The 553,984-nt window shown below is 40.1% G+C and overlaps 6 protein-coding genes across 20 annotated transcripts; 5 read left to right on the top strand and 1 right to left on the bottom strand.

The window, feature by feature from the left end:
* The first annotated feature begins 2,158 nt into the window (after positions 1-2,158).
* On the top strand, positions 2,159-156,022 carry si:ch211-196i2.1 (collagen alpha-1(I) chain). Of its 2 annotated transcripts, XM_047371699.1 has the most exons (67): positions 2,159-2,418; positions 38,550-38,697; positions 39,965-40,123; positions 41,476-41,668; positions 49,087-49,221; positions 74,578-75,237; positions 76,811-76,855; positions 77,158-77,277; positions 82,877-82,915; positions 83,011-83,064; positions 83,142-83,195; positions 83,945-84,052; positions 84,169-84,222; positions 85,283-85,336; positions 85,639-85,683; positions 88,524-88,577; positions 89,275-89,319; positions 89,432-89,485; positions 91,364-91,408; positions 91,511-91,564; positions 91,639-91,683; positions 93,867-93,920; positions 94,386-94,430; positions 94,516-94,569; positions 96,020-96,127; positions 97,594-97,647; positions 100,702-100,755; positions 100,872-100,916; positions 105,207-105,260; positions 105,770-105,814; positions 107,086-107,139; positions 107,849-107,902; positions 107,978-108,031; positions 108,651-108,704; positions 118,495-118,548; positions 118,745-118,789; positions 119,096-119,140; positions 119,896-120,003; positions 120,164-120,217; positions 120,295-120,348; positions 120,800-120,853; positions 123,023-123,130; positions 124,377-124,430; positions 124,514-124,621; positions 124,892-124,945; positions 125,050-125,103; positions 127,259-127,312; positions 127,393-127,446; positions 127,581-127,688; positions 128,159-128,212; positions 128,301-128,354; positions 128,516-128,569; positions 131,827-131,880; positions 132,194-132,247; positions 132,331-132,384; positions 132,525-132,578; positions 140,634-140,687; positions 141,592-141,645; positions 144,766-144,819; positions 145,337-145,354; positions 145,839-145,892; positions 147,696-147,758; positions 147,974-148,139; positions 150,078-150,187; positions 150,497-150,577; positions 152,089-152,271; positions 155,129-156,022. In XM_047371699.1, exons 1-67 carry the CDS (start codon positions 2,304-2,306, stop codon positions 155,276-155,278), a joined length of 5,382 nt encoding a protein of 1,793 aa, XP_047227655.1. In that variant the 5' UTR covers positions 2,159-2,303; the 3' UTR covers positions 155,279-156,022. The 2 variants fall into 2 exon arrangements, with proteins under 2 accessions (XP_047227655.1, XP_047227656.1); XM_047371700.1 differs by lacking the exons at positions 2,159-2,418; positions 38,550-38,697; positions 39,965-40,123; positions 41,476-41,668; positions 49,087-49,221 and adding an exon at positions 59,676-59,814.
* Positions 156,023-157,155: 1,133 nt separating this feature from the next.
* Positions 157,156-193,058, top strand: man1b1a (mannosidase, alpha, class 1B, member 1a). Of its 4 annotated transcripts, none has more exons than XM_047371703.1 (15): positions 157,156-157,446; positions 161,820-161,957; positions 163,917-164,025; positions 164,209-164,414; positions 165,125-165,273; positions 165,467-165,585; positions 167,305-167,484; positions 167,722-167,870; positions 167,962-168,150; positions 170,756-170,946; positions 174,510-174,630; positions 174,993-175,187; positions 176,840-176,971; positions 178,208-178,295; positions 192,250-193,058. In XM_047371703.1, exons 2-15 carry the CDS (start codon positions 161,856-161,858, stop codon positions 192,270-192,272), a joined length of 1,953 nt encoding a protein of 650 aa, XP_047227659.1. In that variant the 5' UTR covers positions 157,156-157,446; positions 161,820-161,855; the 3' UTR covers positions 192,273-193,058. The 4 variants fall into 4 exon arrangements, 3 of the variants coding, with proteins under 3 accessions (XP_047227659.1, XP_047227658.1, XP_047227657.1); XM_047371702.1 differs by lacking the exon at positions 192,250-193,058 and adding an exon at positions 178,957-179,198; XR_007039191.1 differs by lacking the exon at positions 192,250-193,058 and adding an exon at positions 178,957-179,198 and having other exon boundaries at positions 157,157-157,446; positions 178,208-178,567.
* A 17,333-nt stretch (positions 193,059-210,391) lies between these two features.
* whrna (whirlin a) lies at positions 210,392-423,884 on the top strand. Of its 5 annotated transcripts, XM_047373384.1 has the most exons (13): positions 210,392-211,784; positions 314,402-314,620; positions 320,790-320,915; positions 370,529-370,737; positions 377,413-377,449; positions 388,479-388,691; positions 388,899-389,120; positions 391,029-391,061; positions 399,449-399,523; positions 401,427-402,006; positions 403,536-403,708; positions 410,772-410,894; positions 423,207-423,884. In XM_047373384.1, exons 1-13 carry the CDS (start codon positions 211,041-211,043, stop codon positions 423,387-423,389), a joined length of 2,937 nt encoding a protein of 978 aa, XP_047229340.1. In that variant the 5' UTR covers positions 210,392-211,040; the 3' UTR covers positions 423,390-423,884. The 5 variants fall into 5 exon arrangements, with proteins under 5 accessions (XP_047229340.1, XP_047229342.1, XP_047229341.1 ...); XM_047373385.1 differs by lacking the exon at positions 391,029-391,061 and having other exon boundaries at positions 210,393-211,784; XM_047373387.1 differs by lacking the exons at positions 401,427-402,006; positions 403,536-403,708 and having other exon boundaries at positions 210,393-211,784.
* Positions 423,885-433,521: 9,637 nt separating this feature from the next.
* akna (AT-hook transcription factor) lies at positions 433,522-471,173 on the top strand. 5 transcript variants are annotated; one of them, XR_007039247.1, is made up of 21 exons: positions 439,445-439,553; positions 443,002-443,342; positions 444,353-445,025; positions 445,094-445,379; positions 446,121-446,195; positions 447,630-447,771; positions 447,867-447,955; positions 448,040-448,099; positions 448,179-448,297; positions 448,384-448,540; positions 449,260-449,310; positions 452,030-452,136; positions 452,299-452,519; positions 453,481-453,631; positions 455,685-455,834; positions 466,351-466,487; positions 468,272-468,469; positions 468,604-468,687; positions 468,893-469,028; positions 469,294-469,609; positions 470,087-471,173. XR_007039247.1 is itself a non-coding variant. In XM_047372096.1 (20 exons), exons 2-20 carry the CDS (start codon positions 443,036-443,038, stop codon positions 469,526-469,528), a joined length of 3,378 nt encoding a protein of 1,125 aa, XP_047228052.1. In that variant the 5' UTR covers positions 433,522-433,653; positions 443,002-443,035; the 3' UTR covers positions 469,529-469,851. The 5 variants fall into 5 exon arrangements, 3 of the variants coding, with proteins under 3 accessions (XP_047228052.1, XP_047228053.1, XP_047228051.1); XR_007039248.1 differs by having other exon boundaries at positions 470,084-471,173; XM_047372096.1 differs by lacking the exons at positions 439,445-439,553; positions 470,087-471,173 and adding an exon at positions 433,522-433,653 and having other exon boundaries at positions 469,294-469,851.
* Positions 470,539-517,357, bottom strand: stxbp1a (syntaxin binding protein 1a). 2 transcript variants are annotated; one of them, XM_047372100.1, is made up of 20 exons: positions 517,224-517,357; positions 500,371-500,420; positions 499,301-499,382; positions 499,132-499,208; positions 497,991-498,069; positions 497,549-497,652; positions 495,448-495,596; positions 493,776-493,860; positions 493,307-493,437; positions 493,105-493,212; positions 492,945-493,005; positions 490,610-490,675; positions 490,451-490,531; positions 490,211-490,349; positions 488,651-488,760; positions 488,470-488,571; positions 484,870-484,955; positions 483,586-483,740; positions 479,422-479,581; positions 470,539-473,173 (listed from the first exon to the last, which is right to left on the bottom strand). In XM_047372100.1, exons 1-19 carry the CDS (start codon positions 517,258-517,260, stop codon positions 479,472-479,474), a joined length of 1,812 nt encoding a protein of 603 aa, XP_047228056.1. In that variant the 5' UTR covers positions 517,261-517,357; the 3' UTR covers positions 470,539-473,173; positions 479,422-479,471. The 2 variants fall into 2 exon arrangements, with proteins under 2 accessions (XP_047228056.1, XP_047228057.1); XM_047372101.1 differs by lacking the exon at positions 479,422-479,581 and having other exon boundaries at positions 517,224-517,355.
* Positions 499,348-551,503, top strand: niban2a (niban apoptosis regulator 2a). 2 transcript variants are annotated; one of them, XM_047372099.1, is made up of 14 exons: positions 499,348-499,401; positions 527,125-527,255; positions 530,230-530,358; positions 530,447-530,552; positions 532,586-532,753; positions 541,824-541,939; positions 545,597-545,701; positions 545,775-545,937; positions 547,998-548,185; positions 548,381-548,536; positions 549,050-549,163; positions 549,250-549,357; positions 549,547-549,658; positions 550,172-551,503. In XM_047372099.1, the coding sequence occupies exons 2-14, from the start codon at positions 527,142-527,144 to the stop codon at positions 551,041-551,043; spliced, it is 2,451 nt and encodes an 816-aa protein (XP_047228055.1). In that variant the 5' UTR covers positions 499,348-499,401; positions 527,125-527,141; the 3' UTR covers positions 551,044-551,503. The 2 variants fall into 2 exon arrangements, with proteins under 2 accessions (XP_047228055.1, XP_047228054.1); XM_047372098.1 differs by lacking the exon at positions 499,348-499,401 and adding an exon at positions 519,174-519,412.
* Positions 551,504-553,984: the final 2,481 nt, after the last annotated feature.

Raw genomic sequence — 553,984 nt, 5'->3', positions numbered from 1 at the left:
GGACCTGAACGCGTCACACTGTACAGGTGAGATGTTATAGTAGCTCCTGTCAAACTGCACGATGGAGGATGCCAGGGATCTTTAAATGTAAGTTCAGATACCAAAAAAAAAAAGGGGGAAAAACATCAAGGAGAGCGAATGATGTCCATAAAAATCCTAAAAATTTAACTTTCCAGGTATTCAGAGAGAACGTGAGTCAGATGACCTTTCCTTCACCATGGAACCTGGAAAGAGCCAAGGCTCAGGTACAGGTGGAAACATTTAAGCATGGTGGTCATGCATAGAGAAGAAATGAGAAAAATGTGCAGAGCTGAGAGAGAGAGGGGCACACGAGAGGACGGAGCTCCATATCGGAAACATCTGGGATGAGGCTCCAACGTCCAGTGGAGAGAGACAGAGGAGTCCCTGGAGAGAAGATGGTCCAGAACAGAGAGGACAGGGAGGAGACAGGGACAGTCAGATTGAAACTATTGAAATGGAGTACTTCTAAATAACAAATGTTGATCAGCTGGTAGTTCAGATAAATGCAGCTGTTCTGTGAAGGCCTCAGAGGATCATTAGAGAAGAGTATCATGAAGACCAAAGAACACAGCAGACAGGTCAGAGAGGAAGATGTGGAGATGTTTAAAGCAGGGTTAGGTCCTAACACAATATCTCATATTGATGTTGATGTTTGAGGGCTGCACAGTGAAGCAGCTGCTGGCACAACAAGAAGGTCCTGGGTTTTAAAAGGCAGCCTGAGGTCTTTCTGCATGGAGTTTGCATATTCTCCTCATCCATGCAAGGGTTCTCTCTGGGTACTCCAGCTTCCTCTCACAGTCCAAAACCACAGCTGTCAGGTTATGTGGTCTATTTAAAATGCCGTGTGTGCATGGTTGGTTGTCCTCTGTGTCTCTGTGTTACCCTATGATGGTGACCCATCCGGGGGGTACCCCACATCTCCCCCAGTGACCCTTGAGATAGGCACCAACCCCCCAGCAAGTATAAGATATGGATGAATGAGCTCTGTTCAATGCATCACCTAAAATAGGAAGAATATTGCAAAAAGTGTCCCACTTACTTCCAGTTCTTCTACCTGGTCCATCGCATCCTCTCTCGTGTTTCCATGTGTTTCAGTCCTTTCATTCCCTGATTTTCACACAGCTACAGCCTGTTGGTTGTTTTTCTCACCTGATCTTCATCCAGTCATCAACACCCATGCAGATGTGCTACCAGCTTTCAGCCAGTTCTTTATAAATTCTTCTGTTTATTTCTGAATCTGGACTTCTTCTCCACCCTTCTATCTTCTGTAAGTTTGGACATTATCATTTTATTAAATTCACCTTACATAAACCCCATCCGTCGCCTGCTTCTCTTTGAATTTGGTTCCTCACCGCATCAGGACAAGAAGAGGGAATCAGCCAAGAGGCCAGTGGTGACTCAGGAGCAGCTACAGAGATCCACAGCTCAGGTGGCAGAATCTGTTGGACAACTAGTAGTTGTGTAGTGGTGTTTCTGTAAGAGTGATCAGAAGAAGCTATCAGAAGTCCAGCTAACCACAAACCATACAGGGGACACAGCACAGATGTATGGATAGGTGATGTGGTCAGATAAGACAAATATTTTACTATCTATCTGACTAAATGCACATCCCCTGAACACACCATTCTCACAGTAAAACATGGTTGTGGCAGCATCATGCTGTGGGGATGCTTTTGTTCAGCAGGTACTGAAACGATGAGGGACAGATGGAGCTAAATACCTGGCAGCCCTGCAAGAAACCCTGTTGGAGGTACCAGAAGACCTGAGACTGAGGCAGAGCTTTTGTTGTTTGAGGATTTTCATAAATTTGTTTGTTTGTTCTAGATTTTTTTAGGATGAATTTGTTTCTTTTTATTTGAAAACCTATAGAATAAACTAACAAACTGAAGTTGACTCTTGCATCCAGGCAGCATCTTTTCATCAACACATCCAACATGTTTCTGAACCCTAACATGCGCACGTTTCTGATCTGATGGACCGAAAATGAGATGCAGACGGGTTCTACGGCCCGATGGGAGGGGGTCCTTCGGGGTTCTGATTGGGCAACGTTAGAAAGAAGTGGGCGGGGCTTGTTATTGGCTTGTTTAAGGCCTGGGTGATGTGATGCAGCTGCAGGAGAGCAGCAAGCTGCAGAAGAAGCAGGAGGAGAAGTTTTTGTTGTTTTGCCATTTTTAATTTATATGAAAATTATGCTCCTCGCCTTGATTGCTTCAGTGTAACTGGAACTGGTTTCCAGGAGGAACGTTCCCAGCTTGCCGGAACGGGGGATTGAAGGTTTGGAGATGTCTCTCTGGCTGCTAAAATGGGCAGTTTGTCTCCTCGGCTTGTTGGCCAGGAGCGCTTCTTCATCTGACGAGGATTTCGGAGGCGAATCTGGATCCGGGATGCTGCCAGCAGGTAAGAGGACTTACCTGTGGAGCTTCTAATGACGCACCCTCACCTTTATGATGTCTGTAGTCTGTTGTCATGCTGGAAACAGGAGGAAATTAACGGGAAAATGAGGCTTTTTTTGGTTTGTTTTTTAAGCAACGCAGGAGTTTGCTTCAGCAGGTGGTTTTTAACCCTTATAATAATGAAGCCCTTATAATTTCTTCCAAGATGCGCATCTGGATTGTTGTAAATTAGTTTTGTTCACGTTGATGCAGATCTGCAATAATACTATAAAGAAGCGAAAAGTCAAAACATCATTTAGGTGTTTAAATAAATATTTATATATGTGACGATAAAAAATGGAAATGCAAATTAATTATTTAAATGTTTTATTAATTACATAATTTAATGAAGAAATGCTAGAAGTTATTGAAATGTGCTAATTCAAAAGTATTGCAAATTATTTTAAATATTTAGGTACTTGTGTTAAAACATGTATTTCACTTACAAATCAGATTTATAGCTATCAGTCTGTGGGCGGGGCTAATGCTGTGTTGCTTTGCAGCTTAACCAATCAGATTTAAGGGTTTATTTGACAATCATAAAGATACATTAAATTATTTATATTTTAAATAATAACATATAACTTTAACATATACTGCATTAAAACTAGTATTTATGTGGAGTTATATGTAAATTAATATATTAAAGGCATATTTAAATATAGTTTCAATTCTTATTAGAGTTTTAAATATTTAAATCTATATTTATTTATAAGATTGTGGCATTTTTTGCCTTCATTATCCATTTTGTAGGATCTCTGTGGTTAATTACGGTTCATCAGCTGCACCATGTTACCTTTTTTATGTTGTTTTCTCAGTGTGGTTCAGATCCTGATGATAAACTCATTCAGCATGAGCCTGAACCTCAGAACCGCAGGGAAGCGATCAAATGTCATTGCTGAGCAATTAGATTTAATTGTTTTTAACAAATGACTGTTTACAGCTTCTTGTGTTTCCAGGGCGTATTTGATTTGATTGAAAACTTGACTTTACTCAGCATTAAAGCGTAGCAGGTCAGATATCCATAAATCTGTTTTTCCTATTAAATGCATCAAAACTGCAGATTTCTGCCTTTTTGTGTCTGTAAACACATCAACAAGAACTACGTGTTTTAAAGTTCAGTAAAAAGTAACAAAGATCAGGAACATGCACTTAAATGGCAATAAATCTTGTAAGTCCTTCATTTTTTGTTGCATTCATCGTCCATCAATGAACTTGCAGTAACGTTGGGAGTTTATCGATAGTTTCTCATAAGAATTTGGAGTTATAGTGTTAATGATAAGTTCCAATTAATGATGTTTAAAAACTATATTTTTACTGTTTTCTCCACTGTTTGTCGCATGAGAGCAGAGCCGGATCAATGCATAAGCAAACTAAGTGGCTGCTTAGGGCCCTGTACCATCATAATCAACCCTGTCAAGCATGCTATGGGCCCTTAGTGAAACTCTGCTTAGGGCCTCATTCAGCCTTGGGTCGGCTCAGTATGAGAGCATCAATAAATATCAATTAATTTGACAATATTAATAAATGCTGCAGAAAAAATTCCTACTTCTTCATGTAACTTTATGTGAAGGACAAATCCTGCCATAATTAATTAATTTATACAGAAATAATAAATGCTCAATAAATAAATAAGCATATGATTAAATGCACAAAGAATACAATGAATAAATAAATGTAGGCAGTAATTAAATTACTAAGTGAGACATAAATGTATATATCTAATTTATAAAAATTAAGTTGAAAATTCAAATGGATAACAAATAAATAAGGTAATTATTACAAAGGTGAATAAATAAAGAAGCTAATTAAATTAGATAAATACATTTATGTCTTATTGAATAATTTAATTACTGCCTACATTTATTTATTTACTGCATTTGTTTGTGTATTTAATCGTATGCTTATTTATTTATTGAGCATTTATGTATTTCTGTATTCTTAATTATGGCAGAATTAGTCCTCCATATGGGTCTCCTGAAGGAGCCTATTTCACAAGGTTTTTTAACAGCTGTTTTCGTGTTTCCGGGGCTATAATTGCTGTGGCATGCACTCACAGCCAAACAATTACATAAAAACGACTGAAAACAAGTTAAAAATCACTTTTATTTCATCACTTTCATCATTATTACCACAATATATTATCTCCCACCACCGATCTGCAGCTTATTTTTGTCTTTCTGGTTAAATTTGGTTTCTTTCAAATGTTCTGGTAAAACAAAGTTTTAGTTCATTGTGTTCTAGTCCGTTGAAAGATAATGTTAATTGGCGGCTCAGCCCTCATGGAAAACTGGAAAGCAGTTTGCGCCGGTTGAAGCCTGATCCGTGCGTTTCTTTAAAAAGTACAGAATTGAAGAAAAGTTTGGATCTCCTATTGAAACATGGCGGAAAAAATCTTCATATTTGGTCTTCAAGCAGATAAACTTGATGGTTTTCCACGGTAACTTTTGGCCTTTAAGGTTTAACCTTAGACCTTTGTAGCTACAAATAAATATACTAAATAAATAAATAAAACCCAAATAAATAAAAAAGATAGAATAAAATTGTATTAAATGATAATAATATATTTATAATATAAGCATAATTTAACTTTACTTATTTTATACTTATATAAATGATATATAATTTATATAAGTAATAATGAAAAATTAGGCTTGATGCTTTTTTCAGACCAGTATTTGTGTTGAAGCTACTCCACGCTGACCTAGGATTCATTTAGATGTAAAAAGGTTCCTGAACTCAAACGTTGATCCAGTCAGGTCCATATTTACAACTCAAGTTGGCAAAGAGCAGTTTTTAAATTGAAGTGAATCTAGCTCCAACAAGGTGATTCCCAAAGTGGTCAGGTAACTGAGAGGAGCAGCAGCAGCATGCAAAGTTCAAAGAAGCATTTCTGAAGACCTTCAGAGAACCTGGAGAGCTGTTGATAAAGACCTCATCCAGAGGTTCCAGGAAGGTTTGGCTGTTTGGGAAGAAAAGGACACTGTGGACTTTGGAAATTACATGGAATTCCTTGTTGTGCAAAGCAGACTCAGTTAATCAAAACCTCATCATTTTCTGAACTGGATCTTGTGACTCATTGGCTCCATGAATGTCTGGACCGTCTTTGCTTCAGCGGCGCTGGTGACCACAGATCATATATTGTTGGGTTACAAGATTCCTCTGATGCTAATGCATCCAAGACCTCTGGAAACCGATCCTAGATTGGACCTCTGCCAGGGCCTACATGTGTCCTGACACTGGTTCCCATGTTGGAGCCAAACTGGGACATATCTGAGCCTGTTAGAGAGACAGGTATTGCTCTCTGCATCCTGATTGCATCCAGCTGCTTAGTTTGTCGCTGTTCTGGATGATGTGCAGACCACTTTATCCCGATCAGTACTGGTGTTCCTGGACAGCTGGATTCTTTCATGTAGAAGGTTGCAGGTCCGTCTCTCTGAGGTGGTTCATTGGAAACCTGCTTTATTTTGTGATCCCGACCTTAAGGTGATTGAAAAATCCATATAATTCATCCCATGTTTGCATTTGAACAACCAGCCGCAGATTCACCAGACCTGATCCCCTTCACTGCTTTGTGTTGGAAAACACTCAGCCACCTTCATGTATGAACCTGGGGACTGCAGTTATGGTGGTGTTCAAATCATTTTTTTTTACCTGCTCAGCATTAACCTAAACATGTCATATTTTAGTGAAACAAATACAGTTTTAGTGGGAAATGGATCTTAGACATAATGAGATTTTTAAAAACAGACCGACAGTTTCCAGCATTTTTAGGGGGTTGACTGATTTTTATTTTCTTGGCTTCGAAGAAAAAGTATTTTCTCAGCAACAATAACATGATTTGGGTCTGTCTTTCTTTAACAGCACTTTGTATAATTAAATGCGTTTAATAAATGAATTAAATGCAGATTTGGTCTGCTTTTAGGTCAGTGGATATTTGTGCAATTAATAGGGAAGTAAAAAGTATCAGGAAATGGGGTGGAGCGAGGGGGGAGACGTGGCAAATGTCGACGGATTGGGTCTCGAACCGATGAGAGTTGCATCGAGAACCAAGGCCTCCGTACATGGGTCATGTACATGAAATGTTTTAACTCACTTTTAATGAACTGCTTTCATTTACATATGATATTTATCACAAAAAAATCCTTTTCTGATGTTTGGTGTTCTCCAGAGACAACACCGACAAAGTAGGTCAGGTTCTACTTTACGGTGTTTTCACAGCTGAGGGGTTTAGTCTCTGTAAGACGAATTCTGGCTGTACGCTGCAAGCTTGACCCAAACGCCTTCCTGCGGCCAGGTTCGCATTGCATTGTGGGATGTGGAAAACAAACTAATAAACTTTATTAGTTTGCCGCACGTCTGTTTTGTGAAGCATAAAGCCTCATTCACTATACTCCTCTGTAGTTTGGGAACCTCGGTATGACTGCCTCTTGTCTGATTTTTCTATGTTTTGTGGACCATGAGTCTGCCATAAAATCTATCCATCTATCTAATAATTTTATCTGAAGTATGATTTAATTAAATTCTCCATGTTTTCTGCCAGCTCAGAATGCAGCATCTGATTCCTGTATTTACATTTGGTTCTTCCGCCCCGGACTCATCCGACCAATAAACAGACTTAATGTTCTCGTCTGGTTTGTAGTCACATGTTTTCTCTGTGTGAAAAAGAAATTGAACCAATGGGAAAAATTGCAAGTTAACAAACTCATGAACTGATTCGGACCAAAGTTAAATGATCTTTAGGTGTGAAAACCTGCTGAGCCCCGTGCAGAACTTTATTACCGCTCAAACGACATAAATATTGTCCATACGGCCACATGAGTGAGGTAGTTTACTGAAGGGCAAATGGCACAAAAAATTGACAAATTTTCAAATGTAACTAATTTAAGCAGTACATGAAATAAGTTTGCTAAACATCAGTGGCAGCTTCCACATTTTTGTGCTTCATTAACATTGCACTGTCAGGAACCTCAGTACAGCTTGGCACGTCTTCCCCTGCTGATCCCATGCCGTCCCATTCGTCTACCAGGAGTCCATTAAGGTCCTGTCCAGTCCTGAACTCTGGGTTAGAATGCATCACCCTTGGGGTCAGAGTTAGCTCCCAGATCCTGGCTCCACAATCTTTTTCTCTCTGTGTTGAGGGTTCCCATCAACCATAAAGAGATGGATAAAAGTTTCATTTCACACATGGCACTTTTTTTTTTCCTTCAAAATCAAGACAAAAAAATAATCCAACAGAGAGCAGAACACACCATAAAGATCATAATCATTGCCATATAAGTGTATTAATCCTGCAAAGAACTGTTAGGGACACCGTGTTTGTTAGCTAGCATGTTCCAGGTGTCAGGGATCCACACTTTGCATGCCAAAAAGACAAAATAATCATCCTGAGTGCTTAAGGTGCCCAAACCTCACACTGCTGATGGTGTCCAAGATGCTGAAGGCATTACAGCAAGAACAATCTGGGTTCAAATCATGTCCTGGGGTCTTTATGCATGGAGATGTTCTCCCTGTACATGTGTGGGTTCGCTCTGGGTACCTTGCTGCTTCCCACAGTCTAAAAACATGACTGCTGGGTGAATTGGTCTCTCTAAATTGCTTTTAGGTGTGTGTGTGTGTGTGTGTTTTGCCCTGTAATGGACAGGTGAACGATCCAGGGTAGGGCCGACCCCTCCATGTGTGTAGAGATTGGATGAACCAACTTCCATGTCTACAGTATGCTGGTTCAGACCAGGTCTGTAATCTGGAACATCAGAGATTCTTCTGGGTTTTCCACGTATATATTCCATGTTTATATTGCTCTAAATTCACTCAAACATGAAATACACAAAGGATTGTGGGCACAGCTGCATCCCAGTAACCATATAACCTGCTTCAGTTTCAGCGTCGTCATTTTTAATTCCTCCATCTTTCCTTCCATCTTTCCTCCCAAGTATTAAATCCAGCTGGGATACTCTTATATGTCTGGAATAGCTTTGCGTAACCTCTCACCCTGTGAGAAGGGCATTGCTAGAGTGATGCAGAACAGCTGGGAGAGGTTTTTGTGATACTAAGACATTAAGACCAGGGGTCTCCACACCTCCTAAAACGTATTCTCTCACTCCATGAGAACAAATAACCTTCTAACCAGGGGCAGACTTTGCACACTAAAGTTTGGGAATTGCCACTTATATCTGAGACCTGTTTAAAGCCTATTCTTCAGCTGTATTCTCCCACAAACAGCTGTAGTGTGCTGGGGAAAAGAACATCTGGGTTCCTCTTCCAGGGTTGCTGCCACCTCAGCCTTTATAACATGCTTAAATATTCATGATCCCAGAAGAAGCCCCAGAGACTTTGATCGGTCAACTAACTCGGTTCAATTCAATCATTAGAGTATAATTAATGTTCCATTTCTTTTGTCTTTCCTTCTACTAGAGAATCAATGTCATTCTATTTAACTTTTCGACAATCCATCACATGTTTAACCTCATTAAATCCTGGTGAGTAACAAGATCAAAAGCACCAGCCATGTTATCAAGATTGTCGTTTGTTTAAAGGGGAATAAGCTCATGATGTCATTGATAACATGAGGCCAGATCCATAACCAGGCATGAGGAATCAATTACACATGATCTCTGGCCTTGATGAGATGATCTGGGGGCCATTAGCCAGCCTTTAACCAGACAGAGCCTCACATGCTGTGTTGTGCTGTGGCATGAGGTTCCCTGCAGAGTTCAAGGTCTTCGGTATAGTTCTGTGTGTGGAGCCAGTCGCAGCTTGTGGTTAACTTTGTAAGAACTAAAGTGGATGAAGAGGGATAGGTGCTGCCCACATGTTGGAGCCAAACCTTTTCCCTCATCTGTAATCTTCTCCTAAGCCGACTGGAAGCAGATGGAGGACAGTGGTCTGAAAGTGTGCAGAGAAGGTTCCTCAGGTGTTTGCAGTTAGGGACAAATAAAGCAGAGCAAAGCTTTTCTTTTGTGCTTGAATTTTTCAACATTACATCAGTGGTGACTTCTCAGTGTGTCTCCCACCACAAACCGCAAACAGCCTGCAGATGCAGCGAGGACAGTTACATGGGAAAAAAGGAAGTTGATGATCTAGTTGTTTGGTTCCAAGATGTTCCGCTCCGACTGAAGTATTGACGTACGTAATTATATCCATTCACTGTGCAGCACTTGCATGTTTTTATGCAGGTTGCAAATGTTGAACACCTGCCTTGTGATGTTAAAGGTGACGTGCAGAATCTTTTAAACCTGACGTGTCAGTTTACATTCTTACTTCTTAATTAAGCATAATTAGTGGTTTGAGACCGTTTGGATGCCAACATCTCTGTGGATGTTTTCATGGTATCTGTGACTATTTATAGCACTTTATGGTGGAGACAGACTCTAAAGATTTTGGCATGTTCTTCAGTAAACTTTCAGTACTATTCCAGTGCTTGTTTTGACAAGTTGTTTATGTAAATAAATCAATCATTTTTTCAGTCTACAAATAGAGTAGCTGATACAGAGGTTTTTTTGGCAGGAGCCTGTGGTCATTGAGGCCATACTTTGTTATCTTTAAAGTAATTTTGATAAATATTTCTCAAAGCTTTCTGAATGTTGTTTTAGAGGCTACTTTCTGGAATTTCTGGGTTATTTTCTACAGCCTAAGCAGTTACTTCCATGAACTTAAAGGTTGCTGTTTTGTACTTCATCTTAGTTCTGGGAACTTACAGGTTACTCTCTTGAACTTGCCAGGTCAGTCCTGGGAACTTGGAGGTTATTTCCTCAAACTTGTAGGCTACTTTCTGCAACAAGGAGGTTTTTTCTAGAATCTGGATGTTACTTTCTGGAAGCTCAACTCGTTACAATTTTCTCTGTTCAGTTAACCTTTTTAGCATGCAGACTGACTATTTATGACAAATATTTTTGAATGAGAATTTGACGAAGGTTTTCAGAAAATGACTTATGAAAGCCCCATCGAGAGCCTCTCAACTCTAGGTAAGTTATTACATCATACATATCCACTACACTTTAACTAATCACAAACACTAGCTGAAGAGTGTTATATTAAACATTGAGGCTTCTGATAAAGGGTCTGTTAAACTGTTTAATCTGGGTAACTGTTTAGTCTTCATAAGATGAAACTGAGCAGTTTTCTCAACATTTATAACTAGATTTTATTTCCAGATCAAATCCAAAATGACGACAATATAATAGTAAGCTCCTTTCTCCTTAGAAAGACAATTATTGCAACTTCCCTTTGTTCAGGAAAAATCATACAAAGCTGATTTTAGAAAGCCAATCCGATTGGTTCAGAGCAGATGTTGGAGTCATCTGAGCTTCAACCTAATCTAAATACATGTGGACATTAACATTTGGCCAGACAATCTGATAACTCGTTACAGTGTAAACTGTAGACTGGTATATGAATGGAGCTTTGTGGGACCCCTTTAGTGTGGTCAAGGGAAAAAGGTAGTAAAATGGACTGGATAAAAAAGCATTATGAGATACTGACTCATGAATACTGAATGCATTAATTATTTAACATTAAAAAGGTCCGTGGTCTTCATCTCAGCAGGCTGCAAACAATTAACCTAGATTTTCTGTTGGTCATTTTACCACATTTCATCATTTGATTGTAAAACCATCCTGACTTGCTTCATCGTAATGGTTTTAGTAACACAAGTTGTTCTGGTGCAGATTGGTGTCTAATGGCAGGGCCTGACTTTATTAGCAACCTTTTCATCATGGGACATGCTAACCTTTCTCATTATTCTTGTTCATCATTAAAGTCAAAGTGAAAGCAGAAGGTCAGCTTTAACCTCTGCAGCTGTGGCACACATAACCACCTTAACATACTGGTTTTGCCAAATGAATGCCAGGTGATGTAATGTTGTCTCATACCAGAGAGACACTCCGTTAAAAACCTGCAGGTTCTGTCCCTCCGAACCACTTCTCACTTTCTGCAAACCTGGATTAAAGGCAGTGATTTAAAACTCAGCCACGGCCGTTTGACTCTGTAAAATAAACATACAGTGCACCGTTTAACCACCTGTACTTTCACTGACCCACCCCCATGACACCAACATGCTGTGCTGCATGGTTAGATGAACATACCTAAGTGCCCTGGATGTAATGAACATGCTAGTCATGCAACAATCAGGACAATTTTAAAACCATATTTAAAAACGTTGCAGTGTAAGTAAATTAAATTTATTTAGTACTTTTGTTGTTTGATATTGGCAATAAATACAACCTGTTCTTTCCCTGAAGTTGGACGTTACGTCTATGGGAGTCACACAGAGCTTAAAGGTTGTCTTTGAGATTTTTGATAGTTTCATTCCTAACTTTTAGAAGGGATCTTTCCTGGAACTTGCAGGTTACCTTCCAATACCTTGAAGATTGCCTTCCCTGAATTTGCAGGTTACTTTCATGCAACCTCGATTTGCATTTACAGGTTTCTTTCAAAAAACCTTTAGCTAACTTTCTGGAACCTAAAGGTTACTTTCAGGTACTTGACTGTATGTAAAGTATTTTCCACAACTTTCCGAAAGGTAACTTTGCTGAAACCTGCAGGTAACTTTGCTGGAATGTACTCAGATTTCATTTGCTTAACCCACTCTAAACTGTATCTTTCTAGATATTTTGAGAACTTTCCCATATCTTGCAAATTACGTTGTGATACTTGCCTGTAACTAAATGTATGGTTAAATTTTTTTAACTGTCCTGGGCATTGCAGGTTACTTTCCTGGAAGTTTAAAGTTAGTTTGCAAACTTCCGCCCTAATGATGAACTGGTGAAGATGGTTATCTGTATTTGTATGACGACACTTGACTGATGAGGAACTTGAGCTGACAGTCTACGTCTCTGAGGACTTGAGCAGACCATATATGGTGCAGCTAGAGGGCAGGTTCTAAAAATCTGTTGTTTTCCCCTTTTCCATTAATTTTTCTTTGGGGTGACCTATTCTCCTGCTTTTAAACTTCTTTCCACCGCTGTCTGTCATGACTTTTTCAACTTGTTAGGCTTTTATTTGCTTTTCTGTGACTGACTTGTAAAGTCTATCGCCTTCTATTCTCACGTCTCTGCTAGGGTTTGTCAGCCCTGAAGGATCTGCTGATGGAGTTCAGTCGGGCTGTCTTTACTCCTGCTTTGCACATAATGGTGCCACATAAATCAAAGCACTTCCCTCAGAGCACAGAAATCAAATCGTTCTTTGGAGCTTGGTGTCTGTATGCTTGTCAGAACGAACGTTTTCTTGTTTGAAGAGTGAAAGATTACGTGTTCTGCTACAGTCTGTTAAAAGCTGGCATGCCTAAATATCTCCAATATGCTAAATGCAACAATTTGTTTGAGCTCTTTCTCTCCTAAACAAATAATCCTGTTGCAGAGGGAAGCCAATAAATGCTCAAAGACAAGTCTAAAGAGTCAACTAATTGACATAAGTGGAACATGTGGCTCATAATAAGCAGTTCTGACAAAGATCGATGGCAAACAATGGATATTTTTACTGAAAGATGTGTGGGTTTTTATAGCGAGTGTATTGAGGTCAGTGATGAGTAATGGAAGAAGACAAATTTTGTCTGGAGAAAAATGAGGTTAACTTAGTTCATCTTGAGTTAACAACAGAGGAAAAGTAAAGCCTAAAACACTGGAAACCTGAAAAAAATGCTAAAAGCTCCAATAATGTAGAGCAAGAACTCAAACAGAACTAAATGTATTTCAAATTTAAACCAGAAATAAACCTACACTCACCTGCCACCTTATTAGGTACGCATATAACTTGGATTATGATGATACGCAGTAATTCCTAGAGTTAGTGGAAACTGGCAGCTTTTTAGTACTAAAATCATGCAACTGTGATAGAGGAAAATGTTAAATACTTCTATATTTTACAGAACTCTGTTTCTGTCTTTTATTTCTATGTTAACCTTGCTCTATGTCACTCTTTACAGTCACTGCATTTTAATGGAAATGGGATTTTAAAATCTACTAATATTATTTCCATCTTGTTGCTGTTTGTGTATCTGTTTCAGGAGGGGGCAGGTTGGTGGTATCTGTTTGACCTTGTGACTCTGATCGTGATCAGAGGTGGGTAGAGTAGCCAACAGTTGTACTGAAGTAGCATTACTTTACTTTTTACTTCTACTAGAGTAAATTCTATTGGTCATCCAAAAAATTAATCAAATAAAAATGAAAAAGTATTTGGTAAAAGGCTACTCTAGTACTGAGTAACCATTTCTTAAAAATTTATGAAAATGATGTAATCAGACAGACAAATATATAAAGTTATTCTGGTATTTTAAAGAGTAAAGTGAAAAAAAAGTGTAACATCATTAGAAAATAAAAAGTTTTTCACAACATAAAGCTTCAAATGTTATTTAAAGAACATTTCCATATCGTCAAGTCGGAAGCCAATACTTACAGTAGGTAGAATATATCTGTTGGAACAGTTCAAAGTACTTCCTGTGACAATATATACCATTTACTATAAATTTACTGGACCTCCAAATGGCACAGCAGATGGAAAATAACATTAGAACAATGAAGCTTGCAATCATATGAGACGCTTTACTCTAACAAACTGCATAGTTGTGTCTGGTGGTTAAAACGTGCCCTTTATTTGTTTAGTGAAGTAACTCTAGGTGCGTAGAGTATTCAGAAAGTTTACCAACGTAAAAGCAGAGTTATTATAAAATAGTATTAAGTAAATGTAAAAAGTAAGTGGCAGTAAAACTAACTATCACTAAGTCAGCCTTCGATCACCTAAAGGACATTTCCAGGATTAAAGGTCTAATGTCCCAGCAGGATCTTGAAAAACTCATCCATGCAAGTCTGGCTAAAAGGTCCATCAGACAGCTACAGCTGATCCAGAACACTGCTGCCTGGTCCTCACTAGAACCTAAAAAGTATATAACATCAGCCCAGTTCTAAAGTCCTTCCACTGGTTCCCTGGACCTCAGAGAATAGACTTTAAAATACTTCTGTTCGTTTATAAATCACTGAATGGCTCAGCACCAAAATATATTAAAGTTCTATTGCTCTTGTATCAACCTTCTGGGTTAAGTCTACTCTGCATCCTGTCACGGTGTGGTTTAGGTGTGGACCAAAGTGTAGACAAGGGCTTGGATGCAGCATTTCAAAGCAGTCTTCAGCTTTATTCAAAGGATTCCAAAAAACATAACGAAAACACTGCAGGTACAAACATGAGTGAATCCAAAACTTACATGTGTACTCCTTGCAGGAACGAAGCAAACACAGAACTAAGTCCTGGTGTAGCGAACGGGCAGAACAGAGTGTGAACGAACAGAGGAACCAGCAGGGAACAAAGAGCACAGACCAATTAATATACAGAGAGACATGAAAGGGGAACAAAGGGCAGATAATCAAAGAAACAGGGAACAGGTGTGACATGGATGCAGGGAGACAGAGGGAGCAGTTGAACCTAATAGAACTAAATAGTGAGCAGACCTAAAAAGAAACTATAAACCAATACTGAAAGAACAAACTGTGAATGAGGCAGAGGAAGCGAGGACAATAATAAAAATAAACAATAACAAAAGCTAACCTATAAGGGAGGAACTGGAGAATTAAGATAAAGAGAACCAGACTGGAAGGACTAGGAAACAAAGACCGAATACAGTATAACTGAAGAGTAACAGAAAAAGAAACTAAGCAGAAGAGTGCAATGGGGAGAACAAATACCTAACCACAAATAAAAACACAGAGATACCAGTTGGGGAACTAAACTAAAGAACCCAAGGAAAACAGAGCACAATAATAATCATAATAATAATAATATTAATGGCAACAATGACAACAAAGAGAAAACCATACTAAGTCATAAGAAAAACAACAATAACTAAAGGAGCTATGAATGAGGGAGGGGAGAAAACACAACCAAACACTCAACATAACACCAGGCCACCAGAGTCCAAAAATATGACAGATCCTGACACATCCCCAGAACCAGAACCAAGCATGGAGAAGCAGCATTCAGTTCTTATGCTCCACTTATATGGAACAAACTTCCAGAAAATGGCAAACATGCTGAATACCTAGCAGTGGCAGAGAAGCAATGTCAGCAGTGTGGTCGCTGTTTTCATGCTATCAAATGGTAGGAAAATACACATATCGGTTATTGACCATTACAGCAATATTAACATCAGATATTGGTATCAGCCCAAACTTTCATATCGGTGCATCATTAATCATTACTTGTATTTCCAGATCAGTTCAAATGCTTTATAATCTAACCAGGAAAAGCTCAGTGTGAATGGCATGTCTTATTTATCAGGGCGGTATTTTGGAAAACCGAGAGCTCGACTTCGGTGTGCTTTCCTAGGATTAGTTTTTATTCCTAATGTTTCTCTGTCTCCGCTGGACTGGTGTGACGGCAATAAGCTCATCAGCTCCTGACCCTCCAGGTCAGGATTAATGCGCTTTGAGGCTGTTTGTCAAAACACAGTAAAGCATTTTGGGTCTTTTTACGAGGGTATATAAAGTTTTTACAGGCACTTCAATGACTTTGTCATTGTTGTGTCGGTTTTGTAACCCCGTGCTAGTAGGGTTGTGCTGACCCCATCGATGGGGCAGAGCAGAACAATAAAGACTTTATATATCAGAGGATATTTTTCTAGATTAGCAGATGGTTATTTCTAAAATCAAATCATGAAAATTGTATATTCTGCTCATCAAAACTGTAACGTACAGCACTTTCCTCTTTGTTTGTACTCTTGGTTAAAAAAACAAACCTTATAATGAATAAATTCTTCATTGCAGGATACAGAAAAAAACCTGAGCTTTTACTTTGAGTCAATTTATTCAATGAAGGGAAAAATCTGATGTAAGACATACACGTTTTTAATAAAATCTCTGGTGATATAATTATTGGCACCTCTTATTTTGACTAAAGTAATTATAATGGAAATATTCTCTTTCATCAATTTATCAAGTCTCAATAAGGCATGAGTTCTGTTTCAGTGGCTTCTTTCTCTTCTGGATAAGAATTGGACCCGCTTTTCTGGAGTTGCCAGGAGATGATATTTGAAAAATTTAGGATACCACATGAAGGCCTGTGTGTATTTTTTTATATATATGGACACATGGATATTAAAATGGAATGTAAAATGTAATTAAAACTGTTTTCTGTTGAGGAAGGAATTTATTCCCACCTAAAATGGCTGAAATCACTCTCAGGTTCACCTCATTTGAACGATGTTGATCAGCATTTTGAAGGCTTGTCCTCATTAAACTTTTGGAGAGCAAACATCTCAGACGGATGAACATGTGGAATAACATCTCAGGCCTACAAGTGCGGTGGGGGATCTGTGATGCTGTGGGCCTGTTTCTACTGCAAACATCCTGGGAACCTGGTTGGAATGCATCGAATCATGAAGTCTATGACTTCCTAAAGCAGGAGTCTAACATGCAGCTCCGGAGGTGTATGTGGCTCTTTAGACCCTCCACTGTGGCTCTTAATAACAATGGCCAAATATGCTAAAGAACTGAGCAATATTTTAAAATGTAAAGGTTATTTAAAAAAGCTTTAGTATTTTTTCCTATGTGTTTTTATGCAATAGATGTAAAATATTTTCACAAAGAATGACACAAATAGTCTAAGGACTATTCTTTTTTGTGAAGTACTTTCTTTTTTTGATGTTATTTATTGAAGGAAATGCATTAGACCTAAAAATATAAATGCAATTGTTCTTCAATTTAAAAAATGTAAACAGGTTTCTAATAGTAGGTACAATAAAAACAAGATATTCAGTTTCAAATAGTCATGTTTCTTTTGTGGCTCTAAATACATTTTGTTTTCCTGCACTGAAGACAAAAATGCCTCTCAGGGTTGCGAAGGTTGCTGACCGCTGAGTGCCTAGAACAATAGTCAAAGATCCCTCTTTCTGGGGATTTATAATGTTTAAACAGGGTTACCAATAAATGTGGTTTCATGTAAGAAATATTTCTTAACATGTTTTTCTGTCTTAATGAATGTACTCAAAGATGAAATTGAGATTTATGTCATTTTAAGGCTTTTTCCATCTCCTTCCAAAGACTACGGAGGCCGCTGTAATGCAGTTGTTTTAAAAGGTTCTGAAAGTGAAAAATGACCTAAATAGAAAATAGTTGTTTAGTAAAATCTGTGTGAAACCTTTTAATTTTTTATTAGCAAGGTGGTTTTAATGGTTCTGAGCTTAAGTGTTAATGGTGGTATTCCCAGACAGAAGACAGAAGGTGCTGTAAATTTAAACTAATATCTGTCTGTTGAGAAAGCATTGGCAGATATATTCATGTTTTTTGAAGAAAGTTTATCCTCTTTTGCTTCCCCATTGATTTCTTGGTGTTTCACCCAACTGGTTTCCCCCCAGTTCAGCTCCAGTTTCACCGTCATCGGTACAGCCGGATCCTTACCTGATTCAACAGCTCCCTGGGCCACCCCAAAACCCCTGTCTCGACCCTCTTCGTCTCACATAAAACACAAATTTACAGGCTTGTTCTGGCCTCCCTGCCCTCTGCAGCTCTATTTTTCTTGCTGGTATGTAAAGTTGCACGCACCGTGCGCCTCCACGCCGCCCTGTTGCATGTGTTTGCAGTTTGGATCCAGACATTCCTCATCTGGCTGTGTGGCTTCGTGGAACCACAGAAGGGAGGTCAGAACATGGCAGGGAAGAGACAGTGATGTTGTAATTGTGTATACTGGGATGCAATCACATAGAAGGTTCCTGGTATTCTGACATTCCTGTGGTTGTTAAGCTAAAGTGTTTCAAATCCAAGTAACTGCAGGGGTTGACATGGTGAAATGTTTTCCGGGGATGTTTGACTAGTTGTTGACTGCAGGTGTTGTTTATTTTTAACCTAAGATACTACATGCCTTTTAAAGTCAATTTCTCCAAATGTATGCATGGACTTTGTCTGCTAAGACCCTTTCACCCTGACATTTTTCCTGTTCTGTGCCTTTTTGTTGGTTTTCAAGGATGTAACCCGCCCCTGGAGCTGGATGTGCGTTCTCCGTCCCCTCACTGAGAAATGAAACTCATGGAAAGCAAACACATCTGTGAAAACATAAAGCTGACTTGCTCTGGACAATCAGTTCTCTGCAGCTTTAACAGCGGGTTTATCTCTCTTCTTTTCTAGAACTGCAGGAGGTCATTTTTAGCATTATTTGCTTTCAACCAACAAATTATGCAAACCATCTAGACGTTTCTGGGACTCCAAGTCCCATAGTGCCTGGAGAGGGTATAGGCCAAGCAGCTAGGGACTTAAGCAACACCTGTTAAATGAAGAAACCATATTTACTCACTTGCATGCTTTGGATTATGGTCTTTATCAGGCTCCAACAAATTGTGCAATTCAGGAAATTCAAGGGGTATTTTTCTAGAGGGTTCTACATGGTTTCTACATCCATGTCATGAACAGCCTCTTACCTCCTTGTTTGATCCATCTAGTTTAAGCCTTACTCCAACTGGTTGACAATAACAGATCCACATTTCTGAGAAAGCCTTTCAACCTGAGGCGACTGCATCCATCTCGGAGGTTCTCACATTGAAGTTGAAAGTCTCCTCGGTCAGTCACACCAAGGTTGACCTTAGACTCTGTGACCTGAGGGTCAATATGTGTCAAACAGTGAACCAAATCTCTGATGAATGGGTCGAATCTCCTGTAGTAAGACCCTCTCTCTCTCCTGACCTCTGCCTCAGAGTCGGTCACGAAACACGAGAAGCTAATGTTTGAAGGTTGTTAAACACCTTCCATTCAGTGTAGGTAATGTAAGTTGTTTTCATTTGTGTCTGATGTAAACAATATAGTCTTGTGCTGTTAAGCCTAACAGGTAAAGAAAGATTCATCTTTGTCCTTGTTCTACAGTCTGTCGTTTTTTAGGTGCAGACAATTGTTCAAACTCTCCAGATCCAAAGACATTTTCAAACTTTTCAGGATGAAGGTTCGTGGCTCCGTCCTCCATAAGTTCTCTCTGAATTATAAACTTTGAGGTCCAAAAGGTGACAGGTTATTTTCTCATGACAGCTTCAGCATTTGGCTAATATTAGTTGCCGTTTCATTCCCACTTTCAAATAAAAATCTTGAATGATACACATGGCTTTTAATTACGACAGAGGAAAGGTAACAGGCACATGTGTGTATGTGTGTGACTGATCGGGTCTTGATTCGACCCGAAAAATGCCACATTTAGTTTAAAACTAACTGAGCTTGAAGGTGATGTTGGCATCAGTCTTTGGCTCTCAGGTAATCTGAAATCTCACTGAATAAATCTGAAACACATGTAAAAAATTTTTCTGACTGCATTTCGTATAGTTTGTCCTCATTCAATCAGATTCTATGAAAAAAGGATTCAGTTACAGAGCTTGGTTCTTAGTTCCTGGTTCAAGCTTCGTAAAGGTCAATAATATATCTTTTTTGTTCAAAAAATGTTCAGGAGGACCTAAGCACTCAGTAACATTGTGCTTTGTTATTGTGTTCAGTTCTTTTAAAAATGTTTGTACTATTTTACCTTATTGTCCAATAATGTTGAACCCAGTTGCACCAGAGGCCTGTAGTGATTTAGTAGACTACTAGATTCTCATCTTCAGTTGTTTCCATAGATTCCTGGTTGGATACAGTTCAACTGATTGGAAGATTCTCGCAGATTTATTTTTTCTCTCTGTAATTTACAGAAATTCCATGGATGTTTGTTTGGTTGTCCTGGTGGAAATAATCCAACCTTGTTGTATTTTCAGATTTCTATCAAAAATCTCTCAGTAAATTTCACCATTCATCCATTGTTTAATTTTATGAAGTCTGGCAGGACCATATGCTGAGAAACAGTCCCATTTAAGACCTTACCACCACCAGACTTTAGTTGGTCTGGTGTTTTTGGGCAAATGTGCAGTGCCCTTCCTGCTCCAAAGCAATCTTTAAACAAGTATCTGCATGCTTATTCTTCAGCAGTGGAGTCTTATGCAGTGAGTGTACATAGAGACCACTGCAGTTGGGTGCATTACTTATGTCTTTCTGCAGCTCCATGTGAGCAGTGCTTTGCTTATGGACAGCTCTTCTGATTATTCCTTTGACTTTTCTGTCAGTAATCCTGCCAGGAACCCCTGATCCTGGTTGGTTTACAGTGCAATGGTGTGCTTTCTCCTTCTTGATTATGTATGCTTGCAAAGGCTTTCAGATATTGTTATACCTCATGAATTTCTTCTTTTGCAACACCTTAGTAACTAAAAACTTTTTAATAGGCCTTTAATCATGGATAAACCCGCTTGTACGAATTGCATTGTTAGGGAGCAGGATCATTTTCTAAAAACTAATCAGTCTTAACTGGTTTCTTGGCTTTCACTTTATTAACCAAGTTTGTTCAGGCATCTGTTTTGGGAGAGTTGGGCTGGAGTATGTGTCTAGTAATCCCTTTTTTCCCCTCAGGAAATCGGAATTTAAAAAAGACGGGTATTTAATTGTTCTTCTATGAAATTTTGAATGACCTAATACCAGAGTGCAAAACAAAAATAGTTTCTTTATGTACAGTCTCATCCCATGCCATTTTCTGTATTCTATCCAAAATAGTCTAATCTGTGGTCAGCCTAGAAACAGATGAATAGACGGATCTCCATACCTGGCCATTTTCAACTAGACATAAAAAAACTCTCTAACTAAAGGAATGAACCAGTGTGGCGTCAAACCATCTTAGCCAACTCTTAAGGCACTTTATTAGCAGCCTGTCGCAAAATAGTTACTCTTATAAAAAGCTAATGGATTGCAGGAATGCACTAATTTGAGTTGATTGTGCAAAGAACAATAGAGAAAGCCTTCTAGGAGACAGCGAAACAGGGTTATTACTGGAACCACCTAGAAGTCTAGAACCTAATTTCCTTGACAAAAGAGGACAATCTGGCATAAAACGCTAGCTCGTGCTGGTCCTTATGTAAACAGGGGAGAACAGGAAAAACGTCTAACTGTGATGCCATAACAGCAGCATCCTGCCACTAAAACACAGTTTATTTCCATGGTTCACCTTATAACAAATCTAATTTAACACACTTAGCCAGTCAGAAAATAGGATTTTGGTTCCAACGTGGTGATTCTGAATAGAGGATTTAGCTTGAGAATGATAATTATTCTCTTACATTAAATCGAACACTGCACAATGTGCCTTCATGTTCAGATTAAAAAACTGGGCTAAAAATGTGTGCGAAAACGCAGTCAAAATCCAAAGATAAGCCTTCAGAAAGCCTGAATAACTGTACACCAAGGCCACTTTAAACAATTATTGTGATTTAAGAGGTGGTACATCAGGTCTTCGGCTCAGAATGAGTTATGATGATGTAAAATGTTGCCATTTATGTTTATTGGCATATATTTATTAACAGAAGCTAAAAGATCATAAAAACATGATGTCTCACTCAGCATTTTTTCTTCTGTCTAAAGTTAAAGAAAATACTTATTGAAATAAAGCTGCAAAAGTGAAGATGTAATATTATTGTTCCCTTTGGAAGCTACAGGCTAATGGTGACTAGTTAAGAGATGAGTAATACAATTGATTTGGACTGTGGTTGAGCCCAAATCAATCATTGAATGTTTGGCACTGCGGACAGAGAACGTCTGGCCAGAGACAGGGCTGGTAAATTACTGGCCTCTGCTCTGGAAGATGGGCTGCTGGTGAATATTAAAGGTGTCCAGCTTAAAATCAGGGTCTTTGGTCTTACGTCACAAGAGCTGCAGGTTTGGAGATGTACTAAAATAGTTAAGGATGTTTTCACATTGAATACACTGTTAGGACTGAACAGACATGTTGGTATATTTGGATAATGACCACAAAGTTCAATTTATTGGTCAATGCACATGGATCAGTAACTGAAACATCTGTCAATTTGCCACGACACAGAGAAGGAGAAATTGCAATTATAAACATTCCCTGAGTATAAGGCTTCATTTTTTGCTTCATTCTGTTAAAAATCAGCTCTTAAGCTGTGGCAGCATTCTTATTAATGCAGATGGATTCATCTGCAACAAGGATTATGGGAACATGTTGAGCATTCTTGTTAACATTGAATGCGCAGAGAGAAGTTTTCTTTTCTAGTTGTGCCATTTGTTTTAATTTCCATTGCTGTCCAAATGCTTTAAACGCCTGAAGAGAAGCTTGTTTTTCTGTCTATACAACAAGCATGCAGAGCTGAGACGAAGTGAGTTACATCCTCAGTCTCCACCTGCTGCTGCCTACAGATTTGTTTTCAGTTACTGTTTTTCTGAATGTATGTGGTCTTCATAATGGCCTGATTTATCTGTTTGACTTGTTACCAGATTGTTATATGTTTAGTTTGCATGTATTACTCAGCAGAACTGTCAAAAACAATACTTTCTCGGAAACAGTGCTGCCACTATTTTTAATCAATTTATGGATTGATTTTTATTAGTTGATTGACATGAACAATGAATTGCATTGTTTTTTTCTTTTATAATACACCCTTGCATTTTTCTGCATAGTGCAAAACAAAATATTAATATTTTCACAAAAAGCATGAGGTTGACCTGAATACAGGCAACAAAAGGCCTCATGAGTGCAGATCTAAAGGAAAAAGGCTTAGGGTAAACCTAACAGGTATTTTATGGATGCATGGAAGCACACAGGTACTTTCACTTCATTGCAGGAAATATCAAGTGCCCCTTGATGCACTACTCCAAAACTTGCTTTTTTGTTCGTTTGTTAGAAGAAAAAACTTGTTTTACCATCCACTGTCTAAAGATTTATTCAGAATCTCCCATCTGACTGCAGAAATGCAACCCCACAGGAAATTATGTCTATTAACTGTATGCATTTATTGATGGAGCTCCTTTTGAAACAATTACTGCATCAAGGCATCATTGTGGTCTGATCAGCCTGTTGCACTGCTCAGTGTAACGGGTAGTTCAGAAGACCCGAAATTTCAGCCGGACACAACTGATAAGATTCAAAAGATTGATTGATCTTTCTGGAAGGCGTTCGGCAGGAAACCACCAGCGGTAGGCACAGGAACCTCTGGAGACAGACAGACTGGTTAGTGGCTGAGCAAAGAACTGAGAATATAGCAAAACTCAGAAATAAAGCCACTAACCTTTTCAGAATCCGTGAGAGGATCAGGCAACTGAATTTCGGCTCCTTGTTGTGATCATCAGGAGGCAGCAGGGCCATGTCAACTGGTTGTCAGGTTTGCAAACCCAGTGACTGAGCAGAAGGCGGTGGTCAGAGGACAGAAACAGGGTCAGAGCCGGGAGAACAGAATCAGGCGACAGGATCCGAGGGAGAGGCTTGAATCGTGGGTCGGGGCACAGAAGCAAGATCATGAACGTAGAGGGAGATTCAGGCATATGGGCTTGACCCTGGACACATGGAATATAGGATGGATTCTCATGGAGCAGTGCAGCTGAAGACGACCTGCCACCAGGTTCACCACTTTGGATATGGGAAAAGACCCAATAAAGCGAGGTACTAGTTTCTTGCTTTCCACTCGCAGGGGAAGGCCCTTGGTGGAGAGCCAAACTTTCTGACCAATTTGGTATGCTGTTGCCGAAGTGCATCGGCGATTAGCAGCCCTGGATTGCACCTCCGACATGGGGGACATAGTTCTTCTGGCTTTCCTCCATACGCGTTGCCACCTCATGGCAGCAGCGTGAGCAAACAGAACCTTGGCTGGAATCCATGAACGACGTAGGGACAAACTGAGGGCCTCTGTCCGACAAAATGTCTGTGGGCAGACCATGGAGGCAGAAAACTTCACGAGCCAGTATTTCCCCCATCTCCTTGGCTGATGGCAGTTTTTGTAGAGGAACGAGGTGAACCATCTTGGAGAACCTGTCAATGACAGTGAGGATGACTGTGTGATTGCTGGATGCGGACAAACTTTTGGCAAAGTCCATAGTGATGTGAGACCGGCAGCGTGACGGAATGGGAAGCGGTTGCAGCAATCCTGAGGGTGGGCGTATTGAGACCTTGACTTGACTGCATCGATGACATTCGGTGACGAATTCCTTAATGTCCTTAGTCAGGGTTGGCCACCAAAACTGGGATTGAACCACCTGTAATGTCTTGTTGATTCCTGGGTGACAAAACAGACGTGATTTATGGCAGAACAAAAGTACCTTTTGGATCAGATGATCGGGTACAAACAGGCCATCCTTAGGGCATGAATCCGGAGGTGGATGTTCTTGAATGGCGTTTCTGACCTCCTCTTCCAGTTCCATCATCATGACTGAAAGTCTCACAGAATCCCGGAGAATGAAGTCTTCCACACCACTGGTCGTAGAATCGGATTTCTCATTAATGCGGGAAAGTGCGTCAGGCTTTACATTCTTGGTCCCGGGTCTGTAAGATAGAGAGAAGTTAAAATGTCCGAAAAACAGAGCCTACCTGGCTTGTCTGGGATTAAGTCTTTTGGCTGACTTGAAGTACTCCAAATTCTTGTGGTCTGTCCAAACTATAAATGGTCTCCATTCTTCCAATGCGAGTTTGACAGCCAGCAGTTCACGATCCCCCAAGTCATAATTCCGTTCAGCTGTGGATAAGGTCCTTGAAAAGAAAGCACATGGGTGAACATGACCATCAGGGGATCTTTGGCCGAGAACCGTGCCTACCCCTGTGTTAGAAGCGTCGACCTCTACTGTGAACTGTCTTTCGGCGCGAAGAACAGGTGTTGAGGAAGCCCATATATAGCTTCATAGATGTTCCATGGGATTTAGATTAAGTCAGCTTGCAGACCAATCAAACACCATGGTCCTTGGACCAGCTTTCAGTACCTTTGGCAGTGTGGGCCGTTACCAAGTCCTGCTGGAAAATGAAATCAGCTTCTCCATAAAGCTTGTCAGCAGCTGAAAGTGCTCTAACATTTCCTGGTAGATGGCTGCATTTACTGTGGACTTCAGAAAACCCAGTGAACCAACACCAGCAGATGACATGGCACCCCAAATCATCACCAACTACACAAATCTCACACTAGACCTCAGACAATGTGCATTCTGTGCCTCTCCACTTTTCCTCCAGACTCTGGCACCTTGATTTCTAAATTAAATGGAAACTTTACTTTGGACTTGGACTCTGGACCTCCGAGCAACAGTACAGTCCTTTTTCTCCAGGTAAGACACTTCTGATGTTGTCTCTGCTTCAGAAGTGGCTTTACATGAGGAATGTGGGGGTTGTAGCCCATGTCCACAATACATTTGTGTGAGGTGTTCTTCAACCGCTGACTCCAGCTGCAGTCCATATTTGTGACTTTCCCGCAAACTTTTAAATGGACTTTACTTCAAGATCCTCTTAAGACTGCTGTTATGCACCCTTTTTATTTTGCACCACACTTTTTCCTTCCACTCAACTTACCAAGAAAATGCTTCGATACAGCACTTAGTATACAGCCATTTGCTTGGTTTTTATTAGCTAAAATCACCTAAACTTACAGAAATAAATACTGAAATAAATTAACTTTTAAGGAAATTGTACTTTATTGAGAGGCACATATATATGTGCCCTTTTCCTGAGATAATAATCCTTTATATATTCATTGTTGGTCTGACGTGGAATTAATTATGTCCAAATTGGGACAGAACTTCTGCTTAACTTGGTTCTTAACAGAACCGTGATGTAACTACATTCTTTGTACAGATGCACAATACAAGTCCAGAAAGTCCATTTTCATCTGCTTGTTGTTATAGGTGTAGAAGATTTTGACTTTGCTTACAGCCTCCTTTGTCCCACCTACCAGTCAGTCACTGGTTCTGAAATGTTTTTCTAGCTGCTCTGAACGGCCACACTTGATGGAACTGGTTTTATGGACAAAACCCACTATTGTGCTTCTTAAGCTCCATAAAACCACTGGCCCCTTTCACCTGCGTGTGGTAAACCTCACCTGGAGGTCCATTGTGCTTGCACTGTTGTTGACTGGGGCATTAGGGGTTCTGGCCTTATGCTGTTGGTTAATAGCAGAACTGTGGTAATTTCCCAACCACTGCGAATCAGTCTAATGTCTTAAAGCAGCAGATTAAAAAGAAATCTTCTAGGGGAAATTAACTTTAGTTAAAAACATTTTTAAATATAAAAACAATTACCCATCTTCCTCTCCTTCCCTCCTCACCTTCTTCCCTACCATCAAGGCTTTATCCTTGGAATGCTGATTTTGCCGGGGGTAATGTTTCCAGGTTTTCCTCAAGGACACAGCTTCCCACACAAGTGGGGCTTAAAGAGTATCAGAGCAGCAGATCAGGGAGTGTTTGAAACTTTTCCTAAATTTCCACAGGCTCCAAATTACTGATCATTAGGATATTGCAACCTGAGCTTTTCTTAATGCTTTGCACCATGACAGATTTTTTTCATTTTATTTTGGATGGTAGTAATATTGTAAGGATTGGCAGGGAAACAACAAAGCATTCCTGAATATTCTGAAAACTAATCAGAGGCTCCAGTGGGAAAGACTTTGAAGAGTTGTTGTGATTATTTTTGGCTGCAGGATGAAGGTTAGACATCATTTCTAAAAATAATTGGGGCTTAGCATGAAGTTCGCAGTTGGGTGGTTCTCGAAATGCAAAGAAATTGTCTGTTAATGAAAGCACTGGAGAACATCCGCCTTACAAACACAGAATCCAGAATCGCAGCCTGGAAAAATAGTTTAAAACAAATCAGATCCTGGCATAAACGATTAACTGGCAGCGATTCACAGAAACCAGACAGAAATGAACATCAGGTAAGCCGAGCTGGACTGATCTGAATTTATTACTGATTTTCATGCAATAATGTGTTTCATTAAAAGATGCTGGGTGTTGGTCTATATCTTACGGCATTCCATATATTAACTGCACCATTGTGTATCATTTCAGTTTTCTTCTATCCTGTCATTTGGTAGTTCTTACCTTCCTGATTCATAATCTTTTGTTGGTTATAGTTTCCCTAGATCTGTTCCCTAAGTTTTGTTATTTAGTCTTTGTTTCCCTGTTAATTAAGTCTTCTCAGATTCATTCCCCGTCAGTTCTCTGCAGCTTATCCTCACTGTCATTTGCTGGTTCCTCCTGTTAACTACCCTGCTGTTTCTCTGCCTACTATCTGCACTACCTAGTCAGAGACTTATGTTCTTGGAAACCTTTTGCATTAAAAGAAGAACGTTATATCTCATCATGCTACTTCGCAGTGTAGTTGTAATTATGAATATGAATATATTATTTAATATTAATACTTTTTATTTAATATTTATTTTATTGTCCTGTGAATACCAGCCCAATAAGGCGGTGGTGTTAGGACAAAATTGAAAAGGATAAGCCAAGCTCTGACATTATTGAACAGCATAAACTCTGCACACACATGGAATAAATTCACACAATTTCTTAAAATACAAGAATTTAGTAACAAAAATAAGTCAACTCAAAGTCAAACATATTTCAATCAACAGACTCTTTACTATGCTAAAACAATCCAGCTAAACTACCAAGCAGAATGAAAGAATTAGGAAGACTAATGGGCCATGTACAATATAAACAAGTTGATTAAAGATGATTGAGAACCATGACCAAAAGAGTGATGCAACATTACCATGCAATGTTTATGTTTGAGAATCAAGGATTATCTTGAAGAATCTGGAAGTGAAGTTAAGTTAGTCTTGGAACCAACTTAAGTAATAAATCAGCAAACGTTTAGACAACCCTTCACAATGCAAGATCAGATAAAATATTATTTTAATAAAATCATATTTTAAGAATGATTTCTGAATAAAATCAACCTAGCTGCCTTTATTTATTAAAATTATATTTAAAGAAACATTATTTTGAATAAGAACCAAATCTTTGAGAAATAGGCTTAATTGTGTTAGTTATCAAGCTTAGTAAAATAGTATGTAGGGAAATATTATTTTACTAGATTGAAAACTAACAACCTTTTTGGTTAAATGATATTAGCAGGCAAGCACAGGTTCTTAGTTGTTAGCGGTTAAAGCTAACAAAAGAAGCTTATAGCTTAGCATCAGAATAAAACACCTTTAAAATACCATTAATAAAAGTGTTAAAATGCATAAGCGTGGACGGCGCGTTATGGCCGATCATCTGTGTTGAAACTCACCCTTTAAACAAAGTTTGTCTTAACTTAAAAAAAAACCACAAACACAGAACACACAAACTGAGCACATGTGCTCAGCAGATCATCTGCTGGCACTAAGATAGCTGAGTGTCAACATAAACAAAACCAAATGTCATAAAACGAAAAAGTTTTAGATTATTTCATTCTAAATTACTTCTCTCTGCCCAACGCAACCCTTTACGTGAACCGTGCTGAGGAAAAGTTGTCCGGGGCGATGAAGTTGAAGGAAGCATCCACAGTGAACAAAGGGTTAACTGCAGCTAACCTCCGTAGCTGTGGGGGGGCGGCTCGTTCTGTCGGCCGGCCAAACTGCACGTTACTGCTGTAACCATGGTGATGCGGTCCCGTTGTCCTTCCTTCAGACCAGGAAAAACTGCTCCACTCGGTGTCATAGAGACAGGGTCTCTGCTGGGAACTCTCTGGAACACAGTTTGCTTCTGTAGACCTCAGAGAGAAAGTCAAGCAACGCTTGTACCTTAATTACCCCGGTTCATGAATGAATACTGGATACACAAACAGCAATTCATTCCTACTTAACGTAGTGCATATGATCGTATGACACTCTTGGATCCAGTTTGAAGAGTTATGTCTGTTTGCCTGCAAAGAGACATTAGCGCACTGTGTCCCTCCGTCCAGTTCCTCTGGGGAGCTGCGTGTGTCAGCATCTGCCATTTTGGACTTTGTTTTGGTTTTGTGTTTGTTTACTTTTTCAGCTAGGTGTTTCTATTTCTTTGGGTTTAGTAGTTATGTTTGTTTATTCCTTCTGTTATCCTGATGTTAGTTTTGTTCTCTCTCCTGCCTCCTAGTTTTAGTAGTTCTTTCTCCCTTCGCCCATAGTTCCCTTGGTGGTTGCTTTCTCATTTATTTATTAATTATAATGGTTTTCTTCTCTGGTTATGTATTATTATTATTATAACTAGTACAGTTCTATTTGTTTCTTTTTGGGTTTTCTAGTTTAGTTTCTCACTTAGTTTTTCTGTGCTTGTTTACTGTTAGGTTATTTGTTCTGTTCTTGCTGCATTCTTGCAGTTTATTAGTTTATTTTCCCTGTTCCTCCTCTTGTCCTTAGATCCCCTTCAGTTATTATTTACCCAGATGTTTGTTTCCCTTTAGATTTTTTTATCCTCCCTGATTCCTTATGTTTGTATAGTTCTATGTGTTTAGTTCCTCTCTGGCAGTTGTAATAATCATTGGTTACTTCCTTTTACGTTCTTGTTGGTGTTTTAGATTGTTGGGTGTATTTGGTTTTTGCTTCCCTGCTCCTCCTTGTGAGTTAGTGTTTGTTTATCTTTAGATCTAGTTTCCCTTTGGTTTATTTTATAATTTAGTTTCTCCAGTGTCCCTGTCTCCCAGTCCGGTCACCATAGTAACCATTCATTCTCTCAGTCTCCACAGCCAGTTCCCGCACCTGTTCCCACTTCTCTGATTACCTTAGCTTCCTTTCTTAGGTCCACTCTCCTCCTCTCCTTGCTTATATACCTGGATGTTCTAATTATTCTCCGCTGGTTCCTCACGTCATGCATGCCATGCTTCTCACCTGTTGTCTTCCTGACGTCTCCTGGTTCCTTCTCGATGTTTGACTCCTGTAAGTCCTTCGTTTATTATTATTAAAGAGGAAAGAAGATTAAATCGCACCACGTGGCTCCCTAGTGCTTGCTTGCATTTTGGTCCAAACCAACTCCGATCATTGACAGCGTGGAAGAGGTCAGTTTGTTGCAAAAGCGGGGTTTTTATTCGGACAGTGACGTCACGGGATGTCCGCTGTTACCCCGTTTCTGGCTGTGCAGGAAGTAGGTTAATGTGATTTATTTTGAAAGTTCCAGAAAAGTTCGTACTGACCTTTTATTTTATAACCCATGGCTGTGGTCCCAACACTGTCTATCTGCGTTTTGGTCCAAACCCACTACAATCATTGACAAACATGTGCTTGAATTCAAGAGTTCATGATACCATGCTCTCTAACAAGGTTTCCAGCACCTGCAGATGAGAAACAGGCCAACAGCATCACGAATCCTCCATCATTTAATTAGAACCTGTCTGACAGCATGAAGTAGTCAAAAGGATCTCAAAATGCAACACCTCATGCTATAAGGCTATAAAGAAATTCAACAGATGAGAAACAAAGTCATTGACCATCCATCAATCCGGAACGGGTTATAAAGCCTTAGGGTTTTGGAGTCCAGTGAGAACCATCATCCACAAATAGGGAATACAGTGGAGAACGATGCCAGGAATGGCCAACCTACCACAATTACTCCAAGAGCGCATCAATATCCATGTTTACATGGACATAAGTATTCAGAATAAACAGCCGATAAGAATAAAAGTGTTATGGTTTGCGAGATATATGAGCCCAGAATGCAGACGAGCAGGCAACGTGATGGTAAGTGAAAAAGGTTTAATAACAAAAACTCACTGTCAGCAGGAGGCAGGAACAAAACAACAAACGGGCAGGCAAGACAGGCATGGCATGATCAAAAAACAAGACATGATCTGAGAAATGTTTCCGTGATAATTGACAGAACAGGTGTGTATTTATGGAGTGTGACCAGGTGAAACAAGAAGACAGATTAATAGGTGCAGGTGATCCGAATTAACAGAACAAAACGTGGCTGGAGCAAAACAGAGACTCTTGAACACAAACTCACAGAAACTAGAAAAAACATGAAGCAAAAGCATAACCAGATCTGAAAACCAAACTTGACAAAATAAGAACAAGACGACAAAACTAAAGCATGACCAGGAAAATAAACAGAAACATGATTCAAAACTTGAACTGTGAAAAACATATAAGGAAAAAACCAAAAACCAAACAACCCCAAATCATAATAAAAAGTGCATCATATAAATCAGATTTGGCTCAATCACGATGAAATTGTATTCTGAATGAGAGAGGTGGTTTATGCCAATTGTCAATCTGAACAGCAGGCATTTGAACACTTGTTTGGATCACATCACTCTGATCATGGCAAACTGACCTGGCTGTGCATGTGTGCCCTGTGTCAACACGACACATTTCCATCTTTAGTGGCAAAACAACTGGTCTACTGCAACTTTAAGCCTGTACCTTAATTATGGGAGCAACAACGCCTCAGTGACTCTCAGAACCTGGTGCTCCTCCATTGTGCCAGCTCAGGTTTCTGTTATTAACAGCACAGCCGAAGTACAACTTCTTCTTCTGTTTGGTTTAGGGAAATCTGACAACTCTGCACATGTCAGGGTGCTTCTATTTTGAATAAAGCTTGGTGCATGTCAGGATTGGACTATTTAATTATGCACCCTAGGCGGTTGATACTGAAAAACCATCCAGTGTGGCTGTATTAAATCAATTCTGCAAAGAGGAGTGGGTCAAAATTCCTTTGCAGTCATTCAAAAGACTCGCCAGTTAAGGTTTTATGACAGTTGTTGCCGGTCAGTGTCGCAAACAGCTATTAGGTTTAGGGGGCAATGACTTTTTCACCCTGGCCCAAGTTGGTTTGAACAGCTTTTCATAAATGATATATGTGTACATACACACACACACACATATATATATATATATATATATATATATATATATATATATATATATATATATATATATATATATATATATATATACACTGCTCACTTAGGAAGCTACACTGATTGACAATCAATTTCACATGCTGTTGTGCAAATAGAAAAGACAACAGGGGGAAATCTTTGCCGATTAGCAAGACACTCAATAAAGGAGTGGTTCTGCAGGTGGGGACCACAGACCACTTCTCAGTACCTATGTTTTCTGGATGATGTTTTGGTCACTTTTGAATGTTGGTGGTGCTTTCACACTCGTGGTAGCATGAGACGGACTCTACAACCCACACAAGTGGCTCAGGTAGTGCAGCTCATCCAGGATGGCACATCAATGCGAGCTGTGGCAAGAAGGTTTGCTGTGTCTGTCAGCGTAGTGTCCAGAGCCTGGAGGCGCTACCAGGAGACAGGCCAGTACACCAGGAGACGTGGAGGAGGCCGTAGGAGGGCAACAACCAAGCAGCAGGACTGCTATCTCCACCTTTGTGCAAGGAGGAACAGGAGGAGCACTGCCAGAGCCCTGCAAAATGACCTCCAGCAAGCCACAAATGTGCATGTGTCTGCACAAACGGTTAGAAACCGACTCCATGAGGATGGTATGAGGGCCCGACGTCCACAAATGGGGGTTGTGCTGACAGCCCAACACCGTGCAGGACGCTTGGCATTTGCCAGAGAACACCAGGATTGGCAAATTCGCCACTGGTGCCCTGTGCTCTTCACAGATGAAAGCAGGTTCACACTAAGCACATGTGACAGACATGACAGAGTCTGGAGACACCGTGGAGAGTGATCTGCTGCCTGCAACATCCTTCAGCATGACCAGTTTGGCAGTGGGTCAGTAATGATGTGGGGTTGCATTTATTTAGAGGGGCGCACAGCCCTCCATGTGTTTGCCAGAGGTAGCCTGACTGCCATTAGGTACCGAGATGAGATCCTCAGACCCCTTGTGAGACCATATGCTGGTGTGGTTGGCCCTGGGTTCCTCCTAATGCAGGACAATGCTAGACCTCATGTGGCTGGAGTGTGTCAACAGGTCCTGCAAGATGAAGACATTGAAGCTATGGACTGGCCTGCCTGTTCCCCAGACCTGAATCCGATTGAGCACATCTGGCACATCATGTCTCGCTCCATCCACCAACGTCACGTTGCACCACAGACTGTCCAGGAGTTGGCGGATGCTTTAGTCCAGGTCTGGGAGGAGATCCCTCAGGAGACCATCCGCCGTCTCATCAGGAGCATGCCCAGGCGTTGTAGGGAGGTCATACAGGCACGTGGAGGTCACACACAATACTGAGCCTCATTTTGACTTGTTTTAAGGACATTACATCAAAGTTGGATCAGCCTCTAGTGTGTTTTTCCACTTTACTTTTGTGTGTGACTCCAAATCCTTTGTACAGAACAAAGTACTCAATGAGAATATTTCATTCATTCAGATCTAGGATGTGTTATTTGAGTGTTCCCTTTATTTTTGGAGCAGTGTATATATATGTATATGTATGTGTGTGTGTGTTCCTGTCTTGGCATCACAGTGAGAACCATTTTCCCGATTTCACCATCAAATTGAGGACTGTTTGTACCAAAGTGAGGACATTTTGCTGGTCCTCACGACCTATTTTGGTAACGGTTAGGTTTAGGACTAAGGTGTGAATTGACTTTAGGTTAAGGTTAAGGGTAGGGTGAGGCATGCACTGGTAATAGTTAGGTTTAGGGTTATTGTCAGGGTTAGGGCATAGAAAGGGTTGAAAATGACTGAAAATCAATGGAAGTCAATGGGAGTCAACAGATGGTCCTCACTACATGTAGCAAAACAAGAGTGTGTGTGTGTGTGCGTGTGTGTGTGTGTGTGTGTGTGTGTGTGTGTGTGTGTGTGTGTGTGTGTGTGTGTGTGTGTGTTAATATCAAACAGAGATAAGTATGACTCCAAAAAAGAAGCAAAACCAGAAGAAAACTGTAAATGAGCAAAAACCTTTTCATTAGATTGTAGATTTGGGCAAATTTAGGTCAGTAGCTATTTTCTTGGAGCCATATCCTGACTTTTGGAATCTAACATGCATCCGTCTTACTTGAATGACATGTTCTGATGTCTTTTCTGTTTTGAAGAGTGACAAAGATAACGGGCATCTATATCAACATATTTTATCTCCAGGAGATCTCACGCACTGAAAGTCACAATCAGTCACAGGATTGTGTTCAGTATGTATCCCTGGTGGCCCCTCACAGCTTCTCATTAATTGTTAGAGTCAATGTCCAACCAGCACTTATACTCTTTATATGTTTAGGCTCCGCAGAAGGTTGATTTTTCTCCTGGCAGCAGAGTCTGAGCACGCAGCACTCAGAGGACCAGTGATTTTTCTGGGTTTAGTTGCAGGAAGAGATAATGAGCTTCTAAAGGGGCTGTCTGACGTGGACTCGTTTATTTTATAACATTTTTGACAGGAGTTGGGCCTAATCTGCCTCTGCGATGTTTGGCGGAGGTCCAGCATCAGCCTGAAACATGTTCATACTGTAGTTGGTGAGTCCCTGAGGGGATTTTAGTAAGTGCTTTCTTTCAGTCAGCCTGCAGATCCCTCTGACAAAGGTAGGTTAAATAGATGTTTTTTCTTCCATAGTGCTCAAACACATCACCCTAATTAATCTTAGATCCACGTCATACATAATGTCATTGGCATTTCTGTTCAGACTGGTCCCTGTCGGTTCAGTTGTCAGGGTGGTGGAACATCAGCACCAATGTCTCGCTCTGCAGCGGTGACTCACTTTCTCCAGATATAATGAAGAGCTGCATTCATGATTATCTGAAAGGAGCTGTTCAAGGAAAACACCTGTGGGCTACACATGATGAATGGCACTTTAGCTGCTCTCTGGGGGTAAAAATAAAAGGTTCTCGTATAACTTCTAACCACTGACAGGAAATCAGTCAGTGGGGGCGAGCTAAAACGATGTATGACACGGTGGCTAGAATGAACCCTTTTAAAAGTCTGCTGCACCATAGATTGTAGTTGGCCTTTGGGTGAGTGGTGTGTTCACAGCATGCTGCGGTTTTTCTAAGTGCCAGCAGACTGGGTGATTTGGTTTGCAGATGTTCTCAATTCCTGTGGCTCCCAAGGCGGGTTTCAGGGACTCCGGTGTGGACCAAGAATTATCGAGTGAGGTGGTGTTGCAATGATCTTCAGAAATCCAGGAAGATGACTATTAGTGGCACATTTTGGTCCTCATAGAGTTGTGCCATCTTTTAATAGCTTTGTAAATGTTTTATTCTTCAACCTATGAAAGTCAGAGCCACTGGTCCATTAACACAGCCTTGTTTATTTCTGGGTTGATAGATGAACTGTTGGGTAAACGCTGCTCTAATAATAAATAAAATGCTCTCAGACCCAGAAGGATTACTGATAACCTGAAGTAAAAATCCAACGGTCTCATGGAAGCAAGACAAGCATTTAAAATAAAATGATTTAATTGTCTTTTTAAACAAAAATCAACGATCTTGAATAGTTACTGCTAAAATATAAAATTAATACAGATATAAAAATGCCTATATGTCAATAGCATTTATGCATTGTTATTGAGGACGCATTAATTAATCTTGATCAATAATTATAATTACAAATCATAATTTGACAAAATCAATTTCTTAACCAAAATCCTCATTTATGAATCAAGACCAGACATGTTTCTGGTGTTGTAATTGCAGCTCAACGCCTTTGACAATTACAACCGTTAAATACTCCGTAATAATTAATAACTATTGCCGGAGATGTCACTGTTTAATCGACCGTTTCTGCCGAAACGTGTGGAACTTTACCTTATCTTGACTGACAAATCACTTTTTGCACACAATGAACACAAAACGCTCTCTCTTTATCTATGTGACTATTTATTAATCTTCACCTACTTAACATGCAAAGTTCTACAAACACAGGGGTAACACATCTAACTAAGCAAAATTCAACAAACGGCAGTGGGTGTGTATTGAATCAACCAGCAGTTTATGGCAAAAACAGAAGAAGGAAATGAGAATATGAAAAGGGGTGTGGTGGCGAGTGGGAGGGGGTTGGAGCGCAGCTCCGACTGTCCTCAGTGATGTTCGATCATAAAACTTCCCCCCAACTCCTGAGCACAAAGGATTCTAACTTTTGGCGGCAAGCTAGCACAGTGAGGTTGAAGACAAAGGAAAATGGTAAAATTCACCACGAGGTTATTTTAACAGTCCAGTCTTACCTGCGTTGACTCTCAGATGGTGAAACACGCACAAAGCTAGGAACACAGTGGCTCCAGACATCAACACGTCAAAGTTTCAATAACAAAGTTACATGCACTTATCATTCAGAGCACATGAGATTCTAACTAGCGATTCTGATCGCTCTACAACCTCTGACCCTGCCCAGGCTTTCTAATAAAGAAATAAAAATAAGGATAGTTTTTACTCGTTGTCGGCTCTTCTCTGAGTGGGGTCGAGCGAACAAGGGGGAGTTGGTTAACTGCGCGTCCACCGTTAACTTCAGGAAAAACGGTCAGACGTCATCCTCCGGCTTCTTTGGCGGAAAGGAAGAATATGATCTGACCATCAAAAGTCGACTTGAGATGAAACACGGTGGCGGTTCGACTCCTCAAAACTCCGTGTTCTTAGTTACGTGTTAAGCTCACGTCTTCGATCGGCAAAGTGAAATTCCTGGCCTTCTCATTCCAGAAACCTCAGTTATAAATTGTTCGTTGGCCAACGAGAGAGAGAAATAAATGAAGACTCCACGTGGGATCTCTTCTTCTCCATAGGATGCTCCAGTTGCGTGGTAACCGTGTCAAGACTTCCAGCTGAAAGCGGGGTTTTCAACATGGAGGCCTCCATATATAGCGCCCTGTGACGTCAGACTTGGGGCGTGTCATATCGGCCGCCATGTCCTGGATACAAAATGGCCGAAAGCACCAGGAGGCCTGGTGTCTGTGCAAGTAGTCCAATATTCAGCAACAAGTGATCCAACAATAACAAATTGTTTTTTTTAACTGAAGATTTTTAGAAAAATCAAGAATTAATTGCTACGCCTCACAAATAGCCAACAAAAATGAAGTCTGTCAGCACAGTAGGTCATTTTAAAAGGTGTTTTATTTAATAGATGCACACAGTGGATAAAGACTAAAGCATATATGGAATGAAAACCATAAACTTGGTACCATTGACGGGCGACGTGCTTTAGTTCCACCCCATTACTTCCCAAGGAGCCGGCTGTCAGAAATGATTGACCGGGCAGTAGTGGGTCGAAATAGGGAAGGAGGGGCGGCTCCGCTCCAAACCCTGCCCACTTTTGGACCTTCTGTGTTTTTAAGGGAGTTTAAGGGACCTTAGGAGTGGTATGGTAAATGGCCTGTACTTTTATAGCACTTTATCAAGTCCCCAGAGACCCCAAAGCGCTTCACACAACATTCAGTCATCCACCCAATCATACACACATTCACACACTGACAGTGGTATGGTACAATGTAGCCACAGCTACCCTGGGGCAGACTGACAGAAGTGAGGTTGCCATACATAGACGCCACCGGGCCCTCTGACCACCATCAGTAGGCAAGGCGGGTGAAGTGTCTTGCCCAAGGACACAACGACGGAGACAGACATAGCGGGGGCTCAAACCGGCAACCCACCAGTAACAAGACGAGCCCCTGCCACCGTTGCCACCGTCGCCCCTGTATGACCAAAAATGTTCATGTCTGAAACCGTAGCTTTTTAAAACCGTGGTACACCTTGAGCCCGTTAATCGATTGATGCCAAATTTCCACCACCACAACCACTTAAAATCAAGTACGTTTTAATCAGTGGTTTCTGAGTCTGGTTTGAGTTTATTTATCACTGCTTTTCTGTGCAAGATTTATTTTAAATCTACAAAGGTTCCAAAATCACAGAGGACATTGAGAGGTGATCAAACGTTTTCAGCTGATGGCCCCGAAGCTTTGGAACAAGCTGCTTCTGCACATAAGGCTTGAAAACACTGTTACTCTTTGGCTTTTAACACAATGGGAGTCTGACATTGATTGTACTGTTTAGTGTGATTTTATCGTGCTTTATTGGTGGTTTTAGGATTTGAATTGTTTTTATCTCTTACTTGTGTTTTAATTGTTGTGCAGCACTTTGGTCAACCATGTGCTTTATGAATAAACATGGTATGGTATAAGTTGAGTTTTTGCTTTATTTTCGGGAGATTTTTGTACCTGCTGTTTCTCTATAAAGTTGGATAAAGAGAATCCTGCTTCCTCGTTGTTTATGTCCTGCCTTTTGGTTTTCTTCACCGCCTTCTGTTATCCTGTTTGGTTAAATCGTCTGTATTTGCAATACTTACATACCTACATACTGTTATTGCTATAATGCCATTTTCAGATAATTACATTTTTGTGTTTTTTTTTCTTGCACACAACATGCAATAACCTACTTTAATGTTTTTATGAGATGTAAACTGCTTTAACCACTAAGTGTGTGTTTTGAGAGGTTCTTGTCTTTCTCTGTTTGTCTCCCTACAGAAGAGGTGAATGTTCTGCAGGAGCTTTCTCTTCAGGTGTCAGAGCGAAATAACTCCTTCGTGACTTTGGAGGGCAGCAGGTGTCCGGTGATCAGAGTTGGACAGTACTCCACCTTAACTCTCCCTCTGCAGCAGATTTGCAGCGACAGGTTTGTTTCTCATGATTTAAAGAATGCCCTGTAGTCCACAAACCCTTGCAAAAGTACTTATACCCCTTTTATTACATTACAATAAACAATAATTCATACTATTGGGATTTTTGTGATAAACCAACATAAAGTAGCGCCTAATTGTAAAAGGAAAGGAAAATAATTTAGGGATTTTAAATAGTTTTTTTTTTTAGAAATAAATCTAAAACGTTTGTCATGCATTTGTTATCAGAACATTTCAGTTACAGCAACGTTAATATCAATGTTGTACATGGAAAGTGGTAAATGGCCTGCAAACTTTATTAAGTCTGAGGACCCACACCATCCACAATCATCCACACACTGACAGTGGTAGACTACACTGTAGACTACCCTGTGGCAGACTGACAGAAGTGAGGCTGCCATACATAGACGACACCGGGCCCTCTGACCACCATCAGTAGGCAAGGCGGGTGAAGTGTCAATGACTGAGACAAACAGAGCGGGGAGTCGAACCAGCAACCCACCGGTTAAAGGACGAACTCCTATCACCTGAGCCACAGTGCCCCTCCTCTCAAGGGACTAAAACAAATTTGCTCATTCTTCTTTGCAAAAAAGCTCAAGCTTAGTCAGAGTGGACAGAGAATAGCTCTAAGTATCAGTTTTTGAGTCAAGCCATCGATTCTCAATTGTATTCAGGTCTGGACTTTGACTGGGCCACTGTAGCATAACAGTGTGCTTTGATTCATCCCATTCCTTTGTAGCTTAGTTTGTATATTTAGGATTGGTGTTGTGTGGGTTTCTTTCCAAGATTCTCCATCTTCCCTTTGCCTCTGACCAAGTTCCCCGACCCTGCTGAAGAAAAGCAAGGACAGAGTTTTCTGTCAGAAGTTCAGTTTGGGTCTCATCTGACCAGAGCACCTTCTTTGGAATAGCTTTTTCTTCTTCTTCTGTCTTTTCCCATTCATGCACGATTTGTGCAGATTGCAATGAGTAGTTGTCCTGTAAACAGATTGTTTCAATTCAATTGTGGATGTCTACAACTCCTCCATGGTAACCATTGGCCTCTTGCCCGGACTTGCCAGTTTAGGCTAATGGCCATGTATCGATAGGCTTGCAGTGGTCATTACCTATATTTTTAGATGCTGAAAACCTGTTAAGTGCTACTTTATACTGGTTTTTACATAGAATCCCAGTAAAATACATTGGAGTTTGAGTTCTGTTTCACATTGCATGTTATGTTTTCAGCTTCCTTAATGCAGCCTGGTGTGACTGTTCCCGTCTGCAGGTTTGCGAATGAGTTCAGTTTACTGGTGCAGCTTCGTAGTCTTCAGAGGGAAGAGCACAGCGTGTTCACCATGCTCAGCCCCGACAGCCGCATCATGCTGCAGATTCGGATCAGCGCCTACGCCATCATTTTCATTGGAACGCAACAGCGCCATTACGAGTTAGTACTCTTGATTAAGGTTTTCAGAAATTTCCTTTCAGAGACGCAAGTGCTGCCAGACGACATTACCTACAGGTTGCCCGAGCTGCCACAAATATTTAGGCATTGTGTTAGAAGATGGACCCAACGCAAAATGTTTTAATACAAGTTGATCAAAGCGAGATAAATATGTAGTAAAATGTGAGCTGAAAATGAAAGTAGAGACAACATCCAACTTTCTCCTGACATTTAAACAAAAAAAAAATGACTCAAAGCTCATAAAGAAAACTAATTTATGCTTAATGTTAGCTTAACAACTAAGTTTTTTTGTGCTCACTAGTTTAATCATAGAGCCTGAAAGCTTACAAGTTCTCAGCAGTTCATGGCGAGTCTCTAGCCAAGCTGGCAGACAGCAGCGCCATAATCATGTCTTATAAAATTAACTTAATCACAGATTCATTTTTCTACAGTTTTATAAATAATTTGAGTTATTTTAATAATCTGTTGTGGTGGTTAAAATAGATTTTTTTTTAAAGAAAATTTTGGATGTGTTTGCTCATTATTTTCTAAATTTCCTGGATGTTTTGTTTCTTTTTGGTTAATATTTACTGAAAAAGCAACATCAGCACTGATTTCCAGATGATTTTGATGTTCCCTACTGGTTGTTCTGGCAAACAAAAACATATTTGGCTAAATTACTTGAGTAAAACTCAAAATTAAAGGTTTTGGACTTCAGCTCGATTTGGGACTTGCATGCCCTTGCTTGCGATTTGACTTGAGACTTGGGTGGAAGGACTTGAGACTTGTGACTTGCAAAACAATGACTTAGTCCCACCTCTGGTAATTAGCTGGCTAAAATAATAATGCAGCTCCAGACAGAAGCATGCCTGCAACTTTAAATCCTGAGTCTTTTCCAAAAAACATTGCAGTGTTTCAGTGCTCAGGCCTAGTCCTGAATGGTGGTGAGCAGCCCTGAAGCAGGAAATCTGCTTGCAGCTTGTTTTTTTGTTTGAAGATGACTCCATTTTGCTGTGTATTTGGTGAAATGATTTCTTGAGGTGTGTTGGCTTGTTCCTTCCTGTTCAGAAAACAAAAACATTGAGGGAATACATCATCCACAGGCAGCAAAAAGAAATAGGTGTGAAAATGGGCCCATGCAGATATGTTGTATACAACATATCTGCATGGGCCCATTTTCACACCTATTTCTGGCTGTGGTTAAACTGTCAGCACAAGAATGGTTTATATTGTTGATTTATGGTGCTGCTTGTCCAACACACCTCTTTTCTTGATCATTGTCTGGAACAGGGACTTTCAGGTATTTTTTTTCAGGACACACAAGATGCCTTATCACTATAATGTTTCTGTTTTAGGTTCCCAGTCAATGGCCTGTGTGATGGAGAGTGGCATCGTGTGGCCTTTAGTGTGTCCACTACTCACCTGGTGCTGTATGTGGACTGCTCGCAGCTGGAAATTGTGGACTGGGTGAACCATGGCCTGGAGATTGGCACTGATGGTCTCCTCATGGTTGGAGGCATCCTTGAGGGCTTTGAAACTCCATTTGAAGTAAGCAGCTTTCAGTTTTTTGCTTCAGTGTTAATTTCCCTTTGGGATTAATAAAGTACTTTTGAATTGAATTTGAATCCGTTCAAATGAGTATGTTCATGAGTCATGACTCGTTAACTTTCCTGGAGAACCTTGAACATGATGTAGTTTAACTGAACTGAACTGAATTTAAATAAAAGGTAAGAGACCTTTGGGGCAAACTTTAAGTTCTTTATGCAGAAAAGATTCACAACATGTTCCCTTTTAGGTGAGATCTTGGTGACTGGTGTGCGTATGTGTCAGTGCTTAAGTGTAATTCAGTTGATTCAAATTATTTCAGCCTTACAAGGCCACATATATCTCTCTTTGTGGATATTTGTTACTGATTATATATGCCTGACCCTGTACTTCAAACTTAATAGAAACTGAAAACTCATGCCTATATCATGAAGACTTACAAAACAATGCTGAGTTTTGTCTACATCCTGGTTTTATTGTTACTCTGCAGAACCTGCTGTGGGCAGGGAGTAGGTCCAGCTGTGGGCTTGGAGGTACAGCAGAGATAAGGAGATCAATGAAGCCCCAGAAGCATTTAGCCTCAACCAACCTTTTTCTCAAAGCATTGTACATAGTCCGTATAGCCAAATAAGAGCATAGATCTTATTTGCATAAGAGATTATTTTAACAGCTAAGATGTTTAAGCTGAATTAATATTTTATTAAAGAGCAACACCAACCTTCTGGTGCTTCAAAAGTGGTCACAATTAAACAAGTAGCCGTGATAGACTATTTTTCAGTCAATATTTCAAATGCATTTGCATTTTGACATTAGAAGAAACAATATGTGAATGAGATAAACTTTATTGTTCATGTAGCAATAAAGCAATACAGTTTTTGAGAGCAAAAAGAACAGAAAAGAAAACATACTACAGAAGCTACTTGATAACATAATAAATGTGCTATGGATGATATCATGAGCTATATTTAATTAAAACTTACAGGATAGCTTACTTCATTTGCTCAGGATAGCTTACTTCATTTAAGCTATCCTGAGCAAATGTAAAGGAGCTCATTTTGTGAGTGTGAACTACAAAAATGAATCAATTCAGATTCAACCTGAGCTGAACTTGGACCTAGTTTTAGTTTGAACTTGCATAACACTGACTACTCTGCAATTTATTTTATTTCTCCTGCCTCTGACATGTTTCTCGGTTACCTCCACACCCTGACAGTTATATTCAACATTCAAAAGCATGTTTTAAACTTGAAGTAATTGGCTTATTTCTATAAATATCTGGAAAATTGTCTTAAAACGTGTTCGTTCAGAAATTAGGATATTGAAATGCATAGAGTTGGTAAATGATGCAGGAACCATTTGATGTGAAAACTCTTTAAGATTAACATGCCACATGTGTGAACTGGTTTATTTGTATTAAGTTTGAGAAGGCAGACATGCAAATCCTTCCCTGCTTGGAGAAAAAATGTGTTAAAAGTAATTTTTCCCTCGTTTTTAAGTCCCGCCCAAATTCTGACACCCTCTTCTTTGGATCACTGTTTCTCTAAGTTACAGTTGAAGCATTTATAATCATATCTGCCCTTATGCAGAACACATGTTTATGTCCTACGCAAGACAGGATGGAACATATTCTGAGAGATTTTAGACACAGCAGAAACAAATGGGAGCTGATTAAACAAGTTGTTGATAATTCAGGCTAACATGCTGCTAAAGCATTAGCATGGGACGTGGGGTCTGCAGGTCCAGCAACCACTGAAGGATACAACTAACCAGAACCGCTGCCAAATAAACAGCTGAGTGTCTTACTTTCTGGTCTGGAATGGGGCTGGTGTTTCGCCTAGAGGACTGATTGAATCACTACAGAGTGCAGCTCCCACAGGCTTGACTGATAAAGAAACGGGTGCCATTCTGGCTGGAAGGTCACTGAAGGCTCTCTGTTCTTCCTCAGTTTGTTGAATGTCTTAGTGGTCCTCATGTTGCTGCTCCCGTTCACATACCAGTCGGCATCACCAGTGCAGCACAACCGGCTGCTACAGGAATTTAGAAAGGTAGCCGTTTAAAACTCACAATACCTCATCAGGCTCCTTTTGCAAGAATACCCACAGCAGTGTGGTGTGGAGGCGATCAGGCTGTGGCTCTGAGGTGTTGAGGATTCCTGGTTGCTTTAATAGCTTCATTCAGCTTGTCTGCATTGTTGGCTCTGGGGTCTCTCATCTTCTTCTTGACAATACCCAATAGAAACTCTATGTGTGGGTAGGTGTCAGTTCCTGCTGGAAAATGAGATCAACATGTCCATAAGGATTGTTCTTAAAAATGTCCTGGTAGATGGTGGTGCCTAATTGGATCACCCTGCATGTATGGTTTTTCCTAATATTTTTGCACCTTGTTCTCTCACACTTTGTCTTTCCACTTAACTTTCCATGTAAGTTAAGATACATCACTCTGTGCACTGCCAGCTTCTTTAGCATTGACTGTTTGCTGCTTACCCATCTTGTAGAGGTTGTCCAGGACAACTTAATGCTCACCCTCTACCCTCTACCGATGATCCACATAGCCCTGTCTTTTAGTGTTTAACCCTTTCTCTCTCCTAGACATGGAAATTGACTGAGCTTTTACTGTAACTAATTATACGTGCTCTCTTTCAGACTCTAACCTTGAAAACTGGCTCAGAGTTTATCTGTTCTTTCTTTCTAGGTGAAACAACTAAAGGAGCTACATCCATTAACATTTACTTTTCCTTCCCATAGAAAGTACTTCTGGAGCAGTGCTTCTGTGTTCTTTTTGTGTCTCTGCTCTGTTCTCTCAAACCCCCAGTCGGTTGTGGCAGATGGCTGCTCACACTGAGCCTGGTTCTGCTGGAGGTTTCTTCCTGTTAAAAGGGAGTTTTTCCTCTCCGCTGTCGCTACATGTATGCTCAGTATGAGGGATTGCTGCAAAGTCAACGCCAATGATTGTCCACTGTCTCTACATGCTCATCCGGGAGGAGGGAATGCTGCAAGTCACTGACTAGGATGCAATCTGCTGGGTTTCCTTAGATAGAAAAACGTTTTATCCAATTTGAATAAAAAGCTAACTCCGACTGCACTGTTCAATTGTTAGGATTAATAGGAATGTATGTACCTGACTGTTGTGAAGTGCCTTGAGACAACATGTGTTGTGAATTGGCACTATATAAATAAAACTGAATTGAATTGAATTGAATAATGCCGAACAACAGCAAGAGGATTATGTTACTATAAATGAGTCAACTCCTACTAATTATTTAAATTTTCACATTCCTCGAAATTCTGGACGAGGAGGAGGAGTAGAAACCATCTTTCAGCCTGAGTTATTGATTAGTCCCAGACAAATCAATAGCTACAACTCTTTTGAATATTTAATCCTTAGTTTTCCGCATCCAAATTGCAAAGCACTAAAACCATTTCTGTTTGTTGTTTTGTACCGTCCACCAGGCCCTTACTCTCAATTTTTAGATGAGTTTTCAGACCTTTTATCTGTTTTAGTGTTAAATACAGATAAGGTTATTATAGTGGGGGATTTTAACATTCATGTTGACACTAAAAGTGATAGCCTAAATATAGCCTTTAATGCTATCTTAGACTCAACTGGCTTTGCTTAAAACATTAACAAACCTACCCACCTTTGTCTTCATTCTCTGGACCTTGTGCGGACATATGGCATTGAGTGTAAAGACATAATAACAATATTTTCTCATAACCCTGTCCTGTCTGACCTTTTTTTAATAACCTTTGAGTTTAATTTAAGCGAGTACTCCACACCTGAAAGAAAATTTCATTATAGTAGATCATTATCAGAAAATAGTGTAACAACCTTTAAAGAATCTGTTCCACTTTTAATTTCCTCATTATCACAGAAAAACTCAGTGGAGAGCAATAATTTTGTTTCTTCCCCTTCAAAAATGTATTCTCTTGTTGATAGTGTTACTTCATCATTGCGTGGTGCATTAGACAATGCAGCCTCCTTGAAAAAGAAGATAATTGTTTATAGGAGACTGGCTTCCTGGTTTAATTCAGAGCTGCGTACTTTAAAGCACAATGTTAGAAAATTGGAGAGAAAATGGTGCTCTACACACCTAGAGGATTCCTACTTAATCTGGAAAAATAGCCTACTGTTGTATAAAAAGACACTTCACCAAGCTAGAACAGCTTATTTCTCATTAATAGAAGAGAATAAGAATAATCCTAGGTTTCTCTTTAGCACAGTTGCTAAACTTACACAGACTCATAGCTCTGTTGAACCATCCATTCCCTTAGCTCTCAGCAATCATGACTTTATGGGATTCTTCTTAAATAAAATTAATTCAATGAAAAATAAAATCTTTGACATACTCCCTAAAATGATTACTTCATCCTCAGCAAGTGAGACAACATTGGAAGTAACTGTAGAACCTGATCTGTGTTTGGACTGTTTTGATCCTGTGGAGCTTCCTGAGTTATCAGAAATATTAGCTTCATCTAAACCTTCAACTTGTATGTTAGACCCAATCCCAACCAAATTATTTAAGGAAGTGTTCCCTCTGATTACCAGCCCCATTTTAGATATGATTAATCTATCTTTAGTAAATGGATATGTACCACAGGCTTTTAAGTTAGCTGTAATTAAACCTTTACTTAAGAAACCTTCGCTTGATCGAGATGACTTGAAAAATTACAGACCTATATCCAATCTTCCATTCTTATCTAAAATTCTTGAGAAAATAGTTGCTAATCAAATGTGTGAGCATTTACACAACAATGACCTGTTTGAAGAGTTTCAGTCAGGTTTCAGAGCTCATCATAGCACTGAAACAGCTCTGCTGAAAGTCACTAATGATATTCTTATGGCCTCAGATAATGGACTTGTGTCTGTTCTGGTTCTGTTAGATCTCAGTGCTGCATTTGATACAGTCAATCACAATATTCTCTTTGAAAGGCTGGAATATGCTGTAGGGATCAGGGTAACAGCGCTAGGCTGGTTTAAATCTTATTTGTCTGACAGATTCCAGTTTGTTCATGTAAATGATAAATCATCTTTAAACTCCAGGGTTAATTGTGGAATACCACAGGGCTCAGTACTTGGGCCAATTCTCTTTACTATATATATGCTTCCAATAGGAAAAATTATCAGGCAGCATAGAATAAATTTTCACTGTTATGCTGATGATACTCAGCTTTACTCATCCCTAAATCCTGACAAGCCCAACCAGTTAGATAGACTACAAGCATGTCTTGAAGACATAAAAACTTGGATAACTTTATATTTTCTGCTCCTAAATTCAGACAAGACAGAAGTTGTTGTCTTTGGACTGGAGTCTTTAAAAAAGAAACTGCTTAGTCAATCACCTGGATGCATTAAATTGACCTCCGGTAATAAAGTAAAAAACCTTGGTGTTATATTTGACCAGGACATGTCATTTGAATCCCATATTAAACAGGTTTCTAGGATTTCCTTCTTTCACCTCTCCCTTTATCTCTCCTAGAAATAACTACTGACTGAGCTTCTACTGTGACTAACTCTATGTGCTTTCTTTCAGACTCTAACCTTGAAAACTGGCTCAGAGTTTATCTGTTCTTTCTTTCTAGATGAAACGACTAAAGGAGCTACATCCATTAACATTTACTTTTCCTTCCCATAGAAAGTACCCCTGGATCAGTGCTTCTTTGTTTTCTGTGTCTCTGCTCTGTTCTCTCAAACCCCCAGTCGGTCGTGGCAGATGGCCGCTCACACTGAGCCTGGTTCTGCTGGAGGTTTCTTCCTGTTAAAAGGGAGTTTTTCCTCTCCACTGTTGCTACATGCATGCTCAGTATGAGGGATTGCTGCAAAGTCAACGCCAGTGACTGTCCACTGTCTCTACATGCTCATCCAGGAGGACGGAATGCTACAAGTCTCTGCCTCGATGCAATCTGCTGGGTTTCCTTAGATAGAAAAACTTTTTATCCAATTTGAATAAATAACTGAATCTGACTGCACTGTTTGATAGTTAGGATTAATTAGAATGTATGAACCTGACTGTTGTGAAGTGCCTTGAGACAACATGTGTTGTGAATTGGGGCTATATAAATAAACTTAATCGAATTTAATTGAAACAACTGTAAAGTTAGCAGTCCTCCCCATGATTGTGAATAACATAACATTTGATATTAAACATAATGTTTTAATCTAATTCATGGAATAAAATAGAATAACGTATTTCAGTTTAAGTGTACGTGATTTCGATTTTCAACTATTAATAGTCAAATCCAGTCTATCTTTTCCCTACAAAAAGAGAAATAACCTTTTAGTTTAATGCAGAATTAGAAGTTGTTAATATCAGGCTAACTGAAGTGTTGTGTACAGTCCAAAAAAGCCCTGAAATCATCCTTCTTTGTGTTTTAAAGAATAAAGGTTAAAGAGATCACAAAGAATCTGTAAGCAGTTTAAAATAAATCAGGTCAAGTTTGATCAATTTAAGTATTTGAGATTTTCAACTACGAATGAAAAGCTTCTGATTGAACGCCAGTTTCAGCATCATACATGTAAGAAATTACAGATCGAATTTCAAAGAGCTACTAATAATATTTTTTTATTAACCCCAAAGAATATGCAGGTTTAAATTATACAGAGCAATCTTCATGAAATATTTGGTTATGTAAGGATATTTTGACATTTTGAAGATGGTCCATTCTGACTAAAGTGCATTTTATTTTATAAAACTGCTTCTAATACCTAAAACAGCTGTGTGCAATATCATATAGTCACTGGAAAAAGAAAGTACACCCTTTTCAGTTAGAGGGTTTCATGTATCAGGGCCCGTATTCACAAAGAATCCTACAACTAAAAGCAGCTCCTAGTGACGTCATTCTAAGAAGAATCTTTAAATTTCTCAAATTCTACGATTTTTCTTAGAATTTTCCCTCGGTAAGATAAAAGTTATTCACGAAGCATCTTAGGCCTTAAGAGAGCTGCTAGCAGGAGAAAATGTTAAGAGTAGTGAGGAGGACTTTTAGTGAGCCATCTGAGTGTCTTAAGCAGAGAAGATGGAGGAAAGACAGAGAGAAAGGAGAGATATTCTCACACCAATGAACAACAGTTAATTAATGAAACGCTACCAGCTCAATGGTACAGGGATCCACTCCCTAAACAGTCCAATAAATAAGAACATAAAATCTATAACAATCATACAATTATTAATATAGACATACTACTTGGCCATTAGTGCCACAAAACTAATCTTTAAAAAAATTTAAAGTGCATTTAGTTCTTCCCACCAAGGTATTTCATGCTGTCCTTATCTTTGCCCAACAAATAATGATCGTGTGTAATCTGTTGTTTTTGTACCCTTGATGTCATTCTTATTATGTCCTGATATTCAGAACCACTACAGTAGAACTGAAAGAGGGCGCACTTTATTTTCACCAAGCTGCATTTTTCACATCTCCCTGCAGGGGGAACTTCGACAGCTGACCTTCCTGTTGGATGACCCTGAGGCCGCCCAGCAGCACTGTAGTCACTATCCGCCCCGCTGCAGCAACGCTGCTTCTAAACCTCCTCGCTCCCCACGTACCAACAACGCCCTGGAGGTACAGACTGAAGAGTGTAATAGATGAAAAAAGTTTGTATCATGACTTGTAATAATTCTTAATGCACTCTGAACAGCTCTGGCATGTAATTGGGATGTGTTTAAGGTGAAGCCAGATGTCTCCAAGGCCTTCAGGGCAGACACTTAGACTCCTGGAGTTGGTTCACCGACAGGAGAACCTGTTATAGTCTCCACTAATAAGCATTTGAAAGGATTTTCTGTGGATTTAACCTGAAAACTGTTCAGACTCCTACAGTTTTGATCCAGTCTGGTGAATTTAGTGTGTGGTCGATCATTGGTTCAGTTTTGGACCCTGCTTTTGTGTGTGTGTGTGTGTGTGTGTGTGTGTGTGTGTGTGTGTGTGTGTGTGTGTGTGTGTGTGTGTGTGTGTGTTTGTGTGTGTATGTGTGTGGTGGAGGGAGCTGACACTTGTGGTGGTGATTATAAACCAGCTGTGGGTTGGCTGGTACGTTCAGTTACATTTGCCAACACATGGTCTGCTTTTATGTGGTTTTTCTTCCACCAGTTTGTCAAGTCTGTGTCTGTTGGTAATTAATTCAGGCCTCAGTGGCTGACCCGTACAGTTTGGGTGTATGTATTGTGAGATATTTGTGTGGTTGATCTGTCTGAAGTGTTTAGGTCTAGGATTGAACCTCTGCTCCAGTATCAAATTTTTGCAACCTTCTAACAGGTTTTCTTTCAGGATTGAACTAAGCAAAAATAAAGAAAACAGCAGTGGGTGTGTATTGAATCAACCAGCGGTTATGGCAAAATTGAGAATATGACGAAGAGGTGTGGTGGTGAGTGGAGAGTGGGGGGGCGCAACTCCAACTGTAACTCAGTTATTCTGACCATAAAACCTCCCCCAACTCCTGAGCAGACAAAGGGTTGTAAAGCTTTTGGCGGCAAGCTAGCGAGCAGTGATATTGGAGACAAAGATTAAAATAAAAGATGGGTTTTACTTGGTGAAGCTTCCTTCTGGGCAGCGAGTGAGAGGGAAAGAGGGGGGGTTTTGAAGCGTGGCTCCGCGTCCGCAGTTAGACTCCAAGAAAGCGGTCAGTCCCCGTCCTTTGGCCTTCTTGACGAAAAGGAAAAATATGATCTGACCATCAAAGTTGACTTGGGATGAAAACACGGTGGCGGTTCGTTTCCTCGAACTCCGTGTTTTTAGTTACGTGTTAAACTTACGTCTTCGATCGGCAAAGTGAAATTTCTGGCCTTCCTAGTCCAGAAACCTCAGTTATGAATTGTTCGTTGGCCAACGAGAGAGAATAAATGAAGACTCCACGTGGGACCTCTTCTTCTCCAGAGGATGCTTCAGTTGCGTGGTAACCGTGTCAAGGTTTCCAGCTGAAGGTGGGGTTTTCAAAACGGAGCCCTTCCTATATAGCGTCTTGTGACGTCAGACTTGGGACGCTCGTCATATCAGTCGCAGTGCTCGACGGGATATGTAGTAGCGGGCTGTCCTGGATACAAAATGGCCGATGCCATTGGAGAGGCACAGTGACGTCCAACAACGTGCAGATAGTCCAATACTCAGCAACAAGTGGTCCAACACACTATTGGAGGATGGTTTGTTCAGGCTAATATGCAGGATTAGTTTTCCACCACACAGCCTTTTGAATGAAGGCCAGAAACCTCAGGTTTAGTCTCATTGAACTAGCGTACCTTGTTCCACATGTTTGCTGAATTTAAAGGGGTATGGATACTCATGCAAGATACTGAATATGACTATCTGCGTTTCAGTCAACCTTAGGTCACTATCCTTATGGACTAACAATAACATGTTATGTTAATAGATTACTTTTATCACTTTAATTATGTACTTTTTCTGCATTTCTATACTAGCCTTGTTTTGATGCTATAACTGGCATGAAGATGACTTTTTATAAGTCCTCTTTTCAAAAGAATTAATTCTGAGCTTGTCTCTTACAATACCGTAGTAGTTGCAACGATTCCTTTCACCTGAGGTAGCCCAGTTTAACCACAAATTATCTACCCAGTTTAAGTGCAAGAAGAACAATTTGTCTGTGTTTAAACTCTTAGTTTTAGCAGGATTAGTGTGCTACACCTTCAGTCTATTAACATTTAGGCTTTGGTTATTTTAGGGGTAAAGCTGCATCTGACTGGAACAGCCATACAAGTTTTTTTTCTATTACTTGTTTTGATTTCTTAAGACAAAGATGTTTATGGACTGAAATGTGTCGTTTTTAGAGGTTTTCCAAGAAGCCACCATTATGCAAGCAATAATTTGCAACTCTATTATTGTTGGTCATTAGTTTAAATTGTTCATTTTTCTCGCACGGACCTGGTTTTTAAGCAAAGCAACACAACTTTTCAACAGGGTTTATTTAGGGGTCATTCCAGAAGCTTAATGTTATCCTACTTTATCCATTTCAAAACCAGTATGGAGGATAATTATCTAACTTTGTCCAAGTTTCAACCATCAGACCCAAACTTTCACCTTCTGATGAAAAGAAATTGGTCCAGATGTTTAGCACCAATTCAGAAACCATACAAGGTTCAGGCTGGTAACAAACTGAAGGCTACTGGAACACCAGTGTCTCAGTGAACAGTGAAGCCAGTTTGATATCACCACGGACTGACAGGGTGCAGATCAAGAAAGTAAATCGATGCAAGCTCAACTGTTTATATGGACAAACCAAACGTATTCTGGCAAGACGAGACAATAATTGAGCTATTCGACCACCATGACAACAATACTGTTTGAAGATGAGAACGCTGTATCGACTATCAAGCATGGGGGTGGCAGGATCATGCTGTGGGCTTGTTTCACTGCCAGTGGTACTGGTGCATTGCACAAAGTGGATGGAATAATAAAGATGGAAACCTCAAATCAAGAGGTAGATGGTTGAAACCTGGGCAGAACTGGACGTTCCATCGGGACAATGACTCCAACAAACATCAAACTTGGTGTTAGCATTGATTAAAGTAGGCTAATGTTTAGCTTTTGAAATGGTCTACTCAAAGCCCTTCTCTCAACTCTTTGCCAGGAAACTAACCATTATTAATGAACTCTACCAATTCTACCAAAATAGAGGCTGTTAAATATCCAGGCTCGTTGATGGCGACGCAAACAGTCTACAACCTGGGAGAGATTTAACCAAATATTATCCAGGGTTGTATGTATAGTGAGCCTTTATCTATAATTGTGACCCTGTGTGGATCAAAAGAAATTTACAATAAATGCAAACTTGAGCAATTAATGCTTGTTTGTAAATATCATTGCAGTTGAATTTTACAAATAAATCCTCAAAGCCCCAAACTGATAAGAACCATTCCCAGGATGAAGGATGAACACTTCTAAACATCTAATGGCAATCCAGAGCTAAAAATGATTTTATATTGTTATAAGATTTGGTAAAACATTTGACTGAGCATTTAAAAGATAATGTCCTCTCTCTCTCCTTGGTTTTGCTGTTGAGACTTCTGAGTGTATTAATGGTGGCGAGGATGAATTTTACCTGACCTGTGTGCACAGAATAAGCCTCTCTCTGCCTCTCTCATACATTAGACATGGTTTTGCTTTACACATTGTAGCCAGATCTTATAAACTAGACTAAATATAGCTGATGCAATGGCTTCACTTTGAGAGGGAATCAGGTTTCTGAACACACCAGTTGTTTGACACGAGGAGAAAGTAATGGATGCTTAGAAACAAAAGACATGCAAAGCTGGTTTGAATTTACATCGTTGTGCATGTAGAATAAAGTCTGAAAAATCACTGGATATCATTTTCTCTTTGCAACATGCAGACAGGCCACTGCAGTCCTTAATATAATAAAAAAACAGTAAGGCAGACCATGCCGTGCCTTGCCAGCCCAGCTTGGCATGAAATCTCTCCATCAACATGAGACTTGAATGCCTCAGTGATGATGTAAATGTCAGCAACCTCTCCTCCTGGTGTAGAAACTGTTTGCAGCAACAAGCTGCTCCAAAGCTGCCCGTTTCTGTTTTTCACTAGTGTGTGTCATTCTGAGGCCTTGGGCTGTATCTGTCTGTTTTCCTTCATGTTTTGCTGAATCTGTGTGTCTTAAAGTAGGCCTAATTCAGAATCTTTAATATGTAGGTTCCACTCTAGTTTAATTCAATGGGCAAACTGTATAATTGCCCCTGTTACAAGGGTTCCTGGTCTGGTCAGCAGCTGTGTGGGTATAGGCACTGTGTCTTGTTTTGAGCTCAGTTTCTAAAGGACGAACCTAAAAAACCTAAAGCAGCTGATTGGGCCATAAAACCGTCTCGGTCTCAGAAATCATGCTCTCATGACAATCCACCATTTGCAGTGCCCTGTATTACGGCTAAGGTCATTGTTGTTGAGCTATTTTCTGCACTTTGTTGTGCATGCTTTAATAGCTGCTTATCTAATTGCACAGATGTAGGTGTATTAATTGTTGTCATGTCTCTCTGGTGTGTGCAAATATCGTTTTGATAAATTGCCACTAACTCTAGAAGCTTGCATATGCCAGGCATTATTGGTTATTAGGGTGTGCCTTTGATTTTTTGCTTTTTGGTCACTTTTACATGTTTCATATCATCAGACTAACTTCGATACTGGACAAAGGAAAGCTGAATAAATAGAAAAAGCAGTTTTCAAATGATGAGATTACTGGGAGCGAGTGTTTTATATTACTTTGAAGGAATTTTGTCCAACTTTTCTTTGCAGAATTGTGTTCATTCTTCCACATTGGAGGGTTCACGAACACGAACGACCTATTTAAGGCCACAGCATCTCAATCAAATTCAAAGTCAGTACTTTGACTTGGCCACGCTTTAACCTTCATTTAGTCTTTTTTCTTCTTCTTTTTTCTAAAAGCCATTCAGAGATGGATTAGTTGTTGTGCTTCAGATCATTTCCTGCTGTATTTATTTTTCTGAAAAGCTCTGTTAGTTTTACACCATCCAAAAACCTCCACTATTGTCTTGTCAATCTAAAGAATATTTTCCCACAAGTCTTTGGGATCATCAAGATGTTTTTTTTGGCAGAAATGCGACGGGCCTTTGTGTTCTTTTGGGCCAACAGTGGTTCTGGCCGTGGAGCTCTCCTATGGATGAAAGTTTTGCCCAGTCTAATTGGTAATTCACGAACACTAACCTTAACTTAACTGGGAAAAGTGAGCTCTGAAGTGTTCTATCAAGGTCCTGAAGGTCTTTTGAAGAGAAACAAGCCCACAGCATCACAGATCTACCGTCATTAAATAACATATACATCCTTTGTTTTACACCCAGCTGCATTTTTTGAGTTTAACTTTAGTATCAGCTGACCAAAGCAAACCTTACTAACAAATTAATAGTTTTTGTTGAAGGGAACAACCTTGTCTTGGGATATTGTTTAAGGACCTAACCCTACTTTAAACTTCTCCACAACATCCTCCCTGATCTGTCTGCTGTGTTCCTTGGTCTTCATGATGCTGTTTGTTCTCTAACAAACCTCTTAGGCCAGAAACAGAACAGCTGAGAAGCATCTACATGAGGCTGGCATTTATTCACTAATTAGGTGACTTCTGAAGGCTGTTGGTTGAGCTGGATTTTGTTATAATTTGGGGTTGTTTGGTTTCGGGTTGTTCCTTATATGTTTCTCACAGTTTAGGTTTTGAATAGTTTTTCTGTTTATTATTTTCCTGGTTTAGATTTCTATTTGTTTGTATCCTTGAAGTTCTGTTTTGCTCCTGTCACTTGTGTTCTGTCTGTCAATGAACTTTATTCGGTACACCTGCACCAAGCTAATCTGTCTCCTTCCTCCACCTGGTTCACACTCCATAAATACGCACCTATTCAGTTACTCATCGCGGAAACATTTCAGATCATGTCACCTTGTTTTCTAGATCATGCCATGCTTGTCTCACCTGCCTGTTTATTGTTTTGGTTCCTGCCTCCTCCTGTGAGTGAGTTTTTGTTTTTTGCTCATTAAATCTTTTTCATCGACCGTCATGCTGCCTGCTTGTCTGCATTCCGGGGTCCTACGCTGCACTAATCCTGAGTAAAGGGGGATAAATATTTTGTTGTGATGTGACGAAATGTGTAAAACCTCAAGAGGTGAAATTAGTTTTTCAAGGCACTGTAATGCCCAACACCTTTTTATTATACCCCAAAAGACAAGACCTCCAAATCACATATTTAGAGTTTTATTTATCTATTTTATTATATGCTGCAGTGTTTACATGCAGTGTGGAGCGTCTGCTTTGAGATGATTGGTTAAGTCACTTCTGTTAGCGATGGGCCACAACTCATTTCTGTATCTGACTTATGGGTTCTGTATCTGACTTAAGGGGTGTATTGACATCTGGCCCATTTGCTTTGTGGGCCAGATGAAATGAGCTCACGGGCCAGAAATGGATCAAAGGTCACCATGTGACAATCCTTCATAGACTCTCAGTGGAATGCCAGGCAAATCAAAAGATCGAGACAAAGCTTGTTTTCCTCAGTGGATCTTCACCAACGCACTGAATCCAATTTGTAAGAGTGCTCCATGATGTAAATACACTTGATCCCTAAAGCCATATATGTCTCAGCTTAGAGACAGGCAGACACACACATGCCTGTGGGCATCCTGTTCCCTCTTCCATATTCCTTCACAACAAGTGTTGTTGCTTTGGGTCTCCAGGGAGGCTCCTGTTCCTAAAACTGAGAAATAATGGCTCTCAAGTGTCAAGAGGAAACTAAATTAAAGAGAGGAGAAAAAAATCTTCATGCCAGTATTAAAGTATTATAAAATCGAAAAATACACTTCTTTATTTTTAAACAAGTTAACTAAAGTACATACTAACAAAATATGCTGGGTATAGTTTCTAGGTTCTAAAAACACAGATTATTGATGGTTTCCCCAACTATGGACCAGACTTGTGGAGGTCCACAATTCACTTCCTGATATCTTGGCTGACCTGGTCGGCATACTGCTATGCCACCACAGAAACATAGATTGGATCAACTTATTTTTCCCCATTACAGTTTGTGTTATAGACATGTACTATGAAAGTTGCTCATACTTAAACATAAATCCATGTGACTGAACTTATTTTTCAGCTTTAAGCTCATTTTGTTTTGCGTTTGCTCCAAGTTATTCCCAGCTATATATTTGCAAATTAAAGGATGAGGGTGAATAAAAGGGCTTTATGTTTTCCCGAAAAAAAGGGTCTGAATTGCATGTTTTCATGTTTTCTTTTTTATAAAAAGGCATTTGTGCACATGGGTGTTTCTTTCAAGCACTTTAAATGGGATCCCGCTGTAATTTTTCACATGCCTAATGAGGTTTAGAACTGCTTCCAGTATGAAATAATTAAAGACAAGAAAGGAGGCCCTAAAGTCAAAGAGTATAGAGGGAAGTAAGCTTTTAAAAGCAGACAGGCGTGGATAAAAGACAGAGAGGAGGACATTTGGGATTTGGAGATGATGGAAACAGGAAAAGCAGATATCTTCCTTTGCTTGTTTTCTTGTCTTTGTCATTGAAGTGTTTTCTCAGCGTGAGAAGTTCCAGGATGATCACAGTAATAATTTTCGTCTCTAAACTGTAATTTTAAAGGGGGGTTTTTGTGGTGCAAAGATAAATCACGCATTGTTGAGTGTCAGGTGATGAAACCCGGTCCCCAGAGTGCTCCATCAACTAATTTCCTTCCGTGAGGACAGAAACCCTGACTCAGCTGGACTTTATTGTCCAATGTCCAATGAACCCTATCAGAGAAGGCAGTCAAGTTCTCTTGAACCCATTCCTGGGGTAGGTAGGAGGACAACAATGTCCCATGAAGTTGTTTAAAACTAAGGTCATTGTTTTTCTTGTGTTTGCACATCTGTCCTAAGTTCTTAAGGTCCAGAGGTGCTTTTCATCCTGAACTAAACTCCTTCTGCTATCATTAATTTCTGTTGCCGTTTATGCTTGACAGATTCTCCTTCTCCCACTGATAGACATAAGGCAATGTTTCCTCTGAAAACGAGCAGCCCCCTTGTTTTCTTACTTGTGTGCAAAGGAGGTCTCCTCTCTGCCCCGGCAGGAATGCATAAATCAAGTCTGTGGTGAAAAGCTTCTCCTCAAATTTTCTCTTAGCTGTGGTTCATTCATTGAATCTCAGCTCTGTGGTTTTACCCTCTTCTGATTCCCAGAAATCTTTTTCTTCCAGAGTGCAAGCTGTCTCCTAACAAAATCCATTCATGTGTGAAGACAGTGGGGATTCCCTCACACAGGCCCTGTCAGTGCTTTTATTTTCTGCCTACTGCTCCCCTCGGTTGGAACGGTCTAATTCCCACAAGCCTATTTTTCAGTTGCCTGTTATGTCATGGTCAGAGTGCTATGCCAGCCACTCACCATGATCAGATGTTCACATTCAGCTTCAGTCTAGTTTAGGTTGCAGATAGAATAATTTGCTCCACTCTTCACTTTTAGCTGAGAGATGTTTGAGGGGCTTCTGGCAGGTCAGCTGTTTCAGGTCACCCCACAGCATCTCATCAGATAAAGATGTGGGTTTTTGAGTCGGCCTAGGACCTTCCATCTCTTAATTCCGAGCCAGTGTCATACTCTCCCCTCTGTAAAGTGGAAAGGGACTCTGGAGACCCAGACCTGGATTCTCTCCGTCTATGTTGTGAGCCCGAGTTCACATATGGCTGAAGGCATTTCACTGTGCTTCCCCAATCAAGAGTCTGGTTACCCGTATTATTTGGTTGGGTACTTGTCATGTTGCAGGGTCCAGCTCTGCAGCAGCCTTTATTTGTTTTTCAAATATTTGCACGTGTTCCTCGAGCATCCTCACAGGGTCGATTTTATGGTGGACGATGTGAAGATGGCCATGTGCTGTGAGTGTTCGCTGTAAGTGCTGCAATGCCAACGCTAGCTTATATGAAAACTAGCAAAAATACAATGTAGTTATTTTTTGTTTTGTTTATGTGTGTTAATTCTTTTAGTGAGCTGATAGCCATGTAGTGAAAGAAATAAACATCTTTTATCCATTGCAACGAGAGCTGATGACTGGATTCAAACTTGGAATCTTTTTGCTGTTAGGCAACATTGCTAGCTGCTGTTCCACCATGCAGCCCTAGAAATACAGAATCGTCAAACATTTTTGCACATTATTCAAAAATGCGTGAGCTGTAAATTGATACTTTTCTATCCTCTTGTAGCAGCTAGCTGATCTGAAGATTTGGTTTCATCCATTTTTTTTTATTTGCTTAGCTGATGGCCACATGGGAATAAAAATAACTACTTCATAACAAAATGTCATTGTTTTTTAAGCAAAAGCTTGAATTGGTTCTAAACTGCCATTTTTCTTTCTTTTATACTTTTGAACACTAGCCTTGCAACAGTGCTGACTACCACTAGCTTGTATGTATGAACAACAACATGTAGATTTGATTTGTCTATTATTTATATTGCCCTACCTGATAGCCACATTGCAAAAATCATGAACTGAACTAAGGATTTATGTGAGCTGAAATTGTTATGTTGCTAATGTCTCTTGTAACAGCTAGCTGTACTACAACGCTAACGTTAGCTTGTAAACAAACAGAAACAACAAATTGGTTTTGCCAGTGTTATTTCTGCTGGCCTAATATACAGCCACATGCCAAACATCAATCCTTTGAAGCTATTCTTCACATTTTTATCAAGTGCTTGTGTGAATGTAAGCTGCCAACTTTCTAACCTTATTTAGCAGCTGACGTAGTTGTGCTGCAATGCTAACTATGCCAAACCAGCTTTAGGTGTACCAAATGAAGATTTGGTTTCTCATCTGTTATTTTAGTTTGACTAACTTATAGCCAAATGACATAACTCAATGGCTGGATCATTAACCTTCCCATGAACCCCAGTTTGGCGAGAGGTAGCCTAGTGATTATAGAGCAGGGCATTTGCGTCACAGAGAGGCTACAAGTATCCTGGTTCGAGTCCCACAGCCTGCCACTTTGAGTCGCTGACCAAGATCCTTAGCTCCTGAATGCTCCCCGGGCGTCGCACAATGGCAGCCCTCTGCTCCCTAAGGGATGGATTAAATGCAGAGGACAATTTCCCCATTGTGAGATCAATAAAGTCTACATTTTAATTGTTATTATGACTTTGTAAGCAAAGGCTAGGTTTTAACATGTTACATTTCACCTGTGTTGTTTTGACTAATTTACAGCCGCATGGCATAAATTAACAGCTAGATCTTAAATGGTCCTCTGATCCTAGGTTCCACTTTTGAGAAAGGACTCGAACCCCTACATTTCTAACATCCCCTTGTTTATTTATTTATTTATTTATTTTTTTTTTGCATGCTTATATGTTGTATGACATTTGTTCCATTCTCTTCTTAAGGTTGATGGACTTTTCTGCATTGCTGTATTGTTTTTGTGCACCACTGTAAGGTGTATTAATTATGTAAGACATTGTCAGGTGATGGCTGTGTAGCCTGTAGGTGTGTGGGTGTGCTTGTTGAGAGCTGGATCAGCCTCCTCTGCAGTGGTCTGTCTGTGGGTACAAAGCTGAGGAGCAGGCAGACATGCAGTGTCTCATGCAGTCATGCTCCACCATGTCAGATGGTACTTGCTGTTGGGATGCCTGCTTCTCGATTTAAAGAGCTTGCAGTTGCAAGGTCAAAGGCAACGGAACAGAAAGGTAAACTGCACTCAACTTCACTTCGCAGACTAAAGCTTTTCTTTGAATTGTCTCTTTGATGCAGAGGATGTTTAAATATCTAAGCAGCCATGTCTTTGTTCATATTGTTAAAAGGTTTTAATGAGCTGAGTAGGTGGGCATTCTTGGTACTTCACTTTAAGATTCCAACATCATAGAGTGCACCTGGACAGTGACGCAAGATAACATCACTGTCAGTCAATAGAATTGCAAGTATCGCACTGATAATCACCTCAGTCTATTTTATATTTCTATTTTACAACTGAGTGTAAAGTTGCTCTTTTGAACACTGAAATAATTGGAAAAGAAACATTCTTAACACTGCATGGCCTTCATGTAACATATAGGCTGGATGATTAACTCACATGAAAAATAATATCACTAATTCCAGTAAACAACATCTAATCTCTTGAGATCCTGCTTCATGCAACTCTTGACTTCTTTTTTAAACGATTTGGGTCTCAGATGTTAGTCAGACAGAGTTCACTGATTTATTCATGAACTTTGCATGTGTTTCAACTTTAAGACAGAAGTCGATTTCAAAGGTGAAATACAAGCATTCCAAAATGCATTTTACAAACCTTTATATAACAATTCAGATTTAGTTTGGCTTTCTTGGGATAAAAAAATTAGTGAAAATGTGTTTGATATATTTTAACAGATCTATGGTATTTGCTATTTTTACTATGAAAAGTAATGTTCCTGATACATATATGTTTTGTTTTTTTTGCAGGATGTAATGATTGCCCAATATACAGCTGCAATGGCTGGATGCCAAAATGAAATTTTAGTAGATTTTTCCTTAATTCATGCAGGCTAGAAGACAGCAGTAGAGTTAATTTAAACTCCTTTTTTAATTGTTTTTAAAGGACTTGTTGTAGACTTTGGTTTTTTGTATGTATAAAGAGCAGAACATAGGCGGGCATACAGTGAGCAGCGCAGAGGCGCACTATCCGTGGGCGTTTAAGGTGTATAGTCGAGCGTACAGACTTCCTACATTTCTGGTGACAAATTCCTACATTTCCCACACTTTCTGCAACAGATTCGTCGAAAGGGGAGGCATAGCTAATTTGCCGTGTGGCTTTGGTAAAACAAAAATAAAAGAAGGTGGTATTAAATGCCATTGAACCACACTAGAGACAAAGAAGAGGAATACACCTGTCAGTGCGGTGCAGAGACTGGCCGTGACACTGCATGTACTTGCGACCGGTTGCTGTGTGTCGCATATAAAACTGTTTGATGTGGAGACCTTTACGCCGAGCAGTTTTATGTGTAAAAACGCGTACGCGGTCATAAAAATTGAGCTTTGATCAGACATTTCAGGCAGATGTCCACTTTGAGTCAGTGCGTACTTGTCGCGTACGTCTGCGGGGTCAAGTTCGCCCGACTATGTTTTGACCTTTAGTGTTGGATATTGTCTCTAAAATCATTTGTGTTGCTGTCTTGACATTCTTGTAAAACATGTTTTTAAACTCAGTGAGTGTTTCCTGGATAAAAAATGATGAAATGACATGAAACACTGGTTGGTTGCCTGACACAGAGTCTTTAATAACAGTCCATACATTTTCTATAGGGATTCGGTCTGGGTTTTCCAGTAGCTCAATGGTGGCCTCCTTTACTCAGTTCAAAGCCACTTTTGATGTGTTTATGGGATTGTTGCCTGGTGGAGAACCCTGTTGGGTCACTCAGTCCAATTTTAAATTACCAGTTGATTTGCAGTAAAGGAGGCCTCTACCTTCAGTTTTTGATCTACTTTGTGCGATGCAGTATCAGTACCAGTATCAAGGGCTGTAACACATCCTTCACCATTGTTACAGGGTTTTAGATTTGAAAGTCTTACACTGACTCCTTCAAATATGCAGAATCTCAGCCTTTTCTGACCATTAAACTTCAGTTTCCAGGTTTGACCCTTAGTGGTTTCTGTTTTTTTCCTGTGCGTCCTAACCTATTCCTTTCTAATTTTGTAAAAACAGCCAAATCTACAGCCAAATTTTGACCCAAAATCTGTAGTTTGGTTCTGCAAAACTCCTTCCAGGCCCTGATAGCAAAGATCAGTTCTGTTTTGTTTTTTAAACATTGAGGGTCTTCTGCTTCTTTTTCCTATTGCAGTTCTTGGTTATTCTGGCAGGACTTTTGGGTCAGAAGAAAAAAACTCAGATTGGTTGCATGTATTGACATATTTGTTTCACTCATAGTTGCTTTCTTGAGATCTGGATGAGAAACAAAAGCCTGAACTTATCTCATATTTCCCAGTTGCAGTCAAACCCCAGATGTTTTACAGTAGGTCTGTTACTGGCCTGGCTGGGTATAGATTTCTTATGCTTTTATTTTAATGTTTCTATTCATCCGATTCATCTAGTCCCTCCTATCCTGCCACAGACGAATGGCAATTTGTTTTGCTAAACTGACTTCTTTTTGTCTCTCTAGAAGATTAGCTGTAAATTCATGTGTTAACAATTTTACAAGAGATATGGATAGAAGAAAATTAACAATATTACATGCTTGATTACCAGTTGCAGTCAAATAATAAGGAGAATATTCTAAATGACTCAGCCGTTGAGGACTTTTGCGGTACATGATTAAAAAAAAGATAACCACTTGTTTTAAAATCATAAGACATTTAAATGTCTTTACTGGCAGGCTGCATGATCTTTTAGTAAATCCCTGGACCACCACAGTCGATGTTGTGGATACTTTAATCCCAACTAACAGTGGTGTATTTAACATGGGTGGTCTTGCAGGGATCTAAATCCCCAACCATGATGGTCTTAATGCCAGGGTTGACCTGCTGAGCTGATAGAAAGCTACTGAGTCATAGAAGTCACACGCTAACCTGCTGATCAGGGCACACACACATGAAAATGTCTGAATAAACGTACAGGTCTGAACATGCTCGCTGGTAATGATTGATTTCCTTACCAGCGCTCTTTGGTCTCATCACCTCACACGCTGCAAGTGTGGCTGGAGTTTTATTTCCATTTGCTTTGTCATTACAGGTTTCATCGCTAAAGTTACTTTAGCTTTTGCTTCCAAGGAGTAAAGTATTGCTATTTTCTTTTAAAATTATTTTAATCAACAGTTTTTTCAGACTTTCTGAAACTCCTCTGAATTTTTTATGGATTTAGCTACTTTTTTACTAATTTCCTCTCCAATCTTGTGTCTGACCGTAGCAACGTCTTCAGGAATGACCTTTTATCTGTTTAATTCTCAGATGGGAAAAGAAAGATTAGTTTTGATGGTCTAAGTTAGAGTTTAATGCATATTATTCTAACAAGAAAAAAACACAATAGAAAAGGAAAACTGATTTTTTTTATGTAAACAAGTACGAGATTAAATAATTGTATTTACATCAGAGTCCCCTCAGGGCAAGAAGGGTTCTTTGGGGTTAAACACATACTGTTGCTCAAAGGACCTGCGGTATCCCTACATGCAGCGTCCTTCTTGACCGTCTCTTTGGCTTAGAGACACCTCTGGACATGGATGACATGACTGCCTCTGTCGTTCCACAGTGGTCTCTGTCAAACAGGACACCGGCGTTTGGCTCTTTTGCTCCAGGTTTGGGTGTTTGAAGCATTTTTGTTGATGCATAAACTACACTCTGAAAATAGTTACTCAAGGCTTAAATGTAGAGGTTCCCTTCATTTTGTGCTCTGCCTTTGAGTTTATAAAAGAATTGCTCCCCCTTATCCATTCCACACAAAAAGGCACTTTTTTAAAGATTTCCATAGCAAAACCATGGATCATTATGTTTTTCCTAGTTTATTTTTAACAGCGCCATTGTTAACCTCAGTCCACTGGACACATAATACATAACCTCTCAAATAATAATTTTAGCAATTAAAGTCTAATTTTTAGTAGACGAAATCAGAATACGGTACACAGACTTTTATTTTTGTGCAAATTTGTTCAATTCAATTCAGTTTATTTTTATAGCGCCAATACACAACACATGTTGTGAATTGGCGCACTGTACAAAGTCAATTCAGTTGACTCATACAGATTTCAAGCTCATACATTCCAATTGGACCTAGTTATCAAACAATGTAGTGAAATTCAGTTCATTATTCAGGTTTGTTTAAACGTTTTCTATCTAAGGAAACCCAGCAGATTGCATCGAGTCACTGACTTTGCTGACATTGTTGTCTAAAATTATTGTTGACTTTGCAGCAATGCAGCAACCCTCATACCAAGCATGCATGTAGCGCAGTTCGAAAATTCAAAGTTGTCAAAAAGTAGTTTTTTTGTAGAGTTACAGTACACGAAACAAATATCTTCTGGAAATGTACCTTCGGTAAATGTCCAATATTAAAGGCATTTCAAAGCAAAGGAATGTAGGAAAAAATTAAACAAAGAAATCTAATTGTTATGGTAGTGTATTCAAAAATACTTGCTTTTAACCCTAAAATGCCACGTTGGGAGCAGCAGAACAGAGGCAGATTGGAAAACCTGAGTTTAAAATGACATCAAACAGCCGAAGAGCTAAAAGGGAGTCTAAGATTTTGCCAAACACAAAAATAACTCCTCTGTGACATCAGTGAGCTTCACAGATGTGCAACGTTTAGAAGATATTTCCTTTCTAACCCCAAAAAACATGTGCTAAGAGTTCTACTAATTTCAAGGACATGCAGCACTTTCACATCCCAAACTTAAATGTTCTGTATTATTGGGACTAGTTATAAATAATTTTAATTGAAAGGTAATAAAATGATTAACTTTCATAAATCTTTTTTCTCATAGAATCCAATGCTGCTGCAGACGGTTTAGTATGAACTGAATGGTGCAAGAACAACATACAAGATCACAAAGAGAACCCAGTTATTGTTTCATGACAGATGCTTTATTTTGTCTAGATAATAAAACTTAACAGGTCAACTAAAGTGACCAGAAGAGTGGAACATTTTTGGAGATCAGAAGTCAAAATGCAAAGGTTGGTTTTCTCTGTAAATTCTACAATGGTGTCTAATGAAGCAATTTAAAGCTGGTCCTGTGCTAAATTAAATGTAATGAGCAGCCATGGTCCAAATAAAATGTTCAAAAGACCTTCAGAAAGCCTGAAGGACTGTTGATTGAGACCACTTTAAAGGCTACAAGCAAGTCCGTCACATAAATAGCGATGATCCTGATGGACTCAGAATTTCTGCAGCTTCTGGTGCTTTGAAGCATCAAACTGCTCGCATCTTAAACCTTTCCAGGCAAAATTTATCTTCTGCAGCTTGCAAGACCCAGCCAGTCTGACTGCGTCTGCATACCTGTGTCTTGACGATGGTTTTTGTCTATGTGTGTGTGTGTGTGTGTGTGTGTGTGTGTGTTGCTGAAATCTCTCTGGCCTGCAGCCCTTTAGTCAGTCCTGTATGGATTTCACATGGTTCATACCGGAGGACGTCTGCTCTATATGCTGTGCAGCCCTTGAGGAGGCTTGTACTGATGGAAAGACTCAGTAACCATTAATCAAGACAGTGTGCCCATTCACCATCTCTCCCATTTACCATTTTTCTCTAAACATAAAGGATTAAATTATGCACTTTGATTTCTATAAAAAATAAGGAGATGTAAACAGCTAATTAAACTGATGTGTTTTACAAATTCCCCCAACAGGAACATATGGCGCCTACAGCATTACTTTGCAGTTTTACTGTAACTGAGACAATACCGAATCCAGACAACATGATGGATTGGAGTCGAGTCCCTGCATGTTGGACCAGTAGTTGCCTCGAAGGCTTGGCTCCAGAAAATAAATGCGGAGCCAGTTTTGAATACGTTGATACATGACAATATGTGGTAATCCATTTGATTAATGGGAATATATTTAACTTTATAAAATTTACATGTACAGTAACCTGCAAAAGTATTCACCCCCCTTGGCATTTTTTATGTTTTGTTGCCTCACAAGTTGGAATTAAAATGGATTGATTGAGAGTTTGCACAATTTACAGAACATGTCTGCTACAACTGTAGGCATGTTCTGTAAACATGCCTACAGATAAAGATGTGTATTATTTCTTTTTATTGTGAAGCAAACAGGACAATAAAAACAGAAAACTTGAACGTGCATAACTGTTCAACCCCCTCTGAAGTCAGTACAACCCCTCTAAAGTCTTTACTTTGTAGAGCCACCTTTGGGTATGTCTCTAGGAGCTCACCACATCTTGCCACTAAGATTTTTTGATTTTTGTTACCGGGATTTAAATTACAGGTTGAAATGTAAAAATATAGGTCAAATATCAAAGGGGGTGAATACTTTTGCAAGGCTCTGTACTTAATTTACCCAGGTTCTTGTCCAAGAACAAGTACTATGAGAAACTTTTTTTTATTCATACCTTCATACCATACGAAACCTTTTATTTTAATTTGAATAAACACGCACATGGAGCCTTGTAAAGGTATCCATACCCCATTTTACATTGTGTCATCAGAGACTTCAGTGTGTTTTATTGGGAGAAAAGGACAGATGATTTTCTAAGGTTTGACAGTTTTATTTGCACTTCTATTCAGCCTCCTTTACCCTGATTACATCTCAATAAAATCCAGAGCAACCAACTGGCTTCAGAAGATGGCTAATTAGGAAATAGAGTCCACCTGTATGTAATTTAAGCTCGGTATGAATCCAGCTGTTCTGGTCAGAGGTTTGTTTGAGAACATTAGTGAACAAACGGCATCATGAAGAAGAAGGAGCAGGTCAGGAAGAAAGTGAAGCCCAGACACCCACGGTGGGTCTGGAGGAACTTTTCATCATCATTAGAGAAGATTGGTCAGGGCTAATGGGAAGATGGATGTAGCTAAATGCAGGTCGAATCTGGATTAAAACCTGTTAGAGGCTGCAAAACACTGGAGACTTAAGTGAAGGTTCACCTTCCTGCAGGATAACAGCCCTAAGCACACAGAGAACTGCAGTGGGAAGGTTTAGATGTGTTAGAACACCCCAGTTAAAGTCCAGACCTAAATGCAAATGAGAATCAATAGTGAGAATTCAACATTGATGTTCAATATGTTTCCAATAAATTATACCTGAGCTTTAGCTATTCTACAAAGAAGAATGGAAAACACCTACAGTCTGTAGATGTGCAAAGCTGGTGGAGATATTTCCCAAAAAACTTGTTGCTGTAATTGTAGCAACACATGGTTCAACAAAGCATTTACTCAGGATGGCTAAATAAAATGTTGAAAAACATGTTTAATTTTAATCTTAATCTCGTGTTGGTCTATCCAACAATAAAATGCATAAAACAGATTGAAGTTTTTGGTTGTGATGTGACAGACTGGAAGGAGGTTCAACGGGTAAGAATGCTTTTGTAAGACACAAAGTATTTTAGGATAAAAACGATGACACTATTCGAAGATCTGCCTTTCAAATAGAACAGTTTGAATTTTTTTATTTGCTGTTAGTCACAGCACTGGGAAAGAGCTCTTTTCTGTCACTAGAAAATGCCTAGAAACCAAACTAAGCTGAATAAAGTTGTTAGATAACCAGATTTTCTTTGTTGTCAGTCCATGTTTCTTTATTCATTTGATTTTGTGAAGGTGTGGGTCATAGTTTATGGGATATGCCGTTTCAAGCACAGATGTATAGGGGGATTTATAACCACTTACTGAATGCAAACCAAAAAGCACAAACAGTCAGAACAAAAGAGAATTACATATTTGTTTTATCAAAAAACTGTTTGAAAGAGGAGGTCAAACAGGCTCCTGAGCTCCATACCTTCAGATATCTAACCTGAACCTTAGTAACTCCTAACAGCCATTCGTTAACCCAAACAAGAAGCTGCTGGGTTGAATTGTGCCTCTTCTGTACAGTTCCTTCAACAGTAGAAATGTTGTTAAATCTTAAAAAGGTAGTTGCAGATTAATTAAATTTAGCAAAAAACATATTCTGATGCCACTTTTCTGGCCTCAACCAAAAGAAATGTTGTGACGTACCGATATTGGGCCGATTCTCGGAAATCGCACCAATTCAAAATAGTGGCATTTGTTGGAGTTTTGAAGTAAAATGTTGCCCAATAACTTTAATTTTTTGGCTAAAATTGTCAATTGAAAAACGAAAAAAAGATTTATTTGGGTGTCCTGAAAGGTGATGTTGTCCTCCTGGGCGATTTAAATGTCCATGGGACCAATGATGATCAATGAGAGCTGTGACTGGGAGGGACTCGACTTGAAAAAAACCCTCATCATGCTCGATAATTGACTTGCACTCATACTCAAAAGGCTCGACACGTGATTCGGACTCACGCTAAAAAGACTTGAGATTTTAATTGGACTCATCCTCAGTAGACGTAAGACTTACCTTGACCTCTGCTTAAAAAAAACTCAAGACTTAACTTGGATTCAACGTTTTGAGCCTAAGTCTCATCAGCAGTCTTTATCTCACATATATAGCAGTGAAAGTAAGCTATAGACTGCAGCTATGACAGGCATACACATATTCTTCCATTAAGGGTTGCTTGTGATTTAACACGGACATTTTCAGATCGTGCAGACTCAAGACCTGACTTGGACTTAGGATGAAAAACTCAAGACTTGACTTGAACTTGGGGCATCTGATAAAGATTTGACTTTGATTTACCCCTTAAAACATATGAATCTTTGGGACTTAGGGACAACAAAGCTTAACTTGCATCAAAAGACTTGAGGCATTACTTGGACTTGGCCTGAAAACCTATAAACGATTGAATCCAGAGTTGGGACAAAATTCTAAACACTCAAAATTCAGATGAAAGACTCCAAACTTGACTTGGACTTGTAAAAGTGACTTAAGAACACGTCTGGATTGGGGACTTGAAACTTGCATGGCCTCATTGCTTATTGTTAGGCATTTTATTTAACAAGACTAAGTCCTACAGAAGTTAATTGTGCATTTAAATGGCCGTTTTACACAGTTGATTTATTTTCTATTTGATGATGTTTGATGTTTGATGATGTTTCCCAATACCAAGATGGTGAACATATGCATGAATAATATTTTTATAACAACTGCTATTTTAATGTGTTTATTTTAATACCTCTGAGAATTGTTAGCAGTTTGATAGTCTGACATTTGTGAAACACATTTAGCAGCTTTGTCATGAACCACCCATTTTTAATTGATTTTTTAAAATAGTTATTAGAATGAGACATACTCTGTCTTTCCAACCCAACTAGGCCAACTCTTTTTTGTATACCATTGGAAATGGTTTACAGTACTGCCGAGAATCCAAATTTGTTTCATTGTTAATAAGCTGTTAATCTGTTATAGCAGAGGATGAACTGTGGAGTGCTTTCCATCTGAATACAAAGGCCAGTAACACTAAAATATTTTTATGAGGGCACCACCCTTATGGTTTTAAGTTACTGTTTTTAGCGATTTTCATGCAGACTGGTGGCTTCCCCATGGTGTACCCCACCTCTCACTCATCAACCACTGAAGATAGGCACCAGAAATACCCCACAGACACAAACACATTCCTGCAAGGACAAGCAGATGTAGATGATGAATGAATGGACATATAGCATAGTCTGTTAGAGAGCTAGTTATGGATTTCTCAGGTGAATATTTTCACCTCTGGACTGAGGGACCTATATGTCATCTACGACTGGCAGGCATCATATTTCTAGGCATGTCTCCCACCCTGGATGGGAAATAATGTGAGGGGGCAGTGTACACCAAAACAGATCCAGTATCAGCTGTGGGTGGCCTGAATGTTGCCTGAGACGACAGACAGCGTAGAAGAAGAAAAATAACCTTTGTTTTCATCAGGGCGCTTTCGTCTGGTCTTGTGTCGATCTGTAGACCTCCCCTGATTTGATAGGCTGGGTGCTATGTCTAATATTTTGTGAATGATGAAAGAAAACCACCTGTTATAGAGTTCATCTGTGATTAATTGGTCATGTTGAAATAAATTTGGAGTCTTCAGTGTGCAAAATTATTGATTACAAAGACTAAATGTAAAACCAGGTAATATTGTTGGTATTTTGGGATAACAACCAAACTCACTTGATGCTAAAAGTTTCACTGGAAGAGAAGGTTTAACATAAATGTCTGTCATGTGTTACATGAAATAAGTTGACAATCAGCTATGATATAAACAGAGATTTGTTTGAAAGTTACCCACTGACAACAGCAATTCAACATCCAGAAGGAACATTTATTTGGATGTAATTTCATCCACATGCAGACCAGTGATGGGAATGTAGATGATTTATCAAAAATGTGTCTGGAACGAACACTAGGGGACATAAACAGTGACATTTTAAAAAGTCATATGCATAATTAAAAGTTGCATTCTTCAGAATTTTTATTCTTATTTTTATTCAGATTATGACAATTTTTCTCATTTGTTTTGGTGTTTGATTTTTTTGATCTTTTTTTTTATAATGCACATTTTTTATTTAACTTTTTTTAAAAGAGAGTTATAACAGAACATTGTAATGTATTTTGCACACACTAAGCACCACACCGACCACTCTTCAAGAACAAACCTACTCACATTTGTACATTATGTGACAGAAAGCCAACTGTTAAAGGGAGACCAAATATAATGATATTGATGACGTTTATCCAATGGTCCATTAGACACTTTCTCATAAGATGCCAATTCACCCATTGTCGACAACCACTCCTCATAAGGGGGGAGGTTGTTTTCAGTGTCTCAAAAGAATCTGTTTAGCTTTGGTTAGAGCCAAAATAATTGATCTCTTTTCATGAAAGGAAAAGAGAGAATCCGGATGTCGTGTGGTTGACCCTAGCACAGACAAGAGGGGTGAAATGTGAAATCTCCTATCCAAAATACTAAAAATAATCTCAGAAATGTTTGTCCACCAGAAGTGCTGGACCACTCCATAGAATATGTAGAACTGAGGCACCTTGATCATCACATCTCCAGTAAGTATCCATAGGTTTTAAATTCCATTTCTGTAGTTGTTGCGGTGTTCGATACAATCTGCGGATTATCTTTAATTGAATAAACCTGCTGCCTATTTCTCTATACATGGTATTAATATTAGAGAGACAGGATTCCCATTCATCTGAAGATATGTCCTCTGCCAGGTCTGCAGCCCAATATCCTTTAGCTTTAAAAAGAGGGTCAGCTACTTGTTCTTGCAGCAAATGGTTCTCGCATTACACATTTGCTCAAGAAGTTCAGAAAAATCATTTATCCAAGGAAAACATCTATTTGACAAACTCTGCTGCCTCCTTGGGTGAAGAAAACCTGTGCTCCAATGCATTTCGCTTTATTTCCAGAATAGCAGGGAAGCGTAGTGAGGACTTAACTCCTCTTCCTCTCAAATCTGACTACACTTTTTTAAACGACTGCCGACAATCCATGGTTTGCCATGACTAATCCAGGGAAAACATCATCTCTGCCCCTGACACAAAATCTGACCCTTCTATCTACCCCCACGGAGTATCTCTTCCTTATCCTGGTAGCAAAGTAGGTCAACCATAACCGGCCACGGTCGCTCTTTCCCTCCCTGGTAATGTCTAGGCAGGCCAGTAGGGACACAGTGCACTTGCTGCATCTCCTGAGTGTAAGATTATCGGTCCAATTCCAACGTTCTGGTGATCTCCTGCTGTAAAAGCGTTATCATGTCATTCCCTTCCGATGATTCAGGCAGACCAAGTATTTTAATGTTACAGCACCATCCTCTATTATCCAGATCTTCTATGCGGCTTTGTAACATTTGCATTTCCTCCTGAATAGTGGTCAGTTGCTGCTTCAAGTGTCACAACCCTGTCCTCAACCTCATCCATACGGGTAGATAAAGCGTTAATCTTACCCTCGATATCACCAACATCCGGGACTGGGTCACAGGGGCAGCAGACTCAGCAGAGACACCCAGATGTACCTTCTTCCATGACACCTCCTCCAGCTCCTCCGGGGGGAGCCCAAAGCGTTCCCAGGCCAGCCGAGAGACATAGTCCCTCCAGCGTGTCCTGGGCCGTCCCTTGGGCCTCCTCCCGGTGGGACTTTCCTGGAACACCTCCCAAGGAAGGCATCCAGGATCCAATATAGATGCCCGAGCCACCTTAACTGGCTCCTCTTGATGTGGAGGAGCCGCGGCTCTACTCCGAGCCCCTCCCGGATGGCCGAGCTCCTCACCCTATCTCTAAGGGAGTGCCCGGCCACCCTACGGAGGAAGCTAATTTCAGCCGCTTGTATCCGGGATCTCGTTCTTTCAGTCATGACCCAAAGTTCATGACCATAGGTGAGGGTAAGAATGTAGACCGACTGGTAAATCTAGAGCTTCACTTTTTGGCTCAGCTCTCTCTTCACCACAACGGACAGGCACAGCGCCCCCATTACTGCAGCAGTGGCACCGATCCGTCTGTCGATCTCCCGCTCCATTCTCCCCTCACTTGTGAACAAGACCCCAAGATACTTGAACTTCTCCACTTGAGGCACGAGCTTCCCTCCAACCTGAAGAGGACAAGACACCCTTTTCCTGTCGAGAACCATGGCTTCGGACTTGGAGGAGCTGAACTTCATCATTGCCGCTTCAAACCGCCCCGCATGCTGTACGAAGTATTTTAAGCTGAAGCACTTCATATTTAGAAGACGGTGTTTGCTACTGTTGTAATTATTTTAGGTGTCCAGGCTACAGAGCAACTTTATGCGGCCGATTGATAAAACGTCCACTTCTCTTCTAAAGGACAATGGTGCATCAGTGTTGACAGTCTAATTCTTGCAAACACACTCAGACTTATATATATTCGCACCCTCAAGATTCCACAGGACCCTTGATAAATCTTTACCTGTGTGTGTGTTGCTTACCCCTGCTGAGGTTTTTTGTACTATTTCAGACTCTATTCTGCTAAGGATAGAGTCTGAAATATGATTTTTTTTCCCTCCTAGCTTACTTTACCTAAATGTGTGATTTCATTACTTTTCATAGATTTTCAGATTTCTCAGAACGATTAAAGGGCAAAAGCCGATTATTATTAGTATTTCGTTACTTTTTCATTGTTTTTTTGTTTTCTCAGAAGGATTACCAGCGAAAACCAAATATTATTTGTAATTTGGACTTTAGCTGCTCTTACACCAATGATCCAGCTTTCTTAATTAGACTACAATGGACTGTTATTACTTAGTTCAACTTCAGTACCAGTAAAAGCAATATATTATTAGCCCCTGAAAATGTGGATTAAAGCTGTTTTGTACCAGTGACTCAGCTTCCCTAGTTAGAATTCAGTGGAATGATGAGACTCTTAGATTTCTCAGAAGGATTCATAGATTTTTGGATTTCTTAAAAGGATTGTAGTATCATTTGATTTATTTTTCTGTGTCTGTATCTGTGTTTATTTGCTTTGTGATTTTATTGTAATTCTATGTACAGCGCTTTGAGTGTCTCGTTACTGAACAGCGCTATATAAATAACCTTACCTTACTTACCTTCTTACCTTACTTACCTTACTTACCTTTATAAGCTGCCATGTTTGTCAAGAGCCCATGTGATCCCCAATTCTTTAGGTCTTTTAATATTTACAGAGAAACAGAACAAAAGCTGTTTTTTTTCTCCAGTATTTTGCTCTGTCTCATCTGTATCTGAAAGGTACTTCCCTAATCTCACACCATGCACATCTGCTTGCTCTCCAGAGGCTTTCAATCCACCTAATTGCTTTACATTTCAGCTCATTCATCTACATTTTCAGCTCTTAAGTTTTGTCTCTTTGTAAGGCCTCTTTAAATGAGCTATGGTTTCTCTGGGCCAGGCATTTTAAAGTTCTGATGTTGATGCATGTGTTAGTTTTACAACACGACCAGCAAAGGAACATGCCTGGGGAGTGGTGTTTGTTTTGGAGCGCTAGCTCTCTGGACACCGCAGAAACTGATGTTTGTTTGAAAAGCCAGAAAGTGGCTGAGAGTCCTTGGACCGCAGACGAAACTGTACAGTAAAAAATTACTGAACCTTTGCATCTCATTTACCCACAGCTCACAATTAATTAAGTTGAAATATAAATTAAGTTAAAAATGTTCAGAAATTTGAGTGGATCAGTCACAATAAAACATTCCTTTCCTTTTATGGTCTGTTTGTGACCCTGTAAACCCACAAGAGAGTAGGAAAAGAATAGCTGCATGCAGGTTGGGACGGTTTATTTTTCAGGGCTGCACAGTGGAGCCGTTGGTGGCTCTGTTGTCCTGCAGCAAGAAGGTCATGGATTTAGATCCCAGCCTGGGGTCTTTCTGCATGGAGTTTGCATGTTCTTCCTGTACATGTTAGGGTTCTCACCGGGTACTCCGTCTTCCTCCCACAGACCTAAAACAGGACTGTTATGTTAATTAGTCTGTCTAAATTGCCCTTATAAGTGAGGGTGTCTCTGTTGCCCTTTGAGGTTGTACACCACCTCTCACCCAATGACAGCTGGAAGTAGGCACCAGCTAGTTTAGTCAATGGATGGACTGATGTGTCTTTATTAGAATAAAATACCTGTTTTATTACTTTTAATTGTGTTATAATTTTGTAATAATAATACCTTATCTTATTCTTAATACTTTCTGTAGATGGTTATCAATTTTTATAACACCTTCTTTGGTTGCTCTTTAACTGCTTCCTGCTTATCTTTGGGTGCATAATGTTCTTTTTTAGGTTTGCCTGCCTGTGCATTTGCTCAGAAATCACTAAGTCAAAGTTTGGTGATTGATTTGAATTTTTTAGACAATAAATCGCATCAGTGAGGATCCAAACAACATGCGATTAATAACGGACTGTAATCTAAACAAAAGCACTGTCACTGTTTTTTTTAAAATGGCCCTAATTCTTGTCATTTCTCTGCAGAATGCATCTCAACAACAAGAAGGATCTCGTGGGGATGGAACGATACAATCCAGGCCGAACAGAAAAGGTTCAGTGGGACGTGGAGATGTTTTTGTGGTTGAAGAGGACACAGATTTGTTAGATCCCATCTTTCAAAGTGGTGGAGTAGTGAATCCTCAGTGGAAACCTAGAAATGGACTGAAGGGAAGCCAGAGGGGCAAACCAGACGTGTCTTCTAAAAAAATGGAGGAGAACATCACAACAGAGAAAAAGACAGATTCTAGAACTTCATTAGGTTTTCCACTAAAGCCTTCAGACAATATAATTGACCTGGATGTTGGAGGTTCCCCAAAGAAGCCCTCACTGGGAATTCCTCTGCTTCCCAAGATTCCTTCGTATCCCAGAATTTCAACCGAATCAAATGCACTAATAGAAGAATCTGCTAAAGAGACCACCAGCACTGTTTCACCTGCAACTAGTCAGCCCCCGTTCACTGTCCAGACCACCAGACCTCTGGTTCATAGAAGCAAGCATGAAGGTGAAGGCTCAGAACCAGACAGAGAAAGGCCTCGGATTGTGACGATTGTTTCCAGGGAAGGAGACCTGGTCCTGGGCTCTGATGGTAAAATGTACAGGCTCCAGAGGGGACCACCTGGCAGGATGGGACCCCCAGGACCAGATGTAAGTGGATTTTTCTTCTTTCTTTATGCTCCTGTGACTTATTTTTATCAATTAAAGTCACAGAAAATAAATGTTGCTACATTGCTCGGTTCATGTTCAATGAGAAATGTTTCTTGGCATCTATAAGTGAGAATAAGACCCCCAAAACATGAAAGTGATTTCTCAGTTTGCATGGATTATATCAGTCTGGAGCTGAAAGCTTGGGGAATTAAAAAAATGAGATCAGTGGTTTTGGTTGAACAACTTTCTGAGCTGTTCTTCTTCATCGGCCCCCATCTGGAACCCATCAGTGATGTTCTCACTGCTCCGACGTGTTGATCCATGTCAGCCCTTGATGTTTACATGTGGGAACATTAAGGGACCTCATTGATTTTTAGAACATTACCTAATGTGACACTATTAACCTTTCGCTTGTGATTGGTTTGGAGGAGTGAAAATGATTAATTTTGATTGGATTTCCTGGTGTAGGAAGTGGGTTATTACGGCACCTGCAGAGTAGATGGAGCCAAATGCGGGCTGCCTGCTTGGTAACGTACATCTGGAGTCACGTTGCCATAAAATCCACAAGCCCACTCAGCATAATCACTGTAATTGGAGCCGGCTGTAGAGACGAGGAGGGCGATGCCAGTTATTGGTTTTACTCTTCTCATGTACAATGTTAGATGTGAGGTCTTGCTCGCATTCCTTCTTTTAGTTATAGGTTTAGACTTGAAGATTCAGTAAAAATACATTTCCAAGATGATGCATATGAGATTTGACATATGACTAGCCTATGATGTATTATTTATGGGGAGTTTTAGACTGTCTCCACACTACTACAAATATTTTTCTTACATTTGCACCAAGCAGCTGCCTGCAAAAGACAGATTTTTAAAAATGGATTCCAAATAAACTGTTTGAAAATGTGACTTTTTTATCTGACCTGTAAATTTGACAACGCAAGTTGTTGGAATTCATTTTAGAAATATTGGTCTTAAGCTTAAAACTCCAACATCAATTTTTACTTTTTATTTACATCTAAAAAGATTTGCTTTGATCATGCTTCTACTGAACTGCCTAGGAAAAATTACAGCATTCTGTGCTGCTGCTTATGTAAATGTTGTTTTAACTTGCTAGCTCTGCTGCTATGAGAGAGGAGCTCTAGCTTCCATTATTCACTTCACACTGTGAGATAAAAGCCATACTTTCTCTGTATTTCATGGTTGCCGTTACTTTTAGTGACTTAGTGAAGCAGTTCTTCATTTATTTTTGAGGACCGTTGCAATACTGATAACAAGCGGTAGTTAATGACTCTTGGCTGGTGGAACTATTGTTATGGTGGCTCCTATTAACAGGCCTTAGAGGTCCATCCTCCTAAACACCAAAACTGAAGACTACTAAACAGTCCAGCAGTTTTTTGTTTGCCTAAATGGTTGCAAAAACACATCATACTGCTACTTTTCTAATTTCCTGTAGCAGCTAGTTGTACTGCAGTGCTAACGCTAGTTTATTTGTAATCAGGAACAATGAGTAGAGTTATATATATATATATATACATATTTAGTTTCATTTCTTGGTGCCTCTTTCTTCATAGGGATGTCCTGGTGATCCTGGTCCTTCTGGGGTTAAAGGTGATAAGGTAAGTGAAGCTTTGTTTGGTGACCTTAACCAGCTTCCCAAAACAATAACAGTGGAGAAGATTCATGACCACAGTTATTGGTCATAAAAACCTTTCTAACTTTTATGTACTGCTTTTTTTGAAACTCTTCTAACATCAATATTGTAAATATGCTTTACTATTATCTATTTTGGTTTTTAGTTAAATTTCAATATAGGATTTCCAGACCCCACACTTTTAATTTGCTTCATCAAGTGGGGTTGAAAACCCAGCTGAAGCTAAATATAAATTTGAAATTTCAACTTCTATTTCAATGTCTTCAGGGTGAAAAGGGTCCTAAAGGCAGACCAGGTAAAATGGGGGAGCCAGGACCCCCAGGAGCTCCAGGTTTACCAACATTTTATATGTGGAGGAATACTGCTGAGGAATGGGCTGCTTTTAAGGTACTTAATACTCAGGATATAAACTGTATGTGAACCTGTGTTAGGTGGTTAAATAAATTCTGTTGTCCGATTTTTCAAATAAAATGTTCAAATAAATTGAGTTGGATTTCTTTGATTGGACTATAATAAAAATGATCTTTTGATAATTGGCCTGAATTAGACTGTGATCAAATTGTATTTATTGTCTATGTGTAATTATGTTCATTGAAGTATTAATGAAAGTGTAACTTGACTTGTAGGGGTATGATTTTATCATATCGTTTAGCGTTATTGGGGATACATATTTATCGTGATACAAATTTAGATTTATCATCACAGCGATAAATTCCAGTTGATTACATTGGAACATCAATAAATATCATTACATTTTAAGATATGATTAAATGCAGTTACTGTGTGCAGTTTAGTGATAAAAAATCCCACTTCTTTATGTTTGTTTCAAGTTTTTTAAGAGCTGTATTTTGTTTGTTGGTATTGACTGCAGTGACATGTAGTCACAGTCACAATAAATACCACAAAAAATTATGACAGACGTTTCAGTTCATATTACCCACCCCTACTTTGGAATCGGACCCAAAATGTATTTTCAGGTTTTTGTCTGAAAAGTTCCTCTTGGTGACTTTTGTTTCTATCTGGTTATTAGACAGATAAAACAGATTGGAATTAGAAAATCATTTGGTGAAAGAAAACATTTAATTATTTAAAGCATAAAGTCAGTGTAGTTGCTCAATAATAGTATGAACGTCTTCTCTGTAGGCTTGGTGTTTTGTGGTATCAGGTGTGGTTTGTGCAAAGCAAAATTATAGTGATTTATTTTGATTTAGAGCAGATATTTCATGTAGAAATACAGTGCTTAATATAATCTGCTGATATAACTCTTAAGGCCTGTACTTACCCCACAGCAGATACATTTTTTTCTCTTACTGAAAGGAAAAGATCAAAACAAAGTTCACAAGAACTCAAGTTCAGAAATAGGAGGTTCTTATGGGTCCCTCACTCTGCACATTAAACAATAAAAAGGTTTTGCCCAGAATGTACATCAGGAAGAAGCCGCAAGAACTCTCAAACCAGAACTACAAGAGCAGAATGATTAAATTTATTTCTTGCAACTCTGGCAGAGTTTAACTTTCTCTGAAGTTAAAATTCTGACCTGGAAACTGGGACTTCAAAATCCAATATGGCCACAGCTGTAAAACATAGTGATAGCTGCAGTAACAAACTGTTTATATTCTCCTCTTGTGGTGCGTTCTGACCATAACAGTTTACGTATTGGTAAAAATGTGCCTTTGTTTGTGTGCGTATTGCTATAGTCTTTGTATAAAATCCTGCTTGTTAGCCTAATCACCGAGCAAATGTCAAGAAATCCGTAAAGCTGGATGGGAAATTATTCCTATAATAAACTTTTCAATTCATTGGTTTCGAAATAAAACCCTTAGCATTGCTATTTGGTGCTTTTTTTTTTTTCCTGGAAAGGGACCAAGACAATAAGAACTAGCAGTTTGTTTGTTGTTTTCTGTGAATATTTAAGGTAAACCTTTTGAAAGATCTTTTTTGAGCAGATAGATGTTAATCTTACTTAGTAGAAAGCCTAACTGTACAGGTGCATCTTATACATTAGAATAAAGAATATGAGTTTCAAAGAGTGAAATTCATATAGAGTCATTGCACACAGAGTGAAATATATTAGGTACTTATTCCTGTCAGTTTTAATGATTATGACAACCCAAAATTCATTAAAACAATAAAAACAGGAAATGTGGGACTACTAAAATTATCTCCATTTACTGTTGAATATACGCACTCAAAACTTGGTTAGGGCTCCTTTTACATAAATTACTGCATCAATGCAGCATGGCATGGAGGGGAACAGCCTGTGGTTCTGCTGAGGTTTCCTTTTCACTTTTGCCAGTGAATCTTTTTCTACTACATTTTTTCTTTCCACTAAACTTCCCATATATATATATATATATATATTCTTGTTGCCCCCCAGCTCAACCATCTCGTATTGGGGTTTACCCCGGTGGATGAGAGGGTCGCATCCCTACGTCTTCGGGTTGGGGACAGGTCTCTGACTGTCGTTTCAGCCTACGGGCCGAGCGGTAGTGCAGAGTACCCGGCCTTCTTGGCGTCCCTGTTGGGTTGCTGGATAGTGCCCCTCCCAGGGACTCCATTATTCTGCTGAGAGACCTCAACGCCAAACGACAGTGATACCTGGAGAGGCGTTATCGGGAGGAATGGCCTCCCCAATCTGAATCCGAGTGGTGTTTCGCTATTGGACTTCTGTGCTAGTCATGGATTGTTCATAATAAACACCATGTTCAAGCTTAAGGGTGTTCATCAGTGGCACCAGGACACCCTAGGCAGGAAGTCGATGATCGACTTTGTTGTCGTGTCATCAGACCTTCAGCCGCATGTTTTTGGCACTCGGGTGAAGAGAGGGGCTGAGCTGTCCACTGATCACCACCTGGTGGTGAGTTGGATCTGCTGGAAGAGGGGAAAGCTGGACAAACTTGACAGGCCCAAGCACATAGTGAGGGTCTGCTGGGAACATCTGGCAGAGCCTCCGGCCAGGGATGTATTCAACTCCCACCTCCGGGAGAGCTTTGACCAGATTCCGGGGGATGTTGGAGACATTGAGTCCGAGTGGACCATGTTCTCCGCATTTATTGTTGATGCTGCCCGTAGCTGTGGCCGTAAGGTCTGCGGTGCCTGTCGCGGCGGCAATCCCCAAACCCGGTGGTGGACACCGGCAGTAAGGGATGCTGTCAAGCTGAAGAAGGAGTCCTATCAGCTGTGGTTGGCTTGTGGGACTTCTGAGGCAGCTGACGGGTACCGTGAGGCCAAGGGTTCCGCGGCCCGGGCTGTGGCAGAGACAAAAACTCGGGCCTGGGAGGAGTTCGATGAGGCTATGGCGAGGAATACCGGTTGGCCTCGAAGCAATTCTAGCAAATCGTCCGGCGCCTCAGGAGGGGGAAGCAGTGCTTTGCCAACACTGTTTACAGTGGGGGTGGGGAGCTGCTGACCTCGACTGGGGACATTATCGTGCGATGAAAGGAGTACTTCGAGGGTTTCCTCTATCCTGCCATCACGCATTCCTTGGTGGAAACAGAGTCTGGGGACTCGGGGTTGGACTCTTTCATCAACCAGGATGAAGTTACCGAGGTGGTTAAAAAGCTCCACAGTGACAGGGCTTCGGGGGTGGATGAGATCCACCCTGAGTACCTCAAGTCTCTGGATGTTGTGGGGCTGTCATGGTTGACGCGCCTCTTCAGCATTGCGTCAACATTGCGTGTATACAGGTCCTTTTCAAAATATTAGCATATTGTGATAAAGTTCATTATTTTCCATAATGTCATGATGAAAATTTAACATTCATATATTTTAGATTCATTGCACACTAACTGAAATATTTCAGGTCATTTATTGTCTTAATGTGGATGATTTTGGCATACAGCTCATGAAAACCCAAAATTCCTATCTCACAAAATTAGCATATTTCATCCGACCAATAAAATAAAAGTGTTTTTAATACAAAAAACGTCAACCTTCAAATAATCATGTACAGTTATGCACTCAATACTTGGTCGGGAATCCTTTTGCAGAAATGACTGCTTCAATGCGGCGTGGCATGGAGGCAATCAGCCTGTGGCACTGCTGAGGTCTTATGGAGGCCCAGGATGCTTTGATAGCGGCCTTTAGCTCATCCAGAGTGTTGGGTCTTGAGTCTCTCAACGTTCTCTTCACAATATCCCACAGATTCTCTATGGGGTTCAGGTCAGGAGAGTTGGCAGGCCAATTGAGCACAGTGATACCATGGTCAGTAAACCATTTACCAGTGGTTTTGGCACTGTGAGCAGGTGCCAGGTCGTGCTGAAAAATGAAATCTTCATCTCCATAAAGCTTTTCAGCAGATGGAAGCATGAAGTGCTCCAAAATCTCCTGATAGCTAGCTGCATTGACCCTGCCCATGATAAAACACAGTGGACCAACACCAGCAGCTGACACGGCACCCCAGACCATCACTGACTGTGGGTACTTGACACTGGACTTCTGGCATTTTGGCATTTCCTTCTCCCCAGTCTGCCTCCAGACTCTGGCACCTTGATTTCTGAATGATATGCAGAATTTGCTTTCATCCGAAAAAAGTACTTTGGACCTCTGAGCAACAGTCCAGTGCTGCTTCTCTGTAGCCCAGGTCAGGCGCTTCTGCCGCTGTTTCTGGTTCAAAAGTGGCTTGACCTGGGGAATGCGGCACCTGTAGCCCATTTCCTGCACACGCCTGTGCACGGTGGCTCTGGATGTTTCTACTCCAGACTCAGTCCACTGCTTCCGCAGGTCCCCCAAGGTCTGGAATCGGCCCTTCTCCACAATCTTCCTCAGGGTCCGGTCACCTCTTCTCGTTGTGCAGCGTTTTCTGCCACACTTTTTCCTTCCCACAGACTTCCCACTGAGGTGCCTTGATACAGCACTCTGGGAACAGCCTATTCGTTCAGAAATTTCTTTCTGTGTCTTATCCTCTTGCTTGAGGGTATCAATAGTGGCCTTCTGGACAGCAGTCAGGTCGGCAGTCTTACCCATGATTGGGGTTTTGAGTGATGAACCAAGCTGGGAGTTTTAAAGGCCTCAGGAATCTTTTGCAGGTGTTTAGAGTTAACTCATTGATTCAGATTATTAGGTTCATAGCTCGTTTAGAGACACTTTTAATGATATGCTAATTTTGTGAGATAGGAATTTTGGGTTTTCATGAGCTGTTTGCCAAAATCATCCGTATTAAGACGATAAAAGACCTGAAATATTTCAGTTAGTGTGCAATAAATCTAAAATATATGAATGTTAAATTTTCATCATTACATTATGGAAAATAATGAACTTTATCACAATAAGCTAATATTTTGAGAAGGATCTGTATATATATTTTAAATATATTCTAATTTATTTAAATTTACTTGTATACTGTTTCCTTTGTCTTTATGTTTGTTTGTTCCTAAAACCACAGAAAACTGTTTTTTTAAACCCCCAAAATGGGTTTTCCTTTGGATGGGTAGGTTTTCAATTCAGTTTGTGGTTAAACTTGTATTACTTGGTATAAATCCAATTCGTATAAACTCAAACCTTCACTAGTCTTCTTTAAAACATCGAGTTGTCAATAGTCCTCGAGTCCTAAAATCAATTAGATTTACATGTGCATGTTTTGCAGTCTTGCATTAAATATCTGAAAGATTCCTCCAAACAGGCTATATTGGCTAGACATAAGGCCTCCAGACCTCATGTCAAACATAGTCTGTACAGTTGTTGTGCGTGCAAGCTAATGTATTGTAGTCATCTGTTTTACCTCTCTGCACTGGACACAGCTGTAAGTTGTTTAATGCACATTATCAAGGCGAGATGACAGAAATAAGGTCTGTTAGTGGTTTTGTGATGATGATTTGGATACTGGATGTACTTTAAAATAAGATCCCTGTTCCCATATTTACATTTATACTGAAAAGTATGTTTTATCTGCAGGAAATATGCAAAATGTTAAACAAAAGTGACATTTTTGTGCATTTTTTCCATTTGATTTTATTCTAATTCTTCACCTTCTGTTCTTTTTTGGTAGCAAACCAATTTCTACCAGTTACTGTCAGCTGGATGGCCTGTAAGTATGACGTGACATTACCAGCCTTTTCTCAAATAACATTGACTTATTATGTTAGTTCTTTTGAGGCTGGTTTCTTCTTTGTGAGCTTGCAGACTAAAGAAGGACCTGCAGGACCACCTGGAGAAATGGGGAAACCTGGCATACAGGTGAACAAAAAGCCATCATTTAAAAATTAAGCATGTGGATAGTGAGCATTTTTATTTTTATGATCCTTATTTTTCAGGGGCCACCTGGTGAACCTGGAGAGGAAGGACAACCAGGGATGCCAGGAGAAATGGTACACTTTTTGCAAAAAGATTATTTTAAATTGTTCCACTGTCTCTAGAATATATTTGTAGTTTAAGACCTGAAGGAATAATTTCAATGTGTTGAAATTTTACCTTTAGTTTTATTGCCATTTTAACTGTTAATTAGTAAAGTTGTGCAGGCCTGGGAAATGTGGAACCTCATACCTAATAATATCAGCTTAAATAGGTTCCAGTGTGGTGTTGAGTGCTTTAGAGGGTGGGAAATTATGCCGTCGCGTAGGGAGAGAGCCAGACACAGTGACCTTTTGAACTGCTTTAATTTAACTTCTGCGGTTGGTGCCATTTCCGAAATAAACAATAATGGCAGTTCTTCTAGCTAGTAATTTGTTGGTATTGGTCCAGAAGAGATAATCTTTTGCGTGTATATTGATAAACCTCGTGCTGCTCTCCCTCTCCAAGTAGAGCTTGGTGCTGTACCTTGGTTTTAAGTAATGGGCAAACAGGTTGAAAAGCAGGGTACTAAACACACATCCTTGTGGGATGCCTGTCCTGTCCAGAGGTTCTATTGCCAACCTGAATTCTATTTTTTTTCAGGGAGAACGTTAAGCAGCCAGTTACACTAGAGATGTCTTCAGGCCCAGGTGGTCCATTTTCGTTATTAGCTGCTGAGGGATGATTGTGCTGAATGCTAAAGGATCTAATCTCATTGTAATGAAACTGCATAGGACACCGTCAGGGTATTCAGTTCAGTCTATGTTCAGTTGATGTTGTTTTGCAGGGGGATATAGGCCTGATGGGGCCTCCAGGAAGGCCCGGGACCCCAGGGAGAGATGGGGAAGATGGAACAGATGGTCAACCTGGGACGCCTGGTCCTCCTGGATCACATGTGGGCACACACTGAATTTTAACTTGTTAACAGCCCAAAGGATACAACCATAAATCTATGGTTACAGTGTCATTTCTTAATAAAAATTTCTCCATCTTCTGTCTCACTGACATCAGGGCCTGTGGGGGTACAGAGGAGAACGAGGACCCAAAGGAGAGAAAGGAGATGAGGTGAGAATAATGATTAGTTTATAAATGACTAAAGGTTTGTCACAACCAAAAAGACAATCAGAAAATAGTCCTAAGTTAATTTAGAAATAGTGAAAATGTTTTAAAAGTTCAATAATAAATTCTGCATTTGCTTTAAAACGGGTTAGACTTAAAATGGCTTTTAAGGATTTAGTTAAGTACCTACCAGTTAAAGGTTTAGAGTAGTAAGATTTTCTTGCTATGGAGTTGCTTTTTTTTCTTAACTTTAAACATGACTGTTGATTTTAATTTAAAAAAAAATGTTCCATCTAATTATCAGTTACTGCAGTCCTTTATGTTCCACTTCATAAATTACACAGATGCACTAACCTGGACGCCTCATCAGGTCTTCAGACACCTGGCTGATCAGACATTAGTAGCATTTATTCAGTGGGGAGAAAATCAATCCATCCATCCATCCATCCTTTAGCTGAAGCATTTTTGATATATCCCGTTTTGCTGGACCCAAGTTTTAAACACCACATCCACTGAGCAGGATGGTAAGAGTGGTTGAAAACTTCTCCAAAGCTCACATTTGTAAAACTAAACATAAGAAAAGCTACTTGGGGTCACAAAGTCTCCTTAGCAACCATTAGACGACCATTTTAGGAGGCATGCCAAGAAAAAGCCATTTATGCCCAACTTTAACAAATATAAACATGTGAAGTTTGCCAATAGGCTGAATGTGGACAAAAACCCTCAGCCTCACTCTTTGGTACAGTGGAGGATCTGTGATTCTGTGGGCCTGTTTCTTCTCCAATTATCCAGGACATCTAGTTAAAGTACACGGCATCACAAACTCTTTCAAATACCGGGATGTTTTTAGAAAAATAAAATCTGGTTGACCCTGAACTGGGTTGTCACTGGGTTCTACAGCACGATCTTTGTTCTTAAATTTACCGGTTTAACAATTGCATTACATTCATATTTGCTAAGACCTGTGTTGCTGAAACGAGAGAACATTTTAAATATTAACAATGCTTTATGTGAAAGATTGACTCTCATTATAGAATGAAACGATTTGTTTTCTTTGTCTTTTCAGGGTCTTGTTGGTGATCAGGGCCCAAAGGGGGAAACTGGTGAACCTGGTGAGAAGGTATTCTTTGAAAATTTTATCCTTCCTCCATGTTCAAAGTAGCAGTAGATTTTCTGCTCATGGCTAATAAAACAGGTTTTTACAACGTAGTGCAATAAATATTGACTAAATCATGATGGGCGCCTACATAAATAATTGATTTACTCGTTAAAAACTTTGAGATTAGAGAAATAAGGAGACTTTGGTCACACCAATGTTTAGGGTTGCAAAGAGATGTTGAGTTTCTTGTTTTTACAGAATTAAACTGCCTTGTTGATCTTTGTTTTCCTTTTCTAAGATATTTGTTTTATTTTTGCCAACAGGGTGCAGCTGGGTTGCCTGGTCCACCTGGTCCCATCGGACCACCAGTGAGTATCTTCTTCTGTAAAATAAAGAACAATCTTCTTAACTCCCACTTTAACCACAAACTGCAGCAGACAGGAATCTCATTTTGGTTTCTTAAGATTTATATCTCCAAAGTCAGAAAACCCTTTGCTCATAGACCACAATTCTTTACAGTGCTGGGCAGAAGTTTTAAACCACCACTATGTTCTTGACAGTTCTTTCAAGCAGCAAAATTTTAATCTGTTGAAGTTTTCTTGATAGTTCACTGGGCTTTCTCAAGCTCCTTCAAAGACTTTCCTTGGACTTTGGTCCATTTTCTGTCCAATCTTTGTACATGGTGTTGACAGCATGTTGTACATGAGGAGTGATTAAGTGTTGGACAAAAGAAGAAGTGAAGAAAGTTGAAAAATATAAATTATCTGACAGATTAACAGCATCTGCTAGACGTTTATTTCAGAAATAGGAACAGAAATCCAATAAAACCTGAAACATGACCTGCGAGATGCAGTATCTGTTGGCTGAACTTCTGCTACATGCTACATTTTCATCTAATTTTGGGTTGGAAATTGTGTTGGTGCTAAATGTCCTGTTGTCTGTCTGTGAAGCTGTGTTGTCTATGGCAGTGGTTTCCAACCCTTTTTTGACTTGTGTATCCCCTCAGTCAAACATGTTAGCAAAAATAAAATGTACAAAAGTTTGCTGTATTTTGCACCTGGGTCCTAATAAGGCATCACACATCCAAAAATTAGCCCTACTAACTGATATTTACCCGTCATCTTGGAAATAAAATTTTAGGGGCCTGATCTTCAAAGATCCCAAATAGCGGGTGCTAATTTGCGTGCACTATAAATAAATTGCACGTGCAATAAGTGGGCGTGTTGCGTGCGATTTTCAAAGACTGTGTGTGCAATGGATAACAGGTGCAAGACAGGTGCAGACCGCCCTATTTAAATGAGGAAATTGTGTGTGCCACTGGCTGGAAGAAGAGGAAAAGCAAACAGATCCTTTGCTGTGTGGCTAGAAATATGCAGGGATTGTTACGCTGCATCATAACAAATGATCCAGTTGCTGATTTTTTTCCTTCTGTTCGGCCCTTGCTTTTCTGGACTCTTACAGTCAACTTTTGTTGTGCTACTCACAGCAGGTTTGTCATCTGCCCTGACGAGATTATTTCTCTTTTCTTGCTCGACGTAACTTGCAACAAATTGGCCAATCAATATTAACAATATAAAAGATAAATATGTCTGTTAATTAATTTGTCTCCCTTAATCTTTTAATTCCTTTCGTTCTGTTGTTTTTTTGAGAGTGTATGTTTTGAAGACTTCGGAGTTTATCATAAACAGCCACAATATTTAAGCCTGAATGTCATATTAGCAACATAAAAATAGATTGTTATTGGAGTTGCCAATCTGTATGTCATAGCATTGCCAATTTCAAAACATAGCGTCCCATGACTGGCCTGCAAAAAAGTTAAATTGAATATTTATGTACGTAAAAATAAATTATTTTCCAATATATTTTCTAAATTCGTTTTGTTTGTTTTGCCAATATTTTAATGACATTATTATTGTTTAAATTTTTTGGTACACAAAATAATTTTTAACTGCATAAACCAAACCCTCCCCTGGCATATGTTCACATTTAAACAACGTAATCAAACTGATCCAGCTCCGATTGCTCTGCAATGACATAACGTTACTGTCAATAATGCTTGTTCAGGTTAAAGCAGGCACAGTCTTTGTCACCACATGGAAATGCTGCTTAAAAATGCTGATTTTTCAACTGCTAAGAAGTGATTTTAGCATCCAGTTTGCAAATGAAGGATTTAATCAGCCTTATAATGTCTTTAGTTGTGTTCTAATAATTATATAATCAACATCAAAGTACAGTTGGTCTTTTGCATGATGTGCGATTACAGGCTGTTCGCGCTTGATCAGTTATGTGCGCATTTGGCCATGATCAGGTTTGTTCGCGTTCAGCAGATGATCTTACTGACAGCGATGTTACGCTGGAATGATGTTGAATGAAGTGTTGCAAGTTTTACCATAGGAGAAATATCATGGCTTTTGTTTGTGATTGGCTCCAAATCAGAGCTTAGATAATCCTACATAGAATCCTCTATTATCTATTTTTAATATTTTTATTTTTGACAACCCAAATCTGTTGGCACATGTACAGAAGATTCTGTCTCCCTGTCATCTGTCATTCTATCTATGTCTCCTACTGGCCAAAGTGACACCAGACATTTTGGCGTCCCAATTAGCACCTGCATTTCAAACGTGCTAAATCCAAATGCAAAAACTGTGCCAGCAAACCATTTCAGGCTTTGAAAATCGCATTGTGGATGATAAGGGATGACATTTGCATATCCTCCTCCCATGAATTTGTGCATTTGGATCATTATCATATGTTTTGCATATTCGTGAAGGCAGACACGCTAAAAAGTTTGAGCCCACAGTTCCGCTGATTTTGCACACGCAATCTGATTACCACCTCATTTGTAGATCAGCTTTGTTGACGCAAACAGGTTTGCATGTGGTTTTGTACATGCAAATCTTTTGAAGATTAGGCCCTAAATGTTTCCACGTACCCCCTGCAGTGTGCTCACGTACCACTAGGGGTACGAGTACCCCCTGTTGGAACACACTGGTCTATGGGACGTTTCAGAGATTCAGCCAAAGAAAAAGAGCCTAAAGAATAATTGTTTTGACTCAACACCGGTTCATCCTTTGCAAATACATCCTTTATAAATACACTGAAGTTTGCGTTTGTATTGTGACAAAAGTATGGACGGACGGACGGAAATTATGATTGTTATTTTATTTATCTTGTGATATGTTGGCATTTTGAATCTTCTCTGCAGGGGCACCAGGGGGTTCGAGGTGGAGAGGGACCAGAAGGGCCCGCTGGGCCTGATGTGAGTAAGGCCTTGTCTGATGACTGTGAAGATATTTCAGCCATCATCCTGACAGAGAAGAAGTCAGAAAAGTTGCTATACTACTGAGGACCTTTATAATTTGTCAAAACAAGTTGCCTGTTTGTTGTCTTGCTCAGGAGGTTTAGATGTTGACAGGACAAGGCAACTTGAATCACTTGGTCAGCTGGAGTTGTACAGGAACCTGTAGTGCCACTAACAAAGCACTAGTTGTAAGCATAAGGGACTAAGCAGGAGATGATACTTTGATTTTTATTATGTCTATCTCTCTTTGCATCTGAGGCTTGTACAAGAAGGCTAGGGAGTTCTGCGTTGTCTTTGGATATAGGTGAGGCATGTTCCTTGCAGAGGCAGACACCAGACACAGGGTTCTGAGTTGTGGAGAGACCTTTGAGCATTTATTTCATCCAGCAATGCTTCTTCTCACATCTTACAGGCAGTAAATGTAAACTGTTAGGAATATGCCAGTCTGCAGGCAAAAACCTCAGAGCTACAGTGTCTCCACTTGGACAAGCAGAATGGCTGCATTTCCAGTGAGGGCACAGAACAAGAGCACCCTCTACTGGAACATCTTTTTTAACCACCCTACAATTACAATAGTTTTTCTTAAATATAACAACTATTAATCCACAATCTGTAGAGCACTATTTAACTTATGCTGTTTCATGTCTTTCGCCAGGGGGAGAGCGGACTGAATGGCCCCTCAGGTCCCCAAGGGCCACCGGTAAGAATACCGTTGAGTGACAAATATTTGTTTCCTCTTAAAACCAAATGTTTTTGCTGTGTTTTAAACTTCCTACTGTATAAAATCATAAAATACCTTATTTCTTTTGCAGGGTGCACCAGGTTTGACTGGACGAGTTGGTGCTCAAGGATTTAATGGCTCAAGGGTACTGAACGTGAAATTTTATAATTTTTTTTATTTGCCCACAAGTTTAACATGATTTCCACCTTCAGCAGTAATAACTCCCAGTAGTCGTTTTCTGAATGACTTCATCAGTGTCTCACATCCTTTCGCAGCATTTCAGTCACATTGAGGTTTGGACTTTGACTAGGTCATTGCAGCACCTTATTTATTTTCTATTTCAGTTTGCTCCTGTGTGTGTTGTCCTTGTGCTGTTAATAATGAATAACGAGGAGTTGATGGTTTACTCAGAGACCTGTTCTGGTGGCAACACACCAAGCAGCACAAAGCATCATTCTGTCACCACCGTGCCTAATAGCTGGAATGAGGTGTTTGTGCTGATATTCTGTTTGGTTTTCTGCAAACACGGGGCAGTGCCAAACATCTCCACTTTGGTCTCATCTGTCCAAAGGACATTGTTCCTGAAGTCCAAACCATACCTAGTTGTTCAGTCTTTTTCTAGTTGTTGGTATGAACTTGCATTGCACGGTCTAACTGAGGTGGATGTCCAGAACTCTGAAGACTGGTAGCTGTCTAAATAGAAGTAGAAAAAACAACGTAATTTTGTTTGGAAAATGTCTTTTAACCTTTCCCAGGTTTTTAGACATTAACAACTGCCTCTTCAAGGTAATTTCTCATATGTTTCTCTATGGCACAGCTCTATACTCTATGTTTCCAGACCAGCAAACTGTCCAAAACTGGTGCTTTTATATAGGTGATCACATTTGCTGATGATGAATTAAGTGCTTTAATTAGCAGCTCCCAGCTCCTACTTTTTCATGACTTTATTTTTTCTTTGACTGTAAATCAATGTTTTGGTTTTATTCTAGCTTTAAATGTCCCAGCTGGTTGTGGAGTTCATCAAGGCAGCATCCTAATCCCCTTTCACTTTGCTGCTGATACACCTGAATTTCCTCACTGTGGGACTATAAAGGATATTTCTATTCTACTTTTTTGTGACCGAATTTTAGAAACATTATTGTCCCCTCTGGTTGTCTTGTTGCTCTAAAGATGTATCTTCCTCTTCTAGAATGGAGTCATTCTCCGTTTCCTGATTTGCAAATGTAGAAAAAGAAAAGTCTCCTTATTTGTTCCCGTTGTAGTTCAGTTAGTTTCATATTGTGGCGTGTTTGTTACAAAGGGATTTTAACTAGGTTTTCTTTGACATTGCCTACATAAATGTGTAAACTTAAGCTTTATTGATCTCATTAAGGTTTAGGCGTACCTCTTGATCCAACACATTTAAACAGCAATATACTCTTCATTGTATATTTCAGTTGGTTGGTCTTGATCGGTCGGAAATAAGAAACACTGATCACATCAGTCTACCTGCGCTGGGTTTTGTCCACCTCCTTTTCATCATATGATTAAAGAGTCAACACCTTAATGAACTAAACTTTTGCCTACCAGTAGTAACTCCAAAGTCTGGGAACCAGTTTCTGTTTAATATTTGTGGATGTGGGCTGATAATCAGAGGTATTTGAGCCTTGATGATAAACTTCACTAAATGGAAGAAACGGCCCATAATTTAAGACTGTTAACCCTATCCATAAAGTCCTTCTCTTTGCCCTGGACTTTTTGTTCTAGATGATCAGAATATTTTCTTTATTTCTTTTTACTTTATTTTATTTGATGATATTTTGTTTAATACTGTATTTTCCAGCTTACTGGAGGTTTGGTAATTATTGCTTCTATGTCTTATAATTTGTGCAACACTTTAGTCACCCGAGGTTTTGAATGTGTTACAGAAATAAACACTGAATTGACCAGCACTGATGTTAAAAAGAACAGCTTGACCCGAATGTCTAAACTTGTTGAACTGATTGCTTTCTTTGTGTATAAAACGTTGCTTGTTTCCTTCTAGGGAGAAATGGGACCAGCTGGTGGTGTGGGCCCCCAAGGTCCTCGGGTACAAAACCTTGCTTGTTTATTTACTTGCTGCAGATATTCAACTTTTTTCATGTTTGGACTCTGGCTTGGATGTAAAATGCATTCACTTAATTCTAACCAGGGGCCTCCAGGTTTAGAGGGACAGATTGGACCTCCAGGACATAGAGGACCACAAGTGGGTACAGATTTTTTGGGTTGTTGTTCAACTTGCTGCAGGGGTTTAAAGCTACTCTATATGCATCTTAACAGGGTCATTCAGGACTGATGGGTGCTGCTGGGCCAAAAGGAGACCCTGTAAGTTTGTCCCATGATTTTATATCACCAAAGTATTTTTATGTTATATTGATTTAATATTCTTCAAATATCAGGGGTATAAGCAGCATCAGTGATAAAAACTCTTTACTTATCTTAATTGCATTTCATTTAGGCAGAACAAACTAACAAAAGTATTCATCGCTCTTGAACTTTTCCACATTTTCTAACATTGTAACCACAAACTTCTATATATTACATTGAAGCAGTGCATTATAGTAAAATGGAAGGAAAAATGTAGTTTTCAAAATTTTAGAAGGACGTTTGTACCTAGCCCCCAAGTACAACAAGCTGCCTTCAGAAGACACCTAAAAAGTGTCCACCTGTGTGAAATTTTAAATCAGTGTAAATCCAGCTGTTCTGTTTCTGGTCTCGGAGAGAAGAACCAGAATCATAAAGACTAAGGAGCACAGCGGACAGGTCAGGGAGGAAGTTGTGGAGAAGTTTAAAGCCAAGCCTACCAAGACATGGCCATCCACCTAAAATAACAGGCTAGCAAGGAGAGCATTAATCAGAGAAGTAGCCAAGAGGCCCATGGCAATACTGGAGGAGCTGCAGAGATCCACAGCTCAGGTGGGAGAATCTGTCAACAAGATAAGTATTCGTTTTGCAATCCACAAATCTGCCTTTTTATGAAAGAGGGTTGAGAAGAATGCCATGATACGTCGTGTTACCATTCTTCCATGAGCCATGCAGCTGTTGCAGTCCGTCCTGTCCTGGTTTGTGGATGAGCCAAACCACATTGAGATGGACGAAGACAGGACAGACTTAATTATGGCAGTGTAGAAAATGACCAGCAGCTCCTGTGGAAGGTTGTACTTATTGAGTTGCTGCAGGAAGTACAGTGTCTGCTGGACGTTCTTCCAAACAATGTTTATTTGTGAGGATCACCTCACTCAGGTCTTGAGAAAGGCTGGTTCCTAGGAACCAGAAGTGGTCCACAGTAGACACAGTGTTGTTGAGGATGGTGAGGGGAGGGAGTTCTCTGAAAGTCCACCCTCATCTCCACTGCGTTGAGCGGGTTAATCTCCAGGTGATTCTGAACACCAGTGGACCAGCCAATCCACCTCCTGTCTGTATGCAGACTCATCTCTGCCCTGATTCAGTCCACTCCCAGTGGGGTCATCTGTAACTTTACACAATAAAATACGAAAAACCTTTAAGATTGCAAAGTATTGCATGATAACAAAACAATTTTTAAATACAAGTGTAAAGAGCAAACCATCCCTATAGTGACACATGGTGGTGGCAGCATAATGCTGAGTAAGACTGAGTTTAAAAAATAACTAAAATAAAATAGACTTTACTGATCTCACAATGGAGAAATTGTGCTCTGCCTTTAACCCTTGAGCCAATCCCTCAGGGAGCAGAGGACTGCCACTGTGCGGTGCCCAGGGGCTAAGGGTCTTGCTCAGGGACCCAGAGTGGCAGGCTATGGGATTCAAACCTGGGTACTGGTGGCCTCCTAGGGACGCAGATGCCCCGCTCTCTAACTACTAGGCCACCACTCCCCCACTGAACTATTGAACTATTTTGCAAAAGATAATTGTAAAAAAGCCAAAAATACAAATGCAGGCCACACTTTTCAGATTTTTCATTGTAAAAACTATTTACAAAACCACATTCTCCTTTAACTTCATAATTATTCACTACTTGGTGTTGGTCTATTACATAAAGTCAGCATAAAGTTTACTGAATCGTAACAAGATGTGAAAAAGTCCAATGTGAATGTGAAAATTCCTCTGAGTCCAGCTAAAATCGTATTTTCTGTTTGCACCACTGTGGTAACTTTGTAATTTCTTGTAGAATCCTTAGGAAGTTATTGTTGGTCGCATCACTGATCCATCCGTTGAGCTTAGGAGCCGTTATATTCTTGAATGATTTATAGTTCAGAGTTAAGAGGCCTAAAAAACAACCATAATTTACATTAAAAGAAAATGTATTAAAAAGCAGCCTGAGTCTAAAGGAAAACTCTGATAGATGCTTATAAAGCCTGAAGAACTAATGATCACTGCCACTTACCGGCTGATTGGAAGGAAAATATAAAGAAATAAGGGTGGCCCCAATTTTGCAGTTGCCAGGTTTAACCATATGAATGCATAAATACTTCAGTATACTTTCATTGCTTGTCAGTTTTTCTTATTACTTTCTTATGTTTGTCTCAGGGACCTGTGGGCCCAATGGGCCCTCGGGGGGATCCTGGCTTTGAGGGCCCCATGGTGAGTTCAGTTAAAAAAATGACTTTGATTTCCAGTTGGTTTTGGGTATTTGTAACTGGTTCTGTAAGATTTGTCCTAAAATACAAGGAGTTTATGGCCACAATGTTCGCTTGAGTAGGAAGAATATTGGAGGTAATGGTGCTGCGTCACACTGCCATCTGTTGGTCAAACTCTGTCAGTGGAGCCTAACTCAATGCTTCATACACACACTATTGTTTGTTGCTCCCTCTTTTTTTACCAACTTCTTTTGGACATTAAGATGTCCTTTATTTTGATATTTCATGAATTAATGGTGGCCTGTTGAATACTTGAGTCAATTCCTGCTGAGTGACATTTAGAAGCCACATTATCCTTTTTTACTGTATTATTTTACTTGTTTTTATTTATATTTTAATGTGATTATTATTGTTGCTGTTGTTTCTAATCTTTACTGGCATTTCAAGACTTGTGTTTCCATTTTGACAGGGTTTGCCAGGGAGACAGGGTCATGTGGGGTTTCCAGGAGTCATGGTGGGCGATGATTTAGATCTACTGATGATTTTGTGTCAACATCTGGTTGGTTAAGATTGATTATCCATATTTTCTGTCTTGACAGGGTAAAAGAGGACCCGATGGGGACAAGGGGGATGCAGGATCCAAAGGCGACAAAGTAGGAACCAACAACAATTAGCATCTTAATTTCTTGTTAATGGCTGTAGTTTGCTTTGTAATATGAAAACAGCCACATTTATTTATTTTAAAGAAGATTTTAAAGAAACCTTGGTGGAAACAACTTTAGCTTGGAGAAAATTAACTGTAATTTGTATTATTTTGTTTGATTCTTTCCAGTCTAGATTAGAACCTCTTTGAAAAAAAGATACCTTTTGGTACCTCCAGATTCAGTAGTATTCATCATATTACCATTTGGTGGTAGTCACTGAATGCCAGGTATGGTAGATAGGAGGAGGACATTCAGGCCTGTAACCTTGAAGGCCGTATTCTCTATAAAACCACCTCTCTCATTGATGAATCAGATAAGTGCTTGATCAATAGTTCTCCAGGTTTTCTGAAGCTCTTTCAGTTTTTCTTTGGACTTCAACTGCTTCTTCACTCACCAGAGAAACATTTAATTTTTGTTTAAGCACCTAACTCTCCCAACCCAAAGACAAAGCATTATGTCAAAGAAAAAACCTGAAAGACCTTCAGGAAGCCCGATGAACAACTTGATGTGGTGAAGATGACTTCTTGAAGTTTAAACCAAGCATCAGAACGAGAAATAAGAGAGGCTGGTGCCTTAGAAGGTGGTCTGAGTGTTTCACAAACTGCTGATCCACTGGGATTTTCATGCAAAGCCTTCTCTCAGGTTCACAGAGAAAACAGGTAGCATCTAGTAAGCTGGGTTGTCCTGCCGTGCTGCAACAGTTCAGGCTGGTAGCGGTCAGGTAATGGTGTGGGGATTATTTTCTCGTATCGGCATTAACTTTGCAATTCTATCATCTCAATATAAACCAAACTCTCTGAGGATTGTTTCTGACATCTTGCTGAATAAGAGCTGTGAAGAATTACGGCAGTTCTGAGGGGGAAAGGGGGTCAAACTTGGCCTGATTTGCATGTCTGCTGTGAGGCTTTCACGCCTCCTCAGAAAGGGTCTAAAGACCATTCTCAGCACTTGCCCATACCAACTCAACCTGCTTTAATGTGGAGGAGCAGTGAAGAGATCCTCCATAACAGGAAACACTTCCTGTCTCTAAGGCTGAGGACAGAGGCCCTGTAAAGGAATCTTATTTCTGCTGCTTGTATTCAGAGTCAGATCTGCTCTGACCAATCAGGGCGGTTGTCACACCACATGCTTGGAAATGTTCTAGAGCGTCTGGTAGCAGAATGCGAAGACTGATGTCTTCTTATGTTAGGAATGGTTTCCTCTCAAATAAGAACCAAGTAAATTGAAAACCCTTTACTGATATGTGATGTGATGCTGAGATGTTGCTATCAGATTTAGATTTGAAGCTTCTTCGAACAAATCGACTCCTTGTTGTCCGCTTCTAACCAAAGATTTACTGACCAGTCTATTCTTGGTTGTTAGGAAAACAAGTACAGTGTTTGTTTTCTTTGTCTTTCAGGGAGTTCAAGGGGCCACAGGCATTAGGGGCCCTCAGGGAGAGAGGGGCCCCATTGGTTTACCAGGGTTCCCAGGGGTCAGTGGCCCACCTGGCCGTAGAGGTGCTGAGGTAACGTTTGAAGGACTGTAATAATAATAATAATAATAATAATAGAAATCTACAGTAGCTGATAAAAGTATTCATACCACTCAGACTTTTCTCACATTTTGTCAAATTAAAACAACAAACTACAATGTGTTTGTGATTTTAGAAAAGTACAGAATAATTGTAAAGTGGAAAATAAATTAAGGCCACTAGTACCTTAAATAATTTAGGGACAAAGCCAGCAGCACTGTGAGGGTCATGTTCTTTGATTTCTCCAGAACATTTAACACAATCCAACCTGATTTGCTTTGTAAGAAACTCAAAAAGAATCAAGTGGAGGCCTCAACGATCTCCTGGATCAAAGACTGACAAACAGACCACAGTTTTTGAGACCGCTGGTGGTTGATTGCTTTCTGGCATGTTGTAGAAACAATCATCTCATCGTGAACATGAATAAAGCAAAGGAGATGATTGTAGATTTGAAGAGAAAAAGGAATCGGTCAAACATTATTTCCATCATGGGAGAAGAGGTGGAGGTGGTGGAGGAGTATAAATACCTCGGTGTTCACCTGGACAACAGACTAGAGTGGAGATGCAACTGTGAAGCCATCTACAAGAAGGGACAGAGCAGACTGTACTTCTTGAGGAAGCTTAGGTCCTTTGGTGTTTGCAGCAAGATGCTGCATATCTTCTATAAGTCTGTTGAGGAGAGCACAGAGCCAGTGACCTAAAACATCTCACCAAGGCTGGTTCAGTTCTGGGGACTCCTCTGGAACCTCTGGAGGTCATTGTGCAAAGGATTCTTCATAAAATGAAGAACATTATGGAGAACTCTGAGCATCCTCTTCATCAGACTATTATACAACAACAGAGTGTCTTCAGTCAGAGGCTTCTTCAGATCCACTGTTAGACAGAGCTACAGGAGATCTTCCCTGCCCACAGCCGTCAGCATCTACAACGGCTCTTTAAAGAAACCTACATAATATGAGCTAAAACAACATTTAATTTCCCTTTGAGATGAATAAAGTATTTTTTATTTTAATTGAATTTAGATCAAAGCATATCCATGCATTAGAATGGTCCAATCAAAGTCCAGACCAAAATACAGCTGAGAATTTGTGACAAGACTTGAAACTAGATGTTCACAGATGTTCTCCATTCAATCTACCTCCAGTAATCACCGATGAAGGTGGATCGACAAGTTATTAACCCTTTTCATCCTCATTCCTTCTCACAATTACAGTAAGCAGACATGTTCTGGTCTAAAATATAAAATGCATAAACATTAGTAGTTATAATGAGACAAATGCAAAAGTTGAAGGGGGATGAAGAGTTTCACCCTGGATTGTACTTCGTCATCTTTTTCTTCAGTGTGTTTCATCAGGAATAATTATTTGGTTATCCTCCTTAACCCGTCATCTCCGCAGTCTTGTTGTTGGTAGAAAAGAAAACCAGGAGGAGCTTGACTGATCTGACTTTTTCTCATTCAGGGGATGGACGGTGAAACAGGCCTGCAAGGCAAACAGGGCGGCCCGGGGGTTAAGGTCAGTGACGATCTGTGTATCTTCAACCAGACCAGGTACAGCCCTCTTCTACTTTTAATGGCACTCCTGCAGCGTGACCTCACAGCAAAATATTCAGAAAAAAGTTTTAAACATGGCACTCACAGTGCTTTGATTGGCTGTTGTTTGCCATGATCCCGTCCCTAGCTCCTGATGAAAGCAGTTCTTTCCCTTAGAACCACCAGCGAACTGGTGTGACTTCGAGGATAGCGCTGGTTTCTGGTGCTTCGGCTGGGGAAACACAAAGAACTGGTGCCTAGTAAGGTCTAACTCTGGGTTTTTCCACTGGTTTAGTGGAAGGGGCCCCAGTTTTTTGCTGAAAAGCTCTATCTTAGTTTATCTGTCAAAAGCACACAGTTCCAGTTAGTTAAATTCGGAAACTTCATTTGTCATGGTTGGCCCAGGACAAAAGGCTGTTTTTAGCTTGTAGATCACATCTAATGATTGTTATGGAGCCTTGGAGACCCAAATGGTCACTCGTTGCTGGAGTTCTTCTACAGAGAGCTTTGGAGGTTTATTTTACATGCTAGTTTCAGCTCTGAATGTAGATATGGGCATGTTTCAACCAGCAGCACATTCTTGTCATTATTTCTAAATTAGTGATATCGGTACTAACCTGAATGACAACTTTCACTTTTTCTTGTGTTTCCCATTTTGAAGACTGGGTAACAGAAACTGGGCTCTGTGTCACCACAGATACAGAAAATCATAATTACTCATTAAAGGTTTACCGATTCTGTGATTAACCTAAAAAGTAAAGTAAAAATTAAAAAAACGATTTAGTTGTGATTAGTTAATAAGAAAAGTTAGGGGCACCAGTGGTTTTGTTAAAAACTATTTCTTAATAGGTTTTTTTCCTAACTGAATTAAAGGCTAAATTTCTCTACATTTTACAGTGTGATGTTATTCTAAAATATAAATATAAATACTTTTTTTTATCAGGGATGCCAATAATTGTGGTGGGTGCTGTACACATGTATAGAAGAATGCACATATTAAATAACTTATAATCACTTATTAAAGGATGCTTATAAGCTATTAACCTCTATGTGTCGGGGCGTGACATTTTGGGACTTTGTTTGTGGCTTTGTGTTTGTTTACCTTCTGCTTAGATGTTTCTATTTTGGGTTTGGTAACCTTTGTTCTCCTTGGATTCTTTAGTTTAGTTTCTCATTTAATATCTCTGTGTTTATTTATGATAGGTATTTGTTCTCTTTCTTAGTCTAGTTTCTCAGTTCTGTTTCAGTCTCCCTTTTTAGGTTAGCTTTAGTTATTGTTTTCTTTTGGTTTCCTAGTTCTCACGTTTTCTGTTTTCCTTTCCTCTTATTTCAGTCAGTGTTAGTTTAGGTTTTGTTTATCTTACGGTCAGGTTTTCTTTATGGATTCTTTGTTAATATTTAATTCAATTCAATTCAGTTTTATTTATATAGCGCCAATTCACAACACATGTTGTCTCAAGGCTCTTCACAACAGTCAGGTACATACATTCCAATTAATCCTAACAATTGAACAGTGCAGTCGGAGTTAGCTTTTTATTCAAATTGGATAAAAAGTTTTTCTATCTAAGGAAACCCAGCAGATTGCATCCAGTCAGTGACTTGCAGCATTCACTCCTCCCGGATGAGCATGTAGAGACAGTGGACAGTCACTGGCGTTGACTTTGCAGCAATCCCTCATACTGAGCATGCATGTAGCGACAGTGGAGAGGAAAAACTCCCTTTTAACAGGAAGAAACCTCCAGCAGAACCAGGCTCAGTGTGAGCGACCATCTGCCACGACCGACTGGGGGTTTGAGAGAACAGAGCAGAGACACAAACAGAACAAATAAGCACTGATCCAGGAGTACTCTCTATGGGAAGGAAAAGTAAATGTTAATGGATGTAGCTCCTTTAGTCGTTTCACCTAGAAAGAAAGAACAGATAAACTCTGAGCCAGTTTTCAAGGTTAGAGTCTGAAAGAGAGCACATATAATTAGTTACAGTAAAAGCTCAGTCAATTTCCATGTCTAGGAGAAAGAAAGGTTTAAACACTGAAGGACAGCTCGGATGATTTCCCTCTCCAGAAAGGTGTCACAGGCAGACACAGAGCCAGGCCAGGTGTAGCTTCTAGGAAGAGAAAAGAGAGAACAAGGTTAAAAGCTGAAATAACAGCAAACAATGCAAAATTGGAGAGTAGTGTGAGAATGTAGCGAAAAGGGTGAAAGTGGTCGTTATGTCCTCCAGCAGCCTAAGCCTATAGCAGCATAACTACACAGATAGTTTCAGTTCAGATTAGGTTGTAGTGTTTATTCTATTCCCTGTAGTTTTTCAGTTCACTTTAGTTAATGACTTTTCTAGGTTCTTATGTTGCTTTTGGTTATTTATCTTCGTCCATAGTTTTGCTTAGATCTGTTTCCCTGAGTTTTGTTATCCAGTCCCTTTCTTATAGTGTGCTTTTGTAGTCAGGTTCCCTTTGGTTATGTTATTGTCAAGCTCCTCTCGTGTTCCCCTTTTCTAGTTTGGTCTCCATAGCAACTATTCACATTCCCTCAGTTCTCTACAGCCTGGTCCACACCTGATTTCTATCTCCCCTGAATTCCTACCTCTCATTCTCATTGGTCCATACTCCACTTCCCTCTGTTTATGTGCTCTCTGGTTGTGTTTGTCCTTCGCTGGTTCCTTCCTTTACTACACCGTTCTCTACCCTCGACTATGCCTAAGTGTTTCTATGTTCCCTGCACAGTCTCTTGTGTAAGTTTTGAACTTCGACTTATTGTCTAGTACCTGCAGTGCTTTGATTTGTTTTGAAAACCTTTGGAATTAAACTTGAAGATGCTTACAAACATGCTGCTGCCAAGCTCTTGTTTGCACTTTGGTCCGATCCAAACCCAGAGGGTGACACTATGATTTATTTCCCCATCTGTGCCCTGATGTGAGGTGTAATTGGTTTGTAGTTGGTGGTCTCTGTACCCCGCCTGGAAGAAATGAAACATCGTTTGTATAAATTATGTAATTTAATTTGACATCAAATCAGGCTTATACTCTGACCTTCTTGAAGGGGAACAGAGGACAAGATGGACGTCATGGAAAACCTGGACCGAGAGGAAATAAGGTTAACCTGACAGAAAATATGTGTAATACATTTAATTTTTTTTCATCAAACTGCCTATGACTCGTGTATAACTTATAATTTATCCTGGCTTCACTTTCTTCTTGCGTTTTCTCCAGGGTTTAGGTGGACTGAGGGGCCACCCTGGCCAACCAGGCCCAACGGTAAGTCAGTAGTTCCACAAAACTTTGGATGTGTTCGAATTGATAAAAATACTTAATGTTAGTTTAAAAACAATGTCTGGAGGTTTGCATTTCTATGTTTTTAGCATGAAACTTATAAAATACTAGCAACAGAAACTTGTGTCCTTAACTATGTAAATATTGGAAATAAACCTGTTAAATAACAAGACACAGCGACAACCAGCCTGTTAGATTATCCATGGTGGGGTAGTTAAATTGTCTTTGTTAAACTTGGATTTTGTATAATATTGTGCTTATGTTGTGCAAAAGTATTCAACCACTCATCCTTTCTCTACAGTAACAAGATTTTCCTCTTTTAAAGTGATAATCCTGAGCTTTCTGAAGGTCTAGCTATGGTTTTGCTTTGGCCTTTGGCTGCATTTGTAACCATTTTCTGTCCTGCCCTGTAAGCAAACCATTAGAGAATAATTTGCCATCTGTGCTGGGAAAAATTAGGAAAGTGGAGAAACAAAAGATCAAATGTCAAGCCTGTAAAATCTATCTTCAGAAGAAGGATAGTATCTGAAAGATATCTTTAAGTAACTGGAAAAAACCCAATAAAGACCCGACACTGGACCATCATCTTTCAGTTGATCTTCAGCTGTTTGATTAATTTTCAGCTGAACCTCTTTGGTTATCACCTTGTCAGAAATCAAATCCTACGGATGTGATTATGTTTTAGATTTGAGCATTTTAGGAAATATTTGGCTAGGGAATTAATTTCTCTGGATGGTATTACTTTGACGTCTAATGCCACTTTAAAGAACCTTGGAGTCGTTTTTAATCAGGATTCGTCTTTTTGTTCGCATATAAAACAAGTTTCTAAAGCCGCTTTTTATGTTGGAAACGTCACTAAAATCAGAAATATTCTTTCACAGGATGATCCAAGAGAATGGGTTGTTTTACATCTACAGGTCCTTCTCAAAAAATTTGCATATTGTGATAAAGTTCATTATTTTCCATAATGTCATGATGAAAATTTAACATTCATATATTTTAGATTCATTGCACACTAACTGAAATATTTCAGGTCTTTTATTGTCTTAATACGGATGATTTTGGCATACAGCTCATGAAAACCCAAAATTCCTATCTCACAAAATTAGCATATTTCATCCGACCAATAAAAGAAAAGTGTTTTTAATACAAAAAACGTCAACCTTCAAATAATCATGTACAGTTATGCACTCAATACTTGGTCGGGAATCCTTTTGCAGAAATGACTGCTTCAATGCGGCGTGGCATGGAGGCAATCAGCCTGTGGCACTGCTGAGGTCTTATGGAGGCCCAGGATGCTTTGATAGCGGCCTTTAGCTCATCCAGAGTGTTGGGTCTTGAGTCTCTCAACGTTCTCTTCACAATATCCCACAGATTCTCTATGGGGTTCAGGTCAGGAGAGTTGGCAGGCCAATTGAGCACAGTTATACCATGGTCAGTAAACCATTTACCAGTGGTTTTGGCACTGTGAGCAGGTGCCAGGTCGTGCTGAAAAATGAAATCTTCATCTCCATAAAGCTTTTCAGCAGATGGAACCATGAAGTGCTCCAAAATCTCCTGATAGCTAGCTGCATTGACCCTGCCCTTGATAAAACACAGTGGACCAACACCAGCAGCTGACACGGCACCCCAGACCATCACTGACTGTGGGTACTTGACACTGGACTTCTGGCATTTTGACATTTCCTTCTCCCCAGTCTTCCTCCAGACTCTGGCACCTTGATTTCCGAATGACATGCAGAATTTGCTTTCATCTGAAAAAAGTACTTTGGACCACTGAGCAACAGTCCAGTGCTGCTTCTCTGTAGCCCAGGTCTGGGGAATGCGACACCTGTAGCCCATTTCCTGCACACGCCTGTACACGGTGGCTCTGGATGTTTCTACTCCAGACTCAGTCCACTGCTTCCGCAGGTCCCCCAAGGTCTGGAATCGGCCCTTCTCCACAATCTTCCTCAGGGTCCGGTCACCTCTTCTCGTTGTGCAGCATTTTCTGCCACACTTTTTCCTTCCCACAGACTTCCCACTGAGGTGCCTTGATACAGCACTCTGGGAACAGCCTATTCGTTCAGAAATTTCTTTCTGTGTCTTACCTTCTTGCTTGAGGGTGTCAATAGTGGCCTTCTGGACAGCAGTCAGGTCGGCAGTCTTACCCATGATTGGGGTTTTGAGTGATGAACCAGGCTGGGAGTTTTAAAGGCCTCAGGAATCTTTTGCAGGTGTTTAGAGTTAACTCGTTGATTTAGATGATTAGGTTCATAGCTCGTTTAGAGACCCTTTTAATTATATGCTAATTTTGTGAGATAGGAATTTTGGGTTTTCATGAGCTGTATGCTAAAATCATCCGTATTAAGACAATAAAAGACCTGAAATATTTCAGTTAGTGTGCAATGAATCTAAAATATATGAATGTTAAATTTTCATCATGACATTATGGAAAATAATGAACTTTATCACAATATGCTAATATTTTGAGAAGGACCTGTAAAGCCCTTAATGATCTAGCTCCATCATACATCAGAGATCTGATTGGTCCATATGTTCCTAACAGAGCACTTCGTTCTCAGACTGCAGGTTTACTGGTGGTTCCTAGAGTCTCTAGAAGTAGAATGGGAGGCAGATCCTTTAGTTATCAGGCTCCTCTCCTGTGGAACCAGCTCCCAGTTTTAGTCCGTGAGGCAGACACCCTGTCTACTTTTAAGGCTAGGCTTAAAACTTTCCTTTTTGATAAAGCTTATAGTTAGAGTGGCTTAGTTTATCCTGAGTTATCTTCCTTATTTGTTTACCTCCGTCTTCTTCCCTCCCTGTTGGTTGGAGTAAGGGGAGTCAGGTTTAGCCTAAACCGGCTCAGTTATGGTTGAGGTGCAAACACACCCTCCATTTCTGCTACCTGTATGACCCCTTCTCTTTTCCAATGGTTATAATCAGTCTGACAGAGAGAGGTATCCCAATCATTGTGGTTTTCAGTATAACAATGACCATCAGTGGGATCCTTTGTGGGGTTCCTTGAGACGACATTGTTGTAAATAAGCGCCGTTTAACTAAATAATCTGAACTGAAACTATCTGTGTAGTTATGCTGCTATAGGCTTAGGCTGCTGGAGGACATAACGACCACTTTCACCCTCTTCGCTACATTCTCACACTACTCTCCAATTTTGCATTATTTGCTGTTATTTCAGCTTTTAAACTTGTTCTCTCTTTTCTCTTCCTAGAAGCTACACCTGGCCCTGTGTCTGCCTGTGACACCTTTCTGGAGAGTGGAAGTGTCCGAGCTTCTGCTGGCAACATCTTAATGCTCACCCTCTACCGATGATCCACATAGCCCTTTCTTTTAGTGTTTAACCCTTTTTCTCACCTAGACATGGCGATTGACTGAACTTCTACTGTGACTAACTCTATGTTCTCTCTTTCAGACTCTAACCTTGAAAACTGGCTCAGAGTTTATCTGTTCTTTCTTTCTAGGTGAAACGACTAAAGGAGCTACATCCATTAACATTTACTTTTCCTTCCCATAGAAAGTACTCCTGGATCAGTGCTTCTTTGTTATCTTTGTGTCTCTGCTCTGTTCTCTCAAACCCCGAGTCGGTCGTGGCAGATGGCCGCTCACACTGAGCATGGTTCTGGTTCTGCTGGAGGTTTCTTCCTGTTAAAAAGGCGTTTTTCCTCTCCGCTGTCGCTACATACATGCTCAGTATGAGGGATTGCTGCAAAATCAACGCCAGTGACTGTCCACTGTCTCTACATGCTCATCCAGGAGGAGTGAATGCTGCAAGTCACTGACTGGATGCAATCTGCTGGGTTTCCTTAGATAGAAAAACTTTTTATCCAATTTGAATAAAAAGCTAACTCTGACTGCACTGTTCAATTGTTAGGATTAATTGGAATGTATGAACCTGACTGTTGTTAAGTGCCTTGAGACAACATGTGTTGTGAATTGGCGCTATATAAATAAAACTGAATTGAATTGAATTAAAACAAAAAGCTACTTGGGTAAATGTAACTAGTTACTACCCAGGGTCATAAAAGCAGCCAAAGACTAAAGGAAAACTTTAAAAGACTTTGAAATATCATATTAAATATTCCTCTAAAAATATGGGATATTGATGCTCCTGGCACTCGCTATTTATGGTTTGATCCTGCATGTATTAATTGGAATAAGAAACATTTAAGATGGCTTATAAAGAGAAGGGGCAGATAAGGAGCATTCAAATGCTTTGCCACTCGACAGGAAGGGCCGTCTTAATGTGTTTGTTTGCTTTTGGTTGATTCCTTTCAGGGTTTCTCTGGGCTACAAGGACAGCAGGGAGCAGAAGGAAAGCCTGGTACACAGGTTCCCATTCTCTATCATATTTAAATCCCATCACATCTAACAAAATCTGTGTCTGTGTGTGTGTGTGTGTGTGTTTGTGTGGGGGTGGTGTTAACCTTTTTTGCATCCTTCAGCACAGAAATGTGGAACATTATGCATCTTAATAATTTAACTTTGTATGTATTGATTGCTAATTTGAAGCAGAGTTGTTCTGAAATGCTAAGACTGAAATGTTCTCGGTTAGTCATGGTTGTCTCTCAAGTTGAGTAAAATAATCTTTTATTTATAAAATGGTAAAAGGAATTAAATTCTCATAAATTCAGTAATATTTTAACTCAGATTTATGTATTTTTTGCATCTAATATGTATTTAGTTTTGAACATTCCCAAACAAAGCAAGAATTTTAAATGATGATATCATAAAACAATGGTTTTGTGACACTATGATCCAAACAGTTAGCAGAAGATGTTCCCTTTTATACATTTCTTTGTGTATAAACATCAGTCTCTCGTTTTGTCTCTTTGTTTCAGGGTGTGCAGGGCACAGATGGCAGTGCTGGCTTTAGTGGTCCCAAGGTAAGACCATTAGAGTGGCCTCAGATTTTCATAGCATCCGTCCTTTAGCTCAAGCTGTGGAGTTCTGCTGAATAGAAGCAGATTTACAGATTTGCAAGACGCCACAGCATATATTATAGGTCCGAAGAGGTAAAAAAAGAAAAACCTAGAATAAGACATAGCAGATCCTGCTATGTCTTGCCTGTTTTATTGCTGTTTTATCACTTATTGGAGCACCACCTAGTGGCTAACTCTACTCTAGTGGCTAACTCTACCCCCCTTGACCTGTATAAGTCTTGGATAGAGGGATGGTCCGCCCTGATGATTCTCTCTGCAGACCTGATTGTTCGTTGCAGTCTGGACCTGTCCTCGTTTGTGGATGAGCCAAACCACACTGAGATGGATGAAGACAAGACAGACTGAATTATGGCAGTGTAGAAGATGACCAGCAGCTCCTGTGGAAGGTTGAACTTCTTGAGTTGCCTCAAGAAGTACAGTCTCTGCTGGACCTTCTTACAAACAGTGTGAGAACCATCTCAGGTCTTGAGAAAGGCTGGTTCCTAGGAGCCGAAGTGATCCAGAGCAGACAATGTTGTTGATGATGGTGAGGGGAGGCAGGGTGGGCAGATTTCTCAGAAAGCCCACCCTCAACTCCATTGTGTTGAGCAGGTTAAGCTCCAGGTGGTTCTGAATGCACCAGTGGACCAGCCGACCCTCCTCCTGTCTGTATGCAGACACATCATTGTCCTAACTCCGTCCAAAACCAGTGGTGTCATCCGCAAACGTCAGGAATTTCAGAAGGGTCCACTGAGGTGCCGTTGTTTGTGTAGTTATTCTGTTATGAGAGGGACAGATATTAGATGCTTCTTCTTCTACTCCTCATCCTTTTTTACTTATGTAATTTTCTGTATTCTTGTTACACAATTGCTTGAGTTTGAATTAATGATTCTAATATTGATGTATAAATACTGTAATAAAATTAAGCTAACCTTGATGGAGTTGAATAGAGGTCACACTGTTGTTTGGCATGAGGCTGGATGGTCTTATCGTGCGATTTCCCAACATGTGTTTGGGGATTTGCTGTACATTAAAGATTTTCCATTAAATCTTCTCAGGCTGTAACCATAAAAAACAGACATAGACTATATTTTTTAAACGCTACATGAAACTGTTAATATCCATGAAACTTTGGTTTAGAGCTCGCTGCATCTGTTAAACAAGACAAATTAGTTTAATTTGCAACACTTTTTCTTGTTTATTTATTTTCCATTGCTTCCTGTCCTGTTTTTCAGGGTTTTCCAGGCAATGCTGGTGAGAGAGGAGCAGACGGGCCGCCAGGTTCCCCGGTATGTTTTTGTTGACATAACCATAACAAAAACATTTTTGTCAAACACTCTTATCACCAGACCATACAAATTGTCAACTGCTTTATTATGTATCTTTTTGTATACACAACACAATTTTTTTTATATTTCGTTTCACCGTTTTTCAACATATTATCTAGATTTGTTTTTTTTTTTATTTAGGGTTTATTTAAAAAGGTGGTCTCTCTCTTTTTCAAGACAGTACTGGCCAACAGGGAAGCACAAGCAAACATTTTGAAATTAACATAAAATAAGAGACATTTAAAAATGTCAGACTTAATTACAGTAAATAGTAAACGGCCTTATTTAAAATAAATCTATCATTTGATTTACTGAATATAAAGGTAAACGTGCTCTTAAATTCACAAGTGTAAGTAATTTATAAAATAAAGTGGTTTAGTTGGGGCTTAATTTGAATAACTTAGACTTCTGAAAACAGTGTTATCCAATTACAATCAAGTTCTCATACATTCTACATTTTGTTTACACAATCCAGTCCAAATCTTATGTTGTCTGTAAAGACAACAGACAGACAGACGGACATTTTTAGAATAAAGCCAAGATTGAAAGTTATTCTAAAACCCACTAACAACCTCACATGAAGGAAAGAAAATGTTCCAAACTTTCAACAAGAGTTTCCAAGACTTTCCAACCCCAGATCACACTTGATCTGAGTGTTTCTGTCTTTCAGGGACCACCAGGGAAGACAGGACCTCTGGGCTCACCAGGTCCACCAGGAGAAAAAGTGAGACCTCCATAGCCACCACATACATTGATGTTAGGCGTGTTCTGGTTCTCATCGTGTGTTCTGTGTTCTCAGGGTTTTACAGGGAAACCAGGCCTGGAAGGACCTCAGGGCCCAGTTGGCATGTATGTAAGTGACTCTTCAGTATTGATGTTGAATGTTAAATGAAATGACTCTACCCTTTGCATAAACGAAACTCAGATTTGTGTTAAAGAATTAAGAATGAACTGGACAATGATATAATTTAAGTATATATTAAAAATGCAACATTAACTAGTTTTGGACAACTTGTACTAAAATGTATAATATAAAAAAAGTATTCATATAATTTAATGTATTATTGCACACTGGTCTGGATATAAAATAGACTGATTGCTTTTGGTTTCTTTTTTAACAATGACGAGGATGAAAGGGCTCTCTAAAAACATTAGAAAGGTTTCTGACAAAGACTCCAATCACAATGAAATCTCCTTTTCAAAACATCTGTGTCATAGTAAGTAGGTAGGACTAAATGATGAAACAGAACAATCATGTCTTCATTATTTCAACTTTACAGATGTAAGAATGGACCAATCATTTTTTTCTAGAATGTTTCTAGTCTTTTTGACTGAAGTTAATCAACTTCAAGGGAAAATTTCACGTTTAAAAAAGCATTATCCAGAATGCAAAAGTACACTGTTTTATTTAGTTACAATAAATAAGTATTTTTGATAACTGATTTCTTTCCCCTTCTTCTTTCTCCAAAAAGGGTGCAGCAGGAAATTTGGGCATGCGAGGGGCTCCAGGTCCACTAGGAGAAAGGGTAAAATAATATTCAGTGCACCTACACTATTTATAATGACCAAGCATATTCTAAATTAATAAGTAGCACGTATCTTACCTGTAGTAAACAGCAGTCAGTGTGATTTGATTTGAAGAAATGCTGAGAAATTGTCCTGGAGAAGTCAAACTCTAAGTCACTCAAACAGAACCCTGTAAACACTAAATATACTAAATATATAAAATAAATGCACATCTTATTATTTTTGTATTAGACAATGGTTTACTTTGTCAGCAATTTAATCCAACCATTTAATCCAACAAGTTGCAGAAACTTTCATGTATGTGACGGTTTTAAAAATGCTTTATATAGTATTAAAGATGGTAATGTGCTGAGTATCAGATAGTTTAAACCTAATTTAGTAACATTGACATTGACTTATAGCTTTTATACGTATTAGTGTTTGTAGCTGTTAGCTTGACTTTAGCTTAAGTAACTGTTAGCTTGAATTGTAGCTTTGCAGTGACCTTGATGGTTTACTTGAGTGGTTGTTCACGTGACTCTTCGCTTAATTAGCTGTTGGCCCGAGTAGCGCTTAACCTATGTCTTAGTTTGAGTATCTCCTTTCATTACTTTTAGATTGAGTATCTGGTAGTCTGATTTTTTTATTAACTAAACTCTGTAACTCTTAGCATCGGTAGATTTTAGCTTGACTCTTCCGATGCTAAGAGTTACAGAGTTTAATATGTATGTATGTATGTACAGGGGTTGGACAATGAAACTGAAACACCTGTCATTTTAGTGTGGGAGGTTTCATGACTAAATTGGACCAGCCTGGTAGCCAGCCTTCATTGATTGCACATTGCACCAGTAAGAGCAGAGTGTGAAGGTTCAATTAGCAGGGTAAGAGCACAGTTTTGCTCAAAATATTGAAATGCACACAACATTATGGATGACATACCAGAGTTCAAAAGAGGACAAATTGTTGGTGCACGTCTTGCTGGCGCATCTGTGACCAAGACAGCAAGTCTTTGTGATGTATCAAGAGCCATGGTATCCAGGGTAATGTCAGCATACCACCAAGAAGGACGAACCACATCCAACAGGATTAACTGTGGACGCAAGAAGAAGCTGTCTGAAAGGGATGTTCGGGTGTTAACCCGGATTGTATCCAAAAAATACAAAACCACGGCTGCCCAAATCACGGCAGAATTAAATGTGCACCTCAACTCTCCTGTTTCCACCAGAATTGTCCGTCGGGAGCTCCACAGGGTCAATATACACGGCCGGGCTGCTATAGCCAAACCTTTGGTCACTCATGCCAATGCCAAATGTCAGTTTCAATGGTGCAAGGAGCACAAATCTTGGGCTGTGGACAATGTGAAACATGTATTGTTCTCTGATGAGTCCACCCTTACTGTTTTCCCCACATCCGGGAGAGTTACGGTGCGAGAAGCCCCAAAGAAGCGTACCACCCAGACTGTTGCATGCCCAGAGTGAAGCATGGGGGTGGATCAGTGATGGTTTGGGCTGCCATATCATGGCATTCCCTTGGCCCAATACTTGTGCTAGATGGGCGCATCACTGCCAAGGACTACCGAACCATTCTTGAGGACCATGTGCATCCAATGGTTCAAACATTGTATCCTGAAGGCAGTGCCGTGTATCAGGATGACAATGCACCAATACACACAGCAAGACTGGTGAAAGATTAGTTTGATGAACATGAAAGTGAAGTTGAACATCTCCCATGGCCTGCACAGTCACCAGATCTAAATATTATTGAGCCACTTTGGGGTGTTTTGGAGGAGCGAGTCAGGAAACGTTTTCCTCCACCAGAATCACGTAGTGACTTGGCCACTATCCTGCAAGAAGAATGGCTTAAAATCCCTCTGACCACTGTGCAGGACTTGTATATGTCATTCCCAAGATGAATTGATGCTGTATTGGCCGCAAAAGGAGGCCCTACACCATACTAATAAATTATTGTGGTCTAAAACCAGGTGCTTCACTTTCATTGTCCAACCCCTGTATGTATGTATGTATGTATGTATGTATGTATGTCAGGCTCACATGCTGAGTTCACGTGTGCAGCTCAGTACAGAATGTACAAGTCTCATAAGTGATAAACACAAGATACAAGTTTTCACACCAAACAGTCCCTCTTTTTTTATCACGAATAAAGTCATGATTAGATACATGCAAAAAGAAAACACTCTGCAATACACTAAGCAGTATTTCTTTCCCCCTGACCATGATAATTCTATGAAATCCATATGTATGGTATGAAAGGGGTGTGCTGCTGCTGGAAACCGGCCTCTTTTTGGTCTCATGTTCCCTTGTGGATTGTGTTTACAGCAGATGTTTTTTGCATCGTCAGAAAAATTTATTGTGTAGAAGTGATAGTTTACTAGGTGTATCATCCCACCTCTTGACACATGGGAAAACCCCATGTGTCACATGGGCTGCTGTTTTGTATAGATTTTTTGGTAAAATGGGTTCATTTTCTAAATGATAAATGTCATCTTTTTTTATGGCCCCTCTATTCAGCCAAGATTTAATTTCTGCAGCTGGTGCAGATTGTTGTGAGTCTTTCAGTTTAAGTGGGTGGCACAGCACAATTTCAGCTTTCTGTTTCACAGCTTCTGCTGCTGCTGTGCAGGCCTGCAGACAGACTGGAAATCCAGCTGCAACCAGATCCAACTTTTAGAATAAAATGCTAAAGGCCTGTCTTTGGATCCAAATGGTTGTGTTAATATTGCTTTCATATAACCCTGGCTAGCGTCTACACAAAGTGTAAATGGCTCACTATAATCTGGCAGAGCTAAGGTGACTGTTGTTTGAAGCAGAGTTTTTAGCTCTGTGAATGCTGCTTCTGGTTTTAAAGGGTATTGGCGGACCAGTGGTCGTTTTTCAGATATTAGTTTAACCTTATATGGTGGAAATCCCTTTATAAGCCCTACATCTGTGGATGATTGGGACCACAGTTCAGGTGGGACAGCAGCTAGGGCAGGGTGCATGTTGCTCTCTTTGCTCTCAGCTAAGCCCTGTATTTGTCACTCTGCCTCATCTAAATGTGTCCTTGGATGGACTTTGACTATCCACCCTAGAGTGAGCTTCCAGATTCCTGTATTAGGATCTACTTTCCAGTCAGGGCTTATTGATGATTCGTATCTCCCTCTTTCAGCACACTGTATGAAGTTTTCTGATTCTTTCCACTACCGGGTTTAGTTCTTATTAAAAAATAAAAACTCACTCACTGAACACAAAAAATGAAGGGCATATTATATCTTATAATCTTAGTTTGTCTTACCCAGTTTTATAGATACACCGTACAGTTTCAGTCAGCTTTGTATTTAGTTCAAGTAACTAAAGTTTGTTTCAATTAACTCAAGTTTTCTCTATTTCAGTCCAGTCCAGTAATTCTGTTAAGGTTCATTTCGATCAAGTCTAATTCGATCATTTTGAACCTGACTGGAAAAGTCTTAACCTCTGTTAAAATCTTTTTGTTTTACCATAGAGAACTGACCTAATATTATTATGGTACTGTTGAGGACTCTAATTTTTACATAACATGAAACAGACATTTATTTCACAAAAACAGAAAATCAAACAGACATTTGGCCACATGAAAGTTTAAATACCCTGTTTGTAAAAGAATTGTGAAAAATTGAAGACGCGTCTATGAGCTTTCTTATGGTTATCAGTATTATATTGCTATCTTTATAAGATTTTTTGGAAAAGATTCTGGAAACCTTATTAAGATATAAGTTTGGCAATGATCATCAGAACATCAGACCTTTTATTAGCGCTTTTAATGTCCCTCAAAGATGCATTACAATAAAATCAGTCATTCCCATTCACACACATTCACACACTACTTATTTCTCTGTCAGAGTAATTTTTATTTGCAAAAATTTGAACATAATTTGACTTCTATTATTCTTAAAATGCACATCGTTTCCTCATAACCCCTTTTGTTTCCACTAGGTCTGTTTTGAACGCTTCAATTCTTTTTTATACACCAAGAATCAATAAGGTGGTCTTAGTGGGGTCCACCTTAACACTAGAATTCCCAGCGCCGTCAATTTGATGGTTTTGAAAGTTTGACATGCCATAACTCTGGTTTATTAAAACTCTTATCTTCCTGGCATCCTGACTTTTTCTAAACCTCTGTTTGTGTGTTCCTATGCCTCTATTTTAAAAGAATAACAAAGTAAATAAAATATCTAAGTATTTCTACCTCTAACTACCACAGCCGCTATTTTGACGGCCCTGTTATTTACATTGATATTTTTTCCCGCGGCTGAGTATACGCACGAGCGTTGCCTAGCAACCGCCACTCTAGAACACAGTCTGAGAATGAGATTGTTGGCATCCTACAAATGGCTTCTAGAAGGATGTTTTCTGCTCAAGAGGCATTGGAAATGCTTCAAAAATTACATGATTGTGATTCTGGGGTCGAGAGGGATTCTGACGGCTCTTGGTCAGTATTCAGTTCCAGTGACAGCGGGTCAGAGTGAGCCTCCCCCGGCTAAAAAACACGAGTCATCCCGTTAGCAGGAGGTTGTGGCGCATTATTTCAAGGTAGTAAAACACTAGCCCGTGTAACGATTTTATCATTTTAGGCTATAGTTTACAGATTAGCAAACTAATAATCTATAAACTACAGCAACAGTGCCACAATCAGCGCAGGTTCAGAGACAGGGAGACGAGCCTGGTCCCCAGTGCCCAGCTATAAACCCAGCAATCCAGCTCCCTGGCAGGAGAGAAACTAAAAAACAAGGTACTGATAATGGAAAAATAAATAAACAATAAGTTAGGTCATAGATATAGTAGCCCAGTAACAACAATCTATTCTGCGCTTTACAGCGTTTTCATTGCATGACGAGCGCACACTTGGGAAGGAGGAAGAGATAGGAAAGGACGGCGCTGTGTGGACAGTGGTAGGGGAGGAAGAAAGTAGAGGGAGGCGTCAGAGCCAGAACGCTTTGACAGAGCGCCAGATCCAAGATGCCCAGACCGCGTTTCTCTGCTTGGTGGATGCCGAAATGCTGATCCACGTTCAGGGCTGCAGGGTGGCTGAGGCCCGCAGAGTTTTAGGAGATGATTCCGCCTCGGACATGAGTGTGGATGAGCTGAAGGCATTTTTAGCACTAGTTTATGTCCGCGGAGTGAAAGGGGGGCGTAACATGGAGCTGTCCAGCTTTTGGTGAGATTAGTAAAGCTTTTTTTAAAATGTACCCGCTACTCTGTATTATTTTTCAGTACTATTTATAAATAATAATAAAACGTAATAGGTTTTGATCAAATACTATTATTATTTCTTGTCAAAACTATAATTTTATAGCATGCAAGAAAACCTTTGGCATTCTGACCGCTTGTAATGCGATGACGTCATCACCGCCCTGGTATCCAAGATGCTCGCCGTCAAATTGACGGGCTTGGGAGTTCTGGTAGAGTTAGAATTCTGGGAGTTCTAGTGTTAAAGGTGTTGCCTGTTGGGTGTCATGTTATCATTGTCAGGTCAATGAGGTTCATAAGTCAGCCAGAACCTTGGTCATTTGGTCTGTGCACATAATGTTTCATAGATCCATCCTATGATTAGTCAGCAAAACTTCCACCTATAGGAGAAAAATTGATTGTTAATGAATGAGCTGCATTTCCTAGGAACACTGTCTTCCTCCTGGATGAGCATCACCTGTTGAAAAACTTTCATCATTGTTTGTTTCACATATTCAATCAGAAATTTATATTATACCAGTAGGTGAAGTTGTTAGTATCTCATGTAGACTGACATATACTGTTGCATTTGGAGAGGATCTCAGATTAAATAAACATAGTTAGAGCTTCAATCCAGGTTCATTTTGTGTCTGCAGACTTTAGCTAATTTTTCATTTTTTTATACATAAAGAGCAAGATTCTAAACATTTTCAAAAAGCAGATTGTGGCAGAATGTAGACAAAACTATTTATTGATTGACAAGATAACATTCAAGCACACAATCACCATATCAAAGGCTCTACTTCTAGAGAATCACTAAACTTCTGGGGACCGGTTTTGGCCCGCGGACCTTGAGTTTGACACACGGAGGGTAGAGTTACAATCTTCATCTATATATATCAGAGACAGGCCTCTGCCTTTTGTGCAGAAGTTTTATCTTTGTTTTCAGGCAGCTGCATCTCTTTGTCAAGGTCGTTTCACAGAGCTGAAATTTAACTTCTCTCAAAGAGGAAAAAATCAAGAATGCTCACAATCTGAGCCTTAATATGGAATTATTTCCCTGTAAAATGAATCTTTTGCATTTTATCATGGTATCGTTGGTAGTATAACACCATTATAATTTGGGGCTACCTTGGTATTCTAAACTGGGATGGGTGGCGGTCCGCCCCCTTATTTGTTTTCAGTTAAGCTGAAGGTTTTTTTTTCCTGTGCTTTTCTTAAGGTATTATGGCTATGTCAGTTAAAGGCTGCTCTTGCTGTTTTTTTAATTCATCTTTTTGTTTTAATCTGTTTATCAACTGTGTGCACTCAGGGACTGAGAGGTCCCTTTTGAAATTATAATCTGGCAAGGTTTTTTATTGTCTCTTGAATCTTTTGAATGCATAATCTCCAGTTTAAGATTCCCGTGTAGTTTTAGGATTTCAGTGATAATTACTTGCAAATCCGTATTTTTTATGCCATCGTTTACATATTTCTTCGGCCCCCTTCACATAATTTTCCATAAACTTTAAATCTCCTTCTAAATCAGAGCTTTTTCTCTGTCCATTCCCCATTGTTCTTTGTTATTTTTCTTCAAACTATGAATGTCCCGAATAGAAGGTCACTGACATGAGATCACAGAGATGACATTAACACGCCCTTCGACTGCGGCTATCCCGCAGCGGTGTTAATTTTCAGGGATGAAACCCGTCCTGTATCTCGTAGTGATTGTCAGTACGTAATTTTATTCGGGTAAAAGAAAACACAGGACCAGCAAAATCTTGCTATGATTCTTTCAAAATGCTTAGTCCTCCAAACACACACAACACAGTCACAGTTAGTATTTTAATTACCCCACAGTTGTTTTAGGTTAACCTGTTTTATTTTATGAGCTCTACTATTTTTCAACACTTATTACATTCCCTTATGGCGGAATACTACCTAGTCGTTTCTGATCTCCTTATGGCGGAATACTACCTAATTTATCTCTATTCCTTTCCGGTGGAATAATACCTTCCCAGTTGCTGTCTCCTTACGGCGAGACACTACCAGCGACGTGTAATAACCTTTCTTTAATATTAAACAAAACGTCTCACCTCTGAGCTGACTTCTAGGTGACTCTCCGGGCCCCCAGAGTCACCCGGCGTCGAGTGAAGCAATAACCCACCGGCCTGATGCGAATTTACACACCGGGGCTTTCAGCCACCAAGCCTAGGCGTGGCGGTCCCAGGGATCCTTCAGTCACTGCAAAAGACAAGATTAGGTTAGTTTGAGAATCTGTCTCGAAGGACCAATTTAATGTTAGGCATTAATTAGTCAAACTCAGAGGAACGACACAGAGTCTCTGTTATCTTTCTGCAGTAAGAGGTAGCCACACTCTGCAGTGCAACTACACAGAGTGAGGCTCCCAGTCTTTATTTATGGGCTGGTGAGAAAAAGATAACAGTGGAAAGTAGAAACAAGAAACAGGGGTGCGATTCAGCCTGGCCTTCAGGCTCACATGCTGAGTTCACATGTGCAGCTCAGTACGGAATGTACAAAGTCTCATGAGTGATAAACACAAGATACAAGTGTTCACACCCAACAATATATATATATATATATATATATATATATATATATATATATATATATATATATATATATATATATAATATTTACTCTTAGCTTAAGCATCTGGTCGGCTGATTGGCTGTTAGCTTGACACTTAGCATCGTTAGCTTTTAGCTTAACTGTTAGCATAAGTAGAGTTTACCTTTATTGTTAGCCTAAGTAGCTGTTAGCTTTACTCTTAGCTTAAGCATCTGGTCGGCTGATTGGCTATTAGCTTAACTCTTAGCATCTGTAGCTTTTAGCTTCACTCTTGCAATCGGAAGCTTTTAGCTTGACACTTAGCATAAGTAGAGTTTAGCTTTACTCCTGCATAAGCATTAATCACTGATTCTACCAGCTGAGATCACTCTTACTGCTGCCAAGTGAAATTAAGAAAGAGGTTTTTTTAGCATCTGTTTTGTAAGGATTATGATTATTGATTAATTAATATGTATCAATAATTATAATTAAAAATCATAATTTGAGAAAATTAATTTCTTAACCAAAAATCCTCATTTATGAATCGAAACCAGAGATGTCTTCTGGTGTTGTAATTGTGGCTCAACGCCTTTGATAATTACAACCGTTAAATACCCAGTAATAATTGATAACTATTACCAGAGATGTCACTGTTTAATCAACCGTTTCTGCCAAAACGTGTGGAACTTTAACCTTATTTTGACTGACAAATCACAGTTGCACAAAATAAACACAAAACGCCTTCTCTTTATCTACGTGAAAATGTATTAAACCAATCAGCCTGATACAATCAGCTCTTCGATCCAATAATCTTCACCTACTCAAACATGCAAAGTTCTACACAAAAGGGTAAAATATCTAACTAAACAAAATAAAACAAAACAGCAGTGGGTGTTTATGAGATCAACCCAGCAATTATGGCAGTTATGGCAAAATAAAAGGGGAATATGGTTGAACGAAGCTTTGGGTGCGCCCCTCCCAAAGTGTAGCTCAGCAAGACACGGGCAGTCATAAACCTTCCCCCAGCAAGGTTGTAAAACTCAGCCCACACAAAGGATCATAAACCCTTTTGGCAGCAAACCAGTAAAACATGAAGTTTAAGACAAAGAAAATGGTTAATTTTCACCATAAGGTTGTTATAGCAGTCCAGACACACGGCACACCTGCTCTCAGGTGTTCGCACAGTAAAAGCACAATCTTGCGAGACTCGGCGGCCTCAGACAACAACAGTAATCACGTTTAAAAGACAATGGCATGCACATACAATTCACAACACATTAGACTAAGTGGCGATTCTACATCGCACTAAAACCTCCTCTATCCTGCCCAAGCTACTCCTAATAAAGAAATAAAAATAAAAGGTGGATTTTACTTGTTGTTGTCTCCTCTAAGCAGAGGGGGGGGTATACTCAGCGAAGCAGTCCGTTTTCTTTCTTGGTGGCCTCCGTGGCAGAAAGGTAGAAAAACTATGATGGACCGTCACTAGTCGACTGGTACAAAACAAGGAGGGAAAGTTGCGTCTCCTTGAAACTCCGTGGTTTTTTGGTTACGTGTTAAACTCACGTCTTCGATCAGCAAAGTGAAATTTCTGGCCTTCTTATCCCAGAAACCTCTTTCATGAATTTTTTGTTGGCCAACGAAGGAGAATAAATGAAGAATCCACGTGGGACCTCTTCTTCTCCAGAGAGAGATGCTTCAGATGTTGGTCCGGTATCCAACGTGAAAGCGCTTCTTTCAAACGTTCGCCTTCCTATATTACCTCCTGTGACGTCAGACCTGGAACGGCCCCGTCATATCAGCCGCAGTGGCTGCTGGGTTTTGTAGGACAGACTATCCTGCGGTACAAAATAGCCGATGACATTGGAAAGGCATAGTGGCGTCCAGCAACGTGCAAATGGTCCAATATTCAGCAAACAAGTGGTCCAACAGTTTCATAGATAAACATGGATTTGATTTTAGTTTAGTTTGTTTTATGCATTTTGATGCTTTAAGTTAGTGGAGTCAGCGAAGCTAAAGAAAAGGGACAAATATATTTCTGTTTCTTCTCGTTTTTGCAAAGGGTGAGCCAGGTTTAAGAGGATTACCTGGCCTTCCTGGAAAGTCAGGTCCTAAAGTAAGTTTTTGTTCTGTGTATTATCTTTGTCTTTTACTTTCATCAACTTATTCCTATTTTTAAATAACTAAATATGACAGACCAAATCCTTTGACATTCCACTCAACCTTTGTGTGTAACACTTTTAATGCAAGAAGTGTTTTGATGCAATAAACAGTTTCAAAAATGTGTAATTTTTTATATGGTCTTTATTAAGGGTCTCCCAGGTTCATCTGGAGACAAGGGACCTCAGGGATCTCAGGTGAGAGAATAGATTTATAATCAAATAAGTCATGAAAAGGATCTCAGTTCTCCATCAGTTAATTTTCCCAAAGTCAATTTAGTGTTTAAATCATAATTTACAGTGTTTTTCAAGTTGGCAACAAATTTGGTCTGTATGAAAGAGTCAGGAGAAATAAGGACAGTCCAGATATTTAACAGTTGGAAAGAAACTGATGTAAAATGTACAATGTTCTTATTCCGTACATTATATTTATAGAGTTTACTTCTTTTTGTTTAAATTTGTGCACAAAAACATCATAATGTTCTTCTTTTTTGTTTCTACCAGGGCCGACCTGGAGATGAAGGACCCAAAGGCATCCAGGGACCACCTGTACGTTTATACGTTTCATAGGATTGTATTTTATTGTTTACCTTGGTCTTTTTAATACACACTGCTTCTTTTGCTCCCTTTGACTTTTTTTGTAGGTCACTGAACTGGGCATGTTTCAACTAGTTGCCTAACATTAGTTTTGTATTTAATATGGCTGTTATTATACTTATTAATACTTATTGTGTTATTGTTATACTTATTAATTTCAGCTTTGCAGCTGCTCAATTTTCTTTAATTAATATTTATTCAGTCAAACCAAATCTAGACTCAATTTCTATAGTATAGAATACATGAGGTTTATCAAAGTAAATCTGCGGAGGACACATTTATTATGTAAAATACTGAAAAATCATACTGGCGATTCCATGTTTTTTATTATTAACAAAATATTTGATTGCTTTACTTTATGAATGCTGGAAATTAAAATAAAATGTTCACCAGTCACTTTACAACCTCTTCTTTGAATGTGTGCTCAGAAAAAACTATAAAGCATCTTTAAATTCATAACAATCTAAAAAAATTAAGTCTCGTTTGAGTCTCTGCAGAGGAATGACAGATAAAAACATAACTGTTGTATAATAATGTAGATCTACATTGATGCAGACTAAAAGCATGTGCGTATGATTAACGGATTAACGAGGTGATACCATTAAAAATATATAAAGTTCAGAAACATACAATGAAATTCTGACTACACAAACTATGTACCATAATACATCTTCAGGCTCACCTTCTGAGTTTTGGATCGTTTTCAGGGCCCTCTTGGTCTTCCAGGTCCAAATGGTGGGACAGGCAAACCTGGACCCAGAGGAGGCATTGGGCCCCCTGGGCCTCAAGGGCTGCAGGGGCCAGCAGGAATCCCAGTGAGTTGGTACCTACCCTTGACTGCTCCTTTTTCAATACTTTTTCACTTAAATAGATACAAATCCTTCTTTTTTATTTTAATGGACGTGATGTTTTTCTGATCCTAATAAGAAGGCATATTAAAAAACTGACAGAACATGTCTGCTTTATGTTTTTTAGGGTCCACAGGGTGCTGATGGCTCAGTGGGAACAGCAGGGGAAAAAGGACACAAAGTAAAATATAGTTTCTAAAGTAATAATGCTTTTTGAATGTCCTGAGTGTTCAGTTACTGAGCTGATTAAACCACCAGGGTTTCCTTGGACTGCAAGGTGATCCAGGCCCCCCAGGACTGAGTGGACCACAGGTTTGCATGCTTAATCTTTTTAAGACATGAGAAATCTTCAAACGACAAAAAAATACCCTTCCCATATTTAGCAGAGATATGGGTTTTCTCCCATATCAGGTCCAGCCCTAAACAGCTGATGGTGCCTGTTTAGGAGCAGTTCTTTAAAGTGCCCCCTGCCCTGGAAAACTGGCAGGACAACAACTATAGTTACATTTTGCTTTGCTTCATGTTAAAACAAATTAAGAGCTGTGATGTATAAATATTACATATTAATCTGGATTTTTCTGATACCTTTTCTGATTAAAACAACAGTTTTTATTTTCACTTAAATGAGATGAGTTGGCAACAGTTTCCATCGCTGCTGAAGCTGTCAGAATTTAGCTTTGACTCCTTAAAATTGCCACCATCATGTTTTAAATGCCTTGTTTTTATGGTGGAACATCATTGTAGCGTATGTTGTTCTCCTCAGGGTCAGCCTGGTCAAAGAGGAACCGAGGGTCCACCTGGAAGGAAAGGAGACCAGGTCAGTCAGAACTCAGTCTGTACAAAATTTTAGTTTAATATAAAAATATCTAAGATACTTTTTGCCCCTTATACACATTATTGTAAGGAAAGCTTGTAGTTTTCCAGGCAAAAATGAAGAAGTTTCTGCTCTTTTAGAGAGTTTAAAAAAAATTTATTGTAAGGTCCTCAAAATATATAAAGCTCTTTTATTTCTCCCATATGACAACAGTACAGTTTAAAACGCCACCAGAGGTGGGTAGAGTAGCCAGAAAATGTCCTCAAGTAAAAGTAAAAGGTAGGGTGCAGTAAACCTACTATCCACCTCTGAAAGCATACCAGCTTTATTTCTAAAGACTTTCACAATAAACCATGCTTCACAGAGTGCTGTACATATAGAAATTACATAAAACATTCTAATTAAACATGTTAAAAATGGAGCCAACCCCTCAAAAGATATGAAAGGCTACAGAAAAAAGCAGATCTTCATAAGATTATCAAAGCCAGAAAGAAAAGATTCTTGTCTGACATGCAAGGGCAGCCACCTGTAAGGTTACGCCTTGTTCTGGGTACGTTTAGGAGCCGTTTGCTGGTGGAGCTAAAGGAACCGGCAGGCTGTAGCAGCTCAGAGAGACAGGAGCTTTAAGGGATTTAAAAACATATAAATGCATGTTAAAAAGGATCCTAGAATATACAATATAAAAGGTTTTAACTTTCACTGCAGCATTTTGCACCACCTGCGGGCGCCTAGTGGATGCATCATGAATCCAAAAATAAAGCAAACTACAGTCATTTTATCCAACGGCCTCAAATGAAAAAAAACCTGGCTTTCCAGTTTAAATTCTGCATCTGTTTTACCTCCCTGTGTTAATGAAGCTGTTTATCCAAATCCAACCTAACATACAATGTCAGACCATGTTGTCTATATTTAAACCAGAGGTTAATCACAATTTAGCATCTATGGTGTTAAATGTGTTTTTCATTATATACAGTTACTGGGGAGAAAAAAAGGTAACGTCTATTATTTCAAGGGTTTCACAGATCAGGATATAATAAAATGATGCTTTCTTTGCCAAAATCTAAATTAAATCAGTACAATAATTTGAAGCTAAATTTAAAAAGAGCTGTGTGGGAAAGACCATGTTGCTTGGCGCTTCCGTTGAATTTAAGGGAGAAAGTGGCTGACAGTTGCTAAAGCAATGGATTAACTAGTCATCATAGAAATGCCCATCTCTACATACGCAGGAGTTTGGAGTAGACCAGCAATGATCTTAGAGGAGCAACTGTTACTGCTTATCTATACGTTTGTTTCAAAAGTATTTAAATCCATCGTTCCACAGTGAGTGGAACATTTTAAAGACAGCCCCAATCTTCTCAGGAGTAAAGTTCCCAGGGAACTCACCCCAACGTCGGACTGCATTACTCAGAGACATAGCAGAAAAGCCCGAGAGCTCCATCTCAGACTCTACAAGAATCAGTTACCATGTTAAAGGTTAAAGTTCACTACACAGGAATTAGAAAGAGACTGAAGTATGAAAGTTTGGCTTGTTTGACAGAGTTGCCAGAAGAAAGCCTCTTCTTTCACTGTTGAGCATGGTGGTGGAGGGATGATGATATGAGCTTGTTTTGCAGCCACAGGTCTTGTGCACTGATATTAGAGTCAAATGTGAGGCCGTCGATCTGGAAGCTCAAGTTTGGATCATCAACAGGCCGGTGATCCCAAACACATGAAAAATAAAACCATTAATGTGTTGCAGTGGCCCAGTCAAAGTTCAGACCTCAACCTGATTCATTTGCTGAAGTTAGACATTAAGAGAGCCCTGCAGAAACTAGTTTCTGTAAACCTCCACAAACTGAAGCAACATCTTCAACAACAATGTGAGAGCCGGATGAAGTCAGACAGAAAACACCTAATGAGTGATTGCTGCTCCACAAACTGTTCAATCATGGGGTGTACTTACTTTTCACACAGCTCCTCCGGTTTTTCTTTATATTTGAAGCATTGAACCAATAGTTTTCCATTTTATTACGTCGTAATATGTGAGAATTGAGATGGGGTGTACTTTCTTTTTATCATGATCATTCACAGCCTGCTTTTGACACACGTATGATTGTCTAATTACTAGACTCTGTTTCAGTATCCAGGTGCAACGGAATCATTAACGAGTACCTGGTTCTCCATCTTTGTCAGGGGGACCTGGGTGCTTGTGGAACACCTGGAGCTCAAGGGCCCAAAGGGGAGAGAGGATCTGAGGGAGCAAAGGGCCCTCAGGGACCACCGGGACCAGTCGGTAAAGAGGTAGGGGCATCAGAGATGGTTGTGGATATACTTAGGTAGAATTAAATCCCTGACAGATGAAAATGTGTTTTAGGATCATACCGAAGTTTTCACTTGTTCATGAAGCATGAAATGAAATGTTCACGAGGAAGCGATGAAGAGAGTCCTTAAACCTTATTCCGTTCAGGTTGGTCGCCCCTGTGATTTCTGTTTTGTCCTTAGTAGTAGATGAAATACGAGCAGCAAAATTGGCGCATTTGGATTCCACCATTAAAACATCTGACAAGTAAAAAGTATTCTGCTGCCTTGCAAAAGGATTCATTCTCTTAGAACTTTGTCATTTTGTAACGTTACAAACACAAACTTCACTGTATTTCACTGCATTTGGCCGTGACAGACCAAAACGAAGCAGTTAATAGCTGTGAAGTGGAAGGAAAATTAATGATTTTCAAATTTTGTGTGCAAGTAAAGTTCTGGGGTTTGTCTCCACCAGCTTTACACATCTGGAGACAGACGTTTTCCCCCCATTCTTTTCTGCATTGGACTGGACTGAGAGTGTCTTGCCACACATTATCAATTGGATTTAGGTCTGGACTTTGACTAGGCCACTGTAACGAATGAAGATGGCTTGATCTAAGCCAGTCCGTTTTAACTCTGGCTATACCTTTGCTGAAAGGTGGACCTCCACCCAAGTCTCAAGTCTTTCACCTAAAATTGTCCTGTTTTTAGCTCCATCCATCTTCCCATAAACTCTGACCAGCTTCTGGTTCCCTGCTGAGGTAAAGGATGGTAATTCCACCACCATGTTCTAGCATGAGGATATTAGTTTTTGCACCACAAATCATTTTGCTTGTAGGCCAAGAAGCTCAATTCTGGTCTCATCTGACCAGATCACTGTTTGCTGTGTCCCCTACATGGCTGGTGGTAAACGTCTCACTGCAATGGCTTGGATAAAAGGAGGACTTCTCAGGAAAACTGCCTGCACTTTATTGCATTTTTGGGGTATTAGAGTAAAGAAGGTTGAAGGCAAATGCAATTTAAGATTTGAAAACCATTTATTATTATTCTTTTCACAATTATCATTTACTTTGTATAAAAAATAGGGAAATATTCATTTTTACAAGACGTTGTATGTTTCTTTTAGTTTTTTGTAGTGTATCAATTATATGTGTTCTATCTAGCACACTGCTGTGGAAATCAACAAATTTATGGTTTAAAAATGGGCTTTTTCAGTGGAAGTCAACTTGAATGTTCTGGTCTTCTGCAGGGGGAAGTCGGGCATCCTGGTGAGCCTGGAGATCCTGGACATGGAGGAGAGAAGGTAACCGACCCATTGTGGACAGATGATAAGAAAAGGACTTTTGCTTCTCCTGTTTTTGATCTGCCTGCATTTGTGGTTGGCAGGGTGAGGTGGGACCTCCTGGTTTGACAGGTCAGGAGGGCCCCTGGGGAGCCATTGGAGAGAATGGTTTCCATGGCCCAAAGGGAGAAAAGGGCAACAATGGGCTAATGGTGAGCAAACAAGTCCTTCTGCACATTGGAGAACATGTTCTTGCTGCTGCTGCTCCTGCTGCTGTTGGTAAAGTTTAAAGTGGTTATCCTGGAAGTAAAGTTTAGTGGCACTTTACCAGCAGTTTAAAACAGGATGAGAAGAACAAAGTAGAAACTGTTGTAATTTGTTGTCAAATGGCATCAGAAAGCCTTATTTGACCAATCTGCAGTAATCAGATCCTAAATAATCCTTGGAGATGAGTAAAAGCGTCCTGATGTGTTTTTGAACAGGGTGAACCTGGATTAATGGGTGAGCCGGGTCCTGCAGGTCTGCCGGGGCTCCGGGTGAGCTTGTTGCTGATGTGTTGATGCTGTTCTGATGAAATTTACTCGTCCAGCTGACTGAAGACATGAAGGTTTGTTTAGATTCTGGTTTTGTTTGAATTTAGGGAATTACCGGTCCTCCAGGACCTCCAGGACCCAATGGACCTCTGGGAGAGAAGGTAACAAAACAGATCATAGCAATTTTTTATCTTGATCTTTTTTTTAAAGATCATTTTCTGACATTTGGTATGGACTAGTGCTGAAACTGAAGTTGAATGTTTTAAAATATTTGTGCAATTAATAATTAATGTGCAAGTAATTTTGTACGTTTGCAACAATCATATTTAATTAGTGATTTCCTCATTTCGATATTTAATTTTCTAAATAATCACTTGACAGTTTAATAATTATAGATATATTTAGTTCTATCATTGCATATATATCACATGTTTATGACATTTAATGAGGAGGCCATCTAAATATAGGTTTCTAATGGGGACAAAGGTGATTTTGGATTCCCTACCTGAGGACTGAGCGGCCGGACCCAGCAGTTCACTGGCAAAGACCCCTCCCCTCGGTGGTTGAGTTGAAAGCTCTAAGCTCTGGTGGAGACGTCTGCAGGTTTTAAAGGAAGATTCCCCCCATTACCCAGACCCAGATAGAAGTAAAGTTCTGTCAGGGAACAGAAGCAAAGTTTTGAAATGGGACAGAAGCAGAGTTCTAAGGAATTGCCGCCTCCCCAGGGAGAAACGTTTGACTTTTTGGCAATAACTATGGACCTAAAAGCACCGAGTGCATCACGAATGGGTTAAAGCAGTGGTTTTCAAAGTGGGGGCTGCGGCTCCTTGTGAGGCCACAAGGGGGCACTATGGGAACCTTTCTAAGGTCGGGGATGACGATGAAAAAAACAGTTCTTATTGTCAACAATTCGTTACATTATTCAGTGAGATTATAATTGTTTTAACATATTTTGATAATATTCTTACATTAAATAAATGTATTGATTATTGAAAAGTTAAAAGGCATTTTAAAAAGTTGATGTTTCTGTGGGTTTTGCAAAAGGGGGTCCTCACCCAAAAGCTAATGCTGTTTGTGGGGCCATGGTCCCCTGGATTAAAGAATTACAATTTTCCAACAGGGGGGTCATCAGTCCTAAAATATTAAAATGATTTTAGTCTGTAGAACAACTTTACTTTTCTTTACTGTCCTTTATCATGCTGCTGCTGTCATATTGTTTGTTATTGCTCTGACCCACATGCAGAATAACACTCAGGAGAACAAACAGAAAATTTAAAAGTTTTATTTTCATGGGTGTGATATGGGTCTGGGATCCTGGACCGGTAACTGCCAACTGCACAACAGATGGAAGATAAGATGAGACCAGAGGAATAAATAGTATTATCTAACCAGCTGAATGTTATGCTTACTGGGGAAGGAAGTTGAACCGCCAGAGGGATGAGAGATGCGGGGTCTGAGAGAGCAACACGGCTGCTGTTTTCTGAGGAGATAGATCCTTCCGGGGTTAGTCACTTGTACGTAGATCCCTTGGAGTTCTGATCCAGGCTTGCGTGAGAAGTGTGGGCTGATGGTGTGGAGGTACTTGCGAGAAGATTTGTTGGAGGGTGGACCGGGTTCACTTATGGCTTGTGCCAGATGGTTGAAGAGCCAGGAAGCTGCCAGCTAGAACGTATTCCAGAGGAGGTAACTGGAGACTTGAATCTTATTCAGAAGCCAGAGGATACTCTTTAAGAAGAGTCTGGAAACACACTTGAACCAGCCAAGTCTGGAATTCACCTGAGGAGGAGGACACACTAGAATTACTCAAATACTCAAAAGAACAGGGAAGCAAAAACTAGAGCTTGAGCTTGGCGAGCGTTTGTTACCACTGGTGGTTAACACTCAGGCGTCGAAGTGCTGGGAGCTTCCATCCTAAATATACCTCCAGATAATTAGTCAATGCGAAACACCTGTCCCCTCTGCACCTGTGAGCTCCAACACCATCTAGGGACCAAGCAGAGTAAATAGCAGGCAATCACAAACAAACAGCAAAACTCACAGACCCCGACAGTGGCAATGTATTGCTTTATGTTCTTCTGTTTGTCACTGCAAAGTTGTAAAGCACTTTTAATTGACTTGTTGCTAAAATGTGATCTAGAATTAATCTTGCATTGCATAAATACTGTTTTTAGGTCATTTTCAATAAATCCATGCTTGTTTCAGTCAATGTAGTCTACCTGATACAGGCACACAATGATACTTTCAGGGCTAGGATTAAACAATGAGTATAGTCTAATTGTTAAAAGACTGATATAACATCTTTCTGCATCTCTTTAGGGGGAGCCTGGGCCAGCAGGAATCGCTGGACCACCAGGATCAGAAGGTCCTCAGGTAAAGTTTTAATTTCACACAATGTGTTTTACAGTTCTCCTGAACGGCCATGAATTGTTTTATCCCGATGACTTTCTTAGGGAGTAATCGGACCAAAAGGGGTCAGAGGAGACCCTGGGGGGTTTGGACCAACTGTAAGTGTCTATTAATATTAGAGATATCAGGAATTTGTTATGTAAACAATAATGTAGCGAGAATAAGACAACATTGTTGACCTTATGCTAAAGATGATTACCATAAGTTTTTGTGACGCCTGCCGGGACGACAGGGTCAAACAGGACAAGCTGGACCAAAGGGGGATGAGGGAACCAAAGGAGAACCAGGGACATTAGGGCTGAAGGGTGAACCAGGAGTACTAGGCCCACCAGGAGAACAGGTTAGAATTGGTTTATTGTTTGTGTTTTGTTTTAATTCTGAACCAGAAGAAGATGTACTGCTGAGTCAGGGGTGAGTTTCTGGCTCAATTGGATGGATGGATGGATGGATGGAATGATGGGTCATGACTGAAGAGCAAGGTTCCAGATAGAAGTGGCTGAAATGTTTGTTAATGTGGTGGCTTGGCTCAGCCTTACAGATACGATGAGCATTTAAGTAAGAGGTGAACTCGGACAAGAGCTGCTTTTCCACATCGAAAAGATTCAGCTGTGATGGTTTGAGCATCTTGTTATTCCATGCAAGTCCCAGTGGGACTGGACCTGAACTTAGATAAATGGAGAATAATAGATGGGTGCATGGTTTGATGGATGGATCAACTTTTAAAATGTATAGCTTGTTATAACACTGACTATAAAAATACATTCATGATATATCCAAAAACTTGTCCTTTAATGAATATTATTTGTTTAGGGTGAAGATGGTCCTCCAGGAATCCATGGTCCTTCAGGTCTACCAGGGCTGGAGGTAAAACCATCTATAAACTGTATCAATAATTTGCTAAAGGGTTATTTTCTTAAACAGTCCAACTTTGTCCTTTATGACTTAATTTTAGGGACCTCCAGGAGAGATGGGAACTCAGGGTCCTCCCGGTCCTGTCGGGGCTCCTGTAGGTATCTAAAAAAAATAAAAAATACAGATGAATAAATGATCATTTGAGCCTAAACAGCTGTGTAAAGTTGATCATGAATCAAACAGAGCAATCCTAAAAGCACAGTTTGTGATTGACTAGTCTGAAAGCAAGCTAACAGAACCATCTTGGTTTGTAAGGGGACATACGGAAAACCCGGAGCTGAAGGAAAACAGGGCACGAAAGGAGAAAAGGTACAATTCTTTTAAAAGACATATACCATGATTTCTACTACTGCTTTCCCTTTTCAAATATGTAAAAGGCATGAACTAAGGGCAAGCACAAAGTGGTTGACAACGGAGCTGAAAGTTGGCAAAGAGTGATAATGTAACATTTAGTGCACCAAACTTCAGCATCAGTGCATAAATTTTGCTCTCTCGTGACAAGTATAGAAAGAGCAACGTCTCATAAATCTGAGTTCCTAAAGTGAAGATTTATGTAGTGATTTATCCAGGGAAAAGGAGGAAAATCAGAAGAAATGTGCCTGAGTGCCAGACAGAGTCCTAACAAACTGGTACCCTATAGAGGGATTTAAAATCACTGTTGCGAGCTTTGTCAGCTTAGCTCACCACAATGGTGAAAGACCACTTGCTAGAAAAACTAGTTCAAAATGCTAAAATTCTGGCAGCATTTAGATCAGTACTGTAACCTCTACACTGGTTCTGACCAGCATTGTTACACCAACTCTACAAGTCTCTCCAGTTAGTCTCAAAGCAACATGTCATTTTACACTAAAATCTCACTTTATACTAACGCTACAATTGTATTGGAGAGAAGTACTGAGACAGCAGGAGTCACAGGAGCAGCTAATGTATCATAGGTTAAAAACATGCAGGAGAATTTGGTTGCTGATTTATTTTTAGCTCGATCTGCCAATGTTAGCAGATGTTTTGTACCGACAGAGGGAAAAAAAAGTTAAGTAAAAGCCACAGTGAAAGAAAACATTTTCCTGCCTGATAAACTTTATGCTCACAAACAACCCCACGTTCGCTTCGATGTTTGTTATTTACTGCCTGCTTAAGCTATCTGTCCAAGCTATGGCATGGACTCTATGCTGAGTTCTCATTGCTTAGCTTTGGGTTGTTGCTTACCTTAAATCCAAGATTCCAGTTGTTTTGAAATCCAAAGGCACAAACTGTTTCCAACAAACTGTTTGTGATAAGTGAGAAGTCTGTCCTGCCAATCTTTGTTGACTTCCATTGAGATTGCTCACTTTTTATTGCATAGATAATTTTTGTAGCAAAACTGCTTCCTATATCCTTTTCCAGTGTCGCCAAGAAGCAACCACACTACGATCCAACTTATTCCCATGAGAAAATTTTTATTTTTTAATCAAGCAAGCAATCTGTTGACTGTCTACAGCCATAACTGTGGCAGGCTTTAAGAGGATTCTGCTATGCTATCATCCATATATTGAGGTGCATAATCAGTTTTGAAGGGAATCCTAAAAGTGGGTTTTAAAATGACTTTTCCACTCTGAAAAGCCATGAAAATACCAGTTTATTTGTTTCACATGTTGGACCATTTTTTTTGTTGAATATTGGACCATTTGTACATTGCTGGACGCCACAATGCTATTCAGTGTCATCAGCCATTTTTGTACCCCAAGATAGTCCGCTACTACAAATCCCACCGGCCACCGCGGTTGATAGGACGGGGGCATTGCAGCTCTGATGTCACGGTCGACTATATAACATACTCTGAGATCACCCCCATTGCTTTTCAGCTTGGAACCGAGACGCGGTTACCGGCATCTGAGGCGCATCATTCTGGAGAAGAAATCCCACGTTGACTTTCATTCATTCTCCCATTGGCCAGAAAACTAAGTGGATTAAGCTTACAAGAATAAGAAGGCTTATAAGTTTCAACTTTACCTATCGAAGACGTGGATTTAACACGTAAACAAAAAACCAGGAGGTTTCAAGGAGAAGAAGTTTCATCCTTGTTTTTTTTTTGTTCCAGTCGACTAGTGACGGTCCGTCATATTTTTCACCTTTCTGCCAAGGAGGCCAAAAGGACGAGGACAGACCGCTTTCCTGAGTTATCCACGGACACGTGGAAACTATTCACCCCCTTTTTTCTCTACCTCTCTGTCCAAGGAAGACCGCATCAAGTAAAGTCCGTTTTTGTTTTCTTTATTCGGAATAGCTTGGGCAGGATAGAGTAGGATTTTAGGGCGATTTAGAATCGCCACTTATAGTCTAATGTGTTCGAAGTGTATTTGCATGCCAAGTGTTATTGAATTTTGATGATCGCTGGACTCTGAAGACGCCGAGCTTCACAAGTTGTGTTTTACTGTGTGAACCCCGAGTGCAGGTGCGCTGTAAAGCTGAGCTGCTATAATAACCTTATGGTGAAAATCAATCATTTTCTTTGTCTTCAACTTCATGTTTTATTGGTTGCCGCCAAAAGTTTTATAACTCTTTGTGTGTGCTGACCTTGTAGCGTTGGGGGAAGTTTTACGACCCTTGACACCTGGTGGAGGAAGTTACACTCAAAGTTTCGATTAGCATAATATTCCCCTTGTATTTTGCCATAACTGTCATAACTACTGGTTTGATTTCTTCCACACTCAAGGCTGTTTTATTGTGCTTAGTTAGGTAATGTTTCCCCTTTTGAGTATAACTTTGCATGTTTGATTAGGTGAAGATTATTGAATTGGAAGAGCGAGTTGTATCAGGGCTGTTGATTTAATAAATATTCACGTAGATAAAGAGAAAGCGTTTGTGTTTATTTCACAACACCAGAGGACATCTCTGGTTTCGATTCATAAATGAAGATTTTTGGTTAAGAAATTAATTTTCTCAAATTATGATTTTTAAATTATAATTCTTGATAAATATTTATTAATCATAATCCCAACACACACATTCAACATTTTTTTTTTTATGGGTTAAATTTAAAGAGGAATGTGTAACCAAAATGTTTCCATTGTTCATGCCAACAGTAGGTAAACAAATGTTAAAATTTATAATGCATGACTGAAATAAAAACAGAAAAACACGCAAAGTTTGCTTCTAATTATATCTATAATTAAAGCTGGAGTAAAGATTTAATGCCTTTTAGTTTTTTGTGCTCTTGTTGTGACTGCAGTTACCTTTCTTTACCAGACTGTGGCATATTTATCTACCATCAGCCTCCCATGGAAGGTATTTGCCAATTACAGTGTGAAAAATGTCCTCATATATTGTAAAACAGTTAATAATTTATCCAAAAAAGCAGCCCAGAAAGACCTCCAGAAAGCACAGGAAGCTACTGACAAAGACCAGCTTAAAAGATTACACCAAACTCTCAAATAATGAATAAAGAAAATATGTGATGGTTTAATACTTTTGCCCAGCACTCTGTACCTTGATAGCTTATGACTCTCCTACAGATACAATGAGACTTAAACATTACAAATGTAAATGTGCTCTTTTTAACCTCTTCCCTTTGCATATTACTCCAACAGGGAGATGACGGTGAAATTGGACCTCCAGGGAAAACCGGTCCTGTCGGAAGAAGGGTAAGGTTACCCTGATTCGCTGTCCAAGATGTTAAATTTCTGTTTTATTCACATGCAAAACATGCAGAGAGCTGGTCCCTATTTTTGAATTTTAGGAATGTCACTTTGTCAGCTCGGTATATAATGGCCCTCTGGTTGGAGCTGAAAGCAGGATTTTTTTAAGGCGCTGTGACATGTTTGTATGAGAGTAAACTGTCTAAACGCAGATATTCTGAAAGTCACTGATGGACTGATGGATGCATAAAACATGACGCAGTTTCTTGTGCATTTCCCCGTTTTGACACGTTGACAAACATGTCGAATGTTTCCTCAGAGGAAACGGGGAAAGGCTGGAGTCAGAGGAACCAGGGGAGACAGAGGACCAAAGGTGGAGAATACAGAAACATTACCACCATGTTTTTGTGCACTTGGTGACATCTTCTATGATAGCTGCTGTTTCTATTTCATTAGGGTGCAAAGGGAGATGAAGGAACAACAGGCCTCCCTGGATGGCCTGGAATCATTGTAAGTTTATTTCTTCACCTGATTATCATGTCTGCTTGTTAACGGGTAAAATTGTACCTTAGGTTTCTTCAATGACTTTTATCAGAAATTAGAGATATATGTTGATTTGTTTCTACTTTGTTTTAATTTTTGTCACCAAGGGGCTTCCGGGGCTACGTGGAGAACTGGGGGTTCAAGGTGAAAAGGGAGAAGAGGTAAACTAGACCAAGGCTTTCAGGCTTAATACAGAGAGCAAAATCTGACTCCACTCAGCTTAACATACACTTGTGGTGTTCTCACTAAACCAAGTGGTTCTTCTTAAATGAGAAAAATAAACAGATTTTGGATATATTTTGGTATAAATTGAATCAACTTCAAAACGGATGACATCACCATTCCTATACACATCTCCCCAAAACTATCCAACAGTAAGAAGCCTTGAGAAAGCACCTTAGTAAAATTATATTCATGCCTGTAGAGTTTTTCCACATTTTGTCATGTCAAAGCCAGTATTTAATGTGACGGATCAACACAAAGATCAACCTTTCTACTGGTTTTCAACAGTAGAAAGGTCAGGGAGAAAGTTGTGGGGAAATTTTAAGCAGCGTTACATTCTAAAATAATATTCAGTCCATCATCTGAACAATGAAATGCTACAGAACTTCTGCAAGCCTACCAAGACATGGCCGTCCACCTAAATTGACGGGCTGAGAGCATTAATAAGAGAAGCAGCCAAGAGGTGCTTGGTAACTCGAGAGGAGCTACACAGAATAAGAGCTCAGGTGGGAGAATCTTTTAACAGGAACCATTAGTCCTGCACTTCACAAATCACGCCTTTTTGCTAACAGCTGCGAGAAGAAAGTCACTGCTAAAATAAATTCAATTCAATTAAAAAATACTTTATTAATCCCAAAGGGAAATTAAATGTTGTTGTAGCTTAATTATGCAGGTTTCTTTAAAGAGTCGTTGTAGATACTGATGGCTGTGGGCAGGAAGGATCTCCTGTAGCGCTCCGTTTTACAGCAGATCTATTCAATTCAATTCAATTCAGTTTTATTTATAAAGCGCCAATTCACAACACATGTTGTCTCAAGGCTCTTCACAAAAGTCAGGTACATACATTCCAATTAATCCTAACAATTGAACAGTGCAGTCGGAGTTAGCTTTTTATTCAAATTGGATAAAAAGTTTTTCTATCTAAGGAAACCCAGCAGATTGCATCCAGTCAGTGACTTGCAGCATTCCCTCCTCCCGGATGAGCATGTAGAGACAGTGGACAGTCACTGGCGTTGACTTTGCAGCAATCCCTCATACTGAGCCTGCATGTAGCGACAGTGGAGAGGAAAAACTCCATCTTAACAGGAAGAAACCTCCAGCAGAACCAGGCTCAGTGTGAGCGACCATCTGCCACGACCGACTGGGGGTTTGAGAGAACAGAGCAGAGACACAAAAAGAACAAAGAAGCACTGATCCAGGAGTCCTTTCTATGGGAAGGAAAAGTAAATGTTAATGGATGTAGCTCCTTTAGTCGTTTCACCTAGAAAGAAAGAACAGATAAACTCTGAGCCAGTTTTCAAGATTAGAGTCTGGAAGAGAGCACATATAATTAGTTACAGTAAAAGCTCAGTCAATTTCCATGTCTAGGAGAGAGAAAGGGTTAAACACTAAAAGACAGGGCTATGTGGATCATCGGTAGAGGGTGAGCATTAAGTTGTTGCCAGCAGAAGCTCAGACAATTCCCCTCTCCAGAAAGGTGTCACAGGTAGACACAGAGTCAGGCCAGGTGTAGCTTCTAGGAAAAGAAAAGAGAGAACATAAAGTTAAAAGCTGAAATAACAGCAAACAATGCAAAATTGGAGAGTAGTGTGAGAATGTAGCGAAGAGGGTGAAAGTAGTCGTTATGTCCTCCAGCAGCCTAAGCCTATAGCAGCATAACTACACAGATAGTTTCAGTTCAGATTATTTAGTTAAACGGCGCTTATTTACAACAATGTCGTCTCAAGGAACCCCACAAAGGGTCCCACTGATGGTCATTGTTATACTAAAAACCACAATGATTGGGATACCTCTCTCTGTCAGACTGATTATAACCATTGGAAAAGAGAAGGGGTCATACAGGTAGCAGAAATGGAGGGTGTGTTTGCACCTCAACCATAACTGAGCCGGTTTAGGCTAAACCTGACTCCCCCTTACTCCAACCAACAGGGAGGGAAGAAGACGGAGGTAAAAATAAGGAAGATAGCCCAGGATAACCTAAGCCATTCTAACAATAAGCTTTATCAAAAAGGAAAGTTTTAAGCCTAGCCTTAAAAGTAGACAGGGTGTCTGCCTCACGGACTAAAGCTGGGAGCTGGTTCCACAGGAGAGGAGCCTGATAACTAAAGGATCTGCCTCCCATTCTACTTCTAGAGACTCTAGGAACCACCAGTAAACCTGCAGTCTGAGAACGAAGTGCTCTGTTAGGAACATATGGAACAATCAGATCTCTGATGTATGAAGAAGCTTCTGACTGAAGACACTCTGTTGTTGTAGGACATTCTCATGAAGAGGATGCTCAGGGTTCTCCATAATGTTTTTCATTTTATGAAGAATCCTTCTTTGCACAATGATCTCCAGAGGCTCCAGAGGAGTCCCCAGAACAGAGCCAGCCTTCTTTATCAGCTTGTTGAGCTTTTTTAAGTCCCTGGCTCTGATGCTGCTTCCCCAGCAGATGATGGCAGAAGAGATCACTCTCTCCACAACAGACTTATAGAAGATCTGCAGCATCTTGCTGCAAACACCAAAGGACCTAAGCTTCCTCAAGAAGTACAGTCTGCTCTGTCCCGTCTTGTAGATGGCTTCACAGTTGCATCTCCACTCCAGTCTGTTGTCCAGGTGAACACCGAGGTATTTATACTCCTCCACCACCTCCACCTCTTCTCCCATGATGGAAATAGTTTTTGACTTATTCCTTTTTCTCTTAAAATCTACAATCATCTCCTTTGTTTTAGTCACGTTCAAAATGAGATGATTGTTTCCACACCATGCCACAAAGTGGTCCACCACCTTCCTGTACTCAGCTTCTTGTCCATCGCTGATCCACCCCACGACTGCAGAATCATCCGAGTATTTCTGCAGATGACAGGAGTCTGTCTTGTACTGGAAGTCTGAGGTGTACAAAGTGAAAAAGAATGGTGAGAGTACAGTCCCCTGTGGTGCTCCTGTACTGCTGACTACCTGGTTAGACTCATAACCCTTCAGTCTCACAAACTGTGGTCTGTTTGTCAGGTAGTCTTTGATCCAGGAGATTGTTGAGGCCTCCACCTGAGTCTTCTGGAGTTTGTGACAAAGCAAATCAGGTTGGATTGTGTTAAATGTTCAGGAGAAATCAGAGAACATGATCCTCACGGTGCTGCTGGCTTTTTCCAGATGACAGTGGGTTTGTTGAAGCAGGTGTATGATGGCATCTTCAACTCCAACTCCACCGCGATAAGCAAACTGAAGGGGGTCCTGATGGTTCATTGTTTGCTTTCTCAGGTCAAGTCAAGTTTATTTATATAGCGCTTTTCAGCAACAAGGCACTCAAAGCGCTGTACATGAGGAAAAACATTACAATGATACAGAAAATCAAACACAGAAAAACAAATCAAATGACATTAATAATCCTTGCGAGTTTACTGGTAAGAGCTGGTCCTAATCCAATCTTTCTAATAGAGGTAATTAGCTCATTAAGTCCTCTGTGGTAAGGAATTAATCCAGTGCTAGAAGAAAAATGATAATATTAATCCTTGAGGTCGCTGGTATGAGGCAGTTGTGGTCCCATCATTCAAATAGTTACAGTCATGGGCACTCACTGAAGTCTAAGTAGAGAAGCTGGGTCACTGGTAGGTCCAAACGTTTTAAATAGTAATAATGTTTGGCTTTCACTGGTATGAAATTGTTGTAATAGAATTCTTCTAAGAAATCTAAAAATCTCTGGTCATTGGTGTAAAAACAGCTGTAGTAAAATTTTGAAATACTAATAATATTTGGCTTTTGCTGGTAATCCTTCTGAGAAATCTGGAAATCAATGAAAAGTAATGAAATCACACATTTAGGTAAAGTAAGATAGGAGGGGGAATAAAATCATATTTCTTAGCAGAATAGAGTGTGAAGTAATACAAAAAACCTCAGCAGGGGTAAGCAACACACACATAAGTAAAGATTTAGCAAGGGTACGGTGGAATCTTGAGGGTGCGAATGTATAAGTCTGAGTGTGTTTGCAAGAATTAGACTGTCAACACTGATAGAAGCGCCATTGTCCTTGAGAAGAGAGGTGGAAGTTTTATCAATCAGCCCCATAGTCCTATCAGCACACAGCTGGTAGGGGAGTGCTGGGGAAGAGCGTCGTGTTTATATAACATCCAGGAGATATTTTGTCGATAGCCAGTTAGCAGAAGTTGCCAAGACCACATTGGGATGCCGGATTTAGAAAAACAATAAATGTTGTGGTTCAGGCAGTTGTGAATTTCCAACTACCTTAAGAGTTTTACTGGTATGTCTCAATTGCAAATCCAAATAGCCAAATTTCTGGTATTTTCCGCAGATCTCGAGTGTACAACTTTATACAAGATTATATCCTTTAACCTCTGAGTCCAACCACTGCCTAGCTGCGATTCTGTTGAAGAATCGTGTCCAGCTTGCAATTCTGCTCTCTTAACATTTCAGTCTGAGTGTTGATCGCTCTACAGACTCCATCCAACATCGCAGGCAGCTTTGGGATGCTTTGAACAGCCGCCCACGTTTTGCGAATCACTCGATAAGCCAGGTAACCACCAACTCCAAAAAGCAGAAATCCTGTTATCAAAAGTCCAAATATGTACACATCTTCTACGTCCTCGACCGACATCATAGTCAAGCACACAATCTTCCACTGCTGCCAAGAATCCATTGTGTATCCAGAGAAGAACGTCCCGTCTGGACAAGAGGGTCTCCTTTACCCTGTCTTCCCGTCGAAATAAAATTTGATCAATTACGTTGAGAGTCCAGCTGACCAAATCCATAATTTACAAGTTTGGAGGATATGCAAAGCAAGGCACTGAGAAACATGCAGACAAAAAGCAGAAGCAGGGATCAGCAGGGAGGGAGGGAGAGAAAACATGTGTCTTCCACTGAGAGCAAGAGAAAATTCTCTTGGTGGGCCAACAGGAGTCTCTCTAGGACCTTCATGTTGTGGGACGTCAGGGCAACAGGTCTATAGTCATTGAAGACTGATAGGTGAGTTTTCTTTGGTACCGGAACAAGACAGGAGGTCTTCCACAACACTGGAACCTTCTTCTGGGCCAGGCTAAGATTGAAGAGGTGCTGCAGAATCCCACGGAGCTGCTCTGCAGAGCCCTTCAGGACTCTAGGGCTGACACGATCTGGACCTGCAGCCTTATTCCGATTCAGTCTCTCCAGTTGCATCTTCACCTGACTTCTTGAGACACACAGGTGGAAGAGGGAGGCAAAGGGAGCTTCTTCTGATTTGGTTGAAGGCAAACATGTAGAAGCAGAAGGGCCCATGGCTGACGTGGAAGAAAAGACATTTGAGGTGTTACTGGACAGCTGTGGGTCCTGTGGGTCAAAGGAGGGTAGGATGTCTGTTTGGCTGTGAGCAGGAAAGGAGGATGTGGAGCTTGTTTCTGAACTGGACCTATTGAAGAATGTGTTCAGTTCATTGGCTCTGTCCAGACCTCCATTGGTCTGATCATCCTTCTGCTTGAAGCCTGTGATCTTCTTCATCCCTGTCCACACATCTCTGATATTGTTTTGCTGGAGCTTGCTCTCCAGCTTCTTCTTGTACACCTCCTTGCTGTCTCTTATCTTGACTTTAAGTTGCTTCTGTATACTCCTCAATAATTCTCTGTCTCCCTCTCTGAAGGCTCTTTTTTTCTTGTTAAGCAGGTCCTTCGGGTCACTGGTGATCCAAGGTTTGTTATTGGGGAAGCATCTCACGGTTCTGGTGGGGATGATGTTATCCACACAGAAGTTTATATAGTCGTTTACACACTCAGTCATGGCATGTGGCTGACACAGTGCATCCCAGTTTGTAGCCTCAAAGCAACCTTGCAGAGCTTCTTCAGCTTCCTGTGACCATTTTCTCACAGTCCTCTTTATTACAGGTTGCCTCTGAACAAGGGGCTTATATTTCGAGCAGAGAAAAACAAGATTGTGATCTGATTTGCCTAGAGGAGGTCTTGCTGCAGAGATGTATGAGTCCTTGACATTTACATAAAACAAATCCAACGTGTAGCAGAGAATGAAGCATAGTTAAAATCATCAGAAATTGCCATGAAAGCATTGGGGTTTTGTGTCTTTAGCTTAGCAACAACTGAGCTGATGGCATCACATGCAGTGTCGGCAACAGCGGAAGGTGGAACGTAAACTGTTGCCAAAATGACACTGGTGAACTCTCTGGGTAAATAATATGGACGAAAAACTTACTGCTAATAGTTGAATATCTAGACTGCAGAGATGACACTTCACAGTAACATGTCCTGGATTACAGCATCTGTTGTTCACAAGTACTGCCAGTCCACCTCCTTTACATTTGCCGCTCCTCTTTAAATCTCTGTCTGCTTGTATGGTTAAAAAGCCCGGCAGAGAGACGCTGGAGTCGGGGATATGATCCTGCAGCCATGTCTCAGTAAAACACATAATACTGCATTCCCGGTACTCTGGCTGGGTTCTTTGTAGGGCTTGGAGTTCATCCAACTTGTTTCCCAACGATCTCACATTGCCCATCATGATCGATGGAAGAGATGGTTTGAACTTCTCCTTCTCTCTCTTCTCTTAGCTCCTGCTCTGCATCCACAGCGTCTCCTTTTCAACTCATCAGGGATTTGGGGCTGTAGTTGAAGTATTATTTGAGCTTTTGAGATATTAATCAGCTGCTCCCAGTTGTAAGAAACAACCCCGTTGCCATGGCAATGCATCAATACAATTGTCCAAAAGTAGAGAAGTATCAGGAAAAATCCTCCCAGCTGCAGAGCATCTGACAATGGAAAGGACAGCTGTCCAAAAAAAAAAAATCAAATGTATCCACCACAAGAGGAAGAGTTCCCAAAAAAAAAGAATCAATCAGAATCAAAAGTAACAGAGCCACTCCTACCTGCTGCCACCTTGAGCGGCGCAATTCTAGAATAGCCACAAGAAGTCCCATTAAAGTTTGTTACAAGCCGTGTAAGACACCAGTGGAAGGAGGTGCTCTCGTCACATCACACTAAAACTGAGCTTTTTGGCTCTATGTGTGGAGGAAGACTAATAATCCGCATTAACCTGATTATGGTGGTGGCAGCATGATGCTGTGGGGAACAGGGAAGCTTATCGGAGTTATTGGGAGGATGGATGGAGCTAAATACAGAGCAAGAAGATAACCTTTTGGAACCTGCAAAAGTGTGACTAAACATACAGCCAGAGCTACTGTGGAATGGTTTAGATCAAAGCATATTCATGTCTTAGAATGGCCAACTCAAAGTTCACATTTATTCCTAATTGAGAATCTGTAGTAGGACTTGAAATTTGATCCTGACAGTCAATCTGCATCCAATCCGACTAAGCCTGAGTTATTCTGCAACGATGAATGGACAAAAATGTCAGCCTCTAGATGTGCAAAGCTGCAAGAATGCAACTGCATGTTTCACTTTTTAGGTTTTTATAAGAAAAAAGTCTTGAAAACCATATATCGTTTTCCTTCTACTCAACAGTCTGGATATTTTGTTAGTCTGCCACATAATATCATAATAAATGAAACACATTAGTTTTAACATGACAACATGTGAAAGTTGAAGAAGTATGCATACTTTTTCGAGGTGCTGTAAATTCATCTTTTATTGCAGCTTTTTTCTCAAATTGAAACGTGTAGTACATTGATTCAGTGGTGAGGAATAAAAACTCGTATCACCAGGTACTATAACACAAATCTAGCAGAAGCATTTTATTCTTAAAGTTGTTCATTTTTCAGCTTGTCTGGGAACTTTTGAATAGCATTCTATAAGTTCTTGTTTCCCCCAGGATGAATATGTTGTGACACAGAGGCCCATTTCTCTTGGCTACTCTTTAAAATGGGATAGACAACAGAACATGGCAGTCAAAGTACAGCAGGGCCAGAAAGGAACAATGATTATTCTATTTTATACTTCAGATTGAATGATCTCTATTTTATCAATGACATGATTTCAAAAGACAGGAGTAAACTGTACCTGAACGCACTCTGGTGGCACCGGTTGGAGTCATGATAGAAAGTTAAATTCCTTCCTTTTTGTCTCCAGGGTGAGAAAGGAGACGTGGGACAACCTGGACCACCTGGACCGGAAGGCAAAAAGGTAGGCGATGTAATTTAAATGGGGGTTTTTTACCTTTTTTGTACAGCAGAGCTTAGATTTTGGTGTCAAGGGAGCATCAACTTGAAACGTTTAAGAATGTAAATAAAGATTTAATAATTTAGGCAAATTAATGCATTAAAATATCATATAAATGTTTGGCAAAAATAATTTGGTTATGTTGAAATTGTGACAAATTCTGTGCAAACAAGCAAAACATGTAAAGAAAATTCTTAAACCTAGCAGCAGATGTTTTGTGTTGTTTGGAAAATCAAATCAATTCAATTCAAAGATACTTTATTGATCCCTGAGGGGAAATTAGAATTCCAGTACAATCCATCCAAACATACATCATGACACAAGACAAGGGGGGGACGGGTCACCGAGGCTTTGCTGCCCACTCACAGGTGCTGCCCTTGCTAGATGAGAAAAGAGGCCACATTAGGAAAGTAGAGGAAAAAAATTATATTTCACACTTTATCCTTAGCAGGATACAGTTTGAGATTGCAAAAAACCTCAGAACAAAGAAGCAACAAGTTTACAAAACAACATCATGCCGGGAACGGTGAAGGCGATGTGAGGGGGTGCATATGTTTATCTTGAGCATGTGTGTGTGTGTGCAAGTGAGTGTGTGCAAGTAAGTCCATGAAGCAATGTCCCAGAGGCCATTGTCCTTGATGGTACGTTGGAATGTTCATCAACCGGCCACAAAGTTCTGAGCAGGTCCACAGATGTCCTCAGGGAAGGGAGGGGGCAGAGGGAGCAGAGCATCATGTTTAGCCAGCCATCAAGGCCGTGCAGGGGAACCAGATTCAGAAAAACAACAATTATTTGGGTTAGGCTGACTCTTAATTTTCCTTCAGCCTTGAGAGTCTCGCTGGTGCTTGATTGATATTTAATATTTCAGGGTTCTCGAGGTCCAGTCGGATTGCCTGGTCCAGCGGGCCCTAAAGGAGAACAGGCACGTGCTGTTTCTTTCACAATGTACAATACTGTGCATACCCATATATGAAACCCACTAGTTCATGTATATTATACAGGTACATCTCAAAAAATTAAAATATCGTGAAAGATTTTAATGTTTTTGTCATTCATTTAAAAGAGTTAAATTCACACATACAGTGAAATATTTCAAATATTTTATTTTTTGTCCTTTTGATGACTTACAGAAAAGGAAAACCCAAAATTCAGTGTCTCAGAAAATCTGAATATTACATAAAAGAAATTATGTTAGTTTTATGTAATATTCAGGTGGTATACCCATCCCCCAGTGGGCCCACCACCTGCAGAGGTAACCATGAAGGACCGGTGCAAAGAGGATTGGGCAGCGGACGAAGGTGGAGACCTCTGCGGCCCAATCTCCGGATGCTTAGGCTGGCTGTAGGGATGTGGAATGTCACCTCGCTTGGGGGGAAGGAGCCTGAGCTTGTGCGGGAGGTTGAGAAATATCGAATAGAAATAGTCGGGCTCACCTCCACACACAGCGCTCTGGTACCCATCTCCTCGAGAGGGGCTGGACTCTCTTCTATGCTGGAGTGGCCCACGGGGAATGGCGGCGGGCTGGGGTGGGTTTGCCTGTTGCCCCCCAGCTCAGCTGTCTCATGTTGGGGTTTACCCCACGTGGGAAACGACAGTGACACCTGGAGAGGCGTGATCGGAAGGAATGGCCTCCCCAATCTGAATCCGAGTGGTGTTTCGTTAATGGACTTCTGTGCTAGTCACGGATTGTCCATAATGAACACCATGTTCAAGCTTAAGGGTGTTCATCAGTGGCACCAGGACACCCTAGGCGGGAGGTAGATGATCGACTTTGTTGTCGTGTCATCAGACCTTCGGCCGCCTGTTTTGTTTTGTCTGACACTCAGGTGAAGAGAGAGGCTGAGCTGTCCACTGATCCCCACCTGGTGGTGAGTTGGATCCGCTGGAAGAGGAGAAAGCCGGACAGACTTGGCAGGCCCAAGCGTATAGTGAGGGTCTGCTGGGAACGTCTGGCAGAGCCCTTGGCCAGGCATGTATTCAACTCCCACCTCCGGGAGAGCTTTGACCAGATTCCGTTGGAGGTTGGAGACATAGACTCCGAGGGGACCATGTTCTCCACATCTATTGTCGATGCTGCCCGTAGCTGTGGCTGTAAGGTCTGCGGTTCCTGTTGCGGTGGCAATCCCCGAACCTGGTGGTGGACACCGGCAGTAAGGGATGCTGTCAAGCTCAAGAAGGAATCCTATCAGCTGTGGTTGGCTTGTGGGACTTCTGAGGCAGCTGATGGGTACCATGAGGCCAAGCATGCCGCAGCCCAGGCTTTGGCAAAGACAAAAACTTGGACCTGGGAGGAGTTTGGTGAGGCCATGGAGAAGGACTACTGGTTTTCCTCCAAGCGATTCTGGCAAACTGTCCGGTGCCTCAGGAGGGGGAAGCAGTGCTTCACTAACACTGTTTATAATGGGGGTGGTGAGCTGCTGACCTTGACTGGGGACGTTATCGGGCAATGAAAGGAGTACTTGAGGGATCTCTGCAATCCTGCCATCACACATTCCCTGGTGGAAGCAGAGGCTGGGGACTCGGGGTTGGACTCTTTCATCACCCAGGCTGAAGTCACCAAGGTTGTTAAAAAGCTCCACGGTGGCAGGGCTTCGGGAGTGGATGAGATCCACCCTGAGTACCTCAAGTCTCTGGATGTTGTGGGGCTGTCATAGTTGACACTCCTCTTCAACATTGCATGGCAGTCGGGGACAGTTCCTCTCCACTGGCAGACCAGGGTGATTGTCCCCCTTAATAAGAAGGGTGACCGGGGAGGGTGTGTTCCAACTACAGGGGGATTACACTCCTCAGCCTCCCTGGTAAGCCCTATGCCAGGGTATTGGAGAGGAGAGTCCAGCCGATAGTTGAACCTCAGCTTCAGGAGGAGCAGTGTGGTTTTCGTCCCAGCCGTGGAACAGGGCACCACAAGGCATGTGCTGCAGGGCTGCCTTTTGTCACAGGTGTTAAGTGTCTGGGATGAAGATCAGCTTCTCCAATTCAGAGGCCGTGGTTCTCGACCGGAAAAGGATGGCTTGTCCTCTTGAGGTTTTAAGGGAGTTCCTGCCTCAATTGGAGGAGTTCAAGTATCCTGGGGTCTTGTTCACGAGTGAGGGGAGAATGGAGTGGGAGATCGACAGGTTGGTGCGGCTGCCGCAGTAATGGGGACGCTTTGTCGGTCCATTGTGGTGAAGAAAGAGCTGAACCGAAAAGCGAAGATCTCAATTTACCGGTCGTCTACGTTCCTACCCATGGCCTACCTATGGCCCTGAACTTTGGGTCATGACCAAAAGAACAAAATCCCGGATACAAGCGGCTGAAATGAGCTTCCTCCGTAGGGTGGCCAGGCACTCCCTTAGAGATAGGGTGAGGAGCTCGTCTATCTGGAAGGAGCTTGAAGTAGAGCCTCTGCTCCTCCACATCGAGAGGACCCAGTTGACGTAGCTCGTGCATCTATACCGGATGCCTCCTGGATGCCTTCCTCAGGAGGTGTTCCAGGCACGTCCCACCAGGAGGAGGCCCAGGGGACGGCCCAGGACACGCTGGAGGGACTATGTATCTCGGCTGGCCTGGGAACGCCTTGGGCTCCCTCCGGAGGAGCTGGAGGAGGTGTCTGGGGAGAGGGACGTCTGGGCATCTCTGCTGAGTCTGCTGCCCCCGTGACCCATTCCCGGATAAAGCGGACGACGACGAGTACGAGTTATGCAAAAGGATCCCTGACCAAAATGAACAGACTTTTCAAAAGCCTGTTTAAGATATTTTTTTTTACTGATCTTATGTAATAATCTTATTTTCTAAGACACAGAATTTTTTTACAATATTCAAATATTTTTAGATGCACTTTTATATTTAGTATTCACCCAGTAAGACTGTATTTGAGTCAATTTATGATTTATTTGTCAAAGGTTTATTAGGCTTTCGAAAGTTTTTTAACAATCTAGACATCTACACAACATTACCATTGGAAGAAATTTAATTTTGTAATTTTAAATTTTTCTCATGCATGCATTTAAATGCCATCTCATTCCCCAAACACTTGTCTCCCTTTCTATTATGGTTGTTCTAGGGAAACATCGGTCCACCTGGACCAAGAGGTGGACTGGGGATGCCAGGATTACCTGTAAGTAGCATCTCACAGTAAAAAACATCTTTAAGTTCATAACATTAGCTTGCAGAAAAAAGCAATCATGGTCACATTACTATCAAACAAGCTATTATTAAGAAAACATTTTAGCTGTAATTTACAGATAATGCTACAAGATGTCAGAATATCCCACACACTGGGTTAATAAATGTTTGCTAAATGTTAGAGTACAGAGTGCCTTTTCCACATCTTTAACCTGTCTTCAACATAAGTATTAATAACAGAATGTACAAAATGTTTGTTGTCTTTTGGTTCATGCTGTCATATTGCGTGACTATATAGTTTGATTAAAAGCTCTTTTAAAATCTTTATGTTTTATAATCACCTATCGTGGAGACAGTTATCAGCCAACTAAAATTTAAATTCAAGCGTTATTTCACAGCTGGATGTGGTTGTTTGATTCCTAGTGGAGCAGAAAATCCGTCATAACTTTAACGTTGCCTAAGTTAAATCACATAAATGTGTTCTTTCTTGTTCTCTTTCCTTTTTTCAGGGGTTGTTTGGAATAAAGGTATGATGTCATCAACACAAACACTCATCTCATGTCACGTCTAACACTCTTTAGCTCATGGCTCTTTGATGGATATCTAACGCTAAATCAAAATTTTGTTGAAGAAGTCTGATTTCAGGTTGGCATTACACTATAATGCCACTTATTCATATTTACATTTTCATGTCAGGACTTTTTATAAAAATTGTCTAATGGTTTTAAGCAGGGAGTAAGCTTAAGAGGTACCACTGTTGGTGCCCGTCCTGGCACCAACAACCATGCCACGTTCAAAGTCGCTTAAATCACCTTTCTTCCCCATTCTGATGCTCGGTTTGAACTGCAGTCGATCGTCTTGACCATGTCTATATGCCTAAATGCATTGAGTTGCTGCCTTGTGATTGGCTGATTAGAAATTTGCATTAACGAGCAGTTGGACAGGTGTAGCTAATAATGTGGCCAGTGAGTGTAAATCACAATTTGTTGATTACCTTTATTGTCCTGGCAGGGTTTGAAGGGCTACCAAGGTTCTCCTGGACTGCCTGGAAGGAGAGGGCTCCCAGTAAGTTAACAAACCTCTGAAATAAAGTCTGCCTGATTAAAGGTTTGTTATGGTTGAGTTAAGCATTTAAACTGCAAAACATGTAGATCCACAATGAGAGCGCTTAGAGGCGGGGTTTCTAATCGGCTCGAAACAATTATTAAAAGTATTTTAGGTCTGGATATTATTCAATAAGGCAAGTATGGAAAAATATTAGTATTCCTAAACCTTATTTCACATCCATCATATCTGACATTCATTCACAGTATACATTTGTATTTATGATTATTTTATACTTATTGTATTTAGATATACTAGAGGAACTGAGGACTCTGGAAATCTGATACTGGAAAATAATAAAAAAAGTGTAGGAACCCTCTAGAACTACACAAACATGATCATTGAAAGATCCCGGCAAATACATTTGCAGATAAAAACAGCTTAGCACCAAGCAGCAATGGTCTAATTTTATGTAAATCAGTAAATTATTTAATTTGCAACAAGGTGCAACGCCTCAAAGAGGCTCCAACAGTAAGAGCACCCGCTTACATCTAGTCATCCCTCGCCATGATGTACAATGTATGCCCCATGCATCATTGTACGGTTCTTCAGCAACTGCCGTGTAATACATTGCTCAACCCATGAAACCGTTACATTTGCCTCCTAGTGCTCATTCTAGATGTTCCATCTCTTTATAAATTAAATAGTCTACATCCCCATCGTTGGTCTACATGTGAACTTCATCTAAATAGGACTGTTCATTCTGGGCACTGAACATTATTTTTCAGGATATTTAACAATTTTAAGAAAGGAAATGTTTAAATGTTAGATAGACCGGCGGGTTTTTGTCTTGCAGTTTCTATCTTGAAAAGCTGGATAAATTTATAAATAATCATTTATAAATTTTTAAATCATTGCATTTTAAGGAAATATGAGTTTAAATCACATTAAAACGTTTTTCTCCTTGACTTCATGCTAAGTTATTATTTAAACTTTTTCCCATATGAATATACAGGTCCTTCTCAAAATATTAGCATATTGTGATAAAGTTCATTATTTTCCATAATGTCATGATGAAAATTTAACATTCATATATTTTAGATTCATTGCACACTAACTGAAATATTTCAGGTCTTTTATTGTCTTAATATGGATGATTTTGGCATACAGCTCATGAAAACCCAAAATTCCTATCTCACAAAAGTAGCATATTTCATCCGACCAATAAAAGAAAAGTGTTTTTTCTACAAAAAACGTCAACCTTCAAATAATCATGTACAGTTATGCACTCAATACTTGGTCAGGAATCCTTTGGCAGAAATGACTGCTTCAATGCGGCGTGGCATGGAGGCAATCAGCCTGTGGCACTGCTGAGGTCTTATGGAGGCCCAGGATGCTTCGATAGCGGCCTTTAGCTCATCCAGAGTGTTGGGTCTTGAGTCTCTCAACGTTCTCTTCACCATATCCCACAGATTCTCTATGGGGTTCAGGTCAGGAGAGTTGGCAGGCCAATTGTGCACAGTGATACCATGGTCAGTAAACCATTTACCAGTGGTTTTGGCACTGTGAGCAGGTGCCAGGTCGTGCTGAAAAATGGAATCTTCATCTCCATAAAGCTTTTCAGCAGATGGAAGCATGAAGTGCTCCAAAATCAGTTAGTGTGCAATGAATCTAAAATATATGAATGTTAAATTTTCATCATGACATTATGGAAAATAATGAACTTTATCACAATATGCTAATATTTTGAGAAGGACCTGTAATTTGATATTTTATTACTATTTGATTAAAGATGTAGTCATATGTCTCAACCTTCTGTTTTAGGGTCCACCTGGTGCTCCTGGTGCTCCAGGAAAGTCACTGAACATGACTTTGGCTCAGCTCAAGGCAATAAACATTTTATTTTTTACATGTGATCATTATAGCTGTCTAGTCAAGGTTTTGGTTTTGCCTTTAAAGCATTGTCTGTCCAAAACATTCATCTTCCACAGGCCTCTGATGAAAGATGTAACACAAACTCAAATCTCTGCCATGGGCAGTTTTAAAATATCTTTTAAATCTAAATATCTTAATCTTCTATAACTTTTCTCTCCCATGTCCAGGGCCTGATGTATCTGTCCGACAAACCTAACTTCTCCCTGATACAGACGCTGCTGGACTCTCTGCAGCAGGAGCTTCAGCTGCTGTTGGATCCTCCTGATGGAAGCAAGGAGCATCCGGCCACCACCTGTCTGGAACTCTGGCTTTGTCACCCTGAATACAGAAGTGGTGAGAACCTGTCAGATAATAGGGATACTATCGTGTAATAGCTAGTTTTGAGCAGGGGATACAATGCATTTTAATATTTGGTTCTTGCCTATTTAATTTGCCTCATTTTGCTCTGAAGCTAACTTTAAGTTAAAAGGCTACATCTGCTCAGAAGGTTTTGGTTTAAAAACCGCTTTAACTATTTAAGCTAATTTTGCTCCTTAAAACATGAAAATTTCCATGCATTCAACTTTTTTTCGATACAACCTTTAGTTTTTACACAGTGACTGTTTGACACTTAAATCCTTTAGGTTTCCACTCTGTTCCCTTGAAATTGGGGGGAATTACCATAGCAACCAGTGACTCATTTCTTATGTCTATGGTTTTTTATTTAGTCTTTTTTTCTTTCTTGTGCTATTAAACCAAATCTAAACTGTAAAATGTATTCTAAATAACTATTTGTGTGATGTCTCATTTGAACATATCAAATTAGTAAGAAGAATTTAGAGAAGGTGCATAACCGTATAAAGATGCACGGCAGGCGGTGTTCTTTGAGAAGGAGCCTAGGCGATGAAGTAGCTAGCCAGCCGCGGTTTTCAGTTGACCTACAGCAATACTACGACTACTTATTTTTTTTGCCAATGTCTGTCCCCTTGATACCAGAACAGCTTATTTAATTACAGCTACAAGTACATATGTAGCATGTAAACCCATAGGTTAGAGACTGCTGTCTCCATAGCAACTTCTCTGAATTCAACTGGTCTTACTAGCGGGCCTGCAGCTAATTTTCCAATGAAATGCGATTGGTCTGTTGCAAAACTATATCCTGACACTTTGGTGAATATGTGATTAAAACCTGAAACGGTAATGGAATTGGAGACTACCACCACACACAGGTCTTTACAGCTGTTGGTTACCATGGAAGCTGAACGCAGGCTGGTGGCTAGACCAGGAGATCAAGTAGTCAGATTTCTTAGTCAAGTTCGTCTGCCTCCTGCTAAGATCTGTTTGATCTCCTGCATCTAAAGGACGACTCTACTTCATCAGGGTCATCCGTACAAGATATTTCATTAAATTGTTTTCAAACAATACCGGTTTTACATACACTTTCTCCCTTAATAGGTCTTTTTATTCTCATGACTATTTAAATTGTAGATTCTCACCAAAGGCAGCAAAACTATGAATGAACACACATGGAATTATACAGTACACAAAAAGTGTTAAATAACTCTAAACATTTTTATATTTTAGATTCTTCCAAATAGCCACCCTTTGCTCTGATTACTGCTTTACTCTCTTAGCATTCTCTCCATGAGCTTCATGAGGTGGTCGCCTGAAATGGTTTTCCAAAGAAAGAACAGAGGTTCATTAATATTTCACTCATCACAGCATAGGGCAGCTACTTTAAGGAGTGTTCATTCATTTTGATGCCTTCAGTGAGAATCTACGTACAATGGAAATAGTCATAAACATAAAGAAAACCATTAAATGAGAAAGTGTGTCTAAAACTTTTGGCCGGTATTATGTATATATATTTATGTATATACAAAATTATAGATAATAACTTGTTGCTTGCTAAATCAAAGGCTCTGCAGAATTTTGCATTTCCAGTCCTAAAATATTATCAACAGAGTAACCTGGGAAAATAGACCATACATAAATGCTTCAAAATGATAGTTAGAGTTTATAACAGGTTTCAACCTGATGAGTGAGATTTCTGAGCAATTGCTGCTGTATTACCTTTCAAAATTTCTCATTTTGTTCTATTATAATATCATATAATACAGCTAAAATGGCCTAGAAGGACAAATAAGAAGGAAATATCATAGTATATATAATATGTTATCATGCTTGAGTGGGTGTTGTTGCTCATTTCATCTGTTACTGTCAGCAGTGAATGCGATCCTTTCACCGTTGCTGATCTCTCTGAGCTCCAGATGCACTTTTTCTCCTCTGCAGGAATGTATTACATCGACCCCAACCAGGGGAGTTCAGCCGACGCTCTGCTGGCCTACTGTATCTTCACCTCCTCATCAATACAGACCTGCCTTCACCCCGAACACTCTCAGGTATAAAGTCACGACCCGAGGAGAGCTGCAGGAAATACATGACGTCTCTGCTGACCTGAAGGAGCTTTGTTGTAGCCTCTCGGGCGCCGCTTTAATGACTTGTAGCAGGAATATACTTTTGTTGCAATGTCTGAGGCTTTGAAAGTGATGATTTGAGGGGAAGGTCGATGTTTTTTGAAGGCTCAGTACACACTAGCACATTTTCTGCATGTCTGTAAATAAAAAGACAACAAAATACTTACTCTCTGTTCTCTGTTAGAAATGTACGAATGTCACTGCATGAAGCTCAGGACTGTTTATTTTCTGCAGCTGCCGATGAAAGCTTGGATGGAGGAATCAGCAGAAGATGACTCGTTTCAGTGGCTTAGCCGGCTGGATCAGGGTCATCAGGTGAGATTTAACTTTAGAATAACGCTACAGCATGTGGGCATTTGTTTAGAGTTATTTTGACAAAACAGTGCTTTCTATTGTGTCACTGGAGTATAGACCTTTGAGAACCACATTTTAGCATAGGCTGAAAAGCCACAAAACAAAAAGAAAGTATGCTTATTTTGTTTTGCCTCCTAATGACGCAGGTATTCATCTACACTACCGGCCAACAGTTTAAGAACCACTTTCTCATTTAATGGTTTTCTTTGTTTATGACTATTAACATTGTACGTAGATTCTCACTAAAGGCATCAAAACTGTGAATGAACACATATGAAATTATGTAGCAAACAAAGAATTGTGAAAGAACTTTAAATATGTTTTGTATGTTAGATTTCGTATAGTAGCCGCCCTTTGCTGTGAAGATTGAAATATTAACCTTTGGCCGTCTCTCAATGAACCTCTGGGAGGTTCTTTCAAGACTCTTTGGAAAACCATTTCAGGTGACCACCTCATGAAACTCACGGAGAGAAAGCAGTAATCAGAGCAAAGGAAGACTATTTAGAAGAATCTAAAATATAAAATGTTTAGAGTTATTTCACACTTTTTGTGTACTATATAATTTCCTGTGTGTTCATTCATACTTTTGCTGCCTTTGGTGAGAATCTACAATTTAAATAGTCATGAGAATAAAAAGACCCATTAAGTGAGAAAATGAATCTCAAACTTTTGACCGGTAGTGTATATTTCATTCATTATTTTTGTTTTTAATTAGGTAATAGTTATAAACCTTTAACAAAAACACAGAATATGTTTATTTATCAGTCTGTTCAGAAGAACATGCTGAAAGTCTCCTAAACTTTATTAATGTTTCTTTGGTGAAAAAGTCTGAAGTTCCACTGTGATGATAGTAGGATGGAGCTCTTGATTTACTGGTCCATGTACGCTATGACCCTCTTATGGTGATGAGATATGGACCAGGACAAAAAAAGAACAAGATCCCAGATACTAGCAGCTAAAATGAGTCTCCTTCGTAGCGTGGCCGGGCTTAGAGCCAGGATAAGGACCTCCATCATCCAGGGAGACACGGAGAAGAGCCACTGCTCCTCCGCATCGAAAGGAGTCAGTTGAGTTGAGAAACTATCATGGAACATTTCCTTTGGAGTACTCAGAACTCTCTGGAGGCACAGTATATCCCTTCTGGCCTGGAAACACCTTGATATCTTCCAGAATCACCTGGAGGGTGATACCTGGAGAAGGATGCCTGGGTGTCTCTCCTGGACCTTCTACCCCGTGACCCAATTACTTTCTTTTAAATCAACCAGCTTCTAAGTTTGACTGTCAGCAAGGGAAAAGAAAGAAATGTTGACTTCCAACTTAACGGATGAGCCAAACGATGTGAAACAGCTGCACCTCTATCAATAAATATTAAACAATCCAAAATCACAGCAAACACATAACAGTTTTTACTTTCTGGATGTACAATAAACGTTTTAGCTGCTAATTATTAACACTGATGACATGTTTGTTAGTTTTCTTATCCAGGTACTAGTGTGGTTCAGATGCGTTTCCTAAGGTTGCACAGTATCACCGCTGTACAGAAGGTGACCTACTCCTGTCATCCAGGACATCGTCTGGGTCAGAAAGAAAGATCCGTGAAATTCCTCATGGATTCAAGGAAGCAAAGCTACCTCGGAGAGCTGAATGATTGCGTGGTAGGTGAAAAGAGGAAAAATGTTTTGGATCTGCTTTCTGAAGTAGTAAAAGCTCAGATGTCTTGTTATGTTAAGATGTCAAAATATTTTTTATTGAACTCTTAAAAACATGATTCAGTTCTATGTTTTTTGATTCAAGTAGAGATGAAAAGATTAAACAAAAATAATCAGTATAATCAGATATGCTATCAGGATGGGTTTTGCACATAAACATTTAGAAAATGGACCAAACTTTAAACTAATGACCCATTATTCAAGAGTGAACTGGTGAAACATTTGAAGGTCAGGCCTTATTCTTCCCTCAAGGGCAGAATCAAGTTTTCCGCTGTCATGTGGTCAGGCTGTTACACTATCATCTACTTTCAGCAGTCTTTCTGGGAAATAAGCAAATATAAGCCTCTCATCTCATGTTATACTTTACTGTAACAACAGAAAACATGGCTGTAGACTCGGTTCTGAATGCAGCCCGCTAAAACCCACCAAGGAGTCAATTCAAATCCTAGCCTGCAAGAACTTTGCTCTTTCTATCTTTCTTCTTGCATAGTTATCATTAATGTCCGATGGGACTATGATTTAAATTAAATTAAGATATTATTGTGCAGATCATGGCAGGTAAAATACAAACATTTGTGTCTGTGTGTGTTTGTTTTAGTTATTTTATTTTATGTATTTATTCTTATTTATTATTTTTTTAATATCATTTTTATTTGTTTATTTTTATTTATTTATCGATATATAGCTTATTAATGGACATTTTAATGTAAATATGCTATTATCTGTGATTCCAAGGCAGGTTGATAAATATACAAACAAAAAAAGAAAAACACACGACTGTACATAAATTATTAAAACATATTTAATAAGACAGATTTTTGGATATTTTCAAACTTTTTTTTGGTCTTTTGACAATAAATAAAGTATGTTAATATGCAGACATTTTGAGAATTCAATTAAGACACTTTGTTTGAAGAGGGAAGAACATTTAAAGAACTTGTGAAGAACCCAAACATTACCTGCGATGGTGCCAAACATTTGGTAATTCAGGTTGAGGCCGTCTCACTAATTATTCAAAACTACTGTAAGAGAAATTATTTGTCATTTTCATAATTTACTGAACAAATATTATAATAAGTTGATACTATTAACAACCCTAAAATAGAAAACGCTCTTATCAGTTACAGAATTTGCCAATTAGGTGAATTCATAAAAACAGCCTAAAATCGTTTGGACTTGCCAACAGTTGGAGAACAATCTTTTACTAAGACAGATTGTCCCACTTCCTGAATGGACCGATTTCTTGTCAGTATCTCCCTCTAAACATTTTTGAATTAAAGACCATAATAGATTCAGTCATATTTAGTAATTCTGTCCCCATCCTGTGTAAAATAAATATTCAGTCATATAGCAAACCTTGAAGCTGATGGGATTTTAGGACATCCCTTGATCATTTTATCAAATAGAACTGGACATTCCCTCTGGAAGTTAACAACTCCATAAATACCTCATCATCACTGCTACAGGAGACAGGGAACCTAGTGATTAGAGGTCAGAGCATATTTGTCACATAAAACATAAAAAACAGAAGCAACAAATGGGAAATGGCCTAAATTTGTATAGCGCTTTATCTAGTCCAAGGACCCCAAAGCACTTTACATTACAATCAGTCACCCACCCATTTGCACACTGACAGTGGTTGACTACATTGTAGCCACAGCTGCCCTGGGGCACACTGACAGAGGCGAGGCTGCCATACAATCGACGCCACCGGGCCATCTGACCGCCATCAGCAGGCAAGGCAGGTGAAGTGTCTTGCCCAAGGACACAATGACTGAGACAGACAGAACGGGGGTTTGAACCGGCAACCCACTGATTACAGGATGAACTACTACCACCAGAGCCACAGTCGCCTAAATAATCCTCAGCAAAATATTAAACATTTGTTTGGGTGTTCGTCTTTAAATCCAGGTGATCAATCACATGAGGTCAACTCAACATTATAAAATAGGAATTTGAAAGGCATTATCAATTGAAAAAAACATATTTCATCATAAATTTTCATAACAGGGATAAAGTAGGTCTGGGATTGGCAAACTATTTAAAGGGTAAAATGTCATGATGCACTAGTGATTGTTTTCTTTTTTGTTTTCTGATCATTTCTGGGTTTATTATTGTTAGTTTGGTGTTGCCATATTCAGTTTATTCTCTGTGTTGCTCTTTATTGTTGTTGGGGTCTTGCCATATTGGTTCATTACCGTTTGTTTAGTGCTCATCTTTTTCCGTTGGTTTGTAGTTCCTTTTGTGTTCTGGTTCCGCTCCCTCTGTGTTCTCTGTGGTTATTAGTGTCCTTCCCTTAGCTATTCAGCATTCCCCTGGTTAGACTCACCCGTTTTCGGTCACTAATCACCCCTCCTCTTTATTTAATCTCCTTGGTTTTCAATTCATCATTCTGATCCCTGATTCCTGACTGCGCTTTGGCCCAACCTCACAATCCGTGACATAGAAAAAGAAAAACCGCTCCACAGCAGAACCGGTTCAGAATCCACAACATCTCACTTTTAAAGCTAAAAACACAATATCATACATCAAATCAAGTAAAGCAACACAAGTCTTATAATAAAAAATATTTCTGGAAGAAAATTAACGAAAGAACTTGACCTGCTTTGGTTTGGTGTGCAACTAGGAACTGAGAATTTTAATTTTAATTATGAGAAGGAAATAATAAAATCTAAATGTTTTGACTGAACTTGCACAACGCCGAAGAGTAAATAAGCATGAAAATGACACTGGACCTAAGGAATATTAGATGTTCTACCACTTATATTTAAAGGAGAATAATGTTCTCTTTTCTGCATGACAGCCTGGAGAGGAGACCGTTTCTGGTTCTCTAGAGTCCATGTATGAGTTTGAGGACCTCCAGCTGCTTCCCCTGAGAGACGTGGCGGTGATGGGAGGCAGAAACTTCACGCACCAGTTTAGCTTCACCGTCGGGCCTGTGTGTTTCAGCTAGAGGCAGTGGAAACCTGTGCTGTTCCAGACCACTTGTAAATCCAACAGGAACATCTTTCTTTGAATCATGGAGACAGAGAGGACTTTTAGAAAAACATCTTTCCCCAATTTGGGGATTGGATCTCTGAGTTTAAGTGACTTCGTAGGGATGAATCTGAAAGGGCACAGGTGTTGTTTTTAATGGAGAAGTCATTTTTGTTTGAGACATTTATCTGGTTTAAAATAAATTAAATATGTTTGTTTTTATTGTTGATATGCAACATTTTTTACAGTTTGAATTGTGCTGTTTACAAGGGGATTCTTTTATAGGCTGATTAATGTGTATATAAAAGTCTTGAGCGACCTTCTACCAGCCCGCTTCTGTCTCAATAAAACCACTGGAAGTGAACCCAGTTTATCATTTTAACTAAAGGTGCTGATCAGGTTTTGCTAGAAAGACAAACATTTATTTAAAGCTCATTCAGACAAAGATGCAAACGTCATCATTTGCATACTTGGTGCTAGCTGTTTACTATCTGTTCTTGATTTAAAAAGATGCAAAGCATGTCTTACATTTTGATTCTGTATTGTGTATATATATTTTTTTTACATCTCAGGTATGAAACATACAGGCACTTCATCTGCTGTTGCCCCAGCATGTTTTTTTTTTTTACAGTTTGTTGTCAAATCTTTGAATCTAAATTTAATAAATAATTGAACTTAAAAACACACAAATATAAAAAATAAACCATTTCTTGTTCCAGGCTTCCTTGCCTCCTGTCTTCCCTCTTTTATTCAGCTCTTTAGACCCTCCAGACTTCCTACTGTTGAACTGTGTGTGTTAACAATAAACATTTCTACAAAATCAAAAATATTTTTGATGGCATTTATTAAAGAAGAAATGACCTCATCAGGGGGTCATAATGACTTATAGTCCTGTACAAAAACAAGGCTCTTATACTCAAAATAAGTAAATTTTTTGCTTCCAAATATCTGATATTTTGTTGTTTATTTTTGTCAGGTGACAAATATCCAGCTTTCTCAGCATCTTTTGGTACTTTTGTGTCTCCAGCTAAAACATATGAAAATTTATTACAGAACAGATCAAAATTTAAGGCCAAAAATTGCCAGCGATGCATGATGTTCAGTTCAATGGACAGAGTATTTAACAGTTATAGCTCTTAGTTCATTGACAGTACTTGTTGTTTTCTTACCTGGAAGGATGTTATGTAATAAGATTGGTGACATTTGGCCATTAGGTAGCAGAGGTGACTGACATCCTAATATACCTTCTTTCTCTTATTAGAAAATTATTTAAATTATTCATAACATGAAACAAAAACAATCAGTATCTCAGAATAGTTGAATGTTAAATGGGAATACCTAGAAAAAAGAGGACTTTTAACACAGAAATGTGAGCCTACTAAAAAGTATACCCATGTTTGCTGGCCAATACAAATACTATGGCGATTAAAGCGGGTATTGGTACCATTGGCAGTGTGGGCAAGTTCCAAGTCCTGCTGGAAAATGACATCAGCATCTCTATAAAGCTTGTCGGCAGCAGGAAGCATGGGATGCTCTACAAGTTCCTGATAGATGGTTGTGGACGTAATAAAACCCAGAGGACCAACATAGACTCTGTGCCCAGGAATAAGTAGACATATTTATTTTTTAATCAGTTGCGTTTGAGTTATAGCCTATAACAGCCGTGGAAAATGTTAAGGATTGGGATAAATTTCCTAAAATGTAAACCAATAATTTGAATTATATTACAAGGAGAGAATAAAAACTAAGTATAATCCAGTAAAAAGGAAAAATCGACATTTTCGGGGCAGTTTTTTGCAGAAACTGTGGTTCTGAAAGGGTTAACGTCCTTCCGGCATGTGCGTCACGTGACACTGTACGTCGTCACCGGTTGGTCGTTTTCCGCATTTCTACTGGCCGTTCAATTCTTTAACTTTAGCTCCATTTTCCACCAGTTTAATCTGTTTGTCATCTTATGTAGCAGCTTTTGGTTCATTGTAAAAGCTGAACAGGTCGCCCCTTTGACACGTCTGCGCTTCTGGCCCAGAAACGGTGTTGTTTTTCATGCGGAAACCACTGGAAAAGGCGGGCTAGCCGCTGCTAGCTAACAGCTGTTTGGGTTTCAGCAGAGTAGCGTCACTGTGAGGGAGCCGAGCCGCCTCAAAGGTGAGTGAGAGGGGAGGTAACCGAAGCTTTGCTTGTATTTTATTCAAATTACATAACTAAATAACGGAGGTATCAGCCTTTACAGGATTTAGGTTAGTAGCCCGTGTATTGCATCTGAATTGTAACATAATTTATAATAGTGCTGGTCCTCAGGAGCAACTGCCCTGCATGTTTTAGGTGTTTCCCTTCATACCTGACTTAAATAAATGGGTGTTTAATAGACCTTCTGCTGCACTTGATGGCCTGCTAAGTATGTAATAAAATCGTTTGATTCAGGTGTGTTGGTGCAGAGACACATGTAAAACATAGGTGCTAAAGACCAGCATCAAAAACCACTGGTTTAGAGTATGAGCTGCTGAGCCGTCAATGCAGATGTGGAAGATAGATAGATAAATAGATACTTTATTGTTCTGTAGCATATATATTAGTGCAAAATACACAAAGAATAGAAAGTACAAACATTAGAAGAAAGCATAAAGAGAAAATGACAAATGTAAAGTATAAACCCACGTTAGAGTGAGTAGAGCTGTGCAATTTAAATGGAGAATCAGAAACGGAACAATAGCCCAAAGAACAAGCAGTAGTTTAAACAGTACAAAAAATATAGCAGTGCTAATGGCAACAGTATGTACATGATGATGTAGTGGAATAGGTTGGTGGATTTACAGTGTACAGGTTGAACATAAAAATGATATTTATAGGCCATGTGAATTTACATGTTTGAAGAGTTTCAGTCAGGCTTCAGAGCTCATCATAGCACTGAAACAGCTCTGCTGAAAGTCACTAATGATATTCTTATGGCCTCAGATAATGGACTTATGTCTGTTCTGGTTCTGTTAGATCTCAGTGCTGCATTTGATACAGTCGATCACAATATTCTCTTAGAAAGGCTGGAATATGCTGTAGGGATCAGGGGAACAGCGCTAGGCTGGTTTAAATCTTATTTGTCTGACAGATTCCAGTTTGTTCATGTAAATGATAAATCATCTTTAAATTCCAGGGTTAATTGTGGAGTACCACAGGGTTCAGTACTTGGGCCAATTCTCTTTACTATATATATGCTTCCAATAGGTCAAATTATCAGGCAGCATGGGATACATTTTCACTGTTACGCTGATGATACTCAGCTTTCCTTATCCATAAATCCTGATGAACCCAACCAGTTAGATAGACTACAAGCATGTCTTGAAGATATAAAAACTTGGATGACTCTAAATTTTTTGCTTCTGAATTCAGACAAGACAGAAGTTGTCGTCTTTGAACCAGAGTCTTTAAAAAAGAAACTGCCTAGTCAATCACTTAACCTGGATGGCATTAAATTGACCTCCGGTAGTAAAGTAAAAAAACCTTGGTGTTACTTTTGACCAGGACATGTCATTTAAATCCCATATTAAACAGGTTTCTAGGATTTCCTTCTTTCACCTCCGGAACATTGCCAAAATTAGAAATATCCTATCCAGGAGTGACGCTGAAAAACTAGTCCATGCATTTGTTACTTCAAGGCTGAACTATTGTAATTCGTTACTATCAGGATGTCCACAAAATGCAGTTAAAAGCCTTCAGCTGATTCAAAATGCTGCAGCAAGAGTTCTAATGAAAATTAAAAAGAGAGATCATATTTCTCCTATTTTAACTTCCCTTCATTGGCTCCCTGTTAAATCCAGAATAGAATTTAAAATTCTCCTCCTCACATATAAAGCCCTTAATGATCTAGCTCCATCATACATCAGAGATCTGATTGTTCCATATGTTCCTAACAGAGCACTTTGTTCTCAGACTGCAGGTTTACTGGTGGTTCCTAGAGTCTCTAGAAGTAGAATGGGAGGCAGATCCTTTAGTTATCAGGCTCCTCTCCTGTGGAACCAGCTCCCAGCTTTAGTCCGTGAGGCAGACACCCTGTCTACTTTTAAGTCTAGGCTTAAAACTTTCCTTTTTGATAAAGCTTTTAGTTAGAGTGGCTTAGTTTATCAGGGAGGGAGCCTTCCTCCCTCCCTGTTGGTTGGAGTAAGGGGGAGTCAGGTTTAGCCTAAACCGGCTCAGTTATGGTTGAGGTGCAAACACACCCTCCATTTCTGCTACCTGTATGACCCCTTCTCTTTTCCAATGGTTATAATCAGTCCTATCTCACAAAATTAGCATATTTCATCCGACCAATAAAAGAAAAGTGTTTTTAATACAAAAAACGTCAACCTTCAAATAATCATGTACAGTTATGCACTCAATACTTGGTCGGGAATCCTTTGGCAGAAATGACTGCTTCAATGCGGCGTGGCATGGAGGCAATCAGCCTGTGGCACTGCTGAGGTCTTATGGAGGCCCAGGATGCTTCGATAGCGGCCTTTAGCTCATCCAGAGTGTTGGGTCTTGAGTCTCTCAACGTTCTCTTCACAATATCCCACAGATTCTCTATGGGGTTCAGGTCAGGAGAGTTGGCAGGCCAATTGAACACAGTGATACCATGGTCAGTAAACCATTTACCAGTGGTTTTGGCACTGTGAGCAGGTGCCAGGTCGTGCTGAAAAATGAAATCTTCATCTCCATAAAGCTTTTCAGCAGATGGAAGCATGAAGTGCTCCAAAATCTCCTGATAGCTAGCTGCATTGACCCTGCCCTTGATAAAACACAGTGGACCAACACCAGCAGCTGACACGGCACCCCAGACCATCACTGACTGTGGGTACTTGACACTGGACTTCTGGCATTTTGGCATTTCCTTCTCCCCAGTCTTCCTCCAGACTCTGGCACCTTGATTTCCAAATGACATGCAGAATTTGCTTTCATCCGAAAAAAGTACTTTGGACCACTGAGCAACAGTCCAGTGCTGCTTCTCTGTAGCCCAGGTCAGGCGCTTCAGCCGCTGTTTCTGGTTCGAAAGTGGCTTGACCTGGGGAATGCGGCACCTGTAGCCCATTTCCTGCACACACCTGTACACGGTGGCTCTGGATGTTTCTACTCCAGACTCAGTCCACTGCTTCCGCAGGTCCCCCAAGGTCTGGAATCGGCCCTTCTCCACAATCTTCCTCAGGGTCCGGTCACCTCTTCTCGTTGTGCAGCGTTTTCTGCCACACTTTTTCTTTCCCACAGACTTCCCACTGAGGTGCCTTGATACAGCACTCTGGGAACAGCCTATTTGTTCAGAAATGTCTTTCTGTGTCTTACCCTCTTGCTTGAGGGTGTCAATAGTGGCCTTCTGGACAGCAGTCAGGTCGGCAGTCTTACCCATGATTGAGGTTTTGAGTGATGAACCAGGCTGGGAGTTTTAAAGGCCTCAGGAATCTTTTGCAGGTGTTTAGAGTTAACTCGTTGATTCAGATGATTAGGTTCATAGCTCGTTTAGAGACCCTTTTAATAATATGCTAATTTTGTGAGATAGGAATTTTGGGTTTTCATGAGCTGTATGCCAAAATCATCCGTATTAAGACAATAAAAGACCTGAAATATTTCAGTTAGTGTGCAATGAATCTAAAATATATGAATGTTAAATTTTCATCATGACATTATGGAAAATAATGAACTTTATCACAATATGCTAATATTTTGAGAAGGACCTGTACGTTCCTACCCTCATGAACTTTGGGTCATGACCGAAAGAACGAGATCCCGGATACAAGCGGCTGAAATGAACTTCCTCCGTAGGGTGGCCGGGCACTCCCTTAGAGATAGGGTGAGGAGCTCAGCCATCCGGGAGGAGCTCGGAGTAGAGCCGCTGCTCCTCCACATACCGGATTCCTCCTGGACGCCTTCCTCTGGAGGTGTTCCAGGCACGTCCCACCGGGAGGAGGCCTGGGGGACAGCCCAGGACACGCTGGAGGGACTATGTCTCTTGGCTGGTTTGAGAAAGCCTTGGGCTCCACCCGGAGGAGCTGGAGGAGGTGTCTGGGGAGAGGGACGTCTGCTGAGTCTGCTGCCCCCGCGACCCGGTTCCGGATAAGCGGAAGACGACGAGTACATAAAAATGTATATTTTTTTCAAATACTCAAGGGGATGTTGTGGGCTACAAGTCATAAGGTAGACCGGGTCAGAAATGTGTATTTGAATGGGACAGCTTGGTTTTAAGACAAGGCTGATGGCCATGTGCCAAGGAGGGGTGGTAGATGAACAGGAGGAGTGCAGAATATGAAGCTGTCAGACAGGAGATAGATTGAGATGCTGCGATTGGTTGAGATGGAGGCAGGTGATCCTCTCTGGTGCTCCATGAATGGCAGAGCCAAAGGAAGGAAATGCTGTGAAAAATAATAAGTGCAAGCTTACAGCACAGAGCAGCCATTAAAGCTTTTTTTCATGTGTTGTAAAGTTTCCTAAGCTAGAGATCAGAACCCGGCCACAGAACTCTGTGATCTGTGCATCTCTGATTTTAACTTTTTTGTTGGTAGGTTCTATGTCCTGAGACCGCATCATTTGGACTGAGGATGTACCCGCCTCCCAGGAAGGACTTCATTGCTTTAACCCTCAGTGATCCCCACAGTCACTCCTACAACAACGGCAAACACCGAAGACAATCCTGCTGGAGGGTGAGTGGTTCAGGAACATTCAGACGCCTTTCACACAATGCTGAGATTCACATCTGTCAAGCATTACATGTAAATCTATTTCTAATGTTGTTTAGGGAAACTTAGGACATCATGGAAGCATTTGCTTTATGTTTAATGACCTTGTGTTGTTTATGAAATTATCTACACATTTCTTTAAATATTTATTGCCTACTGTCTCAAGAGCACAAAGACATTTAAAACATAAACCTTCAAAACTGCTAAAGAAATGTTTTCATTGGAAACTTAAGCAAACTAAGAATAAACTAAATGTTTTGCAAGTCAAATGAGAGAAAGTGTGAACAGCAGAATCCAGTAAATCTCATTGAAAGGATCAGACGTGTAATATATTCAGGAAACCTACGGGTCTTATCTGAAAGATTTAGCTGCTTCACATCACAGAATGTGTTTAAGAAGACGGCAGCACAGCAATTGATTTGTTTCAAAAACAGAAACATTCAGAGACTGAGGTTAATCCATTTTATCAGGCACATAATCAAGCATTTGGATGATTACAGAACTGGCAGCTCCTAAACTGATGGACTCTGACATATTTTTGGTTTCACTCAAGAAATGTTGTCCAAAAACCACAGAGTGGTCCTAAAACAGTGATTAGTTAAATCTTTACAGTTTCTGGAGTTTTCTGTCTTTCCAGAGTAAAGCGTTTTAGCAGAAACAGTCATTTCTAAAGTGTCTTTCTTTGCCACAGCTCACATGTTTTCTTTCTCATTGTTCATGGTTTTAAAATGAAGAGGATTTCAGTTTCAACCATGTTGAACTGGTCTAACAGGTCATCACCTGACTTCCCAGTTTAACAGATGGTCTTTATCTGTCAGGCGGTTCAGTTTTTTAGAGTCACACCTCAACAAACATAAGTAACACGACTAATTACCCTGTGCAAACCCACAACGTTCCTTTGTTTCCTGGATAAATATGGAATTGAGGATTACTAAATACTAAAGTATGGGAAAGAAACACAGGACAGAGAAATAACTGTATTCACCAGTTTGTTCCCTTTCCCATTGCCCCTCCATGTGTCATCCATCTAACTACGGCTGAAACTGTCTGATTAATTGTGATTAATCGATTACTGAAATAATCGGAAAAATAGTCAACAGATTAATTAGCAAAATAATCGTTAGTTGCAGCCCTACATCCATGTATCCATCCAAGTCCAGCGGTGGGCAAAGCTAACCCATTTTCTAACTAAATTATTAGCTCCACAACGTTAAACGGTTAAAAAGAAAAGTTGGTGGAAACTAACGGTAACTGCTAAGACTTCTGTCACTCAGTCACCTTCAGTAACTTGAAGGATAACTGAACACTTCATAACAGCAGTTTAAAACTTCCTTCAGCTAGCCGCTGCTGCGTCGCACAAGGACATGTCTGTGTTGGTGTACTACATTCAAATTTGAAAAGGTTTAGGGAGTATAAATACTACTCCAAGACACTGTATATTTGGTTTCTGTTTGCACCCTAAAGCGAAATATAGAAGTGAAATCTGTTTTTTTCCACATCTGACTATCCTCGTGTTGTTATCCAGAGTCTGTTTTAGTTCACTTTAAAGAAGATGGCTCAATAGTTTCATATTTTTGTGTGGGTGTTAATTAGAGCAGGTAGCATGATGGGACCAGACTGCTCCTTATTATGTTTCCTGAGAGACCCTGATCACGTCCCTCCTTCTGCTCTGAGATAAATTATTTGTGCTCTGTAAGTGTATTTAGCTAAAATAACACATCAGATGAGGAGAGATGCTTCGTTTGCTCAGGGTAATGTCTGTCATCAGCCTTTTCTCTTGTCCTTTTTCATGCTTTCAAAAGAAATTAAGGTGATGTTGAAGATATTTTGAGTGTGAGTTATTAAAATCAGCTATGAGCCATCTGTAATTGCTGCTCAGAGCTATTAGTCGACTTATTTCACCGTTTGCTTGTCTGCCCACAGAAATGGAAGCAGCTGTCTCGGCTGCAGCGAAGCCTCATCCTCTTCCTGCTGGCTCTGCTGCTCATATTAGTGCTGGTCTCCTATCCCAGCATCACAGAGCATTGGAGAGGTAAAAAAAAAACACTGAGTCAATGCCAAACTTGTGCACACACAAGCAGAGATGAAGTCAGCCGTGCATTTTAATTTCCTTGCTGGAGCGTCGGTGTTTCATGGAATATTTGATGTTTGTGATGATAATAAATTGCAGTTAATAGGACAAATTGCGCTGTTGTCTTCCTGTGTGTTTCTGTAGGGCTGTCTGAGAAGGAGGACTGGTTGGAACTGAAAGACAGAGATTTGCACATGGTTCCTCCAGGCCTGAATCCTGTGCTGAGGCTGCCTGAAGGTAACGCTCCTGCTTCTGTAGCTGGCCTACATATGGAGCCAGCTGAAGATCCACAGGATCTGATGGAGCCCAGAGGACCACATATCCCTGTTTTGGCTAGACCTCCTACCAAGGTTGTAAATCATTTTATTAAAAGTATACAACATGTGCACCTCTATTTACGCATATAAAAACAACAACAGACTACTTACAAGAAATAAAAAAAACGCTCCTATGTGCACCTAGGATACAGCAGGAAGGAGTTCTCCAGCTGAAACACTGACTGTGTTGAAATTTAATATCATTGTTAATAAAAACACAGAGCCAGCAAAGAGATGGAAAAAGATCTAATGTTTTGGTAAATATAAATGCAGTCGGCTTATTATAAAAATGATGCCTTTATTTAAAACATCATTATTATAGTGACAGATGACCCCCTCCATCGTCTCTGTCTCATCATTGAAACGGTTTCAAGCTTGTCTGTTCTGTGCTACAATGCTTGAAAGATGCAGGATTCAAGTAGCTGTTGTTTACTGTGGAAATGAGTAGGATCTACATCTATGACTGGTGACTCATAATGGGATGGCCGAAAATGTTCTGTATTATGAAACGCAAAAAATATGCCTGACATCAGCAAAATGTCTGAATAAAATAGGTGGCAGAGTTCTGAGACAACGTTTAAAATAGGATCTATGGAGTGTTAATATAAAAGAGGAACACTAAATATAAAAAGTTACATAATTTATTAAATTTATTTTATTTTATCTTTAATTTGAGTTTTCTGCTTTTTCCCTGTTCTCCCATCTGTTCTTTTTCAAATTATTCTCTATGATTCTACATGCAGCGTAAGCCATTTTCAAACAAAAGACCTCCACCAGGCTCACAAAAAGATGGAAATGTTTCTGATACAGTCAGTGACCCAAAGCAAAACCATGAAGTGGTTCGGGAAGAAGCTGGGGAGGAGGAGGAAGAGGAGAAAAAGAAAATTGTCAGGTAATCTGGGTGGTTTTTGCTGTTATTTTTTAAAATTGTACCAAAAGTTTTAGAAAAGGAAATTGTTAAAAATAAGATTTTTATATATAAAACATTTTTCCTTGCCTTTTGGATAATTTTGTTTGATTATCTGGATCTCAGATGCACACAAAATGATGTAGATGTAAAACAGCAGGTTCCTGTCACCATACAGCTGGAGAGGAGCAATGATTGAAGCTGAGCTGGCCACAGAGCCTCCACCCTCAGCCAATGAGAAAGAAGCTGTGGAGCCACGAGCACCCGCCGACCCTGCAGCCACCGTCCCTCAGCAAGGTCAGACGTGACTCGCGTTTCTTCAACCAATCACCTGTTAGTATCTGTGATAAGAAGGAAGTGATGAGTCCAAATGTTTCCAAGTTCTTTGGTCCAGAAAGAAGGTTGGAGAAAACAACACAAAGTAGAACATAATTGGGAAGCTGAAGGAAAATACTTCATGGGTTTAAAAACCATTCATTTGTGTTTAGTCCTCCTAAGTCCTTTGGTGCTTTGTAGAATCCCCTGTTGCTGCACGTTTGTCCAGTATTGCTTCTCCACTTGTCCCTACTCAGCACGGTTTGGTCCGGCTCTGCTCGCGATACGTGGAACTATGTTCAGTGCCTGCTTTTTTGCGGTACCAAGCGAGTAGACTCGGGCTGAAAGCTCGACGTCAGAACCTGTCAGGTTTGCACTTCAGACTAATTGTTTTCCCTTCGCAGTCTGATTTTAATGGAGAGCTTCTGTGACTTTGACTAGGTCATGTTAAGACTTGAATGTGCTTTGATCTAAATCATCCCATTGTAGCTCTGACTGTATGTTTGGGGTCGTTTTCCTGCTGAAAGATGTTTCACCACGGGGATGATGTGTTCAGGGTGATGCCCGGTGATAGTTTTAGGGTGTATTCACACCAGGAAAGTCCTTTGGTCCGCCTGCTTGGTCCGAACCAAAAGCAAACTTAATTTTTTTCATTTGGTGGTTTTTCTCATTGTACTTTTTGCAAGTGAACTATTACTTGTAAACAAAGCCACGTGGGTGACGATCATTGTTCCCATTGGACAGAAATGACGGGGGCGGGACAGAGCACAGACCCAGAAATTTAGGAAAACATCTGTAGACGTGCAGCAGCACCTCTGTTCTGCATATTTGTGCCGTTAATACAGCTTCAATATTATTGTGAGGCTGAAGAGCAGCTCATTCAACACAGACTTTGAGACGTTCCATTTATAATGTTGGAACCCCGTCGGAGAATACGTGCTGAACGCCGACGTTCTCTACGTGCCTCGTCCCACAACAAGCCAGTAGCGTTGCTAAGCAACACACAGCTTATCGGGTATGATTACCTTACAACACACACCTTTGCTACGGTGGCTTTTTATGTCCAAAGAGACGTACGCTTTTTGTAGTTGGTTCGGATCGGGGCCGGTTTGTATTCAGACCATAAGCGAACCGCACCAGAGTCCGTTTGGAAGCGGACCGAGACCACCTCAAAAAGTCGGTCTCGGTCAGGTTGTTTGGTCCGGACCAGGGTTCGCTTGAGTGTATTCACACCTGCACAAAAAGGTCCGGACCAAGGAAGGAAACGAACTCTGGTCCGTTTGAAGCGGACCAAAAGTGGCAAGTGTGAATACACTCTTAAACTAAAGGCTTTCTTCAACACACTATTTCATAAAGGCCAGATTTGTGGAGTGCCGGGCTAATATTTGTCCTGTCAAATGATTCTTCCACCTGAGCTGTGGTTCTATGTAGCACCTCCAGAGTTACTCTTGGCCTCTTGGCTTCCCATGTGATGAATATTGTCTTTGCCTGGTGTTTGTTTGAACTTGAGTTTTATTTGGGGATGTTGCCATGAAGGGGGATGGAATCAAATAGATGCAACATTTTCAAGATGGCTGTAGACCAACAGTGAGATTATCGAGCACTAACAAAAACATTTACTCTTAAATCATAATTTTTTTAAAAATAATTATTTATTTCATTATTTATAATTTATAATTAAATTTATTAATTCCACTGCAGCTACTGACCAACTGGAAGCTGTACGTGATGCCTTCAAACATGCTTGGAAAGCCTACAAGGAATACGCCTGGGGTCACGATGAGCTCAAACCCATCTCTAAGTCCTTCAGTGAATGGTTTGGATTGGGACTGACTATGATCGACTCTTTGGACACCATGTGGATCCTGGGCCTTAAAGAAGGTGGTAGTTTTCATGTTTTGATCCTGTCATCAGGTTTAAAATTGACTGGTCAATATTACCCAACAGAAAGATGTGACTGGTTTACCTATTAGGTTAAAGGGGGTTATTTTTTCAGGCCACCCTCACTCTAGCTTCGAAGTTTGCTGCCAGACGACTTTATAATTGAAGGAACATCTCTGTGCAAAATAAATGCCATTTGCTCCCCTTATCGATTGTTATTGACTTCTCTTAATGCAGAATTTGCTGAAGCCAGGAGCTGGGTGGAGAAGGAGCTCTCCTTTGACAAGAATGTGGACGTGAATCTTTTTGAGACGACTATTCGTATTCTGGGTGGGCTGCTGAGCTGCTACCACCTAACAGGAGACCAGCTCTTCTTAGACAAAGCTGTGAGTAGAACCAAAACAACAACCTTTTTTGTTCAGTGTCAAAGAAAACAAAAATGTTTCAGTAATTACATTTTTTCCTCTTTCCTTAAAGCAAGATCTCGGGTCCAGACTGATGCCGGCCTTCAAAACGCCCTCAAAAATCCCGTTTTCAGATGTCAACATCGGGAAGGGAACGGCGCACCCGCCGCGGTGGACATCGGACAGCACGCTGGCTGAGGTCACAAGCATTCAGCTGGAGTTCAGAGAGCTGAGCCATCTCACCCAGGACCCTCAGTACCAGGTTTGGACCACAGAGTTGCATTGAGGAAATGTGGCGTCTCCGTTTGAGCCAACCTGATATCATATTACACTTGTGTTGCATTTAGACCAGAGGTGCTCAAGTCCATTCCTGGAGAGCTGCCGTCCTCTCCAACACACCTGAATTAGATGACTTGAAGTGCCTCATCAGCACTCAGTCATTCAGCTCTGCAGAGGCCTGCTAATGGCCCAATCATTTAGTTCTGGTGTGTTGAAGGGATACATCTAACAGCTGAAGGATAGTAGCTCTCCAGGACTGGACTTGGCTCCCCTGATATAGACCTATTGCATGTTCATATTTACTTTACACAGGATAGAAAACTGTGATATCTGTGCTAACACCAAACTTAAAATGAACTTTTAAAAAAATATGGTGATAAATTAAGTGTTTTTATTGCTGGATGGATACTCACGTAGTCTGGATAAGTGGATAAAGTTTGTGTTCGGACATTTTCTTACTTTGATTTACTAGAGACTGGGAGCAGACGAGCTGCCAGGTGTTAGCGTTATTTTCACTTGGGACATGAGGTGTGATCTTTAGATCATCACAGGACTCGTCTGTCTGTGAAACGGATGAAGCGAGTATGTCACCAGACCCCGCTGCAGCTGTAAACCTGGGCTAAGTTTATCTACAGAGTTATTTAAATCGTAGTTTTCAGAGTTGATGCTTTTCAAACTGACCTTTTCAGTATTGCCTGAACTAATCCACTAATTTGTAAAGCTATAGCTTCAGCTAGCCAGAGCTGCATAAACTAATTATAGCTAGACTTTAAGAACTGCTCAAGACATCAGAAAACATTAAAAGGTCAGATTTAAAGATTAGCTGAGCAGGTGTTTTATATCGTATTTACCCAGATAAGAAGACACACTTAGTGCCTCCAACCAGCTCCACTGCTTCACCCAGCAGCTCAGGTGGCTACAGTGGAGTGGGTATGAGCTCTAAATCTGTGCAATGGGATGTTTGAGATAATAACTGTACAATTAAACTAAATTCTGGAAGAAAACAGGTAAAAATATGCTTGACAGCACACGGCTGTGTTCTGAAGCCTTGCAGTGACAGTTTAGGTATTCATGCACCCAACCTGACTTAACGTTCATCTCTCAGATTTTCTAGCTTTGTGTCCTGCCTCAATACAGCAGCATGGCTGCTCTGCCAGTTTGAAGGGGTTTGAAAGGACTGGTGCTAACTTTATTTGATTTGATTTATTTTATTTGAGTGGGAAAGTTTAGTTAAAGGTCATTTACTAGTCCATATACAAAGACTGTAATCAAAAAGCACATCTTTAGATTTTTACTTATTTTCTCCTTTGTTTCTGGGCTTTTAGCTCATGGTATTTCCATTTATTTCCATGGGTAATGTCAAAAACATATGAAAAGCTGATGGTTGCTGAATAATGATGACGTTATGTATGGACCATCAAACTCTGGCATCGATGCACAGCACAGTGGGGCTACAGAGAAGAAAGTCATGGTAGCAAAGTCTTCAGCTTTATTGTTGGCTCCTACAATAAAGGTTTATTTGTTTGTAAGGTTGTGAGACCAGCTGACAGGACCAGAAGCTATACATGGTTGGGCTCATAAGAAGAAGTGAGGTTTCATTGATATTTTGTTTCTTCTGCAAAAGGACATTTAATTTCAGTGTTTCCCAAGTCTGGATAAGTATGAAAAAAACAAAAAAAGAAAACTGGGTATAGAAAACAGTTTTCCAGACTAATTTCATTATGTGGTAAATTATTGACACATACATTTCTAAAAAATAAACAGCTTCTTTCTGGACTGGACTGTTTTGAATGAAATGTCTTCTGAGCATCTCTAACTCTTCATGATTATTTGTGGTTTCTTTTATTGGCGTATTATCTTCACATGTGGTGTTGGAAATGTTGAAAATAGGTTCAGTTCAGCACGTTTGTGAGTTTTGTTGATACTTTCATTGACTTTGACCATAATGAGTTTCTTTTTTAATCACAAACTTTAAATGGGCGAGGCTAAAATTGCTGCCTGTAAATGCCATTTTTTGACAGGCAATGGCTGCTGCAAACAGAATTGTATTTTTAGGATAAGATAAGATTGTTGCACACACCACTGTTAGATTGTCAACTGGTGGACATCTGACACGGCTGGACTGTCAGACCACATTATCCAAGTCTTCCCACTTCCTCAGGTCTAACCTGACTCCTGTCTGTGTCGCTGCAATAAGAAACTAAATGATTCAGCAAGTTTATATGTTTGGTGGCAAAACCTTCAAAAATGTTCTGTTTACGATGCTCTCCTCCATATGATACATCATCACTCCATATGTAGTCATGCAGATTCTGTCATAGAAAGGTGTCGTTTTCTTTTGTGTGTTTTTAAAATGACTTGTTTGCGTTGAGAAACAGCAGCGAGGTTGTCTGTGATTTTAAAGTTACTGGCAGGGTTCAGAGCTCCATCTGAGAATAATTTCACAGATCAGAACATTAGAAAAAGTTTCTTCCTAATCTTAAATGAACAATCTGATAAAAAGTTAAACTTCCTTTTAATTAGTTCAGATGCTACCTGTGCTTTTGATGCTTTATAATTTATAATCCTGCCTTTTGTTTTCCAACCAGGATGCTGCGAATGAGGTAATGAGGCTGGTCCACAAGCTGCCCGGCAAACATGACGGCCTGGTGCCCATGTTCATCAACACCAACAGTGGCCAGTTCTCCCACAAAGGAGTGTTTACTCTCGGCGCCCGGGCCGACAGTTATTATGAATACCTGCTGAAACAGTGGATCCAGGGGGGCAAGACAGAAGACAAGTAATTTTTCATCTTTTTCTTATTTATTTTCCAAAGAAATCAAAATTTTTACTGGTACTCAAACTTGTACTTGTACTCCGCTTCATCCGGGACCGGGTCGCTTGGGCAGCAGACTCAGCAGAGGCACTCAGACGTCCCTCTGCCAGACACCTCCTCCAGCTCCTCCGGGTGGGGCCCAAGGCGTTCCCAGGCCAGCCGAGAGACATAGTCCCTCCAGCGTGTCCTGGGCCGTCCCCTGGGCCTCCTTCCGGTGGGACGTGCCTGGAACACCTCCCGAGGAAGGCGTCCAGGAGGCATCCAGTATAGATGCCCGAGCCACCTTAACTGGCTCCTCTCGATGTGGAGGAGCAGCGGCTCTACTCCGAGCCCCTCCCAGATGGCCGAGCTCCTCACCCTATCTCTAAGGGAGTGCCCGGCCACCCTACAGAGGAAGCTCATTTCAGCTGCTTGTATCCGGGATCTCATTCTTTTGGTCATGACCCAAAGTTCATGGCTATAGGTGAGGGTAGGAACGTAGACCGACCAGTAAATCGAGAGCTTCGCTTGTCGGCTCAGCTCTCTCTTCACCACAATGGACCAGCACAGCGCCCCCATTACTGTGGCAGCCGCACCGATACGTCTGTCGATCTCCCGCTCCATTCTTCCCTCACTTGTAAACAAGACCCCGAGATACTTGAACTCCTCCACTTGAGGCAGGAACTCCCCTCCAACCTGAAGAGGACAAGCCACCGTTTTCCGGTCGACATCAATGGCCTCGGGCTTGGAGGAGCTGATCTTCATCCCAGCCGCTTCATACTTGGCTGCAAACCGCCACAGCGCATGCTGTAGGTCTTGGCTAGAGGGGGCCAGCAGGACCACGTCATCTGCAAAAAGAAGAGACGAAATCCACTGGTCCCCAAACCAGACCCCCTCCGGCCCTTGGCTGCGTCTAGAAATCCTGTCCATAAAAGTTATGAACAGAATTGGTGACAAAGGGCAGCAGCCCTGCCGGAGTCCAACATGCACCGGGAACAGGTCCGACTTAGTACCGGTAATGTGGACCAAACTCCTGCTCCGCTAGAACAGATACCGGATGGCCCCTAATAAAGGGCCCCGTACTCTGTACTCCTGGAGCCCTCCCCACAGGGCACCACAAGGCACATGCCTTGTGGTGCCCTGTTCCACGGCTGGGACGAAAACCACACTGCTCCTCCTGAAGCTGAGGTTCAACTATCGGCCGGACTCTCCTCTCCAATACCCTGGCGTAGGCCTTACCAGGGAGGCTGAGGAGTGTGATCCCCCTTTAGTGGGAACACACCCTCCGGTCCCCCTTCTTATGAAGGTGGACAATCACCCTGGTCTGCCAGTCCAGAGGCACTGTCCCCGACCGCCATGCAATGTTGAAGAGACGTGTCAACCATGACAGCCCTACAACATCTAGAAACCTGAGGTACTAAGGGCGGACCTCATCCACCACTGAAGCCCTGTCACTGTGGAGCTTTTTAACCACCTTGGTAACTTCAGGCAAACCCTCGAAGTACTCCTTTCATCGCCCGATAATGTCCTCAGTCGAGGTCAGCAGCCTCCTACCCCCACTGTAAACAGTGTTGGCGAAGCACTGCTTCCCCCTCCTGAGGCATCAGACGGTTTGCCAGAATTGCTTTGAGGCCAACCGGTAGTCCTTCTCCATGGCCTCACCGAACTCCTCCCGGGCCCGAGTTTTTGTCTCTGCCAAAGCCTGGGCTGCGGCACGCTTGGCCCCACGGTACCCGTCAGCCGCCTCAGGAGTCCCACAAGCCAACCACAGCTGATAGGACTCCTTCTTGAGCTTGACAGCATCCCTTACTGGCGGTGTTCACCACTGGGTTCAGGGATTGCCGCCACAGCTACGGGCAGCAGCATCGACAATAGATGCGGAGAACATGGTCCACTCGGACTCTATGTCTCCAACCTCCACCGGAATCTGGTCAAAGCTCTCCCGGAGGTGAGAGTTGAATACATCCCTGGCCAAGGCCTCTGCAAGACGTTCCCAGCAGACCCTCACTATGCGTTTGGGCCTGCCAAGTCTGTCCGGTTTTCTCCTCCTCCAGCGGATCCAACTCACCACCAGGTGGTGATCAGTGGACAGCTCAGCCCCTCTCTTCACCCGAGTGTCCAAAACATGCGGCCGAAGGTCTGATGATACGACAACAAAGTTGATCATCAACCTCCTGCATAGGGTGTCCTGGTGCCAAGTGCACTGATGGACACCCTTATGTTTGAACATGGTGTTCATTATGGACAATCCGTGACTAGCACAGAAGTCCACTCGTATTCAGATCAGGGAGGCCATTCCTCCCGATCACGGCCCTCCAGGTGTCAATGTCGTTTCCCACCTGGGCGTTGAAGTCCCCCAGCAGAATAATGGAGTCCCCGGCAGGGGCACTATCCAGCACCCCTGACGGACGCCAAGAAGGCCGGGTACTCCACACTACCGCTCGGCCCGTAGGCCGAAACGACAGTCAGAGACCTATCCCCAACCCGAAAGCTTAGGGATGCGACCCTCTCATCCACTGGGGTAAACCCCAACACGAGACGGCTTGGCCCGGCTGGTCCCACGAGTAGTAACCAGGCTGGGCAACAATCAAAATTTGTTTTGTTTCTAATCATCTGAAAGATTTGGACCATGGAATTGCTTCTTAGAGCTAATGATGTTGCGTATATACACAATAAGTAACACTTAATTTATTGTTATTTCATATGCACCAATCAGGCATAACATTATTCATTAATCATGGCACCGGGTTTAGGTTAGGATGTAGTGGCAGAAAGACGGCATTTTGTCCTCAGTTAGAAGCAGGAAAGTGGGCCATCTGACGGGCCTGAGAGAGCTCAACATGGACCACAGTGTGATGGCTTGCTTAAGTCAGTGGATCCCAAAAAAAAAATAAGAAACTGACATTTTTGTGTAAACACAGAACATCATCCTGGCTCAGGGCTATTTACAAGTCGGGGTGGACGTTCATTCAGCTGGAATAATTTGTATGGAAACAAAAGCCATCTCCAACAAACCACTGAACATTCTGGGCTAAAACCGGTCCTCCCAGAAATATAACACTAGAGGATCGAGGAAAAAATTCTATTTTATTTATAAAGCCCATTTAAAAATGTCCAGATTGGACCAATATGCTGCACAGCAAGGGCAACCAAATCAAGACATGATTTTAAAAAAATGAGAAAAACCTATTTAAAAAAAAAAAACTTTTTAAAAGTGAGGATCATAAAGCAGGGCAGGGTTACATCAGGAAGGCAAACTCTGCCACAGAGACGATAAGGAACTGTGGATCTCTGCGGCTCCTCCAGAGTTACCATGGGCTACCTGGCTGCTTCTCTGAATAATGTGCTCCTTGTCCAGCCTGTCGGTTTAGGTGGACGGCCATGGCTTGGTTGGTTTGACTTGCATTTGATTTTAATTCTAGTTTTAGTTTTAGGGGTATCAGAGTGACGGCGGTGAAAGGAAATACACCTGCCATAAAAAGTATTTGGTTATAAGATGAAAAAGTAAAAATACTTCATGGATTTCCTCTTCCTGAATCTGTTTTCAGTTTGTTGGAGGACTACCTGCAGGCAATCGAAGGAGTGAAAAAGCATCTGGTGAGGCAGACGGGGCCTGGCAGGCTGACCTTTGTCGGAGAACTTTCTCACAACCGCTTCAACCCAAAGATGGTACCGATATTTCATCAAATCAGTCGTTTATCAGTGAAGCACAGTGAAAATATGAGCAGCGCCAACAGACAGTGGGCTGGAGCATTTGAGGAGCTGCTGGGGTGTGGGGGGTTAATTGCTCTGCTCAAGGGCACGTTAGCCATGGATGCTAATGGAGCTGAGCAGCACTAATTGTTTGGGTCATGAAAACAAGCCGCTTCTCTAACCTTAGAGAGAGAAAACCCCCAGTCTGATTTAACGGGCCACTAATTGGCTCGTTAAATCAGTTAGCCTCCAATCTTACGGTGATCCTGTAGCTGTTTAGTCCTCTTCTGAAATCCAGCTTCACCCTTCCTGAGTGTCGCTCTGTCGCCGCTCTGCAGGATCATCTGGTGTGTTTCCTGCCGGGAACTCTGGCTCTGGGGGCGCACAATGGCCTCCCAGGGGACCACATGGACCTAGCTGTGCAGCTGATGGAGACCTGCTACCAGATGTACAAACGGATGGAGACCGGTCTCAGTCCTGAGATCGCTCATTTCAGCATGCAGGCCAGCGAGGGTCAGGATGTGATTGCAAAGGTGAGGCTTTATTTTCACTCTTTTTGTCCTTGTTAATATTGCAGCTAGGGTTCGTGAGGCTGTCTTGTAACCTGATGTCTTTCTGAAAGGTGCTTTAATTTTAATTACCGTATGCAGGAGATGCATTTAGGACTTTTTCACGCACAATCTGCCTTTTTGAAGCCATCTGAAGTCAGTAAGAACACTCCACAGATGCTCGAGCTAGTCTGATAAATACAAGTTTTAATTACCCACTCTGCATTTGTTTGAGAGTGGTGGCCATAACCTCAGTGACCCTCCTCTGGGCTCATTTCATTTTTCATTTTAACAGTTCAAGGTTTCTCATAGCGTTGAATATTTCTGCTCTTGTTTCTGCTGCTGCACCATTAACTTTAGAAATAATTAGGAAACACTCTCTGAGCTCTTTGAGATCTGGTGGAAAACAGCTAGAAAAACGACTATAGCATCATAAAGGCCTTTTAGATTCTCCTCTGGTTAATTTAGAGTGAATTAATGGCTTTTAAACACCAGCCTGATGGTGTGTGTAAGCCCGACTGTTCCTGTATTAAAATGAAGCTGCTGTTGATTAACAGAGTACAGTCTCAGAACCTGTTCGGGTTATTGTCTCAAGAGGACAAAACCAGGAATCTGCTCAGGGTGAGCAGTCTTCTGTCTCAGCTCAGTTAATGGACAAAAACGTCCTGCTGGCAGATCCAAAGAGAGACAGGACAAAGAAAAGAGCCAGGAGTCAGAAGAGGAATTAAATTGTGTTTTAGTCAAGCTGGATTTATGAAGCTGGTCGCTGATGTTTAAACGGAAAGCAGAGCTAAAAATAGGCTGGAATCTGATTTTAGGATTATCTGCGTCTGGAGGAGGTCCATCCATCCGTCTGTCCATTCTTCTTTCTCAGTCTGGTTTTTGCAGGTTTCACAGTTAAAAGAAGGAAGTGGGAACTCTGGAAACTTAAGCGTTGAAAAGTAAATGTGTGGAAATCCCGGTAAAGTTATTGATGTTAATTAAAAATGCAAAAAGTTTGTCTGCCTGCTGAAGCTAAAACTGCTGAGAGCTCCTCTTCTAATTTCCCTTTGGAAACTGTAACATCGGAGAGCCAAAGAGTCCCTCTGGGTAACAGAGCCGGGCCAGGACTTTGATGCATCGGTAAAACGGCCAAAGAGAGAGTGGCTAAAAATGCTTTATAACTTCATCGATCAGCAACAACCCTGTCAGTTCCCTCAGACACTTATTTCCATCTCTACTCCTTCATCTGGACCTACCCACTCAGTCTGGACCGGCAGTGGTTGAACATGAGTAACGTGACCTAAAAGTATTAAAGAACTGGTACAATTTTGCTAAATTAAAGAGGTTCAGTGCTTGCTGATTGAGCTCTTTGAGGCAAATAAGTGAACTCTGATTGAAACGTTGGTCATCGTTTTTAAAAGGAGCTTTTTCTGCCTCACAGTCAAAACCACTCTTTAAATTCATACAAATCAGGATTCAAGTAGATGTTTAATTTAGGTCTCTGTTAGCTATCTGTTGTTGGCTCTCATTAATTCTTCCCTGTGGCAGACAGAAGCTTCTCTCATGATGAAGCTGCTTTACTAAGGTTTTTTTGTTTCTGTGAATCCAGTCTGGTTTTTAAAGGTCAGACTAAAATGCTGCTTGTTGTCCTGCAGCCTGCTGACAGACACAACCTGCTGAGACCAGAAACAGTGGAGAGTCTGTTCTACATGCACAGGTTCACCAAAGACTCCAAGTACAGAGACTGGGGCTGGGACATCCTGCAGAGCTTCAACAAGTACACCAAGGTACCAGCTGATCCACTTCTACTAGGTTTTATTACACTGGCTGTGTTGGACTTCCAACCAGACTTCTGTTGTTGGATTCAGTTTTCAGAGCGGTCCGAAAGACCGTATTTTTATTGCCGTGATACTTTCTTGCAAGCTTTAAAGTTGTAGTTCTCCAGATTTCCTGAAGGTTGGCTTTCACTGCATTTCCACTAATTTTCAGTCCAATCCTTGTTTCTGACAATGACAGCATATTTAAACAGTTTTAACAGTAACTTTCAGAACTAACCGGTCTCTAACCTATGGGCCCCTCATTGGCTGGGGGGACCCAACTTCTTACTGACCAGATAAATATTTAATGTCCATATGAACTGATGGGTTCAATTCATCTGTTCTACAGGTTCATTACACCCAGAGGGATATATTCATTGGATTATTATTTAAGCTACTTCAGCTTCTCTGAAATAGGGAATATTACATTAAATAAAAAATTTTATTACAGAAATATGATGGCCTCCACAGAGAGGCCACAAAGGGTTGTTGCTGAAGAATTTACCTGTACAGTGTGCGCTACCCTGGAAGGTTTAGTGGAAGGGCAAAGTGTGGGATGAGAAAACAGCATGTTTATAAAGCTTGTCAACAGAGGAAAGCAAAAGTGCTCTACAATTTCCTGGTAGACAGCTACGTTGACTTTGGATTTGATGGAACAAAGTGGACCAGCAGCAGCTGATGGTGTTAGTCTTGATCCTGGATCTTTAGCAACAGTCCAGTCCTTTTTCTATTTGGCCCAAATAGGACACTAGTGATGTTTTCTCAGGTTGAGAAGTGACTTTTTCCTTCCACTTAATTTTCCAATAATATTCTTGCATACAGCACTTTGTAAACAGCCACCTTATTCGGAAGTGGCCTTTTGTGGCTTAACCTCCTTGTTTGTTGTACAACTGTCAAGTCAGCACTCTTCCACATGATTTTAGAGGCCAAAATCATCATTTGTTTTAACTGAATTATCGGAATAAACTTTTAGATGTACCATTCATTCTGTTTTAATGGAAGCTAAATGAGGTTTAAAGGAATAACTATCAATTGCTTCTTGACCACACTGCCATTTTTCTGCTGAAAAAATGTGATTATATTTTATGTTCAACTTCTGGCAGCTTGGGAAGAGCTTAAATTGTATCTAGATTGATTTCTCAGCTTCCCAGAGGAAACCTTAATCAGGTGGTTAAGGTTTCCAAACGTCTTTTTTTTTCCTTGAAGGTACCTGGTGGCGGCTACACATCCATTAACAACGTCGGTGACCCTGCTAACCCTGGACCCCGAGACAAGATGGAGAGCTTCTTCCTGGGTGAGACGCTGAAATACTTGTACCTGCTCTTCTCAGATGACATGGAGCTGCTCAGTCTTGACAAGTACATCTTCAACACAGAGGCTCATCCTCTGCCCATATGGCCTTCTCCACCCAAATGAAAGTCTGGGTCCTCGAAGCGACCATCGGGCTGGAACTGATCTTTTCTTTTCTTTGTTCTGGTTCACATCTCCTTTATTTTTCCTAAGGAAAAGGTTTTGTATCTGAGCTGGCCTCTTTCAGATCAGACCCTCCAGCACACTTTGTTACAGGTGGGGACTATAATGACTGTATATATTCTAATTTTGGGTTATTATATGAGGTGAAAGTCACTCATTAGTTGTGTTAAATATCTGAATCAAACATTTAGTGGTGATTTCTAAAAGGTTGGTTAAACTGAAGCTGAACATTATCCCCTCTCTGGTGATTGAAGTAATGTGTTGATGATGTGTTCATGTGACGCTGCACGGTTCTTTGGGTCAAGATGATTAAACACTGGAGACGGTTAATAAATGAAACATCCAAGCTTACACACATACAAAACCAGGCTCTTTTCCGAACGTAGATAATTTTTTGAAGGTTAATTTATTTTTATTTATTCAGGTTTTTTTGGTATTTGTGTCTTCAACTGTATGCTTATTTGTTGTGGTTCTTCTACTAGATGAAAACTCACTTTATACGACATGAAGGGGTCGTTATTCAGATGAAAACAAACGGATCGGGTCTGTGATGGACTGATGACCCGTCCTGGGTGTTCCCTGCCCCCCTTCCCTCCATGCAACTCTGACCTAGAATGAACTCGAAGTTTTAATGGATGAATGGAAAACAAAGCCAGCTGCTGGTGCAGTTTTCAGTTTTTCTGTATCAGGAATAATAAAAGATGATTATTAGGGGGTCAAAAGATCTACTTCTATTATTTCTAATGTGAAGTGAAGCATTGAACGAGGTAAATGATGAGGAATCCAGATATACAGTAATAGATTTACAAATAATCAACATTGGTATCAATATTACATTAATTTGGGGCCTTTAAGGGTGCATTTGAACACGATTATAACAAACAACTTTGACAAATTTTAATTGCGGATTTTCTCTAATCCACACAGGATCAAAACTATACATACAGGCTCAGATATATAGAGTTCAAAATTATTCATATCCTCGGCATATTTAGATTTAAAGTTTTATTTAATATTTACCAACATGTTTCTTCTGATTTGAAGTAAAATCAACATTTTGGATCGCCCAATCTGAGTCGTGCTTTGAATCTGTGGAGGGATCTAAAGATTAGGGTGATGGAAAGGAACCCTTTCAACCTCAAAGATGCAAAAATGTGCTAAGCAGGTAGAAGAAAGATTTGATTGCTGTAATGCCAGTAGACCTTTTTTTGACTATTGAGAAGGTTGCAAACAATTTTCATGCTAGTTTTTAATAATTTGTAAATAAAACAGGTAAAGAAATGTTTCTCAAAACTGATTTTTTTTATTTTTTTTATCACCTCTTGGCAGAATAAAAATCATTTTAGATCTTAATCTGCCAGGTGCAAGTTGCACCTTAACCACAGACTTTGATAGCTTTCAGCCCACTTATTTCACCACTTTATTGGCAGAATTGGAAGGATTCGTTTAAACTAGTTGCTCTCCTGGTACCGACCCGGTTCTATAGCGTAGTCTACAAAATTTAAACAAGCTTGGGCATTTGGAACGGCCATTCCTGAAGCGTGACTGGTCTGTAACAAAACCAGTTTTGATGCGCGTTTGGGATCATTCTTCTGTTGGAAAACCTGGTTCAGTTTGGTCAGACGAGGCAAAGATTTCACCTATTTACCCGATGGCCAGAGGTTTACTTGGAGGAGGCAAGGAAAGGCTTTTCAATCTTAGAGCATTTTGCAAACTGTTAAGCATGGGAGTGGCAGCATTATTCTAGGGGAATGTTTAGGTGCATTACAGTGGATAAAGTAATGAAGTAGGAGTACCTCCAAGTGTCCTGTCAACAGCCAGATGGTTAAAACTGTACCCAGAAACCAACAAAATTAAATGAAATCTACTAGTTTTGATCAGAAGAGCGGTCCAATATCCAACCAGAGCTTTACCAGAAGCTACAATTGGAGTCGTGAAGGAGCTGCTTGCTAAGGGACAGTTGAGCAAATAGTGGGAGGTGTATGTTTATATTTGACCCTGTGTGGATGACAGAAAATCTGCAGTAAATACAAACTTTGTTTTACCAGCAATTGAAGCTGTTGGTTGTATAATCAGACCACTCTGAAAAAAATAAGAATTAAACAAATGATTATAACCTTCATGCCCATCATGGGTGGCTGTGATGTAGCTGTAATAAAAGACATAGGCGCAACTTTTAACATGACTCCAACCTCACACAAACCTTACACTAAAAATATCTTGTTTAATGCTTAAACCTCCTGCAAAGGCTCCTGTTTTAGTCATCCATGTTGTTAATTAGCAAGAAAAGCTGCAAAAAATACGCATTAAGTACCGTCATGTTCATGGGTTATTTTTCCACCTTTAGCTAATCATTACTATTCTGTTAAATGTTGCATTTGGTCTGAAGACGAGCTGCTGAATCATTCATTGGGATTTCTTGTCTGATGGAACACCCACTCAGTTCAACAGTCTCCTCCAGCTTTATCTTCAGACTGAACGTTGAAGATTTAACATCTTCAACGTTCAGTCTTTCTATCATCAGTCAGCGGAGTCGCATTTTACTGCGCTGAAACCCAAACAAATCTGCTTTCACTCAATGGATGCAGTCATTTGATGTAAATCACAAACTTGACATATTTACAGTGAATACGTATATTATTAAAAATGGATTTTCAGTAAAAAGTATGATGTTTGCAGAGTTCCGGTCTCTTTCAGCGCACAGCTAATCCTGATGCACATTTTGTTGATTATACCACTGAAATGAGTCAAACAACCAACATGCATCCTCTTCTTACGCGCTGCTGGATTTTTTTTTGAAGTGGGGATTCTTTGGAGTTACTGTGTGCAGTCAGTATCTGACCTGATGCTCTGAGGAGGAAGTATTCATTCCTGAATCTTTTTGTTTCTTTCACTGAGGAACCAAATAAAGGACTCTTTGCTGGACCAAAGGTTATACACTGGAAGCCCAAAAAGTCTCCTGAGATGGCTTAAAATGAGCCCAATTGTAATATTGACGTCAAATGGCATAAATAGGTTGATAAACCAGAAAGAGCTGCTTTCACAGCTGCCTTCTTTGGCTTGTATTTATAATGTTTGGTACTAAAATGCAGTTTTAGTATCAAATGTTAGAAATCCTACCAGAAACTATGTGTGTAAAGGCTTCTTCCATCAAAGCATCAACAGGTCTTGTCTTAGTTTGGATTAAAGTAGACGTTGGTTCTAACATCGAGCCATACTGGTACCAGTTTTGGTCTAAATTTCTTCCATGTTGAAACAAACCCAAACCTTCCATTTTTTTTACATGGTTGAAGCTCTTCTGTAGATTGTTTTTAAAGGACTGTGTAACTTTTGGACCGGGTAGGTTCTTGGCCTCATTGCAGACTGCATATTTACACCAAATGTTTTAGACCAAGAATCTACATTATTTACGGCGCAGACGTCTGTAAATATCTAAAGCAACAATGAGTGTGTGCAAAAGTTTAGAAAAAAGCATTCCTGCCTAGTTCTCACTGTTTTTCCAAACTGAAGGAACTTTGACTTCTGCAGGTAATACACTGACTACTGATGAGAACACCACTAAACCCCACCTTAAATGCAAATATATCTTTATATATGAATGTAGAAATGAAGGCATGGTGAAGGAATTTGATGTATCAATGTTTAAATTCATACCTGACCATGAAGTAGGTGTTTTTGTTTGCATCAACCAATTAATAAAATCCATAAACCACCTTTACTTCTATATTCAAAGATATTTTACCCAAACTCTGTCCACTTTAGTTTAACTTTCTATTTAGAGTCATTTATTTCTGACGGATCGCAGTGAATCTGCGTGTTTGCCTACATTCTGGTGTGTCTGTTGGCTTTAAAAGTTGCACGCTTGCTGTCTGGACTTCTAGCTTTTATTTTAATGCTGAAGGGGAGCGTGACTATAGGTGTAAATAGTTTCTGACAGGGTTCCTGCACAGTTTGGAAAAACTTTAAGATTTGATTTAGGGATTCTGCAGGTTGGGGAAAAATAGGATTAGAGTATGGAAAAGTTTCCTGTCATAAAGTCTAAATGTTGCATTTGACCATTAACATTATGATTTTTACAGTTTTCTTATTTAACACCATTATAGATATTTATAGGGAATGTATTTTTACCTTAAACAGTTGAAAACGGAAATATTTATGTTTATCTGTAGGAACTCTGCTCTTATTTCCTCATTGGTGTTGATTTTTAAACCTTTGAATTTTGTTTTAAATCCTTCGTTTTTCTTTTTGGCTCCGTCTGTTTTGATTGGTTACCATGGTAGTCTATCCCAGTATGGCCAGACTGCTACGTGGATACATCAGCGCAGCGATCCACCATTAAATAACAGACAGGTTTCAAAGAGCCTGACTGCCTACATGCATAACCTGGAATTTGGTTCTTCAGACTTTTTGCATCAGTGTCGAAGTCCAAATTTCACCCTCACAGCAAAGATGGAAACTAATAATACCCAAAGTTCAGTTCTCAGAAAATTAGAATTAGAGATATGCAAAATATCACAAATATATTCTTATTGCAATATTAATTCAGTATAGAATAGAAATATCCTTTATTGACCCTCAGTGGGAAATTTAGGTGCATTAGCAGCAAACAGAAGTAGACAGATGTAAAGATGAGCAATAATAATGAAAATAAGATGTACTGTAAGGTCAAATGTACAAGATAAGGAAAACTAGACAAACATGGAATATGCAGATTCCAAGAAATGTGCATCTCATTAAGTTTATTCATTATTTAACGTGGGAAGCAATGATAGTATTCCACATGCTTTGATCTCGCATGTAATGCACGCAAGGCAATATTCAGCCTGTTGGATGGAGTGTGACTGCAGTTGATGCTCACAGCTGAGACTGATGGCGACACCCAGGATGCTAAACCTCAGAGACATTGTTGAAGCACAATGAGATGGAAGGAAAATGTGGATTCAATGCAGCTGAGATCATCCTCATAGCTTGGGCCTTTGGAACAGCCATGCCAAAGACACAATTATCAAAGAAATTTCCATCAGGTGAATTTTTGAATTATGGTGCATCCCTTATTAGATATTATATCAGGAAAAAATAAATAGTTTTTTAAAAGACAGAAACTTTATATTGTCTAGCAGGCAGTCCTCACTTTCCTCCACAAGGAGGCTAAGTTACAAAAAGTTTATTGCTAAAGAAGCTCATTATTACCAAGTCTATTGATAAAAAATTCAGTGGATGAAAAAACAATGGAAGAAAATGCACAAGAAACAGGGATGACCTCAGCCTTGAAAATGAAATCAGCATCTCCATAAAGCTTTAAGGAAGCATGAAGCTCTACAGCTTCCTGGAACATGGCTGTGTTGACTTTGGACTTGATGAAACACAAAGGACCAGCAGATGAGATGGCTATCTAAACTTCAGTGTTCCTCAAACAACCTCTTTCTCCATACTCTGGGACCTTGATTTCCACATGAAATCAACTGAGCAACAGTCCAGTCTTTTTTTTCTCCTTATCCCAGGTAAGATGCCTCTGATGCCACTGGTTTAAGAGTAGGTTAACACAAAATATGCAGCATTCGCTGCCCACGTCCTGGATATGTCTGTGTGTGTGTGGTGGTTCTTGAAGCTCATACTCCAGCTGTAGTCCCTGCTGTATAAATCTCCGCCAAACTCTTGAAGGGCTTTTGTTTCACAAACCTCTCAAGACTGTGATTATCCATTTTTTTGCCACACTTTTTCCTTCCACTAATTTTTCTATTATGCTTGCATCCAGCCACTGTGTGAACAGCCAGTTCCTTTAGCAGTGACTTCCTCCTTGTTGACGCTGTCTCTGTCTGCTAGACATCAGCAGTCTGCCCAGTTTCTGTTATAAAAATCATGTTTACTGGTCTGAGGTAAAATATTTAAATTATCTGTGAAACTGAATTTGGGGTTTTAATTAGCTGTAACCCGACTCATCCAAATTACCAGTAATAAATGCTTAAAAAGGTCCCTGAGTGTCACTAAGCTATAAGGTTCACCTTTTGAAATGATTTAACTTTGATGGGATTCTGATTTATTCAGATGCTTGTGGCTCATTAAACTGTTGTGCAATTATATTGAAATGTCTACTTTAAGTAGATATTTGTTCCTAGAAATAGTAGAATATTGTAGATTTATGTGATTCTGGTAATATCAAGGTAATTTGTTAAATGTTTGATTATAAACAAAAGGTTGGTGAAACTGACTAGAAAAGCATTTTTAATTTTCTTTCACCAAACTTTCTTTTTGTATTTTGGTTTATCTGCTTGAGAAAACCGATCTCATTTGTGTAGTTGCTACAAAATAATGTCTGAAAGTTTTAGATGCTTTAAATGTTTGTAAATTATTAGAGAAATGTCCTACATTTTGTTCAAACTATGGTCTAACCTGGTAGGAATGTTCACTCCTTTAAAGGATCAGTTGGTTTAACACCTCTGGACGTGATGAAAATGACACGAAGAACTTCTGAGGAGGCTTCTAATTTGACCCTTGCTGGATGTGCTGCATGCTGAAGGTTTATGAGGAGCCGTTGTTTTTGACGCCGAGGATGCTGCAATGTGTTTTTGTGCTTCTAACATCCAGCACTGTGGCTCACTGATGGGTTTTTAATGGCTTTTGGGCAACAGTTTAGCTCGTTTGGCACAGCGAGGCGCTGCCACGCCGTGCACACAGAGGCAGAGCTGCAGCTCTCCAAGCATCTGACACATCAGTGATGGTTCATTATTTGCTTTGCATTGATGTCTGTGCAATCTGAAGACCACACATGTTAGTTACCCAGAGTTTAAAAAGAGTTAAAATCAAGCTTCAGGAGTAATATTATTACTTTTGATCTCTTTTTAAAAGTAAATTATGGGATCTTGTGCCAAATATCCAAAATCACATCTACAGGTCCTTCTCAAAATATTAGCATATTGTGATAAAGTTCATTATTTTCCATAATGTAATGATGAAAATTTAACATTCATATATTTTAGATTCATTGCACACTAACTGAAATATTTCAGGTCTTTTATTGTCTTAATACGGATGATTTTGGCATACAGCTCATGAAAACCCAAAATTCCTATCTCACAAAATTAGCATATTTCATCCGACCAATAAAAGAAAAGTGTTTTTAATACAAAAAACGTCAACCTTCAAATAATCTTGTACCGTTAATCACTCAATACTTGGTCGGGATTCCTTTGGCAGAAATGACTGCTTCAATGCGGCGTGGCATGGAGGCAATCAGCCTGTGGCACTGCTGAGGTCTTATGGAGGCCCAGGATGCTTTGATAGCGGCCTTTAGCTCATCCAGAGTGTTGGGTCTTGAGTCTCTCAACGTTCTCTTCACAATATCCCACAGATTCTCTATGGGGTTCAGGTCAGGAGAGTTGGCAGGCCAATTGAGCACAGTGATACCATGGTCAGTAAACCATTTACCAGTGGTTTTGGCACTGTGAGCAGGTGCCAGGTCGTGCTGAAAAATGAAATCTTCATCTCCATAAAGCTTTTCAGCAGATGGAAGCATGAAGTGCTCCAAAATCTCCTGATAGCTAGCTGCATTGACCCTGCCCTTGATAAAACACAGTGGACCAACACCAGCAGCTGACACGGCACCCCAGACCATCACTGACTGTGGGTACTTGACACTGGACTTCTGGCATTTTGGCATTTCCTTCTCCCCAGTCTTCCTCCAGACTCTGGCACCTTGATTTCCGAATGACATGCAGAATTTGCTTTCATTCGAAAAAAGTACTTTGGACCACTGAGCAACAGTCCAGTGCTGCTTCTCTGTAGCCCAGGTCAGGCGCTTCTGCCGCTGTTTCTGGTTCAAAAGTGGCTTGACCTGGGGAATGCGGCACCTGTAGCCTATTTCCTGCACACACCTGTGCACGGTGGCTCTGGATGTTTCTACTCCAGACTCAGTCCACTGCTTCCGCAGGTCCCCCAAGGTCTGGAATCGGCCCTTCTCCACAATCTTCCTCAGGGTCCGGTCACCTCTTCTCGTTGTGCAGCAATTTCTGCCACACTTTTTCCTTCCCACAGACTTCCCACTGAGGTGCCTTGATACAGCACTCTGGGAACAGCCTATTCGTTCAGAAATTTCTTTCTGTGTCTTACCCTCTTGCTTGAGGGTGTCAATAGTGGCCTTCTGGACAGCAGTCAGGTCGGCAGTCTTACCCATGATTGGGGTTTTGAGTGATGAACCAGGCTGGGAGTTTTAAAGGCCTCATCATGATTCAAAAGTTAAATGTGGTGGTGGTAATTTGATGGTCTGGGCCTGCTTTGCTGCTTCAGGACCATGACATCTTGCTGTAGCTGATGGGACCATCTCTACCAGAAACTCCTGAAGCAGAATGTCTGACCAAACACTTGGGTTATGCAGCGAGACAATAACTGGAAGCCTACCAACAAGTCTTCATCTGAACGATACTGTGGGATGAATTTAAACAGAACTGACGAGTATTCATAAGGACTTATATGACTCCAATACAAATATATCCACCCACTGGAGGTCACTCAAAATTATTTTGGTTTGGATAGAGGTCAAAGTTTTAGTTAAACGGTTTTTTGGCCATTTGTTTATAGAATTCATTAGAATTCCTGGCTGAAATTAACAGATTCACCTTGGTTAGTGTACATGAATAGTAACACAAAGGTATGAAAGTTCAGGGTATGAATTAGCATAGTGGCGAAATGACCTGGAACCCCGCTGAACAGTCAAATCAATTACCAGCAAAAACATTTATATAAACAAAATCATAAACAATTCAAGTGATGGCTTAAGGGACCGTTAAAGTTTTCTAACTTCCTGTTGCAGCTAGCTGTGCTGTGCTGTCCATGACAAAAAATAGGGAATTCAGCTTCAGCTGTGCTATTTTTTATTTCTTTTCAGACAAGCTGCTCTCTCCTTCAGGCACCACCAGGTGGGGCTGCTGCTCAGTACCCTGCTTCCCAAGCTAGTTTGAGTAGCAATGCTTTGGTTTTACCCGGATTATTTTCTTCTTTGTTGGATTTGTTTCCGCATTCAGAAATCTACTGAATGTTGCTCCAATTTTCCTGTTTCTCTATTTTTGAAGCTTGTGTGATGAAAAGCTCAGACTTTGACCCACTTTCAACCAATCAGCCATAAACTGAGCCAGTGACACGGTTTGAGAGACGGTCAGTTTTCACCTTTTTTTTCAAAATGAGCAACATGCAGGGAATAGATACAGATGCTTCTGAGGCTGAAGAAAATGATTAATAAGGGCACTTCAGGGAATAGATGGTGGCACAGACTATAATGACTTTAAAATTAAAAAAGATGTAAATGGAAAAAAGGTTAAATGTAAAGAATTTTTATAAGGTTATTAAAGAGCAAAAAACATTAATTATTTACAAATTATAAAAAGTTATTTAATCAACAATAGATAATTGTAAAGGTCTGCATGGTAGCGCAGTTGATAGCACTGTTGCCTTGCAGCAAGAAGGTCTTGGGTTCCCATCCGGGGGTCTTTCTGCATGGAGTTTGCATGTTCTCCCCGTGCATGCGTGGGTTCTCACCGGGTACTCCGGCTTCCTCCCACAGTCCAAAGACATGCCTGTTAGGTTAATTGGTAACTCTAAATTGCCCTTAGATGTATGAACGAGTTTGTGCGTGGTTGTTTGTGTGTTGCCCTGTGATGGACTGGTGACCTGTCCAGGGTGTACCCTGCCTCTCGCCCATAGACTGCTGGAGATAGGCACCAGCTCCCCCGCGACCCACTACGGAATAAGCGGTAAAAATGTATATGACAGATAATTAAAATTGGTGGAATACACAGGATTAAAAAACCGGTTACATTTTAAGTAAAAAAAAAAGCTGTACTATTTATTTAAAAAGTTAAGATACTACAGAAAAAAAGATGTAAAAATATATTTAAAATTTGAAATCAAACATTGTTAAATAAATAAAAATGTAATTGTAGCAATAAATATTGAGGGATATGTTGGGGGAAACAAACAAAGAAATTGGATTTTTAATAATGAAGAAATGAAGCTAAAAACTACATAATTTTACTTTTAATTACTTTTTAAAAAGTAAAATAAAATGTAAAGATAAAAAAATAAATGGGAGTTTTATGACAAAAGAAGTATTGTAAAAATGTGGAATATTTTATTTTAAACACTTATAAATGAAGTATTGTAAAATAAAATTTTATATGACAAAAATAAAATTATTTGAATGAATAGAAAATAATAAAATAAAATAAATGTAAACCAAAAAATGGCAACTAAAAAAAAAGTGAAAACTGATTATTAAAATGCAGACAAGATTATGAAAATCTAAAACTAATCTATTAAAAAAGTAATGAAAATCAATTATCACAAAAGCCATTTGTCTATTTAAATCTAATCTCAAAGGATTAGGTTAAAAACAATAAATACAAATAAATAACATTTTAAGAAAATCTAAAAAAAATACATGTAAAGAAAATATTTAAAATTATAGAAATTAAATTGAAAAATGAAAACGCAAAATATATGGAAATATTTATAGAACAAAAAGAGAGAAAAATAGAAATAATTACATGGTTTAGACAGAGGTAAAGAAATTAATAAAACCATTGGAGCGACGAATCACGCTTCTCCTTCTGGGAATGAGATGGACGAGTCTGGGTTTGGTGGTTTCCAGGAGAATGGTACTTGTCTGACGGTATTGTGCCAAGTGTAAAGTTTGGTGGAGGAGGGATTATGCTGTGGGGTTGTTTTCAGGGCTTGGGCCCTTAGTTCCAGGGAAAAAGATTTTGGACAATCCCATGCTCTTTGTGGGAACAGTTATAACATGGCCCCTTCCTCCTCCAACATGGCTGCACCAGGGCTCAAAGCAAGTCCATAAAGACGTGGATGAGAGAGTTTGGTGTGGATGAGCTGGTCTGGCCGGAACTGACCTCAACCCGATAGAACACTTTTGGGATGAATTAGAGCAGAGACTGAGAGCCAGACCTTGTCCAACATCAGTCTCTGACCTCACAAATGTTCTTCTGGTTAAATGGTCAAAGATTTCCATGAACACGCTCCTAAACCTTGTAGACAGCCTTCCCAGAAGAGTTGAAGCTGTTATAGCTGCAAAGGGTGGACCAACGTCATGATGAACCCTATGGATTAGGAATGGCATGTCACTTAAGTTCATATGTGAGTCGAGGCAGGTGAGTGAATACTTTTGGCAATATAGTGCATTTTAAAGTTAATAAAATAATTCATGCTACTGTCTAAACATCACAAATTGCCAGAGTAATGTTTATATTGTATTGCATTTGCTTGTTCATTAATCAATGAGAAAATCTTTTTATTTATCCTTTTCTCATTCCTTCACTTTTAGTCCCCCTCCTCTAACCAAAAATAAGAAAATAAATCAGTCCTGCAGTGCTGACTTATAAAAAAGGAACCAGTAAAAACGGTGGATGTTCTTTGAGGTTTGCTTAGTTTAGGGATGGAAAAAGCTTCAGGGTCTGTTTTAAACCTGCTGAGAGAAAACCTCAACAGCAACAGCAGGAGGCAGAAGAAGAGCCCACCCCCCTCTCCATTCAGTGTCTTATCAGTTCCCCAGGTGCACCTTTTATGATCACAGTAAGAGTCCAAGCAGGCTGTTTTCTACCAAAACACAGAGCAGGACTTTACCAGGAATTGTTTTCCGCCTTGAAATAATAGAAATCCAACGCATGACGTCATTCTGACACAACAAGAATCAAGGTAAACAAACCCTGATCAATCAGTTCTGCTTGGCTTATTTCTTATTTTCTTCTTATCACCTTTTCAATCCAATAGAGCACCTTCGGGATGTGGTGGAACGGGAGATTCGCATCATGGAAGTGCAGCCGACAAATCTGCAGCATCTGTGTGATGCTATCATGTCAATATGGACCAAACTCTCTCAAATTAGTTTGATCTGAAACCTGAGTGAATATAAAAAGCAATTTTTATACAATAATATTTATATAGAGAAAAAGCAATCCAAACCACCCTAACCTTATTTGAAAATGTCATTGACCCCTAGACCAAATTCATTCATAGGTCACTCATGGTAGGGAGGAATTCTGGCCCACTCTTCTTTGCAGAATTGTTTTAATTCTGCATGCAGAGTTTTAAATGTCAAACCACAGCATTTCAATTGGATTCAGACTTGGACTTATCACTTTTTTACATGTTTCTTTCTTCTTTTTTGTTTTTTTTGACCCATTCAGAGGGTGACTTGCTGGTGTGTTTTAGTTCATTGTCTTGCTGCAGGACCCAAGTAAGGTTGAGCTTTATCGGTAAAAAACAAATTCTCCTTCAAGATGTTTTGCTAGAGAGGAGAATTCATTGTTCAGTCAGTTATGGCAAGCTGTCAGTGTAATGCAGCCCCAGACCATCAAACCACCATCATGTCAGCCTGACGTTCTCTTTCTGAAATGCTGGATAACTTTTACACCAGATGTAGCGGGACGAACATCTTTGGAAAAGCTCCACTTAGCCTCGTCAGTCCACAGAATATTTTTCCAAAAATCTTGAGGATCATCTAGATGTTTTTGGGCAAATGTAGGCCTTAGTCAAGTCTTTGTGTTCTTTTGGGTCAGGAGTGGTTCTGGCCATTTTTACCCAAGTTCTTTCCTATTTTTGAATCATGAACTCTGACCTTAACTGAGGCCTGCAGAGCCTAAGATGGTGTTTTGGGTTCTTTATGACCTCTTGGATGACTCATTGAGGCTTTGGAGCATCATCTTTGGATGATGGTTCTCACTGTGGTTGACTGATTTGACAAAACTTAAAAATAACTCTGCAACCCTTTCCTAGCTGGTAGATGTTTATGAATTTGTTTCTCAACTCTTCTTGATTTTCTATAGATCGAGGCATAGATGCTTTTTGAGATCTTTTGGCCTTCTTTATGTTGTCAGACAGGTTCTGTTTAAGTAATTTCTCCACAGTACAGGTCTGTCAGTGATCAGGGCTGAATGCAGCTATTGACATTGAACTCAGCCTCCCAAAAAAGATGGTTAATAACAGTTAATTTATGATTGAACAGGAGGGATAATTATTTTTTCACAAAGGACCAGGTTGGTTCAGAAAGCGCATTTTACCCTTTATAAAATCTCCTTTCCAAATTTTGATGATCGGAAATGTTTTTTTTTTTTATAATTTTTTCGGCACTAGAGGCCTTTATTTTTGATAGTAGGCAGACAGGAAGGAGGGGCAAAGAGAGGGGGAGACATTTGGCAAAGGTCGCCGGGTCCAGGACTCGAACCCAGGACGGCTTCGAGGACTATAGCCTCTATATGTGGTTGCGCGCTAACCCCTACACCACCAGCGCCGCGCCCAATGATCAGAAACATTCAAGTGTGACAATAGAGCAGAAGGAAGAAATTCGTAAGGCAAATACTTTTCACAGCACACTTATTTAAATATATATTCTGAGAAAACATGAAACCCTTTTTTGCTATTGTTTGGTCTTACAAACTAAAGCTGTGCTTTAAAAAATCTGTGATCAATTTGGTTTAACCAGACTACATACTAAAATCTTTATGCTTGTCTTAATCTGAGGTTGTCCTGCATCAAAGTATCTCAAACTGTATTTTGAAGAATCTCTGTCCAGTTCCAGTTTGATCCGGTAAAGAGGCTTTTAAACATTCCAGATTCCTTAAACATAGAAATACTTTTTTAATTTTGCATGTGTATTGTCAGCTCTCTTGTCAGTCTCCCAGTGTACCCCCATGTTTCTTACATTGTCACACTGTGCAAATCCCTGTTGACTCGACATGCAAATAGAAAATGTGACTTTTATTTTTTCATTGAAGTGCCGATGCCGCTCCATGACTGAAGGGCACCCTGAGCGAAGAGCCACATCAACCCTGGCTGGAACCTCCTGGAGGACTTAAACGGAGCGATGGTTACTCCTCACCAGTAACTCCCAGTTCAAGTGCCCGGTAAAGATAGCACTGGGTACCTCTAGGTTAGAGGATGACTGGATTGGTTGGTTAGATGTTTGATTCCTTTGGCTTCCAGAAGATCAATCAAGGTTTTTCTTTGGACTTTTGCTGCAACCCATTTGTCAAAGCTACATTTCAAAGAAAATGAAAATGACTGTATGAAATCGTCATGTTTGTTCCCAAAGGTTTTTCTCTTTCAAGGCTCCATGTAGCATCTCTCAACCAGCGTTTGGCAGAAGCACATAAAGTTTTCATAAGCAGCTCTCTGACTCTCTTCCCTCTCCATCTTTCCTTTCTCGACGCCTCTCCTCCATGTCAGTGCAGCGATGATCCACAGCCGATGCAGACTCGAACAGCGGTGTAACTCCTCTGATCACGGAGAGCTGGACTCAGATATTTGAGACGCCTGAAACCTTGGCACCAGGCTGAGCTCTGAGTCGTCAATCCGTCAGCAGCATGTCAGTGGTGAGCAGAGGTCTCCCAGATGAGACATAAAGAAAATGCAAGAGGTGCAATGAAAGCAGCATGAGCTGCTGTCTGCCAGAATCATCTTATTTATGACCATATGAATTTTAAAAAGTTCCCTCACACTTTACAGAAGCTAGATCCACCTCTGGTTCTGTGATTAGGATTAAAATACAAAGTGGCCTCATTCCGAGGAGCTCTGTTGGGGTTTATTTTGTCTCAGTCTTTCAGTTTTGTCACATTTTTTATGCGGAGCTTTTTAAATGTCTGGTTTAGTTTTGGGTTTCCATTTTTAGTTGCAGCGTCACTCAAGAGAAGACGGTTGCAAGCCTTAAAGCAGAGGTGTCCAATGTCGCTCCTCGGGGGCCGGTGTCCTGCATGTTTTAGATGTTTCCCTGGTTCAGCACACCTGATTTCCATTGATGGCTGATTATCAGGTTTTGTTGAACTGCAATCACCTGAATCGGGTGTGTTAAGGCAGAGAAACATCTAAAACATCCAGGACACTTTGAACACCCCTGCCCTAAAAGCATCCCTGGTCGAACACCTGAATCAAATGGCTGAAATTCATCCTCAACAAGTAGCCAAGTTCTATATCAAGGGTGCCCAAGTCCTGAAGAGCTTCTGTCCTGCAGCTTTTAGATGAATCCCTTCTCCAACACATCCGAACCAATGAATGGTTTGTTAGCAGGTCTCTGGAGAGCTGAATGACTAAATGCTGAGGAGAGAATTCAGTCATTTGATTCAGGGGTGTTGGGGAAGGGATGCCTCTAAAAGCTGCAGGATAGTAGCTTTCCAGGACTGGACTTGGGCACCTCTGGACAGTCCTGCTAATGACCTCGTTATCTTATTCAGGTGTGATAAAGCAGAAACAGAAGCAGGACACAGGCCCTCGAGGCTGGAGTTTGAGACCCTTGCCCTCGTACGACTATGATCAGCCCTCTGCAGGTACTTAGGAAGTACGAGACAAAACCTTTTCAGAGGATCTTTCTGTCATTTCTATACTAATGTTAAACATAATAAATGCTTTCGGTAACATGTTTCAACGAGTGTGTGTGGGAGAGAGGGACATAGCTTTAGATTTGCCCAGAACTATCAATCCTATGCATCGCAAGAAAAAGTTTCATTACAATGCCTGTTGTGGTATATTCCTTTGGTACTCAGAATCTGGGACATTCAGGTTCCGGTTTGGAAAAATAAAACAGAAAGGGGACCAGAGTCATAATTTTGACTTGGCAGGCCAGAAATCTCTCGCCAACCATGACCTCAGTGATCTCAACTGGTTTTTCCGACTTTGAACTGGAGTTAAGTATGACCAACTTCAATCCCAGATCCAAGCGATAACTTCTAAGTCAGAGTGTCGTTATGTTCCCATTTGTTATGGCAAGTCGAGAATGTTTGAGTTCCTAGCTGAATAATAATCAAAATTATTATTAAAATAAGATAAATTACACGTGCATACAATATATTTAAATATATGTTTCTCTAAAGATTCTAGTATACAAATGACACCAGGTAGTGTCTTAAGATCTTGAATCATGTCTTGTGTCGCTGCTATTGCTCCATGCTGCTCAGCTTCTCCTCTGGTTGTTTCACTCAGAGCCATATTTACTGTAACCCTGGATTTACTGTATCTGCTCCGGTCCAGTCCGCTGTGAAGCCCGGACAAGCTCCAAGAACCATACGCAGAATAAAAGCCTGTGATAAATGCGTAAGCAAGTTCAGAACAACTCATTCTGTTGAGGTTAAACCAGTTAAACTGCTTCATTTTGTCTTTTATGCATCCAGATATTTTCATGTGTTTTGTTCTACAATGGGTGAGTCCACTGAGTGCAGAGAAGCTTTATCTGTTGCTTAATTTGGTGCATTTAATGTTTAATGTCCAGTTTATAATACCTTAGTTAACCCAGTAACTGATCTAATTGATCTAATGTTAACAACTGCTAATATATATACACGTGTATATATAAATATATGTGTGTATTTATTAATATAGCGAGATCTAGTCTGTCTTTGGTGAATTAGTTTGAAAATCCAATCAGTTGGGCTTCCTTAGACAGATAACTTTTTAATAACTAACATTAAATAATGAACAGCATTTGATTCTGTTGTATTATAATTCAGATTGGACTGTGGCATGATCTGGTTTGATTTGAGTTAAACTTGTGCTGAACTGGACTCTGTATCCCCAGATATGAGTTGGACCTCATCTTGTGTTGAGATTACGTTTTCTTATTTGATTATAGAGGCAAATGCAGACCTAATTATGTCCAAATCAGATCATTTCTTCTGGGTGCTGAGCTGTTTTTCTCAGTGACTGGATAAACAAAGCTGATTCACTTTTTTCTATCACCATCCACAACATTCTTCATTCTGGTGTTTTGGTTGCTAACTGGAGTCATCTGCTCATGGGTTTGGTAAAATGCACTACTCAGACGTTTCTATAAAGACGTCAATTTACATCTAAATGTGGTTGTTTAGTTGTTAGTTGATGAAATGGGTAAACTAAGCAAGAATTTCAAATATTAAAGTTAAATCTGGATGGGATATATGGGGTAACAAATAATGTTTTTATTTTTTTCTGGGATGAATAAGGGCAGTGACATGCTGAGCTGAATTAGCCAGAAAACAAGATATACATGGATGTAAAGTGTTTGGAGGGTGCTACCAGACCAGATTCTGTGATCAAACCCTCAGTTTCTGGCTTTGAAATAAACACTGCAGCCCATTCCTGGTGGTTTCTGCTGCCTCAGAGCTCGCAACCACCAGCTCTCCGAGCAGATTGAGCCAATCTGACGGACGTGGGACCGGCAATGATCTGACTGTGCAGATTTCTGCAGACAGATTTGATTGATGGTGGATGCTCATCTTATCTCTGCAGATTATCCTGCCATTAAGCCACTGGCCTGTACATTGCCTCAGTGTGTGTGTGTGTGTGTGTGTGTGTGCGTGCAGCCCTCTGCCTTGTGTAAACTGAGTGGAAGTGTGTCATCAGCCCATCCACAGCTGCCATTACTGCAACAGCCCAGCAGGACCAGCAATGATCCCTCGTTTGATTAAACGATCAGTTGCAAATGAACACGCTGGGTATTTTTAGATGTGGGTAATTTCACTGTTGAGTCGGATCACAGGTGGGAAGAGGAAATAATGATGCCCGACTCACTTTGAATATTTTTCTTAAACGGAAAGAAATGCTATTCAGATTGATTTCTGTCATGGAAACTTTAAACATCCCTTTATCTCTGAGCTACAGTAAATAAATTAATTGGATTTATATAATAGAGAATTCAGACTGTTGTTGATGTTTTCCGTTGCTAGAAAGAATCATTTGTAGTTGGTAAAGATTAGTTTCAGTGTGGTTTTTTGCCTCATTAGGAAAGCAAAGAGAATTAAGAAATCATTTTCTTTGTACAAGTTTGAATCTGTCGTTCTCCACATAATGGATGATAGACTGGAAAGCAAGTTTACAAAACTCCTGTCATTCTTTTCTATTAAATCTGATCGAATAGATTCTCTTTTTTTAAAAAAATCATTATTTCATATTGAACACAAGAACGCTAAGGGGTTAAATATGCTTTTTACTTTGGCTCCAGCAATAGTTCAGCAGGTTATGGACCATTTTATTTCACTATTAATGTTTCAGTTTGAACTGCAAAGGAAGGTCTACTTAAACTCTTTGATAAGGCCGGCAGGTTGATTATTTTTACTATTACAGTCCCTTGTGAAAGTATTCGGCCCCCTTGAACTTTTCTACCTTTTGCCACATTTCAGGCTTCAAACATAAAGATATAAAATTCAAATTTTTTGTGAAGAATCAACAACAAGTGGGACACAATCGTGAAGTGGAATGAAATTTATTGGATGTGTCAAACTTTTTTAACAAATAAAAAACTGAAAAGTGGGGCGTGCAATATTATTCAGCCCCTTTGCTTTCAGTGCAGCAAACTCACTCCAGAAGTTCAGTGAGGATCTCTGAATGATCCAATGTTGTCCCAAATGACTGATAATGATAAATAGAATCCACCTGTGTGTAATCAAGTCTCCGTATAAATGCACCTGCTCTGTGATAGTCTCAGGGTTCTGTTCAAAGCACAGAGAGCATCATGAAGACCAAGGAACACACCAGGCAGGTCTGAGATACTGTTGTGGAGACGTTTGAAGCCAGATTTGGATACAAAAAGATTTCCCAAGCTTTAAACATCCCAAGGAGCACTGTGCAAGCAATCCTATTGAAATGGAAGGAGTATCAGACCACTGCAAATCTACCAAAAACCGGCCGTCCCTCTAAACATTCATCTTGAACAAGGAAAAGACTGATCAGAGATGAAGGCAAGAGGCCCATGATCACTCTGGATGAACTGCAGAGATCTACAGCTGAGGTAGGAGAGTCTGTCCATAGGACAACAATCAGTCGTACACTGCACAAATCTGGCCTTTATGGAAGAGTGGCAAGAAGAAAACCATTTCTCAAAGATATCCATAAAAAGTCTCATTTAAAGTTTGCCACAAGCTGCCTGGGAGACACACCAAACATGTGGAAGAAGGTGCTCTGGTCAAAGTTGATGGGAAGATGGATGGGGCCAAATACAGGACCATTCTGGAAGAAAACCTGTTGGAGTCTGCAAGAGACCTGAGACTGGGACGGAGATTTATCTTCCAACAAGACAATGATCCAAAACATAAAGCCAAATCTACAATAGAATGGTTCACAAATAAATGTATCCAGGTGTTGGAATGGCCAAGTCAAAGTCCAGACCTGAATCCAATTGAGAATCTGTGGAAAGAGCTGAAGACTGCTGTTCACGAACGCTCTCCATCCAACCTCACTGAGCTCCAGCTGTTTTGCAAGGAAGAATGGGCAAGAATTTCAGTCTCTCGATGTGCAAAACTGATAGAGACAAACCCCAAGCGACTTGCAACTGTAATTGCAACAAAGGGTGGCGCTACAAAGTATTAACGCAAGGGGGCCAAATAATATTGCACGCCCCACTTTTCAGTTTTTTATTTGTTAAAAAAGTTTGACACATCCAATAAATTTCATTCCACTTCATTATTGTGTCCCACTTGTTGTTGATTCTTCACAAAAAATTAGAATTTTATATCTTTATGTTTGAAGCCTGAAATGTGGCAAGAGGTTGAATAGTTCAAGGGGGCCGAATACTTTTGCAAGACACTGTATTTCTGCTGAACTTTAAACTTCTCAATTCAAACTTACACATATAGGTACATCTGAAAAATTAGAATATTGTGAAAAAGTTAAATTGTTTTTATCATTTCAGAAAATTAAACTTATATATTATATAGATTCATTACACAGAGAGTGAATTATTTCAAGCATTTATTTCTTGTAATTTTGATTATTATAGCTTCCAAATAATGAAAACCCAAAATTCAGTGTTTCAGAACATCATAATAATTACATAAGATCAATAAAAAAGGATATTTTAAACAGAAATTTCAGGCTTTTGAAAAGGTTGTTCATTTCTATGCACTTAGTACTTGGTTGGGCGCCTTTTATATGAATTACTGCATCAATGCAACATGGCATCCAGGCAATCAGCCTATGGTTCTGCTGAGCTGTAGCTGAAGCCCAGTTTGCTCAGATAGTGGCCTTCAGGTCACCTACATTGCTGGTTCTGGTGTCTCTCATCTTCCTCTTGACAATAGTCTGTAGATTCTCTATGAGGTTCAGGTCAGGCCAGTTTGCTGGCCAATCAAGCACAGTAACACCATGGTCATCGGACCAGCTTTTGGTACTTTTGACAATGTGGACCGGTGCCAAATCCTGCTGGAAAATTAAATCAGCATTTACATAAAGCATGTAAACAGAAGTAAGCAGGAAGTGCTTTAAGATTTCCTGGTAGATGGCTGCATTGACTGCAGACTTCAGAAAACACAGGGGACCAACACCAGCAGATGACATGGCTCCCCAAATCATCACTGAGTGTGGAAACTTCACACTGGACTTCAAGCAATGTGGATTTTGTGTGTCTCCACTCTTCATTCAGACTATGGGAACTTGATTTCCAAATGAAATGCAAACTTTACTTTCATCTGCAAAAAAGACTTTGGACCACTGAGCAACAGTCCAGTTATTTTGCTCCTTAGCAAAATAAGGTAAAGATGCTTGTAGCCCATGTGTAGGATTCATCTGTGTGTTGTGGTTTGTGATGTGCTGACTCCAGCCTCAGTCTACTCCCTGTGAAGCTCAATCAAATTTCTTATGCATTTTTCTTGCTAATCCTTTCAAGGCTGCAGTTATCTGTGTATTTTTGTTCACATTTTTCTTCCAGCACTCTGTGAACAACCAGCTTCTTTAGCAGTGACTTTTTGTGGCTTACCCTCCTTCTGGAGGGTGTTGATTCAAATTCAGTTCAATTCAAAAACCTTCAATTTTAAAACTTTAATCTCGAAGGATCTCCATCCATCCATCCATCCATAGATCCATCTGTTCTCCACTACTGAAAGGAGCTCATAGGGGGAGGGTCTTTACATAGTCAGCATTTTGTTACAGCCTTTTAAACAGATACCAAAAGAATTTTGAGGATGTAACATGTCGCAACGTCTTCCAGAAAATTTCCCAAATAAATGTATGTACAGTCATATTTAATAAATTAGAATATTATTGGAAAGTTCATTTAAAGTTCATTTATGAGTGAATAATATGCTAATAATAGGCTTAATGGTTGTCATTTTCAAAGATTCCTTTAATCTAACAAACAAGCCTCATCTGAACCCATATTCTATTTTACTGAATTTGAATATAAATGAACCGTTGATATTAAAGCCCAGTGTTGTTGAGGTCAGTTTTGTTTCTTCTGTCCAGTTTAATTATAAGAGCTTTGTTTCTTTCAGAGTTATAAGCATTAATGAAAATGTTACCAGCTGAGAAGTTTCTAAAGGTAAAGCTGTGTATCCTGGTTCAAGATTTTATCCTGTGAAAAGGGACTATTTCCACCTGCTTGCTCAGAATGAGCCCACGCTGCAGAGTGAGTTGTTCGACTTCCTAAGACAGATAATTTTGTATTATGTGGCATTAACTAAAGTTATTGTGCTGAGTAATTTAGATCGAATGATCAAATCTGAATCTGACCATTGTGGTTTGAAGGAAATGAACAGACTGTATTTGGACTTTTCTAGATTATTCTTGATTGTATTTTAATTGGAATCTTAGCGTCTTTTATACAATGCCTTGAGATGACATTTTAACTGTCGCTATAAAAGTAAACTGACTTGAATTCTGATTAAGCAGATGGAGGTACCTATATCCAGTCCAGAATACTGAGCATAACTTGGCACCAAAGGGACAAAGTATAAATAATTTAGAAATGTAAAAAATAAGCTCCGTTAAAATCATAAGTAAACCCTCTGTAGGGTCTAAAACAAAGTAAATAAACTACAAAAAAACTAAAGCACTTTGAGATTAATATGAGTAGAATATAATATTACATACATACAAAATGCTCAGCATCGCTTCAGGCTTCAAAGAAGTGTTTCAAAGAGATTTGGAGAATCTATCTTGAGTTTGATAAAAACTGATGACTTTGGTTAGCTTCTAAGCCTATTAAGCCAAGTATTTAAGGCCTGTTAAGCCTTCAGCATGATTACACTTAACCATGAAATTAAATTAGGAGTACGTAGCTGTCTTTATGTTGAACAAAGTACCCTGATCCTGCAGATCAGCTATAAGGGAGCTGCCAGCTTCTCTTCTGCTTCTCACACAGTTAGGTGCACATCATCTGCAGCTCACAGCGGTCACCTCTTCATTAACACATCCATTGTTCTGCCAGCATGAAAGAATTTTCTTTGTCCATCACTTGGATGACAGAACTGGGTGTTCAGTTTTGTGAAAATTAAAAACCGTGACAAGAGCCAGTATAATTAGCTCTGTGGGTGGGTTTCAGAAGGACTTATTGTGGTCTTTGACTTTCCTTTTGTCTGTTGTTCTCTCTTCTTTTCTCCATCATTCACTCTCAGGCTCACACTGTGAAATTCCTGCCTTTTCTCTGTTCTGCTTGTTGTGCAGTGCCTGGCTTTGTCCGATGCAATACAGTTTGGCCCAGCATTGTTTCCCATAGCACAACTCCACTAATTACTCTCATCAGTCGCTTCTAAGCACACACACAGTATTGTTAGCCTCCTGCTGTTTACACCTGTACTAACAAATTTATTTTTGCTACCTAGAGGCAACAGAAACACGTTGAAGGCTTAGTATTAAAGCATTGTCCTGAACTAAGGTGGGTTGGTCAGTGGCCTACATAAAGGAAAACATTTCTGTTATTTAACTGTTGGTTAGCGTTAATGGCCACAAGCTTTCAATTTGAAAACCTACAGCTCATCTGTCTAAAATCAGTATGTACCCACCCTTCCTTAAACGAAAAAGCTAACCGTCTTGATTTATATTTATGTGGATGGGCAAAGACAATATTTTCAAGCAGTTACATTTTCAAAAATAGACGTCCTGACCATGATCTAGACCAACTTTAGACCGATGTTTTTCATAAAGCATTAAACCACTCTTATTACAGGAAATATAACAGTAACAGAGACTAACCTGATATGAAAGGATAGGAGTAGATGAGAACATGGTTTATTGTTAAATCACGAAAAACTTCCTATGCTATTTTAGCTGAGCAAGACAAATGTCGCTAATAGATTAGCAACACAAAAATAGCCGTTAGCTTAGCAATACAAACATTGCTTTTAGCTTAGCAACATGAATGTCACTGTTAGCTTACAAATATAAGCAATTCAATTAGCTGAGCAACACAAACATTGCATTCGGTTGGTAAAAGAATAACTTGTACTAACTCAGCAATGCAGACATTGCTGTAAGCTTAGCAACACAAACATTGCTATTAGCTTAGCAACACAAACACTGCTTTTGGTTGACAAAACAACAACTTTTACTAACTCAGCAATGCAGACATTGCGGTTAGCTTAGCAAACAAATGTTGCTAATTGCTTAGCAATATGAATGTTGCTGTTAGCTTGGAAATGTAAATTATTCAATTGGCTTAGCAATAAAAACATTGCATTCGGTTGACAAAACAATCAGAAGTACTAACTCAGCAATGCAGAGAGTGCTTTTAGCTTACAACCAAGACATTGTTATTAGCTTAATAAAACAAATGTTGCAATTATATTAGCAACAATGATGTTGCTATTAGCTGATGCTGCATTCGAGTGGTGTTGAATTTCAAGGCTGGGATGTCGCACCCAAATAGAGCGTTCATGTCGACGTGTTCTACTTGCAATTTAGGAAACCGGTGGGAATTGTTTTGGTTCTGATTACTGTTGGCATTAGAAGAAGACAACATTATATTTTTCTCCATTTTATGCATTCAAACACTGAAAGAACCTGTTCTCACACAGGTACTGTACAGTACTACATGTTGGAGTTTTTCTACAGAGCTGTGTGGATGAAGCACATGCCAATTAATGAATTAAACTGAAATGTTCAGATTGTTTAACAATCCAAATTTAAAATCAACTTTACAAAACACGAAGCCAAATTTCCCCATTTCTGACCTAATTTGTCAGAGTTCTGGGAGTTTCTTTCTGTTCACCTGTTTTACCTGCTACTAACTCCATTCAACCTCTAGATGGCAACAAACGCACGGTAGGAGCTGAGTCCACAGGTGTTCTCCATCAGCCTCATCAGGAGAGGAGCTTAAGTACCCAACATCGCCAACACTCTGGCGCTTGAGTGTTAACCTGCAGTGGTAACTCTAGCTGGCCAAGACAAGTTTCCTTGTGATTATTTCTTGAGTTCTTACCTTCTTGTTTCCTCCTTCCCAGGTTACCTCCAGTTCCGAGCTTCTTATCCAGTCTGCGTTTGCAGAAGATCCAGACTCTCTCTCTGCAAGAGAACTTCACGGACTATCTTCTCAGTTGGCTGCATTGGCTTTCAAGTCTCCTCTCGCTACCTCTCAACGAACCTGGCTCACCCTCCACAGTGCTTCCCTCCAAGATCATCCACCTGGTGCCACCTCCACCTCAAGTGCAAGTAAAACAGGATTACCTGGACCTTTCACTTACCCGACATGCTCCCGGAGTTTTCAATCATCTCACTTCTACTCCCCCCTGGCGGATCTCCTAATCACCCTCTGTAAGCAAAAAAGAGATCAAGATCAACAAACCCAGAATATTACTTGTCATTTACCATTGATCCCTTCTCCACAAACTGGTGAGTTCCTGTTTCTCCAGCAAACAAAATATTTCTTGATAAACTTGTTAAAACTTTTCCTGAGTGTTTTTCTGCATGTGGGTCAAAGCGGCTAGAACAATGATGACATTATTTAGTTGCTGAAGATTGATTTAGTACTGGAAATCATTAAAAGATAAACTGCTGCCTCTAAAATCATTGAGACATTATCAGATGCTCCCTCTTTTTGTCTCGGTTGCCCTGTTTGCTGACAGTTTTGCTGTGTCATTGACGGGGAGCAGAGTGCTGACTTTATTTGTGGTTTCACTCAGCTCTGCTTCAACCTCTTTGCCTCCTTATTCAGTGCATTTTCTGTTGATTCATTTTCAGCACAACCAGTTTTGATTTTCTAAATCCGTTTGCACATTTTGCAACTTCTGCGACTGTTATCATCCTGTGCATGTTGAGTCATCAAATGGTTTTGAACTGACCTAAACAAACTTTAGGCTCCTCACTCTGCTTAATAAAGCAGGTTAAATTTCAACAGTTTTAGATTTTAAGAAACAGACAGATCTGAAACTCTGCCAAAACTGCATGAAGCCATTAGTCAACACAGCAGGCTTAGAGCACCATAGGCTTCATTTGCAGCTGATATCAGGATGTTTGTGCCTGTGATTGATCACACAAGGTGACTGTAAGGCCACTCTGCTTCTTTTGGCAGCAGCCGGAGAACTAATGAATCACGGTTTCCAGAAACCATTTAAACTAAGCTGAACTGAAGGCTAGTCTGTGGCTAGCTGGCCTTCTGGTTTGGACTTGAACAAAACAACTGTAAATGCAATACTAACTTTAATTTTATTCCTATAAAAAGCCTCATCTTAGTGAATTTAATTTATCATTTATGGGTACTTTCAGCTTACATTGTTTATATATGAAAATACCATAGCATTAAACTGGTTTAATTTATTGAACCATAGGAGTGTCAGAAGTGAGTTTAATAAAAATAAAATCAGTTCAGTTTATTTATGTTACAAATGTCATCTTAAGGTGCTTTTTGAGATGGGTCTAATTTATTTTCAGTTGCATAGCATATACTTCTGTCGAAATTTAAATAAGTTCTGTTTATTCCAATGCAATCTCATAAGTCAGATTCAGATCCAACGAATACCAATCCATTTTAATCTAAATTATCTTTGAGGTCTAGAAGTAAATGCCTGGTGGAGTTTTTCTGTCACTCTGAGAGGATACTCATAATTTTGAAAATTATTCGCAGTTAAAATGACATCCTAGAAACATGTTTAAAATGGGATTTAAATGGCATGGTTCTTTGCAAATTGATGCCATCAACAGTAAAAGACAGACTAGGCTGTCTGTTCTTCAGATGTGCTGGTCCAAAGACAGGTTTTGTCTGAGTTTAAAAATAGAAAATGTCTCATCCCAGTTTTTTCTCTTCCAGAGCTTTATGGGTAAATATAACTGGAAATCATCGGCACAACATTGGATGTGTGTCCCGTGGTGACTAATAATTTTACCAAATGTAAGAATATTTAGAAGTTGCCCATGTACAGAATCAGAATCAGCTTTATGGCCAAGTTCGTACATACAAACAAGGAATTTGCCTCCGGTAGACTTTGCTCTTTTGTTCTGTTTTTGCATTACAGAATATACAAATTTACAATGTACAATATACACATATCTAATAAAGTGCATTTGCAACATCTGTATGCAGTTGTTCTGTACTCTATTAAATGTTCATCAGAGAAAAAGCCTGGGGGAAGAAACTGTCTCTGTGGTGGCTGGTTTTAGTAAACAGTGCTCTGTAGCGGCGGCCTGAAGGTAAAACTCTAAACAGTTTATGTGCAGGGTGTGAGGGGTCTGCAGAGATTTTAGCAGCTCTTTTCCTGACCCTTGACCTGTATAAGTCCTGGATGGAGGGAAGGTCAGTCCTGATTATTCGTTGCAGTCTGGACCTGTCTTGTTTTGTGGATGAGCCAAACTACACTGAGATGGATGAAGACAGGACAGATTGAATGATGGCAGTGTAGAAGATGACCAACAGCTCCTGTGGAAGGTTGAACTTCTTGAGTTGCCTCAGGAAGTACAGTCTCTGATGGACCTTCTTTCAAACAGTGTCTATGTGTGAAGACCATCTCAGGTCCTCAGAGATGGTGGTTCCTAAGAACCTGAAGTGGTCCACGGCCGATACAGTGTTGTTGAGGATGGTGAGGGGGGTGTATGGGGGTGGTGTTCTCCAAAGGTCCACCACCATTTCCACAGTCTTGAGTGGGTTCAGTTCAAGGTAGTTCTGACTACACCAGTGTACCAGCCGATCCACCTGCTGTCTGTCTGCAGACTCATCACCCTCCTGGATCAGTCCAATGAAAGTGGTGTCGTCTGCAAACTTAAGGAGTTTCACGGACGAGTCTGATGAGGTGCAGTCATTTGTGTACAGAGAGAAGAGGAGTGGGGATAGAACACACCCCTGGGGGGCACCAGTACTTATTGATCTGGATTGGGAGAAGATGCTCCCCAGTCTCACCTGCTGCTGTCGGTCTGTCAGGAAGCTGTTGATCCACTGACAGGTGGAGGCTGGAACGTTGAGCTGGGTGAGCTTCTGGTGGAGGATGTCTGGTATGATGGTGTTGAAGACCGAGTTGAAGTCTACAAACAGGATCCTGGCGTACGTCCCTGGGTGGTCGAGGTGTAGCAGGATGAAGTGTAGACCTAAGTTAACAGCATCATCTGCTGGCCTGTTTGCTCGGTGAGCAAACTGCAGGGGGTCCAGCAGGGGGCCTGTGATGTCTTTCAGGTGCTTCAACACCAGCCGCTCAAATGATTTCATGACCAGAGACGTCAGGGCTACAGGCCTGTAGTCATTTAATCCTAGGATGGTGGGTTTCTTGGGAACCGGGATGATGGTGGATCATTTGAGGCAGGAGGGGACCTCACATTTCTCCAGTGACTTGTTGAAGATCCTTGTGAAGATCGGAGCGAGTTGATTTGCACAGGCTTTCAGACATGATGGGGAGACGTTATCTGGTCCTCCAGCTTTCTTTGTTTTCATGCGCTGAAAGAGCCTATTTACATCTTTCTCAGAGATCTTTAGTGCAGGCAGAGGATCTGAAGGTAGGGGGTTGGTTACTTTATGGGAGGGATTTGTTCCTGAATGGGATGTGGAGGAGATGATTTGAGGTGTGAACAGCTTCTTGTCACGTCTGCAGTAGAAGCCATTCAGACGGTTGGCCAGGAGACGACTCTGTTCAGGATGGGTGGAGGGGCTCCTATAGGCAGTCAGGTTTCTCAGACCAGTCCATACAGCTGAAGTGTCACCAGTAGAAAGGATGTTCTTCAGCTTCTCACTGTAGCTTCTCTTAGCTGCTTTGATCTCTTTTGTTAGTTTGTTCCTGGCCTGCCTGTACCACGCCCAATCTCCACTGCTGTGAGCTTCTTCCTTATCCCTGTGCAGATTCCTGAGGTGTGGAGTAAACCATGGCTTATTGTTCCCAAAGGTGCAGAAGGTCTTGGTCTGCACACACATGTCCTCACAGAAACTGATGTATGATGTCACCACATCAGTGAGTTGGTTTAAGTCGGTGGCTGAGGTTTCAAAAACAGTCCAGTCTGTGCATTCAAAGCAGGCCTGTAGCATCTGCTTTGATTCCTCAGTCCACTTCTTAACAGTGTGAACCTTGGGTTTGGAAGCTCTTAGTCTCTGTCTGTAGGTTGGGATGAGGTGGATTAGATAATGATCTGAAAAACCCAGAGCAGCCCTGGTAGCAGCATGATATGAGTCCTTTAAAGCTGTGTAACAATGGTCCAGTGTGTTTTTGTCTCTGGTGAGACACTTAATATGCTGTCTGTATTTGGGGAGTTCATTGGAGAGGTTTGCTCTGTTAAAATCTCCCAGTATTATGATGAAAGAGTCCGTGTATTTTTTCTCCAGGTCTGTAATCAGCTCAGCGAGATGTTTTTCCGCGGCAGAAGTGAAGCCATGCGGTGGAAAATGAGCCGATTATTATAAAGGATGAAAACTCTCTCGGTGAATAAAACGGTTTACAGATTATGGAAAATGACTCCAGATCAGGACTACATGTTTTTTCCAGCACTTTTACGTCTCTGCACCAACCTTCATTTATATAAAAGCAGATTCCGCCTCCTCGCCTCTTCCCGATAGCTCCGCGCTGCGATCCGCTCTGAGCAGCTGAAAACCCGGCATCAGCAGTGCGCAGTCCGGGATGTTTTCCCTCAGCCATGTCTCGGTGAAGCAGAGAACCGCTGATCCGCGGAGGTCCGTGTTTTTACCGGTGAGAAGAAGCAGCTCGTCCATCTTGTTGTTGAGAGAGCGGACATTTGCCAGGTGGATTGAAGGCAGTGGTGCGCGAAGTCCTCTTTTGCGGAGCTTTACCAGCGCGCCAGCACGTTTTCCCCTCCGCCGCTTTCGGCGCAGGATCCCATATAGAGCCGCAGCTCCGCTTGCCAGGAGCTCATTGAACCTCAGATCAATGAAAGATGGTGAAAAAAACCCAAGAGAGGACTCTCTGATGTTGAGAAGTTCCTCTCTACTGAATGAGACCACATAACTGTGGCTCGAGCCCTGTGGTACTCCAAAAGTAATTCTGGTTTAGTAGATTTATTATGAACATAAACTGGAATCTATCGACAAACATGGTTTAAACCAGATTAGTGATTTTCCTTTGATGCCTACAGCGTGTTTACACTTACACTTACAGCTATGCAGAAACATGGGGGGAAGATTAAAGGTTGGAAGTCCACATAATCGGACACTAGCTGTATTGTAAATCATTGTAAAGTCAACTAAAGTGTGTGACATTTACTTTAAGGTGTTTTTGTTTTTAGTTTAGCACCAGTTGAACATGTTTTTTATTGCTTCTATGCATGTTGTGCATTCAACAAGATATTGGCGCCCCCTACTGAGAATAGACCGATAATTTTACTTGCTTTGGGCGGATGGTATTGCATTCAACCCACTCCAGAATTACGATGCTCTGCGATTGGCTGGAAAAGGAGGGGCAGGCCACTATGCAAGAACTGTCACTGTCAGCCATGATGGTTCCACATTAACGTTAATTCAATATTCCTGTGCAACAGACTTCAGCTGTTCATCAAAAGTTGGTTTTCATTTTCTTTGTTGATCCCAAGAATTCCCAGTATTGACCCAATAATTCTGTCCTTTTATTTTTTGAGGTACTTTAAGCCAAGTTTATTTCTTATTTTAAATTCCCATTTTTATCAAAAGAGATGATCTTGGAGTGGTATAAAATTCTCCACTGCAGTCTCCTAAAACATTTGCATAATTTCTCCATGATTTCTATCCAGCTTCTTAGTTCCTGAAGGGACAGCTGATCCATTTGCCACAGCCATATTCAATGATAGATCTTAAATCAGCTCTGATTCTGCATAAGCATCTCCATTTAGGTCCTATGAAACAAGTAAGCACATTAATGATCTTTTCATATTTAAAACAAAATGCATTTTTTTGACCTGGCTCAAACAACTCGTGGCTGACAGAAGGAACAAGGAGAACTCTCAGGAAGTGGTGGATCTTATCATCTTTGGTGGAGACGCTGGCCAGCTGCCTCCAGTTCAAATCAACACCAATTTACCTGGAGCTCTGAAACACAAGCACACACACACGAGCCCAGAGGAAATGCTTTGGGCTGGAACAGCACAGTCAGCTGAGAGACCTTGTATAGAGAGGTTTCATTTCCAATCAGGTTCAAACAACTGAATTTACCAGAGGTTGACTCCAATCAAAGTGTAGCAGCATCTCGGCGATGAAATCAATGAAATTTCAGGAGCACCTGAGCTCAGTGTTTAGTGTCATCTCAAAGGGAGTGAATACTTATGTACATATTGTGTTTCACTGTTAACATTTTACATGAATTTACTAAAATGTCTTAGTACTCAGTTTTCACTTGGTTATTATGGGCTATTCGGTATAGATTTTTATAATGAAAACTATCACAAACAAATGAGTTTTAGAACAACTCTGTTGAAAAAAGGGGAGGCACTGTAGGTGTTTAACCTTAATTGGATATACAGATACATCTAAACAATATTTCAGAAAGTAAAACTTATATAGATTCATTAAGCATACAGTGAAATATTTCAAGCCTTTATTTCTTCAGATGATTATGGTTTCCAGATAATAAAACCCCAAAATTCAGTTTCTCAAGGAATTTGAATATTGTGATAAAGTTAAATATGGGAAACTAATGGTGTCAAATCCTAATCAGGTAATTACCTCAAAACACCTACAAAGCCTTTCTTGAAACTTTTTAAAGAGTCTCTCATTTTGGGTGAGTAGATTACATGATCATGAAGAAGACTGCTGCCCTGACAGATGTCCAGAAAAACGGTCACAAACAAGTCACAAAAAGTCAAATTGTTCACTGAGTGCTGTATCCAAGCATTTTCATAGAAAGTTGAGTGGAAGGAAAAAGTGTGGTAGAAAAAGGTGCAACAGGGAGAAACTCAGCCTTGAGAGGATTATTAAGCAAAATCATTCAAGAAGTGGACTGAGGCTCAAGTTGGCACGTCTCGATTGGCCAGCAATTGGACCTCACTTGAAACCCTCAGAGAATGTATAGAGTATTATCAAGAGGAAAATGAGAGACACCAGACCCAACAATGCGGACGACCTGAAGGCCGCTATCAGAGCAACCTGGGCTTCCTGAACACCTCAGCAGAACCACAGGCTGATCTCCTCCATGCCACACTGCATTGATGCAGTAATTCATGCAAAAGGAGCCCCAGACAATCATAGCAATGAACATACATTTCAGAAGCCTGACATTTCTGTTTAAAATATCATGTTTTTCTTGGTCTTATGTAATAATCTAATTTTCTAAGACACTGAATTTTGAGGTTTTTTTTCATTATCAGGAAGCTATAATCATCAAAATTACAACAAATAAAGGCTTGAGGTATTTTTATTATGTAATGAACCTATATAATATGAGTTTCACCTTCTGAAATGAGTGACAGAAAGTTTGAACTTTTTCATAATATTGTAATTTTTTGGGATGTAGCTTTATACTCCGTTGGATCTAAAGTTTATTCTAATACAAAAAAATGGACAGAATTTGAGAACTACTCAAATTAATCGGAGTAAAATTATACTGGAAGTAAAAATGTTCCTGGTTTTATTGAGCAGGTAATTTTTTTTAAATTGGCTGAATTTAATTTCAACCAAATGTCATTAACACCATTTATTTGTCTGCTTATTAGACTCTAAAACTGTTTTAAATCGTTTTATTTTGTAGTCCTTTGTCAGTTGTTTGATGTCCGAGCCACAAGCGTCTGTTGCCAGACGCCTATTGGCTGTGTTGAGCTGCGTCATTTCCGCACTGATGACGGCGTGAGGCGCTTCTTTGGTCTTCAGTCGCTGTAGTAACGTCCGCGGAGCTCGTACGCAGCGCAGCTGTTCTCCGAGAGAAAACCCACAAACCGACGCCGCTCAGTTTACACGCGTGGATTTCCCACCTCCGCGGCTGTGGGTCGTTTTAGGAGCTGAAACCGGCCGCTGGATCGGGATGCTACTAACTCCCCGAGTGGAGAGAAATAAGTTTTTGTTTCTGGAGAGAAGAAATGGATAGTTTGTGTTGTTAAACTGGAAGGATACACTGGAAGGTTCGGGTTTTCTGGAGCTTTTGTCGGAGGGAGACACCAGAGAAGAGGCGGCTCGGTGTCCACCTGACCTCCTGGAAAATAACACGGCAGCTTGACACTGAGAGCCTTATGCGTGGCCCATTAAGCTCTCCAGCTCTCTGCGACGCCGTTTCTGCGTGTAAACTGAAGTTTACAGCTTAGGTTGAATTCAAAATATTTTCTGATATTGAAATAGTCGGAAAAAACTTTTATCGCTTCATCTCTGTCAGAACCGGATCTTATGGGGATTATTGGATTTCTCCGGCGCCCCTGATGCCTCGAACCGTTCCGATCCCGCTCCTCCAGCCAGGAATGCCTGCCCTCTAACCCCCCGCACCGCACCGCTGTGGGGCCGTGTCCCGGTCCTGCCGCCAGGATGAGCAGCACCGACCTGGAGCGCATGTCGCTCAGCTCCTCGGCCAACTCGGTGGCTTCCAGCGCCCGCACGCTGTCGGCCAACGTGCGGAAGCTGCACAACGCGCTCAACCTCCTGCTCAGCGACTTCGAGAGGGAGCAGTTCATCCACTGCCTCAACGTCTACCACTCCAAGCGCAACGTGTACGACCTGGTGCAGACCCTCAACGTGATCCTCAACGCGCCCAGCAAGCGGCAACTGCTGCCCATGCTGCGGCTGGTGATCCCCCGCTCCGACCAGCTCCTCTTCGAGCAGTACACCTCGGAGGGGCTTTACTTAAAGTCGGATTTAGTTGCAAACAACGGCCACGCCGAACCCCCGCCGGGAGACTTCCCCAGCGCCAGCCCGACGCCCCCCGGGAACCTGTCGCCGAACAACCACCCCGAGTTCCAGGTGGCACTGCGGGGATCCCCGGACAGCTTCAGCACCAGCAGCAACGGGACAGCTCCGCTGGTGCCTCTGCTGGGCCGGAACTTCATCCATGAGCCGCCCGGGGAGCTGCGTCAGGTCAACATGAAGCGTCACAAGAGCAACGAGGGCCTGGGCTTCAGCATCCGCGGCGGCTCGGAGCACGGAGTCGGGATCTACGTGTCCCTGGTGGAGCCCGGGAGCCTGGCGGAGAAACAGGGGCTCCGGATCGGTGATCAGATCATGAAAGTTAACGACAAAGTTTTCGACAAAGTCACCCACGCTGAAGCAGTGAAGGTAAGCAGCGTGTTTCTGTTTTCAAATACGAAGCTGTAGCAAGCCGTGGGTGCCACAGGTCGGCGGTTTCCCAATAAGTCTGGATAAGAAATTATGTAAAAAAGAAGTCGGGTAACTAAAATCCACCAGAATGCTGTTTTTCACACCAACAAAGTGCTTTGTGAACACTTTCTCCGATGCGTAAAACCAGATACTTTATCCAGTTAATAACGGCTGCTTTTTACACCATGGATTGTGCATTAAACGTGCGATTATAAGCAGCTGTTTACCACTGGTTTAAAGAGATAAAAACTATCAGAAGTTTTTGTTGCCCTGTTGGACGCTGACCTGAAGCCTGTTTGGTGAGCTCTCCCAGTTTAATTTCCATCGTCAGGTGGAGTTGTTGCTTTTCTGACTGGGAACGCCTGAAAATACTTATGGGTATTCCGAATTCCTACGGAAAGCGAATGCAGCATAACAGTAGGTAAATAGTCTGCTCAAAATGAGAAAGACATAACTTATGTCACTGTTTAGGAGTATGTCAGTTAATACCAAAAAAGGTTTATCCAATCGAATAAAGGTTTTTTCTTTACCTTTCCCATGTTTGTTTGTTTCTTAGAGGATCTTCAAAATGAGCTGAGCCAAATGAAACAAAGCTCCGTCTCCACGACAACAGTGCATGGCAAACGTACTGCCTAATATTGGCACTTTTTCCAACCCATTTGATAAAGAAATTATGAACAAATTGTAATTTATTAAATCGCAACGCTGTAAAACTTGAGAGAAAATACTACACGAACGCTGTGTTCATTGCTGTCAAGTGGCCTCCATCTGAGCCACAAAAATCAGTGTCTAATCTGGTCATCAAATGGAGCTATTTATGTCATGCACCTATGCAATGAACCAATAGTAAATGGCTGAAGACTCTGGACATCACTGAAAAGGACTCCAAAACCGGTTCTGGACATGTTCAAATTAACTAATTGTGAACTAAGATGACAAACACAACCTAAATTTGACAACTGATCAATGTAGTTTGGGTTCAGTCTTTGGGTTGTGGGAAGGTGTGTAACAATATACGTATTCACCTGAAAATATTCGCTGTTCTGTTGGGCAACTTTAAAAAGTAGCACCAAAACAAAGGCAGGGAGGATTCCCAGCTATCACTAAATTATATTTGGGAACATTAAAGTTTTATGCAGCTACAGTGAAGGAAGAAAGGTGGACCCGAGCCAGAACCTTGTCAGCGTACTAATCTTTCAACAGCAATAAGATATTGTTAGCTGTTCCTGCTTGAGTCCAGAGTCGGACCATGGTGAGGAAGGTGGGGAGGTTTATGCTACTCCAGGGCCGAAACTGTCTGGGGCGGACCCCCTCTCAGGTTTAACATAATGAACCCAGGGAGCATCAGATGCAAGTTTAATAAAATAAAATAAAATCAGTTCAGTTTATTTTTAAATAACCAATTCATAACAAATGTCAACTTATGGTTCTTTTTAAGATGGGTCTACATTATTTCCTCTTGTATAGAATTCATTTCAGTCCAAATTTACATCAGTCCCATTTATTCCAGTGCTAACTAATCATAAAGTCAGATTCAGATCCAATGAAAACCAATTCACACTAATCCTAATTATCCTCGAGGCCTAGAAGTAAATGCATGGTGTAGTTCTTCTGTGTCACTCTGAGAGGATACTCATAATTTTGACAATTTATCCCAGGTAAAAGGAGGACGTCCTAGAAACCTGTTTAAAACGGGATTTTCAAAGATAACACCAAGGTTTTCTTCAAATAAATGCCTTCCAGAGTGAGGGACTGACTAAGCAGTCTGTTCTTCAGATGTTCTGGTCCAAAGACTGGTTTTGTCTAAGTTTAAAAGTTGGAAAAATGTTTTATGTCACTTTGTATGTCTTCCAGAGATTCTCGATGTTAAAACTAATTAAGATAAATTATCTTTATGGGTAAATATAGAAATCATCGGCACAACATTGGAAATGTATCCCGTGCTGACTCATCATTTTATCGAATGTAAGAATGTATAAAGAGAAGTTGTCCAAGAACGGAGCCCTGTGGTACTCCAAAATGAATTCTGGTGCAGAAGTTTTAATATGAACATAAACTGGAATCTGTCAGACAAACATGATTTAAACCAGATTAGTGCTTTTCCTTTGATGCCCACTCAGATCTTGGGACATCATCATCAGGTCTGAGCTTTGATTTCCAAGGCGTATTGAACACAGTAGGAGAGGTCTTGCTAATATTGCTTGTTGCTAGATTATAATGACACACTCATTTAAGAATGTCAGGTGTGGTTGCTATACCTAAATACTAAACTGTAATTATTGTAGTTTAAATCAGTTAATCAACATGCATGGTGTGTTGAGTTCAGTGTTTAGCCTCCAGATCTTGCACAGCCAAGGCTTAAATTTCATAGTGAAAAATGAAACTCTTCTCAGATGTGAGTCCCCGCGCAGAGGTGGCTTGGTCCAAAGCGACACCTCACTTACTGGATGAGCACTGAGGTTAAATCATTGGCCCACTGAGTCAGAGTCAAGGCAACCAGGCTATTTACATTGGCTTTACCTCTGTGGTGCACGCCCACGCCTCGTGTACATGACTCCTCTTGGAGATAACAAGCTCCAATATGTTGGGTGGAAGCAGCTTTGGTTGTTTACATCATCAGCTGGGATGTTGGACAGCAGCATTCGAGTATAAACTCTAGATCCGTTCTTGGAAGCTCTGGTGTAACCGGACACCCTGAGAGCAGGTGGTAACCATAGAGGTGTTTGTGTGCAGGTTTGAATGGACTTCTTTTTGAACTGGATGACTAAAATGTGTTTTATTTGTTGGAGTTGGTACAGCTAAGGCCATTCTGGACATAACTAATCAGCTGAAGCATAGATTTGTACTCGTAAGGCGTGGAAAAAGGGGACATTACTCAACAATGCGTGGGTTTCCACTCTCTATCTTTGTAAAACATAACATTTATTCAAAACTGTAACTGTAATTCTTTGTAAAATCGTGCATGATCATTATATCTGTGTCTTCACTCACTGAAGCTGAACATCAAGCTGCTGCAGGATACCATCCCGATCAGAGCAGAACATTATTACAGGGATCCTGTGTAGTCCTGAAAAATGTTCGTCATTTTCAAACTCTGCATATATTTGGGCGGAGCTAAAAGTCTCCAGGCCTCTGTAACTTTGAGCTTTTGTGCAAAATTTTACATTTCTGAATAAAGAGAGGACTTTTTATATTTATTTATATTTAGATAACATCTTCCCACATTAAAACAGTTACAATTTCACTGTTTTCTGGCCTTTTAGACCTTTATTGAACAAGGTTTTGACACACCTGTTTTTTATTTTTACAAGCAAATTGAATTTATCAGCAGATCAGACTTTGCATTAAAGCATCTTTGAGTGAAGAATAATCTATTTCTAATTTGACCAGTCTGTGTAACAGCTGTTCTAAAATAATCTAGATTAAAGAAAAAAAGAAGTGAAATAATCTGTCACCAAACTGAAAATCAGAGGTTGAGTTTAATCTAATTTTGTTTCATGTAATAAAACCCAACAAGGTAAATAATTTGTGCTCAGATGTCCAGAATGGTATAAAAACTGTCCTGTATTTAGCTCCAGCTTCCAGTCAGCTTCCTGCCCTGCTGAAGAAATGCAGCCCCACAGCAAAATGCTGCCACCACCGTGTTTCAGTGTAGGTAAAATGTGTTTGCTGTGACCTGCAGTGTAAAGTGCATGCCAACGTGGACATGACTTTTGATCTAAAGCCAAATATAAACCACACGTGACCCCGAGCTCCTTACATGTTTGCTGTATCCCTTACATGTCTTGTGGGAAACCTGAAACAGGACTTCTTATGAGTTTCTTTCAACAACGATGAAAGCCATTGTTCAGAATCAGAATCAGAAAAGCTTTATTGCCAAGTACGTTTTTGGACATACAAGGAATTTGTTTTGGCGTAGTCGGTGCAATACAGTACAAATTAAACAGTACAAACATATCTACAATATAATATAAATATATGTGCACAGTTTTAAGTGAGTGAGAGTAAATATAGAGCAGTATACGATGCAAGAGCAATACAACAGTGCAGGTGATCATTGTGCAAGTAAAGCAGGAGTCCAAGCTGAGCGTTAATGTAACGCATAGAGTTACAGGTTACAGGTGTCCTGTCAGCAAAAAAAGGGGGGGTGTGGGGGAAAAGGGAGAATGTCAGGGTGGTTTCCGGGCTTTGTTAACCAGGCTGGTGGCAGATGGGGGAAAAAACTGTTCTTGTGGCGTGAGGTTTTGGTCCGGATGGACCGCAGCCTTCTGCCAGAGGGGAGAGTCTCAAAGAGTCTGTGACCGGGGTGGGAGGGATCAGCCAGAATCTTCCCGGCCCGCTTCAGGGTCCTGGAGGTGTACAGTTCCTGGAGCGACAGTAGACTGCAGCCAATCACCTTCTCAGCAGACCGAATGACACGCTGCAGCCTGCCCTTATCCTTGGCTGTAGCAGCGGCGTACCAGATGGTGATGGAGGAGGTGAGGATGGACTCAATGATGGCTGTGTAGAAGTGCACCATCATAGTCTTTGGCAGGTTGAATTTCTTCAGCTGCCGCAGGAAGAACATCCTCTGCTGGGCTTTCTTGATGAGGGAGCTGATGTTTGGCTCCCACTTGAGATCCTGGGAGATGATGGTTCCCAGGAAGCGGAAAGATTCCACAGTGCCAATTGTGGAGTCACAGAGGGTGATGGGGGCAGGTGGGGCTGGGTTCTGCCTGAAGTCCACAACCATCTCCACTGTCTTTAGAGCGTTGAGCTTAAGGTTGTTCTGGTTGCACCAGTCCAACAGATGGTCCACCTCCCATCTGTACGCGGACTCGTCACCATCAGAGATGAGTCCGATCAGGGTGTCGTCCGCAAACTTCAGAAGCTTGACAGACTGGTGACTGGAGGTGCAGCTGTTGGTGTACAGGTTGTTGAAAGGTTTGTTTGTTTTGTTATTGTTTCAGTTGTCAGATGGTGGATTGAATAGAGCTCTGCTAACCCTGCTTTAAACCTCTCTGCAACGTTCTCCCTGACCTGCCTGCTGTGTTCCTTGGTCTTCATGGTGCTTTGTTCAGTAAGGTTCTCTAACGAACCACTGAGACATTCACAGAACAGCTGCATTTATACTGAGATTAAATTATGCACAGCTGGACTCTATTTGCTAATTAGCTGACTTCTAATTCAATTCAATTCAAAAATACTTTATTAATCCCAAAGGGAAATTAAATGTTGTTGTAGCTCATTATGAAGGTTTCTAATTGGTTGCACCAAATAGTTTTTTTTTTTTCCCAGGAGAGTTAATCATTTCCCTTCCACCTCATAATGATGTCCTACATTGTGTTGGTCCATCTTACAAAATCCCAATAAAATGCACTTAGGTTTGCGGTTTTAATCTGAGAAAGTTTGAATATGAAGATTTGTGCAAAAGCTGTAGATCAGCTTTAAAAATCCATCACTAGAACATGATGAAACAATATGGGTGTATTTCCTGCCCAGTAATTCAGATAAGTTGCATCTCCAGAGAACTTCATAGCACATAACTTTTAAATTAGCTTTTTTCTTGAATTCATAGGCATTAAATGAGCCAATAAAAGAGAAAGTGGGATTATGTGAGGTGAGATGAGAAGATTACTGTTAGGGGAGACTGAAATATCTTAGCGTGTTTCTGCTTCTCATCCTGCCGGTCTTTATTTCTTTACCTTGTTAACAAGTTTATGGTTGAGGAACTCGGGTCCCATGTGGTCACGGTTCTTAAATGAGGTTCATAGGTGTGAACTGTTGACTGAGTAGACATGAGAAGGTCTGTAAAACAAGGGTTTTTCTTTTTAGAGTTGCGCTGAGCAGACTTTACTGGCTTTACTGATATCCATTTATTTTTTCTTTAAGGTCTGCAATGATGATTCCGGCTTTTATATGAACTAAAACATATAAACTTGTGTATAAATGTTGTTTTAATACAAAAGTTAAATAAAATGGACATTTTATTCTGTGGGTTCTCAGAAAGCCTCTAACAGTTTGTGAATCTGAGCAGTGCTGAAGTCTTGACCAAGAACCAGCGCATGAAGAAGATGATCTGGGCGAGTTGTTTCTAGATTTCACTCAGTAACGCTAAAGTTGTACTCGGTTCATCAGTGCCGAAGCATCTGCTAATTCTCCTCGCCACAGACGCTTCGCTGGCTGGTCTGAGGGAAATCAGTCGTATATGTCAAAAAAGTTTAGAAATAATTCGTCATAGTCTCATTTTTGTAAGTCTCAAAAGCTGCACATTTTACCAAGGGTGGGTAAACTTTTAAAACATTCGTGTGTCAAGGTTACAAATAAGTTTAGGCATTAGCGAATGGTTGCCAATACTTTCTTATTCCGAACAGGAATGAGTGGTGGAGTCTGATGATGAAGCCTACAGCCTGATACGTTTCAGATCATCTAAACAAATCTACCCTGAAAATGCTTGAAAACTACTTGATTTTTAACATTTAACCAAGATAAATCAGACCAATCAGATTTAAACATTACTTAAACTGTGGAACAAAAAGATCTGGGAAAAGCATCCCCACAGCATGATGCTGCCACTACCATGTTTCTCCATGGGAATGGTATGTTAAGGGTGATGCGCAGAGTTATACCACTATTATAGTTATACCACTATTTCAGGATTCTTAGTTGAATGATAAGTTCCTGAACTTGTAATTGATTCTTAGTTTATTCTTAGCCAGTTCTTTCCATTCTTCTGGATTTGGTTGCCAAAGTTCTGAGCTGTTCGAAAACTTTGGTACAAAACTCCCGAATCCCGAATTTAATTTCCCTTCGGGATTAATAAAGTATTTTTGAATTTAAATTGAATCCACAAATCTCAGTTGATTCTTAATAAATTCATAGGTTGATCTTATCATAACCAATTTCTAATTGGTTTGTGTATTCTTAAGACAGTGAGGATTCGTGAAGCAGTATCTTGACCAAGAAACAGAAACGTCCTCATCCTCCAGCGTCAGCTCCTGCATCAGTCTGTTGTAGTGACCATATTGTAGCCTTCTAGCTGGTGTCAACCACGGTCTGACCCGCCACCCAGGGGCTCTTCTCCTTCCTCTCACAAGCAGTCATCTTCTAGCCATCAATACTACCCGGACCGGGACTCGGACCGATACTACAGTTTTTCTATGCTGCGCATCTATTTTGGAACTGATGCTCAAGCAGGGGTGAAGACCTTTTTTATTATGTCTTGATGGAAAATCCCATGAGTTGTCAAGAATAGTTACGAATTAAAATGTAACTGTACTTGATTCTTAGATGCATTTGGCCTATTGTTAAATGATTCCTTTCGTTCATTCAGTGTTTCATTTTTTTTATCGAGACCCAAACCTGTGACGGCTGCATCAAGCACTGTAGCTTCCATACATGGGTCGTGTGCTTTACCCCTGCACCTCTGTCGTGACCATCGTGCAGTATTCTTGATAAATTTATGCAAATCGAGCCGAATCTCACGATTTATCTTTGTTTTTATCTAATAAACCTGTGTCGTAACTGAATTTGTACAGCATGGCTAATAGTTTCCCTGTCAACAGATATCCCACCTGAGCTATGGATCTCTACTACTCCTCCAGAGGTCCCACAGGCCTCCTGACTGCTTCTCTGAGTAACACCTTTAAACTGAGATTAAACTGCATACAGCTGGACTCAATTTACTAAGTAGGTGATTTCTGAAGGCGAATAGTTGCGCTGGATTAAAAAATGGGGGTGAATATAAATACATGTTGCAGTTTTTTTTTTTTTTTTTGTTCATTAAAAAGTAATCTTCTCTCCACTTTAAAATGATTGCCTACTTTGTGTTTGTCTGTCACATAAAATCCTGTAGAATACTTTGAGGTTTGCTGTTGTGACGTGACAAAAAAGCTGCAAGGGGCTCCTTGCTTCTCTGACAGGGAACTGACTGAAGACGTCCTAAATGATGAATCAAATAAGCTTTGATACATTTCCTCATTTTCTTCTGACCGTCCTCCTAACTGATTAGGCTCCTGGTTTTTATATTAAAGTATGTCGGGCTGGTTCGTGGAGTACGTTTGGTGAATGATCGCTGCCGGCACGTTTGACAGATAAAATGTCACCCCTGAATAAACTGCCATCTGGAAGCTTCTGATGAATCTGATTTTGACCGCAATCCGTCTCATTTGGTCTCCTCACCTTAGGATGAACTCGGCCCAAACCACTGAGCTTTAGGGGTTGTGGATTTAGCCAACTCTTCTGCTAAATGTTTGCAACACAGAAAAGTGGTTGCACCAATGCATGTTTGTAAAGCCTGACCCTGATGGAAATGCATCTTAAAACGGTTTGGAGTACTCTGATTGGGTTGTTTTGTTCAGATTTTGTCTTTCTGATTCTGTCTACATGAGTTAAATTTAGGTGAGGTAAGGGAACCCTGCATCCCTGCTTTAACACCCTGAAGTGCTTAATTATCTCCTCAGCATGTCATCAGGTTCTGCAGAGGCCCGGTAAAGAGGCCATTCATTTCTTTCTGGTGTGTTGGAGCAGGGATGATTCTAGATGTTGCAGGAGAGGACTAGACACGAAGACCCCTGCTCCACAGTGACAAACGTGACTTTTCTAACCTACTCGCTTCTAACCAAAGGTTTCAGTACACTATCATTAAACGGCTGCACAGTTAGCTTGGTAGGCTAACTACCATTACAGAAGAGAACATTGCTGTGGTAATCTGATGTCAACATACCACTGTAGAAGAAATTTAGAAGAACTTGTATTATTGAAAAGTGATTTGAAAGAGAAAGGCCGAGCTCAGCGGGGAAAGATAAGTGTTACGTGGACATGTGGAAATACTTTGGACACGGATAGAGAAGAAATCGTGGGTTTGAGGTCCAGACCTGCTGGTCTGTTTGCAAGCCAATAATCGTATGATTCCAGTCGCCCTCCGAAGAATCGGTGCATCTCTGCTTTCACAAGGACAACATTTTTCAGTTCAGCACCAACTTCAGCGACTTATTTTCCCTTCAGTTAAACCCTGTATAGAAGTAGCAGTTTAAAAAGCAAATCATTTCCAATTTCAAAAGGTAGAGGTGACTGAAAACTGAAGCTGAGAGTCAAAACACAGCAAAACAACGTGCAAAGTAAGTTTAACAATTGCTAATCCTCCCCTGCAAGACCCGGGTGGAAGTCTGCATGTTAACGTCAACCCAGATGGGCCTTCTGTGACAGTGGCAGAACCAGCCCCAGGCTGTGAATCAGTTCACAGTCTAACAGGATTTCTTTTGCTCTCGTACTATCTAATCAACACACTTACCATCAGCGCTCTGCAGAGCTGCTCCAAGCCGATCGGCTCTCATATTCCTCAGATACTCGGCCAAGCCTTTGCATGTCAATGTCCCTGGCAGCTCCTTACTGTCGGTGTCGGCCCTGTAAATTTACACTGCCTAGGTATTCATCTATATTTAAACCTGCAGTTCTTTATGGACCTTTTGCAGCTTGGTGATAAAGCCTGCTTGGTCCACTAACTGAAGTTTATTTTGTTTAGTGTAGATCTAAACACAGAAGAACGGCATGTTGGTATGTAACTAAATCTTGTGTCCTTCTGTTCCTTCCTCCTCAGCTCTTAAACCAATCAAATGAAAAAGCAAGAGAGAGACAGTCTGTGGCTGTCAAGGAGAAAATAGTCTCTGTTCCAGGATAAAACAATTTATGTCCCAATCATATCTCATTGTACAGCAGACAGGCGAGTAGACATTAATGAGAAGGTTCTGGGTAAACCCGGATGTGGCACCTAACCCTGACAGAGGCTCGAGGAACAGGGTCCATGTCTGGATCCAATGAAGATAAAAGAAACTGAGGCAAAGTGAAATTCAGCTGTAAGCTCCGGACATTAAATCTGAGAGAAACGACAGTCCCATCAGCCGATAACTGTTGGGTCCAGTGGAAAGGATTAAGCTTGATTAGAAGATTACTGTGAGGAGAAAACAAGTTGAATGATTCATTTTCAGCAGAGAAATAAAGATGAAGAGATTTAAAAGTCAATCCTGTTTTAAATCTATGAGTCGGCAAGAAAACACTCGAAGAAAACAATTTTTAGGAAAAGTTTGAAAATCCCAGTAATTTTATTTTATTTTTTAAATCTCTTAAAACTGATCTGGATTATTAGTCCCCTGTTCATTGTTCCTGATCGTAGCAGCATGATGTGCAGTGAACTAAAGTGAATCTGAAAATTATTCATACCCAAGGCAGATTTACATTAAAATTATTTCCATTCAACCAACAAATGTGTTTCTGAAGGGAAATGAGGCAGGTATCTCTCTAAAGATACAATAACTAAAAGGAGTTTAAATTTTGAAGGTAGTGTATATTTTTTAGTTGCATCTTTTATAAAATGGTCATCTCAGAAATCAGTGGAAAAATCTGTGTTACCATTTCAGCATTAAAAGCCTTTTTATATGTCCGACCAGCTTTCTGGATGGTTCCACTGGTATTTCCACCATTTGTCTCTGGTGATAAGCTCCAAGTCTTTGAGTTTGGAAGGCCTCATTGCCATTACCCTAAGCTTTAGCTCCCACCATTCCCTATTAGATTCAAGTTGGCACTCAGGCTGGGCCGCTTTAAAACTTTAAAATTACTTCAAAGTGTCACATCTACACTGCTGTCTCAAAAAAGATGTAATAAAACATTTACAGAAATGTGAGGGGTGTACTCATTTTTTGAGATACTGTAACAAAACCGATGTTTACATGCAGCAGGGATGTCCAACTCCAGTCCCGGAGAGCATCAGAATGAAGAATCAGATGAATGGCTCGTCAAGAGACCTCTGCAGGTCTGAATGACTGAATGATGATGAGGGACTTCAGCCATTTAGTTCAGGTGTGTTGGAGCAGGAATGCATCTAAAAGCTGCAGGATAGTAGCTCTGCAGGATTTGGGCACCCTTGTCACAAGCGCTTCACACCTTTTAAGTAACCAATCTGCATCTGTCTTTCTTCTGGGTCCACCAATCATTGAGTGAAACATCCACACTCAAATCTACATATTAAAAACAGGACCTTACGACGGCGGGCTTAGTAAGGTCCGCAGCGGTGGCTCAGGGATTTAGTTTTATATTGACAGGGCACTGTTCACCCATAGTCTTTTGGAACCATTTTGCATCTGAATGGTTCAGAGGTCAGAGTAAAAAAAAAAAAAATGGTTCGTCTGGCCTAAATATGATTAAGAACGTAGCCAAAGTCTGACAAAAAGCCCAGAAAGTATTTCGGAAATATCAAAAACTATTGATCAGGGTCATTGCTGCTTGCTTTTGAGGTAAATATTACAATATAAATAAATATAACAGTGATAGTGATGCAGCGCAGGATTCTGGGTAGTTTTAACTAAGACAGAGAAGCAGTATCAGCCCTGTGGTCATTTCTTCACAATGTCAAAATGGCACAGAAATATATAATATATGTAACATCGGTTATCGACCATAACAGTAATATTTTTTATCAGAGATTGATATTGGCTCACAGCTACAATGTTTGGCTGCTGGAAGTAGAAACTGTTCATTAATAAATATTAATAAATTGATTATTGAAATTAAAGAATATTTCCTTTTTGAGTTGTTTGAGAATGCTAACAATCCTTCTGCTGTTGGGGTTTAACATCATAAATGTTCAAGAAATAAAAAGCATCTTTGCACCAATAAAAGTGAATTAAGATGTTTTTTTTCTTTTGTCTCTTGGTTCCACCTTATGTGAAGCGCTGTAAATTTTAGGTTTTCTGTTCACGATTTTATATTTTCTTAGTGACCCAGATAGTTTTATTAAAAATATATTCTCACTCTGTATTCATTTCTTATTTTATTTTCCTGTCAAATAAAGCAGACAGACTGGGGACTCGATCATCTGTCAGGCTGACTGTTCTCGCCGTGGTGAGGGGAAGAACGTAACAGTAAACATAATTCTGACCGCTTTCATAGTCTGACAAGAGAGGATAGGGAATGATAGACAAGCTGCACATCTTTGGAAAACTTTCCCAGCAGGACAAGTGTGAAAGAATCTCATGTCTTCTTTTTCCATAAATGTTTACGGCTCAAAATGTCTTGTCATGCTCAGCAGTGTGCCGGCACTGATCTAAGGTGTTACAGATCAGATTGGGAGACAAATGTGAGGCCTGGTGTGTAGAGCTTCATGGAAGTGTTTGCTCACACTCATCATGAGCATGGATGTCATATTGGGTTTGGACTTTATATATATATATATATCTTGCGCCATGGTGTTGTCTGGTGATAAACTAGACAGTTGTTAAGCTTCAGGAATGGCCTTCCCAAAGCTCTGACCTCAACTTTCCTGACGACTTGTTGTTTAAAAGTCGCGTTTTCTCCATTTATCACCAAAATCCCAAATATTTACATGGCCACTTTGCTCAGGTTATCTCGCTGTTTGTGAGCATTCCTCTAAAGTCTTTATATCTGCAAGATAAGCTGGAGTTTATGGTCAGGGTAAACACTCAGATGTGCTTCATGGCAAAGATCTAACTGAGAGGAAGAAGATTTCATGAAACTGTTTTGTTTCAGATGAATGGAAAGGACCTGTGGCTTGCTTTCCTGTAGCTCATGTTGAGAAGATTTCTGTGGTTATGTACACTGTTCCTTTTTTTAAATTAATGCTTAAGGATTTATCATGTTGTCTTTAATCTTTACTTGTATCAAGTGGAACAGATTTTTGCTTGGTGTTTGCTGTTTGAATAACTCAAAATAAACTGAGAATTTACCAATTTTCTTTTGCAGGTCTCTTATTTGTCAGAATGAATTGAATTCAGATCCATGTAACTTCATGTCTCTGCATAATTACAGGTCGATAATATCTGAGGAAAGCAATGTTTATTTTATCTGCTATGTCCTTCCCATAATTAATTTTCGTTTATCGTCCAACTCCAGTTTTATCATGGAACATCTTAATGATCTTAACTGGTGCTTAGGCTGGATTTACACTGCTGTGCAAAACTTCCTTCCCCCTGAACCCCAATGTATCGTTATCACAGTATCACTGTGTGCAGGAAGTGTTCAGATTGCAATAAATGTTAATTATGTAAGTACTATGCATCCAACCAATCTATGGCTTTATTTAGTGTCAGGCTGCAAAGCAGTACAATTAGTGTCGCTTGTGTAATGCAGCCTAAAAAGAGAATCAATTCATTAAGTAACTACAACTAATGCCTGGTTCACACGGCAGGGTTTTCAAATTGTCTGCTGATTTTTCAAAACCTGAGAGACCCCACACGGGATGATAAAAAATCGTAGATATTACAAGTTTGGTCTTACAGTGCGTTGTGTCCAGCCACACGGTAACACAACACAAGAGATTTCACTACAAACATTCAGATGTCAGATGGGAAATCTGGTAAAAACCTCTCGAGATCAAACATGAGTTCACAGTAAATGAACATGGCTGACGAAGAAGAAGCAACGATAGTTTCTGATTGGCTACATGTCACGTTGAACAGGCTGCATGCTCTTTGTCCTCAGCAACAACCCACATGGTAGGATATTGGGCCAAGACAATCCAACATGTAGAATATCGCTGATTTGAGGTGGAAGCGGTCCCGGCGTCCTTCCAAGCAGACTAGATCACTCTTAACAAACCACACACAGCAGGAATATCTCATAAGATTATCTTAAGAGTCACCATGACGATTGGGGAAGATCGGGTCAAAATTGGCATAAAATCCTGCGGTGTGAAACAGGCATTAGTTTTATTCAATGCCAAACAGCAGACGTCAACCAGAAGCAATGTTTGGAGTAAAACCTTGTTTAGTCCAGTAGTTGAATAGATTGCTCATTATCTGGGATCTAGGTTTGCTTCCCAAAGCAGAAAGACATCAACATTTTTTTAAAGTTACCTTAACGCTACAGTGACCAATATTATCGCAGATCCTCATAACATCGTGCAGCCCTAAGCTATTACTTTGTAGAACCACCTTTCACTGCAAGTACAGTACATCTGCGAGTCTTTTCCGGACACGTCTGTCCCGACTTTGGTCGGAATGCCTGTCCTTTCTTTGCAAAACGCCTCAAGCTCAGTCAATTTTCAACTCTTGAACTTTGACTGGACGATCCTCTCAGATGAAAATGCTTTGATCTAAACCAATATGGCTATGGTGTAAGTTTGTATAAATGTTTGTGTTTGGTTGTTAGGATGTAACAATAAGGATTGAATGTTATGAACTTTAATCTCTGCCTCTGTTTAACACATCTTTAACAGAAATCTTTCTTTTTTTCTACAGTAGCTGCATTTCTGTCTAAACTGAAAATTAAATAGTTTTTTAACTGCTCCTTGGTTCAGTTTCTCATGGTAATTATAATGTGAAATATTTATGAATTGCTTTAATTATTTGGGTGGGAACTCAATCTGCTTTCCTTGTGCACGGTGATGAATACAGAAAAGTTTACTTGATTTACTGAAGATATTTAATGCAAAACAAATGTTTGTCTTCGCTGTGGACTGTATGTCATATTTTCCTATATTCCTGTGTACAATGTGATTATCCTTCAGGTATTAATATTTGCTTTAGTTTTGCTCTACCTTTTTGATTCATTTTCATGAGGGTCTGTTTTTCCTGACATTTGGAGTCAAAAACCTCATATTTTCATCCATCATTTATATTCTCCTCTGGTTGGCCCACTTGGGGCCCATTAGACCTGCCAAAATGACTCCATTGCAACAGTTTAATTCCTTCACAATGAAGCCACCGAATGCTTGAGTTCACAGCGAAGGTGTCCCCCATCCATCTCTGACACTCTCCGGCACTAAATCAGCGAAAGCAGCCGTTAATATCCCCTCAATGGGCCGAATCTCTTCCATTTCTGGTCACTTCTCCCTGTAGGCAGAAAATGGCAGCTTCTTTGTCCTCCGTGTGCTTTAAAATCAGTATCTGATTTTATTAAGGCCTGGATGGAAAGACGACCAGTTTCACCTGATGTGAAAATTCACTCGAGTTAGGTTTCTGTTGTTTGTTACCCAGTTGAAGTTTTAAATAAAGCTTCCTACTTCCATATTACTGTAGTAAATCCTGCCCGCATTAAGGTCATAAAGTTTTGTAGCAGGGTGTCAATACATTAGGTGAAATACTCATATTGATTGAAGCTCTGTTGTTGTGTTTGAGTTTATTGGATTTAAAATGCAGCTGAGCTTTAGGAAATGAATGTTTTAACCTGTGATTTATGGAAATCTGTCTCTGTAAATGAGAAAAAACTGTTTGTTTTTAAAGAAACTATTTAAACATGGTAAAACAATGATCATTACAAACTGCCTGGTTGCTTTTTTTTTTAGAATATTTAAACAAGATACGTTCACTGTTGTAAGTTGTTTTAGAAGTTTTTCATAAAGGTGACGCTTCAGTGGAACCTAATAGTCACTTTCTGGAACCTAAAGGTTGCTTTAGGTTTACGCAGAACCCACAGGGTCATTTACTGGAGCTTTTCACCAGATCTTAAAAGTACTCACACAGACCTCAAATTTAATTTTTTAGTACAGATTGCTTTTGTAGAAGCAGATTTGAGGTCAGCAAAAGAAGAAGAAACAAAATAGCTGCCTTTGTGTCTTTGTGATGCTCCATCAGGATAGATACTCCACAGAGGTCTAGTTTCTTTGGGAGTTACACAGTTAAAGACAGAAATCCCAGGATATTTGTAGAAACACAAGCAATTCCTGCTCACACCATCACATCCAACTCATCACAGCGCACACATTTTTAGAAAGTCAGAGGACAGATGGAGGTCAAAAATCTCTCCATACAATCTCCAAAAGGGTTAAGTATTCAATTCTACAAAACGTCATTATGTCCGAGGCGGACTGTGAGGTTGAATTCACTAATTAAATTTCAACAACATTTTCAAAAATTCCGGATTACCTTATGGAATCTACAATTACTTTCCAGAACTTGAAGGTAAACATCCTGGAGCTTACTGCTTACTTTCCTGCAACTTACAGGGTAATATCCTTGAACTACCAAGGAACCTATTGGTAACATTCACCGCATTTACAGGTTACTTTCACAGAACTTGCAGGGTAGTTCCAAATTTTACAGAATAATTTCCCTGAATTTAGAGATTACCTTGCTGGAGCCTGCAGGTTACTTTCCTAGGACTTACAAGAACCTACTGGGTAATATCCTAAAGGCTACCTTCATTAAAGTTACCCGAAACATACGGGGTAATGTTATGGAGGGACTTGTAGGGGAATTTCACAGACCCTAGAGCTTACTTTCAAGAACTTGCATGTTACCCTTTCAGAGCTTTTAGGTTATTTTACAGAACGTAGTGGTTAATTTCCCAGGACTCACCTGCAACCTACAGGATCAGTTCCTGGAACTTACAGGAAGGTTTTTATTATGGATGCACTGATATGCAAGTTCGGGCCAATATCAATGTCCAAAATTAACATTGCTGTTTAGGCTAATAACTGATATTTACCGAAGTGTGTATATATATATATATATATATATATATATATATATAGATAGTCCTACCCTTTTAAAACCCCATAATCCTTTGCTGCATCAATATACCCCTCCCCTCCTGCTCCACAAACACAAACGGCAACAAGATGGAATTAAACATTATTTATTAAAATCCAACTAGTTTTACATATTGGACCGATACCGATATGTTGAAAAATGACTAACATCGGCCGATACTGATGTAATTGCAGATATATCGTGCATCCCTAATTTTTATAGAAACATTTTATAAACGTACAGAAGTTGAATTAGTTGTATTCCGGTTTGCCTTCATGTAACCTAAACGTTAACTTTGCAAACCTTTCTTTAAACAATCATGTACGTTCAGTTAGAAAAACTAACTGAAAGCAGAGGCTGTGTTACATGTTGGTACCAAGAATGGGTTCTGCTGTTGCATGGGGTTTTCAGTAAGAGACTCGGGACTTTTTGGAGTGACAGTAGTGAAACGTGATGTTAAAGAAGTTTAGTTTCATGAAGAGGGTGCTCAGGGTTGTCCATAATGTTCTACAAGAATCCTTCTTTGTGGGGTTGGGGGATCAGGGTTTGAGGGTTTGTGCAGTTCTGGGGGGGCTGGGGGTGTTGCTCCCAATTTTCAGTCGGTTCTCAGGGCCCTGTGCCTGTCCCTAGTCTTAGGCTTGGTGGATGTGCCGTGCCTCACTCCTCTGTTGGAACTCGGCGAACTGGGGTGCCTATTGGGGTCAGCCGGGGAGCTGGCTCCCTTCGAGAGCATTTTGCCCCCCAGTCCTTCCCTCCCCACCAGACACTCATGTAGGGCCTTGGGGTGTGGATGCGTCATTGGTGTGTCTCGAGGGTTTTCCATCTCCACGGTCCCATTTCAGCCTTGGCCCCAATTTTGATGTAAAACTTAGACACTGTCACTTATGCCATTTTTCATGTAGGGCCTTGGGGGTGGGCACACTTAATGGCATCAAGAGGGGAGTGTATTTTATTAACTTCACCTTCCTCCTCCAGCTCTGGCCCCTGGCCTGGCGCCAGGCTGCGGTTGCAGTCGGTTGGGTGGGGCGATGGAGTGCGTCTCGTACCTGCACTGGGGCGGCTGGCGGGTTGTGCTCGGCCGGGGGTGGTTGGTCGGCCTGGGTGCAGGTACCCAGCTGGGGTATGTTTACTTAATTTTTTTGTTTCTCTCTTATGGACGGGTGGGCTGGGCCGGCTGGCGTTGGCCGGGTGGTTGGGCAGGTTGACGCCGTGCTGCTCCACTAACTATTGTATCTGGTGAGGGGTCGGGGCAGCAGGCTGGAGGGTAGTGCGGAGGGGTTGCAGTGTGTGGGGTTGTGTCCTCTATTTGGATGTGTGGCCACCGGCATTTGAATCGGCTGAGTGGTGACGGTGGAGCTGAGGTGGTTGGTGTTTCTCCTTGGACTTTTGTTGCAGTGGTGGTTACATTGTGTGTTTGGTTGCGGGGGTTGCCGGGTGAGTTTATTCCATCTTGGTGTGAGGTCAGGGGGCCCCGAGTACGTGCTCGGTGGTGTCGGCTCTGTTGCGCTTGTGGGCAGAGGCTGGGGTGGTGGTGCGCAGGGCCCGTGTCTTGCCGTCGCGCCAGACTTTGTGGCAGTGGGCGGGATGCGGCGGGGCTGTGTGTGGAGCTTGTGCTTTGTGGATGGTCTGTCTCTGTAAGTGTAGAAGCAGTCTTCTAGGGTGTTATCTTGTATTCTCTTCACCCATCTCTCTCTCCTCTATTCTTTTCTCCTTCTCTCTCATTTTCCTTTTTGCCCCACCTCTCTCTCTTTCTTGCTCTGTGTCCTGCAATTGAAATAATCCCAAAGCAGTTTCTGCTAAACTTTTTTTTATATATAACAAGCAGAGCATTATAACGTTAGCCGTAATGCTCCACTTCTGAAAGTAAATCTGTTGGACCTCTTCTTGGTACTCAACAAGTTTGAGCGTTACTCTGCTGGACAGGACATTAAAAAAACAGAAATTATCCTTCTTTGTGTCTCCAAAGGCTCCAGAGCAGTCCCCAAAAAGAACCAGAATGGTTGAGCTTTTTTAAACCTTATGCGAGATCTGCAGCATCTTGCTCTGAACACTGAATCAGAATCAGTGTACGTTTTTGGACATACAAGGAATTTGTTTTGGCGTAGTTGGTGCGTAGTCGGACCGAAACTTCCTCAAAAACTACAGTCTGCTCTGTCCCTTCTTGTAGATGGCTTCACAGTTGCATCTCCACTCCAGTCTGTTGTCCAGTTGAACACCGAGGTATTTATAATCCTCCACCACCTCCACGTCTTCTCCCATGAAGGAAATAGTGTTTGACCTATTACTATTTCTCCTGAAATCTACAGTCGGCTTCTTTGTTTTGTTGACATGTAGGATGAGATGATTGTTTCCTGATCCCACTATCAGACCTCTAGAAATCAGAAATCACTCATGAAGCTTTTAACTGTTGCAGATAATTGCTCTAAAGTTTGGAAAATAGTAGCCAAAGAAATGAGAAGTGGTTATGTTTCGTTTTTAACAGCGCTTCAGTGTCAGAACCGTGTAAGATAGCTTCATAAAACAGGAGGTACTTTTGATCTGAATGAGCAACAGGTTAAAGTGGAAAACTTCATTGTTTCTCAGAGGTGGTTCATTTATTTGGACCTTTTTTTAATCCTGGGTATGGGTTTATTGAATTGAGCTTATTGTGTAAATTTCTCTGAGACTTGTGTTCGCTGCCGTCATGTGAGTCATGAGACTAAGAAGGTCAGCTCTGAATATAAATGAGGATCTGAAAGGTTTCATTGCTACTTTGGTTTTGTCTGTTGCTCTATGACAGGTATAATTATGAACTGTAGCCAGAAGAGGTGTGTGAGAAGCTATCACACACATACACACACACACACACAGAGGCTCAGACGATGATTATCCTGTTCAGAGACTCAATTAGAGAAGAAGAAATATGGAGACCTTTTTAGAGTGGCAGACGAATGATTAAAGGATTTTTTCACATTCCCCAGGAGCTTCTTTAGGATAATTGATCTTAAGAAACTTGAGAAGCTCTTTGATTTAAAAACACACACATCACAGTCAGATGTGATCAGATTTTACAAATAATTTGTAGGGATTTTCAAAATACAAAAAAATGTAAAAAGCAGCATTGTTTAAAATTGAAATAAATTAAGATAACATTGATTAAGTTAGAATAGCTTAAAATTGGATTAAGATGTTCATGTCATACATGCAAATGAGCAGATGTCCTGCTTTCCTACACAGCAGCCCAATTAGTCTCCCTGCTACAGCTAAAAGAAACTCGTCCCACTCCTCTCTCTGCTGGCTCCTCTGAGTCATTGTCAGATTTATTTCTTTGGCACATTTAGAAGCAACAGGAACTAAAACAAGAAAATGTTTTTTATTTAATACTTTAGAAATGGTCAAATGTTATATTTTGACAACTAATGCATCTAAAAGTATAACATAAACCATTTAGATTAATGGATAATTGTGCAAATAGGTCACACAGAGGTGTCAGGCCAAATACATTGTTGCTTTTGTATTTGGCCTGAGACCTCTGGGCCGCCGTACCGATTTAATTACTGATTTAAATTTACTCCTGTAGTACAATCCTTTTTTGTTTGTTTTGCTTAATCCTTTAATTGTACAACTTTTATTCGTTGACGGTGCTTTCACACCAGACCTTTGTAATGTTTGTTTTTTTTACCATGCCAGAGTTCAACGTTTATTCATTTGTCATTCCTTCACCCATTTATGGATTATTTTATATTATTTATTTCATTTAAAGTGTACTTACTTATTTATTTTGTCAGTTTTATTCCCTTACAGATGGAAGTGAAAAATATAAACAACATAAAACGAAATTAAATTTACAACAAAATAAATGCGACTGGCGACTTGTCCAGGGTGTACCCCGCCTCTCGCCCATAGACTGCTGGAGATAGGCACCAACTCCCCTGTGACCCACTATGGAATAAGCAGTAGAAAATGACTGACTGACTAAAAAGAAAATGACAGTAAAATTAATAAACGTAAAACAAATTTAAATGAATATTTAAGATTGTTAAACTCTTCTGCTTGATTAAAAAGTTAAAGAGAGAAGACATTATTCTGGCCTGGTTGTGATCAATGTTTTTACTTAAAAACAAGTTTGTAATTTTTCCAGTTTTTCTTTTTGGTTTTATTTTTCTGTTTTAAAACATATTTTGCTATTTTGAGTCTAATCATTCGCATCAATGTCTTCATAGTTTTGGGCTTTTAAAAAATCTTTTTCCAGAGAGCACTCACAATACAACAGATTACTTCACTGCAAAAACTAGAACTGGGTGTATAGATTTCTGGACTCATCACAGGACCACAATTATACATACAGGCTCAAATATATACATGCAACTCCTGGGACCTTTGGCTGAATGTTCCTTATGAAGGTGGCAGGTTTTACAGCCACCAAGGATGATATTTAACTGTTCGTCTTGGTAGAACTTGTAGATTTTATTTAAACTGAGACACATACAGAGATTTTCAGCAGGTTTGAGGTCGGGGCTTTAAGAAATGCCACATCAGAAGCTGCTGCATTCATTCCTTGTTTGGGATGCTTGTCCTGCTGGAACACACAGTTGTGTTCACGTTTAAAACATCTGGTTGTTGATTCTAGGTGAAGTTGAAGAGTTTAGTTTGTGCTCCCCCCTTATCATCTGTGTAATAGTCCCACAGCATAATGCTGCCACCACCACCACCACCACAAAGCTTCACAGTTAGTGCAGGGCTCTTAGATCTTGAATCCTCACATGGAGTTGAACCTGTATGTTTAGGTTTCATGTTAATCCAGAGCGAATTAGAGAAAATTCACTCTAGATTCAAACTTGTGCACTTAGTTGTTTTAAAAATATTTGCAGTTTGTTGTTGGAAAAAGGTTGAAATAAATCATTAAATCATTTTATAAAAAGCATAGTTATCCAGATAAAATAGAACCCTTGTAGTGCCATTAAGTGCCAAATTACACTTTTTTTTTTTACTGCAAAAACAGAGAAGAAATAATAAAAAGCTGCCTAATAGATTTCTTTATAAAATTTTAACCAGGTGAAGCTAAAACTATAACACCTTATGAGTTCTGGATAAACCATATTTACGGACAAAGATGTTTTTTCTATCTTAAGTGCAAAATGTAAGTATTTTTTGTACAGTGTTGGCCTAATGACTGCTCTGAGTGGGTTGTTCTTTCAGGAAATGGCATGTTTTAGAGCCTGTATACTCCAATTAACAATTATTCGATAATGAAATTAGTTGCCTAATATTTCAAAAATCGATTAATCACGATTAATCTAATTAATTGTTTCAGCCCTGATATATACCAACTTAAAATGCATGAAAATGTGGAAAAACACTTTATTTTAGCGTGAAGGGTTTGTTTTTACCTCTGAACTAAGCTCTAAAGTGCTTTAAAAAGTTTCATAGTGTTGTGGACAGGCGTGGCATGAGTCATTCCTGTTTTACACAGAGGCTTAATGAGGTTTGGGTAAGCCTGCATTACTGCATCCATCACGGCTGTTTACACCGTGCAGCCGGGATTAAAAATAATGTGTAATAATAGGCAGGGTTGAAATGCATAGAGTTGGCAAATATAACGTGGTCGTGGGTTGGACGGGTAACTTATGTTTCTTGTCCTTTTATGGTGGAAACGCATTCTGATGCATGTGGCTGTTTGGTCCTCCTGGAAGAAGAAGACAAGGCATTTAATGGTTATGTAAGCTCAGGAGAGGCGTGAGAGTTCAATAATCTGCTGGGAGATGGACTTCCTGGGAGTCCTCTGATGTGGGAATGACTTAAAACACTGCGAGTCATCGGGGAAGATTGGTTGGGTTTTGTAACTTTCAAGCCCGCTTTGAAGATTTTATTGTAAGATGGAGAGCAGCAACAAAAAAATCCTGAATCCTCCTGTATGTCTGTGTCACATGACGTTATTTCCTTCACCGCACCCACTGCGCTGACCCACAGCAGTCCGTTAGTGGGCCTGGACATCTCTTTTATGTTGAAGACAACTGGAGAGGAGCCCTGTCGCTTATCTGATATCTCGGAGCTGCCTTATCTGTCTTTTACCCAACCACAAACACACCCTCTCTACCGTGCTGCTCGCTGTCTGCTGTCTGCCACCCTTTCAGCACTTTGAAAGAGACACAAACGCCGAACGTAAGAGGAAAAACGAGAAGGTGTGAAGGAAGGAATCAGCTCTAGTGCAGCAGGTTGGACCGTTTGGGGATCCGTGCAATTATTTGATAAGGTGCTGACTCCAAGCGCACATGACAGAGGTTGGGTTTGTGCTTTTATCGGCTTGAAACGCGTGATCTGGGCCTGAAGAGGGTCTCCGAGAGTGAATCATTCAGCAGAGAGTTTTCCTGTCTGTCCAGATGACGGATGTGTGTTTTATTGGTTTTCAGCAACAGTTTTCATCAAGTGAGACGCCATGCAACGAGCTCACACTTTAACCACAGAGCTGAACGGTTCCGATTAGAGTCCAGTTTTCCAAGTAAGCAGACATAGGTGAACTCTTACGATTCCTAAATGGCTACATTAACAACAGAGGCTGTTCTGGGACCAAGAGGCTGATTTTATATGATCCACATACACTCTGATCATGCATAACATTAAGACCACCAGCCTAATACGGATAAAAGTCATCAAGCTATGATAATAGCTCTGCCTCCTCACCAACAAATTTAACTTGCATCTGTGGAATTGAAAAAAAATCTGCCTTTTCCCCTCAAAAAAAGAGACACATTTATTCATTTTTACTATTTTTACTGGAATATTTGAAAGGTTTCTGTTTTGAAACAGGAATTCCCCCAAAAACAAGGTTGGTTTCCGCAGCCCTGAAATCTTTAGCTGGATGACTCTATTTTCAGAAACATTTATGCAGATTGAAAACTGGAGTTAATAATATTTATTAATAAATATTGTAAAAAAATATTTCAATATTTTTGTGTGCAAGGGTCTCAGGTGGAGCAATTTAGGTACAGACTGCTGTTTCTGCCAGTTCTTGCTACTTCTAAGCATAGATAATACCACCCCAAAGAAATTTCATTTCAACTCATTGCATAACTGCCAAAGTCATGACTTATCGGATGGGGGAAATAATAGATAAAACAGAATTAAAAAGAGTTAAAAATTCTGAAAATGCAAAATTAATTGTAGGGTTTATGTGAGCTGAAAATGGCAACTTTTGGAAAAATATTCAAAATACAGCAACAGATTTTATCCACTTTGCACCAAATGTTCTTTTTAACGTCTGGTTTAAAAAACACATTTAGAAAAATATCAAAAAGGTTCAGTGTTTCTGTATTTATCTGGCTTTTTCTTAATTAAAATAAATAAATAAAAAATAGGGAAATCATAAGACTTTCCAGTCAAACACGCATTTATTTATTTAATTAAATACATGCACAATTCATTAAACTACATATAAGTTACATAACTGGATTTGACTTGTTCTCAGTCTAAAATCAACAGATCTCCTCGTTAAAAGCACACAGTGACTAATGTCCTCCAGCTCCTTGGTAAAGGCATAATTACAGTAAGAGGTTGACCTCGGAGTCTTCTAAAAATTGAAGAGTGAAGGACAATACATGTGGTTTTCAGTGAAAGGCATTAACTCTGGGCTGATGAAACGAAGCAGCTGCAGTTATGATAAATGCTGATCCGCCTCGGATTACGGCGGCCGCTGACGAGCCGTGCCGGAGGACTGCAGACAGATAATTGAGTCGGTATGGAGAGAAAGATGATTATTTAACCTCTGGATTTGATCTGAGATTAGTTTGGGTATGAAGCTGGAAGAGTTGGGCAAGAGAGAGAAGAGTCAGAGGTGGAAAGGGTGCAGAGGGGTCAAACACCGGGAGATTGAGCTGGACGGGATTCATCCAGACACAGCTGCTGTGTTTTGTCCAAAGCCAGCGAACAATTATCAGCAGTGTCCGCTTCAGTCCTCTGTGTGTCCTCTGCTGATCCGTGTGAGCTCCAAAGATCAGGGAATTAAGAGAAAGGTGTGTTAGTGAGTGGATACAGCGCAGGCAGGTAGATGGGTCGTTGCTTCTGTTTTGCTCTAAATATGTATTGTGACCAAACTGTTTTTTTATATCTTGATTTAAATTGATGAATATGTGGACATTGCTTGAGCTGCGACCCCAATTGGTTCCAGAGTTTAACACCATACACACACACACACACACACACACACACACTCTTGTTTTGCTATATGTAGTGAGGACCATGTGTTGACTCCCATTGATTTTCAGTCATTTTCAACCCTTTCTATGCCCTAACCTTGACAATAACCCTAAACCTAACCATTACCAGTGCATGTTTAACCCTAACTTAACCTAAACTCAATTCACATCTTAGTTCTAAACCTAACCGTTAGCAAAATAGGTCGTGGGGACCAGCAAAATGTCCTCACTTTGGTAGAAACGGTCCTCAATTTGATGGTGAAATCGGGAAAATGGTTCTCACTGTGATGCCAAGACAGGAACACACACACACAAACAAACACCACACACACAGACAAACTTTCCATGGCTCCTCGGATAAATAACCCTCTTCTCTCTGTGTAAAGAGCCTTTTGATATTAGAATGGCAACATATATATTATTGGCTTTATATAGAAGCTGTGCAGTATAAAAATTTACTAATTCTAAAACATGTAACAATTTAGACTGCAAGAATAAAGTGTATTAATGTGATCATTTTTGGAGTACAAAGAGGGGATGTAGTAAACTTTTATAGTTATTGGCACAAATTTCTATACAGTAGGTGAAATGGGGCGAAACTAACGTGTAATACAATAACCACAGTGCATTTATATTCCAATAAGTATTTAACCTTGTTAATAATTGAGATGAATTTAGAAATGTTGCTTTGTATGTGTCTGATGTGTGGTTTCCAGCTCAATTTGCTGTCAGTAGTTATTCCCACAAATGTCATTTCTGACACAGCATCATTGCCAACACCATCTATCTTTATTAGATAAAATTTTCCTTGAAATTTCCAAAGAACTTTAGTTTTATTTAAATTTAGAGACAATTTGTTGATATCCATCCATGATTTTAGTTCACCCAATACTTCATTATTTATATACAGGTCCTTCTCAAAATATTAGCATATTGTGATAAAGTTCATTATTTTCCATAATGTCATGATGAAAATTTAACATTCATATATTTTAGATTCATTGCACACTAACTGAAATATTTCAGGTCTTTTATTGTCTTAATACGGATGATTTTGGCATACAGCTCATGAAAACCCAAAATTCCTATCTCACAAAATTAGCATATCATTAAAAGGGTCTCTAAACGAGCTATGAACCTAATCATCTGAATCAACGAGTTAACTCTAAACACCTGCAAAAGATTCCTGAGGCCTTTAAAACTCCCAGCCTGGTTCATCACTCAAAACCCCAATCATGGGTAAGACTGCCGACCTGACTGCTGTCCAGAAGGCCACTATTGACACCCTCAAGCAAGAGGGTAAGACCCAGAAAGAAATTTCTGAATGAATAGGCTGTTCCCAGAGTGCTGTATCAAGGCACCTCAGTGGGAAGTCTGTGGGAAGGAAAAAGTGTGGCAGAAAACGCTGCACAATGAGAAGAGGTGACCGGACCCTGAGGAAGACTGTGGAGAAGGGCCGATTCCAGACCTTGGGGGACCTGCGGAAGCAGTGGACTGAGTCTGGAGTAGAAACATCCAGAGCCACCGTGCACAGGCGTGTGCAGGAAATGGGCTACAGGTGCCGCATTCCCCAGGTCAAGCCACTTTTGAACCAGAAACAGCAGCAGAAGCGCCTGACCTGGGCTACAGAGAAGCAGCACTGGACTGTTGCTCAGTGGTCCAAAGTACTTTTTTCGGATGAAAGCAAATTCTCCATGTCATTCGGAAATCAAGGTGCCAGAGTCTGGAGGAAGACTGGGGAGAAGGAAATGCCAAAATGCCAGAAGTCCAGTGTCAAGTACCCACAGTCAGTGATGGTCTGGGGTGCCGTGTCAGCTGCTGGTGTTGGTCCACTGTGTTTTATCAAGGGCAGGGTCAATGCAGCTAGCTATCAGGAGATTTTGGAGCACTTCATGCTTCCATCTGCTGAAAAGCTTTATGGAGATGAAGATTTCATTTTTCAGCTTGACCTGGCACCTGCTCACAGTGCCAAAACCACTGGTAAATGGTTTACTGACCATGGTATCACTGTGCTCAATTGGCCTGCTAACTCTCCTGACCTGAACCCCATAGAGAATCTGTGGGATATTGTGAAGAGAACGTTGAGAGACTCAAGACCCAACACTCTGGATGAGCTAAAGGCCGCTATCGAAGCATCCTGGGCCTCCATAAGACCTCAGCAGTGCTACAGGCTGATTGCCTCCATGCCACGCCGCATTGAAGCAGTCATTTCTGCCAAAGGATTCCCGACCAAGTATTGAGTGCATAACTGTACATGATTATTTGAAGGTTGACGTTTTTTGTATTAAAAACACTTCTTTTATTGGTCGGATGAAATATGCTACTTTTGTGAGATAGGAATTTTGGGTTTTCATGAGCTGTATGCCACAATCATCCGTATTAAGACAATAAAAGACCTGAAATATTTCAGTTAGTGTGCAATGAATCTAAAATATATGAATGTTAAATTTTCATCATGACATTATGGAAAATAATGAACTTTATCACAATATGCTAATATTTTGAGAAGGACCAGTATATTAAATCACTAACTATCACTAGAGTAAAATATATCGGTGTCACCTGCAAATAGAATTAAATCTAATAACTTTGATGCATTAAAATGTCATTAATATATAAACTTAAACAACTCTGGACCCAATACAGATCCCTGTGGGACCCCACAAGCAATGCCCAAACGCACCCATCCTCACATACTGTTGTCTCTTCATTAAATAGCTTTGAATCCAACTCAGAGCCACTCCCCGAATGCCAGATGTTTCCAGTTTGTTAAGTAATATTTTATAATTGAGAGTATCGAAGACTTTAAGTCAATAAATATTCTCACTGCATACTTCTTCCTGTCTAAAATAATTTGTGATCTCTACCATAGCATTAAATATGGCCGCTGATGTTGACCTAGCTGACCTAAACCCATACTGATATTCATTAATTATATTTTTTTCTCTAAATTTCTTTAATCTATTATTGAAACGTATTTCTAAGATTTTAGATTATGTATAATTCTTTTTAGTAATTTCATATCTAACTCATAAGAATCAGTAGATGATTTGTTCTTACACTTGTTAACAATATCTATTAATTCTATCTCAGTTACTCCAGACAGAAACATTGTCTTTATTTATTATTATTATTTGTATGGATTATTTATCCAATTTATTGCTTTTACACTCAGGGATTTTATTTGCCAAGTCTGGCCCAACATTAACAAAACAGTTATTGAAACTTATCTACAATTTCATTCATATTATAGTCAGGCGCGTAGTTAGACCTGGACTTCAGGGGCGAAAGTCCCGGATGTTTTCTGAATAGTCCCGGACTTCTTGATAGAAGAAATTTAAAAGTATTAAAAAGATGCAGCCACAAAATGGTATTGGACTTCACTTTTTTATTTAAAAACAATCAGATTTTTTCAATTGTGTTCCATATAATCACGTCCCGCTCCACCTAACCTGACGATGAGGCAAAAGGAGAAGACAAAAATAGCTATTTGCGCACTCGCAGCACCACGAATACGTGCCAGAACAGCAATTTACTCCAGGTAGACCTGCCTCCTTCATTACCTGAAAAGTTCAACTGAGCGCCTCGAACAGGCCTCATTTCAGAGCAACCATGGAGCCAACCGAAGAGAGGGAGTCTGGTGTGTGTGTTCAGGAACAGGTGGACGCCGAGCGGTATAACCCAGACGAAGATGGCGGTAAAACCTGAATGCTGACTCAGAATGGGCTAATTGTAAGTTACAGCTAATCACTGATTCACCCAGCAAGACATGAGGTGGAGGTTCACTCTAATGAGCATCTTCAGGGTCATGATGAGGGACTTTCACCTGAGCTACAGGTGAAGTTAAATGATCTGTGATAGAAAACAGCAGCAACCTTCTCTGGGAGCTTCTAGCAGGATTTGCATCATAATGTGAAAATATCTGGTCCTTTACTTCATTCAAAATAAAAGCATTTAATCCTAACGTAGCTGAACACATTAAAAGGTCCTTCAGATCATCACATTGCATCTCATTGCAGCAGCCAGTCTTATAGTTCTAGTTCTACATGTAGAAAGAAAAAAGTGCTGCTCAATAAACCAGGAAAATATCTCCTGGTTCCAATAAGACGTAGTAGAAAGTTCAAAATTAAGCCTCCCTCTTCTCTTTCATATCTTCTGTGCTGATTCTAAACATGCAGCTCTGGTTTTAAAGATGCAGTATAATTAAGAAATACATCATAGCAATTAATCACAGGTTGATTAGTTAACTATTTTATTTTTCTGAATTATACATGTAATATTATATAAATATATAAACTAAACTAATTAAACAAGGAGACAGTTTTACTGAAGGTGAGACATACATACCATATATATACAGTTATTAATAACTGTAATATTAGTACTCATAAGGTCCAGGATGAGGCTCTATGCTCTATTTTAAACACCACAACTTAACACCCTTTCCTCTCAGTTTTTAATAGTAAGAACTTCACTAATGTCTGACATGCTCAGTGCAAAACAAAAGACTGTGTTGAAAAATGTTTAATTTATTGTTTTTGGCAGGACACATTTCTTCAGAAGTGGAATGAAGGGCTGAAAAGATGGCAATAAAAGAGAACAGGTTCATAAAAGAAAGAACAATTTTAATAAAATGTTTCGAAAGCTCTTGGCATAACAAAATAAATGACTAAGATTTAGGAAAATCAACTTTATACCACTTTCCTTTGTTCAAATGTAAGAAATTAAAACAATGGAGCCTCAGGAGTGGAACACTTTGATGAGAATGTAACGTTTAAAAAGGTAATTTATGTAGATGACAGAAGAAGCACATTTATCTGGCCCAAAGTAAACGTCTTAGAACTTTGTGGCCGGTTGATAAACATTCCAATGTACCATCAAGGACAATGGCCTCTGTGACAGTGCTTCATGGACTCACTTGCACACACACACATGCTCAAGATAAACATATGCACCCCCTCACACCACCTTCACCGTTCCCGGCATGATGTTGTTTTGTAAACTTGTTGCTTCTTTGTGCCGAGGTTTTTTGCAATCTTAAACTGTATCCTGCTAAGGATAAAGTGTGAAATATGATTTTTTTCCCTCTACTTACCTAATGTGGTCTCTTTTCTCATCTAACAAGGGCAGCGCCTGTGAGTGGGCAGCAAAGACCACATCATTTTATGTCCAATTTTTGTTTTAATTGAAAGGTGTACTTTCTTTTTGCCCCCCAGTTGCAAACACTACAATATTGTAATAGATTTTATAAGATCTTTTAATTAAAATGAACTGATCGGGCTTTTCCTGGCCAATGCCGATTTCTGTTTTCTCTTTAAGGTTTCACCTGCTGAGTTGGAGTTTAACTGATTACATCTTATTTCAGAACGACTAAAAGATGTTTAACAAATGTGCTACATGTTCTCGAATATAGGTCCTAGTTCTGATTTCCAGTATCAGTTACCTTTTATCAAAAAGAAATATGTAAAATATTTTAATGATGTTGAACAGATCTATTAATAATCTCTGGACTGCGTCACATCCGTCTTACTGGAGCAATAAAGTGTCCCTTCTCTGCCTTTCATTGTGTGCGGAATAACAATCAGTGCGTGTGTGTGCAGGGCTAACGTGGCGTCGAGCCATGCTTGTAACGCAGGCTTTGTCCTCAGCTTGTCACCCCATTAACCTCGACCGTGTGTGCGCGCGCTGTGAAGCTTAGTCAGCAAGCTGAGCAAACTTGCAGTTACGAAGCGCCTGTGCAGATTTCCATACTGTAAGTCTGCGTCTGTGGAGGGAAGGAAGCCGAGTTCGGGATAAGGATGCAGTCAAATGATGGCGGAAGCGCCTCGGTCTGAAGTGGTTAAATGGTCATATGCTTTATTACCTGCAGCGCCCAAAGTCAAAGCTGTCAACTGCCACAGAGTTATGACATCACATCCACACAAGCATGCAGACACATGTACAGGTGCATCTCATCTGGTTACAATATCACCAATTCAGGTCACAAAGGGAAATTCCCTTATTATACACAGTTATTACAAACAGTGATATATTTCAAATAGGGATGCACAAATATGAAAATTTAGGCTGATATTGATATCCGATATCAGCATTATAATTATACTTAATATGTACAGATGTTACATATACTGTATGTCCTCACCCTTTCAACACCGTGATGAAACGACCACACCACTGAAATTGCTTCTCTGTTTCAGTTAAACACCCATAATCCTGTGCTGCATCACTATCACAGTGACATGACATAAAACAAAAACCACCTGACCATCCCTCCTTCCGCTAGCAATCATCAAACTGAACAGTAATAAGTCTTTGAATTAATTTATTTCTCTTAATGTTGATGATTGTCTTACAGATAATGAAAACCAAATATTCAGATTCCCAGAAAGTTGGAATATTCCATGTGACCAATGAAAAACCAGTTAAATACAGAAATGTTTGCCTACTGAAAAGTGTGAGTCTATGCATTGAATATGTGGCCAGGGCTCCTTTTGAATGAATTACTGCATCAATGCAGCATGGCATGGAGGAGATCAGCCTGTGGTTCTTCTTTGTTGGGTCCAGGTCAGGGCAGTTTGCTCGCCAATCAAGCAGAGTAACACCATGGTCACTGAACCAGCTTTTGGTACCGTTGGTAGTGTGGGCCACCAAGTCCAGCTGAAAAATGAATTCAGCATCTACATTAGGCTCGTCAGCAGAGAGAAGCATGAATGGCTCCAAGATTTCCTGGTAGGCTCTGCTGACTTTGGTTCTGATAAAACATTGGACCAACACCAGCAGATGACATGGCTACCACTAAATTTATCTTTAAAGGGGACATATGATGCAAAATCCACTTTTTTAGCCTTTAAATACGTTGTGTTGTGTACTTGGAGTCAGACTTGGAGGACAGAGAAGTTGAATTTAGTCTCTCCAGGTGCTGCGGAGACATCTCTATATTCAGTTTGGGTCATAATGTTCAGTCTGTTCAGTTTTCTCTATCAACTGTTACGTTTTTCCATCTGTTACGTCACAGTATTTGCTGCTGAACAGCTAAATAAGGTCATGGACTTCTGGCTGATCAGTTTCGCGTATCCACCATATTTATTTCTCGCTGTGATGTTGTAGTCCAAACTCAAGGTTTCCTACGCTGAAAGAGGATAAGTTTGGTTCGGTTATTGGGTGTATTAACCCACACAATTCATTACACCGTCCCCCAGCATCAGAACCTCTTCAAAGCACCTGATTAATTTTTATTTTTCATGGAAATGTTCCCGCATCAGTGGGGAAATTCCTGTTTTCCAACTTCAAGGACGAGTTCTTCAGCAACCTCCACCAGTATCAAGAAGTATTTGCTGAAAGACTTCATCTGATTAAGGGATCGGTTCCTTCTGTCTATGGAAACGATGGACACAGGAAAGCTGTAAGCTGCAAATAAAGATAAAAGGACAACAAACTTTATTTTAAACCTGAATTTCTTGTGTTGATATGACGTCCTGGCCATTGTTCTGATAGCAGTAACATCTCTGCTGATGTTAGCGCTGTGTGCTGCTTTTAGCTCCTTGAGGACAGAACCGTACTGAATGTTTTGGATAGTATTATTACATTAATAGTTTAACATTGTTTTTGCCATTTTGTCTTGTTTCTGCGCCGCAAGACAATTGTTATCAAACTACAAAAATGGCCGAACGGGTTAAAGTAAAGCGCTCTTTGACCTGGAGGGCGGCGGGGTGTGAAGATCGTCAGTAGCATTTAAAGAGACGGCACCAAAACGAGTTGATCTCAGATGCTCCTCAGAACAGGAGTAAAAGAGGAGCCTGTGGAGCTGCAAGAACAAGGAGTTCAGACCAAAGCATTGAGGTTCCACTTCATAGAGACCACATCTGGATGATTTAAGGGTGAAAAGGAAGGATTTAAAAGCATCATATGTCCCCTTTTAATATACTTGGATCCAGCCACTCAGCTTCTTTAGTGATGATCCGTTGTTGCCCCCTCCTCTTTGTAGAGGGTGTCAGTGACCCTGCTGGACAGCTTAGAAGTGAGGAGTTATTTAAATTATGGTGTAGGCCATAACATGTTTAGATCATAACATTCTGTATGCTTTTTTTAATATTGAACTTATGGAATATTCTGATTTAAGGTTTCCATTAGCTGTAAGCCGTAATCATCAATAGTAACAGAAACACATGCTCAAATATATCATATTTTTACTAAATTAATGAAACAGAACAGCGCTGCCAGGGTACTGATGAGGGTGCGGCAGCACGAGCACATCACCCCCATCCTTCACACACTGCACTGGCTTCCCGTTCACCTCCGTATTGAGTACAAAATCCTTGCACACTCATCCCTGTCTTCAGGGTGTGACCCCCACCTACCTCACTGAACTGTTCACACTACACACATCACCCAGGACCCGGTCAGACCAACAGCGCCGTGTGCCCCTGCCTGTGGAACGCTCTTGCAGAATACCATAGGGCCACACAGATGGTGGACACTTTTAAGAAAGGACTTTCTTTTTAGAAAGGTATACATGTATTAATGTTGTTTTGACTTGTTAGGTTTTTATATGCTGCTTTTTATTCTGTCTGCCCTGTAGCAATTTGAGGTTTGAAGTCAAATGTCTTATTATTATTAAATAAGTCAACTTTTCTATGGGATTCCAACTTATTGACATGTCCCTGTATTACCATCTCAGCCGTATGACACCATATCCGGCCAAGCCTGCGCAGCCATTCAGAACCACTGCGCAGACGTTACTCCAGCAGTAGCCAGTGCAAGGCGAGCTGAAACCGTACAGCAGCACGCCTCTATTTGCAGTCGTTCTGCACGTCTCTTCTCGGGACACTTTCCTATTTGCCCATTCAGTTGGAGTGCTATAGAAACAGCTGGATATCAAGCTTTGCCTGAGGTTTTAATACATCAACACTTGATATTCTGCTTTAACCTCAGCCGTCTGCCATTAAGAACCCACTTCATCTGAGAGCCCATCACACCATGAGAGGGCAGGGCCCTGCGTCGGCTCTCGTTCTCGTTCTCTGTCTGAGAGCCGAGACGACGTTTCATGGGGGCGATCGCTCTCACTGAGGTTCTGATAGTAGTCCGGTGGACATCAATTACCCTGTTCAGCAGTGATTATAGCCTTGCTGCCCTGACCCTTTGTCACACACAAACCTTAACTCAAAGGGATCTCTGCGTCCAAATAGCAACGGGCTGGTGGACGATAATGAAGGCACGATAACCCTGGAAAGAATATCACATATTCTTTTTTATTGCGTCAGGATAATCTCTGTCTGAAACATGTAGATAAATCTAACCCTGCATTTGAGTTCATTTATTTAGTCCCATGCTAAGAAATAAATGTTACAAACTCAGTGGTGCCACACATTATACTTTATTCCTTTCTTTTTTTAGGATGATTTGAAAATCAAGGACAGTGTTGTCCAACTCCAGTCTTTTAAGAGCCGCCGGCATGTCTTAGTGTCCGTTCTCCAGCACATCTGATTTAAAGGAGCTCATCAGCAGTTCACGAAGTTCTGCAGGACCAAGTTCAGGTGTGTTGAACCAGGGAAACATCTTAAACATGCAGGACAACAGGCCTGGAGGACTGAATTTGGACACCACTGGTTCAGGAACTTGAAGCTCTTATCTGTCTCAGTGAATCTTATTAGATATGGTTTCATTGTCTGATCGCTCAGGTCTTCTGGTGGTGGCTTCAGAACCAAAACATGACAAGACCTTTATTTTCCTTCACGGTCCTGGTCTCTGGAATGGACCAGAAGACCTGAGGACAGTTCAGAGTGTTGCAGTGTTTCAAAAATGATCTAAGATGAATTTTCTGAATTTTTCTTTTCTATATACATATGATCTTATTCCCTTACTTACATTTTATATTAGATTTTATTAAGAGTTTAGTAATAATTTGAAGTAAATACTTTTGTCTTTAATGAACTTTTTTACTGTGACTCTTTCTCCTTTCCATGAGCTCCATAATATGAGAATTTGGTCCCTTTTTTATTTTGAGAGGTTTTTAGAACATTTCTTTTCTATTTCTACTACTGTCTTTGTTTTTGTTTATTGTACAAAATGTACCTTTTTATTCTTCAGCGTTTCCCTTTTGATTAAAGGTAATCATAACAAACAAGCTAATGGCAGAGTCCAACATATTTTGCTGAATGTTTTTTTTTTACTTTGCTTGAACATTCAATGACTTCCCGCTTCCCTAAATATTATGACTCACAGGCCTAATTTTCTTAGCTACTCTTCAAAATGAGAAAGGGCTGCATGGTGGCGCAGTTGGTAGCACTGTTGCCTTGCAGCAAGAAGGTCCTGGGTTCAATTCCTGGCCTGGGGTCTTTCTGCATGGAGTTTGCATGTTCTCCCCATGCATGCGTGGGTTCTCACCGGGTACTCCGGCTTCCTCCCACAGTCCAAAGACATGCCTGTTAGGTTAACTGGTCACTCTAAATTGACCTTAGGTGTATGAATGAGTGTGTGCTTGGTTGTTTGTGTGTTGCCCTGCGATGGACTGGCGATCTGTCCAGGGTGTACCCTGCCTCTCGCCCATAGACTGCTGGAGATAGGCACCAGCTCCCCCGCGACCCACTATGGAATAAGCAGTAGAAAATGACTGACTGACTGACTGACTAGCCTAAATGTGCCCACATCTGGAGTCAGAGCAATAATTACATGGTTTGAAATACCAGAAACTAAAAGGCTGGAGTTGATCCTTTTACCTCACATAGTGTAGAGAAATTAAGTTTTATTTTTGAGAACAGCAGTTTTACAGCTTTTCTTTATTCTGTTAGAACCACCTTAGATGGAGTCCTGCAGTTCTCGCAGAAGACGAACCTGAAATTAATTCTTCTCTAATTATAGATTCTGTAAAACATTTTTGGCTCTTTGAGAACTTTGCTTTATTTCTAAAAACTGAAGGCAGATTTTTAGGTTTTATAGAAATATAATATTCTTGTTTTGTTGTGAATGCATGTATGATCTGATCTGGTAAGCTCAATTTATCCTTACATTTTTCACTGTTGATTTAAAAACAGGCAGGTATTTTTTATGTCTGCGGGACCCAAGATGGTAGTCCTGAAGTGATGATCTGAAATAAAATAAAATGTAAAAGTTGAGACGCACTATTCAGTCTCTTCTTTGCTGATACTATTTTCTGATTTCCTTTAAAGTCTGACCTGCAGATTCTGATTTTAGTTTCAAAAGGATAAAAACACACAAGAGAAAAACGTTGAAAGCAGCTGAAAATAAAGGAATCAGAAAATGATCATTTATGCATCAAAGCATAAAAACCTTCAACTGATTTTTATAAAAAAAAACTCAAAAACCACACGCTGTTGGTTAATGTGTTTATAGAAAATAGTGAGCTCTTGGTTTTTATGCATTTTATAAATCAGAAAAAAATCAAACTTTTTAGTTTTAGATTAAAGGAAATTTGTCTGATTTGGATCTCTGGTCGATTACTTGGTTCATATCTATTTAAGAGATAAAATAATGTTAACATAAAGGAATTAACTATTCATTTAATTACAATTAACTATAACTGTAGTTTACTAAATGTAATTATTATTAGCCATTAAAGAAACTTGACATTTGGGAAAACTTACACTCAATTGAATGATTTATAGGTGCACTTCAAACTGTTCTTCAACAAAACTAGAAAACTTGTTGGAAAAAAAATGTATTCTATTGCATCAAATTAGCTAATTATCCTGTCATTTCTCTTGGAGAAATGCTGCTAGCTTCTCGCTGTGTTGCTCTGTACATGGTTTACCTTTTGGTCAATTGTTTCTGTCACCAGGAGAGGACAAGGACAGGTGGGAAGCGGGAGGTTGGAGGACTCACTATGTGCTTGTGATGGTTGTAGACACACACAGATGTCTGAAACACCTGTTGGGAGGTGTAAACACCACCTCTGGGAGAAGGAGATGGGATGATGAGAAACGTTTAGTCAGAGTCTCAAATCTGTCATCTTTTCCCCAACTGCAGCCATTTTATTGCTCAGTGCTCACAGAAACCCACAACTCATAAGGACATATAGCATCTCTTGATGAAGAAGGACTTCAGAAAAGAAACTGAGAAAGAAAACGAGTTAAAAAACTATGAGGGACACAAAACAAAATGAAGCTTTCTCCACATGCTGCTTTATTATTACTGCTGCTTGTCTGCTCATTTCTGTTCTAATTGTCAGAAAAATTAAAAGATAATAGTTTGCATAAAGAGTTTTAAATGCTTAAAATGAAATATGAGACTAATTCAAAACACACAGATATGGCAATGTGCATTAGGTTAATGGTACACCTAAATACGTTAAATAATTAATAGTTTAGTAAAATGTAGCAGGTTGTCTCATCTGAACATTTTACATGCCTACTGAGTTTGATTGGCAGATGAAATAAATTCATGAAGCATCACATAATTAAATTAAAACAATATACTTAACAAAAGGCATTTGTATTTTATTAATAGCATATTATTTGATAATGAACGATATCATTTTAAATGTATCACATTCTGGCACTTTTGGCCTTCTATATTCCGAGAGACAATGTGAAAGGCCTGGAGATGCCCACTAATTCAAGGAAAAGATCTAATTATGTGTACAAATCCAAGTAAAAAAAATCTGAAATTTTAAGAATGTTTGAAAAACAATTTGCTGTTGCTTAGTGAGACTCAAGATGATCATTCCTGCTCTCTCAGTCCCAAAGTCAAGAAGGCACGAATTTATAGAGTTGGTATTTGTTTAAAAATTTCCCAAATGTAAGATATAATTGTTCAGAAAAGAGGTTTGGATGTTAGAGCTGGCAACTGATAAAATGTCTTTTTTTGTAATGACCGATATGCTATTTAGAATACTGTAACAGTACAGTTCTGCAGTCCTACAGGGAGTCTTCTGGTGCCAACTTGAGGGATGCAAATGAATGCAAAGTGATGCAGTCTTCAGGCTCATTTTATCATAAAAGCTCCCCATCTGCACTACACAGTCTCGTCACCCACTTCCACCTCTTTCACGTGTTTGTCTCTCCGATCATGTAACAGGATCACAGCTTTCAACGGCTGCATCAGATGTGAGTCATCAGAACCAAAACTTGTGGGTGTAATTCTGTCATGTCAGAAAAGGAAGAGGTTATGTTTAAGTATCTGCTTGTGGAGCAGTTTACCTGAATGTGATATTTACTGAGCAGCACTGTGTTTAGGGTTTTATTCTAATGCCTGAATGACATTAAGGATTTACATTTACAAAACAAGATTAGTAGATGGTGTAGGACAGGATGTCAGAGCAGCTTTGATCAATAGCAACTTTATGTTTGCAACTATAATACTTCATACGCTGTGAACAGTTTTACATCCTGTAGCTTAACAATAGATGTTAACTTTGACTTATGGGAACAGAAGGTTTCAGGAAACAAAAGGAGCTTGTATTGTTGAGACGCTCAAGCTTTTTAAAATGACCGCTCTGCTTCTGCTCATTATTCCTTGCTGTGACCTGAGATCCTTCACCACCATACATATTTGTTGAGAGATTTTCTGATGTTAATTTTTCCTTTTCCATGTCAGTTTGTTTCTTAACCAATTTCATACTCATAAAAGAAACATCCATGTACTTAACAATTGCTTATTAGTTTAATTATTTTGCTAAAGTATTTTTGAATTTTGGAGTTAAATAATTAACAAAAAGCTAAAATCTTGCATATAATCTAATCTATTTGCTATTTACTGATATACAGATATAGAAACACTCCATGTTCAGTGTGGTTCTGATTTCATTTAGGTCGGTTAAAATATGAAATATAACAGATTTTGATCCCCGATCAAACCCAGATTACTATGAGCAAGCTCTAGCTGGGTAGATAATGGTAGATAATGTTTATTTAGTGAAATAACCACATTTTCTAACAGTGTACTATGAATACTAGAGGTGCACTGATTGATCGGCCCCGATTTCCTTAATCAGTGATCGGCCGATACTTGCATGTGAAACCGATCCTATCCACTGATCTTATCTACTGGTTTAACCTATTGTGCAAGCTTTGTTAAAATGTGCAGTTAAAACAAGTTTGTATTGTTTCACGGGTGTTGTTCAGTGTTTTTCAATAAAATAAAATTGAACATTGAACATTGAAGGTGTATTGTGACCTTATAACACCTGACAGTGTCAGTTAAAAAAACAAAAAACAAATCGGTATCGGCCAAAAATCGGAATTGGCAGGTCAGGCTTTTTATAGATCAGCAATCGGTGATCTGCCAGAAAACTGGAATCAGTGCACCTCTAATGAATAGATTGAAGTCTGTCACTTTCAGCAGATTAGAACCAAAAAAATGGTTCACGGGGAAGTTTCAGGAGCACAGTGAATGCTCTCTTGATCTCCAAATTGTTCAGTTGAGTATCTGTGGAATGTGCTGGACAGAAACGTCTGATCCACGTAAGCCCCACCATTAAATGTACAGGATTAAAGGGGTGCTGTTGAGATCTTGGTGCCAGATACCACAGCACACCTTCAGGGGTGTCTGGGAGTCCACCTTTTAGGCAGTTTAGGCATTACAAATTTTTACAATTTTCAAGTCAACCAAATTTGAACTTGTTATGGTGTCGGTTGAAATCTAAATTATCTGGACAAGAAAAGTGCAGTAGCTGCTCCTGCAGTTCTTAAGGAGTTAAAGTGATGATGTTCCCTGTTAGATATACAGTGTTGGAGCCCAAACAGTTGGCTTCCGATGTGAAATCAGTGTTGTTGTTTTTTTGTTTGCTTATTGGAAGCTCTTGTCATTCACTTGTCAGTGGATGTTCTCTTTACAAAGGAGTCCTTTCACTCATCTCTTTATCTTATTTACATCATGTCTACAAGAGAAAAAAGTCCTTTACATCTTATTGAATTTGAGCATGACGGAGACGCCTGAAGATAGACTGAGAGGGTTGATTTAACGATGGCAGTTTTGCCCAGAGGCTTTATACACAGGGCAGTGCAGCTGACTAAGGCTTACTTAGTGTGATCTCAATGTGTGTGCGTGTACTTTTAGTGCCTATGGATTAAGAAGCACTCAAATTTATGTGGCACGCTAGAAGAGGCCTGTGGAGTGACAAGACTTTCCCCTCTCTGGCTCACTGCCCAGCTTCTTCCATCATGGAATAACTGTGCAGCTGGTCCGTTTTTGGCCAGATGTCTCTGAAAAAGAGAGAAACCAATAATGTGATGTTTTTGAGATGATGGGATGCACATGTTACAGTGTGTTTTTTAATAGATGCAGAGGACAGAGAGGATTTGTCAGACGTTAAAACGTTTCTGTCTGTTTATCTGTGCGGCGTGCCATGATAAAATGCTTTAGGACGAAGATTTAATTAAAACTGGATTAGAAACAAACCAGGAATATGGCTGCTACTTCATAGGACATTTTATCGAGTCATTCAGCAACTTTTAATTCTGTATATTCTTTAACTCTACAGATGTGGAGAAATTAGTTTTTACCCAAATGCAACTGTCTCTGACATAACTTTAAATTCACAAATGTTTTTTCTGTCCGTCCTTTGGTTCAACCATCGTCTTCCGACTATCTTCAGATCGTTTGGGAAACGGGTCAAGGAGGCGTTCTCAAGCCAGACAGGATATAGTCCCTCCATTAAATACTGGGTCTGCTCCGGGGTCGCCTCTCAGTAGGACATGTTTGAAAACCCCCCAAAGGTAACTCAGCTGATCTTTTTAGATGCGGAGCAACGTTGACTGGATTTGAGATGTTCTTGGATGATGGAGCTCCTCAACCTTTTCTAAAGCTGAGCCAAGCCACTCTACAGCGAAAGCTCTTTTCAGATGCTTGGATCTAGTTTTTTCAATTATGATCCAGAATCCAGGCCATAGATGAGGGTTGGAATGTAGACAAAGCATTGAATCGAGCTCAGTCCACTCTTCACCGCGACAGACTGGAGCAGCAGTAACCTTCACCGTGTATAAAAAGATATAGTTGAGCTCCTCCACTTGAGGCAAAGACTGGTCAACCTGGAAGGGACCAAGCCATCTTGTTCCAATGGAGAACCATTGCCTCAGACTTAGGTTAGGTTACTTTAATCCATGCTGTTTCACAGTCTGCTGTTAACCGACCCAGTGCACAAAGAAGGTCATGGCTTGAAGATGCCAACAGACTTTGTAAGACCCCGGTTCTCTGTGGTACCACCCCTTTCAAAATATCTTGTGATACCTGGTTGTAAGCCTTCTTCAGATCCACAAAATGCATGTGGACCAGACATCCAAACTCCCATGAGCCATCAGCAGCTTCACAAAGTCAAGATGGAAGCCATATATCTCCACCTGAATCCCAGGTTCTCTGGAGCATCTTCTCCAACACTCTTGAAGCGGGTCCCTCCAGAAAGCAGTTTAGCTAGTTGATTTGTAAATGTAAGGTTTCCCAAGGTGGCTAAGATGTGATCCATTAATCACATACTAAAGGCATGCAGATATACTTTAGACAGTTGCTTTTAATTGAATCTCTTTCCAAGTGAAATAAGGCATTGTTTTAATGAGCTGTAGGCTACCAACTAATGTGTCCTCATCTCTGTAAATGACAGCAGCTTCTTAGCTTCTGGAATCTGCATGGAGTTTGCATGTTCCCCCCCTCCATAGATTTTTCTGTGTGCATGGTTGTCCTGCATGTGTCTGTGTTGTCCTGTAATGGACTGACGGTCTCTCTAGGGTGTACCCTGCCTCTTGCCCAATGACAGCTTGAGATAGGCACCAACCCCCCCTGCAACCCAAGGATAAACGGGGACGGACAGACAGATGGACTTATAATTGATTGTCAAATCCTCAAATCTGGGCCAAAAACTAATGTGACTCCTTAGCCTCTAAACCGGACAATCACCCTTTTAAGGATCTTCCCATCAGAAGTACTGACATCCTCTGTGCCCCGATTGGGCGTAGCACAGCTGAGATAGACATATGTATAGAGTGCAGACACAAACACACAGTCATCAGTGGCAGCGGGACGCTAATCAGCTTAAGTCTTGCAAAAAAAAACAATCTGGGAGCATCTTTGTCTGGAGCAGATTTTCATGTTTGTTTTTACATATAGATTAGAACTTTAAATGTCCTGCTTCTTCTGTCCTTGCTCTTTTAGGAATAAGTTAATTTAAGTTAATGATAACATGGATGTTTTTTGTTGTATTGTTGTAGATCTCACCATTTTGAGCATATGGAGAGCTGGATTATTGCGATGGGTTTTAATACCTCTCGTACAGGCTACAGGGTCATTCAGTATGTCCTACACCTAATGACCTCAGCAGAGTTCCCAGAAAAACGACACTTCTGGGAAAGCCGTGAATCTTTATTATTGCCAATCTCAACCTGCAGAAGAAACGTCATGCCTGTGAAGGGAGTTTGTTCAGTTCAGATAGAACGGGATTTATTGGCTGGTAGTTTGAGGATTTCTTGTGATACTTTGGCTCAAAAGGAAATACAGTACAGATTCAGTTAGATGTTTACATCCACTCATCAGGGGTATGGATGCCACATTAATCCTTTTCTGGGATGGACTGATTGTACAATTATAACTGCTGTGAGCTTTTAAAACATGAATTAGGTTCAGAAGCTAGAATTTATTGTGGATTTTCTCCAGTCCACACAGGGTCAAATAAGGCAAAAATCTGGATATGTGGGGACTCTTCTCATCAGAAATAATAAAGTTGATTTAAATTGACAGGCTTTCTTCAACAGCTCAGCTTTGAAGCTTAGTCCAAAAAGACCCTGTATGGTCTGTAGAATATTAACTATCTCTGTGTGTAACTGGCATGTGTACATAGAGCATAGGGGGGCCAAGCTTAGGGAGTGAAGCATAGAAAGTGCAAGGTCCTTAGGGAGGGAAGTAGAGAGTCCAAAGTCATAAATTAGTGAAGGACAAGGAATCACCGATGGGGGAGAAGAATACAGGGGAGTACAGCACACAGAGAGGGCAAGGTCATAAATTGGGCCAGACACGATAAGTTTGTTATAGGAGAAGGACTAGAAGTACTCCTTATTTGGATATGTGGTTATATGGTTGCAGGGGAGATATTCACAGACAGGATGATTATGTATGTGTACTGCATAGTAGCGAAGGGTATATAAAGGTATTGTAGCCCCTGCAAGACGGACAACACACAGACGTTTCCAGGTACCCGTGTAAGTGTGTGTCCCCTCTCTGAATTCAGATTGGTTTTTTATAAACTTGTGGAAACGTACAACTGATCTCTGACTGAGGATTGTCCTTTGGGTGCCAAATAAAAGAGTCGGGGAGAGGTGAGGAGTAATGTAAGAGTTAACTGACGGCCAGTAAAGTTTTCCTACCTCAACAGGTCGCAGTGGTGCTTTTGGAAAGCCATTCCAGAAACATTTATGTGACGTTTGTCTGCTTTATCTGTTCCTGAAAACAGTTTGGATGTGTTCAGCTGGAACACTCAGTTCATGATTCAGTCATCTAGCTGTAAATTTGAGATACACTTCAGAATATTGAGGTAGTCCTCCTACATTTTTCTCTCAGCTTTGTGCATCTGTACCACCGGCACTGAAACTGTCCCCCAGTATGATGTTGGCACCACCATGCTTGACAGTTGATACAATGTTTTATGTTGTAAAACCTCACTTCAGCTCCTGCAGACATACCGTTTTGTCATTGTAGCCAAATGACTCAATAACAGGCTTGGGTACTTGCCAGTTTGCTTTCATCTCACAGTGGTTGAAACTGTTAATCTAACAGGACAATGATCCCAAATGCACATTCGTGGAATAGGAAGCTAACATTAGGCGTCAGAAATACCTTTCTGCTTCAAAGCTGGGTCCATACCAGAAAACCAACCAATTTAAAGGAACACTACTAATTCCAACAAGAGTGGCATTCAACACTATCTGCTGACTTCTTGAGATATACTTGATTTTACACGGAACTGGTCTGTTTTTAATAAAGTATAGATTTTAGATTGTATGTGAACGGTAATGAATTGAATCTGCCTGTTATGTAAAATGTGTTGAGATTACTTTAAATGTATTGGCCCTATTTAAATATAAATATAAAGTGATGACATTTAGATTCTACATGCCTTCATTGCACCAGACTGAAGCACATAAATTGACTCTTTATTACTTCATATAGTTATGAAATATTAAACAGAAAAATAAGAAAGACCTCCTGATATTTTATTTAAGCAGCTTTCTTTCTCAGAATTGTTTAGAAAATAAACAAGCCAGACCCTTTTTTTTCACAAGTGACATTTTAAAAGCCTGCAGCAACTGAGGTAGACAACGCTTTTGTTTCATAATTATTATGTGTCGACAAGCAGTTATTTAGTAACAAGAAAACTGATTATATGATTACCATTGCATTATTTTTACTGTTGCCCAAATTATACTGATTTTATATGATGTTTTTCAGGGTTGCTCAAGCTATTTTTTGCAAATAAGTCCTTACATATGTGCATAAATAAATACATTTTTTGTTTCTTTTTGATTCAGTGGCTTTTGCTTTATGGACGCCTTTCATGCAATTGCAACACAAAGCGCTTTACATCAGTTAAAACAGGAGGCAATTAAAACAAATGAGAAAAATCACAAAAGAGCTAAACAAAGATAAAAACAATAAAATAAATAAAGACAACCCAATTAAACTGATATGTCTATTTTATTTAAAAAAAACAATGTATAAAAATGTATTAATCATTGCAAAAAAAAAGAGTTTTTTTTAAAAGAAGGATCAAAGTTAAATCAAGTAGTGTTGCACCGATTGTGGTTTTCTGGCCGATTACCGATCATTAAAAAGCCTGACATGCTGATTCAGATTTTTTTTTTTTTTTGTATATATCTGACACAGTCTGGTGTTATAAGGTCCCAATACACCTTCATAGTTCCAATCTTATTATATTGAAAAACACTGAATAATAACCATAAAACAATACAAACTTTAATAATGCATAAGGCAGTGCTCTCAAATATAAATTAAATGTTTAGAGCATTGCAGTTCCTTTAGTCTTTCATTTTTAAAAGAAATAAGACTAGCACAACACGTTAGACAAGTAGATAAGATTGACGTAACATTAGCATGGTATTATTCATGCTGTACATTTACATTGACTATATTCAAAATAAGCATGGAAGAATCTTGTCTAAGGATTTCAGAGGTCTAAGGATTAAAGAGTACCATTGCAAATATTTACCACAATCAACTTGTTTTCAAACTTTGTCCTTGGGGATACACTGATATGAAACCCTTTGGCCAATATCAGATATTAATATTGCTGACATGGCCAATAACTGATATTTACCAATGTTATATATTCTTCCCTACCCTTTCGACACCATAAAAAACTTGACCGCACCTCCGACATTGTTTCTATGCTTCAGTTAAACACCCCACAATCCTGCGCGGCATCGCTGTCACATGACCAAACAAATACCACTTCTTAATATCAGCCCGGTTTTACTTATCGGTCCGGTATGTTAAAAGATCACTAAGATCTGCCGATACACACGTTAATGCCAATATATAGTGCATCCATGTTTGTTATCTAATGTAAAGTGTCTGAGGGAGAATCCTAAACTTTCTAATGCTTTGCTGAAGTTACAGTTTAGCTAAACGTCTGCAAACAGCTTCTGTGTTCCTTAGGAGCTGAAGTTAGCATACGACCTTTAGTATCATATCCAGCAGCTGGATAAAGGTCATTTCTCTCTTAAAAGGAGAGTTAGAAGCACTGAATCAGACTCTGACTTCATTGTCGTGTTTCCTACATAAAAAAGCTATTAACCACTTTTAGGAAAGCATTTTAGGACTTTAGCAGCTGGCTGGAAGCAGTATTTTCTCTGTCCCAAGGCCTTGGAGAACCCTTCAACTGTACAAATAAAGAAATGTTATCATTTTGTTTTTAGCATTTTGTGGCCGCTAAAAATGGTTTATAACTATTATGTCACATGGGCTTGTTAAGTTTGGCCAATGTAAGCCTGTGTTTTGCTGTGTTAATTTCCCTCTTCTGACATTCAAGATCAAGGTTTTCCTCATTTAAATACATTTATTTAAAATATATTTGTTAAATAATAAGGTTATCTTTTTACCAAATTCTTACTGAACAGAACAAATGTGAAATGTTCTGTTTCCCAGATTTAAAACGTGATGGTGCTGAACAGAGATGACGTAAATGCTGTTTTGTGGTAAAATCTCCCTCTTTGTCATGTTGAAGATTTATCAGTGCAGTTCATATGTGCAATAACCTTTTGGATATTTCCTTCTGACTCATGTGTTTTATATGTGCAATACCACTTTGGGCATTAGTCTGTCAATTGTGCATTAAATGTGCCATAGGTATGGACATATATGCATTAATCATGCTCAGTATGGTCACCTTCACTGCCGGTTTGGGCTTCACCTACTTCGTCATGCTCTGTGTCAGTTGTGTGTTCCCTTGTGTTTTATGGTTTTACATCATTTTGTGTGTGTGTGTATTTCAGAGGGACATTTCTCATATGTCTAGTGTCTTTCAAACAGTATGTCTGTCATCTTCAACCTGCTGAGGAACAAGCAGATGGAAACTAGTCTTGGGCTATATTTAGAAATATTTTTTAAAGGTTTGTTCATTTAATATGCACTGTCCCTGTTTTAAATAACAAACTCTGAAAATCTGAGGTATGTTCCTATTATGTGGTCAGGTTCGTCATTATTTTATTTTTATTTTGTAGTTTTGCATCAGAATAGTCAGTCAGTGAAGTCTGACTTCAAAGATTGCTGTGCGATTTGTTCCCTATGAACAGCTGAGCCGGAAATAGATCCTGGTAATTGATACTGATGGTCGACATGATGTAAAAACCAGACAAGCTCTGAAAAATTGTTAGATATAATTTATTAAAGTGGACGCCTGCAATGTTCAGGTCAGCTCCAACATTCTGGAAAACAAAGGTCGATTCTCATGGTATAATTCACACCCTGAATGCAAATATGGTCATTTTAAGATAGAATTTAAGCCAAACTAAAATGGAAAGTCTTATGTTTGCTTTTAAAAACATCAATGACTCTTTTATCAGTTTGACTTATGATACAATTCTGGACAATTTGGTGTTTCTCTGCTTTTTTATTTTGGATACCGGCTGAGCTGATGGGAAACTGGATAAATTGCTTCTTTAAGATTTAAAGCAGAAGTTGAACAATGAGTTCAGGGTTGACAATTAGCAGCAATTATTTTGCATCTGTCATCTTTGTGCAGAAACACTTCCTCCATTCCCACCTCACCTAAACCAGACCGAGACATTCCTGTAGCCTGCATTTCCTCTCTGCTTAATAAACATAAAACAGGATATTCTGTGGAAAACTGGATTTAATCAGTCGCAGTGTGTCTGTTTTCTTTTGAGTCTCACTGCTCTTGTGGATAAAAACCCTGCCTTGTGTGGTGGAGGAACATATGGTGGCTGACAGCGAGTGGGACTTTAGATCGGCTCAGAGCAGAAAAACAAAACGTCACTTTAGGGGACTAAAACAATGCTGGCAGAAACTTCAATGAATTCGATGCGATATCTTAGTTCTTTTCATATGAATGATTTTATTTTCAGATTTTGATTTATAATCAGCTTTTTCTAGGATACAACTTAAAATCATAATGTTTATTTTAATTCCTTTTTCAGGTAAATATAATTGATAGAAAAAGTTATAAACTAACCTACAGCATCTTCTTTTATAAATTGACAAAATGCCAAACTAGACAATAGAAAAAAGTATTCTGTTGGAAAAACAAGACAATGTTTTTTTTTTTTTTTTGTAGGTGTGCTATTTTATGATGCTAGAACACATCATTTAAGAAGCAGTTTATACTGTACCTTCTGGGACATTCCTGTCTTGCTAACTTAGCATTTATGCTCTAAAAATGGGCAAAAACTGGACTCTATGTCGCAGGTTCAAAAGCCAGAGTCCTTGTGTTATTTGTGCTGTTTTTGTATAAATATGGGGACACTTTGTCTTGTAGTATCAGGTACAGATCCAGGTCTTAATGTTGCTCCATCATTAGCCTGTTTATCCCACTCAGCCACATGCCTTTTTGAGGTTTTATTGGCCTGGCTTTGGCACTGTGTAGTGTTATTCTAAATGCACCCAGGAGAAGTAGGCCAGGCTCTCAGGCTACAGATTGTCAAAGAAGTCAATATCGTGTAGGGGCAGAACATCCACTCCTCACTGACCACCCTCTGTTGGGCCATTAGGATCAACCAGCACAGGGAGAAATGGATTACTTTGTGACAGCGCTGGCCATAAAATCATCACCGCCTGACCGCTACAAGGGCTAGTTGTTGATGCAGAAAATTGCTCACATCTGCATGCTGGGATGCATCAGTAAGAAGAGAATCTCATCTACAATCACTTGTAGAAAATAGTCAAACTATTATTATTAGTTATTCTTGCTTAGTTTTCTGTGTGTGTTCCAGTGTATTATATATGGAGTTGTTGTCAGTCACTAGAGTAGTCAGAGCCTAATGAACTTTATGTAATCAGTGCTGCCAAACAGGGTGAAATGGAAGAGAGCAGAGATAAGAGAACCACAGGCAACCAGATCGGGGCCCTCATTTATTAAATGGACTTGCAGTTTGTTTTTCTTTCCTTATTAGGGTCAAAGGATTTCTTTATGGTATCATCCAAGTTCTGTTTTCTGCCCAACCAACACCTTACCAACCTACATGCTTAGTTTTGTTAGGTGAGGCACTTTTTGGGCCACTAACAGTATTAATAAATGAAGCCGACATAGTTACAGTTAACGTCTTCTGGTTTTTAGGTTGTCAATGTAAAATATGATCTCTACTTTTCCAGAACTTACAGGTTCATTTCTTGGCACATATTTGGCATCTTTCTTATAGCTTATAGGAACTGACTTTATTGTTACTACTGCTCAGGGGTTACTTGCATTGACCTTACAGGACACTTTTCAAGAACCAGGTTGTTTACAGAATCTTATCTGGTACTATTCTGGAACTTGCATGCTAATTTGAGGAACCAGACTGTTTTATAAGATGTTCTGTAATCTGATCATTTGCTGAACCTGAAGGGTACTTTGCTGGAGATTACAGGTTACTTTCCTGAACTGGACTGTATAATAAATGTCTTGTACTGGATCATTTCAGAGAGCTTAATTTCTGGAACTTTTAGGCTACATTTCCTGAACTTGCATGCTTTTTTCCTAAAACCTACATGCTACATTCACAAAAGGTACAGGTTATTTTCTAAAATGTAAATTATTTCATTGCAAGTTGACTTTTAAACCAATACTTTTAGGACTTTACATGTTACTTTGCTGGACCATGCAGGGTACTTTCCCTGAATTTAACAGGTCCCTTTGAGGAACTTGCGGGGTTCTTTTCTGTAACTTACAGGCTACTTTCAGGAATCATACCATATTATAAAATGTTTTCTTACCTATGTCTTCTAACCAGAACTTGCAGAGTAATTTAGGCGCTTTCTGATACTTGCACAACACTTTCTTGTACTTTAAGGCTACTTTCAGGAGCTGGACTGTATTATTAGATGTTTTATAACTTGATACTTTCCAGAACTAGTGGAGATTCTTTTCTTACCGGCTATCATCCTAAAACACCTTTTTTTACGAAACCTACAGGTTACTTTTTGTAACATTTAGGTGATTTTGTTTTTTGGAAGTTTCAGGCTACTTTTTCAGAACTCATAGCCTACCTTTTAAAAAAAAACATATTCTATAATAAGGTGACTTTTACCAAACTATTTTCTACAGCTTACAGGAATTTAACAGGATAGTTTTTTTTGGAAATTAACAGGTACTTTTGAGAAACTGCTAGGCTACTATTCTGGAACTTACAGTACAAGGTACTTTAGGAAACAGTTTGTATTCTAAAATGTCTTTTAACGTAATACTTTACAGAACTTACTTGATACTTTTCTTGAACTTGCAGGGGACTTTCCTGGTTCTTATAGGTTCATTTCTTGGTTACTTAGTAGAACTGATGTTCATAAGACCTTACCGGAGACTTTACCATAAATGAAGGGACTACTTTTGAGAATTATCCCACATTGTAAATTGAATTTTGAATTGGTTTGGTTTTTTTTCACAATATACAGGCTACATTTGAGAAGCAGGCTGTATTATCAGTTGACATGTAACATGATCAATTTCTAAACTGTTTTCCCAGAATGTAAAGGTACCTTTATTAGTGGGCTTTCCAAAACTATGAACCAGGACCTAATATAAGGCCACATATAAACCAACACTTTCTTTGACTTCCAGGTTACTCTTCTAAAACTTACAAGGTATTTTTATTAAATAGTGTGTTCATCAACTTTACTGGCTAATTTTGGGGACCAGGTCGAACTGTGAAATATTATCTGAAATGTACAGATTTGTTTTGCGGGACCTGCAGGGTACTTCATGAAAGTTGCAGGATACTTTTTGAAGAACTTACAGGATGTTTCCCTGGAAATTTAATCTTAAAGTTTAAAACGAATACATTTTCGAACCAGGCAGTATGACACTGTGAAATGTCACTAAATACTTTCTGGACCTTACACTACTACTATTTCCTGTTTTTTTTTTACCCCACAAAGAACAAGCTTCTTCGCAAAAGTGGCAACTTCAGAGTTGAGTCATTGTATTACTGTGTTCTATCAGGATGCACATGAGACATGTACTCCCATTACAAATATTATGTACATGCAGAAATGTTGAACTAAATCTGCTTTAAAGGTAAGTTTTAATGGTTTATCTACATCTGCTTTAATCTGTGATATCACACATAAGATTTAACAGCATGGGAGGAAAACAAGGCCACCTACTGAAATGAAATTCAGTGTGCTTGCATAAAAAACAATTAATCCTATCATTAACATCTCAAAACAAAATGGTTTGTATAAGCTTTAATCTTGCTGGACCTTGTATACTAAAACACTTGATTCATGAGCTCAGTTTTGAAGATGAACACAAAAACTGTGTAGGTGGAGATGCTACCAGTCATGATGCAGCTGATCTGCTCTGTAAGTGTCCTAATGATTAATTATGTTTCCTCCTCATATCAAGCTGTTGAAAGGCAGGAAACATCTTGACGATGTCATTTGGTCATTAAAACATGTTCTCTGAATTGTGTCATTCTGAATTGATCACTAAAATGACACTGCTTTCTTGTTACCAAGTACACACATTCAGTGTCTTGCAAAAGTATTCCTGCCCTCTAAATGTTTTATTTTCTCATGTTACAACCACAGACTTCAATGACGAGTTCCAAAGGGATACATTCTTTTGAAAAGCACAGTATTTTTAAAGAATCCCGCAAAAACAGAAAAACCTTAGGTAATTGAATTATTTTTGTTGCATGTACTTTGAAAGGCCTGTTATTGTTTCATATTGTATTAACGTGTTTTTTGGGGGGTTTTTTTGTTTCTATAAAACCTTTAAATTAATCCGTTTTTGTCAGTGATGATCTTAAGTAAATAAATGCTAACCAGGTTGCTAGATAAATTAGCTGCTGCAAATAACTGCAGCTAGCTGTGGTTACAGTAGCTGAGTATCTGTAATTAGAGTTAGTTAGCTAACTGTAGCTGCCCCTAGGCAACTAACTGTAGTTAGTAAGCTAACTGCAGCTAGCAGTTAGCTTCTTAGCTAGCTGTAACTACAGCTATAGTTAGTTAACTAGCTAGCTGTAGCTGTAGGGAAGCAAACAAGTTATATATGGGCAATTTACTACTAGACACAAATGTATAAAACTGGATGTAACTAATGTAATTAGCACCAATGTTACTTTATATATTAGTTTAAAAAAAATCTATAAAACCTATAAAGATGCTTACATTGCATATAGAAATTAAACTTGCATCTAGGAATATTCAGTTTTACATGTCTTTCATCAAATCAACATTTATTTTGGCTAAAAAAAAAAAAACACCTGAAAGTATATATATATTTGTTTTTACATGAACATCTTTTTACCAATATTTATCGGCAGAATCAAAGCAATTCCTACGGAGAAAAATATAGATCATTTATATCTAAGTGGTAGGAACAGGGTATAGTTTTAGGAGCTGGATCCCAGAATTACTGCTTCTGCTTGGCTGATTTAATGCATATGCAATAATATTTTGTACCGACCAACCTTGCAGCAGTCGATGAGTGTAGGTAGGTAAAGGCTAGAGTTTCCCAATCCATCAAATCGCAATTGTCATCACAGTATCAATGTTTGGAGTGTTGTAATCACAATATATTATTTTTGGTAGGATATTACATTTCCTGAGCAATACATTCACACTGTGCACATCAATAATATACACTCACCGGCCACATTATTAGTCAAGTCAAGTTTATTTATATAGCGCTTTTCAGCAACAAGGCACTCAAGGCGCTGTACATAAGGAAAAACATTACAATGATACAGAAAATCAAACAATCCCCCAGTGGGCCCACCACCTGCAGGGGGAACCGTGAGGGACCAGTGCAAAGAGGATTGGGTGGCGGACGAAGGTGGAGACCTCAGCGGCCCGATCCCCGGATGCTTAGGCTGGCTCTAGGGACGTGGAATGTCACCTCGCTGGGGGGGAAGGAGCCTGAGCTTGTGCGGGAGGTCGAGAGATATCGACTAGAAATAGTTGGGCTCGCCTCCACGCACAGCGTGGGCTCTGGAACCCATCTCCTTGAGAGGGGTTGGACTCTGTTCTACTCTGGAGTGGCCCACGGGGAGAGGCGGCGGGCTGGTGTGGGTTTGCTTGTTGCCCCCCAGCTCAGCCGTCTCGTGTTGGGGTTTACCCCAGTGGATGAGAGGGTCGTATCCCTGCGCCTTCGGGTTGGGGAGAGGTCTCTGACTATCATTTCAGCCTACGGGCCAAGTGGCAGTGCAGAGTACCCGGCCTTCTTGGCGTCCCTGTCGGGGGTGCTGGATAGTGCCCCTCCCGGGGACTCCATTATTCTGCTGGGGGACTTCAACGCCCACTTGGGGAACGACAGTGACACCTGGAGAGGCATGATCGGGAGGAATGGCCTCCCCGATCTGAATCCGAGTGGTGTTTTGTTATTGGACTTCTGTGCTAGTCACGGATTGTCCATAACGAACACCATGTTCAAACATAAGGGTGTCCATCAGTGGACTTGGCACCAGGACACCCTAGGCAGGAGGTCGATGATCGACTTTGTTGTCGTATCATCAGACCTTCGGCCGCATGTTTTGGACACTCGGGTGAAGAGAGGGGCTGAGCTGTCCACTGATCATCACCTGGTGGTGAGTTGGATCCGCTGGAGGAGGAGAAAGTCGGACAGACTTGGCAGGCCCAAGCGCATAGTGAGGGTCTGCTGGGAACGCCTGGCAGAGCCCTCGGCCAGGGATGTATTCAACTCCCACCTCCGGGAGAGCTTCGACCAGATCCCGGGGGATGTTGGAGACATAGAGTCCGAGTGGACCATGTTCTCCGCATCTATTGTCGATGCTGCTGCCCGTAGCTGTGGCCGTAAGGTCTGCGGTGCCTGTCGCGGCGGCAATCCCAGAACCCGGTGGTGGACACTGGCAGTAAGGGATGCTGTTAAGCTGAAGAAGGAGTCCTATCGGCTGTGGTTGGCTTGTTGGACTCCTGAGGCGGCTGACGGGTACCGTGAGGCCAAGCGTGCTGCGGCCCGGGCTGTGGCAGAGGCAAAAACTCAGACCTGGGAGGAGTTCGGTGAGGCCATGGAGAAGGACTACCAGTTGGCCTCGAAGCGATTCTGGCAAACCGTCCATCGCCTCAGGAGGGGGAAGCAGTGCTTCATAAGAAGGGGGACCGGAGGGTGTGTTCCAACTACAGGGGGATCACACTCCTCAGCCTCCCTGGTAAGGCCTACGCCAGGGTATTGGAGAGGAGACTCCGACCGATAGTCGAACCTCGGCTTCAGGAGGAGCAGTGTGGTTTTCGTCCCGGCCGTGGAACACTGGACCAGCTCTATACCCTCTACAGGGTGCTCGAGGGTTCATGGGAGTTTGCCCAAACGGTTCACATGTGTTTTGTAGACCTGGAGAAGGCTTTTGACTGTGTCCCTCGTGATGCCCTGTGGGGGGTGCTCCAGGAGTATGGAATCGGGGGCCCTTTACTAGGGGCCATCCGGTCCCTGTACGAGCGGAGCAGGAGTTTGGTCCGCATGGCTGGCACTAAGTCGGACCTGTTCCCAGTGCATGTTGGATTCCGGCAGGGCTGCCCTTTGTCACCGGTCCTGTTCATAACTTTTATGGACAGGATTTCTAGACGCAGCCAAGGGCCGGAGGGGGTCGGGTTTGGGGACCAGTGGATTTAGTCTCTTCTTTTTGCAGATGACGTGGTCCTGCTGGCCCCCTCTAGCCAAGACCTACAGCATGCGCTGTGGCGGTTCGCAGCCGAGTGTGAAGCGGCTGGGATGAGGATCAGCTCCTTCAAGTCCGAGGCCATGGTACTCGACCGGAAAAGGGTGGCTTGTCCTCTTCAGGTTGGAGGGGAGTTCCTGCCTCAAGTGGAGGAGTTTAAGTATCTCGGGGTCTTGTTCACGAGTGAGGGAAGAATGGAACGGGAGATCGACAGACGGATCGGTGCGGCTGCCACAGTAATGGGGGCGCTGTGCCGGTCCGTTGTGGTGAAGAGAGAGCTGAGCCGAAAAGCAAAGCTCTTAAGTTACTGGCCGGTCTACATTCCTACCCTCACCTATGGCCATGAACTTTGGGTCATGACCGAAAGAACGAGATCCCGGATACAAGCGGCTGAAATGAGTTTCCTCCGTAGGGTGGCCGGGCACTCCCTTAGAGATAGGGTGAGGTGCTCGGCCATCCGGGAGGGGCTCGGAGTAGAGCCGCTGCTCCTCCACATCGAGAGGAGCCAGTTGAGGTGGCTCGGGTATCTATACCGGATGCCTCCTGGACGCCTTCATCGGGAGGTGTTCCAGGCACGTCCCACCGGGAGGAGGCCCAGGGGACGGCCCAGGACACGCTGGAGGGACTATGTCTCTCGGCTGGCCTGGGAACGCCTTGGGCTCCCCCTGGAGGAACTGGAGGAGGTGTCTGGAGAGAGGGACGTCTGGGCGTCTCTGTTGAGTCTGCTGCCCCCGCGACCTGGTCCCGGATAAGCGGAAGACGACGAAGAAGACGAAGAAAATCAAACAACAGAGGTAATTAAAAAAAAAAAAAGAGAGAGAGAATAGAATGATGGATAAGAAAACGAAAGGAAAATTGAACTGAAAACTATACTAATAATGTTTAGATAACACATTCAAGGCCACTCTAAACAAATACGTTTTTAATCATGATTTGAAGCAACTTAGGGTTTTGGCACTTTTACAGTTTTCTGGGAGTGTATTCCAGATTAGTGGAGCATAAGAACTAAAAGCTGCTTCTCCATGTTTGGTTCTGGTTCTGGGTATGCAGAGTAGATTTGAGCCAGAAGACCTGAGAGGTCTGGGTGGTTGATACACTGACAACAAGTCTGTAATGTATTTTGGTGCTAAGCCATTCAGTGATTTATAGACTAACAGAAGTATTTTAAAGTCTATTCTCTGAGCTACAGGGATCCAGTGTAGGGACTTTTGAACTGGGTTGATGTTCTCCACTTTCTTAGTTCTAGTGAGGACGCGGGCAGCAGCATTCTGGATCAACTGCAGCTGTCTGATTGACTTTTTAGGCAGACCTGTGAAGACACTGTTGCAGTAATCAATTCTACTAAAGATGAACGCATGAATTAGTTTTTCAAGGTCCTGCTGAGACATTATTTCTTTAATCCTGGAGATGTTCTTTAGGTGATAGAAGGCCGACCTTGTTACTACCTTTATGTGCCTCTGAAGGTTCAGGTCTGAGTCCATCACTACACCCAGGTTTCGAGCCTGACTGGTGGTTTCTAGCTGTATTAACTGATGCTGTGTGCTAACTTTTAAACGCTCTTCCTTTGGTCCAAAGAGTATTACTTCAGTTTTGTTTTGATTCAGTTGGAGAAAGGTTTGGCACATCCATGCATTGATTTCGTCTATGCATTTACCCAGCACTTGAATGGGTTCATAGTCACCTGGTGACATCGTAACGTATAGCTATGTGTCGTCTGCATAGTTATGATAACTTACGTTGTTGTTTATTAAAATCTGAGTTAGGGGGAGCATGTAGATGGGCCCTAAGATGGACCCTTGGGGAACGGTGGTCTCCGATGTAAAGTTACCTACTGACACACAAACGTCCCTGTCCTTCAAGTAGTATTTAAACCAGTTGAGTGCTGTACCAGAAAGGCCGACCCAGTTTTCCAGGCGCTCTAATAAAATGGAGTGATCAACAGTGTCAAATGCTGCACTAAGGTCCAATAATACCAGCACTGTGGTTCTTCCACAGTCTGCATTTATACGGATGTCATTGAACACCTTGACAAGAGCAGTCTCTGTACTGTGGTGAGCAGGAAGCCTGACTGGAAGACATCGAAGCGGTTGGTCATTGTTAGGAAGTTGTATAACTGTTGAAACACAGCTTTTTCAATAATCTTACTGATGAAAGGGAGGTTTGATATAGGCCTGTAGTTCTGTAGTAGCAGCTTGTCCAAGTTACTCTTTTTCAATAGAGGTTTGATAATTGCTGTTTTCAGGGCCTGGGGGAAAACACCTGACAAAAGGGACGTGTTTATTATTTGTGTTAAATCAGATGTTATTACGGGCAAAGCTTTCTGAAGGAAAGCTGTGAGTAAAACATTGAGACAGCAAGAAGAAGAGCTTAGTTGGTGTACGATTTCTTCTAAGTTTTTGTAGTTTATTTGGTGAAATTGGGAAATTTTGTCAAAATCAGTTCTAGTTGGAGACAACATTGGTACTGGAGTTGATGTGGATGTGCTGACTGCCCCGCTGATCTTTTGGGTTTTTTCAGTAAAGAATTTAGCAAATTCATTGCAGGCCCTGGTAGAGTGGAGTTCAGATGCCACAGTTACAGGAGGGTTTGATAACCTGTCGACCGTGGCAAATAATGCACGAGCATTGTTAATGTTTTTGCTGATGATCTCAGGGAAGAACGATTCTCTCTCATTTTTCAGTTGTAGGTTATATCTGTATAGTCTCTCTTTATAGATAATATAGTGAACCTGGAGTCCAGTCTTTTGCCACCTGCGTTCAGCCTTTCGACACTCCTTTTTTTCACTTCTGACTAGTGGAGCACTTCTCCATGGAGACATTTTCTTCCCAGAAACAACTTTCACTTTAATTGGAGCAATTGAATCAATAATGTCCGAGATTTTAGAATGAAAGTTATCTACCAGCTCATCTACAGTGTTACAGGGCAAAGTGGAGGTAGAAGAGTAAATCTGGTTAAAGGTTTCAGCAGCACTGTCCTTAAAGATGCGTTTTCTTATCATGTCTCTTTGGTAAACTGAGTCATTGCAGATGATGCTTTCAAAAATAACAGAAAAGTGGTCAGATAGAGCAACATCAGTTACAGACACCTTGGAAATGTTTAGACCCTTAGTGATGATCAAGTCCAAAATATGTCCCTGTTTGTGCGTTTGCTGTTGAACATGTTGAGTCAAACCAAACCTTCTAAGAGTGTCACATAGATCTATTGTACTTCTGTCTTCAGGATTGTCCATGTGAATGTTGAAGTCTCCCACAATAATTAAACAGTCATAATAAACACAAATCACAGATAAAAGCTCATTAAAATCACTGATAAAGTTTGTTTTGGACTTAGGAGGCCTTTAAATATTCAAGAACCTGGTTCGGACCGGGCTCTTTACCTGGAGAGCCAAATATTGCCCAGAAATACTTTTTTACACTCTAATAAATCTTTAAACAAAGTGGCCACCCCTCCACCTTTTCTTTACTGTCTGCTCTCACAAAGAAAATTGTAGTTCGGAGGCGTCGACTCTATCAGAATGGGAGCTTCATTAAATTCATGTAACCATGTTTCTGTTAAAAACATAACATCAAGATCGTGGTCAGTAATGAAGTCATTGATTAAAAATTATTTTCCTGACAGAGATCTAATGTTCAATAAAGCCAGTTTATATGACTTAGTTGCTGATATTAACTCTGTGTCTGGTTGTACCTGACAGTTTATGGCTTTTGTTGATTGTTTATTACTGTCTCTTATCCTTTTGGCTTTGTTCTTTCTGTCACGTAGAAGCACAGAGATTTTACAACTATCTCCTTTTAGGGGCCCACGTTTTTCCTGGACATGTTCATTTCTGATAGAGTTACCACTGGGGCCCAGACTGTATCACAGAGAAGTGATTTGAAGGTCCTGATTAGGAGGAGATAGATTAGGAGGTGGTGGAGGTCTGCGGCATTTGGAAGATGTTGGTTTAGTAGCAGGGCCTCGGCCACAGGGGGTGTTGAATGGAGAAGAGGTCAGAGCCATTTGGGTCCTGATTTTAAGAGCTCCTTTCATGTTATCAGAATCCAGTAAAGCAAAAAGCGGGCTCAGTGGGGAGATGGGAGAGTTCTGTGCGGTCGGGGTCTGGGGTGAGGGGGGTATAACGGGGGGGTCCACCTCTCCTGTGGATTTCGACGGGGAGACCTTTTGTGATGACCTCTCTTTCTCAGCCAACTGGTTGATTGTTTCTGCTGGAGCTGTTGGAGGCAGCGTTATCAGTGTTGTTGATACTCCATGTTCTCTGCTGAAGGTCGAAGCTTCTGGCGGATTATTTACTGAATAGAAGAGATTAGATGTGAGACGTCTGGCTCCTGGCTTGTTCAAACAGAAACCATCTTGCTTGAAGAGTTGTCTTTTTTCCCAAAAAATATTAAAGTTGTCGATGAAGTTCACAGGTGTGGTGGCACATGTTTTTTTCAACCACTTATTAATCATCAGAAGTCTCGAAAAAATCTAATCTCCACAGAAAATCGGTGCAAAGGGTCCTCTGAGAAACACGTTGATATTGAGACCTCCAACAATATTCAGAAGATGAGTGAAATCCTCCTTCAATCCTTCTGATTTTTTCTTAGCCACGTCATCCATGGCTCCACAGTGTATAACAAGGTTTTCTAGAGATGGGCGCTTTTCTGTGATTGCAAGAATATTCTCTGAGATATCAGACACCACGTTACTGGTACCAATCATAACGTCTGTGTTTTTCTTGTTGCAGAAGTTTTTAATCCCATCCACAGCTGTGGATGTGCTATTAGGGTTCTTGGTCCGGTGGGGCGCTTTTTCTCTGGCAGTTTAGGAGAAGACTGTTTAGAATGAAGGTTGTTCTCAAACCTTTTATTGTTCTCAGAAGATGGACCATTTTCCTGGTTTTCATTCTGTAGTGGAGCAAATCTGTTTTGGAGGAGAACTCCATTATTTTCAGCTGTCTCACTCTTATCAGTTGTTGTGACAGCAGCTCGCTGTCGAAGTCTCCTTTTCCCAGGGGAAATGGGGGCATTTCTCTGTAATTCTGGCCATTCTAATTTATTTAATTGCTGAGATCTTCCAGTGAGTCGTCCACCTTGATTTGTTTGGGCAGGCCAGGGGGACAGGGGGGTCTGCTGGTAGGTTTATTCTCAGTGTTCCGATTGCCGGCTGAATCGTTGAGCTGGCTGTCACTGTTTGGGATCACAGGCAGAGTTGAATCATCGCTGTACCCCATATTCACCTCCACATTCACTTCTAGTCGATGGATTTTCATCTCCAAAACAGCCAATTTCTGTAAAAGGTTGTTGAAGTCCTCTGTGGTGAAGGGAGGCATTTTGTGCTGATTAGCTGGTGTCAACTTGTCCTACTTTCAAGTTCAATTATAAAAACATCAAAATCCTTTAGAAAAAAAAAATAATAATAATAATCCTTGGGAGTCACTGGTAAGAAGTAGTTTTAGTCCAATATTTCTGTAATTTTGGCTAAGAGATAAAAAGTTAGGAGTAAAAGAATGCAAGCAAGCAGGGAGCTTAGGAGAAAAGCGTCTGAGCAGGCAGAGAGGCGGAAGCAACTACACCTTGCTAGTACCGGGTTGGACCCCCTTTTGCCTTCAGAACTGCCTTAATCCTTCGTGGCATAGATTCAACAAGCTATTGGAAACATTCCTCAAATAGTTTGATCCATATTGACATGATAGCATCACACAGATGCTGCACATCCATGATGCGAATCTCCCGTTCCACCACATCCCAAAGTTGCTCTATTGGATTGAGATCTGGCGACTGTGGAGGCCATTTGAGTCCAGTGAACTCATTGTCATGTTCAAGAAACCAGTTTGAGATGATTCGTGCTTTATGACATGGCGCGTTATCCTGCTGGAAGTAACCATCAGAAGATGGGTACACTGTGGTCATAAAGGGATGGACATGGTCAGCAACAATACTCAGGTAGGCTGTGGTGTTGACGCGATGCTCAATTGGTACTAAGGGGCCCAAAGTGTGCCAAGAAAGTATCCCCCACACCATTATACCACCACCACCAGCCTGAACCGTTGATACAAGCCAGGATGGATCCATGCTTTCATGTTGTTGATGCCAAATTCTGACCCTACCATCCGAATGTTGCAGCAGAACTCGAGACTCATCAGAACAGGCAACGTTTTTCAAAACGTCCAATTTTGGTGAGCCTGTCCAAATTGTAGCCTCAGTTTCCTGTTCTTAGCTGACAGGAGTGCCACCCGGTGTGGTCTTCTGCTGCTGTAGCCCACCCCCCTCACGGTTCGAGGTGCTGTGCATTCAGAGATGTTCTTCTGCATGCCTTGGTTGTAACGAGTGGTTATTTGAGTAACTGTTGCCTTTTTATCTGCTCAAAAAAGTCTGGCCATTCTCCATTGACCTCTGGCATCAACAAGGCATTTGCTCCCACAGAACTGCCGCTCACTGGAAATGTTCTCTTTTTTGGACCATTCTCTGTAAACCCTATAGATGGTAGTGTGTGAAAATCCCAATAGATCAGCAGTATCTGAAATACTCAGACCAGCCCGTCTGGCACCAACAACCATGCCACGTTCAAAGTCACTTGAATCACCTTTCTTACCCATTCTGATGCTTGGTTTGAACTGCAGCAGATCGTCTTGACCATGTATACATGCCTAAATGCATTGAGTTGCTGCCATGTGATTGGCTGATTAGAAATTTGCGTTAACAAGCAGTTGCACAGGTGTACCTAATAAAGTGGCATGTGAGTGTATTTGGCCAGTTAGATAGTCTCCAACTGTTCTGGATGCCTACACGGCACGTGTAGTTTGAGTGGCGGAGATGTTAAGTCACATACATTGTAATCATGTAAGAGAAAGAAAACAGTAAGAAAGATGGATTGATCATAATCAATTTTTTCATTGCAATGCTCAGTAATAGTACAGCAACTGCATGTTTTTCTGCTATTATGCAGCTGCAGTGCCAGCATTGTTTTCAGGGCCCAACATTTTCAAGCTCTGCCTCTGCCAGGCCTTTTTTGGTTACAGGCATGCTAATATTTGCCACTTCAAAGATTTGTACTGTTTTTTCACTTTGTTGACATCCCTGCATGTTTCAGATTATCAGCCGATTGAGATGCTGTAGCAATTTATTATTTTAATTCAGTCTATAATGTGGCTGAATTGAAACAATTCTGCAAGGTAAATGGGCCCAAATTTCTCCACAGTCATACCAATTATTTACATGCCAATAGGAGAAAAAAAATCTGTTACAATGCAAACACTTTTTCTCTGAACTGTACCTTTTAAAAATATTGTGAATGTGGACTTACAGGGGTTGGACAATGAAACTGAAACACCTGTCATTTTAGTGTGGGAGGTTTCATGGCTAAATTGGACCAGCCTGGTAGCCAGTCTTCATTGATTGCACATTGCACCAGTAAGAGCAGAGTGTGAAGGTTCAATTAGCAGGGTAAGAGCACAGTTTTGCTCAAAATATTGAAATGCACACAACATTATGGGTGACATACCAGAGTTCAAAAGAGGACAAATTGTTGGTGCACGTCTTGCTGGCGCATCTGTGACCAAGACAGCAAGTCTTTGTGATGTATCAAGAGCCATGGTATCCAGGGTAATGTCAGCATACCACCAAGAAGGACGAACCACATCCAACAGGATTAACTGTGGACGCAAGATGAAGCTGTCTGAAAGGGATGTTCGGGTGCTAACCCGGATTGTATCCAAAAAACATAAAACCACGGCTGCCCAAATCACAGCAGAATTAAATGTGCACCTCAACTCTCCTGTTTCCACCAGAACTGTCCGTCGGGAGCTCCACAGGGTCAATATACACGTCCGGGCTGCTACAGCCAAACCTTTGGTCAATCATGCCAATGCCAAACGTCAGTTTCAATGGTGCAAGGAGCGCAAATCTTGGGCTGTGGACAATGTGAAACATGTATTGTTCTCTGATGAGTCCACCTTTACTGTTTTCCCCACATCCGGGAGAGTTACGGTGTGGAGAAGCCCCAAAGAAGCGTACCACTGTTGCATGCCCAGAGTGAAGCATGGGGGTGGATCAGTGATGGTTTGGGCTGCCATATCATGGCATTCCCTTGGCCCAATACTTGTGCTAGATGGGCGCGTCACTGCCAAGGACTACTGAACCATTCTTGAGGACCATGTGCATCCAATGGTTCAAACATTGTATCCTGAAGGTGGTGCCGTATATCAGTATGACAATGGACCAATACACACAGCAAGACTGGTGAAAGATTAGTTTGATGAACATGAAAGTGAAGTTGAACATCTCCCATGGCCTGCACAGTCACCAGATCTAAATATTATTGAGCCACTTTGGGGTGTTTTGGGGGAGCGAGTCAGGAAACGTTTTCCTCCACCAGAATCACGTAGTGACCTGGCCACTATCCTGGAAGAAGAATGGCTTAAAATCCCTCTGACCACTGTGCAGGACTTGTATATGTCATTCCCAAGACGAATTGACGCTGTATTGGCTGCAAAAGGAGGTCATACACCATACTAATAAATTATTGTGGTCTAAAACCAGGTGTTTCAGTTTCATTGTCCAACCCCTGTACTTGCAAAATAAAACATCAGCCTAAGTACATTTCCAAATTGGTGTTGGATTATTTCATTTCGAGTGTGAAGCAGTGCTCCATAGATAATCCCCTTTTGTTAGTGTTACTGGTGTTTCTGTCTAGATTCTAACAAATTCTTAATGCATTACATTTTATTTCCAGTTTTTCTCCACATTAAAAATGTAGCTCATAGAATGTCCAGAGGCCAAGAAAGAATGAATCAAACTTTAATGTGATTTGACGTGAGCTACATTCCAAGGTCGCTGTTCCTGATTCTCACTGACTACCTGCTGCAGGTAGTTGGCTCTAGAGTCAAGCTGTGAGCTCTATTTCCCCTCTAAGGGATCTAACAGAATATTTTCTAAAAGTCAGGCCAGGTATTTTAAATGTTGATCATTTCTGAACAGCCTAATATTTTGGTATATAGAAATCACATGCAGCAATTTTCACATCAAACAGGGCCATGCAGCCAACAAGAAGATGATTTCTGTTGCTCAAGCGATTTATTGCTGAAATAAGCATCTTATGAGTTGTCTTGAAATAATATGGATTGTCTATAAGAGATATTCATAACTTCTACACAGCTTAACATTTTCTTTACAGTACTTTTGCTACCCTTTTTATTTTCTTATTGAATAATCAAATGTGGGAATACATAGATTTGATCACTTTATTTTTCATTATTGCTAAATTCAAATTTGAGGATCTTTTGATTAAGCTGGTTATACAAATTTCAGCTTGTTTTAATGTTGACTTGCTGTTGTTTTGCATTTTTGTCTCTAAACTGCCTGAACTTTCAATCAAAATGCCTTTCAGGGTTATTTCATTTATATTCTTGCCTTTTTCTTTTTGTGAAACCTTTCTATTTAGTTAGTATTAGAGTATATTTTAGTTGTAATGAAGACTGAGTGCTGAAATTCAAACTGAGGCAGAAAGAGGATTTATATGGCTTTAAACAGCATGGTTGCTAAAGCTAAACAGACTGGTCTGAGCATTTCACAAACTGCAGATCGGCTCGGATTTCCACACATAACCATTGTTCAGGTTGATATAAAATTGGCTGAAATAGAGAAAATATCAAGTGAATAGCAGTTATGTTGGCGAAAATGCCGTTTTGATCTTAAAGATCAGAGAAGAATTGTCAGACTTGTTAGAGATGACAGAAAGGCAACAGTAGCTCAAATAAAGACTCACTACAACCAAGTTATGCAGAATACCATGTCTGAATGCAGAAAGTCTTGCACCTTGAAGCAGAGAGGCAGCAGCAGCACAAGACCACAACAGGAGCTGCTGCTGATGGTTTAAAACAGGAAACCAAGGCCGCAGTTCACACAGGCTCACCACAATTGAACCAACTGGTCAGAATTTGGCTTAAACAAAATGAAAGCCCGGATCCATCCTCCAATTGTTCAACGGTTGAAGTGGCTGGTGGTGGTATAATTGTGTGTGGTATATTTTAACACTTTGGGCCTCTTGAGCTGCTGTCACAATGTTTTTTTATCTTATTATATATGCTGGATTCTTAAAAGACATGGATTTTGTAGCTTGAGGAAATAAAAAAGACCTTGTAGAACATTAAGGCCTGTTGCATCTTTGAAGGATGCGTGTGGCTTTAAAAGTGCTCAGTTGTTATTAGTGCATGTATACTGGGATCAATGTTGTGAAATTAATTTATCTGCTGTGTCAAATCTGGCTACATTACTTCTCTGTGATGTTCCCATATTGTGTGTGTTTTTTTTTTTTTAACATGATCAACCAACTAATTAAATTTGGAAATGAAATTCCCAGGTTTAAAGTAAATGCTCTTTCTGTGCCCCCAGGTGGTCAGGTTATTAACACTATTATTGCTTTATTTAACCAGGAAAATCCCACTGAGAGATCTGCAGGTTCCAGTTCAGTTCTTTGTCATGTTTTTACTTTGATTTAAATTTATATATGACAGAGTAGAAAATGAGACTGACATGAAAAAGCCCTTTAAACTTCAGACCAGTGTCTTTTAGCCAGGCAGTCAATTCATCCTTTGTATTTTTAGTGGCGGAGATGTTAAACCTCACATACATTGTAATCATGTTAGAGAAAGAAAACCGTAAGAAAGTTGGGTTGATCATAATCCATTTTTCCATTGCAATGCTCAGTAATAGTACAGCAACTGCAAGTTTTCTTGCTATCATCCAGCCATAGTGCCAGCATTGTTTTAGGGCCCAACATTTTCAAGCTCTGCCTCTGCCAGGCCTTTTTGTGTTACAGGCATGCTCATATTTGCCACTTTAAAGATTTCTCCTGTTTTTCACTTTGTTGACATCCCTGCATGTTTCAGATTATCAACCTGATTGAGATGCTGTGTCGTGACCTTAAATGGGCCATTTAAAATGTTGGTTTAGTCTTTATTGTGACTGAAACAATACTGCAAAGATAGGTGGGCCCAAATTCCTCCACAGCCACAGTATTGTTTGTTGGCAGTTATTATGTTTAAGGGCAATTACTTTTTCTAATAGGGCCAGGTTGGTTTGGATATCTTTGTTTTCTCCCCATGATGAATGCAGTCAAATCTTAATTGTCTGATATTAAATCTTTTTATCTGAAACATTTAAGTGTGACAAAAAAAGCAAAAGGAGGAAAAAAATCTGTTACAGTGCTAACACTTTTTCTCTGAACTGTACCTTACAAAATGTTGTGCATGGGGACTAATTTGGAAAATAAAACATCAACCTGAGTACATTTCAGAATTGTTGTTGGATTATTTCCTTTCGAGTATGAAGCAGTGCTCCATAGATAATCTCCTTTTGTTACTGTAACTGGTGTTTCTGTCTAGTTTCTAACAAATTCATAATGCATTACATTTTATTTCCAGTTTTTCTCCAGAACGAAATTCATAGCAGCCAATTGGCTGCTATGAATTACGACAGGTACGACACCTGATCAAACCAAAATAACTGAGCAACTTTCTGTTAGATTTATTGGACACTTTGAAAAACTCTTCGGTGCTCTCCACTTTTAAACCTTACCACAGCGCTGAGACTGCACTTACACACAACACAGCTGATCCTTAAAGTACTAATTCATAGACTGCTAAAGCTGCTGGTATTGTCTGGTGCTATGCTAAATTTGTTTACATCCTACTTGGCAGAGCAGGACAACTTTATATTTTTTATATTGATATGTCTGTGTGAAGAAAGATAAGGTGGGGTTCCTCAAGGTTCAATTCATGGGCCACTTTTATTCAATGTCTAAATGCTCCCCATAGCTCAGGTTATAGAGTACTATAACATCTCTTACTGTACATATTCTGATAAAAACACATTTTCTTACTTTGGACTGATTTAAAAAAAAAACATTTATTATTACTTTGAATCGTCTGTTCATTTTGTACCCTAAAGCTACGTAACCTATAGCAGAACTTCAAAGTATAGTAAGTCGTTTGAACCAAAACCAGGAGACACGCTTGGTTTTTCTGGTCACAATCTGTGTCCTTTAGGAGATAGCTAATGCCTTTTAAACCTACTGAAGCTAAAGCCTTTTCTCCATCTTTTTCCTTGAATGACTGCAATATAGAGGGACTTTTCCACATGCCAAATATTTTTTAAATTTTGGATGCCCTTGCAGTTTTTGACATTTTCGTAAACTTTGTCAGATTGTGGCGGACAAACATGACTGTGAAGCGACGGCTCCTATTATACTCATGGAGGAAGCGCACACACAGAGCTGCTCGGTGTGCCGGTGCATTTAATGGTTGTGATTCTCAGGGTGTCATTGGAAAGTAGACAAACCGATCACAGCAGGACACTTTTGACTTAGAGACTTACTCACACACACATGACTCAGACCAAAGAACAGCAGCAAAGTCTCACACTGAGCTGAAACGGGTACACAAAGCGGTCAGAGTAATAATTTGGTGCAAGATGCTCTAAGGGTTGCCAGATCTGCGTTCTATGAGGAACTTTGGCTTTTAAAAAAAAGATTCTTTACTTAGTGTAGTTACCTATCTGGCCTTTCCTAAAATGTGTAACTTAATTGTCCTGTTAATTTTAAATTGCTTAGTGTGTCTTTATAAAGAGGTATCTGCATCAACCCCACTCCCTCATCAACTGGCCTCAGAAATTAATGTTTTTGTTCCTATGACTCCAAAATGACTTAAAAACTAAAAAGTGGATTCAGCTGTATGTGAAAATGATTTAAAGGCTGCCTGCTGCAGGGATAGGCTGCATGAAGATTTAGCAAGAACACAAAAAGCTTCATATTTCAGCTTAGCAGAAACTGTGATTAAAACGATCCACCCTCTGCATTAATGTGTGTAAATATTTCAGTTCAGAAATATTATGAGTCTGGAACAGTCTTCTTCCAAAGCTGTTTATGTGGCCATCCTGCCAACATTAAGGTCCAAAACACGCAGGCGACACACCCCAACTTTCACGACTTTACCAAAAACATTTCTGACTCATTTTTATTTAAATCTGTCTTTCTGTTAGGGTTTGAGATGCAGTAGATTGTCGAATGACCAATGAAGTTTCATTCTGGGTAGTTTTTGATGCCCTGATTAAGAGTTACAGTAGGCATGGGTTGCAATGAGTATCTCACAGCAGGATAACCTTGAGGAAAATAACATGGTTTCACAAATCTGACACAAAAGGTTTGAATAAATATGCACAATGTAATCCTTTTGTTATGATTCTGGCACGTTTGCTCTACCCTGTCTCCCTGGCTGCAATCAGCAGATTAGATGCACCTGGTGGCTGCTGCAGTGTAGTGCAATCTGTGGAATGCCAAGCACCTGTGTCTTCCCTGATATATACTGACTCTGACAAGCAGACGGTGCCAGATTTTTGAAAGCCATCGTGTGAGTAGATATCCAGCGTTCCTTCCTGTCTGATCATTGTTCTTGATCTTGCCTTGCCTTTTGGATTTATGCCTCTGCCTGCCCCCTGTCGGACTATTTGGATTTTGGTTGTCGACCTTGTTTCCTGCATCTGGTTTATGCCTCTGCCTGCCCCTTGTCTGACACCTCTTGTTCCGATCGTTGACCCTGTTTCTGTCCTTGGATTATTGAGCCAGCCTAGCCCTCGGATTATTCAGCCTGGAGTCACTTCTTACCTGTGCTGTGGAGATCACTGCCTGCCGCCCACTGAGGTTTCCCCTCTGGGTTTCCCCTCTGGGTTTCAAGTTCCACTCAAGACAAAAGCAGGTTAGTGGCTTTTCTGATCCCTGCAAAATCTGGAGAGACTACAAGTCACTAATCCCTCTTTCTGCCTCAGTGATTCCTGGAAGCTGTGAGGAGTGTTACCTGTGTGACGTTTTCCTGTGGCTGAATAAACCTTTTAAACTTTCAGTACTGTGTCTGGCTGAATTTTGGGTCCGCCTTTTTCTGATTCATAGCACCTTTTTGACATTTATTTCAGTCTGCCTCTCGAACAACACATTAAATAGTACTAGTGTCATCATAATACACAATTCTGGGTTCACAAGAAGGAGACGAGAGAAGATTTTAGCAATATGTTGTGTTAAAACTAAAAATCAGCTTTTTTACAAATAGATTAAAGGTTTTATAAATCCCAAATTGTGTTATAAAAACAAACCTTCGAGATTCTGCCGCCAACCAGACAAGGTCGATGTGGGTTGCTTAATGGAAAACGATTTTTTTGCAAAACAGGCCTCACACATTTTCTGGTTGTCTCTTTGCTTATTTCACATAATTAATCAGAAACCTTATGATGTTCTGCTCTGTATATAGTAACACGTGGATGAAACTGATATTTGCTGGTTAATTAGTCATGCTACCTGCTCAGGTAGCCAGCCTGCAATCCGCTGCTTTACACACATGCTAACTTGCCAATAGCTGTAGTTTTAAAACAGGTATGGCCAGCTGCTCTTTCATTTCCATACCCTGACAGTCCTTTCTATTATACAATCGGAAAACAAACCAAACACCTGACTTTGTCTTTGTTTATGCAAGGAAACTATAAAATAGCTTTCTTCATGCAGTAAAAAGTAGGAGAGGGGCAGCGATGTGTTGGTCAGTGCTCCAAAGAGCCATTCATTGTGGGATTTATTTTTTCTGGCATGATGCAAATGGTATTTAAGCTATAATTTCTTACGCTTAAATATTATATTGTTTCTATCCTGTCATTTTGGAAGGGTAGAAAATATGTTAGAGACGTTGTTAGTGTGGCCTTTACTAGCAGATTATCTCAGAGGGTAATCAGGTTAGTCAGAAGAAGCTTTGTTGCATCCATTTGTCACCCTGGAGGACATGAATCCTGCTGAGTCACATCTCAGGACTCTAACCTGATTTCAAAAGGCCACCGCTGACGACTGAACATTTTATATACCGTTTTATTTGTACCAGTAAGTCTGCTGAGCGGCAGAGCATCATTTAGACAGTTTGTCACTTTATTAACAGATTTTACCTGTTGTGAATCATTTCTCTTTTTTTTTTTAACCTGATAATTTTCTCCCTTTTAATGAAGTAACAGCTCCTCTGTGGAAGAAGGCAGCTCCAACAAGCTCAATCACTGTTTAATGGTTTTCCGTATCAGGGTGTAATGACCAGATTAAAATTACCTACATCCTCCTGGAATGTGAATATAATTAAATTCAGGTTCAGTTTCTAAACACGGCGCTGGACTTAAAATATTCCTCACCTTTGACAGAGTTAAATGTCTCACTAACAGAGTGAAATGACCCTTCATCTTCAGCTTGTATCAGTTGATGGTATCTTTGGTATGATGAAACAACTGGACATAGCAGGAATCCCAGTTTAAGACCCAGCTCTCTCGTCATTTTCCTGTGTGCTCTGCCTCATCACGGATTCATAGATCTAAAATGAAATGAATAACATCTTCTCAAGTCTCCAATTTGGGAGCCACAGTCACACTTTTTTTATAAAAAATGATATTTTAAACTGTGTTTTTTTAAACTCTGGAGATGGGCAGATTTATGTGTGCTAATGAGGAAATTAATCAAGATCTCACATTTCAAACATGATTTATGTCAGTGTTTAGATTATCATCCAGGGTTTTTGTTCCTGATAATCTCCTCCACAAACATACTTATCAAGGATATTAGCTGCTGGCAACACAGAGCAGCAACAGCCTTCTAATTATCTGCTGGTTTATTGAGTTTCTTCTAGATTCAGTGCTGCGACATAATGAACAATTGGACGTTCTTGGCAAGCACACCTATCTACCAAATAATTATCATTACATTATTGTAATCTTAATTAAACATTATGACTTAACCTTGCATTAGAAGCTATTGAACAATAAAGACTTGAGAACGATAAATACACAGCTTTATAAACGTGTTTGCCCCTTATAGAGTTCTTCTATTTTGACATTTTTCTGAGCCTTAAATGAATCAGATTGTCAAGCATATCTTAGGGCAGCAGCATATTTACCTCTGTGTTGCTTCACCTCTTCTTTTACCAAAAACATAAGACAAGAACTTTTCTAATAAGTGTCTAATGTTTTTCTTTCTTCCTAACAAAAATAAACGAGACCTTGCTGAGATACAGGTCCTTCTCAAAATATTAGCATATTGTGATAAAGTTAATTATTTTCCATAATGTCATGATGGAAATTTAACATTCATATATTTTAGATTCATTGCACACTAACTGAAATATTTCAGGTCTTTTATTGTCTTCATACGGATGATTTTGGCATACAGCTCATGAAAACCCAAAATTCCTATCTCACACAATTAGCATATTTCATCCGACCAATAAAAGAAAAGTGTTTTTAATACAAAAAACGTCAACCTTCAAATAATCATCTACAGTTATGCACTCAATACTTGGTCGGGAATCCTTTTGCAGAAATGACTGCTTCAATGCGGCGTGGCATGGAGGCAATCAGCCTGTGGCACTGCTGAGGTCTTATGGAGGCCCAGGATGCTTCGATAGCGGCCTTTAGCTCATCCAGAGTGTTGGGTCTTGAGTCTCTCAACGTTCTCTTCACAATATCCCACAGATTCTCTATGGGGTTCAGGTCAGGAGAGTTGGCAGGCCAATTGAGCACAGTGATACCATGGTCAGTAAACCATTTACCAGTGGTTTTGGCACTGTGAGCAGGTGCCAGGTCGTGCTGAAAAATGAAATCTTCATCTCCATAAAGCTTTTCAGCAGATGGAAGCATGAAGTGCTCCAAAATCTCCTGATAGCTAGCTGCATTGACCCTGCCCTTGATAAAACACAGTGGACCAACACCAGCAGCTGACACGGCACCCCAGACCATCACTGACTGTGGGTACTTGACACTGGACTTCTGGCATTTTGGCATTTCCTTCTCCCCAGTCTTCCTCCAGACTCTGGCACCTTGATTTCCGAATGACATGCAGAATTTGCTTTCATCCGAAAAAAGTACTTTGGACCACTGAGCAACAGTCCAGTGCTGCTTCTCTGTAGCCCAGGTCAGGCGCTTCTGCCGCTGTTTCTGGTTCAAAAGTGGCTTGACCTGGGGAATGCGGCACCTGTAGCCCATTTCCTGCACACGCCTGTGCACGGTGGCTCTGGATGTTTCTACTCCAGACTCAGTCCACTGCTTCCGCAGGTCCCCCAAGGTCTGGAATCGGCCCTTCTCCACAATCTTCCTCAGGGTCCGGTCACCTCTTCTCGTTGTGCAGCGTTTTCTGCCACACTTTTTTCTTCCCACAGACTTCCCACTGAGGTGCCTTGATACAGCACTCTGGGAACAGCCTATTCGTTCAGAAATGTCTTTCTGTGTCTTACCCTCTTGCTTGAGGGTGTCAATAGTGGCCTTCTGGACAGCAGTCAGGTCGGCAGTCTTACCCATGATTGGGGTTTTGAGTGATGAACCAGGCTGGGAGTTTTAAAGGCCTCAGGAATCTTTTGCAGGTGTTTAGAGTTAACTCGTTGATTCAGATGATTAGGTTCATAGCTCGTTTAGAGACCCTTTTAATGATATGCTAATTTTGTGAGATAGGAATTTTGGGTTTTCATGAGCTGTATGCCAAAATCATCCGTATTAAGACAATAAAAGACCTGAAATATTTCAGTTAGTGTGCAATGAATCTAAAATATATGAATGTTAAATTTTCATCATTACATTATGGAAAATAATGAACTTTATCACAATATGTTAATATTTTGAGAAGGACCTGTATATATCCACACCTGAGATGCTGTTTGTTTTCGGTGAGCCTGCAGATTTAAATGTCGGCTCGCTCCTAAACCATTGGGGGGCGCTGTTTTTGGCCAGCACAGTTTCTCCTTTTGGATTGGAGGATGCTCCATTGAAAGTGGATGCATCTTGATGGAGTATCTCTTGCTTGTTTCTCTTGGATGCTTCTGCCCAGACATTGTTGAAACTACACCAGGAGCAGAAAGTCATCGTCCTTCCTAGGTTCAAATTCTGATTTTAATAAAAGCACTGAATAAAGTGTTAGTCACTAAATATTTTGAGAAATGGACCCACGGTAGAGGTCGGGGTGCAACAGACTTGCTTCAAAGAAGAAATGTCAAAAATTAACTTCAGATCTTAGGGAATTGTTTTGACCTGTGAAACGGTCGGATGATAACTCATTCAAAAACAATTGCTTAGCTAGCCATATGGTGTTTAGGCCACAGTCACGTTGTTTTCTGTTCTGCTTGCTGCTGGCTGATTTTAAACCCAGATGGTACCATTCCTTTTCCATTGCTTTCCAGGGCGGTTACTGTTAGACTCAGATCCTATTTTATTTTATTTTATTTTATTATTTTGGCTGTTTCAACATCTCCTGTCCTCCCACATCGGTTTGGACCAGCCACTGTCAGGAGTGTGCATGGAGGAGGAGGAGGAGGAAGGTTGCTCACAGTGACAGCTGACAGCAGCATGAAATACCCAGCTGGGGCTTTTTGTGGGCGCATGAACGAGACTAGCCTTTACTTTCTCTACTGATCTGTAGTGCTATCTGGTAATTTATGCTTTCGAAGCTGATGAGATCTGCATGTTCCTGTCTTTCATTTATTATTAGAATTGTTCCTTGGGTTAATACGCTGTCTGTTCTACAAGTGCTTTGTTGTTTATAGCTGCAACTCTCCACCCTGCATGGAAAGTCAAATAGAGGGCACCTAAAGGTAACCCGAGCCATAAAATACAATTGAAAATGATTCTTTTGTTTTCTGAAGACTGATACAGAAAATAATAATAATAATAGCATTTATACTCAACTGATAAGACCAGTCAATGATATTTAGAGAGCAGACCTTGTGGGTATTGAGCTGGTGCAACATAAAGACCCTTTGAATGATGGTGCACGGGACCATGGTTGGTGCTGAGGATGCAAACAGATGTGGGAGGCTGCAGAGGAAGCATCATCTTGATTGCGCGTGCAGGACGGAACGAAGGGCACAGAGATGTGAGATTGTGGTGGAGACTGCATGTAAATTGGTTTGTGTGGTTGTGCTGTAGCTCCTGGAGTTAATTTTCTGCACAGCTGAACACTGAAAGCATGAAAAACAGCTGTGAATTGGAGGGAGATATTGCTGCTCGCAAGACAGCACGGCACTGCAGGGTTTTGAAGACACCTCTTGACGAGACGTGCCCCTCCTCAGGAGGTTGACTCACTGAACAATGTCATAAAACCAAGGGTACACGTCAAACAGGATCAGAGATGAGATTTTACTCCCATATCTTCTAATTCAGGACTGAAACTGAGCAGCTCCTCAACAAGTCCCTACTTCTTACAGGTAAACCCCCAGGGGCAATTTCTCATTAAAACAGAGATTTTGACAAAGTCTTTATAAATAGCCAATGCCATTTCTGGGTAGTTTGGAAACTTTTACTGTCAATTCTTCTATTTCACAGTAAAATTATCCCCAAATACAATCAGGTGCAGAAGCCTTCAGTTATATCAGTTCTTTCCGAATCTGGCCATTCACCTAAACTGAAAAGCCAGGAGAAGAGGCAGGCATTGGTCAGATATGTAGCCAAGAGGCTCATCAGAACTCTGGAGGAGGTGCAGAGATCTATATCTCAGGTGGGAGAATGTGGTGATGGGACAACAATTAGCTCCATACATCAGGCCTTTAGGGAAGAGTGGCAAAAAGAAAGCTATTATTGATGGAAGTCAAATAAACTCATGTTTGCAGTTTGCCTGAAGCCTTGTAAGGGACACAGCAGATCTGTGGAAGAAGATGCTTGGTTCAATATTTTTACATGTGAAACATCAGGATTGGAGGAAAACAAACACAACGCGTCACCTTGAACGCACCATCCCCATGTCGTGACACAGTGGTGGCAGCATCATGCTGTGTGGGTGCTTTTCTTCATCAGGGACAGGAACTTTGGTCAGAGTTGATTGGAAGATGGATGGAGCTAAATGCAAGACAATCCTGGAGAAAAGCTGTCTGAGGCTGCAGGAGGTCAGGGGTGGTTCACCTTCCAGCAGCAGAGTTGAACTGATAGCTGGAGCTACAATGGAACAGTTTAGATCAAATCATATTCATGGCCTAGTCAAAGTCCAGACCTAAATCCAAAGAAGGATCTGTGACAAGACTTAAATTCAGCCAGCATGACCGAGCTTGGGCTATTTTACCAAAAACTGTCATACCTTCATATTTATATTTGTTAAAAGATCATTTATCTTCCACTACATTTTAATACTCTACTTTGTGTTAATTTATCACATAAAATCTCAGTAAAACACTGATGCAGGTCCAGCTTTGAAATATAAAATAAAAATTTATCTTTGAGGTTTCTGCTCTAAACCCCAGATGATTCCTGTTAAATTAGGCGATGATAAATCAGAGGGTTTAAAACAATCGGTGAAAGATAATCAGATTCAGAGTGATATGCTAATATTTGTCTGTTAAATGTTTATAAACTAGACATCCTTGTCTCTCCTTTTTTATGTTATTTTCAGGAAAGAAATATACTTTTTATTTTCATATCATCAAAAAATATTAGTGTTGTTTTTTTATTGGTTTATTGTGTTTGGTTTAAAATCTAGCTTTTCTTCAGTGTGGGGGACCAGGAGGTGGACTGGGTTTGTTACTGAACAATATAAAGTATTGATCCTCTTTATAATGTCAGAAAATATTGGGTCCATGAAAATGTTTCTCAACCGTCATTGGTGATATTTCAAATAAAGAAGAAGAATATTTAAAACATGTCGTTTTAGGTTTTGGTGCTTCAGAAAGCAGCTGATCTCTGCTTAGTGTCCGTAGTTCTTGTCCTCTGAGACAAGCCGCTCTGGATGGTTCTGTCTCCTGGGTCGCTGGCTGTCTGTCAGACTGACCGCAGTGTGTGAGACCCCTGTCTGATCCGCTTGTTAGCAACACAGGAGAGCCTCGGGGGACTGTCCTTTCTCTTTTCATGTTTATTCCTGTCACCACGAATCCTGAGCTCGGCTCTACTGGGATAAAATCTCTGCGGTGTTCAGGTGTAACGGAGACAGACAGGAGCAACAGTACAAAGAACTGGGGCACAGTTCTGTGGAGTGGTTCTGCTGGGGCTGCTGCACAAGAAAATCTGAAGCTCTCCAAGAAGAGAGCTTCTCCTGGACGTCTGCCTTTGGACATATTTCTTCTGTTGGAAACAATTTCCAAATATCAGCAAGGCTGCTTTTCTTAGCAATATTGGGCAAAAATTACAGATAAAGAAAACTTTAGAGAGAAGTGGAACTTGAGCGTGAGGTTTAATGAGAAAATCCCATTAAACCAATTTGGCCTTGACTCATGGTAGACAGCAGTCGTGCCATGAAATTTCAAACTAGAATTAAAAGTTATGCAGATTTTCTCTTTTAGAGCTTAAATTAAATGTATTGTTCCAGTTTATTTGTGGAGCTGCAGTTCCAAATGTCATCTCAAGGCACTCTACAAGTAATCAAGTAATCCCCAAAACATTCAGTTTATACACATAAATATAAAGTCAGTTCAGTCCAATCATACAGACTGATTCAAAGCCAATTACATATGTTTCAATTCAATCCCAGTCAAGTCAAAAGCTAAAGTTGTCTAAGGAAACCGAGTTGATTGTATCGAGTCACTGACTTGCAGCAGTCCCTCCTCCTGAACAAGCACATACTTACAGTGGACAGTCGGTTGCATTGAGCTTTTAACCATGCAGCAATCCCTCATACTGAACCTGCAGTGGAGACAGCTCTGAGACTCCCTTTTAACAGACATGTTTAATACTCCTTGTTTGTGCACCCAAGCTTGGCCATTAAAGCTGATTCTGATTCAAGCATTAAAAATTTGATCAATTCATTTACAGAGCTATTCTTGGCCTTGTCCTTTCATAGCTAAAGTCTTATATTCTTCAAAGCATGTGCAGGAGTTTAGCATAAACGTGCTCCTGTTGATGGAGTCGAGGAATCTTCTGCTCCTCATGCTTGGAATCAGCACCAAAATCTGCTACATTTGAACGACTTTGAGCAGATGGCAAACATTTTAAGGGGTAAAACCTCTGAATGCATCAATTTTTTTTATTGATAATTCATTTGATTTTACTGTTGTAGATTGCAGTGGATTTCTTTCAGTTTTGCTTACAGTTTAAAAAGTTTAAATGCTGATGTGTGTTTTATGTCGGCTGCCGTAATCCTGGCCAGGACACCCCCCTGTAAATGAGATTTTACATTTCCTGGTTAGACAAAGTGTCAATAAATAAATAAATAAAAATTTAATGACCACTTATAGCAGGAAGGATGAAAAAAAGATGGTTGTTCTTATATCTTATTTCACCTCTTAAAGAGAAACTTAAAATGTAGTAACTTGGGGCAGGTTGAATGTAACATGTCTGATCAAACCAAAATAACATGAAAGCTCCTGCTGGTAGATGATATTTAGTTAGTCATACAGTCGAATTTCCTTACAGGAGATTATAAGGAGATAATAGAAACTTGGTTCACTGTCTGTGACAAAATCTGTCTATACAGTCAGGGGATAAAATGGCCAAATTCAGTTCAGTCAGGTTAAAATGAACTATTTCATATTCATAGTTCAACTCCTCAACATTTAGCTAAGTTCAGGGCTCCAACATAAACTAGTTCCTTTTCATTTATCATTGTTGCTGGAAATATCATTTCTTTAATTGACTGTATTTAATAATGGCTGCTTTCAGTCACTTTTTCTAATCTTTGTTGTCAGAAAGCAGAAACAAGCCTGAAAGTTTGACTGAAAAAAGGTCAATTAGACTAGGTTTGTAATTGTTCTCACCTCTTCTTCTTCTCTCCCCAACACAGACAAGATTTTGAGTTTTTTTTTAATTGGCCCTTTAAACTGTTAAGGCACAGTGAAAAACACAGAATAAGTTTTCCTTTTTGATGATCCTGCAGCCATGAATAAAACCTAAACTCTCAGGGTTGGCGCAACACCTTGTCAGTATGTTCACAACGTCTCATCAAATAAAAGCCCTAAATGGCTTTTAAGTTGCCAGGCAAAATTTGGAGCACGAGGCTCATAGAGAAAAGATCTTTTTCGGCTGCTTGTTTTGACTTCTTTTGTCACATCTCAGTTTGGAGATTATTTAGTGCTTTGAAAGCCTGCACCAGCTGAAACCTGCCTGTTTATCTCCTGAGTGCTTGTATCTGTAGTGTTACTTGTGGCTGAGAAAAATAAAACTTGGAAAACATTATAAAAGTAAGCAACTCCGCTCGCTGTCAGCTGGCATTGATAAATTCATGGCATGGTTGATTATGATTCTGATATGTTACAGCTTATGTCACAGCAGAATGGCCCCCAGAATGTTGCTATTATTTAGGACATAAAATCAATGCCCGTTGAGAAAAAACAAACGTTTAATCTTTTTATGATTGACTGATGTTGGTGCGGCGCAGAAGTCTCACACGCAGCAGCTGCATTTCTGCCAGCTCATATTTGCAAACGATGCAGTGGTGATGAAGAGGAATGCTCTGCTGCTGTAAGTCCACCATGTGGCCTGATACACATGTAAGATTGTTTATGGTTGTTGAATTATGAACTCTGACCTTACCTGAGGGGAGCGAGGCCTGCAGAACTTTAGATGTTCTGGGTTTTAATGTGACCTTCTGGATGAGTCGTTCAGGAACACTCTTTTTGTAGGCCGGACGCTCCTGGGAAGTAACAGTGTGGTACGCCTGAGAAATTGCTTTATAACCCTTTAGATAGAGTAAGAATGTCTTTGATTTTAGAACTTTCAGCCTACTTCACGTTGTCAGACAGGTGCTATTTAAGAGGTTCTTCATTCTTCAGCTGTGGTGGTAATCAGACTGGTTGTGGCTAGTTAATGTGAACCAAGTGATGTGTCTAAACAGTAAATTTATTATATAACATTTTACGAACCTCCATATTGTATTTTTAAGGTTATCTTTGTTTGAAATTAAAAGGTGTTAAATTCATTTGATGATCTGAACATTTAAGTATGACGCAACCCAAAAACAGAAAAAATCTGACAAGATGCAAATACTTTTTCTCACCACTGTACAATGGTTTCTATCACATGCTAGATGCATATTTCCTACCAAACGTTCACTTTGTGATGCTCATTGTCAGAGTTCTTTTTCTGTTTGTTTGAAAAACACAAAAATCTGTAGTTCTTTAATTCAATAATTCAGAAACTGTAATTGATGTGCATATTAACAGTTCGCATCAGGATGCTCTGGTTGTCTCAGTCTTCTCTGGGTTGCAGGTTTTTGTTTCAGGAATTATTCATTGAGCTCTTCAGCGTTACACAGTGACAGGGCTTCAAACATCAAAGGTGAAAGAGACAAAAGCTGCATACCTGCATGCATAAAAGAACATTGTTAGGCGAACCTTTCATGTGTGTGAACATGTTTGGTGTGTGTGGGGGGAGGGGGAGGCATGCAAAGATGTCAGGTGATTATGTACCATTTTCCTTTCCACGTGACGATTATGTGATCTGAAAAGGAAAATTGTGTTGCTCTACTACAAAATAAATCCAATAAAATACATTAAAGTCTTTGGTTGAAACAATGTGAAAGTTCCAGGCGTGTGAACAGATTTGCAAGGCAGGGTAAAGTGTACTTCAACAGCTGAAAAAGTGTTAAATAGTTCATTTTTGTCTGCTCTGCCACATAATTTTCACTGTACATGAAAGGAGCCATGACAAAATGTAACCTTTTTCTCATACCTTACCTAGCAGCATCCTTGTTTGCTCATCCACAGCTCTGTCTGGACCAAGGGTTTGTCTGAAGAAGAGATCATTTTTCTCCTTCAGCTTGCAGCCAAGACAGTTTCTGCAGATTTTCATTTTGTATCCTTTCTCTTGTGGTGGAAGTCATTATTCAGTCTGTATTTTCTTAATTAAAATGCACATGCATGTGTTGTGGAACTACCTACACCCATCAGTAATGCTGCATCTCCAGAGTTCAAATCCAAGCTGCAACATAGAAACTTCTAGGCCTGCACGGTTTTTGATCCTCCCACACTCCTAAAGCTAACTTACCTGAAAACAAAGATAAACGCTCACTCAGACAGGAACAAAACACACCGGCATAAATACTCAGACACACTCATCCTGCTCTCAGTTTAATGGTGCGTAATGAGTCCGTCCTGTGCACAATTCAGACATGTGCTGACTGCGGTCAAGGTGTTGGAGATGTTGTTTTCCATTATTCATGGCTCTTCGCCTGCAGAAGTCTTAAGGAAATGAGAGTAAATGAACAAAGTCTTCCGATTGAAAGGTTGTTGGTGCATTGGTGGGCGACAAGATAGGCTGCTGGTGTTAAAAAAATATATACAACACCCACTGACTGCCACATGTTTGAACCTTGATTTGACTTCATCTTCTGCCTCAAATGTGTTGATTGAAAATGTCCTACAGCAGAAACTGTAAAGTGTCTCTATGTTCCAGTGATATAAAATTTTAAACTTGAGTATTTTTGCTCTTTCTGAGAGGAATATAAAATGTAACAGTGTGGCATTTTGATTTTTATTCACTTGCTTTTTTTGAGATTTAGAAATTGGAATACAGCATGGCATCCAGTTTTTGAGAACGTTAAATATCTATATATATCTTTAAATATCAATATATGTTTCTATATACAGGTCCTTCTCAAAATATTAGCATATTGTGATAAAGTTCATTATTTTCCATAATGTCATGATGAAAATTTAACATTGATATATTTTAGATTCATTGCACACTAACTGAAATATTTCAGGTCTTTTATTGTCTTAATACGGATGATTTTGGCATACAGCTCATGAAAACCCAAAATTCCTATCTCACAAAATTAGCATATTTCATCCGACCAATAAAAGAAAAGTGTTTTTAATACAAAAAACGTCAACCTTCAAATAATCATGTACAGTTATGCACTCAATACTTGGTCGGGAATCCTTTGGCAGAAATGACTGCTTCAATGCGGCGTGGCATGGAGGCAATCAGCCTGTGGCACTGCTGAGGTCTTATGGAGGCCCAGGATGCTTCGATAGCGGCCTTTAGCTCATCCAGAGTGTTGGGTCTTGAGTCTCTCAACGTTCTCTTCACAATATCCCACAGATTCTCTATGGGGTTCAGGTCAGGAGAGTTGGCAGGCCAATTGAGCACAGTGATACCATGGTCAGTAAACCATTTACCAGTGGTTTTGGCACTGTGAGCAGGTGCCAGGTCGTGCTGAAAAATGAAATCTTCATCTCCATAAAGCTTTTCAGCAGATGGAAGCATGAAGTGCTCCAAAATCTCCTGATAGCTAGCTGCATTGACCCTGCCCTTGATAAAACACAGTGGACCAACACCAGCAGCTGACACGGCACCCCAGACCATCACTGACTGTGGGTACTTGACACTGGACTTCTGGCATTTTGGCATTTCCTTCTCCCCAGTCTTCCTCCAGACTCTGGCACCTTGATTTCCGAATGACATGCAGAATTTGCTTTCATCCGAAAAAAGTACTTTGGACCACTGAGCAACAGTCCAGTGCTGCTTCTCTGTAGCCCAGGTCAGGCGCTTCAGCCGCTGTTTCTGGTTCGAAAGTGGCTTGACCTGGGGAATGCGGCACCTGTAGCCCATTTCCTGCACACGCCTGTGCACGGTGGCTCTGGATGTTTCTACTCCAGACTCAGTCCACTGCTTCCGCAGGTCCCCCAAGGTCTGGAATCGGCCCTTCTCCACAATCTTCCTCAGGGTCCGGTCACCTCTTTTCGTTGTGCAGCGTTTTCTGCCACACCTTTTCCTTCCCACAGACTTCCCACTGAGGTGCCTTGATACAGCACTCTGGGAACAGCCTATTCGTTCAGAAATTTATTTCTGTGTCTTACCCTCTTGTTTGAGGGTGTCAATAGTGGCCTTCTGGACAGCAGTCAGGTCGGCAGTCTTACCCATGATTGGGGTTTTGAGTGATGAACCAGGCTGGGAGTTTTAAAGGCCTCAGGAATCTTTTGCAGGTGTTTAGAGTTAACTCGTTGATTCAGATGATTAGGTTCATAGTTCGTTTAGAGACCCTTTTAATGATATGCTAATTTTGTGAGATAGGAATTTTGGGTTTTCATGAGCTGTATGCCAAAATCATCCGTATTAAGACAATAAAAGACCTGAAATATTTCAGTTAGTGTGCAATGAATCTAAAATATATGAATGTTAAATTTTCATCATGACATTATGGAAAATAATTAACTTTATCACAATATGCTAATATTTTGAGAAGGACCTGTACTGTTGAGAATATAGCTTTTACAATGTCCTGTTGGAAAAAAATATGGGTTTTGTTACTATTACTCTCTACAATAACCAGTCAGCTCTGCTTCTGCTCAAAATTCCATGGTGTGACTCCTTGAATCCACTGCAGTAGTTATTTTTTCTAATAAAATGCCTCCCAACACATTATCTTTACGTCAGGTCTCACAGCATCTGACTGTAATGTGTTGCTGCTACCACCATGTGGTGACAATAACAGCCTTCTGTTGCAAGAGCAGAACTTGGTTTAGCTCCCTAGCTTTAATATGTTAGTGGTACTACAAGATGGCAGCAATGCCTTCGCTCAAAAGGAAGACTCTTGCTTAGAGAGCTTTGGACTATGGAGCATTCAGTTGATTTGTTGGTTTTTAGCTTTTCTAATTGCTGACATTATTTCAACTGTACATTTTGTTATTACCGATACAGTCAGCTTTGCTTCTGTTCTCTACTCTCTTGTGTGACCCGCTGAATTCACTGCTTTATTTTGTCTGTTCTAGTAAATCTTTGCCCAACATTAGATTTGTAGCTTTCGTGGCTTGTCGGGATGGACACCACTTGTCGGAGATTCAAGTAGTCATTACAACATGTGACTTCATCGTGTTCAAAGATCGTATTGTCTTTATTTATTTCAGTCCGTCTGAGTGTAATTTGTTGTTCTTACCACAAGGTGGCTGAAATGAGATGAGCTTTCTATTGCAAGGCCAGAACCTGGTTTTGATGGCAGTAATCCATCGGCTGGAGAGGAAGACTACTCTCGCTGAGAGAGAATCGTACTGCCTTGCAGATGTCTGCATTCGAGATGAGGGTGGGTGCTGTTTCTGTCTAGCATTTTTCATAACTGACATTGTTTTTCTATTATTTTTCCATTGTTACCAGTACAGTCAGCTTGGTTTCTGCTCGGCGTTCTGTGGTGTGACACGATAAATCAACCATACCATTTATGTTCTTTTAAAATAGTGACCCAAATAATTTTTGCAGGTTTCATAACTGTTAGGAAAGGGCACTGATTGTTGAGGCATTAAATAGTCTGTACAGCATGCAGTTTCAATGCATTCAACCACATATTATATTATATTATATTATATTTATGTCCTGCCTCAATCCCACCTGGCTGTAATATGTTACTGCAACAAGGTGCTAGTAAGAAGAATGGCATTCTATTCTAGAACGGGTCTCTGAGTCTCTTGCAAAAAGCTAAACCTTTGAGGAAATGATGATAAACAAAAAGCTCCAAAAAGGACAGTGGAAAAACAAAGACCCGTGTAAAAGCTGAAGGTATCTTACAGACTTTCCTTTGTGTAGCCAAAGGTGTTCCCCAAGGATTAGTCGTGGGGCCACCATTATGTATTTTGTCGTTCAACAATCATGATCAAATAGCAACAAACTCTGATTTATAAGATAATGTGATGTACTCTGTTGGATCCACATCTTATCAGACAGTGTATGACACAGGTGTCAAACTCCAGTCCTCAAGGGCCGGTAACCTGCAACTTTTAGATGTTCCTCTGCTTCAACACACCTAAATCAAATAATTAGGTAATTAGCAGGACTCTGGAGATCTTGACTGCATACTGAGGAGGAAATGCAGCCATTTCTTTGAGGTGTGTTGGACCAGGGACACATCTAAAAGTTGCAGGACACTGGCCCTTGAGGACTGGAGTTTGACACCCCTGGTTTATGACCTTCAACAATCTGTTAATATTATTCAGCGGGCTAAAATATTCTACTTTAACTAAAACTTAAAGTCCTTGAATCTTTCATCAATCATCATGGTTCAGAGTTCAAGCATCTGGGCACAAATACCTAGATAATTTTCTCTTTCCTTCAAGTGTCACATCGAGCAGTTAGTAATAAAATGAAGCTAAAACTCAGTTTCTTCTGCAGCATTAAGTCTTGTCTTTCTTTTAGGGCTGAAACGAGACTTTTTATTTACTAATTTTAAGCCTTTTCTTGTTTACGGCAGTGCCATTTGTATGGATTTCTCTTCACACTGCTTAATTCTCTTGACACAGCCTATCAGACAGCTTTGAGATTCATCACTAAGCTTGATGTGTTCTTATGTCTGATGGTCTGTTTTATAGTGGCTGGTTAACCTTCTACCTAAACCCTGCATCCTTCTGAAGTACAGAAGCTGACCATGGTTGTTCACCAGCCTGTTCCTGTTGCCAGTGCCCGGGGCTCCTTGGTGACTGCCTGCTGCTCCAGCTCTGGCTCCTGGGCCATGGCTGGGCCCACACAGAAAAAGTCATAGGCTGCCCCCTCCACTTGGGTCCACCACCTGTGAAGAGAAACGCTTCAGCAGGAAATTCACTGCTCCTTTTGGGCTTAGAACCACCTTGGACAGATTCCCGCTGTGCTCACAGTGGTCAAACCATGACTGAATTATTCCACACTGATTAGAGATACTTTTTAAGTTTATTTGTGAAAATGTTTCTGTCAGATTTACAAACTAAGAACACAGAACATGGTAGAAATACTGGAAAAATACATATTTATTGTGGTAATTCACTATGATGTGAAATGTGTTTTCAGATCAGGCATATAAAAAGTTGTAGAATAAGTAGTAGAATATATTTCAAGTACTTTGATACCACCATTAAGGAATGCATTTGCTTAGTTTCCATTTTCATTCCACTTTAAAAACCCTCCAAGCTATAAATTTACTTTTATAACCGTTATAACTGAATTTATTTTGGCAAATCCTCTCATAAGACTCAGCTGCAGCAGAGATAATTACTCAGAACCATCCCATTTGATATTTCAGACGCCTCACCAATGGCTTCAGGCATAATTCTGGTCTACAAGCGGAGCTACATCAATGCACCTGAGAGCGCCTTAATTGATTGTGGGAGAGCAGCAAAGGCAGAGACCGCTGGACTTGCCTGCAGGTCCAAATCAGCTGTTGTACAGTTCGGCACAACAGGGAATTGTGTTGAATCTATGTCTGGAAATGCTGCTCAAAGTTTAGTGCCAATTAATTCAAAGCTGCCCCATTAGAGCTGACTGTATGCACCTGTTCAGGTTGTACAGGCACAATTTTTATGTGTAGACCCCCAGAAAATGGTGCTTTATTGTGAAGTGAAAGGAAAATGAAAAACAGGATTTTCTATATTTTCTCACAGGTTAAAATAGGAAGGCTGTTGCATATGTTTGCATTCGGGTCCCTTTACTCTATATAAAATCCATTGCAACCTACTAATACATGTCATCTGTCTAATCTGACCGACTGGAATTAACAGTTGCTGAGAGGTTTGAGTTCAATAGATGGAGGATATAGGTGGCCTGTTTGATTAATGAGGTGGTGTAAAGGAACAAGTCAGGAGTAGTTTGATCCAAGGCTGCACTCTTCATGGCTTATTAGCAGTTTAAACCCAATCAAAGGTCTTTAAACATCCTTTTTTTTTACTACTTCTGATGCTTTTGCAAAGTGTAAATGAGTGTATGAAGAAGGTGCACCAGCTGATGTTCCCAACTGTTCAGTCTAACAAGAAGGAAGAGTCTCAAGGTTAAAAACATGGAGGAAAAAAATACAATGTAAACTGTCTCCTGGAGTATGCACTGCTGGGGGCATCCCTGGGTGGGAATACTTTCAGATGACACAATCTTTGCAAATTTCGCCTCCATTCTGGCACAACCATAGCTTCTCGTTCCTTATCCAGCCGGTCATTCATAAGAAGCAACATGAATCGTTTTATATATCTTGGAAAATAAATAGCATGTTATTATATCTTTCAGACAGGCACCACATCAGGCCACTACAATATGGTTGGTTTTTCCAGCACATCTTTCTTCAGACTGGTTTGTAGTTTGCATGTCCTGAGATGTGTACTGTTGCAGGTAATTCCCAAGCTTTTCTTTAGATTTGAGGCAACTGTATGTATGAGATGGACTGGAAAATGTGCGGATTAGAAAAGGTGGCTTGAGCAAAGCTTTGAGGATGTTTTGCTCCGGCTAATCTCTGTGATTGATGAGTCGGTTCCATTAACTCCCTGTGTTTGCGGTCTTGTCAATTACTCATTAATCCTGCCGAGTGTTTACTTCATTTCAATCCTAAACAGCTTTGCTATGTCCAACTGGCATGTGTATATGTGGTAAAGCAGTAGATTCAAAGATGGATGAGTCTCAAAAAAGACTGACAAGCATGAAATTATACAGTTAATATGAAATTAGGGTCTTTAAAGGAGGATTTCTGCATCTGTCATGATAATTAGTGAGTTGCTGTATCTGGATAATCGGATGTTATCTAAAGTATGTAGCACATTAATGTATTACTGGTTCTGTTTAGCCGAATGAGGACCTCAAGAGTGTGATACTGTATCTGTTGTAAATCAAGACCTACTTTAAATTATTTTGCTGAGCTGAAGGCTGCCTAAGATTGTGTTTAGGGAGTTGCCATACCTGAGTTGTTTCGATTACCTCATCAACGTAGACCTCAGGTTCTTACTGACTCCAAGTGCAGCCTTTTTGCTAACCAGTGACTGTGGAGCCCTTGGGGAATGTCACTGTAATGCCTGGTTCACACGGCAGGATTTGTCTGACGGTTTTTGCCCTGATCTTCCCCTTCTGACATGCCCCGATCATCGTGATGGCTCTTAAGAGATATTCCTGCTGTGTGTGGTGTGTTCAGAGTGATCTAGTCTGCTCGAAAGGAACATGTTGGATTGTCTTGGCCTGATATCCTACCATATGGGGTGTTGCTGAGGACTAAGCACATGCAGCCTGATGAATGTGAAGGTAGCCAATCAGAAACGAGGTGACAGAAACACGAAGGGGAATTACTCTGAGCTCATGTTTGATCTTGAGGGGTTTTGCAAGATTTCCCGTCTGACATCTCAATGTTTGAGACCTTTCCAGGGTGTACCCCTGTGGAGATATGCACAAACCACTTTGGGACCCTGCAAGGATAGATGGGGACATAGACTGTGGATGGATTAGACAAAACAGGAATCAGAATCTGTTTTATTCACCATGTTTGTGCACACAAACAAGGTTTTTGGCTGTTTTCACTTTGCTTTCAATAAGAACATTTAGTTTTTTTTGTTTTTTCAGAAATTTTAAAGGGAAATGAGAATGTTTTTGTAAAAAAAAACACAAAAAAAAAAACACAACCCATGTACACAGGCCTTAATCCTCGACATAGGCTGTTGTGGGTTCAAATCCTGACCCGTCAACGTTTACTGCATACCCTTTCCCCCTTTCCAGTCCATTTCCTGTCTTCCCACGTTCAGACAAAATGTGAAAAAGAAAGGTCACTAGTACCGAAAATAAACATTTAAATATGTATATATGTGGGTGCGGCAGGGGTAGTCCTCGATGCGGCTGTCACGGTTGGAGTCCTGGCCCGTTTGACGTTCGCAGCATGTCTTCCTCCTCTCTCCACCCCTTTCCTGTCAGATCACTTTCAGAAAATAAGAAAATGAAGGCCACTAGTGCCACAAAAAAACTATTAACATAAAACTGAGCAGAATTCTGTATTTAAATAGCCGTCTAGTCTTCAAACAGAGGATCTTGGATTCTTCTTTCTTATTGTCGATTCAGGTCACAAAAAATGAATACCTAACATTGTAATTTCTGCTAAGTGCATGGCAGGCTGTGAAGCTGGTTTATTGAGGGGTCTAGCTGTCCCACCAACATGCAGGTCGCAGTAATGAGCTTCTGACTCCTGCGTTTGTGGGAACCACCTCAGGCATTCTTTTGCTGCCGGCTATACAGGTCCTTCTCAAAATATTAACATATTGTGATAAAGTTCATTATTTTCCATAATGTCATGATGAAAATTTAACATTCATATATTTTAGATTCATTGCACACTAACTGAAATATTTCAGGTCTTTTATTGTCTTAATACGGATGATTTTGGCATACAGCTCATGAAAACCCAAAATTCCTATCTCACAAAATTAGCATATTTCATCCGACCAATTAAAGAAAAGTGTTTTTAATACAAAAAACGTCAACCTTCAAATAATCATGTACAGTTATGCACTCAATACTTGGTTGGGAATCCTTTTGCAGAAATGACTGCTTCAATGTGGCGTGGCATGGAGGCAATCAGCCTGTGGCACTGCTGAGGTCTTATGGAGGCCCAGGATGCTTCGATAGCGGCCTTTAGCTCATCCAGAGTGTTGGGTCTTGAGTCTCTCAACGTTCTCTTCACAATATCCCACAGATTCTCTATGGGGTTCAGGTCAGGAGAGTTGGCAGGCCAATTGAGCACAGTGATACCATGGTCAGTAAACCGTTTACCAGTGGTTTTGGCACTGTGAGCAGGTGCCAGGTCGTGCTGAAAAATGAAATCTTCATCTCCATAATAAAGCTTTTCAGCAGATGGAAGCATGAAGTGCTCCAAAATCTCCTGATAGCTAGCTGCATTGACCCTGCCCTTGATAAAACACAGTGGACCAACACCAGCAGCTGACACGGCACCCCAGACCATCACTGACTGTGGGTACTTGACACTGGACTTCTGGCATTTTGGCATTTCCTTCTCCCCAGTCTTCCTCCAGACTCTGGCACCTTGATTTCCGAATGACATGCCGAATTTGCTTTCATTCGAAAAAAGTACTTTGGACCACTGAGCAACAGTCCAGTGCTGCTTCTCTGTAGCCCAGGTCTGGGGAATGCGGCACCTGTAGCCCATTTCCTGCACACGCCTGTGCACGGTGGCTCTGGATGTTTCTACTCCAGACTCAGTCCACTGCTTCCGCAGGTCCCCCAAGGTCTGGAATCGGCCCTTCTCCACAATCTTCCTCAGGGTCCGGTCACCTCTTCTCGTTGTGCAGCGTTTTCTGCCACACTTTTTCCTTCCCACAGACTTCCCACTGAGGTGTCTTGATACAGCACTCTGGGAACAGCGTATTCGTTCAGAAATGTCTTTCTGTGTCTTACCCTCTTGCTTGAGGGTGTCAATAGTGGCCTTCTGGACAGCAGTCAGGTCGGCAGTCTTATCCATGATTGGGGTTTTGAGTGATGAACCAGGCTGGGAGTTTTAAAGGCCTCAGGAATCTTTTGCAGGTGTTTAGATTTAACTCGTTGATTCAGATGATTAGGTTCATAGCTCGTTTAGAGACCCTTTTAATGATATGCTAATTTTGTGAGATATGAATTTTGGGTTTTCATGAGCTGTATGCCAAAATCATCTGTATTAAGACAATAAAAGACCTGAAATATTTCAGTTAGTGTGCAATTAATCTAAAATATATGAATGTAAAATTTTCATCATGACATTATGGAAAATAATGAACTTTATCACAATATGCTAATATTTTGAGAAGGACCTGTATTGGGCTGGAACCATGAAGGGTACAAAATATTCACAGCATTAATGACTTTGATCCATTCAAGCAGCTGACGGATCTGCTTTTTCTTGCCCACTTTTTCAAAAAGCCATCCAAAGAAATAAACCCATTCCACTTTGGTTGCAGCTTGCTTGTTCCCCACATCTTCTAAGGCTACAGCAATTCAATAAATTCCCTATGTATTCATAATGCAGCATTTAGTGCAGTTTATTCATTTTAATCTCCCAACCTTTGCATGATGGTGTTGGTGTGTTTGTTGGTTTTTCTTGGTTTGTAACCTGTTTTAAACAGGTTATCTGAAACTCGTGTAAATACTGTATAAAACTACACTGCCTTTGCATATTTTAGTGTCCGGCTATCGTTTACGATGTCAGAGCTCAAGGTTGTGCAGTTTGCATTCATCTGTTGAATCAATGCTCTTCCTGGGTGCTGGTTTTTAAGCTTTTGCATTTGCACCAAAATAGAAAAAGTGGATTTTTATCCATTTCTCCTAAGCTTTTTCTGGCATAATTTCTAAAACTGTTTGACCATATTTGCTGTGAATTATCTATTAATGTTAGAATTTGTATCTGTTGTGCAGCATTTAATCTACAATGGATTGGGTCATGTTCATGCTGAGCTGTGCAGCACCGTCTCAGTTTGTGATCAGTGTGAGTTGCCACCAGCATATCTTCAAGGTAGGATTTGCAGTGAATTAGCCCCCTGTTGCATCTCAAGTGCTTGAATCTGTAAAAGGAAGTAGACAAGATGCATTGTGCACAATGTCAGCTGCTGAAGTCGATTTCTAGTGAAAGGTGTTTTTATATGCAAATGAAGAAAAATATCTGAAGAGCATGCTGTGAATTCACACATGTCCACTTGTTATACTAAAATGATTTTTAGATAGCTGGCAGCTAAAGTTAGGAATATTTCTCCTCATAAACACCTCTGAAATGTTCATGAAACACCCAGGGCTGCATATTTAAACAGAGCTCAATGGTGCTTCTTTACTGTGTCACCATGCTGCAATGTAAAATAATTAAGTAGAACGTGGAAGGTCAGGAGTCCTTAAGGCCTTCTGTACAAAGACTGGTGTAGATTTCCTCCTGAAACACAGCAGGAAAGGCCTGGATCCAAGCATGTTTCATTTGTATCTCCCAATCAATGTGAAATTAGTCTCAAAGGAGCAAGAACTTCCGAGCAGGTCTGCAAGAAGAAAAATTCATCATTCTGTTCCTGCAGAGGATGTTTAGGCCAGGGGTCTGCAACCTTTACAATTCAAAGAGCCATTTTTGTTCTCGCTTCTGCAAAACAACCACATTTTTAGTTTTATTTTCAGGTCTTAGGACAGTGCAAACACTTTCCTAAATGGAAGGGGTCATGTTGATGACAGAAAAGCCCAGCAACAAAAAACTGACCAATTTGAAATAAACTACAATTTGCCACATACCATCATTAATCGTTCTCCTGGAAAATTCAAAGATAATACATAGAATGCCTGCTTGGACTAGACTTTCTAATATGAGTTCATATAGTTGTTTAACCAACTTGAGAGCCAGGGTGGAGGTCATAAAGATATGTGGCTCTGGAGCTGCAGCTTGAGGACCTCTGGTCTAGATGTTACAGCTGGCTGAACTGCAGAAGGTCAGAAAACCACTGATCATACTGAAACACACTGTAACTTCATATAAAATAGATTAACAGTTACACCATAAGGCTGCATGAACGCACAGTGGTAAAGGTTCTAGCAGCAGTCACATTTATATATTGTTTTTCTCTTTCCTTGGACACTGCTGACCCTCCATTGTGCCTGTGTGAAAGCGATCAGCTGTGCCTGACGGATCTCACCTGACAGCAGTAAATAACCATGGTTAAAGGCAATTCACCTGTCTGCTGCTTTGGTGTCTTGTACCTGTACTGTCTGCAGATATCTGTCATACAGTTTGTGTTTCTGTGACACACCGGGTGCTGAGATTGCACAGTTTTATGTGCTTGAGTGAATTTGTGAAATTAGCATGAACAAGTATTTGGAGAGGTTCCAAATCATAGGTTCTGGTAGGAGAAGACAGAAGAAACGCTTTTAACAGCGTCATGTTTTCTTTCAGCCATATAACTGCATACATTCAAACTAAAACCTCATCTAATCAGCAGGGAGAACATGCTCTTGAGAAGGACATTGATTTAATTCTGGTCGGGGCTAAAAGTGGGTTTGAAATTATCCCAGAATAGGTTTCCTGACATCTTATGAGGCTGGGTGGTATTTTCCGATGTATTTTTTTTAAGGAGTTTTACCTGCTGATGCTGTTTCCCATTTTGCTCTGTAATGTATTCCATTATTTACCTCACAGTGGTTTTTTTTCTGTCCTGCTCTCAGGACAGAGCAGAGAGCTTCATCAGCCCAGGATCACAATCAGCACTTTTTATCCAGGAGTGAGGCATTAGGACCACCATGGCTCTGCCGCTCCGCTGATTACTACTTTCTCATTTACGGGTCAGAACAGCCTTCCTCAGCTGCCTCCTGTACCCTACAGCACTTCCTCCCCGATGCCATACAGTTGCCCACCACCATGCTCTTTTTGCCGGTGTTGTAATTATGAATCTGAGAATATTATTTAATAATATTAATATTTTAATATTTTATCAAATAATATTTGGGTGTGTTAAGGGTTGTCCTGTGAATACCAGCCCAGTAAGGCGATGGTATTAGGACAAAATCAAAAGGGTGAGACGAGCTCTGACATTATTGAACAGCATAAACTCTGCACATATATGGAATGAATTCACACAATTTCTTAAAATACAAGAATTTATTAACAAAAATAAGTCAACTCAAAGTCAAACATATTTCAATCAACAAACTCTTTACTTTGCTAAAACAATCCAACTAAACTACCAAGCAGAATTAAAGAATAAGGAAGACTAATGGGCCATGTACAATATAAACAAATTGATTAAAGATGATTAGAAATCATGACCAAAAGAGTGATGCAACATTACCATGCAATGTTTATGTTTGAGAACCAAAGATTATCTTGAAGAATCTGGAAGTGAAGTTAAGTTAGTCTTGGAACCAACTTAGGCAATAATCAGCAACGTTTAGACAACCCTTCACAATGCAAGATCAGATAAAATATTATTTTAATAAAATAATGTTTTAAATAATGATCTGCTAAATAAAACCAACCTTCTGGATGAATAATTTCTCAACGGTGTCTAATTAGCTGCCTTTATTTATTGAAATAATATTTGAAGAAATATTATTAAAGGAGTATTTTGTTCTCTGCCGGTTAGCCGTTGAGCTAACAAAGAAGCGGATAGCTTAGCATCATAACGAAAAAAATCCTGTCCCGTCCCACTCCTGGTAAATTGACTCCCACTCCCATCCCGCTCCCATTCAGAACGACTCCCACTCCTGTGCCACTCCCATTTTTGTTTTCTTCATTTAGTCTTTTGGCAATTTCTTTGAAGGACCTGTTTTTAGCTGTAGTAAAGGCCAGTTAAAGTAAAAAGAATAATAATGAAGAAATAATAAAATATCAAACAAGGAAACAGACCATGCCTATCTTAGCTGAATAAACAAAATGTACATAGTTGTATTTTACTTATTTATTAAGTGATTGTTTCCTTTGAACAATGACATTACTTTTATGTTTCAAGTTGCTGAAACAAAAGAAAAATGCACCTAGTAAGAGAACTGTACTTGGTGAACAAAATGACAAAAAGGCAAAACCTTCATAATTTAGAAACTGTACCTCAATGGTTCACAGCCCTGGTCCTCAAGGACCCCTTCTCTGCAAGTTTTAGATGTGTTTCTGCTCCAGAACACCTGATTCAAATTCTGACATGACCTCCTATACAGGCATCAAGAATGGAGGGTCAAACTGGACAAAATTAATACAATAAAATCATCATTAAATAAATAAATGTTGTGAATGTCCCATAAGTGAAGTAAATGTAACATGAAAGAAATGTAACATTAAATGTGCCATTAAATTAAAAAGGTACCATTTATTTATTTAATAAATCATTAGAAACAATAAATGTACCATTATATCATGAAATGGACTATTATGCAATTAAATGTACCACTGAATAATTACGTATAATTTTAAAGACGACATGACGTAATTAGTGGTACACTTAATATTTAATGATGTATTAAATAAATTGTACATTTAATGGTACATTCAATGTTTTTCTATTTCACAACATATTTATTTAATATCTTCTCTTGATGAAGCCTTTCAACGAGGTCCGCAAGGGGACAAGGGGAATTTTTTCTCTTTTTGCGTTCTCACGCAATAGTCTTTGAGTTATTTTGCAATACTTTGTGGGATAGTTTCCAAACCAGATAACTGCAAAAATGAAACAAACACTACACCCGTTTTGAGTTTTATTTTGAAATCAGCCTTAAATAAAATTATCTTCAAATCAGACTAAACAAACTACTGAACAATAATACAGCACGAAACCAAATCTGTGACATTTTGTTTGCTTACTACTGCTGCATGATGGGTACTTTTTTTTTGTACACCATTAGTGTTTTTGTTTTTATCGTGATTTGAACGGTTCTTCTTATCCTAAGCATTTCGCATTGTTGACTGCGTGTTAACCTGCATATGACAAATAAACCATATTAATGTCATATCAGTGCTGTTTGTTTTATGAGCAGTTTGTCATCTGTGCTGTTGTTCCAAAATGCCGAACGCAAAAGTATTGCGTGGGGACGCAAAATAAATACATTTCCCCATGTCCCCTCACGGGCTTCCGTACCTTACCTCTTAAATCTTTAGTGCACATGCAGCACAAGTGTGCCTTAATCACTGGTGAACTTGATTACGACTAAACACGTTTTACAAGCAGCAGACTGCGTGTTAACACCGCTACATTCAACTCTCCTGAAGTTCGGTCATATTTGTGACTTTCCTGTCAGCTCTATGAGTTTAATAGATAAGTCTTTACTTCTGACTTCACGTTACAAATCCAATTTTACCACGTCCAGTTCTACACCTGCGTTTGTTCCCTCCATCCTGAACGCAGGTGGAAAACATCGATCAGAAACACTGTTGGCTTGTGGGTCGTGTAGTTCGTTTGACTCACATTATAGTATAGGCTTCTTGGAAAAAAACTACACAATGGCGGCGTCGATTCAAGTTTTTTTTTCTTAAAGTTTATAACAAAGTCTGAGTTTTACATTTCCAAAGACAATTGATCCTAGTTTATTTTCCCTCCTATTAGTTAGCTCCCGCTCCCGTCTGCTCCAGTTCATTTTTTATCCTGTACCGTCCCAATCACGTGATCTTTACTGATGCTGTCTCCCGTCCCGCGGGATTCCCGTGGGAATCCCGTGACCCGTGGGACTCCCGAAAAAATGTCAGCCTCTAGTGTGTTCGCTCTGAACAAAAGGGTTACCTGACCTCCGGAGCTGTAGCTTGAAAGACGGCTCGTTCTGTCCGTCAACCAGCTGTTCCGTCACCGTAAACACGGTGATGCAGGCCGTTGTCCTTCTTTCAGACTCGGCTTGTAGAAACAGCTTCTCTACTGGGATTTCTCTGCGACACAGTTTAGCTTCTGCAGGGGCTTCGAAGAGAAAATGTAAGCAACTCTTACACCTTAATTTCCCCGTTCATGAATGAAAATACCGGATACACAGACAGTATTTCATTCTACTTAACTTTGCATATGATCGATGATATCCTTGGATCCAGTTGAATTTATGTCTTTTTGCCAGTAAAGAGACATCAGCGCACTTTGTTTCCCTCCTATCCCGATGGTCATCGGTGTGAAAGAGAAAGACTTGTGGAAAGGTGGGGGTCTTATGCGGGCAGTGGCATCATGGGAAGTCCTCTACTACCCCCCCTTCCCCCTTCGGAGTTGTGCTGGAAGTCAGTTAAATGTCATTTATTTTGAAAGTTCCAGAAATGTTCGTACCGGAGTTTAATGTTGAAATCCATGGCTGTAGGTCACAACACCGGAGATAAAAAAGTGTTTGTCTTCTTATGGATTTCTCCTGTTTTGGCATTTTAGTCACATCTACATGTTTCAGATCATCAAACTAATTTTAGAGAGATAACATGAGTAAACACAAAATGCAGTTTTAAATTAAAAAGCTCCAGACCAACCTGTCCCAATGGGAAAAAATTAACCGCCCCTAAATCTAATCACTTGTTTTGGCATCAAGCATTTGTCTTTTACGTTGCTGCAGAAAAACATTGCCCTGTTTTCTTTGCAGAATTATTTTAATTCAGCTACATTAGAGGTTTTTAATGCATTAATGACATGTTTAAGGTCCTTTCATTGCATCTCAATCTGGTTTGGGTCTGGACTTTCACTAGGCCGCTCCAAATCCGTCATTCTATTTCTTTTTGAGTCATTCATAGATGGACTTGCTGTTCCTGATGTGGAAATTAATTCCCCACTGAATAAATGTACACAAATTAAAAGATAGATTTTTATTTAATGAACATTTAAATAATTTCAAGATTTTAAGCTCATCTTTACCAGTGATACCAGTATCTAAAATGTTCTGTTTTTTCACGTTTCTGTTATAAACTCTTAAATCATAGTGTGTTGAGCTCTGTAGTCTTACGCTGTATTGCTCTCGGCCAGAAATATAGCACAAGCAGAAATTTGAAGCAGATTTTTGCTTTTGATTCCTCTTTGCTGTTTTTCACCAACCTGATGAAGCCATTCCTTTTTTTATTGTTCTTTAGCTGGCCGTAGCGTTCCTTACATGTTTTCCTCCTATGTCCTGTCATTGCATCACTAAAATCATCAATGCAAATACAACTCAGACACTGGAAATTTCAGCACCTCCACTTGTAAAGAAGAAATAAATCCAATACGGTTTCTGTTCATTTATTTCAAAGGTTTCTCCACAGAGATATTGTTGTTTTACCATGAAAATGTATATCAGCTTCTACAAAACCCAGCTCTGAAGATGTGTTCCAGTTCCACAATAACATGCTGTACGTCCTACATATTGCACAGAAAACTGTTGCTTCACAACTTTTATTTCAAATACCAAAGGTATTTTTTCCACCCCATCATCCCAGTTTCCTGTTATGCAAAATGTGCAGTACTGTATAAACAACCTGCTAACTGTGTCATCCTGATTTCAACACCTAATGAACTACGTCAGCTCAGAGGGATGTGACAAAGCCATGTGTTCAACAGTGTCGATGCAACTCCTTGCAAAAGTTTTCAAATTTTTTTCTGAATATATTTACTTCAGATTTTATGTGATAGATCAACACAAGGAGTGCATAATTGGGAAGTGGAAGAAAAATGGTTTTCAATATTTTTTGCAAATCTAAATCTGAAAGATTTGATGTGCATTTGTATTCAGTCCCTCTGAGTCCATACTTTCATTAATCACAGCTGCAGGTATGTTTGGGTATGTCTCTACTAGTTTTGCACATTTGGCTGCTCGGATGGGAGCACTTTAAATAGATATCTTATATCTACTGTCTGCACAAGTTTGCGTCATAGCGGACAGTAGCAAGTTCAAGAAAATTCAGCGGGAAGCAGACTTTGCCAGACTGTAGCCGCCTCCACTCCAAGGTGCTCCACTTTTATTTTAGTCATGCAATACAAATGGTTTTACAGCACAGCGGCACTCGTGCAGCTTTTAGTCTGAAAGCCTCTTCATCCATCTAGGGACTGATACTTTTGCCTGATTTTTGGAAAATAGCTCAAGCTCAGTCAGATCTGATGGAGGGTGTCCAACATAAAGTTTTCTTGCCACAGATTCTCAGTTTGATCTAATTGATCCTCTTGTTTCTCTAGCTGTATGTTTGAGGCTGTTGACTTGCTGGAAGGCAAACCTCCACCCCATTCTCCAGACTTTATCGGCTTCAACAGTTTTTTTCCAGGATCGTCCTGTATTTAGCAACGTTCATCTTCCCATAAACTCTGCATACAATCAGCTTTCTGTTTGCAGAGGAGCATCTGCACATAAGTTTTCAAATCACCTTGTGGCTCTCTCTCTCTTGTCTCTATGTTGGTGTTGTGACTATGAATCTGAATATATTAATTAATATTTAATATTAATACTTTAATATTTTATCAAATAATATTTTGGTCTGTTAAGGGTTGTCCTGTGAATACCAGCCTAGTAAGGCAGTGGTAATAGGAAAAAATCAAAAGGGATGAGCCAAGCTCTGACATTATTGAACAGCATAAACTCTGCACATACATGGAATGAATTCACACAATTTCTTAAAATACAAGAATTTATTAACAAAAATAAGTCAACTCAAAGTCAAACATATTTCAATCAACAAACTCTTTACTTTGCTAAAATAATCCAACTAAACTACCAAGCAGAATTAAAGAATAATGAAGACTAATGGACTATGTACAATATAAACAAGTTGATTAAAGATGATTGAAAACGATGATCAAAAGAGTGATGCAACATTACCATGTAATGTTTATGTTTGAGAACCAAGGATTATCTTGAAGAATCCGGAAATGAAGTTAAATTAGTCTTGGAACCAACTTAGGCAATAATCAGCAAACATCTAGACAACCATTCACAATGCAAGATTAGATAAAATATTATTTTAATAAAATAATGTTTTAAAGAATGATCTGCTGAATAAAACCAACCTTCTGGATGAATAATTTCTCAACGGTGTCTCATTAGCTGCCTTTATTTATTAAAATCATATTTAAAGAAATATTACTAAGTAAATGGTAAAATATTTAAGGAAATATTTTGGAAAAGAGCCAAATCTTTCTGGAGAAATTGGAGCTTAATGGTGTTTACTTAGTTATCAAGTTTAGTAAAATAATGTTTAGTTAACTATTATTTACTGGATTGAAAACTAACAACCTTTCTGGGTAAATATTATTTGGCAGCAAGCACGTAGGGTTGCCAACTCCTTGATAAATAAATAAGGGACACCTCCTGGTAGGACCGCCCAACCCCACTGTCTGCACATCTACCGGCCTGGTGATTTTTTTTCACCCTTTTTCTTTGTGTGAAATTACTTTGGAAACATTGGACTCGAATCCAAGTTTAATTCGATGCATGTTTTGACTGATACAAATATCCATGGAAAAACTATTATTCAGCAATTTATAAAATAATTTATTCTTTTTGCAAAATAAAATCCCTAGACAAAAACAAATATCCTTCTGAAATAAATAAACCACTATTGAAAAGACCTCCGTCCTGCTTAACTTAAAACAATATAAGAAAGCATAACAGTATAATGCAAAACATTTTCGTAATAGTGCATTTAGTGCAAACAAAAAGTCTGTAGAAAAGATGTAAACATAAACACTTGTGCCTTAAAGGCCATGACTGTACAGTTGTGGTGAAAAAAATATTGAACTAGTGAACTAAAAACTGCAGTGCTGAATTATGTGGAAACAACCTATTTTTTTCCATTTATATTTCATTTGAGCTCTTGCTGCTGCAAGGAGTTGTTTGCTTTTCAGGACCACCGAGCAAAACTCTGAGCAGGACATTTCATTAATTAGACTGACAATTAGCTCACTTCTCATTAATTCTGTAGAACATTTGTTCCTCACATCTGTCCACTTATTTTTCATGATGGAGAAAATATTTTCCACAAACCCACTAGAAGAAGGGATGCTGAGGACAAAGGGTACAATAGCCTGGATGTTGGGGATGTCAGCTGCCTGAAGAACTTGCATCCACCTTTCTGCTGTTCCACTGGACTGCCACTTCGCCTTTTCCCGAGAGACTGTAGTGAGGCACTCTAGTAGGCAGTTTGCAGGAACACATTCCTCATAAAGCTCATCCATCCATCCAGCTTTCACGGTGTCCGTAGATCTCCTGCGGCGGAAGCACGGAGCGCTGGTTACGAGCGCTGAACCAGCACGCGCCTTTTTTGTCGCGTAAGCGGCAAGGAGACGCGAATCGACGTCTGTATCTATCCTTAGCAACGGTACCTGCTGGCCAATGAGATGAGCCGAAATATTCTGTCAGCTCATTGGTCACAGAGCAGGATATGGCTGGTAATGAATTTAATGTTAAATATAAAGCACACCATCATTTATTAATTCTATTGACATTTTAGTGAAGATTTTTGATCCACCTAATAATACGGGACTACGTGCGTCCCGTTTCAGCTCAATACGGGATGCGAACTTTTTATTCTAAATATGGGACGATTCCGTTTTTCAAGGGACGGTTGGCAACTCTACGAGCACGTGTTCTTAGCTGTTAGCAGTTGAAGCTAACAAAAGAAGCTGCTAGCTTAGCAACAGAAACAAACACACACCTTTAAAATACCGTTAATAAAAGGGTTAAGATGCATAATAGCGGACGGCGCGTTATGATCAATCTTCTGTGTTTAAAATCACCCTTTAAATAAAGTTTTCTTGACTTTGTAAACACACAAACAAAGAACACAAAAGGAGCACGTGCTGAGCAGATAGCCTTTTAGCACCAAGATAGCTGAGTTCAACACAAACAAAACCAAACTTCATAAAATGAAAAATTTTTAGATCATTTCATTCTAAATCACTTCTATCACTCTCTGGCCAAGACCTAACCTCATGAACCGTGGTGAGGAAAAGTGTCTGGGCGACGACAAAGTTTGAAGAAACGTCCACAGTCAACAAACAGTTAGCTACAGCTAACCTCCTTAGCTGTGGGGAGTGGCTCGTTCTGTCGGGCGACCAAACTGTACGTTACCGTAACCATGGTGATGCTGCTCCTGTTGTCCTCCTTTCAGAAACACATAGTGCATATTTTTTTAAAACTCCAGCATACATGCATGATAGAAAACAGTGTGACATCTGCTTAAGTCTCATCTGAGACACTTTTAAGATTTTCATTTGTAGACATTTTTGAAAAAATATGTATAATTTTCTGTTCTATGTGATAGATGTTGGTCTATCACATACACAGAAAATCTGAAATCGCAAATTTAACACCCTCAGAGTTAAAATGAACACTTTCCCAGGGTTTATATGGGAACCACTGGCAAAGTGTTAAATTAAAATTTTTTATTTAGTTAAAATTATTAACACTAGGCGGTGTTGCTTAACAAACTCTTACAGTGTTAAATATTAACACTACAGGATGACTTAAAATTATTAACACTGTGACAGTGTTGTCTAATAAACTCTTAAAGTGTTAAATATTAACCCTAACACCTCACCCTAACCCAAACCCCTAACCCTAACACCTGCTACACGACCGAGGACGTTTAGAAAAAACATTAAAATGAATTGGCTACTTAACCTAAATTGTTCAAAACTATATTTTAGAGAGGAATGTAGTTTAACGTTAACCCACGATGTCTTAACATGACATGAAATAAACGCTAACGTTCGGGCAGGTCTGCTTGAAGTTAGCAAAAAACGGCGACAAAAACTTGTTATAAATGCCAATAAATTTTAATCTGTCCCCAAATTTAGAAACAACGAGTCAGCGTAAACACATTTTAATAAAAGTAGCAATGGCACGATGACTAATTTGTGAAATTTTACTCACCAGTCTCTCCTTCTCATGCGCCATGTGAGTGTGAGAAAATGGCTGCTGACAAATTCTTTCACGGGGGGTACCTGTCCAATTACCCGGATGTTCAAAGTGTCACTCATTAGTGTTAAATACCGTCAACTCCGTGATTTGACACCAACACTCTTATGTTTCATTAGTGGAGATTTGATACTACCAAAATCAACACCAATACATCAACACTTCACGCTGAAAAAGCCTAACACCAGCATTTTAACACTGATGAATTTGTTGTGTAGAAGTGTGTGTTTCAAAGCATTTTGCAAGATATTATAGACAGTTAAAATATTAACAACAGCTCAAAGTATAGGTGCTTTTCTCTATTAGTGTGTGTAATAAAGCCGAGCTGCTCCGCTGTTTTGTATCAACCTTTACGCATGAACAGAGGATGAGGAGGTAGATGAGGGGATTAGAGTCTCCTGATAAGCATTTTGGGACAATTTGGGATTTTGTTTCGAGCTGACTGGGTTTTGTTGCCTCAGAACTAAAGTTATTATCTCCCAAACACAAACCCAGATTGTAAAATTGATCCATCTGGGTCGCCGTGCTCGGAGGGATTGACTGTCTCTCTGCGCTCATTTACTGAGAAGGAATAATTTCAATTGTTCCACAGAAGAAATGTCGATAAAGATTTCAACAGAAGCATTTAGCTTTTTTCTTCACAAGAAGTGAAGGAAGACGGATAAAAAATATGATTAATGCAAGGAGGTGTTTGCCTTGGATGCCTGAAGATTCAGGATTTTTTTCCACGTAAAATAAGATTAAATAGGAGTTGTTAGAAACCGTAGGCGGGAAAAGTGGATAAATCAGCTGCTTCTGCAAAGTAATCATTAGCTTCTTATTGGACCGCCTTTAGCTACTTGACCAAATACTATGTTAACCCTGATACTTTTCAGGAAATTTCTTTACATATGCTGACAGTTTAAAAATGTGGGATTAATAGTCACTATACTTTTACACAATACTGTGTAAAAGTCTTAAACCATCCTGATTTCTCTGGAGTTTTATGAAAGTCTCTTAGAGTTTTTTTTACTGGAGTAGACTTTTTCCCATTTTCAGCCCAGTTCCATAACCAGGTTTCAATCAGAGCTTCAAAATACAAAAAGAAGAAACAGCAGCAAGAAATTAAACAGCTAGTTGGAAAATAATTGAAAACTGCATTTAAACTGAAACAGGCTGTTCATCGGTTGATCAAACGTTTTAAAATTAGTTTAAAAAAGTTAGAATCTGTGCATAAATCTGGCTTTTATGTTACTTTCTGTTGTTCTGTCACGCCCCAAAATGGCAAAGGGAAGAAACATGGCAGGATTGTTGAGACGCACAAGCAAGCGTTTTTGTAACAGGCTGTTGCTGCAGGCCTTTTAAATTTCCTGAAATACTGAGACTTATGGGACAAAAAGTCCAACGGTTGACTCAAAATTATCTGCACTGAGTCGGAGGACCTAATGGGCTGGAAGATTTCTGACCCACATTAAGTCCCTTTCTGACGCCAACTGCTACCCGATAACCATAAAGAGGAAAACAAACACATTTTCAGCCCTTTTAGCTCAGTTTAGTTTTCAGTTAGTGTGCTTAAACTTTTGCTCAGCTGATGAGCAACCTGTTTCAGTTTAAATGCAGTGTCCAGTATTTTGCCCAGCTTATTTGTTTTGTTTCTTTGTCCTGTTTCTTCCTCTTGCATTTTGAAGCTCAACTTACAAACAGGTTCTGATCCAGCAGCTTAAAATTGACAGCTTGCATCTTTTTTTATTGTATTTTTTCAGTGTTTGATCAGGGGAAAACATCTCTGAAAAAGCTGATTTAAAGTAGCAGCGTTGACTGTGGGTTTCTGTAACAGGCCCCACCTGCAAGTTTAAAACAGAATCTGAAAACCTGCCGATGTGGATACTGTTGGGATTACACAGCATATTTATATAGCTGTGAAACATGTTTGTCTGGCAGCTTAAATTTCCAGAGTATAATCATGAACATTCGACCTGCAGTAACACCGGACCACACATTCTGGATTCAAGGATGGATTGGTGGCCACAGCTTGATTTCTGATCTAAGAATTATCTCAGGATCAGGTCCGATATTGATTTTGGACCGTATCAGCCTCGTTTAAATACATTTTGTCTTCTGATTGTCCACTTTCCTAGTTTTCCTTAAACAGTCCCACCTGAAAAGATGACAAGAATGGATAAATCAATGAGAGACGGTTTAAAACGTTAACACAGAACAGTCCCTACCACCTGACATTACAGAGCTTTTTCACTCCTTTCTCACACTGGAGACTCGTGTTTGTTGCAAACGAGTCTTGATCATTTGGATCTTCAACCTTGTTCACTTTAATTTCTCCAAGCTAGTAACAGCCACATGGGGACACGCTGATCTCCAGCAGGATTGCACATACAAAAAGCTATCAGAGAGCAATGAGGCACAGCTTAAAGCAATTGGTTGTAGATACTTTAAAAATGGAGGGCAGGCTACTATATGGTCATTTCATCTGGGAGCAGGAGAACCTTTGCAAAATTGGTTTCTTTTCTCTATAATCTCACATTTTCACCTACTGCTTCACTTCAGTGTTCCCTGCAGAAGCATCCCATGGTCTGTGCCAACGCCTGTGGTTTGAATGTTTTAGCTCCATAAAATCATATTAAACTATCTGAACTGCGGATTGATGGATGAGTTCTTCTCTTTGAGTTTGTAAAATGTCTGTTTGCTGTTTTGTTGTTGTCTCCTCAGGTGCTGAAGGGCAGCAAGAAGCTGAGTCTCTCAGTGCGTTCAGTAGGTCGGATCCCCGGTGGCTACGTCACCAACCACATCTATACCTGGGTGGATCCTCAGGGTCGGAGCGTGTCCCCTCCTCCTGATCTGCCCGAGCATCGGAGCGCCACGCTCAGAAGAACCGACAGCCAGCGACGCAGTAACATGCAGCTCCTTCAGGAGGGCGACGAAAAGAAGGTACAGCCATGCCAAACAAACCCAAGAGCTCTGCAGCAGCATTTTTACCAAAACCCTTCGACTGAGGATTTATTGGCCCTCTAACCTGGTTTATTTACATTTAAAAATTTAAATTTATCTTAAATAGATTTAAGAAACCCCCCAAAAGGTTGGTTAAATTAGGACAATGTTTGTGTAATAAATGCTATTCCTACCAATTATTAATATCAGTTGTGTAAAATGGAAAAATACATATTTACTAATCTAATGAATAAATATTTAGAAATATCATTTAAACAAGCTTTAACAAATTTACTAAATAAATAAAAAACATAATTAAAGGTTTTTTAAATATACTATTAAATAATTAAAAGCTTCTCCATTCAAATTTGACCGCAGTATGTACCTTTAAATATATGTAATTATTTTTATATTTATTTTATATTCTCTGTGGTAAAGACTTGCATGGAACATTTTAAATGATCACTAAAGCTCATCATATAGATCCTAACATGGGACTAATTATGCACACCAACTGTATGTTTTCAATTTTAGATAAAGACACATTTAGCAATCATTTAGTGACTTATTTATTGAAAGAAATTGTACTTTTGGACCTCCTTAACTGGCTGCTGTCTTTAGCGTGTTATACTAGCAATTACTAGCAATTAGGATGATAGTGGTTAACGTTAGTAGCACCAACATTTCTGTGTGAAATTCCTTGAGAATGTGAAAAGGTTAGCAACAAGTCCAAATCCAGCATTTTCCATGACAGTGGTACAAAGCTCAAACAGATAATACAGTTTGCTCTAATTTGCTCACCCTTCCTGTTATCTGCCGAAAGTCTTGCTCTCTCTTCATGTCGCAGCCTCAGTGAACAGCCTGCTTTTGAATGTCTTCTTACACCTTTTGTGCTCCCTGTGATTTCATTTTTAAACCCCTCACTTGTATTGAAACTAGCTAACTTTGACTCTTCTTCCCACAGTGAAAACTTCCACACTGAAGAGTATTCCTGTTAGTACACAGGTTCACTGGCCGGAAAATGGTCCATTCTTTTGAGTTTACGACCAGCTGCTAACTATTCTCTTTTCTTTGCCAAATTTTACATACAATATATACAATTGTATGTTATAACATTTTTAGACAGGGTAAAATAAAATTGGTACAAAACGGAAGATTAAAAAGGAAAAAACAAACAGTTGCACCAAGAATCTCAGAAAAACCACACCTCGTCACCATCTTGTGACCTACAGGAAAGGAGCTGTCAAAAGGATTTAAAAGATTTATTACTCTGGATATTTTAATTTTCCATCATCTGAGAGCTGCTCATTAATCTTGATGGCTCCAAGTCTTTGAATACTGACTGTAGTTATTACTACACAGATTACTTTGAGAATCCAGTGTAATAGTTAAAGTGTCTATTTTACATTAATCTTCTGGTTTTCCACTTAAAGGGCTGGGTATGGCTGTCTGTCCGTCTATCTGTCTTCCACTTATTAAGGTCAGCTCATTGGGGAAAAAGGGTTCCTCTGCTTATTCTGGGGGGTCACAAGGCATTACCAGGCTGGAAAAGGATATTTAGTCTCTCCTACAACTTATGGTTCTGCACTGGGGTCTCCTCCAACTGGCATCTTCAGATGCCTGAACCACCTTGGTAAACTTCTTTCTCTATCTGCCTTTGTGTCTAGTTCAAGATTTAGATGCATGTGCAAACTCACGTTTTCACACATGAACCACCTTGAAATACCTACCTGCATCTGCCCCTATGTGTGGGGGGACAACTACCACTGCACATAACATAGTAAAACATGGTGGTGGAAGAATTATGCCGTGAGCAAAGAAGCTGGTGAGAGTTGATGGGAAGATGGATGGATGTAATCACTGATTAATTCAGCAAGACAAGACATATTTATCATTTTTCTTCAATTTCACAGCTATTCAATTACTTGTGTTGCTCAGCCACATTAAATCCCAGTAAATACATTAAAGTCTGTGCTCATAATGTTACAACACATAAGAAAGTTCCAGGGGTACTAATATTGTCCAAAGATTTTTCTGTAAATGCATCCTACAAATGTACCAGACCAGTGAGACTCAGATTCACAAAGTGGGAGCAATTAATTGATTTTGTGAGACCAGGCGATGCTAGGGGACACTGTGTGGAGCCAATAAAATGATGGCTCTGGTAATTAAAACTTTTCTCAGCGTCCTGCATAAATGTCAGAGAACCTGAACACAGTAATTTTCCCTAAGGTGATCCGAGGTGACGTTCTTGCCTCCAAAACGCAGACAGTTGTTATTAAAACAAGAGAGCGGCACAATGTTTGCTGAAAGAAACACTCTCACTCCAGACTGTAAAATTAAAAAGGCTGCCTTTGGTCTCCAAATGTAGATATTTAAAAGTGCTAACTTATTATTTATTTTCCAAAAAGTTCATTTATTTTTTTATCCCAGTAAAACTTCATTTTATATATTAAATCTCAAAGGCTGAAGGGTGAATTTATAAACCATACTCCTATAATTTACAGTTTGTCATACAAATAATTTTGACATTAGATGATTTTTCCATTAAGTAACCAAACAGCTTCAAGGGGAAAACAGAAAGCTGTAGATAAAACCATAAAGATGTAAGAAGACCTAAAGGCAGTAAACAAAGAAAGCATAATATAGCTACTTGACTCTCAGCCAGTGGGTTAGAATATACATTAGCTTTATTATTATAAGAAAAATGAACCCTTCATAAGCTCTTTAGCCTCTGGGACTGACTGTATAAATAAAGCCTCTTGACGTATTGAATAAATCAAGTATGAAACAGTAACGGGTTGTTCAAAATATGTAGCTCAACTCTTCCATGATATCAAGTTTTAGGATTTAATCTTTTAAACCTTAATAAACTAAAATAAGAGTTGAATCAAACACAAACATGCATGACGAACCTATTGTCTGCTCTCTGGCTGTAAGGGTCATGCACACACACTGATATCCTGCACAGCTGTGAGCTTTCAGAAATAGAGCTGGCAATGTGGAACGACAGGAGGTATGAGGTGGCATCTCCAGAGCACTAGACATAAAATCTGTCGGCAGTGTTTCTGTACCGTTGCCTTCAATCCATAACACCAGACAAACTCAGCAACCCTGTTGTTGGCCAAGTAAAAGCTTCAAACCTAAATTTTATACCTAACCTCCTAACCCGTCTTGTCCGAAATTATTTCTAAATCATGTTGACGTTTTTGAATCCTGAGACTGCCTCCGAGCAGAAATCGTACATCATCATCATCATCATCACTCCCTACACCCAGATGCTAGCTTGCTCTTGTAGGACATTTCTATTAAAATGGTTCCAGTTCTTAACCATAGATGGTGCTATAGCCAGTTCCTAACTGGTTCTGTAAAAGAACCGGTTGCTTTCCACCACCCCAGAGCCAAGTCGGAGCCACGTCATTATGAACGTCTCGCCCAATTAAAGGGTGACCCTCCCCCTGTTTAGTTTTTGATACATAGACACAGTTTAACCGCACAAACCGTGTTATTTTTCCAGTATCCCTGCTAACAGATGTCCTAAAATATCCCATTCAACTTCTTAATGCGGTTCTTTAGTGGAAGCCGGTAGTGTTCTGTGGACAACAAGAGGTGTGGTCTTTAAAGACTAACAATGTTAAATAACCGATTTCGTACTGGAATTAATGGATCAGCTGTGAGTGCAGCTCTACGCACCACATTGACCTTTTTAAACTCTGACAGAAAATTAGAAAATCTCCAAATCCTGATGAAGTGACACCAGCAGCTCAGTGAAACCAGATATTCCAACCAAAGAAGTGCACTGAACGTTGAATCAGTATGGTCGTAATACCGTTTTTATAAACTTTAGATGGTTTCTTGCTCAAATTAAATACTACATTATGTTTTACCTCCATCAATAATTACTGACTGAGCAGCTTGGTTTTATTGTTTAAGGAAATGTGTGCTTCTCTAATGAAAAAAAAAACTAAATAGAGAAAGTAACAAAACACGGGAAATTAAAAGCAAAATGATTAGAATCTCTTCGTTTTTTCTTTGCTAAAATGAATGTTGATGGACAGGGAGGCCTTGTAGAACATTTCCACCTATGGAGCTCTCTCAGTGGGAAAAGATGAACCACTGGCGTAAGGTATACCATTTTTTTATTTGTTCACAAAGCTTTATCCATACCTTCATGTTCTACACCTGCTTCTTCCTGCGCATATCTCCAGCAGTCAGCTTAAGTCAATCCTAGAGCCAAGAAAGAATCTAATATCCATCCGTACAAATCCTCATTTTTGTCCAATCTCTTCAGGAGGCAACGGGCTGTTTTTCTTATATTCCTTCAGACACAGCTGCTGGAAAAGTAGAGGACAGCTTTGGTGGAGTTGGTGTCTTTTTTTTCTTATTTGGCAACGCTTGAAAATAAAACAATTTCCTGAAGAGTTTCTGGGCGGCGTGCCACGGAGCACTGGCAGGCAACCACAGACAATAACAGAAACAGCTGTTTCCACATGTTTGTCTCCATGTGTTTTGCTCATTAGATGGTTAAAGTGAATGTTTGTTTGTTTTTTTTATTTGCTTTAGTCTTCCGTTTATGCAATGAGAATCCCAAAGCGTCCTCAGCACACCGGAACCCTATTTCTCTGCTGCATAGCTTCTGTAACCAACTTTAAATGTTGACTTTGCTCCTAAAACTTTTGTTATTCTCTCTTAGTGGATTTCCGAGATTGAAAAGTGATTGACAGAGGGAGAATTTAGCAGTCGAAGAGAATGCTTGAGGTGTTAACGTGTTCCAGGTCATTTCCTGATTAATATGTCATGTAGTATTCCAGTTCCTTATTAAAGGTCTTGGTGAGATGTGTCAGTTCAGCCTTGCTTCTTAGATGCATCATTATATCCGTCCCATTCATGCAGAAAGATATGTATTGAAGTAGACATCTTAATTAATCTTGGAGATGGCCTGAATTATCTTCCACCCCTTTATCTAAATGATGAGTTTTCAACAAGTATTTACTTCCTCATTAGTTCCTTTTTGAAGTACTCCTACTCTCTCAGATGGAGTGAAACATAGTGCCCTTTACAATCATTGGCTCTCCTGCTGCTGTGTTTGGTGCAACTCTCCTATTTCAGAACCCTGCAGTCTAAAACATTGCTAGGGTGTTTTGAAGCAAAACAGGCCCACAGCATCATAGACTCCCCACCGTAGTGAACAGTAGACACAAAGAGCCTTTCTACAGTCTACGTCTTGGTTTCATGCCAGGCCCACCTGAAAGTGTTGCTGCTGAAAAGCTTATAAGACCAAAGCACACAGTCCCAGTAAAAGTCCCTGCAGAGTTGAGCAAACCTCCACATGTTTATGTTTGTTATGGTAGGACAGACAGTTTTTTCCCTGAAATACCATCCAAAAACTAGTAGGCATTCAGATACCATCTAATGGTTATTATGGATACTTGGTCAAAAGACTGAACTTTTTTGGATTATTGTCATTTTGTATCTCTCTTCTCATCCTCCTCACTATAGCAGATACAGCTGGGTCTTCATCCAGTGTCATTTTACTGTTGTAGTTGTTTTCATGTGCATTATGTCCTGATTTCAGCAACCATCACCTGAAAAAAAAGGGAAATCAGTTTGCAACTGTAGAATAAAATCTAAATTTTTAGATCCTTACCATTTTCTGATGATTTTTTTTAACTCCATCATGGTCATGCCTACAAAATAGATCATAGTAATGTATTAAAGGTAATAAATAGATGTCCAGTTTGTGGGTCTCAGAAGCTGGGTGGTTTAGCAGCTTTTTATCTGAGTTCATGCTACTGGATGCTGAGAAGGTGATCTATAGATGTTCTTACATCCTTCAATTAATTTTCCACACACAGCTAGTTTTTGGATCTATAAGTTTCTTCTGTTTAACATATTTATGTCCCTGTTGGGAACCTAATGATCCTATGCCCCATTTTTAAACTTGTAACATAGATTTATTGCTGCAGGCTTAGTTTTAGGTTTGTTCCTCTTTTTCCTCTGACAGTGTTTCATTAAACGGACGTGTTATCGGTCTCTTCTGTCTTATTAAGAGCCTGACTCCATAGTCATTGTCATAAATCTGAAGCACATTTTCCAAACCTGTGATGTTTATGGAGCATCTCGTGTGCTTCAGTCTGTTTTTATCTGTTGTTCTGCCTGTCACAAACAGGTGAACCTGGTTCTGGATGACGGACGGTCTCTGGGTCTGATGATCAGGGGGGGAGCTGAATACGCTCTGGGAATTTACATCACCGGAGTGGACAAGGGATCAGCAGCAGAGTACGGAGGACTCAAGGTATTCCTGTTTGCATCATTTTTATCTAAAATTTAAAAATATATAAAATGTGTCACCAAAACTGCGACGACTTGTTTAAAGCATATCAAGATTAAAGAATAAGGCACTGACATTAATTTTCTTCTAATCACGTTCAATGAAATACCACCTTGATTTTGCTGCATGAATAAACAAGATTGATGATCTTTCTTGGAGCTCCCCAAGGCTGTGTGTTGGGAAATGTCCAGTAAATCTCGTTTGGGGTTGGATTGTTTACCAGAGTTAGCACTGGAACAAATATTGTGTGAATATTTGGGTTTTAGGGTCAAAGTGCCTTTAGAAACAGAAGAAAGAAAGCAGCAGACGTATTCGGGAGACATATTAGGCCTACAAACTGGATCTGACACTGCGTGGTTCTGTTTTAGATTTTCTAACAGTGCTGTGAGGAAGAGTTTAAAACTTACACATCCTGTTTGCTCACTTAGAAATAAATCTGGTGTCCAGACTTCTGGAATTACCTTCCCAAAGGCCCAGCCTGAGCCCTGCTAAACATTTCTGGGTCTGTGCCAGGAAATTAATTAAAACAAAGTTGTTCGCCCAATATTTGTTCTTCAAAATCATTTAAGTGGTTTGCTGTGTCATTATTCCACCCTGTAAACAGAACAGTTCATTACAAGCTTAAAGTTAAAATCGCATTCAAGCTGATGAGTGGATAAAACACCTCATTTGAACTGTTTGATCAGCCGTAATCTCCAAAACGTTTTGTGAAAGCTTCCCTTTAGCAGATTGTTTTACACAGGTCAGGTTGCTGTGATTTACTGCCGGGTCAGGAAGTGTCAGCAGGACTCGCTCAGAGATCCTCTCTGTCTCTTTGCTGGTTCTGTGGATCGTGTACTTTATATAAATATAAATCTGTCATCCACACGGTGTCTTTGTGCTGGCTGAGGAGTTTTCTTTATGACAACAGCTGCTGGAGAGCTTTTAGTCCATGTCACCTTGTTTTCTTTATGTTCCCATACAACCTGCATGGGACTATCATCTGTTAGCTTAAAATGTGTCTTGCATATAGACAATGAAAAACTGTCTTAAATGCAGTTCTTTTTGCATCAGATGGTGGGAACTTGTAAACACTACCGCTGAGTTACTCTTCATCCTCTGAATGAAGCAGAAATGTATGCAGATTTTAGTAAGAAGGGTAAAACAGCAAAGACACACAGTAGTCTGATCCAGAGCAATGGGTTTTTAATGTTATTTGGCAACAATCTACACAAGTACTCAATTCATTTATAAATTCAAAGTTTTCCAGTTAGTTTGTCCCATGCAGGTCCAGTTTTATACTTGTGGTAGTCAGGGATGCTCTGCAGAACAATCAGAAAGACTGAGCAAGCTCAGACTTTCAAACTGTCATGGCTGTTAAAGGTTGAAGATCCTGCTGAGAAGTTTAGGAATAAATCAAAAGGCACATGATGCAGCTCTTTCCTTCCACACTGTCGGGGTTAACAACATGACGCAGACAGACTGCAGTGATGAAGGTAACTGGGAATTCTCCAAAGACTGTGCAGATAAAGCACCAGTGACACAGTAAAGCTGATAAAGATGTCAGCTCTCATTTAGCCTGGTCTTTTTATTTTAGTCAAAGTCGCAAAAAGTTGCACCTAGAATTATAAGTTTAGGAACATTTGTTCTCGTTAGTTTGTTTGCTTGAAGAACCACAGAACTAATTGTTCGATTGGACGGCCCAGGCAGTAATTTGAACTTATTTTAGCTTTGCTACTATGCTGACATCAGTAGGCCGATAGTATAAACTGATTTCAATCTGTTATTTCAGTCAGTGTTAGATTTTACAGGCATATTTTTCATAGTAGTACCCTAATTAATATGAATATAGTCTTACTGATGACAGGTCAGAAAGTACATACTAATATATTTTTTGCTTTCTTTTTATTTACATAAATTTGATTTATTTTAATATATATATATATATATTATACTTTTTCAAATTTTAAACATTTTTGAGACCTTCTACATTTATTTTCATTTTATTTTTACTGTATTAATATTTGACTTATTTTGTTTATCCTTCTCTCCTGATAGGTTTTTTCTTAATATTTATACAGATTTTCATACAAATTTAACATTTTATTTTTACTGTATTTAAGTTCAGTTTTTCTTATTTTCTGTCAAAGATGGGTAAGAATGCAGCACACTTTTATTCTATTTTTCTAATTAACAACTCTTCTCTATGTTTTGTAAAAAATTATATTTGATTTTCTTATTTGAAATCCTACTTCCCCTGCAACACAATACATGCTTTTGAGCTTGTAGAGAACACCACAAACATTTGTCCTGGCAAGAGATTTTGTTCCCTGAGCTATTGATCTCTGCAGCTCCTCTAGAGTAACCATGGTTCTTTTGGCACCTTCTCATATTAATGCTCTCCTGGCGCAGTCTGTCAGTTTAGGTGGACATCCATGTCTTGGTAGGTTTGCAGATGGTCCATCCTCTTTCCATGTTCAGATGATGGATTGAACAGAGCTCTGTGAGTTGTTCAAAGATTTTCTGTTAGAACCTAACCCTGCTTAAACTTCACCACAACTTTAACCCCTTGACCCTGCCTGCTGTGTTCCTTGGCCTCCATGATGCTGCTAGTTCTTTTTATTTTTTTAACCATGTCCTGTCTGGCAGAGTAGCGGTCAGAATTGATGTCTGAGTACTAAGAAAAAGCCCAACAGATTTACTTTCACAAGTGGAGCATTACAGCTAACGCTTTAAAGCTGTGCTTGATATTTATAAAAGAAACTATTAGAAACTGCTTTCGGATTATTTCAATTGTTAAGGACACAGAGACAGAAACGAAAAGAGAAAAATAAGAAGCACGAAAGAGAGAGAGGCGGGGCAAAAAGGAAAAGGGAAGAGAAGGAGAAAAGAATGAAGGAAAGAAAGAACATGAGATTACAAGATAACACCCTGCTTGCTTCTACACCTGCAGAAACTTTCATATTAACAGCTTTTTTACCGAAAGGTGCACGGTACTTCAATTCAATTCAATTCAAAAATACTTTATTAATCCCAAAGGGAAATTAAATGTTGTTATAGCTCATATTATGAAGGTTTCCTCAAAGAGACGTTGTAGATGCTGATGGCTGTGGGCAGGAAGGATCTCCTGTAGCGCTCCGTCTTACAGCACATCTGAAGAAACCTCTGACTGAAGAGACTCTTGTTGTAGGACAGTCTCATGAATGAAACTTATAAATGCAAGATGTATTTAGTGGTAAATGTGGCTCAATATAGAACATTTGTTTATCTGTTAACACCTGTATCTAAACACCCGTGGGTCTGAGTGTGAGCACGCTTGTGTATACAAGGTTTCTCCATAAAAATATGCAATAGTGAGTGTGAGGAGCCACAGAGCCTAGATGTCCAGGCCCCGGCAAGCAGCCACCGGGATTGAGCCTGCACACACCAAAGCACCCAGCCCCGGACACTGAGAACCACAAGTACACCGGCGGACAGAGGCACCAACCACCGGCAGGTAGTGTGGCAGGGAGGAAATAGGTCCCATATTTGATGGGGGGCCGAAACTGATCCAGGAGAGGGAGCAGCCCAAGTCCCAACCTGACACAAAAAACAGGCACACACAATCACAATCATACATTTACACCCTCATGTGTACACATAAAAACACTCACACCCATGCACCCAACGTAAAGACAAACAACAATAGACGTCGTACACTCACACTCCCCATACATACACTATACTCCCAGGTCCAGGTGCTGATACCCCATAGGGGAAACCAGCCCCCGGACCCAGGTGGTGCCCTTCCCTCCAGGGGTGGAGACAGGCAGACTGAAGCCCCAGCACCTGAACCTGGGCTCGTGCCTGAACCCGAGCGACCCTGGCCCGGACCTCAACCCCCTTCCCCAACCCCAGTACCCAACAACCCCCATCCTCATCTAGAGAGGGGGCCATGTACAAAAGGGGGGTCTACATGGTCCAAACTAGCCCGCCAGCTGCCGCAAAATGAAATAGTTCCGAAACCCCCAATGAATTCCAATCTTAACCCCATAAGCCCCCCACTCCAAATTAACCCCAACATGAATTTCCCCACAGGGCCACCCCCATTTAGTACACAGATATCGAACACATGCCCCTGAACCCAAACGTCATGAATCCCCTCCCTACAGCACATGGGCACACCCCCACAGGCGAGCTTCATCCCCGAAAAGCCAACGAAGCGACACCCACACAGCGTAAGCTCCACACGCTGCCCCGCTCCAACCACCTGCCCCCACCACATAGCGCACCGCTACCCCAGCCCCCCGTCCACAAGCACAACAGTACAGACACCAATGACCACCGCACCCACAACGGAACCCCCTACCCCACTCCAAGATGGAACAAACTCACCCAGCAAGAGGTCCCCGGCCAGCGGCAAGCACTCGGGGCCGGCCTCCCCCACCACGCCCCCGCAACCACAAAGACGCACCACATCACTGCTACTGCAACGATCTAACAAACCTCCGAGGCCTTCTAAGAATGTGTTTTTCCCTTTCACTTCAAAATTATGCACTACTTTGTGTTGGTCTGTCACATTAATCCCAGTAAAATCCACTTTTTGGCAAAATGTGGAAATGTTCAATACTTTTGCAAGATGCTGTGGTTAATGCAGGTCTGTCATTCCTGACCTTTAGTTATGTTAAGGCCATGATGGCAGCAGCGATGTTAACAGGAACAGGATCCTGGAGGATTTACATTATGTCTGTTAATTACTCATCATTTCCACTTGATTTATCTGTAAACTTGTCTGGAAAATATTCTAGTAATTTCTGACATTATTATTTCTCTTTTATAAAACAGTATTAGAAAATGAAAATCTGGAGTAGAAGCCTAGAAGATATTAATGATGTAGAGATATTGAGAGTTGTGTGAAAGCAGCAGCATCCAGTGTGCTGTAAACATCCTGCGGCTGCGGACTCCAACACACTAAAGATGTTGGTGCTAAGAGAGGATGCTTCCTTATGACTGTCCACTGCTCTGGTGCTCCAGCTCCTTCTCCTCCAGCTCACTGCTTCTCTTCTCACTGCTTCTCATCTAGTATGACAATGATGGATGACTTGTCTCACCTTCAGGTGTTTGTAAACATCACACCACTAACATGTCCCGGTCTCGGCCTCTAGGCCTCCGAGATGGTGGTTCACATGTGTAAATGTTACCACATCTCACTGCTGTTGCAGAGGTGTATCTTTTGTTTTTGTCTGTACACGCATCCCATTTCCTAACCACTGTGCACTTTTGAGGAAAGAAAGGTCAACCTTTCTCAGTGGCCTTTTGTTGACATCCGCCTGGCTGGTTTTAATCTGATCGGAGACAAGAGGAAAAGGTTATACCTTTTGTAATAGACAGGACATAAATGAGGCCAGAGAGATCAGTGAACAACATATATTTGTAAATATATAATATATATATATTTATTATATATCTATACTTTATATATATATATATATATATACACACACACACTTGTTGAAGGTTTAATTTAATACCTACAGATGTTTTCGGTAGGACCACCTTATCTGTTGGGTGTACACATAAACCCTACAATAAAAGGTGTTGAGTTTTGCAACCTAATTACAAATATTGGAGGTGAAGATTGGTATACTGACCAACATTTTTGTTAATAAGCATTTTCGCCTGTCTAAAGCAACACCAGCAAGCATTTTAAGTCACTGTAAGGGTGAACAGGAAACTCACCTTGATGCACTTTCTGCCTGACTCACAGACAGAGGTGAAAGGCTGCATAATTGGACCTGGACCTGCAATAACTGTGTGTTAGCTGTACCAATGACTGCTGTTACAGTTTTGATATTGACCAAAATCTCTGTCTTTGCTTTATTACATTTCGTATTGTGCAGTTTTGAGGTTTTTTTTTCTGTTTTGCACTTTGAGTAGTTTAATAAATCTGAAATGTCATTTTTGGAAAGAGGATCCAGCTACAGAATTGGATGTAACCCTAATCTTGTCACGGTGTGGTTTGGATAGGACCAAAGAGCAGACAAGAGCTCGGCAGGATCATCTTTGTAATTCAAAGATTTATTTACAAAGTCAAAAAACGTAGCAAAATCACTGCAGGTTTCCCAAGGCAAGGCGTGGCAATAAACAAAGCATAATCATGGACGAGAACAAGGTGTGACGAACACAAGGAACCAGCAACAAAGCCAACTAATATACTGAGGGATAACAAAGGGCAGGTAATCAGAGAAAACAGGGAACAGGTGTGACAAATACAAAGGCTGAGGATGGGAAAAGTAACTAATGAAAACAGAAACACAGACCAAGCAAACCTATAGACAAAGATAAATAATCAAATGGGGAATAGGAAAACTAGAATAATCATGACTAAAGTAAACAGAGAAACTAGAGGGAACAAAGGAACAACAATAACAACCTGAGAACAAACAAAAAAGCCATAAATAAAACCTGAATACAAAAGTAAACAAACCTAACCACACTGACTGAATTAACTGGAAAGGAAACAGAAAATATACTAGTAAACAAGAAGAGTGCAAAGGAACAAATAAAACACAATTAACCACAAAGATACTAAAGAGAAATAAAACTAGAGAATCCAGGGAAGACCAAGAACTATAATAATTACAATAATAATAATAATAATAAACCATACAAAGTAATAAGAAAACAACCATAAAATAACTTAAGTAGTAAACACTAGGAGGCAGAAGAGGGAGAAAAGAAAAACAGAGTCCAAAAATGTCACTCCGTGACAGATCTACTTCACTGCTAAAGAAACACAGTGGACCAGAGGCGCCTTCAGATTTAATCTTAAAGTTATAGAAAATAAATGCAACTTTTAACAATTACATGTATCTACTTTAATTTGATTAATTAACTTGAACTTCTCTATCTGGAATGATAGTGTCATATATGGTCGTCATTTACACTCAGGGATAATTTAATAATCTCGGCTTTGACAATACAAAATAATAACTCAGCCTTCACATGTAATGAAGACAATAAATTCCCTTTAAAATGGTTGAGAATTAACCAAATGGCTTCTTCTGGCTGGAGCTGTTGGGTAGAGGAACATAATCAAAATGAATGCACACGTGAACTCACTTTGCATCAATGTAAAATGTTACCAGAATTGCTACAGGGGTGTTGTGTAAGAGCTGTTAATATTAAATCAGGACTGGTAAAGCTCCATAGTTTGCTTAAAGAAGTTACAATTTTGTGCTTTGTGAGGACGTTTTTGTCTCAGTCATGGCAATAATGAGGACAAGGACTTTAAAGTGCAAAACTGCGACTTCTGTCCGCAATTAACTTAGTTTTAGGTTGGATGTTGGATATTCGCGCTCTGCGGATTCAGCATGGTCTTCCTCCCATTTGATCCGATGAAAGTAGTCTGATTCAATTCAGTTTTATTTATATAGCGCCAATTCACAACACATGTCGTCTAAATGCACATTACATAGTTCAATCGAATCATACAGATTTCAAGTCAGGTACATACATTCCAATTAATCCTGACTATCAAACAGTGCAGTCAGATTCAGTTCATTATTCAAATTGGTTAAAAAGGTTTTCTATCTAAGGAAACCCAGCAGATTGCATCCAGTCAGTGACTTGCAGCATTCCCTCCTCCTGGATGAGCATGTAGAGCAGTGGACAGTCACTGGCGTTGACTTTGCAGCAATCCCTCATACTGAGCATGCATGTAGCGACAGTGGAGAGGAAAAACTCCCTTTTAACAGGAAGAAACCTCCATCAGAACCAGGCTCAGTGTGAGTGGCCATCTGCAACAACCGACTGGGGGGTTGAAAGCATAGAACAGAGACAGAAAAAGAAAAAGAACACAGAAGCACTGATACTGGAGTACTTTCTATTGGAAAGAATAGTAAAATATTAATGGTTGTAGCTCCTTTAGTGGCTTCATCTAGGATAGAAAGACAGCAGATGAACTCTGAGCCACTTTTTAAATCTAGAGTATGAAAGAGAGCACATAGAGTTAGTCACAGTAGAAGCTCAGTCAGTAGCTATGTCTAGGAGAGACAGGGTTAAACACTGAAAGACAGGCCAAGTGGATCATCTGTAGAAGGTGAGCATTAAGTTGTTGGCAGCAGCAGCTTGGCCAATGTCCCCCTCCAGGAAGGTGCCGCATCTAAACACAGAGTCAGTTCAGGGGTAGCTTCTAGAAAGAGAAAAAACAGAGAGAGGACATAGAGTTAAAAGCTCAAATAACAGCAAATAACGCAAAATTGGAGAGTAGTATGAGAATGTAGCAGAGAGAAAGTGGTCATTCTGTTCCCCAGCAGCCTAAGCCTGTAGCAGCATAACTACAGAGATAGCTCAGGATAACCTAAGTCACTCTAACTTTAAGCTTTATCAAATTCTATTCTGGATTTAACAGGGAGCTAATGAAGGGAAGCTAAAATAGGAAAAATATGATCTGTCTTTTTAATTTTCATCAGAACTCTTGCTGCAGCATTCTGAATCAGCTGAAGGCTTTGAACTGCATTTTGTGGACATCCTGATAGTAAAGAATTTCAAAAGTCCAACCTTGATGTAACAAATATATGGACTAGTTTTTCAGCATCACTGCTGGACAGGATATTTTTAATTTTGGCAATGTTCCGGAGATGAAAGAAGGAAATCCTAGAAACCTGTTTAATATGGGATTTAAATTACATGTCCTAGTCAAAAATAACACCAAGAGTTTTTTACTTTATTACCAGAAGTCAATTTAATGACGTCTACATTACATGATTGACTTAGCAGTTTCTTTTTTAAAGACTCCGGTCCAAAGATGACAGCTTCTGTCTTGTCTGAATTTAGAAGTAGAAAATTAAAGTCATGCCTATAGTCTATCTAACTGCTTGGGCTCATCAGGATTTATGGATAAGTAAAGCCAAGTATCATCAGCATAATAGTGAAAATGGATCTCATACTGCCTGATAATTTTACCTATTGGAAGTATGTTTATAGTAAAGAGAATTTGCCCAAGCACTGAACCCTGTGGTACTCCACAATTAACCCTGGAGTTTAAAGATGATTTATCATTTATATGAACATCTGTAATTATGTGCCGCCTCTCTCTGTCTGCTCCCTCCTCCTGCTGACGGTGATTCTCTTAAGGACCCTCAATAAATTTTGGATCCAAACACACTGTTTTATAGTGGTATTGTTTTGTGTGTTTTGGGGGAAATGTTGGTGCTTCTGAACAGCTGATTTTATGTGTGATCAGCTGGTTCATGTACAGTGCCTTGCAAAAGTATTCGGCCCCCTTGAACTTTTCAACCTCTTGCCACATTTCAGGCTTCAAACATAAAGATATAAAATTCTAATTTTTTGTGAAGAATCAACAACAAGTGGGACACAATCGTGAAGTGGGATGAAATTTATTGGATGTGTGAAACGTTTTTTAACAAATAAAAAACTGAAAAGTGGGGCGTGCAATATTATTCAGCCCCTTTACTTTCAGTGCAGCAAACTCACTCCAGAAGTTCAGTGAGGATCTCTGAATGATCCAATCTTGTCCCAAATGACTGATGATGATAAATAGAATCCACCTGTGTGTCATCAAGTCTCCGTATAAATGCACCTGCTCTGTGATAGTCTCAGGGTTCTGTTCAAAGCGCAGAGAGCATCATGAAGACCAAGGAACACACCAGGCAGGTCCGAGATACTGTTGTGGAGACGTTTGAAGCCGGATTTGGAAACAAAAAGATTTCCCAAGCTTTAAACATCCCAAGGAGCGCTGTGCAAGCAATCATATTGAAATGGAAGGAGTATCAGACCACTGCATATCTATCAAGACCCGGCCGTCCCTCTAAACTTTCATCTTGAACAAGGAGAAGACTGATCAGAGATGCAGCCAAGATGAACTCTGGATGAACTGCAAAGATCTACAGCTGAGGTGGGAGAGTCTGTCCATAGGACAACAATCAGTCGTACTCTGCACAAATCTGGCCTTTATGGAAGAGTGGCAAGAAGAAAACCATTTCTCAAAGATATCCATAAAAAGTCTTGTTTAAAGTTTGCCACAAGCTGCCTGGGAGACACACCAAACATGTGGAAGAAGGTGCTCTGGTCAGATGAAACCAAAATCAAACTGTTTGGCCACAATGCAAAACGATATGTTTGGCGTAAAATTAACACAACTCATCACCCTGAAAACACCATCCCCACTGTCAAACATGGTGGTGGCAGCATCATGGTTTGGGCCTGCTTTTCGTCAGCAGGGACAGGGAAGATGGTCAAAATTGATGGGAAGATGGATGGGGCCAAATACAGGACCATTCCTGTATTTGGCCTCTTCCCTGATAGCTCCGCTATTGGGGAAGAGGCGAGGAGGCAGAATCTGCTTTTATATAAATGAAGGTTGGTGCAGAGACGTAAAAGTGCTGGGGAAAACATGAAGTCCGGATCTGGAGTCATTTTCCATAATCTGTAAGCCGTTTTATTCACCGAGAGAGTTTTCCTCGTTTATAATAATCGGCTAATATTTTCCACCGCATGGCTGCACTTCTGCCGCGGAAAAACATCTCGCTGAGCTGATTACAGACGTGGAGAAAAAATACACGGACTCTTTCATCATAATACTGGGAGATTTTAACAGAACAAACCTCTCAAATTAACTCCCCAAATACAGACAGCATATTAAGTGTCCCACCAGAGACAAAAACACACTGGACCATTGTTACACAGCTTTAAAGGACTCATATCATGCTGCTACCAGGGCTGCCCTGGGTTTTTCAGATCATTATCTAATCCACCTCATCCCAACCTACAGACAGAGACTAAGAGCTTCCAAACCCAAGGTTCACACTGTTGAGAAGTGGACTGAGGAATCAAAGCAGATGCTACAGGCCTGCTTTGAATGCACAGACTGGACTGTTTTTGAAACTTCAGCCACTGACTTAAACCAACTAACTGATGTGGTGACATCATACATCAGTTTCTGTGAGGACATGTGTGTGCAGACCAAGACCTTCTACACCTTTGGGAACAATAAGCCATGGTTTACTCCACACCTCAGGAATCTGCGCAGGGATAAGGAAGAAGCTCACAGCAGTGGAGATTGGGCGCGGTACAGGCAGGCCAGGAACAAACTAACAAAAGAGATCAAAGCAGCTAAGAGAAGCTTCAGTGAGAAGCTGAAGAACAGCCTTTCTACTGGTGATGCTTCAGCTGTATGCACCGGTCTGAGAAACCTGACTGCCTATAGGAGCCCCCACACCCATCCTGAACAGAGTCGTCTCCTGGCCAACCGTCTGAATGGCTTCTACTGCAGACATGACAAGAAGCCATTCACACCTCAAATCATCTCCACATCCCATTCAGGAACAAATTTGACCCGTAAAACAACCAGCCCCCTACCTTCAGATCCTCTGCCTGCACTAAAGATCTCCGAGGAAGATGTAAACAGGCTCTTTCAGCGCATGAAAACAAAGAAAGCTGGAGGACCTGATAACATCTCCCCATCATGTCTGAAAGCCTGTGCAAATCAACTCGCTCCGATCTTTACAAGGATCTTCAACAAGTCACTGGAGAAATGTGAGGTCCCCTCCTGCCTCAAACGATCCATCATCATCCCGGTGCCCAAGAATCCCACCATCGTAGGATTAAATGACTACAGGCCTGTAGCCCTGATGTCTGTGGTCATGAAATCCTTTGAGCCGCTGGCATTGAAGCACCTGAAAGACATCACAGGCCCCCTGCTGGACCCCCTGCAGTTTGCTTACCGAGCAAACAGGTCAGCTGATGATGCTGTTAACTTAGGTCTACACTTCATCCTGCAACACCTCGACCACCCAGGGACGTACGCCAGGATCCTGTTTGTAGACTTCAGCTCGGTCTTCAACACCATCATACCAGACATCCTCCACCAGAAGCTCACCCAGCTCAACGTTCCAGCCTCCACCTGTCAGTGGATCAACAGCTTCCTGACAGACCGACAGCAGCAGGTGAGACTGGGGAGCATCTTCTCCCTTTCCAGATCAATAAGTACTGGTGCCCCCCAGGGGTGTGTTCTATCCCCACTCCTCTTCTCTCTGTACACAAATGACTGCACCTCATCGGACTCGTCCGTGAAACTCCTTAAGTTTGCAGACGACACCACTTTCATTGGACTGATCCAGGACGGTGATGAGTCTGCAGACAGACAGCAGGTGGATCGGCTGGTACACTGGTGCAGTCAGAACTACCTTGAACTGAACCCACTCAAGACTGGAAATGGTGGTGGACTTTCGGAGAACACCCCCCCCCCCCCATACACCCCCCTCACCATCCTCGACAACACTGTATCAGCCGTGGACCACTTCAGGTTCTTAGGAACCACCATCTCTGAGGACCTGAGATGGTCTTCACACATAGACACTGTTTGAAAGAAGGCCCAGCAGAGACTGTACTTCCTGAGGCAACTCAAGAAGTTCAACCTTCCACAGGAGCTGCTGGTCATCTTCTACGCTGCCATCATTCAATCTGTCCTGTCTTCATCCATCTCAGTGTGGTTTGGCTCATCCACAAAACAGGACAGGTCCAGACTGCAACGAATAATCAGGAATGCAGAGAGAATAATCAGGGCTGACCTTCCCTCCATCCAGGACTTATACAGGTCTAGGGTCAGGAAACGTGCTGCTAAAATCTCTGCAGACCCCACACACCCTGCACATAAACTGTTTAGAGTTTTACCTTCAGGCCGCCGCTACAGAGACAGTTTCTTCCCCCAGGCTGTTTCTCTGATGAACATTCAATAAAGTACAAAACAACAGCATACAGATGTTGCAAACGCACCTTTTTATTAGATATTGTACATTGTAAATTTGTATATTCTGTAATGCAAAAACAGAACAAAAGAGCAAAGTGTACTGGAGTCAAATTCCTTGTTTGTATGTACGAACTTGGCAATAAAGCTGATTCTGATTCTGATTCTGATTCTGGAAGAAAACCTGTTGGAGTCTGCAAGAGACCTGAGACTGGGACGGAGATTTATCTTCCAACAAGACAATGATCCAAAACATAAAGCCAAATCTACAATGGAATGGTTCACAAATAAACGTATTCAAGTGTTGGAATGGCCAAGTCAAAGTCCAGACCTGAATCCAATTGAGAATCTGTGGAAAGAGCTGAAGACTGCTGTTCACGAACGCTCTCCATCCAACTTCACTGAGCTCCAGCTGTTTTGCAAGGAAGAATGGGCAAGAATTTCAGTCTCTCGATGTGCAAAACTGATAGAGACAAACCCCAAGAGACTTGCAACTGTAATTGAAGCAAAGGGTGGCGCTACAAAGTGTTAACGCAAGGGGGCCGAATAATATTGCATGCCCCACTTTTCAGTTTTTTATTTGTTAAAAAAGTTTGATACATCCAATAAATTTCATTGCACTTCACGATTGTGTCCCACTTGTTGTTGATTCTTCACAAAAAATGTGACTTTTATATCTTTATGTTTGAAGCCTGAAATGTGGAAAGAGCTTGAAAAGTTGAAGGGGGCCGAATACTTTCGCAAGGCACTGTATAAAGTTACCATCTAACGACAACTTTGCATCATGTTGGATCATTGGCAGCTTTATAAAATGGTTTTTGCTCACTTACGAAACCTATTTTCTTGGATACTATCGCAAGGCACTGTAGGTATTAAATACAGTGCCTGTGTCTAATTCAGAAAGCTGATGTGTCCTTTTTCTCTTCTTTCAGCCTTCAGGCTTGGTGTATCATTTGTAAATAGTAAAATTATATTTCGATATGACCAGCTCCGGCAAATGTGGTACTTATGTAGTTGCTTTTGAGTTTTATTAACTTTTCCCTGCACTACCTCAGCGACAACCTTATTTCTCCTGGTTCCATAGCCAATCAGTGAACAGCAGCCTATTCTTGTCACATGTAGTCCCAGCTCAGCCCTGGTTGGACCTGCTCAGGAGCAGGGACCAAAAGAGTAGGTACTGGTACAGAAAAAACAGTAATGGAAATGCTCGCAAAGCAAGCCGAATGGAGTCGAGTAGGGCCAAATCGAGCCAGTGGAAGAGGGGCATAAGAATTCAAATCATGAGGAGAAGAAGAAACAACAAAGCAAACAAGCTTGTTATAAGGAGCTATAGAGACAGGAGATCTGCTGTTTTCTGGATAATTTATCTCACGGGGAAAGTGATACAAAAACTGTAGTTATATTCTGGGGAGAAATTAGTTTCTTTCTTTTCTGTTCTGTTCTTCTGAGTATTGTATAAACCAGAGCGTTATCGCCTCTAAGACACATTTTTCAGTGGAAATAATTTTTTCAGGGCCTAAGAAGTCATTTTGTTGTGTTTTTAAGGAAATTAAAGTTAACTTCTCTAAGTCTGAGCTGCAAGACGGTAGTGAACTATGGCCATGGCCTTTCAGTCTCTGACTAGCTCAAGTATGTTTGTTTCTTGTTCATATGTAATGGTTGGATGGAGTGGGAGAATGACTGACAGATATCTGCTTTATCTGCAGTAATGCTGGTGTTGCTCTACTGTTGTGATGATGGAAAAAGCTGACCAAGACAGCAAAGCTCTCGATGTATTGGTCCGTCTATGTAGCGACCCTCACCTGTGATCATTAGGTACGGATTTCGATGTAAAGTTTGAAATCATGGAATCACAGAGCGGCTAAAATTAATTTCCTCTGTAGAGTGGCAGACGCTGCTGCTCCCTCATGGTGAAAGAGATGGATGAGGTAGTTTGGGTATATGAGCTGCATACTAGCTCCTTCTCTTTGAAGGTTTTCTGGGAACACCGGGGCACAACCAGAACCTGCTGGAGGGACTATATTTACTTTTGGCCTGGGAACATCTTGGGATCGTCCACAATGAGCTGTAGGGTGTCACGCAAATGATGGATGTCTGGGTTTCCCTTTCGGACCTGTAACCTACCCAACCCGACATTGGATAGGTGGAATTCGATGGCTGAATTGATGGATGTACTGCGTTTGTTGAACCCTTATTCTACGTCAAAACGGTATATGGAGAAGTAGATTGGGTTTTCCCAGGATGCCATCCATGCAAGAACTGCCAGTGAAAATCAGGAAGTGGGCGCGGCGCTGATGGTGTAGGGGTTAAGCGTGTGACCATATACAGAGGTTACAGTCCTCTAAGTGGTTGTCCCGGGTTCAAGTCCCGGACCCAGCGACATTTGCCGAATGCCGCCCCCTCTCTCTACCCCTGTCTACCCCTATTTCCTGTCTGCCTACTGTCAAAAAATAAAAATAAAGGCCACTAGTGCTGAAAAAATATCTTTAAAAAAAGAAAATCAGGAAGTGTTTATTGACAGACACAAACATTATGTTGATGTTGCTGATAATTTAAGCTCAGATTTTAGAGGAACGGTGCAGCTTTCGGTTCCGACTGGACCGTCTCCTTTCTCTCTCAAGGATATTTAAGCATGCATGTGGATTTCCCAAACAGTCTTCATGAGTTTTCTTTAACTTAAAGAAGGCTTATAGTGTTGTAGGGGATACTTCAGGAGTATGGACTGTTTAAATCGCTCCCAGTACAGCTTGGTTTAGATAACTGGTAATATGTCAGCATCGTTCCCGTTGAATGGTCTCTTTCACCAGTGTTTGCCTTTCTCACAATTCTTTTATTTTGAGGATTTTTATGTTCAGCCACAGTGTAGAAGGTCTGAATATATACAGTTATCATAATGTTTAAGAAAAAATAGAATAAACTGCTACTAAATTTAGTTTGGTGCTTATTGCACTGAACTCTGCTCTTTAGAGAGCAAAACAAGAATTACAAGCTGATATGAAGTGCCCAGCTAGTGAGGCTATAGATTCATGTTGTCAGCTACCTTAACAGAGATGCCTTTCATAGCGTTACCTAATGAGAAGGATGGGTGGTAACGGGTCCATTACTCTGGCATTTTCTCTAGAATTGCATTGAAGGACCTTAAACTATATAAATATGAAGGAAAATTTCAGCAGCTTTGAAGTTGTGTAACTGGCTACATTGAATCAGCTGATGCCTAGTGAGATGTCTTCTTCATGTTTGTTTGTCGGCACATTGCCCTTGTGGTAGCAGTAATGTATTACAGGCACTCAGCGTCAACACAGGACATAATGATTAAACAACCTTTTTTTTTGACCTAGGCAAATGCGCATCAAAAAATGCGTTTCCGGTTTTGGTTGCTCACTAAAGATTCGTGCAACAGCCGCGTTGCATTGATAAACACCGGTAATGACCGCCCGTAATACACCAACGTTTTGCTCATCCCTGTGTTTCCAGCATTTTTGTGTTATTTTACGTTTTGGGCACTCTAATCTCTTTCAGTGTGGGCATCTACTGCAGTGTGTCAAAATAAGGTGAGATCTTTCCATGTAATCCATGCAACATTCATTAACTGCTCACAGTTAAATCCATAAAAACTACAATAAATATCCTTTTGTGTAATCCATGCAATAATTATTAAAATACACAGTTGAAGTAGTGGAGGGTGAAACAAGCATGTTCTCATATTCTAGAACTGAGAGACTGGAGAGGCCTGTGTGTCGTCACATATTAACTGTCCTATCTTCTGCAGAAGTATAACCAAAAAGTGTAACCAAATGAATAATGTATGAAGATTTACCATTTTCTACAAGTATTAAATGAAACGAGTAATCTTTGATTTTCAAGTTAAAACACATATGATTGAAATATGATTGAGAACTGATAATTATTAAGGTTTGGAAATTCTCAATCAGCTGTATATGAAAGATAATGTGTGGTGTATGAATAAAAGGGATGAAGTTTAAGTAATGGTTTTAAACTGTAAATGAAGTAAACGCTGTAACTAAAAGTTTGAGCAGCACCGATGTAAGAATTAAAGCCTCTGTTTAAGAGGAAGTGTAACGTTGAGTGAGACAGGAATAGAGCAGATGTTCAGGAATTGGGGAAGTGAGAGCTGCAGCTTACAGCACAAGTCTGATGACTGAGGCAGGGGCGCAGGTCAAAGAAGAGGCCAGCAGACAGCTCAGGACTGGTGGTAAAAAGTCTTGTAGCCTGGTTCTAAGAAATTTTAGGTTTTTATAGGTTGCCTTAGTCAAGTTTGTTAAAACAGTGCCCTTGGGGCTCGTGCCGAGCCACTAAAATTAACTTAGCCCATATACCAAGAGCCAGTTGTAAAATTAGGGAATGAGCAGCCGTGAACAAAAGTGACTGTTGAAGTGTGAATGTCTGCGATAGGCTACTCAGTCGTCCAGACCTCCAGTTGAAGAAGGGCGAGACTTTTGTATGAAGGCTGTCAGAGGCTAGGCGAGTCATTTCCCGACACCAGACACAGAACTTTCAGTAAACCTGCTTAGTAAGACCTTTCAGGTTTAGGGAAGTCCGGACCCGTTGGATGGAGAGCTGGACTGAGCAATCCCTTTAGACATAGGGAAGTAGGAGGGAGGGGTTAGCTTATCGGACAACGAAAAGTGAGACCAGTCAACAGGCTGAATATTACATTAGCATGCCAAGAGAAAGCTCATACCACTTGGAATTTATCAGCTAACAATTATTGCATTCTAAACAGTGCTTTACCATATTAATATTGCAAACACAGATATAGAGATGACTACCCTAGTGCCATTCCCTGTTAAATATTTGCTTATTAGTCTGACTGTAAATATCTCCTATTTAACATGGTTAGTTGGAACTTTTTAATGTAGCATTCAACATTTCTGCACAGATGGTCAAAAACACAATATATACATGTTTAAAAAGGAAATAGTTGTTTTGATCAAAAATAATACTGTGTTCCACATTGCAGTCATGTGCAAAAACAATTGATTTCTTCCCTGATCAAAAGCTGACAACAAAGACTATCACTGCATGCATCCGAACTGAGGCATGCAGAGAAGAGAAATAAAATGTAGTGTTTGTCCATTTTTTATTTTCCAGGCATGCTGTGAGTGTTTCTGTTGTCAGAGAATAACCTACAGGTAGCAGGAAAAGGAAAAAGGTGGACTAAGCCATCGAAAAGACCCCCCAAAACTGACTGTTGTGACAAATCTGCCGGTTAATATCCAATTTTACATAAAATACCCATATGAGTCAGTAAAAAGAAAACATGAGCACATAAATAAATAAATACATTCATTCATTCTTCCATCTGCTGGTTTTGACAAATAATATGCTGCATCCATAAAATATTCACAATGTCACCCATAAAGGCAACGTTTGAGGTTCAGAGGCTTTAAAAGTTTTAATACAGCTGAGAAAACGGTTATTGAACTGATGCACGATGATAACATAGACACAAATCTCTCTCCAGGCTGAACTGGAAGCAGCTCCGGTGATTACATGGCTGTTTAGACGAGAGATGGGCGGATACTCTATTGATCCCTCAGGAGGCTTGAGCATCCAGCTATGGTACATCTGCACTCAGTAAATTTAGAGAAAAACTGAGAGAAAGCCAAAAGAAAATCAACAATGAAAATGTTGACTGAGGAATAAAACTCCATATGAATTAAGATAACCGGCAAATCATGTGAAATGGGAGAATGCAATGAGAGAGTGAATAAAAATGATTCCTTTTGATTGATTGATTGAACATTTGTAAATAAAAGAGTTATTAGATGTTCAGAGTGTTTTTAAGGGTTTTTGAATTGATTTTATTCCTTTTTTAGGTTTCCTTGTTGTGCATCACGTCTCACACATGTTTGTGAACCTTCTCTTCTAATTCTCTGTAATAAACGTCTCCATGGTTGCATCCACACCCTGTGTCTGGATCAGGATATTGTCTGTCGTGGTTGGAGACCACATTGATAGAAGTCCGTATCATATCAGCTTTACCTGTCTTGTGCTTGTTGGACCCATTCAGATAACGCTTCTTAAATAAGCCCAGCATGCAGCCAAATTTCTTTGAAATCATTTGAACCGCTCTTCATCAGTAGGTCCCCAGACTTTCTGATGGTTTTTCTTTGGACCTGGTTTGGTTTTTCACTCAGTTTCAGTTCAATACCAGATCAGGGGGGTGTATTGTTGGACTGGGGGGATTATGTGTGATAGGCCAGAGCAAAGCAGTGCTGTGAAACTATTGGAAAATGATGCATGGTGTCATATAAATATCTGAAATGTGCCATGCATTTTTATTCAGCTCTCAGGAGTTAATACTTTATTGAACCACTTTTCACGTCAGTTACAGCTGCAAGTCTGTTCAGTCTTTTCTCGGCCAGTTTGCTAATCTAGAGTCTGAAAAATATGTCTCTGCAATCTCGGCAACTGAGTATCGGTTTTTTAAGTTTTACTACAGATTCTCTGTTGGGTTTAGGCCTGGACTTTGACTGGGCCATTCTAACACTTGAACATGTTTGATCTAAACCATCCCATTGTTTCTCTGGGTGTATGTTCAGGGTTATTGTCCTGCTGGGCGTCTTTTCCAGCATCTTAACAGACTTTCCTGTATTTAGCACCGTTCTTCTTCCCATCAACTCTGACTAGCTTCCCTATTCCCGCTGAAGAAAAACATCCCCTCAGCATAATGCTGCCACCACTATGTGTATTTGTGGGGATAGTATGTTCAGGTTGTTCTGTAGTATTTACTGGGTCTTCTGCATGACTTGTAGCTTTCTCTCAATGGTGGCTTTCTCTTGCCCCTTTAACATAAAGCGCAGACACAGCTAATAGTTGTCTAGTGGTCAGAGTGTCCTACCTGACCTTTGGATCTTTGTAGCTCCTCCAGAGTTACCATGGGCCTCTTGGCTGGTGCTGTGATTAATGCTCTCCTTGCTCAGCCTGTCAGTTTAGGTGGACGTCCATGTGTTGGTAGGTCTGCAGTTGGTCCATCCTCTTTCCATGTTCAGATGATGGATTGGCCTGAGCTCTGGGAGATGTTCAAAACTTGGGATATTGCTCTAGAACCTAACCCTGCTTTAAACTTCTCCAGAACCTCCTTCCTGACTCATCTGCTGTGTTCCTTGGTCTTCATAATGCTGTTTGTTTTCTAATGTTCTCTAACAAACCTCTGAGGCCAGAAACAGAACAGCTGGATTTATACTGAGATTAAATTACCTCTGGAACTACCTGGTTTTATGGGATCCCATACAGGGTTTTTTCCCTGCAGATAATTGTTTAAATTTCCTAACATAGATAATCACAAGCCGTATTTTGCACTTTGATCCAGTTACAGCATTGTGCTGTGCAGACGATGTAATCAAAGTCATGTTGTCATGATGAGGCCATTAACATAACAGCTCCTCCATGATCAGTCAATACTTTTGACTTCATGTTCTCTCCATTTTGACCTAATTAAAAGTAACCTGTCATCTTTTTATTGATCCATAATACGGATAAGATCTGTGGCAGGTTTAACTAGTTGTCCTCCTTGTGCCCTCTCTCCTTGACTTCAAGGACCTGCAAACAAAAGAAGTTGCCATCAGCTGAAAATGACTTAGAGCGATCCAGCCATTGGCTTGAAATGCTCTGCAGATTCAAATTTAGTTGTGCTTAATTCCTCAGGGGGAAATTGCTTCTTTCTCTTGCGTGTGTAGAAGTATTATACTGTACATCCAGGCTAAAAAGACAGAATAATCTGTGCCACCATGTGTTTTGTATGAGTCAGTTATTTATGTTTCCTTTAGAGTTTTGACTGTTGCCCACTTTAACACCCTGCTGATTAGGGACAGACAGGAGGCAGCTTCTTGTTTCCCTCTTTCATAAATATGAGATTCAGGTACAAACAAGATGCATGCTGCAGCAGGATTTACAGACAACAGAAATATAGTGATTGCTACCCAGAGGTCCATCTATCAACGTCTTGTCTGTTTTGAGCACCTGACTGAAACCATGCTGGAGTAAATAACAAATACTGATCCACACATAAATATACACCTGTGTTCCTGCACCTCTGCTTTCTGTTTTTGCTCAATAGCACTGTTGCCTGATTTGTTTTTCTTTAAAATGTTTACTTTATTTACATGTAGAGTTTGTGTACCGGAGTCAAATTCCTTGTTTGTGTGCACAAACTTGGTGATAAAGCTGATTCTGATTTTAAAAAATCAGTTTTGATTAAACGCAAACAGAAAAACCTTGCTTGCAGACATTCATTTCTATACTGCTCTCTTAAGGTCCCAAAACAGCATTTGGTATTTTCATCTGGTATTTTTGGTCATCTTGTCCTGTTGATGAGCCAATTTGAATCAAAGTTCAGCTCTGCCCATCACTGTGCTTGATACTTTAAGTTTAACCAAATGCTGCGTGCATTGTGGTTGCTTATATCTACTTTATATCTCTCATCTGTCCAGAGGACATTGTTCCTGAAATCCAGTGGTTCATTCAGATGCAGCTTTTTAAACCTATGTTATTTTTCTGCTTTTAACTTTAAAGGTAAAATTTCATAACTTTAAAAACTTTTCCATTTGCTTACGTTCAGAGTTATAGCTCATTATTGTTAGATTCATTTTCAAGTCAGTAATGTGAAAAAAAATGTGAAGGATAAAAAAGGACAAGAAAGCAGGAATGCAGCTTAAAGTTGCCAAAGAGTAATGGGATGTAAAAGCACTTTATAAATGACTGCTTGTGAAAATAAATTTAAAAAAATGAAAAGATTTACAATTAACTCAACATTGCAATTTTTGTTCCTGTTCTGACCAGCATTGTTACTTAAATGCACACAGGAATCTGCACGTTCCTACCAACACCTATGTCAACAGAGAGCCATGCCGTGATGATGCATGTCTCACTTTTTTCCTCATAATCATTCTGTGTTTTACATCTGAAGGTTAACTGCACTACAGTAATGTGGTTTTAAAGAGACTGTCTGTCATATTACTGAATTACAGGGGTTGGACAATGAAACTGAAACACCTGTCATTTTAGTGTGGGAGGTTTCATGGCTAAATTGGACCAGCCTGGTAGCCAGTCTTCATTGATTGCACATTACACCAGTAAGAGCAGAGTGTGAAGGTTCAATTAGCAGGGTAAGAGCACAGTTCTGCTCAAAATATTGAAATGCACACATTATGGGTGACATACCAGAGTTCAAAAGAGGACAAATTGTTGGTGCACGTCTTGCTGGCGCATCTGTGACCAAGACAGCAAGTCTTTGTGATGTATCAAGAGCCACGGTATCCAGGGTAATGTCAGCATACCACCAAGAAGGACGAACCACATCCAACAGGATTAACTGTGGGCGCAAGAGGAAGCTGTCTGAAAGGGATGTTCGGGTGCTAACCCGGATTGTATCCAAAAACATAAAACCACGGCTGCCCAAATCACAGCAGAATTAAATGTGCTCCTCAACTCTCCTGTTTCCACCAGAACTGTCCGTCAGGAGCTCCACAGGGTCAATATACACGGCCAGGCTGCTATAGCCAAACCTTTGGTCACTCATGCCAATGCCAAACGTTGGTTTCAATGGTGCAAGGAGCGCAAATCTTGGGCTGTGGACAAAGTGAAACATGTATTGTTCTCTGATGAGTCCATCTTTACTGTTTTCCCCACATCTGGGAGAGTTACGGTGTGGAGAAGCCCCGAAGAAGCGTACCACCCAGACTGTTGCATGCCCAGAGTGAAGCATGGGGGTGGATCAGTGATGGTTTGGGCTGCCATATCATGGCATTCCCTTGGCCCAATACTTGTGCTAGATGGGCACGTCACTGCCAAGGACTACCGAACCATTCTTGAGGACCATGTGCATCCAATGGTTCAAACATTGTATCCTGAAGGCGGTGCTGTGTATCAGAATGACAATGCACCAATACACACAGCAAGACTGGTGAAAGATTGGTTTGATGAACATGAAAGTGAAGTTGAACATCTCCCATGGCCTGCACAGTCACCAGATCTAAATATTATTGAGCCACTCTGGGTTGTTTTGGAGGAGCAAGTCAGGAAACGTTTTCCTCCACCAGTATCACGTAGTGACCTGGCCACTATCCTGCAAGAAGAATGGCTTAAAATCCCTCTGACCACTGTGCAGGACTCGTATATGTCATTCCCAAGACGAATTGACGCTGTATTGGCCCCAAAAGGAGGCCCTACACCATACTAATAAATTATTGTGGTCTAAAACCAGGTGTTTCAGTTTCATTGTCCAACCCCTGTATATAAGTCTGTCTAAAGTTAGTTTTCCTGCAACAAAAAACTGTTTCGCAAGAAAAGGTCGCTTCAATCTCATGCCACATGGATGGACATCATAATGCCAAATTTTACTGCAGATACTGTCTGCAAATGATTTAATTTGGACCATTAGGAGAAGAACAAAGTCACAGGTGCTGCTAATAATCAATGGTAAGCATGCAGGGGGCACATCTGAAAAGAGTTGTTTCTGGTTTCTCTAATAATACAATCAATGGAGGTCAGCACGTTTTGTACTTAAAGAGGTCACATAAAAAAAGAATCAAATTAAAGGAAGCATTTTCTTAACTGATGCATGGAAAGCTCAAAAACAACACCTGCGTTCACCTTGATGGTCTGGCTGTTGACTCCCTCTTCAAGCTATTGGGGTATGAACTCTGTTGTTTCCTTATCCTTCAGCTTTTGCTTGTTTCTTCCCTTAAACCCAAACCCAAAATTGTTTCATAATCCGGGAGCACAAAGTTTTACCAATAGAGCCTGTCTTTGGAGGTGAGAAAATCCATTCTTTTACCCTGGTCCCTTTCATAGAGCTCACCCACATTTCCTAGATGTTTTTTGTAGCATTAGGGTTAAACCTATTTTTATGTTCTCATTTATTTATGTAATAATCCACACATCCATTTGAGTTTATTCCCGTGGTAAAGGTCCTTTCAAGTCCAGAAAACAGTCAGTTTTCCGTTTACATTGGACATGGTTTTGGATGGTGCGTTAACGTTATCACCCAGAGGGTCGGCACGTGGCGTAGCGGTCAAGCACGCGACCCATATATGGAGGCCCTCAGTCCTCGACGCAGCCATCCCGGGTTTAAGTCCTGACCCAGAGATCTCTGCTGTATGTCTTCTCCCTCTCCACCACACTTCCTGTCTGACTACTTTAAAGGACACTAGTTCCACAAAATATTTAGAAAAAAAAAAGAAACATTATCAACCATACATTCAGTAGTAGTGCATATTTGGTTTTAAGAAAAGCTCAAGAGGCTCTTTATGTGTCAGAAAAATTTGTTTTCACTTTGAAAACGAATAAAAAGGCTAGTTGTGTCAATTTATGTTCCATATTTTCTTTGATATTTTGCCTCTAAAATATCATTTTTGATCTTTTACATTTTAAATGAGGCCTGTAGAGTCTTAGAGCTCTTGGGTTTGTTGTAATTTCTCTGAGCATTGTACGATTTGAAATTGGGGTGATTTGCCTTAAGGTTCACTCCTTAACGTTTTTCATTTGTGAATAATCCTTCTCACTGTAGAATGACACACTTAAAATTATTTGGAAATGGCCATATAACCCTTTCCAAATACAATCTAAAATGCCCAAACATGGAGTCATGTCCTTAGAGTTTCCTGTGCTCACCTTCTCTGAGGGTAAATTATAATTTCACATTAAGGGTGCAGGCCATCTGTTTATCGGTGACGTTTCCTGCAGAGCACTCTCCACTGGATCCATCTCCCCATGGAGCTAAATACCGGGAACACTCTCCTATCTGTTTGCACAAAGTTACTGCAACCGCTCCATCACACAAACACCACAGAGGACAAGTGGAGAAACCTCAGAGGATTTTAGGAAGGTGAAGCTTATTAATGCAGACTAATGCAGCATAAAAGCACATCTCAGAGAAAGAGGCAGAAGCACAGAAGCAAAATGTTCTCTTTTCTAAAATCTCTTCACAGTTTTTGATTTTTACTGTAATTTTTGTTTTCTGAGTTCAGCTAAAAGGAAACTTTGCTCTTACTGGGATATTAGAGTATGGTATGAATGAATGAAACAAATGATAATGAACATATGAGAACAAAAAAAAAAGAAATGGGCATATAAAAATCTATCACATTAATGTAAAGGGAAATACAATGTCAGAGCTTTAAAAAAGTATTTGCCCTCTTACAGTTTCCTTCTGTTTTTGATTTATTGCCACACTCAAACGTTTTAGAGTGATTGATTGATTTTACTCAAAGGTAACAATCGAACCAACCTAGCCCTATGTGGAAAGGTAATTGCCCCGTGAACCTAACTACTGCTTGTCCTACTCTTGCTAGCAACATCTACCATCGTTGGAGGTTTTTCAAGCATGAACAGTTTAATGCCACATGTCAATCAAATTAAATTCCAAACTTTGACTAGGCCAATCCAAACCCTGTTTTTAGCCCTTCAGAGGTTAGATGCAGGTGTGCTTTGCATAGTTGTCCTGCTGTAAAATCTGAGAGAGCTTAAACTTAAGTTTACTAACTGATGGTTGGACATTCCCCTTCAGGATTGTCTAAAAGAGGGCAAAGTTCATGGGTCAAGGTCCATGGTTTCAAGGTTAGTGTTTGTTCTTTTTCTGTAATCTTCTATAAATTTACACCAGATGTAACTCGATGAACACCTTCCAAACAGCTCCACTTTTATCTCACCAGTCCACATGACATTTTCCCAGATGTCATGGAGATCATGGACAGGAGATTTTAGATCAACCAACACCTCATGGCCACTGTTTTAGTACGGTGTAGAACCTGTGATGCTGTGGGCCCCTGCTTCTAAAGGCCATGGGGCCCTTGGTTGAGTGCATGATGTCACTAACTCTTTCAATTACCAAGAGCAGGTTGTATTGAAGTAGACCTGGACTTGTGTGAGAAAAACCAAAACTAGACCACAGGTTTTCTCTACGGAAGTGTTGTTTTATGCTTTTAATGCATTGATGTGGTCTGTACAGATCCACACATGAAAACCAACAGATAGAAAAAGAACGTTGATTCTGGATTAGTCTAGAGTTGTAAAACAAACTGCACAGATGCACTGATTGCAATTTTGTTGGTTTTACAAAAGTCTGATTTGTCAGTTCTCTTTTTTTAGGAACTATCCATAAAAGTACAAACAATTACATGTTTTACTTGTATCTGGTTAAGCTCAAATTTTTATTTATTATTTTATTTCACCAAAATTAAACAGTTTATAAAATCACTCCTATGCCAAAAGGACTTGAGGTTTTCGACTGTTGTAGTTGTATCTAAACAAAGTATGTGGGTTTTTAAAAGATAAAGATGGGTTTTAGACAGAGAAGGATGCTATACCCTAAACCTAAATGCTTGCCCCATCCCTAATTAGTCTCCAGCTTACAGATAAACAGCACAAATAACCTGGAATAACCCGTCATGACGCAAGTAAAAAAGTGCGTTTAGGTTAAAAGGTCAGCAGCCACAGTTAGGGGCTGCTTAGGAGCATCAATTTTACTGGGCCTGATTTAACTGCTGCAGAAAGGTCATATGTTTTACCCAATGAGACTAAACTAATTAGTTACAATTGACACACATGTATAAGTCATTATCACCAAAGCCATGGCGTGTTAACTCTCACTCTTAAAATGTTGGTTGTACTGAGTATGTTGCGGATCAAACCCTCAAAAGATCATCCTACTGGGGCTACAATGCTCATATTTAGAGTTCTTCCTGCACTTCAAGAAAAAATATGCTGACTCAGCTCTAAAAAAACCGAGCTAACAATTTCCATGGATGTTAGCAATTGGGCAGCTAGTAAACAAATGTTGTCATAGTTGGACTAATCCAAAATTCCTCCACAGTATTGTAAAACAGTGCATCTCAGTTAAATGGCTTAAAAAATGGACAACATTCATAATCAGGTAAAAAGCAACGAAGTCCAAAGCCTGACCACTGCTCAGTAGGGACGAGCAGTTATCGTTATCAGGATTTTTTTTTTTTGTCATCATGAGCTTTTGATTAATTGTGCCGACTATAAACTCTACTTAATGATGCTTACATACCACAAAAACTAAATGTTGTTGTGATTACTTCTCAGATTTTTTTCCACTGTTTGTTCTATGAGTGCTACAGTAAATATCAGTATTTTTTAAAATATAAATATATATAGTTATTGCATGCTCTTCAGTAGGGCTGAAACAGTTCATTGATTAATCGCAATTAATTGATTATTGAAAAAATCATCAATCACTTTAGTAATCTAACAATCGTTACCTGGAGTATACAAACTTTCAAACATGCAGTGTGCTGAAACAACAACCCACTCAAAGCAATAATTAAACTAAAACTATACATTTTGGTTGGAAGATGAAAAACCTTTGTCTGTAAATATGCTTCATCCAGACCTCCAGCTTTAGCTTCATCTGGTTGAAATTCTGTAAAAAACCTCCTATTAAGCACCTTTTTTTTAAATTGTCTGTTTTTGGAGTGAAAAAACAAGAAGAGGGTAACTTGGCACTTAAGTATGCTACAAGGGTTCTATTTTATCTGGAAAACATGCATTTTGATGTTAAATCCAAAATGCAGTATGCAAGTGACACTTTATGCCCTTTTTAAACTACAGAGGCATTTAGCATGTTATTGTTCTACCAGAAACGGCTGAGCTTTTTTTCACTAAAGACATGCTGTGTTATTTAGACAACACAGTGTTGATTTTTGTTTTTAACAAAGGAATCAAATAGTTTGTTTACTTGCATTTTCTTTTTAATATATTTCTATTACTCATAAAATAAGCTTAAGTTGAGTGTGCCAATTTTGTATCTGGTTACTCGATTAATCGTCAGAACAGTCAATCTACTGCTGAAAAAGAATGCAAGGGATTTCTAAATACTTTTAATTAGCACTTTTATCCTTAATGCAATAATACCATAAAATACCATGATAAAACTTCTAAGTCCTCATCGCCCATCCCTACTGCTCAGTCAGGTAGATATGTGAGATGTTAGTTTGCACAGTGTGAATTTGGGCAGATTTCACTCAGACTGGACGCTGCTTCATTGCTGTCAGAGCTGCATTATTAGGACAGTCTTCCTGCTTTTGTGATCAACCTTTTCAGAAGCCTTCAATTCATTTAGCAATGTCTGGGCAAGCATGGTTTAAATGCAGATTAACGACAATTAGAAACTTCATATTTACTTCAATTCAGGTTATTTATCAAACTAAGTTTTTACTAAAAGCATCTAAACCTACAAAGAACAAAACAATTGGTTCAAGTTCAAATCATCTCAAACTGGTTTCATGAACCTGACAGTGAGTTCGCTCTGCTCCACTGGCCTCCACAGTCGCCAGACCTCAATACAACAGAGCACCTTTGGGCCGTGGTGGAAGGAGGGATTTGCATTATGGATGTGCAGCCAACAAATCTGCAGCTATTTCAACATGGACCCACATTGATTAACATTAAATCCAAGAGGATTTAACAATGCTGTTAATATCAAAGCTACTAATAATATACTTAGAAGGAAGACTAGTCTAGTCTAGATTACAGGTAGTTCCAGGGAGGACTGCTGGTCGGTTTACTCTTATCTATATCAGCGGTCTGTTTCTTGGCAGTGCTAGTTAGCTGGATGTCTGTCTAATCACTGTTTTGAATCATCCGTAGGGTCGTTTCATTTCCATACCCAGCATTTTCCTCTACATTCACTGTAAGCTGTGATGGATTTTCATACCATCAGTTTGTCGTTTTCATCTGTGGATAAGGAGGCATCTTGTGCTGATTAGCTCGTAGTGCCATTAAAAATGCTGCTGCTCCTAAGGTGATCTGGTTCTTCTCTCAAACGTGATTAAAATTTAAAATCCTCAGACAAATCTTTCAGTGTCAGTGATTTAAAGTAGTTTAGTCCAACTTTCCTGTAGTGTTTAGCCAAGAGATGAGAGGTTAAGTGTAAAAGAATACAAACCAACAGAGAGCAAGGTGAGAAAGTGTTGGAGCAAGCAGAGAGGTGGAAGCAGATCCTGATGGGCTTTGATCCATGTCAATATGTCAGAGAGACAGTCTGAGATTCATCCGGAGACCGTGTGGCGTCAGGTAAGAATGACAGATAGAACTGGGTATTGTCAGCATAGCAATGGTGGATCTGGCCCAGTGAGGTGGTGTGTATTGCATATGACAAAGAGAAGAGGTCCCAGCACCAAGTCTTGGTCCTGTGGTAATACGACACCTGTGGTAATATGCTGCAGAGGTGTGACCAAGCCAGGATACGTTGAATGACCGACCATTGAAAATTAAGGCAGTTCTAAAGGCAAAGTATTTTCACACATTCAGAAGTGGATGCAGCTCCTATTAACAGGCCCATTTCCCTCCTCGCTGGAACCAAAATGTCTGCCAGAAAACAGCTAATTCCTATGCATCAGCACTGTTATCGGATTCAGCTGTATCGACTACCCATTGCAGCATGGTTTTCGATGGGCAGTTGTTGTAGCAGATGGCTGAGAAGGAACCCTGAAGGTGGATGATTGCGGTTAAACTCTGTAATAGAGCTGGGACAGGCAAAATACAAAAGATAAAATATGAGGAGAGAAGAAAGGAGGCGGAGGGTGATGGAGAAGTACAGGATGAGGGTTGAAATGTAGGGGGACAGGTTAAAGAGGAGAAAATTAGGCATGATTAAGAGATAGTATGATGGAGCGCTGTAGCAGAGTGTGCCAAGGAGCCAGAAGGTGTGGATAATAAGAATTTAGCCGTTTAGAATAATAAAAGATGTGTTACCAGAAATGTGTTGTTCACAGAAAGAAGAGCGCAAGGATTTAAAGTTAATTTAAAGTTAAAACATTTTCCAAAGATAATGTTGTAACTGGACACCCTATTTCTTCCTTTTTATATACAGTGCCTTGCGAAAGTATTTGTCCCCCTTGAACTTTTCAACCACTTGCCGCATTTCAGGCCTCAAACATTAAGATATAAAATTCAAATTTTTTGTGAAGAATCAACAACAAGTGGGACACAATCGTGAAGTGGAATGAAATTTATTGGATGTGTCAAACGTTTTTAACAAATAAAAAACTGAAAAGTGGGGCGTGCAATATTATTCAGCCCCTTTACTTTCAGTGCAGCAAACTCACTCCAGACGTTCAGTGAGGATCTCTGAATGATCCAATGTTGTCCCAAATGACTGTTGATGATAAATAAAATCCACCTGTGTGTAATCAAGTCTCCGTATAAATGCACCTGCTCTGTGATAGTCTCAGGGTTCTGTTCAAAGCACAGAGAGCATCATGAAGACCAAGGAACACACCAGGCAGGTCTGAGATACTGTTGTGGAGAAGTTTAAAGCCGGATTTGGATACAAAAAGATTTCCCAAGCTTTAAACATCCCAAGGAGCACTGTGCAAGCAATCATATTGAAATGGAAGGAGTATCAGACCACTGCAAATCTACCAAGACCCAGCCGTCCCTCTAAACTTTCATCTTGAACAAGGAGAAGACTGATCAGAGATGCAGCCAAGATGAACTCTGGATGAACTGCAGAGATCTACAGCTGAGGTGGGAGAGTCTGTCCATAGGAGAACAATCAGTCGTACACTGCACAAATCTAGCCTTTATGGAAGAGTGGCAAGAAGAAAACCATTTCTCAAAGATATCCATAAAAAGTCTCATTTAAAGTTTGCCACAAGCCACCTGGGAGACACCAAACATGTGGAAGAAGGTGCTCTGGTCAGATGAAACCAAAATCCAACTGTTTGGCCACAATGCAAAACGATATGTTTGACGTAAAAGCAACACAGCTCATCACCCTGAACACACCATCCCCACTGTCAAACATGGTGGTGGCAGCATCATGGTTTGGGTCTGCTTTTCATCAGCAGGGACAGGGAAGATGGTCACAATTGATGGGAAGATGGATGGGGCCACATACAGGACCATTCTGGAAGAAAACCTGTTGGAGTCTACAAGAGACCTGAGACTGGGACGGAGATTTATCTTCCAACAAGACAATGATCCAAAACATGAAGCCAAATCTACACTGGAATGGTTCACAAATAAACTTATCCAGGTGTTCCAGCTGTTCACGAACGCTCTCCATCCAACCTCACTGAGCTCCAGCTGTTTTGCAAGGAAGAATAGGCAAGAATTTCAGTCTCTCGATGTGCAAAACTGATAGAGACAAACCCCAAGTGACTTGCAGCTGTAATTGCAACAAAGGGTGGCGCTACAAAGTATTAACGCAAGGGGCCCAAATAATATTGCACGCCCCACTTTTCAGTTTTTTATTTATTAAAAATGTTTGACAGATCCAATAAATTTCATTCCACTTCACGATTGTGTCCCACTTGTTGTTGATTCTTCACAAAAAGTTAGAATTTTATATCTTTATGTTTGAAGCCTGAAATGTGGCAAGGGGTTGAAAAGTTCAAGGGGGCCGAATACTTTCTCAAGGCACTGTATAAAGTTACCATCTGACGACAACTTTGCATCATGTTGGATCATTGGCAGCTTTATAAAATGGTTTTTGCTCACTTACGAAACCTATTTTCTTGGATGAATGAACTCCTAGTTTAAGTTTGAGCTTCGGTCAAGTTGAAAATATAACAAACAAAACTAAAGGACAGTTTTATACAAGCTATCTCTACATCATACTGTATACTGGATGAGCAGCTTTTTACCCTGAGTTCACCAATTATACAGGTCCTTCTCAAAATATTAGCATATTGTGATAAAGTTCATTATTTTCCATAATGTCATGATGAAAATTTAACATTCATATATTTTAGATTCATTGCACACTAACTGAAATATTTCAGGTCTTTTATTGTCTTAATACGGATGATTTTGGCATACAGCTCATGAAAACCCAAAATTCCTATCTCACAAAATTAGCATATCATTAAAAGGGTCTCTAAACGAGGTATGAACCTAATCATCTGGATCAACGAGTTAACTCTAAACACCTGCAAAAGATTCCTGAGGCCTTTAAAACTCCCAACCTGGTTCATCACTCAAAACCCCAATCATGGGTAAGACTGCCAACCTGACTGCTGTCCAGAAGGCCACTATTGACACCCTCAAGCAAGAGGGTAAGACACAGAAAGAAATTTCTGAACGAATAGGCTGTTCCCAGAGTGCTGTATCAAGGCACCTCAGTGGGAAGTCTGTGGGAAGGAAAAAGTGTGGCAGAAAATGCTGCACAACGAGAAGAGGTGACCGGACCCTGAGGAAGATTGTGGAGAAGGGCCGATTCCAGACCTTGGGGGACCTGCGGAAGCAGTGGACTGAGTCTGGAGTAGAAACATCCAGAGTCACCGTGCACAGGCGTGTGCAGGAAATGGGCTACAGGTGTTGCATTCCCCAGGTCAAGCTACGTTTGAACCAGAAACAGCGGCAGAAGCGCCTGACCTGGGCTACAGAGAAGCAGCACTGGACTGTTGCTCAGTGGTCCAAAGTACTTTTTTCGGATGAAAGCAAATTCTGCATGTCATTCGGAAATCAAGGTGCCACAGTCTGGAGGAAGACTGGGGAGAAGGAAATGCCAAAATGCCAGAAGTCCAGTGTCAAGTACCCACAGTCAGTGATGGTCTGGGGTGCCGTGTCAGCTGCTGGTGTTGGTCCACTGTGTTTTATCAAGGGCAGGGTCAATGCAGCTAGCTATCAGGAGATTTTGGAGCACTTCATGCTTCCATCTGCTGAAAAGCTTTATGGAGATGAAGATTTCATTTTTCAGCACGACCTGGCACCTGCTCACAGTGCCAAAACCACTGGTAAATGGTTTACTGACCATGGTATCACTGTGCTCAATTGGCCTGCCAACTCTCCTGACCTGAACCCCATAGAGAATCTGTGGGATATTGTGAAGAGAACGTTGAGAGACTCAAGACCCAACACTCTGGATGAGCTAAAGGCCGCTATCGAAGCATCCTGGGCCTCCATAAGACCTCAGCAGTGCCACAGGCTGATTGCCTCCATGCCACGCCGCATTGAAGCAGTCATTTCTGCCAAAGGATTCCCGACCAAGTATTGAGTGCATAACTGTACATGATTATTTGAAGGTTGACGTTTTTTGTATTAAAAACACTTTTCTTTTATTGGTCGGATGAAATATGCTAATTTTGTGAGATAGGAATTTTGGGTTTTCATGAGCTGTATGCCAAAATCATCCGTATTAAGACAATAAAAGACCTGAAATATTTCAGTTAGTGTGCAATGAATCTAAAATATATGAATGTTAAATTTTCATCATGACATTATGGAAAATAATGAACTTTATCACAATATGCTAATATTTTGAGAAGGACCTTTATGTAGTGCAAAGTGAAAATAATCCACATTGAAAGACTGAGACTCAAATACACAAACAAAATATCAGAAATAAATCACTTTACAAAATATGTACAGGCAAAAAGATGCAAAAATATAATCTGGGTTTAGATTTTTTTCTTTAGTCTCTCAGTTATTTCCTTGTTTTGGGCTAACTGGCATCAGTTATAGTTTTGTTATAATTGTTGTTTTTTGTAAAATTTTCCTTCCTTCCAGTTGTACTTCCGGATTTAGTCTGCAGTTGGTTTCCTTTTACATTTAAACACGTTTGGGCTTTTTTCTCTTTTTCGACACCTTATGGGTTGAAGAACCAAGCAGGACTAGAGTCTCATCAAGGTAATTTTAGGTTTAGTTTAGGTTTTTGGATTTTTTGCTTCAAATTAGGGAAATTTTTTTGGTTACAGAACAACACATCTGACTGTTTTACTTTTTAACCAGACAATGTCTTAAAAAAAAGAAAAACACAACACTGCATGGACAGCATCCCCTCTTACTCCCTCCCCCTCCCGTTGACAGGTGTGGCAGATGGCTGCTATCATGGGGCCTGGTTCTGCTGGAGGTTTCTTCCTGTTAAAGGGGAGTCTTTCTTTCCACTGTCACTGCATGCATGCTCAGTATGAGGGATTGCTGCAAAGTCAATGACTCAGTGAAACTGGTAGCCCACTGTCGCTACATGCTCATCCAGGAGGCGTGATTGCTGCAAGTGAGTGACTTGGTGCAGTCCACTGGGTTTCGTTAGAAAACAGCTTTAGCAGTTTGAATTGTTTGATTACCAGGATAATTTTGGAATGTATGTAATTAACTTGTCTCTATGATTGGACTGAACTGACTTGTAAAGTGCGTTGAGATGATATTTATTGGGAATTGGCACCATATAAATAAACTGAATTGAATTTAGAGCGTGATTATATCTCAAAGATTAAGGCAGAAACATTCATGTCTCAATAACAGGCAAAGGCTGCAGTGAGAAAATTTAATGAACAATGTTAAATGTGCTTCTTAATGCATCCTTCTGGTCAGTCCCATCTCTGCGTATCCACAACTTATAGCTCCATAGTTTAGTTTTTCCCTGAGCCATGATTTCCAGGCACAGTGTATTTTCCCCGAAACAGCTTGTAGCTCAAAGCTACAACACACCGGCCTTGCGGGGAAAAAACAAACTCAGGCTAAAATTGATCAAAAACTTCTCACATAACTCTTAAAAAAGCTTCCCAAAAAAGTGATTTCCGTAGCCTCAACAAGTATTAATCTGTCGAAGCCAGCAGCTCACAGTACCTTGGAGCCTCATGATTTAGAAACCAAGGTTAAAGATCTGCAGTGGAGTTTTGCAGAGGGGAGCCAGGGGATAACTTTTCTAAGCACTAAATGAGGCAACAGCAGAGTAGCTTTCTTAAGACATTAAACAACTATTTTCATGTGATCCCATCTTTAAAAAATTACTGGAAAAGCATTTGATATTCATGTGCTTATTTGCATGGGGTTTTACTCATTAGATGTTAAAAAAAGATTTTTCATCACATCACGCCCTACATGTAGATGGCTCTGAGATCAGTTGGAGAACTACATGAAGGTAAATGTTTCAGAGAAGAACATTCTTGGTGAAGTTACTTTCGAGCTCCTAAGGTAGCTTTAGTTATATGTAATGTTGGGCAATTACATGTAATCCCAATGTTTCTGCCCTTTGTGTGTCGACCACCATGCTGCTCAAAGCCATTTTACCCAGACTGAACATTAAAAAGCTCTGATACCATCTGACACACTGATCAAGCGACATAAGTAGGACAATTCAATGACAGTGCAAACGTTTGACTGCCTTTTCTCTTCAGCCTTACCGGGTCCACATTTTCTCCAGACAGAACGTTGAAATGTAGTTATCGATGCAGTAATATGGGTCTGAGCCATAATATTGTTTACAACAGAGTTGTGTTGTTTGCAGCTTTCTGGCCCAGTCCTTCCTTTTTTTTATCCAAAACTGCAGTGATCAAACCTTGTTTAAACAAACTTAATTTAGATGCCTAAAATATAAGAACAGCAACCCTATATGTACAACATTTGTGGCAAAGATCATTGAGACGCAGTTTATCAACAAATCAGCTCTGTTTTGATAAAAAAAAAAATATCTTTCAGGTTTTCCAGTTAGACTTTCAACCCTTCCACATTTTTTTCGGCAGTTATAAATCAGGTCAATGAAAAACTACTTTTGGGGTTCCTCAAGGCTCCTTTCTCAGCCCACTTGAATTCATTATCCACATGCTCCCCATACCTTAGCTTATGGAGTACTACATCTCTAACCATACTTATGTTGATGACATACAACTTTATATTCCACTGTCACCATATGACCCAATCCCTAGAGTCACTGAGTAAGGGCGTCCATTATATCTATGGGTGGATGGGTCAGAATTTAGCTTCTGTGCTCCTCAGCTCTGGAACAAACTCCCTGAAAACCTGAGATGTGCAGGAACTGAGGGTTCCTTTAAGTCAGGACTAAAAACATTACTTTTTACTGCAGCTTTAACATAAAAGTTAATTTTGTTAGCATGTCTTGAATTAAATCTCTCTATAGTTGTTGTATTTCTTATATAATTTTCTGTAACTTTGGTTTTTTACTTTTCTAAAAAGAACTTTGAATTACCTAGTGTATAGATGGTACTATACAATCCTGTCTTTCCTTCCCTTGCCTAAAAATCTGGCCTGCCATTTACTCATTTAGAATAGTTGTTATTCTAATTTTCAGTTGAATAAAATAAAAATAAAAAACCTAGAAATATGATGACAAACTGATGTTAGCAAACCATTTATCTGTTTATTTCACTAACTGGCACGCTTATTCTTGTTGCTTGTTGTCAACATTTTCTTAACTGTTTGCGTTAAATCACAGCTGACTGCCAGCTGGGGGAAGGGGCTGGGCTACTCTGAGCTTCATACATGGAGGGGAAAACTCAAACTTATTCATGCCTCAGAAGTGTATATTATAATCCAGACTACAGATCTTTTTTAAAGTGGGTTTCTTTTTGTTTTACAGAAACAAATCATAGAAGTGTTGATATTAACAGAACACTGTCTTCATAGCCAAAAACATTATAAATTCCAATAGCAATCTTTACCCACTGCATCTAATTTGCTAAAAAGCTTAGCTATTCCCATTGATCATGAATGCATCACTTGCTGGCTTGTTAATTGGCATAAAATTTTCTTTGGTTTTGTGAAAGCTAAAGTTTGGCTGTTAATCTTACAAAATGAGAAAGAAAAGTAAAACTCAGGCACCAAACAGTATGCTGTATACTGGGAGCCAATAAACAAGGAGCAGAGCTGGTCTTCAGTTTATAAAGAATAATTTATTACCTGGTAAACAGATCAGATGAGGAACTTTGTCAAAGTTAATACCTTCGACTTTGGCTGCGTTGTAAAACAGCTTTCATGTTGATCTCAGGTCCTTCCGGCCGTGTCCAACTTATTCTTAAAGAATTTGTCGTGCTAATCTATGCTGAAGAGTCAAGCCGCTACATAAGCTTTGTTTTAAAGTTGGAATGGTTGAAATGTAGTTCTGCTATTGGAATATGTAGGAGGGCATCTATAGGGTTTGTTTTTATCCTGTTGCTGGGAGGGTTTATAATGGAAAAACATAGTGCATAACATGAAAATGTTAGAACTACAGAGAATAGTTTGATCATCAGAATTATCGCCTTAAAAAGATAAAAACTGGACTTATTGAGCAAGAGAAATATGGGCTGCAATATTTATAAATCCTAATTTAAAATATTGGTTTTATTATTGCAAATTGTACACTTTTAGGATCCTCTTTATCTTCAAACCCCTCAGAGATATTAGAAATAGCTTTACAGCTTTTATAGTTTCCAAGCTAAATAGCACAGAACGTGACATTTCAGACATTTAAGGTCACTTTTTTCAAATTGGTTTGCAGTAAATTCTGAGACATAGATCCAAACTTGAGATATAGTATCTCTCATTCTAAAAATAAAAGTATACTTCCTTGCAGTGGTGGGCACAGCTAACCAAAAAGTTAGCTTTGTTAATTCATATTCCGCTAACCACTAATATTAGCTTTGCTAACGCTAAACCGCCAAACAGATTAGAAAATTAGTGGAAGCTAACGCTAATTGCTAACCACTAACCGCTAAGATGACTGTCACTCAGTCACCTTCCATAACTTGAAGAATAACTGAATACTTTGTAACTGCATTTGAAAACTGCCTTTAGCTAGCTGCCGCTGCATCGCACAATGAAGTGTATACCTGTTGTAAACCAATAAGGTGCCTAACTGTCAAGACATGCTTACAACAGAAAGGAATAAACTTGTGAATTTTGTTATCGGTCTTAACCTTGGTCAAACCTTATTTAGCGGAAGCTAAACGGTTTCTAAAGTTAGAAAAAATGTTAATCCGCTAAACGAAAGAGTAGTTCCAATATTAGCTGTCAGCAGATTAGCAGAGCGATGCCCACCACTGCTTCCTTGTATAACTGCATGACATTTTCATGCAGTTATACAAGATTTATGTCTTGAATAACTGTTATGTTATACAAGACATACATGACATGATTCATGTCATGTTTTCTTACCAGCATGTAAACAATTAAAAGCAAAGCAAAGCAATTTGCTTTATACAGTTTTTTATTTTTTAAATTAATCTGATTTCTAAAAGACTGCTTTTCTGCAGGCTTTCTCACATACTGTGCATTTAATTTCAAGAAAGCTTTTCTTTGGATACTGTTTGTGCATGAACATTTCACTGCAGCTCTGATTTAAGGCATACCAGGTTAAATATTCTTTGTAGGTATGTTTTGTCCCTTTTCCGGGTCTTATCTTTAGCCCCTTTCCTTTAAACTACGTGCACCTATTAGACTTTAAACAGTTTAAATTGCAGGTCAGAGCATTAATCTGGTTCTATATTTTACTCATGCTTTTACTTTTTCCACATTTTCCACCATTTTCACATTTCCTCATACTGAAACCACAAACTTCATTTAATTTGACTGGGATTTTATGTGACAGTCCAACACAAAGTATTGCATGAATCGATGGTTTTTAAAAATGTTGTTAAATAAATAACGGAAAATTGTGGGATATTTTTTTATTTTGGCACCTCAGAGTCAGTACTTTGAAGAAACACGGTTGCTGCAGTTCCCGCTGCATATCTTTTGGCGGTACCAGCATGTAAACATCTAGAGAATTACATTTTTGACAGTTCTTTTTAGCAAAGCAGCTCAAGCTCAGTCAGATTGAAAATAGCACCAGTTATATAATAAGCATCAGTTATCATGTTTTGCCACAGATTCTTAATTGGATTTATGTCTGGACTTTGACTGGGCCATTTTAACACGTGTTCCTTTGGTGTGCTGTTCTGTAAGAATAGCTTGATGTGTGCTCTCAAAAGAAATCCTGCCAACACAATCATAAGGTTTTGTGTTTTTCACTGATCTCTCTGAGCTGATCATGCTGAGGTTCTGAAGTTCACCTGAGTCACCTGACCTTTTGCTCTTGTTAGAGCCGTGAGCTCCTCTTTTAAAACCACATATTTTCTCTCAGGCTTTAAATGCGTAGTGGGTGTTGGTTTTATGTCCACATTTGAATTTTATTGCTTCTACTAGTGTTCTCTATATTTTGCTTTTATCTGTACAGTACTTTGGCTTCTGTGTTTATTTTTAGATTGTTAGTTTTCGGATTGATACTAAGATGGTTGCATTTGATTTTATGTGAGGGTTTTAGAGCAAAAGTCGCTGAATACAAAACCACGTCATCAGTCTTCGGATAGAAAACGTGTACCACTTTTCTGTAACCTCACAATTATTCACTTCTTTTTATTGGCCTTAAACATAAGTATAACATAATATAATGCAGAATGAGGTTGTAACAAAATGTGGAAAAAAAATTAAAGTCCAAGGCTATTGATACCTCAGGATCAGGAAAAGCTGTCCCTAAAATATTATTAGTGCCACAAACAGTGTTGTTTCGTCTCCTTATTTTCAAAGCTCATTAAAGGATATCCCTGATGAGGCGTCATGTGTTGATCTCCGTTTCTGTGAAAACATTACCTCAGAAAGCTGAGAAAATAAGGAACTGAAGAAAGAGATGGGACAGGGGGAAACAATTCTTCACTTCCCTGTCACCACGTTTGGCACTTTACATTTAAATTTGTCATCAAACAGTAAGAAATGGCTTTATTGTAAGACTGCAGAATCGAGAGAAGATGCAACCGTGGTTCAGAGGTTTTCTGGGTTAATCCCTTCAATGCCCTTTTGTTAGTCATTCTAGAAATTTTATAATGGGCTTTATAACTTTACTCATTTTTTTATAGGATAATGTGTTACAGAGCTAGTTGATGTAACTGCCAGCTGGTTCATGAGTTGTAATACTAAGCTGCCGCTGATGCTGCTGCTCATCAGGACTCCAGATGGAGAGCATTTAGTTACAATTTGCAACCATTTTTACAGACCAAATTTTACAACAAGGTGCACAAGTTGACTTTAAAATGTGTATTTTCAGAGGCAAATTTAAAAAAGTAAAATAAAATAAAGAGAATAGAATGATGGACAAGAAAATGAAAGGAAAATTGGACTGAAAACGCAACTAATCATGCCTAGATGGCACAGTCAAAGGCCACTCTAAACAAATAAGTTTTTAATCTTGATTTTAAAGCAACTTAGGGTTTCAGCGGTTTTACAGTTTTCTAGCAGTTTATTCCAGATTAGTGGAGCATAAGAACTAAAAGCTGTATTTATAATCAGTCCATGTTTTACCTGAGAAGTTTAACTGCATTATACTAATGCGACAATGAAATTATTATTCTGACCCAGTCTCTAAACCTCTCTATTATTTAGTTTTGAAACAGGTCATCTGGCCTTAAAAGCTGTTTCAAACTAATGCTTTGTGTACTGAATTTGAGAAACTAAAATGCTGATAGATTTAGATGGTAGCTGCACTATAACACCCCATCATATGGCTCTGAAAGACAAATTTATCAATATACTCAAATATGTCTTGTCAGCTAAGATGCTGCTACAATCAGACTGTTACTCTTTGTTTGCTGATTTGTTTGTTTTAGGCAAACAGTTGTTATTGAAATGAGAAAAGTTGCTGAACAGCCATGTGTAGCATCTCGCTGCAATCAGTCAACCCGCCGTCTGCGGCTTGATTTGTTTCCCTATCTTTTTGAAGAATGCTTTGTTATTAGATGGTGACATCGAGTCGGACATGAAGCGTAAACAACGGGTGCTGGCGGTTGTTGTTTAATTGCCCAGAATGCAAGGCTGTGGCCGCTCCTCCTTCAGGTGTTAACGCAGGAATTGATCACAAATAATGAAGCGTTTATACACCAGGGCAGGGCCCGTCTACTCTCATATACAAGTGTAATGAGAAGTAGGAGGAGGAGGAGGAGGAAGAGGAGGAGGGGAACATGCAGCAGCAGATTAATGAGATGAGAGAAAAGAAGCGGAAAGGAGAAATCAGCAGCAGCTAAAGGACGGCAGCAGCAAGCTGCAGCACTTCATCCACATGAGGTTGTTTGAACCTAAATTCCCTACATGAGCAGAGCGTGAGGACATTTCTTCAATTTAAAATGAAAAAAAAAAAATTAAAGGTTAGGTTACTTTAAGATTACGGTTGAGCTGAGAAGGAAGAAGGTGATATTTGAGGTTAAGATGAGAATAAGTCCTCAGGAAATGAATGTGAGCCGGCGTAATACCCTGAGCGAGTTTCACAATGAAGACATTTACTGAACGATTAATATGGCGAATTGGCATTATCTAATTTGTTCCTCTGTATTTAATGGAGTGGTTTTAATGACGGTTATAAAAGTAAAACAGCGTGTATTTAGAGCCAGAATCACAGTTGTGTTCATTTACAAAATGCAACAGGTGCAAATAAACTGACATGATTAACCTAAGCTAGTTTTATTAGTCCCTGCAAAGAAAAAGCCCTTAACTATTAGGAGGTTGGACATGACTAAAGAGAAATCATCTCCTTAACTAGAGAACAAAACACAAGATGTCTTGAAACATGCAGAAACACAAATAATTTATGCATGCATTTGTTTTTGAACACCTAAAATTCAGTATCTCAAAGAACAGTTCTTAGCACAAGGTTGTTAAGTTATTTAAGATTTTATCACATTAGTGGTTTTAACCCCACAGAGCTCAACGAGACAGGGAAATAGAATCAACATTTCCATTTGTCTTCTGTATTTTCTATATTACTTGGTTAATTCTTCACTCTTTTGTCAAACGATAGAAACAAATTATTTAAAAAAAAAAAAAGCTTTTCTTCAGTTTTTTTTTTTTAGTCAGGATCTTCTTAATGGTTAAGGTTCGTGTTATGTTATGTAAAACCAAGTTATTCAAACTAAATATATTTACTCACGTTTAGCTACTATACATTTAGCTCATATATGTTCAGGAGTCTCTTTCAGTGTTGGTTGCTCAGATTATATTTCAGGTGGTGAGTTTTTGATGTGGTGTTGTATGGTCCATACACCAGATCTTGCAGCAGATCTTGTGTTTTTTATCAGTGTTCCACAGCATGTTAGCTACGGTTAGCTTACAGTAGCATGTTTGGTTTATATTAAGACATTTATATTAACTAGATGCTATGAAGGCAGGAGAAAGCAATACATTTACTTTGAAAAGGCAAAGGTTTTACTTTTTCACTATTTCAGGGCACAATATAGTTGGACATAGTATGAGCAGCGCGGACTCTTCGCTCACTGTCCGCGGGTTTGATAGTCGAGCGTACCCATTTTCTAAATTTCAGGTGACAGATTCCTTCATTTCCCATGCTTTCTGCCATGGCGTCATCGGACGGGGAGGCAGAGCTGTGGCCATGTAGCTTTAGAAAAAGAAAATAAGGCCATTAAAAAAGACTAGAGACCAGTACACCAGTCAGTGCGGCACAGAGAGTGGCCGTGACACTGAGCATACTCGCGACCGGCTGCTTGGAAACAGTTCGGTGTGGAGACTTTTGTTTTGCCCTTAAGTTCCACCAGTTTTATGGAACCTAGTTTAGCAATAATATAACCTATGTTATATTTAACCTTGTGTTATGAAGGGTATTTGTGGCCAATGTCACAATTATTTAGGTTTGTTATATAGGGGGCAGCAAGCAACTCAGAAACCCAAAGAACAGATGCTACACAAGGTTAAAATGAATATTAAGTTATTTCAATAAGTACATAAATATCATATAAAATAATCCATACATATACATATACATAAAATGGGTTTAATGCTATAACCTAAGCTAGGCCATTTAAAATCGATTAAAATAGTAAAAATCTCTGTGGTTTAGTTTCTTGTTACACAAAGAAAACGGCAAGACCCAAAAGACCGGGGCTATGCTCCAAGCTAGACAAAAACATGGTCAATGTAATTGTATTATTAGTGTTTTTTTGGGAACTATTTTAGACAAAATTGTCTGAACCCGAGTTTGCAGCGTACACCTGGTAGCTTTGTCGAATTGAGGTCAGATCACGCCACTCCATAAATGAACGGCTCCAGAGTTCATTTGGAGCCGTTCCAAGACCACCTACTCCAGAGGGGGGAAACGATTCGGAGCACGTTTTAAATTGACTAAACATCTCAGGGGTGAAGACACCTTAACATACATGCTGCTAGAAATTTTTCCAAAGAGCCAGATTTATCTATTTTGTAAGCGAGGGAAAACCTTAGTAGCCTCCTATTAGATAGCTAAGTGGCAGTGTATAGCAACAGGTAGGGGAGGGACAGTGCTGTTACTTTATACTTCTTACAGCCTGAGAAAACTCTGTTCATCGGGCTCTTTCTCTGGAATCTACAGATCTATAATAATGTGATGTACTTTTTAATTAAAACCCCAACGTTTTAAAAGCTTGGTAGTAGTAACTGGTACACGATAAGAAGCTGGAACCATGCTGATTTTTCTTGTCACGATTATAAGCACTTCTATGGATTCAGTATTTATCCAAACAGAAAAGCTCCAATAAAATATATTTATTGGATCCTCTCAAGGGCAATCCAAGGCTGCTGATTTGTTAATCAAATGTTTTTTTGACTCTGTAAAATAAATTTATTTCAATTACTGATCTTCACATCTGTGCATCAATTCGCTTTGTGGTAATCCCTTTCTGTTTCAAGCTACATAAGCATTATTATTACCTGAAATGTCTTTGAACCAATAAGAAGTGAAGTAGCGTTGCGGTACTAAAATCCCACAGTTGTGAACCTGCAGATTGCTCTCTATAAACCACTAATCCTCCTCCATATTACAGGCGCTTGGTTTGGACCAGAAGATTTCCTCATTATTGTTCCTGTACATATAAAACCTCTGAATTAAAATTGGTCGTACCTGGTTTTTATCTTCACTGTTAAAGGCATGTCCTTAGTTTGACTCCAAGCCCTGGAGCATATAACCCCACTTTATCAGCTCGCCAGTTAATAGGCTTTTTCCACCACAGTGTCGTTGTAGGAAAGGCAGAGGTGCTACTCATAACGTTAGCAAGCATTCTGTTTCACTAAGCCTCACTGGAAGCAAGAACAATGTCTCGTTGAGCCGGCGGGCTGCAAAGCAGAAACTGAATTAATAATCCAATTATTTACACCTGTTGTTTTGCTCGCTTTGACATGTCAGCGTGTCCTGCTGGGAAGCAGCTGCGGTTTATCACTGAAATCTGTCACCTGCATCACTAGCTGTTGCTTTCCAGAAGCATCTGCTGTACTCTCAGGAGTTCTTCTACAGGTGTCTGCAAGCAAATTCTCCTGGTTTTTTGGTTTGAGAATTTTACTCAGTTCATAACAGGTGAACATTAAGGTTTCTGTACCGACGGTGAGATTTTAGAGTAGGAGGTTGGTGTTATTCAGATTAAAGCTGACAATGATGCAATAAAAGCTTTAAAATGAATTTCTGCCTTATTGCTGTAGCAAAACCTCCCAAACATTCGGAGTAAATCCAACCTTCAGTTTGAGTCCTCCGTTCTCTCTAGAGGTCTCTTCTCTTCAGCTCATTCACAGGTTTTCTATAGAGTTTGGGTCTGTGGAGTGAGATGATCATGGAAGAAAGTTGATTTCGTGTCTGTTGATCCATTTCTGTGTTGATTTGACATGTTTTGGATCTTTATCCCCCAGAAAGATCCAATAACGACCTGTTTTCAGTTTTCTATTAGAGTCCCTATTTCGGTTTGAAAGAGAAACAGGCCCACAGCACCACAGGACCTCCACTATACTTACCAATGAGCATGCAGTGCTTTTCCAGCAACTGCACCTGGAGTTTGTCCCCTAAAAGGTCAATTTCATTGTTGACTCCATGATGCCACTCTTTGCTCTTGTTTTCTAACAATGAGCTTATTTTAATCACCCTCCTCGCAGTTTGTTTGTGGTACCAAGAAAAACGTGGGTATTCATCACAGGTTAAATAGTTTTAAACTTTTTAACTACTTCTATCAATGTTTATTTGGACAAGTTTAAGCTAGCTCCCAATTATTTTCAGACTTATGATCTAAATGGCATGTTCTCTTGTCTTTCCCATTTTGATCTGTGGCTCTTTGACATCATAAGTAGAAATAAAACGCTTTTGTTACATTTGTTTTGTAGGAATTATTGGGGTTCTGCAATAACTGTGGCACCTGTGACTTTAGTCAAAAAACTTTTATTAACATAAGAATGTTTTTCCCCAACTGAATAAAAGTACTCAACGGTTGGATTTGTTCAGTGTGGGATTATGTTACTGAAATAAAAAATGAATTTATTTTAATGCTAGTTCACATTTGCAAAGGGGGCTGTGGAGGTAGTTTAATCTGGAGTGAACGAAGACTGAATTGAAATCTGAAATTATATAAAAGTGTGGCAACAAAATCTAAATATAAAAGCTTAAAAATGACAAGTTACAGGTTAAAGGTTAAGTGCACCAGAGCCAACAAGGATAACAATTGTGGTTAAGGGTAAAAGTTTTCACAACCCAGTATATTTAGGTTTAAAATTATTTTCATTTTTTCAAGAAGTTTGTTTCTGATGGGAAACGAGATGGCCGTCTCTCAAAAGATAACAAAACAACTTAAAAGGAGGATTAATTCAATAAAACTATTTTAACTGTTTTTCTTTAAGTCTTGTTAAAAAAATTACTTGTCAATTTTTTTATTCTCTTCTTGATTATCATTGGAAAAACAATTATTGGGATCAAACCCTTGTAATAATTGCTGAGCAGCTTTTTGCATGTCTCCTCTGGTATTTTGGTGATGAGCTCCTAGTCTTTGAAGTTGGAAGGCCTCTTTGCCAACACCCTAATCTTTAGCTCCCTCGGGACTCTGCCTTGGACACTCCAAAACATCAATATCACTTCAAGTCAGGAGAAACGTGGATAAATTTAATAGATTACTGCCAGGGGTAGGCCTAATGGACTCAAATGTAGTTCCACTTACGTTTTTATCTTGTGTGGCCAAACTGGGAGCTGATGCAGCCTGCATGTATTCGCATAGCTACTCCTTTTAAATTAATGTGATTTAATTGATCACAGTAAATTCAGCTAATCTGACATGTAAATATGTGTAATTTAGCATATCTGTTCCTGATTTTAGCATCTTCTCTAACTAAAAGCAGCTAGATTAAACAGCTTGCAAATAGAGTAAAAATGCCTTTCTCCCCCAAAGGACTCGGCTTAAATCAGAAGCATAACTTGGTGTTTTTACTTTTGCAGCAAGTATTGAGGGTAATTGATTGCTTCTCTAAATACATTAGGAAATTTTTGTATTTTCTCAGCAGTGGCTTATTCTTAGTAGAAAATGGTGTATTTATTATCATTAACAGCTTTGTTGTGTTGTGCAGGTTGTAAAGAGGAAACAGGTCTTATTTACAACCAGAGCAGCTCTTCTCCCCTCTTCAGCTCATGGTATCTTTGTACTCCCAAAACATGAATTTTTATCATGAGCTCATTTGACCGCTGAATATTTTAGTGACAAATGTGATTACCTTCTTCTTACACACATGCATGTTGGGATCAGACTGAGCAGCAACGCAGTATCTCCACTTTTTCACGCTCAGGCAGATCTGCAACCAGGGAATAAAAAAGGACTAGGAGGTGCAGTTTATTTTCTGAAAACCTAATAAGCTGTCAGTAACGTGTTCCTAGTTTTCTTTTAGAGGTGCGTTTTTCCAGTTGAGCTTAAATTGGGAATGCACGATAAAACTGGGATGAAGAGGGGATACTTGCAGGGAAGGTGACATCGGTCCAAGTTCTGGCTAATCTGATCATCTTGTTAGTTGAGAGAAACAGCTTAAAAATGTGTCTGAAGATAAATAAATAAAGATTGTCTTTAAAACTGACCCTAACCTTGAGCCGTGGTCATAATGAAAGGCAAGCAAGTTCATTTGTTTGCAGGGTCTCTGCGCAGTCTTAAAATAAATGGAAAAGTATCTAAAAATATGATTTGAGGTCTGGATAAGTATGGAAAATTTTTTTATTAATTATGGAAACATTTTTGAGTTTCATTACTTGTTCTATTTTCTCACAGATAAAATTCTACATTTCTAAAATTATTTGCTCCTTTTCATTGATTTATATTTAAATGACTTCAACATTTTGCCCATCAGTATTTAGATTTCAGGGCGAAAACCCAGACAAATACACATAAATCCTATAAATTAGTTTTTATTATTTCTTTTAGGCATGTGAAGGAGTGTGTGCATAGTTGTTTGTGTGTTGCCCTGCGATGGACTGGCGACCTGTCCAGGGTGTACCCCGCCTCTCGCCCATAGACTGCTGGAGATAGGCACCAGCTCCCCCGTGACCCACTATGGAATAAGCGGTAGGAAATGACTGACTGACTTTTTGCAAGTGAACTATTACTTGTAAACACGCGGGTGACGATCATTGTTCCCATTGGACAGAAATGACGGGGGCGGGACAGAGCACAGACCCGGAAATTTAGGAAAACATCTGTAGACGTGCTGCGTGCAGCTCCTCTGTTCTGCATATTTGTGCCGTTATTACAGCTGCAATATTATTGTGAGGCTGAAGAGCAGCTCATTCAACACAGACTTTGAGACGTTCCATTTATAATTCTGGAACCCCGTCGGAGAATACGTGCTGACGTTCTCTACGTGTCTCGTCCCACAACATCAGGTATGATTACCTTACAACACACACCTTTGCTACGTGGGCTTTTTATGTCCAAAGAGACGTACGCTTTTTGTAGTTGGTTCGGATCGGGGCCGGTTTGTACTCAGACCATAAGCGAACCGCACCAGAGTCCGTTTGGAAGCGGACCGAGACCACCTCAAAAGTGGGTCTCGGTCCGGTTGTTTGGTCCGGACCAGGGTTCGCTTGAGTGTATTCACACCTGCACAAAAAGGACCAAGGAAGGAAACGAACTCTGGTCTGTTTAAAGCGGACCAGAAGTGGCAAGTGTGAATACACTCTAAGCATCACAGTATTTAAAATGGAAATGAACAAACTTCAGATGCCCAAAAACGCTGGGAAATAACCCTTTACCGTGCTGCCACCTCAGAATCCAGCTTTAGTTTTGAGTTACTTCAGGATTTGTGGAACATACAGATAATAAAACGTCACTTCTGTACGAGCATTTCCAAGGTAAACATTTTAACTCACAATAGCAAGAAAACGAAAGTTTCTGTCTGGAAAAGTAGACAATCTTGAGGTGGACATTGCTTAGGAAATCTGTGTGGATAAAACACCATTCATACACAAGGTAATTCAGGGTAAGCTTGTATACAAACGAATTTAAGGGTTCTACTGTTCTGGTTTCTCTAAAACTAGAGTAGTCTTTTAAATGAAGGTGAAACATTTTTAAGACTCGAGTGAGAAGTTCAGGTGGCTTCTGTTTAAGCATTAAGGATTACGAAACGTTTCGATGTCTTCCGCCTATCCTAAAGCAACTCTCTCCAGCTCATTCTGGGGATCCCAAGGCTTTTCCAGGCTGGAACAGATATGTTTCATCCAGAACGTTCCGGGCACCAGGTCCCCTCCTCGTGGGATATGCTCAGAAATCCTTCAAAGTGAGCCACCCAGGAGGCATCAGGACCAGATACCCAAACCATCTCAGCTTACTCCTTTCTATGTGAAAGAGCAGTTACTCTTCTTCAACATTCCCCTACATGATGGAGCTCCTCACCCTGTCACCCCACTGAGGAAGCTCATTTCAGATCCTTGTTTTAGGGTTCTCGTTCTTTTGGTTCTGATCCATTTCTAATGACCATAGGTAAGAGTTGGGACGTAGACAGACCTTTGCTTTTTGGCTCAGCTCTTTCTTCACTTGTAGAGACCAGAGCAGTGCCCACATTACAACAGTCTATCAGTCTCCTGTTCCGTTTGCCCTCATCCATGAACCACACAGAGAAATGCTTAAATTGTTCCAGTTAAGGTAGGCTCTGGCCCCCAACCCGGGGGCAGAAGTCCACCTTTTTACTTGTGAGAACCATGGCGTCAGACCCAGAGGAGCTGACTTTGATCCTAGCCGCTTGACCCTTGGCTGCGAATAACTCCAGTCCACGCTGAAGGTCATGGCTTATAGACGTCAACAGAACTGCATCGTCTGCAAAAAGTGGACATGGGACCTTGAGGTTCCCAAACCAGACACTTTCATCTCCATTACTCTGCCTTGAGGTCCCTATTTATTTTTCTCATGGGATCCACCAGGTTAAACCTCAGGGGTTACAGTTTCAAGTCTTCTCCTGATCAACAAAACTTCGTGGACTGGACAACCCAACTGACCCATTCAGAAACTCTGTCCGAATAGAGCCACGCTGCCTTCTCACGTTCCTGCTTACATCACACTTTAAATTAAATCTGACAGTAATATTTGTAAGAGGTCAAAGGTCTCCAAATTAGCTATAGTACTGACAGATTTCTATTCAGGTTCCTAATTGACTTTTCTCATCAGTTTTAAAATTCCTGTTGGTGTTTTCTGGGAGTTTATGATTTACACTTTAGCTGGAGATATTTTCAGTTGTTTGCATATTACATACATTTAAGTTAAATGGACTAACCTGCTTTAAGCAAATGTGATATGAAGATGGAGATATTTAGGGATTATAGAGGCCTTCCCCCACATCTGTTGCTCACTGGCTGCACAGAGCGGTGAATTTGTGACTAAAAACCTTGAGATTAGTTCTTCCCAGGGCAGAAATATAGAAGCCATTTTCCACCAGAGCAGATAAGAGTTTCACCTTTTATAGGAGTTCGTAGCTACAGAACAGGCTCATTATTGGTAACTGAAGGTGCAGTTCAAGCTCATTTTCAGTATGAACGTTATTACTCCTCCTCTGCAGGCTGAACTATTTGATCCCAGGTTAAATTACCTTTAAAAGCCATTTGATTTGCAGATGAAGCAGTTCTTGAACCTAGTCGGGGAGCAGAGCACACTCTAATCCTAATTGTTACTGTTCACTCCAGCTGCAGATGTTACAACTACCTCACTCTGATTCATTAAACACTTTACACACCTCCACCTCTCTCTCTAACCTTTGACCTCTGAACCTGCGCATGTAACAGTCTCTGCCTGCTCCGCCCTTGCCGCCTTGCTCAGCCCCTCCCACCACGCCTCTCTTTTCCACTCCTTCACCGCAGGTCGGCGACCAGATCCTGGAGGTGAACGGCCACAACTTCCTGAGCATCCCGCACGACGAGGCCGTCAGGGTCCTGAAGTCCTCGCAGCACCTCATGATGACGGTGAAGGATGTGGGACGCCTGCCGCACGCCAGAACGGTGGTGGGGGAGACCAAATGGATCGCCAGCTCGCAGATCGCAGAGAGCTCTGCCAACAGCAGCGTGGCGAGGTGAGCTTCCACTTAAAAATGTAGGATGTTTAAATCTGAATTGTTCTTGTTTTATTATAGTAGACTGTTGGGACACATGCCATCAGGATCTTAATGTCGGACTGTTAGTTTAGGCACCATGATGCCTCAGGACAGACAAACCGACTTCAAAAGCCACCATCAGCTGAAAAAAACAGACTCCGACGTCAAATATCTTGAAGCTAATAAATTAGATCATAACAATATTCCAGTGATGTAAACATGTACAAGAGCTAAAAGTAAAACTTCAGTTTTCAGCACTTAAAATTGAATTAATTAATGTTTATAGGTCACCCTCTGAAACTTTTTTCTTCAGAGCCCTAAAATAAACTTGTGTTTATTACTTTTTTAGGAAATAACCTCCTAAAGATGGATAATTTTTAGTAGATTATGTTGAATCTAATTATCTTTTTCTTGTTTATGTATAATTGATGTTCTTCTTTCTGCAAGCTTTTTAGGCCAGTTTTCTCCCCTCCTTCCTGTGCTTACATGGAGGTGCATCTCAGCAAATTAGAACACAATTGATACATTAAATTTATTTTAGCAATTTAGTTGAAATAATTTAACTCATACTGATTCATTTATTTTTGTATATTTTTAGGAGTTGTGGCTTTTTGTGAGTTTTTACAGCTAACAGTTAATGGAAACCTAGAATTGTGTCTCTCAGAAATAATAATGTTACATAAAACCAATATAAAAAGATTTTTGATACAGAAATGGTGTCCATGTTCTGTAAAGTACGTTCTCTCATTACTTGGTCTGGGCTAAATTCTCTTCGGGGCTCTGGTCAGGCCGGTTTGATGGCTAATCAAGCAGGGTATTGGCATGGTCACTGAACCAGCTGTTTGTACCATTGGCAGTGAGCCAGTACCAAATTCTGCTAGAAAATGAAATCAGCATCCGTATAAAGCTTGTCTGCAGAAGGAAGCAAAAAGTGCTCTAATATTGCATTGTAGATGGCTGAGCTGGTGGTCCAACACCAGCAGATGACATGGCACCCCAAATCATCACTGACTGTGGAACTCTGTACCTCCTGACTCTGGGTCCTTCCAATTCCAAATTTTTTGCAACATGTTTTCCTTCCATTCAACTTTTCTTAATATGTATTCTGGAGGTGTGAGTGGCAGCAGTCTTCCCCATCACTGTGTGCAAGATAACGTAATTTAACACACGGGGGCCATAACTTTTTTTGCTAATTAAAAATGATAAATCATTTTTATTGCAAATTATTTTGTTTATACCTGCTCAGCAACGAATTAATTTGTAATGAAACAAGGTACAAAACAAATTACTGTAGTTCCCAAAAAGGGTCTCAGACGTTTGCCTCAACAAAAGAAAGATGTCCACTTTTCTAACTTTTGGATCAAAATGTCTGTTTAGTTGGTTTAGAAAATCTGTTCCCAGCAACAACCATGAGGTTGTTTTTTGAGTGAAAAGTCATTGGATGTTTGTGGCCCTATTTACCAGGATGTTACAATGAAAGCAAAAATCATATAATACCAAACATTTCTCATGTTGGAAGATATTAATTTGTCTTTAAAAATCTTACAAAAATTCTCCATCTGCATCGGCTCCGTTTGTCGGAGGGCCAAATTTGTACAATTGCTGAAGTGCTGTCGGTGGCCACGCAAAGTTATTCCAGAGGCTGCAAATGGACACAGTTTGGACAACCCTGCCCTAAGCTTAGGAAAAAAACAGAAATTTGTTTCATAAGGCTTAAACCAAGGAAAATAATTTGTTCAGTTTAGCCTTTGAAAACTGTAACAGCTGAATTATTTTGAACTGAATATATTGAAGCCTGGAGTTAATAGAGCAGGACTTTGGGTTCGGGGGTATGTGTTCGATATCGGTGTCCTTGTTGGGGGTGGCCCTGTGGGGAGGTTCTTGTTGGGGAGACTCATGGGGTTTGGATCGGAGCTCGTTGGGGGGTCGGGACTGCTCCGTTCTGGGGCGGCTCCGGTTGGCGGGTTGTTTTGGGCCATGTGGACCCCTCTTTTGTACATAGCCCCCTCTCCGGTGGTGGATGGGGGTTGTTGGGGACTGGGTTCGGGGCGGGGGGGCGGGAGCCAGGCCGGGGTTACCCGGGTATGGGCAGTACCGGCGCTGTCTGCCTGCCTCTGCCCCAGGAGGGAAGGGGACCACCTCCCTGGTCCGGGGGCTGGTTGCCCCTAGGGGGTACCGGTGCCTGGACCTGGGAGTATAGAGTATACATGGGAAATGTGAGTGTGTGTATGACGTCCATTGTTGTTTATCCTTACGTCGGGTGTGAGTGATTTTATGTGTATGCATGAGGGTGGGAGTGGGTGATTGTGACTGTGTGTGCCTGTTTTTTTTTTATTATTTTGCGACAGGCTGGGTCTTGGACTGCTCCCTCTCCTGGATTAGCTTCCTCCCCGCCACACCGCCTGCCGGTGGTTGGAGTCTCCGCCCGCTGGTGTACTTGTGGTTCTTGGTGTCCGGGTGCTTTGGTTTGTGCTGGCTCACTCCCGGTGGCCGCTTGCCAGGGCCTGGCCCCCTGGGTTCTGTCGGGCCTCTGCTTGGGGGGTGGTGTGTCCCGGGGTCTTTGGCCTCTGGGTCCATGGCTGCATCTGCTCGGGCGTGGACGGCTGCCGGCGGGGCCTTTGGGCTCGTCGCTGCGGCTTCCTGGGGCTTCTGCACTGTCGTTGCTGGGTGGTTCCCCTGGGACTCTCCGCTGCTCTTCTCTGGGGGGGTTGCGGTAGTCCCGGCGGTGGTTCCTGTGCTTTGGGGGGCCTTTAGATGTCAGTGGCTCGGATCTCCTCAGTGTCCGTCCAGGGACCATGGGGCAGGCCTGTGGGTCCTCACACTCGCTATTGCATATTTTTGTGGAGAAACCTTGTATACAAAAGCACGTCCACACCCATACTTACAGGTGTTGAGCTTCAGGTGTTGACAGATACACAGATGTTCTATATTGGGCTGCACTTCTCACTAAGTACATTTTACATTCAGAATTACCGTGTACTATTTTGTTAAAAAAAAACAAAAAACAGCTGCAGGTGTATAAGCAAGCAGGGTGTTATCTTTTATTCTCTTCATCCTTCTTTCTCTCCTCCACTCTTTCCTCCTTTTCTCCCCTTTTTCCCCCATCTCTCTTTTTTGAGATTCTTTTTTCCTTTTCATTTCAGTCTCCGTGTCCGTAACAATTGAAATATTCCCAAAGAAGTTTATAATAAAGTTTCTTTTATAAATATCAAGCAGAACTTTAAAGCATTAGCTGTGATGCTCTGCTTGTGAAAGTAAATCTGTTGGGCAATTTCTTGGCACTCAGACAACAATTCTGAGCGATACTCTGCCGGACAGGACATGGTGTAAAAAAAAAAAAAAAATAGCGCAGGACTTTAGACCTGAAGTCTTATGAAATGTGCACCCCTAGATCGCCCACCCATGACTCCCCAATGCGAAGGAAATCTGGAGGAGAAATTCATACTAAATGCTAAGCAGATAGGTTGAAAATCAGCAATTAAAGATACTTTCTTTGCTTTCTTTTGCCCATACTTGCATTCACAATGACAAGAGAAGAGACAGTAAAAACTGGCGTACTGTCGGGAAGTTGTTGCAAGCTGAGATGTAGACTCACCCTGTGGTTGGGCTCCTAAGGGTTGCATACAGAACCTGGCATGCAGCAACAACTCTACACAGCTTTTTGGTTTTAAAGGTTAGGAAACAAACTCTGAGTTTTTATAGATGGGTTTAAAGCAACACAAGAAGACATTTATTTTATTTACAAGTCTTTTTATACAGCAGGTCTTTGCCTAACAGCCTAACCCAATAGCCAGCTTCAGTCTTAGAGGAGCCTCACTTAACAGCAGTTTGTGGCTATGTTGCCATTGCTTAAAGTTTGTGATTTTTTTTAAATACCACATTTTTACTGAAAATATTAATGCCACTCTTAAACCTGCTAATGTGAAGTCATATTTTCACAACATTGATCGTTATTAATTTGTTGCCACCTCCCATACATTTTCCAAGGAGCAACAACTAGGATTTGTTCATTTTTGACACGTACGTTACAGAGGTTTAGAGTCATTTGTTTCATTTATGGGTGGGTCATATTATCGGCATGTATCTTGGTGCAGGCCAGATTTCCAGGGTGTTTTTCAGGAACATTGCCTAACCTGTAACCGTAACGTAACCTGGAAGTTTACCAATGTGTCTGGTCACATTTGACCCCGTATCACAGCCTGGTGTCTTAAGGCACCCTGTAAATTCTGAAAAAGTAACCAGTAACATTTTAAAGTGCATTGTACGTTCTTGGATTGTACCCTGTTAGTTCTGAAAAAAGTAACCTGTAACATTTTCAAATACCAGGTGAGTCTTAAAGTATAGCCTTTAACGTCTGGAAATGTACCCTGTAAATTCTGGGTTATATTACAACAGATATACACTATATATTTCTCTGTCTACTTTTACATGTATATAAACTCTGATGACATCCTGTTCTTAATCTATAAGGTCCAATTTGTTGATGGACCCATCGTTCCCAGCAAGTTTCTCCACAACAAACTGCAGCCATGGAAATGACATCAGAATTCACTGATTTGGTGGTGTGACCCAATACTTTTGGCAGTACAGTTTGTCAACCTCAATGCCCATGGGCTCATGTAATTATTTCCTATATTTATTACTGATGGCCCACCAGTATAACACTCACGCCAATCACACTGTATATCCCATAATACACTGCAACCTTTACTTGCAGCTCATTCAGGAATATCGGAAGACTTTCTGCATTGCCTAGCAGCGACAGACCAAGCCAGGCTCGCTGTGGTCCCTTGTGCACATTTTGCACAGTGAGTTCATGCGTCATTTCTTGACATGGAAGTAAAAAATAAAATGATTAGCACCTTTTCCATGATACATTTGCTTTTGGGCTGGAGAGAAATCCTGCACACATGCAGATGGAGCTGATAGGACTGCAGTTTAAGAACACACACTAGGCAGAGTATGGCTCTGTGGGTCCCGCCCTGTTTTCCCCTGAGACCATGTTTCATGCTCCAAGCTTCTCCAATGATCTGCATGTTTGGTCGTAGGTGTTTGGGTGATTAATCTGTGATGAGACATGGAATGGCACATGGAATCATTCTCACTGAGTCTTACTATGTTTAACTGCCAAATGTTGTAGTTTCACCGCTGCCCAACATTTTATGCCTTTTATAAAAAAATGTATCAATCTATGTTACACTAATATAGGTCCAGTCCATTTTCTATTTACAATTTAACAAACATAATAAAATGTGCATTATTCCATTTGCTTCCTATTTTACCCGTTAAAGTGGTAACAATTGGTTGAGAGTAGTTCGGTCCTAATGTAATATGTGCTTAGGAATAAAGATGTGACCCAATGGGTGTTTAGAATATTTTGCTAATTTAAAAGCTGATTTTTGTGGCCTCTCTACATGATCAGTATTTTGTAACTTGTTCTGACATTCTGAGAGGAGATTTCAGGAAAATCGGAAAAAAAGCTGGAATTTTGTTGTTGTTGTCAAACAGCAAAAGGTTAAATTTGAATCCTTAAACAGGGTGTTTTAACACATTACAAGTGGGAGTGAAGTGTGTTTTGTTTTACTCTAAATTTGACCCTGCTTGTCATGTGAATACCCAATATTTTACCCCTAACAGAGATGTGAAAATTATGCTTATTTCTCATAGTTTTTTCCATTAACCCTTTCAGAAAGAAAAAGAAAATGATGGGTTTTTGTTGTTTACATGTCAGTGTGTGCTTCATATGTGTTTAGAAAAATGCCTCGAAGACATTTTTATTTTTCCTGTTGCGATGCCTCTCTGAACGACAGTTTCTGCCACGATGAAGATTTAAAATCTGAGGCGCTGTGCATTTATGAGCCTGTGATGGATGAGAAATGTTTTACAAAAGATGAAAAGCTGTAATTCAAGATATTTGAATTGTCGTTTTTATCTTCAGTTTTAAAATATATGAATAGAAGGCACAGCAGCAGGTTCAGCTTTGATAATTTTGTTTTTCATTTTTTACTAGACAAATTGTTAAAAACACCTCATTTACCTTCATATAGTAAATAACACAGTTGCTGTTATTACACTTTTGTTTTACACATGTAAATATTGCATTATTTACTTTTAGTTTATAAAAATTTTTGTAAATTTAATCAGTCTAAACCAGGAATCTTTAATATGTACATATTAATGCATTTTTGTAAATGTGGATGAAACTGAATTCAATTTTGGTAAATTATAGCACCAATTCACTTACAAAAATAATCATTATGGCATGCAGTCAAATTTAAAATAGGATGCCACAATTAAAAGAAAGAAAAAAACCTAAAATCAAACATAACTTTTTAAATAAAATAAAAGAATTTGTGGCAGTTAGGATGCCAAACTAGTTTGCAAACTAAAAATAAAAAATCAGTAGTCACTAAAATACCGTATTTTCTATAGATAGAGATTTTAGCTGTGTTTTTTTATATATGAACTAAAACCTTTCAACACTTTTCAAATAATTAAAAACATTATTTAATTGGCAGATTTCTCTTGTACATATTTTATTGACCACGCCAGAACAGAAAACTATTTTATGAGGGTCTGAGTGGGTTTTACTGCTGTGTTGTTCACTCTGTTCCTCGGTGATAAATTTTGGCTCTTTATTTTTTTTCTCTGAAGCTTCTCTGTGGACCAAGGAGCTTCTGCAGCAGGAAAGGTGAGATTTTTTTTTTTAATCTCTGTCTGTATAGGTGAACTACTATAAATACAGAACTACGGTGTATATAACATGTCTGTGTAAGGCTCTCTCACTGGCTATTTCAACCTGAATTTCAAAATCTGCAGTCACTTTCAGTCCCAGCTCTCTTTTATTTGACCTTTTTTACTGGTGATGGCGATTGTAAGTGATATCTTACACAATGCTGAAGTAAACCATAAAATATCAGCTCTGCTGCTGTAATTTTTGCACAAAGCCACAGCATTAAATTTTTTCGTTTTACATCCCAGAACTCCTTTCTTCTGAACAGATAGAACCATGTCTCCAGCCACATCAGTTTTAAACATCTGCCTTTTTAGAGCGCACTTTATTTGGACGGCTGTGCTGCTTTTGTTGCAGACTGCAGAGGGAGGGGATATGAGGGCAGATGATGAAGGGCACCATTATGGACTGACAGAGAAATAAAATGGTTTGCTCAAAAAAGTTGCTCGTGGTTTGCTGGTTGCTTTCTGCATAAAAAAAAAAAAGATAAAATCATAAGTACAGCAGCTAGATCCAGTAAGAAAACAAACATGTCATAATGGTGTGATTCAATGAGCCTCTCAGTCAGAACAGTCATTTGTTTACTGAACATAGTAGGACGTGATGTTTCACATGAATGGATGGACGGACGGACACATCACTGCTCCACCACCATGCTTGACAATTGGTGTTTGTACTGATATCGTGTTTTTTTTTTTAAACATGGTGCTATGCTTCATGGTCCAACATCTTTACTTTGGACTTTTCTGTCCAGTGAACTTTGTTCCAGGAGTTTTTGCAAACCCCATTTGTGCTGCCATATTTTTTATTTTAGAGAGAGAAGAGGTGTTTTCCTTCAACTCTTCCGAACAAGCTATAATTAATCCGTCTTTTTCAAATGGACCTGATGTTTTTCTGTGCTTTGAAATCACAGAGAGCACATCAGTTGGAAATATAACTGTTTTTTTAGGTAGACATTTTCTGCTGTAGGTAGAGAATGTGGTCAGATACAGAAAGATCTGGAATTCATGCTCTAATGAATTACTAGCAATCATAAATTGATGTAACTATGCATACCATTATTTCTTTAACATAAAATCATACCTGATACGGGCCCAGCGGTGGTGTTAATACTTTGAGGAGGCAACATTTCTTCTGTGTAGTAAGTTGTAGGGAAATTATCTTGTACGATTTGCAAAGTAAAAGGAGGATATATTCAAGTTGCTCGGTTTTCGCCGTTAATTTAAATGCCACATGCAGCATTGTTCATTCTTTGTTGGTAACCAATTAAAAAAATTATCTCCCGATCTAACATGCTATTGTTACCCAGTTAGCTGATATGAGCATTAGCCTGCTGTCGTGTTTAATCATCTTATTTTACATATCTAAATTCTTAAGCCTTTGACCCAGAAGCTGCCACTGATTAGCTCAGCACTACTACCTCTTTCTTTCTACTTTGACTTTGGCTGTGACTTTGCAAATGGAATGTTGGCGAAGGTTGAAATAGCAGCAAAGTTGGAAGCGACAGCAGCTGACGGCAGCGAAGAGGAAGGTGAGAGGGAGAGCCTCACTTTTTATTACAGGGACTCTGATGGACGGTTCAGGTCTAATAGGGCTGGGACACCATGCAGCACCACTGTAAGGGAGAACAGAGGGATGGTGGATGTATGAGAGGCTTGTAAACTGATGAAGGTTTATAATTTAAATTAATTTATCAATTTGTTTAGATCTACTGACTGTACACCTATGTTTTCCTCTGTCCTGCTGATGTGACATACAGTGATATAAAGAGTCTAAGATTTGTTCAGTTTTTCTTTCTTGTAGTTAGGGTTCCAAGCCTGCGGGTGCTCCCAGTGGAGCAGGGAACCCTATTGTTTTTGCTTCGTTTTTTCATTATTATTATTGTCATTATTAATATTATTCTCTAATATTCGTTGGGCGCGAGAACCATAAAATGCTGGAAAGAAACTGACACAGCAACCCAGTAGGGAATCGCAACCGCTACTCAGATACTAAAATTCAGACCCCCTAACAACTAGGGGGCGCTATTATGTATGACAACTTGTTTGGGCTTGTAACTTCCAAACTCCAAAGGTTTATATCACCTTGTCCCTTGGATGATTCTGCATCACTTTGTAATTGGCCACACGTCTACATTGCAACAAAGGCAAAATCTATTTTACACAACTCCTCCTACATTTTGAGCTCAATCAAGATAAAACTCTGTACATACTATTTACAGAGTTAGCAGGACACAATGGTATGAAATCTTTGTCAAATGTTTGAAAGTTGTTAAAGCTACATGCGGACAAACTTTATTTGCCAACTAGCGCAAAAGTTAATTGACTATATCTCTGCCATATTTCATGATTTCCAAACAAGATTGGAGAACCTGATAGAGAATGAGCTATTGTGCCTATACATTTAGTTTGATACACATTCAATAATAGGGCGCGCTATAGGCACCAAAAGTTTATATCTGCACAACGGATTGATGGATTGACACGCAACTTGGTCTATATGCTCAAGACCTTGACCTCAGGACATACTTTTAATATGATCAAAAAGTGGGTGTGGCTTATATACTATCTCACATTTGACTTTTGAACTCAGTGAATTTTCTGTGATTTCTGCGTTTCTGTGATTATCTCTGAAACTGTTGCTTGCAGAGACTAAATCCCAATTCCTGGATGTTCTTTGAGTCATTCTTAATCGTGTGAGTTTTGAAAAAAAAAAATCATAGAGTTATGCTAATTAGCAACAATGTTGCGTAATATAAGTGTAAGTATTTTCATTAACTCTTCCTTAGGGGCAAGGCCAATCAAAGCGAAACTAGGCCTGGTAAGACTGCAGACATAGCCAACAAAACGATATGGGACAGATTTCAAAATTACTTTTCGGTTTGCAAATTATATGCAATCAAATCAAAGTTTTTTTGGCCCAACTTTAAAATAGATTAAGATGTATAAATAATTTTCATACCAGTAATGCATAAGGTCAAACTGTAGGTATGTACTCATTTTCAGAGGAATCTAAGCCTAGGGGGCGCTATAAGCAAGATACATTTATATAGCCAAAATGCCTGAATGGATTTTTATAAAATTTGGTACATTTCTTCAGGATACCATTTAGATAACATGTTATCAATATGGTAATGATTGGGCAAAGTGGGCGTGGCTTATGTGCGAAAATGTACCTCCGACCGTTCACTTATAAAGAATTTCCCCACAAATCACTTGTGGTACCTAGAGTGCCCAAACCTTCAGGATATGTTCTGTGCTTAATCTGTGCTTAATTCTAGCTAATGATCTATCTCAAAGCGCGTCACTACAGTGTACAATGTTTGGTACTGAAGCTAGCAGTTGTATCTCAAGTTCTGTTGGGCCAAACGCCGTGGAATTTTGCACACTACTTAAGTAGACAAAGCCTATAATCACCAATAAACATTGTTCAATTTGGACTGCCCAATTGTGTACAATTAATTCATAAAGATTTATGCTAATCAATAATGGCGATTATAAATAAATTTTGATGAACTCATTAAAGCATGGTGGCTGAAGAAAATCAGGCCTATTTTACATATGAATGAGGTTCTTGGTGAATATTTTCAGATTTTTCTGACAAAGTATGGATTTAACGTGAATTTTTCAATTTTGGTCATTATTACTAATATCATTGAAATGATATTTAACAATTTCTATTAAAACAATCGTTAAAATTAGAGACATAACAAACAATGTATACAATTCCACATATAGATATGGCTCTCTGATAATATTTAGGACATTTTATGAAATACCATATATTTTATGTAAATTTTTAAATATAGCTAAATACTATGGATATGACAGTTAACGAGTTTCAGTTGAAAAGGTAATTAATTTAGGCACTTGAATAAACAGTTATATTGTTTCTTCTATAGTCACGGAGATCTAATATATATTAGATCTCTGTTTTAGATCTAGATTTTGGGAATTTTTTGATGAAATATGGATTTTTAATGAATATTTAAATTCGGTTCATTATAGGTTGTTAATCTATAAACAAAGCCTTTTCATTTTTTTGTTCAAGGACTATTACATTTAGGGACGTTATAAACAATATATGTTATTTTAGATATACACAGGTTTAAAGAGAATATTTTGGTAATTTGTATGACAAAATATGTATTTTTAAGGAATTTCTGTACTGTCAAAGTACTGTAAAAGGGAACAGGCTGCGTTGAGTGTAGAGGATTAGCTGTCTGCCTCCAAACCTTCAGATTCAGGTTGCGATCACATTTGTATACACCGTCGTTATTGGTGTTTTTTTTCTCACACAAGTATCAGACGCAATGCTGCCTGTTAATCAAACTAATTTTTTTATGAAATCCATTACATGTAGGGACATTATAAATAATGCATATTATTGCAGATATAGACAGAGTTAACTGAAATATTTTGGACATTTTTAATGAAGCAGCCCTGGTAATTTTTTGATGAAATATGGATTCTGCAGAAAGCTCGCTGTCTGCCGCTTGGGGAAGAAACAGCACCCCCAAAATGACCCTAGTGGCCAAAAGGTGTATTGCATTCGTAGTGTTCAGAACCACTATCTCCGGTCGGTATTTTGGTTCGGGCTTCAATAAAAGTAGTAAGTAGTTTTATTTGTGTTTTTGTCTGACACAAGTATCAGAACCCTTCTTCCTCCATAGCTGCTAATATCCCTTAAGGGCCTTTCAGACAGTATGCAGTTTGCACTGTGCTTGCCGCTGGGTTTAGTGCATTTGCGCTGCGTGCTGCTAAGCCTGTGAGGTCTGAGTGCTTCTGCAACCAAGATCTGACCTGACACTGTGGAAAATATGGTCATGTGGACGTGTGACGTGGTGGTCTGGAAGGGGCGGGGCAGGGGGCGGAGTTGCTGGGAGGGGCCTGGAACCCGGTCATAACTGCTTGCATTTCTAACTTTTCAATTATAATTTCATTTATTCAGTGAAAAAAGCTATTCCAAACAACCTGGCCCTATGTGGACTAACTACAAAAACTTGTTAAATCATTTATTATCTGTGATTTGCAATATTTGTTTTTGTATCAATTTCACTAGCAAAACCCAGGTGTGTTCAATGCCAGACCTTTAGATTTCACAAAGAACCTGTAAGGCTAACATTTAAGTGCACCAAAAAAAATATTATTTTTTCACAATAACTACTGATGAACATGGGGAAGCAGAGGGGTGAATAAAACAATCATGAAACAGAACATGAGTCAACACAAGCATCTACTGAAATGACAAAAGAAAGCAAAATGACACAGAACTCAGGAACAAAGTGACAAAACAGAACCAAATTCTTTCATTGGAGAGAAAAAGAAAATACTCGATCAAAAACAGCCCTCTGACCCCTGTGACCCCTTGGTATTTTGCAGCCTTTTTTTTTTAGCAGTTTTTGTCGAGTTCAGCTGTGATCTTCTGTTCCGCCTGGATCCTTCTTTAGGATAACTTCAGTGCAGTATTATTTATTTGGAGGAGTTTTAATATGTGGGAATAGTTAACACTTTAGCAATCTTAGAAATTTTTTTTTTGAATTACTGTGAGTGTTGCGCAATGCTAATGATTTGGCAACAGGAAGAAAAATCTCATCAGTTTTTTATCTTTGAAAAGCCTTAATTGAAAAGGGAGGTAAGAGGAGAAAGCCTGCTCTTAAACTTTGTGGGCATCTGTTTAGAGAAGAACTATTCATCTTTCCAGATGACAAGGCCCTCCTACACAAACCCAGATCTGTACAGAAATGCTTTTCCTTGATTGGTGTGAAAGAGCAAAACTGGATCGCCACCAAAACCTTAAAAACAAAGCAGAACACTAATGCTGACTGCAGCTATTCACCACTTCCACATCTCTGTGTTCCTGCTGTGAAAGTTTTCAGTTATCTTTGAATGTCCACCTGTTTCTTTTGATGTTCTGTTGCTGTTTTAGTTGCTGTAATGCTGCTATTGTAGAAATGCAGGGTGAGGAAAAACTGAAATGTTGCCATTTTCATAAAGGAGCTCAGAATGAGCCATAACAGCTGCAGTGCATGCCACTGAAGAGGCAGCTCTTTGCTAGCATGATGAAGCGGGTCTAGGGGCATTAAGAGGGGAAGATATATAGCGAGAGGGGCTTTGGGGCTTAGCAGAATGGAGGAAGGCGATAACTCAACACTCTGCAGCTCCTCCATGTGTGTCATGCAGCCCATGTTCAAGGCGACCCCCACTGCTAACCTCCCACAGCCGCAGCATCCTCAGCATCAATATTTAGCTCCTCTCAGAGCTATCTGCAGGTGAGTGCACAGCTTAAACAAGCGCTGAAATTTCTGTCTTTGCCAGTTCTGTCAGCAGGTACAATATAACCCCCCAACCCTCTCTATCTCACTTCTAACTGTAATTGCAGCCTAAAGGCCGAACCAGACAGATAAACTAATTAATTAAGTATAGGTCACACAGCAATTTTCAATCATTAGTTTTTCCCTGAACCCATTTGGGAGCTAATCTGGAACAAATTAAAGTCGTTTGAGAGACACTACAATGCTTTAGAGCAAATAATGAGGAGAAAGTTTGTCTATATTTGTTTCTGGAGATTTTACCATCACCTTATTTCAGAATCAAGTCCAGGTTTTAACAGATTGAAAGTCCTGGTCGTAGTCATGGTAATTATCTCTAAATGGTCCTAACATGAATGGTATCATGGTTGGCAAAAACTGAAATACCTGGTAAGATTGTGCTCATAAAGATCAAGATACTAAGAATTGAACCCCTATACTTACTGAGTTTTATAAATTCACTACACCTGTACAATAAAAAAGTCAATTCAACTCCATTTATTTATCTCATGCCAATTTACACTTACAATAAGTTGATCCTTTTAGATCGGAATAAGGAGTACTTTCTATGGGGAAGAAAATAAGGAGTTAACAGTTAATCAAAGCAATAGCTCCAACAATGACTCAGTATAGGAAAGAGGAATATCTAAAGAAAAAATGGCTGAGCAATAAATACTTTCTATGGGGACTCATTTCTATGGTAAAGAAGTTAATGGCTCAAACAACAGCTCAGTATAGAAAACATGCATAAATACAAAGACATCAAGCAAGAAAACATTCTATAAGATCACATTAAGATGAAGTGACTTGTGCAGGGAGTTGGGTTGGACCAACTCTGAGATTAAGGAGGATGGGGCTAAAGTTTAGCAATTATTACTAAGGATTATTTTTGGCTTGGGAGTTTTAATAAAAGTACAGTGGTTTCAGTCAGAAAAAGAGACACGGCTGAGCACAAAATCACTGGACCATGAGTACTTTTTATTGGAGAGAAAAATCGAGATAGCACAAAGTAACTGGCAGAAATGTCTCCATGCAGGAAAGAGTCACAGCTTCACATAGAATCAATGGGCCAGGCGTACCTTCAGTGGGAAGGTGGGAGGACATTTCAAAGTTGATTCTTTTCATGACTTATGGAGAATGTCAGTGGACAGTTTACATGGTAAAAATGCTAGCTAACTAAATTCAAATGAAATTAGCTTTTTGTAAATTCCATGATATTATTATTCCTTGGAAAGTTTATGAAACTTTTAAAAGAAGGACATAGGCTCTGATTCACAAAAGGACTTTGCAGCTTTTGTACTTGCAAAAGGGAGTCAAACTAAAGATTGCAAATCAGTCTAATTTACAAAGCCTTCAAAATAGGATATTTGCTCCTCAAACTGTGCTTCTAAGTAAATGTTGTCCCTCTGAGCCGAAAGTTTGACTTCATATAAATGAGACGTTTTTCCTGCTTGTTGGGAAAAACCTGCCTAGATTTTCTATATTTATATGCATATTTTGGGCAAAGAGCTTCAAGTTCTTGAAGATCAGCATTGTTATGATAAGCGGTTACCTTGAAATATTCCCTGTCCCCTGAAAGCTGATGGTCAAAGTGACACAGAAAACAAATGCGGGATAAAGCAACTTGGGTCACTGCTTGATTTATTAAAAGACGACAGGGGTATCTAGAAGGATTTTTTTCCTAAACTCTTACCTAGTTACTCCAACCACAATATTTAAAAATTAGCAAATTTCTTCATCTTTACCCAAATCCCCTGCCTGAAAGTGAACATTTTAACATCAGATAAGGTCTTAAAATCAGATGGTAGTTGGTTTTAAGAGCTTACACTTCTTAACAGAGAAGGGCAAAGGTCGTCCTACAGTATGGCATTTTACAGTCCTGTTTAATAGTGCTTCTGGTGTCTCTGTTACTGGTATGTCTTTCAACAAATGTACATAGTGCTTCAGGTGCTAAATGAACGATGTATTTATGGATTAATTTAAGAAAACAACATTTTCTTAAGCTGTCAAAACTCATTAGATTATGTTAAAAATGATACAAAGATGATAGCAGACTGGCTTTTATCCATGATTTTTATAGCTTGGTTGTATAGAGAGCCATTTCATTATTGTTGGAGCAGTCTGTGCTATGCTATCATGCATTATGATATGAGACACAATCATAGAATGCATTTATAGCAGAGCTGTCTGGTTCGGTATGTAGTTTCTGATTAGTTTGAAAGAACTGATTTTACTTTGCAATGTTTTTGAAATTGTCTATAATCAAATTCATGTAATCAAATTTAAGCTCGTCAGTCCTGCAGGAACAGTCTACAAAATAAGGGTGAAACTTTACCACACATAACTCATTACTACCTCAGCCAAACAGCAGAAAACACATAGATACATTTACATTCATTGTAAAACATGCGGATTCACCAGGGCAGTGTCCAGATAACAAGCCCCAATCAGATTTGATATGTAAAAATACACCCAGCTGTTTTTATTTAGAGGTATGTTGAAATTTATGGTCATTGTATCTTCTTCAGACAATTTATTGAGTTTATGCCATTGCTATGCATCTGCATGTTTGTCATTTCCAGACACTGATGTCATCAACTCATCATGCTTCAAACTCCCCTAAACCTTTCTCCTAAACCTCCAGCGTGTCCTGGGCCATCCCCTGGGCCTCCTCCCGGTGGGAAGTGCCTGGAACACCTTCCGAGGAAGGCGCCCAGGAGGCATCCGGTATAGATGCCCGAGCCACCTCAACTGGCTCCTCTCGATGTGGAGGAGCAGCGGCTCTACTCCAAGCCCCTCCCGGATGGTTGAGCTCCTCACCCTGTCTCTAAGGGAGTGGCCGGCCACCCTACGGAGGAAGCTCATTTCAGCCGCTTGTATCCGGGATCTCGTTGTTTCAGTCATGACCCAAAGTTCATGACCATAGGTAAGGGTAGGAACGTAGACCGAACGGTAAATCGAGAGCTTTGCTCAGCTCAACTCTCTCTTCAACATAACGGAGCGGGACAGCGTCCTCTTTACTGTGGCGGCCGCACCGATCCGTCTGTCGATCTCTTGCTACATTTTTCCGTCTCTCGTAAACAAGACCCAGTTTTCCTGTGTGAAAACCAGGATCTTCCAATCAGCTGTGCCGCGACACAGCAGTGAGGCCAAATAACACCAACAGAGAGGTTTTAGAAGTGTCACTGTTGAGACATATAATCTCGATAATGATCACAAAACATTTTTTGGTTGGCATACTGATCACTTATGTGGCATTTAGCAGTCTGGACTGTAAATGAGTGCAGTGATGGAGTTGGTCCAGCATCAGACCATTTATACAGGGTGTCAATTAACTGGAAAACTGCATTCTAATGGTGAAAGTGTCCCAGATGTCATTAGCAGGTTGCTCCAGGTGTTCCACTCCAGTTGAGAGACAGCGATTTTTTTTTAGTTCCCTCAAGTGTCAATCTGCTGTGTAATCTGACAGCAATAGGCCGCTCACTTTCCTTGTGTGGTCCCGTTGCTACGCTCCACTGCGCCCTTGAGTTAAGTAACCGGAGCACGGATGCTTTAAAGGAATTCTCGTGGTAAGCACTCCGGTTATTAGGATTCAGGCAGCGCAGCATCTCAATTCACCTTGGGCATGTCAAATTTTTTGGCTCTACTCAAATGGGGGACGCAGCAACAACCACAGCTGATAATACCGCCAGTTGGGTGTGAGCGAGAGTTGAAGATGAGGTGGAAAGGAGAGAAGGAGGAAGATGGGAGGGAGGGGAGTCATGTGTCGGGCCTGTTTCCTTCTTTTGTTTTCATTTCTACAAACAGAGTCAGGCACAGACCCCGAAGCTCTGACTTTGAAGTGGTGTCTTTGATTAAGGAGTTAATTAAAGAATAGCTGCTTGCAGGCAAGGAGATAGGGGAAAGGGGAAAAAGATGCAGAGAGAGGAGGCAGAAAATGGAGCAGATATGGAACCGCGAAGTAATATTGACAGCTCAGAAGTTTCTGGATGATAGAGAAGCCATCTGGCACAACGCTGACAGCTGTAACAAGAAAAAGAAAAAGCCCGGCTGCCCACATGTGTGAACATCACAGTTTCTGCTCAGCAGCAAGCTGCGGTGTGAGCACAACCAGGAATTAATGATAATGTATGAGAGTGGGATAACAGGAAGATGGAAGTTTAAGGGTAATTTATACATTCGGGACTAAAGTTCTGTTTCTGTCGAGAAACTGTTGATTTTTAATTTTTTGTTTTTTGTTCATCTACTTCTGTTGTTTCCATTTTCAGTTTTTTTGACAGAGTTTACCTCTCGTTCTTTTATTTTTATACTTTTTTTTAATACTTTTTTTTTTACACCAAAATTCATCTTGTTTGCAGATGACATAATTTTATATTGCTCAGGGAATACCTGAGTACAGTGGAAAAGGTGATAAAGTTCTCAAGAGTTTGACACAAATAAATAACACTTAAATACACCAAAAACATAATTCTGAATATTTGCATCAGAATTTTGCAGCTGATTTATGATGTTTTAGTAAAGGTTTGATCTGCCAACACTGAATTTTCTTTATTTATCTTTCCACTCCCAGTTTCCTACATCCCTCCATCCTTAAGAGGAATTAAACAAATGCAAATAAATCAAGATAAATCTGAACGTAAAAGCTTTGTGTTTTGTCTTTTCTTCCACTGATCTCAGCCCGGGTTTTATAAAGGACTGGCAGGCTCGCAAGTGACCCTGTCCAGTCTAGTCAACCAATCCCGTGCCATGCTGGAGGAGCAGGCGCGCCACCTGCTGACCGAGGCCGAGCGTCAGACGATGAGCTACTATGTGGAGGAGTACAGGGACGGACACATCGGCATAGAGCAGCTGGTCATGGCGCTGTTTGAGCTGCTCAACACGCATGCAAAGGTAAGGATCCGAGGAGAATCAATACTACCCCGGCAGGAATCTGTACTGCTGATGTTTCAACTGAAGCTTCCTGGGCTCTGTGGAGATTTAAAACAGTGGGTTTTGGGTTGTTTTAACAGCTGTGATTTCTGTCTCCATAATGTTTAAGGCTGGGGAAAATCAATTCAGGCTTGCTAGTTTATATGTCTACTCCTCTCTTCTTTCTAGTTTTCCCTTCTGTCAGAGGTGCGAGGCCTGATCGCCCCGCAGGACCTGGAGCGCTTCGATGGGCTGGTGCTCCGACGGGAGATTCAAGCCCTCAAGTCACGTCAGGGGACAGCAGGGGCCACAAACATGCAGCCGGACTGCCTGTCCATGGTGTCGTATCCAGACACGCTGACATCATCATCAGCCAGCTTCATGACCAACACAACGCTCAGCTCTGCACGGGTAGGCAAGCTTAATGCCTGATGTTATCACAGCACTCCCAGATCAGCTGAGATGCTTCATGTGCTGGAGTATCTTTAAATAAATATCTTTCAAAACTTGAGTCATCCCTTATTTTTTGTGTATTCCGCTTGCATTGCATTGTGGGATGTGGTAAACAAACTAATAAACAACGGCCATGTGTGTGTTTGGCGTAAAGCATAAAGCCCTATGTGACTTTCAAGACTTCTTCTCAAAATCATTCACTACACTGCTGAAATGATTTTACTTGAAGTAGTAGCCAGAAACACACTGATATGATGAAGTTCTCCATGTTTTCTCCTGGCTCAGAAAGCAGCTTCTTCTATTTCAGAATCAGAATTCCTTCATTGATCTCCGTAGGGAAATTCAACTTTGCCACAAAGCTCCAGAATCAACAAGTCTTTTATGTCTAAAAGTATAAGAGAAAATCTACAAAAAATAGAATAGATTAAGAATAGATAAAGATATGGCAAAAGAAACTTTGATAAGCAATGTAGGTGATTGTTAAACACCTGTAAAGTGCGTCTAAATTTAAAGGAGACGCAGTATACATGGTGGGATAATGTTTCACAGTGATACAGTAGCTTTGTACAACTTGATTGCCACAGGTAGAAATGAATTCCTCCATCTCTCAGTTGTGCAGCATGGAAGTATGAGCCGTTTGCTGGACGTTCTCCTGCGGCAGATCAGCTCCTTAATGTAGAGGGTGGGAAGGACAGTCTAAGACTTTATTTTGGAGAGTGTCCTCCTCTCCAACACTGCTGTCAAAGAGTCCAGTTTCCCAGCTGTTAGTGTCCTTCACCGTCGGGCTACTGCCCCAGCAGACGGCAGCATACAGGTAGGCCCTGGCATTTACATTTGGTTCTCCCGCCCCGTAAACCCTGACCAATAAACAGACTGAACGATCTCACCTGGTTTGCAGGGAGAGGTTGTGGTTCGCTTGGAGTTTACTCTGTGTGAAAAGAATCTGAACCACCAGAAAAAGTTACAATTTAACAAACTCACCAACTGATTCAGACCAAAATATTTGAACTATCGGTATGAAAACACCAACAGCTGCAGCTGCCTGATTGATTTGTTTTTTAACAAAGACTGGGAAACATCCAGTTATCTGATTTCAGTTCAAACAGGAAACCATTTTTTCTGATCATTCTAGGCTGATTTAACAATAGACTTTGGATGTAAAATGTCAGGTCTCAGTCCAGAAGAGCGCCAGGATTTCCTTCTTGCTCGGTTCCACATTGAAGCTGCTCTTCAATCTTGAACTTTTGGGACCAAAAACAATAACTTCTGTGTTTTTTGCATTAGGTTTGAGGAAATTCTGATCCATCCATTTGTAGATATTTTGGACAAACTTACAAGTAGTAGACTGTGGTCATGTAGTAACAGAAGTTTAAAGCGGTGTCATCAGCATTGTTGTAATATCAGTAATATGTTCTTTGCTCCATACGGTCAGACAAACTACGCTCAATCCAGCACTTCTCTGGCATTTCAGAACTTTGAACAGTAGGAACCAGGATTTGTAGCAGCTTTGAAGGCAGAACGTTTTACGTTTTTGGTCCACTTTGATAAAGATAACCGATCTCTGAAAGTAAATCAAACTTTAATCAGATTTAATTAATGCCTCTTTATTTTCCTGGCTCTATCTGAGTAAAATTTCTGCTCAGCTGTTTGTTTTTTCGCTTCACAGAGCTGCAGATTATTATTATTTTCAGTATAGCTGAATATCTGTCTCGAAAAGATGCTGTTATGATGCTCAGCTTGTCACTGACACATTTCATTTTCCACCTGCTGAAACCAAAATAATTTTAGCTAACATTTTATTTCCCGAACCTGAATATTACCCCCAGTTCCTTGCTTTTAACCCTGCCCCATCTCCTCCTTCTGTAGGAAAGGCTGCTGTGGCTGATAGACATGATGGAGGTAGGATCTGCTGCTCTAAGTGATGAATGACTTCCATCACAAACACGCAAATGCAGAATAAACAGCAGAACAACACAATTTAACATCCCTGAAGCGAGACGACAAAACCCCAAAAACACCAACACACCGACTTTCCTCTTAGTTTGTGCTTTTGCAGTGAATTTGTTTGCTGTGACTTTCATCCTTCTTGCATGTCTTTTTGCTCTCATTGTTTTCAAAAGTGTGGTAAGGCTCTTTAACAGGTTCTGACCAGACATGCACTGATGAGAATATATATACAATGGGTTAGAGATACTGAAGAGAATCTATAATATGAGAAGATATAAGGCCTGCATTTAAAGTACACTGCTCAAAAAAATAAAGGGAAGACTTAAACAACACAATATAACTCCAAGTAAATCAAACCTCCGTTGAAATCAAACTGTCCACTTAGGAAGCAACACTGATTGACAATCAATTTCACATGTTGTGCAAATGAAATAGACAACAGGGGAAAATCTTTGGCGATTAGCAAGACACTCAATAAAGGAGTGGTTCTGCAGGTGGAGACCACAGACCACTTCTCAGTACCGATGCTTTCTGGCTGATGTTTTGGTCACTTTTGAATGTTGGTGGTGCTTTCATACTCGTGGTAGCATGAGACGGACTCTACAACCCACACAAGTGGCTCAGGTAGTGCAGCTCATCCAGGATGGCACATCAATGTGAGCTGTGGCAAGAAGGTTTGCTGTGTCTGTCAGCGTAGTGTCCAGAGCCTGGAGGAGCTACCAGGAGACAGGCCAGTACACCAGGAGACGTGGAGGAAGCCGTAGGAGGGCAACAACCCAGCAGCAGGACCGCTATCTCCACCTTTGTGCAAGGAGGAACAGGAGGAGCACTGCCAGAGCCCTGCAAAATGACCTCCTGCAGGCCACAAATGTGCATGTGTCTGCACAAACGGTTAGAAACCGACTCCATGAGGATGGTATGAGGGCCCGACGTCCACAAATGGGGGTTGTGTTCTCAGCCCAACACCGTGCAGGACGCTTGGCATTTGCCAGAGAACACCTGGATTGGCAAATTCGCAACTGGTGCCCTGTGCTCTTCACAGATGAAAGCAGGTTCACACTGAGTACATGTGACAGACGTGACAGAGTCTGGAGACACCGTGGAGAGCGATCTGCTGCCTGAAACATCCTTCAGCATGACCGGTTTGGCAGTGGGTCAGTAATGGTGTGGGGTGGCATTTCTTTGGAGGGCCGCATGGCCGTCCATGTGCTCACCAGAGGTAGCCTGGCTGCCATTAGGTACCGAGATGAGATCCTCAGACCACTTGTGAAACCATATGCTGGTGCGGTTGGGTTCCTGGGTTCCTCCTAATGCAGGACAATGCTAGACCTCATGTGGCTGGAGTGTGTCAGCAGTTCCTACAAGATGAAGACATTGAAGCTATGGACTGGCCCGCCCGTTCCCCAGACCTGAATCTGATTGAGCACATCTGGGACATCATGTCTCACTCCATCCACCAACGTCACGTTGCACCACAGACTGTCCAGGAGTTGGTGGATGCTTTAGTCCAGGTCTGGGAGGAGATCCCTCAGGAGACCATCCACCGTCTCATCAGGAGCATCTCCAGGCGTTGTAGGGAGGTCATACAGACACATGGAGGTCACACACAATACTGAGCCTCATTTTGACTTGTTTTAAGGACATTACATCAAAGTTGGATCAGCCTGCAGTGTGTTTTTCCACTTTAATTTTGTGTGTGACTCCAAATCCAGGCCTCCATTGGTTAATAATTTTGATTTCCATTGATGATTTTTGTGTGATTTTGTTGTCAGCACATTCAACTTTGTACAGAACAAAGTATTCAATGAGAATATTTCATTCATTCAGATCTAGGATTCATTATTTGAGTGTTCCCTTTATTTTTTGGAGTAGTGTATCTTTTTCTAGTCCTCTAGTGGTCATTTTTATTAAATTGGGAGTGGAGTTGACATTATGCAATGTGTTAGAGACAAATACTTTAAAACAAATATTATAAATATTTTAAACTGCTTTAGGGCATCTTATTTTGACAGCACATTTAGACTGCTAGCATTACAGAAACTGCATTCATTGTGTGCGTTTCTTACAAATTGTAGATCCATACATTCAATCTGAGATTTTAGAAGGCTGCCAACATTCCCAAATCCAACATCTTCCTTAACAAGCAGAGCAAAAGGGCAAAACAGTTAAATAGAGCCTTCAGCCTTCCTGTTATCTGTTGAGGCGTTACTCTCTCTCGCTGTACTGATGCCTGAATTTTAAACGTGTCGAGAAATGTTCTAAAAAATAAAGATTTACTTTTGAATAGCTTTTTACATCTGTGGGCCTCCTCAGACTTTTAAACACCTCTCTGATATGGAACATAGCTAACTTTGAGACTTCATCACTCAGCAGCAACTTCCACACTGAAGAGTGTTGTCATCTCTCAGGGACAGTCAAGTTGAAAATCAGCCAACTTCTGGCCTCCAACCAATTTTTATCAGTGCAGCTCTAGTTGGGACACAGTGGTGGATCATGCTATTGGCAACTTGGCTCTTCATCCAGGGTGGCATAACTTAAAGTGCTTCATAAGAACATCCCCAAAAAACTCTTTCAGGTGATCCCCTAAAAATCTTTCTGGTGCTGATTTATATGTTTATTTAAAGGGGAGTGGGCGACCCCGGTGTTCTGCAGATCATAGGCAGTGTGAGGAAAGACAGTGAAGTACAAGAGGTGCCTGAGGTTGCTAGTTGATTCCAAGCTTTTGACCCAACATAGAAGAGATAAATAAAAGTTCTTCATGGATCTGATAAGTATGTTTTGTTAGGATACATGTGTGGAGCAGGGGAGGGATACGGGGAAGGGAGCAAAAGGAGAGGTTCATATAAGAACCGCCACTGTTTTGACGTCTACTGGATTTAGTTCTTTATGTTTAGGAGAGAAAAACTGTTGCTTTTTGTTCCATTTCTTTAGGGTTTTATTAATCATTTTCCATCTCTACTGAAAACAACTATGACAGCAGTCATTACCTGAGGATCCATTCCATTGCTGCATTCGTGCCACTAACCAAATGATCTTAATATATCCCACACTGCAGCCAGTATACAGAGAGAACACTTTTTCCTTCCAAGCCATCCCAAGATGCTTCAGTAAAGCACAGCAGGTTTGTGAAAAACACGCCCAACTCCCACTTTTCATATTTAGTTTTTATCCTAATTTTATTCACACTGTTTATAAAAGCTAGACCAACTTGAAAGCTTGGGTTTGTAACCCATTGGTTACTCGCTGGTTGTTCTGACAGAGTTGACCAAAAACAAATGGATCAGCCTCAGAGAGGCTGTCCTCTTAATCATTTATACCTTTAAGCCTTCACACCTTCAACATAGGTCAGTAGGATAATTATTCACCCCCGGCTCACGTCTGAGGATTCCAAAATTAAGGAACAGAAAATAATTTCTCTTAAAAGCAGCATTTTGGACATTTTGGATTCCTTTATGACGACCCTCAGGATTTTCTTTTTTAAATGATTGCTGACTGCCAATCCCCAACCATCAGTTTTGTACCATTTACTCCTGACTAAGTTCTACAGCCGAGAGCAGAAGTCCCCGATTGTCCAAAAAGTATTACAATAAACCCTAAATAGGACAATAAAATAAATAGAGCTGCACAATATATGAAATCAACATCGCAGTATCAGTGTGTGAAATATTGCAATCTCAAAGCTCTTCTTGAATGCAATAGGTGGTCGGATATCAAATTCCATGTGTTGTGCATTCATGCTCTGCATATATTTAGCAAGTTTAATGTGTCCTTTAGTTTTTATTTAACCTTTATTATGCAGGTTGTCTCATTGAGATTGGCCCTGGAGCTGGGATCGCTGACCCTTTCAGAGCCAGGTTGCACCTGATTCATGTATTGGATTAACAAGATTTTTTAATAATTGTATTGTCAGAGCCTATAGCTGACCTACTGGCTTGTTTTCAGTCCTGGGTAACATTCGATATAAAACTTGGTCACTAGTCTAAGACAATTATGAAATGTTTGTTTTTGCAACTTAAATTGACTCGAGATAAAACTTGGGTCACTCTTTTAGCCTCTCAACTTCCCTAATAGGGGCTCATTGCAGTCATTATGCAGCCAGGCCGTGATCATTGGTAGAGGAAACTTACGGCACACTACAGAGTCAAGTTTAAAGTAGATTCTACAGGTTACTTTAACCTTTGGTTTGAAGTACAGAGAGATAAAATAACAGCCTCCTAACCAAGGTTACAGATGGGTTTTTGTTTGGATTAGGGTGCAGTCTCTGCTGCCATCATCTGTTGGGGTAGCAGCATAACCACCAGTGACTTATACAGCTTATCAGGCTAAAAATGAAGGCTGGTTCTGTTCTGGGGACTGCTCTGGAACCTCTGGAGATGATTGTGCAAAGAAGGAATCTTCATTAAATGATGAACATCACAGACAGACCTGAGCATCCTCTTCATCAGACTGTCTTCAGTCAGAGGCTTCTTCAGATCTGCTGTAAGACGGACCGCTACAGGAGATCCACAGCCATCAGTATCAAGTTTCTTCAACTCTTTGAAGAAACGTTGATAAAAATGAGTTACAACATTTAATTTCCATTTGGGATTAATAAAGTATTTTTGAATCGAATTAAATTGAATGATGAATCAGTTGCTCTAGAGTAGATGGGCGAGGTTTGAGCCAGTTAAAGGATTTCATCTTGAGAGCCAGCAACATCATCACTACAAGCATATATTTATTGCTTTTAGGAACCATTGTTGTTCAAATTCATCTCTAACTTGGATATTGACATGTTTCCTTTTTTTATTTCTTCTCCAAAAAGGCCTAAAATTCAGGCATCCCACATCCTCTGTGGGATCAAAGGTCATCTCCACTCAGTTTAATGCCATGACCAGAAGAGTGAAATGTTTTCCAAAAGTGAAAGTTTTATGTCATGAATATAGTTTAAGGGGGATAATTATTCTGTCTTTTTACTTGTTGTTGTTAATGTGCCAAACTAGCTGTAGGCATAGCGATTTAAATTCATAACCTAGAGTAATTTTGTGTTTCAGGCAGCCTAAATGGTTGCATCAGATGTGAAAATGTTAATTTCAGTATTCAGAGACTTGACTTGGATTTGGGAAAGAGATATTTGTGAACATTTCAGGGCAACATCGCCGTTCCACCGTCAAATATTATTTAGTGAACTGAGAGTAGAAACTTGCCTGCTTGTGTTTTTACAGTAAGCCTCTAAATATGCAGATGAAAGTGTTTAATTTGTCGTCTCCAACATGCTGAACAATGTTGGGACTTTTTAGCATAACGTTGCTCTGCCCGGCTACAGCTGAGCTGATTTGGAAACAGCAGTTCTCTGTCACTTGTCTTCTGTTTGCTAATGTTATCATGCATGTTTTTTTATTTTAGCTTTTATTTGTTGGAGAGCTTTTAGTTTCGTTTACATATGAGCCCAAACACAAATGCACGGCCACTGACGGCGATGTCTGAGCTCACTGCAGAGACAAGTTGTCGGCCGTCAGATTTATCAACCCTGCAGCTGTTCTCAATCAGAAGGCTCAGATGGAATTAGCCTTTCCGTTCCCCCTCCTCCTCTGAGAAGCTGCATTAACATGCCGACTGTTAGGGTGACTGCTTATGTGTAGGTCTGGATTCCTCCCATGCATCTGTTTGTTTCTGTTTGTGCTGTTGTGGACCGATGGGTGATTTGTGCCGCTGCTGCATAAAGCAGATAAAAGAGCTGGGCAGCTTTGGTGAATTAAAAAGCCAGGTATATATATATAGTCACGTGCATAGCAATGTATTGCTGTCTTTGTGGGGAGATTTTTCATCCCAGAGCGCCGAGCGCAACAAAAGCCAACCTATTTGGGTTTATGCATTTAAGGTGTCAGTAAAAGACTCATTCTCATAAAATTTGCTCAGACTGCTGAATGGACCCAGCTGCTACGGATCAGACTAAACAATATTCACCCTTCTGGGAGGGCTGAAAGTGGCTTACAGCCTCTCAATAGGGAAATAAAGCATGTTGGAGCTGAGAGAAAAGAGACAGATGCAGCTTAATAATTTTAAATATCATTCAAAAGTTACTTTATTTAAGTAACTGAATTATTTTCGCTTAAAGTGAAAATCCTTAATGATAACCATTCATTACACAGACTGATATAATTCAAGGATTTATTTCTGTGGGCCTGAAAGGTACGTCCATGAGCCTTCCAGTAGGGGTGGGCGATGTGGACCTTTATCAGTATATTTTAAGGTATTTATTGTGATAACAATCAAAGTGTCAATAAAAAACTTCTTCGCCATCTTTTTTTGGACATTTGACTCCATGTCACTCTAGTCACACAAATACTGGTCTTAAAATGGCTTCTTCAGGACACGAGTGACATACAAAGTGTGATTCTTATCCCTGAACGACACATTTATTAATCCCATTTCTGAACGTGTTGGTATTTATTGATGCTTTCATGGAGCCAACAGTGGAGAACATTGTAAACACAATGTAAGGGCAACACACTCCCGACAATACTGTAAGTGTTTGGAGATTTAAGACATTATTTGTTGAAATATATAGTTCTTACAAAAAATCTAAGTGATTATGCCTATGAATCATTTTTCACAATATTGGTAAACATTACAATAATTGCCTACAATACAGTTTATGCTCTTAGTACTTGGCTGAGGCTCCTTATGCAGATATTACTGCATCAATGCAGCGTGGCATGGAGGAGATCAGCCTGTGGTTCTGCTGAAGTGTTTAGGAAGCCCATATTGCCTTGGTAGCAGTCTTCTGCCTGTGTTTTTTCTTGTTTCTGATGTTTCTCATCTTCATCTTGACAATATTCCACAGACTCCATAGAAAGCAGTCATTGGTACTGTTGGCGGTGTGGGAAGGTCTCTAGTCCTGCTGGAAAAGGAAATCAGCATCTTCATGAGGTTTATCAGCAGAAGGAAGCATGACATGCTCCCTGGTAGACTGCTGAGCTGACTTTGCACTTGATAACTCACAGCTGACCAACACCAGGAGATGACAGGGCGCCTCATATCATCACTGACTGATCCAGTTGCTTCACACTGGACTTGAAGCAACTTAGATTTTTGCCTCTCCGGTCTTCCTCCAGACTTGATTTCCAAATAAAATGCAAACTTTCCTTTCCTCTGAAAACAGGACTTTGGACCACTGAGATGGTGCAGTCCTTTTTCTCCTTAGCTCATGTACGATGCATCTGATGTTGTCTCTGGTTCAGGAGAAGCTAAACACAAAGATGAGGCAGGTGTAACTCCAGATACAGTCTGACTCCAGCTGCCTTGGGAATCTGCTCCAAACTCTTGAATGACGTTTGCTTCACAATCCTTTCAAGGTGATTATTCCTGTTGCTTCTGTGACTTTTTTTTTTTTTACCACACTTTTGCCTTCCACTAAGCTTTCCTTTTGTATGCTAGGATACAACACTCTGTGAATCTGCTGCAAAGGTGTCATCTGTCAAGTCAGAATGACCCCCCATGATGGTGTAAGCCATAATACAACAACTGTGTATTTAAAGTCCTTTTTAATTGGTCTTATTTATTATTATAAATGACTGAATAAAAAAAAATTTTCAATGATGTTTATTGAGATGCGTTTTTTGTTGATGAAAAACATAAAGCTGCAGGAAATGAACTACTCACCACGCTGAATTTGCTCTGGATCTTTACATTGTTTATCATAGTTGTACATGAGCACAGTTGTCATGGCGGCGTGCTCCGGTTTGCTTACAGTGCAGAGAAGAATTTCTACATACGGAAAGTCGATTGACTCTTGTGATAAATGGATTGGATGTAAGTGCTCCACATGCTGCAGCGAGGGGTAATCAAGCTGAATGGATGAGGCTTTTGTTTTGGTTTAGCAGCAGAGTTAAATGAAGGCCAACGTTTTTCTGAACTCGGTTCTTCAGTGCAGAAATCGTTTTCAGGTCCGTTTCAGATTTGCCTCCTGTCTCCTGCTGTCTGCCACGTTGGCGGGTCCGGTCCTTCAGAACCTGCTCTGAGTGGAGCTGATGGCTTTTTATCGATTTCACAGCGTGTGTGTTTTTGTTTGTGAAAGAAGACATGAAGGCTTTGCGTGTCTGTCTGTGGGTGTGTGTCTGTGTGCATGTCTTCTTTGCTTGCACTGCTCTCAATCCAGCTTGCAAGCAAATGTGAGCAGGAGTGATATCTCCATTTGCTTCCAAGTGATGTGGAACATCTATGAAACGTGAGATTTGTTTTGGAATAGAGACATATTTTTTTAAACATCTCCTGCAAACCTGTCTCACGAGCGTTCGTATTATGCCTGACGTTCACCATGTCCGTTTCCTCTCTTGCTTCTTTTTTGCCTCCTGCAGAACGACAGTGTGGCGGAAAGTAATGAGGGGGATCCTCCGGAGAGCCTGAACACGCTGCTGACTGACATCTCTCTGGTGAGCTCCACAGACACGGCCCTGCTGGTTTTAGACAGAAAATAAGAGATGGGTTGTGGGGTGTGGTGAAAGAAGATGGGCAGAAAGAATGAAGGTGGTTGAGACGTGGCTTCAGGCTTTGGAGACTGAAGTGGAGTGGATCAAGTGGGAGCCATGTGAGATTTGTAGCAAGGAAAAGGGACTGAACGCAGCTTACTGATTCACCGCGGGGTCAGAAAAATCGTTTCATGAAACAAGCAAATCATTTCTTTACTGTTGGGCAAAAAAGGTTGTTTGGTCTAATCCACTACCTGTCACTCAGTTCATACATTATCATTTTTATTATTATGTGATTATTTTGGTCTCATTTTCTATACGCTGGCATTGCCCTCATGTTTCAGTGTTCATTCCACTTTTCAGTTTGCGTTTGTTCACTCACATTTGGAAAATACAGGATATCAGCGGGATCCATCCAGGCTGGATGCATCTTCAAGGCAACCGTAACTGCTACTGAAGCTGATGGAGGGATTAAAAGACTTTCTAATACAGCTGTGTGAATGTGAAACAGTGACTGAAGAATGAACAGTCAGTTTGTGGTTTATTACGTGTGTTGCTTGGGAGACATGAGCGTAGAAATGTACAGTGAAACGTCTACACACCACTGTATGAACTCAAATGGAGACCAGAATAAATGCTTTCTGGAGATCTTTAACACCTTTAATTCTGCACAATTCAAATAAAAAAACAAACAAATCTGCTGGGTGAGGTGGTGTAAAATAGGGTTAGGGTTAACTGAAAACTGTCCTAACCTGGTGCCCTCATAAATATACACACCCAGCATCAGTCATAGCAAATCTGATTAACCCTAATTAAGTTCAGCTGTCCTCGTAGATAGATTTTTGATACTTGGTCATATTGTACATCTAATCATTAATAATTTGAGAATCTATGGAACAACAATGACATAGAAAAATAGTACGATTCTTCTAAACTGATTTAAAAAACGCCTTGATGGTCAAGGAGGCTTCCAAGAGGCAAGCAGCGAGTCTAACGGAGCTGAATGGAATTTACAGGAAGTCCTGGTTGTGTTATACACACCAGAGCAATCTCATGTATTCTCCAAATGTCTGGAATAAGCTGTTCTATTCCAGAGAAAACTTCTAGGCCGGGCTGAAATATTCTAAAATCAGACTGGAGAATGTGTTACGCTCTTATAACACCCACAGTAAAACATGGTGGTGGCAGCATCATGATCTGGGAATTGCTTTTCTTCAGATGGAACTAGAGTTTTTGTCAAGTTGGATGAAGCACTAAGTAGTTCCAAATACCTGTCAGGTTGGGGCCCAAACCTTTAGAGGTCTGCAAGAAAGGTGAAGATAATGAGGGCTTTTATCCTTCATCTTCATGTTGAATTCTGACGTACATCCAGCATGAAAAGCATGAAGTGAATCTGACAGGAAATCTGTGGGCTCACCTGAAGAGGGCTGAGGACAACGGACATTCTGATGTTTTGTATAAATTTGCTTGCAGTAGATTTGTTTGCTTTTCAGTTTAATTCTGCAAAATCCCATTAAAGGAGGGAAAAGTTTTGAAACATTTTTCGGTAATCTCTTTTTATTTTACTTGTGTCTTAAAAATGAACATTTGCGTTTACATTTTAAATACTGTGAACATTGCTGTGCATGTAACCCTCTCTGATAAGAAGCACGTCTGAGCTGTTCAAAGGCCTCACATATACTAATGCCAGTGTTGCCAAATAAAATGAACTGCAGACCGTTTTTTTAATGAATGCAGAGAGATCTGGACCCCTGGCAGAGACCAAGCGACCAGATTTATTTTAGTTTTCAGCATGATGTTGATGTAGTTTTGTATTCCTGCATATTGTGTTAGCTACAGTGATGATGAATATATCCTCTCACTTCAGGATGACGTTCAGTCCACCACAGCAGAGTCCCCCCCTTCCTTCAAGCCTCCGCCCCCTCCAGGGGTGCAGAGGCGTCCAGGCAGACGAGATGTTCTCATCAAGTGCCCCTCATCCGAATCCTCCCAATCAGGGTTGTACTTCACAGCCCCGAGCTCTCACAGCCACAGCAGAGAGCCAGCAAATACAACTGCCTCACCTTCGCTGCGCCACAAACAGGACCCTTCCCGCGACTATGCTGCTATCAAAAAGAAAAATCCCTCGTCACTGCCCAAGAAAGAGAAAATAATCTCCACTCAGTTGGCCACTGTCTCCCAGCATAACATTGGCCCCTTCCCCAGGGTCCAGTCCCCCAGCAGAGGCCCCAAACCCGCTGCCCCTTCCCCTTCTCCCCCACCACCACCTCCACCGCCACTTCCTGCCCCACCCCCGCCTCCCTTGCTTCCCTCTAAGCCAGTGTCCTTGTCCAAAGCCTCCCTAGGCCCGTCTCCTGCCTCTAAACAGCAGTTTGTAACAGTGGAGGTCCACAGTCCCAACGCAGAACCAGATGTCAACGAGGTGCGACCGTTGCCCCAGGCTCGAGGTAAAGAACAGTAAAAATTACTCCAGAAATACATTAAAAATGACCCTTTTTTTTTAAGGTAGATAAGTTTTCATCTAAGTGGAAGTTAATTCTGTCCTTTTAATTGGAATCAGTGTTAAATGACTACGGTTTATATAATTTTTAAGGGATGGGAAAGATCTTCACTGTATTGCCAAAAGTATTCTGTCTTCTGCCTTCACACATGTTTGAACTGGATTTAAATCCTATTGTGGCATCACACACATTCCAGCTGTAACATCTTTGGTTCTTCTGGGAAGGCTTTCCACACAGTTTATGGGGAAATTTTAGACCATTCCTCCAGAATCATATTCGTAAGGTCAGACACTGATGCTGGCCAAGAAGGCCTGGCTCACAGACTCTGCTCCAAATGAGTTGTCTCAGGTTGAAGTCAGGACCAGCGAAGTTCTTCAAATCTAAACTTGCTAGTCCACGTCTTAATGGACCTTGCTTTCTCCACTGGTGGAGTCATGTTGGAACAGGAAGGGTACACCCACAAACTATCACCACTATTCACCTGGCCACACCTGGATTGGACTTCCGGGCAGAGAGGCATGATCCATCTCTACGGAGAACACCTCTCCACTGCTCCACAGTCCGGTTCCTTTCCACCTCTGCATCTGATGCTTTGGATTGGACTTGGAGATGTAAGGCTTGGAAGCAGCTGCTCGGCCATGAAAATCCATTACATGAAGCTCTTTACACAAAATCTGAAGTCCACGTGAAGTTTGGAGGTCTGTAGCTACAGACTCTGCAGAAGGTTGGTGCACGGTGCCTCAGCACCCACTAACCCCACTCTGTGATTTTCCACGACCTACCACTACATGGCTTTGTTTCTGTCGTTCTCAATTGCTTATATGTTGTTTTGATGACACTAAAAAGTGACGGTTGAATATTTAGTGGTGAGGAAACATCACGACTGGACCTGTACAGGTGGCCTCCTGTCATGGTACCGCACTGGAGGTCACTGAGCTCCTGAGAGCAACCCAGTTTCTCACTAATGTTTGTAGGAGCTGTCTGCATATTCTGTCTGCTGGGTTTTATACACCTGTGATCATGGACGGGTCTGGAACACCTAAATTCAGTGATCTGAACATAAGATTGAATACTTTTAGAACTATAGTGTATTTGCTGTTGCTTTAAAGCAGACATGGGCCTAAAACGGTCTGTCACAGTTTAAAATCATTTTAAAGAGAAAGTGGTGGAGTTTTCTCTGGCTGAATGGAGCACAGAGTAATGAAGCACTGCCCCTCCCCACCTGTTGCTGAACACTGTTAGTCAGCTGGCTAAAAAGGGCAGCTACACTTATCCCCAGACATGCAAATTTAAAGAGCGCTGCCCATAACTTTTATTACAAAGCCTAAAGTCTGGGTGATATGTCTTTCTTTATATCAATATCTCATAGATTCACTGAAAAACTTATCAAATTTGATGCATTATTGATGAAAGAGTGACCATTTAGGGGGCCGTCCAAATGTCCTTTTACATCGTGTCATCCTGCTTCCCATCAGGCGGTGCCCTGTCTCAGCTGTCCGACAGCGGACAAACCCTCAGCGAGGACAGCGGTGTGGACATAGCTGAGTCGGGACATGTCAGCAAAGACAGTAGCCCCCATTCCTCAGGCACACGCCTCCCCCGCGACACCCAGGAAGGAGGAGGAGGAGGTGACAAGCCCTCCAAACCGGTGAGATGGTGCTCACACTAGGTGTGACCTAAACATGGAGAGGATGAGGGAATTATCTGGTGGGGAGAATATAATATTTTCAAAACAATGATTGATGTTTTTAAGAAATGCACCGATCACATTTTTCTTAGCCGATACCAGTTTCAGATTTTCTTCCAAGCTTCCAGTTCTAAAGAATACAGTGCCTCATGAAAGTATTCGGCCCCCTTGAACTATTCAACCTTTTGCCACATTTCAGGCTTCAAACATAAAGATATAAAATTCAAATTTTTGTGAAGAATCAACAACAAGTGGGACACAATCATGAAGTGGAATGAAATTTATTGGATGTGTCAAACCTTTTTAACAAATAAAAAACTGAAAAGTGGGGCGTGCGATATTATTCAGCCCCTTTACTTTCAGTGCAGCAAACTCACTCCAGAAGTTCAGTGAGGATCTCTGAATGATCCAATGTTGTCCCAAATGACTGATGATGATAAATAGAATCCACCTGTGTGTAATCAAGTCTCTGTATAAATGCACCTGCTCTGTGATAGTCTCAGGGTTCTGTTCAAAGCGCAGAGAGCATCATGAAGACCAAGGAACACACCAGGCAGGTCCGAGATACTGTTGTGGAGAAGTTTAAAGCCGGATTTGGAGACAAAAAGATTTCCCAAGCTTTAAACATCCCAAGGAACACTTTGCAATCAATTATATTGAAATGGAAGGAGTATCAGACCACTGCAAATCTATCAAGACCCGGCCGTCCCTCTAAACTTTCATCTCGAACAAGGAGAAGACTGATCAGAGATGCAGCCAAAAGGCCCATGATCACTCTGGATGAACTGCAGAGATCTACAGCTGAGGTGGGAGAGTCTGTCCATAGGACAACAATCAGTCGTACACTGCACAAATCTGGCCTTTATGGAAGAGTGGCAAGAAGAAAGCCATTACTCAAAGATATCCATAAAAAGTGTTGTTTAAAGTTTGCCACAAGCTGCCTGGGAGACACACCAAACATGTGGAAGAAGGTGCTCTGGTCAGATGAAACCCAAATCCAACTGTTTGGCCACAATGCAAAACGATATGTTTTACGTAAAAACAACACAGCTCATCACCCTGAACACACCATCCCCACTGTCAAACGTGGTGGTTGCAGCATCATGGTTTGGGCCTGCTTTTCGTCAGGAGGGACAGGAAAGATGGTCAAAATTGATAGGAAGATGGATGGGGCCAAATACAGGACCATTCTGGAAGAAAACCTGTTGGAGTCTGCAAGAGACCTGAGACTGGGACGGAGATTTATCTTCCAACAAGACAATGATCCAAAATATAAAGCCAAATCTACAATGGAATGGTTCACAAATAAACTTATCCAGGTGTTGGAATGGCCTAGTCAAAGTACAGACCTGAATCCAATCGAGTATCTGTGGAAACAGCTGAAGACTGCTGTTCACGAACGCTCTCCATCCAACCTCACTGAGCTCCAGCTGTTTTGCAAGGAAGAATGGGCAAGAATTTCAGTCTCTCGATGTGCAAAACTGATAGAGACAAACCCCAAGAGACTTGCAACTGTAATTGAAGCAAAGGGTGGCGCTACAAAGTATTAACGCAAGGGGGCCGAATAATATTGCACACCCCACTTTTCAGTTTTTTATTTGTTAAAAAACGTTTGACACATCCAATAAATTTCATTCCACTTCACGATTGTGTCCCACTTGTTGATTCTTCACAAAACATTTGAATTTCATATCTTTATGTTTGAAGCCTGAAATGTGGCAAGAGGTTGAAAGGTTCAAGGGGGGCGAGTACTTTCGCAAGGCACTGTCTGCAGGTGCAGAGTTGGGAGTTTTAAGGCATTTACACAAGAAGAAAAATAAACTGATTTTCTGGTATTTGACCTCGATCAAAAGAAATTTGTCCCATCTCTTTTAGTGTGTTAACAGATCTGTTGTTTTCACCATAGTTTCTCTGTACAAAAGATCTTGTTTTAGTAGCTTTCCTTCATTTTGGTCCAAATGTTTAACTTGATACAATCAAAATGTCATGATTGGTAAACTAGTCATGATGAGAGCAGGATTTCTTCATTACTTCTGATAAGGACTATTTGTTGTCACGTTCATTTACAACCAAACAAGAACAGACTAGCGTTAAAAAAGATAAAAACATAAGAAAAACGTGAACCTTGAGGTTGAACGCTGTACAGCAGTCTGGTAGTTATCCTTTTGATGGTGCGCTACCGTTTGCATGATGGCAGAAAATAATTGGTGTGTGTGCCCAGTCTTTGGCAGTATGGTGACCGACAGGTGCAAATTCGCACCAAACTGCTGAATGCACTGCAAACATAAATGATGCAAACCCCAAAACTCAAACTTTATTCTCTGTGATCACAGCATTTTTCTTATGAAGCATCTTTAGAGACGCAAAAACATACAACCAACAAAAAAAAATGCAAAGAAAAAATGCCACAAATAGAAAAACAATAAGAGGACAAAATCTGCAAACATGCTCCACAAAACAGAGGTGCACCAGACCACTAGGGGGAGTCGATCACTAATATTACTGATGTAAATGTGCTGCTGATCTATAATATCATAAAATATTACAACCACTTGTTTAAAAAAGACATACAGGTCCTTCTCAAAATATTAGCATATTGTGATAAAGTTCCTTATTTTCCATAATGTAATGATGAAAATTTAACATTCATATATTTTAGATTCATTGCACACTAACTGAAATATTTCAGGTCTTTTATTGTCTTAATACTGATGATTTTGGCATACAGCTCATGAAAACCCAAAATTCCTATCTCACAAAATTAGCATATTTCATCCAACCAAAAAAAGAAACGTGTTTTAATACAAAAAACGTCAACCTTCAAATAATCATGTACAGTTATGCACTCAATACTTGGTCGGGAATCCTTTTGCAGAAATGACTGCTTCAATGTGGCGTGGCATGGAGGCAATCAGCCTGTGGCACTGCTGAGGTCTTATGGAGGCCCAGGATGCTTCAATAGCGGCCTTTAGCTCATCCAGAGTGTTGGGTCTTGAGTCTCTCAACGTTCTCTTCACAATATCCCACAGATTCTCTATGGGGTTCAGGTCAGGAGAGTTGGCAGGCCAATTGAGCACAGTGATACCATGGTCAGTAAACCATTTACCAGTGGTGTTGGCACTGTGAGCAGGTGCCAGGTCGTGCTGAAAAATTAAATCTTCATCTCCATAAAGCTTTTCAGCAGATGGAAGCATGAAGTGCTCCAAAATCTCCTGATAGTTAGCTGCATTGACCCTGCCCTTGATAAAACACAGTGGACCAACACCAGCAGCTGACACGGCACCCCAGACCATCACTGACTGTGGGTACTTGACACTGGACTTCTGGCATTTTGGCATTTCCTTCTCCCCAGTCTTCCTCCAGACTCTGGCACCTTGATTTCCGAATGACATGCAGAATTTGCTTTCATCCGAAAAAAGTACTTTGGACCACTGAGCAACAGTCCAGTGCTGCTTCTCTGTAGCCCAGGTCTGGGGAATGCGGCACCTGTAGCCCATTTCCTGCACACGCCTGTGCACGGTGGCTCTGGATGTTTCTACTCCAGACTCAGTCCACTGCTTCCGCAGGTCCCCCAAGGTCTGGAATCGGCCCTTCTCCACAATCTTCCTCAGGGTCCGGTCACCTCTTCTCGTTGTGCAGCGTTTTCTGCCACATTGTTTCCTTCCCACAGACTTCCCCCTGAGGTGCCTTGATACAGCACTCTGGGAACAGCCTATTCGTTCAGATATTTCTTTCTGTGTCTTACCCTCTTGCCTGAGGGTGTCAATAGTGGCCTTCTGGACAGCAGTCAGGTCGGCAGTCTTACCCATGATTGGGGTTTTGAGTGATGAACCAGGCTGGGAGTTTTAAAGGCCTCAGGAATCTTTTGCAGGTGTTTAGAGTTAACTCGTTGATTCAGATGATTAGGTTCATAGCTCGTTTAGAGACCCTTTTAATTATATGCTAATTTTGTGAGATAGGAATTTTGGGTTTTCATGAGCTGTATGCCAAAATCATCCGTATTAAGACAATAAAAGACCTGAAATATTTCAGTTAGTGTGCAATGAATCTAAAATATATGAATGTTAAATTTTCATCATTACATTATGGAAAATAATGAACTTTATCACAATATGCTAATATTTTGAGAAGGACCTGTAAAGGAAAAAGTACATTTTCTTTCTTCCCTCCAAGTTTCTTCTTGGCATCCTGTTAATGTCTTTACTAAGGATCTGGTCCCAAATGACTTAGTGGTTTGGTGCATTCCATTTTTGTTGCAGATTTTTTTAACTTGCTGTTGTTTTTGCTATTTGCAGCATTTTTCCTGCATTTGTTTTGCTGGTTGTAGGTTTTTGCTTCCTTCTATTTTCTGTGATTGCAGCGTTTTTCTGTTGCTTTGGTTTTTGTGTGTTTTGGAGTTTGCATCATTTATGTGTTTGCTTTGCGTTTGCAACCGTCTGTCACCGTATGACGGTGTTCAGAACCCTGTTCATTCTTAGCTCCCCTCACTATCATCTGTAGGGCTTTCCCCTTATTTAAATAATAAAATTTTTGGCATTTCGGAATTTGTAGGGACACATTTGCCAACTAAATACCGTTTTGGAGACTAATTATTTTACATCGAGCTTTATCCTGCAGAACCTTCAAGAAAATTTTTATTTTTAAAAATCAGCTTGTTTTACCTTGAATCGATAATTTTTAAGGTGAGGGTTTGGATTTAAAGGTAAAGGTCACATTCTGCCTGCATGTGTTTTATGTAAGTGGGTGAAATTCAAACCAGCCCAGCTGGAACAAGCTTGATGAATCAACTTGTCTGATGTTTAATCCTTCTCCTGATCCTGAATTTAACCCTAACTGCAATCTCTTCTCTCCTTCCTCTGTTTGTTCACACACCATCTCACTTATTTTTTAATTTCTCACTCATTCCATTCATTCAGTCACACGATGATCCATCATTTATCCGCGCACTCACTACGCTGTAATGTAATGAAACTCAAATCGCTCTCTGCTTCCCGTTGATTGATGTCAGGAATACCACGTAAGGATGGGAGTATTTCTTTTATTACAAGAGGGCTGTTTGCCTGTTCGTTTCCTTTCCCAGTGGGAATTACTTTTCAGGGAAATTGAAGATTAAATGGACTGTGTTTCATAAAAAGCTTTTATTCTCCCAAGGATCACCACATTTACCTTCTTGTCCATAAACATCAGTAGGGGGTTGCTGAAAAGAGGGAAAATGTAACTATTTAGGCAATGTTTTATAAGCATTGTTATGATCTGATCTTGTTTGTTTCAGTTTCATACACGTGAAAATACAAACCCGGCTTTAATTGGATCTCCGCTTTGGCCACTCAGAAAAGTTAAATCATGTTTTTGGGTTTTTCTGTCTGTCTCATAAGTAAAAGAGCAGCTGGATAGAGATTTATAATCCCTCTATCTCCATTAATACTTATCAGCAGATAAACAACAGCTAATGTAGTTGGAGAATGTGAAAAATGTCCCTTATGGCGACAAACCTGCAAAGACTGACTTCAGGGACACCTTTAACAAGTGATGTTACATTACAGCTCACAGATGCACCTTTGGCCCCATGATAAAGATAGGTAAAAAAATTTATTCCATCTTTTACTGCAGTATAAAACCTTTACCAAAAATTTGCAAAATGTAACTTTTAATTTGGAAAGCAATTATTTAGGGAGCAGTAATTAGTTATTCTCACCCCTGGCAACTACAAATGTACTTAGTGAAATTGGTAAGTGTTTCGAGGAACTTCAGATTAGTAATCCATGCTTTCCTGTTTCTCTGGAGTTACAATATGATGCAATACAGAGGCCCATTTCACTTAGCCACTGGCCACAAGGCAGGATGGGAAACCCAGTTTGTCTTGGCACCACCCACAGTGAGCTGGATAATAAAGGCATTAAAAGAAATCTTCGGAGCTGATTGTTTGGGAACTGCAGCAAGGAGGGGGGAATCGTGGCTGCAATCAAAACATTTAAGACACAGATGAAAAAAGCACATCAGGTGTGGTGGGTGGTACAGAGGTAGAGCGTTTCCACCACATACAGAGGTTATGAGTCCTAGACGCAGCCGTCCACAGTTTCATTCCCGACGCTGGGACCTTTGTTGTGTGTCCTCCCCCCGTCTCATTTCCTGTCTGTAAACTGTGAAATAAAGGCCACATCGCTTTGGCCCTGTGGCCCCGCTTTCCCCCAAAAGACACTTTTTTCTCTTGTAATGACGAAAGTCTCTGAAAATCCTTAAAATGTTCCCTGTCCCGTCAGGGTCAGTACAACAAAGTGTCTTTTGGGTCATCGTTAACCTCAGTGCAGTTTTTTACACCCCAAATCACTGTGATAGACGCTCCAGAAACCCAAACACAAAAAGAACGAAGTCTGAACCTGACTTCAAACAAAGTGTGAATAAACAGTTTAAAACTGCTGTCACAACCTTCATATGATTGGAGGACATGTTGGATTTTGAAGTCGGGGTTGCTTCTAGAGGTCAGACTATTCATGTCCTACTTGTCCTATTAGTGTTCCCTTTAACAATTTCTTGCCCCTCAGTGGGGAAATTCAGGTGTAGCAGCAACAAATTGATAGATAAATGGAAGCAATACGTTCTTCCCGCTTTACTGTGTCTCACTAACACAACATGTTACAGTCACACAAACTGGACGCTCATGATCACCAGGAGCAAACAGGTACCTTAACATCGGTTTTAGAGCTTAGAACCAAAACACGATTCTCTTAAATATTCTAACAGATCCAGGACATTAAACCCCAGTAACATGCTTACAATATTCACTGTACAAATGAACATTTAAGTGAGTCAGAATAAACATAAAGTTGTCTAAATAAAATTCCTGACAATGTTTTTTGGCCTTTGACAAACTGCATGCACATTCATGAATATATTTTTAAAACTGAGTTAGTTAAAAATAAAGGGTCGTGGCTTTTGTAGAAAAATGCATTCCTGCTCCCAGAAAACAAATAAATGATGCTCATAAATAATAATAATACTCTTTAATCTCTATCTCCTGCCTTAGCCGGGCCTTTTGGAGCCCACCTCCACACTAGTGAGGGTGCCAAAGAGTGCCAGCACCCTTGGTATCGCCGTCGAGGGCGGAGCGAACACTCGCCAGCCGCTGCCACGGATTGTCACGATCCAGGTGAGTCGGGAAGAACAACGGGACAATCCTGCTCACAGAGCTGGAATAATCCCCCTACAGAAACCAGCTTTGATTCCCAAACGCCCACTTCTCCAGGGGGATTTGATGTCCTTTAAGGCATTATGTGGAGAAACTGAACTTTCCAGAGGAAAATTAGCAGAACTGACTCATTTACATTTTACAGCACTTTCTATGTGTGTTGTTGTTACTGGTAAAGATGAGCAAAAAGCTTTGAAATAGATTAAATGTTTATTGCAGCAGCATGGTCTGAGATGGCCATGGAAGAAGGTTGATTTTATGTCTGGTGAACCATTTGGTCATATGTTTTAGATCCTTCCCCTGCCCGAACACCTGAAGATGACCCAGTTTCTGCCTGAAGCTTCCAGATTTGTTTTTTAATGTCCTGGTTTTTAGAAGTTTGTGATGACATCTACTCCATGTAGGTCCTTCTAGCAACTCTTACATTTCTATGAGCCTGCTAACATTTTCAATTTCATGACAAGCTGAGGATAAAAGCTCAAAAGGATAAAACAGACCAACTTCTCTGCAGCCTTCCTGTTATCTGCTGAAAGTCTCCTGTTGTCTTGCTCCGTCGCAGCCTGATGGACCCGCAGACATATCAGAAAATACGGTTTTCTTTTAAATAGTGAAACCTCTAAATACTAACACATCTTTAACAGTGTTTTTACAAATCTGAATGGTGCAGGAATTTCCCAAACAAGAATTTCCATGAACTGGCATGAACTGTGAGCCCATAACGATCCCTGGCTTTATATTGCGATTTTGCTCCATGTGTTCAGGGTTTTCAAGCATGCTGGAAAAGTATCTTCCAGCCTGGAAACTTATGGGAAAAAATTGTATTTCCAGATTTTATTCCCTATCCCAATGTCTAAATGTTTCATCCTTTCTTCCAATTTTCTTCTTTGTGCCTTTTTTCTCTCTTTCCTTGTGTCCTTCCTTTCTTCTTTTCTTTCCTACTTTTATTTCCTTGTCCCTCTAGTATTCCTTCTTTCCTTCCTGCTGTCCTCCTTTCTCACCTTATGTTCCTCATTCAATCCTCCCTTCCCTTCTTACTCCCTTGCTTTTTTCCTCATGTTCATCCTTCACTCCTTTTCTGTCTTTCCTGGTCCTTCTGTTCTTTTCTTCCATGTGTCCTTCTTTACTTTCCTCCAGCTAGTCCTTCCTTCTTTCTTTCCTTTTTTATTCCCTGCATACTTACTTTCTTTTTTCCTTTTTGCTTTCTTTTTACCTTCAGTCTTTCCTCCATCTCCTTCATTCCAATCTTATGTCCTTCCTTTCTTTCTCCACTCCTTTCTACTCTTCTGTCTTCCTTGTTTCCTTGTTTCCTTCCTTTCTTTCTTTCCCTTGACTTGGACTTGGAAAAATGACTTGTGAACATCTCTGTCAGTGTGTACTAGTCTGGGATAGACATTACATCCCAGTGTCTTCCCTGATATATTTAATTTGTAGGATTAATGCCCCTATTAATCTGAAACTGACTTATTTGATGTGCTGTGAACGTTTTGGTGGTGGTGTAGGTGGGTTGTTGGAATGACTGAATTTATTTTAGTTTAGTTTCCACAAACACTGGCTCTTCTTCACGTAGTAACAGCTTCCACACTGAAAGTGTGTGCTTGTCGGAGCAACCTGCTGCATTCACTAAACTAGATCAGCTTTTTAAACATCCACAGTTATGGAAGAGATACCCACAGCATCTCACCTCCTACACCGTCTTTAACAGTGGGCTTAAGGTGTCTTTCCACATAGTTTGATACCACATCCACCTTGAGTGTTTGTTGCTGAAAAACTCATCAGACCACTGCACACCGTTCCAGTTAAAGTCCCAGTAGAGTTTATTAACTCTGCATCTTTGTGTTTGTGATGGTAAGACAGAAAAGCCTTTTCCCGGCACTCCACCCTAACAACCATTTGACATTTTTAACAGTTGTTATGAAGACATTTTTTCCTCCTTTGAAACTCCTCACTATGTGTGATGGGGACAAGATAAATATGGGTCCTTAATTATTGCCCTCAATGTAGATATGAACAAGTTTATACCAGTATTACTTTGTACTGTTATGAAGATCTTTTCTACTATTGAATAAATGTAAACAAACATTTTTCAATGTGAGATTTTGCTCCTGCAATAAAAGCTAAATTCATTTTAAGGCTTTTTACACATTTTTTACACCAGTGGGCCAATAAATGCAGGGAGTGCTACTTGATGTAGGTCAAATGTGTTTAAAGTTTGATCAGTGATGCAATTAAATAAGGTGGCGATTACATGTCAAGCAGGGAAAATACATTTGCAGCCTTTCTGTACTGAATAAAGCAAAAACATCTTCTGTGTATTCGGAAGTAAATACAAATATTGGAGGTTTCGTCTCAAATGAAAGCTTAGTTACCTCTGCATCTGCTGGTCTATTTTCCACGGTAATTTGTGAGTCAGCAAAGCTGGCTGGGTTTATCTGCTGATCATTTCCAGAGAACACAGGAGCTGCAATTTTAAAAGATCTGAGCAGAAACCTGCTACAGAGTCCATTCAGAGCTCTCTGAGCCTCCCACTCCACTGAGACGCTGATTGAAATAAAAAAAAGCGAAGGGGATCGGGTGATTGCCACAGGAGGGATAAAAGCTTTGGAGATCAGTGCATTCAGAATCAAATAGGCTTCTGGAAGACAGGATGTAAAAAAATGTGAGATTGGAGATAATAAGGTGAGGAGATACGTTGCAGGAACAGGGCTGGTGTTCTGGTTGAATGCTCTGTTTGGGTCTGGGTTATGCTGGCAGTGTGGGCAGTTGGAGGGTCATTGTGGGGAAGGCTTGTAAAATTGCTGTTGCTGCCGTTCGTGCTTGTGATACAATTCGCCAAACAAATGCAGGAGTCTTAGAGTCCTCTCCCTCTGGAACGTCTTTATCTGGCCTGCCAGTTCTACCTGAGATGGACTTTTGTCCCCTTTCTTTCTTCAGCCTGAGACAGTGAGGCACGAGCTCCAGAATACATCGGGAAATCAGAAATTTGCAGCAGTAAAGTATCCAATAAAAGCACTCACTGGTTTATGGAAATCTTTTATTTATGTGAAGCCTTTTTCCTGACAGACAAACTTCACAAGGCTCAGCTTTTTGGGAATTTATTTTCTTTATCACAAATAATGAAATAAGCCTTTGAATAAAGCAGTTGTACAGCCAGTTTCTGAGTGTATGCATTTTCCATTATTGCCTCACTGATAAGAACCTCAGCTTAATTCTCAATGAGTCTAAATTTAGTCACAAATAACATTTATACCTCAAAGATAGAGCTCTACTTCACTGGGAGACTAATAATGAAAAATATGCACCTCATTACAGTGGATTATAGCAGAGGACTGGAACAAGGAGCTCTTTTCCTACGTGAAACAACCCCAGTGACATCAGCCCTGGAAACAAAATAAAAGATAATTCTTCTGACTCAAATCTTCAATAAAAAGTTACGTTTTTTCATTCTTACTGTAATTTCTTACTGATAGATAGAAACCATTAATGTAATAATCTGATATATAAATTACCTACCCTCCATCAAGGACTTTTACAGGTCTAGGGTCAGGAAAAGGGCAGCTAACATCTCTGCCACATCCTGGACTGAAACTGTTTGGACTTTTACCTTCAGGTGGCGCTACAGTGGGCTGTCTGCTAAAACCAGCCACCACAGAGACAGTTTCTTCCCCCAGGCTGTCTCTCTGATGAACCCAATGAACACCTTACAGCCAGAGTAGTCAGCTACTCTGGCTGTGAAACAACAATAAGCTTATTTGCACAACTAGAACCTGCTCTGCATGGAGGTGATCCGCCTCTGGCTCTGCTGAGGTGTTTAGGAAGCCCAGGTTGCTTTACTAGGAGCCCCTCAGCACCTCTGTCTCATCTTCCTCCCAGTGATAAAGTGGTGCTAGTGCTTGTTTGGCACCGTTTGTTTTGTGTTTCTGAGACCGGCGCAGAGTTAATAAATCCAGGTGCAATGCGTTGTTTTTCAGAGATCAGCTGACTGGGACCGTGAAATATTCATAACAACCCCTTGTTCTTTAAACAGTAGTGATATTTTAAGGTGTTTGCAGGGATGCTGGGATAAATATTATGTAGTAAAACTAATTCCATGCACTCAGATCTCCCATCAAAACAGCTGGAACATCAACTTAATCAAATGTTTATAGGGACTCAGTGACAAGACTATAAGTTGGCTCTCACATCGTGGAAAATTGAACGGGTTCTCTTGTAGAACCAGTTAAGAACTGACTCTAGAGCCTGCAATTATTAAGCACCAGAGCTGCTTTGGTGGAAATCCTCAAGAGGTTTTTGGTCAGGCCAGTTTGCTGGTCAATTAAACTCAATGATAACGGGGTCATTAAAGAAAGTATTGCTACTTTTAGCAGTGTGGACAGGTGCCAAGTCATGCTGGAAAATGTTGTAAAAATGGAAAAACTAGCATCTACATGAATCACTATTAGCGAGCATTTCATATCAGCATTTGTATCATCTCAGTGAGTATTCTTGTTGCATGTGAACTTTTTCCTTCCACTAAATTTTCCTTTCATATAGTTGGCTGTACAACAGTTTAAATGTTATAAAAACCTTTGAAAGGCAGGATGGAAAATGAAGTGCTTAAAGTTGTTGTTTTTTTCAGAATTAATACTAATAATTTGTCACAGAATGTATTTCACTTTGCAATTGTAAGGTTGTGGATTTGATTACAGCTTGCCCTTGTCATATGTCGATGTGCCCCTGGGCAAGGTGTTTAGCCCCAGTTGTATACCAATCTGTATATCGGTGTATGAAAGTATGAAGGTGAGCGTGATTAGGTGAATGTGGTTCCAGTGTAAAGTACTTCGAGTGTTCACTAGAGAACCTCTGTTTAAACTCAGTCCATTTACCAAATAAATTCAGTGTTTCTAGAGGAAGTCTACTTTCACATTCCTTATATGTAAAAATAATGAGGCCATGTACTATTTGATGCATACAGGGTGAGCTAAACTTTGCACTTTCATTCAAGAAGCACCTGCAGAGGGCATCTAAACCGCTACATGGGTTTGTGTTGGATCTGTAAGCAGACGCACAAAAACTGAATCACATAAACAAATATGTCCACAGCTGCGCGGGGTTTAATTTTTGTTGTGCAAGTTTACACAACTTGATGTATAAGCACTAAACATTTTTGACTCAAGTTTGTTATCATTATATTAGGACATCTGTCATTCTCTACAGAAACATTTGATATAAGAACCATTCTTTGGGACCATCAAGGTCTGGGACCAAGCTGGTTCTGGTTTTTGCTTCCCATTTGGCCTCAGCTCCCCCCGGTGAGGCGGCTGATAGCATCAAAGCTGTTCCCAGACAATACACTCTCTCTGCAGCAGTGGAAGTAAGCACTTTGGAGAGGTGATATCGCAACTCCCTGGCTTCTGTATTTCCATCTCTCATTCATGTCTTGGAGGGCTCTCGTCTCAGGTAGCCTCAATCTGGAGGTTGGAGAAAAAGTACTGCTGGTGGCCAGCCGGCTGCCTATAATCTGTCCCTGCAAAGGCCGTTTGTTATTAGTCTTGTCTTCTAAATATGGCCACCAACATTTCGACATTTTCAGGGTGATTTTGTCTTAAACCAAATCTGGGGATGTGGGTCTAATGATTTTAGTCCTCATTGTTGCACATATTGATACAAAACGACATTTTTTCAATTTATGATGAAATGATCGCACTAACTTTTTTTTTTTCTAATTTATCAACAGTGTTAACTCTGATATTGATATTCATATTAAGTCTTTTATTAGTATTAAAATATTTTTGAAAATTGTTACTTTGAGGTTCTTTTGCTGCAGCAAGGTTTTTATTTAATATAAGCAATGGAAAAAGTGAAGAAGCATAAAAATCTTTCATTAGGAGTAACCAGAATTAAATAAGACACTTTCATTAAAAGCTATTTTAATTTACTAAGATAATCCATCTACATATTCCTCAATTAATATTTATTTCTCTAAGTCACCTAAAACTGTTTGTCAGAAGTATGTTTATTGGTTTAATTTGCATGTTTATTCATAAGCCTGCATTCAAATTACATTCATGCAAGTATTTATGTGAGATAAGTAATATTTACAGTCCCTTGTGAAAGTATTCGGCCCCCTTGAACTTTTCAACCTTTTGCCACATTTCAGGCTTCAAACATAAAGATATAAAATTCAAATTTTTTGTGAAGAATCAACAAGTGGGACACAATCGTGAAGTGGAATTAAATTTATTGGATGTGTCAAACATTTTTAACAAATAAAAAACTGAAAAGTGGGGCGTGCAATATTATTCAGCCCCTTTACTTTCAGAGCAGCAAACTCACTCCAGACGTTCAGTGAGGATCTCTGAATGATCCAATGTTGTCCCAAATGACTGATGATGATAAATAGAATCCGCCTGTGTGTAATCAAGTCTCCGTATAAATGCACCTGCTCTGTGATAGTCTCAGGGTTCTGTTCAAAGCGCAGAGAGCATCATGAAGACCAAGGAACACACCAGGCAGGTCAGAGATACTGTTGTGGAGAAGTTTAAAGCCGGATTTGGATACAAAAAGATTTCCCAAGCTTTAAACATCCCAAGGAGCACTGTGCAAGCAATCATATTGAAATGGAAGGAGTATCAGACCACTGCAAATCTACCAAAAACCAGCCGTCCCTCTAAACTTTCATCTGGAACAAGGAGAAGACTGATCAGTGATGCAGCCAAGAGGCCCATGATCACTCTGGATGAACTGCAGAGATCTACAGCTGAGGTAGGAGAGTCTGTCCATAGGACAACAATCAGTCGTACGCTGCACAAATCTAGCCTTTATGGAAGAGTGGCAAGAAGAAAGCCATTTCTCAAAGATATCTATAAAAAGTCTTGTTTAAAGTTTGCCACAAGCCGCCTGGGAGACACACCAAACATGTGGAAGAAGGTGCTCTGGTCAGATTAAACCAAAATCGAACTGTTTGGCCACAATGCAAAACGATATGTTTGGTGTAAAAGCAACACAGCTCACCCTGAACACACCATCCCCACTGTCAAACATGGTGGTGGCAGCATCATGGTTTGGGCCTGCCTTTCGTCAGCAGGGACAGGAAAGATGGTCAAAATTGATGGGAAGATGGATGGGGCCAAATACAGAACCATTCTGGAAGAAAACCTGTTGGAGTCTGCAAGAGACCTGAGACTGGGATGGAGATTTATCTTCCAACAAGACAATGATCCAAAACATAAAGCCAAATCTACACTGGAATGGTTCACAAATAAACATATCCAGGTGTTGGAATGGCCAAGTCAAAGTCCAGACCTGAATCCAATCGAGAATCTGTGGAAAGAGCTGAAGACTGCTGTTCACGAACGCTCTCCATCCAACCTCACTGAGCTCCAGCTGTTTTGCAAGGAAGAATGGGCAAGAATTTCAGTCTCTCGATGTGCAAAACTGATAGAAACAAACCCCAAGCGACTTGCAGCTGTAATTGAAGCAAAGGGTGGCGCTACAAAGTATTAATGCAAGGGGGCCGAATAATATTGCATGCCCCACTTTTCAGTTTTTTATTTGTTAAAAAAGTTTGATACATCCAATAAATTTCATTCCACTTCATTATTGTGTCCCACTTGTTGTTGATTCTTCACAAAAAATTAGAATTTTATATCTTTATGTTTGAAGCCTGAAATGTGGCAAGAGGTTGAAAAGTTCAAGGGGGCCGAATACTTTCGCAAGGCACTGTATATAAATCCTAAAAGGTAAGGCGTTTTCACCATCAAAACCCGTCCAGTCAATAACTTGCACATCCATCTAATCTAAAAATCCAAAACTATGGTATTGGCTCCTTAAACTGCATTTCCACACAAATACTGGACTGATGCTGTTTGCCGATATTTAAATCAGGCATTATGCAAGAATTCAGGGAAATATTGGCCATATAGCGTTCTTGTCTATGTACTTAATAGTCCCTTTGGCTTACTAACAAAATGCTGTGAGTGGCATAAATCTAACACTGCACATCACCCTGAATACAGCCCCAATGTAAAGCATGGTGGTGGCAGCATCATGTTGTGGGTGGTTTTCTTTAGCAGGAACACTGGTCAGAGTTGAAGGAAGGATGGATGGAGCTACACTGCTGTGAAAAGGTATTTGCATCCTTAAAGATTTCATCTTTTATGACACATTTAAACGCTTCAGCTCATCAAACAGATTTTAAGCTCAAAGATAACTTGAGTAAATCCCAAACTATCCAAACCAACATGGGCGTATGTGGAAAACGTTTCCCTTTACCTGCGTTTAACCAAATTTTTAGGGAAGCTGAGTTTAGTTTCACTAGCCGCACCTAGGCCCGATTCCTGTCTGATGTGTCCAGAAATAGAATCAGTCTAACAACATGAAGTAGGCTAAAAGATCTCAAAAAACAACAAAACATGCCTTGTGAAGAAATGCAAGAATAGATGAGAAACAAGGTCACTGACATCCATCAATCTGGAAAGTGTTGCATCCCTGTCCTGCTGCATAACCCAAGTGTGTTTCAGCTCAAGTCTTCCAGGTCCTGAAGCTCCAAACTAGCCCCACACCATCACACTACCACCACGTTTGACTGTTGGTATGATGTTCTGAAATGATGTGTTTGTTTTACACCAGATGTAACGGCCCGCAAACCCTACAAAAGGTTCAACTTTGTCTCATCAGTCCACAGAACATTTTCTGGGGATCATTAAGATGTTTTTGGTAAACATGAGATGAGTCTTGTGTTGCTTTTGCTGAACAGTGGTTTTCACCTTGTAACTCTCCCATAGAAGCCATTTTTGCCCAGTCTCTCTTGTTTTTGAATCTCAAACATTGACCTTAACTAAGAAAGGTGAGGCCTGCAGAGCTTTAGATGTTGTTCTGGGTTCTTTTTTCACCTCCCGGATTAGTCATTGATGCACTCTTGGACTAATTTGTGTAGACTGACCACTCATGGGAAGGTTTCCCACTGTTCTATGGTTTCGACATTTGTGGATCATGGCTCTCAATGTGGTTTTCTGTAATCCAAAAGCCTTCGAAATGGTTTTGTGCGTCTTTTCAGACTAATAGATGCCAATGTTTTTATTTTTAATGTGTTCTTGAATTTCATTAGATTGGGGCTTGATATTTCGCTTTTTAGGATCTTTTAGCCCATTTTATGTTTGACAGGTTGTGTTTAAGTGATTGTTTGATTCTACGGGTCTGGCAGTGATCGGGCTTGGGTGTTACTACAGAAACTGAACTCAGCTTTCTAACAAATATGGTTGATCACGGTTAATTCATGATTTAACAAGGTCCAGATTGGTTTGGATAGCATAGCTTTTTTCCATTAATACAAGAAACATTTAAGGATGTCAAAAAAGCAAAAACAAAGGAAATCTGTAAGGGTGGAAAAGGTTTTTTCAAAGCACTGTTAATACAGTTTAGCCCGGGAAGAAAACCTGTTAGAGGCTGCAACGGACAAGCAGAACAGTGACCCTGAACATACAGCTAGAGCCACAATGGTGTGGTTTAGACCACACCATATTTATGTGCTATAATGGTCTAAAACCAAGATTTAATTGAGAATATTTAGTAAGACCAAAGAATTTACAAAATGTTAGGATTATAAATCTGAGATTATTTAATATTTTAATATTTTTTCAAATAATATTTAAGTCTGTTAAGGGTTGTCCTGTGAATACCAGCCCAGTAAGGCAGTGGTAATAGGAAAAAATCAAAAGGGATGAGCCAAGCTCTGACATTATTGAACAGCATAAACTTTGCACATACATGGAATGAATTCACACAATTTCTTAAAATACAAGAATTTATTAACAAAAATAAGTCAACTCAAAGTCAAACATATTTCAATCAACAAACTCTTTACTTTGCTAAAACAATCCAACTAAACTACCAAGCAGAATTAAGGAATAACGAAGACTAATGGGCTATGTACAATATAAACAAGCTGATTAAAGATGATTGAAAATCATGACCGAAAGAGTGATGCAACATTACCATGCAATGTTTATGTTTGAGAACCAAGGATTATCTTGAAGAATCTGGAAATGAAGTTAAGTTAGTCTTGGAACCAACTTAGGCAATAATCAGCAACATTTAGACAACCCTTCACAATGCAAGATCAGATAAAATATTACTTTAATAAAATAAGGTTTTAAAGAAATGCATGCTCAGTATGAGGGATTGCTGCAAAGTCAACGCCAGTGACTGTTCACTGTCTCTACAGGTCCTTCTCAAAATATTAGCATATTGTGGTAAAGTTCATTATTTTCCATAATGTCATGATGAAAATTTAACATTCATATATTTTAGATTCATTGCAAACTAACTGAAATATTTCAGGTCTTTTATTGTCTTAATACGGATGATTTTGGCATGCAGCTCATGAAAACCATCATGACATTATGGAAAATAATGAACTTTATCACAATATGCTAATATTTTGAGAAGGACCTGTACATGCTCATCTGGGAGGAGGGAATGCTGCAAGTCACTGACTGGATGCAATCTGCTGGGTTTCCTTTGATAGAAAAACTTTTTATCCAATTTGAATAAAAAGCTAACTCCGACTGCACTATTCAATGGTTAGGATTAATTGGAATGTATGTACCTGACTGTTGTGAAGTGCCTTGAGACAACATGTGTTGTGAATTGGCGCTATATAAATAAAACTGAATTGAATTGAATTGAAAGAAAGATCTGCAGAATAAAACCAACCTTCTGGATGACCATTTCTCAACGGTGTCTCATTAGCTGCCTTTATTTTTTGAAATAATATTTAAAGAAATATTATTAAGGGAATATTTTGGAAAAGAGCCAAATCTTTCTGGAGAAATGGGGCTTAATGGTGTTTACTTAGTTATCAAATTTAGTAAAATGATGTTAGGGACACATTATTTACTGGATTGAAAACTAAACCTTACTGGGTAAATATTATTTGGCAGCAAGCAAGTGTCCTTACCTGTTAGCAGTTGAAGCTAACTAAGGAGGCTGATAGCTTAGCACCAGAATCAAACACACACCTTTAAAAATACCATCAATAAAAGGGTTAAAATGCATAAGTGCGGACGGCCGGTTATGATCAATCGTCTGTTTAAAATCACCCTTTAAATAAAGTTTGTCTTAACTTTAAAAACATAAAAACAAAGAACACAACCTGAACACGTGTGCTGCAGATAGCCTGCTTGCACCAAGATAGCTGAGTTCAACAGAAAACCAAACTTCATAAAATGAAAAACGTTTAGATCATTTCAGTCTAAATCACTTCTATCACTCTCTGGCCAAGACCTAACCTCATGAACCGTGGTGAGGAACTTTGTCCAGGGTGGCGAAGTTTGAAGAAACGTCCACAGTCTTTAGACGGTTAACTACAGCTAACCTCCTTAGCTGTGGGGAGTGGCGGCTGTTCTATCGGCCGGCCAAACTGCACGTTACCGTAACCACGGTGATGCGGCTCCTGTTGTCCTTCTCTCAGGCAGGGAAAACCGCTTCACTCAGCTTGTAGAGACTGCTTCTCTACTGGGGACGTCTCTGGGAGAGTTTGCTTCTGCAGGCCTCAGAGAGAAAGTAAAGCCAGGCGTGTACCTTAATTCCCTTTCATGAATGAATCTACCGGATACACAGAGTGATTCATTTGTACTCATCTTAGTGCATATGATCGATGATCGTATGACACCCTTGGATCCAGTTTGAAGAGTTTATGTCTTTTTGCCAGCAAAGAGACATTAGCGCGCTTGTCTCTCCGGCCAGTCTCTCAGCGGAGTCCGGGTGGAAGAGATCGGGCCATTGGAAAGGGGGGTGCTTTTATACAGCCAGTGGCATCATGGGAAGTCCGCTGTTACCCCCCCTTCCTCAGTTGCTGGAAGTCGGTTAAATGCAATTTATTTTGAAAATTCCAGAAAAGTGTGTACTGGAGTTTTAATGTTGTTTCCATGGCTGTGTGGGTCCCAACAAGAAGCTTTCCATCTGATCTGACTGAGTTTGAGCTGCTTTGCAAAGACGAATGAACAATATTGAGTTTGTAAAAAAAAACATTTATAATTTATTTTAATTCCAAAATCTTGACCAACTTTGTTTTGGTCTTTATGAATATAAAATCCAAATAAATACTGAAATGAAATTAAAGTTTGTGATTGTAAGGTGCCCAGATCTGGGTACCTTTGTAAGACAGTGTACGTTGTCTGATGGTTGTAACAGTATTTTCCCCAGGTGCAGTTTAAGCTTCCAGGGACCTCGTTTATGGATTTCCTCTCTGCTTCATTATCTGACTCTCTTCTCCATTCCCTCTTTCTGTTGCAGAAGGGAGGCTCCGCCCATAACTGCGGCCAGCTGAAGGTGGGTCAGATAATCCTGGAGGTAAACGGGGTTTCTCTGAGGGGCCGAGAGCACAGGGACGCCGCTCGCCTCATCGCCGAGGCCTTCAAGACCAAAGAGAGGGACTACGTGGACTTCCTGGTGACTGAGTTTAATGTGGCCCTATAGCTGTGAGCAGGAGGAGAGAGGATGATGATGTCGGCACCAGAGAGAAGATGACTGAACAATATCCAACATCTTGTTCATTTGATGGCACAAATCGAAAAGAACCACCAACTGATGTCTGAGCCCTTCTTCTCTTTTATAATCAAACCTTTAAACTCTAACTTGAAAGGCATTATTTCCTCGTGTTACCTCCAACTGTCAGATCTGATGCACTACAGTGAAAAATAGTGAATCTTTTCCTTTGGGTTTCTTCTCAGTGTTAAAACATACAGACCTGCAGCAGTTTGAACTTCCCCTCGCTCTGTCCAATGTTCAGTTTATTTTTCATTTATTTCTGCTTCTGTCTGAGAGTGAACTGTACAGCTGAAACCGACTGATGCTTGACTTTACGAGCTCGGGTTTGTACTGTATGTAAAAATGGACATATGTAGATACAGATGGATATATGCTTCACACATAAAAATGCTCCTATATAAATAAAAAACATGTGTAACCTTTGTTTGAGTAATCAGTAAACGTTGTGTATGAAGAGCTCAGTTTCAAAGATGATGGCACAATTACAGGTTACCTGTAATTAAATGGGTACCAGACAAAATTCAATCATCTTTAATTTTTAATACTCAACATTAACCTAATTATCATTCAAATATGGTAATTCATTAATACTTCTTCCAAGGAGCCAGACTTTCTCATAATCTTTTAAAGAGATTTTGATAAATGGTTCTTCAGTTCCATTTTGTTTGGACTTCGGCTGCTTTTTCACACAGTTGGAATTCAGCACTGTCATTACAGCATATTATGTTTAAAAAACCAAAGGTGGGCGAACAGAATTGTCATGCCATTGCCAGCCCACTTATAATAGCCACACCAAGCCTGATTACTGCCAGAAAAGTAGAATCAAGAAATGACTTATGTAGAACCTGTATGACAACACAAAGTAGGTTCCCCAATCCAAATAAAATTTAGAACGGATAACTCACCTATTTCTGCAGGTCTGGAAAGGGTTACAAAGTTATTTCTAAGCCTTTGGGACTTCAGTGAACCACAGTGCAATTCATGATCCACAAATGGAGAAAAAGTGAAACATTGGTGAACCTTCCTAGGAGCGGCTGACCTACCAAAATGACTCCAAAAGGTGCATCAGTGACTCATTCAGGAGGTCAACAAAAGAATCCAGATTAACAAATAAAGCAGTGCAGGCCTCACTTGTTTCAGTCACGGCCAGTTTCCATGATTCAACAATAAGAAAGAGATGGCATCTGGACAACTTGCAGAAAATGATGGAACCAAGATTTCTGCTATGCTGAAGGAAAATATCAGGCCATCAGTTTGTGAATTGACATTTGCAACTCTGATACGTTTAATGCTTAGACATTAGTGCCTATTTTCTTAATAACCTCAAATCATAAAGCCTTTATAAAGGGATCATAAAGCCTTTATAAAGGGGGATATGAGTTTGCTGAGCAATTATGGTGTTTGGTTATTTTCCACAAAATCAAAATAATTACCAGTGGACAATTTCATCCAATAGTTCATATTGTCTGTGTCATGTGATACAGTAAAAGCCCTGTACAGTAGTGCAATGTTAGCATGCTACTGTTAGCGGCAGCATACTAGTTCAAATGTTGTCCAGTTAACATTATGCTTTGTTTCCTAACATCTTGCTCAATCAGTTCAAGAAATTAAAGGTTTTACTAAAATATTTCATCCACTATATAATCCCATAAAAATATATCGTATGACAGAGTACAAGCACGTTAGCATGTTACTGTTAGTGGTAGCAGGCTACCACCTGCTATCACAGGTGTTGGCATGCTAAAATTAGTGTGCACGCACATTTTGAGAAATAAAAATAAAACATAAAAATGTTGCCCACTGTATAGTCCACTGGAGATGTGTGATACTGTAAAAGTGCTGTAGATTAATGTTAGCATGCCACCATTGGCTAAAGCATCTTAACATCAGTGTGCTCAATTAGTTCAAGAAAGTATATATTCCAGCTGAAAATTTTCATTACCATATAGTCCACTGGAAATGTGTCCTGTGAAACAGTTAAAGTATTGTAATGTGAAACAACATGGTGCTGAATTGAACTGCCTTAAAAGTTGGAACTAGGACCACTATTATGTTTGACGCGAGATGAAAAAGTCCTAAAACCAGATGGATTTGCTAATTGTTGTAGTACCTCAATGCAAGTAGTGATACAAATTGAAAACAATGTATTTTTCTGCATTTTAAACTGATGGCAGCCATATTGGAGAATGAAGTCACAGATGGCTGATGAACCAAATGGAAAGTTTAACTGCAGTACTGGGTTGAACGTTGTCAGGAAGTTTAAAAAAAAAAAAAAAAAAAGCACAGTAACATTAAAATAGCACACTAAAGGACAATTTGTACAGTTTGTCTGCAAAAAAGAGTTGATTTGAGGTTTAGTTCCTCTTTAACATTGGCAGGATCCATCAGGTTAGGCTGCAGTACATTATGGAATACTTTCACTGATGTAGTGCACAGCTGTGTACACAGATTTCTAGTGGACTACATTGTTGATGAATAACTACAATTTAATTTTAAAAACCTCTATCCACCAGATTAAAGAAGCAGAAATTCAAAGACAATTTACTTTACAAAGTACTATCAAATAAGTCATGTTGTTGCATTTCCAGCAGTTTAAATGTTTTTCCTAAATATAATTTCCTGTAAAGCGATGAGGTAATACTGCTTATGAGGGCTTCTTTGTCTGAATTATTTTGTTTTAACAATGTTCCAACAATAAGTGAATTCATGTTCTCAGCAGTGAATGCCTCTCTGAACAGATGATAGAATAGCTTGAACTGCTGCTTTTTGGAAAGGAGGTAATTATGGATGTACCAGGCAATCTCTCAGATTTATCTTCCTCTGTTAAACACAAACAGCTTGTTGTTTGAATGCATTAAAAGCTAAATCGCAGATTTCATTATATAGCAGAGATTTCATTATATCTTTTTTATTAATGCATTTTAGTAGAAAAACCAGGCAGTTATTTTCATTACCTCCTGTCTGTTAAAAATAGATTTTGCTATAGAGCTACACAATAAATTGAATTGGAATCATCATCTCAATATTTCATTTGCAGAGGGATACTTTCTTGGCTGTTCATCTTTTACTGCAGTAGCCATGTCCTACATTGCAAAAGTGTAGGAGAAATCCAACCTCTAATTCAATGTCTTTTAGCAATATAACTAACGGCACAGTTATTGACCACAGCAGCTGATTATGTAAAAATTCTTTAAGGTATAAAAGAATTGCACAGAGGATTTCTACCTTAAGAAAATGTTAAAATTAGCTACTTTGCTTATTTTTTCCAGTTTCCAGTCACAAATGTTCGAATATTGTTTCTTAAATGTCCGAATATTCATGATGAGTTTATGATGCCATGCAGTCTAACAAGTACCTTCATAAGAGAAACAGGCCCATATTTAAGAGTGGGCATAAGGTGCTTTTCCACATTTGCGTCCTTTGTTTTAGATTAGACCCACCTGAACAGTTTGTTGCTAAAAAGCTTATTTCCAATTAAAGCCCCAGTAGAGTTTAGTAAACTACATTGTGGTGCAGCCTTGTTTGACAAAGATCCAGTTATTTTAAATATTTTGGCTGATAATCTGACTGTGGATATGGACAAATTTGCCTGAGTAGCTATTCTTTTGTAGCCATTTCCTGATCAACACATATTTACCCCTCTACCTACATTTTATGCTTTTCTGTTGTTTGTTTGTGGCCGGCACCACAGTTAAAATTTTAAGTTAGAGGGGTATGGGGATGGGTTTGACCCGGCTATTGGAAACTTGGATCCCCCTAAAAAGGATTTGGTGGTAAACATATTAACGTATTCCAAGGTATCTGTATTCATACATTGACATTAGGTGTATTCAGATTTAAGTTTGGAAGAACCTTGTTTTAGGATTTCAGACGCCAAGACATTCTGTCTTCTTATTAATAATATCTGCACACTGGACTTTGGATTGTTGCAGCCTTACAACTTTGCAAGTGTTGGTCTCAGAGCCCAGTAATGCTATCCCTTAACACAGTGGTTCCCAAAGCTGGGGTCTGGACCCCACTCAGTGTCGCGAACCAGCAGCTATAACGTCTTGAGATCATCTTGAGAAATAAACTTCCAATCACAAACATGATAGAGGTAAAGCATATTTATGATATAAATATTTAAAATGATCAAACAAACTGTGCTTAAAATATATATATAATCTATAAATTAGCTGTTGATGGCGTTTGTGCTGTCATTGTACCGCACAAAAAATGCCAGAAGTCCTCTAAGGTTTAAATGGTGAATCTAGGAGATGCACATCCGGGCTCTTTGCTGCAGTGAAACAAACTGTCTCTTAATTGCAGCTAAAATTTAACAACAATATTCCATTTGTACGTTTTCCTCATATTGTGCAGCCACATTTCATGCCATTAATGTTTTTGCCAACATTTCAAACTCTGTAATGCTGAGTTTTATTTTGTAATGGACTAAAATCATCATCAGGTCTGTGACTATAATATATTATTCCTTTTGTTGTATGAACACAATTCTTGTGGACAGCCTGAAGGTTGAAACACCAATTAAACTGAGCTATATTCATGGAGAGATAAATACTTTTTACAATTTAAACATTCGTATTTTACCTCTGCACAGTGAAAGCGGCCCTATACGTGTTTTTATATGTGCTGGTAGTACGTAAATGAGGCTGATTTATTGAGTTTCATTACAAACCTTTCTACTCTCATCTGTTTCTGGTGCATAGCTTTGGCATTTCCGTTTGTTTAAAGCTGTAGTATGTTTTAGATTAGACATGCTCAGTCTGGGGTGTCCTTTCACCCCAGACAGCACAGTTATCCCCCTGCTGCCCCCTCAGCTGATGATTTAATTTTTTTAATCAACTACATTTAATCATGTCCCCACTTCGTGGGGCTTTTGGGAGCCTAGCTCGGTGCAGCAATTGCACCCGAGAGGGGAGTAATGAGACGTTTACTGAATGACATTGCTAAATATATTTTTTTTAAAAGAAGCAAATTCACATGAAGAAGGAGTGGGCGTGCACATTGGAACCATTTTTAGAAAAGTAATTAGAAGATAAGCAGCGAGAGCCGAAGAGATGGAGGCAGAGAGTGGGACTTTGAGTGAAAACAAAATGAGATATAATTTGTTGTGGGATTGCTCTGCTTCCTCTCAGATTGTACAGCTAAACATCGTCTGTACGTCACTCCAGAGTCTCATGTTAGGCCAATTTGTGATGTAATTGGAATAATTAATCTCAGTATTTTGTGCAGGAAGGTGTGTCCTGTGTTTGTTTTATACAGATGGTGTGTGTCTGTTTGCAGTTAATGGATGAAATGAGAAAAATATGGTCAAAACAAACAGATGGCAAATAAAGACAGATATAAATGTCATCACCCAGGAGGAAGTGGTCTGTCTGGACGTCTGGGCTTCCTGACAAAGTCTGGCATCGGAGCTCTGTGAGAAATTACCATCAAAGACTCTTCAATCATTTTATATGACAGCTAAAAGAGGAAAACGCCACATGTGCTTTTATAACACATCCTTGCTGCCTTTTGGCAAATGTCAGCTTTTGATTGATGGAAACTGATCTAAAGTGATGCTGTAATCAGATCAAACACCCAGAGTTGAGCCTTTTTGCTTACTCTGCAGCCTCACTATAAGATACTGCTTAAAAGTTATTCTTTGCATTTTGATTCACTAGAATTGACTTGTAATAAAGTAAATTGACCAAATGTGAAAAATCAGCCAAAGTCCAAAGAAAAACTCTAAAAGACCTTCAGAAACTCTAAAGAAGTACTGATTAAAGACCATTTAATATGTGCATTTCAACAATTATATCAGCTTTTTAATCTCTCTTCTTTTGCACTTTTTGATTACTACAACTCATGTTACCTTGGCCTTTCATGTCTGCTGTTAAACACTGAGGAGGATCTGTGATGCTGTGGGTCTAAAGCCCCTGGGAGCTCAGTTGGAATTCATTGACTTTTTAAAATAACAATGTATTTTAAATAAAAGATGAATGGCCTCAACACAGAATTTGTTCCCCAGACACAAACACCATCAGGCCCATGTCAGCTACTACCCCTAAATCCTCCAGAACCTGCATAACACAGCAGCTTTACACACTAAAAATACTTAGAAATGTCCCCAAATTAAAATAAGTAAATGTCCTTTAATTTTTCTTTGGCCTTTGACATTTTAGTGATATTGCCTCAATAACTACAGCAGAATTACAACTTGAAATCTAATTCAGTGGTAAATGCATTTCCTTAACCGTCCCGGCTATAACTGTTCGGCTGTTTTAGAATGCTTTATAAAGGAAAACTGTCTCCGGAACACCTTTAGAGCATTTCAGGACAATGGATGCATCAGAAGGCTTTCAGACTTGATATTCATGCTGCTGCCACTGCCTGTGTGGGTGTGTGTTTGGCTGTGTCGATGTGTGAGATGGAGGCAACAGATATCAGGTGGATAAGTGTGTCCTCAGAGGGAAACAGATGACACCTCCCATCAGATGGAGAGGAGAAAAGAGGACATATGGAAGAGGGGGAAGAATATGCAGCCTGATATTTCCCTGATGAAGGATGAAAGTAAACATGTCTTATAAAGGTAGAAGCATCTGAAAGAAACACATAAAAACCTGCGATAATTATGTGCATGGTTTAATTTTGGAGGCTATACAGCGCCCTGTTTAAGTATTCACACCCCTTTGTACAACATTTTGTCATGTTACAACAACATGATTCAGTGTATTTTATTGGGGTTTTGTGTGATGGGCCAACAGCAAGTTGTGCATAATAGTTAAGTGGAAGGAAAATATGTTTTCAAATGTATTTTTCTTAATACAAATATAGATCAAAAAACGGTGGCATGCATTTGTATTCATTCCTAATGGTGAAACATAATGGCAGCAGCATTATGCTGTGGGGATTCTGTTCTTCAGCAGGGACAGGGAGGTTGGTCAGAGCTGATGGAAAGATGAATGTTTAACACGATGGATGTTGCATGCTGGACTTTTTTTGCTGCTCCTTCAACAATGACTTTCGTCTTGCCATTCTTCCATAAAGGACAGACAAATGTGTGTTCTGTTGACAGATTCTCCCACCTGAGCTGTGGATCTCTGCAGCTCCTCCAGAGATACCATGGACCTCTTTGCTGATTAAGGTTCTACTCTACTGCTCTGTTTAGGTGGACAACCATGTCTTGGTTGGTTTGCAGTTGTGCTCTAATCTTTCAATGTTCAGCTGCTAATCTGAGCAATCCTTTGTGAGATGTGCAAAGCTTGGGTTATTGTTCTTAACCTCAACCCTGCTTTAAACTTCTCCAGAACTTCCTCTCAGACCTTTCTGATGTGCTCCTTGATCTTCATGGTGCTGTTTGTTCTCCAGTGTTCTCTAACAAAGGCTGTTTCTATAATTAGCTTAAATTACGCTCAGCTGGTAGTTGATCTTGGTTTGATTTAGGGGTATGGAGTAAATAGGTTGTGGTTTATTTTATGCTTTCATGATTTAATGGTTTTCTGGAATGATATGGACTTGTCCTTATTTAGAGACAATTTTTACTGATCTGCTGTATGTAGAATGTTTAAAAACATTATTGTTTTAAAATAAATAATTTTCAGCATCTAGGGTGCAGCAATTATGCTTCCTTTGATGTCAAGTCTTGTTTTAGTGATAAGAGCTGTAACCCGCTGAGGAAAAGGATAAGTGCAAACATGCAGCAGGGAACCAAAAATGTAAATAAATAAAATAGTAAACAGCTCAACAGGAGGTGAAAAGGTCATTATTTTGAGATCATTTTATTTGTTTGGGCCCATATAAACCACACTTCCAGAACCATTCCTGCAGGATGGTAGTGTTACGGCCCCTGGCCTCTTGAGGCTGTGCAGGCTCCTTTTCTTTTTTTTGTTATGCAGATTCAGCTGTGGGGGCACACCTTCCTGATTGGCTGCTTGGAGACTGCTGGAAGGCAGCCGCGCCATTGGACCAGCAGAGAAATGCAAGCCAATCAGATGCTAATGAGGCCCACCTGCAACATATAAAATGCTCCAGTGAATATTCTCCCAGTGGGGCAGCTTGTAGGAAGAGGTTTTGTTCAGCTTGTCCTCCACCTTTGGTATTTTCAACTGCTTTGGGCAGTTTTGGAATATTTCTTGTCCTGTTTGTTCTGCTAAAAGGGTTTTGATTTTGTTGTAGTTTGCCTCTCAAGCTAGAAGCTCATGGTTGGGAGGCTTGGTACCTCCCTTTTTGTGAATGTTCTTTTCTTTTTGGGTTCCTTGAACTTAATATTCCTCAGGCTGCTAGCCCTCTGTGTTTTTTTTTTTTTTTTTTTTTTTTTTTTGTGTTACCTGGGTAAAATTGTATTGTGGCTTTGTGAAACCCTGTTTTGTAATAAATCCTTTTACATTCCACTTGTTTCCTCTGGACACATCATTATGTTACCGCCCCTGAACCCCTAGACCTGTGTGGGCCGTAACAGTAGACATTTCTATAGATCTGCTGCCTCTTTGGCCTGATATTAAAGGGCCATCCAGGATGGAGGGATGATGGAGAGAAGTGATGGCGTCAGCTGACCTTCCCATTAATCTGAGATGTTGGCCTCGGCTCAGACGGAGACTTGTTGCTTGTACTAATGCAGCAATGCAGCGGTTTGCTCCTCCACCAAGGACCACAGCTCCTCTCCAAATGTCGAGCTCATAAAGCATCCGCAGCCACCTGTTGACTTTATCGATGATGTTTATCCTTTTAGCAGAGTTTGGCTTCTGCTTTTATTAGCTGTTGATTTTGCTGGAGTTTATTTTCCTCTTCCTTAGAAGCTCTTCAGGGTGCTTCCCTTTGTTTGCCTGTCACTGAGGCAGTTCAGCCAATCTGTCTTATTCTGTTTCCTGTGCATTTTAATTAGGAAAGCTGACATGAAGTTGAAACATGAAGTGAAACTATTTCGCTGGGGTGGACTCCGCAAATGTAGTTAGCTGTCTGCATCCTTCTGAGCCTGAAACCTGAGAATTAAATGACGTTGTTTCCAAAGGTGTGAAAAACCGTTGGTTTAAGTTGGTCCCTCATTAATTTCACTGCTGCAACACCAGACTGTGTCCAGGTTTCAGTCTTCTAGCTGTTGATTGGAGGTAAACATGGAAGAATTTAGACACGGTTCTCCTTTGTTATTCCGTCAACTTGGAACAGTGCAGCAGCACCATTTGTTTTAAAACTGTCCCTCAGCATGATACTGCTGCCACTATGCTTATCAGCCGGTTCAATGGCTAGATAGCTCAGTTATTGCAGAATCAAGTACCAACATTTAGGAGCAGTTTGCTCCCCAGAAGGTCTCAACCTTTGTTACTCGAGTGCAGATTTGGTGCAGCTTTTAGATTCATCTCTTCTTTAATGAACTGGAATCCAATAATTAGGTCATTAGCAGGCTTCTGCTGAGCTTGACCGCATGCTGAGAAGTTAATTCAGATTATTTGATTCAGTACTGTTGGACCAGGAACACATGTGAAAGCTGCAGGACACTGGCCCCTGAGGGCGGACCTGAATCCAATTCGGAATCTGCGGCAAGACTTGAAAATTTACGTCCATGGACACACTCCGTTTAACCCGACTAATGTATAGCTGTTTTGCAACGAATGAAAGGTAGAAATTTCTGTCTCTAGGTGTGCAAAGCTATTAGGGGGATACCCCTCTGTAATGATGTTATTTAGGACATATACTTTTACTTTTAGTTTTCTGATCATTTATTTTGTTAGACCTTTTCTTACGTAGTTAGTCATATTCTGCTGAACATGAAGCATTATCAGGAGAACATTAAAATATTGTAAAGAAAAATGTATGAATGCATGGAAGTAAAATATGAAAAAAATTAACGATGGTTTTAAATAAAAAACTTTCAATAACATTTCACAGTTCTTTTTTTTTTTTCCTCATAAAATATTTCATTGTTTTATTTTATTTTTTTGGCGAAATCATTTTTTGGGCCTGTATAAAGATCAAATTATTGTTAAACATTGTCCTCTTGCGGTTTCACCTACTAACTACACTTTCAAACGTTCATTGGAGACATGTCCCGCCCCTTTTTTAAACATACTAACCAATCATAACTCAGCCTTCTGCTTAAATAGGTTCAAGAGTTCTGATAAACCCTCAACGCTGTATTTTCGGTACAATACTCCTAACAAGCTCCAGAAAGTCAACGTGTATTTGAGAAAATTGAAGAAGACATTCACTTTCTGAGGTACAGGAATGCTGTAATTTAAACCGAGGGCAAGTTTGGGTCGATAATTTAGTTAACAAATACCTGCAATCCAAAACGGGGGGGCGAAATTTAACTCTCAGACGTTACTTGGGGTGACTTGACTGCCAAACAGCTGAATCAGTGCTGGGCTGGTGACGGGATAACAGAAGAGCTAGACAACGGTTGAACCCGGAAAAGGATTGGTTGGAGGCAGGATCTTGGCGCGAAACTTCGATCTGAAAACGTTGGTCTACTAAGAACCCCACAGTGGTAGAAATTATTTACTTTTGGAAGTGGCAGTAAAAGGCATAAACTGGTATGTGAATGGTTCAGAATGGATACACAGGAGGATAATATGGACTTTGATGAATGGACGCCAGTAAGTAGAGGGAGAGGACGCGGAAGAGGTAAAGCAGAAGAAGGAAAAATGTTAGACAGCCAAAGGAATAAAAGAGAGTTGGAAGAAAACAGTTCTGAAGAAGAGAGAGTAGTTAGGAGGAAAATCGGAAGGGAAGAATGTAAAATAATATTAAAGATAAAAAATGAAGAAGAAAAAGAGAACCTGAGTCCTATTTCACTATCTAGAGAAATTAAAAAAAAGATAGGAGATGTTGAAATGGTGAAGGTCTTGAGAGATGGAAATATACTGGTGGTGTGTAAAACTGAAGAACAAAGAAGAAAGGCTTTACAAGTGGAAAACATTTGCAAGAAAACAGTGACAGAGAGGAAGATTATAGGAGAAGATAAAATCATTCGGGGGGTAATTTATGGCATTCCTATGGAGGAAGATATAGACAAGGTAAAAAAAAAGCATTGTTGGTGCAAAGGTAAAAAATCTCAAAAGACTGACAAAAAATGTAAATGGTGAAAGAGTAGGAAGCCTGTCAATTTTAATAGATTTTGAAGAAAAGGTGTTGCCACAAAATGTTAAAATAGGATATCTGAGTTTTTCTGTGAGGCCTTTCATTCCTCCACCACTAAGATGTTTTAAATGTCAGAGATATGGTCATATAGCAGCTGTCTGTAAAGGAAAACAAAGATGTCCAAAGTGTGGAGAAGATCACAGAATTGAAGATTGTGGGGAAGAAGTGCAGGAAAAATGTTGCAATTGTGGAGGGCAACATAGAGTTACATTCGGGGGATGTGAGGTAAGGAAGAAAGCAAAAGAAATCCAACAAATTAAAATGACTAAAAACATAAGCTATGCCGAAGCAGTCAAAAATGTACAGAAAGAAAGATCAAGGGATGAAGGTCAAATTAGGATTCAAGATTATCAACAAAGAAAAGTAGAATCAGAGGAAAATGTTACAATGTCTGTGGAAAAACTGATATTATTCATAGCTTATGTCATTAACTGCACTGAACAGGCTAAACACAAAACAGAAAAGATTAAAATAATAGTCAGAGGAGCAGAAAAGTTCTTAGGGTTTAAAGAAGGATCTTGGGAAAACATTAATAAAAAGTTGGAAACAGATGGAAGGCAAGGAGGAACCCCAGCTGATAGAAATATATGATAATATTACAGTGGAATGCAAGAAGTTTAATCGCTAATGGACAGGAATTTAAAGGGTATATAGATGGAATTGAAGAAAAACCAGAAATTATATGTATACAGGAGACGTGGTTAAAACCAAACCTAGATTTTGTGTTTAAAGGGTACAATAGTATCAGAAGGGATAGAATAGAAGGAAGTGGAGGAGGATGTGGAATATTTATAAAAGAAGGGATACAATATCAGATATTAGGAAAAGGCAAAGAGTTAGAATATATAGTAGTTGAAATTTACAATAAAAAGGAAAAGTGTAAAATAATAAATTTTTATAATCCATGTAAAATATTATCATTTGAGTTGATGGATGAATTAATGGGATACTTAGAAGGAAAAGTAATCTGGTGTGGAGATTTTAATGCTAACAGCACATTATGGGGAAAATGTAATAATAAAAATGGACAAGTTATTGAAGAAATAATGGAAATAAAAAATTTGGTATGTATAAATGATGGAAAAGGAACAAGAATTAATGTAAAAACAGGTACAGAGTCTGTGATTGATTTAACAATAGTATCAAATTGTTTAGCCAATAACTGTGAGTGGGACATTGACAAAGATACAACAGTAGGCAGTGATCATTACCCCATTAAAATCATAACAGGAATATTAATAAATAACAGGAATACAGGATTATATAAAAGATGGAACTTTAATAAGGCTGATTGGGAAAAATTTAAATATTTAAGTCAAAAGAAATTGGAAGAAATAGATGAGTCAATTGATATAAATAGTTTAAATATAAATATCTGTAAAAAAATATTACAGGCTGCAGAAGAATCAATAAAAAAAGGAGGAAGAAAGAACGATAAAAAAATTGTGCCATGGTGGACAAAAGAATGTAGTGAAGTAATAAAATTAAGAAATAAAGCATTTAAAATGTTAAAAAGTAACCCAATTTATCAGAATTTAATTGAGTACAAAAGAAAGCAGGCAAAGGTAAGAAAGATCATTAAACATACAAAAAGAGAATATTGGAGAAACTTTTGTAATACCGTAGGGAGAGAAACAAAAATTGATCAAATTTGGAAAACGATTAAAAGAATGAAGGGTATTAGAAAAGAATATGGATATCCTATATTGAAAATAGATAATATAACTATAACGGAAGATAAAGAAAAAGCAGAAATATTAGCTAAAACATTTAGTAAAATTCATAGTTCAAATAATATTAGTGAAGAGGGAAAGAAAGGTAGGGAAATCACAAAGATGAAATATAAAGAATTAATGCAAAATAATGTAGATACAAATAAATTAATAAATGAACCATTTACACAAGGAGAATTGAACTTTGTAACCAGGAAAACAAAAAATACATCACCTGGAAAAGATCAAATTTACTATACGATGATAGAACATCTTAATGACAAAGCAAAAGACAAAATATTAGAATTATACAATAAAGTCTGGGAGGAGGGAGAGCTGCCACAGAGCTGGAAGGAAGCAATAATTATTCCAATAGCTAAACCAGGAAAAGATAACACAAAACCAGAAAATTATAGACCAATCGCATTAACATCAAATATTTGTAAAATAATGGAAAAAATGATTAATAATAGATTAACATATTATTTAAATATTAATGGATATATATCTAGAAATCAAAATGGGTTTAGAAAAGGGAGAAGCACAAATGACTCTGCATTATGTTTAGAATATGAAATTAGGAGAGCACAAATAAACAAAGAAAATGTAGTAGCTGTATTTTTTGATATAGAAAAAGCATATGACATGATGTGGGTTGAAGGATTATTAATTAAATTAAATAAAATGGGTATTACTGGAAAAATGTTTAACTGGATTAAAGATTTTTTAACAAAAAGAACAATACAAGTAAGAATTGGTCAAGAATTGTCAGATAAATATATAATAGATAATGGTACTCCTCAAGGAAGTATTATAAGTCCGTTATTGTTTTCTATAATGATAAATGATGTATTTAAAAATATTGGTAAGGACGTCGGTTGCTCACTATTTGCAGATGATGGAGCTATATGGAAAAGGGGTCGTAATATCAAATTTATTGAAAAGAAAATACAGGATGAGATTATTAGAATAGAACAATGGGCAAATCAATGGGGATTTAAATTCTCAGTGGAAAAAACAAAACTAATGGTGTTTACACAGAAAAGGAAAAGAGAAAATATCAAACTAAAATTATACAATCAAGTTTTAGAACAAGTAAAAAATATAAAATTTTTAGGTATATGGTTTGATGAAAAAATTATATGGAAAGTACATATAGAAAAAATCATAGATAAATGCAAAAGAATATTAAACATTATGAGATGTATGGCTGGTATTGATTGGGGAGCAGATCGAACATCATTAAAAAGAATTTATACAGGATTAATTAGATCAAATATTGATTATGGAAGTATAATTTATGGATCAGCAGCAAATACTCATCTTATAAAATTAGACAATATACAACATCAAGCTTTAAGAATTTGTACAGGAGCAATCAGAACCAGTCCAATAGCAGCACTTCAGGTAGAGATGGGAGAGATGCCATTAGATTTAAGAAGGAAACAGTTAGCAATAAATTACTGGATAAACTTACAAAGCAATAATCCGGATCATCCCACACGTGATATTTTAAAACCATGCTGGGAAAAAGAAAAAAAACAAGTTAAGAGTTTTGGTTGGATTATCAATAATATAGCAGAAAAATTTCAAATATATGAAAAAGAAATAAGTTTAATGTTGCCTTTGCCAGTAGTACCACCGTGGCTGTTACCAGAAGCAGTGGTGGATATGGCGTTGATGGAAAAGAAAAAGGATCCAAAATGTAGATTAGATTCAAGTATAATACAAGAATATATAAACAATTACTATCATTATGTCCAGATTTACACAGACGCATCAAAAACAGATGAAAAAATAGGAGTAGCATTTGTAATACCAGAATTTAAAATAAAAGTAGGAAAAAGAATTACAGATGGATTATCAGTATATTCAGGAGAATTATTAGCAATATTGTTAGCAGTGCAGTGGGTGGAGGATATAAAACCATTAAAAACAATCATTTGTTCAGACTCAAGTTCAGCATTATTAAGTTTAAAACATAATCATTCAGAGGGTAGACCAGACATTTTGTTGGAAATAAAACTTACTTTATTTAGAATACAAAGAATGGGATTAATATTAGTGTTTTTATGGGTACCAGCACATGTAGGAGTTGGAGGGAATGAGATGGCGGACAGGATAGCAAAGAAGGCAACACAAAACAACATTAGCTTTATAATAAATATTAGTAGGTCAGAGGCAAGAAATATAATTAAACAGAGAATCAGGAAAGAGTGGCAAAAAAGGTGGGATGAAGAAAAGAAAGGAAGATGGTTTTACAGAATCAACAAGATAGTAGGAGAAGTAAGAACAGGAAGAAGGAGTAGAAAAGAGGAAAGATTAATTACAAGATTAAGACTAGGACATACAGGACTTAATTCTACATTGTTCAAGATAAAGAAACATAATACAGGAAAATGTGATCATTGTGGAGAGGAGGAAACAATAGAACATGTAATATTGAAGTGTCAGAAATATGAACAAGAAAGAACAATTTTAAGGAGAGAATTTGTAGGTATTAAAGAAAATTTTATATTGAGAGATACTTTGCAAAGAAGTTTAGGTAGCAAACATATTCAAATTATAATTAGATTTTTCAAAAGCACTAAATTAATAAATAAAATTTGATTGTTGTAATAGTAAATAAGATTTAAAACCATGAAGAACCACACTCCATACCAGTTGGTGGCGGTAATGCACATCTTCAAGTTATTTGCCAACTGCCAAAAAACAACACAGAAGAAGAAGAAGAAGAATCAGTGCTGCACTTAAGACTGATAATTAGCTTTCTAAGTGTCACCTGTTAGGATTTCTGGAGGAAATGCGTCATTTAACACCTTTTAAAACAAGGTACAGTGGTTTTTATTTCAGTTAATCTTAAATTAATCTTAAAATGGGTTGAATACATATATTTAAATTGTTCTTGTGCGTGCTTGTAAACCGTAACGAACTTTTTAACTGTCAGCGGCTGCTAGCTAACGGTTTTCTGTGACGCACTTTCTCGTTAATTAAAGGAATATGCTGGATCGCGAAATTAGATTTTGTAAATTGATGCGCTTTAGTGTCTTTAAACGGTCATATAGTAGTTCTCAGTGGGTGGTTTGTTGTGGTGTGAATGCCATGGTGACACCGAGGGGTGGGTCTTTTATCCATCTTTCTCTTTTTATTGTCAAGTTTTGCGGTTTCCAGGCAACGCTCCGCTGCTGTCTAAACCTGCCGTTTGCATTTCTGCTGCTCATTTTTTATTTATTTTTTGCTAAGTTGGAGCCATCTGTCAACCAAGGTAAATATAGGTTTGGTTTTAATGCTGTTTATGTTACTTCACTTCAACTTTAGGTCAGGGGTGTCCAACCTGCGGCTTCAGAGACGCATAGGGGGCTTTGGCCCCCCAACAGTAATAATAATTATTTAAAATTCTTAATAATTTTGGTCATAGATTAGGTGAAACTGAGCAGGTTGAAATAAATTTTATAAAAGCAGATTTATTGCAGTTTTTCTATGTGGTTCAATATCTGCATAGAAACTCCACAACATCAATGGAACAAGAAACATTTTTATTTTTTTCTTAATTCAATTTGTTTCTTATTTGGCTGCAAAATAGGTGATTTTCTTCATTCTTCATTTTCTTCATTCATTCATGTTTTAAGCAAGTAAACTGATTGCAATTTCGATCTTACACTAAAACAAGCTGTGGATCTCTGCACCCCCTCCAAAGTCACCATGGGCTTCTCATCTGCTTCAGATTAATAATTAATTGGCCAGCCTGTGAGTTTAAGTGGACCGACACTTCTCCACAACATTCCCCCTGACCTGTCTGCTGTGTTCCTTGGTCTTGATAATGCTGCTTGTTCGCTACTGTTCTTTAACAAACCTCTGAGGTCTTCATAGATCAGCTGGATTTATACTGAAATTAAATTTAATTCTGTTTATTTATGTAATTCACAATACTTGTTCTCTCAAGGCACTTTACAAACATGAGGCAAATGACGGAGCTGGGTTTCGTCTACTAAGGTGACACTTGAAGGAAGTTGGTTGCTTTGGATTTTATTGAGTGGTATAAGAGTAAAGGGGGCTCAGTTAAAATGAAAGGCACACTTTCAGTTTTGTTTTTGTAGAAAATGAGGAAAATCATCTTTTATTTTCCTTTTTTGATTTTGCAAATCTGCATATCTACTGAATAAAATATATAAAATGCCAATATATGAAAATTGTTTGGCAGTCTGATAAAGTTGATGGTGTATGTTCACTTTTAAAAGGCAATGCATAAGTTCTGTTATTGTGATGGTGAGATGTGGTATTATTTATTACTGCAGACCATATGATGTTTATTTATATATATATATATATATATATATATATATAAATAAATAATCAGCCAGTCAGTCATTTTCTACCGCTTATTCCATAGTGGGTCACGGGGAAGCTGGTGCCTATCTCCAGCAGTCTATGGGCAAGAGGCGGGGTCACCCTGGACAGGTCGCCAGTCCATCGCAGGGCAACACACAAACAACCACACACACACTCATTCATACACCTAAGGGCAATTTAGAGTGACCAATTAACCTAACAGTCATGTCTTTATATATTAGTATAAATGACCAGCATCCTTGTTTGATAGTCTTCGGTCTTAATTCTTTTGATTTTCCTCAGTTGCCAGAAACTGTTGATCATAGATTAGATAATTTATCCTCCGCAGATTGGAGCATTAGACTTTATAGTTGGGACACAGGTAGATTGTTTGTTTGGTAAATCAGTGACCTTATATTATTTAGCTGTTTAAGCATTAATTTAAACATTGGCCAAGCAGAATTAGTACGGTGTTCTCTCATCGGTCCGCTTCCATGAGTATCTTGTGTCCTCGGCTCTCCTTGGTGAATCTTAAGAAGATTATCCGTCAAATATCTGAGCCACCCACCGGGCTGTGCTGCACCCATCCTCCTATGTTGGATCTATCTGCATTTCTGTTTTTAGCCTCAACATTTCAGAATCGGCTTTATTGGCCAAGATTGTGTACACAAACAAGGAATTTGACTTTAGTTTTAAATGCTTTGAGTAGTTTATTTAGTCTTCTTTCCATTTTCTTTATTTCTTCCTGTTCTCTAATATCCATTCCATATGGATCCCTAAATTGCCTGTCAGGTGATTGGAGTCTTGCTGTCTGCATGTTGTCATGAACCTGAGCCTGTCTTATTTTGTAGACGTACAGTGATGATCACTGTCTGTTCAGTGTCAGTGAAGCCCCCCTGCAAGGGTTTAGAGCAGCTTAAACCTCCATATGGCAGCTGAGATAAATCTTGAGTTCTGCTGGTAATGAACAGGAGAAAGAACAAATCAACAGGTGAGCTTTTATGTTCCTATTGATAAGAAACTAGAAATAGTTGAATTTAGAAATAGCTAAAACTTAGCTGCTCGTTTCAGTTTCTAGCAACAAACGAGCTCATGTTAAATGTATTCCACCGTGTCATGTGAACACGTGGGAAAAAATGTTTCTTAGATTCCACAAGTAAAATGCAACAGCCTAATAATGCTCAGAGATTTGGACGAGTAAGGCAGAAAACACAACTAAATAACTCAATTTAAAAGATGGCGTTCAGTATCAGCCTTATAAATCTGAATCACTTTGTGTGAAGTTTACAAAAACATCTCTTTACTTTGTAAATTCTGTCTTTTTCTTTTTTTACTTGATAACTAAAAATAAATCCTTTTTTTTAAAATACAAACTACATTAGACAAAGTCACTTTAACATTTCTGGGTAAATGAATTCTTCCCGCCCTTTAAGGTCAAAGTTTAATCGTGGACATTTAAATCGGTTACGTGCAGAGGGCTTCACTGGCATTGTTCAGCATCAGATTTGAGAGCAGCATGATATTTTATCATGCTTTGTTACATGCTCTATAGAAACATAGAAATTATAGTCTGTATACTTTTTAGGTAAAAGAGTGAGATAAATTATAAGTTATAATTGAAAATTTACAGAAAACATCCATCACCTTAATCCATATCATCAGTGCTGAGGTGTTGCAGGTCACATAACACGCCAGGCAACATTTAAGGATTGTTTTTTTTTATCTTACTAGGCAACATTTTGTCAACCTTTTTTCCATGTATTTTCACCATATATATTTTTATTCTAGTGTCTTGTATTTATTTAAATCACTTGTAAAATGTATTCTAAATTTTATTTATTCACTGCTTTGTGGGTTTTTAATTTCATTTAAATTTTGTTTCATGTGACTTTATTTAAATTGTGTAATTTATATATTTTTATTTTTGATTATTTAATATATTCTAAATTAACTGTTATTTGACACACACCTTGAGTTAATGTTTCCCTTGAAGGGTCTGAACTGGAGTATGGAGGGCCAAATGTGCCAAAATCCAATAACTGTTGTGAAATACATGTTTATATATGTGATCATTTAAATAAAATCCAATGATCTATGGAATGAATAAGAAAATGATGATCCTGAAAAGTGGCGCAGGTTTCCATTAACATAAGTGTTTGCATTCAGTTTTCTGTAATTTTAAAGGACAAATTTGCCATAATCCTGCAAAGAAATTAAATGATGTAACTTATCTATTGAATTGCAGCATTTTGAGTCCTCTATATTTCTATTCCATCTAAATAATTTTGAATATTAATGAAATATCACTACATCAGTTTCTATCCTGTGTTTGTGGTACCAGAGAAGTTAATGATGTAAAACTCTCAATGTGATTGGCTGACAAGGTATCTGAGTTTAGAGCTGAAAGCTCAGGGGTGAATGGAGAGGAGAAGAAACACCAGACCTGGGCTTCTGCAGTGGACTCCTGCTCCCCTCCGATATTCACCCGCCACTGCTCGGACATCTGAGGATTCCTGGGAAGATGAGGGCGAAGAAGCGGATAATTTTTTTGGCCAAATGGATGAAAGTGGCATCATTGGGCTGACGGAGGCACTGGAGGATTTGGAATTAGGGCAACCTGGTGGTTACAGTGAACCTTGCACCCCAGAGGGTGCAGTCCCTAGTGGAGGTGTCAAGGATCAAACTTTTCAATCTTCAGGAGAGGATCATCAGTATCTGGCATCCAGTGAGTGTTATTAATTCTGTAAATGTTTTTTTTTGTTCTTGTACTTAATGTTCAACACTCATTTTAACATTATTTTTAACTATTTTACCCGTACAGTTTTGGACAATTGGGGGGGAAAAAATGCAACCTAACAAAACATTTCTACTGTTACAACAGGGAAAAGAAGCAGACCCTTTAATAGTTTTGGTTGTTTTATAATGATCAAAATAAAAATCTGTCTAATATGAAATTAAGTTTTATACACATTAATTTATGTTTAAAATGTCTAAACTGAAATGGTTCTTAAATAGGTGTGAGAATCCATTCAGTAAATAATTAAATGAAGCGTTCTGCCTAAGAACCTCCAAAATAATCATTTCTTTTACTGGGCTGATTGTGACCGACGTCCTTTCTACTTCTTTTTTATGTAACTTCAGTTTTATTATTTCCCAATTATTAATGCACAGTGAACATTACAGGGAATTACGGAGCCCAGCAAGTGTCAGTGGGTAAAAAAAAAAAGAAAAACAAAGCCGGTGAAAATCCGTGCTCACGCTTTACTAAATTGTCCACTCTGCTTTGCAATCTGTGCACGCAGATTACTCAGTGACATCTGTCGAGATATCTCAGTGTAACAAAATAGTCGTATTACAAGCTGTGAAGGGTGCTGATTAAAACATGGCAGTGCTTTAAGTTTTTATATGCAAACGGATCCACTGAACTTACCTCGTAGATGTGGGTCATGCATCCAAACTCTCGACACATGTCACTGAGTGATTTGCGTCCACGGATCCATCCATCCATCCATCTTTACCCATCTAGTTGCTTAATGACTTTCAGGTTCCATATTTAAAGCCTGAGTGCTGCAGAAATGTCTTAAGTAGAAACTGTATTTATACTTAAAGTCATCTAACTTTGGAACAGTATGGGATTTTGACCTGGAAAAAAGGTGTAGGACCCCTTAGGTTTTAAATTTAAGGTCATAATACAAATTGACTGATTTGGTCTTTATCACTACTTGTTTTTGACAGACTGTGACATGAAAGGTGGTTTTAAAGCATTCACAGAGGATCAAACACGGAGTCAGAGAGAGAATGACAGAGGCAGATCTTTCAACATGACTGAGGAGGAGGATGTTGATGGAGATGGGAAAGGGAGTGACAGAACCAGGAAGAGAAATGAACTCCCTCATACATCAGGAGAGCTTGAAGCTTTAGATGAGTTGAATTTTCATTATTGCATGTCTGATATAAATCCTGCTGAAAACTCTGGCCATGACTGTCTGGTATCTGAGCCTGCAGCCACTGCCTCCATTCTACCTCACCTTTACCATTTTACCGAGGAGGAACTGGCTGTAGGTCCAGGAATTGAAGCTGAAACCTTTCCAGACATGGGCTTCACAGAAACAGAGTCTTACTGCAGTCATGCAAGCGTGAAATCCAGTCCCCGTTGTCCAGAGACGAAACTCGGGGCTTCTCCTCAGCCAGCATTGGCGTTTTCTAAACAAGATGTTTTAGAGAACATCCCAACAAAGGCATCAGAACATCAGAAAACTCACTCTGCTGAAGCTGTGTATACAAGGACACCTTCCCTTGGTGGAGCCCAAAAAGGCTCTTTGAAATCCAAACAGCCGAGCAAAGGTCACGACAAGAATCCAAAAACTCCTGGAGCCAGAAATAAACCTGCAGGAAAGGATGAATTTAGGTGAGTTAAATTTAATTGTTCTCATTAACACCTCTTATTTTTATTTATCTTCTCTTTTTCATTTACAGAAGCGCAACCCTGAGTCATCAAACACCAGACTTCTCAAAGGTTGAACCCAGGGTTCATTTCCCCAAATGTGGCTACAAGCCTCCAAAAAGCAAGAAGTCATTAGCAAGGACCTCCCTGTCCCCAGAGCCCCCGATGGTGTTTAAATCCCCAGCGGACATCATTAAGGAAGTCCTGTTTAACAACACTTCTTCTGGTTCCAACACACATACCAACGTTCCCAACTCCATCGTCCCTGCAGAGTTCAGGTGTCCGCAGCAGGCCACCACTCTGGTCGAACAGCTTCAGGTATGATCCGAAAGAAATCGGTCTCATATGTGGGTCAAAAACTAATCATCTCCAGCAGGTTTTAATGGATTGTTGTGCAAGATGGTGAGAACTACAGTGACCACAAAAAATACTTCTTAAAATATGAATTTGTCAGCCTGTAATCCCAGAAACTGTCACAGACTCCCAACATGCAAAGGTTACGGAGTTCCAGACTCCCAAATGGGCAAACTGAACATAGGAAACATTCTGGAAAACTGACATTTTTGGGCAAAAACCCTTCATAAAAGCAATGAATTTGTTGCTTACTTAGAAATTAATACATGAAATAAATAACTGGTAATGAATACATTTATATGTATTAAATGTAGATTAATGAATAAAAAACAAAAACTTTTATATTTAAAATGTGCTTGTTTAGTGGTGAAATGTAAAAACCACAATGCCATTTTTTACATTTTAAAACAAAGGGGAAAACATTTTTAGAATTAAAGAATAACATGTTATTTAATGAAATGTTTGATAATTAAAGAAAATCCATTTTTGCAGTGATTATGAAAAGTCCAAGGGGTGTGAATACTTTACCAAGGCACTTCATGCTTGGCCTATGCAGACTGTAAATGTAGAAATAATTACTTTGAACTAATTTGCTTTTCTAACTCCAGGTTCACAAGCTGTTTATCCAGAAAGTGCTCTGTGGTATACTCCCATTGTGTCTGTGTACTCCTCATCTTGTCCTGCTGGTTGTTTCTCTCTCTGCAGGAAGACCACAAAAGACTGCTGACAAAGTTAGCAGAGGCAGAGAACACCATCGATCGTCTCCGTCTGGAAGCCAGGGTATTTAATCTCAGGATCTGAAGCATCATTTTTCATATTTGAACCTCTGTGTTTTCACATGAGATGGGAAAACAATGGTTTATAATGATGCCGGAATTATGTATCATTGATCTCACTTTCAAGGTAATTGAAAACAAAGCTTTAAATCAATGAGAATCGTGTAGTTTCCCAAAATAGCTTTTTTATTGAATGGATGTAATGATATATCATTTAACCGTTCTGAACACTTTAGTTTAAAATGAAAACAAATTCCAGTTGAGCTCTTGGAGCGTGTTGCTGCCATTGTTTGTTCTACTAGACGGATGGTGCCCAGGGAGTCCGGTTTTATCTTAATATTTGGGAAACCATCTGGCCATTGGGGGGCATTTGAGTGGAAATAACTGAACAGTTTGGTAGTTTTATGAACATGTTGGACTGTTGTCTCCATGAAGAATCGTATCTTTTGAAAGTGGCATTTACTCTTCCATTGGTAAGTTTCTAAAGATTGAAAGAAAATCACAAGCTGAAACATTTGGTGCTAAAATGTTTCCAGCTGCAGTTGTTCTGAATTTGTATTGATATTAAAGGTACATCCTGTATGGTGACCATGACCCTTAAATAATAAACTCGTTTCATCTCTTTGTCTCAGATTTTTACAGTATATAATAACTTAAAAGTGTAGAAAATGCACCTTTGGCTATGTTCCTGCTGCAGTGTCTGGTTACTGCTCTGTTCTGCAGGTCCTCCAGGGAGGTTGACAAGAAGTTGCCCAATGCACTATTAAAACCACACAATTAAATGTTCTTAAATCTAACCAACCAGTTTAAAAGCTCTTTGTTGTTACAAAACTGATTTATAAATAAAATCCCACAAAATTCCATAATTGACACCATCAAAGTTGCCTGTTAGCTGATTTTAGTTTTGTTTAAACATCTCTGTATAGCAGCAGAGGTGATCTTAAGGTCATACGCAACTACAAACCAATCAAATTAAGTTGAGCCCATTTTGGTCTCTTCTGACCACTAAACTTTCACATATCTTTGTGCTTGATTATTCTTTCTCATTTAAACTGTGGGGTGATAAAAATAATTTTATAATTGGAATGTAATTTATCATTTAACATGGCCAGATCAGCGTTGGCTTGGATACGGATCAGAGACCGATATTTCTACTCTTCAGTTGAATAATTAGAGAATTGTTCATCTACAACTGATATGTGAAATCTGAAGCTGATTAAATCTGTGGGGTTTCACAGTGTTGCTGCTGCAGGTCTGTTACCACATTTGCATTGCTGAGACATAATAAATTGTCAACTATTGATTCAATATTCAGTCTGTGGAGATAAAATGTGTAAATGAGCCAGATTCTGCAGCAGATTAGATATTAATAAACAGGTGATTTATTCTTTTATTGATTATTATTCATGTCTTTTTTTTCTTCCCATGTTCCCTCCAGGTGAACCTGTACTCTGATCCGCCAAAGGCCGCTCACTCTGTGCATTCTGGGCTGAATTGTAACACTTCAAACTTCCTGAAGCTAGATTTTTCTCAAGCCCAGCGTGCGGAGATCTGCTCTCCTGGACACAGTTCTCATCAGGGTATCAAGATGTTTGTCTCTGTGTTGCTGCCCTTTTTACCTAAAAATGTTTCAGATGAGACTAGAAATACTTCTTGTTTAACATTTGTTGCACAGAAAAGTCTAGCGCCTGCCCTTCGGCACCCCAGCCGGGACAGCAGTTCTCCAATATCCTCTTCAGTCAATCTGATAAGTTCCTGCAGCAGGTAACCACTTGTTAAATCTACCAATGATTTGCAAATAGAATCTAATATCTCCTAACATTTAAATTTTTAATTTATTTTTTCCAGCTGCAGACGTTTCAGGATCTCCTTAAGAGTGATAAACTCACATCCTTTGAAAAATTAACAGTAAGAACAACAAACTAAGTTCTGTTCAGTGATCTGACTGGCTGACTATTTTCTCATCTGATTTGTTGCTCTCCTTCAGGGTCTTTCTCAGCTTTCTGAGAGTCTGGACTCTTTAGAAAGGGGATTCCTTCTGGCTCGAGATGAACACAAACTCCTGCAGCAGACAGGAGTGCAAAACTGCCATTTTGACCCTGAACGGTAAGCAGGAGGGTTGCAGAGAGGTACATGTAAAAATTTTATGTGGTACTCTGGCATGTGGTATATTTCACTACCTTTTTTTTCAGGGAGCTGGAGGGTCTGATCTTTCAGTGTGGGCTGCAAATGGATGAGCTGAAGGAGCAGGTGGGGCAGATTCAGCAGGAATCTTTTCCTCCTTCACCTCCTAGAAACACCTCATCTGATCTGCCTGAAGGAGGAGAAATTACCCAGACTCATCAGCAGGTTCCAGCTCTTTGTTCATTCTGTCTGTTTAGCAACAGAAAATCTGCAACTGATGTAAAACAAATTTAGAAATTTCTTTGAGTGAGAAGGTCACATCCACTCATAAATGTGAGATTTTTTAATGATTTATTTTTCATGGTGGACTGTTTATGGATTAATTATTTAATAAGAATTAGTGCAGGAGGTTTAGATTTACTGTTGAGCTTCCTGGTTCCTCTGTTAAACTATTGAATTTTGCTTTTATAATTTTCCAGGTCTGGATTAGTATGGAAAAAGGAAAACTAAGTGTGAAAAAAGTGAGATTTTTAGTGCAGTAGCCAGCCGATCAGTTTGTGATAAAGCCTGACCTCGAGAAATATCCGCCATCAATGTGTAGTGAACTTCAGCATTTTGTGTTGATATGAAATTAAATGGCCAAGAACTGGAAGGTTGATCCTGGAAAAGTCAGAACTTCTTACATGAAAACCATGTAGGATCTGTCAGCACCACGTTTATTTAAGTATGAATAATTCTGACCGTGTGGATTGGAGAACATCTGCAGTTGATCCCAAATTTTGCACCTAATGCTTGTTTAACAAAATCAGTGAAGTTTTCTTATGAATAAACATTCCACTCTGGGAAAAAATGAATCATTTTACACCAAAAATTAAGACATTCATTGGTTTGATGACTGGATGCAAACCTCTGATTTGAACTTTAGAAAATCGTTGTGTGTACAGAGTCACTCTGAGCCTTCCCAGACTGATCCTGGTGCTGCAGCAGAAGTGGAGGTAAGCTCAGCTTATTTAAAACATTGTGTAAAATAACCGTGACTTCAAAATTGATCAATATAATAATCATGATTATAACTGTTTACATAATCAAGCAGCCCTAGTGTCAGCACTCTCTTTTCCAGCAGCTTAAGTAGCTGTGCTTTATCCAAAAAGGCTGGGCACTGGTTGTATTAAAGACACAGTGAATGGAAGCAGCTAAAAGTCTCACAATAACGTAGCGACAGTTTATCTGCGCTACGGCATTGTAGCTGTCACAGCTTTTTTTTTCTGAAACTCACGTGTTGGTTGTCAAAATGCTAATAAAAACAAATCTGTAGTTCATTTGATTCTGACACTGAGAAACATCTAATCGCTACTTCAGCTCATCGTTGTGAGTAAACATGCAAGAAAAAATTTGTCTTTTAACTGTTTATTGATGCAATTCGTGGATGTCAGTGGACGTTTTAAACTGACAGATTAAAAAATAAAGAACACATTTTCTTACCTGAGAAACTTTGTATTTTTTTCCTTGCAACCACTGCCTGTGGTCACCTGGCTGACTCAAGTTTAGGCTTTCAGTCTTAGTGATGGCACGAACTGCAGGGTATACCCCGTCTCTCAGCCTTGTTTTGATTTCCCATCAGACTGGTTTCATAATCCTGTGGCAAGAAGTTGCCAATAATGCCCCTTTTCAGAAGTTACGTGAAGTGATTTGTAGAGACACAAACACAACAACAGCCTTGACCGCTGCTTGGTCTGTGGCTACTATCAGTCTGACTGAAAGAGAGCCAGAGAAGGCTGCAAACAGCAAGACGACACACTCTGGATAAATACAGGAGAGAAAAGCCATTATAAGCTGAAGGACTTGTGAGGGTAAGCTAATGCTAGTGGTCATATACACAATACGCCCTGCGAACAACGATTTAACGGTTGAAGATACTGGTTATTAAAATGTGCTGTGGCTAGAGACACCGACCCCTACCCAATCAGTGCCTGGCAGTCTTCTGACGTCACATTTTCAGCACGGTTGGAACTGTTATTAACAGAAAATACGCAGGTAGAGTTGTGCCGAACCATGTTGAGTAGGGACTAATGGAAACGGGGCGTACCTTTTTTCATTAGTACTTTTTCTTTACAGATGCAGGAATTTTGATCTTGATAAAAAAATGTCCTGCCTTCTTTCAAAGAAAAATGCAAATAAAAATATTAAGTACTGTATCTTGTTGAACCCTTAGGATTTATTGGTGAATGTAAATTACATCCTATTTGAATTAGTTTGGTTTATATGTCATGGGTGACTTCCAGTTGGGAGAACAATTATTTGATACACTTCCTATTTTGCAGGTTTTCTCATTTGCAGAGCTTGTAGAAGTCTTTAATTTTTATCATAGGTACACTTTTACTTTGAGTGATGGAAAATAAGAAATCCAGAGAATCACATTGTGTGATTTTTCTTTTTTCTTTTTTTTAAGTAATTAGTATTTTATTGCATTAGATAAGTATTTGATACTTTAGAAAGACTAAATATTTGGTACAGAAAGCTTTGTTTTCAATTCCAGATATCAGATGTTTCCTGTGGTTCTTGACGAGGTTTGCACACACTGCTGCAGGGATTTTGGACCACTCCATACAGATCTTCTCCAGATCCTTTAGGTTTCAGGGCTCCCACTGGCCAATATGGACTTACAGCTCCCTCCAAAAGTTATTAATTGGGTTCTGGTCTGGAGACTGGCTAGGCCACTCCAGGACCTTGAGAGGCTTCTTAGAGAGCCACTCCTTAGTTGTCCTGGCTGTGTGTTTCGGATCATTGTCATGCTGGAAGACCCAGCCACGACCCATCTTCAATGCCTTTACTGAGGGAAGGAGGTTGTTTGCTAAGATCTCCTGATACATGGCCCCATCCATCCTCTCCTCAATACGGTCCAGTCGTCCTGTCCCCTTTGCAGAAAAGCGTCCCCAAAGAATTATGTTTCCACCTCCATGCTTCACGGTAGGGATGGTGTTCTTGGGGTTGTACCCATCCTTCTTCCTCCAAACGCAGCGAGTGGAGTTTAGACCAAAATCTCTATTTTTCTCTCATCAGACCACATGACCTTCTCCCATTCCTCCTCTGGATCATCCAGATGGTCATTGGCAAACTTCAGACGAGCCTGGACATGCGCTGACTTGAGCAGGGGGACCTTGCGTGCGCTGCAGGATTTTAATCCATGGCGGCGTAGTGTGTTACTAATGGTCTTCTTTGAGACTGTGGTCCCAGCTCTCTTCAGGTCGTTGACTAGGTCAGACCTGGGCTGATCCCTCACCATCCTCATGACCAGAGGCGCTGGTCTTGACCATCGTGGAGAGGTTGGAGTTTGAGTGTGTGGACAGGTGTCTTTTATACAGATAAGTTCAAACAGGTGCGGTTAATACAGGTAATGAGTGGAGACCAGGAGGGGTTCTTGAAGAAGAACTAACAGGCCTGTGAGGGCTTTTTTAAAAATAAATTTTTACATTAATTTATTGTATCAGCTGTTGTGTCAAACATTGTCTTTCCTACTTTGATTATTTTCTCCAGGTTGAAAAGGATAGGCTCACAGAATAATTTATTGATTTGTAAATGCTCACAATGCACCAAAGATTTGCAGACATCTAAGGAGTGATTAATAAAGCCTCTTATTATGAAGTAACAATATGTGAATGGTTTGACAAACATAGCATGTAAATAGATGTCTGTTTTTTCTGTTTTACTGATCAGGATCGAATCATCTCTCCAGAAACAGACAGTGGGTTTGTGGGTTCAGACAGCAGCCATCTGACCCCTGCAGCGGTTCCCATTCTACTCCACCAGATGGCCTCAGAGAGGTGTGAAGTCCCTCCACTCTTTCATTTACTGCAATAAATGATTCCCCACACCATCCATATCCAGTGAAGCACCGATCAGATGGGATATGTAGTGTCTCTTTCTCTTAGCTCACCTGTTCTTTCTGTCTCTGCTTGTTGGAATGTCCTAATTTGGTTTGACAGTGTTTCAGCGCCTCAGGACAGAAACCCTATGAGACCTCAGTCAGCATCTCTGTCACTCGGTGACCTGGAGCCCACAGAGGGCCACACGCTTGACTCCAATCAGAAGAGGAGAAGCAGACAGAGGAGGCGCACCTTCTCCTACTCTCCTCAGAGCTGCATTAGCCTGAAAAACCAGGCCAGAGCTGACAATGGATCTAGTGATTCTTGGATGATGAGTGATGGTAAAAATCTACGCAATGAAATTTAAAAAGTACTTTGAGTGAAAAGAACAGATTTGTATCTCAAACCTGTCTGAACTTCTTAGTTGTCTGAGCCTGTTTTGGCATTTTTCTATCATTTCTGATTTTGCCTTTATGTGCCACACAGAAACATGTTTACCATATGCATGTCTGGTATAAATTTTTCAGCCTGACTTCACCTATTATAAATTATTTTTCACTTTAACCTTCTTTATAAACATACTGACCCCAAAATACACAAAAGTAATCGAATCAAATTTAATTGAGCAATTATTACAATAAATAAAAACATTCTCAATGAACTGTTTGAGCCTGAAATAGTTTGCAAAAATGCATCGAACAAATTTTATCTCTCACCCCTAGTTTGCAGAAGTGAATTTAATTACAATGCTCATGTTACCTAATTTTCATACTGCTAGATCTTATGTAGCAAGAGTGCACTTTACCTGAGTGCTGTTTCATTTATTTTTAATTTAAAAGACATTTTTTTTCATTTTAAATACATTTTAAAGGTGGTGTTCTTAGTCTTAAATGTGCCAATATGTTAAGGCTCAGCTGTTCGAAACACAAGTTGGCAAAATTATGCAAACTGATTTAAAAGTAGGTGTTTAGAAGTCAACTTTAGCCTTGTTTTTTCTTTTCTTGTAGAGATTTTATGTTGGCAAATCGTGATTAAAATTGTAAATTTAATGTAAAAAGCTTGTGATATTTTTAGCATTATCTGCCTACTTTATCAGTACATGGTTTACGTACTTAAGTAAAACTATAGATTATTAAAACTACATTAAAAATACAAAAGAGAAATCAACTGCAGTAACGTGAGTAAGTGTAATGTGTTACTTTCCAGCTACGATACATTTTTCTCTTCTGATGTTGTGTTATTGCTCTAATTTGCCAGTGTTTTCCCTTTAAAACACCCCGTCTCCTCCTGTCGTTTCTACAGCTCCCTCAGCCTGTGAGGAGCAGCGAAGTGACCCTTTCTCTGAATCTGTCGATTCTCCACTCTGCGCCAACTCGAGCTCGCCACCACCTGCCCGCCATCGCCATGGTCATCCCCTGAGAGTGGCAAACCCCAGTCATGGGGGTAATTACAAGTGAGTGTGCGTAACTGCGGCTGTCATGGCGATAGCTGAGTAAAAACGGCCAAGCCTACACTCAGAGGCTCCTGCATGAGGATTGTAGCAAACAAGTGCTGTTACAGCCAGCCCTGAAAAGACGGCTCACACAGAGGGAGCTCCGATAATTCATTTTCATAGCTCACCACTCCAGTAAACTGCGCCAAAATAGATTTAAAAAGTCTACTCAGCCCTGTTACAAGGACCTGTTTAAATATACCTCTTACTGAAGTTGACCGACTTCCTCGCTTTGGCTGCCGTGGCCCCTGGAACGTCATCGGAGGGTGCGGTGTGATAGTCTTTACCTCTGCTGCACGTCAATCTGGCTTGCACGAACGTGCTGTGCCCAGGGGGCGGAGCTATTGCCGCAATCGGCGCGATCCAGCCTTCCTCCACCAGCTGCAGTGATGTGAGCCAATGCAAAGTGTTGACCTTGTCCCTCAGGGCAGCTTCTCCACACCAATGCTAGGTACTGATCATGACCACCTAGTTCACCCTCCAGTCCTAAGCAAAATATAGACAAACAAATTAAGAGGCACCATGTGGCCCAGAGAGGCGTGGTTAATTCTTTGCATTGGATTTCCCTCGAGGTGAAGCGTTATGAGGGAGAATTTATACAAAGTATTAACCGTGCCCCTCAGGGCCCCTTTCCTATCTGTTTGTGCCCCGTGAGCTTTTCGACCAAGGGGCATAAACGGGTAGAAAAGAGTCACCAAGTTTGCATTGATTTTTCTTACCATTATAGCATGTGTAGCGTAGTTTAGCTGGAAAAACTAGAACTACACTTCTTGACCCACTCCCTCACCAGCCTCTGCTTTAACATGCTCTGTTGCAAGGCCTTAAAAGGGTCCATCTTTACCATGATATTATTTCATCACATTGAACGTTTTAGCCTGGATCGTCTGGTCTGTCTGTCTGGTTTTGTCTTGTCCGTCCGTCCTCACTACGCTTAAGAAAGCTGCTAACGTGAGGAAATGTTAAGACTTCAGGTGTTTTTGCAAATAACTTTTATCTTACCAAGGGAAAATTCTAAGACATATCTTAAAATTCGAGATTTTTCTTAAAATGACGTCACTAGGAGCACTTTTAGTTGTAGGATTCTTTGTGAATATGGGCCCTGGTGGGAGGCCACGCTTGATAAATTGTTTCTTTTTGTGCATGTTCAAAATGCTATAAAGCCCGTATCATGTCCATTGATACGAATCCCACATGTTCGTCAGGGCGGAAGCCTAATCAAACCTCTAGGCTGGCCCTAAAAAAAAAAAAACATGACGCTCAATTCCCATGTCTGGATATTTTCCAGACATCTCCCACTGGGAGGAGACTTCAGGGAAGACCCAGCCTTTGGATCCCCCAGAATGAGCTGGAGGGTATCAGTGGGAAGATGGATGTCTGGGTTTCCCTGCTGGACCTGTTACCCCCCTGACCCGATGTTACACTCCTGTTGAGCTTGTCTGTTGATTGTGTAGGTCACAAGAAAGTATTTCTTTATAAAATAAAAAAATCCTTTTTTTTTTTGTAACATTTTAATTTGTTTGAGGAACTGGATTGTCGGTTTTCATTCGCTGTAAGCCATAATCCACAACATGTGCAGTAAAACCTTTATGACTCTGTGAACTGAATCGATATCAGTTAAATTACCGAAATAAATGACCTTTTTGATGATATTCTAATACATTTAGATGCTCATGTATAATCCTATTTATTTTCTGTATTTCAGAATCTGCTGCTTTTGAATGAGATTACTTATAGGAGGTACAATCTATTGTTCACTGCATGATGTGGTGTTGCATGTTTCCTCTCAAACTGTGTGTCTGTGTACATAATATGGGAATGACTGCTGGATAGAGATTTGACTTGGACAAACATTGACTTGAAATCTTCACAGTAAGGCAGTCTGTCTGGTCACATCATTTGGAGTCCTGCTGTTAAGCAGTGAGAACTTTGTGTGGTTTACTGTGTACTAAATACAAACTTGCATGTAGATGCATTTTAATCCTCTTGAAACATCCGTCTGTTTTCTTGTTTTTAGGGATGCATTCATGAAGCTTCAAGCCGAAGTAGAAAAACTGAAGGAGAAACTGGATATCTCTTTGAGAAATGAGAAGCCCCTCAGCTCAGTGACAGCAGCTCCTTCAGCTCAGAAGATCTGCTTTCATCACACCCCCTCACCTTCTATCAGGTCAGCTTTTTCCTGCAGGCGCAATCCCACATGTTTGTCTCTTTCACGGAAAAACTGCAGTTTGTACTGATTTGTAGTCAAAGAGGCTCCCAAAGGCCTTCACAACCCTTTCTAAAACAGGGTTTTTGTGATGTTGAAATTAACCCCACTGTAAATCATTTCCAAACCTTTTCTGACTTTAATGTGACAAACAACCTCCACAGTTCAACTGCAAACAAATCTGTTGGGAAATATATGTTAAAATATTAAAGATATTATAAATGGGTTGTATAAGTGTGCACACCTTTTAAAATAATTAGTTTAAGCACCTTTGGATAGAAGCCAGTCTTCTTTGATAGGAGCCTATCAGCATCCCACATTTTGACTTGGCAATATTTCTGCCATTTTCAACATCTGATCGGTGGGATTGTGAGGACACAGTTTGCCCACAGTCATCTTCATGTGACCTCAGTTTTTCTGTGTGGTTTACTCCTGAACTTTGACTAGACCATGTGTCTAGCCTATGTCTCATGAAGTCAGTTTTCATTTAATTTGGGTTGTCAAAATAAGGTGAGATCTTTCCATGTAATCCATGCTACATTCATTAACTGCTCACAGTTAAATCCATAAAAATTACAATAAATATCCTTTTGTGTAATCCATGCAATAATAAAATACACAGTTGAAGTAGTGGAGGGTGAAACAAGCATGTTCTCATATTTTAGAACTGCGAGACTGGAGAGGCCTGTGTGTCGTCCTGTGTAATGTATCAGGATTTTCCATTTTCTACAGGTATTAAATGAAATTAGTCATCTTTGATTATCAAGTCAAAAAAGTATTAAATGAAACAAGTAATCTTTGATTTTCAAGTTAAAACACATATGATTGAAATGTTGGGGCCATCCATTTGGTCGCAGCTCAACAGACGTCGCAGCTCTGACGTCACTGGGAGTATAAACTGGCTGAGATGCGGAGTTTCGTGGCCATTTTTCCGCCTGTCGCAGGACAGCGCATAGGAGGGGCATTTCTGGTGAGACAAGAGCTCGCAGGCGAACTTTTGCTCCACGAGGCCATTCCCGGAAGAGCTTGAAAGCTGGAAATCTGTTTGATACGAGAAGATCAGAAGATTTATTTACCGATCGAAGACCGTGCCACAACTGGTGCAGGTGAAAACCTATAAAGGTTCTATGTCCAAGGAGAAGAGTTTCCTCCTTGTGTATGCAGTCGACTAAAGGTTCTTCATATCTTCATATTTTCCCCTCGTGGACGGATGAGAAGTTACCGTTTTTTTTTTTTTTCCTTAATTCGATTCCCCCCCCCCCCCCCCCCCCACCCCCCCCCCCTTTTCTTCAGACCTGATCCATCCTCAACCGGTGGAGAGCAGAAATCAACGTCAAAGTAATTTCGTTCTTTTCATAGTAAACCGGATAGGTGCATTTAGAAGTCTGGGCAGGATGAGACATAGTTAAGGTGATGTAGGATCACCTGTAGTTAATCTAAGGTATTAACTTGTTGCATGCAATACTGATTGAATTATGTTTTGCTGAGCTGTATTTTTATTTGCTGCGCAAGCGCTGTGGTTAATGTTTTTTCCAGTTGATCCCAAATCAGCCAGGAGTTAGAAGTTGGACTTTTAAAAGTTTTTCATTCAAGGCAGCTGCGGTCTGGGCCTCACCCGACCACTCTTTGTTCCAGTTTTCCACTGGGTTCCCGCCTCAAGAGTTTTATGACCCTTTGTCGAGATTTGGGGCGATCAGCTGGTTGTGGCTAAAGGGGCGTGGCCCCACCGTTTCATCAGCTGATCGCTGCGATCGAGACATCAACACGACAGGAGGATTTCTTTCCATTTAACCCAAATTACACATTTTGTCCATAAACTGCTGGTTTGGACAAAATGTGTAATTTGGGTTAAATGGAAAGAAATCCTCCTGTCGTGTTGATGTCTCGATTTCAAAATTACACATTTTGTCCATAAACTGCTGGTTTGCCCCTCCTTGAACCGTCACCTTAACGTGGTGGAGGGGTTTGAGTGCTCAAATGATCCTAGAGGCTATGTTGTCTGGGGCCTAAATGCCCCTGGTAGGGTCTCCCATGGCAAACAGGCTCTAGGTGATGGGTCAGACAAAGAATGGTTCAAGAACCCCTCATGAAGAACAAAATATCGAGGCACGTGACGTCGCCCGGTACGGCGGAGCCGGGGTCCCACCCTGGAGCCAGGCCTGGGGTCGGGACTCGTCGGAGAGCGCCTGGTGGCCGGGTTGCTCCTCGCGGGACCCGGCCGGGCCAAGCCCGAACGAGAGACGCGAGGCCATCCCCCAGTGGGCCCACCACCTGCAGGGGGAACCGTGACGGACCGGTGCAAAGAGGATTGGGTGGCGGACGAAGGTGGAGACCTCAGCGGCCCAATCCCCGGATGCTTAGGCTGGCTCTAGGGACGTGGAATGTCACCTCGCTGGGGGGGAAGGAGCCTGAGCTTGTGTGGGAGGTCGAGAGATATCGACTAGAAATAGTCGGGCTCGCCTCCACACACAGCGTGGGCTCTGGAACCCATCTCCTTGAGAGGGGTTGGACTCTCTTCTACTCTGGAGTGGCCCACGGGGAGAGGCGGCGGGCTGGTGTGGGTTTGCTTGTTGCCCCCCAGCTCAGCCGTCTCGTGTTGGGGTTTACCCCAGTGGATGAGAGGGTCGTATCCCTGCGCCTTCGGGTTGGGGAGAGGTCTCTGACTATCATTTCGGCCTACGGGCCGAGTGGTAGTGCAGAGTACCCGGCCTTCTTGGCGTCCTTGTCGGGGGTGCTGGATAGTGCCCCTCCCGGGGACTCCATTATTCTGCTGGGGGACTTCAACGCCCACGTGGGGAACGACAGTGACACCTGGAGAGGCGTGATCGGGAGGAATGGCCTCCCCGATCTGAATCCAAGTGGTGTTTTGTTATTGGACTTCTGTGCTAGTCACGGATTGTCCATAACGAACACCATGTTCAAACATAAGGGTGTCCATCAGTGCACTTGGCACCAGGACACCCTAGGCAGGAGGTCGATGATCGACTTTGTTGTCATATCATCAGACCTTCGGCCGCATGTTTTGGACACTCGGGTGAAGAGAGGGGCTGAGCTATCCACTGATCATCACCTGGTGGTGAGTTGGATCCGCTGGAGGAGGAGAAAGCCAGACAGACTTGGCAGGCCCAAGCGCATAGTGAGGGTCTGCTGGGAACGCCTGGCGGAGCCCTCGGCCAGGGATTTATTCAATTCCCACCTCCGGGAGAGCTTCGACCAGATCCCGGGGGATGTTGGAGACATAGAGTCCGAGTGGACCATGTTCTCCGCATCTATTGTCGATGCTGCTGCCCATAGCTGCGGCCGTAAGGTCTGCGGTGCCTGTCGTGGCGGCAATCCCAGAACCCGGTGGTGGACACTGGCAGTAAGGGATGCCGTTAAGCTGAAGAAGGAGTCCTATCGGCTGTGGTTGGCTTGTGGGACTCCTGAGGCGACTGACGGGTACCGTGAGGCCAAGCGTGCTGCGGCCCGGGCTGTGGCAGAGGCAAAAACTCGGGCCTGGGAAGAGTTCGGTGAGGCCATGGAGAAGGACTACCGGTTGGCCTCGAAGCGATTCTGGCAAACCGTCCGGCGCCTCAGGAGGGGGAAGCAGTGCTTTGCCAACACTGTTTATAGTGGGGGCGGGAGACGGCTGACCTCGACTGAGGACATTATCGGGCGGTGGAAGGAGTACTTCGAGGATCTCCTCAATCCTGCCATCACGCATTCCGTGGTGGAAACAGAGGCTGGGGACTCGGGGTTGGACTCTTTCATCACCCAGGCTGAAGTCACCGAGGTGGTTAAAAAGCTCCACGGTGGCAAGGCTTCGGGGGTGGATGAGATCCGCCCTGAGTACCTCAAGTCTCTGGATGTTGTAGGGCTGTCATGGTTGACACGCCTCTTCAACATTGCGTGGTGGTCGGGGACAGTGCCTCTGGACTGGCAGACTGGGGTGGTGGTCCCCCTTTGTAAGAAGGGGGACCGGAGGGTGTGTTCCAACTACAGGGGGATCACACTCCTCAGCCTCCCTGGTAAGGCCTACGCCAGGGTATTGGAGAGGAGAGTCCGACCGATAGTCGAACCTCGGCTTCAGGAGGAACAGTGTGGTTTTCGTCCCAGCCGTGGAACACTGGACCAGCTCTATACCCTCTACAGGGTGCTCGAGGGTTCATGGGAGTTTGCCCAACCGGTTCACATGTGTTTTGTGGACCTGGAGAAGGCATTCGACTGTGTCCCTCGTGATGCCCTGTGGGGGGTGCTCCAGGAGTATGGAATCGGGGGCCCTTTATTAGGGGCCATCCGGTCCCTGTACGAGCGGAGCAGGAGTTTGGTCCGCATTGCCGGCACTAAGTCGGACCTGTTCCCAGTGCATGTTGGACTCCGGCAGGGCTGCCCTTTGTCACCGGTCCTGTTCATAACTTTTATGGACAGGATTTCTAGACGCAGCCAAGGGCCGGAGGGGGTCTGGTTTGGTGACCAGTGGATTTCGTCTCTTCTTTTTGCGGATGACGTGGTCCTGCTGGCCCCCTCTAGCCAAGACCTACAGCATGCGCTGTGGCGGTTCGCAGCCGAGTGTGAAGCGGCTGGGATGAGGATCAGCTCCTCCAAGTCCGAGGCCATGGTATGCGACCGGAAAAGGGTGGCTTGTCCTCTTTAGGTTGGAGGGGAGTTCCTGCCTCAAGTGGAGTTTAAGTATCTCGGGGTCTTGTTCACGAGTGAGGGGAGAATGGAGCGGGAGATCGACAGACGGATCGTTGGGGCTGCCACAGTAATGGGGGCACTGTGCTGGTCCGTTGTGGTGAAGAGAGAGCTGAGCCGAAAAGCGAAGCTCTTGATTTACCAGTTGGTCTACGTTCCTACCCTCACCTATGGCCATGAACTTTGGGTCATGACCGAAAGAACGAGATCCCGGATACAAGCGGCGGAAATGAGCTTCCTCCGTAGGGTGGCCGGTCACTCCCTTAGAGATAGGGTGAGGAGCTCGGCCATCCGGGAGGGGCTCGGAGTAGAGCCGCTGCTCCTCCACATCGAGAGGAGACAGTTGAGGTGGCTCGGGCATATATACCGGATGCCTCCTGGACGCCTTCCTCGGGAGGTCATCCAGGGACGTCCCACCGGGAGGAGGCCCAGGGGACGGCCCAGGACACGCTGGAGGGACTATGTCTCTCGGCTGGCCTGGGAACGCCTTGGGCTCCCCCTGGAGGAACTGGAGGAGGTGTCTGGAGAGAGGGACGTCTGGGCGTCTACTGAGTCTGCTGCCCCCGCGACCCGGTCCTGGATAAGCGGAAAATGACGAACGAACGAACGAAATGCTGGTTTGATCTTCATAGACACTAAATGCATATATATATATTTTTCTTTATTATTATTGTTAGGTAGTCATTGTTATTCCTTTGTGTAGAACGGTGCTTGTGAGTTAGGTGAAGGTTTTGGACCAGAATAACGGTATATCAGGATTATTTGGCTTCAATAAATCTTCATATATATATAATTAAGAGAAGCGTTTGTGTTTATTTTGTGCAGGAGTGATTTATCTGTCAAAACAAGGTCAACGATCCTCCACTTTCTGTGAAGTGGTTGAATAAACAGTGACAGTTTGTGGTTTTGATTAATAATTTGTAATTATTAAACGGCTTTGAGCCCATAATCACAAAACCAGAGGATATCTCTGATTTCTATTCGTAAGTGATGATTTCTGGTTAAGAAATTAATATTTTTCAAATTATTATTTTAAATTATGATTCTTGATGAATATTAATCAATAATCATATTCCCTACAGAAATATGATTGAGAACTGATAATTAAAATAAAAAAAACATTAAGGTTTAGAAATTCTCAATCAGCTATATATGAAAGATAATGTGTGGTTTATGAATAAAAAGGATGAAGTTTAAGTAATGGTTTTAAACTGTAAATGAAGTAAACGCTGTAACTAAAAGTTTGGGCAGCACCGATGTAAGAATTAAAGCCTCTGTTTAAGAGGAAGTGTAACGTTGAGTGAGACAGGAATAGAGCAGATGTTCAGGAATTGGGGAAGTGAGAGCTGCAGCTTACAGCACAAGTCTGATGACTGAGGTGGGGGCGCAGGTCAAAGGAGAGGTCAGCAGACAGCTCAGGACTGAGGTGATGATGGCATGTCTGATATGGACACTCGGGGAAATTCCAGAAAATCACTTTATGTCATGAGCGACCAATGGGACAGCCATGGCAACAACCACTGGCCAATGAGCACAAAGAGTTTGGTGGAAATGCTCTATAAAATGGGCAAGTATAGAGGAAATAGTTGGTTGTTTCCTCGCAGAAGACCAACGAACAAGATTGGAGAGATGCCACAGATGAATCCGAGGAACAGAGACAGCCCAGCTGATCAACTGCATTAAAAAGAGGATCAACCCGTGGGCCCAGAAAGGACTGTGCCTCAAGATTAAGAATCTGATTTCATCTAAAGCCTTTTATCCAGACAACAGAAGTGAACTTGATCGGTGAACAGCTGATTGCTCTACGTTTCAGGCTTCTGGAAGTCCTGAATCAACTTCATTTATGTCTCCGGGTTTCCTTCAACTCTTCAGCCTCTGGAAACTACTTTCTTCTGAGACATATAACAACAAAGATCCTGTTTAACCATCAAAGCCTGGAGCATCAGTGCCTGCCACTTAAAGGAAGAAAACTGAAGATTGAGTTGTATTCCCTTCAAGAAACCACTCGTTGTTACCAGAAGAATCTTCTCCATCAGGTGCCTTGATGAGCCTCCGTCTTCAAAGCCTCTCCAAACTCACTAGTTTCAGCATCAGGGAAAGACGGGTTGAGTTGATTGATTCATTTCTATTATTTAAATTATTTTGTGTTGCTGAATTTAAGCTGTTACTGACCCCTGCAAAAGTGTTACTAATTAAAGAAAGCATATAAAATTCTAGTTAAATCGTGGACATTCAATTATTTGAGTCACCGTATTTTTGGTTTTTCATTGGTGGTAAAAAGTCTTGTTGCCTGGTTCTGAGATATTTTAGGAGGTTTTTATAGGTTGCCTTAGTCAAGTTTGTTAAAACAGTGCCCTTGGGGCTCGTGCCGAGCTACTAAAATTAACCTAGCCCATATACCAAGAGCCAGTTGTACATTAAGGAATGAGCAGCCGTGAACAAAAGTGACTGTTGAAGGTGTGGATGACTGCGATAGGCTACTTTTGTATGAAGGCTGTCAGAGGCTAGGCGAGTCATTTCCTGACACCAGCTTAAACAGAACTTTCAGTAAACCTGCTTAGTAAGATCTTTCAGGTTTAGGGAAGTCCGGACCCGTTGGATAGAGAACTGGATTGAGCAATCCCTTTAGACATGCAGTACAGACCAAATGTTTGGACACACCTTCTCATTCAAAGAGTTTTCTTTATTTTCATGACTATGAATATTGTAGCTTCACATTGAAGGCATCAAACTATGAATTAACACATGTGGAATTATATACTGAACAAAAAAGTGGGAAACAACTGAAAATATGTCTTATATTCTAGGTTCTTCAAAGTAGACACCTTTTGCTTTCATTACTGCTCCGCACACTCTTGGCATTCTGTTGATGAGCTTCAAGAGGTGGTCACCTGAAATGGTTTTCCAACAGTCTTGAAGGAGTTCCCAGAGATGCTTAGCACTTGTTGGCCCTTTTGCCTTCACTCTGCGGTCCAGCTCACCCCAAACCATCTCGATTGGGTTCAGGTCCGGTGACTGTGGAGGCCAGGTCATCTGGGGCAGCACCCCATCACTCTCCTTCTTGGTCAAATAGCCCTTACACAGCCTGGAGGTGTGTTTGGGGTCATTGTCCTGTTGAAAAATAAATGATGGTCCAACTAAACGCAAACCGGATGGAATAGCATGCCGCTGCAAGATGCTGTGGTAGCCATGCGGGTTCAGTATGCCTTCAATTTTGAATAAATCCCCAACAGTGTCACCAGCAAAGCACCCCCACACCATCACACCTCCTCCTCCATGCTTCACGGTGGGAACCAGGCATGTAGAGTCCATCCGTTCACCTCTTCTGTGCCGCACAAAGACACGGTGGTTGGAACCAAAGATCTCAAACTTGGACTCATCAGACCAAAGCACAGATTTCCACTGGTCTAATGTCCATTCCTTGTGTTCTTTAGCCCAAACAAGTCTCTTCTGCTTGTTGCCTGTCCTCAGCAGTGGTTTCCTAGCAGCTATTTTACCATGAAGGCCTGATTCACACAGTTTCCTCTTAACAGTTGTTCTAGAGATGTGTCTGCTGCTAGAACTCTGTGTGGCATTGACCTGTTCTCTAATCTGAGCTGCTGTTAACCTGCGATTTCTGAGGCTGGTGACTCGGATGAACTCATCGTCCGCAGCAGAGGTGACTCTTCAAAGTTTTCCCAATTGTTCGGACTGACTGACCTTCATTTCTTAAAGTAATGATGGCCACTCGTTTTTCTTTACTTAGCTGCTTTTTTTCTTGCCATAATACAAATTCTAAGTCTATTCAGTAGGACTATCAGCTGTGTACTGTATCCACCTCCTGCACAACACAACGGATGGTCCCAACCCCATTTATAAGGGTTGAAATCCCACTTATTAAACCTGACAGGGCACACCTGTGAAGTGAAAACCATTTCAGGTGACTACCTCTTGAAGCTCATCAACAGAATACCAAGAGTGTGCGGAGCAGTAATCAAAGCAAAAGGTGTCTACTTTGAAGAACCTAGAATATAAGACATATTTTCAGTTGTTTCATACTTTTTTGTTCAGTATATAATTCCACATGTGTTAATTCATAGTTTTGATGCCTTCAGTGTGAAGCTACAATATTCATAGTCATGAAAATAAAGAAAACTCTTTGAATGAGAAGGTGTGTCCAAACTTTTGGTCTGTACTGTAGAGAAGTAGGAGGGAGGGGTTAGCTCATCGGACAACAAAAGGGTGCAAGCTTGCCCATCTGAAGTAAAATAACCCCACAGTATGATGCTACCACCACCTTGTTTTACTGCAGTTATGATGGTCCTTTTGTGAAGCACAGTGTTAGTGTTTTGGCATCATGCCCAATAGTCCCAGTTTGGTTTCATGGGACAAAAACACATTCTTCCACAAGGTTTATGGGATTTTAGTCTGGTTGTTTCCTTTGGGGAGAAATGATTCTGATTTGCGACTCACTTATTGCAGACATACGATGAATATAGGAGTTTGTTGTGACATAAGAACAAAAATTGGTATTCAATGAAAATGATGGCAGCTTCTTAAGTGTTTGTCGGCCTCTTAGCATCTTCTCTGACCACTTTCTGTCTTGTCGTTTCATCAGTTTTGGGACAAACTTGTGGTTTCAGTAACATATTTCTTCCAAACGTTACATGGAGACATGGCGCAGTGAGGAAAGTCTTTATATATAATGCTCTTGATTCTTTTGTAGCCTTCTTCTGACTTATACCTTTTGTACAATTAAACAATTTTGATCCTCTGTAATCTTCCTACAAACTATGGCTTCAGCTAAAGTATGTAAGTGAGCCAATTTCTTCTGTTTTCTTTATACCTACTCCCTTTGGGGTGTATATTTTGAAAACATGGCCTCTTCTTTCATTGCTATGCTGACAACCCACCTCTAACACCTGAATATACATGCTCCATCCAACCCGTTAGATTGCCTTGAAGACGTCATACCTCAGACAGCATGTAACAAATCTGGGAATAATTATGGACTCAGATTTTAAATTTGATAAACAAATCAGACCTGTTCTGCAAAAATGTTTATTTCAGTTAAGGCAAGTGGCAACCCTTAAGCCAGTTTTGTCAAGTCACAACCTGGAGAAAATGATGCATGCTTTTGTCTCAACTCATCTTGAGTGTCTTCTTCCTGGCATGCAGAGATATGAACACATCTCACCTGCCCTGTCTCTCTTCATTGGTTCTCTGTGAATTACAGAATTCATTTAAAAATATTATTCGCTTATAAATGCTTGAATGGTCTTGCTCCTCTGTACCTCTCGGATCTACTCCAGCTTTATCTTCCTTCGCGGGCGCTTTCATCAGCCGACCAGCTGCTTTTAGTTTTCCCAAAACCTAGGTAGAAATTCAGAGGAGATGGAGTCTTTTCTGTTATGGCTCCCAAACATTGGAACGCACTGCTTTTAAACATCAGATAGGCATCTTCGCTTCCTATTTTTAAGTGTCTTTTAAAAACGCATCTTTTCTCAGTAACATTTGACCAGTTGAGAGTTGACTCTTCTATTGTATTTTGTGTTTTACTGTTGGATGTCTTGCTTTATCTTTTATTTTAGTTTATTTTATTTCACTATGTACAGCAATTTGGCAATGTTGCTGTTTTTTAAATGTGCTTTCTAAATAAATTGGATTTGGACAGGTTTGGAAACCGCAGAGAAAGTTATAAAATAAAGAAAAAACTGAAACTGCCTTTATCAATTGAGTAAAGCAAGAAACAAAAGCCAATTTTATTACCAGGAAATCTTTGTTCCTTAAGGGTTTGTTATATACTTTGTCCTTCATTTCTCAGATCTAGGGAGGGTGATGTCAGTCTGGGGAGGAGATCAGCTCAGGGAGTCGATGAACTCGAACAGGAGTCTGGATTGAGCAAAACAAGAAGAGAGACATCAGCTTCTGCACAGAAACGACAGCAACAAAGTCACATCTGTGAGTTCATCTTGATTAATGCTTGGCCCAAAACTTTAAGCTATACCCTCAGGCTGTTTTTAATTAACTGCAGTAAAATGTTCAGTATTTAAATTAATGGTTTTGTTACATAATATATAATAAACAAGAAGAATGAGTATCACTTATTCTGGGGTTTGATGTATTCTTGATATAGGCATAGTGTGTTTGACACTGTGGTCCCAGCTCTCTTCAGGTCAGTGACCAGGTCCTGCCGTGTAGTTCTAGGCTGATCCCTCACCTTCCTCATGATCATTGATGCCCCAAGTGGTTAGATCTTGCATGGAGCCCCAGACTGAGGGAGATTGACCGTCATCTTGAACTTCTTCCATTTTCTTATAATTGCACCAATATTTGTTGCCTTCTCACCAAGCTGCTTGGCTATTTTCATGTAGCTCATCCCAGCCTTGTGCAGGTCTACTATTTTATCCCTGATGTCCTCACACAGCTCTCTTGTCTTGGCTGTTGTGGAGAGGTTGGAGTTTGTTTGAGTGTGTCTTTTACACAGATAACAAGTTCAAACAGGTGCAGTTAATACAGGTAATGAGTGGAGAACAGGAGGGCTTCTTAAAGAAGAATTAACAGGCCTGTGTTGGAGTCATCCATTTTGATCGTGCAGTTGAACATGCGCAGCTCAACAGACATCGCAGCTCTGACGTCACCCGGGATTATAAACCCGCAGGAAATAAAGTTTTGTTGCCATTTTCCAGCGTGTCTCACGGGTCGACGCAACGGAGGCGCATATCTGGAGAGACAAAAGCTTGCAGGCAAACTTTTGCTCCACAAGGCCATTCCCAGAAGACCTTGAAAGCTGTCTGATACAAGAAGGTCAGAAGATTCATAAACCGATCGAAGACCAGGCCGACAGCCGGCGCAGGTGAAAACCCCACAGAGGTTTTATTTCCAAGGAGATGAGTTTCCTCGTTGATTCAGTCAACTAAATGGTTCTTCATATTTTCCCCTCCTAGACGGATGATAGGTTTACGTTTTTTTTCTTGAGTTTATTACGGACGTGTTTATGACTCTTTGTTCGAGATTTGGGGCAATCAGCTGATAGTGGCTAAGAGCTGCGATCGAGACATCAGAACACCAGGAGGACTTCTAAATACACATTTTGTCCATAAACTGCTGGTTTGATCTTCATAGACACTGAATGCGCAAATATTTTTCTTTTATTATTATTGTTCGGTAGTCATTTGTATTCCCTTTGTATAGAAAAGTGCTTGTTAGGTGAAACTTTTTTGTCAGAATTATTTGGCTTCAATAAATCTTAATATATATAATTAAGAGAAGCGTTTGTGTTTATTTCGTGCAAGAGTGATTTATCTGTCAAAACGAGGTCAAACTTCCCTCACCTTCGGTGAAGCAGTTGAATAAACGGTGACATTTTGTGGTTTTGTTTAATAATTGATCAATTATTAATGATGAATAGCTAATTGTAATTATTAGAGCTTTGACCAAATAATCATAACACCAAAGGACATCTCTGATTTCTATTTGTAAGTAATGATTTTTGGTTAAGAAATGAAGTTTTTTTTCAAATTATGATTTTAAATTCTATTTCTTGATAAATATTAATTAATAATCATAATTCTTACACCACTGTACATGGTATTGGTGCAAAACAACAATATCCTGGAACATGTTTCTATTAAAAATTAGCAACGTTATTGCATACATCCATTTTTTAAATTTTTTTATTTGCTTTAATTGGCCTCAATAACATGTTGGACCATGCATCTTATGTTTTTTTTTTTTGTTTTCAGTGAGGAGATCAGAGCTAGAGCAACCTCAGTCTCAGGTGTCCAGATGTACCCAAACATCTGTAGCACCACACAGCATCTCTTCAGTTGATGCACGCAGCAGAAACACACAGACATGTAAGGACCTAGATGAACCGGACAACATAGACCAGGTTCCTCTTTGTCCTCAGTGTTCATCTATCCTCAGAGGACCTACTGAACGTAAGACATCCCCATTCATCCTCAACAAAAGATCTTAATCTACTCTTTCTGTATTTATTTAAATTCTTTTACACAACTAGATGTACTACATGAGTTGTTCTACATAATTGAGCTTTTGGTTAATGTGCTGGCAGGACCACTTGGTGGCAGCAGAGAGCCGTCAGATCCTTGTTGCCGCATCTGTGGACGCCTCAAACTGCATGAATGCACAGATTCAGGTGATATAGAGGCTGTTCAGACAAATTGTGACTCAATTATGTCTAATGTTGTATTGGGTGACTAGTCAGCCATCACAGAGTAAATGAAAATTGCCAGTGGAAAATAAAAAAATAAACTCTGTGTAGAGACGACCTACTCAGCAGAGACAAGAATATAATCAAAGGAAATCAATCGAATCGAACAGATGACTGTTTCTATTCACAGATTGTCACAGACATTACCCCTCTATGCACCTAAACCACAAACCAGCTGATTCCTTCGACAGAGCCTGGAGGTATACTGCAGCTGCAGTTTCACACTCAGCGCTGCAGTATATGCCTAGTTACCCACCACATATTCTGTAAGTAGTTCTGAATACAAAACACAGTGTAAAGAGTCCAAAAACTGTTTACACGGACACACACCTTACTATTAATACAGGTGCAGTTAATAAGCCGCAGATGAAATAAAAAACGTAGTTTTTTTATCTTGTACTAGAGAGGCTTTCTTATTTATTCAGCAAATGTTATATATTCCGATTTTTGGAGATACATGTGTCCCTCTGATGTAACCAGACTTTTTAGAAACCCTAATGTTTTTTGTTATTCTTTTTCCTCCTTCTTCAGGTTGTGCTCCTCACCTCTATATATTTCTCCTGACAACATCATGGACTCCCGCTCTGGAATGAGACGCTCCAAAGAGAAGAGGGTGCAGAGAGACAGACACCGCTCGTTAGATGGCTCTCTGGACAGAGCTATCAGAGCAGCTCAACACATGAAACACACGTCCAGGAACATGGCTGTTTCTCTGGCTTCAGGTCTGCAGTACCGCAAGCTGCTCTCTCAGTCCTGCAGCTACTAGGCTCCAGACCAAGAACTGTAAACCAAGTAGCTCAGGTCGGTTCAGTCACACTGACTGAGACAGGACAACAACTCAACCAAAGTAAATTAAAAGAAATAAATTTTCCACTTTGTAATGTTTCTTTGGTTAGTTCACTCAGGAAGCACTTCAGTCGGGGTTTTGAAGCTGATCTTTCTATATAAATTATGTTGCTTAAAAGGATTTAGTTTCATGTTTATATTAGATGATGTGCTGCCAAATACTAAAGTGACTCACTTTTATATAAGGAAATACTGTAATCATATTGTTTTTAATTAACAGAACATTAAATGTCTTGTAAAGAGTCTTTGACAGTTTTTGTAAATCCCTTTTCTGCTTTTACAATTCTTGTCTTACCAGTTTTCTTGCTTGTAGAAATATGAAACTAACTTCACCATTAATTTCCTTAATGTATATGTTTTTTAATAGTCTGATGGTGTACTTTAAATACACTCAGTCTCTGTGCCAGCTGAGCAGTGCTATTTCAGAATACTAACTCAACATTATTTTATATGTAATTATTAATCATGTGACCAGCAGCACTTAAAGATGGGATATATGACTGCCGACCTGCCCACATCAACACTCACCAGCAGATGGCGTCACCACCCGACCACTTTTAATGTAGGGGTAAGTCACAAAATGCAATCAGGTTCAAGGCTATCCGACTGATAGACCTACAAGCTATAGTCTAAAAGGGCAGCGCCTATACTCATAGAAGCTCGGTCCACAGTCCGTAACCAACGTTTTTGGTTGTGAAATGACAAAAAATGAAAAGTCCAAGGGCAGTGAATACTCTTGGAAGGTACTGAAATGTCCAGCTGGTATTCTGCTGATTCAAAGCAGAAATTGTTGGGTGTATTTGCTAGTTTTGCAAATACACCCAACTCCACCAACTTTCTTTAGCCCATTGATTATTTGGGTCAAACAAATTTAAACCCAAAGGAGCTGTAGTGTTTTTACTTTTCAAACTAAAAAGTGAAAGACTAATATATAATGGAAGCCAATTTATTAGACAGCCTTAGTACATATTGGGTACACATGGAAGTACTGTTTTGTGCTTACACACTCCAAACACACAACCCCAATAAGTGAAACAGTTGTAGGACAGACTGTTGTTTTTCTCTGATAAATAACTTTTAAATAAAGAAGGTGATTGGGCAGAAAAGAAGCCTATAGAACTATAAATTATAATATAAAACTAACTCAAGCACTTGCATCACAGAAAACTCATTATAGTGCAATATACAACTTGTTTGGCCAGGAAAGAGGCTACAGGAGGGAAGCAATATCATATACAATTAGTTTGTTTTTTATCCTTGCAAAGCCATTCAACTTTAAGAGTTTTACATTGCACCAAAGGAAAAAACAAAATATAAATATGTTACCTAGTTAACCTCTAACATCTACAGCTAAAACGTCACAAACAGTGGCTTCACATTAGCAAGGTAAAGAAAAGGTTTTACTACTGCACTGTTTAAAAAAAAAAGAAAAATCACCATTTAACAGTAAGACGCTAAAACAGCAACATATGGCAGATACACAATACTACTCAGTGCATGGCCCAGTGACATTATTACTAATGATAAGACCTTAATCTGACAGGATACAATACTGAAACACAACTGGACCTTTTTTAGCATTACTCATTAAATATCAGCAAGCAACAGCCTTTTTAACAACAAGTCTTCTGTTAGAGTGGAAAAAAGATTGGTGCAGGAAATTACAGTAAGGGCAGTCGGAGGAGGGATGATTTTAGCATACACATTACTTTTTATTTCCCTCTTACTAGCCAAGCTTATTAGTCGAATACTTAAACCAATAACTTGTCTGAGTATCAAACACTCCACAGAAACAATCGGAAACAAAAATATCTGAAATAATTGTAATAGCCTTGACTGTGCCTGTTAAGTCCTTAACATTTTCAGTAACCTTTTTACAACAGCAATCCTCAGGAAAATGGCTACGTTTGGTAGATTAGCTGGTTTAGTAAATGGCCTCTTAGCATTTTTTGCTGACAACTGACAAACAAGCTGGAAAGGTAATGGAAAGGAATGATTTAAACTTAAATGTTTTTAAGCTGGAAACTGAGTGGTGGAAAGTTTCAAAGCATATTTTTGTTTTAACAAAATAAATGTATACAGATTTTCCTAGTGGTGACATTTTCAAATTATAAAGGAACAGAAGGGGAATAACTGAAAGGTTTAATGGGCTAGCTTAGCCTGCTTGGTTCACTTATAGCCATTAGCGACTTTTTATGTCTGCTAGCAAACAAACAAAACTCTGGAAGAAATTATAGTTTTCAATTATGCTTTAAATTTGGTGGTGTGTGTGTTTTTATTGTTTGAAGATGTGAACCTAACGTAAAGTTTGTTTTTAAATGGCTAAAAGAACATGCCAAAGTTTGGCTGATGTGCTTCGTTAGCTAATGGCCAAGTATAAGTTTTTGCTAACATTTGGTGAAAAAGCTAATCTTGGAAAAAGTGATTGTACTTGTACTTGTACTACGATGAATATAGGATAGTTACTGAGTTTTAAGACATTTTTTAAAAATGGTATAAATAATGGTTAGTTTTGGCTGATGAGGTTTGTTGGCTAATGGTCTATTGGCATTTTGTGCTGACAGCTATTGGAAAACAAGCTAAACTAAAGTAATTGATCACAACTGCATTTTCAAAGAAGTTACTTGGCATTTGCTACTGTTGTATATGGGTCTAATGTTTTCAAAACATTAAAATTATTTAAACAATATGACTGAATGGTTGGTTTTGGCTTATTATCTTAGGTAGCTAATAGCTTATTAGCAAATAAGCTAAACCTGGAAAGGAAAAAGTAATTCATTCAATAGGAGAAAGGTTTGGAGCAGAAGGAAAGTGTATTTAGTTACCAAGCGCGTTTTAAATAGTTTGATACTCAAAGAAAAAGTTATTGGTTTTGTATTCGACCATAAGAAAATAAGCTAAATGCTAACACTTCTGCACTCAAAACACCCACACTTGACACAAACACAGAACAGTTGACACAAGTCCAAGCATGCTACTGAATACAAACATCTCAGATGGGTGGATAGTGCTCCTCTCTGTTGAAGTATATGTATACATATAGACTGCATGATATATATTACAAAATTAAGCTCTCAAAGTGCATATCCCCCTTCGATCTGCCAACAATAAAACTCACACCAAGGAGGTAAGCCAAAGAAACAAAGGAAAAACACAGTTTACACATTCTAGCAGGGTTCATAATCATAGCATACAATATGACATTTTGGTACTTTGCATTTTATGTGGCCTTTTCATATTTTATCTTTTTAAATAAATTTAGTTAGTTGTATCCATTGTAAAATACATGAATACTTGCAACAGTTTTATTCTTTGATATAACTCTTTTTTTTTTCATCATTTAAGATGTCTTTTTTTTTTTTCTCAAGCGATATGCATACAGAAACGATGGGCAGGATTTGGCTGGGAAACGTGGAGGTAACACAGCTGGGTCAGGGTTGAGAGGGATGAAGATATGAAGAAAAGATTTTGACTGAAGGATTTTAGCTTGTCACTTCCTCTTCTGGTTTGTTCATGGCCTTGAGCTGCTCCAGCAGGCAGGTGGGAGTGAAGATGTGGGTCGATCCTGGAGACGACACACACACACACACACACACACAAGTAAAGCGTTAGATCTGCACATATCTTTTAATACAGACTTTAAATCAATGTGTTTTCAGCTTTTGTTATGAATGCCTATAGCAGATGATGGCAGCCTTGCATAGCATTGAAAGAAAAGATGGAAGCCCGAAGTTATGAAATCATAACCAGTCTGAAGATTAATAATGAATCACTAAAGGTGAGAAGTAAGTCTTCCTGGGTTTAAGGTTCTCATAAATTCACTTTAAAATAGACTCTATCAAAGCCAAATGGAGCCAAAACTTTGAACAATTACTTTAGCTTATTGCCCATGAATCTGCTTTTAAAGAATCAACACTTCTCATGAACATTAGGACAATTCAAAGGGATTCTCTGTGTATTTTTTTAACCAAACAATATTTTAGTGAAACAAAGCCTGAAAGTTATTCGGCTCTATACTGCACTTCTGGGACTTGAATGCATTAGCATGCACATGCGGCCGAAACCATCAGTCACAACACGAAACACATGAGCAGGCAGGAAATTGTTAAAAGCTCTCTACTAGAAAGGCAGGAACACTTCACAACTTAATATCTGTACAAACCAAGCAGTTGGTTTTTGTGTGTGTATATATAGATGTTAATTATTAGATACGTTGCACACGCAAACAGCGCTTTAAAATTAAACCAATGCCACATTGGGAGATGTTTGCAGCTCTGCATGCTTTATTTATACCAATATTTCACTTCTCCTGCTTTAAACTTTAAAATTCAATCTAAATACCCACATTTACAGATGGAATTGATTTATTTTAGTAATTGAGTACAAAATGTGAAACTTGTTTATAGATTAATTGCACACAGACTGATATATCTCAAGGATTTAGTTCTGCTCATTTTGTAGCTAATGAAAACCCAGGTTTCTCAGAAAATCTGTATATTACATGAGATCATAAAAAAATTATTTTAAATACAGAAAGGTCAGCCTTAAAGGTGTCATTGTACAGTATATAGGAGGTTCCTTTTACTTCAATTGTTGCATCAATGCGACGTGCTATGGAGGGGATCGGTCCATGGCACCAGGTTGCTTTAACAGCAGCCTTCAGCTTGCGTACATGACTGGCTCTGGTGTCTTTCATTGTCTTAGTTACTCTTTGGGCTCTAGATCAGAGCAGTTGAGCACCATGTGCTGATACAAGTCCTTCTCAAAATATTAGCATATTGTGATAAAGTTAATTATTTTCCATAATATAATGATGAAAATTTAACATTCATATATTTTAGATTCATTGCACACTAACTGAAATATTTCAGGTCTTTTATTGTCTTAATACGGATGATTTTAGCATACAGCTCATGAAAACCCACAATTCCTATCTCACAAAATTAGCATATTTCATCCGACCAATAAAAGAAAAGTGTTTTTAATACAAAAAACGTCAACCTTCAAATAATCATGTACAGTTATGCACTCAATACTTGGTCGGGAATCCTTTCGCAGAAATGACTGCTTCAATGCGGAGTGGCATGGAGGCAATCAGCCTGTGGCACTGCTGAGGTCTTATGGAGGCCCAGGATGCTTCAATAGCGGCCTTTAGCTCATCCAGAGTGTTGGGTCTTGAGTCTCTCAACGTTCTCTTCACAATATCCCACAGATTCTCTATGGGGTTCAGGTCAGGAGAGTTGGCAGGCCAATTGAGCACAGTGATACCATGGTCAGTAAACCATTTACCAGTGGTTTTGGCACTGTGAGCAGGTGCCAGGTCGTGCTGAAAAATGAAATCTTCATCTCCATAAAGCTTTTCAGCAGATGGAAGCATGAAGTGCTCCAAAATCTCCTGATAGCTAGCTGCATTGACCCTGCCCTTGATAAAACACAGTGGACCAACACCAGCAGCTGACACGGCACCCCAGACCATCACTGACTGTGGGTACTTGACACTGGACTTCTGGCATTTTGGCATTTCCTTCTCCCCAGTCTTCCACCAGACTCTGGCACCTTGATTTCCGAATGACATGCAGAATTTGCTTTCATCCGAAAAAAGTACTTTGGACCACTGAGCAACAGTCCAGTGCTGCTTCTCTGTAGCCCAGGTCTGGGGAATGCAACACCTGTAGCCCATTTCCTGCACACGCCTGTGCACGGTGGCTCTGGATGTTTCTACTCCAGACTCAGTCCACTGCTTCCGCAGGTCCCCCAAGGTCTGGAATCGGCCCTTCTCCACAATCTTCCTCAGGGTCCGGTCACCTCTTCTCGTTGTGCAGCGTTTTCTGCCACACTTTTTCCTTCCCACAGACTTCCCACTGAGGTGCCTTGATACAGCACTCTGGGAACAGCCTATTTGTTCAGAAATTTCTTTCTGTGTCTTACCCTCTTGCTTGAGGGTGTCAATAGTGGCCTTCTGGACAGCAGTCAGGTCGGCAGTCTTACCCATGATTGGGGTTTTGAGTGATGAACCAGGCTGGGAGTTTTAAAGGCCTCAGGAATCTTTTGCAGGTGTTTAGAGTTAACTCATTGATTCAGATGATTAGGTTCATAGCTCGTTTAGAGACCCTTTTAATGATATGCTAATTTTGTGAGATAGGAATTTTGGGTTTTCATGAGCTGTATGCCAAAATCATCCGTATTAAGACAATAAAAGACCTGAAATATTTCAGTTAGTGTGCAATGAATCTAAAATATATGAATGTTAAATTTTCATCATGACATTATGGGAAATAATGAACTTTATCACAATATGCTAATATTTTGAGAAGGACCTGTATATCTGCAAGTGTGGGCATATGCCAAGCCCTGCTTTAAAAAGAAAACAAGCGTCTATAAAGCTTGTCAGCAGGGGGAGGTGCAAACCTATGCTTGTTAACTTTTTTCAACAGCACTTTTTCCTTCTGTTAATATGCTTGGATTGCATTTTGTAAACACACAGCTTCTTTAGCTAAAGTTTTTTTTTGTGGCATACCCTCCTACACTATGACTGTGTAGCCCAAAATAAAATATTTCCACTTTTAAAAATGCTTTTTTTATTTCCTGCGAAGCCAAAATTACCAAAGAAAGCATAAAATTTGTCATTTTGAGTGTAATTAGCCTATATTCTGAATTTCACTTTATGAACTCAATTATTAAAATAAACTTTGACAATACTCTGATTTATTGAAATGCACCTGTGATAGGAGCACAGCATTTGTATTTGGTATGGTGCTGATTGAAAGTAAAGGTAAACTAACAGAACATCTAAAATGCCAAAATTGTCAGGTTTTAGGACTGTGCAGGTGTTTGTGAAGAAAACTGCATGCTGACTGTGCAGAAGAAAAGCTACAAAAAGTACTGCTGGTAAAGAAGAAGCAGTCATGAAATCCAAAGTGGAAATTTGAAGCTCAATAACCGTAATGAGTCAGAGATGAGCATTTGTGATAGCTGAAGACACATTTTAGACATTGTACAACTTGAAAGGTGCTTACTGGAGTAAAGCAAAAGGTCTGTGTGCCACCACCTTACCAGATCTATTCATATATAAGCCACCAGCCTTACTTCTGATTATAAAGGAGGCAAACAGGCTTTGATTTACTCCCCACACCTGTTCAATATTAGTAATAGTTGGATTTACAAAGGTTTGTTTCTGTGGCAAAGCTGTGTGTTTTTTTCATCTTTATATAGATTTGTTTTCTTTACCTCAAACACGTTTATCTGTAAGGAGGCGGCAGAATTTGGAGGTGAAGTTTGAAGAGAAAGATGGAAAACCCATTTCAAGTTTAAATGTTTGAGTAGAGGAATATTTAAGATAACAGACAGACCTCGCCTTTTTCTGCGCCGTTCTCAAAACAAACAGCTTTGTGGGCCTTTTTTCCGCCCCAGAAACACAACGCTCTCACTTTGATTTCCAACTACAGAAATCCATTAATCGCGTCTGAGACGAAAACAGCCAAACTTAAACATAGATCTGTTTTAGTAAGTGATGACCATTTTGCTCAGGAATGCAGCTGTATGCAGAAGAGCAGACCATACTGCTTGCTGAGAGAGATGATTTGTGATTTTTAAACCTTACAGTTTTAGCAGGTTAGTCATACATGAGATGGAGGCCAAGTTCTAGTATTGCACTAAAACCTTGTATTTAGTGGGTTTGGTGTTCAGATGTATAGTACTGTACAAGGTTTTCAAATTGCCCAGTTTCTTTGTTTTTCTTCTTGTAATCTTCATAGTGGTCTTGGGCAATAGTTCTCCAGGATTTACCAGGATCTTCTGAAGTATTTCTTTTGGAGTTTTCCCGTTTCCCTTACCATGTTCTGCTTCTGTGTTCAGGTGTGTCTCTTTGCTGCCATTAACTCGTACACTTTCTTTCACATAGAAATTACTCAGTGCTTCTAAGTTTAGCTGTGTTTCTTGCTTGGACAAAGCCACTGAAAGAGCTATCGCTGATACTTCCCTTTCTGTAGGGAATACTCATTCAAAAAATACTTGTTGTTGGGTCAGTCCTTTTGTGTTTAGTTTTTATTTTCCTTTATGGATGGAGCATTAATGGAGCTATTGGTACCTATAACTTGATCTGTTCTTTCAGTTTTTGTTCTGATAGAATGACAAGGATGTGTTTAGCCTTCTTTCTGTCTTGGACTGAGCCCCTAATCGAACCATCCCTACCATTAATTTTTGTACTTGCTTTTTTTTCCAATAGAAAGTCCTCATCGTCTAGGTGTTTCTGTGTTTTAGCTGTGTGTCTTTCCTGGATGAGCTTTTAGATCATGTCTGTGTATTCCTTATTTTTCTTTGCTGTAGAAAGTACTCTGCAGTTCCATGTTGAGCTGTGTTTCTTCCTGAAATGAAGCCACTAAAGGCACTATTGCTGCCATGACCTCTATGTATGCTTTGTTTTACTTCATCTGGTCCAGTTATTCTTTATTAAGCTCTCTGTCTTTCTTGGATGGAGCTATAATAGGTGATTTTGTTGCTTTTAACTTTATTTACAGTTTCCCCCCCATATAAAGTACTCCTGGTCAGTGCTTTTGGGTTTAGCTTTGTCCCTGCAGCTACCATTAACCGTGTGTATCCTTTGCTTCTTTGGCCTAGAAATACTCCTGGTTCAGTATGTCGGTTCAGCTGTTGTATTTATTTTCACAGTGGTGCCACAGAAAGCACCATGGCTCCCATTACCTGAATGTGAAGTCTTTGATTTACTTTAGCTTAGAAGGTAGTCTTTGTTCAGTGTTTCTTTGTTTAGCTGCGTCTCTTTCCTAGATGGAGCTATTTATGGAACTATTGCTGACAGAACTCTTGTGTTCTGTTTATCTTACCCATAGAAAGTACTCCTTGCTTAGTGCTTCTGTGTTTGAATGATTAATAAAGAAAATTATTGGCTTAGCTAATATAGCTAATAAAATCACAAGAAAAATGGCCAGGCCCTGGACTGAAAATGAGTGAAAAAGCAACCAAAGGCAAATTTTAAAGGCCCTTTTAGAAGGCCGGAGCATCTATTGATCAAGACCACTTTAGATTACAAAAAAGTCTTTTTTTTTTTTTTTTATGTCCAAAACCATCTGCAGACAAGTCTTTGGGTCATATGACCGTGTGATGACGGGCTGAGTGGACACAGGAAAAAAAAACAGAATGCCTGTTTAAAATTTAACCAACCAAAGTTTCTACTCTATAAGAAACCACTGAGAAGTTGCAGTGACTGTCGGTACTGTACAGTGAAGATGTTGGGGTAGATTAAACCGTGAATGAGTGGGAGATGGTCTGAAAGGACCTTTGGGTGGCCGTCATAAATCAGAGTGATTTAATCCACCCAGTTGAGATGAGAAGAAAGGCAGCAGGGATGGAGCCACAACGTCCTCAGGGCATGGCTGCTGACTGGCCAAACTTCCACAAGTGAGTGAGCATTTGTTAATGTTGCAGTCTTATACCAAATTCATCTGGACATTCCTAAAATTATTTAGCAAGAGGTTAAATTATTGTAAATGTTTTTGCTCTGCTTTAAGTGACTGCTTACAATTTGAACTCTTCACTGTTATCCCAGTGGGTTGGTAATTTCAACTTTCTGGTATCATTTGGTTGATTTTTAGGGACTGTAAAACAATGAGAAGAGCCTGTCGGAGCAGACCATGCAGTGAGGAGTGATCAGGAATGCCCATCCCGGTGGGACACAGGGAGGAGGAGGGTGAGGATACATAAAACAGTTCTGAGTGTTCAAAGAAGAGGGAGGAACCAAAACGAAGCCCTTTGTGCTGTAAGTGTTCAGAAAGGGCTTCTCTGAGCGGCTGCCTTTACTTTGTTCTGTGTGATTTCTCTCTCTCCCTCCCTCCCAATCTGTCTCTGCCTCACTCGTCTGAGGGCTGTGCGTCCTCAAAGGACACCCTAGTGGACTCTCGGAAGTCGGGGTGCTGCAGGTCCGATAAGAATTTGGTTGGGGTGAGCAAGTGGGTGGAACCTGTGAAGGAACAGAGGCGGCTTCACCACTCGTCTCACAGCACGTGCCACGTCCCTCCCAGACCCCACACCCCCACCCACCTCACTCTTTCCAAAAACAAAACGACTTGACGTAAAGAGCAAACACACAAAGACACACTCGTCCACTGACAGACATGTCCTCACAATGTTGCACAAACACGCCAAAAAGAGAGACAGAAGACAAGGCTTGGCTGCAATTAAAAATAAGTTGTTTGAAACACAACAGCTGAAGCAGAGCAACAGGAAACGAGAAAACACTGGACGGTAAAGCTTTAAGACATCAGTACTCGGGGCACAGCATAAAGGGCTATTTAATGTAACACAGTAGGTATAGTACCTTGCAAAAATAATTCATATGTCTTGAGCTTTCCACATTTTGTCCCTTCAGAAACACAAACTCCAATGTATTTATTGGGATTGTAAGTGATGGATTTAGAAGTGGAAGGAAAGTAACACGTGGTTTTCAAAATGCTTTTACCAAATCTTAAAAGTGTGATGTGCTTTTCCATTATGTGCAATCATAACTGGGTTGTGTCGAACAACTTGGCTCATTTTGCCCATTATATGCCAAATAGTTCAGCCGGATTGGATGGAGACTGCCTGCTCCTATTAGTGTTCAAGTCTTGCCACAGATTCTTAATTGGATTTAGATCTGGAGATTTAAATGGGCTTTTTTAATACACAAATATGCTTTGATCTAAACCATCCATTGTAGCTGTGGCTGTATGTTTAAGGTTGTAGTTCCTGCTGGAAGGAGTACATCCACTCCAGTCGGCGTTCTTCCACAGCCTTTTACAGGTTTTCTTCCATGATTGCCCTGCATTTAGCTCCATCCATCTTCCCATCAACTCTGACCAGTTGCCCTTTCCCTTCTGAAGAAAAACATCCACACATCATGATGCTGCCACCACCATGTTTACATGCTGTTAACAAAAAAGGCATGGCTTCTTGATTTGATTTCTTTTTACATAAAATTTGTAAATTTCTTTCTACTTAATAATTACAACCTTGTGTTGGTCTATCAAATAAAAGCCCAGTAAAATCTGTTGAAATCTGTGGTTATGATGTGAGAAAATTGGAAGAATTTCAAAGATTATAAAAAATTTTGCAAGACACCCTAAATAACTTTAAAATACAAATGAGGGGTAGAGTTTGTGGGACAAAGCTTTTCATAAAGTTCTTAGGTTCTCTTAATAGCTCAAACTGGGGACAGATGTCCCTATCCAGTCTGAGGCAGAAATGCTGTCCTTACGGTTAGTAACATCTACAGAAGAAGTGGCCTAATTTCTTTTTGGTAAAGTTCACCAAAATCTTTAAAACAAATTAGGTTTTCAGTAGTCTGAGGAAACTCACTAGACCGGACTTTGAAAACAAAGCAGGCTGAACCCTTTTTAGCACTTCTACCAGTGTTTCTTATTATATTGACACTGTATTATCTGGTAAAATCGTATCAGTTCTTTGTCAGCAGTTTCTCCCCATTGTTGCAGCAATCTCTCATCATGCTCAGGACGAGGGATTGCTGCAAAGTTGACGCATTCAGCTGGCCTTCAGAAATAACTTTTACTAATTGGAATTTAAAATGTTCTAATTCAGTTGATCATTAATATAATTTGAATGAACTGCTCTGTGTTATTAGATCTGAATCTTCATAATTCAATTAGAAAATAATGAATTTAGTCTTAATTGGATTTTATATAACTGGATATTAATTAGACCTGATGGTCTGGCTGAGTGCTTTGAGGTGACGTTTGCTGTGAATTTGCCACTAACTGAACTGGATTAGATTGCAGTTAATATGAACTTTAGAGCTTTTTGAAGCTACGTGTTCATAGACGCTCCTGTACTACTCCAGCAGAAAAACAAGGCAGCGTAATATACACTATATTGCCACAAGTGTGCCCTCACACATGCAGATAATAGAAATCAGGTGTTCCAATCACTGCCATGGTCACAGGTGTATAAAATCAAGCACCTAAGCATGAAGACTGTTTCCACAAACAGTTGTAAAGAAATGGGTTGCTCTGTGAAGCAACAAATGCAGTAGTTAAAAGGCTTTGCTCCTAAATATTCCACCGTTGACTGTAGTGGTCTAATAGCAGTGGAAGCGATTGGGAATGACAGCAACTAAGCCACAAAGTGGAGGCAACGGATGCTGACAGGCAAAGTGCGCAAAGGTCACGACTTTCTGTAGTCAATTGATACAGACCTTCAAACTTCGTCTGGCCTTCAGATTAGCTCAAGAACAGTGAGAAGAGAGCTTCATGGAATGGGTTTTAATGCCCGAGCAGCTGCATACAAACCATACATCACCAAGTGCAATGCAAAGCGTCAGATGCCATGGTGCAAGGCACAACACCACCACTGGACTCTAGAGCAGTGGAGGTCCTTTTTCTGGAGTGACGAAGCACGCTTCATCTGGCAAATCTGATGGACGAGTCTGAGTTTGGTGGTTGCCAGGAGAACAGTACTTGTCTTTATTCTGTCACATGTAATGTTTGGAGGAGGGGGTATTATGCTGTGGGGCTGTTTTTTAAGGAGCTGGGCTTGACCCCTTAGTTCCAGAGAAAGGAACTCTGAATGCTTCAGCATACCAAGAGATGTTGGACAATCCCATGCTCCCAACTTTGTGGGAACAGTTTCAAGACGGCCCCTTCCACTTCCAACATGGCTCTGCACCAGTGCACGAAGCAAGGTCCATAAAGACGTGGATGAGAGTTTGGTGTTGATGAGCTTGACTGTCCTGAACAGAATCCTGACCTCAACTTGATGGACCACCTTTGGGATGACTTGGAGCAGAGACTCAGAGCCAGCTTGTCCAACATCAGTCTATGGCCTGAAAAATGTGCTTCTGGAAGAATTGTCACAGATTCCCATGAAAAGGCTCCTAAACCTTGTGGACAGGCTTCCCAGAAGAGTTGAAGGATTTATAGCTGCAAGGTGGGACCAACAGTATATTGAACCCTATATATTAGGTTCATATGCGAGTACAAGCAGGTGAGTGAATACTTTTGGCAATATAGTGCATGAGCAAAGGTAACAGAAAAAGCCAATGCACTTAAATGATTAATATTTAAATAGAGGTCAATAATTTTCATCAATTCTTGTGCTCTAAATACTACTTCCTACATAATACCGCGTTAGCATGTGCATACCGCTTAATGTTTTCTACTTTAATTTTTCATATGCTCTGTGTAATCCATTTTACATGTGAACCTCCTACAGGTTTTCTAACCTGCAACTGAAAAGGGGCATTATTCCATACTCCAAAGTTCAACATCTTTCATTTGCATTTTAAACAGAAAATAACATCAGGATTTGCTCTTTTGGGGGGGGGGGGGGGCAAGCTATTCAAACAGCAAAAATTGATTAAAAAAACTATTGGTTGCTTTGTGATTAAATAAACCGTCACGGTTGGAAAGCTTTAGCTGAGATACGGATTTAACGAAAAACCCAAGTATTGAATACTAATGCACAATATATTACTGACACCACCACTGTTTACATGTTGGTCATTAGAGTTGGGGTTGATGACAGTGCATCAACCACCTGAGTCATTGCAGTTTATTGCTGCTACATGAGTTCAATTAGAGCCACATAAAGCATCACTACACATTTATTAAGATAAGAAAAATAAAAAACCAATAATGCTTCTAAATATTGAGAGATGTGTATATAATTAGGCTTTAATTTTGATCAAACTCCTTCTCAGACCTGGACTGTCCTCTCAGATCACATGATCTGACCAACTCTGTCCTCCATAGGCTTTGTCCCTGTTCAGACCTGCCAGAAAACCTGTAGGCTAGATTCATGTTGCTCTGTACCTCACAGAATGTTCTTTTTAAAGGAAGTTTTCTTGATTTGGATTTTATACATTTCTCTGCAACATAACCTGTCAGAAACACAGCTACTCTTATTTTTAAAGTTGTGGGTGATTTGTTTTTCAGTAACTTTAATTGACTGAAGTTCCAGTGTTTCTCCACTCACCAATGACGGCTTCCCACTTCCCATTGGCATGTGTGACTTCATAGGCACAGCGCATCTCGCTGAAAGACACGCCTCCGATGATGAAGACCATCACTCGGGGACCGGTGCGGTACTCTCCAGGTGTCTTGTTCTTGTGCCAGTGTCCATATCGAGCACTGCAACAGAAGAAAAACCGTATTGATATTTAATTTTTTTCATCTTGATTTCCACTTGTGGAAATGCTTTTTCTATAATTAAAATGTTAACACCATTTTTTTGGGCTGTGCATTCACCAATCAAAAGCCTTTTTTAACTACTTGTATCTTTTTTTAAAACTGGAAAAGGTCAGAGGTCACCAAGCAGCCCGGAGTTGTCAAATAAGGCTGCCGTGCATTAAAACATAAGTCACAGGTATAAAATATTTGTACCACTTCTAAAGGTTTGTCTAATAAACCAATGACACCCACAGTACTTGTTCAACCTCTGTTAAGATGCATGTTACTTTAGCATTCAACACCTAAAACACGAAGGAAAACTGTATTATTGGGTTGTATTGAGATAATAGTTTGCACCAAAACAATTAACAAATCCTTATGGTGTTCCCACTAGAATTCAGCTGTGGCATCATTCCCAGAACCAAGCTCCAACTTCAGAGATGGATCGGATGCAGCATTATTCCGGTAAAATGTTTTGCATGTCGGTCAGGAGCGACAACTAAAAACATCAAAAACTTAATCACCTTGAACTGTTTTGCAAAAGGGAGAAACTGATGTAATATCTTTACCATTTTCTGTGAGCCTTTGCTTCAAACATGCTCAAAAAATGCCCAGATTTGGTGATTGCCAGTTGAAATTAGCAAAATATGGTAACTTGTTTGCTAAGGCAATCAAGCTAGCAAGTGGAAGCACGATTTAGGCTGAAAATAGAATGAAAACTGAGTTTTTAACAATTCCCAAGCTTTTGGTAACATTTGATATTTATGTGCTAAACATTTATTAAACAGCATTGCTGGAAAAACAACAAATGTCTAGGTGTGGTTGAGTATTGCTAACTGTGGCTAACTGCCACTTAGCAGTTTGAGCTTACAAAAATAAATACACAATCATATTAAAATGGAAGAATGTTTACAGGCCGGCACCTGCATGCCGGTCATCGGTAACCTTCGTCTTCTGTGAGTGTAAATATATCTTCTTCAGACTTATCTTCTGTCCCTAATTAGAACTGATCCAAACCCTCGATGTTTGTTTGTAGAGTGAAATAAGCCACAACTCCACTGTGTGACTGTGTATCTCCCTCTGTGTGTACCTGACTGCAGTGGTGCTGAAGGAAGCAGAGGAACGGGTGGAGATGTAGGGGTAGTGTTTAGTGTCCAGTTTATCATCGATGGCATCCTGCAGGGAAACAAAGCAACAATTATTGCACAGGCATATAAACAGGTGCTTAAAATGCTTCAGAGCTTGGTAACCACTTTAGGGCTTCCACTTGATGAGTGACTAAATATGTTGATGAAGTACAAAAAGAAGATTGTGGTTTTTGACTAAAGCTGATTTGGGTATATGTTAAGTTGGAGGAAAATAACCTATCAGCTAATTATTGTACACTGCTTTGACAAATTATATGCTGGATCATTCTCTGTAATTTTTCTGGGCTGTGGAAAAAACATTTTTGTAAACAAAATGGCAGGAAAATCTAAAGGGTTTAACAGTCTAGCTTTGTCATCTTGGTTAGCACCCAGTAGCAACTTTCTCTAAAGTCAACTAGTTAATGACCAAGACTTAAACTGTAAAATAAATTACAGATTAATTCCTCACATAAAATGTTGTTTCTTAATTGATTACAAGAATATCTAGGTTTGGCTTATTTGATTCGATTAGCTTGACTGTCCAAAGCCTGATTGAGTAATTTCTGCTAACATTTCTGCTAATGTTGGAAACAAGTTACAAGTTGAATTTTTTATGGTTTAATTAGAATGACAGAGTTTTAGATGATTTCCACATCTTATGTACTTGAGATTTTTGAAAAATGGCTGAAAGATTGTTAGGTTAGACCGATTAGCGTGGCATCAGTTGGCAAATAAGCTAATTGTAAAATGAAAACCTATTGATAGAATCTTTTTCAATGTTAATAGAAACAAACAACTGGAGAAGTTTCTTGACATTTGCTGATGTACCTAACATTTCCAAAAAAAACTTATAAAATATTTAAAATAATCTAGGTTGAACTGCTTAGTTCGTTAGCCAGCAAATTAGCAATTTTTTACACATCAGTTGACAAACAATATAGGTTTGGAAAATAAGTCATTGGTTTAATTTTAGGGGATGTTTTGGGCTATTTAGGATGCTATGATGTCAACAGATGTTGATAAAAGGTGGTACCATCTACTGCGGGGAAGTACCGACCAAGTGTCAATATGTACCTGCCAAAGGGTGTTTTTGTATCCATTATAACAAAATACCTTTAAAACTCATACTCATTGTCTTCCGTTTTATCCGCGACCAGGGGACAGCAGAGACACCCAGATGTCCCTCTCCCAGACACCTCCTTCAGCTCCTCCAGGGGGAGCCCAAGGCGTTCTCAGGCCAGCCGAGAGACATAGTCCCTCCAGCGTGTCCTGGGCCGTCCCATGGGCCTCCTCCCGGTAGGACGTACCTGGAACACCTCCTGGAAGGTGTCCAGGAGGCATCCGGTATAGATGCCCGAGCCACCTCAACTGGCTCCTCTCGATGTGGAGGAGCAGCGGCTCTACTCCGAGCCCCTCCCGGATGGCTGAGCTCCTCACCCTACTCTCTAAGGGAGTGCCCGGCCACCCTACTGAGGAAGCTCATTTCAGCCGCTTGTATCCGGGATCTCGTTTTTTCGGTCATGACCCAAAGTTCATGACCATAGGTGAGGGTAGGAACGTAGATCGACCAGTAAATCGAGAGCTTCGCTTTTCGGCTCAGCTCTCTCTTCACCACAACGGACCGGCACAGCGCCCCCATTACTGCGGCCGCCGCACCGATCCGTCTGTCGATCTCCCGCTCCATTCTCCCCTCACTCGTGAACAAGACCCCGAGATACTTAAACTCCTCCACTTGAGGCAGGAACTCCCCTCCAACCTGAAGAGGACAAGCCACCTTTTTCCGGTCGAGAACCATGGCCTCGGACTTGGAGGAGCTGATCCTCATCCCAATCACTTCACACTCTGCTGCGAACCGCCCCAGTGCATGCTGTAGGTCTTGGCTAGAGGGGGTCAGCCACCGAGGTGGTTAAAAAGCTCTGTAGTGGCAAGGCTTCGGGGGTGGATGAGATCTGCCCTGAGTACCTCAAGTCTCTGGATGTTGTAGGGCTGTCATGGTTGACACGCCTCTTCAACATTGCGTGGCGGTCAGGGACAGTGCCTCTGGACTGGCAGACTGGCGTGGTGGTCCCCCTATATAAGAAGGGTGACCAGAGGGTGTGTTCCAACTACACAGGGATCACACTACGTCAGGGTGAGAGAGGAGAGTCCGGCCGAGAGTCCAACTTCGGCTTCAGGAGGAGCAGTGTGGTTTTCATCCCGGCCGTGGAACACTGGACCAGCTCTACACTCCCTGCAGGGTACTGGACGGTTCATGGGAGTTTGCCCAACCAGTCCACATGTGTTTTGTGGACCTGGAGAAAGCATTCGACTGTGTCCCTCGTGGTGCCCTGTGGGGGGTGCTCCAGGAGTATGGAATCGGGGGGCCCTTTATTAGGGGCCATCCGGTCTCTGTACAAGCGGAGCAGGAGTTTGGTCCGCATTGCCGGCACTAAGTCGGACCTGTTCCTGGTGCATGTTGGACTCTAGCAGGGCTGCCCTTTGTCACCGGTCCTGTTCATAACTTTTATGGACAGGATTTCTAGACGCAGCCGAGGGCCGGAGGGGGTCTGGTTTGGGGACCAGAGGATTTCATCTCTTCTTTTTGCAGATAACCTTTTAAAGCTAATCTTTACATGTTATTCAGTCCACTGTAAGTAAATCTAGTTTAATAACTTCAATAAATAACTAAGTTATTATTTATTATTAATTTGGTTTGATCAAGGGTTAAAAGCTGTCATTCATGAGTCAACGGGCCCATCAGAATCCAATAATAAAGTAATATGTTTTCAGATAATTTAAACAGTACAGAGAATTTTAATGAATTTTATCTTTATAGTTACAGATAATACAAAAAATAAACTTGGAGTGGAAGTAGAGAGGGACGCAATGTTTGAATGAAATAGGGGTGTGAATTGGCAAAGGTAAATGGATCTCGCGCATAAATTTGAAAGTTTGAATATTACCGCGATAGCCAGCCCCCAACAAATACTACATCAAAATATTTTCCCGACTATAAACCGTTACTTTTTTCCCATGCTTGGAACCATGCGGTTTATAACGAGGTGCGGCTTTTCTGTGGATTTCTCTTCACCCGCCAGCGGGCGCTTTAGCAGAAAGTGAAAAAAACGAGACAGGTGGGACACTGAACAACACTGACATCGACACAGAAAAGGTATGTGACGAAGCTCTTCTGGGGCTGTTCAACTCCGACACTGAAGATGATTTCAGTGCGCAGGAGGACGATGAATAAACCAATCAATAGCTTTTCTGATTTGTTTGATCACCACTTTCACTTTTATGCTACAGGCACCATTCAGTAACTAAACATTATGTTCAGTTAAACTATGTAATCAGTTCAGTCGATATCAGCGGCTTTTAGCCCGGTGCGGCTTATATTGAGGTGCGCTCTATAGTCGGGAAAATACGGTAAATAAACGTGATTAAAAGTAAACTACAGAAAAAGTATCTGAAATCCAAAGCGGTAGTCAGACAGCAGAGAGTTTGTGACCAATTTAAAAACGTACACCCGTTGATGAAACTCGAGAGCAGAGGACGTGGAATAAAGCCTGGAAGAAATACTGTACCTCCATGATGTCCTTGATCAGCGGAGTCCAGCGAGAAAGCTGATAGGTCTGCTCGCTCACACGCTCCTTCCTGTCCATCTTCTTTCCTCTGCGAAGAGTGGACTGAGAAGGGAAAGATAAAAGAAAAGCTAGAACATACATTAGATGATCAAAAGTAAGATGCAATAAGAGGAAAGTATACATCTGTGACGATGGGGACCCCCAGGTGAGCCATGTTGGTGATGATCTCGCTGTCCTCAGGAGGGATCTGAGCGTGTTGGATCAGCTTATTCAGGTTCTCCTCTGTAATTCCTGAAAGCACACACAGGTCAAACCTTATATAACTGTATATCTTCAGCTGGTTACCTTTTAATATATTCGGCTCCACTGGGATGAAAATAAATTGCATTTTGAGATGAGGTTAGAAAATAATTTATTTAGTTTAACATCACTGCCTTCTGTCTTTTACCTTTGACTTCAAGATGACTATCTCTCCTAGCTCCTTTTAGCAACTTTAAGATAAAGGACTGGTCAATTTTTTTTTATTTCTTTTGAAATGAAAGAAACCAACGATCTTAAGATCAAATGAATTATTTTACTTTCAAAGCAAACAGCAAATTTTAAAGTCCTCAGGTATTTACTGTCTTGTAAAATATACGTATCCCTTCAGCCGTTTCACATTTAGTCAGGTTACAACTGCAAACTTCAATGTCATTTACTGGAATTTTGTTGCATAGACTTACACAAAGAGGGCATAGTCGTGAAATTAAACATAAAATACATGGTTTTACTTTTTCTTTACAAATAAACAGAACATCATGTCCCTGAGCAACCAGCTGCTTTTAGAAGGTACCTCTGAATGCCTCTGTGTGTGATTCAGTCTCAGAATAAATGTAGCTGTTCTGTAAAGGCCTCAGAGCTTTCAACAAGACCATTAGTGCTGGAGACATTTAAAGCATGATTAGGGTCTAATCCGTCATCTCAAAGTGGAAAGAGGATGGCACAATTACAAATCGACAAAGACGTGGATTGTTGGCTCTCCAACTGCCAAACAAACGTGGAAGAAGGTGCTCTGGTCAGTTGAGACCAAAACTAGTTTGGTCTAGATTCAAAATGCTTTGTTTTGAGGGTAACGAAGACTGCCTGCCAGTGAAACATGGTGGTGGCAGCGTCATGCTGCGGGGATGGGTTTTCTTTCTCCTCAGAAGGTACAGGGAAACTATTCAGAGTTGATACTGACACAGGGGTTTGCCTAAATCTACACCAATTAAATTAAGATCATATCATATTCATGTGTCTGTCCTAGTCAAAGCCCAAACCTAGCTCTGTGTTTAGCCTCTAAAACTGATGTTCACAGATTCTCTTCATCTAGCCTGTTTGAGTTATTTTGCAAATAAGTTTAGGTTTTTACCTAGTGTTCTACCTAGTGTTGCTATTTCACATGAAATCCCAATTAAATACATTTAATGTGCCAAAATGTTCAAATGGCATCAATAATTTTCCAAAGCACTGTACCATGAATATGAAGTTAGATATTGTCCCTTCAAAGATAAATCTAGGGATGTAAGAGTGTCCCGAGCAGCCTGGAAAACTCTGGAAGAGTATTGAATTTAAGAACCCATCTATGCTGGATTAATAAATTTGAGTATAGGATAAATGGTTTTGTAGAGTGTGTGTCCTGCATCAGTCAATAAAATGTAAAAGTAAAACCATGAGAGGTTTATTGCAGCAGTTAAGTTGCTTGCATTAGTCATCTCCTCACCATTCTTGAGGAAGATGTACAGCAGGATGATGCGGATTTTGTCGTATGTGCTGACGTTGGCATCCAGCAGGATGGGAACGATGGCCCTCATGGGGTCCTTGATCTTCTCCCCTTCAGCGTCGGTGCCCATAGCCAAATCCTGCAAAAGAAAACTTTCAATATGCTTCACAACATGACTGTTCCCTTTATATTTCAAGCTTAGTTCTTGTTCTCTTTCTTTTTCAGGTAGTCTTCCCTCACCTGTTCCACGCGGCACAGCTTGTCCACTGTTCCCTGGTAATGCTTCATGCAGTCCTCAGCAAGCTGCAGGTGAGTGGAATACTGCAAAAAGACAATAAGACTATTGGCTTTCATACCCAAAGAAAGGAATGCTGTTATATATGAACAACATGCACCCACCTTGCTGAGCTCCTTTTGGTACTGGGGCATCTTCTTCAGCATCTGGGACAAATCCCTCATTGTGGTCTGTTTAAACACAAGCATCATTAACTTTCAACTACTAAAAACATAATAGATACAAATGCTCTTTTTTCTATAAATTGTAACTAATAAAACATAATTAATTAAAAACTGCCCAAAAGTCTAAAGGTAATATTTTTTAGAATCTTAGAAACAATTCAAATAAATTCAAAGATCTAGTTAGGGTTGAGCAATTTGTAAATGAATTATTGAAAAGAGATTAATAATGAAAAATTATATAATCAAATCAAAGTTGATCCAAAACCAAATAGCCCTTAATTTTTACATGGAAATTATTACACTGCTGAGACGGCCTCCTGAGTGGAAAAAAAACGTGATATTCAACATTTCAGAATATATCAAAATAGTACTTGGAAATGTTTAATCATGCCAAAGATGTATTCAATATGAAGCCTGAAGTATTTATACGACACCAAAAACACACAAAAAAGTCATATATCACTATAAAAATAATTGTATATAAGTTATATAGGATCCTAAGATAGTTTTTCCATTCTACAGGTCTCTCTTGTAAATGAAACTAGCAGTCTCAATGAGATTACCTGTTTAGATAAAAGTAATTAAATAAATCAGTCTGCTGCAATTTAACGACTTCATTTCTGGAAATTATGGGGTACTTCCTCAAATTTAAAGGGTGCTTTCCTGGACTGTAAATGATACTGTCCTCATAAGGTACTTTCTGGAATTTACAGAATACTTTTTTGGTACTTGAACATTACTTTGAGGCCTTTCTGGAATGTAAACGGTACTTCCTGGACATTCATAAGTTGGGCTCTGGACATTAGCCTTTAAACTCAAGAAACGTAACCTTGAAGTTCCAGGCACAGACCCTGTACAGTGGGGTTCAATATAATAGAAGTACGCTAAAAACACGAGTAAAGCTCAAGCCCGCATGGAGTGGACCCGGTTCTGGAACCCGTGAACAGGTATCCCAGCCCAGGAAGATTTGACAACATTTCACAATTCCTTTGCATTTCTTGGTTTTGCCTCAGAAACACCCCACAAGTTTTCAATCAGATTAAGGTCCGGGGATCAGGCTGGCCACTCCAGAACTTTGATTTTGTTGCTCTGGAACCAAGATGCTGCTCACTTATTGGTGTGTTTGGGGTCATCTGGTTGAAACACCCATTCCAAGGGCATTTCCTCATCAGCATAAGTCAACATGACAGTATTTTGATGTATGGAAACTGGTCCATGATCCCTTGTATGCGATAAATAGGCACAACACCATAGAGGACCCTTAGCATGATGCTTACACCACCATGCTTCACTGTCTTCAGTGTACTCTGGCTTCAGTTCAGTGTCTGTGGCCCTTGGACCCACAAAAAACAATTTTACTTTCATCAGTCCACAAAATGTTTCTCCATTTCTCTGTAGGCCAGTTGGCAGATTGTATCCTCTTCAGCATGTCTTTATTTTAACAGTGGGACTTTGCCTGCCTCAGCTAAAACAAACGGATCTCTGTGTAAATGTGAAAAGCAACAAGTCGCTGATTAGCTCTGTAGATTGTATATAATAGGGGTGTAAAGGTGCACAAACACTACGGTTTAGTATATACCTCGGTTTAAAAGTCATAATCATAGAAATAAACAAATGTATTTTTGTTTTTTGTTTGTGTCATTTAACGTTATAAAAAGAAAGTTAAAATACTGTGACAATAATTTGATTTCATCAGCATGTTCTAGGATTTCAGAACATAGCCGGTATAGAACCGACTGGAGATTGAGTTCCCAGTTGTACCTGAATGCACCATAGAAGGGCAACTGATGTTGCTAGACAGACCCCTGGTCTGCATGTCTGCCATTAGAAAGACTCACCTTGCATTTGGGGCTGGTTGAATGCGAAGGTGAGTGATTAAGTAATTAAGAACTACCTATCTCATCTCTGTTGAAACGTGCTGACTTGAAGCTTTGGTTCAGTCCACCTTTCTTTCTCCATCACCTCTGTCGCTGAATAAGAATCATTAATCTTCCCTGAAAGCAGAATTAGTGCTAGCTGGGAGTTCTGATTTGTTTTGGTTCTGTTTTTGTTGCACGGTGGAGCGTATAATTGTTAAAAACAGCACTGTATTCATTCTGTACACGTGGGCACCGAAATGACTATGACTACACGTATCTTTACACCTCTAGAATATAAATTATATTAGTTTATTTCATTCTATGAGGGTCTATTGGGTTTTAAAGTCCATGTTTCAGATTTAAAGTTTGACTCTAGCACTATTAGCAAATCTGTTTCTGCAGGTTTACGTCTTTACCTTCTCTCCGGTGTTCATCCGCTTGCTGGAGGAAAACTCTTTCAGCTGACGTGTTACTTCCCTGATAGCAGAGCATAAAGAAAATGAACTCCACTGAAATAACAGCACAGAAATAGTAATATTGTAAAACTGTGAACACGAGATAAAGGAAAGTACTTACTGGGACACCTCGGCTATGTGTTTGTGTCTCAAGCTCACCCACAGGTCATCGTCTTCATGCAGAAGAACCTCCTTCACACGCGAGTCTCCAATGCCACTGGTCTCATATCTGAGGGAGGTTCAGACAGCCAGAGAAATGGTTTAGCCTCAAATCTGAGTATATTCAAAATGATTTTCGATCGCATTCCTGCTGTTTTCCTCACTTGTAGACGTCGTTTTCGATGGGCAGCAGATCGTAGCCCATGGCCTGAAAGGTAAGCTCATGAAGGACAGGTGAAACTGGGTCGAAACCTCTGTCCAGGATGATCAGCTGTGAGCGGGCCTTATCTGGACCCTGCAGAATAACATGCACTTACAGACATTAATGATGCAATAGGGAAAATATAATTAAAACCAGAGAAGAAGAAACAGACTAAATCCTGTTTTTTTTTTTTTTCATTGCCTTTGTTGCTCTACATCTATTCCTGCATTTCAGCACTGCAGCATATTCAGAGAGGTCTCATCTTGAGAACGTTTGCAAAGTGGTGAAGCATTCTTCCCGCAAACACCTAGGTTTATGTTCCTGAATTCTCCAACATGCTGAACATTGTTTAACAAAGATCTTTAAAGAAAAGACATTACATCAGAAATTACACTTTTAACGGGATGTTCAGTTAATTTGGTTGAGCTCACCTCTCCCATTGTGGGGTCATCAGCCTTGTAGGCATCTAGTTTGTCCTGAACCAGCTGGGCCAGGGTGGCATTGTCCTTGTACTCCCTAGCAAGCCGAAAACAGAAGGACGAGTAAAAACGTATTAAACAATGAAATGCATTTAAATAAACTTTCTAAGGGAGAATTTCTTTGTGCTTCATATCCGCATTACATTTAATAACTTGGATAAATACAGTTGGAAGCAGATATTTACATAGACCGTATAAAGAGACACTTTTTTTTCTCACTGACTTTAAATCCGACTGAACGTTTCCTGTTCCTGTTGTTTAGGTTAGTTATGATTTTGAAAAGTATTTTGGGGTGTAAAAGCCAGAATAATGGGACAGAATATTTTTAGAATTTTTTTGTATCTTTCTTTGAATTCAGAAGTTTACATACACTAGCACTACTACACCTACCAGACCTGGTTCCAGCCAAATCTACTTTTTAATTGATTTATTTAACTCAGCTAAATATAAAAGCATTTTTTAAAGAGAGACCTGAAGCCCATTGTTGTTGTCGAGAATAAACATTTCTTTTTTCTAGAAAAAGAAATATTCCATCTCTGAAAGAAGTCTCAGAGATAACGGAGCATTTCACAGCAGAACCCAAGCAGAAAAGTCAAAGAAATTCTCTGTAGACCTCAAAGGCCGGATAATGTTGAGGCACAAATCTGGGGAAGGATACAAAAAACATCCGGCTGCACAGAACTTCTCAAAATGCTCTGTGGTTTCCATTATTTAGAAATAGAAGAGGTTTGGAACCACTTTAACCATCCAAAGAATTGGCAGTCTGTATCTGAGTAATCAGGGAAGATGGGGCGCTTAACCAGTGTTCCCATGTGGAGATAGGGGAACAATCCAGAAGATCAAGCATTGCTAACACAACCTGCCAGTTATGCCTGATGCAACAGAAACAAGGTAACTAGCATGCAATGGATTGTTGGAAGGCAGCAGCCAGATTTTCTTCAAAATGGCTTTGGACCTCAGACTAGAGTGAAGATTCATCTTCTAACACAACAAAGACCCACAAACAGGATCACAAGGAGTTGCTTCCTCAGCAGTCTGTCAATGTTCTTGAGCTCAGCCAGAATCTGGACTTAAATCCAATTAAACATAAATGGAAAGACCTAAATGTGGCCAAATATGTCCATCCAACCTGAGCTTTACATGTTCTATGGAGAAAATTGGAAGAAAATATTCAAAATACGTGTCCCGAGCTTTTCGAGACATACTGAAGAAGACTTGAGGCTGTGATTGCTGTCAAAGGTGCTTCAGTGAAATATATCAGGGGTTATCAGGGGTGAGAATGCTTATGAAGCACTGGATTAACAAGCTATTGGCAACAGAAACAAAATACCCAAATCTATTAAAGAATCGGTTTGTAACTCAAGAAAATGTGGAAAAAAAAATTCCAGAGTTTTGAAAACACTGTACTGTAGTGCCCTCAAATGTCTTCATGAATGGTTTATTAAATCACAACATCTCAATCACTACAATTACTGGAGGAGTGACAAAATGTCTTTGGGATTAGAGGTAGACGGGGATATGAGCCGATGTTCTTAAGATAATGAAATATAAAATGAATAACTGTTGTGGGTTTGACCACCATCTTGTAATCAAAGGCAGTATTCAGGCACCCCCTGTTGCTCACCCTCGGTATCTGACAGCCGGGTACTCCTTCAGGGTTGCGCAGAGCGTGGCCAGCTGCTCGGCCAGCCTCTCCATTACCGGGTTCTTCAGCTGGGCCTTATGAGGGCTGTAGAAACTGTGAAAGGCATCTGGGTTGTCCACAGAATACACCTGCAAAGACGGTGTATCTTTTTAATGAATTTTATGCGTCTGTTTGTAGATTTTAGCTTTTTTTTTTTTTTTGTCTCCCTTAGATTAACCTGTTCCGTTTATTTTTCTTAAACCTGATAGTTTTCTTGTCACAACTGTTTTTTTCTCCCCTTTCCTCTGCTCTGTCACATTTTTTTTACCATCCTCCTCTAATTGGTTCCTCTCCTTCCCCCTATCCCATCTGTCCAGAATCACATGAACACATCTGTTCTGCAGAAGGGTCTTCTGCATTGGCTTAGCAACTATTGGCTACAAACTGCTGTGTAGATCCATTCCCATCCAATAAAGCTAACGCAATCTGCTTTAGGTAGGCGGGCCGGAAATGCGGAGCTTTGCCCCGAGCAGAAAGCCACCGACTCTGAATTAATCCATGCTGACAGCAGAGGAGGAAGGCATTGTGGGCCACGCTGAATCGCTAAATATGGACAGAATGGGTTAATGGGGGAAAGATGGAGGAAAAAATAATGAAAATGAAGGAAGAGCTGAGAGTGTTGGTGATGTACAGTAACAAGGATAAAGAAATGGCTGGAGGAAAATTACAGAAGCACTCTGAGCAAGGGAGCGGTGGCCGAAATATATGAAGGGCATGAAAGAAGGGAGGAAAATAAGTCAATGTGACAAATGTGAGTCTTTCAGCATCTGCCACCTGAGCCTGTGGTTGTGTTTCTCGCTCTGCATCTATCTCAGACTTTGGCAATAAACAAAACAGCTTCACTGCTAGTATTTCTGTCTGTGTCCTTCACAGCATCGCTTCTTCCCTGCCTGCTATAATCAATCTTTAACTGCTACTGCTTAGGCTTTTTATTTCTGGAATCTCTGTCTGTGGCTTCCTCAACAAACAAGATTTATTTTGTTTAGTCCCTGTTTTGAGGACAAAAAGAGAGAGTTGCAATATTCAGGAGTTCCAGCGCTAACACTGAAATACCTGTTTGCATCATAAGTATGCTCCAATATGCAGACGACATCTTACTTTACCTACAACATCCCATAGTCTATCACCTGACAGTTTCTTTCAAATTCCTTAGGTTTAGTAAATCCGCAGAACAACTCATTATGAAATGTAATACCAATGGAATAATATTGAACTTTATGAATTTATTTACGTGAATAAATAACAAATAAATGCAACATTGACTTCCATCTGAAAAAGGTCCCTGCTGATATTGTCTTGGGTTCAGAAGAGGCTTAACACAAGGAATGTTTAGGGGAAGGAAAAATGGTTAAGTTCATGACAAGACAATTTGAAAAAGACTGGACAAATGTGGGTTTTTGGGAAATGTTGACAGGAGACTGCCTTAGTTTTCTAGAAACAATATGGCAACTAGACCTAGGTTTGCAAAGCTGTATCTAAATGAACTAAACCACAGGAAGAATGTTCTCTAGGTAGAGACCAGGGTAGAGAGGTTTGGACATATCTCACATCACCATATTTGGAAAAAATTAAACAGATTAGGACAAAAACCTCATGAAAACTTCCCTCCATGGTGGGGGTGGGATGATGAGAGGGCCAAAATTGGGACACCTTACAGATATTGAGATGAGCATGAACTCCTTTGTATACCAAAGTGTTCTAGACTCAAATGTCTATGTATGGAATTGTAGACGTTTTCCCTTCACTGTAACAATAATCATGGAGGCCTTGTATTATTGGGCCTTGAGGTTCCCATCAGGACATCAAAGATAAATTTAACACTTGGATACTATAGTCACTTGTATGTTTGGTAAAAAAAAAAAAAATCCAAGTTTTATTTTTTTAAATAGTGCTTTCAAAAAATGATGCAAGCAGCGGGAAAAGTATAATGTGCATTAATTAGCAAAGAATTGTAGAAAATCAGTTTGATAGTAGCAATGTCAGAAGAAGAAAAGCGGCAAGACGGAGACTACAGGACCATAACGTTTGGCTGCATGTTTACCTGAGACTCGTAGGGCAAGAAGGCGATGTTAATCTCTGTCAGAGTCTTGGTGAATTTGGAGGTCCGACTCTTAACCAGCTCATTGAAGAGTGGATCAGGGCAAGCTGGTAAAAACAGAGAAAGCAATTACTTTTCCTCCGTCTGCACTCGTTTACACCTATTTCAACTGACCAGTGTTCTATAAGGTTAAATAAAGAATATAACTACATTTTATACACTTGGGGCAGGAACTCATAATTTTAGTAAGGCTTTTTTCAAACAACTTTCCTGAGTTTGATGCAGATGAAACATTTCAGCCTTTTTAAAGAATCTGTTCAAGTTCTCAAACACTGGCCGCTGACATTAGCACAATGTATTTTTTAATACTACGTTTAATACGTTTGTGGAGTAGTAGTTGCATTAAAAGGGACATTGCAAAGGGGTGTATTTTTGCGTTACTCACAGTCCGTAAAGAAGACATGGGCTGCCTTGTATTTAGCTGAATGGGGGTCTTTGAAGTCCCCGATGAGCGTGTGGACAGACTGAAAAGAGAAGAAATCAGACATGGTTTTATGTGGTCGTAAAGTTCACGTACTGTATAAGTGTGTACAGCAAATGTGCTAAACTGGGTTGAGGTTAATGAGACAGTTCTGATTAATTTAGCTACATTGGAGGCTGAAGTTAAACCTTTTAAAGGGATTGTTTAGGGTCACGCTACAGCATCTCAGTCTGCCTTAAGGCCAGACTTTGACTAGATGCCTCCAAAACCTTGATTTATTTTAAGTATCTTAGACTTGCTGTTGTGCTTCAGATCATCAGACTACCATCACAATGTTTGACTGGTAGTATGATGTTCTTTTTCTGAATGCTGTTAAATGCATTACAATTTTATAAATTTTATGTTTTAATGTATATTCCTATGCACACTTTTAAAAAGCTCCATCTTAACTCAACAAAATATTTTCCTAAAAGTCTCAATCAAGAACATTTTGGGGTAAATGTGAGAAAGGCATTTGTTGGGCCAGTCTCTTTTCTTATTGCTGAACCATGAACTCTGACCTTAACGTAGGCAAGTAAGGTCTACAGTGCTTTAGATGTTGTTCTAGGTTTTTCTTTGACCTCCTGGATGAATCATGGATGCACTCTTGGAGTAATTTTGGTAGATTGGCCCTCTGGTTTCTGTTTGATTGATCATGTATTTATTACAGTATCTATCTGAAATTGGATAACCATGTTACATTATGGGGTAGTATGTACATAAACCATGACTGATAACTATGTTTGGATGGAGATTGTGTGCTTTATTTGTTTATTTTTTATATTTTTTTGCTTGTTTTGCCTATAAGCCGATGTAAATGGCCAATGTCGTGTTTTTGGTTCATTCCTCTGATTCTCTGGAGCTTCAAAGCTTTAGAAATGGCTTTGTAAGCCTTTCTAGGTTGATGTCAGTGACTTTTTTTCTCATCTGCTCTTCAGATTCTTGTGTTCGGAGCAAGATGCGCTGCTTTTTGAAATCTTTTAGCCTACTTCATCATGTCAGACAAGATCTATTTCAATGATTTCTTGAGTCCGGCAGCAGTTAATTTATGATTTGACATCCTTACCTTCTCTGTTGGTGTAATCAGGTAAATGGCCTCCAGGCTGGGCAGAGGCTCTCGTCGCTTGTGGATGTCCTCAACAACTTTCAAGGCAGAGGCAGACACATGGAGGTATGCAGTTAAACATTCCCAGTTGCACGAAACAAAGCAGAGATGAATAGTATTTGTCTCTTACTGGTAATGCCCTCTGTCATGATGTCTGTCATCTTGCAGCAGGAGGACAACATCCTCATGCTCAGCTGGTCCACAATCAGAGCCTGGAGACAGAGGGAAAATGTGAGTTTCATCCAAACTGGCAAAATTAAAGGAATATCTTAGTTTTTAGGTAATTTTAAGAAACGCTGACACATCTATTTTCAGTTTTTCTAATGTGATTTCAGAAAGAAAAATAAATTTTGATGCAGTTATGATCAAAGGGATAACATAAGGTTCATAGAAATGCAGTCTCATTTTCCTGAACATTAGAATAGTTAAAAGAGCTTTTTTTAAGGGTCCTCAGCTTGATTTCTTTTTTTTTGACAACTTTTAAAATTTTCTTACTGAAAGCTTGGGAAATATATCCTTACAAATCTGCAAGAAAACCTGAGATTTGGTGCAAAAAGACCAAAAACACTCATCCCCTAAGCCCTAAAATGCTAAATTAAATTGTTTACTTCTACATTTCACTATTACTACTGTTACATTCCCTTAACATCACTTCCAGTCAAACGAATCACTTTAAATACACAATATTGTCTGACTTTTATCTGTTCTGTTCAACTTTTCTGTTCTAGCCTGTTTTGTGTTCAAGTATTACATATTTACAAAAATGGTATTTCACCAAAATCGCCTGATTAAAGTTTCAACAATTAGTTGAAAGGTGTACACACCCGTGCAACCACGTTTTATAGTTTTTTATTTTACATTTTTCTCTCTAACAGGTTTGTTTTTTCAGTGTAATTGTGCAGGATAGATGTCACATTAAAGGAAAAAAGTGAACCTTCTAAAAGCTGGAATTTTAACTGGGGTGTGTAAACTATTTTCAACCACAATATTCACATTTTCAAAGGTGGAAGAAGAAACCTCCATTTCATGTTCTAGAAGGATTACCTAAAACTAAATATGGTACAAAGAAAGTTGCATTTATACGTTAAATTAAAAAAAACTTAAATTCTTTAACAAGTGATGGCACCACAAGTTAGTCCAAATTAAAGTTCTCTTTGAAACATGATGCACCAACAGAAAGCGAAAACATGAACTTCTCACCTTCCATTCTCCCTTCTTCTTCACCTTCTTGATAACATCATTCATAATCTCTGTAAAAAAGAGAAAAAAAGAGCCTTTAATCAGGGTTTTATGACGGCTACAAAAGGACTTTTATGTATAAAAACTGATGGGAGGCGAAAATATCAAAGAGCTACAGATTCTTCCACCCTTTCAGAGATTTAAGCTTTTATGTCGTCGTATCACACAAACTTGGTATGATGATAAGAAATTAACGCCCAGATTCAGGGAATTATCTGGCAAGGATCCCTCTATTGTTCTCGCAGGCTTACTCCAAACATATCTGCATATTTCTTTCTTCACACGATGACATCTGGAACCTGCTTTTTATTTCCATAAATCTAAACTCATTTACAACTATAGCTTTAGGACTTCATGGAACAGTAAATCTTATGATACAAATAACATCAGGTACAAAAACAAGATGTAAAAGCAAATCATGGTAAACAAATATATTGGAGCAAAATAAATAATCAGAAATTATTTTCTTTTGCACTGATTGCATCTTGTTTTTTTGTTAAATAGATACAGTTGCAAGAGGCTCATTAAAGCAATTAATTCAAAGGTAAAGTCTCTTTATGTGTCCTGTAGACAGAGCGGTTATATTGCACTCTTCCATAATATCACACAGATAATACTAAAATTACTATTTAAAGCCACATCAATAACAAGGTTATAGGTTAAAAAAAAGCACAATTAAAAGTTAAGTTGCTTGATTAGAAAAACCTTGAAAGCACCCATACAACCATACAAAAAGAACACACAATCCTCCAACCTCCAAATACATTATCAAAGGACTAAACTGGTTAATGAGGGATTAGTTATCTAGGTAGCTTTGCCTTCTTCCAGACAACTTCATCTCGTCCTCTGTGGTCATTAATGACTTTAACTGATGGAGGAAGGAATGAAAGCTTGTAGCGGTTATGCTTACAGAGAAGAACTCTGAGTATTATTCACTAAACTCAAGATGATGGCACACAGTGCAGAACATGAGCAGGTTCTGTTAAAATCCAGTTTGTCTGAGGATGGTGTAATCAAACAGTTGTTGAGGAGTTAGAGGAACTGTCATACCCTTAATCTTTCCTGCTGTCCTAATCACAGTTAAAATCTGAGCATTTGATTTTACTGTTACCAAACCAGCAGGCAATGCTATACCTTAAAATGGACTCAGTTGTTGCTCTGTAAAAAAACAAATCATCAGAATAACAACCAAACAACCCGAGTCTGCAGAGAACCAGCTGAGGTCATTAGTTAAACCAATATCATGACAAAGATGAACTCTTAAAATAAAGAGTGTGAAGAGATTAATAAAGAGTTTTAACTTTTGGGCCAACATGATCCCTAATATCTTAAGATAATAAGATATTTAGACCACCTAGATGAGACAAAACCAGCTCCAGCATTTTGAAACAAGATATTTAATTAAACCAATATTGTGACAAATCTTCAACATTTAATCAGAACAAAACCACTAGGTATCTTTAGATATTTAAACCCTGTTATCTCAAAATACTGAAATATTTTCAGCTACTTTGATGACATACCCAGCTTTTTCTCAAGGCAATGGCATTTTTAAAAACACTGAATGAGCCCTACTATCTTGAGATAATTAGATTTTTAAACCACTACTATGGTGAAATTAAGTCCAATATCTCGAGACAATGAGAAATTATTTTTGAGGTAAGATATTTAAACCATCACCATAATTGAGCTCATTCAGATAACTGAACTCACTCAGTTATCTTAAAATAATTGGATATCTACACTAATTTAACGGTAAAATAAACTCTATTTCAAGACAAGAACATATTTAGACCCTTGTTATAACAAACCTGTTATTTTCAGATTTAAACCGTTATTATGACAAAACCAATTCTGTTACCCCAATAAAATCAAATATTTACAGTATGATCACAACCTCACAACAAAAGCTACTGTAACCACTATCATGACATAACCATGTCCAATATCTCAAGATGGCAACGATATGTTTAACCCATCATCAGATAATTAGATACTTTATCATGACAGAACCAGTTTATTTTGAGCTAAGATATCTAAATCTTTATTAAAATAAAACCTTATTAAAACTGTACGGAGCCCAGGAACTGACATGGGAGAAAAAACAATTATATAGCGTGCGCACGAAATACTAATTTGTTCCCATGAAATACTAATTTCTGCCCACAAAGTACTTATTTGTGCGCACGAAATATTAATTTGTGGCCACGAAATATATATAGTGTGCGGACAAATATCCAAATATGATTATGACAAAATAAGCTGTGCTATCCTGAGACATTAAGCTTTATGTCAGACTAGGCAACATCTATCAAATGTAATTTTACAAATACAACCTGATTTTCTGTAATGGATTATTCACAAGTATTATGAGAACAAAGGTGAACAACAAAATCCGGTGGGTCTCCTAATAAAAGTTATTTTAACAAGGTCATTATCAGAGGTTCACCAGTCAATCGGCTAGAGATCAGATCAGTTTTCTTTTGATTGGCTCTGATTGGTGATTGGCAGTCAAAATATTAAGAATTCTGGATTTTCCTAATTTATTAAATTCATATAAACTGAGAATTTTCACCATTGGTGGTCTATAAACACATCAACCAACAGGATATCTTTCGATGCACTTGTTTCATTTTCATGACTTATCAGATAAAGGTTAGGAACCTATGTATTAAAGCATTAACAGGGATAATCTTATAATTCCATTTAATTTTAGATTCAAAACTACTACCTCCATGAAAGAATTAGCACATTTTTCTCTTATGTGTTATATTCCTTAGAGGTATATTTCTCTAGACACTGAGATGAAAATAGCTCATTTAACCTAAGATGCCAATATGGCCAACTGAGGCATTAAGGAAAATCACAGCAACATAAATATTTGCAGGTTTGACTATTCCCTGTTTCACCAAAGAGGGGCATGGCAGGGAAATTTTACATGTCATGCATACACTGGGATTAAATCCCCGTCAACTGTGCAGCTGCCATATGATTACCATGTTTATGCCCCAGTGCTGATATTGGCCTGATCAGTGTATCCTCCATCTGCCAGCCGTATCAGATTAATTCACCGACAGTGAATGACTGCTGAACATCATGTTAGATCGCTGCAAACTGCTAAGCTTTTGGTCCCTGGCTACAACGTGAGGCCACGCAGACCCTGATGGATTATCACAGATTAAAGGAGCTCAAATAAAACAGATTAAAGAGTGCACATCGAAAAAAGACCATGGCTGCCGAGAGGGGGGGCCTTTAGCTTCAAACATAGCAAATGGCACCGAAGCTGCTGACTGGTTGTTTTTTCCATAGAAAACAACTCTTACACTACCTGTAGATAAATAGAAAGAAGAAAATGTTGACAAAATGAATGAACGTAGCTTATAAAACAGGAAATTATATCCAAACTGTATCTTAATGTAAATCTCAGTAAACTAGAATAACAGTGAAAATGTCATTTATTTCAGCAATAGAATTTAAAAAGAGAAACTTGTATAATATATAGATTTATTACATACAGATTGATGTAGTTCAAGCATTTATTTATTTTGATGATGATCATGGTGTACAGCAAATGAAAACTGAAAATCAGAAAATTTAAATATTTCATAAAACCAATGGAAATATTTTTTTAAACTGAAATGTTATGTTACACCCTGAACAATCAAGGGGAAAACGGCTGATTCGACATTTATCCTGCAGGCAGTCACAAGCCACAAAAGGAGAGTTTTAATCTACCTTTTTGTAAGGAAAGTTTGATGGAAGGAAAAAATATGGTAGACAAAAAAGTGCAAAATCAGCAGGGATATGTACAACTTTTAAAGGACTGAAGTGAAGCGAAGCAAAGCATGGACTGTGGCTGGAGTTGGTGCTTTAGGAGAGACCACACACACCAGTTTTAGGACTTCTACAACTGCTGTGTTTCTTGTGTTAACTGACGTTTGAAACAGAAACAACATCAGAAGTGTTTCACCTGGGCTAAGGGGCAAAAGGACTGCACTGTTGCTTGGCTGAAAGTAAAGTTTACCTTTCATTTGGAAATTAAGATACCAGAATCTGGAGGAAAAGTAGAGATGCACAGAATCCATGTTGCTTGAAGTCCAGTGTGAAGTTTACTAGTTCCCCCTGCTAACAAGCTTTATAGAGATGGTGTATTAATTTTCCAGCAGGACTTGGCAATACCCGTTTTAACGGCCAAACCCCCTTAGAAGGATCAATGTAGTATTGTTAAGAGGAAGATCAGAAACACCAGATCTAGCAATGCAGACATGCTGGGCTTCCTTAACTCCTCAGCAGAGCCACAGATGGATCTCCTCCATGACACGCTGCACTGATGTAGTAAATCATGCAAAAGGAACCCCAACCATGTACTGAGTGAATATAATTTTTGAGAAAATATCTAAACTTTTTTGAGAAGCAGAATTTTGGTTTCTCATTATCTGTTCTATATCTGACAATAAATTGAATCAGTGACTCCAGAAACACAGACAGACTTGTCCCTTCTGTCCCCCAGATGAACTGGATCTGACCCCCTGTAGGACAGAAGTCATAGCGAGGCCTAAGCTTCAGTCTTCTAAGGATTTCCGCTTTAAAACCAATGTGTTTGCTGCTTTCTCAGCACGGCAAGAAATGCAACACAAACCAAATCTATCAAAACTGATAAAAATGTAATGCTTTGGTAGGAAGAAATGGTACAACTGTTACAATACTGCTGAAAACTGCAACTAAATGCTCAAAGAAAATGAGTTAAAATAGCTTCACTTTCATTCTTAAAAACTCAACTTGCATGTCACCCAGCAGACAGAAGGAAATAAAGCAAGGATATGAATAGGAAAGCATTGACATTTTTTCTTTTCCTCTGCTTCAGCTAGTGTGTTTCCTCTTCCTCTTTGCCTCTCTGTTAAATCCTCTTACGTACAAGCAGCTCCAGTCACTGAGCTGGTATCTGTTGCAACTAAATGTTTCAGGACGATGCACGTTTCGCATGACGGAGATGGTTCTTTATTAGGGCAGCCTTTTAAGAAACATTATCAGTTTGACAGAGCAGAGATTTTTTGGGGGGCAAATACAAAGCAGTGTTGTCAGTTATTGCTGTCATGATTTGCTCAAAATGAATTAGAAAACAAATAAGGGTGCACTAATCTTGCACAGCACCTTGAAAAAACTATTCATGCCTCTTAAACTTTTTATATTTTGTCAGATTACATCAGCAGAGATTTAATGTGCATTTTATTTGATTTTACGTGGTAGACCAATACAAAGATGTGTATAATTGTGAATTGGAAGTAAAATTAGTTTTACAAATAATAATCTTAAAAGTGTGGCATGCATTTCCATTTAGCTTTCTTGCGTCAGTACTTTATAGAACCACTTTCTAGTCGATAGTTTGTAGAGTCTGTTATAAGCCAGTACACATGGAAGCATTTAGAATGCTACTGAGCAAACATCATGGCACCAATGCAAAATAAAACGGTTTAAAAACTGAATTAAGTCTGTGACCCCGATTGGTTAATTCATTAACCCTTTCTAAGTTGATTTAGACCTGAAACTGTAAGACAGTGTGTTAATTTACCATCTTACGAAGTTTGAAACCTCTGCAGACTGCCATTGAGTGATGTGCATGACAGAAAGCTGTTTGTTTTTACTGGGTGTGGCTAAAGTGATGTCATCAATTGACCACAACAACGTGTTGAACAGTCGTCTACGAAGAAGCGTACAAAAGTTGGTGCCGCTCCGATAATGTACCGGTGAGAGATAGCTGTTTTAAATATTGTAGGGGGCACAGTTGCGTGAAATTCCAATTTAGTCCAGTTGAGCTGTTTGGTGGTTGACAAAGATCATTCATATCCAATTTGGAGCAAATCGGATCATACATGTGTCATTTAGAGCCGGGCGTGGGCAAACGGCGGGACTTCAAAATTCGACGCTCCGGCATGCCCACTCAGTCCAGCCAACAATTACTGTTCACAGTAGGACTCAACATCACCTCTTTCCATGTTATCAGACACTGCTTGAAGCTTGTATGAGTGAGAGTGTAAAAGGGGGAGATCCACCAGTGAAAGACGCGACTTCCTGTTCTAAGTGGGCGGGGCTAAAGGGATGTCAGTAAAGGTACCTGTGAAAGTGCTGTGAGTTGGTCTGTGATGAGACGAGGAAAGTTTAGTGCAGCTTGTTCTTGGAAATGATTACACATTCGTCTTTTATGGCGCAAAGTCGGATGTTGAGGCTTGGCTACGTCCACATGCTTTGATGCAGCAAAAAACTTTTGACAACTTTTGATCCCCAATGCTTTATAAGTAAACTTAGTCATTTTGAAGTCTAAGTCAAAAGCTGTAGGAGTTTGCTCAGATACGACATCTGTAAACGAGAGAAAATGGCGGCTCTAATCCAAAATGGCCGACTTCCTGCCGGGTTTTGACCATGGCTCCAATAGACTTTTTTTGTAGGTCCTGAGAAGTTATGTATTTTTACTGAATTTTCATAATCCTGGTCAAAGCATGGCTTGGAGGTGATTTTTCTTTTTTTTTATGTTCTAGGTGGCACTGTGGAGAAATTAGGCCACACCCACCAAATATTTCACTGCATATCTTTTGGAGGGCCAGACTAAGATCGATCACATTAAATGTGGTACATATCAGATCTGAAGAAATTAAGTGTCACAACTAAGCAAAGACAGAAACTAAGAACATTTATTCAAGCTCACTTTAAACTAAAAAAGTTGAAGGTGGCTAAGTTAGCCTAAACTAAATAAGCTAGCTGTTTTGCTTAGATAATTTTGGCTAACTCTGTTAGCTGAAACTAACTTGGCTCATATGGTGTTCTAGCTAAACTAGTGTGAGATGGCTAAATTACCTTAAACTCATTTAACTAATCATTTTTCTAGCTAAATTATTTTAAGATTAAGTTATACTTATTCAGCTAGTTGTTTTTTATGGTCACGGTTTGAACTTTCCAGTTGTTTGCCATATTAATGAACTGGGCTCTTCTTATAACATGAAAGATTTTCAAGATTACTAGGAAAATGTTTACCTAAACTGTATTTAAGACCTCTGTTGTCAGTTCTAAACAGTAAGCACAGTTTAAGATATGATATAATTGGTATAAAAAGATATGAGTTAGTGAGTGGGGAAACGTACTGAAAGCAGGGTAAATTATTTTAGGATAGAAAATTAACCGCCTTAGCTACTTCTTTTCTAAACAATCATAATTTAAAAGAATAATTTTACCACTGGAGACGCTGCGATGAAAAATACAGACTTGACCCTTTGCTATGAATGAAAAGCTAATCAAAGTCAGGAGGAAACTGCACTGTGGATTTTCCCTTTCTGGCCTTTCTGATAGAGACAAAACAACACAGGAACACAGCAGCCAGAAAGAAGGGAAGAGACCTGAACAAACACATTCATACAGCTGTGTAAACCAAACTGGCACAGTGGTGCACACACACATTAAAAACATTAACAAACACACATATTAGTTGCTTCTCAAATGCTGACAGCCTGTTTAACAGGATACAACATCCTGTGTGTAGAGTTGAGACTGCCGTCATTTTAAAAAAAATAGTAATTTTAATCTTGAGAATACATTTCCCATTTACAATTACATCTGTGTTATCCTGTAATTAACCTTTACTTTGCAGGGATCAGTCAGCAAATGCCTTTTATCTGAATTATGAGAAATCGAATAATGAAATACAGGTCCTTCTCAAAATATTAGCATATTGTGATAAAGTTCATTATTTTCCATAATGTAATGATGAAAATTTAACATTCATATATTTTAGATTCATTGCACACTAACTGAAATATTTCAGGTCTTTTATTGTCTTAATACGGATGATTTTGGCATACAGCTCATGAAAACCCAAAATTCCTATCTCACAAAATTAGCATATCATTAAAAGGGTCTCTAAACGACCTATGAACCTAATCATCTGAATCAACGAGTTAACTCTAAACACCTGCAAAAGATTCCTGAGGCCTTTAAAACTCCCAGCCTGGTTCATCACTCAAAACCCCAATCATGGGTAAGACTGCCGACCTGACTGCTGTCCAGAAGGCCACTATTGACACCCTCAAGCAAGAGGGTAAGACACAGAAAGACATTTCTGAACGAATAGGCTGTTCCCAGAGTGCTGTATCAAGGCACCTCAGTGGGAAGTCTGTGGGAAGGAAAAAGTGTGGCAGAAAACGCTGCACAACGAGAAGAGGTGACCGGACCCTGAGAAAGATTGTGGAGAAGGGCCGATTCCAGACCTTGGGGGACCTGCGGAAGCAGTGGACTGAGTCTGGAGTAGAAACATCCAGAGCCACCGTGCACAGGCGTGTGCAGGAAATGGGCTACAGGTGCCGCATTCCCCAGGTCAAGCCACTTTTGAACCAGAAACAGCGGCAGAAGCGCCTGACCTGGGCTACAGAGAAGCAGCACTGGACTGTTGCTCAGTGGTCCAAAGTACTTTTTTCGGATGAAAGCAAATTCTGCATGTCATTCGGAAATCAAGGTGCCAGAGTCTGGAGGAAGACTGGGGAGAAGGAAATGCCAAAATGCCAGAAGTCCAGTGTCAAGTACCCACAGTCAGTGATGGTCTGGGGTGCCGTGTCAGCTGCTGGTGTTGGTCCACTGTGTTTTATCAAGGGCAGGGTCAATGCAGCTAGCTATCAGGAGATTTTGGAGCACTTCATGCTTCCATCTGCTGAAAAGCTTTATGGAGATGAAGATTTCATTTTTCAGCATGACCTGGCACCTGCTCACAGTGCCAAAACCACTGGTAAATGGTTTACTGACCATGGTATCACTGTGCTCAATTGGCCTGCCAACTCTCCTGACCTGAACCCCATAGAGAATCTGTGGGATATTGTGAAGAGAACGTTGAGAGACTCAAGACCCAACACTCTGGATGAGCTAAAGGCCGCTATCGAAGCATCCTGGGCCTCCATAAGACCTCAGCAGTGCCACAGGCTGATTGCCTCCATGCCACGCCGCATTGAAGCAGTCATTTCTGCCAAAGGATTCCCGACCAAGTATTGAGTGCATAACTGTACATGATTATTTGAAGGTTGACGTTTTTTGTATTAAAAACACTTTTCGTTTATTGGTCGGATGAAATATGCTAATTTTGTGAGATAGGACTTTTGGGTTTTCATGAGCTTTATGCCAAAATCATCCGTATTAAGACAATAAAAGACCTGAAATATTTCAGTTAGTGTGCAATGAATCTAAAATATATGAATGTTAAATTTTCATCATGACATCATGGAAAATAATGAACTTTATCACAATATGCTAATATTTTGAGAAGGACCTGTATAGTGAATTTTAACAGGAAATTTCTCTTTTACCAACCTAACAGCCTTCAGCCTCACCAAGAAACAGTGATATTCTCCTGTAAATGATATTGCTCATTATCTTGACTGCTCACATTTTGCAGCAGTGATAAGCTGACTGTTCCTCCTTTTGGTTTGCTGTCGTCCTTCTTCAGGGACTTTCTCCGTTGAGTGAATGACCCAGTTTTTTCTCTGGATCTTGGCTTTATGGCCTCATCACTCCTGAGAGAATCTGACACTCCACATTTTAAAGTGCCCGTGACATCGAATTTTTATGATAAATCCAATTGCATTTATTGGAAAGGACACATTATTAAAATATTTTAAAAAGTAAATTCATGCCACTGAAATGAACAGTTGCTGAGATATATGGTCAGAAATTTCACTAAAAAGGCACTTCCACACTACTCCTTTGCGATTTTGTTGTGTTCTTTTATGATGTAGAAGGGGAACCTCGGCATGTAACCTGACCACTGCTACAATGGTAGAAACACAGACAGCAGCCAAGAATCTGATGTTTCTTTAGATATATTGCAATTACCATCGGAGAGAGACGCAGAGTCGGGAGTAGTCAGTCAGCGGTCATCAGATGGCAGAGCACATATGTCGCGACATACATTTAAAATCATGACACATCGATGCTGTCATGTCCTCCTTTCTCTGCTTTCTTGGCTCTAACTCTGCAGTGGTCTTTCATATTTCTGTAGTACTGTGTTAAAATGTGTCTCCATCCTATGTGTGAGAGTACGCGTCTAGCAGGAGAATGTGAAGAACAGGGAGATGTTAGAGTGGGATATCTGCCACCTCTGATGAAGCAATCTTCATCGATGAAAGAAGAGGTGGATTCAACATAAAGAGCTCTTCATGCTCTGCCGCCACAGTGACATGACGTTTTGGCATGGATTTATTTGTGACTGTGTATGTTTGTGAGCAGCATATTCATTGTGTTCGTGTTTTAGAGAGGGCTGCAGGCACTGCATCAAACACTGGAGCCAGACGAGGGTGTGTGCTGCTCTGGTTCAGTGATGCTTCCAAGGTCAGTGGGTGACTTGTGTGCAACTATGGACCTTCGTGTTTCACATTCCCACATCCATCTCTTAAAATACCGGTTATATAATTTCATTCTTGCTTGCTTCCAAAGAACCTTTTGAGGAAGACTGAATCAACTCCGTTTAACACTGAATAAAAAACAGAACTAAAGAGAGGATACTAGTCTGGGTTAAAGTAAGGACGAAATCTAAGGATCAGTGTTTCTCCAAGCTCTGCTTAAAGGCCTTTTATTTAAGGGTTAATCTGTACTGGCTATACTGTATGTAGTTTCAGGTATAATTTAAGGATTACGGCCTAGTGTTGTCATTCCATCTGCAAGCAATAGTAAACATAAAAACTAAAAAGTTGCTAGTAGGCTGGATATGTAGTCTGAGGACATAAGGATAAGTTATGTGACTGATCATAGGTTGTGCTCTGCTAGATCCGTTTAGGCCTCTTAGCACAAGTACCTGGATGAGTATAAAACCAATGTTAGTCATGATCTATGTGGCGGCGCCGGTGTTGGGATCTTGTATATTAAATGATAGTAAAGAAAACAGTATTATAACATGTACGTTAGTTTGGCATTTTCTAGGTTAGCTATTGTTTTTCTTGCATGGTTAACTTTGTACTCGTACTTGTTGTCTTCCGCTTCATTCGGGACTGGGTCGCGGGGGCACCAGAAGTAGTAGAGACGCCCAGACTTCCTTCTTCCCAGACACCTCTTCCAGCTCCTCCAAGGCATTCCCAGGCCAGCCGAGAGACACAGTCCCTCCAGCGTGTCTTGGGCCGTTGTCTGGAAAACCTCCCGAGGGAGGTGTCCAGGAGGCTTCCAATACAGATGTCCAAGGCACCTCAATTGACTTCTCTCGATGTGGAGGAGCAGCGATCCTCACCCCAACTCTAGGGAAGTGCCCGGCCACCCTGCGGAGGAAGTAGGTGAGGGTAGAAATGTAGAACGACCAGTATGTTGAGAACTTCACTTTTCGGCTCAGCTCTCTCTTCACCACAACGGACCGGCACCATGACTGCGCAGCCGCACCGATCCGTCTGTCGATCTCCCTCTCCATTCTCCCCTCACTTGTGAACAAGCCACCAAGATACTTGAACTCCTCCACTTGAGGCAGGAACTCCCCTCCAATCTGAAGAGGGCAAGCCACCCTTTTCCGGTCGAGTACCATGGCCTCAGACTTGAAGGAGCTGATCCTCATCACAGCATCACAGCCGCTTCACACTCGACTGCGAACCGCCCCAGTGCATGCTGTAGGTCTTGGCTAGAGAGTGCCAGCAGAACCACGTCATCTGCCAAAAGATGGTCCCCAAACGAGACCCCTTCCGGCCCTTGGCTGTGCTTAGAAATCCTGTCCATAAAAGTTATGAACAGGATAAGTGACAAAAGGGTGGCCCTGCCGTAGTCCAACGTGCATCGGAAACAGGTCCGACTTAGTGCCGGCAATGTGGACCAAACTCCTACTCCGCTTGTACAGAGACCGGATGGCCCTTAATAAAGGCCACCCGACTCCATACTCCTGGAGCAGCCCCACAGGGCACCACAAGGAACACGGTCAAATGCCTTTTCCAGGTCCACAAAACACATGTGGACCGGTTGGGCAAACTCCCATGAACCCTTGAGTACCCTGTAGAGGGTGTAGAGCTGGTACAGTGTTCCACAGCCGGGACGAAAACCACACTGCTCCTCCTGAAGCCGAGGTTCGTCTATCGGCCGGACTCTCCTCTCCCATACCCTGGGATAGGCCTTACCAGGGAGGCTGAGGAGTGTGATCTCCCTGTAGTTGGAACACACCCTTCGGACCACCACCCCGGTCTGCCAGTCCAGAGGCACTGTCCCCTACTGCCACGCAATGCTGCAGAGGCGTGCCAAACACGACAGCCCTACAACACCCAGAGTCTTTAGGTACTCAGGGCAGATCTTGTTGCCTGGGAAATGGGCGTGCAGAGTCATCATGCGACCAAAGTGGATCAGTCAGGATGGAACTATTGCGAAAGAGAAATGAGAAAGAACCAACTAGGAATGTGAAAAGGAAGAGTGAAATCTGTACGAAATCATCGTTCTCTGAATGTATGAATCTTTTAGGCTTTCAGTTAGGCTGAAAGGACTGATGAAGATGTAAACATTCTAGCAAAGCTGTTAACTTGAGTTGAGCCTTGAGCTTTTCAATGGTCCTAAAAAAGAACACATTATTTAAGAAAAATTAATTTAATTCTCAATGGCTGGGCTTGTTAGCACTGTTGTCCTGCGGCAAGATCCTGGGTTCAAATTCTGGCCTGGACTCTTTCTGCACTGAGTCTGAGTGATTTTCCCATGTGGGTTCTCTCCTTGCACTCCAGCTTCCTCCAATAGGCCAAAACATGCCAATTGTCAAAAATGGTAACTCTAAATTGTCCTTAGATTTGAGTGTGGCCTTGTGATGGACTAGAGACCTGTCCAGCTTGTATACCGCCGCTTGCCCAATGGCGGCTGGTGGTAGGCACCAGTGCCCCCTTGACCCACCAAGGATAAGTAGGTATGGGCGATGGAGGGATGCTCTAGGGTTGTGTTTTGTAGCTAGCTAACTAGTTAATATTTTTTTAGAAAATAATAAAAACAAAGTTGTCTACATGTTCTATTGCATGTTGACTTATTAAAAATCACTAAGAAAAGATAAAGAAAACGTAGTTTCTTGAGACAAAATAAACTTAAAGAATTTTTTTGTTTTTATTGCTAGTTAGTTATGTTCTGTCATTTAAAATGCAAAGTTAACAGCATTGATTTGAGTTTAATTCCAGGATACTTTATTAACCCCAAACGAAAGTTAGATTTTCCCGTTCCTCTCAGTATCTAAGTTTCTTGACAGAGTTATTATTGAGGGTAATGGCTGTGGGCAGGAAGGATCTCCTGTAGTGGTCTGTGTTACAGCAGATCTACAAAATCCTGACTAAAGACACACTGTTTGATTACTGTCTTGCTGATGCTCAGAGATGTCCATTATGTTTTACATTTTATGAAGCATTCTTCTTTGCACAATCATCTCAAATGGCTCCAGAGTAGTCCCCATAACAGAGCCAGCCTCCTTTAATTTAAAATACTATTTTCTGTATATACAGTGGAACAATAGTATTTTTAGTTTTCTGAGAATTTCATAAAGCCCAATGCTAAGTTTAGAATAATAATTAAAACAGTCACTGCTCCCTATATGCATCAAACATCCTTATGTTTAATATAGATTATAGTTTTAAGTCTAGTCAAGAGAACTGTTTACAAATATCTCCAAGCTCAGGACCCTGACTGTCGTCACCATTCACCCACGTTTCCTTCTGCTGCTCCCTGCAACTAATGCTCACATCCAGCAATAAATCAGGGGGAGGGTGAGCCTCAGCCTGCTGCCCATCCCCCTCCTTCCTTCATCCTGGCTGCAGCAGGAGCCATGATGGAGTCCCTCCTTCCTTCCTCTCTACCTCCACCAATCCCATCACAGCTCCACCTCAGCCACACAGGGTAAGGTGTTGCCTCCAGTGTCCACGCTGTTACCTTCAGGGAAAAACGCAATGTTTACACAGTTCTGGGAAAGATGATTCACTCAGCGCTCACAGCCTGTATTTGGCCTGCTTTCTGTTTTACAAACCCAGTTATGTAATTGGCAGCTACCGCGCTTAAATAATTAAAGACGGCACTGTAGGATAATGGAGCGTTGCTGCACGTAAAGGGTGCCTATGAAGGTAGATTTGTTCAAATCCAGGCAAACAGTGTCTGTTAGATTCAGGAGTACTGCTGACAAAGTATACAATATATACTGCATGTTTAACATCATAGAAAAACTGGAGCAAACTGGACTGTTTGCTCTGTCTGGGTAAGAATCACACAGCTTCAGCCAAAGAGACTAAAGATGCACTGTTCAGGGTTTTCATACTCTATACGTTTCTGGTGATGTTTAAACTCTACATTATTACAATTTTATTTCTCTTGTGTATTGACTAGAACACATATAGAACACATAATAAAGGTCATATGAAGAAGAAGAAACCTAAAGATGCACAGATGTTTCCTGGATAAAACCGATTTCCATTAAGGTTTGACGTACATTTAAATGTTGACAGATTCAGATTTCTGTTTTTCAGGGGCTACACATGAATATTTTCTCACATGAACAGAAAACAAATCTAGAGATGCACCAAACAGGTTTTTACTGGATGATGAGGTTTGATAATCCAGTTCCACATTTGAATCAGATTTTTTATTTATTAGTATTAAAGTTATTTTTCTCCTAAGGACTAAATCACACACAATAAAAATAAATAATGTGATTTATGTTATTTCAAGAGGTAGCCAGAATCCAATAGAAAATGGAGGATTTACAAGAATATCTCCATGTATCCATTTAAATATAGCCCTCTAACCTAACTAAAAACGCGGGAACATGATTGCTGTTTGTGTTTTTATAGATCAAAAATGCTGAGAGTTATTTTTGTTGATAAATTTATTGAACAGGAAAGTATTATTTTTCTCTTTGATCTGCAGACTGCCAATCAGAGCCAATTAAGGGAGAACTGACTGATTTGATGTCATAATTACAAGTATCCATCACTCTTAGCAGCAGACAGACACCGGACCTCTACAGCAGTACTGTAAAGATGTAGTTTGTGAAATATAAAACCCAGTCAATCACCTGGATATGTGCAGAGTTGCTCCCAGAATGGTTTTTGTAATGGTCAGCCAAATAAGGGGCCGCTGATTCATATTAGTGGCACACCAAAAGGTATTTTAATTTAACTTATTTGGATCAGATTGGAAAACAAAACACTTATACCTCCTCAGGATTCTTAAAAAAAAACAAGCAAATTGTCTTTAAATTCATGTTTACAGTTATATGTTCACCAAAAAAATGTGATTATTTGACATATTAGGACATGTGATTCTTTAGCTCCGGTAAAATCTAGTGTGTAAGATCTTCAGAATACAGTAAAATATTCTTTGAGTTGAATATGTCTACTTCAAGGAATAATAGTGATTAAAATGATGTTTTTCATTAAACAAACTAAAGCTTTTTAAAATATAACCCTGATTTCATTGTTTTGTATCTATATTGACACATCAAGTCATGTTTTTATTATTTTCTACGACCCAAAAAAGTATGAACGCTGTTCATTAAATAACTTATGAAAGAAATACCCATAAGAAAACAAGTGATGCACTGAGACATAAAATATAGCAAAATGCTATAATGAATTGATTTATTTAAAAAGAACAACTAAAGAAGCACCAGTTAGGCTCATCTTTAGTTGTGCTTGATTGGCTGATTCCAGTTTGCATTATAACTCTCTGATTTGACCTTCTGATTTTGACTCCTTAGATGGTCTGCAGCCATTCTGGACTTAGATCTTCCACCAGGGGTTAGAAGACAAGTCCATACCACAGGTTTTACAGGAGAAGTAGTAAAGAAGCAGGAAATGATGCGTCATGGTTGGGTTTAGGGGTCCAGGGGTGAGTGACAGACATTCAAAAACGGGTTCTTTGAAGGACAAAACACATTATTAAGATTATAGGGCCAAATAAAGCCTGCAACGCATTCATAGCATTGAAAGCCTGCAGCAAACCAAAGGAAAACCGCTTCAGGCTGGATTTTAAATGACCTCTTACACGGGCCTGCATCACATCACCACATCCGCTTCCATCGAGCTGACCCTGCAGCAGAACCGAGCTGCGCCTCCATATAAACGGCCTCCATCACCCACACATACACCCAGCATCGAGTTTAAATGGAAACCGGACGGAGTGCAGTCTAAGCCCCAGTCTCTTACTGGGGAACGACGCTTCGTCCACATTTAACGCCCAACATTCTCCTCTACGTCTCAATGCGTCACTGAGGATGAACAAAGCAAACAGTTTTCCTCACATCCGTGTGAGCGCTGGCTGTTTTTAACGCAACAATTTCTCCTCCATCAGAGGGGTGAGGCTCTGCTGTAATCAGGGAAACCTGCTGATCTCCATTAAATGTTTTAAAATGTAAACATCTTGAATCAGATCGCACTGCAGGTTATTTCGGCTCGACCGCGCATGAAGCTGCAGATTATTTCTGATATCTGCGCTGATTAGCTGTAAAAGGGCGTGTTTGGATGTTTGCCTGCAGGTTTTCCTCGTCTTGTTTTAAAATTAAGCGTATGCTGTATTACTGGGCTAATAATGATAATCTCCAGGTTTATTCATCCCAGTCGCTCCAGGGGAGGGTGGGTGATTCCGCATCAGCACCGCAGGCTCCCAGAGAGACCAGCCGACCCTCTGCAGAAGATCTGGGCTACACAAGTGATTTACAACGAAGCAGCAGCAGCCTTCACTCTCACCATCACCATCATGAAGATGCAGTCCGCGGCCTGCACTGAAACCCGGACCCCCTCATTGAAACCGCAGCGGCGGATTTTCACATCACAATCACCGTGATTACGCGTCATTAAAAGGATAAAAGCTCTTACTTTCTCCGACCACCGCCTTTAATCCGATAGGTGCCATGATGCTGCCGAGTGTCGCACGCAGCGATGAGCCTCCTCCCTCCTCTCTGGTCGTCTCTCACCGCAGCGGAGGAGCCTCCAGTGGGAAACGTCACTGCGTATCCTTCCCGCACCTCCCTCCACCTCATTGGTGGGAGCTGACTGCGTGTCATCCATGATCACATGAAACTACACCACCACCTAAATATAAAGCTAAATGTGAACGGAGGCTGGAGAAAACCTGTAGGTTTGGACTGGAATAAGAAAAAAGGAAACGGTGGTCAATTTTAGCCATCATTATGTCATATTTGATCCAGTTTAAGGTACAAGTTGCAACAACAAAAAAATACCTCATACTAATGAAGTCTAGATTGCTTAATTTCAGATAATACAGAAAATACTTTACTCCAATTTACTAATTTTCCAACAACTTAAAGGCGACTTTCCCAGAACTTACAGGTAACCTTTCTGTAATTTGTGGGGTAATCTCTGTAACTTTCCTGGAGCTTGAAACAGAGTTTTCCTAAAAGTTGCAGGCTACTTTCCAAAACTGAGAACTTCCTGGGTTACCTTCCTGACACCTTCAGAAAACTCCGCTGTACCTTGCAGGTTACCTTCCAGACAATGCGGGCTAAATTAGAGAAAGGATACCTTCCTGATTGCTTTCCCAAAACGTACAGGTTACATTCCCAGCACTTATAGGGTTACTTGCAGGGTACTTCTGGAACTTACTGGGTGCTTTCCTGAAACTTACAATTTACGTTCCCAGCACTTTACTCACTACTTTACAAATCTTACAGAGTACTGCTCTAATAACTTTACTGAAACATGCAGGTCACTTTCATGGAACTTACAGGTTACCTTCCCAGAGATTTCAGGTTATTTTACAGAACTAGCAAAGTCCTTGTCAGGTTACAATCCTAAAACTTAGAGGTTGTTTTTCCAATACTTACAGGAAGATTCTGCTATCTGGAACCTAAGGAGTGCTTCCCTCATTACCTTTCAAAAAGTTGCAGGCTCCCTTACCAGAACTTCCATCTGACCTTTGCTGAACTTGCAGGTTACTTTTATAGAACAAAGGTACTTTATTTTTCCAAAACCTATAGACTTCCTTCTCAAATGTAACGTGTGTGTGTGTGTGTGTGTGTATATATATATATATAAATAAAAAGACTGCTGACAACAAAAAGACTAAAGATCAAATTTAAAATAGGTCCTATAAACTGTTTCGGCACAACACTGGCTCATCTGTTTTTAAGTGGAAACATTAAAGTGGCTAAAGAAACAAGAATGATATTCCTCTGGAAATTGAAAAAGTAGCTTCAGCCTACAGAAAAATATTTAAGAGGGTTTAAAGAACTTCATCAAGATAATAAAAAGTTTCTACTCGGAGGGAAAATATGAAAAAATGGGTGGATAACTCAAGACTTTTGCACACTACTGTATGCCAGTTTTACGAACTACTTATGTGAGCTTATGTGGTAAATAATAATTTTTTTTAGCTGACACCACGGTACTTCCTCCTATTAGAAACAATTAGTAAACGTTTTACTGTAGTTCTGAACGTCTCCACATGGGGGCAGCAGAAATCAGTTTTAAAACAATCCCAACACCAGGTATTCTTTCTGTTTAGCTAACCATAGAAAGGGAAACTTCAACACTACTTTTACTAAATGTGGCACCTTAAAGTCAGAGCATATTAATCTAATCATGATGTCTGAACAGATATGTTTTAAAACCAGTACATTATAAACGTTTCTAAGATTCCAATAACACCAAATATGTAAACACAAACTGGGTGCATGCCTCAGACATGCCTGTTACCAGGCTCTCCTGGTGGAGGCCACACCTTTGACACAGCCGACTGAACACGTTGGACCAGTGATGACTCCCAGAGGGTGTGTCCTGCTGCTTTGCTGTGAAAGGGAGCAGTGTTCACCACCTCCTCTGCCTCTTTCCTCCCTCCCCGGGTTTTCTTTTGGAGCAAATCAGGAGGGAAGCCACAGCAGTACCGGCCTGGGTGGGAGACTGAAGCAGATTCCCTGGAAAGTGTTAAGAGTCTTGGACGTTTAACCTGGGAGTTAATACAGCTGGGATACTCTGAGGATCTCCTGTCACCATGGGGGACGTGGTTTCCTCTCACCTGGATGAGGGCAGACGGGAGATGATTACAGGTTAGAAGCCTCAATGTTACAACAGGGTGAATAGGTTAAAAACAAAGAGTTACACTTGAATCATGTATTCCATCCTGCTTTATTGGATTTATAACACAACATTAACTTTAAGATAACAATTCAATCCACAAAAAAGAAGCTGTGCAACAAATAATCTTTGCTTTTATGTATTTTAGGAGTTCAAATAAATCCAGGCTATTTTTCTCTGAGATAATAAGCAGGTTTCTAAAAGAGGGGGGAACATGTTCATCTACGTTTGGGACTGCCTGTTATTTAAGTCTGAGCAGCCTCCCACTGAGAAATGTTCTCTCTGCGATTAGTCCAGCAAAGCATGGAAGCAGAACGAGTCAGAACAGCAGGAACACTTTTAAGAACCTGTGGTCCGGCTGTGTAATTACTGGAGGGGTTTCACATTAACTCTGTGTTTGCTTAGTCTGAATAGTTAACATTGCTGCTCTCCAGCTATTTCTGGCTGTATTTGTGTTTCCCTGCCGGTACTTAGAGGAGGAAGCCTTTTGTGTGTTTGTTGCTTTTGTGAAGTAGCAAATGAAATGCTCTCTTGTGTAGTTTGGACAAAGGGAGGAGCCTCTTTGTTGAACTGTTTTTTTTTTTTTCTTTGAAACATTAATCCAAAACCTACAGCTGCATAGACGGCCTCTCATTCATAACTTTTAAGCTGGTCCACATTTTGTCTTCTGTGCTTTTATTGGGATTTTATGTGACAGATCAATGCAAAGTAGCGCATAGTTGTGAAATGGAAGGAATCTTGAAAACCAACCAAGAACTGGTCATAAACCTAAATTAGAAGTGTTGAACTCAGGTTCTGTGTCCTGCAACCTTTATATGCGTCACCTGAATCAAGTGACTGAATTACCTCCTCAGCATGCAGCCAGGTTCTGCAGAGTTCTAACGACCCAATTGTTAGATTCAGGTGTGTTAAAGTGGAGACGCGTTTAAAAGCTGCAGGATACTGGACCTCTACAAAAGAAGATTGACATCACCGACCTAAACGGCAGAAGGAGAACATCGATCAGAGAAGCATCCAAGAGGGCAATAGTAACTCTGGAGGAGCTGTAGAGATCCACAGCTCAGGCTGGAAACTCTGTTGACAGGACGACAGATAGTTGGAAAAAAAAAAAGAGTTATTTCTAACCAAGCAGCAGCCGCTGACCTCTTCAGATGTCTGAATTAATGTGACCGAAAGCAGAAGAAATACTCAAAGCGTTATCTATACTGTAGATTCTGACGTAAACAAGCCATGTTTAGCTGTAAAAAATCTTCAGAAATGTTTAATGGATCTTTGTTATGTTAGCATATTATTCAGCTGTGCAGGGATACCTGATCTGGAGCAAATATGTCCTGCTTTGTTGCCACAAAATTCAGCTTGAAATTCATCTCTGAAGCACCATTGTTGGCCTGAGATGACCTATTTGGGTAGGAGTTATGCAAATTTATTAACTATAGATGCACAGATCATACTTATATAGGCTGAACAAATAATTTTATATCCACAATTAAATGTAACAAAGACAGTATAAGGATAAAATGTGCCTTTATATATGGAGGGTTTAGAAGATTATGACTATTCATACATCAAAGAAAATATTACTAATATTCATCTGATTTTTAATGAACTCAAACTAAAGTGCATCTGCTGATGTGTTTACAGGACAAACGTCAGTTTTCAGTACTGGTGCACTTAAAGCACACAAGGATAAAAAAATCTGATGGCTAGTATTGATCCCTGGCTGATTGGTTGGTGCATCACGTCTTTAAGTATGGTAGTGGACCCATCATGGTTTGGGCTCCTGTTACAATCAGTAAAATGTGTAATTGTGACTAGTGATAGTAGGGAATAGTAGATTTCTTTTTGATTCAGCTTCAAACTTCTTAAACATCTAAAATAAACATCTTTGGAACAAGGTCTGGAGAATTTAGCTAAAAACCTGCATGTTTTAACGAGTATAGATTCACCAGCCACTCTCTGATGCAAAGAAAGAAAAATATATAAATTTATGAATTATTTCAGTTCAGCAAATAAATATAACAATCATTTTCAAATTGATGCTTAAGATCCCTCGATTCTGGGGGAATTTGTTTCTTCACAAGGGCCCGTAATTTTGCCTTCTTCTGTTGTCAGTAAAATGTTTCCGGTTAACTGGTAAAAATACGGCTACATTTAATCGTCAGGACGGAAAGGTCCCATTCTGTGTCAAAAACCTAAATACTGGTTTCTGCAAGAGGAGAAAGATCCTAAACAAACTTTATAATCCATGCTGGGTGTCCTGAAGAGGTGTGAGTTTAAAGGTGCAGTAACACTCACACCTCCAACCTAAACATTATCTAAGCCTGCGCACTGACCTAAATAAAGGTTTGTGCAAATTGTCCCAGAAAGAAAACAGGAGAAACATCTAGAATGAAAAAAAGATAAAAAGTTCTGCCATGCATTTAAACTTTTACCTCGTCTTTATCTGGTTAGCTTTGCAGCTTCAGCACTGATGGAGCAACTATTTTCTGTTGGACTCCCTGGAGCAGGTCAGCGTTTTTTGAGCTGTGAGTGCAGTCAGAGGGGGGAGGATGATGAGGCTCAGCAGGTATAGACATGTCACAGAGTTAACAGCTGAAACTGCAGCCTGGCAGCGTCACACACCTTGCCTCAGCGCCGCCTCTCCCAGTTAATCTGGTAATGAATCCGTAATGAAGCAGCCAACAGTGTGTCCTTTAAAAGCTCCTTTGAACCAGATGTTAGCGTTCATGTTCATGTGTGTTATCACATGTCCTGGTCTGACTTTGTAGCTGGTGTTCACTGTCTGGGTTTGTTTATATGGAGCTGTGGTCATCCCTTATTTCTTTATACTTTCCTTTTAAAGCAGACAGGTTTTGTTGTGTTCTTTTAATGTGGTTTTGATCGAGAGTTCCTCAGACTTTTATAGGAGATTTTTCATTCATTTGTTGTTGCTGATGCTGACTGTAATTCAGTGTGTGTCAGAGAAAAACAGGGAAAGTATACAGGTGGAGGGTAAAAGAGATAGAGATGCACCCAGAAAAATGTTTGGGCAGATTGTTTTTTACTAACAATTTTTGTAAACCTTTGTCCTGCCAATAGCTATTTATAGCTATTATACATATACAGTCCAGACCAAAAGTTTGGACACACCTTCTCATTCAAAGAGTTTTCTTTATTTTCTATGACTATGAATATTGTAGCTTCACACTGAAGGCATCAAAACTATGAATTAACACATGTGGAATTATATACTGAACAAAAAAGTGTGAAACAACTGAAAATATGTCTTATATTCTAGGTTCTTCAAAGTAGCCACCTTTTGCTTAGATTACTGCTCCGCACACTCTTGGCATTCTGTTGATGAGCTTCAAGAGGTAGTCACCTGAAATGGTTTTCCAACAGTCTTGAAGGAGTTCCCAGAGATGCTTAGTACTTGTTGGCCCTTTTGCCTTCACTCTGCGGTCCAGCTCGACCCAAACCATCTCGATTGGGTTCAGGTCCGGTGACTGTGGAGGCCAGGCCATCTGGCGCAGCACCCCATCACTCTCCTTCTTGGTCAAATAGCCCTTACACAGCCTGGAGGTGTGTTTGGGGTCACTGTCCTGTTGAAAAATAAATGATGGTCCAACTAAACGCAAACCGGATGGAATAGCATGCCGCTGCAAGATGCTGTGGTAGACATGTTGGTTCAGTATGCCTTCAATTTTGAATAAATCCCCAACAGTGTCACCAGCAAAGCACCCCCACACCATCACACCTCCTCCTCCATGCTTCACGGTGGGAACCAGGCATGTAGAGCCCATCCGTTCACCTCTTCTGCGCCGCACAAAGATACGGTGGTTGGAACCAAAGATCTCAAACTTGGACTCATCAGACCAAAGCACAGATTTCCACTGGTCTAATGTCCATTCCTTGTGTTCTTTAGCCCAAACAAGTCTCTTCTGCTTGTTGTCTGTCCTCAGCAGTGGTTTCCTAGCAGCTATTTTACCATGAAGGCCTGATTCACACAGTCTCCTCTTAACAGTTGTTCTAGAGATGTGTCTGCTGCTAGAACTCTGTGTGGCATTGACCTGTTCTCTAATCTGAGCTGCTGTTAACCTGCGATTTCTGAGGCTGGTGACTCGGATGAACCTATCGTCCGCAGCAGAGGTGACTCTTGGTCTTCCTTTCCTGGGGCGGTCCTCATGTGAGCCAGTTTCTTTGTAGCGCTTGATGGTTTTTGAGACTGCACTTGGGGACACTTTCAAAGTTTTCCCAATTGTTCGGACTGACTGACCTTCATTTCTTAAAGTAATGATGGCCACTTGATTTTCTTTACTTATCTGCTTTTTTCTTGCCATAATACAAATTCTAACAGTCTATTCAGTAGGACTATCAGTTGTGTACTGTATCCACCTCCTGCACAACACAACTGATGGTCCCAACCCCATTTATAAGGCTTGAAATCCCACTTATTAAACCTGACAGGGCACACCTGTGAAGTGAAAACCATTTCAGGTGACGACCTCTTGAAGCTCATCAACAGAATGTCAAGAGTGTGCGGAGCAGTAATCAAATCTTTGAAGAACCTAGAATATAAGACATATTTTCAGTTGTTTCACACTTTTTTGTTCAGTATGTAATTCCACATGTGTTAATTTATAGTTTTGATGCCTTCAGTGTGAAGCTACAATATTCATAGTCATGAAAATAAAGAAAACTCTTTGAATGAGAAGGTGTGTCCAAACTTTTGGTTTGTACTGTACATACTATTCATTTTCCTTGTTTAAGAAAGCAAGACCAAATACTTTTAAAGGCACTGTAAAGGATAACAGGCATGTCTGGCTGCTAGGAAGGTAAATATAAAACAATAAGGGATAATTCTAGACTTTTGCACAGTATTGGCCCTGTTTTGCGTGCAGATGTGACACAGATGCAGCACAGAGATAAGAAATAGATATCTTAGTTATGCAAATCTTTAACAGTAGATTACTATATTGTTTCAACAACCTGCCGGCGTTAACTGAGCGTACGAAACACATCAGCAAGAAAAACCTGAACTCCAAAACGAAACACTTTTAGAATCTCAATCTGCAGAAAAACTGAACAATAAAAAGGAATATTTTCAGAATCCTGCAGTCTGTGAATCGTTTATTTCTTTTCTTCAATCTGAGCATGGTCCCCTGTGATGTAAAAGACAACAGGACTACAGCAGATAGGCCACCTGTTTCCTCATCTCCTTCTCCACAGTCTGACCGCAGAGAATAAAATCACTTGGAAAAACCCAGTTTGAAATCTTTCTTACTCAGCAGCCTGTCACACTTCCTGACATACCATAAAAACACAGTGTAGATTACAGTGAAGTCTTTTAGTCTCTTCTTCACGTTTGTTCCCCCTTTACAACAAAAAACATCTGGAACCTCATCAGAGATCTGCAACTTGGAGAGGAGAGCTGTTCAGTTTATTTCTGGTCTGTTTTTAATTATTAGATGACCTGAAGCTTAAACGAATATCGGGGTCAACGTCCAGGTCACGGTCTGCAGCTCTCAGCAAGGGAAATAGATTTATATAAGACCAGGCAAGTTAAAAACAGAAGGCTGTGTTTTGATTTTATTTTAACTTTCTAATCCTTGTTTCCATGAACCCAGCTGACTATTTAAAGCATTCCAGTATGCGGATTTTGGTGGAAAGTACCAACTTTCTGCATAATTGAAGAGTGAAAGCATTAATCAGCACTTACGTGGTGCAGGATTTGGTCAGTATGGACTGCATGAAGGCCAATACCCACAGTTGGTTTAAAAAGCTGGAATGTTGCCATGTTTGGAGATAAGAATGCAGGTGGGAAGCGCTTAAATACAAGTTACTGTGCAAACCTCTTGAGCCATCACTCTTCTGTTTGTTCCTTTGCTTTCAGTGAGACAGGCTGAGCAGTTAAGTCTAGTGAATTCATCACCAAAAGCAATATGAGTGTAAGTGAGCAAAAAGGGGTAGAAGGAGGTGATGAAGAAGAGCTTATCACAAAGATTCAGAGGAAAACCAACCATATTAGACTCTCTCCAATGTCTAGTTTGGAATAGATGCTTTTTAGAAGATATTCTGAGCTGGACTTGGTGTGCTTTGGATTATTGTCCGGCTGCGTAACCCAAGTACAGTTAAGCTTAGGGTCACGAACTGATGGTCGTATATTGTCCTTCAGGATTTTCTGCTAGAGAGCAGAATTCATTTATCCATTATGGCAAGACGTCCAGTTTCTGAAGCAACAAAATTCAAAAAGATGTTTTCAAATGATTTTATTTATAAGGGATAAAGCTATCCACACCAACCTGGCCCTCTGTGGAAAAAGTAATCTGAACTGTTGTTAAATAATCATTCATCATAAATGGAGAAAACATAGAACAGTGGTAACCCTTCCCAGGAATTACCAAAGTACTCCAAGAGCACATTGTCAACTCATCCAGGAGGTCACAAAAGAACCCAGAACATCATGTAAAGCACTGCAGACCTCCTCAGTTAAAGTCTCTAATCATGATTCAACAATCATGATCGCTTTTTGAAAGGTATGGGATAAAAACAAGCATTACATTGTGGGAAAAAGAACTTCATACCAACAATCAAACAAGGTGGTGGTAGTGTGATGTCTGGGGCTGCATTGCTGCTTCAGGACCTGGATTAATTGCCCTAATTGATGGAACCATGAATTCTGTTCTCTACCTGAAAACCCTGAAGGAGACCATCAGTTAGTTATGTGACGTTAACTTCAAGCAAACTTCTTTTAAGCAGCAGGACAATGATCCATATCATACCAACACGTCAACCTCTGAAACTCAGTGGCCTTTAAAGTGGCCTAGTCAAAGTCCAGACCTAAATTGTGATTCAGTGGCATGACCTTAAACAAGGCATTTTATGCTCAAAAACCCTCCAATGTGACTGAAATAAAATGATTCTGCAAAGCAGAGCGGGCCAAAATTTCTTCATGGGGATGTGAAAGACTAATTGCCAGTTATCAGAAACACACACTGGCAGTAAATGGCAAAACCTTTAAGTCTCAAATCCCCGACTTGTGGATCGTTGTCTCTTGCAGCATTTCCAGTTTCTTCACTGGTTTCTGCTGCCTCTCGGTCTTTCTGTCCTCTGACTTGTCCTGTTTTTAATATGCCTGTGCATCCCTATCCCGTCTCCTACGCGGTCCCTCCGTGTCTATCCTGTCCTGTCAGCATTTTCCTTCCTGCTCTCCCACTGCAGCTCTGCTGCCTCCTTCCTGTCCCGATGCTTCCATAAACAGACCAGAGTCCAGATCTGACTTGTTTACAGCAGTAAAAAGCTTGATTTATCCTACACAGGAGGTTCTTAGGAGTGTTTTATTGGAATGCTGCAGCACATCCTCCAAATGGTCACCATCTGACCTTTTTGCGGATAAAACATGTCAGATTGGATTCATTGAAAACATTTTATGGCTGCTACAAAAAGCTAAATTAAAAAAAAATGAAATTTTATTTCAGCAGCTCAAAGGAATATATTTTAATTGGCCTCTAAAACACACAGAAACTCTGCGGGTCCACTTGCTCCAACTAATATCCAATTTAAAAAATAAAGAAATGCTGAAAAATATTCCCTAACTGGAAAATGATTGATTAGATTTTCCAACTTGTGGTTTTTCAGGTACAATAAGATTGCTTTGTTAAAAAAAAATGAATCACTCTATCCTGTTTGTGTCTCCCTCCTGCAGCTCGGACCAGAGATGTGATGGAACAGTTTGGCGATCTGTACGAGAAGCAGTACGCCGTCGCTCTCTTCAACGTCGTTCGCGTTGAGATAGAAGGAGGCGGCGGGACGCAGTCGCAGCTGCTGCACAGAAAGGCAAGTTTTACTTCTGCAGCTGCAGCCTTCTGCAATGTTTGCAGGATAAATGCAACCTGGAGCTGGGAGATGAAGGAGAATTTGAGTTTATTTTAATACAGGCTAATTAAACACAAGCTGTCCCTTAAAGATGAGTGAAGCCATTGTTGGGAGAAAGCACAAACATTTGTGTTGAAAATCGCAGCCTGTCTAATGGTGCACCCTCTCTATCGCTGATCCAAGTTCAGACCTAAATCCAACTGACAAGCTGAGGACAGACTTGAAAGTTGAGGGTTGTAGATTATTTCCATCCCATCTCACATTCAGAAGAAGGGACAGAAATTTGACACTTTAAATGTGCAAACCTGGCAGAGACAAACCCCAAAAGACTTGTAGCCATAACTGCAGCGAAAAGTCTACGAAGTATTGACTCATCATGTTTGCACCTCACACTTGTTTATTAAAAAAAATTAAAAAGCTATGAATAATTTCACAGTTAAGCACTACTTAATGTTGGTCTATCACATACTAAAACTCTAATGAAGTAAAGTTTGTGGCTTTAATGTGACAAAATTCTAATTTTTTCATAGGGTAAAAATAATTTTTCTAAGCACTTTGCTGAGAGACCATCCTTCCACAATTTTAGACGTTTACGAGAAAGGAAATGTCCACCTTGAATTTGTTAAAGTTAGTTAAGATGGGGGCTACGTGGTGGCACAGTCTGTAGCCTTGCAACACTCCCGGCCTGGGGTCTTTCCATGGAGTTTGCATGTTCTCCCCATGGATTCTCTCCGGGTACTCCGGCTTCCTCCAACAGTCCAAAAACATGACTGTTAGGTTAACTGGTCTCTCTAAATTGCCCTCAGGTGTGAATGTGTGTGCATGGTTGTTTGTTCTGTGTGTTGCCCTGCGATGGACTTGTGACCTGTCCAGGGTGTATCCTGACGGCTGGAGATGGGCACCAGCTCCCCTGTGACCCAGTATGGAAGAAGCTAGTATACAAAATGGATGGATGGATAGTTAAGATGGCTTTTTTTTTATCTGAATGTCCTGGACAGGTGGTAGAAGTCCTGTGAACACACACACTGTCTAATAATCATCAAGCAGGTAATTGACACCTCAATATTTGAAAGAAAAACCGAAAGAAAGCAAACAAAATGAAGGTGATAAATTCATCATCACATAGAAATCCAACCCCAGCACAGATACATTTATTTTAATTGTAAGGAAATAACAACTTGGTTTATTTTTTTAATGCATTTTTCCTGCCACATAAGCTTCTAGTCTCTTGTTGTTTCTACTCTGTCACCATGAGCCTTCATCCCCAGGAACCTAACCACTCCTGGGCTGTTTAGGCAAATTACCTCCACTGATGCTGAAAGGGTCACTCCTCCTCAGTACTCCCTGCACCTGTGCTGCTGCTTCGTACGTTTTAATCTGTGAACTTCCAGCTGTTCAGGCAAAAGCTTTTTATTTGCAACGTTCAGACAGAGTCATAAATGCAGCTTCAATCAGCTGAGGATATGAATAACCACCTTATTCAGCTGGAGAGGAACTAAAATCACACCAATAAAATATGAATCTCAGTATTTTTAGATCAATTACAGCATAAAACATTAAGTAAATCAATACAAGTTCTTGACAATCTTTATTGGTAAAGGATTTTAAATTTGTTCTGCTTTTTCTAACAGACTCATTAGGTTCCAAGTACATGGAAGAGATGGAAAAACACTGAAGACAAAAATAACATGCCTGATTCATTCACAGCGGTTACGCTCCATACCACAAGTAAAGTCACCCCAATGGAAAGAGAATTGTAACACATTTTTTATAAATAAAGCCAGCGAGTTGTGTCCTTTAAGACCATCAAAATCTGTTAATGAAACCCAATCTTAAAGGTTTGTGGTTGTTTTTATTTGTCTCAAAATATAAAGGCTGTAAAGCATTTCTTTATAGAAGCTGCTGCCGTGACATTGGCTTATTCGCCATTTCTCTTAACTAGCAGTTACACTGGTATACCTTATAAAGTGACTGAGTTTATGTAACTGGATCAGAATTTGGTTGTATTTGAATGACCTGATTATGAATCAGATCTGTTTGTCAAAGTGCCTTGGGGTGATATTCACTATAATTTGTCACAGTAGAAATAAACTGAATTAAAATCATTATGTACGAAATGAAATAATAAATTCTAGTTATTTAAATGCTGCACGCTGTCCCAGACTTGCTTTTGAAGCCATCACTGTTAACTTTATGTTGCATATGATGCATGAATGAGCCGATCCAGGACATTATTTAATGAGGGAGCCTGATCGTTTCTTTTTTGTATGTCTTCAATGATTACAGCAAACACCTGAGCTTTTCCAACCATCACTGGAGGGAAAGTGGAGCACATTTCGAACAGAGATGTTTGCCTCACATTACAGACAGCTGCTCGTATACATATATATATGTTCTGTTTTTAATTATCGGTTGAATTTCATGATTGAGATCTTCCAAATATGACAGTAAAATAAAATCCTGCCTGATCGATCTATTAGAATAATTCTGTACCCTCTTTTATTGTTCATTTCTGTCTCATAAGCAGCTCTGCTTTTAACCTTTCCACAACTCTTCTGGCAGCTGAAAATACCTTTAATTTCTTTACAGGTGGAAATCAAACTTTCTGAATATTTATAGTTATAGTGTGCAACAAATTTATTTTATAACATAACCTTTCCTCGTCTCGTGGGAATTATTTGATCCAAGACAGGAAATCTGCAAACAAGCTGGGGTGATGTACATCTTTGTGTAAACGACACCTTTCAGTTAAACTCTCCTCCCATCACTGTCTGGAAAATCCCGTTCAAGCTTTAAGACTCTTGTGAATTAAATAAATCCTAAATGACTCACAAAACAAAATCTGCGCATCAATCAGTCTAATTTGTGTCAGCAAAGTCTTACAGGATTAGAGATCTTCATTCCAGTGTAAGATTTTTGAATCGTGTTTGTCCAGGATCCTCTGGCAGGTCATAGCATCTTCTCTGGGAGTTTGTTCCAATACCTGGAGGAGAACCGGAAGTGGAGGAACCGTTTTGTGTCCGTGCCGAAGAGCTACAACGTCGAGCTCTTCGAGAGCAAAACGGTAAGTGAACGTCGGATTAAACTGATGCTTTTTCTGAAGAACTGGGCTTCTGTGTGAAACCAGTTTGTTGCCCATGTTTGCTTTACAGGCCCATGACCGCGGGCTGCATCCGAAGGTTTCCATTAACTGTGCCGGGTACAAGGCCCTGACCTCCATGGAGGAGTACATGGAGCTGGTCAACGACAGCCTGCCAGGTTGGGAAATTATCCATATGCATTTTAAACATAAGAACTTATGAAAAATGGGTTTTATTAATACCAGAATAGAGTCTATCTGCTTGTAAGACTTGAAAAAATTAGTTTTTCCTATTTGTTAAATGTAGTAAGACTTAAACTACTGTTTTTGTTGTTTCTATTGACTAATAAAAATCAGACATTGATGCAAAACTTATGATGCAAAAGATCAGTTTATAATTCCTTTATGTCTGTTATATTAAAAACTACCAACTCTATTAAGGAACCTGTAGATCATTTTTTCTTCCATGGTTTTAACATTTAATTGTTTAATTAAAACAGTTATACTCATCGGTTTATATGTATTATAAAAAAAAAATTAATTGGTATAACAGGAATCGGTAAAAGCCGGTTTGAGATATTTCTAAAATATTTCTTTTCAATTCAAATTTTTCTGACATCTAAAACTAACTGCAAGACAACTGTGACATTCAGCACACCCTTTAAACACTTTATGCTGTGGATAATGTTGCAAAGATCTAAATTTACAATTTAAAGATTTTTTAATCTAAAGTGTTTGATTTACGAGTCCATGTCTTTGTGTACGAACGTTAGGACCTCAGATTTTTTAATTCAATTCAGTTTATTTATATAGCGCCAATTCACAACACATGTTGTCTCAAGGAACTTCACAACAGTCAGGTTCATACATTCCAATTAATCCTAACAATTGAACAGTGCAGTCAGAGTTAGCTTTTTATTCAAATTGGATAAAAAGTTTTTCTATCAAAGGAAACCCAGCAGATTGCATCCAGTCAGTGACTTGCAGCATTCCCTCCTCCTGGATGAGCATGTACAGACAGTGGACAGTCACTGGCGTTGACTTTGCAGCAATCCCTCATACTGAGCATGCATGTAGCGACAGTGGAGAGGAAAAACTCCTTTTTAACAGGAAGAAACCTCCAGCAGAACCAGAACCAGGCTCAGTGTGAGCGGCCATCTGCCACGACCGACTGGGGGTTTGAGAGAACAGAGCAGAGACACAAAGAGAACAAAGAAGCACTGATCCAGGAGTACTTTCTATGGGAAGGAAAAGTAAATGTTAATGGATGTAGCTCCTTTAGTCGTTTCATCTAGAAAGAAAGAACAGATAAACTCTGAGCCAGTTTTCAAGGTTAGAGTCTGAAAGAGAGCACATAGAGTTAGTTACAGTAGAAGTTCAGTCAATCGCCATGTCTAGGAGAGAGAAACGGTTAAACACTAAAAGACAGGGCCAAATTTTCTTCAAACAAGCGTTGTTTTGCTCTACCCTGTCATCACCTGGAACCTGCAGGAGCATCGGTGTCACTGTCCAGAGCGAAGCCGTGGATTGAGAGGGTGCCAACCACCAGACACCTTTAAGCTTAGCTGAAATTTTCAGATGAACCAAATGCCTTCTCCTGAAAGGTTTTATGGTCAGATGACACAAAGACGTATGTTTGGAAGAGTCAAGTTGAACAATGTTCCAACTATCATACACGGTGGTGGCAGCATCATGCTTTGATATTGTTTTGTTGCCAGTTGTCTGTGGAGTAATGATTAAGTTCTATTTAAAATAAAAAGCTAGATGGTTGAAAATTGGACCCAACTTGTTGTTCCAACACAAAAATCTGTTCAGGAATGTTTTTTTTAACTATTAAAAACAGTCCTGGTAAAAAGTTCCCAGACTATGCTCTAAAGCCGGGAAGCTCCACTGGTTCTGCCGAGTAGATGGATCAAATATCCAGCCAGAATTGTGCCAAAAGCTTGTTGATTTGTGTGGTTGGGGCGAAATATGCTCCAAAAATTATATTTTACCAAATCTTGTTTGTTGTCATCATACCACCTTGGAAAAAAGCTAAATGAATCATTCCTGACCACGATGAATAGACTCCTGACCAGAACTGTTCTGAAACATTTCCCAACCCTTTATTCTGTGAAATTGCATATATATATATATATATATATATATATGCATATGTATGTATGTACACAGGCTTGTAAAGTGACCTGTTCTGTTCTACGACTCGTTTCAGGCATCAAAGCCAAAACAACCAACGCTCCCTTCATCAAGTGTGCGACCCAGTTCCCCCTGATCCTGTGGCATCCGTACGCTCGCCACTACTACTTCTGCGTGATGACGGAGAAGGAGCAGAACAAGTGGCACGCCGTGCTGCAGGACTGCATCAGACACGGCAACAACGGTAATTATATAATCACAGATGCCCAGTATGACAGACAGAGATGTCACGTACTTTGAGAAGGGCATCAATTTAGGGCTTACTGCAGATGCTGTACACAGAGATGAGCAGATGAAGACTGGAGTCTACAGTACATGCAGATCTTTTTGGAAAATAAGGTGGTTTTCTTTAAACTGACCACTAAGGACAATTCATGCCTTCCTCCAACTTTCTACACCTTCTTTGGGGGTTAAGACGTGGGCGTGTTTGCGTTGAAGCATATTGCTCTCTGCAGGATGCAGCAGGAATTAGGTGCGTCATTCATCAAAGTCTTCTTTACCGACCTTCAACATTTTTAGGCCGTAGGAAACACAATGGTGGAGTAATTTCTGTTGCCATTGTTAAATACAGGCTTTAACGTATTATTGCTGAACATTACAGAGCTGGTTATTTGCTTTTGTTTTCCTCTTTGAGGGACAGTACATTTGTGTTTAGAAATAATAGCACTGAGGAGGATACTGTAGGTTTTTTCATTGGTCCTTTTGATGCCCTTTATATCAGGGTTTGGAACTAGTCTTGATTTGTCTCTTCCTGCAGTGACATGACTCATGTCTCATTGTTTGGAGACACTGAAGGCAGATCCACGCAGCAGGATGTTCAAACCACTTTGTTGTGTTGTCTTGCCCCGCCTCTTGTCTCGGTAATCTTCAGTTGGCGCTGTTGGCATTACGTTGTGCGTTTATTGAATCGACAACACGGGTCACGTTTCTGAATGTTGAAGCATGACAGCGTGGCTGATTTTAGGAATGGCGAAGAGCAGGAAATGAGGGTCGTTGTCATTGGCAAAGAAACGCCCGCTGCCATTCGCTTGAACAGACTTGTTTGATTCCTGTCAGGTGGAAAAACAGGTGTTTTTGACGAGGATTTAAGATCTAGTGTGGAGGATTAACAAAGCACTAACATCCATGTTGCAACATATTTACAAATCTTTCCAATATGCACTTTCTGCTTGAGTGAAACTAAAGGACAACAAGCTATACAAACTGTAAATGTTTAGTTATTTGAGATTAAAGAGTACATGTTTAGTAACCTAGATATTTTGACTGATTATTTATCCTCCTTTTTCAACATGAGTGCCGTCAGACCTTATCAGGCTCAGTTTGTCACCGACTCCCTGTGCAGCTCACCGTTACTTCTCCCCTGCTGTAACCCTCTTCTAGCATCTTTCTACAACAAATCCCTTCCAGATTGTGGAGAAGGTCAGGGCCAAAACTTAGCAAGACGTTATTCGCTCATCGGTACAGGGCTCGGCGTTTAGGGGGAACCTGTAGGTGTAAAGTTTAAGAATGCCTTAATTGATCAATTAGCCTATTGTGCAGCTTGTTTGTGGTTTGAGACTGTGCCATGAGAAGTGGTGTAATTGGTTAACATTAAATGCTCGATTCTCATTGGTCCATGTTTCACGTTCGTCCTGTGTCAGGGGTCATCAGTGGTTCCTTGTCATAATGGCGGACAACAGAAAGCACTGAAAACAGGAATAGGAACATGAAGCCTTTCTTTTATAGATTATTAACAGCGTCCATCTACATGCAAAGCAGTTTCCTTAGCTGGACACTTTTCAGCTGATGTGTTAAAACCACAAGATAAATGTTCACTCTGACAAACTGAAGGCTTATTTGAATCAGCTAAAGCTCTCTTTGTTTCATCCTCGATAACCGTCCAATAAAGCGACTGGCTGCTGCTTTGCATCACCTTAACAAGATGATTTGCAAAGACTCCAGTTAATCATCATCACAGCTGACAGATCCGAGTCCCGTGACTAAAACTGGTCTCAGTGGACTCCAGAAGGGTAGAACTGGAAATAGTACAATACAAGTATTTATACTCCTGGAGGTTGTCCACATTGTTTCAACCAGAAGCTTCAGTGTATTTTATTGGGGTTTTTTGCGAAAGAGCAACGCAAAGTAGTGCACAAGAAGGAAAAGGGGAAGGAAAATGAAAGGGTGGTTTTGATTTGTAGTCAGTGCTCATACTTCATCATTCTTTCTAGAATCGTCTTTTGCTGCAGATACAGCAGCGAATGTTTGAAGTATGTTTGTACTTCTGTTGCCTCTTCTTTTTGCAAAACACTTCAAATTCAGTCAGTCTAAATGGATGCAGAATTATTGTAAACATCAGTCTTCAGCTCCTGTCTCAGATCCTCAATTAGATTTAGGTCTAAACTTTGACTAGGCCATTCTAAAACATTTGATCTTAACCATTGCATTGCAGCTCTGAATGTATGCTTAGAGTCGCTGTTCTGCTGGAAGGTTTCCTTCCAGTGTTGTCCTGTATTTAACACCATCCATCCTCCCTTCAGCTCGGACCAGCTTCCCAGACCCTCCCCACAGCATGATGCTGCTGCCACCGTGTTTCACCGTTTAGTTTTAGTCTCATTTGATCAGAGCACCTTCTTCCACCTCTGTCCTCTATATGCCTCATGGCACACTGCAAACTGGACTTCTTATGACTTTCCTTCAACAATAGCTTTCTTCTTGCCAGTCTTCTATAGGGAACATATTTGTCAAGTACACCTGAGCTGTGGATCTCTGTAGATCTTCCAGAGTTAGCATGATCCTCTTGGCTGCTTCTTTGATTATATTCTCTTGACCCAGCCTCTCATTTTAGCTGGACATCAATGTCTTGCTGAGTTTGCAGTTGGTCCATCTTCTCTCCGTGTTCAGATGAGGGATTGATCAGAGCTCTGTCTGATGTTCAAATCTTAGGATATTGTTTTAGAACCTTGTCCTGCTTTATACTTCTCCACACCTTCCTCCCTCACCTGTTTGATGTGTTCCTTGGTCTTCATGATGCTCTTTGTTCTCTAATGTTCTCCAACAAACCTCTATGGCCAGAAACAGAACATTTATACTGAGATTAAATTTCACACATCTGGAGTTTGTTTTCTAATTTGGTGACTTCTTGAGACAGTTGGTTGTGATGGATTTTATTTAGGTGCATCAAAGTATATCCACAATGTGTCCCACATCTCTTCAATTATTTCAAAGATAAAGTAGAAAACCGAGCATCGTTTTCTACTTTGTGTTGGTCGTCACATAAAATCCCAAGAAAATGCATTGAAGTTTGCTCTGAATCAACTTGTTCTGCAGCAGAAGTAGATGTTGCTCCTGGCAGCTTGCTTTAAGGTTTGAAATCCTGACTTTTCTTCCTCTGGTTCTCTGTTAGCTGACAGAACAGAGAACCAACATATTAAATAAACCATGACAGGGTCTGCTGCTCCCATTCAATCCCAGGCAGGGATCTAAAGTTACATGCTGGTTGTGATGTCTGCGGCTGATGGTGTCTGCGGCTGTTTATTGTACTGTGGGGTTTGGCTGCTTCCATACGCCTGGACCATATGGGGAAATCCCACTCATGCATGTCAGTTGGAAGCGGATGCAGCAGCAGATGTAACGGTGTTTGTGAAAGAAAGAAGTACTTAAATAAAACCGTCTTTATTTTAAAGGCAGGAGGAATCTTCAGACTGATTCTTTCATATTTACGACAAAATGCATAAAGTGAGAAACATTATTTGGGGGTATAAGAAGCCTGGAAAACCGTCCCTGATAGCTTCTGCTGCAATCACCAGAGCGTTGGTGAGGCAGGCAGAAAGGGAAATGCCTTAAATAAAACCACTGTGGTAAGTGCTGCCACATGTCCTATTAATACATTCAGCACACACTCACACACAGCAAGGAAACTGTAATCTGATCTAGCTTGTTGCAGGAAAATGTTTTAAAAGATTTTTACAGGCCCGAAGGGTTAAAAAGTGGAGATATTTTTGGTCTCCTGAAAACGTCTGCCAGTTAAGGTTTTATAAAGAGATCAAATCTATTTCTGCATGGGTCCGAGTCCTCAAACGAACGCAATCAAGAATAATTATGGAAGAAATCAGACTTTTTCCATTTTAACCCAGAGTTAAATTTTAAAAAAGTCGTTCTGAGCTCAAAAGAGGATCCGATGAACAAAATCGTATTCATGTTAACTAACCAAAAAGTCAACTTAGCTGACTTAACGTGAAAAGGAAGCGCAAGGATGAATATACATCAATAAGCAAAGCATTAGGACCTCTGACAGATGAAGGGAATAAGATCTTCATCATGGCATCTGCTTGAGGGTGGGATACATTAGACCACAACTGAACATTTTGTTGTCAAATTTGAAATAGATGCAGGAAATATGGGCAGCATAAGGATTTCAGCAAGATGATAAAGGCCAGATTATGACTAAGTTAATGCTGGTTCTGATGGAGAGGTGTCAGAATACACAGTACAACGGTATTTGTTGCATATGGGGCTGCGGTCTAGCCAGGGTGTCCTTCTTGAGGGTATCCACCAGTAATAGAGAGGGGGGATTTGGAACTGGACCACAAAGCAATGGAAGAAATTGATGTGGTCTGAAGAAACATTTTTTTTCTATTACAACACACGATGGGCCAGGTGTGTGTGTCTCTTACCTGGGGAACACATGGCACCAGGGTGCACTATGGGAATATGTTGAGCTGACTGTAGTTTGATGTTTTGGACCAGGTTCTGCTGGAAAACCATTGGTCTTTCTATGTGGATGTTACTTAAACATCCACTGCAGTGTCATAGTAGATCCCACCAAGACAAAAGGTGTAACTAAACCAGGCAATATCAGGGTAACTTTTGAATGACGCTAAACATCCGTTATATGGCTGCCCTTTGTTCGAAACACCATAGGTGAAGGAAGACCTTCCGCATGTTAAGAAATTAAAATCCACATCCATGTTTTACTGCTTACCTGAGATCGGGTCATAAGGGCAAACAACTTTGGCCGAGTTCCCCAGACATTTCTCTTCCTAGCTTTCTGCTCATCTGAGGGGACTCTGAGGTGTTACAAGGCTAGTTGTGAGATATAATCTCTCCTGCAAGGGGTAGAGGTTTACTCCAAAACACCTCACAAACAACGCATCCAGTAGCATCTCTACCAGGTGCCCTTACTGCTTCAGGTATCTCCTTTTGATGTGGAGAAGCCACAGTATGAGCCCCTCTCCTCTTGAGGATAAGTCCTGTTGAGTTTCTGAGGAAATATCATGATTATGGTCTTCACCCCCACCTCATGACCATAGGTGAGGGTTGAAACATGGATTGACAAAGACTATTGTTTTTTGTGTTGGTTCTCTCTTCACTGCGTTCCCTCAATCCATCTATCAATGTTCTACCTAGACAAGACACCAAGATTAGAACCATAAACTGCCAACGCGTCTTAAGGCAACTGAGTTTTGAGGAATAGGCTCCAGTTATGGCTGCAACAGAGCAGTTAATTAAAAGATGAAGCTGAGGCTTCACAATAATAGGAAAACTAGTGTCACCGTTGATTGCTGCAGTGACCATATCTGCTGCACTTAACTCTCATTTTCTTCACTTTGACATCACGATGTCCCTGCTGCTCTTCATTAGCTTCAGCATTTTGGCTACAATGTTCTGTACCACAGGCAGTCAACGTCCATCCAGCTGAGGGGATCTATTACTGACATGGAGAGTGTGAAGGCTTGTCACTTGGAATATATCAGTCCAACAAGTGTTGCATCACAGCTGTCCATTGCTACTGCAGTATTGCACTTGTTGAGTGTGCAGTGGTGATGTAAATGATATATATAATGATTTATATAATGTAGCTCTAAATGGAACCCAGTTTCACGGTTAACTTTTATATTATTGTTCTTAATATTTTTATAGTAAGAACACATGTCTTTGTTTGCTGTCATTCTTTACTTCAACAATCTGCTGAATAATCCCACTCAAAGCATCTTACATGTGCATGAGGTCACAGGTATGTCAACTGGTTGATCAAGCAAGCAGTGCATTTTTAGGCTTCTTCAGTTGCAATAGGTTTGGTTTGGCTGTCAGCAACTATTAATATCAAAATTAATAATTACTAACCAAATCAATAATAAAGTTAGAATATTACATTTTTAGTCCGGCTGACAAATCAGGAATCATTAGCCAAACCATTTTAGGTCTGTCAGGTGTTGTCCTGTTAATCCCAGCCCAATGTGGCTCGGTATTAAAGAACAATAGATGAAAGAAGAGATACGAGCCCTGCAAACATATACAGAATTAACACACAACTACACCTCTCCAAAATAGAAGAATTTATTAACAGTAATTCAACTTGAAGTTAAAAATACTTCAATTAACAAACTCTTATACTAGACCAGTAACACTCAGCTAATAGTGAGCAAAAATGAGGAGGAAAACTAATAAACTCCAAAAGAGAACAAAAAAATAACCCATAACCAATAAAATGATGCAATGAAATCATATTTCAGTGTGAATATGCTCATTTAATAACCAAGTTTTTGTCTTTAAAACTAATTAAAAACAACAATTTGCATGTGTTATGTGTTAAGCAACCAGTTCACAATGCAAATTTAGAAGGGTAAATAAAATATTATTTTCAAAGTATTATTTGTCAAATAAAAAAAAAATCAATAACCTTTCAAACAATTGATTTTTAATGTTAACTTGCAGATAATTGTGGGTCATTTTGAAAAGGAATGATGGACTACTGACATGGCAGCGAAGAACTTTTAGCCTCTCACAAGATGGCGAACGAACAGAGAAACATGATGATGTCACATCTGGGTTAGCGGTCTAGCTACACAAAGGAAAAATTGCGATCTTTATTTAGCAACCCCTTATAAATATTAATGTGCCTATAATCTCTGGCAGCGCGTTATGGCTGATTATAGCGCGGAGTGAATGAGCTATGCTGTAAACACAGCTAATGTGTTTTCCGTTTAGCTATAGCAGATCTTTTAGTTTCAGCATAGCAGACACAGTTTAGCATGCTTATAAGGCTACATATTTATTATAGGTTAGGGAGAGAAGATGAGGGGAAAATGCAGGTAAAATGGGCGAGCTCAGGTGACTACACTCCAGCTTGCTCTACGCCATCTCCAGCCAGACACAGTTTAAGCGTCAAGCAAAGCAGAACACATTGATATTAACAATATTTAAATTGCTTTATCCTAAATTAATTTTCTCTGCCCAGACACGACCTCTTATGTGAAGCGTTCTGGGGAATAGGGAGTCGTTCAAAGGGGCAGTGGGTTCAGTAGGTCCACTGGGCGAAGAAGCTGTGGCAGCTGCTCGGATCGCACGCTTCTGGCGTGCAGAACTGAGGTTTTCGATGCCATCTTCTTCAGGCAGTGGGGAAAACCGCTTCATCAGGGACACCGTCTCTGCTTAGAGAATCTTTAGCTTTAGACGACAGAGGGCAAAAGAGGACGAATGGTGCTGGCACCAGGGTTTTGTACTATGATTTTTTTTTTGCCTGGGACGACTCCTTCCTAGGCACTTTCCTGGAAAATGGGTTAATGCTGTGCATTCTGAGATTCAGAGTTAATATCAGTCTGTTGTTGGGTGGTTGTTCTCCACCCATGGCTGGACCCAACAATGTGGTGCTTTAAGCTGAACAGGAAAACATCAGCAATCATTTTCATGTTTATATACATTAAATACCATAAAGGTGATGTTATCTTTGACCAACATAACATATGTTTGGTCTCAACAAAGTTGTTGCTCTTGTTGACATGTTTTTGTTTTGTTTTTTTTGCTAATTGTGGATGTTGAAATTTCTGGGACATGGACAGTAAAACACAATTGCATTTGACTGATTTAGCCTCAGGATAGCTGGCCACCTCTGTCACGGTGCTTCCAGCTTTCGTGTCCCGTGATTCATCCTAAAACCATGAGCAGAGACGAAAAGAGCCCAAACCTTGGCCTTTCAGCAGAATTAGAGAGCTGGCCGCAGAGATGGCTTCCTGTCTAGCTCTGGTTCCCTGCCTCGTCCAGATTTCTTGGTAACTTCCTGTCTTTGTGAGCCACCTCTCACTCGCACACTTGCAGCCACAGAGAGAAACAGTTTGACAGGCATCCCCAAGCTCAATGGTGTGTGTGTGTGTGTGTGTGTATTTGCTAGTTTTTAACAAACAAATAACCAGTTCGGTGTCCTGTCTGTAACTTAGCATCCATCCAGGGAACAGGAAACTGCTGCAGTTCTGGCTTCTCTCACGTTGGTTTGTGGTACCTCAACCTGTTTCAAACAGAGGCTTCATGTCCTACTTTAATTACCTAAATTATTAATGTTACGGTGGATATATAATTTACTTTAGCCCTCCATGACTATGCCTGAAGTATAAAAGTATATACTGGAAAGAACGAATCGGAAACAGAAGCTCAGAGCTATTTTCTTCTCTCAAAGTCGCCTGAGGATTAACTTCCTCAAAATGAACATGTCATCAGATGCTTTCTGAGCTGTTTCTGTTGTCCAGTCAGCTGAGGCGGGGTGTTACTATAGCAACCATACGCAACGCATCCTCCAACAAGTCAACATCCTCCTGTTTTGAGAGATAACAGACGTGTGTGATGGCTGCACAGCAGGTCTGCGTTGACCATCGCCCAGTGAGACACAATGATCCTTCTCTGATGCACCGACCCACAAACGTGACTCACATGTGGTGGAAACTGTTGTTTGCGAGATCTGCTCTAGATAATGATGTAAAAAATAGATTTTCTCTATTATTTTTACCTTCATTGAAAAAGCTGTTTTGTTTAAATTATTTTAAAAAGTATTTGTTTACTTTTTGTCCTACTTTCCCTTGTTTTTATATTTGAATTAGTTTTATTTGACGGATTTATGTTTCCTAATTTTTATAATAATTAGCTTTATTGTATTTGTTTTTTGGTAGGGCTATTTTAAATGTTCCATATTTATTTAAAGTTGTATATTTAAATTAATAAAAACATTTTGTAATGGCTATTTTATAATATATTTTCAAAGCTTATTTATTTATTATTTGTATTGCTGTTTTCAACTTTTTAAACATTTGTATTATTTTGATTTACTATTTTAAAATAATTTTAGTATTTTAATAGCTTTTAACTATAATGACATTTTAAATTATTTCTTATTTTTTATAATTGCATTTTATGTATAAACTATATATATATATTTTATTTCTCTGCATTTATTATTATCCTATAAGCTGTTCATAATCATTTTATTTGCGTTAATGTATTTTTAGGTCTGTCTGAGGAAAAAGCTGTTCAGACGCTCGCCTTCACCAACTCTGTTAGACGCTACAGACAAGTCAAAGGGCAATACGGCACCTGGGAGATGATGTGCGGAGCGCCACCACAGGTCAGGACCTTACTATTCATAATCCACCACCAGCTCTCTAACGGCTGCGGTTCTTCACAAACTTCTCCGCAACATAAACTCGCTTGGAGCCTTTGCGAGTTTTAACGAGCCACGCCTTAATTGAAGGGAGGATTGTGAGTTGGGTGACGTGTTTTCTTCAGGTTAAATACAACGAAAGTATTTCTTAGGAACAGTTCAGAGCAAGATGGTGAGACATGCAGCATTGCTTTCCAGGGTGAGGTTTTCTCCCAGTTTGTTTAGCTCCCAGGATGGATCATGAACGAGACACTCACTGGAACACATACCTCTGTTTAGGATCTCCCCCTTAAATAACTCACTTCAGTTTCAGCCAAAGCTTTGTAATTCTTACTTTTCCTTCATATACTTCAATTATTCCCAACTAATGTCCCAGTACCTGAATACAGCCTTATTTACTTAACCACAAAAACAATCTGCATGTGTTTATATCTAGCCGTGAAGGACCTAATTGTTTAAATAGTTTTTATTCAGTACGGTTGGCTTGAGTGAAGCTTGTTGTTTCAGCTTAGGTAGTTTTGAAAAGGACCAGTCGGCTCTTTCATTGTCAGGATAACCTTCTACATCCATGCTGGCTGATACAGACTGAGCATAGAGAGCGTAATTCTCTGAGTTGTACCTGACTGACACCATCTGAGCTGCAGGTTGCCTGAAGGCAGTACTGGAGGTATCTGGAAACCTGCAGCAACATATTTCTCTGCTTACTCAGACCTCTGAGACATTCCTGCGACTTCATGTGAAAAAGTTAAAAGCAGCAGCAAATATGTTTGATCTGAAACATTTAGGTGTGACAAAATGGGAAATCTGTAGGGTGACAATACCTTTTTATACAGCTGTAGGTAGGTACCCATGTGTATGTGTAGGAATGTATGTAGATATGGTTATATTTAGTAACTCAACTCATTAATTCCACAGATCGATGTTTTCAACCTTTTTTTTCTGTTAATTTTGATGATTTTCCATTTATATCTGATGAAAACCTGACATTGAAGATTAGAATATTACATCAGACCAATAAAAAAACCTTTGTGAGCTTAATGAAAAATATGTCTAATACCTGCTTAAAGGTTATTTTCAAAAGATGCTTCCAAGTCAAATAAGTTGTTTACCTATGGATTTTATTTTACAACAAAACTGCACATTTTAATTCGGGGATAACTGCATAACTGCACGGTCACTGGGAAAAGTAATAATCCTGTTGGACAGAGGAGAAAACAAGAGCATCAGGTGATTGGAGTTTTTAGTTAATGCCCTAAAAACAAATTGGTCTTTAATATGAGTAGAAGGAAAATCAGAAATATCCAATTAATTTAAGTACATTTATTCAGTGTCAAAAACACCCACCTTAAGACATAATTGTTTTCTATAAAATCCAGATTCCTGTAATGTTAGTTTAACCAAAGTATTATTTATTTATTCAAAGTGACTGTAGACTTTCAGTCAATAAACTGTGGCTTTCTGTTTTTTTTTTTAGTATAAATATGACGTGATATAGAGGCTGATTTCTTTTAGCCACTTTTCATAATGGAAACGACAGGAGAACATGCCATTCAAGTAAAGCAGATGTGTGTTGATCTTGAGAAGTCAGGAAACGGCTACAAGAAAACAAAACCTGGGCATCTCTACAGCCGGAGCGCGATTTAGGAAGTTCAGGACAAGTGGAACTGGGGCGCACAAGGCCTGACGAGGACCTGAGTTTATTTTCCCAGCAGGCAGGGCAAAAAGGGAAAACTACAGCAAGATGCCTCTTGAGGTCACCAAGTCGCCATAACAACAATAAATAACTATCTAGTTGCAAGAAGGCGAGCCAGGAGAAGGCTTTTTCTGTCCTACCGTCACAAACATGTTGAGTTTACTAAAGTCTGGGATTTTTCCTGGATGAGTTCACTGTGGTCCGATGAGACTAAAATTGGGCTTTTTGACACAAGCAGATGGGTGTGTTATGAGAAAAAGGATGCATACCTAGTCACGAGTATGGTGGGGGATCTGTGATGGTGTGGGCCTCTTTCTCCTCCCGAAGCCCTGAGTGCATAGCATCAGGAACACATTTTAAATAAAAACCTGATGGACTTTGGTAAAAGACTAAAAACTGTTCATCAGTGGGTGTTTGAGCTCAGTGTAGTTAAAGGGTCGATTATTTAAAAGTTTGATTTATTTTATGTATATATTATTCACAGTGAGATTTAATCAATCATTCATCAAAACTTTATTTAAAGAGCACTTTTCATGATAAAACGCACTTTGTAACATTTTAATGTGGTTTGTGAAATTTAAGATTGAATCAAATATGAAGCAGAGGTTTATAATCTGAAGGATTCATTGCCAGTGCTTTAAGTCGGGTTGTGAGTTTCTCTCCGATTCTGCGGCAATAATAAAAATGTTGTTTTGTCCTGATTTAGCAGAAGGGAATTCTGTGCCATCTGTGACTTAATATCTAAAATATTGTTTAAAAAGAGCATCAATGCACCCAGGGTCATCAACGGCACCATATAAAGATTATAACAAGGAGGACCAAGAATTGAGCCTTGTGGAGCACCATACCTTACGTCATAAAATTCTGATGAACCGTTGCCTATACTGACAGCATTTTGAATTCCTGAGATAGGTGAACCACTTCAGGGCAGTTCCAAGTCCAATCTGTCTGAGTTTGTCTAAGTAGGATGGTCGAGTCAACAGTATCAAAAGCTTCATCAAGCAATACCAGTACTGAAGGTTTGTTTTCATCCATATCAGTTATATACTGGGCTGCTGCAATAAATAAAGGTATACAGTTAAGAAACTGTGCATGAATAAAAGTTAAGGTTATGTGACTCAAAGGGGTGTTTTTAATTTAGGAACTTGTCCTATAATAAAAATATATGTTAAACTGTGATCAATCTGATTGTTTCAGGGTTGAACTTTGACCACTGGAATGAAACCACAATATTGGCAAAGATGCCAATACAGTTTCATCTAGCTGACCAATTCCAGACTAACAAGCTTTTCAATAAACAAGCTACAATAGTAGTGTTTGCTGGGGCCTCGCTGTCCAGCAAAATACCCTCTCCTAGAATCTGCTCATTAGCCAAAACAACGTTTCAGCAACTATTTGAGCCTTCATGGAGATGCCTAGGTCAATGTGTTCCTCTATGCTGCTGTGAGGGCAGTGTCCCTCCTCTTCGTCTCATTTCAGTCTCCCCTATCTGTCCATGTAACCACACAGGAACGAGGGAGTGTTGTTTTAAAGGGGTGTCTGTTTTTCCTTCATTGGTGGATATTAGCTTACCAGACTACAGCCGGCTCAAAATCAAGGATGACAAAAAAAATGTTGATTGCAGTTTTTATAATAATCAAGATAATTTGCTAAAATTGTTTTCTTTTGCTATTATTTAAAATGACCTTTTGTTCCTATTCACACTTTACAGTGTATAATGTATTTATTTTAGTCATGTTTCGTTTTATATTTAATCCAACTTCTTCCTCTCATTTCTTCAGCTGGGACCAGTGGCTAGGACAAGCTAGCAGCTGTTAGCTACCTTGAAGCTAGGGTCTTCCATCCATCCATTCATTAGTTTTAGGTAATGTTTTTTGACGTCATATATCTAATTGTTCAGAGGCATGACAACTGGACTTGGTTTGCAGATTCTGGCTAATCTTGTGATGGAGACTCTCCAGCCTGAGCTCAGAAATGCGATTGGCCCTCGTCTGAAGGGGAAGGTGCAGCAGAGACAGAGAAACTGGATGTTGGTAGGTTTCTCCAGACATGCTGGTCCAACACATTTCCAGACCATGCTCTCTCTTACTGCCTTCTCTTCTCCAGATCTCTGATGCTATGTACAAGCAGGTGCTGACCCAGATCAGTGGTCAATATGCAGCTCTGGAGGAAGCCTGCGAGGCCCAAAAACCTTCATTAGATGTTAGACTGCGAGGTGACATGGACATGCTCATCACATCCAAAGAACATGTCATCAGCAAGATAAAAGGTGGTTAGAGACTGGGTTACATGTTACTAACGATGGATTTAGGGGTTACTGGTCTGAACTGGTCCCAATACTTGCACTTCCACCCTTGTGTCCCTGAATTGCTCGTTCCAGTTGATGTGTTCGAGTGCGTCCCAATTCTCCAGAGTGGTCCTTAGTCAGTAGGCCATAACACTGAAGTTACCTTTCAAACAAACAGTGGCGCGTCAGGAGTATCGCTTCCCGCACTTTCTACTCCTCAAAACAGTTGCTTGTTGCAGTTTTAAAATCTTTTTTTTTTAGCAGTAAGACTGTGAAAACAGCACCGGTTCCCGCCCTTTTTGATGTTGCAGTTACGGTGCAGAGGTGCAAGTCAATGAAGTAACCCCTACTGTCCCAATTCTCCAATTTTGCAGCTTGTAACCTGCACACTTCAACCCCTACATGCACTTGTACAAAGTAAACACTTCATAGAGGGGCGTAGGGTGTAGTGTGGGTATTGGGACAGTGTCGTTTCACTGCCTTGTTCTACCATGCTTTTTCCTTCCACTCAGCTTTCCTCCCTGTAATTGAACATAATTTGAGAAACTCATTTTTTGGGTTTTCATTAACTGGATGCCACAGTTGTCTTGATTAAATGAAGACAGAAGATAAATACATTTCTTTGAAATATCTCGTTTATATTTCATTAAAATGAGATCCAACAAGTATAATTACAATAGTGTCCAAAGCTTGAAAACTGCGAGACTTGGATGATGTTTACCTTTTACACTCTACTGGGTTTTAATTTAAATAAAATGAAGACTGACGTGTAGAAAACATGGATCAATCATCTTCAGCCTGAAACTCCAACCTGGCCGTAAAGCGATTCATTTTATAAGCTTGTCAGACATTAATGAATCATTTTCTATGTTAGGTCCTTGCCCTGTTTGCTCTGACTCGTCAGATATGACACATCGGGAGGAAGGTTCCTCTTTTTTTTTTGGGTTTTAGAGTGAAAATATAAAGAAGAGTTTCATGGTGATGTCATCATGTAAAAATAAAGAAAGGTGAAGCTAAAATAAGGCAGCTCAGCAGCTGTTCCTTTTATGGGAATGATTAGATGAGGTGATGGAAAACATGGTTTTGAAGAGAGGCTTTTATTCTACTTGTACAAGTTTTTGTTTACCGCAGATTTCTAAGCAAAATGTCCTTTGTTGTTCTTCTGTCATGTGATATAATTTGCTTGTCCTGAAGTTTGCTTCTTATTGTTTGGCTCTTTGAGAAGATGTGGCTGCAGTATATCTGCTTCATGAACATTTAGTAAAGTAACCCAACTGAAATGGCTCAAATTTCTGGTAACATTCAGCTTTAATTTAACTTTTTCTTCACAAATCTCCCTTCATGTGGCTCGTTTTACCACCTGTATGGAATATTTAAACTTCCACATTTTTATTCCATTTCTAAACATTTTTTTTCTGTCCTTTTCCCTTTTTACCTCCTTCACCCCATCTCTATTCCTTCCTCTGCTGTTCCTACCTCCTTTTCCTTCATTCTTCCCTTCTTTCTCATTTTTACCTAGTTTTATTCCTTTCCTTCCATGTTTCCCTCACTTTTCCTTTTTGTCTTTTTTCCTCTTCGTTCCTCCAGGTTCCTGTACTGTCTTCCTTTATCCTCTTTAATCCTTTCTTCCCATCCTTCCACAGCTGTTTTCCCTCCTTCTGGTTTTAGTTTCTTCCATAAATTCACGTTGAACTTTTAACACCCAAATGAACCGATAACTGTGGTAAACGCGTGAAGGAAGTCTACAGGATAAATGGTGAGGCCGGCTGCTGTCGGCTCAACTTGCGCACGCTGCTCATTATTCTTTTTTATTAAGCCGAAGTGGAAGATCTGCATTCCAACCACGATTTATTTGAATGTTCAGTCTGTAAAATGCTCCAGAAGCACACATCACGTGTACAGCATGTTTTTATAGTTGTCTGAGGGAACCCAGAGGTCTGAAAGGTGTTTTTGTGAACATGTTTATTCTGGAAAAAGATTGAACACTGTAGTGATGGAGCATAGACTGACTTCTCTTCTGGTGTTTTGCTCCTGAAATTCAGCTCTTGTGATGCCGAAAGCTGAGCAGCTCCTTCGGACCAGCATCCAGCCCTACATCAGCTCCATCCTGGAATCGCTGATGGAGCCCACCAGCAGGGGGTTCTCCGAGGTCAGGGACGTGTTCTTCAAGGAAATTGTGGAGATCGGCAAGAATTCCCTTAATGGTAGGGGCCAAGAAAAGCTGGGAGAGGTGAGTTTCACTTAATGGGCGGAATAACATTGATAAAGTACATGAGAAGGAATGTGATGGCCTTAAAGTGGAGTGTCAGGAACTTTGTGACTAACCCTGAACAACGAGATAATAATTTTCATTAGTTTTGGTTTTAAATTTCTCTGAATGATGCTGGAGTTGACTGATTTCCTTTTGTATGGGTCTATCCTTTAGCAACTGGAGAGGCTGTCCATGCTGGCGTTCCACCCGGTGAAGATGCATAGCTGCTATGAGAAGATGGAGCAGCTGAACCTGGAGGGGCTGCAGCAGAGGTTTGATGTTTCCAGCCCCTCCGTGTTCATCAGCAGGGCTGAGATCCTGATGAGGGAGGTGAGCCGCTGTCTCATGAACACTGTGAACCTAGTACAGATAACTGCTGCCACCTGCTGGAGAAAATGGAAATTACATTATTGGAATGTGATTTAGGTATTTTCCAGGTGCAAATCAGCATGGAAAGAAAAACAGATTGAAAAAACATTTCTATTTCTAGACTTTAGTCCCTGTCCTAAAGTTGTATCCATCCATTAATTCTCCTTCTGTTATTGATCTTTCTGTAGACCCATTTATTAGTAGGGCTGCATGACTAATGCCTGGTTCACACAGCAGGATTTTTAAATTGTCGGCTGATTTTTAAACCCGAGACCCCCCACACGTGACGATAAACAAACGTAGATCTAACAGGTTTGGACCTGCAGTGTTTGGTGTCCAGCAGTGAAGGTCTATCCAACCAGGCATAAATATGATTTAAACCTTTATTTGCACTCATGGCAAATTACACATCTTGCATCCGAACAGTACCTTGTTATCTGAGATATTCCGTGCTTTCATTGCTCATTTTGACAGCAAATGGACAATGCGGTGTACACTTTTGAGCAGCTGCTTCACCAGTCGTTGGAGTCCCAGGGGGAGGAGGACCTCTGCAAGAGCATCCAGAAATGCCAGGACAGAGTTCTCAAGGTAAACCAGCTGCAGATAAAGATCCATTTACTCAGTTTTTTTTGGGCAAACCTGGAATAAAAAAAAGTCACCTCTGTTTCTGTCAGAAATATGATTACGACAGCAGCACGGTGCGTAAACGGTTCTTCAGAGAGGCCTTACTGCAGATAATCATCCCCTACATGCTGCAGCAGCTAGCTCCGTCCTGCACACCTGTGAGTAACTCAAAAACTACAACCTGTTGCTGCTTCCCGATTATGCACTACTATCAGAAAGGATCTCCATGCGTGATAAAATGTGAAACATCTTAGATGGTCTTGAGGTCCCTGATCCAAAGCAGTTTGACAGTGTGGGATCTTGGTTCTAGATGAGAAGTTTTATTCACTTCTGAACAATTTCCACAGGAGCTGCCTCGCTTTCAGGAGCTGATCTTTGAGGATTTGTCCCGTTTCCTGCTGGTGGAGAATATGTATGAGGAGGTGGTCCTGCAGTCTGTCTCCAATGACATAATGATGGGTGAGGGCAACAAACAGCAGAACATTTTACTAGCAGTAATGCTTAAACCAAACATCATTTTTCCATATTTCCTTCCAAGCTGCCAAGCTTTACAATGTTTACAAGTGGACTTGAGCAGCAGTTCTTCAGGCTTTCTGGAGGTCTGAAAGTCCAGCTGTTTGAAAGCAAAACATAGACAGGCTTCCTATGCCGTCCAGCACGCTGGAGCAGTTGGTAGCACTGTTGCCTTGCAGCAGAAGGTCCTGGGTTCAAATCCTGGCCCTGGGTTATTTCTGCATGTTCTCCATCTTCCTCCTACAGTCCAAAAACAGGATTGTTAAACTAATTAGTCCCTCTGAGTTTTATACAGCCATTTCTTCCTTCCTCTAACACCTCACCACTGTAGAAATATCTGCAACACGCTGAAGTAAATATCTGGAACTTTAAGATTGAAATATGTAGGAACCCTGAGAAGAGAAATGAGGGATGATGTAAGATATTTGCTGACATAAGGTCTGTTTTGTGTTTGTCCAGCGGTGAAGGAGGCAGCAGTGCAGAGGAGACACAATCTGTACAGGGACAGCATCATACTGACCAATAGTGACCCCAACCTTCACCTCCTGGAGGAAACCCCACCTGTAGACTGGGGCTCTAAGTTTGGAGCCGATGACCCTGATGGCTCAGTGGGCAGCGGAGCCGAAGGAAAGGGTTTTGGAGGAAGACGGAGGCAGGTGGTCTCAATGATCCAGCTGGAAGGGCTGCCTATTCCATACGAGTCCTGCCTTGAGGTCCCAGGTGTGGATCTTATTCCTGAGGAAGATGGGGAGATTCCAGAAGTCAAAAGGGTGAATGAGGAGGACCTGGGTCCACTTGAGGATCCAAAGTCTCCTGATAGTGTGGATGCAATCAGGGATCTGATCAGTCCCGTGGTGGAGGTTGTGCTACCAGTCCCAGAGGAGAAACTAGAGGATGTAACCAGCGGGACAGAGACCACCAACGGCACCATCACCATGGAGGACGGGCTGCAGGAGGAGGTGACGCATGTCACCACCATCGTGGAGGACAGCTCCAGGAAATCCCTGCGAGACAAATCGTCCCCGCAATCAATCCTGCAGGAGCTGGTTGGAAGCAGGAAGCAGAAGGAGCTCCAGGAGGAAGCAGCCATCCTGAAAGCCTTAGAAGAAATGGAGATGGCAGTGCAAGAAGAAGACAGCGAACAGATGGCTGAAGTTTCGACGGCAGAATCTGATTCTGAGTTGCAGCCGTTGGCTACAGACTGCAGCTCGCGCAACGACAGCGGCTTCCAGTCCCTGTCCAATCAGAGTGAGCCCGAGCCGATCACAAATGGTCCAACCGGTCAGGACAAAATAACCGACCCAGTAGACGTGGAACAGCTTCTGGTGTAGAGAACCAGCGTTTGCTCACTCTGAAAATGTAAAAAAACACACAAAAAATAACTATTTATTATTTGTCTGACATTCAATAGAAAGTCATTGAATATAATGCTGAATTCATCATCCAATATTTTATCAAATCCAAATCACAGTTTTTTCGTTTCAACTGCATCATAGTGCCTTATTGGAGAGTGTAATACCTTCATCTAGTCAGCAGGGGGTGCTATCTCTAAAGTGTTACTGCTGTGTAACTTGTTTACTCTGTGAACATGTTTATCGTAAATAATTATGATTTTGTTTTTATTTAAAGTTTTTTGTATAATCTCTCATAAGGCTTGTTTAGCTGTTAGAGGCATGAAGCTGAAGACACGTAAATCTATTCTTAAACTTCATCTGGTCTGATCATAAGGTTGATTTCACACTGTACCCCACACCATCCAGCGGTTATTTAAATAAAGGCTTGTTTTGTGTACTTCTCTAGAGATAAAAGTTTTTATTAGAACTTCATTGTGACTTTTTCTTGGTGCTGGACAGGGCTCAGCTGGCTGAAACCTGATCAAACAGCTCAGAACTTATGCGGTACCTAGGGGTATTTACTGGGTACAATATGGACCAGTCTGCATTATGAGGAGTCGGTATATCTTTTTAAAATACAGTTTGGTTTTAGAAACAAAGACGAGTCTATAGACAAGAACGTAAAACTTTCTAATTACTTTCAATTAATTAAACTCTTCTAAATATCGTGGTCAAGAAAACTAACTTAATTAGGGCTGCAACTAATGATTATTTTGCTAATTGATTAATAACCAGATAGTAAAAGGCACTTAATAGATTTTTTTTACAGAATTTGAACCAGGTGAGGATAAAGCTTTGCTACTTGAGGAGATCTGGATAGAGTATATTTACAGTTAAAGGTTTGTCATCTTAAATACAAAATGTATATTTTTGTACAATTTTGGTCTAATTACTGCTCTGAGTGGGTTCTTTCAGCATGTTTTAGAATCTGTATACTCCAGTTAACAATTATTCCAATAATTGATTAATCTGATTGTTTCTGCCTTCTGTTACATCATCTTTAATATAATCCTAAAATGTAACATTAAAGTGCAATGATTAATACTGACAAACAGAGCTGAAACACTTCAATCATCAATTACTGAAATAATTGGCTACTAATTTAGTAATAGAATAGTCATTAACTGGAGTATACCGGCTCTAAAACATGCCATTTGCTGAAAGAACAACCATTTCATCCAGCAAATACTCAGTAAATACAGTGAGGAAAATAAATATCTGAACAACCTGCGACTTTGCAAGTTCTCCAACTTAGAAATCATGGAGGGGTCTGAAAATTTCATCTTAGGTGCAGGTCCACTGTGAGAGACATAATCTAAAAAAACAAAATCCGGAAATCACAATGTATGATTTTTTTAATAATTTATGTGTTACTGCTGCAAATAAGTATTTGAACACCTTCCAATCAGCAAACATTCTGGCCCTCAAAGACCTGTTAGTCCGCCTCTAAAAAGTCCACCTCCACTCCACTTATTATTCTAAATTAAAGCACCTGTTTGAGGTGGTTAGCTGCATAAAGACACCTGTCCACCCCACACAATCAGTAAGACTCTAACTACTAACATGGCTAAGACCAAAGAGCTGTCCAACGACACCAGAGACTAAACTGTAGAAAAGCCAAAAGCCCGGAAAAGGCTACGGAGCAACAGCCAAGCAGCTTGGAGAAAAAGATCAACTGTTGGAGCAATCATTAGAAAATGGAAGAAGCTAAACATGACAGTCAGTCTCCCTCGGACTGGGTCTCCATGAAAGATCTCACCTCGTGGCGTATCAATGATCCTAAGAAAGGTGAGGAATCAGGAGCTGGTCAATGATCTGAAGAGAGCTGGCACCACTGTTTCCAAGGTTACTGTGGGTAATACATTAAGACGTCATAGTTTAAAGTCATGCGTGGCACAGAAGTTTCCAGAGCTTAAATCAGCACACGTTCAGGCCCGTCTTACGTTTGCTGATGACCATTTGGATGATCCAGAGGAGTCATGGGAGAAAGTTCTGTGGTCAGATGAGACCAAAATAGAACTTTTTGGTCTTAATTCAACTCGTCGTGTTTGGAGGACGAAGAATGATGAGGACCATCTCAAAAACATCATCCCTACTGTGAAGCATGGGGGTGGAAGCATCATGCTTTGGGATGTTTTTCTGCACATGGGACAGGACGACTGCACTGTATTAAGGAGAGGTTAACCGGGGCCATGTATTGTGAGATTTTGGGAAACAACCTCCTTCCCTCAGTTAGAGCATTGAAGATGGGTCGTGGCTGGATCTTCCATCATGACAATGACCCGAAGCAGACAGCCAGGATAACCGAGGAGTGGCTCCGTAAGAAGCATGTCAAAGTTCTGGAGTGGCCTAGCCAGTCTCCAGACCTAAACCCAACAAAAAATCTTTGGAGGGAGCTCAAACTCTGTTTCTCAGTGACAGCCCAGAAACCTGGTTGATCTGGAGAAGATCTGTGTGGAGGAATGGGCCAACGTCCCTGCCATAGTTTGTGCAAACCTGGTGAAAAACTACAGGAAACCTTTGACCTCTGTAATTGCAAACAAAGGCTACTGTACCAAATATTAACATTGATTTTCACATGTGTTCAGATACATATTTGCAGCAGGAACACACAAATACATGATTAAAAAAATCATACATTGTGATTTTTAGATTATGTCTCTCACAGTGGACCTGCACCTGAGATGAAACTTTCAGACCCCTCCATGACTTCTAAGTGGGAGAACATGCAAAGTCGCAGGGTGTTCAAATACTTATTTTCCTCATTGTATCCTTAAAGTCCCAACATGTATAGGAGGAACCTATTGAGAATGGGTCAGTCACCAATCCAGGGTTGTTGAGTCGAGGTTCCCCTTCCTGACCCGTTTCACCTGTTTTA

Source organism: Girardinichthys multiradiatus, chromosome 8 (genome assembly GCF_021462225.1).
Source record: "Girardinichthys multiradiatus isolate DD_20200921_A chromosome 8, DD_fGirMul_XY1, whole genome shotgun sequence".
In the NCBI taxonomy this organism is placed as follows: Eukaryota; Metazoa; Chordata; class Actinopteri; order Cyprinodontiformes; family Goodeidae; genus Girardinichthys; species Girardinichthys multiradiatus.
Note: the sequence above shows the minus strand (reverse complement) of the source record. Positions and strands in the feature narration are given on the sequence as shown.

Coding starts and splice junctions, on each gene's coding strand:
- whrna (XM_047373384.1), top strand. CDS start 211,041: ATGAGCAGCACCGACCTGGAGCGCATGTCGCTCAGCTCCTCGGCCAAC. Junction 388,692..388,898: donor TGCTCAACACGCATGCAAAG/GTAAGGATCCGA, acceptor TCTTCTTTCTAG/TTTTCCCTTCTGTCAGAGGT. Junction 389,121..391,028: donor CAACGCTCAGCTCTGCACGG/GTAGGCAAGCTT, acceptor CTCCTTCTGTAG/GAAAGGCTGCTGTGGCTGAT.
- akna (XM_047372096.1), top strand. CDS start 443,036: ATGGAGAGGAGAAGAAACACCAGACCTGGGCTTCTGCAGTGGACTCCT. Junction 445,380..446,120: donor CTCTGGTCGAACAGCTTCAG/GTATGATCCGAA, acceptor CTCTCTCTGCAG/GAAGACCACAAAAGACTGCT. Junction 447,772..447,866: donor TGGACACAGTTCTCATCAGG/GTATCAAGATGT, acceptor TTTGTTGCACAG/AAAAGTCTAGCGCCTGCCCT.
- niban2a (XM_047372098.1), top strand. CDS start 519,358: ATGGGGGACGTGGTTTCCTCTCACCTGGATGAGGGCAGACGGGAGATG. Junction 530,553..532,585: donor GGTCAACGACAGCCTGCCAG/GTTGGGAAATTA, acceptor GACTCGTTTCAG/GCATCAAAGCCAAAACAACC. Junction 548,537..549,049: donor CTGAGATCCTGATGAGGGAG/GTGAGCCGCTGT, acceptor TCATTTTGACAG/CAAATGGACAATGCGGTGTA.
- stxbp1a (XM_047372100.1), bottom strand. CDS start 517,260: ATGGCACCTATCGGATTAAAGGCGGTGGTCGGAGAAA. Junction 490,676..492,944: donor GGATGAACACCGGAGAGAAG/GTAAAGACGTAA, acceptor GTGTTTAAACAG/ACCACAATGAGGGATTTGTC. Junction 488,572..488,650: donor GGGTCCCCATCGTCACAGAT/GTATACTTTCCT, acceptor TTCCCTTCTCAG/TCCACTCTTCGCAGAGGAAA.
- si:ch211-196i2.1 (XM_047371699.1), top strand. CDS start 2,304: ATGTCTCTCTGGCTGCTAAAATGGGCAGTTTGTCTCCTCGGCTTGTTG. Junction 96,128..97,593: donor CTGGCCGTAGAGGTGCTGAG/GTAACGTTTGAA, acceptor TTTCTCATTCAG/GGGATGGACGGTGAAACAGG. Junction 107,140..107,848: donor ACGGGCCGCCAGGTTCCCCG/GTATGTTTTTGT, acceptor TCTGTCTTTCAG/GGACCACCAGGGAAGACAGG.
- man1b1a (XM_047371701.1), top strand. CDS start 161,856: ATGTACCCGCCTCCCAGGAAGGACTTCATTGCTTTAACCCTCAGTGAT. Junction 165,274..165,466: donor GAGAAAAAGAAAATTGTCAG/GTAATCTGGGTG, acceptor GTCACCATACAG/CTGGAGAGGAGCAATGATTG. Junction 176,972..178,207: donor GCTTCAACAAGTACACCAAG/GTACCAGCTGAT, acceptor TTTTCCTTGAAG/GTACCTGGTGGCGGCTACAC.